Source organism: Hippopotamus amphibius, chromosome 14 (assembly GCF_030028045.1).
Source record: "Hippopotamus amphibius kiboko isolate mHipAmp2 chromosome 14, mHipAmp2.hap2, whole genome shotgun sequence".
NCBI lineage: Eukaryota > Metazoa > Chordata > Mammalia > Artiodactyla > Hippopotamidae > Hippopotamus > Hippopotamus amphibius.
In genome coordinates, this window is record NC_080199.1 from 27,312,083 (window position 1) to 27,888,798 (window position 576,716).

General features: G+C 34.5%; 1 protein-coding gene and 1 pseudogene across 1 annotated transcript; one reads left to right on the top strand and one right to left on the bottom strand.

The window, feature by feature from the left end:
- The first annotated feature begins 203,791 nt into the window (after window positions 1-203,791).
- LOC130835786 (nuclear receptor coactivator 4-like) lies at window positions 203,792-205,868 on the top strand. Its single transcript, XM_057707637.1, is given in 1 exon segment — window positions 203,792-205,868. A coding segment is annotated over 1 exon segment (1,875 nt). The 5' UTR covers window positions 203,792-203,809; the 3' UTR covers window positions 205,685-205,868.
- Window positions 205,869-430,898: 225,030 nt separating this feature from the next.
- Window positions 430,899-432,272, bottom strand: LOC130835870 (protein enabled homolog; annotated as a pseudogene).
- Window positions 432,273-576,716: the final 144,444 nt, after the last annotated feature.

Here is a 576,716-nt window from a genome sequence, read left to right on the forward strand (position 1 = left end):
ATGTAATCTTCCAGTATCATGTTCTCTTCAAGGTTTCTAGGAGAACTCATGGGAACCACTGGAAATGCCTACTATCTTCTATGAGATGCAGTGGTTCATGTTTTTCATCTTCTAAACACATATGCATACAAAAATACCATTTATACATGTATATATATATTTATATATACATTTCATATACACATGCACTTATGCGCATGCACACACACACACACACACACACACACACACACACACATACCGTTAAGATTTTTTTATAGAGAGACACCATGTTGTCAGCAAAATCAGAAAAGCAAACATTACCTACTGCATTTAAGACATATTTTACTATAATATATTTAACTTCTCTATCACCCAAACTATTTGTTTATAATGGAAGAAGGTACTTCATAGCTGATTTTGGAGACTCATTTAAGATAAAATTTCTGAATGTACTTTATTAATGCATTTTTACTCTTTTGAATTCACTATTAATGACTTAGAGTAGATAGTTAAGGATAAATAAAATTAAGAATGTATATACCTGTTGGAAGCTTACATGATTATGGGTACATCTATGCTGGAATATCCATACTAAGTAAATCCAGGGATTATCTAAAGAATATATGCTGGTACTACAGGATACCACCTCTCTTTGATCCAAAATGTTGATTTTCATTTTTGTGGAAAAATCTTCAAAGACAACTGAAAATTTTACCAGCTCAATCAAAAACATTTTAAAGTCCACTGGAAGTGGTAGTTACAAATACATACTTGACATGTGTCACAGACTGAGTAAAACAAATTATATACATTAAAGAACATCTTTTTTTGTGTGTGCAGTCAAGTTCTAAGTCAGGACATCAGATAATTACGTATAAGTAATAATGTCTTTGTGTATGTCCTAAGAATGTGTTATATTGGAGACCAAATATCAGCAGTCTATTTGAGCCACTCTCTGCTTACAACTGCTTGAAAAACCCTGAGCCAAAACCATCTTGCCAAGTCCTTCCCCAAATCCTGACAAAGAAAAGTCCACGAGAGGAAAAGAAATCACTATGGTTGTTTTAAGCCACTACAATTTGGAGTTATTTGTTATACACGGTAGATAACTAGACTGAATTAGATCTAACCTCAGTGTGGTAAATGCCACTTCCACACTGGAAGAATCACCCCACCCTCTTATTGGTACTTATGCTTTTTGAGTAAAATACATGGTTGAATGTAAAATTATTTGAAAGTAATCTCTCTCTCCCCCCTACCCCCACACACATTCTTCCTCTCTCCTCCTCTCTCTCAGCCCAGAATGCATAATTGAATTCATGTTAATACATAGGGGCATATAATGTCCCCTCCTTCGTATCCCTCTTAGTCCTAATTAAAACATGAGTTAGTTAGATATTAGATATCAATCATATTAGTTACATTTAAACATTGGTAATTCAGGCTTGGAAATGTTTAGTAATTTATAGAAAGGAAGAAAGGAAGAAAGAAAGAGAAAGAAAGAAAGAAAGAAAGAAAGAAAGAAAGAAAGAAAGAAAGAAAGAAAGAAAGAAAGGGAAAGAAAGAAAGGAAGGAAGGAGGGAGGAAGAAGAAAAGAAAACAATACCTCATGTGTTATAGAGATGGGAATCAAATTCATGGATCTCTGACTCAAAATACTGTCAATGTTTTTAGTCAAGTTACTAGGGTTTCTATGCTTACTAGTAATTCATTTTTTTTTTTGCCATGTCTACTTATGCTCTCATTTAATTAGTAATTTTCTTAATTGAGTCACTTTTAGAAATTTAGTTTATTCTAAAGCACATCAATGTATTACAAATTTGATATATTTGCAATAAATATTATCAGAAAGTAATTACTAACTTATGCTTCCAAATGTGACCAACTAATTAGTACCAGAATGGCTTTCCTGCTGTGAACTATAAAATTTGACAAATATATGAAGCAACTGTTTTTATGCACTACACAGCAAACAATGCAAGAAAATAATCCTTGAAAAAGGGAAATTCATGAGGTACCCCCACCATTTCCCAGGCTTCTGTCTGAGTGAAGTCACCTTTCCACCACACAGGTAGAGGTAGAGTCAACACAGAACATGTAGCTCTCAGTTCTGAAGGCTCTCAGTTCTGAGCCCTGCTTTCTCAGGGCTGAGAAAGCAGGTTTCAAAGTTCATTGCTACCTTAGCTGGATTGGTGGGTGACAGACAATTCTAGTGGAGGTTCATTGTGATTCCTCAGATGAAGCCTAAGTTGCACATGCATAAGACAAGAGTCTGTGAGACGCAGCAGTTTCTAATTGCAACATGGCTGAGACCTGAATGGAGATTGGTAATCAGGGCTAGGGATTCAGGGTGTTGGAATTCTAGGACAGTCAGAGGAGAGAGACCTCAATGATCTCTTTAGTCATTCATTTGAGAAATGAGATAGGCTGTAACTTAAGAGTTAGTAACACAACTTAAATGGAGAAACGTGTCCTAGAACTAAGGCCAAAAATCAAATTTATCATTCCTCAAAAAGATCTTCATATAAATAAATGAAACATGTATGAATGCTCAAGAAGAACTGTGAGTTATTTATTTGACTATTAGAACAAAATTCACCACCTCTGAAGTGAAAACAACACAGTTCAGACTCCCTACAGTCCTACAATGTATCATCTATCATGTTTGGCACACAATTAAGAATTGTTAGGCATGGAATTTGTGGACTGTTTAAAAGTTACAAAAGAATCAAGGATTATACAAATTTTGGAATTTATACAAAAGGACAAAATTGAAAATAAATTAGCAATCAATATCAATAAACCTTGAAAATCACAAATTATTTAAATTAAGCAATACTCTACTCAATAACCATTGATCAAAGTAGAAATCACAAAGGATTTTGCTTGTGATTACAATGAAAACAAAACATATCAAAATTCAAGAGTTGCAGCTAAACAGTTCTTAGACAAAATTGCATAGTGGTGAATCATTGTTGAAAATAAAGAAGATGAAGAAGAAAAAGAAGGCAAAGCGGAAAGAGAAGGAAGAGTAGAAAGAGGAGTGAGAATAAGAAAGGAAAGAAGAAGGGGGAAGAAGAAGGGGAAGAAGAGGAAGAAGGGGAAGAAGAGGAAGAAGAGGAAGAAGAAGAAGGAGAAAAGAAGGACAAGAGGAGGAAGTAAAAATTAATGACTTTATTTCACCAAAAAAACTAAAAAGAGGAGACAAAATTATACCTAAAGCAGATAGAATGAAAGAAATTATAAAAATAGGAGCACACACACAAATAGAAAACCAACACTTAATAGAGAAGATCAAAATATAAAATAAATTGAGTTAAATTTACTTTAAAATAATTAAGCAAAAATACAGGAAATGTAATTTACCAATATCAGGAATAAAGGAGACAATTCATTTTATAGATATTAAGGATATAACAACGTGTTTGGTAAATTAAATGAAATATACAAGTTTCTTGAAAAAATAACTATGCTAATACAAGAAGAAATAGAAAAAGAGGTATGCATCATTACATATTACATACTTCAAATTTTAAGTGAATAGAAAGCCATTTCCAGAAAGTAAAACTTTGAGTCCATATGGTTTCACTGATGGTGAGTAATATCACAAATTTAAGAAAGCAATTATATAAATCACAATATGATTATATGACTGCATTTTTTTTTCAGTTAGTGTGGTGAATTACATTGTTGTTGTTACTGTATTAATTTTAAAACAACATTGCATTTCTGAGATTAACCCCAAGTGATTTTGAATCTGTTGACCTAAAACAAATAGACTGCCAGATATTTCTTCAGCAAAGAGAAGTTTATTTGGGATCAGCAGAGAATTGCAATGGGGTCTGCAATCATGGCCAGCCACATGCAAGTCCCAGCCTGGCAAGAGAAGGAAAGTGCTTTTATTGAGGGGAAAAGGACATTGGGAGGGCTATAGTAGACACAGATTTCAGGGCTTTTTATTGACTGAGACCTTGCCACAAAAAAAGAGGAGTCTTTCTTCTTCCTGTCGGACTATCTTCACAGGGCAGGAGAGCTCCCCCTTCTGATCTCTCTACTCCATTTAACTGAGTACTGATTTATTTAATCAGTTCATTAATTTTTTATGATGTATTATCCTTCTTTATTAACCACTGGATTCAATTTTCTAATATTCTGTTAAGTATTTCTGCATGTATGTTTTTCAGATATATTGGTCTGTCATTTCTTTCTTATAAGCTCTTTATCATTTTATTAATAGAGTTGAGAGTAGCCTGATCCAAAGGCCAGCTATAAAGTAGCTGCTCCCTTTATAAACAAGTAGTTTGAATGATGTAGAAGTTCAATACAGTAAGGTAAAAATCTGTCTTAAATGAAGTAAATAGTGTTTGGATTCGTGGTTTTGCTAAAAATACATGGTGTTTCTTTATAATATAGTTTCAATGGAGTGTGTGTGTATATATCTGTCTGTGTGTCTGGGTTTGTGTGTGTTAAGTTTCCAAGAGAACATTGGTGTCATTCTTTTCTAGTAATATAATAATATTGTGGAGGTAAATTAAATTGCAGATTTGTTAATTTGTCTAGTTCTCATGTTGGTTGTGTAACTGACATTAGTGACAACTATAAAATATAGGTTGAAAATAGCCAGCTTTTCTAAACAAAGATGGACTGGAGTCTCAGACACATTTACAGTCACTTATTTGATACCCATATTAAGCTTATTCAAAGTAAAATTTTAAATTGAAATAACATTTAACATTGAAGAGAAGGTCATTCCTGTATATTGCAGCCTAGCAATGACTATCATGTTTTCCATGCTGGATGCATTTTTATTAATTTATTTCTGAAAATGACTGCTATAAAAATCATACAATTATCTATCAGATTTAATAGATGGAGATTATTTCCAATTCCCATATCTGTCCTCTTTCTGTGGTAGCAAATATTTTTTTAAAACTTTAAGTGAAGTATTATGTGAATGTAATTTTACAGTTTAAAATATACAATTCCATTCTTCACAGTTGATGCTAGTCACTGAAGCAAAATCATAACAATCCATAGCAATTGCTAAAATCAAAGGCAATGATAGATATATATCATCTTAAATATTTCAAATACACATTTTACTATGTATAGATCTGAAATGAACAAGTATTGAGTGAAAATTTCATTTGTTTTATGAGTAAGAAAGTTTTTAAACAATGAGTTTTCTTGGGATGTGATGGAAATGTAGTAGCTAAAAGTTCTTTAAATATAGGGTCTTTATTTAATTCTGATAATTGATTAGCTATCAGATTTATTTCTATGCGGTAGTCTTGTAGAGTGGCATATGAATGAACAACATACATATAAACATACACACACATATATACCCACACATGTCCTACCTATCTTTATGGATATACATATAAATTGTATATATACACATATATACTCAGAGATACATGTATGCATATATATATAGTATACATATGTATCTATATATACATATATACGTATGCCACTGCATTTCTAACACAACCTAAGGCTTGCTGAGTTTTGTTTTATACATAGATAGACACAGATAGGCAGATACAAAAATATAGATATATGGGTTTATTTATATGTATATATTTCCTAGCTCATCTACTAAGCTGTGCTTAGAAGCAGTGAAACTGCAGTAGCGAGACTCACAACTAACACCCATATCTTGGTTTCTAAATACCATTTTCCAATGAAAAGAACCAGAGATCTTTGAATAGTTGGTTGATTCCAGCACTAGAGGAAGCAAAGAAAGGACAATCTGAATAACGAAAGAATAACACAGTCTGAGGTTGTGACCCAATGAAACAAATATTCATGAGTCCATGCTTATATAAAAAAATAACAGAATAAATAAATAAGGATAAGAGACAACTCTTCTTATAGAAAGATTTCAATTTGTAGAATGAATGAGGGAAATAGAAAGTTACTGTTTGAAATGCCACATCAGAAATAATTGCTTTTGGCAAAATCCAGTCTACAAAATAACTGACCAATACTTTCCAAATATGGCAATGGTATGAAAAATAAACAAGCAAACAATACACTGAGGAACTGTCACAGATTGGAGGAGACTAAGGAAATATGACAACTCAATGGGGAATCTGGGTGAAGGTTTTATCGAACTCTCTAGCATTTTTGCAATATGCTTTTATATTAATTATCTCAAAATAAGAAATGAAATGAGAATAAATATAAGAATTGCATGCTAATAGTCTTTAAACAACTTCAATGTTTTAGTTTTTAAATAAGCATAGTAAGTCCCCTACATATGAACGAGTTCCATTCCAAGAGGGTGTTCTTAAGTCCAACAAAGTTAGTCTAGGTACCCAACTAACAGAATTGGCTACACAGCACTGTACTGTAATAGGTTTACAATATTTTTCACACAAGTAATGCATAAAAAACAAATACAAAAAAATAAAGAAAACATTTTAAATCTTACAGTACAGTACCATGAAAAGTAGAGTAGCACAGCACAACAGCTGGCATACAGAGGCACATTTCATCTTTGAAAGTTCACAACTTGAAGGTTCTTATGTAGGGGACTTACTATATTTTTAAAAGTCATTTTCAGTAATAAAAAGGAGAGGAAAAGATTGTAATAGTTAATTTTTATTTTTGATAATCAATAAAACAACAATTTCTCAATATTATGCTAGAGAAGACAAATTATTCTTTAATCAGAAGAAATCGTTTACCTAAACAGTCACATCATTTTTAAAGAAATTAATGCCCTTTAGTAGCTACTTTTTGTCTGCTCCCCTTATCATATACTTTTCTATAATGTACTGTGCACCTTGGTTATAGGAATGGGCATGTGGCCAAGGCAGAATCAAAATAGCTGCCATCTTCCTAGCAATAACTGGACCAAAAAGAATCTTTTAGTGAAATAATTGGATCTCTTTCCTCTTGTTTCCTCTCAATTTGGGGGCTCAAAGGATGTGAATCCAAATGACCTTGCAGAGCTGGTGAGTTTCCTGGCATGAGTATTTGTATTGTGAGGCAAACAGAAACAGAGACTGCAACCCAGAATGCAAATTAATACTAGATACCAGCATAACCTCTACTCCCTACTCTTTTTTGGAGAGTGGATGGGGTGAAGAGGGTGCCTGGTATTATAAACCTATTATAATTCCTCCTTTTTCCTTCTTTCTTTTTAAGCTAGTTACTCTAATATTGAGTAAAATTTCTGTCCTTTGCTGCTTTGTCCTAATATCATGCCTATATATTAAGTTCAATTTAGCACAATAAAAAACTTGCTTATAACAATCCCAATTTTTGTCTGCTTTCCCAGAATAATAGTGTCCTTTTCACTTTCAAAAATACCCTAGCTGGATGGACAAATTAAACAATGATGACTTTCATAGACTATATAAAATATGAAATTATCTAGAATTTTAGAATCTTAAAATGGCAAGGGCATTTATAAAAGTTATCACAGAACATATTTTGAAACTTGTGATTCTGGTGCTGCATCAAGCTTTGGATAGTGATGGCATTCCAGATACCTAAAGTTGTTCCAAGTCACTATACCATATTAACTTTTCCAGATCATTTTGGATATGCCAAGTTGTTATGTTCTAATTTCTAAATATACAGGAGGAAGCCATATTTCTTAGCTATGATATGGTTTCCAATAACCTATGACTAGCCAGATTTTCAGGCTGTGATGCCATTTCCAAACACTTTTAGGCATGCCAAAATTTTATACTCTGATTTAATTCCCAAATAGTTAAGAAGATGCCAGATTGTTGGACTCTGAAGTCATTGTTTGAACAGTTCATTTCTTGGGAGAGAAAAATCTCACATGAACAGACTACTTTAAAGTTTATAGTCTTATATAATTTATACATTTGTCTTTTTTTCCCCTAAGGCACTCTTTATTATGTATCTGTGTTTACAATTATACAGACAACCTTTTTACCAATTCTAAAGTTAACAGGTTTAGTAATATGAAGGCATATTTGCCTGTGTTAACTATTAAGAAAAATGTAAATTCCCAAATTCTAAAATTCATCTATCATTTTCTTACCTCCTGCCAAATTAGCTCAATCTTCTGACTTTTATCAAATCCCCAGTTCAAAATATTACCTGCTACTCATCCCTCTACTTCTGCTACATTCAATTTTGGAAACCTAGATTATTCTGTCCTATTAACCACAGAGACTATGCCTGGGTTATGTCCTCACTATGATTGTTATAGAACAGATTTCCATCTATTCTGTAGTCCTTCACAATAGACTCTCAAAAACATATGATTATAGGTTGGTCCATCTAGAAAATCTGTGATTATAACCATTTTAACAGACAGCTTCTCCTTTCATATGGAATTCCTTGGAACCAAATTGGATTGTTTGCTGATAAAGAATAATGATGATGATGAAATTTGTTAACATTGAGTGCCTATTTCATGCTTTACTTACAATAGTATTATTTCCATGTATTAATCAGAAATATAAAAACTATTATAACCTTATTATAAAGAACTATCAAAAATAAATATCAAATTTTTCAATAATCCATTAAAACCATTAACATAAATATAAATAATATAGTTTTTATAACTGCTCTCTCCCTTTCTTAAGGAGTATTTGTTTCCTAGAGCTGTTTTAGGTTCACATCAACACTGAGTAGAAGGTTCAGAGGTTTCCTACATGCCCCATGTCCCCACACGTGCATAACCTCCTCCATATCAGCATCCCCTACTGAACTGGTGTATTTGTTGTAACTGGTGAACCTACACTGACACATGATTGTCACTCAAAGTACATAGTTTACTTTAAGGTTGACTTTTGGTGTTGAACATTCTATGGGTTTGGACAAATGTACAATGACTGGTTTCAACCACTATAGTATCACACAGAGTACTTTCACTGCCCTAAAAATGCTCTGTGCTCCACCTCTTCATCCCTGCCTCCCTCCTAACCCCTGGCAACCACTGATCTTTTTAACTTCCTCCATAGTTTTACCCTTTCCAGAATGTCATATAATTGGAACCATACGGTATGTAGCCTTTTCAGACTGGCCTTTCACTTAATATACGCATTTAAGTTTCCTCCATGTCTTTTCATGGCTTAATAGCTCATTTCTATATGATACAGAATTCCTTAATCATAACCATTAGGGGCAAACAAGAAAAAAATTACCAACTGTAAAAAATCCTGAGGAATAAAGTAAGAAATATTAAGATCATACAAGATGATATTTTGGTGTGTTTCTTCAATAAGTTCCCACTAATTTACCTTGATTTTCTCTTTCAGTATATCAATTCCTATTTTATCACTGTCAATGCTCCCTTCTGACATCTTTTGATTTGCCTTGTGTTCTATTTGTTACCCCTTGAGCAGAACATTTAGTTCAATAATACTGCTACTTTGTTGAACTGAATTTTTTTACATAAATTTATTTTATTTATTTATTTATTTTTGGCTGTCTTGGGTCTTCATTGCTGCTCACAGGCTTTTTCTAGATTTGGCGAGTGGAGGATACTCTTCATTGCAGTACATAGGCTTCTCATTGTGGTGGTTTCTCTTGTTGTGAAGCATGGGCTCTAGGTGCATGCGCTTCAGTAGTTGTGGCTCGTGGGCTCTAGAGTGCAGGCTCAGTAATTGTGGCTCATGGGCTTAGTTGCTCCGGCAGCATGTGGGATCTTCCTGGACCAGTGATTAAACCCGTGTCCCCTGCATTGGCAGGTAGATTCTTAACCACTGCATCACCAGGGAAGTCACTACTATGTTGAATTTTATGCTAAAGCATCAGTTACTACAAATTATTTTTTTTAATTATCACTTTAGCCAAAAATTTTTAAATGTGAAAATTATTTTTCTTTTCTATTAAATAAGATGTAACTGCACTTTGGAATTCCAATGTAATGCAATAATTATAATGGTGATTATGTTAAACTAATTATCTTAAAATTAACTTTCAACTGATTGGGCTTCTGTGTTGATTAAATATATATTTATTTACAGTGTTTATATTTTCTTTAAATGCATTAAAATAAATCAGTTTGTTACTTCTTAAACTATTTCAACAAATCTCTGTTGCTATATTTTCTATTAACATTTAATTGAAACATAATACCTGTAACTAACTTTATATATTTGGCCTCTAATATCTTTAAGTATTTGAACAATGATCTCCTTGTTCTTTCCTTGTACATCTTGGGGGACTTTCTTGACACTCTTCCACAAAGTATTTATTTTTATAATTTTTATTATATCAAACTACCCCAGTGAAATGTTAGCCTCTTTATCAACCTCCCTTGTCTTGCTCACATTTTATCTAAGCTTGTTTTAGACTATTCCCTTGTCAACTGGATCTGCTACTTTATCAACTGATATTTGGTTTTTCAGTTCTTTTTTTTTTCAATTATGCCAAGTCCAAAATAGATCCTATTCTAAAAATCCTTTTAAATGTTTGCCCCTAGTTCTGATTATAAACATTTTTCAAATAAAAGTCCCAATTTCACCACAAGTTTAATGTTTTTCTCATATTGAAATGTGTTTTCAAAGTTCCATATTAAAAAAAAAATTGTTCTCACCATTTAAAAAGAAGAAATCTTCTTAGGCCATGGTGGCCTTCCCTATTTGTAGACCCTTTATCAAAATTTATTGCTGACCACTGGTAAGGGTAAATGTGTTACAATTTTCATCATCAATCATTTAGAGAGCAATTATAGATGAAGGTAGGTAATATTGAACAGAAATAATTCTTTAATATTTTTTTCTTATGGTGATGTTCAGGTGCTATATAGGCTTTCTTTCCCCTATCTAGTTTACATTTGAATCTGGTTTCTGTTAAATGTACATGCTGTGACTGTAAGCTGCTGTCAGCTCCATCAGGGAGCACTGCACTATACTCTCGTTCTTTATCTTTGGGCTCTGTTTCCTAAATGAATAAGTCACAGGCTCACTGTCTCTGCTTTTAATGCTACTAACCTGTGGCATGTAATAAGTAGATAAGTGGTCTGACCCACAAAAGCCTCATCATTGGGTGTTGACTTCATTACTTGGCCTTCCCAACATGACTTAGTTATTAGACTTCTTAACCATCCAAAGTGATCTCCTCTTAATCTATAGCAATACTCCTTTTTTTTTTTCCCCATAAGTGAAGCTTAAGTCCATTTTCTGAGCCTGCCTTCAATTTGGTTTAATCCAATCTACATCTTTAACATTACCCTTGAAGTTTCTGGCCTCTGGATTATTCTCTTCTTTAGTGTATATTCCTGTAATTTTCCCCCTTATATTATATTGGATATTTCAGTGTTTAAGATATATCATGGCTTTTAACTTCTTTATTATCTTCATGCCTTTTGAGAGATTGTCAACATTTCATTTTCAGAGAGTACACTCCCTTTACTCCCTACTGAGCATTAAAACCATCCTATCCCTTTACTATAGCCAAAGGGACTTGGTGGACATCTGACTTAATAGGAGACAATTAGATTATTTCTTCTTAACATTTGAAAAATTGGTTTTAGATACTTCAAATAGTTTGCTGAGGGCACTACATTTTTAAGGTGATATAAATTTGGTGGATGAGGGCTGTGTTCAAATAAATCAAGCTTGGCCTGTGAGCCCAGAGAATCAATGCACCTTGAATCAGCACAGGGGTAAAAGAAGGAAGCTGGAACTGAAAAAGGAGCAGCAATAAGAAGGCTTGATTTTGAACTTTCTATTTCCTGTTTACAGTCCTGGGGGGCAGTAGGGTAGGGGGCACTGATATTTCTTCCTGCCATTGCAGTCTGTGAGGTAATCTTTATTCTTAGACTATGTGGATTTTGCAGATAAACTTAACTAATCCTTGTTAAAAATAAGTAAGAACAACCTGAATTAGAGGATTTAGACAACTGTTCAGAAATAATTAGGTAAAGTAAGTATATTATGGAGTGTCTAATTTGCACTAGAAGTAATATCAATGGAAATAGAAGAAATGAGAAGATATTAGAATATGTTTCAGAAGAAAGCTCAGCTATTTCTGATGGGTTAATTTTGGGAGTTGAGCACACAAAAGGAATTAAGTAGTTTTACTAGTTTTTAGCTCAAGAAACTGAGTGGTTGATGGTGCCATTTACAGCAATATATTAGATGAGAAAAAAACAGATTGTGGTGATGAATGAAAATTTGTTTAATGTATTTAGTTTTACATGCTTGGTAGATCTCCAATATCTCAGGCAGAAAGACTGGCATATGTACAAGTCCTGAAAGGTTAGTACTAGGAATAATAATGTGGGAGAAATAGGAATGGATATTTTAGAGAAAGTACACATGGAACAGAGAAGCAGAAACCTACAATTGAGCCATGTATTAGGGCAATGATGGATATTGACACAGTGTGGTCATTTAGATAAGAGAAAAAGAATTCAGAAAACTGAGGTGTCATCATATCCAAACCACTAAAGCATTTTAAGAAAGAAATCATGGCTCCCTGTGACAAATTCCTAAGATAAAAACACCTAAAAGATGAGGACAGAGAAGTGATTTATTTGGCAACAGGAAGATCGTTAGTGACCTCCATCTTGGCATGTAAGTGGAAATGATAGGATTATATTCCAGATGTGGATGAGTTATAAAGACAATTTTTGCTTTGAAGGAAATCAGACAAATGGCTAGATAACTGGATAAGATGAACCATTGAAGGCTCTTCTAACTTGAATGCTAGGCAATGTCCACTGGTTGATGGTAATGATCGATAGGGAGAGAAAAATTCTATCTGATGATGCCGGGGAAATGGATAACTACATAAGCAAGGTCCATGACAAAGAGGAGAATTTGATATTCAGAGCAGGAGAAATACTAAGTTCATTATAATAGAGAAACATAGAGAATACGAGGACAGACAGACATAGGTTGATAGATGATTGATGACAACCAAATATTTTCAATAATAGGTAATTAGGGGAAAGATCAAAATCCAAACTTCCTGAGTCCAAAACCCATTTGTTTTACTAACTTATTTCATTCAATCATTCAACTAGTTTTTATTAAGCATCTACTAATTGGTGATCACAGCTCTAGCTGCTGAGGAAATAGTTGAACAGGACAGAGAAAGCTTCAGCCTGCACGTAATATATATTATATTATCATGAAATGATGAGTTATGGCAAGAAATAGCAACGGACATGTTGTTATCGATGCAGTAACAGAAAAAGCTAAGGCCTCATATCTGAGGCAAGACTTGAATAAAGTGAGGGAGCCAACCATTAGATTATCTGGAAGAAAAGCATTCTTGGCAGAAGAAACAATAAATAAAATGGCCTTGACGTGACAAAATGCTGTTCTTGAGAAACAGCAACCAAATGTTTAATAATAATAATAAAAAGATTGGCATTATAATATTGAGGGCTGTGGTAAAGATTAAATTCCATAACATATGCAAAGCCCTTCACAAACATCCAAGACATAGTAAACATAAGTAAACATAAGTACTATAATCATTATTTTATGGACTCATACAGATGTTCTACTATGATGAAACAACTACAGCCTATGTCATAGGATGTGGGTTTTCTTTATTTCATGAATATTTAGAGTCTTTTTGCAAGAAGGTTGTTGTTACTCAAAATACTCTCCTGACATCTGCTTTTGGAATTTCATTCAAAGTCAGTTTATGGGGACTTCCCTGGTGGCACTGTGGTTAAGAATCCGCCTGCCAATGGTTAAATCCCTGGTCCAGGAAGATCCCACATGCCGCGGAGCAACTAAGCCAGTGCACCACAACTACTGAGCCTGTGCTAGGAGCCCACATGCCACAATTACTGAAGCTGGCATGCCTAGAGCTCATGCTCCCCAACAAGAGAAGCCACCCATCTCAATGAGAAGCCCTCGCACCTCAATGAAGAGTAGCCCCCACTCGCCACAACTAGAGAAAAGCCCAAGCACAGCAACGAAGACCCAACATAGCCAAAAAATAGATAAACCTTTTTAAAAAATACAAAAAAAAGTTAGTTTATGAAGTACAAATGTGTATATGCAATACAATCTTTCCTCTGTATTTAAGATTCTCCTGAAGAATATTTTATTTATCTTCCTTGCTCAAATGAGAAACCCCATTATCTTTTCTTCTGTCCTTCAAGCATACTTCCATTTTAGAATGTATTACATTTCTATATTTATTTTTCCATAAGTCTGGGAGGATTTTTGTGGCATTTATTCCTTCAACAAATAGCTACTGAGCATCTAATACATGCTAAGCATTGTTCTAGGTGGAGGGGATAGTAATGAATAGGGCAGAAAAATTCCCTGATCTTATTAGTTCTTATTCTAGTTTGCAAGGTGATTCATAAGTACTAAAGAAACTGATTAAAATGATCAGATAGTGATATGTTCTACTTCTAATAGCAGCAAACCCATAGAGTGTTTACGCTGTGCAAATATTGTTCTGTTTGTCAAAAATATGAACTAATATAATTTCCATGGAGGGAATAAAACAGAATAATGTGGTAAACAATGATACAGATGGACTCAAAGATATGGAGCAACATTACCTACTCACACTTGAACTGTTAGCAAAAGATCATGCTTAGTCATATGGAAGCATTAAATGAAATTTGGAGAAGGAGAGGAGGAAAGGAGAAAGGGAAGACAGAATGATGAGAAGGAGGAAGAAAGAGTGGAGAGGAAGGAAACAGATGATGGACATGATGTTAAAGACATTTACATATCCTGCATTGTAATTACAGGGAGGACTAAGAAACCTCTATTGATCATGTGTTGTGGGAGAAGAGTGGTTAGCTGGTCTTAAGACAGAGTAGCCAGAGATTTATAAAATTATTTTCCTTTTATTTCCCAGGAGATTCTTATTATCAATTGCAGATCCATGTAAGTCTGTTTGAAGGCCAATAATGCTTATTTAAAATGTCTTCTAGAACATTATTTGGGAACAGTTGTATTTAGCTATAAGTGTCCAGTTCCACCCTATTTGAAATATTGCAGATTAAAGCTATCAGACCTTAAGAATTAAGAAACAACCCAAGAAGAGTGCAAACTAATAATATTCCCTCAAAATTCCTCCCTGTTTGTACGTGGGTAATTTGATGGCTATTCTCAGGGAAGAATTGATAGGAGCTCAGTCTTTGGTTTATGAAGTCATTTTAAAAGTTTCTTTCTCTGAAACATTTGGACTCAATGTTTGAATTCAATAGCTTGTGGGTGTAATATTTGCTGAAATAAAATCTCTAGATTCTGCCAGCTATATACTATGTGTCTTCTTTTAAGTTTGTCTGGGATTTCAAAGTATAATAACTTCAAGGGAATGGCTCAGGTTAAACAACAAATCCCCCAACAGTTTTAGATCCTCCAAATTCAGTAGGACATTAAGCATTTTCAAGAGTCCCTTGTCATCTTTTCCTTTTCACAAAGTATATTTCAAACTTTCATCACTCTCATCTAGTTTAATGTTTCTCAGAAGACCCAACCTCCCATTTCACACGGATAATAGAATTCATCAGGCAGGATCTATTTGAACTTACTGTTTCCTTCTACTGTCAATCGTCACACAAAAAAAAGCACCCTGCATTTTTCTTCCAGTTACTATTTCTCCAACTCTGTCTTGCTCAATACCTGTGTGCTGAGGGAGCTGCATCTCTATTTGCCAGCTGTAACAAGTTATCTAGTCCTGTAACCAACTACCCCAAAATTTAAGGCTTAAAACAACAACCATTTGTCTCACTCATGATTTTGCAGGTCAGCAATTTGGGCTGGTCTCAGATGAGCAGTTGGTCACATCCATGGCCCATCACTCATACATCTGCTGTCAGCTAGAGAATGGTAGCTGGGGCTGGCTGGTTTATGATGCCTTTTCTTGAGGCTAGGATAGATGAGGTCTCTCTCATGTTTGCTCTCCAGCTGGCTTGTCTGTACTTGTTCACACGGCATCAGTGTTCTACAAATAGCCAGACAGCAAGCTTAATGCACTAACAATTGTCAAGTCTGCTTTTGCCACATGTTTGCTACTGTCACTTAGACCAAAGCAAGTTGTAAAGCTACCTATAATCAAGGGGAAAGAAAGATGCCATCTATTAATAGGAGAAGTTACAAAGTCACATTTCCTTTCAAGGTTATAGAAATAAGGAAAAGAAAATGTCTTAATAATTTATCACAATACCTCACAAGTTTTGGGGGCAAGTTAAGACACAGCTAGATAACCAGACACACACAGTACAGGAAATTCATTCACTCATAAAGGTGGGTCTTGACTATACCTTTAATTTGTTTAGTTTCAAAACATAGGGTATAGATTCTTTATACTGGAGATTTATAATAGAATTCATCATTGGATTACTTAGTTACTCTTTGAGAATTAAAAATTGTCTTAACTCTCCTTGGCTCCTAGTAGAGTGTTATACACAATGTAGATACTAAAGATATAATCTTTACTTTGAATATTTACTTTTTATTGAGCAGTAAATATAGTCTTGCTCTTCTGTAGTTTTGTCATATTAAATAGTATTTTCAGCTTAATCTTTTTCCCTGCTTACATATCTCTCTCTGTGAAATCTTTTATCATTTCTAAAATAAAGCTTCTTTCTCATAGGACAAGGAGTATAGTGGGAAGACTATGGGTTTAAGGATTTCATAAGCACTAATTGGATGTGACTTTGGGAAATTATTTGCTTTCTTAAGGCTTATTTTTTCCATGCATTAAGTAGGATAACCATACTGGCACTTCACAATTGCTCTGAAGATTAGAGGAATTTGGAGAATATTAATCTTAGGAACATAGAATGGTGACTCTGGAAGGTAATGAACAACTTGTATTAGGAAGCCACAATATAAATGTCATTGTTCTTGCTGGAACATTAACTTACTTGAAGGTTTAGGTCTTAAATAATTGAAATGGTATTTTAAATTGTATATAAATATATGATTATGTATAATATAGAACTGTCATCGATTTTTCATATTAAGTATTTTGCTAATGTTGTGGTCACTTGGGGCTAACTTCCTTAGCACATCTGGGGGTATTCTATCTCTTCTTCCAAAAAATGTTTTATTCTAGAAAAAATGAAATGCAGTGATATAAGCATATAGCAGTGTCTGGCACAAAATAAAATCTACATTAGGAATGTTATGATTACTTTCCACCACTGAGATGGCTTAAAATAATGGTTCAGAGGGTCTGACCAAAGTTCTTTCAAAGAGTATACTGCCACACTATTTACAACAGCCAGGACATGGAAGCAACCTAAATGTCCATCAACAGAAGAATGGATAAAGAAGGTGTGGTACGTGTACACAATGGAATATTACTCAGCCATAAAAAGGAACAAAATTGGGCCATTTGTAGAGACATGGATGGACCTAGAGTCTGTCATACAGATTGAAGTAAGTCAGAATCAGGAAAACAAATATCGTATGTTAACACATATATGTGGAATCTAGAAAAATGGTATAGATGGTCTTATTTGCAAAGCAGAAATAGAGATACAGATGTAGAGAACATATGTATGGATACCAAGGGGAAAGGATGGGGGGTGGGATGATCTGGGAGATTGGGATTGACATATATACACTATTGATACTCTGTATAAAATAGATAACTAATAAGAACCTACTGTATAGCACAGTGAACTCTACTCAATGCTCTGTGGTGACCTAAATGGGAAGGAAATCCCAAAAAAAAGAGGGGATATAGGTATACATACAGCTGGTTCACTTTGCTGTACAGTAGAAACTAACACAACACTGTAAAGCAACTATACTCCAATAAAAAGTAATAATTTAAAAAAAACACACAAACAGTATACTGCCAGAAATCTTTCACCCATCTGAAACATTCAGTCCCTTAATTCCAAAGATACTATATTTCCAAAAATATATGTTTGAAGTGTTATAAGAGGTTGGGGAGTCTAGTTCCAGAAAGTAAAAACATTTAAATTTCTTTATTTTGGTTACTACAAAACTAGATATTCTTTTCTTTACAACAGCACACTTGGAACAGTTAAATTTTTCAGGTTTCCAGTAGTGTGTCAGCTTCACTAAGAGTTCCAGCTATTCTTTCCATATTTCTCCCAGGAAAAAGAAAATAAACCATATACACAGCTTTCTAAAGATATTCCCCTTCGTCTTGGAACCCCTGAGCATCAGGGAAGGCGAAGATCTCTAAATTTCTATACTGAGTCACATGGTCTGATGATTCGGAATATCTGGTTCTGAAAGACATTGGGTTGGTTGTTAAAAATGCAAATTTTTACTGCTTTCACCCCCTCTGGCGGAGACCTAATCTGTATGAGTTAGACTTTGAATCTGTATATTCAACACATTTCTTAGAGACTCTTTTGGCCATGAAATTTGGATGTTCAGTTTTATATAGATGGACTATCTAACCTTACACTGTATGTGGGTCATGGCTGGCCTAGAGGTGCTTTGCTCCCAGTCAGGTTTTCTGCCCACAAAAAGCATTGCCCATTGCTCATGACCCACCCTGTTCATGTCATCCCATTCTTTCCTATCCTGACTCTATTCATCCTACTTGCAAAGTCTGTGAAGACACAAGGTAGGATGACTGGTAAAAGAGCAGGTACCATGGTACTAACGTTCACAACATTTTACCTGGGGGGCCATTTCCCATGAGAGAGGGAGAACATAGGTGTATCACAGAGTGATACTACCTTGAATACTTCTCTCCATGTCTTCAGCTCTTTCCACCTGGTCTACTGAAGCACAGGCATTTCTGCCAGGAACAACTGATACTAGGGCCTCATTGGTAGATAGCTCAGAATAAGCATTAGTCATGTGATACCATGAAATATTAAATTTCGCATAGGAAATATGCTTTGGGGGTGTTAACACACAATGTGAGAGTTTGTGATTGCATAAAATTTGAAGATATTAAAATCAATATTATTCCTAAAGTAGGAAAAATCATTTAAATTTCAAGTTCTTACATATGCCACCTTGCATTTGTGGGAAGCCCTGAAAAAAACCACACAGTGTAAGCAAAAAGTGCCAAATCAATGTATAGCATACATTACAATCAGGCATCAAGATGCTCCTGATAGTTTCTTTTTAAAAATAGAATTAATGTGTCATCAATATGACTTTGCAAATATACTCACAGAAATTATGGTTGTTCTTTGCTTTTTTAAGATTTAAGGTAATGAAGAAAATGAATTTATTAAAGTCAGCATCTAAGGTTACCTCATTTTCAACCCAGGTCTATGTAGTTTTAGTGACAACAATTTATTTAGTATTAGTACTCCCTAGGAAAATCGGTTTGAAAGAACCAAGATAGAAAAAAACCCCAAAGCATTATCTTTACAGAGAACTACTTTATACTTATTATACTTGTCTCAAGGTTAATTCTTGTAAAATGTATTTTTAGTAGTCCTCTATAATTTTGTCCTTTTATTTCCATGATCTGCATTAGCACATAACAGCTTTGGCATCATATTATTATTTGATGAAAAGGTAATAATCAAGGCAAAAGTATAACATGTTCCTGTTCTTCCTCCTCTGATTTTAAAAGTATAGAGAAAGGCAGGGAAAAAAATCCTCTTAAACTATTTTGAAGCATCATTCTTACATAATCCATAGCATAAAATTCTAACAAAAGAGTTACCTTTTAAAATAACATAGCCCCATAGTAAATGTGTGGCTCTCCCAGTTAAGTTTGCATTTTCACAAAATACCATTGCTCTTTCCTAATTATTAGACTTTTTGTTTAGTATATTTTAGAGTATGACTCTTTAAACATCTAATACATGAACGAGTACATTATTAAATGTAGCAGCAAGCATCATATACCAAGCATTGTATTTTATTCAGCTCAAAGAAGGTAAAATTAAGAGAAGTAATGATATTAATTTCAAATATGTGATGGACAGAAATGCTTTGTTAAAAAGCTTCAATTACAAACCCCAGAATATGTATCTAAAATAATGGACCATTGTTGGGGGAAATAAATACTTGTAGCAAAAATGGGACTCTTTGATGTAAACTTTATTTTTGTGGTTGAAAATGCATCATTTCTGAAAGCAGCAAAATAGATTCGCATATGTCTTCTTCAGGCATCTGAACCAAATTTTATAGAGGCCAAGGGAATTTCTGGTGTTCCTTTATACATCCCTTTATATGTGAGCACTGTTGTGGGCAGAATCCAAAGATGCTCCCCAAGATTCCCCTGATGTACATGCACTTTGTGATCCCCTCCCTTTGACTATAAATGGGACTCAACAGATTGGGTGCCTGCTCCCTTAATAAAATTATGTTATATGATCAAAGTGATGAGAGAGTCACATTAATGAGAGTATTATATTATACAGGACTTCATCTCGGCAAGCAGGAGAAAGGCTCTCTTGTTGGTCTTGAAGAAGCAAACTGCTATGTTGTGGAAAGGGCCAAATCAATGACAGAGAAGGGCTAGTGGTCTCTACTAGCTGAGAACAGCTCCCAGCCAACACTCAACAAGAAAACAGGGGCCTTAACCCTACAACAAGGAATTGAAATCTCCCAACAAGTAAGCTGGCTAGAGGACTCTGAGCCTCAGATGAGACTGCAGCCCTAGGTGGTATGGACCCTGACTGCACCTGACTCCCTGAGAACCCATGCAGTATGCACCCAGAGATGACCTAAGGATACTGTGAGATAAGAAATTTATTATACTTTTTAAGATGCTAAATGTGTGATGAATTGTCATGTGACAAAACAAAAACAAACACATTTCCTTTCACACATCCAATGGAAATAAAGTGCATACAACATAGTATTACCACAACATCGATATCTATTTCCTTAACAAAGTGTTGAGACTTGTATTTTCATTTGAATTCATTTTCATAACATTTTCATTCATTTTACTGTATTAAACTTCTCATGTATTCAGTCTTTTATTCAAAAATAATTACTGAACATCTGCATTGTATTTAGAATTTGGGACAAATCTTCATAAAGGATGATTTATATTACACATTCCCCTGCATTCAAAAAGCTTGCACTGCAACTAAGCAGACACTCAGCAAAGTAACCTGGGCTTAAAGACAAATTTCAAAAAATGTTGACATTAACAATGAAAAAAATTGCATTTATGGATATTTACTAATATTGGCAAATATTAAACAGAACTATTTCTACTGCATCATAATTTGTTTCTCCTTTGAAGTTGTTTTCTAGCTACAAGTTGTAGGTGGCCTTCACATATGCCTCTCAAACTTTAAAGCACATAAGAATCACCTGGGGATCTTGTTAAACTGTGGGTTCTGCTTCAGTAGGTCAGGTATGGGCCCAGGATTCTATGTTTCTAACAAGCTTCTAGGTGATACTGATGCCACTGGTCTGAAGATCACATTCTAAGTGGCAAGGGTGTACATAAGCTCTGCAGGTTTCTGCTAAGATCAAGGAAGGCACCTTGTTATAACTTACAGTGAGTACACTTTGATGTGGCCTTAAATCAGTGGCCCCATCTTCACAAAAAGTCTAGAGCCAAATAAATCTTTTCTTCTAGAGTAAATGTATGTAGCTACAGATGAAGTTTTGAGTTGTTCATTTGTTTTATTGTCCTTCCTTAAATTAGATTAAGCAATTCTATACATTTTCACTATGAGATATTGAGCATTTATAGAGACCACCATGTTCTTGGGTAGGAAACAAAATATTATCAAGCTGTTTGTGTATTTTTATTTTTATATACTTAATGCATCTCCAATCAAAATTAAAATTGACATCATTTTTGAATCTTAGTGTGTTTTGAAAATATTCAGAAGAAATGACAGGCAAGGGTAACACATCCTCAAAAAAAAGGAAGAAAATTAGATATGGACCTATGGACCTTAGTCAGGACCTTTGGACCTGACTAAGAATTGAGAACTTTAATAAATTTTTTTATTTTCTCTGTTGATACATCTGCCTTTAATAAAACATAATAAAGTTTAAAGCTTCTAGTAATATAGTATGACAAGTAATGTAGATTTCCTTTATTAGTTAGCACCATTCATCACTAAATAACAGGTAGATTAAATAACTAAATGCAATAAAATCATACCAAAAACTAAAATAAAATTTGGGAGTATATATACTTGATTTTAGAATTAAGAAGAATGTTTTAAATATAAAAGAAACAAAAGAAATTTCAAAAACAAGTAAAATAATTTTGGAATCTTTTTTTAGAAATTTTATTACTAATATATAGAAATACAACTGATTTTTATATATTTATCTTGTATTCTATGAACTTGTTAAACTCATTAGATTAGTTTTGGTACATTTTTAATAGGTTACTTACAAGATCATGTGACAGGGAACAAATGCACATACACACAAATTTAATTCTTTCTTTCCTATCTGGCTGGGCTTTATTTTTGCTTTTATTTCTCTGATAACACTGGTGAGAACTTCAAGGATGATGCTGAATAGAAATGGTGACAACCAACAGGCTTGCCTTCCTTCTAATCTTTCAGCATTAAGATTGCCAGTATCTCTAAATTTTTGTAAATACCCTTTATTTCACTGAGGAGGTTACCTTTTATTTTTAGTTTGCTCAGTATTTTTATCATGAATTTACGCCTACTTAAAACCTTTTTATGTATCTAGTGTGATGATCAGGTGTTTTTTGTCCTTTATTTTATTAATATAGTAATTGAAAAAAATGGCATTAGACAAAAACTAGATCTAGAATGGAATGATTGCCACTAAAAATGATAACAAGTGGGTAAATATAATTATATCTCCTTTTAGCCATCTATTAAAATCTTTGTCTACCAAACATTTAAAACAATAATATACATATAGTTATATATTTTGTGTTATGGTGTCAATATGCAGTCAACTAAGTATGATAACCTAAAGAATAAAAGAAAGAGTTGTGTATATGACAATATACAATATGGCTATTTTATGCAAGAGATGTTATACTGTCAATTGTAGGTAGATTGTGATAATTAATGATGGATATGTAATGCCTAGATCAGTCACTAAAATATAAAAAAGGCAAAACTACAATACAAGAAAGTAAATAAAATGAAATTCTAAAATAAGCACTAAAACAAATAAGTATTGGTGAGGTTGTGGAGAAAAGGGAACCCTGGTGCACTATTGGTAGGATTGTAATTTGGTGCAGCCACTATGGAAAACACTGGGGAGTTTCCTCAAAAAACTAAAAATAGAATGGCCATTTGATTCATAAATTTCATTGCTGACTATTATACCCAAAGAAAACAAAACACTAATTTGAAAAGATATATGCACACAATGTTCATTGCAGCATTATTTACAACAGTCAAGATACAGAAGCAACCCAAGTGTCCAGCAACAATGAATGGAGAGAGAAGATGTGATAAACATATACAATGGAATATTACTCAGCCATTAAAATGATGAAATGTTGCCATTTATAAAAACATGGATGTATCTAGAAGATATTATGCTAAGTGAAATAAGTCAAAGATAATATCTATGATCTCAATTATATAGGGAAAAGCAAAAAAAAAATAAAATAAAATGAAAACAGACTCATAGATGCAGAGAACAAATGGGTGGCTGCCAGAGGGGTGGGTAGTGTGAGGGGGTGAGGCAAAATAAGTGAAGCAGATTGAGATACAAATCTCCAGTTATAAAAAAAAACTAGCCACAGGGTTGTAATATACAGCATAAAGAATATGTTCAATAATATTATAATAATTTGTATGGAGACACATGGCTACTAGACTTATCCTGATGACCATTCCACAATGTATGCAAATGTCAAATCACTATGCAGAACATCTGAAACTAACATAATATTGTACGTTAACTATATTTCAATAAAAATTTTTTAAATAAATAAAATCCTTGAGTCAAGCATAATGAGTCAGGAGAAGAAAAATAAAGTAACAAAAATTGGAGGGGACAAGAACATAACAAAAGAGCAAGATTGTAGACTTGAACAGTACCATGTCAATAGTTTCCTCACATAAAAATAGACTGTACTAAACCTTCCCAAAAAAGACAGAAGATTATATACAAAGCTATGTGTTATTTACAAGACACACTTTATTTATAAAGTAACAAACAGATTAAAAGTAGATGAATGGAAATAGCTATACCAAGGAAACACGATGCATAAAACAGCAGATAGGACAATATTATTGGCCAATATAGATTCTAAGACAAGTAGCATTACCAGAAATAAAAAGGAATATTATATAATGATAAGAAAATCAACTCATAAAGAAGAGATATCTTAAGTGGTGATGTACCTAATAACAGAGCTTCAACATAAATGGACAAACAGAAAAACAAAAAATAAATATATTGTATTATCTATTAAATTATTTTAATCCTCATATCTTTATCTCTTTATCTACCTAAAAATTGAATTCCTAATGAAAAACATTCTCACAAAGAGTACTCCAGATCATGATGGAGTCACTGGTAAATTTCATCAAATATTTAAAGACCATCTAGAGAAGGAGGGAATTTTTAACGACTCATTTTCAGAGGCCAGTATTACTTGAAATCAGACAGAGGCAATACAAATATGTATTTCTATTTACTTATCTATCTATCAGTTAATCAATCAGTGTCTATCCTGTGAACATAGATGCAAACAAACATCCAAATCACAAAATATTAGATGATCTAATCCAGTAACATATAAAAAGACTAGTACATCTCAAAGATTATTTCAGGAGTGCAAAGTTGTTTTAATATTTGAGTGTCATTCAATTTTCTAGATTAAAAGAATAAACATAAAATTCATGTGATTATCTCAATAGTTGTAGAAAAGAATCTGACTTCCTAAAAATGACCCAATTGAACACACATTAAGGCAAAAAATGTTGGCAGATATTTTACCATCAATTAGCAATTTTTGTTCAATGAAGAATACCAAAAGCAAAGAAAAGAGACATTGATAACTTTTCAATTCCTAAAACAGACCAGAGATTACTACCTGGAATAAACAATGAATTCCTAACAATCAACAGGACAAGAATAAAAAATCAAGTGGAAGATGAGCAGAGGCACACATAAACAATTTCCTGAAGCAGAATAAAGACATTCTCAAAGTCACTGGTAAGCTGAAATTCACATAACAAGTAAAATATATTTACATACTTAAAAATGGCATAAAAAAAAAGGTGAACTCCCAAGGGTTGGTGAATGTATGGTGATCTAAAAAGTCTCATGTACTTCTGATGGAAGTGTAACCAGGTGAGCATTTACAGGAAACATTTTGGGGAGTACTCAGTAAAACTCTGTATATGCCCCATGATCTAGCCACCCTGCTCCTGGCATTGGGGCATATTATTTTAGAAATTCTTATGTATAATCATAAAAGAAGTGCATGAAGATAGTTGTCAGAGACATTTAATTTTTTACTTACTTATGATTTACTTTATTTATTTATGATTGATTGATTGTTATCATGGATTTTAACAAAACTAAGATGGCAACCAAGGAAGGAATTGATATGTAAAATATAGTAGATGCAAACTTTGGAGTAATTGTTACATACTTAGAAGCAATGAAAAATTATTTATGGTAATATTGATAGTACTTAAAGGTACTGTGTTGGATGTAGAGAACAAACATATAGATACCAAGTGGGGAAAGTGGGGGGGGGGATGAATTGGGATATTGGGATTGCCATATATACATTACTAATAAGAAAAAAAATATCAAACTGTACACTTTAAATATATGCAGTTTTGTATGTCAATTGTATTTCAATAAAAGTTTTTTAAAAAATAAAAAAGTACTGTGTTGAATTAAAAAAAAATGCTATGGGACTTACCTGGTGGCACAGTAGTTAAGAATCTGCCTGTCAATGCAGGGGACATGGGTCCAAGCCCTGGTCTGGGAAGATCCCACATGCTGTGGAGCCACTAAGCCCATGGGCCACAACTAGTGAGCCTGTGCTCTACAGCCTGTGAGCCACAACTACTGAGCCCATGTGTCACAACTACTGAAGCCCGTGCTCCTAGAGCCCGTGCTCCGCAACAAGAGAAGCCACTGCAATGAGACGCCTGCACACTGCAAAGATGAGCCCCTGCTTGCTGCAATTAGAGAAAGCCTGAGAGCAGCAATGAAGGCCCAACGCAGTCAAGAAATAAGTAATACATAAATTTTTTAAAAAGTGCTACACAAGGTTGCATGGGACATATACACAAAACAACATCCCAAGAAATACAAGATGATATGCACATTTAAGGATTTACGTTGAACAGGCTGGTATAGAGGTTGGAAAGGGGATAGGAGTAGGAATGGGGATCAGGGTAAAGGGCAATAAAAACAAAACAAACATGACACAAAGCCAGAAAGGAGCCTTGGGTGATCAGAATAACTCTGTTAGGAACTGACTGGTTGACAGAACTATGCCCCAGATTTGCTTGATAATAAAATGTCTAAGCTTACATTTCTAAGCACATGTAAACTGCAGCATATTGGAATAAACTGAAATCAAACCCCTTCTCCATGGAATCCCCACATCTCCATGGAAATAGCTTCAATATTTCATGTGACCTGTGACACATGACAGTCTGACATAAAAACTGAATTAGAGAGCCAGTGACAAATTCTGTATGCAATTTAAGTACTTATAAAATTAAGTCCTAAATATAAGTAATAAATGATCTATAATTATCTATAATAAAGTATTTCATCTATAATAATGTGTTTCTATTATAGACAAAAATAAATATAGGTAGTTATGTTTAATATTTTCTTTCTAATTATCCTGAAAGATTGTCTAGTATATTCCCTGGATGTACTGGCTCCCTTTTTGAATACTCTCACTAATGGATGCTTATGAAATGGCAGAATAAAAAAGTTGAGTCCTACAGTGATTAAAAATTGTTTTATATTTTTACAGAGGTAATTGACAGGACACACTTTTTTTTCTTATCAAGAGCCAGATTGTGTCTAATGTTTACAGAAAGAAAGAAAGAAATTTAAAAACTATATATGTGATTTTTAAATGATTTTCTATTCACCATTTGTTAGATTAAATATATATATATATATGGATATGCATATGAATAGGTAGGTAGATAAAAAGATAAAGTATTTTCAATGAAGAGCAACAGAAAGAACATAAAGATTGGGAAAACTTGAGTGTATGTCTAAGTTCTCCAAATTGCTAGCTTGTGACATTTTCCATATTGATGAATTGCAGTTTTGTCACGAATAAATTCAATCATGAATAATAATGATGCCATCTCTCTCCCTCTGGTAAATAGTGGGAGAGAACAGAATTCTGTGGCCATTATTTGAGCAGCTGGATTCAGACATGTGTGAGGCAAAGATGATTCCATGAACTTTTCAACTTTAAGAGGTAATAAAATTCTTTCCCTCTTCAATCATTTGGTTGTGATTTAAAACTGAGATTCAAGAGTAGAACATAAGACTCAAAAGTATAAGCAACAAATAAAAATAATTTCACAAAATTTACTTAGAAGGTAAATTCATTGAACTCTTGATCTACTTTCCACATGATGATTTCCTAATTTTTTTTATTGGCCACGCTGTGTGGTGGGCCTGTGGGATCTTAGTTTCCAACCAGGGATCAAACCCATGGCCCCAGGGCTTCCTAGGTGGTGCAGTGGTTAAGAATCCACCTGCCAATGCAGCGGACACGAGTTTGAGCTCTGCTCCAGGAAGATCCCACATGCCGTGGAGCAACTAAGCCTGTGCGCCACAACTATTGAGCCTGTGCTTTAGAGCCCATGGGCCACAACTATTGAACCCATGTGCCGCAACTACTGAAGCCCACGTGCCTAGAGCCCATGCTCCACAACAAAGAGTAGCCCTGGCTCAATGCAAGTAAAGAAAGCCCACGGGCAGCAACAAAGACCCAACACAGCCAATAAATAAATAAACATAAAAAAAAAAACACACACAAAAAAACCCCATGGCCCCTGCAGTGGAAGTGTGGAGTCTCAACCACTGGACTGCTAGGGAAGTCCCATGATTTCCTTATATTTAGAAAAAAGTTTTACTCCTCTACTCACTTCTAAGCGATGGAAGAAAAAACAACATTCATCAAGAGACAAATGTCGTTTGAGATACAAAATTGTTGGTAATTTACAAAGGTAAATATTTGTCCTTTATTAATTCCAGCTATTTACACAGAAATAATAAAGCTGCCATCAGAAAGGCAGCAGGGGTTGCATATGCCTTTAATGGGCTATAGCTCACAAAGATGCACACATAATCAGATTCACTTTCTCAAGGTAACTGTCTGTTGAAAACACTGAATCTCTCATACTGCAAATTGGAAATTGCTTCTTTCTCTCTCCTCTCCTCCTTTCTCTCTCTCATTCTCTCTTTGCTATTGCTTTCAGATGAATTCCCTCAGATGTTCTTTTTTACAAAATTGGAAAACATTTCAGGAGTGACCTACATTTTTTACATTATCAGATATTTAAATTTCTAGACTAATTAAAACTTCATGTTCAAACATAGCCTAAAATTTCTTCCTCAGCCCCAGCTCAGGATGAATCACAGCCTAATAGCCTGGGCACCTATGAAAGGGGATAATGTCTTTTTTGTTACTTAATTTCCACTCACTTGTCATCTTTGTTTTTGGCTTCCCAGGATCCACAAGGTTGATGATGGTAAATAGACAGAATGAGAGAAAAGAGTGCAAAGGTCTCTTCACTTGATGCTCCTTTGGCTGCTGAGTAACCTTTGCCATTTCTAGCCTCCACATGCCTGTTCTTTCATGGGTTGCGTTTCTAGTTTTCTTTCTCCGTCCCACTCAAGCTTTCTTCATAGCATAATTCCTAATGAGTGCGGGCAATTCCAAGCTGAATTATTATGACAACTGCTTTGCTTCTTCCCCTGATGGTATATTACCAGTCATTTTCTGCTCCAGGTCTCTTGGTGAAGTTCTTTGAAAACAGTGCATTCTCAGATACCCTCCACAACGGGGCAATATAATTCCTGCCCTGCATACAGAGAAATCCTCTTTGAAACTGCTCTTTGCTCTCTTCCAGACATGTCACTGCCAGCTGTTCCAGCCTGCCTAGAACTTTTGTGCCTCTCTAAGTGAAAAGGAGAGTCTCTTCTCTGCCCCCCCCAAACTGTAGGAGGACACAGGGCATGCTTCTTTATAATGTTCTTGTGCTCCATACATACCAGGGTACAAAGGGGGCCTTTGAGTGTTTGCATCTGGGCAGTATGATGCAAATCTACATTCTGGCAACAATCCTCTGTCTTTATAAATGGGCTTGCTTGCGCCTTCTTCATTTGATTATGGGGGAATGGGGATGCATCACCTCCACCACAAAAAGGGACAAAGACATGCTTCTGAACTCTTACGAATTATCATCAAAGAATATCTTTGATTAATGTCTAGCTTTTTCTCATATCGTCTAGACAGAAAGATGGAATTGCCATTTGTATCAATTAGAAATATATTTTTCTATAAGAAATCAAATTCCTGACCAACTGTGACTTTACAGGTAGGTATTTATTTTCTCATCTTGCAGGAAGTCTGAGAAGTATAGAAAAGGTCCTAGTGAGCGCTCTATAAAACTTCCAAAGGGCTTTAGTTACTGTTGAGCCAAAATACCCCATTCAACAATGGTAAAATGTCATGGCCTGGAGTCTTGCAAAGAAACTATTTTCCAAGTTATTTTGTTCAGTAGATGTTTGTTTGAGGAATATAAGAAAGATCATATAATGAGATAATCTATGGAAAAATCTAGGTATATTAGAGAAATTTATGCATGTGATTTTATTACAATATGAATGTGTAAAAATATACTGTAAAAAATTAAAATATATGAAAATTTTAAAAAATTATCATATATACCTTTGATTCATTTCCTTTTTTCCCTTAACTGTGAAAAGTGATAAAAGAAATTGCTCCATGTCACAAAAACTGAAAAATAGGACACCTTTTCAAAGAGAGGGAAAAAAAATTAAATGTCAGAGGATATCAAGTTGATCATCAGTGCAACTGGACTGTTTCTTATATCTGGGTCACATTTCAGTTCATGTAGTTAGTTAATAGATACATTCCTGGGTTTCCATATGTACATATGTTTTTAAATATAAAGCTGCATCACTATATGGCATCCATAACACTTCCCTATGAAATCTGCAATGTTTTTGCCAGGGGCAAAATATACGGTAACATGTTATAATAAAAAGCGGTATGTCTCTCTAAATATGTGCATTTGCATTGTATTATCAGTTTTAAAATAGATGCATGTAAGACAGATATGCATCATGACTGGATATAAGCTTCCACACCAGTAAATTAAAAAGTAAATGAATTTTATTAGAAAAAAAATATGGAAAGTATATAAACCTTAGGCTACTTTATATTTTAAATGATCGTTTTGCTTGAATTATTACTACTGCCTTTCCTAAAGTTTCCTTAGTTACTGAGCAAAATGTTTCAAAATTCAATTTATGATCCCCTTTATTAAAAATACCATACACAGGGAATAAAAAGTGCAGTGCAGAGTGAAATTCTAATAGACATCTGTGACAGAGCTTGGCACTCAGGGTGTTTATTGGGAGGACCTGTTTGATCAGCAGCATGGAAGCAAACAGAAAGAAGTTGAGGCAGGCAGAGGCATTGTACCTGCTGAGAGGTAATGCAGGTACAATAACAGCCTCTTCTAACCCAACAGGGAAACTCTGGAACCAGAATGGCCTCTCAGATTTGTCCTGTGTTGGGCCAACATATCCCGGGCTTTTTACTAGCAAACAAGAAAAGGCATGTTCTTAGGCAAAGTACACTGCAAGTGAGGCCAGTCGTGGAATGGCCAAGAGAGAAAGGCTCTCTGCTGACAGAATTCCCAGCAATTATGCCAAAAAAACCTTTCTTTGAAGGAGCAATTGAGTAGTGCATCTCAGTCCAACTAATAAATGTTATTTAAGTTGGGAAGCACATCCTTTCCTCCTGCTTCCCACAGTTTTCTTTGTTTTTTTCTTTTTTTTTATACTTAAGTTTGTTTAGTAAAGGGATTAAGCTGCAGGGCTCAGTTAGGGGAAACCAACAAAAAATACTGAAACACTTTGGCAACATCAATAGTTGGAAGACTTACTAAGGGACTCGGTGACTGGATCAGAAGAGGGCACGTGGTCTTGGGTGAAGGGACTCGGTGACTGGATCAGAAGAGGGCACGTGGTCTTGGGTGAAGAACACGAGTGCTCCCTCATAGCAGCTTGTCAGGGAGGGAACTGCGGGAGGAGATACACTGACCTCTCTTTGCTCCAGCCCTGATCTTCCAGAGCATCCAACTGACTAAACCCAACAAAGACCAGGAGGACAAGGGAGCCCACTGATATTGTCTTAAAATCAGCCTCCTGAAGCTCAGAGCTGCATGGCAAATAGTGGAGCATGAACCTGGAGAGGCAGATGGAGAATATTCAATGCACATCTCTCATGTGAAATCCAAGATTTCTAATCTGTATAACAATAGTCTCTGTCCATAACAAGCTTGGGACATTGAATAATAGACTAGATAGTCAATAAATACATGGTTAATTAATCTTTAATCACTGACTAGAAAGCATTTCTTTTTTCTCCTTTTTTTTTTTTTCTGGACATTTTATGGAATTTGGTGACCTTGACCCATTTCCTCAAATATCCTAAGACTGTTCATAGCACTACAGGAAAAATTCCTTTTTAAAGGCCCTTCTGGCACAGCAGAAAAAACCTGCTTTTGAATATCCCTGTATTGTTCAACCCCATCCACCTGTTTGTCAATTCAATACCAGTTTTTCCTTCAAAATGAAGAATATAAAAGTGGAGGATTTCTCAGACCTGTGGAAGAACAACTCTCTTAAGTAATCAAAGAAAATTGGAAAAGCATAAATAATGCAATGATACCAAACTTGTTCACATGAAAGTCAAACTAAAATTAAAGGGAAAATTACAGACTGCATTAACGTTGATGGTGGATTCAAAACCAAATAATTATTTTAAATATATAAGACAACCCCCGGGATGTAACAGATGATTAATCCCTTACTACTATTACTTTTGGTTACCAATTTCTTGACCACGTCCTATGTGCCACATCTTGTGCTAAAATTTAGTTTAGTCCTCAGAACTATGTTTTACTCAAAATACCCTTATGTCCCTTCTAGCAGGGAGGAAACTGAAGCATTGAAAGTTTAAGTAAATTGCTGATATTCTTATATTTACATAGTGTTGGGATTTAAAACCAGGTCTTCCTGAACAAATACAATTCACATTATGTAAATAAGATACAATAGATATAGACAGTTAACCAATAAGTGGAAACAAAGAAACATGTTCCTTCTCACTGATTGCTGCAGAAACTCAAAATCCATCACTATCTGAGTGCATTATACACCTCTTAAATTGCCAACACTTTCGTTTTTAAAAGAACTCCCATTGCAGGTTAGTGGCATTGAAAAGTATAATCACATAATTTGTGCTATAACACTTCCAGAAGACAGGTCAGCAGAATACACAGAAACTTTGTGCATATCATTGCTTTTGTGACCAGTTGTCTGGTATATCTGGCTGAGGAAATAAAGGGGCAAGAGAGAAACTCATATTGTCTGAGTAATTCTCTTGACCAGCTTTATTTTAGTGCATGTACTGAGATTTCTTAATGTGCTAGAATTTACTGAATTATCCTGTAGTTTTAAGCGATTAATTTTAAATTTTATTTCTTAATATTTAACTCAGGGTAAATGATTTACTAATCTCACTAGTTAAAACAGGAAAAAAATATATCTTTTAATTCTTTGAGTCCTGGGCCTTCAAAAACAAAGCTGCACCACCAAGGGAGAGAACATGGAAAGCACATATCTAACTGCCCACTGGAAGGGCCTAAGGTATTTCTGAAGATTATGAGCAGTATGGACTTTGCCAACTGCTGTCTTTCCTGTGAAAAATATTGCTTGAATTTCTCTTGAACCTTTTCTCTGAATTTGATAATCTGATCATAATGTCTAATCCATATACCAGGTATAGGTTTCTTTACAAAATATTTCTGAGAGGAATTAATTTTTTTCATATATGACTCTTGGCAGGCTTGAATATACATTACTAGCCACATTCTTCCATTCTACTTTCATTATGAGATCTCTATGGTCTTGAAGAGGATGAAAAAACAAGCATGACATCTGCCTTCGTAAAGCTTGCACTTTAACCACAGAGATAGTTATTAATCAAGTCACACAAATAAAAGTAAAATATTAACTGCAACTACAATAACGGCTGTAAAGGTGGAATGCTATGAGATCATATAATAATGGGAATTAATTAACCTAATCAATGAGGTCATCGAAGCCTCTTTTTTACTGGTGACTTGGTTGAAATAATTGTTTATTCTCTAAATCAAGTTTAACTCTGCTCCAATCATATGGTCAGTTGGTGTGAATTTCAGTTTGTTAGGGCTGAGAACTCTGGCTCCTTGGATTTACCTTCAGCTAATGGGAACCCCAGATCCATTCCTTTATGGGTTTCTGCTACTTTTTAGACACACTTACTGGGATACAGGCAAGGATTTACACTTCTAGTCATAGTCTAAGTCCTGTATCCTCTGTCTTGATCAAAATGTCCCTGTCTTGAGGGAAGCTGCTATAAAATCTCATGATTCTTTAGTTTTCAAGACTTAGAGCCTCTATCTTATGAAAAAATGTATTATTTTCCCTTTAAATGTTTAGGTTTTATTCAACAAAACCACTTAATTATTTACTATGCATAAACCACTCTTTTCCTTTGGGATGGAGGCAGCAGTTGATTGAGAGACTAAAACAAATTTCACTTCTAATTTCCTTAGCACTTTCCTTCAATTTACTTGAAGTAGTGAGAATAAAACATACATGGATATTTCAATGAATTGTTTTGCCACAAGTTCATCAACATTAATTCTAAAAATATATCTCAGTACCTATAATATGTTAAAAACTACTGAGAAACCTTGGCTACAACAAAGAATGAAGCAGAAGGATCTCTGTCCTCTTAGAGCTTACATTTCAGTGAGAAAGATAACTTTACCCCTTTAGAAGCTGACCAAAAGCAGAAACAACTTCCTCACATTGTTTTTCAGGAATAATAAGTAGCATAATGGCTAAATACTTTTCAAGGACATCTTGTAAAAGCCAATGACTTGCCTGCAACAGAATTAGAACTTGGCTTTTGTTTATTAAGTTATTCAGAATTTATTTGACTTCTAATTGACTTTCCCCTTTGTTAGTCTTCCTTATGTTATCAAAACTATTAATTGCTTGCTCTTCTGTTTAGTTGTGTCCAAATTGCTCTCTCTTTTAAATGTTTGGCTTTGCTTTTTAATTGGTTTCTTGATTCTCATCAGCTTTCAGAAGGGTTGGTTTTAGTTACATTTATGTTCTCAGAGGAATAGAGGAAGCTTGCTATAAAAACACTTTTGAATTCCATTTTTCAAATTTAAATTATTTCTGCTCTAGTTTAAACTTTAATTTGCTTTCTCCTTCACACGTCTTTGTTTTCATATTCATTAAAATTTCTTCTTCAATTTTCTTCTCTACTTTTTGCTGTTATTGATAAATTCTACTATTCACCACTTTCCCTAGAAAGATGCAAATTAATGAAAATCTTCCCATTCATTACCTATACCATCTTTGTCCATATGTAAACAAAACAATCAATCCCTTGAAAAATGTAGTCAAAGAAGATGTGGCAAAGGTCAGTCAGGTGGTCTAAATTCTATTTGGATGGGCTTGGAATAATAAGTAATCAATTTGACTTTTTTGTTGAAACAGAACTTTGGTTTGAATTGACTGAATGTACCATAGAACTAATGATGTAGGAAGCTACCTGTAAGAAACTGGTGAATCCATTCAAATCAAGCACCAATATAAGTAAAGGTAACACTTATGGTAAATTAGTAAACATTTTTGTGTATTAAGATCAGATGCAGATGTAGGCAATGGACTTGAGGACACGGGGTGAGGGGCAAAGGGGAAGCTGGGATGAAGTTAGAGAGTAGCACTGACATATATACACTACCAAATGTAAAATAGATAGCTAGTGGGAAACTGCTGCATAACACAGGGAGATCACCTCAATGATGGGTGATGACTTAGAAGGGTGGGATAGGGAGGGTGGGAAGGAGTCGTGGGAGGGAGGGGATATGGGGATATATGTATAAATACAGCTGATTCACATTGTTGTACAGCAAAAACTGGCACAACAGTGTAAAGCAATTATATTTCAATAAAGAGCTTAAGAAAAATGATCAGTACTTTTTAAGAGACAAATTTTTTTTCTGTATTTCCATCATGATAACATTTATTTTATTGACTTATAATAGCTTATTTGGTTTTCTGTATCTCCTATTAGTCATGAGCTCTATAAAGACAGAGACCATATTTTATTTTTTTTTCCTTTTTAGCCCCAATATATTGCATTTTACCTGGTACATTGCAGGCTTTCATTAAACTTTGATGACTGAGGGGCTGGGGATAGTGATAGCCATATCTTCACTGGATATAAGCAAAAAAAAGTGTAATTTTAAGGGGAATTGTAGGAAAATGATAATAAAGCTGATTTACAGCAATTATATCAAAGAGATAAATCAAAGTCTCTTCATAGAATATCACTTGGGGTGGTTGCTGGGTTATACAAGTTTTACAAGGTAGAAGTATTGACAGCCTCCACTAATTCTCTACCTAAGTGTGGGAAACCTGTCACTGGTGATGCTTCCATCCTGGAGAATAGAGTTAGGGGATGCCCTCCATAGGAATCTGCATTTCCCTTGCAAACATCTGAGAGAGAAAACTCTCTCAAAGGCAGGAGAATATAGGAATAACAATAAATCACTTGCTATAAAAAGCACTATTAAAAAAACATTTGGTATAATTTAAAATGTATGTAAATTGGCATGTTATGAGCTGGAGAAAGCAAAATCCATACTATAGAAAGACACAGAAGGACACACTGGTATTTATTTTAGAAACAGGTTTTCACAATTCTAAAGAGGCTGTCTTACCACAATTGAACACCTCAGGTGCCAAGGTGTGGCTTTATAGTTTGTTCTTGCCTTCACCTGGAGAGGTATGAACTGCAGGAGAGGAGAAAGATATGTCCTAAACACTATTTGAATAACAAAATGAATATAGATAGAAAGCGCTTCCTTTCTAATCCCAACATGAAGAATTCACAATGGCTTTGTGCCTTGCTTTTGTTACAGAAACATCTATTCCAGTAGTATCAATTTCAAGAACTCTAAGCCAGAATACTGTTCTTGTTCTGCCAGTGGAAGGAGAGACTCACAAAAAGTAATAGGAATCAAATGGCCTGCTTCTGTGAATCTGATCGTGCTTCAGGCAAGATAACAGAGAGAATGCTGACGTGTGTGATGAAAGTCCGGTGAACAAAAGCTCTCAAGAGTGTGATTTATGGAAGCTGAGACTGTTATGGTGCCTGTCCTCATTCAGTCACACAACTGAGATCGGAAGGGCTTGTTTTTTCTTAAAGTTTTTGGAGAGAAAAAAAAAGTTTCAGAAATCAAATATAAAGGTGTCAACTATTCAACTGTTCAAGTTTCTTCGGTTGAGAGATGAACAGGGACTTCATACAACATATTCAGAATCACACTAAATGTGAAAGGATATACATTTTCTTGTGGCTCAGCTACTTTTTCACTCAATTCTTTAAGTAGGCAGCCAGCCTGCAGGAAGGAAGGAATCCTGCTTTATCTTCTTCCATGTAGTAAGGACTATTTGCCCTAATAGGCCCAGGCTTGCGATGGTTCAGTTGCGCCTGTGGTGGGGGTGAAAAGGTGGGGAATGGTGGAAGGGAGGAGGTAAACTTGTATAATTCTTAGTATGCTGATAGAAAGCCCATGGTTGCCACATTCTCAAATCATATCCTACTGATATGTGTTTTTTGTGCTTTCTTTTCTGCTTAAGGACTCTGGAGGAGAGCTATTCACAAGTTCTCTAAAGCCCTAATAATGAGGACAAGGAAAATGTGATGTTCAGCACGTCATATTAACTTGTCGTTGTTCTCAAACTTCTTGACACAATGCAGGGTACCAAATGACTACGGTAACACTTACACCTATGTCTCTAACACAGCAGCAATTATGGGCATCAGAGACACAAGTTCGAAGGTTCAGACAAAAGATGAAATGTGATCATTAATAATGATTTGAGAAGGACAGTAAAGCATCAGAGAAGCACAGTCATTCTAAAGACAATAAAGTCATACTTCTATTCATGAAGTGATAGTAAATATATTTTATGTTATGACTTTTACCATCATCAAGACAGTTATAACTATCAAAGACCAAAAATACAATTCTGCTTTAAAATATTAGGAAAAAAACAGTGTAAGAGTGAATTTAGACACATATAACACCAAAGTACTTGTTACTATATTTATTATGCTTTATAACATATAAACACAGACTGTGTTGTTGGCAAAAAGAGATTAATAAACCTCTTTGCATCGATGTGTCACACCTTGCATTTCCCTTGACAGTTAATGTCAAGTTGCAAATGAACTTCTTTTAAAACAACTTTGCCTCCTTATATAACAAAATAACTTTAAAAATGTTTATATTGTATCTATTATGAAAACAACAATATATATTAATGGTAAACAATTAAGAGTATATAGAAAAATAACAGGCATGAACATATGTATTTTATATGATATACAATATTATCTTCTATTTGGCATAAAGTTAGCTGTGATGTATTCAAAAAATTGCTATTAATTTATATCAGTCTTACATTATCTCACTTTTTACAATTTAAACTTTTCTTGAGTTCCATTTTTTTTTCTAACAGAAATGGGAAAAAGATTTTCCTAATTAATGGACTCTTCTGTAAAAAACTGATGTAATCTCGATATGTTCTTAACTATGAAAGTTTATTTAGCATTTCCCCTTTGACCTCCTTCCCCAGCATACTAAGCAAGGCATCGTCAGAAGCATAGTTTCCTGTGGTGCATTTTGTGCACTGACGTTGACCCAGGAGATTGTATTTCTGACCTCCTCATTCTAAGTCTTCTCTCCACATCTAGAGGATACATTTTCTCAATGTAAACAGATTTAAGATGAAAATAGTCAACATTAGCCCATGTTATGAAGTCCAGATCCATCGGCTTTCATATTTATACAAAAATATTTTGAGAACTCTGCAACACTCAACTAACAAAAAGAGTAATCATAATATCCATGATCCCAGAGCACTAACATAACTATCAGAAAACCTATATTTCAACAAGATTCCTTGTCTTCATTTTGTCATCTGTAAAATGAGAGGTTATAGATCTGTCTTTCTTCTTGCCTCTCTCTCATTCCCTCTGTCTCCCTGCAGTCGACATCTTTAGAGAACATCCTCCTCAAATTAACAGGTGAGCATGTCCAAAGAGGATTCCATAAACTCACTCCAGACTCTTTTGCTGCTAGGAAAAGGCATATGTCTCACAGGCTCTGTCAAGTACACACATGCATAAAAGACGTCAGTGTAAAAAGAAAAATGTGGAGACAAACCTAATACAATTGAGAAACTCACTTTGTAGTGACATATTTGGGGTGATCAACTCATATTTATATATTTACTACTAGTCTTATCATATTTCCCAAACACCCAAACTTTGGTAGCTTCTGGGAGACAACCGGAAGGGCTTGGAGTAAATTATCTGCATGAATAAAAAGTCTATAGTGACACTTTTTTCAATAGCCAAAATATGCAGATTTGGAAAGGAAGGCACAGAGGTATAAAATGTACCTCTCTCCATTACAACCTCTGATCCATTCATAGAATTTTTCTTCTTTATTGAAGCAATATGGGCTCTACTCTCTGTAGAGTGTTTAAATTCAAAGAAGTAATGATTACCCCAGGGTTCATTCAACTAGATTATGGAAATGCAACTTAGCTAATTCAGAAATTCAGACTTCTCATATCATTGGATAAATAGGCAAATATAGATAGGCAGGTAGGTAGGTAGGTAGGTAGGTAGGTAGGTAGGTAGATAGATAGATGTATGTATATACACATACACAGTCATCCCTTGGTATCTGCTGGGGACTGGTTTCAGGACTCACCACGGATACCAAAACCTGAGGATGCTCACGTCCCATAGCCCTTCGTATCCATAGTTCCATATTCAAATTTTCAACCAACCACAGATCATGTCATGCTGTAGTATATATACATATTGAAAAATATCTCTGTATAAGTGGACCATGCAATTCAAACCAACAATTCCCAACACTGTTGGGAAGGGGAAAATTAAAATCACCTGAGACATATTAACAGGAGAAAATCAAATTTAATTTTGTATTTATGGAAACCCCATATTCAAGAGAGGTTCAGAGACCAAAAGGTAAAATGAGGTGTATATGCCATCCTGGGGTTAGGGGCCTGGGGATTCCAAGGACAGGAGGGTCATTCACAGGACGATAAGAAGATAGTTAAATGTTTGTTCTGCCATATGGATGGGGCTACTTAGATACAATTTATCTCTGGTAATAATTCTTTTTACTGGAAAAACATCCTCAGTTAAAATTTTCCTAGGTAATTAAGGGAAGGGCAACAATTCCTCTTGAATCTCCATTGCCTTTAGCTTGACATAATCCAAATGCCAAAGTGGCACATCTTGCGGAGGCCTGCTCTGAACCTTTTCTCTGTCTCTCTGTCTCTGTCTCTTTGTCTCTCTTCCTCTCTCTCTCTCTCAATCTCTAGATATAGATATATTCAAAATACATATAGAAAACCATAACAACTTCTTAGAAGTAGGGCTACTAAAGACTCATGTTCCAAAAGAATGAATAACAGATGACACTATCAGCTATAGAACACTATACTAAACACTAAAATATAATGTTTGAAGGGGAAAAAAATGAAGCAAAGAGCATATAATGGAGAAAGAATGCCTATAATTGTTGCTGAAATAAGGACTATATATCTAGCCATATTTCTTTGTTTCTTTGTTAAACATTATAACTCATTTATTTAGGAGTTTTCCCATTTCCCTTCTTTATTACATAGGTCTGCTGGTGATTAGTAATTTAAGAGTTTTATCCATACATTAGAGACCTAATAAGCAGTATGTAGACACGACAGAACAAGAGGTGTGTGGAGACTTTGAAATGTTATCTCTATAGATGGAGTAAGCATGTATATTTTTTTAGCTTCTTATACCACTACTTTTTTTTTAATGAACTTGATTGTCTAGCATGGTTTAGGTTTACAGAAAACCTGAAAGCACAGAGTTCCCATATACCCTGTACGATTTTTCATCATTACTAGCATCTTACACTAGTATGTTACAGTTGTTACCATTAATAACAGTAATATTAACTAAAATCCATATGCTATTCAGATTTCCTTGGTTTTTACACAATGTTCCTTTTCTGTTCCATGAGCCTACTTGGGACACTACTTTGGATTTAGTCACTGACTTATACTCTAGGTGGTCCAGAGTTTAGTCCTAGCTTGTAGCATGCCTGTGTGTGTGGCTGTGTGTTAAGCTACTTACTCTTTCTAAGGATCTCTACTGGTCATCCTAGTAAAGCACTCATAGCTTTATACTGGGAGAGTAACATTACCTCCATCCCAGAGCTCAGCTGGACAGCCAACTTTATCTGAGCAAAACATAAACAAAAACCTAGCCTGGCAATTTTAGAAGTAGCCTGGAACATCTCCAGAGAAGCAAGCATTTTCTGAACAGAGGACAGCTGCATTACTTCGCAGAAACATATTGTTGCTAGTTGAAATTTAAGTAGAATTACAGTTATTCCTTCAAGAATTAGAGTTTTGAACACCTCATGCCTGCGGTATATAATATTTGGTATCTCTTGAACTGTTAATAGCTATCACTTACATGAATGTGATTGATTATATACTTCTGTTATAATTTTCTTTATGTAAGCTTTATAAAAGAATTTATTACTCTATAGTGGAGAATAAATGGTCATTATTTTAAATATTGTCTTGTCTTGACCTCATCTATGTTGCACTTGACATCATATTTTTAATAAATAACCATTTTATGACATTTTGGTTATATTCTTTACAGTATCATTTTAAAAAACCTTTCTTAGTAGGAAAAATAAAGACTATGAAGATATCTAATTTGGTAGGTGTATTATGTGGAAAATGGACTATATTTGTTGACAAAGTTTGAGAAAATTAAAAGGAAGTCCAAAAAGCTTAAAAAGAAGTTTAGGTCTTCAGACACACAGATTTTATTTATCAAATCAGAAACAAAATTGTGCTACATCTACCATGTAAATTTTAAGTATATGTAACTATTATATGTATTACAGGGTTTCTATATAAAAATACGTCCTAAATTCTAAGTAAGCATGTTTATTCCTGATATCAGCATGAAGGGACTCAGTACTCATGCTACAGCCATGTAAAACATCACATATATATACAAACAGTGCAAACTTATTCAGCAACTTCCATTTTTATATCTTATATTGTCAGATTAGAATGGGTCTATGCATACAATATCTTGAGATATTGGGACAGGGTCTCCAGAATAGAGTCTTCCTCTATGTAAATGTGTTTCTTATACCTAGTATTCTTATACCTAGGGCTTTTTTATTACTCAATTTAATGACAGTTATTAAAATATTTTGTATTTTAGATGAACTCATATTATGTATGGAATATGACTTTTAAAAATGTCTGTATATAACCAAAGCTTTTAAAATTTGTTAAATAAATTATTAAATGATTAAATAAAACATATTTTTAAAAATTATTTCACCTACTCTTGTTTGAAATGTGTCTAATTAACCAATGCTCATTTTTATATCTGAAGTTCCCCATCAAGAATTTTGCCAGAAAAAAAAAATGTGTAAAAGGAGTCTTAACATAAGGTCAGCAGCATTTTTCAATAATCACAGAATCAGTTTCTTTTTAAAAATGAAGTAGAAACTTTTTGATTTTCATGCAAAAATCAACCATGTTAAGTACAGGGATGCTGATATTTCACTATTCTTCATTCAATTTAGTAGTGTTTGATATTAGAGACCTCTGGGAATCTGTTTGTCTTTCATTGGAAGTTCACTGGTTGTGTCACAGACATAGAGCAGATCATCGTTGTTTATGCCTGTGCCCATGACGCTGACACAGGAACTTAACTAAGGGTTCAGTGCCAGCTTTTTTACCAGTCAGCTTGCTAAGCTATATGTCTGAATTGCACTGCTTGGATAGTTCTGAATGTTCAAGCTGTAAACCCTTAAGGCATGGACTATATCCATGGGAAACTACATGATGCAGTGTGCTTTACAGGCACATAGTATTAGAATGCCCAAAATGGTTTCTGCACTTGACATACAAAGAAACAAATATATGTCAATGCATTTTGTCTATTCATCTTTTGGGCCCTCTTTTTTTCCTTTATCTTCTCTTAGAGAAAAGCTATTTAAATTCATATTTCATTGTCTGATATAAATTCTGATCAGATAGCACGGAAATTTGTTATAAGTTAAACACAAATTACGATTTAATTTTAGGTTGCCTGAGAATATATTATTGTGCCCCCCCCAAAACATACAGAAGAACAAAACGTGATAAGTAATTACTCACTAATTAAATATTTTATCTTATCACACTATATGTGAGTCCAGAGTTCCTAGGAGATAAACAATTGTGATACATTTCCAAGTCTAGAAAATATGACAAAAGGACTTTACGTGCAAATAGAGGGAAATATAGTTCAGCCTTAATTCTGTATGTGCTGTCAAGGGTATTAAGTTTTAGAATAGATTTGCAGTGAGTTCATTGCAAAAGGAAATGAAGGTATGTATTTATTAGCTTCTTGAGAATGACCTTTAAAAGTACTATTACATAACTTACTGTTATGTTTTTTAATGAACTGAACTCCCAGGGTATAAATGGAGAAGGATAGGAGGATTTCATTATTCACAAGAGAGAAAGAAACCTAAAAGCCCACTCACCATTGTCTTGGTTGTTTCATTTCACCTATGTGTTTCCGTGGTCCTTTCCCTCATTGAAGCTGTCCCCACGTTACCAATAAGGTGCAACGCTAAGGCTACCACAGGCAGAGGTTTACTTTTTCCTCTGAGCTTTTTTCTTTCAGTTATGATTTTTCCATTACTTTTTAGATAGTTTAGCATAAGGTAATGCCTATCTTTCACTGTCCATGTTCTGGATGGTTAGGTGAATGTGAGAGTAAAGTGATGCAAGAGAGTATCTAACCTCCTCTCTAAATCATCACATTTTCAATTCTCAATGAGTATTTTGAAATTTCTGGGATTCTAAAAAAAAAAACTAAATTAATAGGCAGTACTAAATACTAAGTTTTAGCAACTTGATGATATCTATCCCCTTTAATAGCTTTGCATAATGATTTTTATGAAAAAAAAATCTGTTCTCTTCAATCTATTGTCTCAGGGCATGAGAAAAACAATTCTAAGAAGTGTCTTCAAGAATTGACCATATGTGTGACACATAATTCATCACCTGTAACAATGTTGGTCTATCTAATACAACACCGGTCATTGTAAGACAACTAAGCATGAAAGCAGATAGCCCTAGAATCTAGCCTGTATTCCTTACGAACCCAACTCATGTGCCAACATTAGCTGACCAGGTTTTGTAAATGCACTCAGGAAAATGAATGGATGGAGTGAATTATGATCTTTACGTCATCTTTACTTAGAATAGAAATCCCAATTTACCCAGATATTTATTTTCTCTCCTTGAAAGAATACAATTGTGTCTCATCTATGGTTCTATGTTCTTATCAAATCATAAACATCATTCAATATAATATCTCCTTTATATGCCTTATACATTTCTAGTGATATTTGAAGAACAATAAACTGTTTAAAAATTAAATGTATGACATTGATACTATGGTTTAAAATTTATTTTCAGAAACAAGAAGGGGTAATTATATTAACTTGTTCTAATCTTTTCAGAAAATCTCAGAATTTCATTTTGATTGTACTTCATGAAGCCCATAGTATTTACATTAATGTGGACTGATATTTTATTCTATGTAGCTAGATAGTTACTCTGTATTTTTGGCCATGCACACTAAACTTCTTCAAATCCAGATCTGGTTCTCTCTCCCCTCCTGCCTTAGTATTGGGAATGATTTCTGAGCCTACTGCCTCAATATCCAACCCAGCACACTCTGTCATTTCAGAGCCAGAGACTGTGCCAGCTAAGCCTCAATCACTGAATTTAACTAGCTGTTAGGATAAAATTGAGAAAGACTTTTTAAAAAATCAGATTGAGTCAAAACATGCATAACAGATGCCATTAAAATATTTGAAATTAGTAAGATATTTTGCATTCTCTTTTTCCATTCCAATTCTACTACCCTTGGCATTGTATAGGTATCACCTTACCTCATGGCAAAAAATACAAGGTACCTCTTATTTTGTGGACATTTCAATTTAACTATGGCCTTTATTTTTATAAAATGACATTTTTCTTTACTTGAGAAATATATTAGCATATATAAACACTATAATCAGAAAACTAACCATGTGTTTGAAGACTTACAGCATTCATAAAAATGAGCTATGAACCAGCTTATAAAACAAAATTAACTATATGCTTAAAGTAATATAATACTAATGAAGAAAAATTTTAAGGGATATATATTATAAGGATGATCATGTTTTTATGGAGTCAAACAGACAATCATTCCAAAACTGCCATAAAATTTATGGATGGGAGAGATGAGTAATTGCTTCATCACTGGCAAGTTTCAAATTGATTTAATGATTGGGATACAAAATAAGGAATGAGAGCTGGAATTCAGGAGGTATCTGATTTAGATCTAAATATAAGAGTCAAACATTTTAGAAGTTAGAGAAAATTGGAGCAATGAAAATACTGGACCAGACATTCTCATTACCAAATTCAAATGAAATTTATATGTTGCCTTTGGGCAGTTCAATTTACTTTGCTTGAAATTTCTGAGTTTTACAAAATATATCAGATTCTGTTGTATTTATACAATATCTGTACCTTTCTTCTTCGTGCATTTAAGAAACCACAATTATGTTTGGTATAATATTTTCAATAAAGGTGAGCCCCTCCCTTAAATCCCTTTTATCTTTGTTGAAGTTCATTTTCTAAATTAAGTGAAGAGTGTTTACTTCCTTATCCTTTGCCAATGACTGCTTTAAAGATGGACACATATCCCAATTCTAGATTATGAAGAAGACATTTTATTTGAAGAATATTGCACCAAAAAAAGAGATATGTAATAAATCCTACTCTTTCTTGCTGCCTTGAATTAAGTGTTGCTGTGATTCTTGATGCTGTGACCTCTTTTGCCTATAAAGCAAAAAGAGGCAAAGAGCCAATAGGCAACAATAGAAGAGCAGGATGGAAATAAACAATACAGATCTTTGATGTTTCTTTCAGTAACTTCATCTACCCTGGAATTGCGTACTATTTAAGTGAAATGATTACATAACTTTAGTGCTTAAGCCATTTTAATTCAAGTGATTTTTGCTACCTGCAAGAATCCTAATCAACACAAACATTTAAATTTGCCTCAAAAAAAGAGACTAAATAGGAACTATTATTAGGGCTATAAAAATATAACAGAAAAAATTTTGCTGTAATATATTATGTAGATAAGATACATATATATCATATAGGAAGAAAAAAACTGAGTTCAGAATAGTTTTATTCGTGGAGACACAAGAATGATAATTTTTTTTAAGTTTTAAAAGAAGAATAGGAAGATCAAGCAATCATTTCTAATATATATTTCATTATATATTTTAGTGTTGAATAGAAATTTTATTCATAAAATTTAAATGTAGATTTCATTCAATTAGTCTTTTTTCATTTTTTAAATTTTTCTTCTCACTAATTCTTTTTCCAAATTACAAATAGAATTCTAATTCATGAAGTTAAAAACATTTCCACATTATAACACTAATTTTGACTGTGTAACCTCAAAAATACAAATGTAAGACAGTAACCGATTCAAGAATTAACTAAATGCTTTTTTAAAAATTGAGATATAATTGATATATAACATTATATTAGTTTCAGGTGTATTGATTTCAACAGCATAAACTGATACGTATATAAATTTCAAAAAGATCACCACAATATTTCCAGTTAATATCCATCATCACACATAGTTACAAATTTTTCCTTGTGATAAGAATTTCTAAGATCTACTCTCTTAGCAATCTGTAAATATACAATGCAGTATTATTGTTTTCTTATTATCTGCCTGCCTCCAAGGCAACGTAAGTTCTAAAAGGGCAGGCATTTGCCAGTCACCTGCCTTTCCTCCAGTTTCTAGAACAATGCCTGGTACATAGTAGCTGAAGACTACCTGTTGAACGAATAAACACATCTGACCCTTTCATAATTATAGTATATTAATTATATTATATACCTTTTTATGTACAGAGTTCTAATTTGACAGATAATACTAAAATATATTTGCATTGTATAATATGTAATATAATAATCTTGTCAAAACATTTCTAAGAAGTAAATCAACATGAAGCTTTCAATTTGATGTCTATATTACCTTTCATGAGGCTTAGTGTTTACATGATGTTTTAAAGTACAGCTAGGGAGTGGCAAAATATATTTAAAAATGTGTTGAAAGGGAAAAACCTACAACCAAGAATACTCTATCCAGCAAGGCTCAGATTCAGATTTGATGGAAAAATAAAAAGTTTTACAAACAAGCAAAAGCTCAGAGAATTCAGCACTACCAAACCAGCATTACAACAAATCCTAAAGGAACATCTATAGGTGGAAAAGAACAGGCCAAAACTAGAATCAAGAAAATTATGAATGGGAAAGCTCACTGGTAAAGGCAAATATAAAGTAAAGGTAGGAAATAATCCACACACAAAAATAATATCAAAACCAGCAATCATGAGAAGAGAAGAGTACAAATGCAGGATATTGGAAATGCATTTGAAGTTAAGAGATCAGCAACTTAAAACAATATTGTACATATACAGACTGCTATATCAAAATCTCATGGTAACCACAAACCAAAAATCTTCAGTGGATACACACAACGAACAGAAAAAGCAATCCAAACACATTACTAAAGATAGAAATCAAATCACAAGAGAACAGAACAAAAGAGGAAGGGAAGAAAAAAGACCTACTAAAACAAATCCAAAACAATTAATAAAATGGCAATAAGAACATGTATATCAATAATTACCTTAAATGTAAATGGATTAAATGCTCCAACCAAAAGTCACAGACAGGCTGAATGGAAACAAAAACAAGACCCATATATATGCCTGTCTATAAAAGACACACTTCAGACCCACATACACACTGAAAGTGAGGGGATGGAGAAAGGTATTCCATGCAAATGGAAATCAAAAGAAAGCTGGAATAGCAATACTCATATTAGACAAAATAGACTTTAAAATAAAGATTGTTATAAGCGACAAAGAAGGACACTACATAATGATCAAGGGATCAATCCAAGAAGAAGATATAACAATTATAAATATATATGTATCCAACATAGGAGCAGCTCAATATATAAGGCAAATGCTAACAACCACAAAAGGAGAAATCAACAGTAACACAATAATAGTGGGGGACTTTAACAACCCACTTTCATCAATGGACAGATCATCCAGACAGAAGATCAATAAGGAAACACAGGCTTTAAATTACTCTTTCAAAATAAATACTACATCTGAGAGATAGGAGTAATCTATGAATTCAACATATGCTGTGATTCTGAAAGCTATATGATTACAATTTGGTTCTGGTATTCAGTGAGCTCTGTCTCAAAACTTAGGTGATTCTTTTGAAGCTTCCATAAAAGCTATCTGGTTCTTTATTATGTGAGCTGAGAATGTAAAGTTATAATCTTGGATTTTCTTTACATAAGCTCTTTGGTGCATTCACAATCAGATTTCACCACACAGATCTTAAAGTTATCATTACAAACATAATGGTCATGTATAACAGCCTCCAGCCACCCAATGTACTTGCTTCAGTAATCATACTTCACAGTCAATAACACATATTAATTTAATAAATTTTATTATCAGGGCAATCCACTAATATACCAGTTTTCATTGTCAAGGAACTCATTACTACCTTCAAGATAAAACATAACCAAACAATCCCATAATTACATGAAGCAGAATACACTTTCTTCTCAAGCACACATGGAACATTCTCCATGATAGATCACATCTTGGGCCACAAAGCAAGCCTTGGTAAATTTTAAGTAATAGAAATCATATCAAAGATCTTTTTCAACCGCAACATTATGAGATTAGAAATCAATAACAGGAAAAAAACAACCTGTACGAAACACAAACACATGGAGGCTAAACAATATGCTACTAAACAACCAATTGATCACTGAAGAAATCAAAGAGGAAATCAAGAAATAGCTAGAGGGCTTCCTAGGTGGTACAGTGGTTGAGAATCCGTCTGCCAATGCAGGGGACACGGGTTCGATCCCTGCTCCAGGAAGATCCCACATGCCATGGAGCAACTAGGCCCTAGGCCCATGAGCCACAACCTTTGAGCATGCACTTTGGAGCCTGTGAGCCACAACTATTGAGCCCATGTACTGCAACTGCTGAAGCCCACATGCCTGGAGCCTGTGCTCTGCAACAAGAGAAGCCACAGCAAAGAAGAGCCCGCACACCACAACAAAGTGGAGCCCCCACTCACCGCAACTAAAAAGAAAGCCCACGCACAGAAAAAAGATCCAACACAGCCAATAAAATAAATAAATAAATAAATAAATTTATTAAAAAAAGAAAGAAAGAAATACCTGGCGACAAATGACAATGAAAGCACAATGGTCCAAGACCTATGGGACACACCAAAATCAATTTTAAGAGGGACACCAATAGCAATAATCTTACTTTAGGAAACAAGAAAAATCTCAAATAAACAACCTACCCTTATACCTAAAGCAACTAGAGAATGAGGAACAAACAAAATCCAAAGTTAGTAGAAAAAAGAAATCATAAAGCTCAGAGAAGAAATAAGTGAAATAGAGACAAAGAAAACATAGCAGAGATCAATGAAACTAAAAGCTGGTTCTTTGAGAAGATAACAAAATAGATAAACCTTTAGCCAGAGTAATCAAGAAAGAAAGGGAAAACTCAATAAAATTTGAAATGAAAAAGGTGAAGTTACAATGGCCACCACAGAAATACAAAGGATCATAAGAGACTACTACAAAAAACTATATGCCAATAAAATGGACAACCTAAAAGAAATGGACAAATTCTTGGAAAGATACAATCTCCCAAGACTGACTTGGAAGAAATAGAATATATGAACAGACCAATCACAAGTACTGAAACTGAAACAGTGATTTAAAAACTTCCAAAAACCAAAAGTCCAGGAACAGATGGCTTCACGGGTGAATTCTATCAAACATTCAGAGAAGAGCTAACACCTATCTTTCTGAAACTCTTCCAAAAAATTGCAGAGGGAGAAACACTCCCAAACTCACTCTGTGGGGCCATGATCACCCTGGTAACAAAACCAGACAAAGACACCACACACACACACACACACAAAATACAGGCCAATATCACAGATGAACATAGATGCAAAAATACTCAACAAAATACTAGCAAATTGAATCCAACAGTACATTAAAAGGATTATATACCATGATCAAGTGGGGTTTATCCCAGGGATGCAAGGATTCTTCAACATCTGCAAATAAATCAGTGTGAATCACCACATTAACAAATTGAAGAATAAAAAACAGTATGATCATCTCAGTAGATGCAGAAAAAGCGTTTGCCAAAATTCAACACCCATTTATGATAAAAACTCTCCAGAAGGAATAGAGAGAACTTACCTCAACATAATAAAGGTCATATATGACAAACCCACAGCTAACATCATTCTCAATGGTGAAAAGCTGAAAGCATTCCCTCTAAGATCAGGAAGAAGGCAAGGATGTCCATTGTCACCACTTTCATTCAACACAGTTTTGGAAGTCATAGCCATGGCAAGCAGAGTAAAAAAAGAAATAAAATGAATCCAAATTGGAAAAGAATAAAAACTGCCACTGTTTGCAGATGACATGATACTATACATAGAAAACCCTAAAGGTGGTACCAGAAAACTACTAGAGCTTATCAATGATTTTGGTGAAGTTGCAGAATACAAAACTAATTCACAGAAATCTCTTGAATTCCTATACACTAGCAACAAAAGACCAGAAAGAGAAATTAAGGAAACAGTCTTGTTTACGCTAGCATCAAACAGAATAAACCTAGGAATAAACCTACCTAAGGAGACAAAAGACCTGTACTCTGAAAACTTTAAGATGCTGATAAAAGAAATTGAAGATGACACAAACAAATGGAAAGATATACCATGTTCTTGGACTGCAAGAATCAATGTTGTCAAAATGACTATACTACCCAAGGCAATCTACAGATTCAATGCAATCCCTATCAAATTACCAATGGCACTTTTCACAAAATTAGAACAACAAATTTTATGATTCGTATGTAAACACAAAAGACCCTGAATAGCCAAAGGAATCCTGAGAAAGAAAAACAGAGCTGAAGGAATCAGAATCCCTGACTTCAGACTATACTACAAATCTATAGTAATCAAAATAGTATGGTACTGGCACAAAAACCAAAATTTAGATTTAGGGAATAGGATAGAAAACCCAGAAAAAAAACCGATGCACCTATGTTCAATTAATCTACAACAAAGGAGGCAAGACTATAGAATGGAGAAAAGACAGTCTCTTCAATAAATGGTGCTGGGAAAACTGGACAGCTACATATAAAAGAATGAAATTAGAACACTCCCTAACACCATACACAAAAATAAACTCAAAATGGATCAAAGACATAAATGTAAGGCTGGATACTATATAACTCTTAGAGGAAAACATAGGCAGAACACTCTCTGACATAAATTGCGGCAAGATCTTTTTTTGATCCACCTCCTAGAGTAATGAAAATGAAAACAAAAATAAACAAATGGGACCTAATGAAACTTAAAAGCTTCTGCATAGCAAAACAAACCATAAACAAAACAAAAAGACATCCCAAGAATGGAATAAAATATATGCAAATGAAGTGACTGACAAGGGATTACTCTCCAGAATACAAAAGCAGCTCATGCAGCTCTATGTCAAAAAACAAACAACTGAATCAAAATACGGGCGGAAGATCTAAATAGACATTTTTTCAAAGAAGACATATAGATGGCCAAAAAACACATGAAAAGATGCTCAACATCACTAGGAAATGCAAATAAAAACTATGAGGTATCACCTCATGCCAGCCAGAATGGCCATCATCAAAAAGTCTACAAACAATAAATGCTGGAGATGGTGGGGAGAAAAGGGAACCCTCCTATACTGTTGGTGGAAATGTAAATTGGTACCACCATTATGGAGAATAGTATGGAGGTTCCTTAAAAAACTAAAAATAGAACTACCATATGACCCAGCAATCCCACTACTGGGCATATGTCCAGAGAAAACAATAATTTGAAAAGATACATGAACCTCAATGTTTATTGCAGCACTATTTACAATAGCCAAGAAATGGAAGCAACCTAAATGTCCATTGAATGAGGAATGGATAAAGAAAATGGGGTGTATATATATACCATGGAATATTACTCAGCCATGAAAAAGAATGAAACAATGCCATTTGCAGCAACATGGATGCAACTAGAGATTATCATACTAAGTGAAGTAAATTAGAGAAAGACAAATATCATATGATATCACTCATATGCAGAATCTAATTTTTACAGAAATGATACAAATGAACTTATTTGCAAAACAAAAACAGACTTACAGTTATCAAAAACAAACATGGTTAACAAAGGGGTAATGTGGGGTAGGGAGATAAATCAGGATAAATCAGGATGAACATACACACACTACTATATATAAGATAGATAACCAACAAAGATCGACTGTATAGCACAGGGAACACTTCTCAATATTCTGTGATAATCTACATGAGAAAAGAATCTAAAAAAGAATGAATACATGTACATGTACAACTGAATCACTTAGCTGTACACGTGAAACTGACACAACATTGTAAACCAACTATACTCCAATAAAATCAAAATAAATAGATAGATAGATAAATAAATAAACAAAGTACTCCCAGGAGGTAGTGTCGTGAAAAACAATATAAACATATCCTTTCTAAAAGTGTAAATCCTATGTTGCTTCTTCCTCTCAAAAGCAAGCAAACTGAAACAGGAACAATTACTTTACAATTTTCTAACAATGATTTTTGTTTTGATTTGTGCATTAAGATTGGAATCAGTACTATTTCATATGAAAGCATTTAGTTATTTGTACTTATTCAGTTCATTAAATACATCTTCCCAAGTTCAAAAATAATGGGGCTTGTATTTGTGTACTTTGTGACTGTGAAAAGATACCTTAAAGGGAAAATGAGAAATTGAACTTTAATTTTATATTTCAATGATCATACTTGAGTGGAAACTTTCATGATAAAGTTTTGTAAAACTTTATCATGATTATTATTATCATCATTTATGATTTCCAGCATAAAAATAGGAAAAGGAAAAGTGGGTTACTTGTATTCAAGGCAAGCTCTTTTTGTCTGTGTTTTTGTTAAAAATAAAATGTTAAACCGAGATAACCATCAAAATCATATTTCTAGAAGATTATGAATCTTAAGTGCATTATGTTTCATTTCTTAAAAGCAAATGGATTTTGAAATGTCTCAGTGCTAACACATCAGTTTTGTGAACGTTTCTTTGAGCAACAGCCTGCTTACCTATAAAACGTGGTTGGTAGAATATCAATTTTATTGGGTCTATATATCACTTAAGCTGAGGGCTGAAAGATGAAAAGAAGTGTCCAAATGAAATGTAAGGGAAACAATAAAGAGGCAGACATATTTTTGTTAAAGAATATAGCCAATAGGAAAACATAGAGGTAGAAAGAGAAATGACATATTTGGAAAACAAAATGATCAGTGCATCAAAAATATACAGTAGTTTCCTTATTTGTGGTTCCATGTTCCAAGGTATCTGTTACCCTTGGTCACCTTTGGCTCCCAAAAAATATTTAATGGAAAATTCATAAGTTTTTAATTGCATACCCTTCACAGTAGTTTGATGTAATCTCCTGCTGTCTTGCTTTGTCCCACCCTGGACTGTGAATCATGCCTTTGTCCAGCAGATCCCACCCACTGGTCACTTAGTAGCTGACTTAGTTTTCAGGTCAACTGTCAGGATGTTGCAGTGCTTATGTTCAAGTAACCCTTATTTTACTTAATAATGTCCCCAAAGCACAAGAATTGTGAAGCTGGTCATTCAGAAAGCCCAAAGAGAAGCTATAAAGTGTTTCCTTTAAGTGAAAAGGTAAAAATTTCCTACTTAGTAAGGACAGAAAAACATACACTGGAGTTGCTAAGACCTATGATAAGAACAAATCTTCTATTCCTGAAATTGTGAAAAGGAAAAAAGAAAATTGTGCTAGTTTTGCTGTTATACCTCAAACTGCAAATGTTTTAGCCACAGAGCATGATAAGTGCTTAGTTAAGATGGAAAAGGCATTATAGGCACACCTTGGAGATGTTGCGGGTTTGATTCCAGACCACCACAATGAAGTATCACAATAAAGCAAGTCATATGAATTTTTTGGTTTCCCAGCGCACAAAAAAGTTGTGTTTACACTATGCTGTAGTCTACTGTGTGCAATAGCATTGTCTAAAACAATGTGCAAGTTTAATTAAAAACTTTTTTTTTGCTAAAAATGCCAACCATTATCTGAGCCGTGAGCAAGTCATAGTAGTAACATCAAAGATTACTGATCACAGATCACCATAACAAATAATACTGAAAAAGTTTGTACTATTGCAAAAATTACAGTCACATGAAGTGAACAAAAGCTGCTGGAAAAATGGCACCAGCAGAATTGCTCAATAGGGTTGTAGGGTTGCCACAAACTCTGTTCATAAAAAAAAACAAACAATATCTGTGAAGCACAATAAAGTGAAGCACACTAAAACAAGGTGTGCCTATAAATTTGTACAATAAGATATTTTGAGAGAACATTCACGTAACTGTTATTATAGTATATCGTTATAAGTTTTACTTTATTATTACTGTTGTCAATCTCTTACTGTGCCTAGTTTATAAATTAAACTTAATCATAGGTATGCATGTATAAGGAAAAAACATAGTACATATAGGGTTCAGTATTATCTGTTGTTTCAGGCCTTCACTAGGTCTTGGGACATATCCTCTGGGGAAAAGGGGAGACTACTATAAAGGATGGTGTTTAGAAAAGCGAATAGAAAGATTAGCAGAAACCAGTTTATGAAGCAGCTTGACTTTCATGGTAATAAGTTTTGACTTACTACAGATTGAGAGAAAAAGCCAAAGTCTTCATTTTCCTTTTAAAAGAAAGAGCTATTTCCACAAGCACCCTTTTCAAAATTTCAAATAATTTTATGTAGTCTAGTCTAGAAAATACTAACCTAAGCTGAAGAAAAGAGTTGGATTACAACTGAGATGTTTAGAGAGCAATTTTAGTCAGCAGGGAAGATCAACCCTGGATTCACTAACAACAAAATATATACATACATACATACATACATATAGGGAAATGTAAGAGTAGATATGAAGACATTGCAAAGAAAGCTTTGCTTGAGAGCCTATAAATATGAATACTGAGTAGGAAAAAGTGAGCTAAGGCATTCTTACACCCAAATGCTATGCTTTTAATTTGCCTTCATAAGGTTAAGACTGAGAGTTAGGTGTACAAAATAACCACATCTTAACATTGGATTATTCTCCTATACAACTGAAAACTCACAACTTATATATTTAATAATATAACCCCAACTTTTCATATATATGTAAAAATTATATTTGTTTTATGTTAATATAAAAAGTGAGTTTTACATTAATACCCTGGCACAACATTTTGAGTTATATGCTACTGTCTTGATTTTTTAATTTTAAAGGGGACTAAGTTGAGGACATATCCCTATAAGGGATATTATTGACTTAAAAATGGTTTTCCATGCAAAAATGGTTAGTTCATCTCATGATTCAATCATGAGTCATTCTTAATGAGCAAAATCACTTTCCTTTGGTATCCAGCAGAATCACAATATATGTGCTTCCCTTTTCAGCAAACAGAAAATTAAAGAGATATGTAACCATGGGTCATGATTTAATTAAATTAATAATTTTCCCACTTAATCAAGGGCAATCAGTGAAACTAGAATTTTTCCTTACTGAAAACATGTAGCAGTGAAAAATAAAATTATTTCTGGTATGGTTGGGTGCCACCATCTTGATTTATACTAGAGTATCAGCAGTTTTACATGCCATTGAAACATCATATAAAGTGTCAAAAATAACAATAATAATGCTGTCATATTATTTTGATATTAGTTTTGATCTCACATATCTCCTAAAAGGATTTCAGAGACAATCACTGTAAAATATATCTTCAAAATTCACCTTAGGCAACTGAGTGTCTATTAAGGTTGAAAATTCATTTTTATTCATTTTCACAGTTTCCCTTGTTTTTTGCTGAAAAGAAACATCAAATTCTTATAGGTCTGTTAGCCAAAACTTTTTGCCAAGTACCTTAAACATTTTATTTCCTCTTTCAAATTTGGGGAGTTTCCTGGGCAGCTGCTCTAAAGTCTGAGACATCTTGAGGGACAATGGCGCCTCTTCCCCCGAAGTTGGCATCCTGAGAAAACTTGTTCAGATAACACATTGGTGTCAAGCGTGCCTTCTTTTACTCTTCTTGCTCTTCTATTTTGGTTTTATTTTTTCTCTACTAGAAAATCAGTTCAGAATCACTAAATGGTGGTGGTATATTCCACATTGCAGAAGGATTTTCATGAGACTGAAGTATGCATATTTCCTGGCACAAAAAGCAACCTGCATATTTAGATTTCAAGAACCATTCCAGACAGAGATATTAATGTGATCTATTTGTGACATGGGGACAAAAGTAGAAAGCATTTTAAGCCATTTATTACTACAGTAACCTGTAGTTGGCTGCAGTGGGGTTAAGCAACATGGGAAAACAGAAAGCAAGAAGAATCCTCAAATAATCCTCATATTAGATGGTGTAGTACTTGATATTTGTATTTTTTTCTTTTTTCCCCAGAAGTTACACATTTTATTTCTCACTTCTTTGAAAAAGTTAGACTAGGAAAAATAATAAGAGATAGAGCTGCATATTCTTTTCATTTCTCTGTTTACATGGTGGAACTTCTAACTCTAGATTATTCTCCTTCCACAGTATTGCTGATATTGTTTCTTGTCGGCAGGGTGGGAGTAGGTGTATGCGTGTGTTGCGGGGGGGTGCAGTTGTCATTAATTTAGTGACTTTTCTAAACTGTTTTTTCAAGGATGATATTCCTTGTCTCTATGGTCACTGAAGTCTCAGTTCCATTATCTCTGTGGCTAGCCAGTGACTTGACAGATTTCCTTGAACATTTGAATCCAGTAAGGATAGAAAGGAAACATATGTGTTCTGTCTCTTTAAGTGTTCTCCACAGATGCACCGTAGGAAGTCACTTCAAACCCAGGAGGCAAAAACAACTAAGGCCATCCCCTGTACTGATCCTTTCAGTGAACCAACAGGCAGGTCAAAATACACCACCCCACCACCCCTAATCTTTGGAGGATAAGGTTCTTACTGACTAACTCACACCAGTAAGCCACACCAGGAACTCAGCCCACCATTCCCACAGTTGCCTGTCATAGGGCTAGAAAAATGGAGATGGTAGTTCCTATGCAAATGCCAAAATCCACCAAAATTTACCACTTTTTTTCTTCAAGTACTCCTTGTAATGCTGTAAGTATAATTGAAATTATACTTCAGAGTTCTGTAATATTTGATTCTCATGGTTCTTGACAGCTCATGGTTTTTTCATTGCTGGAAGTGACTCCTGGAACTTTCTGCTCTGATATCTGCCATGAGGGCACTCTCATAATGCAATATCTATTTTATTGACATGCCTAACCTCTTTTACTGGTAAACTTTAATTTCCCTTATTAATTTTCTCTATAGGTAAGTCAACAAATATTTAGTTCTTATTCATGGTATTTAATTCTATTATGTTACTAATTATATTTAAAATTTTCACTGCTGAAAAAATATTCATAGTTTTATTCTCATCTTTCACTTCTTAATCATATTTTTATTTTTCTAAATTCTACATTTTTTTCCAGCTTTATTGAGATATAATTGACATATAACATCATGTAACTTTAAGGTGTAAAATGTAATGATTTGATACATTTAATATTGCAAAATTATTACCAAAATAGGGTTAGTTAACACTTACATCCCTTCACATAATTACAATTTTTCTGTGTGGTGAAACATTTAAACACTAAAACATTTAAAAGTTAAAAGGGAATCCTCTTGAACGGTTGGTGGGAATATAAATTGATACAGCCACTATGGAGAACAGTATGAAGGTTCCTTGAAAAACTAAAAACAGAGTTACCATATGACCCAGCAATCCCACTCCTGGGCATATACCCAGAGAATACCATAATTCAAAAAGACACATGCACCCCAATGTTCATTGCAGCACTATTTACAATAGCCAGGACATGGAAAAAACCTAAATGTCCATCAACAGATGAATGGATAAAGAAGATGTGGTACATATATACAATGGAATATTACTCAGCTGTAAAAAGGAATAAAACTGGGACATTTGTAGAGACATGGATGGACCTAGAGACTTTCATACAGAGTGAGGTGAGTCAGAAAAAGAAAAACAAATATTGTATATTACCACATATATGCGGAATATAGAAAGATGGTACAAATCAACTGGTTTGCAAGGCAGAAATAGAGACACAGACATAGAGAACAAACATATTGACACCAAGTAGGGAAAGTGGGTTGGGGGTGGGGGAGAACAGGGGTTGGGGTGGGGGGAATGGGAGATTGGGATTGCCATATATACATTACTAATTAGAAAAAAATATATCAAATTGTACACTTCAAATATATGCAGTTTATTGTATGTCAATTATATCTCAATAAAAGTTCTTAAAATAAATAAATAAATAAGTAAATAAATTAGTAAAACCTGCTCTCAGTAACTCTCAAGTATATGATCTAGTACTGTTAACCATAGTTACTATGCTGTATTTTAGGTCCCCAGAACTTACTCATCTTGTAACTGGAAACTTGTACCCTTTGACCAACATCTCCCCATTTCCCAAATTCCCACGTCTGGAAGCCACCATTATACTCTCTGTTCCTATGTGTTCAGCTTTTTGAGATTCCACATATAAGTGATCTAATACAGTAATTGTCTTTCTCTGTCTGATTTTACTTAGCATAATGCTCACAAGATCTATTCATATTGTTGCAAGCAGTAAGACATCCTTCTTTCTCATACCGAGTAATACCCTGTTGTTAAACATCACACCTCTTTTTTATGCATTCATTCCTCAAAGAACAGTTAGGTTGTATCCATATCTTGGCTATTATAAGTAATGCTGCAATGAACATGAGTGTAGATATCTCTTCATGATCTTGATTTCATTTCCTTTGGATATATAACCAGAAGTGGGGTTGATTTCATTGAATTGTCTTTCTGTATTTTCTTGTACTTCAATGAGTTTCCTTAAAACAGTAATTTTGAATTATTTATTGAATAAATTGCAGCTCCATGTCTTTGAGGTAGGTTAATGGAAAATTATTGTAATCTTTTGCTGGTGTCATGTTTGCTCATGTTCTTGAAGTTTTGGGTTTCTGTCTTTGCATATGAAGTAGCAGCCACCTCCTCCAGACTCCACTGTCTGACTTTAGGAGAGAAATGCCTTCCAATTGTCTGCTAAGGAGACAGACAGTGCTTTCTCAGATCTTTTATAGATAGGCCTGCTCCACACTTCTGCTTTTGCTTGTGTCAGAGTTCTTACAAATATATGTCTTCTCATCATCCTACAATTCACCAGTGTGGGTGCTGACAGCCTCCCTTTTGCTTTCCCAAGGGTAGTGAGAAATGTTCAAGTTTGTGGTCTCTCTCTGGTCTACAGATCAGGCTGGCTTTCTGCACATGCTCACTAGCCACCTGCCAAGTCTTACTCTCAGTACCATTGCGAGTGCACACAGGGAGCTGGCCATGGGGTGTGAGAGAGTGTGCCTGAGGCACAGAGTGCTGGCGGTACCCATGGGCAGTTCAGGATCCACAGGTGAGGTATCCCAGAAGCTCACGTGTATGCCTCCTGATAGAGTCCCTGATGCAGTTACATAGGAGCCATGCGCCTTTGACACCTTCCTTTGCAAGCCCAGGCCACTGCTCTCCCTGCTATTTACTGCCGCATAAATCATGCACTCATGAATCAGAACTCTGGATGGGGCAAAAGAAAAATGGATGCCTTTGGTAGTGTCCTGCCTTGCTAGGGAAGTTGGTCGCTCACTCACATAATCTCACTTTCCTCCATAGAAAAAGTACAAGGCCAAAAAGAGCTCTTTATGTTCTGAGCTGTGTTGCTTTGGGGATTACAGGACATAAGTTAAGCTGTTTTTCTCACCCTTTCCAATGAGTCTAATCTCAGTTATTTTGCTCCAAATTTGTGCTGGAACTTGTCCGCTGGACTCCTGGACTGTCACAAAGGCTCTCTTATCCTTGGATGATTGTATACATCTACAATCCAGAGGCTCCTGGTAGCCAAGAGGGGCTAGAACCAGTTCATGGATCACTTCAGAGTCCAAAGCCAGGACTGAGGTCTGTGTACCCATTATCTGATGCATTGGGGGGCAAAACACCTCCAGGGTCCCTTGGCATATGATGCTGGATCCACACACTCCCTCGAACACACTTTTGACTGTGGATAGATGTTAATTGTTGTGATATGGGCAAGGGATGTTTTATTCACCCATCTTGCTGATATCACTGTCTAATTTTATTTTTCCATGACAGTTTTTCATCCAGTTTTATTATTCATAAGAAAAAAAAACTAAGCAAAATTCTGTATCTTAATTCTCAGAAAATTTAAAATCAAATAGTTACCTATTTGTACTAATTATACTCTTTGACTGCATTCCCAATTGTTCTGTCCTTGAGAAACTTGCAAGCTGTTGTAAGAACTAATGAATTGGTAATTTAAAGGAATAATTTAAAATTTAAAAAGTTTAGTACTAATTATAAGTTTGTACCTGTATGAAATAAAGTAAATTCATGGAAAAAGAATCAGACAAAACAACTTCATTTATATGGATTTTCCCCAAAAATACATAATTAAGAAAAATAAACTTTATCTCTTGTAATTGCCTTTAAGAAAAAGTTATAATCCACTGAAGTGTTGAATCACACAAAGTGATAAATTATCACTTTTGTCACAAAAGCTGGAATTAGATGATAAACGACCACATAGCAAAGTTGAACAGTTAAGTGCATAAAGGAGAAAGGTTGCAAAAATCAATTGCGTTATAGATTGCAGTCATCAGTTATATACTCCTTCCCTAAACTATTTTAAATTTAGTAGCACATTCATTGCAAATTGCATCAGATTTGACCTTGCTTTTGAAGTAGACAGCATTACCACTTGAATTTCTAGTGGAAAAAGAAATTTAAAAGAATAAAAATGTTCCCTTTATGGGAGTTCTTTAGCTCTCTAGAAACATGTTCCTATAGTTTTAAAAGCAAATGTGTTAATACTTTTTTCCTTTCTATTAGTTTTATTTTCTAAACAGTTTTATTCCCTATTTGTCAACATCAATAAAATATAAATTTTGATGTCATTTTGTAAACATAAACAATTATTAATTTTGCAATGATTTCTGTCTGGTAATCCATGTAAAACAGACCTGTGTAAAACAATCTGGTAGAGAGCCTTAGGTTTTAGCTATGGGTCTTTGCAAGCAGTTCATTCAACATACATAAACTAAGATATATTTCAAGTTAGTTAGTAAAATGATAACAAAACAGTATAATCTGCCCTGATTTCAACCTCAAATACAAAAGAGAAGCATAGACGTCAATGCTTGTAAGCCAAGTAGTACACATGCTACACATCCTATATTTTTTCCACTATATTCTTAAAAGTAGCCTGGCACGTCCAAGTAGAGATGTTGAGAACATTAAAATATAATAGGGACTTCAAGAGTTTCTACTTCTAATAGACTGAAGAATTAGACTTAACGTAAAAGTCATACCCACTTTGTTAATGAAATAAACTTGCCATACAGTCATAATGTATTTTGTGGTTTAATACCACAGTTCTCTGAAAGCATTTGAGTAAATCAAAAGAACTGTGTTCTTGGTTTAGAAAAGCCATGAACAGCTATTCTCCCTAGACCAGGGAATTGAAATGTAGCAACTGTTTATATTAGAGGAAAAACTGCTACCATTAATTAATGGATAACAATAAATTTAGGAAAAAAATGTAGATATTACCTGCAGCATAATTATTCAACTTCATATCTTCAAAGGCCTTAGGTAATTTCAAAATTGTATTGGGAATGAAATATAATTATTGATAAAATGAGATACACTACTTATTTATAGCACTATAGTCTGTATCTAAAAACATGAAGAAAGGAAAACATTGTGGAATAAATCCAAGATTAAGACAATAAATTATTTTAAAGGTAATGACATTTGAATATTGAAAATTATTGACTCACTTGTGTTCCCACTATCTAGATTAATTGTATTCACACAAAATAAAATGAATGGCAATCTAAAATTAAAGGTTAATTTGTGTTCAACTTATAACAAATTTCCGTGCTATCTGATCAGAATTTATATCAGACAATGAAATATGAATTTAAATAGCTTTTCTCTAAGAGAAGATAAAGGAAAAAAAGAGGGCCCAAAAGATGAATAGACAAAATGCATTGACATATATTTGTTTCTTTGTATGTCAAGTGCAGAAACCATTTTGGGCATTCTAATACTACGTGCCTGTAAAGCACACTGCATCATGTAGTTTCCCATGGATATAGTCCATGCCTTAAGGGTTTACAGCTTGAACATTCAGAACTATCCAAGCAGTGCAATTCAGACATACAGCTTAGCAAGCTGACTGGTAAAAAAGTTGGCACTGAACCCTTAGTTAAGTTCCTGTGTCAGTGTCATGGGCACAGGCATAAACAACGATGATCTGCTCTGTCTGTGACACAACCAGTGAACTTCCAATGAAAGACAAACAGATTCCCAGAGGTCTCTAATATCAAACACTACTAAATTGAATGAAGAATAGTGAAATATCAGCATCCCTGTACTTAACATGGTTGATTTTTGCATGAAAATCAAAGAGTTTCTACTTCATTTTTAAAAAGAAACTGATTCTGTGATTATTGAAAAATGCTGCTGACCTTATGTTAAGACTCCTTTTACACATTTTTTTTTTCTGGCAAAATTCTTGGCGGGGAACTTCAGATATAAAAATGAGCATTGGTTAATTAGACACATTTCAAACAAGAGTAGATGAAATAATTTTTAAAAATATGTTTTATTTAATCATTTAATAATTTATTTAACAAATTTTAAAAGCTTTGGTTATATACAGACATTTTTAAAAGTCATATTCCATACATAATATGAGTTCATCTAAAATACAAAATATTTTAATAACTGTCATTAAATTGAGTAATAAAAAAGCCCTAGGTATAAGAATACTAGGTATAAGAAACACATTTACATAGAGGAAGACTCTATTCTGGAGACCCTGTCCCAATATCTCAAGATATTGTATGCATAGACCCATTCTAATCTGACAATATAAGATATAAAAATGGAAGTTGCTGAATAAGTTTGCACTGTTTGTATATATATGTGATGTTTTACATGGCTGTAGCATGAGTACTGAGTCCCTTCATGCTGATATCAGGAATAAACATGCTTACTTAGAATTTAGGACGTATTTTTATATAGAAACCCTGTAATACATATAATAGTTACATATACTTAAAATTTACATGGTAGATGTAGCACAATTTTGTTTCTGATTTGATAAATAAAATCTGTGTGTCTGAAGACCTAAACTTCTTTTTAAGCTTTTTGGACTTCCTTTTAATTTTCTCAAACTTTGTCAACAAATATAGTCCATTTTCCACATAATACACCTACCAAATTAGATATCTTCATAGTCTTTATTTTTCCTACTAAGAAAGGTTTTTTAAAATGATACTGTAAAGAATATAACCAGAGTGTCATAAAATGGTTATTTATTAAAAATATGATGTCAAGTGCAACATAGATGAGGTCAAGACAAGACAATATTTAAAATAATGACCATTTATTCTCCACTATAGAGTAATAAATTCTTTTATAAAGCTTACATAAAGAAAATTATAACAGAAGTATATAATCAATCACATTCATGTAAGTGATAGCTATTAACAGTTCAAGAGATACCAAATATTATATACCGCAGGCATGAGGTGTTCAAAACTCTAATTCTTGAAGGAATAACTGTAATTCTACTTAAATTTCAACTAGCAACAATATGTTTCTGCGAAGTAATGCAGCTGTCCTCTGTTCAGAAAATGCTTGCTTCTCTGGAGATGTTCCAGGCTACTTCTAAAATTGCCAGGCTAGGTTTTTGTTTATGTTTTGCTCAGATAAAGTTGGCTGTCCAGCTGAGCTCTGGGATGGAGGTAATGTTACTCTCCCAGTATAAAGCTATGAGTGCTTTACTAGGATGACCAGTAGAGATCCTTAGAAAGAGTAAGTAGCTTAACACACAGCCACACACACAGGCATGCTACAAGCTAGGACTAAACTCTGGACCACCTAGAGTATAAGTCAGTGACTAAATCCAAAGTAGTGTCCCAAGTAGGCTCATGGAACAGAAAAGGAACATTGTGTAAAAACCAAGGAAATCTGAATAGCATATGGATTTTAGTTAATATTACTGTTATTAATGGTAACAACTGTAACATACTAGTGTAAGATGCTAGTAATGATGAAAAATCGTACAGGGTATATGGGAACTCTGTGCTTTCAGGTTTTCTGTAAACCTAAACCATGCTAGACAATCAAGTTCATTAAAAAAAAAGTAGTGGTATAAGAAGCTAAAAAAATATACATGCTTACTCCATCTATAGAGATAACATTTCAAAGTCTCCACACACCTCTTGTTCTGTCGTGTCTACATACTGCTTATTAGGTCTCTAATGTATGGATAAAACTCTTAAATTACTAATCACCAGCAGACCTATGTAATAAAGAAGGGAAATGGGAAAACTCCTAAATAAATGAGTTATAATGTTTAACAAAGAAACAAAGAAATATGGTTAGATATATAGTCCTTATTTCAGCAACAATTATAGGCATTCTTTCTCCATTATATGCTCTTTGCTTCATTTTTTTCCCCTTCAAACATTATATTTTAGTATTTAGTATAGTGTTCTATAGCTGATAGTGTCATCTGTTATTCATTCTTTTGGAACATGAGCCTTTAGTAGCCCTACTTCTAAGAAGTTGTTATGGTTTCATGTATTTTGAATATATCTATATCTAGAGATTGAGAGAGAGAGAGAGGAAGAGAGACAAAGAGACAGAGACAGAGACACAGAGAAAAGGTTCAGAGCAGGCCTCCGCAGGATGTGCCACTTTGGCATTTGGATTATGTCAAGCTAAAGGCAATGGAGATTCAAGAGGAATTGTTGCCCTTCCCTTAATTACCCAGGAAAATTTTAACTGAGGATGTTTTTCCAGTAAAAAGAATTATTACCAGAGATAAATTGTATCTAAGTGGCCCCATCCATATGGCAGAACAAACATTTAACTATCTTCTTATCGTCCTGTGAATGACCCTCCTGTCCTTGGAATCCCCAGGCCCCTAACCCCAGGATGGCATATACACCTCATTTTACCTTTTGGTCTCTGAACCTCTCTTGAATGTGGGGTTTCCATAAATACAAAATTAAATTTGATTTTCTCCTGTTAATATGTCTCAGGTGATTTTAATTTTCCCCTTCCCAACAGTGTTGGGAATTGTTGGTTTGAATTGCATGGTCCACTTATACAGAGATATTTTTCAATATGTATATATACTACAGCATGACATGATCTGTGGTTGGTTGAAAATTTGAATATGGAACTATGGATACGAAGGGCTATGGGACTTGAGCATCCTCAGGTTTTGGTATCCGTGGTGAGTCCTGAAACCAGTCCCCAGCAGATACCAAGGGATGACTGTGTATGTGTATATACATACATCTATCTATCTACCTACCTACCTACCTACCTACCTGCCTATCTATATTTGCCTATTTATCCAATGATATGAGAAGTCTGAATTTCTGAATTAGCTAAGTTGCATTTCCATAATCTAGTTGAATGAACCCTGGGGTAATCATTACTTCTTTGAATTTAAACACTCTACAGAGAGTAGAGCCCATATTGCTTCAATAAAGAAGAAAAATTCTATGAATGGATCAGAGGTTGTAATGGAGAGAGGTACATTTTATACCTCTGTGCCTTCCTTTCCAAATCTGCATATTTTGGCTATTGAAAAAAGTGTCACTATAGACTTTTTATTCATGCAGATAATTTACTCCAAGCCCTTCCGGTTGTCTCCCAGAAGCTACCAAAGTTTGGGTGTTTGGGAAATATGATAAGACTAGTAGTAAATATATAAATATGAGTTGATCACCCCAAATATGTCACTACAAAGTGAGTTTCTCAATTGTATTAGGTTTGTCTCCACATTTTTCTTTTTACACTGACGTCTTTTATGCATGTGTGTACTGACAGAGCCTGTGAGACATATGCCTTTTCCTAGCAGCAAAAGAGTCTGGAGTGAGTTTATGGAATCCTCTTTGGACATGCTCACCTGTTAATTTGAGGAGGATGTTCTCTAAAGATGTCGACTGCAGGGAGACAGAGGGAATGAGAGAGAGGCAAGAAGAAAGACAGATCTATAACCTCTCATTTTACAGATGACAAAATGAAGACAAGGAATCTTGTTGAAATATAGGTTTTCTGATAGTTATGTTAGTGCTCTGGGATCATGGATATTATGATTACTCTTTTTGTTAGTTGAGTGTTGCAGAGTTCTCAAAATATTTTTGTATAAATATGAAAGCCGATGGATCTGGACTTCATAACATGGGCTAATGTTGACTATTTTCATCTTAAATCTGTTTACATTGAGAAAATGTATCCTCTAGATGTGGAGAGAAGACTTAGAATGAGGAGGTCAGAAATACAATCTCCTGGGTCAACGTCAGTGCACAAAATGCACCACAGGAAACTATGCTTCTGACGATGCCTTGCTTAGTATGCTGGGGAAGGAGGTCAAAGGGGAAATGCTAAATATACTTTCATAGTTAAGAACATATCGAGATTACATCAGTTTTTTACAGAAGAGTCCATTAATTAGGAAAATCTTTTTCCCATTTCTGTTAGAAAAAAAAATGGAACTCAAGAAAAGTTTAAATTGTAAAAAGTGAGATAATGTAAGACTGATATAAATTAATAGCAATTTTTTGAATACATCACAGCTAACTTTATGCCAAATAGAAGATAATATTGTATATCATATAAAATACATATGTTCATGCCTGTTATTTTTCTATATATTATTAACTGTTTACCATTAATATATATTGTTGTTTTCATAATAGATACAATATAAACATTTTTAAAGTTATTTTGTTGTATAAGGAGGCAAAGTTGTTTTAAAAGAAGTTCATTTGCAACTTGACATTAACTGTCAAGGGAAATGCAAGGTGTGACACATCGATGCAAAGAGGTTTATTAATCTCTTTTTGCCAACAACACAGTCTGTGTTTATATGTTATAAAGCATAATAAATATAGTAACAAGTACTTTGGTGTTATATGTGTCTAAATTCACTCTTACACTGTTTTTTTCCTAATATTTTAAAGCAGAATTGTATTTTTGGTCTTTGATAGTTATAACTGTCTTGATGATGGTAAAAGTCATAACATAAAATATATTTACTATCACTTCATGAATAGAAGTATGACTTTATTGTCTTTAGAATGACTGTGCTTCTCTGATGCTTTACTGTCCTTCTCAAATCATTATTAATGATCACATTTCATCTTTTGTCTGAACCTTCGAACTTGTGTCTCTGATGCCCATAATTGCTGCTGTGTTAGAGACATAGGTGTAAGTGTTACCGTAGTCATTTGGTACCCTGCATTGTGTCAAGAAGTTTGAGAACAACGACAAGTTAATATGACGTGCTGAACATCACATTTTCCTTGTCCTCATTATTAGGGCTTTAGAGAACTTGTGAATAGCTCTCCTCCAGAGTCCTTAAGCAGAAAAGAAAGCACAAAAAACACATATCAGTAGGATATGATTTGAGAATGTGGCAACCATGGGCTTTCTATCAGCATACTAAGAATTATACAAGTTTACCTCCTCCCTTCCACCATTCCCCACCTTTTCACCCCCACCACAGGCGCAACTGAACCATCGCAAGCCTGGGCCTATTAGGGCAAATAGTCCTTACTACATGGAAGAAGATAAAGCAGGATTCCTTCCTTCCTGCAGGCTGGCTGCCTACTTAAAGAATTGAGTGAAAAAGTAGCTGAGCCACAAGAAAATGTATATCCTTTCACATTTAGTGTGATTCTGAATATGTTGTATGAAGTCTGAATATACTGCCAGGATAAATAAAAGTATATGACAAAGCACGCATTTTTACTCAAATGTTTTATATGTAATAGTCAAAAATGGGAACACCACAAATATACATCACTTTTGAAATATGAATATTGTATATCCTTACAGTGGAACACTATTCAGAAGAAAAAAAAAAAGGAATGAACAAATGACACAACATAGGTGAATCTGTTTAGGTGAGTGACGGAAGCCAGCCCTCTTGCCCCCAAATCATACATACTATATCAATCAATTTACATAAAATTAGAAAATATGAGCTACCTACAGTAACAGAAAACAGATTAGGGGACAGAAAGGGGGCAAAGAGAGGTGGCAGGATGGAAATATAAAAGAACAAAAGGAAACTTTAGGGTTGACTGTGGTGATGTTTTCATAGATGGATACATAGGCCAGATCCTGTCAAATTGTATACTGTCAACATGTGCAGTTTACTGAATATCAATTATACCTCAATAAACCTGTTAAAATTTTCAAAACAAGTTACATAACTGTGAATGGAGGTGACCTAACAGCTTATATTCCTCCATCAAAGTATCCAACCCACTATCAATTAAAGATATCCACACACTTCTATAAAGATCTGTTTCTAATATAATGACAATGTTGTATGATAAAATGAGTTAAACTTTTGGAATAAAAAGACACAAATTATAGTTCTATGTTTAGTGGGTGATCTTGAGTCACTAACCTTCATGGTTCTCACATTCCCTTCCTAAAACTGGAGAGTAGAGCTACTTAGTGTTTTTATGTACTTTAACACTGTAAATATAAAGACGTCTTCCATGTTCTGGTGTGAATTTTAGCATTTACTACTACAGCCTAAAACTTTTCATTTTCAGTGTCTCTCTACATACAATCCAGATCATTTTAAAATGATAATTAGTCTACGGAAGCACATAGCTAGGAAACTCAAGTACATGAGTTCATATACTATAATTATATGCATAGTCACATGTATATATAATATATAATACAATTTTATATAATATAAATGATACACATTGAATATTATACTTACCCTATCATTTTCTTTAACCGCAACTAATGATATCATACACAAATGATTTTTAATTATCATGAAAATGCTTAAAAATAGCAATCATTTATTTACTTTTCAATTTATTTTGTGCTTTTTCTTTAGCTACATTCTTGGCAGCTGTGCATAGAATATTAGCCAGGTAGTTAAATTCTGGGCATAGAACAAAATCAGGTTGTTTCCTCAATTACTCCACTTCACAAGAGAAAAAGAGACAAACTAAAGCACTGACAACTTTTGTTTTCAAAGGACAATTGAGAGTACTTGAAAGTTAATTTCGTCAGAACCATTTTTTTTTAATTCAAATTGGCGCTGTGTTATGAAAGAGGATTTTATCACTTGAGTTTTATAGGTATGTGGCCAAAGTTTTGTCCGTTTGTTCATCTAACTATTAGTACTGTATCAAATCCAAATAACATGACAATAACATCAGTTTCAGGCAGTTCTCAGAAATAGATATTTCATACTAGTATAATACAAACCCTCTTAGTTGTTATTTAGAAAGAAAAATAACCAAGAAAGATAAACCTTTGCCATAGGTTACCTATAAAGGTTACAGTACTTAAAATTATATCCCCTTAATATGTATTTTAAACTCAATTTTCTAATGTGTCACATTACAGACTTGAAAGATTGTAGAAATCTCTGGTTTGAATGTGAAATGTTATAGTCAAATGTAGAATGAACTTAATTTACGCTGAGAAATATGCTTCTCTACATAATTAAATTTACCTATTTGATCCTGTTTGTTACACTCATTTTCTTACTTTGACATTTTGACCTAAGGTAGTAAAGTGGACAGATACTAGAAATAGAACATACATACAGTATACTCTTATTTTGGGGGAAAATATAGCTAAATCAAGTGAGAGATCTTTAAAAGAAAAAAAACTATTTTTATTCCAAGAACAAGTACAACTTATATGCCTAAATTATGGTTTAATTTATAATTTAATAAAAATATAGATTAGACATTTTTTTTAAATCATCAAAGAGTTCAAACTTCCTAGACTTCCTGTAGTTTTTACACCAATTCTCCAACATACATGGTCATTTTCTGTTATAAAGTTATAACAGAAATCCTTCCACTTAAACTTAAAAATCCTTCCACTCTAAGTTCATCCTTGAATCTCTAAGCAAGCCGATTTGGAAAAAGAAAAGGAGAAATAAAATTTCACAACCCAGCCTTGCCAAAGTTAGTCAAAATAATTAGGTAAACCTTGAATATTTATGATTTTCCACCTATATAAATTATATTTAATATTATGCCATAAGTTAGAAATCCAATTTATATTCAATTTATTATAATATATGCTTATATATTTATAAAAATATGTTTTTACCCCAATCACATACATTTATTTTTGATTTTAACGTGTATATGAAAAACCAAACTACCGAGAGATAGCATCAAAATGGCAGAGTAGGAGGACTTGCGCTCACTCCCTTTTGCAAGAGCACTGAAATTACAACTAACTGCTGAACAATCATTGACAGAAAGACACTGGAACTCACCAAAAAAGACACCCCACATCCAGCGACAAAGGAGAAGCTGCAATAAGATGGTAGGAGGGGTGCAATCATGTTAAAATCAAATTCCACAAATGCTGGGTGGGTGACTCACAAACTGGAGAACAGTTATAGTGCAGAAGTCCACCCACTAAAGTGAGGGTTCTGAGCCGCATGTCAGGCTTCCCAACCTGGGACTCCAGCAACGGGAGGAGGAATCCCCAGAGAATCAGACTTTGAAAGCCAGTGGGATTTGATTGCAGGACATCCACAGGAATGGGGGAAATAGAGACTCCACTCTTGGAGGGCACGCAAAATAGTGTATTCACCAGGACCCAGGGGGAAGGAGCACTGACCCCATAGGAGACTGAACCAGACCTACCTGCTGGTGTTGGGGGGTTGCCTGCAGAGGTGGGGGACAGCTGTGGCTCCCTGAGGAGACAGAGGCAATTGCAGCAGAGATTCTGGGAAGTTCTGGGTTCAGGCCAAATGACCAACAGGGTTGGAACACAGCCCCACCCATTGGCAGACAAGCAGAGTAAAGTTTTACTGAGCTCTGCCCACCAAATCGGATTGAAGTCTTACTGAGCTCCTCCCACCCAGCCCTATCCACCATCAGTCCCTCCCATCAGGAAGCACCCATGAGCCTCCTAGATAGCTTCCCCCACAAGAGGGTACACAGCAGTATCAAGCAGTATCAGCAGTATTTCGGATTATGGAACTGAAAACCACAGCCACAGAAAGACAGAGAAAATGAAAAAGCACAGGACTTTGTATCAGATGAAGGGACAGGATAAAACCCCAGAAAAACAACTAAATGAAGAAGAGATAGGCACCCTTCCAGAAAAAGAATTCAGAATAATGATAGTGAAGATGATCCAGGACTTTGAGAAAAGACTGGATGCAAAGATCGAAAAATTTACCAAAGACCTAGAAGAATTAAAGAGCAAACAAACAGAGATATGCAACACAATAACGGAAATGAACAATACACTAGAAGGAACCAACAGCAGATTAACTGAGGCAGAAGAGTGAATAAGTGACCTGGAAGACAGAATAGTGATAATCACGTATGTGGAGAAGAATAAGGAAAAAAGAATGAAAAGAACTGAAGACAGCCTAAGAGACCTCTGGGACAACATTAAACGCACCAACATTTGCACTATAGGGGTCCCAGAAGGAGAAGAGAGAGTAAGGACCCAAGAAAATATTGGAAGAGATTATAGTTGAAACTTCCCTAACATGGGAAAGGAAATAGCTACCCAAGTCCAGGAAGCACAGAGAGTCCCAGGCAGGATAAACCCAAGGAGAAACACACCAAGACATATAACAGTCAAACTGACAAAAATTAAAGACAGAGAAAAGTTATTAAAAGCAACAAGAGGAAAACAACAAATAACATACAAGGGAACTCCCATAAGGTTAACAGCTGATTTCTCAGCAGAAACTCTGCAAGCCAGAAGGGAGTGGCATGATATATTTAATGTGATGAAAGGGAAGAAACTACAACCAAGATTACTCTACTCAGCAAGGATCTCATGCAGATTCAACAGAGAAATCAAAAGCTTTACAGACAAGCAACAGCTAAGACAATTCAGCACCACCAAACCAGCCCTACAACAAATGCTAAAGGAACTTCTCTAAGCAGGAAACATAAGGGAAGAAAAGGACCTAAAGAACAAAAACAAAACAATTAAGAAAATGGTAATAGGAACATACATATCAATAACTACCTTGAATGTAAATGGACTAAATGCACCAGCCAAAAGACACAGACTGACTGAATGGATACAAAAACAAGACCCACATGTATGCTGTCTGCAAGAGACCCACTTCAGACCTAGGGACACATAGAGACTGAAAGTGAGGGGATGGAAAAAGATACTCCATGCAAATGGAAATCAAAAGAAAGCTGGAGTAGCAATACTCATATCAGATAAAATGGACTTTATAATAACAAATGTTACAAGAGACAAGAAAGGACACTACATAAAGATTGAGGGATCAATCCAAGAAGAGGAGATAACAATTGTAAATATAAATATATATGCACCCAATATAAGAGCACCTCAATACATAAGGCAAATGCTAACTATGAAAGAGGAAATCGACAGTAACACAATAATAGTGGGGGACTTGAATACCCCATTTACACCAAAATGTGGCCAAAAAATAAAAATAAGAAAATAATAAGTAAACCAGTTGTTAATTAAAAAAAATTCTTTTTCTAATACAGATCTAATACAGATCATCCACACAGAAAATTAACAAGGAAACACAAGATTTAAATGACACAATAAATCAGCTGGATTTAATAGGTATCTATAGGACATTACATCCAAAGACAGCAGATTATACATACTTCTCAAGTGCACATGGAACATTCTCCAGGATAGATGACATTTTGGGTCATAAATGAAGCCTTTGTAAATTCAGGAAAATTGAAATTGTATCAAGTATCTTTTCTGACCACAATGTTATGAGACTACAAATCAATTACTGGCAAAAAACTGCAAAATACACAAACACATAGAGGCTAAACAATACACTACTAAATAACCAAGAGATCACTGAATAAATAAAAGAGGAAATCAAAAATTACCTAGAAACAAATGACAATGAAAACACAATGATCCAAAACCTATGGGATGCAGCAAAGGCAGTTCTAAGAGGGAATTTTATAGCAATACAATCCTATCTCCAGAAACAAGAAAAATCCCAAATAAACAATCTAACCTTACACCTAAAGAAACTAGAGAAAGAAGAGCAAACAATACCCAAAGTTAGCAGACAAACTGGGACATCTGTAGATACATAGATGGACCTAGAGACTATCATACAGAGTGAAATGAGTCAGAAAGAGAAAAACAAATATTGTATATTAACACATGTATGTGGACTATAGAAAAATGGTACAAATCAACTGGTTTGCAAGGCAGAAATAGAGACACAGACGTAGAGAACAAACATATGGACACCAAGTGGGAAAAGCAGGGAGGGTTGGGGGGGAATGAATTGTGAGATTGGGATACCAAATCGTACACTCTAAATATATGCTGTTTTTTGTCTGTTAACTGTATCTCAATAAAAGTTCTTTAAAAAAAAGCAAAAACCAAACTACCATCTTTTATTAGTTTTATTCCATACAACTTTTAAATGATAGTTTTAAGTAAAGCCATGTGTAGAGATAAAATTCTTTCTGTCACTATAGTCTCTAATGCTAAAGTGTTCTATATTCTTATGCATGAAAAATATCTTCTTTTGAAAAAAAAATTATCACCAAAATTTCAGATGATTTGTTTTTCATTTCTGTGAATATTATCCAACAATTTTCTAGGACTTCCCTGGCAGTCCAGCGGTTAAGAATCCACACTTCCACTGCAAGGGATGTGAGTTCAGTCCTTGGTTGGGGAACTACAATGCCACATGCCGCAAAATGTGGCCAAAAAATAAAAATAAGAAAATAAAAAGTAAACCAGTTGTTAATTAAAAAAAATTCTTTTTCTAATACATAATCAAAATTTTTTACAGCAGACATATCCTAATTGCTATTGAACTCTCATCTGCACATAGTACTGGGGTCCCCAATCCCTGGGCTGCAGACCAGTATCTGGCCACCGCCTGTTAGCATCCAGGCCTCACAGCAGAAGGTGAGTGGCAGGCAAGCGAGCCAGTGAAGCTTCATCTGCTGCTCCCCATCGCTTGCATTACCACCTGAACACCCCCACCCCTACAACCCCCAGCCATGGAAAAACTGTCTTCAATGAAACCGGTCCCTGGTGCCAAAAAGGTTGGGGACCACTGACACAGTGCCCTCAAGTAGTGAACTGCAAGCAATTCTTGGCCAAACTATAGTCACAGTCATAATTAAGGCTCAGTTCATAAATGCTCACCTCTCAAGAGCCTTCCCTTAAGGCCATCTCAGCAAAAATTCAACTAAACCTTCCCCCCAGCACTACATAAATTTGAACTCACACCTATTCAATCACAACCTGAAACTCTTGAATGCATTCTTTTGACCATATCTTATTCCCTCTGCAGTGTGATCATCTGTTTGTATGTGAAACTGTTTATGATACACGTTTCCCCACAGCTTCACCCAGTGCTTATTGCAAGATTGGTGCTCAATCAATATTAGATGAATTAACACTAGCAAGCAGTATCTAATGACTCAAATAATTAAAATTTACAATTTTCTGAAGGATTACAATAAGAAATCCAAAGCATTTCCATAAGCTTGAAAACAATAAATTAAAAGTTTGTGAAACTAAAGTGATACTTGCCAAATATAATGTTTCAAATAGCTGATTATAGTGGCTAGTAAGCAAAATTTCCCTAATTAACTCCATTTCACATGTCCATATTTAAGTACGTAATTCACAATGAGTAACTTGCTTTTTATACCTTTCTTTTATAAAGCTTCTAGGTATTATTTCTTGTGCCATGAATGTTTATCCTTTCTTTGATGGCCGGTTACATAAGATTAGGGTTTGTATTTCTCACAAAGCAACTGTTACATAAGTGTTGACCTGCTAGACAGTTGCACATTGGACAAGGTCAGGCATGAAAAAATTATGTCAAAGTGCAATAAATGTATAGATCCAAAAATGTGAACTAACAGTCCATATAATTCAAGACAAAAAAGATCATGTTTCTGTACTTGTTTGATTATAGAGCCTAAAAAATACACAGGAGAAAAAAGTGATATTATCTTACTTTGTAAAATAAAATTTAATTTCCAGTTTTCTTTTCTGTTTTGAAAACACTTGGATTGTCTCTAAACTTAGCATGCATTAATTTCTTCAAAAATGTTTGATTGTGTAGTATATGCCAGGCCCTCTGATGACTTCAAGTTAAATATGAGGAGACATAAACTTTACCCTTCAGAAATTCAGCTGTGCAGTGACTTGGAAGTTTAAAATCACCTGCCATATTGATGTGCTTATTGAATTTCACAAGTTCTGCAATGAATTATATAACAAAAAAAGCTTCACAGAGTTTTACAGAATCTTATAACTTCAAAATATTTGGGATGGAAATAATGTGCAAATTATTTTCCCACTTCTGCTTCATAGCTCTACAGAATTCTGGCTTTAACGATCATTTCTCATTTTGAAATCTGTACTCCATTCTAATATATATCACCAACTTTATATCATATTAAAATTTGATTTGCTAGTATTTAGCTCTTATCATGAAAGTGCCACCTATATAAATATCAGCATTTAAAAATATGAAAAAGCAGAACATTAATCTGAACAGTCTTCTCTGTAGTACTCCATTTCATAGCATTTTTGATTAAAAATAGGAAAATAAAGCTATATATCAACCACATGACAATAGGATTTTCAGCTGAGGCGCAGCCTGGTTTTTACAATTTTGAATTTTAAATTATTTGGAAGCTGTTATTAGTTTTATTGCTTTGTAGACTCATTCTAGTTCAAAGTTATAATTTATTATTTTACAATAAATTTCATATGATTCTTATGCAAAATTTAGACCTAAAGTGTCATGGAGAAATCGTAAAAAATATTTTCATTTGTGCCTTTGGGTAACACTGCTGTTACCCAAACACTGCTATGTGTGTCCAAGATTAACAGTAATTCAAAAGAGCTCACATCCTGGTTGTCCTCCTCCAATTCACAAGTACAAACAACTCAAAGAGATTACAGAGCCTACAGGTAAGTTTTTAAAAATCCCAGAAAAATAAGTAAACAATATGATTTGCTTATACATACAAAATTTCTGTCAAATATATGATATGGTTGCTCTAGTATTAGAATTTTAGTAGCATAGTTATCTGTTTTCTTTGAACACAGTATACTTTTACCTTTACCATTAGAAGTTGAGTAAGAGTGCAGGTATTGTATAAAAGGCAGGGAGAGAGCACTGGGTGCTTTCAGAAGTCATGGCCAAGTCCAAAAGATCAGAGAAATGTTATCTCCACTGTTTTTCAAAAGGAAAACAGTTTGAATCTATAAATTGCAAAGTTAAAAAGAAAAAAAGAAAGAAAAAAAACCTGTGTACCTCATTAACACCAATGAACATCACTGCATGACTATAACTCATTAATATTTGTTGCTAGGACCTTGAGCCATCATGAGAAAGCATATCATATTTAATTTATTCTACTGAGGAAGGGGAAACTGTCTCTAATTTCAAAAAGATGACGCTAAAATATTTTACTTGGTATTTTTCAAACTTTAGGCACATCAAAGAGAAAAATCAGTCATCTATAAAAATCACTTTTTCAGAACATTTAATTTTGTCACAATCTCAGGGATGTAGCATATTTAATTCTTTCATCTGACACAGAAAATACATCTCATGGTTGCAGTGAGAGACAACCACTCTCTACATGTTTCTTGGATTGCATGCGTGGTTAAGTTTTAAGATCTACACTAAACAGTTAATACACCCATATAAACAACTTACTGCAGTTTTTAGTGGCAGTGGTAATGACAGTGGCTGAGGACTCTGCATAATGTTCAAAATATGAATCTGTGTCTTCCTCCTGGGCACTATCTATCACAAGGAGCAGAAATGTACTCCTTACTGTGGCCACTGAATAGAAATAATGTTCTTCATTACCCATCCACATTCTTATGTACTAATAAATTTAAATGATAGCAAGCACCCACATATTTGTGTGAGTTCTCTTAATGAATGCATATGTATTCAATATGTTGCTCATTTACCATTATTTGCAATTTTTTCACAATTCAATCCCAATATTTAACATACATTCAATGGCATGGTTCAATGCTTATACATTTTGTATCCTTTATAAATTGCTTAAATTTTGTGGTTGTACCACATTCTAATTCTCAAGATATATTTTTGTACACATTTTTTTAACAATTTAATTTTATATAATTTTTGCTGCATATTGAGTGCATTTGTAATTATCATAGTTTACCACCCATTGAACACATATTCTTCACCATGGATTTTTATTCATTTTTGGTAATTCAAAAATAATGTACAAAAGACAGTAAGATTAATAGTTATGAAGTTTAAGTAAAAATATGAACCAGAAACATAGATCTGGGAGTGCCTTCAATATATACGAATATATGACAATGCAGAGTGGAGTGTGCAGAAAGAAGAAAACCTAGAACAGAACAACACAATGTTTGCGAGTTAACATAAAATGAAATTATGCACACTGAATCAGCAGATTTCCAGTTAAGCATATAAGGCACATGGAAGTCACCATTGTGTCCTAACTACTGTCGGCAGAAAATGTCCCTGCCATATCTATAAACAAAGGATGTTGTGGCCATCAAGCCTCTGGCCACTGCAGCTGTCCCCCAGCTGTACACCCTGAGAGGATTAGGATAAAGAAAAACAGGATACTGGCCCTAGATAGTTTAACATGCATATCAATGGAATGATTTCAATGAGCCCAGACTCTTGCATCTTCCCACACATAGAAAAGCGCTAAATTCATTAACCTGAGATATCTTGTTTTCTTTAATTAACAGTAATCTTTTGATGTTCCGACTTGGTTTTTTATCGCAAAACTCCTATACATCCTGGCTCCTCCCTTAACCTCTTTGGAGCAGTCTCTCAGAGCTATCTGAGGGGCTGTCTTCTGGGCTTAAGTCTTCAGGTTTGTTCGCCGGGTAAAACATAATTCTTAACTTTTCGGTTGTGCATTTGTTTTCAATCGACACTAAGTAAAAAGCTGAACAGACTGAAAAACTAACACTCCTTTTTGGACTTGTAAGAGAGGGGGAGAACACGGGGCAAACTGTGCCCCCGAGGACTGGAAAGCAGAGGAGTGAATACAGGGAGTCAGATCTTACCTGAGCAGAGACTCAGAAGCAGAAACCACTGTGGAAACCAGCACAGGGAGAAAAACTGGAACTGTAATTGACAAATTGTTGGAGGCTCAGTGAGGATGACATAAAGAGTTAAAAACTCCAGGGGGACCCAATCAAAGAGGAGCCCCCACAATAGTGTGAGATTTATTTACCTTCAGGAGCTCGGCCAGATTCTCCTAGTAAACACTGGAGAAAAATTTTGTGCTTCCTGCTGGCAGAGGGGAAAAGGAACCATCTTGAAATACACCAGAACACTCTTTTCTTCTTAACACGGCCTGCCCTCAGGGGAAACTTGTTAACCAGAATCTAAACTGCTGGGGTATTATCAGAGCCTAACTGCCCTGGGGGAAGGGAAATACACAACTCCTGCCTGCTCTTGCCTTCCTTGTGAGAGAAAAACAAACAAACAAACAAACAAACAAATCCAATTCCAGCCCATTGTAGCCTTCCTGTCACACCAAAGGGGGAAAGAAAAACTGAGAAACTTGTGAAGCTTACTAAAAGACTGAGACTTAATCAGGGCACTATGAAACTTCCCTTTGCCCCATACCTCACCACCACATTACTAAAGACCTATTTACAGAAGCTTCTTTTACCTAGTACCTCACATCCAGCTTTCAGGAAAACATTACAAGGCATACCACAAGACAAAAAACACAATTTGAAATGACAGAGTAAGCATCAGAGCCAGACACAGCAGGGATGTTGGAATTATCAAACTGGGAGTTTAAAACAACTATGATTAACATGCTAAAAGCTCTAATGGAAAAGTAGACAGCATTCAAGAGCAGGTGGACAATGTAAGCAGAAAGATGAAAATACAAAGAAAAAAACTAAAAGGAAATGCTAGAGATAAAAAAAAAAAATTCTTCAGAAATGAAGAATGTCACTGATGCACTTACTAGTAGGCTGGACACAGCTAATGAAAGAGTCTGAGAGGATATATCAACAGAATCCTTGAAAACTGAAAACAAGGAGAATCAAGACAAAATAAAGCAAAGCAGAATACTCAAGGACTGTGGGACAACTACAAAAGGTGTAACATACATGTAATGGCAAAGATAATTGGCAGAAAAGAGCCATGACTAAGAGTAAGACCAGAAGAATATTGCTATGAGATCAAAAAAAAAAAAAAAGAAGACATTAAGAAGTACATAAGCAAGATTGCTAGTAGCAACAAGAGGTCAAACAGAATAAGCCTGAAAGATGTGTATTAGGGAAAATGATGAGAACATGTCAATGTCCTGAAGATGTTTGGTTTGTAGGAGCAGTTAGCAAAAAGGTCAGATTACAGTGGGTTGAAGACTGGTTGGAATACAGGAAGTAGTGGCATTACAGGTAGACTTCTACATTATCCAGGATACCATTGATTTTCCCTGAGCACTTTTTCCAGCTGAAAGGATTTACTTCATACTATCAAAATGTATTCAGGGGGTTTAAAATCAGTGCAAGGGCAAAGCTCGTTTATTCTTACTACTGAGGCAAATATTTAATTACCTTTTTTCATTTCATACATTTTTTTAAACTTTATAGTTTGTACATGAATTTGCAAAACCACCAATACCTAAAAATTTCTGGATCCTATTATTACTCTTTATTCCTGCTTGAAAATCAGCCAATTTATTTTCTTAGATCATGTCTTATTTGAATTATCTTAATGCAGCTTCCGGAAACTACCATATGATATCACTTTTCTCCTTTAGGAGTTCTTTAGGTGCATGATCTGCATTCTGAGTTATCTCAGCAGTTTTAACAATGTTGCAATACTGCCTCTCATGGATCACCATGAATCCATCCTCCAAAAACAATTTGCTTGAAGCATGCATGCTGTATTTAACCCAATGCCATACCTTTCTTCATGTTTTGTTAGGACACCATCCTATTCCCAGGAATACATTTCTGTACCAAGTCAGGTGTATTAGATTCTTCTGGAGTGACAAACAGACCCAAATATTTCAGAGACTTTTAAAAAATGTCTATTTCATATTCATGCTAATAATGACTTTGTTATTGTCAGAGGTATGACTAAAGGAGAAAAGAAGAGATCAGAGAGAGCTGGAATGGAATGAGATGTGAAAGAAATCTTACTGTTATGAGAAATCTTTATCTGGCTATTTTTATCTAAGATGAGAATTTTGTTTGTTTAAGATGGGAGATACGTGAATGTGTTTAAATGCTGATAAGAAGGAAATTGGTAACATAAGAAGAAAGTATTAATGGAAACATATCAAGAAGAATTTGAGAAGGGTGAAGTCCATCAAGTCTAATAGAACAAACTCTTCAATTGTAGGTCAAGAAGCAAAAGAAGACACATGCTGATACACAAAGTTTGTAAAATTTTTGGAAAAAAAGAAAAGAGGAAATTGTATCAGATAGTTTTTGTTTTTTTTTTTTTCCTATGACTTATAAGCAAGATAATCTCCTTACAATGAAGAAAAGGAATAGTCTTTGGATGAGACTTTTAAGGACAGAAAAATCTGAAATTATAGGATGGATGAAAATAACTAGGCTAACAAAAGGAGGCTGGCTGATAACTTTAAGAACTCTGTAATTAGAAACTGTAAAGTAATGGGGAAAAGATAATTAATTTTGTGATTGATTTCCTTCTGCATCTCTAAGGAACTAGGCTGAGACTCAAAATACTGGAGAAACTATACACACACACACACATACACATACAACAAAATGTGTGATGTTATAGGCCATGGAGTATAGTCATGAAAAGCAAAAGAAAATAAAACCATGACATTAGACAATGTATTAATAGAAATTAATTGAGTGATGTTAAAATAAGGGATATTCCAAGATGTAACATCGAGAATGACAGGTTTACCAAATATGCTGGAAGGATGCGTGATGAAAGTCACAGAATCAAGTATTTGAATTTTTGTTTAATCATATATTTGAATTTATGATTTCTAAGTTGGGGCTTGATTAAAAGAAAGCATTCCATTTTTTTTGCTAATTTAAACTCCAATAGCTGCAAAATATAGGCTCTCACTATGTTGGGAAAGAGTAATTAAAACCATGTAATCAATAAGCAGAACCTCAACAGCATAGTTGTAAACTAACAACCCAACGCCTTCCTTTCTTATTCTTCTATGATGTGTATTGTATTCTCTGTTAAAGCAACCTGGGTAGACTTTACTATTAAATACTATTTAATAGATGCAGAATGTTTTTTCTTACTAAATAAAATTTACATACTACACTAAATTTTCTTGACTAGTTAATAAATGAAGTTTAATTCTTCTTACATGCACTACACACATGAAATAAATGTTTAAAAATACATTTTAAGTGAAAATAAAATTATCTTTCTTTGGTGGTATTTTCTTTTGAAGGCAAATATAGGCATTTAATATTTTCCCCAAAACTCTGATGCTGAGTTAGTGACTCAGAAAATGTATTGGTTTTATCTTGGCAATACAGATAATTTTCACCTAGAATATTTTAATGCAGAAAATGCGCTGTAATATTAATACTGAAAAACACACATGCTTGGAAGAAGTAGCTGAGATATTTATACCCATGGATTTGAGGGTCAAGAAGTAACAGCCAGTGAAATGGCCCTAATGTGGGAATGCACCTTGCATACTTAAGGAACAGAGGAGAATCCAGTGTGTGACTAGATTTGAGTAAATAAGAGAGAGAATGGTAGATGGGGAGGTCAGATGGTGTATCCTACCATTTAAGGACACATATTCGCTTTTCTGTTTACTACTTCTACTAACATTCTAATGGCTATAACTCATTTACATACTCACAGACACTTGCAAAAGAGGCCAAAAATAGGCTATTGTACTCTTTATCTGAATGGCCATTTACCAAGATAAAATGCTTTCACTATGGACCTATGGAATATCAGAGATCAAAGAGAGTTTCTATCACACTGTATGTTTTAATATGGGTTGTTTGTGTGAGAGAGAGAGTGAGAGAGAGAGACTGATTTTATACTTTTAAGAGTTGAACTGCTTACTATTGTTGACGTAACAGAGGTGGGGGATAATTGCAAACTAATCTCTCAATATGTCTGTAGGATTCACTATTTCTGTGATCTTATAGATGCAAATACCACAATAAGACAACTAACTTATATTATATAAAACTTTGATGTGAAATTAAACTACAACTTTTGAAAATCATTTTGGACTATTATATCTGTCACAAAAATCATGTTAGAAAATTATATCTGACACAAAATGAGTCAATTATATACAAGTAGCTGTATATCCATTTGCACTTTAAAAGCAATAATCAGTTTCTTTTATTTACTATTTACTTTTCATGAGTCAGGTGTTGCTTCATTATGAGGAATTGAATGTGGCTTGTGTTTTAGGAAAAGTTCAATGGGACGAACTAAAATGACTCATCAAAAATATGTAATAAAATCTCCAAATGCAGATTATGTTATGTATAAAATTAACTGCCAAAAAAAAGAGTGAAAAGCAACAGATGGCCAACAAAAAAAAGATGGAATTTAAACAGGCAGGTCTGATATTGACTAAGTGGAGAATTTTAATCTAAACTTGCATATAAGATGCACAAATAATGGCTGACAAATAGAAGATTTTCTAAAGTTTGTGAGGTATATAAAGAAAACTTTTTTATATGCTCCCCCCCCCCCAAAAAAAAGAAATGATGACTAATTATAATGTTGCACATGTAAAAATCAGGCTGAGATCATGTCTTAAAATTTAAGAACTTATAAATGAGAAGATTTGGGAAAAAAAAAAGCAAAGACTATAAGTCAGATGTTGCATCTGTAGTTGATTTTTCAACTTAACATAAATCCCCAACAAGTTTGAGCACAGGACAATGAAACTGTCTCATTAGACAAAACCCAGGTGATATATATGTTGTCTCATTAGACAAAACCCAGGTGATAAAAATAACTATATTTTAAAATTCTGAGGTGATAATAATAGGACGAAGGTGTATTAATTACTTACTGCTGCATAAAAACCACCCCCGAAACTTGTGGCTCTAAAAAGAAGCATTTATTATTTCTAATAAGCTTAGAAGTCCAATAAGTTCAGCTGACAGTTATAGTATTCTTCGGGAATCAGCTGTGCTCACCCAAGCATTAGGGTTAAAAATAGTACAGGCTGGCTGATCTACAATGGTATTATCCTTGTGTGGAAGTTGACTGGCTATTGGTCGGCTGGTCTTGTTCTCCTGGCATGGTGTATGTCCTAGAGAACAGTATACAATGCAAGGTCTTTAAGGCCTAGACTTATAAGACTCATTGATACTCTACCACCTCTGACTTATATTTGTCAAAGCAACCATAAGGCCAGCCTAGATTCATTTCCAGTGGGAAATAGATACCACTTCACAGAACTATAAAGTCACATTGCATGGAGCATGGGATATATGTAGGGGGACAATTTCAGAAACCAATTCATCATGTTCTGCCCCATGGCCCCCCAAATTCATGCCTCTCATGCATTCAAATTATGGTCAGTTTACCTAAAGAGGCTCTGAAGACATATGCAATCATGGCATCAGGTTCAAAATCCAGAATCTTATAATCTACATCATTACAGATGTAATTGCTCAGATGCTTCATTTCTTGACCTGAGATGTTTACAAAAACAATTGATCTGTCACCTAACATACCCAAGATACAATGATGAGAGACAAGATAACCACAGTAGATACATATAGGAAGCCCATGAAATTATTAAATGAGTTTTATTGGTGAAGAGCCCAAGCCTTCAGTGGGGCTAAAAGGCATGGGAAATTATTCAGACTGTAAAAAGGTCTCATGGTTCCTAAATTTCCACGAATAGAAATCAGCCTGAGAAAGCTATTTATCTTTTTGTGTAGGCAATTTTTTCAAAAATAACCAATGAGGGCAATGAACAAAAAATTTCCCAGAGGATCTGCTAACAATACTAAATTGACATTCATTCTTCTCTCAGATATGCTTTTATTCAAAACTTGAAATGATGGAACTATAGATGAAAATCATCACTGTGCTCCTAAGTAAATGATGCTCCAGATATCCCAGGACAGTGTCAAAATGTCTGTCAAAATAGAGTCATTCATCTCAAGGCCGTAACATTTTGTCTAACCCATCTGGTCAGGGAATGTAAAGCCATTTTTTAACAATGTTGAACTCACATAAATTTTATATGCCAATGTTAAGGTGACTATTAAATATTTTTATACATAATCCAAAAACAGGCCACTCTGGTTACAGATCTCTGTAGACATTAAATTTCTATTTATTTTAATACTAAATACTCAATCACTTAGCCTTGGTACCCAAGAATTAGAGAATTATAGACAAGGAAGAGGTTATCTAAAGATTATTTTGGGGAAAAAAGAAAAAGGAATATCCCAGATGGAGAAATCAAAAGTCCTTAAATCCATGGAATGGGGAGACACACCCAGTAAGCAAAAACTAGGTCTATTCACATAACACTTCTTATCCATGGGATAGATTAACCTGGCAATATATGCCCGAATGTAGTTCAGAATTCCTACAGATCCACAGTGACTGCATTGTGCCTCTTAATCTCCCCTATTATAAAGGAATATTTATGGCTGATTGTAGTTAATTCCTTTTGATAAAAGCCAAACTCACAAAGAGCAAGGCTAAGAACTGTTGAGAGTTCCCAATCTCCCAAACTGGATTAAATCTCTGAAACACAGTGATTACAGTGTAGCTAGAATTATCTGAAATGCTGAGGTATAAAAGGTGTAAAGATTCATACGTACAATTTTCTAATTTGAGAAATGACTTTTTTTCAGAATAACTCACTGAAAAGCTAGAGAAACTAAAAAGTAAAACATAAAATAAATAAAATACAGTAAATATAAGTTTCTAGAAAATACTGGAGACAAAAGAACTTGTGTGGCAAGGAGCTAGAAAAGAGAAAATTCAAAGATGTGGGCCTTTAATTTTGTACTGCTCTTACCTCAAGGTATTTGCAAACTGGAAAGTGGTAGCTGAGAAACTAAAAAGCAGAGATTTTCATAAGTTCTTGCGGCCAAGGAGAAAACCTTCACTTCAGTGGATACCAAAAAAAGAGAGTGCAGGGAAAGCATCCTGGGTTTTGCAGCTGGGACAGTTAGGAATAAGGGTGAAATGAAATTTTAACAGCTAGCCCAAAGCCTAAAACCTAGATTAATCATTTCTATCCTGATTGGTTGAAGGTGTTCTGCCCCTCCTTAGTTGTTTAGCAGAGGCAAAATAAATTCTCCCAGGATGTAGAAAATAGTATTCTATGCCTCAAATGTTTATATATAATTATGCATATGTCTGGTGTTGAATCAGGGAAAAAACAAAAACCAAAAACAAACAAAAAAAGGTAAATGTACAAGAATTGATTAAAAACAGAGAGTAAGGAATAGAAAGAGACACAAAATATTCAGATATTTTGATGCAGATATTAGGGTTATTGAACAAGGCCTTTTGATTAACTGTATTTAATATGCCCAACAAATTAAATTACAATGTAGAGAACTGTAAAAGGGAACTGATAACTATGAGATAATAGAGTAGAATTTATGGTAGTGAAAAAAATTAGAAATCCAATTGGTGGGACTATTAATCAATTAGAAAGCCACCTTCACCATTGAATAAAGGGTGCTGAAGGACAGGTGACAAAGGAAACAAGATATGACGGGTGACCTATGAAAAAATGAAGACATTCTGCACAGCTTACACTCCACTGTAAGGAGAAATATGGTTACAGTGGAAAATATACTGCATCATCCTTCGGTTAAAGTAGAATGCTACAAACTTGTCAACAAGATAGAGATGATGCTTGCTACCACATCATCAAATAATTACATTCCAATACTATTTTGTTCATCCTTAATTTGACAAACTTTTAGTCTATTTGTAAACTCATATGGTAAGGATCTAGGATTAACATTAACAAAGCAAGAGTGAAGTGCACAGACTTCAAGACATAAGCTTGGAGACTTAGGTATGTTTTACTTTGAATTTGGCAATGCAACAATTAAAATGATCTGAAAATATACTTGTGAAATTCTAAATCACAAATGTATGCTCTGTAATCCCATTTACAACTTAAAATATTGACAAGCCACATATTTTTAAACTATACATAAATATTAGAAAATGTTTTAGAGAGGGGATACAATCATTCTACTCTATATTAACTAGGGATTAATAATAAATGTATTAAATACACAACTGATATCAACCCATCTCAGTGAATGATTTATTAATATTCTCATTAGAATGGAAAATTAAACATGGTGAAGGTAGCACACAACAATTCATTTGGAAAGAAGACTGAATAAATCAATATTGATAGAACAGAGGGATCAGAAAGATGACTGTTTAGAGATATGCCTAAAAAGGACAGAGAAAGCTGTTTACAAGGAGTCTAGTATGTTAGGCTAAAGAGTAATTGTGTTTGTATGTTAGGCTAAAGAGTAATTGTGTTTGACTAATTCCTATGTATCCTATTTCAATTTAAATGTTACTATTTTCAGTAAATGAAATTGATTACACCTAGTCCTCAGATATGACTTCTAAAACTTGGATTTTCTAACAGCTATTTCAAAATTAAGGTAATTCAAGATTTCCTTTGATTTTTTTTTTTTCACATCACCCACCTTATTTCTCATGCTTCAAACTTGTAAGCCATTATTTTTGTATCCTCCCTGTTTATTCCCATGTTTCATGCTAATAACTTAAAGTCATGGCTATCACCTTCATTTATTCTCTAGAGTCTACATATCCCACATCCAGTCTATCTGTCCTCTACTATCTGAAATATACCCACTCTCCATTTCTATTTTTCTGTCCCAAACTCAAATCCAATCCATGATTTCTCACATGTATTATCCTAATACACTCCCATCTTCTCTCCCTGCATTTGCTATCAACCTGTCTGCACACCCAGTGTGATCTATTTTAAGTACATATCCGAATGTGTTACTCCCATGATGACACCCTTCAGTGAATTTCCCTGGCACTTAAAGTTCTTATCATGGCCTAAAATACTATTTATCATCAGGCTCCTGATGATGTCTCCAATCTTACTTCTTATGTCAAATATACATTTTCTTGAATTTGTTTTCCATCTATCCCTATGATCCAGATCAACTCACATGACATCCCGCTCATCAGACAATTTAGACTTTAGGTTAACAATCCAGTCGATACTTTTATATAATTTTTTCCCATATTTCCATCAATCTTCTCTCTCCCTCTCTGTCTCTGTCTGTCTTTGTTTCTGTCTCTGTCTCCCTCTCTATATATTCTATCATATATATGTATGTGCATAATATGTACATATTCTCTCACATGTATCACATTGTATGTGAAATATGTGTTGATTATACTCATCCTTCTTTTTTCATGAATTATGTCAGGCACTTATTAAGCCCTTCAGGCCTATAAATGGGTGTCCTATTTTGATTCTTGGAAAATTACATTTTAAAAATATTTAATGGTTTCTAGAGAATAAAAATAGTCAATCTATAAAGAAACAAGAATAAGGGTACCAGATATTTTCCCAACAACACTGGATTGCAGAAAATACCAGGGATTATGAGGAAATATTAATTTAAAAACTTACTGTATTATTTTAATCAAATTTAATAGCAGGACATATTACCAATTGAAATTGAAAGTACTATAAAATATACTTACAGACATGCAAAGAATCTGATATTCCTCTTTATTCACTTTCTTTTAAACTTTATTAAGAGACAGAATAAAAATAAAAATCATTCAAAAAGTCATGGTAAACTCCTTCTACTGATAAAAGACATCCCAAGACAATTAACTAGATAGTCTAATAAAAAAATTATAGGTTGACAGTTTTTCAGGAGACATAGGAACACATCCATTCAAATGTCACATAAAGTCACTGGAGCTCACAAAAATTTAATTCTTGAATATGAATGGATTAGTGTCCTGCATGGAATTGTTAAGAACTGCATAAGTCCCAGAAGACACTCTTTTCTGCAACATGTTGATAAATACATAAGTGAAGGGATCACTCACATCTTGGATAAGTTCTGTGGTTTTCTCCATTGTAAGCCAGATATGACTATAGGGGATATTGCCACTGAAGTGGGCTCTCTGATTTTAGTGGGGATTATGCGTTCCTGAGAGATTAAATGCCAATATTAACTGCCAGGGACACTGTGGGCACATGAGCAATAAAGGTAACAGGAATGTACCCATCTCAGAATGCCTTGTCCAGCGTATATCTTATATAATAGCAAATTGATTAAAGTGTCCAAAGCAGATGGACATATTACTAGAGAATTACTTGATAGGTATAATGGAAAAGTCCTATGTCTATTAGCCAGAAACTTGACAATATTTGCCATAAGGAAGGGTCATCAACTCTAGTCCAGTTTTTGGACCTACCTAAGGCAATTCACTACTCTAGAACAACTTGATTTTTATTTAAGTAGCACCCATGATGGACTATGCAAATTGGGCAAGTGACAATTATTAATCATTTTTACTAATATTTGAGTCTTCTCGGGGACTTCCCTGGTTGCACAGCGGTTAACAATCCCCCTGCCAATGCATAGGACATGGGTTTGATCCCTGCTCTGGGAAGATCCCACATGCCATGGAGCAACTAAACCTGTGCACCACAACTATTGAGCCCGAGTGCCACAACTACTGAAGCCCATGCACCTAGAGCCCGTGCTCCACAACAAGAGAAGCCACCACAATGATAAGCCCGTGCACCACAACGAACAGTAGCCCCCACTTGCTGCAACTAGGGAAAGGCTGTGTGCAGCAACGAAGACCCCAAAGCAAAGTCTTCTCCATAGAGATCTCCTGCCATTTCCTACAGTGACACTGTAGCACTATCAGCAGGTCCCCCTCCCCATAGAAGACTTTTTTCAACAACCCCTTGGGCATCTTTGCAGCAGGTTCTAAGGTACAATCCTTCATGCCACATGGATGGTTTATATTACTGTATGGTTCCTGTCTACTAATTGGACCCAGAGTGGTACAATTGACTCATTTTATTTTCCATACTGCAAACACTTTTGAAATGAAGAGCTTACTGACGAATAAACAATATAGCAACATAGCAGGTACATGGTATATGCAGATATCTAGGTATACCAAGCTGTCTTAGTTTCACATAGTACTGAATCTCTTGTACATTCACACTGGTTGATGGAGACTACTGGAGACACAAGTTAAGTACACACATAGATGAATCTTAAAATAATACCTTTGTCAACATTGATTATGTGAGAGACTGGGATGCCACAATATGAGGAATATTGGAGTGGGTAATAAAATTATTTAGAACTTACAGAAATCAATAATTTTATTATCTGGGTTTATTTTTTCCATATGTATGCTGTCCCTGGACATGTGGGCAAGTGTACGTCTCTTTTTATTTACACAATCATGATTATTTCTTTTCCTATGTAACCAAACAAAGAATAAAAGGGAACTTCTTCAGCCTAATAAAGGACATCTATGAAAAACCCCCAGTGAGATGACCAATGATGAAAGACTGAAGCACTAAAAAAAGAAAGAAAGAGAGAGAGAGACAGAGAGAAAGACAGAAGGACAGAAAGACAGACAGAGACAGACAGAGACTCATAGAGGACAAATTGGTAATCGCCAGAGGCAGCTTGGGGAAGGGGTGAGGGAATTGAGAAATGGGTGAAAGTAGCAAAGGTACAAACTTCCAGTTATGAGATTAATAAATCCTGGGAATATAATGTACAGTATGGTAATTATAGTTAATAATACTGTATTGCATATATGGAAGTTGCTAAGAGAGTAAATCTTAAACGTTATCATAACAAAGAAATGTCACTAGATGTGGTGATGGATGTTAACTAAACTTGTGATAATCGTTTCACAATCTATCACATATATCAAATCATATACTGTACATCTGAAATCAGTGTAATATTATATATGTCAATTATATATCAATAAAAATACAACTTAAAAAATAACTACCAATAAAAAATAGCTAAAATTGTGTCTCCCTGAAATAGATACAGATGATTTTTCCTGGAACTACATAAACTTGAGCCTAATTAACTGGAAAGAGCATTAGGAGACTGACAGACACCTAATACGTGCTCAATAAAATTCAGCTTATTGAATGAATTTTCTCTGCAATTATGACTTAAAGTACATTTCAAGGTAGTATGCTAACTTTTGCAAGTATAAGTATGAAAACAAGTTAGATATCAATGCTACTATACCTGTATTTGTTGAAATAGTAAAAGGAGTTAACTGTGAAACAATGTTTTAGGTGGGAACAGAAAAGTTTCTGAAAAGTTTTGTGAGGGAATAAGAAAACTGCCATGTAAAGTTATATCAAATACTAGAAGGTAGGAACAAAATTTTGAAAGAAACTTCTGTGGAGATGCATGAAACCAAGGAGCAACATAAAATATATACTTTAGGTTAGGGCAACTTTGTTTTAAATTTTGGAGACGAATAGTTGAAAATACTAAAAATTTAGAATAGTTCTATTTACTTTTTAAAGCCAGCTGCAGGCTAGCATCAGTAATCCTCTTACCCATGCTGACTTCAGAGTGATAATATTCTTGCAATACTAATCATCTGATGACTTTTCCTTCTTTCTTCATCCCAGCTCATTCACAAATTTCACATTTCACAGTCTATGAAATTAAAAACAACAACAAAAAGAAGAAGAATGAGAGTTTTTCCCTAAGATAAGAAACAAGACAAGGATGTCCACTCTTACTACTTCTAGTCAACATTATACTGGAGGTGCCAGCCAAGGCAATTAGGTAAGAAATAGGAATAAATGGCATTAAGACTGAAAAGGAAGAACAAAGATATCTTTATTTAAAATTGACATAATTCTGTATATCAAAAATCCTAAAAAATCAAAACACATATACATACACTAGTATAGCCGATACATGAGTACTGAAGTTTAGAAGACAGAAGGTCAATACACAAAAATGAATTGTAAAACTATATACTAGCAATGAATAATCTGAGAATAAAATTAAGAAAGCAATTCCATTTACAAGAGCATAACAATGAATAAAATACTTGGCAATAAATTTGGCAATATAATTGCAAGTTATGTACACTGAAAATTAAAAAAAAATCATTGAAAAAAATTTTTAAAAATTTACGTAAATAGGATGACTTCCATGTTCATGGAATGGAGATTTAACAACGATAAGATGGCATTACTTTGCAAATTAACCTACAGGTTCAAAGCAATCTTTACAAAAATTCCAACTGCCTTCTTAGCAGAAGTTGATATTTATCTTAAAAGTCATATGAAAATGCAAGAGACTCCAGAATAGCCAAAACAATCTTGAAAAATAACAATAAGTTATAGGACTCACACTTTTTAATTTCAAAACTTACTACAAAGCTAAATAATCAAGACAGTAGGGTACTGTCATAAGGAAAGACCCAACAATGAATTGATCGGAATTGAGAGTGAGAATAAACTGTAATATCTGTGGTCAACTGATGTTTTATAAGCGCTCGAAGAGAATTCAATGAGATAAGAATAGCCTTTGTAACAAATGGTACTGAAATTATTGGATATCTACATGCAAAAGAATGAAGTTGCATACCTCAAATCATGCACAAAATTTAACTCAAAACTGACCAAAGGCCTAAATGTAAAAGTAAACTCTACATATCTTAGAAGTAAACGTAGGTAAAGTCTTTGTGAGCTTGGATTTGGCAATGATTTCAAAAGGACAAGTAAAAAATGAAAAAATAAATTGAACTTCAAAATTACAATTACTTGTGCTTCAAAGGATGCTTTCAAGAAAATAAAGACAACCCACAGAATGAGAACAAATACTTGCAAATTATATATCTAAAAGATGAAATCCACATAAACAATACAAAAAAAACACTGAATAAAAACACAAATAACCCAATATAAAATTGGGAGAGGGGTTGAATAAATGTTGCTCCAGAGATGATGTGCAAATGGCCACTAAACACAGAAAAGAGGCCCAGTATCACTGGTCATTAGGTAAATGCAAATCAAACCCACAATGAGAACACCTCAAGTGTCCATCAACAGATCAATGTATAAAAAGAAATTGGTATATACATATAATAGATTATTTTTCAGCTAAAAAAGAAAGTTCTGATACATGCTAAAACATAGATGAGTCTTGCAAACATTATACTTAGTAAAATAACTCAGACACATAAGGACAAATAAAGTATGATTTTACTTATATGAAACATCTAGAAGACAGGCAAATTCATAGAAACAGGGAGAAGAGGAAAATTGAGAATTATAGCTTAAATGGTACTGAGGTCCTTCTTTCAGTGATGAAAAAATTTTGGAAATAGATAATGGTGATGGTGGCACAACATTGTGACTGTAAATAAAAGCACTGAATTATACACTTACACAATTGTAAACGTGGTTAAAATGGATAAATATATGCATACATGTAAAACACACACACAAACAAAAAAATGAGATATCACTTCATGTTCACTAGCACAGTTATAATCCTATTATCAGAAAATAACAAATGTGGCAATAATGTGGAGCAATTAGAACCCTCATATATTGCTGATGAGAATTTACAAAGAAGCAGCCACTTTCAAAAACTAGCAGTTCCTCAAAAAGTTAAACAAATTCATCATATAACCCAGTAATATCACTACAAGTTTTGCACCTAAGAGAACTGAAAATATATGACTGCACTAAAATTTCTATAAGAATGTTCATAATATTATTCATTATAGCAAAAAAGTTAAAACAATCTAAAGTTCTATCTATTGATAACTGGATAAGCAAAATGCAGTATATCCATACAAAGGAACATTATTCTGTCATAAAAAGAAGTAATGAAAAATTCTATAACATAGATTAACCTTAAAAGTTTTATATTAAGTGTAAGCAGCCAGAAACAAACAACCACATATTGTATGACCCTTTTGTATGAAATATACAAAATAGGCAAAATTACAGAGACAGGAAGTAGTTTGGGAGATGCCGGGGTCAGGGAAAGGGTGAATTGGGTAACTGTTAATGAGTAGAGTCTCTTTTCAGGGTGATGAAATATTTTGGAATTAGCAGTGATGGTTGCACAACTTTGAAAATCTGAAAAAAATACAACTAAATGTACATTTTCAAAGAAAAAATTTTATACAGTATGACACATCACAATTCTAAATTATTTCAGAAGTAATTAAGAGGAAATAAATGCTGGGTGGGTGACTCACAAGCTGGAGAACAGCTGTAGTGCATAAGTCTACCCACTAAAGTGAGGGTTCTAAGCCCCACATCAGGCTTCCTAACGGGGGTACAGTAACAGGAGGAGGAATCCCCAGAGAATCAGACTTTGAAAGCCAGTGGGATTTGATTGCAGGACATCCACAGGACTTGAGGAAACAGAGACTCTACTCTTGGAGGGCACACAAAAAAGTGTGCTCACCAGGACCCAGGGGGAAGGAGCAGTGACCCCATAGGAGACTGAACCAGATCTACCTGCTGGTGTTGGAGGGTTGCCTGCAGGGGTAGGGGGCAGCTGTGCCTCACTAAGGGGACAGGGACACTGGTGGCAGGGGTTCTGGGAAGTATTCATTGGTGTGAGCCCCCTCAGAGTCCACCATTAGCCCCATCAAAGAGCCTGTAAGCTCCAGGGCTGGGTAGCCTCAGGCCAAACAACAAACAAGGTGGGAACACAGTCCCACCCATTGCAGACAAGCAGATTAAAGTTTCACTGAGCTCCGCCCACCCAGCCCAACCCACCATCAGTCCCTCCCATCAGGAATCACCCATGAGTCTCCTAGATAGCCTCCTCCACAGGAGGGCAGAGAGCAGTATCGAGCAGTATCAGCAGTATTTCATCTTGTGGAACTGAAAACCACAGCCACAGAGAGATAGAGAAAATGAAAAGACAAAAGACTTTCTACCAGATGAAGGGACAATATAAAACCCCAGAAAAACAACTAAATGAAGAGGAGATAGGCACCCTTCCAGAAAAAGAATTCAGAATAATGATGGCGAAGATGATGCAGGACTTTGAAAAAAGTCTGGATGCAAAGATTGAAAAGTTTACGAAAGACCGAGAAGAATTAAAGAACAAACAAACAGAGATATGCAACACAATAACTGAAATGAACAATACACTAGAAGGAACCAACAGCAGATTAACTGAGGCAGAAGGGCAAATAAGTGACCTGGATGACAGAATGGTGAAAATCACTGATGCGGAGAAGAATAAGGAAAAAACAATGAAAAGAACTGAAGACAGCCTAAGATACCTCTGGGACAATGTTAAATGCACTAACATTTGCATTATAGGGGTCCCAGAAGAAGAAGAGAGAGAGAAAGGACCTGAGAAAATACTGGAAGAGATTATAGTTGAAAACTTCCCTATCATGGGAAAGGAAATAGCTACCCAAGCCCAGGAAGCACAGAGAGTCCCAGGCAGGATAAACCCAAGGAGAAACAAGCCAAGACATATAGTAGTCAAAATGACAAAATTTAAAGACAGAGAAAAGTTATTAAAAGCAACAAGGGGGGAGGAGAAAAGATGGCGGCGAAGTAGAGAGACGTGGAGTGCATCCCTCTCCACAGATGCATTGGGAATGCACGGAAGGACTCAGTAATTCCCACAGAGAACCAGCTGAACACCAGCAGATGGCCTCGGACACCAGAAAGGGCTGCAGGGAGCCCGACAGAGCCGGTAGGGAGGCATCTACAAGGGCTCAAAGAGGGTGAAGCGGCGGAGCTGTGGCAGATGGGAGGGATTGAGAAACATACGGAGGGTCCGCAGCGAAGCTCAGCGTTCCTGGACCGAGACATCAATCTGCGGCTGAACGGAGGGTCCAGGAGCGGGAGCGTGGGAACCAGAGAGCTGGTTCAGGGTGAGAAACATTGTTGCTGGTAGGGTGACGGACCGAGAGGACAGGAGGGAGGAGGTCCGCGGAGAGGAGTACCCATCCCTGAGAGCTGCCCGGCCATGATGGCGGCTGGAGGCTGCAGGCTCACCGGCGGGGGGGGAGGAGCCATGCGCATAGCCTCTCTCTCTCTTTTGGTGCCTCTGCAACAGGCAGTGGAAAGAAGCCCTGTGGGCCACCTAAGGCGCTCAGGGATAACAAGCACCCTCAGGCACTCGGGCGGGGCTAGATTAAAACCCCTTGCAATGCCAGCAGCAGGGAGGCTGCCGAGAGAAAAAAAAAAAAAAAAACAACAGCATCAAAAAGAAAAAAACCCCGAGAGAGGCCCAACTCTAAGACTTTCTGTTTACGCCTGAGCCACCAGCGCCCTCTGCAACAGGCACCTCCAAGCCTGACTGAATCAACAGTGCGCCACTGCTCACTCACTCCCAGGAGAAGGAGCCACTATTGTACCCTCTCCCTCCCCACACACCAACACTTACAGACGAACAATAAAGGAACCTCTGCTGGTCACAGAATAACGCAAAAAACCCAAGGCAAGGAGAAGGACACTTACAGCTGAGACGCTAAGGAAACAGAAATAGTAGTATCAATACCTATTGAACTGGCCCATTCTGGGATCAGTTCTGGATTTTTTTTTTTTTCTTTCTTTCTCTCTCTCTCTCTCTTTTTTTTTTTTTTTTTTGATTTATTAAATACGATCTTAGCCCCAAGGGATCCACAAGTTTTATAACATAATTTTTTAATGATATTTTTTATTCTTTTTTTTTTTTTTTTCCCTTTTTATATACTTCTATATCTAGCTAAGGTTTTGGTAGTACGGACAAAATATCTCTCATACTTTCCTTTCATCTCTATCTTTTATACATTTCTATTCCTTTCTTTTTATTTCCATATTTCCAACCATATTACGCTCTTCTGTTCCCCTTTCTTCCAGCCTTTTTAAGTTTACTTTATCTTAACATACTTATAAGCAACACTATCGGTCTGCTCAGACTCCTTGCTTTATTCTCCAGATGACGCACTGCCTTGGTATTTAATATTAGGCTTTTGTCTTTATCTTGGTTCTTAGTACAGTTGTCTAATTACATTCTGAGAATCTCCATTCTCTCTGGTGGTACTCCAGCTCATTTCTATATTTGATCCTAGCTTACAAAATCTCCCTGGATTGATGTTTGTATTTGTATGGTGTTATTTGTTGTTTGTTGGCTTTTGCTTTTGTCTCTGATTAGCTCTGTTTCAGTTGTCAATTTCTGCTGGGTTTCTCTTTGAATATCTGATAGCACCCTGGGGTTCTGTCAGGTCTTTCTAGAGCCTTATGTCCTAATGGATTCAGTAACTGTGTGTCTTACACATGTATGTGTTTCCTAGACTTAATATTCGTTTCATCCAATACTTGGACATTAGTCTGAGGCTTGGACAGTCTTCTATAAACACCTCTATCGCCAGGAAAAGCACCCCCAAAACTTTGGACAACCATGAGGAAACAAAGAAACACCATGCAGGCAAAGGAGCAGGAAAAAAACCCACAAGACCAAATAAATGAGGAGGAAATAGGAAAAAGGCCTGAAAAAGAACTCAGAGTAATGATAGTAAAAATGATACAAAATCTCGATAACAAAATAGAGAAAGTACAAGAAACAGTTCAAAAGAACTCAGAAAAACAAACAGCAATGGATAACAAAATAACTGAAATTAAAAATACTCTAGATGCTATAACCAGCAGAATGACTGAGGCAGAAGAACGAATAAGTGAGTTGGAAGATAGAATGGGAGAAATAAATGCCACAGAGCAGGAAAAAGAAAAAAGAATAAAAAGATTAGAAGACACTCACAGAGACCTCAGTGATAACATTAAGCGTACCAACATTCGAATTATAGGCATCCCAGAAGAAGAAGAAAACAAGAAAGGGTCTGAGAAAATATTTGAAGAGATTCTAGTGGAAAACTTCCCCAACATGGGAAAGGAAATAATTCACCAAGTCCAAGAAGCACAGAGAGTCCCATACAGAATAAACCCAAGGAGAAATACACTAAGGCACATATTAATCAAACTAACAACAATTAAACACAAAGCAAAAATATTAAAAGCAGCAAGAGAAAAGCAACAAACAACATATAAGGGAAAACCCTTCAGGATAACAGCTGACCTTCCTACAGAAACTCTGCAGGCCAGAAGGGAATGGCAGGATATACTGAAAGTCCTGAAAGAGAGAAACCTACAGCCAAGAATACTCTACCCAGCAAGAATCTCATTCAGATTTGAGGGAGAAATCAAAAGCTTTACACACAAGCAAAAGTTTAGAGAATTCTGCACCACTAAACCAGCCTTACAACAAGTGCTAAAGGAACTTCTCTAAGTAGGAAACACAAGAGAAGGAAAACACCTACAAATACAAACCCAAAACAATTCAGAAAATGGTAATTGGAACACACATGTCAATAATCACCTTAAATGTAAATGGATTAAATGCTCCAACCAAAAGACACAGACTGGCTGAATGGATACAAAAATAAGACCCTTCTATATGCTGCCTACAAGAAACCCACTTCAGACCAAGGGATACATATAGACTGAAAGGAAAGGGATGGAAAAAGATATTCCATGCAAATGGAAGTCAAAAGAAAGCTGGAGTAGCAATACTCATATCAGACAAATTAGACTTGAAAGTAAAGACTATTACAAGAGACAAGGAAGGACACTACATAATGATCAAGGGATCCATTCAAGAAGAACATATCACAATGGTAAATATCTATGCCCCCAACATAGGAGCACCTCAATACATAAGGCAAATGCTAACAGCCATAAAAGGGGACATCGACAGTAACACAATAATAGTGGGAGACTTGAACACCCCACTTACATCAATGGACAGATCATCCAAACAGAAAATCAATAAAGACACACAAGCTTTAAATGACACATTAGACCTTCTCGACTTCATTGATATTTATAGGACTTTCCATCCAAAAACGACAGACTACACTTTCTTCTCAAGTGCACACGGAACATTTTCCAGGATAGATCACATCTTGGGTCACAAATCAAACCTCAGCAAATTCAAGAAAATTGAAATCATATCAAGCATCTTCTCAGACCACAACACCATGAGACTAGATATCAATTACAGGAAAAAAACTGCAAAAAATACAAACACATGGAGGCTAAACAATTCACTCTTAAACAAACAAGGAATCACTAAAGAAATCAAAGAGGAAATCAAAAAATATCTAGAAACAAATGACAATGAAAACACAACAACCCAAAACCTATGGGATGCAGCAAAAGCAGTTCTAAGGGGGAAGTTTATAGCAATACAGTCCTACCTGAAGAAACAAGAAAATGATCAAATAAACAACCTAACCTTACACCTCAAACAACTAGAGAAAGAAGAACAAAGAAACCCCAAAGTGAGCAGAAGGAAAGAAATCATAAAGATCAGAGCAGAAATAAATGAAAAAGAAAGGAAAGAAACCATAAGAAAAATAAATAAAACTAAAAGCTGGTTCTTTGAGAAGATTAACAAAATTGATAAACCATTAGCCAGACTCATCAAGAAAAAAAGGGAGAAGATGCAAATCAACAGAATTAGAAATGAAAAAGGAGAAGTCACAACGGACACCTCAGAAATACAAAACATCATGAGAGACTACTACAAGCAACTATATGCCAATCAATTGGAAAACCTGGAAGAAATGGATACATTCTTAGAAAAATACCGTCTTCCAAGACTGAACCAGGAAGAAATAGAAACCATGAACAGACCAATCACAAGTACGGAAATTGAGGCAGTGATTAAAAATCTCCCAACACACAAAAGCCCAGGACCAGATGGGTTCACGGGCAAATTCTATCAAACATTTCGAGAAGAGCTAACACCTATCCTTCTCAAACTCTTCCTAAATATTGCAGAAGGCGGAGCACTCCCAAACTCATTCTACGAGGCCACCATCACCCTGATACCAAATCCAGGCAAAGATGTCACAAAAAAAGAAAATTACAGACCAATATCACTGATGAATATAGATGCAAAAATCCTCAACAAAATACTAGCTAACAGACTCCAACAGCACATTAAAAAAATCATACACCATGATCAAGTGGGGTTTATCCCTGGGATGCAAGGATTCTTCAATATACGCAAATCAATCAACGTGATACATCATATCAACAACTTGAACGATAAAAATTATATGATCATTTCAATAGATGCAGAAAAAGCTTTTGACAAAGTTCAACATCCATTTATGATAAAAGCTCTCCAAAAATGGGCATAGAAGGAAATTACCTCATCATAATCAAAGCCATATATGAAAAACCAAAAGCCAACATCGTTCTCAATGGGGAAAAACTGGAAGAATTCCCTCTAAGAACAGGAACAAGACAAGGGTGTCCACTCTCACCACTATTATTCAACATAGTTTTGGAAGTTTTAGCCACAGCAATCAGAGAAGAAAAAGAAATAAAAGGAATCCAAATTGGAAAAGGAGAAGTAAAATTGTCACTCTTTGCAGGTGACATGATATTATATATAGAAGACCCTAAAGACTGTACCAGAAAACTGCTAGCACTCATTGATGAGTTTAGTCAAGTAGCAGAATACAAAATTAATGCAGAGAAATCTCTTGCATTCCTATACACTAACAACGGAAGAGCAGAAAGAGAAATGAAGGAAACTCTCCCATTCACCATGGCAACAAAAAGAATAAAATACCTAGGAATAAACCTGCCTAAGGAGGCAAAAGATCCGTATGCAGAAAACTTTAAGACATTGATGAAAGAAATCAAAGACGACACAAACAGATGGAGGGACATACCATGTTCCTGGATTGGAAGAATCAACATCGTGAAAATGACTGTACTACCCAAAGCAATTTACAGATTCAATGCAATCCCCATCAAATTACCAATGGCATTTTTCACAGAACTAGAGCAAGAAATCTTATGATTTGTATGGAAACGCAAAAGACCCCGAATAGCCAAAGCAATCTTGAGAAGGAAAAATGGACTTGGTGGAATCAGGCTTCCTGACTTCAAACTATACTACAAGGCCATAGTGATCAAGACAGTATGGTACTGGCACAAAAATAGAAAGGATGATCAATGGAATAGAATAGAGAACTCAGAAGTAAGCCCAAACACATATGGGCACCTTATCTTTGACAAAGGAGGCACGAGTATACAATGGAAAAAAGACAGCCTCTTCAATAAGTGGTGCTGGGAAAATTGGACAGCAACATGTAAAAGAATGAAATTAGAACACTTCCTAACACCATACACAAAAATAAACTCCAAATGGATTAAAGACCTACATGTAAGGCCAGACACTATAAAACTCCTAGAGGAAAACATAGGCAGAACACTCTATAATATCCATCAAAGCAAGATCCTTTTTGACCCACCTCCTAGAATCATGGAAATAAAATCAAGAATAAACAAATGGGACCTCATGAAACTTAAAAGCTTTTGCACAGCAAAAGAAACCATAAACAAGACTCAAAGGCAACCCTCAGAATGGGAAAAAATAGTTGCCTATGAAACAACGGACAAAGGATTAACCTCCAAAATATACAAGCAGCTCATGAAGCTTAATACCAAAAAAGCAAATAACCCAATCCACAAATGGGCAGAAGACCTAAATAGACATTTCTCCAAAGAAGACATACAGATGGCCAACAAACACATGAAAAGATGCTCAACATCACTCATCATCAGAGAAATGCAAGTCAAAGCCACAATGAGGTATCACCTCACACCAATCAGAATGGCCATCATCACAAAGTCTGGAAACAACAAATGTTGGAGAGGGTGTGGAGAAAAGGGAACTCTCCTGCACTGTTGGTGGGACTGTAAATTGGTACAGCCACTATGGAAAACAATTTGGAGGTTCCTTAAAAAACTACAAATAGAACTACCATATGATCCAGTAATCCCACTGCTGGGCATATACCCAAAGAAAACCATAATCCAAGAAGAAACATGTACCATCATGTTTATTGCAGCACTATTTACAACAGCCAGGACATGGAAGCAACCTAAATGCCCATCAACAAATGAATGGATACAGAAGATGTGGCATATATATACAATGGAATATTACTCAGCTATAAAAAGGGATGAGATGGAGCTATATGTAATGAGGTGGATAGAACTACAATCTGTCATACAGAGTGAAGTAAGTCAGAAAGAGAAGGACAAATATTGTATGCTAACTCACATATACGGAATCTAAAAATGGTACTGATGAACTCAGTGAGAAGAATAAGGATGCAGATACAGAGAATGGACTGGAGAACTTGAGGTATGGGAGGGGGTGGGGGGTGAAGGGGAAACTGAGACGAAGCGAGAGAGTAGCACAGACATATATATACTACCAACTGTAAAATAGTCAGTGGGAAGTTGTTTTATAACAAAGGGAGTCCAACTCGAGGATGGAAGATGCCTTAGAGGACTGGGGCAGGGAGGGTGGGGGGGACTCGAGGGGGGGAGTCAAGGAAGGGAGGGAATACGGGGATATGTGTATAAAAACAGATGATTGAACCTGGTGTACCCCCAAAAAAATAAAAAAATTTAAAAATAAATTAAAATAAAATAAAATATTTCATGGAAAAAAAAAAAAAGCAACAAGTGGAAAACAACAAATAACATACAAGGGAACTCCCATAAGGGTAACAGCTGATTTCTCAGCAGAAACTCTGCAAGCCAAAAGGGAGTGGCATGATATATTTCAAGTGGTGAAAGGGAAGAAACTACAACCAAGAATATTCTACCCAGCAAGGATCTCATGCAAATTTGATGGAAAATCAAAAGCTTTACAGACAAGCAACAGCTAAGAGAATTCAGCACCACCAAACCACCCCTACAACAAATGCTAAAGGAACTTCTCTAAGTGGGAAACATAAGAGAAGAAAAGGATCTACAAAACAAAAACAAAACAATTAAGAAAATGGTAATAGGAACATACATATCAAAAATTACTTGAATGTAAATGGACTAAATGCCCCAAACAAAACACACAGACTGGCTGAATGGATATAAAAGCAAGACCCAGATATATGCTGTCTGCAAGAGACCCACTTCAGACCTAGGGACACATACAAATGGAGAGTGAGGGGATGGAAAAATGATATTCCATGCAAATGGAAATCAAAAAAAGCTGGAGTAGCAAAACTCATATCAGATAAAATGGACTTTAAAATAACAAATGTTGCGAGAGACAAGAAAGGACACTACATAAAGATCGAGGGATCAATCCAAGAAGAAGAGATAACAATTATAAATATATATGCACCCAATATAGGAGCAACTCTATACAGAAGGCAAATGCTAACAACTATGAAAGAGGAAATTAATAGTAACACAATAATAGTGGGGGACTTTAACACCCCACTGACACCAATGGACAGATTATCCACACAGAAAATTAACAAGGAAACACAAGCTTTAAATGACACAATAAATCAGCTGGATTTAATAGGTATCTATAGGACATTAAATCCAAAACCAGCAGATTACACATTCCTCTTAAGTGCACATGGAACATTCTCCAGGATTGATCACATTTTGGGTCACAAATCAAGCCTTGGTAAATTTAAGAAAATTGAAATCATATGAAGCATCTTTTCCAACCACAATGCTATGAGATTAGAAATCAATTACAGGAAAAAAACTGCAAAAAACACAAGCACATGGAGGCTAAACAATGTGCTACTAAATAACCAACAGATCACTGAAGAACTCAAAGTGGAAATCAAAAAATACTTAGAGACAAATGACAATGAAAACACAATAATCCAAAACCTATGGGATGCAGCAAAGGCAGTTCTAAGAGGGAAGTTTATAGCAATACAGTCCTACCTCAGGAAACAAGAATAATCCCAAATAAACACTCTAAATTTACACCTAAAGAAACTAGAGAAAGAAGAGCAGATAAAACCCAAAGTTAGTAGATGCAGAGAAATAAAGATCAGAGCAGAAATAAATGAAATAGAAACAAAGAAAACAATAGCAAAAATCAATAAAACTAAAACCTGATTCTTTGAGAAGATAAGTAAAATTGATAAACCTCTAGCAAGACTCATCAAGAAAAAGAGGGAGAGGACTCAAATCAATAAAATTAGAAAGGAAACAGGAAAAGTTACAACAGACACTGCAGAAAGAAAAAGCACAATAAGGGACTACTACAAGCAAGTCTATGCCAATAAAATGGACAACCTGGATGAAATGGACAGATTCTTAGAAAAGTATAACCTTCCAAGACTGAATCAGGAAGAAATAGAAAATATGAACAGACCAATCACAAGTAATCAAATTGAAACTGTGATTAAAAATCTCCCAACAAACAAAAGTCCAGGACCAGATGGATTCACAGGTGAATTTTATCAAACATTTCGAGAAGAGCTAACATCCATCCTTCTCAAACTCTTCCAAAACATTGCAGAGGAAGGAACACTCCCAAACTCATTTTCTGAGGCCACCATCACCCTGACACCAAAACCAGACAAAGGTACAACAAAAAAAGAAAATTACAGACCAATATTACTGATGAATTTAGATGCAAAAGTCCTCAACAAAATATTAGCCACTAGAATCCAACAACACTTTAAAAGGATCATACACCATGATCAAGTGGGGTTTATCCCTGGGATGCAAGGATTCTTCAATATATGCAAATCAATCAATGTGATACACCGTATTAACAAATTGAAGGATAAAAACCACACGATCATCTCAATAGATGCAGAAAAAGCTTTTAACAAAATTCAACACCCATTTATGATAAAAGCTCTCCTGAAGGTGGGCATAGAGTGAAGCTACCTCAACATAATACAGGCCATATATGACAAACCCACAGCAAACATCATTCTCAATGGTGAAAAGCTGCAAGCATTCCCTCTAAGATGGGGAACAAGACAAGGATGTCCACTCTCGCCACTACTATTCAACATAGTTTTGGAAGTCCTTGCCACAGCAATCGGAGAAGAAAAAGAAATAAAAGGAATCAAAATTGGAAAAGAAGTAAAACTGTCACTGTTCACAGATGACATGATATTATACATAGAAAATCCTATGTACAAATCAACTGGTTTGCAAGGCAGAAATAGAGACACAGACGTAGAGAACAAACATATGGACACCAAGTGGTGAAAGCGGGGAGGTTTGGGGGGGAATGAATTGGGAGACTGGGATAGCAAATTGTACAGTCTAAATATATGCAGTTTATTGTATGTTAACTGTATCTCAATAAAAGTTCTTAAAAAAATAAAAATAAAAAAATAAAAAGGAACCAAAATGCAAAAAAAAAAAAAAAAAAGTAATTAAGGGGAAAGAAAATTTAAATATACATAGTCTTCTAAGCTGTATTTTTAAATTCACTTTTTCTTATGAGTATATTTTAGGTACATCTTCCTCTGTTTTCCAGGTAAAGAACAAATAATTTCTTTGTCCAAGCTTACACAGCTAGAAAATGTTAAAGCCAGATTTTTCATCCATGAGTGTAATCTCTAAATCACATGAGTATGAGAAAACATCTTTTCTCTGTCAGCTTGTCACTTATGCATGTCAATAAATCTACCTGGGTCTGGCTCTTTATTAACAAAATACTTCTTAGACTACCTTTCTCAAATTACTGTATGCCTCCTTTTCAGCATCATTCATATTTAACATGCTCCAGGAGACCACCTTCAAATTTTAAAGAAATAAATTATTTTTCTTACTGTAAACTCAATATATTTCCTATTTGAAAATTAATCATGAATATTTTAACAATCATCATATAATAATATTTTTATATACTGGTAATACTGTAAAATTTATGGTCTATGTCATTCTTTTTATATTACTTTGAACTTTCAACACGTATGCTTGATAGCAAATATAACACTCTATTAAATAAGCTCTTATAAAAAAGACTTTTAACATAGGTTTTGCCATGGGAATGGGTGGTACTGAAAGTTTATTTTACTTCCTTTGTGACATTTAGTTGAAAAATAGCTGCTATTTCACAGAAATAGCTGTGATATGAAAGTCTTTTTCCTCTGAACCAGGTTTGATTCCACTTCATACACACACACACACACACACACACACACACACAGACACACACACACACACAAACACATATATATATAGCTTGTAAGACATTAGTATAGAGTTCAAAGTTATAGTTACATTAGAATTTTAAGTGAACATTGTAGGGATTTAAATGTTGCTATAAGAGCAGATGCATCATGCCCCCTGAATCACTATCTACCTGAACTCATTGTATTTGCCAAACTCATTGTACAATTTGGCATATTTTATCCTTATAACAATGGAAATCCTCTATAGAACTCAAAATCTTTCACTAATATTCATGCTTTCAGCACTTGACCCATGGTTTGATAGTCAATCAAAAATTACTAGCATTAATTTATGGTTGAGCAATGTATAAACAGTACTATTCCTCTCTCCGTGATGACTATTTCAAATTGAAAGAGGAAATTTCAAAATATTTTCCATATGTGTCATGAAAATGATGAGCAGAAAAGCATTTTCTTTTTGTTTTAACTGCTTTTGAGAAAGGAAAATAATATATATACACAAAGCCTTGTCATTTTTGAAGTTATTTAGTCAACTTGAAATCTACATTTTATGAATTTTCAGAGACTATGTGACATACTGTCAAACAGAATATTTATTCTTTACCTAAATTCTATAGTAAAAATAGCATATTACTCAGTAAAATAATGTAACAAAGTATAATTTTTCTCATGGAATTTTCCAAGTCTGTTTTAATAATAGTTTAAAATGTAATCTAAGAATCTTAAAGTTTGTATTTAGTGAGACAAAGCAATATAAAATAAATTATTTTATAGGTTCTCAAAATTCTTTTAACAGAAGTATAATCCTTTTCTTCATTGGCCCATATCCTCAATGGTTACCAAGAAGATGCAAAATTTAAATGCATTGTTTGTTATGTTTTAGTTTTCATTACACAAAAACAAAAATAGGACTAACACCTATCAATATTGCTTTACAGTTAGCTGTTGCTTTAGTATTCTTTTTCCTAAAAATAATGAGCATAGTGTTGACCTTTTCTCCCTTTTTCATCTCTCAAGTGAATTTCTCTACACATCATCTCATGTAACCTTAGGATATTAATCTATCTCCATGTAGAGATGACAGTGTCCTACCAGATAACAAAAGATTCTCAAACCAAGGGTTAAAGAAACCATCAGATCGTGACAAAGCTTAAGAATTCTTGGCCAATTCCAGGAATAAGGCTTCATAGCAGTAATCACCATTGGGATTTTCAATGGACATTCTTTTTCCATAAATAGATAATATTTCTTTTAAATAACAGAATGCTTAAAAATATGTATAAATCATTTTTCAAAATGTAAGCAAAGGACTCATACACTGAAAACTTTAAGACATTGATGAAATAAATTGAAAAAAACACACAAAAATGAAAATATATTCATGCTTATGGATTAGAAGAATTATTGTTTTCCATACTACCCAAAATAATCTACAGATTCAATGTAATTCCTATCAGAATTTCAGTGGCATTTTTCACAGAAATAAAACAAACAATTCTAAAATTTGTATGGATACACAAAAGGACCATATAGCCAAAGCAGTGCTGAGAATGAAAAACAAAGCTGCAGGTATCACACTTCCTGACTTCAAACTATATTTATATTTCAAAGCTATAGTAATCACAACAGTATGGTATGGATATAAAAACAGACATATAGATCAATGGAACAGAAGAGAAACTCCAGAAATAAACACACACGAATATGGTCAATTAGTTTACAATAGAGGAGCCAAGAATATATATTGGGGAAAGGGAAGTCTCTTCTACAAGTGGTGTTGGGAAAACTGGACAGAGAAAACATGAAAATGGACCACTATCATATACCATACACAAAAACTAACTCAAAATGGATTAGACACCAGAACATGAGACCTGAAACCATAAAAGTCCTAGAAGAAAACAGGCAGTAAGCTCCTTGACTTCAGTCTTGGTGATGATGTTTTGGATTTGACACCAAAAGCAAAGGCAACAAAAGTAGAAATAAACAAGTGGGAATACATCAAACTAAAAAGTCTCTGCACAGCAACAGAAACCAACAACATGAAAAAGCCTATGAAATAGGAGAATATATTTGCAAATCATGTATCCAATAAGGTATTAATATTCAAAATATATAAAGAACACAACTAAATGGCAAAAAACACAAACAATCCAATTAAAAAATGGGCAGAGGATCTAAGTAGACATTTTTCCAAAGAAGATATACAGATGGCCAACAGGTACATGAAAACATGCTCAACATCACTAACAATAGGGAAATGCAAATCAAAACCATAATGTTATGAACTCACACCTGTTAGAATGGCTATTATCAATAAGTGAAGAAATAACAAGTGTTGGCAAAGATGAGATAAGGAAACCCTTGTTCACTGTTGATGGGAATGTTAATTGGAGCAGCCATTACACAAAACAGTATGAAGGTTCCTCAAAAAATTAAAAATAGAATTACCATATGATCCCACAATTCTATTACATCTGGCTATTAATCTGAAGGAAACAAAATCACTAACTCAAAAAGATATTTGCACTCTCATGTTCATTGTAGCATTATTTACAATAGTCAAGACATGGCAGCAACCCAAGTGTTCACTGATGGACAAATGGACAAAGAAAACGTGTTGTATAAATACACAATGAAATATTGTTGTCATGAAAAAAAAAGAAATCTTGCCATGTGTGACAACTTGGATGAATCTTGAGGGCATTAAGCTAAGTGAAATGTCAGTCAGATAAAACAAATATCACATGATCCCAATTATATTTGAAATATAAAAGCAACAAATAAATAAACAAATTCACTGACACAAAGAACAGACTGCTGGTTACCACAGGCTTGGAGTGGCAGTGGGCAAAGGGGCTGAAGGTGATCAAAAGTTACAAAATTTCAGTTACAAAATAAATAAGTCATAGGGATGTAATGTACAGCATAGTGACTGTAGTTAATAGTACTGTATTATATAATTAAAAGTTACTAAGAGAGTAGATCTTAAAACTTCTTATCACAAGAAAAAAAATTTGTAACTACATATGGTGATGGATATTAACTAGGCTTATTTTGGTGATCATTTTGCAATATATACAAATATTGAGTCACTATATTGTACATCTGAAACCAATATAATGTTGCATGTCAACCATATCTCAGTAAAAAAATTTTAAGTAAATGTTAATAGATTTGAATATGTCAAAGTTTAAACTTTATTAGACAGAGTATACAATAAATAAAGAAAAAATAACATGCATGAAAATTATTCACAACACGGATTAGCCCTCAGGATATTAAAAAAGAAAAAGTAATCTAATTGCCCATGTCAAAAGGTAACAGTGGCTTAGCCTGTGATGCTTGCATTGAAGATAGAGTGATCAAATTTGGGATATACCTTCTTTATCTTTCAACTCTTCAGTTTATGTTGTTTTTGCCATATCTCATGAAAAATGAGGATACTCTAGATAGCAACACCACAGGTGGGACTAATCATGGCTTTTGTCAATCAGAAATACACTAATAAACACATTCTTTTTGGTCTATGTTCAAACCAGAGGATGTTATATACCTTTACACAAATTCAAGAGAAAACTCCCCTTCATGACTCTGCTATAGCATTCCAAGAGCAATAAAGTTTCTTTCAGGAAAGGGACACCTCAGGAAATAGCTCTGAAATTTTTATCATATTTACCAGTTGAGAAAGTATATCACGTGCATCTTATTTATATCAACCGATGCTGTAATACAGGCTACATATTATTATCATCACACTACTACTAGGGAAAGTGACAGCAAGACATTATTTATAGGTCATTTAACTTCTTAGCATAACTCTAAGTAATATTGAGGATTACGTTTTTTTTTAAAAATGGTCCTTATCTTCTAGGGAGATCACTGCTAATACCATCAATAGCAGTTTAAATGCATTTCAGGGGTATTGAATAACTCAGAAAGGCTTCTTAGATAATCAGTTAAATAATAAATTGATCTAGGCCAAGGTTAGAAAGATGGAAATTGAGAAACAAGAAGGGTTTCCAGCAAGAGTAATAACTCAAGCAAAAGTCCTGAGGTGTGAGATTGTAGTGTATATCCTATGAATGGAGAAATCAGTATAATGATCAAAAAAAAGTGATAGAGCTGAAGATGCTTAATTGTAAATAATATGCTGAAAGTCTTTCTTCAAATGTCTGGAGTATAATTGGAAGTTTTTGAACAGCAGCTTACCAAGGTCAGATTTATAATTTAGTAAGATCATTATGGTAAATAAGGTGTAAATTTGATTGGAATAACAAAAAGCTAGATATTAGAAAAGAAATAGGAGATTTATAATAATTCAGGCAAAACATGAGAACCTAAAGACAGACATTGGCACTGGGGACTTGAAGGTGATAAATGATGCTAAAAGGAATTACAGAGTCAGAAAGATAGGATTTCCTGAATGACTGGCAAGAGAGGATAAAAGGAAGGGCATTGTGATTACAGTGGGATTGAGGGAAAAAAGTAGAAGAGGAAGTCAAATATGCAATTGGTGGGGAAAGGATTTTAGGAGATTATGAGGATTTTAGGTTGTATTTGTGTTAAACAAAAGGCCATGGAGGTCCTGATTACAAAAGAAACACAATTTGCATTATGAGTAAAGTCATTTTGGCTGGCCTATGTTTACACTGAAAGATAACAGTAAAAGCAGAGAGATATAGGAGGTATTGTGGTAATTCAGGTGAGAGACAATAGTGGCTAAGATCAGGGGGGTTGCAGTATAGAGGATAAAAAGTGGTTGGAGTCAAGATACTGTTTAAATGTAGAGGCAGTCTTTCATGAAGGATTTGACATAAAGAGGAGAATTAAAGATTACTCCAAAGGTCTTCATCTGAACAACTTGAGAGAGAGAATTACCCACAATGTACTGCAATGGGAAAATCTGATAGTGGAACAAAGCATTACAGTTTGAGGCATGTCAGATTTAAAACGCTTATTAGATAGTCAAGTGGAGATCTCCCGTAGGCAATTACATATAGAAGTATAAAGTAAATAGAACATTTTTTGATTGAAATATAAATAGGCATTATCGACAATTTTAAAATTATGAGATGGGGGAATTCTCTGGCGGTCAAGGCTCCAGAGCTTCCACTGCAGGGGCATGGGATCAATCCCTCATCAGGGACCTAAGATCCCACAAGCTGTGTGGTGCAGCCAAATAAGTAAATAAATAAATAAAATTATGAGATGCAATGAGATCAAGACAGTCAAAATACATGGAAAGGAGAACCATGGACAGAAATTTGGGACAGAGTGGACAAAACATCCAAAGAGATTAAAAGGGAGCAGCTAATGAGGCAGAAGGAAAACTAAGAAAGTACAGTATCTTGGAAGTCAAGTAAATGAAGTAGGTTAGAGGGAGAAGAGAGGTGAACTGTCAAGTGAGATGAGAAGTAATCGCTGATCACTGAAGTTAGCAACAGAGAAGTCATTGCTGACCTTGATGAGAGAGCAAAGTGGCTTGATAGTTAGGGAGAAAGGTACCTGATAGAGTTTGGTGTAACAGGAAACTGGAAAGCAGCTGGGAGAATTAAAAAAAAAAAAAAAAAAAAAAAAAAAACTATTTAAGGAGTTTTGCAGTAAAGAGTAGCAAAGAACTGGAATATTGTTTGTTGGGTTACTTGGCATCCAGAAAAGTTTTTGTTTGTTTTCCAGTTGTTTGTTCTCCCCTCTAAAGAAGGAGAGGCTTTACAAAATCACTGATAGGACTTTGTAAGCAAGGATTAGAGAAAGTCTCCATTAGCTTCAACAAATCTAAAAGTACAAGAATTGCATGAATCAGAGGACACTTCTGTTAATGATTTGATCTGTGTGAAGCACTAAGGTGCCTGATGGACAGGAGGACCCCCACACAAAGTTGCTAGCAAAACCTAGCTTTAGCCTTCTACCTCAAAGCCACTGCTGCCTCCACTGTCTCAGGAGCAACAATGGTTTTCTGTTCAATTCCCTCTTCCAAATCATGTAAGTAGCCTTTGTTATCAGATTCTAAACAGAAATTCTACCTGAAAAGATTCCAGGAAATGTACATTCAAGACTTACAAACTTTATGATGTAAGAGAGACTATCTAAAGAAGAAAATAGTATAGTCACTGATTCCTTTGAATATTAACCCACATAGGGGCAATAACAGAAATGCCAACACTTCTTGTGCTAAGTAAAAATTTGCGTTTTTAGAAATTTGCATTTTTAGATAAAATTTGCAATTTTATTATACAGATGAGAAAAATCCCAACCTTTACTACATGGGAAAGTAGCAAAGTAAGTAAAGGTTCAACTAAGAAAAAAATTCGAACTATTAGAAAAGTAAAATATGGTATGATTTTTTTCATTATTACAATCTTATTTCAGCTTAGGTTCTTAAATCTACCTTGAAGTCTGAATTGACTATTGTGATGTCTTAGACTGTGGAACCCTTAGTGATATCCATTTCTTAATTCTAGGATTATGTTCTTCTAAAATTTAACAGATAATATTTCAATTTAACATATTACATAATTTTTATTTTGGTCAAGTTGTTTGCTTTGTCAGGAAAGATATAAATGTGACCACAGAAAAATTACAAATGTAGGCTTTTAGGCATATAATGAAAATGTATTTCTGTTTAGATATAAGCACAATATGTGTCATTTTCCAAGCAAATATCTGAATATAGGTAGAGTATAAAATATTTTTTATTAGAGATATAAGGTATATTATTTCTTATTGTTCCTCATGTTTTTTTCCCATGTGTCTTTTCCTACTCTCTTTCTTCATTTTTTTTTACAGAGTTTGACCATTTTCATTCTCTCCATATTTATTCTTCTCTTTCTTCTCATGTCATATTTATATTACACAGTCTAACTACATTATAGTTTTTATTTCAAATATTTTTTAGAAAAGCTGACTCTTCTATTTTATTCCTCATGATGTTACATGGTTAAAAGCAGAGGTTTATATTAAACAAAAACAGTATTTGCTAGCTGACAATTTTTCTAAGTTCCTTGTATTACCTGGTAGTGGTTAATTAAATTAATTTGTATTAGACTTATGTAATTCAAGATTATATACTGCAGAGTAATATATGATCCAGAGTAATTATTGAAATAAAAGAAAATATAGAACCAAAATTAATTGAGGGAGATGGAATACAAATAATTCACAATATTTAGTTGCTCTATCATCTTGAAGAAATTATAAGTACGTAAATAAGTAAATAAAGAAATACTGAAGAAATTATCACCAGCATACCTGTACTACAAATACATTCTAAAGTAAATTTTTGAGGCTGAAGTGAAATCACATCGGGTCACAACTTGGATGTATAGGAACAAATGAAGAACAAAGGCTGTTGTGTACATGTAGATAAATATAAAGGGCTACATATAATTTTCTTTTATTAATTTCTATTTTAAAATTTAGGCCTATGGGTTTACAATTATGGAAAAAATAATGTATATGCTAAGCAGCACTTCAGAGAGGTAAAAGGAAATACATGATTGTGAATTTTCCATATATTACTAATATAATTTAATATTAATTCTAAGTAAGTTGTAAGTTAACAATGAATTATTTTAATCTCCAGAGAAACTACTAAAAGACATTATAAAGAGACATAGATAGAAATCTAATAAATAAATTAAAATTGAATATTAACAATACTTGTTATCATACATTCATACATGTAGGCAGTAAAAGAGAAATCAAGAAACCAAAAGCAGATGGGGACCAAAAAAAAAAAAAAAAAACCCCAAGACAGCAGACCCTAAAACAACCATACCAATAAATACTTTATTTACATGGATTAATCTCCCTAATAAAAAGGCAGAAATTGTTAGACTGCCTAAGAAAAGACTCAACTTTACGCTGCCTACAAGAAATGAACTTAAAATATATTGACACAAACAGATAAAAATAATAAGTTGTAAAAGGTATATCATGCCTGGGAAACATAAGCGTGAAAGTTTGGCTGTAATGCTAAAGGACCAAAACACAAAACAAACTAAAACAAACATTTAATGCAAATATGGCACTCACTGATGATAAATGATTAACATATTAGGAAGTTATAATAATTATAAATGTACTTGTGTTTAATATCAGAGATTTAAAATATATTGGGTGAATACTGATGCTGCAAATAGAGATACAGAAAAGTCTAAATCATAGTCAGTGACATTAACTTCTCCCTCTTAGTAACTGATACAGCAACGAGACAGTTTCAGTGTGGACACAGAAAATCTAAACGATACTATCAATCACCTTACCTAATTGACATTTATGGAACACCAAACCCCCAAACCGCAGACTTTCCACATTTATATTGTTTTCAAGCACACATGGCACAAGCACTAGGACAGAATCTATGCCAGTCATGAAAGAAGTCTCAGTATATTAAAGAATATACTGCCGGAAAGAGCTCCAATCATAAAAAAAAATTTAGACATCAACAAAACAAAACATTTAGAGAAAGACCTGCATTCTGATTTCTAAAAAAATTGTGTCAAAGAAAAATATCAAAAATAGTTTGAACAATGATAATAAAAACAATGCATATCAAATTACTAAGGGTTACAAAATCAGTGCTTAGATGAAATTTCAGTGTTCACATTAGATATTCATATTCTTTTAAACTTAAAGAAAAGTTTAAAAATCATTGATCTATTTCCCCAGAACATGAAGCTAGAAAGAACATGAGAAGTAAATCAATCAGAGTAGACAGTAGAAATAAGAAAATAAAATGTAGACACTAGTCAAATAAGACAAATCTGCTGCTTGGAAAGGTAGGGAGAAGGATAATTTTTTTCAAAAAAAGCCAGAGAAAATAAGCATTAAAAACATCGAGAATGAAAGATGAGATCCAACTGCACTTTTGATAAGAAATGGATAATAAGATTGAAGACAGAACAAAATAAAAGCCTCCATTTGCAATAACTTTAAAAAGAAGTTCAGAATAAATTTAATGAAAAATGTGCAGAACCAGAATGCTAAAATCTACAAAACACTGCCAAGGAAATTTAAAGAAGATCTCTAATAAATGGAGGAATACAGGTTGAAGGATTTACATTACCTAATTTTAATACTTACTATAAAGCAATGTTAAATAAGAGTATTGACAAAAGAGTAGACATTAAAATCAATAGAACACAGTAATAGAACACATTAAGTAGACTGTTGGTTTGAAGTCTGGGAAGCTTCCCAGGTGAAATATGAAACTGATCCCTGTATTGGGGACAGGGAGAAAACAAAGAGGCAGGCTACTCCAGATTGGTAGGTGACAGTTTTAATAAGCAAGGGAACTTACATACAAGGTTTGTCTTGGGAGGCCAGAAAATGAGTCAATCTCTCCACCAGCCTCCCAGAATAGTAATAGTTTACACAGGGGCCTTAATTGGGTTCAGTCACATATACCAACCAGATAGTCTCAACAAACCACTACTCTCCCAAGGCTGCTTCCTTGAAAACAGCTTCCACTGTGGGAACAGTGGGCAGAAGGTGCATTCCAAGGACAGGGTAGAGGTTGACGTGCTTCTAATTGCCCAGGTCTAGCTTCTGGGTCAACTGTTGGTCACATTCTCTCCATGACCTTCCCTAACATTGACCCAAACTTAAATGGCCAATTGGTTTTAATAACAACTGCCAAGATTAACCAATGGAGAAAAATAATACGCTTTTCAGTAAATGATGCTGGAACAACTGAATATTCATATATACTTTTCTACTTCATATAATACACAGCAATGAACTCAAAATGGAACAGAAATGAAACAGCTGAAACCACAAAACTTCTACAAGAAAAGAAACAAAAAACTTTTGGGCATTTAGTGAGGCTACACTTTCTGAAATACACATACACATACAAAAATTAACTGTATAGAATAATTAAAAATAAAAAATTTTGCAAAAATGCAGTTTTGAAATATGCAGTTAAAAAAACAAAAAGGCAATCCCAAGACAGTAAGAAAATATTTGCAAATTGTATATATAACTATAGAATATATTTTTAAAATACTGTGATATTTCAATAATAACACAATTTTTAATCCAATAAAAATTAGTAACAACTTCAAACAGACATTTCACAAAAGAAGTTATAGAAATAGCCACTGAGTACATGGAAAGATGAGCAAGATGACTCTTCATCAGGAAACTGCAAATGAAAACAACAGAGATACAATTATACAGATATTAGCATGTTAAAATTTGATAACAGAGACTAATAATATCAAATGTTTGTGACAATGTGGAGGAATTTCAATTTTCATGGTGGAAGTAGGTGGAAATGCTATATGGTCTATCTTTGACACTTTGAAAAACAGTTTTAATGTTTATTACAATAACAAATATTACACAAACATATAATAAACATGTTTGCCATATAATCAGAAATCTACAAATAGGGACTTCCCTGGTGGCACAGTGGTTAAGAATACACCTGCCAATGCAGGGGACATGGGTTCAAGCCCTGGTCCGGGAAGATCCCACATACCACGGAGCAACTAAGCCCGTGGGCCACAACTACTGAACCTGCATGCCACAACTATTGAAGCCTGCATGCCTAGAGCCCATGCTCCACAAGAAGAGAAGCCACCACAATATGAAGCCCACACACTGCAACGAAGAGTAGCCCCCAATCGCCGCAACTAGAGAAAGCCCATGTGCAGCAATGAACACCCAACACAGCCAGTAAATAAATAAATAAATACAAAAAAAAGAAATCTACACATAGATATTTTCCCTAAAGAAATGAAAACATGTTTATACACATACATGCAAATTTCCATACCAGTAATAGTCATAATAGTGAAAATCAGAAATATCATAAATCTCCATCAATTTATAAGTGAATGAAAATGTCCATATCATGGAATAATATTTAGCAATGAAAGAATCCAATGCCTATCAACATAATATCAATAATTCTCAAAAACCATAAGTTAGGGGAAGTAATCATACCCCAAATACTATATTCTATATGATTCCATTTTTACAAATTTCCAGAAAAGGCAAACTTTTAGTTAAAGAAAATTTAAATGGTGTCCTGGAGCCAGGGTCAGGGAGGAGTACTGAACATAAATTTCATATAAATTGAATATAAATTTTTGGAGATGTTTGGAATGTCCTATGCCTTGATTATGGGGTATTCACTGTATAAAATTCCAAAACTCATTGAACTGTACACTTAAAGGGGTGAATAAGTTGCACATAAAGCTGGTGTAATGGATTGGAAAATGAACAAATATTATGAACCACCTTGTGGTAACTAATTTGAAAATTTAAATGAAATAGAGAAATTCCTTATGAGAAATACATTATAACTTACACAAAATAAATAGCAACTTGGATTTGAATTATATTTTAAAGACATTGAATTTGTAATTAAAACTTTCCTGTAATGGAGATTCCAACTACAGATAGCTTCAATGATAAATTCTATGTATACATACATTACATATGTTTTTTATCCAGTCATTCCATCTCTTGGCTATGGTGAATAATGCTGCAATAAACACATGGGGCAATTATTTCTTCAAGATCCTATTTTCAATTCTTTCAGTTGTATAACCAGAAGTAGACTTGCTGGATCATATAGTAATTCTATTTTTAATTTTTAAAGGAATCTTAATATTGTTTTCCACAGCAGCTTCACCATTTTACATTTTCACCAACAGTGCACAAAGGTCCAATTTATCTATATCTTTGCCAACACTTATTTTCTGTTTTCATTTCTTTTATTACAGTGGTCATCCTAATGGTTATGAGGTGATATCATGCTGTAGTTTTGCCACATTTGCATTTCTGCAATGATTAGTAATGTTGGACATATTTTCAGATGAATCTTGGCTATCTGTATATCTTCTCTGAAGAAATGTTGATTTTGTCCTTTGCCCATTTTTAAATTAGGTTATTTGTGTCTTGATTTTTGAGTTGTAAAAGTTTCATATGTATAAGCATATGAAAAGATGCTCCACATCACGTCATCAGGGAAATGCAAATCTGGAACACTGACAACAACAAATGCTGGTGAGGATGTGAAGCAACTAGAACTCTCATTTATTGCTAGTGGGGATGTAAAATAGTACAGACACCTTGGAAAACAACTCATCAGTTACTTACAAAACAAATATACTCTTACCATAGATCCAGCAAGCTTGCTCCTTATTATTTAACCAAAGGAACTGAAAAATTACGTACATACAAAATCCTTCACATGGTTGCTTACAGCAGCTTTATTCATAATGGTCAAAACTTGGAGACAACCAAGATGGGCTTTAGTAGGTGAATGAGTAAATAAACTATGGTATATCCATACAATGGAATAGGATTCAGTTCACAAAGAAATGAACTATCATGCTTTGAAAAGACCATGAGGAGCCTTAACTGCATACTACTAAGTACAAGAAGCCCATCTGAAAAGGCTGTGTACTATACAATTCCAACTATATAACATTCTGGAAAAGGCAAAAGTATGGAGAAAATACAAAGATCAGCGGGTGCTGGGTAGGGGCAGAGCAAAGATGAATAGATGAAGCACAGAGGATTTGGAGGGCAGTGAAACTACTGTGTATGATACTATAATGATGAATAATGTCATTATACATTTGTCTAAATCCATAGACTATACAACACCAAAAGTGAGCCCTAATGTAAACTATGAACTTGGGGTATTACAATATATTAATGTAGGGTCATCAGTTTAAAAAATGTACCACTTTTGTGGGTGGTGTTAATAATGGATTATACATGAGTGGGGGCAGGTTATGGGCAATGTTAGTACCCTCTTCTTAATTTTTCTGTGAACTTAAAACTGTTTTTAAAAAAGTCCTTTAAAAAAAGCAAGGAAAAACAACAAAAAACAAAAACATAAGCAAAAACAAAAGACACTTTATACAGAGAAGAAATAATAGGTGAAAATAAATATTGCAGAAAGGAATGATAGGCAGATATAAACCCTGGAAAGCTGGTGCTGCTTATAACAATACAAGACAAAATAGACTTTTGCTCAGGAACAGTTATTAGTGATAAAGGGAAAATTCAATAATAAAAGGTAACTCTACCAGGAAGATATAGCAATTCTAGATAGGTGCACACAAAATAGTAGATTCACAAAATATATAAAGCAAAAATTGAAAGATATAAAAGGAGAAATAAACATCTATAATCAGATTTAAAAACTGAATAAGAATACAGAAGATTTGAACAATACAATTAGAAAACTTAATCTAAATGATATGTATAAAAGCACACAAAATAAATATTTACCACAGTCAAGCATAAACTGGAGCAAAATCAAGTCAAAACAACTTCACAAGTTTGAAATCATACAGTTTTCTTTTCCCCGAGTGAGGTTAAACTATAAAGAGATAAGAAAAAAGTTACTGGATATTCCACTATGTTTTGTCTTTTTTTTTTTTTAATTTTATTTATTTATTTATTATTTTTTTGGGGGTACACCAAGTTCAATCGTCTGTTTTTATATACATATCCCCGTATTCCCTGCCTTCCTTGACTCCCCCCCCCTCGAGTCCCCCCCACCCTCCCAGCCCCAGTCCTCTAAGGCATCTTCCATCCTCGAGTTGGACTCCCTTTGTTATACAACAACTTCCCACTGGCTATCTATTTTACAGTTGGTAGTATATATATGTCTGTGCTACTCTCTCGCTTCGTCTCAGCTTCCCCTTCACCCCCCTCCCCCTCCCAAACCTCAAGTTCTCCAGTCCATTCTCTGTATCTGCATCCTTGTTCTTGTCACTGAGTTCATCAGTACCATTTTTAGATTCCGTATATGTGAGTTAGCATACAATATTTGTCTTTCTCTTTCTGACTTACATCATTCTGTATGACAGACTCTAGGTCTATCCACCTCATTACATATAACTCCATCTCATCCCTTTGTATAGCTGAGTAATATTCCATTGTATATATATGCCACATCTTCTGTATCCATTCATCTGTTGATGGGCATTTAGGTTGCTTCCATGTCCTGGCTATTGTAAATAGTGCTGCAATAAACATGATGGTACATGTTTCTTCTTGGATTATGGTTTTCTTTGGGTATATGCCCAGCAGTGGGATTACTGGATCATATGGTAGTTCTATTTGTAGTTTTTTAAGGAACCTCCAAATTGTTTTCCATAGTGGCTGTACCAACTTACAGTCCCACCAACAGTGCAGGAGAGTTCCCTTTTCTCCACACCCTCTCCAACATTTGTTGTTTCCAGACTTTGTGATGATGGCCATTCTGATTGGTGTGAGGTGATACCTCATTGTGGCTTTGACTTGCATTTCTCTGATGATGAGTGATGTTGAGCATCTTTTCATGTGTTTGTTGGCCATCTGTATGTCTTCTTTGGAGAAATGTCTATTTAGGTCTTCTGCCCATTTGTGGATTGGGTTATTTGCTTTTTTTGGTATTAAGCTTCATGAGCTGCTTGTATATTTTGGAGGTTAATCCTTTGTCCGTTGTTTCATAGGCAAGTATTTTTTCCCATTCTGAGGGTTGCCTTCTAGTCTTGTTTATGGTTTCTTTCGCTGTGCAAAAGCTTTTAAGTTTCATGAGGTCCCATTTGTTTATTCTTGATTTTATTTCCATGATTCTAGGAGGTGGGTCAAAAAGGATGTTGCTTTGATGGATGTCATAGGGTGTTCTGCCTATGTTTTCCTCTAGGAGTTTTATAGTGTCTGGCCTTACATGTAGGTCTTTAATCCATTTGGAGTTTATTTTTGTGTATGGTGTTAGGAAGTGTTCGAATTTCATTCTTTTACATGTAGCTGTTCAATTTTCCCAGTACCACTTATTGAAGAGGCTGTCTTTTTTCCATTGTATATTCATGCCTCCTTTGTCAAAGATAAGCTGCCCATATGTGTTTGGACTTACTTCTGAGTTCTCTATTCTATTCCATTGATCGTCCTTTCTATTTTTGTGCCAGTACCATACTGTCTTGATCACTATGGCCTTGTAGTATAGTTTGAAGTCAGGAAGCCTGATTCCACCAACTCCATTTTTCCTTCTCAAGATTGCTTTGGCTATTCGGGGTCTTTGCGTTTCCATACAAATCATAAGATTTCTTGTTCTAGTTCTGTGAAAAATGCCATTCGTAATTTGATCGGGATTGCACTGAATCTGTAAATTGCTTTGGGTAGTACAGTCATTTTCACTATGTTGATTCTTCCAATCCAGGAACATGGTATGTCCCTCCATCTGTTTGTGTCATCTTTGATTTCTTTCATCAATGTCTTAAAGTTTTCTGTATATGGATCTTTTGCCTCCTTAGGCAGGTTTATTCCTAGTTATTTTATTCTTTTTGTTGCAATGGTGAATGGGAGAGTTTCCTTCATTTCTCTTTCTGCTCTTCCATTGTTAGTGTATAGGAATGCAAGAGATTTCTGTGCATTAATTTTGTATCCTGCTACTTTACTAAACTCATCAATTAGTGCTAGCAGTTTTCTGGTACAGTCTTTAGGGTTTTCTATATATAATATCATGTCATCTGCAAAGAGTGACAATTTTACTATTTCTTTTCCAATTTGGATTCCTTTTATTTCTTTTTCTTCTCTGATTGCTGTGGCTAAAACTTCCAAAACTATGTTGAATAATAGTGGTGAGAGTGGACACCCTTGTCTTGTTCCTGTTCTTAGAGGGAATTCTTTCAGTTTTTCCCCATTAAGAACGATGTTGGCTTTTGGTTTTTCATATATGGCTTGTATTATGTTGAGGTAATTCCCTTCTATGCCCATTTTCTGGAGAGCTTTTATCATAAATGGATGTTGAACTTCGTCAAAAGCTTTTTCTGCATCTATTGAGATGATCATATGGTTTTTATCCTTCAATTTGTTGATATGATGTATCACATTGATTGATTTGCGTATATTGAAGAATCCTTGCATCCCAGGGATAAACCCCACTTGATCATGGTGGATGATTTTTTTAATTTGCTGTTGCAGTCTGTTAGCTAGTATTTTGTTGAGGATTTTTGCATTTATATTCATCAGTGATATTGGTCTGTAGTTTTCTTTTTTTGTGACATCTTTGTCTAGTTTTGTTATCAGGGTCAAGGTAGCCTCATAGAATGAATTTGGGAGTGTTCCGCCTTCTGCAATATCTTGGAAGAGTTTGAGAAGGATAGGTGTTAGCTCTTCTCGAAATGTTTGATAGAATTCGCCCATGAACCCATCTGGCCCTGGGCTTTTGTTTGTTGGGAGATTTTTAATCACTGCCTCAATTTCCATACTTGTGATTGGTCTGTTCATGGTTTCTATTTCTTCCTGGTTCAGTCTTGGAAGATTGTATTTTTCTAAGAATGTATCCATTTCTTCCAGGTTATCCAATTGATTGGCATATAGTCGCTTGTAGTAGTCTGCCATGATCTTTTGTATTTCTGAGGTGTCCGTTGTGACTTCTCCTTTTTCATTTCTAATTCTGTTGATTTGCATCTTCTCCCTTTTTTTCTTGATGAGTCTGGCTAATGGTTTATCAATTTTGTTAATCTTCTCAAAGAACCAGCTTTTAGTTTTATTTATTTTTGCTATGGTTTCTTTCCTTTCTTTTTCATTTATTTCTGCTCTGATCTTTATGATTTCTTTCCTTCTGCTCACTTTGGGGTTTCTTTGTTCTTCTTCTTCTCATTGTTTGAGGTGTAAGGTTAGGTTGTTTATTCGATAATTTTCTTCTTTCTTAAGGTAGGACTGTATTGCTATAAACTTCCCTCTTAGAACTGCTTTTGCTGTGTCCCATAGGTTTTGGGTTGTTGTGTTTTCATTGTCGTTTGTTTCTAGATATTTTTTGATTTCCTCTTTGATTTCTGTAGTGATTCCTTGGTTGTTTAAGAGTGAATTGTTTAGCCTCCATGTGTTTGTATTTTTTGCAGTTTTTTTCCTGTAACTAATATCTAGTCTCATGGCATTGTGGTCTGAGAAGATGCTTGATATGATTTCAGTTTTCTTGAATTTACCAAGGTTTGATTTGTGACCCAAGGTGTGATCTATCCTGGAAAATGTTCCATGTGCACTTGAGAAGAAAGTGTAGTCTGTCGTTTTTGGATGGAAAGTCCTATAAATATCAATTAAGTCGAGATGGTCTAATGTGTCATTTAAAGCTTGTGTGTCCTTATTTATTTTCTGTTTGCATGATCTGTCCATTGATGTAAGTGGGGTGTTCAAGTCTCCCACTACTATTGTGTTACTGTCGATGTCCCTGTTTATGGCTGTTAGCATTTGCCTTATGTATTGAGGTGCTCCTATGTTGGGGGCATAGATATTTACCATTGTGATATGTTCTTCTTGAATGGATCCCTTGATCATTATGTAGTGTCCTTCCTTGTCTCTTGTAATAGTCTTTACTTTCAATTCTAATTTGTCTGATATGAGTATTGCTACTCCAGCTTTCTTTTGACTTCCATTTGCATGGAATACCTTTTTCCATCCCTTTCCTTTCAGTCTATATGTATCCCTTGGTCTGAAGTGAGTTTCTTGTAGGCAGCATATAGAAGGGTCTTATTTTTGTATCCATTCAGCCAGTCTGTGTCTTTTGGTTGGAGCATTTAATGCATTTCCATTTAAGGTGATGATTGACATGTGTGTTCCAATTACCATTTTCTGAATTGTTTTGGGTTTGTATTTGTGGGTGTTTTCCTTTTCTTGTGTTTCCTACTCAGAGAAGTTCCTTTAGCACTTGTTGTAAGGCTGGTTTGGTGGTGCTGAATTCTCTTAACTTTTGCTTGTCTGCAAAGCTTTTGATTTCTCCATCAAATCTGAATGAGATTCTTGCTGGGTAGAGTATTCTTGGCTGTAGGTTTCTCTCTTTCAGGACTTTCAGTATATCCTGCCATTCCCTTCTGGCCTGCAGAGTTTCTGTAGGAAGGTCAGCTGTTATCCTGAAGGGTTTTCCCTTATATGTTGTTTGTTGCTTTTCTCTTGCTGCTTTTAATATTTTTTCTTTGTGTTTAATTGTCGTTAGTTTGATTAATATGTGTCTTGGTGTATTTCTCCTTGGGTTTATTCTGTATGGGACTCTCTGTGCTTCTTGGACTTGGTGAATTATTTCCTTTCCCATGTTGGAGAAGTTTTCCACTATAACCTCTTCAAATATTTTCTCAGACCCTTTCTTGTTTTCTTCTTCTGGGATGCCTATAATTCAAATGTTGTTATGTTTAATGTTATCACTGAGGTCTCTGAGAGTGTCTTCTATTCTTTTTTCTTTTTCCTGCTCTGTGGCATTTATTTCCCCCATTCTATCTTCCAACTCACTTATCATTCTTCTGCCTCAGTCATTCTGCTGGTTATAGCATCTAGAGTATTTTTAATTTCAGTTATTTTGTTATCCATTGCTGTTTGTTTTTCTGAGTTCTTGTGAACTGTTTCTTGTACTTTATTTTGTTATCGAGATTTTGTATCATTTTTAGTATCATTACTCTGAATTCTTTTTCAGGCATTTTTCCTATTTCCTCCTCATTTATTTGGTCTTTTTTTTCCTGCTCCTTTGCCTGCATGATGTTTCTTTGTTTCCTCATGGTTGTCCAGACTTTTGGGGCTGCTTTTCCTGGCGATAGAGGTGTTTATAGAAGACAGTCCAAGCCTCAGACTAATGTCCAAAGCCTTGGAGGCTGGAGACCGAGGGCAGGAGCCAGCACTGTCAGCTTCTGGTGAGAGCTCTCCTTCTGACTTGCAGGTGGCCTCCTTCTCACTGTCTCCAAAGTCTCAACGCTGGCACATACTGACGCTGAGATTCAAGCACAAGCCGACTGGCAGCTGCTGCTCTTCCCCTTAGCTGGTGTGTTCAACTTAATAAACTAGAGGCTGAGGACAGTGGGCTTCATGGGGTAGATGTCCGATTGATCTGTCAAACTGAGACACCCACGTAGAGCTTCCTGGATTGCTCTTAAGTCCATGGACAGAGAGCCATACTTGCTGAGTGTAGTTTTCAATTCTGCATTTTCCAAACTGCTTGAAAGTTCCTGCAGCTGAATTCTTGGCGGGAAGAGACTGCAACTGATGGGTTGAGTGGGCAAAGGGCCCGGTGAGCCAAGGGGCTGCTCTCCACAGGCAGGAAGTAAAAAGCACAGGCTTTCAAGCCACACTGTCTACATCCCACTAAGAAACTTCACCTTTCTGTGCCTCTTGTTTTTGCATCAATTCCGAGGCGAGGCGTTGCTCTCAGCCGGCTCGGGACCCCAGGGCCCGGTCCACGTGCCCCGTGTCGGCCGGGTGTGCGGACTCCAGGGCGGTGGCGCACGGGGACTTGGAGGGAAAGGCACCTGGCATGGCACGTGCTGTCCCTAAGAAGTTGACGGCGCAAGGCACGTGCAGTTCCTGGCCCGCAGTGGCACGAGGGGCCCAAGGGCAGCGGCGCACTCGGACCTCCCAGAAAAAGCACAGGACCGGGCGCATGGAGCGTGCGGCCCGGGGCAGCGGAGTGTGGGGACTTTATGTGGCACGTTGGAGCCGTGGGCGTGTGGCGCCAGGGGTCCGGGACCGGCGGGGCACTTGAACCGCCAGGGGAACTCCACTATGTTTTAAAAATAATTAAAAGATTTCTAAATAAGCCATGGTTCTAGTCTCATGAAAATGAAAATTTAATAACCATTTAAAATCTATTAAAATAAAATTATGACATTTAATCTTGAAATGCAGCTAAATTGATGCTTACCATTAAATTTATAGCATTAAATACATATAATAAAAATAAGAGTTTAAAATATTCTGTGTCCATTTTAAGAAGTTATCAAAAAAATTAAATTAAACCCAAATATATGACACAGAAGGAAGTGACACAATAAATCTAGGAAGATAAACTAATGAAGTAGAAAACATATGTTTTAAAGAGGATTAGCAAAGGCAAATATTGTTTTTTGAAAAGGTTTGTAAAAGTGATAAATTATTGTAAATACTGATTAAGAGAGAAGGGACAATTAACTAATGCCAGAAATAAATAAAAAGGACAGCACTAAAGATTGTATACGCATTAACAGTAAATTAAAAGGTATTATGAAGAAAATTATGTCAATTTATTTTAAAATTTAGATGAAATGTACAAATTATTTGTAAAAAGACTAAACCAAGACTATTGCAATGTGAATGAAAATATTAATAATCTCAAATCTATTGAGGCAATTGGAATGTTCAGTTATAATTAATGCAAAAAGGGATACAGATGTCCTCTCTAGTGAATCCATTGCAACATTTAAAATTAAAAAAAAAAATCTTCAATTTAATGCAAATCACTCTAGAGAGTTAAAAATGTAGGACAACTTCCCACACTCTAATACAACAGAACAGAACTACCTTGAAACAAAGACCTGAAAAAACCGTGTGTGTGTGTGTGTGTGTGTATAATACAAACACGGCATTTAATTTTTTTTTGGTAGTACAAATTTCTTTCTGCTTTCCAGGTTAACTACCTGGCTTTTTGTACTGAACTATATTATTAGAGAGAATTACTCTATACCGAGAACATAATATATTCACTGGGGCTCCTCCAGAATTAAATATGAAATGTCAGCCTACATTATCAAAAGTTTGGCTGGTCCTTGTCATCTTAGCATACAGTATCCTTTTTTGTGATAGGCTAGATTAGCCAGTAGATTCGAGAATGAAAGCATCCCAACCCTTGCTTAATCTGGGAAGTGTTAATCAACTAGAGTTTATTTCTCTTAAATTTTCTTCTGTCTGCTGTTCTTCACTAGTTTTAAAAGAAAGTATGATTTTTAAAATTAATCCAATGATTTCTTATTATAATAGAAGGAATAATAAAAATATTTTACATCCTTCCACATGCTAATCAAAGATGACCTTCTCAAATCCTTTTTCTACATTCTGAATTAATTATTAAGGGAGGAATACTAGCAAGGGATCAAAAGAAAACTTAGCACGTGTTGAATTGAATTTCTCCCACCAACATATTGACATGATAGGACTACAATAAATTATATGTTTTAGTGAATTTACAATTTGGGAAGAATACATAAATAATATCTAAAAATATTTCTTGCTTTGTAACAAATGAGAAATAACATGAAAAAGCTGTAATTTTAAGTTTTTGTTTTATTTGTTTTCCCTATAGCTTGTTTGAAAGTGACAGTGATGTTAAAAAAAAAAAAAAAGTCCCTTCAGAACTACCTGAGCAATTATTTCCTCAACTATGCTTGCAATAGAATCCATGGATTTCCTTAAAAAAAAAAAAGAAAAGAAAAGAAAAAGGAGCAAGTAACAACTATGGAAACTATGGAAAATAACATTTTTTTTTTTTGGTTCAAAACAGTGCTCTATTAGCGTGCATAGCTCAGTCATAAGATGCTTTGCGATTATAAATAGCAGAGAGAGAAGCTTTAAAATGTGAACAATACTCTGTCCTTGGCCCAAGGGAATCTCCTCCCCATAAAGTGAAAATGGGATGTGGGAATTGGGTTTTGTTGCCAGAATTTCAGGCACTCTCGGAGGAGTCTCTTCTTTAGGAGCAATACAATTAATTTTTACCTGCAGAGAGAGGCCTTTCACCTTCTGCAGCAGGACATCTAAATTCTCACCCCTATTCTTCCCAGTATAAAATGCGTAAAGCTGGTCCATCTACTTAATCATGTGTCCCGGTTGCCCTAAACCATAAAAATGCAAGGGGACACTTGTCTTGCTAGACTCACAAGCTGTTTCAAGGAGAAAAGAAGCATATTTGATTTAATAGAGGCATTTAAATACTTAAAAATACTAGACATTAGTGATGAATTTAAGTGTTACAGATGTTTTTTATCACTCCCTATTTCATATTTTCCCTTCAAATGTTTATCAGATGAATTATAAGGGCCTGCAGGCATGACCTCTAACAAAGCTGAGAGACATCCAAAAGCAACAAGGGAAATCATTCCACTTGTAGAAAATCCTCTGGGAGAAGACATAGTTGTGTACTTTGTTCTGAAGTCATCATTCTACCATGTCCTTCCAAATTTAAATATCAGTAATTGTATCCCAATTACATCAGAGCAGGGAATCTGCTCTCATCATAAGGAAACTATATTTTTTATATTTCTTTAATTTTGTATCAATATGAAATGATGGGTGTTCATTAAACCTATTGTGGTCATTATTTCATGACATATGTAAGTCAAATTATAATATTGTACACCTTAACAACATACAGTGTTGTGTGTTAATGATATCTCAATACAACTGGGGAGAAAGAACAGAGAATCTTTCAACTTATTATTTAAGGCCATTAAAAAGGGAATCCCTGTCTTACTTTTCACATTTTCTCCTAATACAAAGCACTATAATATGGCCATATTATTAAAACTGGAACCGACAGTTCTTATTTCACCTGAAAGACATGTCTTCCCATGTTCTAAATCTGTACTTCCTCTGGGAAGTTTCCATTAACTACCTCATCCGATTTCATTTTAGATTTCTGTCCTAAACTTTTATGGTACTTAATCAAGTCTCTTCTGTTTTCTTGTTTTGTTATTTAAATGCCTTTGTATACACATATAAAACACACACAATGCTTTAGTGAATCTATAGTAAAGAAGCAGGGGTTATTTTTATTCCAATAATAAATGCTTTCTAAAACTATCAAGCTGCTATTGTGTACCAAAATTTTGGATGCATTTTAAAATCTTACATCTCAGGATTATAGGTAATTGCATTTCATTCTTTGACTAAGGAAGTCGAAACTTGGAAAGCTGATGTGCCTTGCAAATTTGCAAAGATATTTAAATGTCAGGACCAGGATTCCAGATAGATGCAAGTAATTCCAAAACACATTTCTTTTAAACTTCATTGTTGCCTGGCCCATTTTATTTCTCAGCTTAATTTTTTGTCATCAATGCCTTCAATGTCTTCTGCACAATTTTGCTGCTTGGTAGGCTATACATAGTAGGTACTTATAATGGAATCTCAATAAATACTTGCAGAGTAATGACTGTTTACATATTGGCTTTTCCCAAGGATCCTGGAGGCAATTGAAAAGAAACCCAACTAATATCCAAACTGCAGATTATCAGGTATAAAGTATATGTGGACACTTACACTACCCTTTTCCTATGATGAGCTCAAGTAGGAAGAACTCCTAAATCTGGGAGTAAACACTATTGAAAACAACTGAACAGACTTGTCTATGTACAGAACATATTTTAGAGATAATCCCTGACTGATTTGGTACCATCTGATTTCAAGTGTTTGACTAGTACTAGACAAAATTTAGGATTACAGGAAAATGCACATCCATCGATACTTTCCGGCAGGCTTCCCTGCATGAGATGAGTTGGATGATTAAAACCATATTTCCACTAACAAAACAGATGGGATTTATAGCTAATGGAAAATGTTGAGATATGCCAAAAAGAGAAGGCCAATAGGCTATATTCAAGTACATCCAGAGTATGGCATTACCATGGTAAATTTACAAATTCCACATGCACAGAGATTTTTGTGCTTTTCTCATGAACCTATTCCATGCTCCTTAAACACCTGAAATAACTGCATTACTGAATTTACTGGATTCAGAATTAACCACTGAAAGCAGTTCTATTTCTGAGAGAAAAAAATATCACTTTAAGTTCAATTTTATTTGGTTTTAAAAAACAAAAATTAGAAAGTGACACAGGGTCCAGAAAACACATCTGCAGATACAGTGAATTCTCTCCCTCTAGATAGCCCTACATGGGATCCCAATTTTTTTGTAAAGGTGACTGTATGTGTGGTAATCAGAACCTTGAGCAGAGGTTATATCAATTAATTATTTAATGGTTTTGAGCCAAAATGGCATAATGTGCTCAATTCCACAAAACACATGGACTAAACTGTTAAATGAAATACTAAACATCCATCAACTACAGTGTTCTTTCTCTTTGGGCAGCAGTTTGAAGTATATTCCCTTTCATGATTCTGTTCTTGTATAAATTCATATCAGACTAACACACTTTTCTAATTGAGTCAGTGTTTTTTTAGAAATGCTAATAAATTTTGTCAGCTCAAGCCTTGCATAGTGGTAAAATGTATTTAATTTAATTTGTTAAGTAGTTAAATCTTTATTCATTATTTAATACAACCCCCTTATTTTTTCTAGTATACAAACTATTATTATGAATATTATTTTATTTTGCAAATAATAGAACTGAAAAGAATGAAAAACTTCAAAAAATGCAGTGATGACATGTCAGAAATTAATCAATAAGTAGTTATTAAATGCATGGAGTACATATTCAAATTTAAGAGAAATGGACAAAATTAACATTAAAATATGTTTATGCTAATTATTATGACAAAATAAAACTCAAAGAAAATAAGTTTTAAAGTAGAGAGTATTTAATTTTTTTAATGGAATACAATACAATATTACTAAGCTTCACTATAATGGGAAAGAATCCTACAATCACAGTAGCTTGAAATGAGTATTTAATTATCACATGCACAATATGTAGCTGTGGGTTGGCTGCAGCTTTGCTCCAGACAGTTCCTGAACTTCAGGCTAAGATTGTTTCAGTCTGCAACTCTGCTCCATTTTGGGTATGACTGACATGTCTCTTTATTTCAAAACAGAGGAAAAAGAACAGTACATGGATATTCTTTAGGAAAGTAGAAGAGTAAGAGCTGATATAAACATATAATATCTACAGTTTTGGTGTAGCCATTGCCTAACTATGTTTGCTCACACTGGCCAAAATTAGTCATATGGTCAGTGTAAAATCTTTGGTATAGGGAATTACACTACCTCCAGAAGGCATTGCAAGTCGCCTCCCTCAGAAGGGGTGTGTCCCCTCAGGTCTCATACAGGAAAGACAGTATGAATCACTAATAATTATCTACCACAGATAAATTATGATACATACATTAAAGCATTTTAAACTGAAAACATAGCAAGTGACTGAATGTATATCCATGACAAGATTTATGGAGGTTTATTGATAATGTGTATCTTTGTTAGTGGTTTTCTGTTATTGTTCCCAGTTTTGTATAAACAGAAGTTGTATGCAGTTATTTTGGATAAAATGCTTAGAAGAAAATTTTGCTGTATTTATAGCTAATATTTTGTTAAAAACCAGGTATTTCTCTTTTTTTATGTCAGTAGAAAGGCAGTTACCTAGGAATGAAAAATGTAAAGTTGAGTGAGACATCTTCCACTCACTGGGAGGAGTGATGAAAGGTCCTGACTTCTCTTTATCGTTCTGTTAAAATGTGAAAACTCACAGTGTCCTCAATGCTATGTTGTATAATTCTTAAATTATGTGAATATTATTAACTTATGGATACATCTCTGTACTGAAATACAAAAGCAACCTCCAAAAACCACTTATAAAATCAGTCTCTGCTTTAACATCTATTTCAGCTCAGGGAAGTTTAAAATATCAGTGCCTAATTACAATCACAAATAGATATACATGTAAAGAAAAGAAACAAAATTGGATGCTTAGATAGAAAGTTTTCTCTTTCATTCATAAATAATCATCATGGAGGTCACGGCTCTTTTTCCTGCCCCCCCAAGTTTATCTTTGTGAATCTCACTTCTTAGACCAAAAAAATCACTCTATTTTGTGAACATACTATGATTTAACCCAACAGACCTCCGTTGATGGAAATTTGAATTCTTTCACATTCATTGCTCTTATGGCTAGGTCTGGTGGTAAATTTGCAAGATGCTGATAAGTGTCCCTCCACTATGTATTCTGCATCTTTATTAGCAGTGAATTAAAGAAATTATTGCCTCAAGCCCCTCTTCAGGATATGCTGTTATGTGTCTAGATTTTTATAAATATAATAAGTAAAAAATAGTGTTCCAATTTTTTTTCATTTTCTGATTAGCAGCCAGTTTGAGCATCTTTTCATATGGTTAAGACTCACTTCCAGGTCTTTTTCTCTTACTTAAGTTTTTATGTACATCTTTAGATTCTTTTTACAGGGTGATTGGACTTCTTTCTAATCCACTGTTTAGAAGCACTGTATGTATCAATATCTTTCATAAGATATGATTTTGGACATCCTTTGTTATAGAATTTGAATCTGTGTTGGACCTGAGAGGTAGACTGCAGGACTGAAAGTTGGTTTAGTCTTTTCATGTAGATTCAGTTCTGAACTTACCTAACAACATTTTACCTCTGGGACTGTGAGAAATGATTAACTGTATCTTGTTGGTGCCTTTGTCATCATGGGCCTCCTCCAAGCCCATGGTGAATTTCTAGATTTTCCAGCTTCCCCCTTTCCTGTTAGCAATTCTCAGGTCACACTCCATCTTCGACCTCCTCCCCAGACCACCACTCAGGCCTGAGTCACTCTTCCCACTCTGAGGATGGCAGCAGTAGCTCTGAAGTACACAGCCTTTCCCTTTCTCCATACAACTGCAGGAAGGGCCATTCTCTCACATTGCCACACTCTTCATTGCATTTTGCTTTTGCTTAGGCTATTTCTGCAGATGTTTTTGCTTAATCTGTTCTTTTATGGCTTCTGAATTGAAAGTTACATCTGGAAAGGCCTTGCTACTCCGAGATTATAAAGGTGTCCACCCATTTTTTCTAATATATAGAGAATAGAATTTTGACATAAAATTTTTGATCCAGTTATAGTTTGTATCAATGTATTTTTGATGTACTTTTTTCTTCATTTATGATATAGTTAAGTCTTTTTCTTTGATGTGTTTCTCAGGTTTTGACAGCTCTAATTTCAGTCTAATCTTTTAAGCCATCTCTTCTCTGTGTTCTTGTATTTCTGTATTTTTGTTCTTATCTTTTCTTTAAAACAGCCAATACTTTATCAAATTTATTTTTAGTTCACGTTGGAGTATTAGATTACAATTTTTATCAAATATGTGACATAATAGTTATGATTTTCATCTGTTTTCTTACTGCATTGTTGTTTAGAAATGGAATTTTTTTGTTGTTCTTTTTGTTGTTGTTGTTGTTGTTAGTCACTGCAGCCAATGAATTTGCAGTCAATGAATTTTCATGAACTATTATTGGTAGATTCCTAGGCAGCAGCCATAGGATTGATCTGGAGTGGCTTTCTAAGCTTTCTTAGTTAATGATTTCCCTTCTGCTTCTGCAAAGAGCTTAAAAATATAGCACGTTTGGCTCTCAAAGGTCTACTAAAAGAAATCTTGCACTAATAGTTCTGGTTTTCCTACATCTCACAGTCTTTCCCTTGTAATATATGCCTTCATTTATAGAAGTTATAGAATTTGAAATTCTTCAAATCTGCTATCTCTGGGAAATAACCCTCACCCCAATTTCTGAATCTTCTCTCTTTGCTTTCCTAGAAATTCTGCCCTATCCAATATTTATTCTAATTCCAATGGCTATCTTCTGGTGGGTTCCTTTCTTTCTGAAAGTCAAAGCAGTAAAATCTTGCAATCATATGCCCTGATAATGCAAATTTTACTATAATATGATGGGAGATTAGCTCCTGCTCTCTATGCATACTTATTCTAAATTGGATGTAATTAACATTCTATATCCTCTTAGGTGAGAGGGAAGATAGAATGGTGGACAGACTGAGAATCCATAGGGCAATGGTAGTCATTCCCATCTCAAGGTGGGATGTGGAGGGTGTGAAGCCATAATCCAGTATTCCCTTTCCTTAGTTTTTCTCCATTTTGAATATACAGAATAGGTATCAATTAACTGGAAATATTCCTGGAATAATAAATATTCTGAAATCTTTTCCATTGATATTTAAACAAAGGTAGAGAATTGCCATCACGTGACTCAAAAACCAACTGCACCAGGTTGGATTTGAAATGCATGGCCCAGACACTGGAAAGCTCAGCTACTGTGTAGTCTCAACTCAATTATCTCATTAATCTCACAGTAATGGAATCCAACATTGTATGCGATTTAATATTTTGCATCCCACTAGGTTGGGTATTCATGTATCTCCAGTGATTTCTGGGCTTACAATATCTAGCCCTCTTGTATAGATTCCTGTTCACTTCATGGCACATTTCCATGTATGTACCTCAAGGTTTGTTGAAGACCTCTGCTTTGGGCAACATCTGAACACATTTGTTGCTTATAGATTGTTTTTTCTGATCCTAGTTTTCTTGAAAATGTAGGTTGTGAATTTGTTGTTACTGCAGTTATTGGTCTCCTTAACTCTCTATATGAATACCTGCATGTACCCACTAGAACTGGAATTCTGCTCAGGGATGTGGAAAGATATTTTTAGATCCCTGAATATAATTTCTTGTCTCTGAAATTAGGAAGCTCAAGCTTCATAAAATACAATTTAAGATTCACTAGTAGACTCTCATAAGATTCAATCGTAGAAGCAATTTCACCTAAATAATTCTTATTCATTTTACATTCTTCCTTTCTAGAGAATAGTCATTTTTAATCTATTTCTCCAAAGTTCACCATCAGAATAGATATTAAAAATTATATATATCCTTGTTTCAAGAAAGCACATTCAAAGAAACTATATATCACCTTTGACCTTGTGAATAACAAAGCTGAACACATATAAGCCACTTAACTCAAAATATTCAATGTCGTTTCATTTACACTCTCTAAAGAAACTTGTGAGGGTATCTAATATAGATATGTGAAATTTGACAATGTTCACAAATAATAGTATTTAGTCTTTGAAGAAAAATGTAATTATTTTATAAAGTGTTACATCGATCCTAAGCACTTTTTCAATGATGAATATGCTTGGATTGAAGAATAAAACAAGATCTAATATTTTTTGTTCCGCTTTGACTCATGCTTGTTTCTACTCAAATTAAACCTAATTTTAGTTGTCAGGATCCTAGCTGTTAATGTCTCATCTACTGTGACCACTTCCATCATAATATGCAGAGGTCATTTGTATGATATTTGACTCTATTGATTTTAAAGTTATAAAACTCAACACCACATGGACTCTTTACAGTTCATGATAAAAATGGAATTTGTGACTCCTGATGTGTGGCAGAGGGCAGTTAAAAAAAAAGAAAAAAGAAGAAATGTGCCTTTCTCGGAAATAAATTTTGATAGGGAAATAGCATTTTGAATACATACTGGTAGGAAGAGAAGAAAGAGACTGATTAAGACTAAAAAGTAACAAAGTGAAAGTGAAGTAAAATTGAAAAGTAAAAGGGATTATAAAGTTAATACTGGTATAAAAAATTATCACCAGTAAGGGAAGAATGTGTCATTGACAACTTCAAAGGAAACTGGGGGGAAAATCACATGAATTACAAATTTGCATAGTGGTCATATGTCATGTCTTCTGGCCACCCAGCATCTTTTGCACATCCTTCATGTGCTTGAGAATTTTCTTCTCTTATGATTTCTGGATACCCAAGATAGAAACCAGAAAACATACCTGCCCAGTGTGACTGTCTTTTTGTTGTGTCAGCTTGGGAAGGCTATAGTCCCCAGTTGTCTAAACACTAGTCTAGGTGTCTCTGAGAAGATACTTTGTAGATGTCATTAAATTCCATAATCAGTTGACTTTAAGTAAGGGAGATTATCCTAGATAATCTGTGTGGCCTGATTCCATCAGCTGTAAGGTCTAAAAGTATATCTGAGGCTTACCTGAAGAAGTCCTGCCTGCAGACAGCAGCTTCAGCCTGTGCTCTGGAGTCTAAGCCTGGCCCTCCTGCTTACCTGTTCTTCAGATTTTGAACTTGCCTAGCCAGCCACACTAATCTGGTAAACCGATTCCTTGCAATATGTCTCTCTTTTTACTTAAGTCTTAGGGTGCTTAGTGATAAAGCAATACTGGCCCCAATTAGTGGGAGTTTTGTCCTAAGCTTCCTCATAGATTGAATATCTTAGGGCACCCAGATACAATAAAAATTGAAGATTATTCTCTTAGCAAGCACTCTGGATCTGGAAATGTATCACAGAGTACAGCTGTAAAAAAGAAAGATACTGGGCTATCCAGTAAAAACAAAATTAAGTAAAAAAATGCATCCAACTTAGGATAATGGCTCACCTACTACTACTTTTGAAAAGTCAGAAATAATTATCTTCCACACAAACAGAACTCAAGATGAAGATAAATTCATTTAATAAGGAGTTTCACAGAAGCCGAGGGTTCCTGAGAGTTGGTTTCTAAAGGTATATGGCTTTGGGTTTCTAGATCTGCCCATTTTGGTGTTATAAATCCAAGTCAGTTAGTATTTTGGGGGGCTCTTGTGTACAGTTATTTAATCTAATTTTGGTCAAATAAACCTTTGAGAATGTAGAATCATTCCCCTGATAAACACAAATTGCTACAGTGAGTTTACAAATTCCCTGCTTCTTTTGGAAAATGTTTCCTACCTGTCAATTGTACATAGAGAAACTTGAGTAATTCTAGGAGTTAGGGTCCAAGTAACTCATGGTTTTCAGGAATTTTAAAATTCAGAAGACTTTGAATTGTATGGTTTACTACCAACTTATACTTCACTGCATATATCAATATTAACGACTGTCTTATAAATGAAGTTTTTCTTGTTTCAGTAAGTGTTTTCTGTTCTTTTCCCAAGGAAGCTGAGAATCCAAATCCTAATATAGAAGTAGAGAGTTATCCAATCCTTGTACAACTGATTTATATAACCTACCACAACACATATTTGTTTATTCAATTTATAAATTATTGGTGTTAATAAATAATACATATTTATTTATTAATTTTTCCAGCTTTACTGAAATATAATTGACATATTGTATAAGTCTGACATGCAACCTGTTGATTTGATATACTTATATAATGCAAAAATTATTAACACCATTACCTTCATAAGGTCACATGATTAGCATGTCTTTTTTTTTTTTTAATAAGAACATTTAAGATCTACGCTCTTAGGCACTTTCAAGTATATAATATAGTATTATTAAGTATAATCACCATGCTGTACATTAGATTCCCCAGAACTTATTCATCTTATAACTGGAAGTTTGTATTATTTGGCTAATATCTTCCCATCTTCCCCACTCTCCAATCCCATATAACCACCATTCCTAGTCTCTGCTTCAATGAGCCTGGTTTTGTTAGATTCCATGTATTACTGATATCATACAGTATTTGTCATCATCTATCCTTTGGACTTATTTCACTTAGCATAATGCCGTCAAGTTCCATCCATGTTATCACAAATAGCAGAATGTTTTTCTTTCTCATGACCAAATAATATTCACAAATACATGTAACATCCTCTTTATTCATCCATTGATGGACCCTTAGGCTGTTTCCATATCTTGACTCTTGAAAATAACGCTGTGAAGAACATGAGGGTGAACATATCTCTTCAAAACTTTTTCATTTTCTTTGGATATATATCCATAAGTGAGATAGCTGGATAATATGGTAATTCTATTTTTTTTTTTTTTTTAGTTTTGGGGGAAACTTCATACTGTTTTCCATTGTGGCGATACCAATTAACATTCTCACTGACAGTATAAGGGTTCTCTTTTCTTCACCTCCCCAGCAACACTTTTTATCTCTTGTCTTTTCGATGATAACTATTCTCACAGGTGTGCAGTCTTTTCTCACTGTAGTTTTGATTTGCATTTCCCTAATGATTGGTGATGTTGAGCCCTTTTCATGTGCCTGTTAGCCATCTGTATGTCTTTGTAAAAAAGTCTACTCAGATCTTTTGTCTATGTTTTATTCACATTGGTGTTGTTGTTGTTGATTTATATGAGTTCTCTATATATTCTGGATATTAACTCTTTATCATATATACAATTTGCAAATATTTTCTCCCATTTGGTAAGTTGCATTTTCATTTTGTTGCTGGTTTCCTTTGCATTGCAGAAGTTTTTTAGTTTGATGTAGTCTCATTTATTTTTGCTTTTGTTGATTTTGCTTTTGGTTTCAAGTACAAAAACTTATTGCCAAGACCAATATCAAGAAGTTTATGTTTAAACCCCCTAGTTTTCTTGCAGGAGTTTTATGGTTTTAGGTCTTATATTCAAGTCATTGATCCATTTTGAATTGATTTTTCTGTATGGTGTAAGACAGGAGTTCAGTTTCATTCTTTTATGTGTGGCTATCCAATTTCCACCAAAAAATATTTACTGAAGAAACTGTAATTTATCCACTTCATATCCTTGGTGCCTTTGTTGAAAATTAATTGACCATATATGCGTCAGTTTATTTCTGGATTCTCTGTCCTGTTCCATTGATCTATGCATCTGTTTTATGCCAATACATACTGCTTTGTTTACTATAGTTTGTAATACTCTTTGAAATCAAGAAATGTGTTGTCTCCAGCTTTGTACTTTCTCAAGACTATATTGGCTATTCAGGATCTTTTACAGTTCCACACAAATTTTAGGATTCTTTTTCCTATTTCTGTGAAAAATGCCATTGAACTTTTTATAGGGATTGCATTGTATCTGTACATTGCTTTGGGTAGTATGGACATTTTAACAATATTAATTCTTTCAATCCATGAGCACAGAATATCTTTTCATGTGTTTGTATTTTCTTCAATTTCTTTCATCAAAATCTTGTAGTTTTCAGTGCATAGATTGTTCATCTCCTTGGTTAAATATATTCCTAAGTATGTTATTAGTTTTATTGCCATTGTAAATAGGGTTGTTTTTAATTTCTTTCTGATTGTTCATTGTTAATGCATAGAAATGCAACTGACTTTTGCATATTGATTTTGTACCTTGAAACTTTACTGAATTCATGTATTAGTTCTAACATTTTTTTTTGATGGATTTATTAGGGTTTTCTATAGATAATACCATTTCATTTGCAAATAGAGGTGATTTTACTTCTTCCCTACTGATTTGTGAGTTTTTGTCTTCTTTTTTTTTTTCCCCTAATTTCTCTGGCTTGCACTTTCAGTACTATATTGAATAAAAGTGGTAAGAGTGGGAACACTTGTCTTCTTCCTGATCTTAGAGGAAAAGCTTTAATTTTTTTACAACTGAGTATGATGCTAGGGATGGGCATAAATGGCCTTTATTATGTTGAAGTTACTTCTCTCCATAACCAGTTTGAGAGTTTTTATAATGAAACAACGTTGAATTTAGTCAAATGCTTTTTCTGTATGTATAAAGATGATTAAAAGCTGGAAGAATTTTGAAGAGCATAATACAAAAAGCCTTGATTATCTTTAAGAGACTGTTAGCAGAAATATCAATTTTAATGATTCTGCTAGTGAGTACTCTGAGGAAGTTAGAAGCATGGTAAAGGTAATCTAAATCACCTTGCCAAACATCCAAGTAACTGGGAACCGATTTTTGACAGAAATTTGGAGGTTAAAGGTGTTATTATTGATAGAAGGAAATGAGGAACATGCTATTGGAAACTGAAGGAAAAGGGATCCTTGTGATATGGGAGAAGAAAGCTTAGCAGGATTGTGTCTTTAATTTTGAGTAAAGCAGAACTTGTAAGTCTTGAAATTGCATATTTAGTTGAGGAAATTCCCAAACAATGTGTTGAGGATACGAGTTTGGTTCTTTTCACTTTTACAATAAAATTTGAGATAGATGAATATATTAAAGGACAAATTTTTCAACACAGTGGAACTAGGACTGTGATTTAGAAATTCTCAGCCTATCCTGATAATAAAAAATGCTAAATTAAGAGACTTGCTTTCAGAAAGAGGAAAAAAAATGAGTGTGTGGCTGAATCTTTGCAAAGATTAAGTATGTGACTCATAGAGCTCATCAGTCATCACAGCAGAATCAAAATTAGAGGTGGAATTATCTAGGGATGATCTCTGGAGGAGCCTCCCAACAAATAACATACATGCATTTATGCATACATGCACACATACATGCACACATACATTCAAAGCTTTATGTAACAAATGAAACACAACCTACTGGAGAGACACAAAAGTCCTTGAGAATATTGTACCAGCAGAAGCACTGTCAGATTGCATTAAAGGAAACTAAAAGAAGACACAATAAAAGAAGGCTGTTGGACCATGGCCCTCAAATTCTGCATGTAAGAAGATCTGAATTAAACTACTCAGCTGCAAGCCCATGCTAGCATTTATCAAAAAGGAAGAATGATTCAGAGAATAGAGCTAAGAAACAAAGAAGATTATTTCCAGGCCTTGAAAGCAAATAAAATTTGCCCAACTGGATTTTGAAATTGGTCTGGACTGGTGATTCCATTTGCCTTTCATTTTCTCCCATTTTGAACAGGAACGTCTATAACTGTTATCCTATGCCTATCCCACCATGTCATTTTGTTACCAGGTAATATTTCTTGTGTCTCACAGGTAAACAGATGGAAAGAAATTGTCTTCACCATGGTTTATACCCAGAGCCTCATCTATCCCCAATTAAGATGATGTAGGAGATGAGATTTAAACTGATGACATTTTGAATGTTGAGTCAATGTTGTAATGAGTTAAGACTTTAGGGGACCTTGGGATGAGATGACTGTATTTATCATGTGGGAAGGACATGAATCTTTGGTAGCCAAAGGTGGACTATGGAAAGCAGGATAACAACTTCCCAAAGACTTTCAAATCCTAATTCCCAGAACCTGTGAATATTCTAGATTACATGACAAAAAGTAATCGAGGTTGCAGATGGAATTCAAGTTGCTAATCACCTGACCCCAAAACAGAGATATTAGTCAGAATTATAATATATAGTATAATCAGAAGGGTCTTTTGAAGTGGAAGAGGGATTGGAAAGAGGACAAGAAAGATGGAAGTATAAGGGGAGGACTCAGGCCCAACCTGCTGGTTTTGAAGATGGAGGAAGAGGACCAAAAATCAAGAAATTAGGGTGGTCTCTGGAAGCCAGAAAAGGCAAGAAAATGCATTCTCCCTTAAAGCACACAAAAGGAATGGAGCTTTACAAACACCTTGATTTTAGCCAAGTATGACTCATTTTGGATGTCTTTATCTACAGAACTATAATTTAATAAATTTGTGTTATTTTAAGCCATTAAGTTTGTGATTTTTTTTAATAGCAGCCATAGGAAATTAGTACACACAGCCTGATCTTGCAGTTGGGAGTCAGGTACATGATGTAGTTTCCAGCATGTAGACTAGCTTCCTCAATACTTTAATTTGAAGGTAAGGAGGATGAACAGGTGGGTAGTACTCAGAATTCATTTTCTGTTGTGGTTAGAAGAGGAGGCTTTGCGCTACAGAAACAGAAGTCGGGAAGGCCATGGTGCTGAGTCCAACCCCAGTATTATAAGGCATAGTGTCTGTACCCAATTGTGGGTCACCATGATCTTCATGAAACAGTCTTCTGGTGAAGTTTGGGCTTTGATTCTGGCTATGGAGTCTCTAGAGCCCCAAAGACTAACTTTCTATCTCCCCTAGAGATTTCCTGACTTAATATCTTTCAAAAATCATTTTTTTGAACTAGCTAGTGTGCTTTTTTTTCCCAATTAAGATTTCTGACATACACAATTTATCAACGTAGAAGCCTCACTGAATTTTTGAGAAAGAAACCATATTTTAGAACTATTGTGAAAATAAATGCAAAAGAATTGGAGAAACAGGGTAGAGATCACTTTGTTTAATAATCTGTGCCCTTCTGTTATTAACTCCTGAGACAAGGAGGGTGCCAAATCAGTGTTGCAGTGAATGAACTAGGACCTTTATTTTCTCTCTGGGCAAATGAAATGCTAATTAGCTTGGTGTTTTAAATTCAAGCAGCTTATTCTTTCATTTACATGTGGGAATTCAGGCAAGTATAGTCGCATGGAGGGAAATTCTTTATAGTTTATAAAAGAGGAAACATACTAATGTTTCCTTTTATAGAGGTAGACAATGGAAATCTTTCTGCCTACAAAACTATTTTTCCCATAAATTTATTCACTTATTAATTCCTTTGTTTTATTTTATTTTTTGGTTTCATGTGCAGTTTATTTATTTGTATATTTTCCTCTTGGAATTCCTTTATTTTTGCAACTGATATTTATTGGAAATCTACCATTTGCTTGATTATGATGGTATAGCCACGAGAAACACATGGTCTCTGCTTTCCAAGAAGTCTACATTTAGAGAAAAAGGCAGGTATAATGAAAAAAGAATGGAATAAATGATACTATAAATCATAGAACAAAGTATGGTTACACCTGCCTCAGAGATAAGAAAAGTCTTTTAAGCAAAGATGATATTAGGTATTAACCTTACTTAGTAGAGAAGACAAGAGGAGGAAATCAGAACAGGGTACATTCCTAATGGAGAAACTGGCACGTGTAAAGCCAAAAACATAATAGTGAGGTATAATATATTCATGAATGATGAGCAGGCCAAAATGGATGAAGTGAGGGTTATGCATCTATGTATTTGTATGTGAGTATGTGTACGTGTGTGTGTGTGTGTGTGTGTATTGGGCATTGAGTTTATGGGAAGCAATTTAATAGGTCTGTTAGAATAAAATTGTGAAAGAACTCACATCTCATGCAATGGCATTTAGATTTGAAAACATTTAATCATATGAGCAAAAGACCAGAATTGTGTCTGCCGGCAATGTGCAGAATACACGGAAGTAGAGACAGAAGGAAGGCAGTGTAAATAACTAGATAACAATACATTAGCTCTAGTTAGAAACAATGTTACTAAAACTAGATAGTGACATGTAAAGAAAAGATTAAATTTATAGTACTTGAACAATAAACTGGAGAAAGGTGGTGGCAGAACAAGTTGTGGTGATGTCTTGACAGAAGATAGTACATTTAACTGGTAGAACTCCATGTGATATTTTCATTGACATCTAAATAAAATAACTCAATTCTCCCACCCTATTTGTGTTCAGTAAGTCTAATACTCTTTTGAAAAATTCTGAGCATTCTAATTGTTTTCATGTATTGCATGTCAGTTTTTACCTCTCCTGTGGATATGAACACTGGGTTTCCCTTTAGTCACCATTGGCCACATGGCTACCATCTCTGTATGCTCATTCAGCTCTCTTTGTTCTGTCTCACCAAAATTTGGACTCATTGTGCCTTTTACTATTATTTATCAAGTTAAACCAAAAAAGACACTAATCTGAGGTTTCTAACAAACAACTAAAAATATTTATATTTCATAATCATATATTATTTAGAACATCCTCAGTGCTCCCCCAAACCATCAGCCATATGTAGTTACAGTAAATCTGCCATTAAGAACATTTCCTACTAAAAACCATATTCCATTTCCCATTTTTAATCTTCCCCATCCCAGGCCTTCCAAACTATATCCTTGTGTATTTTCAGGGAAATAAAATATTTCTCTAAGATTAAATCCTCTCAGAGATGCATTTTCTAAAATTGAAGCAGACATTATAAAAGATAGCCTTTTACATCACAGTCTGAAATATTTGCATTTCATCAAATCCAGACTACCACAAGGCAACGATATTGAGATGTAACTTGACTTCCATATATGAGAAAGGAAGAGCTTTCACTGGACTTAATACTTAGAAGAAAGAAAGGGTAGGACAAAGGTGAATTACTAATTCCATGTTTGAAGACAGTGAATATGTTTTGGAATGTTTTGAAACAGATATTTTGTTTTTCTTGATAAGTATTCAGAATTCAGAGACACTGGAATCTGCTTTATACACTCTTCCTAATAAGTAGAGAAGGGAAAAAGGGAATAATAAGTAGGTAAATAATGGAGATGCTAAGTTTCATTCCTTGTCTGTTTCATTCCTTGAGATAACCAACTGGTTAAAAATACAAATGAAGAGATTAATAACGGGACGATATATACACAAAATTAGACGCTGTGGAATCAAATTCATCAAGTCAAAGACAAATATAGTGTGGAATCAAAAAACAGATGAGCTATGAAATAAGTAAATAAAAAAAGATTAAATAATAAAAATGAATTACATAGGATGGAGAGTTCAAGTTGGCAGAGTAGGAGGACGTTTGATCACTCCCTCTTGCAAGAGTACCGGAATTGCAACTAACCGCTGAACAGTCGTCAACAGAAAGACACTGGAACTCACCAGAAAAGACACTCCACATCCAAGGACAAAGGAGAGGCCGCAATGAGATGGTAGGAGGGGCACAATCGCGTTAAAATCAAATCTCATAAATGCTGGGTGGGTGACTCACAAACTGGAGAACAGTTATGCCACAGAAGTTGACCCACTAAAGTGAGGGTTCTGAGTCCCACATCAGGCTTCCCAACCTGGGAGTCTGCCAACAGGCAGAGGAATCCCCAGAGAATCAGACTTTGAAAGCCAGGGGGATTTGATTGCGGGACCTCCACAGGAAAGGGGGAAACAGACACTCCACTCTTGGAGGGCACACAAAAAATAGTGTGTTCACCAGGACCTATGGGGAAGGAGCAGTGACCCCATAGGAGACTGAACCAGACCTACCTGCTGGTGTTGGAGGGTTGCCTGCAGAGTTGGGGGGCAGTTGTGGCTCACCACGGGGACAGGGACAATGGCGGCAGGGGTTCTGTGAAGTGTTCATGGCCATGAGCCCTGCCACAGTCCGCCATTAGCCCTACCAAAGAGCCTGTAAGCTCCAGTGCTGGGTAGCCTCAGGCCAAACAACAAACAAGGTTGGAACACAGCCCCACCCATTGGCAGACAAGCAGATTAAAGTTTTACTGAGCTCTGCCCACCAAATTCACTTAAAGTTTTACTGAGCTTTGCCCACCCAACCCTACCCACCATCAGCCTCTCCCATCAGGAAGCACCCATGAGCCTCCTAGATAGCCTCCTCCACAAGAGGGCGAACAACAGTATCAAGCAGTATCAGCAGTATTTCATTCTGTGGAACTGAAAACCACAGCCACAGAAAGATAGAGAAAATGAAAAGGCACAGGACTTTGTACCAGATGAAGGGACAGGATAAAACCCCAGAAAAACAACTAAATGAAGAGGAGATAAACAACCTTCCAGAAAAAGAATTCAGAATAATGATGGTGAAGATGATCCAGGACTTTGAAAAAAGACTGGACACGAAGACTGAAAAGTTGCAAGAAGAGTTTTCCAAAGACCTAGAAGAATTAAAGAGCAAACAAACAGCGATATGCAACACAATAACTGAAATGAAAAATACACTAGAAGAAACCAATAGCATATTAACTGAGGGGGAAAAGTGACCTGGAAGACAGAATGGTGAAATTCACTGATGCAGAAAAGAATAAAGAAAAAAGAATGAAAAGAACTGAAGACAGACTAAGAGACTTCTGCGACAATGTTAAACACACCAACATTCACATTATAGGGGTCCCAGAAGGAGAAGAGAGAGAGAAAGGACCTGAGAAAGTATTGGGAGAGATTATAGTTGAAAACTTCCCTAATATGGGAAAGGAAATAGCCACCCAAGTCCAGGAAGCACAGAGTCCCAGGCAGGATAAACTCAAGGAGAAACAAGCCAAGACAAGTAGTAGCCAAACTGACCAAAATTAAAGACAGAGAAAAGTTATTAAAAGCAACAAGGGAAAAATGACAACATACAAGGGAACTCCCATAAGGTTAACAGCTGATTTCTCAGCAGAAATCCTGCAAGCCAGAAGGGAATGTTACGATATATTTAAAGTCATGAAAGGGAAGAAGCTACGACTAAGAATACTCTACCCAGCAAGGATCTCATGCAGATTTGATGGAGAAATCAAAAGCTTTACAGACAAGCAACAGCTAAGAGAATTCAGCACCACCAAACCACCCCTACAACAAATGCTAAAGGAACTTCTCTAGGTGGGAAACATAAGAGAAAAAAGAACCTACAAAACAAAAACAAAACAATTAAGAAAATGGTAATAGGAACATACATATCGATAATTACCTTGAATGTAAATGGACTAAATGCACCGACCAAAAGACACAGACTGGATGAATGGTTACAAAAACAAGACCCATATATATGCTGTCTACAAGAGACCCACTTCAGACCTAGAGACACATACAGAAGAAAGTGAAGGGATGGAAAAAGATATTCCATGCAAATGGAAATCAAAAAAAGCTGGAGTAGCAAAACTCATATCAGATAAAATAGACTTTAAAATAAAAAATGTTACAAGAGACAAGAAAAGACACTACATAAAGATCAAGGGATCAATCCAAAAAGAAGAGATAACAATTATAAATATATATGCACCCAATATAGGAGCACCTCAATACATAAGGCAAATGCTAACAACTATGAAAAAGAAAATCAAAACTAACACAATAATAGTGGGGGACTTTAACACCCCACTGACACCAATGGACAGATCATCCACACAGAAAATTAACAAGGAAACACAAGCTTTAAATGACAGAATAAACCAGATTGATTTAATAGATATCTATAGGACATTAAATCCAAAACCAGCAGATTACACATTCTTCTCAAGTGCACATGGGACATTCTCCAGGATAGATCACATTTTGGGTTACAAATCAAGCCTTGGTAAATTCAAGAAAATTGAAATCATATGAAGCATCTTTTCCAACCACAATGCTATGAGATTAGAAATCAATTACAGGAAAAAAAACTGCAAAAAACACAGGCACATGGAGGCTAAACAATGTGCTACTAAATAACCAAGAGATCACTGAAGAAATCAAGGTGGAAATCAAAAAATATCTAGAGACAAATGACAATGAAAACACTATGACCCAAAACCTATGGGATGCGGCAAAGGCAGTTCTAAGAGGGAAGTTTATAGCAATACATCCTACCTCAAGAAACAAGAAAAATCCCAAATAAACACTCTAACTTTACACCTAAAGAAACTAGAGAAAGAAGAGCAGATAAAACCCAAAGTTAGTAAGCAGAGAGAAATCATAAAGATCAGAGCAAAAATAAATGAAATAGAAACAAAGAAAACAATAGCAAAAACTAATAAAACTAAAAGCTGGTTCTTTAAGAAGATAAGTAAAATTGATAAACCTCTAGCAAGACTCATCAAGAAAAAGAAGAGGACTGAAATCAATAAAATTAGAAATGAAATCATAGGAGAAGTTACAGTGGACACTGCAGAAATAAAAGGCACCATAAGAGACTACTACAAGCCAGTATATGCCAATAAAATGGACAACCTGGATGAAATGGACAGATTCTTAGAAAGGTATAAGCTTCCAAGACTGAATCAGGAAGAAATAGAAAATATGAACAGACCAATCACAAGTAATCAAATTGAAACTGTGATTAAAACTCTCCCAACAAACAAAAGTCCAGGGCCAGATGGATTCACAGGTGAATTTTATCAAACATTTAGAGAAGAGCTAACACTCATCCTTCTCAAACTCTTTCAAAAAATTTCAGAGGAAGGAATACTCCCAAACTCATTTTCTGAGGCCATCATCACCCTGATACCAAAACCAGACAAAGATACTACAAAAAAAGAAAATTAAAGACCAATATCACTCATGAATTTAGATGTAAAAATGCTCAACAAAATACTAGCCAACAGAATCCAACAATACATTAAAAGGATCATACACCATGAGCAAGTAGGGTTTTTCCCTGGAATGCAAGGATTCTTCAATATATGCAAATCAATCAGTTATACACCATATTAACAAATTGAAGGATAAAAACCACTTGATCATCTCAATAGATGCAGAAAAAGCTTTTGACAAAATTCAACACCCATTTATGATAAAAACTCTCCAGAAGGTGGGGACAGAGGGAACCTACCTCAACATAATACAGGCCATATATGACAAACCCACAGCAAACATCATTCTCAATGGTGAAAAACTGCAAGCATTCCCTCTAAGATGGGGAACAAGACAAGGATGTCCACTCTCGCCACTACTATTCAACATAGTTTTGGAAGTGCTTGCCACAGCAATCAGAGAAGTAAAAGAAGTAAAAGGAATCCAAATTGGAAAAGAAGAAGTAAAACTGTCACTGTTCACAGAAGACATGATACCATACATAGAAAATCCTAAAGATGCCACCAGAAAACTACTTGAGCTAATCAATGAATTTGGTAAAGTTGCAGGATACAAAATTAACACACAGAAATCTCTTACATTTCTATACACCAACAATGAAAGATCAGAAAGAGAAATTAAGGAAACAATCCTATTCACCACTGCCACAGAAAGATAAAAAATACCTAGGAATAAACCTAACCAAGGAGGTAAAAGACCTGTACTCAGAAAACTATAAGACACTAATGAAAGAAATCAAAGACGACACAAACAGATGGAGAGATATACCATGTTCTTGGATTGGAAGAAGCAACATTGTGAAAATGACTATACTACCCAAAGCAATTTACAGATTCAATGCAATTCCTATCAAATTACCAATGGCATTTTTCACAGAACTAGAACAAGAAATTTTATGATTTGTATGGAAATGGAGAAGACCCTGAATAGCAAAGCAATCTTGAGAAGAAAAGATGGAGTTGGTAGAATCAGGCTTCCTGACTTCAAACTATACTACAGGGCTATAGTGATCAGGACAGTATGGTACTGGCACAAAAACAGAAATATAGAGCAATGGAACAGGATAGAAAGCCCAGAGTTAAACTATGGTCAACTAATCTATGACAAAGGAGGCAAGGATGTACAATGGAGAAAAGACAGTCTCTTCAATAAGTGGTGCTGGGAAAACTGGACAGCTACATGTAAAAGAATACAATTAGAACACTTTCTAATACTATACACAAAAATAAACTCAAAATGGCTTAAAGACCTAAATGTACGGCCAGACACTATAAAACTCCTAGAGGAAAACATAGGAAGAACACTCTTCGACGTAAATAACAGCAAGATCATTTTTGATCCACCCCCTAGAGTAATGGAAATAAAAACAAAAATAAATAAGTGGGACCTATTGGAACTTCAAAGCTTCTTCACAGCAAAGGAATTGATGAGCAAGATGAAAAGAAAACCCTCAGAATGAGAGAAAATATTTGCAAATGAATCAACAGACAAAGGATTAATCTCCAAAATATATAAACAGTTCATCCAGCTCAACATCAAAAAAACAACCAAATCAAAAAATGGGCAGAAAACCTAAATATGTATTTCTTCAGAGAAGACATACAGATGGCCAAGAGGCACATGAAAAGCTGCTCAACATCACTAATGATTAGAGAAATGCAAATCAAAATGACAATGAGGTATCACCTCATACCAATTAGAATGGGCATCATCAGAAAATCTACAAACAATAAATGCTGAATAGGGCGTGGATAAAAGGCAACGCTCTTGTGCTGTTGGTGGGAATGTAAATTGATACAGCCAATAAGGAGAACACTATGGAGGTTCCTTACAAAGCTAAAAATAGAGTTACCATGTGACCCAGCAAATCCACTACTGGGCATATACCCAGAGAACACCATAATTCCAAAAGACACATGCACTCCATGTTTATTGCTGCACTATTTACAATAGCCAGTACATGAAATCAACCTAAAGGTCCATCAACAGATGAATGGATAAAGAAGATGTGGTACATATATACAATGGAATATTACTCAGCTGTAAAAAGGAATAAAACTGGGACATTTGTAGAGACATGGACGGACCTAGAGACTGTCATACAGAGTGAAGTGAGTCAGAAAGAGAAAAATAAATATTGTATATTAACACATATATGTGGACTGTAGAAAAATGGTACAAATCAACCAGTTTGGAAGGCAGAAATAGAGACACAGATGTAGAGAGCAAACATGGACACCAATTGGGGAAAGCAGGGAGGGTTGGGGGGGAATGAATTGTGAGATATAGATTACCATACATGCATTACTAATAAAAAAATACCAAATTGTACACTCTGAATATATGCAGTTTATTGTCTGTTTAAAAAAAATGAATTGCATAATGTAGAGTAAAATTTGAGTAAAAAATTGAGGCTATGTCATCTACTTAATGGGTTTTGCCCACATTCATAAGCCTTAAGCAAAGTTCTACAAATTGTATCTGTACATTAAGGTAAACACTTTAGGAGGAATTCTCTATGATGAGAGATTCTTTATACTTAGCTCTTACACTAATTGCAGAGAATTCTCGGCCTTACTGTATGCAACTAACTCTTCAAAGTTTTGAGTTGAAATGCAGGCATGTTATTAGTTACAGATCACAATTTTTCAAAAATTTTCTAACATATTGCTGCTTAGATTTATACACATTTGATGTTTCCTCTTTTCATAGTAAATTTAATATATTACTATTCCATTAGAAACAATTGGATTATTTCTGTAGTTGAACTGAGGTGCTTTGCTTTACTGTAATATTAGCAAGGCTAAACCCAAATTTTACATTTTACAAATAATTTTTACAAGTGATCAATATTTGGGAATTAGTCTCTATTAATATGCTTTCTTCATTGTGCACAAATAAATGACATTTTGCCTCTCCTTATTTAGTACTTTTAAATTTCCATAGATTTTATAGTTTAATTAACATTTGCTTGTATTTACAAAAACTACCATAGCAGTGGTTGGAAAACTGAGTTATAGAAAACCTTTTATATTTTATATTATTTTTTTAAAATATTGAGTGTGAGGCTGACTTTAACTTGGTTGTGGGTTCAGAATAATGAGTCAAATAGAGAAAGATCTAATAGATATGAAAAAAATTTTTCAGGAAGGAGGGAAGTAGATGAACAAAAGAGGTCAACAATTGGAAAGTATTGTTTACTTTGTAATTAAATATATAAGGAATGGGTAAATGGGCTTATCTAAGAATACACCAGTTCATCATTCATCTTCTGATTTTACACAGTTGGAGGAAAAATAAAATATCAAAATGAAATGTTCCATGTTTTAGTCTTATTACTTCCTAGGGAATGAGGAATGACCATCTCTTCATTTTCCCCCAATTATGAATATTTGTTGTGATTAATACCTTAAAGATTTCTTCTCTCTTTATTTAATAAAACTAATAAATTGGTACTTTACTTAGCTCCTAGTACTGGGAAAATGTAAGTTACATTTTTATGAAAATCCAGTGCCTTTTCAGTTGATATCTTTTGCAAATTTAAGGCAGTATGAAAGGCCCATCAGCTATAGAAAACATCATTGTAATTGGAGTTTTTGACAGCCTCATAACTGCATTTCTATAAGTGCTTAAATGCATCTTGGTTTGAAAATGAAAGCCACATATCATAAAATGAGAAATTATCAATGATACATGACCCTTTCCATGAGTGAAAATCAGATGCATCAATGAATTTTTATCACAGAAGAAAGTGTTACCTTTTCTTGAGGGTCTCTTTTCTTAAGCAGTCTGAACTTTGCTACCAGTAAAATCTCCAAAAGCTGATCATGTGAAAAAACATTTGAGAGCTATTTAGCAAATCAATGTAAAAGCCCAAAATCATTAATGCAGCATTTAAGACATCAATTTATTTTTCAGAATTTTTCATGGCTTCACTACCAGAAAAATTCTATGTTCAAGAATAACCCATACACTCTTTTCTCATGTGACAATCCTATGTAGACTCCCTTTCTTACACCTTTATTGCTGTATTTGCCTAATATAAAAAGGCTATTTCATACTTAAATACAATTTTTATCGAGTCCTAATTTTCAAAAATAAATCAAAACCTTTTATGTTCTTAGAGGATTTTTAATAATAAATTATATTCTGCTTTTATTTTATAGTTTAAAAATCTTCATATAGTCCTTATTGCTCAAGTGTTCTACTTCTGTTTTTCTACCACACAAGAGAATATATCATGATATTGCATAATTGACATTTAACAAATATTTGTTGAATTTATTTTAAAAGAGGAGTTCATAAATATAGAGTTGCCATGTGATCCAACAATCCCACTCCTGGGCATATATCTGGACAAAACTATAATTCAAAAAGATACATGCACCCCTATATTCATAGCAGCACTATTTACAATAGCCAAGACATGGAAGCAACTTAAATGCCTGTCAACAGATGAATGGATAGAGAAGATGTGGTGAAGATGTATGTGTATGTAATAATGGAATATTAGCCATAAAAAAAGAATGAAATAATGCCATTTGCAGCTACATGAATAGATCTAGAGGTTATCATACTAAGTGAAGTAAGTAAGAAAGAGAAAGAGAAATATCATATGATATGACTTATAAGTGGAATCTAAAATATGACAGAAATGCACTTATCTATGAAACGGAATCAGAGTTACAGACATAGAGAATACACTTGTTGCCAACTGGGAGGGGAGGCGGGGGCAGGTTGAATTGGGAGTTTGGGACTAGAAGATGCAAACTATTATATATAAGATGCATAAACAACAAGGTCCTATTGTTTAGCACAGAGAACTATATTCAATATCCTATAATAAAACATAATTGAAAAGAATATGAAAAAGAACATATATGTATAATTGAATCACTTTGCTATATACAACAGAAACAAACACATTTTAAATCAACTATACTTTGATTAACACATAAATAAAATAAAAATAAAAAAGGATTTCATTTGGAAGAGTAAAGGAAAATATCACAACTATACATTAAGTTAGTTATGAAATATTATACATATCTACTGGTATATAACATAATTTATAATACAAATATGTACAATCATATTTATAATCACTCATAGGTATCATTTTATTTTTACTGCAAGGATATATAGCAAATAGTTTAATGGCCTAAATCAGTAAGTAAATAAGTAAATAAAAAGAAAAAATAAATCATTCCTTGCACATATTTTTGCTGAATCTATGGCCGGGGCTGTATTTAAATATCTCCATAAGAATGGATTAAAACATAAAGTCAGAATTATACACAGATCTTTGTTCAAGCCACCTCTGAGCAATTGAACACTATAACTTACATTAAATTTATCTCACCTTATGATCAATTTTATGAAATCAAATTTGAAGACAGTTTAAATTTTACTTTTCTTAGACTCCATATTCATATTAGTAATGAGGTAAAGTCTTGAGCTACCTATAGATAGAATGTTAAGAAATGTAATGAGGACCATTAGGCATTACAGTGTTTAATATTTACGTCATTGATGAACTGCCTTAAGCACATAAAATCAGGTTGCCTTACGGCATTCTCGTATTTATTTGAGCCCAGTGTCTACCTTGACATGTTGTCACTATTTTGAGGCTGATAGCTGTGGCTACAGTTGTGAAAATATTTTATCACTGGCTGTTTTTATTGTGTATTTGTGTGTGAATGTATATGTGTGCGTGTGTATACATATGTGAGTTGTCTATGTTTTATGCAAAATCCTGTCTCATGAGATGATTATTGCTTGTTTTCTTTATATGAACTTCAGGCTTATTCAACAAATGCCTTCACAGAATTTGTATATGTAGTCTAGGATGCCCCTTTCTTAGGCAAAACACACACATTACTAGCTTTATTGGTTCATGGAATCAATGTGTTTTAAAGAGCACATTATCAATGATATGTAATCAACATGAGTATAAAGAATGCAACCAAAATGTTTATAATAGCTTATCTGAGAAGTTATAATGGCCAGAGAAGATAACCTAAGCACTATATTAATGAAAAGGATGTAACCTGTTATTTTTTAAGTTAACCAAATTCACACACCGTCTAGTTTATATATATATTACATTCCTTGTGTTTAAAAACAATCAGGTAATTTGTATACAACAGCAGCAGCGTTGATTGTAATCTTCCAAATTTCAAAAAATAAAAAAGAATAAGAAATCACTAGCAGAAATGTTATTAAAAATTAGTATTGCTATCATGATCCTATGAACTTATCCAGAGTAATTTTTTAATAGCTAGATCCTTAGAGCATCTAAATGGAAATAGAAGACATCATTTTGACATGGGGGATTTTTTGTCAGAAATAAGTTGCTGACAGAAGATTTCCTCCCTAGACAGCTTTAAGAATAAGGCAGGCATTTATCTGAGAGGATTTCATTTTCCCAAGGCAAACAGGCAGGAATCAGATGATTTTTTAATACCCCTTTCAGGACTTTATTTTCTCTTTTGTAAGAAAAGACAGAGTTTGATAGGAGAGAGAAAAACTGAAAGATACCTTTGAACCACACCCTTAGAGGCACACGGAAAAGTTTAAATAGCTAGAAACTGGATCTATAAGGCCCCATAAAAGTAAAAATTCCACATATATATAAGTTTTAAAGTCACATTCCTTTATGTCAACTTTGTCAACATATTCAAATTAAGATGTTTTGAAAGTAATTTAGCATATAACTAGTAAACTTACAAAACTGCTCCCTTCCTTCCTTCCTTCCTTCCTTCCTTCCTTTCTTTCTTTTCTTTCCTTCTTTCTTTTAATCCTTCTAAGTGGTGGAAACTACACAGGGTATCTTTCAGTGGAGAGATTTTATTTTGAGGCCATGTAAGCTATGGGGAAATTACCCAAGGATCGAGTAGAGAAAACCATCAATATTTTGGTGGCAAATGGCATATACAGAAGAAGGAATGAATATGACAAAAAAAATTGATTAACTAAGTAAGAGGATTAGAAATTCAAGATGATGAATCAAAACATATTCAAAGTCTTTATAACTGAAGAGTTGAGAGATTAAGACTCACTGGAAAGAAATTAAATTTGGAAAAGTATAACTGGTCCTTCGTATTTGCAGATGTAGCCCTTTTATATAATGGACTTGAGCATCCACAAATTTTGGTCCATGGAGGTCCTGGAGCCAATCTCCTGAGGATACTGAGGAGTGACTGTAATTTATTACTACTTATAGCAAAATGATGCAGAGTAAGTATATAATGTATAGAATCTCTAATACATATATGAATGCATATAGCCCTCTCAATATAGGTAAATATGCAAATATTTACATAGTTTTTGATTACCAATAAATTAGGCCATATTTTGTTTTCTTTTTTCTAAACTTGTTCTATTTAAAAATAACAAAAATCAATGGTAAAATAAAAGTCAAATATAAAGGTTCAATTAGATAATTGAGATACTAGTCTGTTGAAATATTAGAAAGTAATCATTAGAGGAACTAAAACAAAAAAACACCTCAGTTATTTTCCTGTCTCTCTAAGTGGAGTGTAACCTAGTTTTGACTAGAGACATCTTTGATGGCATTACATGCTTTACAAGGGCAGCATTATTAAGAATTTAATTTAAATTGGGAATAAATTCACAGAACTGTTAGGAAAATATAATTATATCTAAACATCTACAGATAAGTTTATGAATGATATTTGTCTCAGAATCCATGTACTATTATAAAGGAATAGTTTTCATTTTATCATTCAAACAATGAGCAAAGATTTCAGTAACATTACCAAATCCATAATTGGTATGCAGGAAAAGGTATGCAGAGGACATTTGCTACAAGGTCAGTTGAGTCAAACAGAAGCATATTATGGAAAAGTTAAATGTATTAAAGGATTGACATGTCTTAGTAATGAGGAATGATTTCATTAATCTCTCCATTACAGTAAGCACACAGTTCAATCACAAATTCTACATGAGTTGTTTTGGGATTTTGTAGAAAATGTGATCTTTTTTCTCCCCCACATTTTATTTATGCCTTTAATTTTCAAAGTCATCTGGGAGGAAAAACAAAAAAGAATAATAGTGTTCTACTCATTAGTTAATAGGAAAATGGTTAATGAAAGATTATTCCTATCTCTGTTGGACTCAAGATATCATAGTTGTAGGATATAAATTCCACCACTATTTAAATATAAGGCAAAAGCCTGCTGCATTGAAGTCTCTATAGGAAGGTATGCAATTAGTAGAGGCCCACTGACTAATTCAGTGTTCCATGATAAAGATGTTCTAATCAAGGGCAAACACAATTTTCAGTTATTAACATGTGGGATATAGCTATGGGAAAAAGGCTTTCTGTAGTTACAAGTTAACAGTTACTTGGCCAGGTATTCAGACAAATAGAGGAAAAATTTGGGTTGGGGATATTCAGTCCAACAAATATAAACACATAATTTAATCATCACATTGACATATCCTTGATGATGAGAACCTGGGGATAGAAGGGATAGACTCTATAGGTTTAAGTGAAACAAATGCTCATGGCATAAAGTATGAGCTGGAGTGTGTCATTAACTTGAATTCAGCCTATCTAATAACACAGAATAACTTCAAAATAATCATTGTTATTCACTGGGACTCCATTTCTATGATAACGTAATTACAAGTTCAAATAACATTTTAAATATGCATAGTACCAAATCATTTCCTTATTTTGAAATCCCTTCCTACATATTTACAAATAATTTTAATGGTCTTTTTTTAATCAAAACTCATATTTGGTAGATCTAGCTGGCTACTTTGGTCATCTCTTCACTATTATATTTGACAATATTAAGGATACTATAAAGAATAAAATTTTCTTACTGTTGTGCTACAGCGACTCCATAAAGTAACCACAACAAAAAATTCAATTTTCCCTTTTCCTCTTCCTTCTCCTTCAATGAACCCAGTGTTCTGAACAAATTTACTTCCGAAGTTCACTACCATGTTCTTCCTTTTCTGCCTCACTCAACTTTGCTTAATTTGTTTTTTTATAATTATATGCTTATTTGCCACATTTCCATATAGTCTTAAATTCTGTAGTTTTCAAAAGCATGCTCATATGCCACCCTCGCTGACCTTTAATTTTTCCTGGTGAGTATATTTTCTCCTTCTCTAAGATACGTAGGAAAGGAAAGGTCAACGGGACAATAAGGATGCCATTAGTTCAGCCCAACTTGTTTAATGACAAGAAGCCTCAAAAGATAGCATTTAATTCATTGAATTCACCAAAGTCTAAGATTTGACCTCACAGGTTCAGAAACACAATCTTGCAGTATCTCAGAGTTAATTAGATTCAAACACATCATCTCATAGTAACAAAGCCCCCAAAAAATGGATATAAAAATCAGTGTTAATTTAATTTACTGTGTACAATACAATTGTAAAGTGGACTGAATACTTGTGTGGATTTGTGCATACTCTCTCCCTGCAGGCCATGGCAAGTGAAGACAAATGATCTGAAGGATGCCTAATCAGCATGTAAATAAAGTAAAATAAGCTGTATTATTTGAATAATCCAGTAGTAGCAGTTTCTTAAAAAGCTGCCACATTTCTTATAACAAAAGAAACGTGTCAGGTGGACTGAATACACAACAGCCTCTGTTTGAATTGGCCTGTTCCTGTTCCTCTCTGTGGCTTTCCTTCTTTGTTTTCCTGAATTACAATATCCCTTTATAATGAATGTATTATTTCATTAGAAGGTTTAAAACAGTTTTCTTCAACCTTCCTCTACAAATCATATGCATTAGAATAACCTGAGTAGATCTCTGAGCTCTTCCCCAAACTTGCTCAATCAGAATCATTGATTGTGGGGCTTGGAAATTGCTGTTGAATCTGATGACCCAAAATATTCACATTCTTACTAAAGACTAGAAAACATAAGGCTTACAAAATTACTTCTTGGATTTGTACATTTTTATGACATATATCTTATATCCCCCCAAATCATAAGCTCCATGTACATAGGAAATGCTGTCTTATGTCCTTTCATTTCTAATCACCAAAAAAGGATATTGTATTTATGATTTGTTTATTAAGTGTCTGCTGACCTGAAATAAATTGAAGCTTTAATTTACTGAGTGCTAATTGTAAACGATTTCCAAAAATTTCCAAATTGCCTTTACTTGTATCTAAATATGCATCAGAAGAAATTAAGTTAATTTTAATTTAAACCAACCTAAGAAATGAATCATAAAACAAAACAAAAATCAACCCCACTATAGTAATAAAAATTCAGAAAAATATCCCATCTTCTTCAAGTAAATCATTATTTCTTGGAGCATATTTTCTAGTAGTTTCCTGAGTAACAGCCAGGAGAAATCAATTTTTAAAACTTTGCACATCTGAAAATAACTTTATCCTGATATTTGATCATTTGACTGTCTAGAATTCAAAGATGGAAATGATTTTTTCTCAGATTTTGAAGTTATTGATCTATGGTCTTCTAAACTCCAGTATTGTTGTTTAAGAGTCCAGTGCCATTTGAGTAATGATGGATATCAACTTTTTCTGCTGGAAAATTTAAGGATATCTATTTTGACTCTGTTGTTCTAAAATGCTCTGATATTATACCTTTCTGCAAATGCATTTTTTCTCTTCATTCCATTGTACTTGTCATTCAATAAGAGAGACATCCTTTCTAGGAAATTATCTTGTCCTGCTACTTTGATAATTTTGTTGCCTCTGTTTCCCATGTTATCTCTTCTTGATACCTTATTATTTGGCTATTATATATTCTGCAGTAAAGTCTTGGTTATTCATATCTTTTCCTGTTATTGGCCCATTATCTCTATCTTTGCTTGACAATTTCTGAAAGCTCTTTTATATTCTCTGGTTGATACTATCTGTAACATTTTCTTCTTATTTTATTGATAGAAAGTGATCTGTGACTGACTGCATTAATTATACTTCATAGGAAATTTTCTTTTGCTTTCAGTGATTGTCTCTATTTCCAGTTTGTTCCTTTAAAAATGTTTTTGTTTTTGGCTTTCATATTGAGTGCTTTTCCTAATATCTGGTCAACTTTGGCTCTTGGTTTATATTCATTCATGAGGAAAAAAAGCTTTAAGTATGTGGATCTGTCAACATATGGATTTTGCTATGGTTTCATCTGGGAGCAACTCCTTTTTTCCACCAGAATAATCCCCCTGAAGAAAAGTCATAGGCCCAACATTTTATGAATCATTGTCCAGGAGAAATAAAGACCTCTATGATTGTTTAATGTCACTCATGATTTCAACCTCAGGGAATTTAACTTACCATATGACTAAACCAAGAATTTTAAGCAGGAAAGAAGGTGAGATGAAAGGAGAGTGGCTTTTAGTTGGCAACACATTCCTCTACCAGACCTAGAATGTTTAATCCTGCATTTCTCCTTTAGTGAAAAAAATATTGTTTTTACCAAGTCCAATTCAAAATTAATATTTTATCACTGGGTGTCCAATGTATTCTTGTATGTATGTATGTATGTATGTATGTATGTCTTCACTGGGTCTTCGTTGCTGCGCACGGACTTTCTCTAGTTGCAGACAGCAGGACTACTCTTCCTTGCTGTGTGTGGGTTTCTCATTGCAGTGGCTTCTCTTTGTTGCAGAGCATGGGCTCTAGGCATGAGGGCTTCAGTAGTTGTGGCTCACTGGCTTAGTTGCTCCATGGCATGTGGAATCTTCCTGGACCAGGGGTCGAACCTGTGCCCCCTGCATTGGCAGGTGGATTCCTAACCACTGTGCCACCAGGGAAGTCCCCAGTGTATTCTTAAATGATAAACCACCTTAAGTAAAATAAGCCTACCATTTTCTCTTTATATAGTCTTTAAATTCCTAATGTTTTCTAAGATAGGCATGTGTCACATTACATTATATCATCACTATTGTTCCTTTAGTCATTGTGTGTTTCTCTCACTAGATTCAAGATCCAGAGGGAAAGAGACTTGGTTAAATTCTGTTACTGGTATACACACAACTCCCAAAGTAAAGCTTACACAGAGATGAATATTTAGTAAAAATCTATTGAGTTCTTTCAATGGGAAATTATGTGATATATCATGAGATGGAAAAAAGAAAGCTGCAAAACCAGAAGTTAAGTCATCATTAGCTACGTGAGCCATGCAATCTGGCCATCAGGGTTACTATTCCTCTAGGATAGGCATGTACTTTCTAGTTCCCTACAGTTCCCAAATATTCCCATTGCCTTGGAACTGACCTTTTTACACATTTTCAATAAATGACAGACCCTAGGACTTTGTAGCTTTTGATTATTTTCCTCACAGGTATACATATATGGTACAGTTTTTGCCTCTGGGTGATGGCCATAAATAAGAGGCAGGTATATTTACATTTCAACTATCCCAATTTGCATTTATTATTTGAACTATTTAACTATGAGTATGCATCACTTTAAAGTAAATAACCATAAAATAAATAAAAATGTTCTGCGTCATTCTTTTTCTCCTCATGTTTACCTTGGTTTCCTTAAAGAAATTATTCATGGAGGCTTAAGTATGTCTATATAATACATGTTAGAAAAAGATGTGATTATCTAATACACTCCAGTGAAAGATTATAATATAAACTACATATACAAAATAAATCAGAATTTTTTAGATATTTTAGCCTATTTGAAAGAAGATTGGCATTTCTTAATATGGAAAATAGCCAATTCAAAGTCTAATATTTAGTATTTTGCTGGAATTTTATAAAATAAAAATTTGTAATACTCAGAGCTTACATATAACAGATTGAGATTGCTGATTGATATGTGTAGATACAGATTATTGGGTTTGACTATTTTTTTCTAACAGCTATTTTCTATTTAACAAGCTTTTCTATAAACCATATTTTTTATGTTTTTCCCCAAAGTTTTGTATGATTCTGGATATAACCGTACAATGAGATGGGAAATGCCTTTTTGGTTTATTGTATTTAGGCAATACCACATCATCTGAATAATACAGTAACAAAATTATTTGCTTTAACAATGAAAATAAACCTTTGGCTGCAATTATCTTAAAAGCTAGAGCTGATTCCTTCTAAACAATAACCAAAAGTCTTAAACAAATACTTCCTTAGCATACAATTATACAATTAAATATTGTATTAAAGAATATGTAAATCTGTCCAATAGTGAATTCAAAGGTCACCACTGAAACTACTGGCAGTGGCTTAATGGAGAAATAAATTAAATATTTTGGCATTATCTATAATAATGCCACGTGAAGCTCTGAATTTCTGAAGAGAGATACATTAAGGACTTGATTATCTTTTAATTGTAATCGTACGCTTTTAACTTTTAATAATGGAATCTCCTTAAATGCAGCATTCACACATACCCTTCTTTAGGATGATGTTAAAGTTTCTTTTGCCCGTCACTTAATATAACTTGGATAATGCTTTGTGAAAAGGGTTAATCTAATTTTAATTAAATTTATTTAATTAGGCTTAAACCTGTTTTAATAATTGAATATCTAATGGAAGTCAGAGCTGCAGAGAACCAAATCATTTTTGCAACATGTAGTTCTTAATTGGAAATGATATAATGTTCATGAAATGAATTGTGGTTCTAGAGATGACACCAAATGTTGCATGAAACACTTTTATTAGATCAGATTTCAAAGGTACTTTTTATTTCTAAAGATCAAACGATTCCTGAAAAAAATAATTGCCATTATTGGGATATATTTTAATTATTAAAATTTTTGTTTTAGAAAGAAGCAAAGGGAGACAGATGAGGAGAAAGCCAAATAACTTGAACTGTTTGACAACAGATATGTGGTATCAGCATAATGCATATAATTCGATACATGTAGTTGAGATATGTTATTGAGATTTTTTAAAATCAAAACTTGTTTTAATATTTTAATAAGGGTAATGACTGCCAATTCAGATCAGCTTTTCAACAAAAACCTTTGAGTTCAGTTTCTAGATGTATGTATATATCCAACCATCCTAAAACCAAAATTGACTTGATTCATCATGTTTTTTCTATATGATAAAGCGAAACAACTGATATCTTGCTGGCTAGAAAATTATCATAGTGTAGTGGTTCTTGAAATCACAATAGATCTATTACAGTTGGTCTTCAGTGAGGTCTACTAATAAGAATTTAAGAACTATCTGGTTACTTTGATACAAGTGTTCAGTACACAAAATTTTGAGAACGTTTTAAAAAATAAAGGGAATTTTGAGTTTCTTGATATACCCTTATTTAACAGATTGGATACATTTTTAATAATGCAATTAACCATCCTCCCCTGAGAACAAACAAACATTCACAAAGTGCCTCTTGGCTTAAAAACAAAAATCTATCATGATAATTCACCTGATCATCTGATCAATAAAGAATTTATAGTAAAACAAGTTCATTGTATATTTTAGAGTTATTTTTGTAGAATATAGATTCTGCTGTTCTGAAATATATATAAACTGCATAGTCTGAATATTCTATATGAATTTAAATATGCTACATGAATATATTTTAAACACGGACTATTTTTGTGGTTTTAATGCAATTATTATTTTTATCTTTCTAATACTGATACTAATTGGCCATTTTTAAAGGAAAATATCAAACATTCAAAGAAATATTGGTTGTCAACATTTGTCAAATAATTCAATTTGTGTTTTAAGAAAATTAATTTAGCCTACATCAAGGAAAAATTGATAAATACTGTTTGATCTCTATTAGTGATTGGCAAAATATTGAAATTGAGTTGGATATTTAAAATTAATAATACGTGTTTATCTGAATAGAATAGAAACATATAAAATAACCTGTAATGCATTTGGGAAAGGCTGATTGCTTTTAAATAATTATTTTTGTTTAATATGAAGACAATACTATTTCAAAACTTACTTTTTCTACTCATGAATAATATACAATACTTTAATAATGTTGCTGGGTCTTTACAGTGCATATTCATGTACAGTGCACATTTATTACAGTGCATATCTATTCTAAGTTTGGAATTTATAAAGAAGACTGCATGCTTGAAGTGGGACATATTTCTGAGAAGCATATTACCACTTTAATGCCAATGATCATTTTAAAACATCAAGAGTTAGAGTGCTTAATTGAATTTTTTTAGCTTCATGAGACTTTATTCATTATTGAATGTAATCTTCTTAATTTATGCATTAAAAGGACATTCTGAGAGGTTAATGAAAAAAAGAACTAGGTCATCAAGATTGAGGATAAAACTCAAGTACTGGAATCTCAGGCCACTGCACTTTTCTTACACACTGCTTTTTTTTTTAAAGAGATGTGTCAATAATTAAAACTTAGGAACTGATATAGAAGCCAAAATACTATGCTTTAAATGATCTATTCAAGTTAAAAGTTGTGTGAAAAAACTAACTTTCATTGATAAATACATTAGAACTTCACTGTAGTATAATTTGGAGTTAAAGAAATTATTCTAAGTATACTTTAAAGGGTCCCTTTATTGATCCACTAATTTTTTAGTGTGTTAAAATTTGTTTTTACCACATAATGAACAAATGCTTACTAAAGATACTGAAGGCTATTTTTTGCTTTTGTTTTTAACCATGCAGTCTGAAAAATAAATGAGAAAATGAAACTGTGCTTTCCAGACCAACAGGACTTCCAATCTATGTTTAAGGTGTTCTGAGCAGCACTGTAAATATCCTCACATCAGAGAATAAACTAGCAAGCTCCAAAAAATGCAAGATAAAAAGATATCAAATTTTTTGAGATATATTTTTAAAATCTTAATAACAAAAATATGCAGTACCACCAAGTAAGGAAAATCATCAAAACAATAAAATGATAATTTTAACACAAATTTTACAAAATATACAATATTCACTTAATCCTTAATTTAATGTGCATTTGCAAGAAGACCATGTGCAATAAATAAAGACTGGATATGTAGATGAATGAGTTAAATGGCCAACTCCCAGCCTGCAAAGTGCCTATGAATAAAAAGGGGATGCAATTTTATTTGGATAATGCATAACGTATGATACCCTATAAAATAACATATGGATATAAATCAACCTATTATCTGCATTTAAATATTTAACGTAAGCCAAAGCTCATATATATGAAATAACTTCACGACAGTCACTCTTCCAATAAATTACAGAGTCATAAATAGAAATACATTTGGATACCAAATGACTGCTAAGGTATCATTAGAAAATAATGTTAATAATATTCCATTGTCTGTTCATGAAACTCAATATGCTTTTACAATCATTACCTTTTTTAACAACAGTTTCCCCTCAATCACATGGATGAAGTAAATCAGACAAAACCAAGATTTTGACTTGCATTTAAGTGCTCTATTTATTATGTGATTCAGGTTATACCAATGATTTTCAAATCTGATTGATCATATGCATAAATAGAAGTTAATTTGTTATAAAAAAAGTATTCACAACATTCTACTTTAAATAATATATTATTATTAGAAGAATAATAATGCTATGCTAATATTCTTGGAATTCTGTGTTCAGGTTTATAACATCACGTGGAAAAGCTATCATTAAGGAATACACTAGAATAAATTTAATCAAATCAAACATATATACATTTAACCACTTCTAACAATATTTAATTCTTTTAAATATAATCTCTGCTGCTTCCAGAAAGGAATACTGTATATATTAAAGTAAGTATTACATGTCCTTGAATTTGTCTAAATATAGAACTTTACTAAAGAAAATTACAAAATATATGTACTTTGTCATTATACAGGTTAATCATTACAAATTAGGTCAGAATATAAACATTTTACTCTTTTCATAATCTCTAATGACTGAAATATGAAATATGTAGGAAAGAAAATATATTACATTAATAATTCAGATTAAAAACTTTTCACAAATTTTTCATTGTGACCCTTTCTGGATATTAAAAATATTTTATTTTTCATGTTGTGATACAACCTTTTTCCTCATATACAATATTCCAGTTCAGATAGACCTGGATGAAAAAGTAGGTGGATGCGCCAATCTGGCACAAAAATGGTAGCTAGTCAATCATTCAACCATCTGGGCCCAATACAATCCTGACTGAGTTTCTGCACCTTGAACCAAAGGGGACCAGCTCATAGATTATAATTAACAGTGGGAAGAGAAGCTCGTGTTCCCACATTGCTCCCTATTCTGGGCTATTGGCCATCAACCTAAAGCATCGACCTCATCTTCAGCTTATTCTAAATTCAGAAATTCCAGCTTTTTACAGATATTAATGTAGTTTAGTTTAATAAAATTAAGTCTCTGTGGTTTTCATTGTATTGTTCGACTACAACCTCTAACTTGGTGGTACCTGTTATTATTTTCTTTTAAGAGAGACGTCCACAGATTTTGGCAGCCACCAGCAAACGCTTAATACAGTAAAGATATTCTGGAGATGTAGCTTCATACATTCCAGAACAGGTATTGGCTGGAAAGCAATCAGGTCCATCCCTGCCATCTGTGCATCTTACAATCCTATGGATTTATTCCTCGATTTTCTTTTTTTCAGCATGTGGTTTGTCCAACTTTTATATTGATGAGGATATTTACTGACACTTCCTCATACAAATCTGCTTATATTTATTTTGCATTTAGCTTATTTGGAAAGAAAAATAATTCATTAAAAAATTTAAGAATATATATGTTCACATATATACATATATTCCATTGATCCTAACAAAGTGGAAGTTGAGATATTCTCACGGAACATAGAAACTATTTTCTATATGCAAATGTGTTTTTTAAATTGTGAATTTCATGTTGTTTTTGAACATGAGAGCTACATAACCTACTGATATTTGAGTTTAAATGATCTAATGGTGCCTAAATATGAGGAAAAAAGAGAAATTACTGATTTCTACAGAATTAATCACCTTTTTACATTTACTGTGTTTAAGAAATATCATGGTAATAATGAAATTAATAACGAGCCCTTTACTTTGCATTTCCATTTCAGATCCAATAATTGTCAGAGCTCAATATTCATAAAATTCAATATTTTTGAAGGTCATAGAAAGTTATACCTAAATAAAAATACATTTTATTTAAATTATGAGAACACAGATATTGGAGACAGTCTGCCTGGGCTTCATCTCATGTCGGCAATTTACTAGGTCTGTGACTTGGCCAAGTCTCATCTCTGTGCCTAGACTTCCTTATTTATAAAAATGGAAATTGTAATAAAACATACCCAAGCACTTGTTATAAGAATTAAAGTAATGATATAAAAAGCCATCAAAGTAAGGTGTTTATTAGTACACAGCCAGTAAACAAATGTTAGTCATTGTCGCTCATAAATCTCCACAGGGAAATGCGGCCATGGTGTTGGAATGTCAGAGAGTAGCATAAGACTAATGACATATGTAAAATTAAACATTCCCCAAAGGAGTAATGATGGGTGTGACGGTGAAAGAGAGAAGAAGAGCTCAACCAGGTTGTAAAGTTACTTCTCAGAGATGCTGCAGGGCATGGTTTTATCTCAAAAATAGGGTAACATCAGTTTGCCTGTAAAATTTCTGCTGACCCAACATGTTATAAAACAAAAGACCATGTAACTTGCTTCTTGTAGACCTATTTTTAACCAACTGCCTTTTTTTTCTTTGCCTTGGAGTATTGTCACAGACAGAACTACTTCAGTGCTTTGATCTATGAAGATCAAATATATATTTGATTCAATCACATTTCTAGATATTTAGGTTCTTTCTTTGATCAATTTTTAAATATTATAGCATGACAATAATAATTATAATGACTATCATGTTGAGAAATAAATGCTAATATCTTACTTTGCATTCAAATAACTAGATATTTCCTTACTGGTACTTATAACATTTAGTAGCTTTGTAGATTTTTATTGTTTCTTTTAATATTTGCTGAAGTCAAAGCTCTTTTGACATTTACTGAATGTGCAATTTTCCTGATTTACATTTACCATGTAAAATAAAGCTTAAATTATCATTTTCATGTGGATATTCAACCTACACTATTATCCACTTTTATTTGAGACAGCACTCTGGTTGTTTCTGGGTTATATCTCTCCAATGACTGCAGGGAAATGAACTTGAAGTTGTGCCAGTATCTTACTGGTATAATTTTAAAAGGCAACACATTTGAGTAATAGGCACATGGCCATGAAACTAAACCTAATTAAAGCCTTGTCAGATACAACAAGTCCTGGTTTGATCTATAAAGTCAGATAATACCAGATTTGCAAACCTGTACAACGTTAGGCAGGTGTTAAATCCTGACTTAATATTGACCCAGATTGAGAAAGCAGTTTTTCATTGTCTCTAAGTGCTTATTTATTTTTTAATTATGTGAAAATGTCTATGTAATTTAGAAAATATGTTTTTCTATTATATAGTTTTAAAAAATGAAGATGGTTATTCTTCATAACTGTTTTATACATTGAAGCTAGAAATTAGGGATATAGTTATAGATATTTTACCTATAACTAAAGGGGAAGTGAAAAAATAAAGACATATACTTTCATAGGGGAAGATGGCCAGGCCTGTTTTATTTCCTAAATTTAAAGGTATAAAAATCTCTATATATTTTCTTTGTGAACTTCTTAGGAAAATGTAAACATAAAAATTTATTTGAATAGTTACTTCAAAACTAACATAACTGATTGATCTTTAGCTTTTAAACATTTAAACTGCTTCACGTTATACATATTAGTTACTCTGACTGCCAGATTCCTGGAAGAAAGTAAAACATGGCTTAAAAATGCTTTCAATTTTAAGAGACAAACTATGTCACTTTTTCTAGCATTTTAAGACGTATTTTTACTTGTCAACTTAAGAATCATGAGTAAAAATTATTCCCATTTCTTAAATGCTATATTGTCATACAGTGATAACTTCCATAGCATATATGTAACTTTTCCTAGTCATCTTAATTCATTATTACTAATATGATTCTTTCAGAAAGATGAGAAATAAGCAATATAAATTCATTTCTTCTACTCTAAACAGACATTCATTTTTTTAGTCTTCTAAAAAATAGGTTTAAGATATATTTTTGTGCAACTGACTAGTCAAATATCAAATTCATATTTAAGATTCATTATGAGAAAAGAAATTCTGTCTTTCTGACAAAAACAGCATATAATTTTTAAGAAAGCAAATTTTAATTTTAATTATTTTTGAAATGAAGTATGTTTTTATGACTATTGGTTCAATAGTGTACTTTTCTAATTTTTTGCCATAATTTTTGCCTGCTTTTTCCATATGGGTCATAATGTTTCTTTTATTATTTTTTGTAATATGGGATTTTTGTTTTGCCAAGTTTACATTTTTACCCTTTACCCCTTTTTTTCCTGTGCTATTTAGATGTATTTTCTCAATTTAAAAATAACTAACATTTTAACTAATTTCCCTATTGAGCTTATGTATTTGTGTGTTTCTACATTAAACAATATAATCTAAGTTTCTGTTTTAAAGTTTAGTGTATTATATGTGATTATTTTCAAAGTTTTTAGCCCTTTTTAGTATTATTTGTTAATTCATGGATATATTTCTTGTTAATAAACTTTACTTTTCTAATAACAATTTATCAACCTTCAATGAAGTATAATTTACCTATAAAACTGCATCCATTTGAGTGTAAAATTCAATGCATTTTGTGAAATGTATATACCCTTGAATCCATCAGCATATTCAATGCACAGAACATTTCTATCACACTAAAAAATGTCTTTTAACCCCAGGTACAGATTCTTTAATGTCTACTTCTTTGTATCAGAATAATGTTTTTGAGGACATTCCATGTTTTTCTTTTTTTTTTTTTTTTTACCACTATCAGTGGTTTATTTTTTATTTATTTATTTTTTAATTGTGAGTAGTATCCCAATGTATAGATATACAAAATTCTGTTTAACCATTCACCTACTGACATTTCCAGTTTTAACTACTGTGAACAAAGCTACTCTGAATGTTATTTTAAATCTCATTGTGTAAACATGTTTTAATTTCTCTTGGGTCAATACCTGAGTGAATTAGCCAGATCTTATAACAGAAGTGGACTGTTTAAGACACTGTCAAATTGTTAACATAAATTACTTTGACTTGTTACATTATTACCATCAGTTTATGAAAGTTACATTTCTCTATCCTTTCTCAAACCTTTGGTATTACTAGTGATTTTATGTAGTCATTTAACATGAAGATAGTGGTATGTCTAATGCTCTAGAATACATAGTCATGTTCTGGTAGGCCATTTTATTCATTTTTGGTGAAGTACCTAGTCAAGCTTTTAGCCAATTTTTAATCAGGCATTTTTTCTTTTTATTATTATTGATTTGAAAGAGTTTTTATTCACTCTGGATATGTCTTGAAACAGACATATATTGCAAATGTTTCTCCCTTTCTTTTCATTGCCTTTGCAAATTCAAATAACAAATACGTAAAAGTTGTGAGTCACTTTAGAACCAGGCAGTGAGGGTAAAGCATAAATTGCCTTAAACACTGCTAGTTAAAATCTAGACTTTGAAGACACTGCCAGTGAGAGCTGAAAAGGAATCTTACTGAAAAATGAAGGAAGAGGTTGTTTTATGGAGTGTCAGAGAGTTTAGCAATACTATTGCTTTTGATAACATGGAAAGAAATGTATGTGCTTAATGAACTGATTTCCCTACCTAAGGAGAATTCTAAGTTAAGTGTTGAAGGTGTCATTTGATTTCTTCTTGTTGCTTACAGTAAAATGTGGCAGGAGACAGATAAATTGAGGAAAAGACTTTAAAAAGAGAACTTGAACTTTGTGGGTTTGAAATTTTTCAGCTTTTCCAATAGGCAAAAGATGCTAATGTTAATAAATTGTTTCTGAGTAAAGTTCAAATTCAGGGCACTCTCAGGAGAAAGAGGTTTAAATATAAGCCAAGAGTGTTTCCATACAATTTTTGTTCATTTCTCAGAAACATCAAAGATTTTACTTCTGTGTAACATTCAGTTACGAAAAGAGGTATTTAAAAAGATTAAGGGTGTGCCACAAAGGCCCTCTTAATCAAATAATATGCCTCTAATATGCTTAATGGTCTGTCCTTCAGCCATCTCAGGAACAGCCCAAGGTAGAGGAGGGCCTGTCTCAAAGATATTTGTGGGTATGTTTCTTGCCTTTTATGAAGTCAACTTCAATGAGATTCACAGGTGGAGTATAAAGGTTTTGAAAGACTTGTATCAGTAAATAGATTGAATACTTAGAGAGAAAGTGATAGAGGCCGCACAAAATTTACAAAAGCCATTGAGTTCTGGAATTTACTGCTAGAAAGAAGCCTGAGAAAATTACGTAGCTTCAAGCAGGTATTATCTTTCATAACAAAGGAAGGATTATTCCAAAGGCAGAAGAGCCCATAACGTAGAGTACAGGACCATGGAGAATCACAGGCATACCTCGTTTTATCAAGCTTCCCTTTATTGCACTTTGCTGATACTGTGTTCTTTTACAAATTGAAGGTTTGTGGCAACCCTGCATCCAGCAAGTCTATTGGCACCATTTTCCCAACAACATTTGCTCACTTCATGTCTCTATGTCATGTTTTGGTAATTCTCACAATATTTCAAACTTTTTCATTATTTTTATTATTGTTACGGTGATCTGTGATCCGTGATCTTTAATGTTACTACCACGACTCACTGAGGTTCAGATGATGGTTAGCATTTTTTAGTAATTCTTTCAAGTATATATTGTTTTTTTTAGACATAACACTACTGCATACTTAATGGACTACAGTATAGTGTAAACATAGCTTTTATATGACTGGGAAACCAAATAATTCATGTGGCTCTCTTATTGGGATATTCAATTTATTCTGATGGTCTGGAACCAAACCCGCAAAATCTCTGAGGTGTGCTTGTACTGGGTTTAAGTTAAATTTTTGGGTAAATCTGGCAAGAATTAACATCTAAACAATATTTCAGTTGTTCACTATAGAAACTTTAATACTTCTTAAAAAATATTTTATAAATTTTCAATGTAGAAGTCTTAGCTATTTGTGTTACAATTATTTTTTAAATTTTTTATACTATTGCAAAAGCAAATATTTTATTTATACTTTTAAGTTGTCTACTGCTAATGTATAAAAATTGATTTCTATACATTAACCTTGTTCGAGGCAGGAGATAGACAGGCTCTGGGCTAGTTTACATTTCCTAAGGAAGGAGGCAAGTGGGCTCTAGACTAGATATTTACAATCAGCCTCCTGTTTTCACTTCAAGATGGAAATACCAACAGGAACAGGTTAACTAGCTTGACTTTGTCTCCTGTGTACACTTTAAGATAACAGTTATGGCAGGGACAGAGAAGGGCTAAACCCTGTTTGAGTAAAAGAACAAGAGGTCACATATTTCCCATCCTTGTGGCAAGGGAGACACTGCACATCCACAGACAGGCTCCTTGGGGGTCAAAAAGGAGGGGCACCACCCCAGAACAGGTGATGCCAAGGCCCACCCATAGGCCTCTGGGCTGGAATCCACCTTGGAAAAAAATTGCGCACACATGTTGGGGGGGGGTCCTATGGCACGTCAGATGTGGAAAAAGAAACCAGATAATTGGCCAAAGGTAAACAAAGACCTGGAAGAACTGCCCTATATAAATGATTTAACTGCCTTTTTACTGTATTCCTCCTCATTAAAGGGGACCCCCACATCCTTTCTCTAAAGGTATGTATTTCTGCCTTACTTTTGTCTTAAATAAACAGTTTCTCTGTGTGCTCTCCCACTTGTGCTGTGTCTACTGTGCTAATAATAAACTTTGTACCTGTTTTTACAGTTTTTGCCTCCTTGAGAAATGCATTTTTCAATGGGGGCGAGAGCGAGGGGAACATTATTTCTAGTCTCTAGCCCCTGGTGGACTAGCCGCTAGGATTCCTGGTTTTCATCCTGGCTACCCAGGTCCGATTCCTGGGTAGAGAATTAAGATCTTGCTTTAAGTCACTGCTCACTTCTGTCTCTTGGAGATCACTTTAATCTTACTAAATTTATTTCCCAGTTTTGGTCTTATTTAGTAGATTCCTTGGGATTCTCTACACAAAGAATTATGTTATCAACAAAGAAATACAGTTTTATATTTCTCTGGGTTCAATTGTTCCAGCTAGGGCTTATCAATACTGATGATGTTTCAAATACTAACTTTTGTAAGTTTATATTTTTCTCTTATCTATTTTTTAAACTTATTTTTACTATAGCTTTGTTTTCTACAATCTAATTTTCCCTGTATTTATTATTTCCTTTCTTCTATTTATTTTGTAGTTCATTTGCTCTCCTTTTTCTGGTTTATAAAGTCATTGATTTATATAATTTTAGAATTTGTTTTTAATTCTACATTGACTTTTTTTGCTAGATTGAATTATATTAGTTTTTAGTGGTTGCTTTAGGGATTAGAATATGCATCCTTACAGATTCTCAGTCTTATAGTAAATGTAACCATCATACTGTAGTAATTTAGTAATATAACCATATAAAATATAGGTATGTTTTACCATATTATGTTTCCAACTGAACACTGGAACTCTCTTTTGTTTTTTTAAATTTTTCTTTATTTTTTAGTTCAGATGCTATTTATAGATATATTTTTATGTTCTCTGATGATGTCTATTTTTATCTCCAAGAAAATTCATTTCAGATACCACTGCTTTAATTCAAACATTTCCATTTTTGTTGATTTTATAGTTTGCTTCTCTGCTGAGAATTGTATATTTTCATTCATTATCAGAGTAATATCCTTTAACTAAATAAGCATTTCTATAGTAGCTGTTTTAATATCCTTTTGTGAAATTTTTAACATTTGGGTTATTTCATCTTTATGTTCTGCTGCTTGTTATTTCCCCTGAAAATGAGTCACTTTTCCCAGGTCTTTGTATCTTGTAATTTTATATTTTATCCTGTATGTTGTGTACATAATGAAATGGAGTCTCTGAATTCTCTTACTTCCCTCCAATGAGTGGTGTTAGCAGTTGGTACACATTTAGCAGTCAGTATATCCAGATATAGCCAAGAACAAATGTGTCTCTCTGGCAGAGGACAGAATCTCAGATACCAGTTCAGTTCTTTTTATTTTCCTCTCTCTCTCTCCTGAGCTATGATGTTTGTACCCTACCGCACACATACATTGTTCAGACCTCAGCTAACAACTTGGAGAGTTTATAAATAGTACCAAGGCTCTCCTTCTTGTGTATTCTTCCTTCTGGGATACCCCCCTCATTACCCAGGAACTGCTGCCACCCCAGGCTCTGTCAGTCTCAGGCCAGAAACAGAGAACAATTCCTACTGATGTTTTGATCACACCATCCTTTCTGTGCCACAGCTTCAATTTATGTCAATGTTTCAAACACAGGAAACTTATTCCATGTTTGTCTATTCTTTCAAATTTTGGCTTCCCTTCAAAATCTTTGCTCACTTCCTGAGCTTTCAGGTAGTTAGATAACTACTTTAGTATTTGGTTAAGAGTTTATAGTTGTTATATGTGGAAAGGACTATCTTCTGGAAAATGGTCCTACTCAACTCTAAGCAAAAATTTTAACTGATTTTTAAAATTTACTGTTTCTCTTTCTTAATGAAAATATCCTATACATATTAACTTTCAAGATATCTTCTTCTTCCATCTACTCACCTATTTTTTTTTTCTTTCAGCTACACAGCATGAGGGATCTTAGTTTCCTGACCAGGGATTGAACCCATGACCCTTGCAGTGGAAACACAGAGTCTTCCACTGGACTGCCAGAGAAGTCTATTCACCTATTAATATTTTTATAAATATAACACATTTTTAATTACAAAAAACACAAGATTAATTTGATATCTAGTAAGACAAGTTTCTTTTTATCCCCCTTCTCATTAGCTGTTTTGAGAAATACTTTATTTGCCTTTCCAAATAATCATTTTGACTACTTCTCAGGAACAGATCCCTGAGCAATAGACATGGATGTATACCATTTATATGTCTCTCTCTATATAGGTACATATACATATCTCTCTCAAGGTCAGGCATACATCACAGGAGTACAAAAATTGCACAAACTTGTGTGAATCAAATTAAAAGCACTGGTTCATATGCTCTTGGAATGTGGATTTGATAGCTGAAGTTTAGCAGCCTGATTAGACTGTGAGGAATCCATGAGGAGGAAAGCTGTGACATAAGATGATGGAGGAGAATAATAGACAGATCCTAGATCTATAATCATCATGGAGCTGACAAGTCAACTTTAGAATGAATATTTTACTGTTCAAAAATATAGAGAGGAATAAGTTTCTGTTTTTACCTAAGTATTTTTTGTTATATGTATATCAACCAAATTTTGACAAAGTATACTAAAAATATTGTGATTTTTATATATTCTTCTCAGATATTTATTAGAAATGGAATATTACTCAGCCATAAAAAGGAATGAAATTAAGTTATCTGTAGTGAGGTGGATGGACCTAGAGTCTGTCATATAGAGCAAAGTAAGGCAGAAAGAGAAAAACAAATACCATATGCTAACTCATATATATGGAATCTAAAAACATGGTACTGATGAACCCAGTGACAGGGCAAGGATAAAGATGCAGATGTAGAGAGCGGACCTGAGGACACAGGGGGTGGCAAAGGGGAAGCTGGGATGAAGTCAGAGAGTAGCATTAACATATATACACTACCAAATGTAAAATAGATAGCTAGTGGGAAGCCGCTGCATAACACAGAGAGATCAACTCAACGATGGGTGATGACTTAGAGGGTTGGGACAGGGAGGGTGGGAGGGAATCATGGGAGGGAGGGCATATGGGGATATATGTATAAATACAGCTGATTCATTTTGTTGTACAGCAAAAACTGGCACAACAGTGTAAAGCAATTATATTCCAATAAAAAGATTTAAAAAAAAGAAATATGCCCAAGAAAAAATGAACCATACGGTTTTTTGTAAAAATACTAAGGCAATGATTTTATAGAAATGAATTCATTTACAATATTCATAGTAACTCTATATGAGTCTCCACTTACTTTAACTTTCATGTTTTGAGGAATGCCTTATTTTTCTCATATTTATATAGTATATTTCTTGTGACATTTATTCCTATGAGTGCTATATTTGTCATAGGTTATTGGGGGTGGGGTGGGTATTTTCTTCCTGTGGCATTTAAAGTGAATACAATCTTACTCATATTATTCCCATCAAACAAACTCTTTGGTTAATATCCTTCCAATCCTCTTTAAAGCTTTCTGACCTAAATGTGCATGCGTCCTATTTATTTTTTGGCAGATATCTACCATACCTGTACCTGTGCACAGGAGAAAAAAAAAAAATCATACTTAAACCTTCCCCTTTTGAAGCAGACCAGTGGGTGTTTCTCACTGTAAATTCTTTGTGGAGTAGAGTAAAAAAAAAAAAAATCAAAGTTATTGCATACTAATTTTCTTTATGTATGTCCCCCACAAAACTGTGAAGCTTTTAAAATATGAATCACGTATAATTCCCTTTTGTGTTCATGTCACCTAATATATTCCTATGTAATTAGCCCATCTCATATTCACACCACACACTCTTATTCATGTGTGGACATCTATCTTTCAGAAACAGAAAAAATTTAATTAGGAGCATATTGATCATAGTTCCCTTATTTAGAGAATTCAAGTCATTTTTATTTTCATGTGGTTTGTAGTCCCTTTTGAGTTTTCTCACATTATTTAAGAAAGGTTTATTCCCCTACCCTCATGGTCACTGTTGCTTTAACACTGATATGTGAATAGTGAGAAAATATAGCAAAAATCATTATAGAGTTAGCTATGGATAAAATTCCATGCTCCTCATTTGGTTTAGCTATGTTACAGTGGTAATGTCCAAATTTTACAAAAGGCATTGAGATCTTGTGCGATTTAAACTTTTGTCTCCCCAAATCATTTGATAAGCCTTTCATATTTTCAGTCCTGGAATTAAAATTGTACCAGTTTCTCTTCTAATCAGGGAATCGCTGACCTACTAAGTCAAATGGCATTTGTGAACATGTCATGATGTGCACACCAGAAAGGAAAAGCCAGACCAACACATTTCACCAAAATAAAGAATAAATTTACACTGTATAAAATTAGGAAACTTCATAGTGTGGGAGAGAAAAACACAATATAAATGCTAAGATTTTTCTATGAAGCAGAAATAATACAGTCAATAATTGAGCAGATTACAAAGGTTGTTACACATTTGGCAATAGAGAGAATGGGGAAAATATATGAAAGACATGTTGAAGAAATAAAATAATTGTACAACTCTTGTGCTCAATGGTATTATGAGAAAAAATGTTCAGCTAATCAAGACAATGTTAGAGTTTAAAATGCATGGTGCATATAAAACAAATCTCCTTATCTCATAGAGCAATCCTTGATTTAAACTTTCGCTTAAATTAGTATACTTATTTGGCATCTATATGTCTTATAGGATTGTATACAATGTTTATATTTTATATTTTTATAAGAACTATAAACATGAGGATGTTACAACAACATAAGTTTTGTATTAACTTATGCAACAATATCATTTAAAAAAATGTATCAACAATGGGGAGATCAACAAAGTTTTTCTTTAAAAGGTGTATGGTTAATAAGAAATGGAAATGACTCCATAGAAACTGTCATCAACACATAAAACTGAGGCCTAAAATTAGGCCAGCAAAATAAATATGCAGTAATCAATAGTTATGACTTCAAATTTAAGAGTAAGCAAATTTAAAATAGTGTTTTTGAAAAAAAAAAGTTTACGTTTATTTTAATATTTTATCTTCAGGTGAAATATGTATATATACCATAATCTACATATATTTATAACAACAAATTTCAAAACATCTCTCATGATAATATTTACTGTGTCTAAAGAGGGGCTAATTTTATCCATGTGTATAGCCAAAGTTTTTAATCTCATTATGCCTTAATCTTAAAATAATGGGGTATATACAATTTTTTTACACATTAGACTACTGCAATGACTCCAAAATGTTAAGAAAAAATTAAAGAAGATGTAAGAAAGAAAACAGATTTGGGATCATTATTTATGATTTTCAATTCTGGCTGATGCACTTTCTTTAAAATGAATGGGTTTCTGTTATTATTAGAGTTGACCTCAAAAAAATATTTAATCACAGGCTGTGTCCAATGTATTCCTGAATAACTGGCCAGATGAAGGACGTGAAAGATTTTACAAGGTTTTCATATTAAACTTTATAGCAGAGGAAACATTTTCATTAATGCATCTGTATGCACTCTTGACACCTGAAAACATCCCAAGATGAGACTTCAAATACTGGTTGAAATTTGCACACTGCTATAAGTAGTGTAATATAATGCCTAAAGGACAGGCCCATTAGCTGATGAAATAGGTCAAGCCATTATTCATGTTTACTTAAATATGAGTCGTTCAAGAAAAAAATATTCCAATAATTTTGTTCTAGATAAAGGTGAAGTAATATGTCCCCAAATTATTTTATCTGATTAATTGCATTTTTAAGGTTTTCTGTGGAAAATAAACTGACTTTTGTAGGTCCTTATTCTTATAAAAATAAAATTAAAATAATTTAAATTATTGCAAAAATATAGACAGAAAATCATAAAAAGTTGTCACTGATTATTAGGAAAATTCAAATTTATCCCTCTTTTAGTGATTTTACAAGATCCTTTTGTAAAAATAACAAAAGTATATACTTACTGTGCTTAATTTTATCACAATATCGCAGCTAAAAATACTTAAAACTGTTTTTATTATATCTTTTGCATGTGATTTTGTATAAAGAGAATATTCAGTGCTAAAAAAATGGCTTTTAGCTGATTTTTATTCTTCAAACTAGCTCAGAAACGTGTCATTTTAAGAATGAAATAAAATAAAAAATGAGAGTGGGCATAGATTCTAAAATTGAAGGCAATGATACAACATTTTCATATGGTCAGCTTTGATTTCAATGCCAGTTCTGGGTCAGAGAACCAGTTGAAAAACTATGAGAGAAATGAATTCTCAAAGATGGGTTGAAAAAGTATGGGAGAAATGAATCCTCAGCTTGATTGAAATTATCAAGAATACCAAGTATACATTTATAGTTGGAGTCATTTTTATAAGACCATGACATAAAACTGAACATTTTTGCTACAAAGACAAAGATATTTGTCATAGTTGTCTCATAAAAATATACTCCTCACTTTTCTCTTTTTACTCATTCATTTGTTCACTATTCAGATGCCATTGTTTAATGTCTACTCTGTTTTTGAAAGCACCAAATATCCATTATGTTAATTCAAGTCACAGTACTTTTGTTACATGATTCTACAAACACAGTACATCTTTCTCTACATTTCTAAGAGCTGTTTGTTTTGCTAGTGACCTATTTTAGGCAATGCATTAAAAGATGCTAATGAAAGACATGTGACCCACTGGGAACCTAGTGGGACCTTGTGAAACCCTCAGAAATCTGACTCAAGAAATCACTGCTTAAAGACTTAGATAGACATTTCTCCAAAGAAGACATACAGATGGCCAAGAGGCACATGAAAAGATGCTCAACATCACCAATTATTAGAGAAATTCAAATCAAAACTATAATGAGGTATCACCTCACACCGGTCAGAATGGCCATCATCAAAAAACCTATAAACAACAAATGCTGAAGAGGGCATGGAGAAAAGGGAACTCTCTTGCACTGTTGGTAGGAATGAAAATTGATATAGCCACTATGGAGAACAGTATGGAGCTTCCTTAAAAAACTAAAAATAGAATTACCATGTGACCCAGCAATCCCACTACTGGGCATATACCCTGAGAAAACCATAATTCAGAAAAACACATAAACCCCAATGTTCACTGCAGCACTATTTAAAGTAGCCAGGTCATGGAAGCAACCTAAATGTCTATCAACAGATGAAAGGATTAAGAAGATGCAATACATATATACAATGGAACATTACTCAGCCATAAAAAGGAATGAAATTGGGTCATTTGTAGACGTGGATGGACCTAGAGACTGTCATACAGAGTGAAGTAATCTGAAATAGAAAAACAAATATCACACATTAACACATATATGTGGACTCTAGAAAAATGGTACAGACGAACTTGTTTGCAAGGCAGAAATAGAGACACAGATGTAGAGAACAAATGTATGGACACCAAGGGGGGTAAAAAGAGGTGGGATGAATTGGGAGATTGGGATTTATACACTGATATATATAAAATAGATAACTAATGAGAACCTGCTGTATATAGTACAGGGAACTCTACTCAGTGCTCTGTGGTGACCTAAATGGGAAGAAAATCCAAATAAGAGGGGATATATGTATACATATAGCTGATTCACTTTGTTGTACAGCAGAAAGTAACACAACATTGTAAAGCAACTATACCCCAATTAAGAAAAAAAAAAGAAATCACTGCTTAGATTTTCTATTTTGATAGATATGTCTACATCAAATTGTAACATGGATAGAAATAGCATAGTTACATTTGTCATGTGCAATTACTTTATTTATTTAAGCCTTTCCAGTTAAGAATTACAAAATAAGAATTACAAAAACTTCTCCAAAATATAAATTTAAAGATTCCAATTTTTCAGATTTAAAAAAAACCTTATTTTGCTATTAATGATTCAAATTATAGCTGGGGCATGGAAATTTGAATTATCTGTGACACATTTTTGGAATTAAAAATGTATATATAACCCCTTGAATCTAAAATGAGAACTGGATTTTTCCATGAGTGCCATTCTTGATAATTCTTGAAATCAGTTGGAATTTCTCAACAATGTGGCCCCACTTCTAGAGTTGTATTTACGTGAAGGTTTCAGAGACAAAATTGTATGATGAGCATTGTCTTTACTTTGTTCAGAGTGCTTTGGCTGAGGAATGTAGGACAGCCGTTTTACTCTCATCATGTTGTAAGAGAATTGCAGAAGGATCTGCCCTCGAATGTGAATTTATAGGAATGTTCTCTCAAAAATCTTTCACGACCCTGATTCAAATAAGCCAGCAAACACAGTCAATGGATGACTTTCCTTGGAAGAATCAAGTTCTACGCTGGTTTGAGTGTACAAATCAACTCTGACAGTACTGCAGTATTATGTTTCTGAACACTTTCAAGTTCTTATTGCAGTGATGTCAAGGAAAATTGCTCAGATGTTTTATTATTTTCATAAAGTAGCTTGACGATAAAACTTTTTTTTTTTAGACTTATATGCCAGGGGAAATTCCACTGGTAATATTTAACCCCAATGTATGATTAATTATCAAGATCGACCTTTTCTTAAAAATTTTTAATTAGTAGATAACAGTTGCCCACTAACCTTGATCTCCACAGCTTTTCTCTGTGTTTTTGGAGTTCTGCCTAGAGTACTAAACCCAGGAAAACTGGCTCTGTGTCTTGAATGTTGGTCACACAGAGCTGTGCAATCATCCCAAGAAGATTTGCTATCTCACTAGTATTACAGTGAGTTAAAAAGGATATACTGACGTCACTCAACAGCTTCTTCTCTATGGTATACCTTGGTTTTCAAAAAATAAATAAAAAGTAACAAAAACAGATAACAAAAATGCTTTTAAATCATGATTTATTGTCATCTATAAAATACAAAGGACAAAGCATCTATACATCTTCTATATCTAAAATTCCTGTGCACTTTTTGATAATTTTTGATATAAATGTTGAAAAAGTCTATATATTTGGTGTTTTCATTTTCTATATGGAATTGGTATCAGAGCAAACAGAATTCTCTTAAACACAGAACATTTTGCAAATACATATTGTTTGCCTTGCCATCCACAAACAGGAGTTTTAAACTGATGCACAATATTACAGATGAGTTTAGACTTTGTGATATCTCATAGGATTATAATTTCCATGATGCAACATACATACGTTTACATATATGAAAAGAGGCAGAAATAAGAAACAATGAGCATCATCTTTTAAAATATCTAATATTTTTAAGTGTTATTGATCCATTGCTATTTTATTTTTCTTTTGAGAAGTTAATTAGTAAATTTATTTATTTATTTATTCATTTATTTATTGGCTGTGTTGGGTCTTCACTGCTGCACGTGGGCTTTCTCTAGTCACGGCGAGTGGGGGCTACTCTTTGTTGTGGTGCACGGGCTCCTCATTGCCATGGCTTCTCTTGTTGTGGAGCATGGGCTCTAGGCATGTGGGCTTCAGTAGTTGTGGCACATGGGCTCAATAGCTGTGGCTCATGGGCTCTAACACGCAGGCTCAATAGTTGTGGCACATAGGCTTAGTTGCTCTGTGGTATGTGGGATCCTCCTGGAGCAGGGATCGAACCCGTGTCCCCTGCATTGGCAGGTGGATTCTTAACCATTGAGCCACCTAGGAAGCCCTGCTATTTTATTTTTAAAGCATATTATTTTATACAACTCTCTTCATGAAAGAAGACTTTTTCTCCTCATGATCATTGAGACTTTTCAAAAATAAATCAAACTTATACTTTTAATTACCCACATGCACTGCATATTATTTTAGTGAGGTTTAATGCAGCTGACCTCTGAAGTGAAAAAGAAATTTGCTTTAATAAGAAATAGTACAACCAGATGACACACACACAAGAATACCCCCCTTAGCTGATTTAAAATTTGAGGTGCTTGTTTCAGAATTGAGGAATGAATCTTTTTATATGAGATCTAGTTGGGTAATATTGATCTATTTGATTCTTGCTATTTGTGTTGGGGGAGTGAAACTATTGGCCAATTGAATATTACTTTTATGATTAACATGGAAAGACACATTGCTCAGTGAATGATTAAATATGTAAGAAAAACATGGGATGCAAGTAGCAGCAAATTTAACTAACATTTTATCCAAAAGGTTTTACTTTTGTCAAATGGCAAGAACTCAGTAGTACACAATTGCTAGCACCATTCTAGAAGGTCAGGCAGGTTAGGACTCCAGGGACTATGACTCTGTGGGTCTCGTGGCTTTTCCCTTATGGTCACAAAAGGGTTGTATGGCTGTAGCCTCTTTAAGTATTATGTATTTACTTCACATTTAACACAGAAAGAGGGGTCTCAGCAAGACTGGGAGTACTCTGTGTGACATTCTGTACTCTTTTTGAGAAGTAAAGGATTTCTCAAGAGCTCCTAATAGAAATCTGCTTTATATTTTACTGGCAAAACTGGCATCTCTATAGCAAGGTCTGATCTTTCTGAGACCAATGGAGCTCTTCAGAATACCTCACGAACATCTCAGCCCTAATAGCATAAAAAAAACAGAACAATCACTCTGGGGTCGGACCTAAAGAGTGACCCTCTCTGTTCTACTGTGTGAGTGAGTGTGTGTGTGTATGTACATTTATTAATCATTTTAGGAATTTTGAAGTTTTATTAGATTAATGAGTTAATTCTCTTAATTTAGATTTTTAATGCATAACATTACAACATCTACTCTTTTCTTCTTGACTTCATAGGCTATAAATTCTACCCAGTGAGATAAAAAGAGTAGAAATCCAGGGAAATGGCAAGAATGTGTTAAATTTTAGGAATGGAGTGACAACACAGATAAAGGTGGATTATAGGAGCAATAACTTATTTTCAGTCCATGGTACAGTAGAATCTACTCATATTTTCCTAGATGGTCACATTAGGGAATCACCTATCATTCATTATTGTTGTTCCTTTGAAAGAACCTTTGTTACCATCAAATTTTTTTAATCCATGATCAATTGATTTTACAGGAAAATTTTGTTTATAAAATGCCATTTAATACTTTATGCTGCTGCAATCTGAATAGAGGCAACTCTAATAAAGAATTCATATTTTCACACAGGAAGAAGAAAATGAAAATAAAATGAACTCTGTAAAATAGATTTTCGTGTTGCCTTCTCCCATCTAATTCTATAAACTTACATGAAGCCAACAATTATTAGATGCTGCACAGATGGATGCTTTAAAGATTCCTTTAATTACAAAAATATAATTTCCCAAATGATATTTTTTCCTAATTACCTAACAATAATTTCAGGTCTGTGAAGGAGGAAAAGGAGTGTTCTAAAGAGATGGAATGCTGTATCTATAAAATGTTTTCTCTTAAAGTCAAATACAAATATGAAATGCGAATACAAATACTACTTAGATCACACTGGTGAACTGGATTTATTGATTTCTTTAATGCTGATCCTTTTTATACATGCAATATAATACCTACATTTTACTTTTAGTGTGATAATTAAGACATGAGGTAAGCACTTAGCACATGGTAATTGCTAAGATATGTCTGTTTCCTTTACCATAATTTTGCAGTCCTTCAGATAAAATGGATTTATTTGACAAAAACTTTCTAGAAGTGAAGGGGTATCACTGCTAACTATGCCCTTTGTTCAGATTACTTTCCTTTTTAGAGTTCCATCCTTGACATTCATCTTTTTCAGTGCTATGTATTTTATGAGGCAAAATCTTTTCCCTGAATCTAGGTATCCATTTCTATACAAGTGAATTGAGATAGATGATTTGGAAAGCTACAAGAATATGAACATTGTATTTCAATAATATGGAGTTTGAAGAGATCCTAGCCCTCTCTTTCCTATGAGATATTTTTTTTTTAAATCTGTACTTATTATCTTGCATACAAACAAGTGTTTCCTAGAGCAAATATCAGAGTTTTTGTTACTTAGGGTTCCTTTTTTACCCTAGTTATTCTCCCCATCTGAGGTGACACAATGACACCAGATGTCATTCTATATGTACTGGTGTCTATAATACAGAAAAGGATATTATGCATGCATTGTCCCCTCCCTCTTGAGAAAGGGAGAGAAACCTAATCTCCTTAATGTTAACACATTCTTTTGGGGTAGAAAACAGAAGAACCCTGGGTTCTTATTCACTGATATATAAATAAATACCTCCATGGGGAGACTTTACTGCCCAGGGTTTTATCTCCTTTAAAATATAAACATATAGCTGCTTCCTAAGGTGATGTAAAACTCTCCTGAGGTGTCTTAAAAGCTAATTATCTGGTAACATATTAGACTTGTCCTTTGACTAAGCCACACCTTGTCTCAGAAAGCTTTGGCCTTGCAGAAATATAAAATTATTTTCTCTATACCCCTAAACTCTACTCTTTCCAAACTGGAGCCAGTTTGTCACTCTTATGCGAAGTGTGTCTATTCAAGAAAAGGCACTGACACACTAATGAGAGAGCAAACATGGAACTTACAAAGTTTGAAAACCCAATTAGACAAAAGAGGTAACAAGTAGTTGACTCAAGACCACTTACTACAGGTATGAAATTTGAATCAATGAGGAAATAGAAAATAAGGAATTACTACCACATGAGTAGTAAAATGAAAAAAAAAAATTGTGAGGAAAAAGGAAACCTAAAACTAACAATTTACACTTAAGATTTTAAGGAACAAAAGAAGAAAGCCATAGCTTTTGGCAAAGTTTGCATGGGATTTGTCATTAATACAGGAGAAACAGCCAAAGAATTTTTTTTGAAGTGAGGAGTGGAAGAAGTTATAAGGAAGTAAACGTCAATAGCTTAAAATATTATAGCAAATTCAGTTCAAGGCAGTTCTTTGAGATCTTTAGCAGAGAAATTGTTTTGGGTTCTGGGACAGATAGAATATTGGTATGATTCAAGGAGTGAATGTTGCACTGAAGAGGAGACATAGCAAGTACAGAACATTTAGGAGAATGCCTCTGAAGGAAAATTAAAAGACATCTTTGTAGCTAAAGGATGATATGGTGTGTGTCTGTGTGTGTGTAAAGGGAATGGATTTTTGTTTGTTTGTTTAAGAATGGACGGAGCCTAAATTCATTTATAAGCAGGGGGAGGGGAAATATCTAATAATTATGCTAATTTTTATAAAAGCAGGTTAGTATGAAACTTGAGAACAATCTCTACATATATTCCTAAAGTAAGTAAAAATATGGGCAACCTTTTATTTTATAGTTTAGGGAAAATTAAAGAATTTTATGCCCCGTAATACATCTTCAGCCTTGAAGTGCACGAGGTGATGCTAATCTAACACTTGATGAATTCAATAATGGATATATTTCTTGGGGTATTGAGAAACTGAATAGAAGCAGTATCTTACTGCCTCTGTAATTCTGACAAATTTACCAATGTGTTTATCTCTTGGATGCAGGTTGCTGTTGATTTTTTGCTTTGTTGAGGTGGTGAACCACCTTAGTGAGCACTTAAACATTAATACCATATGGTTTCATAATGTTGACAAGAACAACTGCTTCACTATTGTAATCCCTGTACATCTAAGGAATCATAATATTATATAAAGCCAATGAATTAGGCTTTTTGTATTGATTGACTGTTTAGAGTGCTACATTTAAAAGAAAATAGCTTCACTGGTTCACAAACAACAACCAACAAAATATAATATTGTGTTATGATAGTTGCTTCATGCTGGTTACTCAGTAGGAACTTTTAAAGAATTGTACTCTGAGGAACCATAAGTAAGATTTCTCTTTTTATTTTAATTTTATGGAGAAGCAGTATGATGTTAAAATGAAGTAAATTTTTATTTCTTGTACAACATATTCTGTAAATATCAGAGAATTCATTTACTTTTATTCATGAAACTTTATTCAATGCTTAATCCAATCTTAATTAGCATAATCATTCCTAACTTAATATGTAGAATCCTTTTTAAACAATATCTACCATTATGATTCTAACACTATCTTATGTCAGTATGTGACATAACTTTAAGAAAATGAAGTCAATAACAAAGTTTGGGGAAAATAAGAAAGCAAAAATAAAACAGGATACTTTATATAAAATTTAAGCAAGAAGGCATATAACAATGCATAAAAATTTGATATATATGTATCTGATTAATTATATTCTATCAAAGACAGAATAAAATGCATTATATTGTAGAGAAGTACATTGCACATATAAAGGTAAGTGCCGTTATATCTTAAATTTCAAAAGTAACTTAATCAAACTAGAAAAACATATAAAGATAAGCAAATTATTTTAATGGTAATGAATTCTGGAGCCATTTAATTATAGAAGTTGCTTAGTAAGTACAGTCCCAGAGAATGATGTGGAATGCAGTTAGATGTTGGCACAAATTTTGCCACAGAGAAATACGAGTCCACCACCAAATGTAAACATTTTAGAAATTCCTAAGTTTAAGGAAAAAGAACTTTTTGTGTAAACAATTATATTATGAAATGGAGAACCAGAGTGACTCTTTACACAGTGAAAACTTGCCAGGATACCAGATTCCCAAACAGATGTAACTGCACATGCTTACTATCAATGTTTTCAGCCTGTCCTGAAAAAGCATCTCTTCTCCTTTAGGGATAGAGGAGAAAAACTTAAGCCATTCCTTTCCTACACACTCTATTTTGTAATTTTTTTCTCTTCTGTTCCATGAGCTCTTAGCACTCCTCTTCATGTTCATATTAGAATTTAATCATATATGATTATTTAGGAACTGTTCTCAGAGTTGTATGTGTTTATTTCTTATGTATTCTAATTTCTCAGGGAAATGGTCATACTTGTATCACTCACTTTAGAAAATACAGTAATGTATACCCATGAGTTTTCTATACAAAAACATATCTCATTTTTGTGTTCAAAGAATATATTCTTAGGCCCAAATAGAGAAGAGCCTTAAGTATAAATCATTTCATTGGGCTTCCTGTTCTGTGAATAAAGCCTTTTAGGGAAAAAAATTTATCAAGGTATGTCTACATTCATGCAAACACTTTATTTTACTTTTGTCTTACTCATTTTGTTTATTTTTTAAAATAGAAGATATGGTGGCTATTAAAATAGTGTGAAAATTTTACAAAAGCCCTGCAATTAAAGCATTATGATTTAAATGAAAATCAAAGCCCAGGAAATTATTTGATTTTGTGTTATTTCATAACATCTTATGTGGGAATGGAAGCATGAAAAGAACAGCTGTTTGGCCCCAGAATTTCTAGAAGAAAAGTTTATGTTCATGGTAGATTAATAGAGGTTAAGTATAATAGAATATGGTAGACAGATGTGGGATTTTTCTTCTCTGCAAGATGCATTATGTTTCAAAATACTTTGTAAGACAACTGTCTGGAGAAACAAAGATGGAACAGATATCAGCAAGTCTAAAACCTAACAAATTAAAATTTTAGTTTTAGAGGGACCAGAAGAGAGAATGAGACTGAAAACACCAGGGCAATATAAAATGGCTGGTGGTAACAAAGTGAAATAAAAACAGAATATAAGTCACATTCATTTTGTGATTCTATTTTTAATGCATCACTAGCCGGCATCTTTATATTGTAATACTAAATACAGAAGTAAAATTGACTAACTTTTTGAATACTTTTATTTATTATGATTCACTAGGCAAAAAGATAATTACATTACATACACTTGTGATATTTTTTGCTACCATTTTGGAGTAATTATTATAAGTGATAATGTATCTGAAACTTTTAGGCTATATTAGTAATATTCTGCATTGACTTTAACTTTTCTTATTATCTAATGATTAGATTTTCAATGTGAGAAATCAGTGCAGGCAACAAGTCCTATGTTTGTATTAGCACACAGAATCTAAGGCATTTTACTTTATGTGTCCTAGAGAAAAATATAGGGATGCTTTAGAGATAGTACCATTATTAGTAAGAATTGTTAACAATGTTGTAATATAGGCAATATTTGAAAGGATTTTCAGACTATAACAAACAGCTACAAGTATATCTTAAAATATATATGTATATTCAGCCATAAAAAAAGAACAAAATAATGCCATGTGCCGTCACATGGATGGACCTAGAGATTGTCATACTGAGTGAAGTAAGTCAGACAAAGACAAATATCATATGATATCATTTAAATGTGGAATATAAGGAAATAGTACAAATGAACCTATTTACAAAACAGAAGTTGAGTCATAGATGTAGAAAACAAACTTGTGGTTACCAGGAGGGAAAGGGGGAGAGGGATAGATTGGGATATTGAGATTGACAAATACACACAACTATATATAGAATAGATAAATAATAACCTACTGAATAGCACAGGGAACTCTAGTCAATACTCTGTAATGACCTATACAGGAATAGAATTAAAAAAGAGTGGATATATGTATATGTATAACCAATTCATTTACTGTACAGCAGAAACTAACACAACATTGTAAATCAACTATACTCCATTAAAAATTAATTTAAAATAAGATATGTATAATGAGACACTCTCTAAATTCTCCTCTTTGCTTTCTTACAATATGATTATAGAAGGAAGGAAAAATACACAGCTATTTAAGCTCCAACACCCATCTGCCACACATACACACACACACACACACAAACATATCTATGTGCATGTACACATGTAGACACACACACACTAGTAAGTATGAAAGTGAGTGAAACTCATTTACCATGATGCTCCACATCAAATGAAAGATTTTTCAGCTCCATATGAGAATAAAATATAAGTGGAACTCCCTATAGGCTTTATTAGCTGAATTCATGTCTGGATTTACTCTTTTGCTGATGTCTCTCTCTATGGAGCTGCTTAGATGGGGTGTTTCATTTACATAATCAAAGATTCCTACGACTCAGTTCTACACTCAGAACAGCTCTGTGAGAATGTGCTAGGAGTGCAGAGCATATGAACAAAGAAGTAAATAACAGAAAAAAAACAAGTTTAAACTCTGCCTTTAACACTGGTTGGAAAGAACACACCACCACCACATAACCACCGCCACCACCACACACACACACACACACACACACACACACACACACACACACACACACTCTCACTCACGCAGCACTCTTTCCCTTTCATGCCATGAGCAGATTTTGCTGTGACTTCCTAGGTAGCAGGTTTGACTTAATGGTCCTGAAGTCATTGGTTTCATACCCTGGCCCCACAATCTGCTCACTGTGTGATCGGAAAGAATTTATTTAAACTCTTGAACACGATACATCTATCATTTGACCCCCAAAGAAATTTAGGTTTGGTATTCCTACCTGTCTCTATCTTACATTTGGGAAAATTAAATTTCAAATTAGTAATACAAACTGACCATGGCCCCACATCAAACAAGTGACACATCTAGCGGTGAGGCTTCCTTTATCCATATTCCTTAGTTCATTTAACACCAACCCTAAGTTTTTTTATAAAATCAATTTTGTAATAACATTTTTTCCACATACAGTGAAGGAAGGCTTAGAGCTTTGCAAAGCTTCATTACATTCTCAGTGTGAGAAAATATTGATAAATCATGATCAATAATATTTAACAACTCTGTAGCCTACATTCTGTTTATTAGCTTACAGAGGCAAGTGTCTGCTTACGACAGCAGTGCCTCTGTATGAAAACCTGCCGTCTTTTGCTAATAATGATCCTGTGCCTGAATATGTCCTTATATTAGGTTAAGTAAGATTAAGGAAAGAACCAAATAACTTCTCTCTCCTCTTTCCTCTCTTCACAGACAGAACCACGTTCGACATGACTCCCTGACCTGTATGGAATGTAAGAACAGGAAAAAAAAAAAAAGGAAAAACCCAGAATGGCTGAGAGAGGAGTTAAGTGGAACCAACAACCAGATGCTGAGCTCTGTCCGTTCTGCCAGCTGTGAGCAGCAACATCATCAGGCCCAGTTGGGCCACTTGGCTGGTAGAGACCTACCTTGGTATAGAAAGTACAATGGAATAATATAAACTTTGGTTTTGCATTTATTGAAAAATTAGTGAACATTACAATATTACAGAAGATATATTCGATTTGGTTAGTGTTTTCATATGAAGGCTCTGAACAAGAGGACCATTAGCCTTCAGAATTTTACTTTTCTAGCATGAAAAGACACTTGCACAGAAAGAGCTTGTGTCATGTTGTTGATTTTGTGCCACAGAATCTGAGATTGATCTCCGCACACTCTGCCTTTATCTTTACCAGCGGCAACGTTCTTTGAAAACCCCAGAATGTGTCCATTCTACTGTGAGTCCTAAGCTTTATTCTATTAACCTTTAATGAAATCAATGAATCATAAACTTCTAAAATTATTGTCACAAAGAAACCACTGTGTAACTAAGGCTATTATAGATCCATGCATTATTCTTGTTGGCACAAAAAGTTGTAATTTTGTTTTTGTATATCTCTAACATCTAAATATTTAATAGATGCACAGCAGGATAGTTTATCTTTAAGCCATCTGGGTCTCAAATGTGACCCAAAATATATTTTTTTCATAAGGCTCTTTCACATTTTCAAAATAATTTTCTAATAATGCATTTTTGTCAAGACATACTCTGAAAAAGTTGATGTTTGAGTAAATCTTACTTATAAAACAACCAGAGCAAAAATTAATCCACCCTTGATATTAAAAATAGATCATTAAATGTAAGTCTAAACATACTATTAGATAAAAACTTGAGAAAATACACCAATAATAGAGTTCCTCCATTTATCTTGTGGAGAATTACTTAATATGGAGATTAATTTACATGGTCTTTCTGCTGGGCTTGTCTTGATAGGACCTTTCTTAAGATTAAACCCTAATATTTCAGTTTTAATACTTTTTAGGTGTGGTTTCTTCACCTATACATAAGGGTAATCATACCACTTTTCTTGATGGGGGAGGTTTCTACAGGTTGAATAAAATATTATATGAGAAACTAAAATGCACTGAAAGCATATTAAGTGTATAATTTAGTCTAGTGTCATTTCCATCCTTACATTTGTTTGAACATTTAGAATGAGACAAATTACTCAGTGATCAAATTTCTTCCTTTCCATTTCTCTAACACTTATAACATCCAACAAACTAATCTAGTATTCATTTTCTCCTTAGTTTATGACGTTTGTGGAGTGACATTAGCTAAGTGAGTAGTATAAATTTTAAGATCTAAGTAGTCTTCATTTTTTGAAAAGTTTACTCTCAGCTTGTGTGACAGGTATTGTAATTAGAGAAAGAAATAATTTCTCATTTCAGATGGTTTATATGCATGCAGTAGTCAAATTATGAATACCTAACCTTAAAATTTTATCTTACCAATGAATTTGGGGATTTACTTCTGACAACCGCCATGGGTGGTTAACTTTAATTATAACAACTGTAGCTAAACAGAGGGTGGGAAGAAACTAGGACACTTGTCACTAGAGTTGCAATAGGGTTTTTAGTTCAACTTGCAAAGAATAACCCCATTACAGTATATTCAGACCTCCACACAAGATTTACTTTTTTTTCTAATTTATCATCAATGTATCAGTCAGAGTTCAGTCAGGGAAGCTGAGTCAATATATGTGATAAAGGAATTATTATAGAAATTAAACCCTGCATAACGATGGGAGAAGCTGTGGGAATAAAGCTCCACTAGGGAATTTGGACCTGAAGTTTTCCTAAAGCATTAGAATAGAGGAGCAGAGTCAGTCCAAGCCTGCAGGAGAATCTGAGAAACCAAGCACATTAAATGTTAACATTTTACCTGGCCCTTTCTCTTGTTTTATTTTGTTTTCTTTTTTTTTTTTCTATGTTAAGATAGATGTTTATTTTCACATAAAGTTATAATATTTTTTAAGGTTTTTTTTTTAATTATATTTTTTATTTTGTTTTCTAATATCACCTCCTCAGGCAAGTGTTTCTTGATAATACTATATAACATCAATGCCTTCACAGCCAACACCTTTTATCACATTCAGCTGAATTTTTAATTAAAGGCACTATATGCATCTAAAATTATACTACATATATAAATATATGGTGTTATTAAACTCCACACTAATTAAGCTCTTTATAGGAGAGGATTACTTACATTTATTACTCTGCTGCATATCTGATGCCTAGAACTGTACCTGTAACTATTAGCACACAATCATTGAATATTAAGTGAATAAACAAATAAATAAATATATATATGTGTGTATATATATATATATATGTGTGTGTGTATGTATATATACATATATAAATATATACATATATATATATATATATATATATATATATATATCCCCAGGAACTCAGATTCCAAGCTTGTACATATACATTTTTTGTAATAAAATCAAGCTCGTAAATTACATCTGGTTTTCAAGGAAACTGAAGGACAGGTCTTTTCCAATAATATTCTTTTTTCTTTAATTTTAGTAACTATATTTCAGAGTTCTGGCAATATGAAAAACTAGTTATACTGAAAAAATTCTACATATTAAAAAAAAAACAACCCCAACTTAATAGGTTAATAGAATATCTTTAAAAACTTGATATCTATGTATGGCTTAGACCACAACAAAGGAAGGGAAAACCTTTCATTTCAAAGTGAAGAGGTGGCTGAAAACCAGAGTGTCAGACTTGGGCTGAAACTGGAATTTATCAAATGAGGTAACCTGGAGGACTGATCTGTATTACCTTTTCAGGAACAGGGAAAAGGTTTTGGTTTTATGAAAGCTTGGGAGATGGAGCTTAGAAAGCCACAGAAAAAATGAGATATCTGAAGTACTATGCTTTATATGAGAGAATGAATAGTAAAAAACTTCTCACTGGACAAAAGTCATTTTTAAACATCTTTATGAAGGTAAAATTGACCTAAAATAAACTGTACCTATTTTATTGTATAAAAATTATAGCATAATAAACCTGACATAAAAACAGCAAGTAAAAATGTACTTCCTTATCACTAAAACCAAGAATTTGTCTCTGTTACTTGTAATTAGCAAGTTTTAAGCCATGCATCAATCTACAACATCCTGCACTCTGACATTGCCTCCTCTTGCCAATGATATCTCTGATTAATAGGTTATTAATGAAAAAAAAATTCTGTAGAAAAAAATGATGACAAATTTAAGCCATTTTGTTCTAAAGTGAAAATATTAAACTTATACTTATCAATTAGAAAAGGAACAATTTTTAAAATACACACAGAGCACATGCAATATTTACCTTATATTGAGTCATAAAAGTGCTTCAAATTATTTACAAAAACGTATCATACAGACAACATTATCTAACCATAATTCAATTAAGTTCAAAGTCAATAACAAATTATAAAGAGATAACATTTAACATGTTTAAAAAGGCATTTTTGTGCTATTCTAGGAACTTAACCATGACTGAAATATCATTTATGTGGAAAATTAAATTATAGTTTTTAAAGCAAAAGTAAAAGAATAAAACTTTCATATACTTAAAGGAAATAGTTATGAAAATATTTTAAAGTAAGAAAACCTCAAGTTTACTCACAGTTTTTATTCAAAGAATGTTTGATACAATGATAAATTCTGGTGTTAGAGCAACACAAAAATATTGCATTACTTAATGGAGGAGCACTTCTTCACCATCCCATCCTGTGTATTTTTATATTCTAGATACAGACTAAGTTCTAAATAAAACTTGGTCATTTACTCTTCAATTCAAGAAAACTATTGAATTCTCCCTCTGTAATAAACATTATGCCATACACTGATGAACTAAGATGAAAGAAAGCTATGCCTTTCAAGAAATATACTGCCTTACTGCAGCATGGGCAATTAGAATAATAATGTACCACTACTATTACTACTACTACTATTAATGTAATACAGTAAATTTTAGTAGCAACTATGATGGGTGAAAAACCACAATGCTGTGGTATTACATAGAATGGGTACCAAATAAGTATGTTGTATAATAAAGTGTTTATGTTAGCAACATTTAAATGAATATTGGTAGGAAATAGAGCATAAGTAATAACTTACACATTTAAAATATGTTCTCAATATGATCTCTGTCTCTTTCTCTTTCTGTCTCTCTCTTTTTCCTACAGATAACTTACTAAGCAGGAAGAGGAAACCAAAGCCCTAGTTCAGAGATTTTGTTGTTCCTTCTCTCTCCAGTTTTTAAAAATTTTTTTTCTCACCATGATTCCTCTTAAAGTTCCCTTGTAGGGTATGTAGACATCTATTCTACCCAAAACATAATGACATGATTACATTTCACTTCTATAAGCCAGACTGGTGAATACAGGTTAAATGAATGAGGCTTTCAGTTTTTGTTTTGTTTTGCTTTTATTTCTGAGGGTGAAGTGACTATGGGCATCAGGGTAGCTGCTTCTGATGCATTGGACCTATTGGTGAAAGCTTTCACCAGTGTAATATTGTTAACTGTCTCATAGCACATTTCAGATAACTTTTTAAAATTTACCTCTCTAAAAATTTTTTAACACAAATATTTTTAGGTCAGAGAGAGTGATGGACATCACTCCTTTAATTATAGATAGCATCATTTCCTAGACCCAAGAAATGACTTGGATATTAAAAGCATCTTCAGTACAAAGTTCAACATTTCTGCCTGCTCCTTCCTGTACATTTTTAAAGCGATTTCTAGGTTCCAGGAATAAAATTAAAATATGTCAAGACAACAAAATACTGACAAGGAACCTGAAATAAACTTCAGGTTACTTCCTGAGCTAATACTTGTAAAACTAAGTCATACCTATATTATAAAAATATGTTTTATATATGTTTTTGCTTTTAATTATATTTGCTACTTGAAATATAAGCTGTACAACCAAACACTAACATGAATATTTGTGATCACATTTTGCTTTAACACTGTCAGTAAAGATAAATAATTTTAACTTTATCTGTGTCTTGAAAGCTGAAAAGAATACTTCATAAAGAACATTAGCAGAATCTTGTTGCAAAGGTAACATAAATAACAAGAGAAATTCAGCCTAGCCCAGTTTTAATTTTAAGTAACTACTCAATAAACACATTGTACAACTGAAATGTTTCTGTACACTCTTGTTAAAAGGGCACACGATTAAGTATGGACCTCTGAAAGAACCCAACTCTTCATTTAGTTTCATTAGCAACTTCTTCCCAACTCCATTACATTAGTTCATAATTATGGTTATAGTTTTACTGCCTAAATTCACCATTTTATCATAGAATGACAAGGATTTAGAGATGCAGTGTTGTGATACCGGCAGGGAAGAAAATAAAGCATAATGATCTGCATCACATAAGAGACTTATGCTTCTGAATGTATACTTATCTAAGAAAGATAAGTACAAAATACATGTGGTTGGAGGCATTGGGGAATATATAGATTGAGAAACTGGAGAATCAGGTAGAGATTGGCCAGTGAAAGGCAGACCAGAATACTCATGAGATAATATAGGGTAAAAATATGGACCGTGAACAGGCCAAGGCAGCATGGACTTCATGACCTAATGTTCTAGACAGAAATATGGTGCATAGAAGTGAAATGTCCATTGTTTGCCTCTTTTATGTGCAACCATTTCTGCATTGAGAATGTTTTCAGAAAAGAGTGGCTAGGAAACCTATAAGAAAATGTAATGCAATTTTTCAAAGTCTTACATTGCTGGAGATAAAGAATTAGAACACAGGAACCCCTAAAAAGGAAAGGCAGTGGTAAATACAATAAATTGTCCATCGTGGCTCTTAGAAGATTACTTGGCATCAGTAGAGGCCAATAAGAAAAATATCGGTCTTAAAAAAATTGAAACACACTGAGGGTTCAATCTTTGATTGAATTGAGAATATCTAAGTACAATTATATATGCTTGTTTGAGCATAAGGTTAGTTTTACCTCAGGGGAGATATCATTTAGAGCTCCTACAGTTTCTCATGGGAAATATCTTGTATTCCATGAAAAATTTCTAGGGATCAGTGTCTACCAATCAGGCAATGTATCCAGAGTCACATAAGACCCAGATCTAGATTATCCATTTATGGACTTGAAAATAGTTATGACAAACATTTTAAAGGAAATAGAAGAAAATTTCACCAGAGATCAGGGAGTTATCAGTAAAAAATAAAAAGGAAAATCCTATAAATCCTAGAAATTAAAAATAATATAATTGAAATAAATTAACAAAATATTTTACAGAACTGAAAAGATTATTAGTTGATAAAAATACATCAGTATACTAAAGCAAAAAGGAAAAAAAAGAAAGAAAAAGACCTTAAAAACACAAAACGTGGAGCAGAACTCTAATATCTGTTAACTGGAGTCCCAGAAGAGGAGATAAAGAGAATGGGACAGAAAGTATTTGAAGAAATAGCTGAAGATTTTTCAAAACTGATGAACTATCAAGTCAGAGATACAAAAAAGCACCCACCACAAGTAAGAGAAATACAAAGAATATCTCACTTAGACACTGCTGTATAACTACTGAAATCCAAAACCAAGATAAAATGCTGAAAGGAACTAGGTAAAAAGATTTATTACCTACAGAGAAGTAATAATAAGACTGACATCTAACTCTTCAACAGTAATCATGGAATCGAAATGCATAACATTATTAAAGTGATTAACATTATTAAAGTGATTAAAACATGTAACTGTCCACCTAGAATACTACACACATTGAATATACTGAAAATTAACTAAATGCAAGAAGAATTAAGAGCGACAAAAGGGTAATTATACAGACATTAAAAAAGACTGTAAGATTATATTATGAGCTACTTTATATCAATTATATTTGAAAATCTAAAATACGTGAGAAAATACTAGTAAAACGTAATTTAACAAAAATGTCACAAAAGAAATAGAAATTTGATTAGAGAGAGAATTTAAATATGTAATTTTTTTCCTGAAATTTAATTTTCACCCTCTGGCACACAACTGCTTTATTAATATATGTAGAACAGTATCTCCTTTCTGCTTACCAGATCCAATCAGGTTAATATCGTAAGTGTAACAACACACTAGGGTGGTATTCTGTGGAAGGAAAGGTGTTCAAGATATTTGTGGACTAGGTTATAACCTAGAACTGGAGAACTGATAAATTACTAAGGTAGGAGAGTAAAGGTAAAATGCCGGCCTTGCCAGCTGAAAGCAAACTGCTTCTGGTGATCTTTTTAAAAAGGTATAGAAAAAAAATATTCCCCAGATAAATAACCAAGGGTCATGAGATACATTTGATTTGCTCCAGCAAAGAAACATAACTCGAACAGCAACTTCGATTAGAGTCACCACCTGATCAAGTTTACAATAGTCCACTGTTTTTCTCTTAGATTCAGCTCAGGTCCTGAGGCCCAATTATTCCACTATGAGAGAGACCTAAATCAAAACTATATTGATTATCTGATTTCCGTTAGGTCCTATTCTGACCTGTGGACCCGTAACCATTTGGATCTCCAGAAATTAGTGTTAGTTCAGAGTCTGTGTCCAGAAATCCTCAAAAGGTGATTATTTTCCCTCCTGCAACGTACCAGGTGTCACCTTAGAAAATGGCTGCAAGTACATTTTTGAAATCCTGGGAGGAAAACAATATAAATTGTTGGCATATAAAAAGGTTCTTTTCTCAAGGGGACATATTTTCCCATTCAATAATGAGGCTCTGGATCTGTGAACTGACACAAGTCTGGAAATTGAGGACTCACTTTTGATGATTCAAGGGAGACTCCTTTTCAGTAGAACTAGAGATTTTCTCCTTATACAGATTAATTGACTTCAATAGATTATTGCTATTTCAGTTCTTGAGACTATGATCAACTAGCCAACACAAAACATCTCTGTAAGTCATAAGATGTTTTTTCTACTCTTTTGAATGAGTTATGCGTTACAGTAACCATGCCCACCTTAACTTTGAAGATTAAGTGACAACAATTGGACCCTTTAACCTAGCGATCCTATTATCCCAATAAATAATAATAATTATGGATAGTAATAGCTATTTACTAAAATATTAATGTCAGATTAAAGTTATCAGTGGCAGGTCACAATTCCTTTCTCTTTTTTACACCAAAAGTCAGAATTTGCCTACAACAGAGAATACAGAAGTAATATCACCTGCTGAATATTTAAGCAAAGGTTCATCAGTCTGCATCAGCCTGGAAAAGTCTGATATGTCTTAGTGAAGAACATGATTTGGGAATCTTTTGAGAAGCAAGCCTGGTTTAATGTTTTACTTCAAATGAGACGAGTAGAGCAAGCATGCTACTCTGCTGACTTCTAGTGATCCTGGGTGTTTTGATTTTAATAAGATAAACATGTTTATTTCCCACTGTAACAATAACATTTTGTATTATATTTTGGTATTTTTTTCTGACCTTTATTGAAGTATAATTGCTTTACACTCTTGTGCCAGTTTCCACTGTACAACAAAGTGAATCAGCTGTATTTATACATATATGCCCATATCCCCTCCCGCTTGAGCCTGCCTCACACCCTCCATATCCCACCCGTCTAGGTCATCACTAATCATTGAATTGATCTCCCTGTGTTATGCAGTAGCTTCTCACTAGCTATCTGTTTCACATTTGGTAGTGTATATATGTCAATGCTACTCTCTCACTTCATGCCAGCTTCCCCTTCCCCCACCTTCCCACCTCCCCCCTACCCGTATCCTCAATCCTGTTCTCTACATCTGCATCTTCATTCTTGCCCTACCACTGGGTTCATCAGTGTATGGTATTGTTTTAACAGGAACTGATCTTATATGTTACACTGCATACATACATACTTAAAACAATTCAGATGCATACAGTTCACAGGAAATGACCACCCTGACTGCAGTTTAGGCACATATGTGTACATACCCTTATATAGTTAAATTACAGAGGCAGAGAAATGTTAACAATCACAACTTTAATGAAACACATGGGAATGTTTTCCTTAGAGTCAAATTTTCTCCCAAAGGTGGCTTCCTGCCAACTCTTTTTTATGGTTCAAATTTTGTCAGCATTTTATTAAATGAACATTTTTATTAAAATGAGTTATATAAATAAATGCAGCTTTTAAGACTTAATAAAGTTGTCATTCAAATTTAAAATACTTTTTTCCGGAATTGCGTAACAATATTAAACCACGTATATTCATACTATAAGTACATCAAGTTTTTAAATTTACACACGAAATATATGACACATATTAGATACAAGTTATTATTGAGAATATTTTCCTTGAAAACATTTTAATAACTTTTACCATAGTTATTCACAACTTCAAAATAGTCAGAAAACTTAAATTATATGAGCAAAACATTCTGATGACAATAAAACCTTAATGAATCCATGTGCGTAGTTCATATATTCACAAAACTAAATAGTACATGGCTTTCACTCCCTTCAAATATGTTTAATGTAACTGAAACATAAGCCCCATATAAACCATAGTTTTTAATTCTACCCCATCCTATATTTAAAAAAAGAAATATGTATATTATTTAATATATCTCATATATTTTCATATTATATATAATAAATATGTTATAAATTATATATATAAAAGAATATATATCTTATATTAAAGAAAGAATGAGAGCTAGAGAGAGAGAAGGGAAGTAAAAGAAAGAAAGGAAGGAAGAAAGAGGAAGAAAAGAAGGAAGGAAAAAAGGAAGAAAGAAAGGAATAAAAAGGAAGAAATAGAAAGGAAGGAATGAGGAAAGAAATTATAAGTGTTTACTTTTACAGTACAGAACTTAAGTTCCGACCACATTGGCTCTGTTTTCTCAGATTTTATCTAAAACTTTCGAGTTATAGGGGTATGCACAATTTCCTTTCTAGTAAATCAAATTAAAAAGAAAAATCCCTATACAGATTTAAATTAAATTAAAATTGAAATGCAAAACCAAATATAAATTCTAAAATAAAGCACTCTGAAATCATTTAAGGAAAAATGATTTGTTTTTCCTCACTCAATGACAATATATTTTAATGTATTCAACAATGAAGTGAATAGATAACCATGAATCTTCATGCTTAACCATAAACTTGCTTCCTAGTGAAATAAAATATATGCCAACCTCAGCTATGACACAAAACCAAGCAATCTGTATATTTTGAATTGTTAAAAAACAAACCCAAAACCCAAAAAATTCTAGACCTTTCTCTCTCTCTCACACACACACATTTATCTGCAGTTTATATAACTATACATAAGTGGTAAATCACCTCTAGATCTTCCTAATCCACGATTGTAAAATGAGTTCTGTTACTGTTATTTTGGTGAAATTCTCATACATTACACAATAATTATATATGATCAAATATACAATTTTAATTATACAGGACTTCAAAACATTTCTTCTATTCATTATCAAAGGTGGGTATGGCTTTTTCAAAAGAATAAGAGATTAGAAACTAGTGAACACAAGATAATGGGCTACTTCTCAGTTTGTCAGTTGTATTGTCCTTAAGCCATTTTGGGGAGTTCCCTGGTGGTCCAGTGGTTAGGACTCAGCGCTTTCACTGCCCAAGCCCCGGGTTCCATCCCTGGTAAGGAAGCTAAGATACACCAAGCCACACAGCACGGCCAAAAAAAAAAAAAAAAGAGTCATTTTGCCCTCTTGAACTTTAATTTTCTCAATTAAAAATAAGAATCATAATTTTTTTAACGCCTACTGCAAAGGGTTTCTGTGAAATTTAATTACTAATTCTCAAGATCCTAAGCCGATTTCCTGGCCTATATAACACTATGTTAGCAACTGGAAAACTTTCAGCTATTGCTCTGAGAACATCTTCCTCTTTAAGAACATCTTCCACTGAGAATATCACCCTCCTCTGACTACTCACAATTGTCTATCTTAACGCTCTGTTTTGTCATGAAACCTTCTCTGGTTACTGGAAATTGTGTTAATTTTTGTTTTGCTTTGTTTTTCCCTACCACCTACTTGGAAAATGCATTTGGCATTTGATTGCATTTTCCTCAATACAATGATAAGTGCACATTTTTTTTTTACCTTGTAATAGAATTTGGACTATATCCTATACTCATTGTGCACTCTTTGCGGCACCCAGGGCACGCTAGACATTCACTAACAATAAACGCAGGCAACATTAACATAAATAGTAAACTTCCAATAGTAGATATTTTACACAATATAAATTCTGACACTAATTTACACTGAAAGTTATTCCATGTACTTTGTACTGATTAAGTTATTCTGTGTACTAACATACTAACAATGTTATGCCATGAATATTTTTTCTAAAGCCTGTGTGGGGACAATTCTCTAAGAGTCTCTTGCATTTTTGCATGTCTTGTGAGCAGAGTCACTGAATACCTTTTCCTGCACTATTTTTCCAATGATATTTGTATAATAAAGCCTTTGAAGATGAAAATAGGGTATCTCTCTGGAGAGGCATGCTTGGTGCTGACTATGTGAAAAAAAAATTCAGGTTTTCTAAGCTTAGGTTTCCCCTCGCACAACCCTTTACATGCACTGTTGTCATCCAGTTCGGTTCACATCACCCCATGCTAGAGAAATAAACTGTCCTTCGTTTCTATCCTAAAAGTCTCTTGTGTTCTGCCAGCATCCACAAAATTGTGACAGACTACTTCCTTATTTCAGAAGTGGGGTGAAATATCTCAACTTTCACAGTCCTTGATAAAGTCTACATTTAATAAGCCACTTTTCAATAAGGACAAACATAAAGTCAGAGAAGTTTAAAATGGGATTAAACTTCTAGAGATCAGTTTTCCAATTCTCTCACAACCTAAGTGAAAAACTTGAATTATGGAAATAAACTGGCTTTCTCAAATGTGTTGTGTGTTAATGGGAGGGCAGGGACTAAATTCGAGGTTTCATAATTCCTATCAATGATAATACCCCCCAAATTGCAGAATATCTAATACACATTTGAGCTTGATTAATGTAACTCTAATGTGTAGCTTGTTTCTATCCACCTTTTCAGAATGAGTTTATGAAACCTGTATGAACTTCTACTAAATTGATGCTGTGCAACAAACACTCTTTAGTGCTTTAAAACAATCTTTTGTTTTGTTTTGTTTTGCTTAAGATTTATGAGTATAGTGGAACAGCTGTGGCTTTGCTGGGTTTTCCTGAGCTTGGGCCTGGTTGGGTTGGCTCAGCCTCATGAGGTTCAATGTGGTTCCACTGTACTGGGTTTGACCTTAATTTGCTTACTCAGTTTAGCCTTTATGTAGCTTCTCATTTTCATTTCATAGTCCAGACTAAAAGGGATTCTACCACGTGGGACATGCTGTTATAAAAAGGGCTGAAAAAGAATGCCTAAGACAAGCTATGAAATGCACTCATAGCTTCTGTTTGAAAATGGCAAAGGTCATATCTTCTCAAATCCCACTGTTCAACACAGTTCACACAGCCAAGATGAAAGTTCAGAAGCCTACAATGAAATGGGAATGCATAGAAAGGGTGGGAAGGAAATAAATAACTGAAATAATAAGAAAAAACACCATATACACACCAAAGATTTCAACTACAATTTTACAATGCTTACCTCCAAATATATTCATATATACACACACACACATATGGATTTATATGTATATTTGTATATCTATGTATATTTGTATATACGTGCATATATATATACACAAAACTTGGATTTCTCTCTCTTTCTCTTTCTGTGTATGTGTTTCAGCCTATTCATATCTGCTAATCACTGTTGTCATCTATACACAATTGGATTCATGTTTTTCTTCACAAGGGTTCCATTTTCTCCTAAATTTTCCATTCTGTGTCCTAAGCCTAAAACTCAGGAAATGATTCTATAATTCTCTGAACCTCATCCCTAAAAGCAACCTTTGCCAAGTGCTTTTAATCTCCAGTTTATTGAGGCATTACAGAAAAATACATCCTTTTTAGATGCAAATTTAGATGCTCTTCAGCCATCTAGAGCACTGGGTAGTCTAAAAGCATTGGAAGTTCATTTGACTGAGTTGCAAGCACGTGTCTCGCATGTTTCTGCACGCCTTGTGAGTAGGAGCAAGAAATTTCTTTGTTCCACACTATTTTTACAAAGATAGTTATATAACAAACAGTGTTGGATAGAGATAGTGTCTCACTCTGGACTGCAGCTGGTTTGTATGTTGTCTCGTATAATAAAGATAACTACCCTCTGGGCAAAGGTTAGACTGATTAACCACTTATTACAAAAGAGTCATTTTCCCAAAGCACATGATTCCTCTCCTTTAATTTAACCCACTGAATGTGAAGGCATCAGGTGGTCCTCTTTGCATCACCCCGTGGAACTGGGGCATGTGAGGACAGGCACAAATACTGATATCCTGTCTACTACATTCTGTGATTAATAAACTGTTGTCTCTGACCCAAGTTTCTCAGGTTTTTTACTATCATCTATGAATATGTGGCAGGCTAACTTGTCATTGAGAAAGTAGAGTAAAATCTCATATACTTCACTGGTCTTGACAGCTGTAAGTGCCTCTATAAATTCAAGGTTGTTCTTTTCAACTAGACACTTAAAATGCCCGTGTAATGCTAGTCCTGTTAGTTAGTAGTTCTGAGATCCAGTACTTTCCACAAAGTCATGAATTCTTTGTTTTAACTCATGTTCCTTTTCATGAGATAAGCTCACCATCTATTTTTAGAAATCATAAACCACTGAAAGATTCGTTTTGCTTCCCACCACTAAATCTGAAAGCCAATCTTTTCCCCTTTCCTTATGCTTTTATTTTCCCTCATATTCAAATAAAAGAGACATTCCATTTTCTGTGTCTTTCAGTTCCTCTCCCTGATCATTCTCAAAAGCATTTTCCCTTTTTTTAGGAACTCACTAGCCATTTTAAACAATATAACAAACCCTAAAAATGATTAATCAAAATTAGCAACCAAAAAAATTTCTTTATTGCATTTTCCATTCTAGCCACAATTCTTACCTATAGAAATTACCTTCACACATGTATTTATTTAAAAGGGCGGGTTCAATCCCACTATTGGGCATATACCCAGAGAAAACCATAATTCAAAAAGATACATGTACCACAATGTTAATTGCAGCATTATTTACAATAGCCAGGACATGGAAGCAACCTAAATGTCCATTGACAGATGAATGGATAAAGAAGATGTGGCACACAGATACAATGGAATATAACTCAGCCATAAAAAGGAATGGAATTGAGCTATCTGTAGTGAGGTGGATGGACCCAGAGTGTGTCATGCAGAGGGAAGTAAATCAGAAAGAGAAAAACAAATACCATATGCTAATGCATATATATGGAATCTAGAAAAATGGTACTGATGAACCTAGTGACAGGGCAGGAATAGAGATGCAGACATGGAGAACGGAACTGAGGTGAGGACATGGGGGCGGGGGGAGGGGGAGGGGAAAGGGAAGCTGGGACGCAGTGCAGAGACTAGCATTGACATATACACACTACCAAATGTCAAACAGATAGCCAGAGGGAAGCTGCTGCAGAGCACAGGGAGATCAGCTCTATGCTTTGTGAAGACCTAAGGGTGGAGGGAGCCTTAAGAGGGAGGGGATATGGGGATATATTATACATATAGCTGATGCACTTTGTGGTACAGCAGAAAGTAACACAATACTGTAAAACAATTATACTCCAATAAAGAAAAAAAATGAAAAAAAAAAGGCTGGTTAATTTGCTTTCCAAATTTTATCATCTTTCAATGTTTCTTCAATTCACCTTCATGATTTGAACAAAATCCTCCTTGTTAACATTAATTATAGGATGGTATAACCAATTCATATCACATAGGTAAAAATTTTATTTGTTGTAAACACTGAGCATTTAAAAATCGATTGCTCCTTCTTGAGACGCTTTCTATTTTTGTCCTTTTGACAGTATACCATCCTGGCATTTCTGCTACCTGACTGACTGCTCTGTTTCATTCAATTTGGTTATCTTTACATCTTCACCTATTCAAACATTTAACATGAAGATCTTTAAAGCATAATCATATGAACCCTTTCCTCTTTTCTCTTACTTGGTACAATCATCCACTATCATGCCTTCATATTACATTCTCACAAGCAATGTAGGAGAGATCCAGTTCCTCTACATCCTCACCAGCATTTTGTGCTATTTCTGTTTCTTCATTTATCCATTCTGATATGTGTGTAATGAAATCCCATTGTGGTTTTAATTTTCATTTCCATAACAGCTAATGATATTGAAACGCCTTTTCACAGGCTCATTTACCTTTTTGGTAAAATGCTATAAATGCCTTTGCCTATTTTCTAATCTGATTTTTTTTTTTTTTTTTTACTGCTGAGTTTTGAGACACTTTTGTATATTTTGATAAAAATCCTTTTCTGGATATTTAGATTGTAAGTGTTTTCCCCAGTCTGTAATGGTCTTTTTTACTCTTTTCACAGGGTCCCCTATAGGTAAAATGTTTTAAATTTTGATGAAATACAATTTGTCAATTTTCTTTTTGTCTACCATTCTTTTGGTGTCAAGTCCAAGAACTGTTAGCCTGGCTATAGGTCCTAAAGACTCTCTCTTAGTTTTTCTTTCTAAAATTTTACTGTTTCATATTTTATATCAATAGGACTGAACAGGCAGAGTAAGCTGAGGCTAGACAACATCTCACTTCCCCCCACCATTTCTCTAGTGACCAGCTGGAAGCTGAGCCTGCCTGCCCACACTACAGCAACATGGCAGTATAAGTTCTCCCCTCCTTCACCCTTCTACTGGTGTCAGTGAGATCCAATGGCAAGCTGATCTTACACCCATTTGGAGGCAATGAGTTGGTGCATGTTGGTGCCTCACTTTTGGGGGGAAAGTGTCAGTAGAACCAAAGAACTTCCAATCTAACCACCTGCAACCAGGCAGTAAGAGTCAGTGCCAGGAACAGCAGGAAACTGAAACAAGGAGTACGCTGAGGCTAGACAACATCTCAAAACCCTAACCCTAACCCTAACTTCAGCCTAAGTCGTAAAGTGTTGATATCAGTAGACTGCGGAATGGAGCCACTAAGAAAACCGTATAAAACAACACACTCAAAAAACACTATAGTTTTTCGGCCCTGGGCTTGTGTTGGGCTGTGTCTCCGTCCTAGAAGGTCTCCTCCAATCGGATCGCCCCGAGCGGCGCTCGGAGGTGGAACAGGGAGCAGAATGAGTACCTCACGGGACCAGAGTGGCTGCTCCAGTAACAGAGAACCCCTTTTGAGGTGTTGTGATGCACGGAGGGACTTGGAGCTTGCTATTGGTGGAGTTCTCCGGGCTGAACAGTAAATTAAAGATAACTTGCGAGAGGTCAAAGCCCAGATTCACAGTTGCATAAGTCGTCACCTGGAATGCCTTCGAAGCCATGAGGTGTGGCTGTATGAACAGGTAGATCTCATCTATCAGCTTAAAGACGAGACACTTCAGCACCAGGCCCAACAGCTCTACTGGTAACTGGGCAAGTTCAATTGTTTTATCCATCAACTGGAGTGCACCCAAAACAAAGATCTAGCCAATCAAGTTTCCGTGTGCCTGGAGAGAATGGGCAGTTTGACCCTCAAACCTGAAGATTCGACTGTCCTACTCTTTGAAGCTGACGTAACTGCCCTGCGCCAGGCAATCACCACGTTTGGGTGTCTCAAGACCATTCAAATTCCTGAGCACCTGATGGCTCATGCCAGTTCATCAAATATTGGGCCCTTCCTGGAGAAGAGAGGCTATATCCCGTTGCCAGAGCAGAAGTCAGCATCCAGCACCACAGCTGTCCCTCTCAGCGAATGGCTTCTTGGAAGCAAACCTGCCAACAGCCACCCGGCTCCTTACATACCCAGTACCAACCTCCAGGACTGGCTCACCCAAAAGCAGACCTTGGAGAATAGTCAGACTTCTGCCAGAGCCTGCAGTTTCTTCAGTAATGTCTGGGGCAACCTAAAGGGCTTGGAAAACTGGCTCCACAAGAGTCAGCAACAAGAAGTTTCTGAAAAACCAAGTTACCAGAAGTGTAACAGCTCTTCTACTGCCAGTTCTTATGCCATTGAAATGGAAAAGACTGGAGATCTAGAGCTTCTTGATCAAGATGAGATGGACCTTTCTGATTGGCTGGTGACTCCCCAGGAATCCCATAAGCCTGAGAAGCCTGGGAATGGCAGCTGTGAAACCAGTGAAAAGTTTAAGCTCTTGTTCCAAGTGTTCCAGGAGTCCTATAGTGTGAGTGATTGGCTTGTCAAGCCTGATTCCTGTACCAGTTGTCAGGGTAACCAGCCCAAAGGTGTGGAGATTGAGAACCTGGGCAGTCTGAAGTGCCTGAATGACCACTTGGAGGCCAAGAAACCCTTGTCCACTCCCAGTGTGATTACTGAGGATTGGCTTGTCCAGAACCATCAAGACCCGTATAAAGAAGAGGAGGTCCGCAAAGCCAATGAGCCCTGCACAAGCTTTGCAGAATGCGTGTGTGATGAAAATTGTAAGAAGGAAGCTCTGTGTAAATGGCTTCTGAAGAAAGAAGGAGAGGATAAAAATGGTATGCCTGTGGAACCAAAACCTGAACCTGAGAAACACAGAGATTCCCTGAATATGTGGCTGTGTCCATCCAGAAAAGAGGCAACAGAACAAGCTAAGGCATCAAAGGCAATGGCTTCTAGAATTGCTGATTCCTTCCAAATGATAAGGAACAGTCCTTTGTCAGAGTGGCTCATTACCCCTTCATGCAAAGAAGGATGTCCCAAGGAAGTGCCTCTTACAGAGGACAGCGCTAGCAAACAAAAGCTTACAAGTCCCTTGGCCACTTCCTGGTGTCCCTTTAACACAGCTGACTGGGTCTCACCAGGAAAGAAGACAGGAAATCTTAGCCAGTTATCCTCAGGAGAAGACAAGTGGCTACTTCAAAAGAAGGCCAAGGAAGTATTACTTAATTCGCCCCTACAGGAGGAGCACAGCTTTCCCCCAGACTGTTATGGCCTCCCAGCAGTGTGTGATCTCTTTGCTTGTATGCAGCTTAAAGTTGATAAAGAAAAATGGTTGTATCGAACTCCTCTACAGATGTGAAGGAATGGAGTACTAGAGTCAAGCAAATTTTCTGCAGATTATCACAAATCCATAAGCTGAGTGACTGCGGCTTGCCAAATCATTGTTTCTGGGTCTGATGTAGTTCCTTTCTTGCCTAATTTTGAATTAGTAAAGAGAAATAAGTGGTAAAATTATGAGTTACTATGTAAAAGAAAAAGGCTGTTTGTTGATGCTGAGGCAATTCAGTTCCTTCTTACAGAAGTATTAATTCACCACACTAGAAACACAGTGTCTTAGTGGGTAGGTCTTTTTCATAAGCCTCCATGGCTCCTTAGACTGGGTTGTTATTAAAAGTACATTAAAGCACTGTAGTTTTAAAAATGAAATAGTTCTATAATCAAGGTGTGTTGATGTATTCTAAAGCTAGTAAACTTACCTAACTTTTTGAATGCCCTTCTCCGGGTGCTTCCCTTGTTGTGGGTTTTCTTCCATTTATGGTGAATTCTTCTGTTTAATTAATATACAATATATTTCACACAAATAATTAACTTTGCCAATATAGTGGGTTTTTTCCTTACCAAAACATGTATTAACAATCTTGGCAATTTTTGACATTAATTACAAAACATTTTAGCTTACATGCCAGATTCCATATTATTTTTCTTCTTTTGAAAGAAACTGAGCTATTGCAAGTTTTGTCTTTTTTCCCTTCTCTAAACGTTATTATTAAAATATCTAGACAGCTCTTTCAGAAGGGCTCCATGTTGTTTAAAGACTATATTCAGGGTAATCCTAGCCTCTTTCAGGATATTCTGAAGAACTATAGGCAGAAGAGCCCCAGTGCTAATTAATCAAAAAGCAAAAGGCAAGACATGTTGGAAATGTAGTACTTGAACTATTCACTATCCTGTTATTGGTGCATCCTGTGTAAATGGAAGCTGAATCTGACACCTGGTGCTTTTGACTAGGATTAAATTAAATGGCCTTTCACTGCAAGCATAGCATACCTATTCCTCTAAAAGTATAATGCAGTGACATTTTAGTGAATAGGCTGTTTTGAACACTTGTGCCTTGGGGTGTTTATTGAAGCTTTATGAAAACTATTGATGTTTCCTTAGTGTCCTTAAAGTTATACCCATGCTTTAAAAAGTTACTCTGCAGGAGAGAGATGGTGTTTATACCATGTTTTAAGATTCTCTAAGATGAGACATCTTAGCTGCTTTCCAGGCTTTTAAACTATTAAGCCACTCAACTTGCCTGTGTTATTGGAAATACTTTTAAAGTTTGTGACGTGGTCATCTAGAGAGCCCTTTTGGGGAAACGTCACAGTCCCAGTGTCATTGCCATACAGCTTCATTAGAATTCTTGAACCATAGCTGAAACGAGCCTATTATTTTTTTAGTTCGCCCAGGTGCCATTCAGAACTTTAAAACTAAAGGTGGTGGGTAAAAACTTAAGGAGCCTTTCCATTATCTTAGGTTGCAGGAAACTTTGTAGTTTTTGAGGTTTAACACAGTGTGTGTCCCTAAATTAACATTAATCTCTATGCTAATGAGTATGTAAAACATTCTTTTGCATTGATGCATTTTGTACCTCTCTCCATTAAAAGCATAACAGCTAAAAAAAAAAAAAAAAAACACTATAAATAAATCAAGACAGTATTCTACAAGAAAAACTAAAAGGGAAATAATGAGAGTCACTATAAAATGGTAAAGGCTACAATTGCTCAGTATAGATATTCATATATATGGATGTCTGTATCATATTTATGTGTGTGAATACATATGAAAAGATAAATTATGGTAAGGATAGATATAACTTTTCTTAGAAACTAGAAATTCTCATCATAATGAGAGCTTTAAATATGCCTTTCTCAGGGCTTCCCTGGTGGCACAGTGGTTAAGAATCCTCCTGCCAATGCAGCAGACACGGGTTCGACCCATGGTCCAGGAAGATCCCACATGCCTTGGAGCAACTAAGCCCATGTGCCACAACTACAGAGCCTGCACTCTAGAGCCTGTGAGCCACAGCTACTGAGCCTACGTGCTGCAACTACTGAAGCCCACATGCCTAGAGCCCATGCTCCGCAACAAGAGAAGCCACCACAATAAGAAGCCCACGCACTGCAATGAAGAGTAGCCCCCGCTCGTGGCAACTACAGAAAGCCCACGCGCAGCAGCCAAGACCCAACACAGACAATCAATAAAAATAAAATAAATAAATCAAATTTAAAAAATAAATCAATGAAAATAAACATAAATATGCCTTTCTCAATTTTTGATAGATCAAGCAGATAAAAATGTAATAATATAGAAGATTTTAACATCATAATAAATAATCTTCATTAACCTTATATGGAACTCAAAGTAATAATTAGAGAGAAGCCTTTTATTTTATATTTCATTTTCTCCTGAATACAATGTTTATAAAAAATTGACAGTGTTGTAGGCTACACAGCACATTACAAAGAATCTCAAAGACTTGGTATCATGCAGATATTTTTAAAGCATTGTAATTAAGTTAGAATTCATTTTCAGGACAGTAAAAATAATGGCCATATATTAAGAGTTGAGTCATATCCTCCCAAAAGACATGTTGAAGTCCTATTACCAGGTACCTCTGAAAGCAACCTTATTTGCAAATAGGATCTTTGCTGATATAATCAAGTTAAAACAAGGTTGTGCTGGATTACAGTAAATCGTAATCCAATGATTAGTGTTCTTAGAAGAGGAGAGGAATTTGGACACAAATATGCACAAAAGTAAGATAGTGTGAAAACACAGACACACAGGAGAGAACACCATATGAAGAGAGAGGCAGAGGTTAGAGTAATGCACCTATAAGCCAAGGAATTCCAAAGACTTCCAGCAACCACCAGAAGTGAGGAGAGAGGCATGGAACAGATTCTCCCTCAGAACCTCCAGAGTGAATCCTGCTGATACCTGGATTTTGGATTTCTGCTTTCCAGAACTGTAAAAGAATTTTTTCTGTTGTTTTAAACCACCTAGTTTGTGGTAATTTATTATGGAAGCTCTAGAAAAGTAATACACTATACTTTTGTATATTAAAACAAAATCCAGGTAAAGAAGTGATGGATTAAAGAAGAAACTGTAAAAAAAATTTAAAAACAGTTATTACCGGGACTTGCCTGGTGGCTCGTGGTTAGGAATCTGCCTACCAATGCAGGTGACACTGGTTTGATTCCTAGTCCAGGAAGATCCCACATACCATGGAGCAACTAAACCCGTGCACCACAACTTCTGAGCCTGTGCTGTAGAGCCGGCGAGCCACAACTACTGAGCGCATGGGCTTTAGGGTCTGCACTTCGCAACAAGAGAAGCCACTGTAATGAGAAGCTCACACACTGAAATGAGAGCTGCCTCCGCTCGCCACAACTAGAGAAAGCCCGGTCGCAGCAACAAATACCCAATGCAGCCAAAATAAATAAATAAATAAAATATAAAAAAAAAACAAAAAACACAAACAGTATTACCAACAACTGCTTAACATAATTCAATTGAACATGGAAAATTCACCAAGGAAAACAGTATACTAGATCATAAACAGATTTTCAGTGAATTTCAAAGGATTATAAATAAACACATATATGCTTTAACTGCAACTACATTAAATTTAAAATCTAAAATAATAAGATAACCAGAAAAAACAAAATATTTGGAAATTAGGTAAACCTTTTTTAAAGAATTAATGAGTGAAAGAGTAAATCATATAAACTATTTCTTATTGAATCATAATGAAAAGATAGCATTTCAGAATTTATGCTGCTTCCAAAGCATTCCAATTAGGGAGGTGTTTGAAGAAGCTTATATAACATAGAGAAAACAGTTTAAAATCAGTTATCTAAACTTCATCTTTAAAAAGTATAGTAAGAAAAGTAAATAAGAGTAAAACTAAGCAATAGAAAGGAAACAATACAATAAGGGCAGAAAACTGACAAACATCAGGGAATGTCAAATAAGCAAAAAGTTGTTTATTTAAAAAAAGAAAAAAGAAAACCATAAATTAACATATCAGAAACAAAAGGATCATTACTATCTATATTTCAGGAATTAGAAGGTCACTAAATGAAACATAAATATGTTTATGATAATTAATTTGAAATGGTTAAATTTCTGGAAAATTATAATTTAGCAAAGTTAATAATAATAAGGTGAAAAGATGCTCAACATCACTCATCATCAGAGAAATGCAAGTCAAAGCCACAACGAGGTATCACCTCACACCAGTCAGAATGGCCATCATCACAAAATCTGGAAACAACAAATGTTGGAGAGGGTGTGGAGAAAAGGGAACTCTCCTGCACTGTTGGTGGGAATGTAAGTTGGTACAGCCACTATGGAAAACAATTTGGAGGTTCCTTCAAAAACTACAAATAGAACTACCATATGATCCAGTCATCCCACTCCTGGGCATATACCCAAAGAAAACCATAATCCCAAAAGAAACTTGTACCATAATGCTTGTTGCAGCACTATTTACAATAGCCAGGACATGGAAGCAACCTAAATGCCCATCAACAAATGAATGGATACAGAAGATGTGGCATATATATACAATGGAATATTACTCAGCTATAAAAAGGGATGAGATGGAGCTATATGTAATGAGGTGGATAGAACTACAATCTGTCATACAGAGTGAAGTAAGTCAGAAAGAGAAGGACAAATATTGTATGCTAACACACATATATGGAATCTAAAAATGGTACTGATGAACTCAGTGACAAGAACAAGGACGCAGATGCAGAGAATGGACTGGAGAACTCGAGGTATGGGAGGGGGCGGGGGGTGAAGGGGAAACTGAGACGAAGCGAGAGAGTAGCACAGACATATATATACTACCAACTGTAAAATAGTCAGTGGGTAGTTGTTGTATAACAAAGGGAGTCCAACTCGAGGATGGAAGATGCCTTAGAGGACTGGGGCTGGGAGGGTGGGGGGGACTCGAGGGTGGGGGAGTCAAGGAAGGGAGGGAATACGGGGATATGTGTATAAAAACAGATGATTGAACCTGGTGTACCCCCCAAAAAAAATAAATAAATAAAAAATAATAATAAGAAATACAAAATCTAAATAGTCCTCATCTATTCAATAAACTGAATTCTTATTTATAAATTTTACCACAAACTAAACTATAGTCTTAGTTTCTCCTTAATTAGTGAACTCAGTCAAATATTTAATGAAGAAGATTAAATTAAATTAGATTCTGATATTTTCAAAAGTTGATTACCAAGGAACAAAATGATTAAGAAAATAAAATTAAATTGCTAATACTTTTAAGAGAACAATAGGCAAAAATAAAGACAAATGTACCTTTTCCCCCCAGAAAAATCTGAGTAGGCAACAGAAACCATTACTGCTTCAATTCAACCACAATGTTGAGAATATACATCAAACCCATTTATTTAAGAATAAAGATAAACCAAAGGATTAAGGAAAAAATAAGACATTTATAGAACATGATACTGAAGAATAAATAACTTGAATGGCTACATTACAACCAAGCCTAATTTCAAAAATAACTTTTACTTTGTATTCTCATGCCAAAAAGTTTTGTGTTCCTTTCGTTTTTAAAATACAATTTAGCCTTAATCTGTGAAGCATGGTAATCAGGTATAAGAGAAAATGTTTGGCCAATCATATGTTCTATTCCATGACAAAAGTTAGTTCAGTCTTATAGATTTTGCTCTTTATTGCATAGAAAAGAGTTACTTAACATATTTACACTTTGATTTTGTCATTCATTTACTTTTCTGAGTATTTGGTGCTTAAATTTAAATAAGATAATAAATGTAAATCACTTAATATATGTAGTAGCTTATTGAAATGTATTCCTTAAGCAGCTACATTTAAGTTTTTTAAAATGAAAATATTTAATCTATACAAATTCTACATCAGATTCCAATGATATTTGGTTTTCCAATTTAATTTTCCTACTTGTATTATATTTTTACATCAATAATATTATTTTATTGTTCTTTTAAATCTCATTCTATTAAAGCATTTTCTATATTATGTTTACTAGCCATCAGTATTTTTCTGACTCAGACAAATATCATTTTCTCTCCAGGTATCTGTTAACAGCATAATCTCACCCACAACTTTTCCCTTATTATATTACACATAATATTATCTCAAATTAGTATATTTTAATTACACTTGCAAAAAACAAGAGGTTTCTCACAGATTCACATCCATGAAATAAATGTTTTACATTTTGTATTTCTGAAGGATTTCTGTGATCTTAAGCATTTTGTTTCCTCAAATGTTTCTCCAAGTCTTTTAACATGCTAATGTAAATTGTGACTTACCAAGAAAAGGGATGTAGAATTCAGTATTTCCAAAAATCCTTTAAGCTTTAAACATATTCTAGTGGAACTCTCATTACCATATGATGGAACATTAGCATTCTTTATACTGGAAATAGGAATTGCAATTGTTCAGCTTTGTGTTCATGGTACCATGCTGGTTTTAATATTTACATGTTAATATTTTTGGCATAAAACCATTTCTGTTTCATTAGTAGTTCTTCAATATACTTTTGCTTCCCCTTACCAAATTTCTGATATTCTTATTGTTTACAGCAAGCCCTCCAGATTCTCTTCATTACTTGCATTCTGAAAACGCATCCACTAATGCATTTATACATTTATTGCCCATCACCCCTTCTTCTGAATGCTGACTATGAGCCTCTTGGGAGGAGCCCTTTGAGGTCTGTGTAAAGCTCTCTTTTTTTGTAGAGATGGAGTTAGTCTGGGAGAACTACATCTCTTCTGGCTCAACATGAAGAGAAATTAAAATTGATGCAACCGAGAGCTCATGACCAATGCTGAGAGAGATGGTGGCCCTTTACATACCTCCCAAAGAATACAAAGCCAGAAGGAAGGAAGTTAATAAAATTATACCAATCTCTCTGTATTTAAAAACAAATCTGCACAGCTTACCACTGAAGTATAAGGAATAGCAGACATGGCAAGAGACGTGGTCAGAGTGACATTCTGTATATTATTTTTTCCTACCTCAAATCTCAAATATTTAATTTTGTTGATGTAAAAATATATATTCTAAGAGTTTTTAAATGAAATATCCATAATAATAAAGGTATTTTGGTATTATCCCAAAACACATATTGCAAAACATCACTATTTTTTTTATCTTATATGAAGTCTGTAAGTTGTTCGTGGGTGAATATATAGTCTCTAGTTTGGCTGTTTATTTAAAGCCAACAGAGCTTGTACATCCTGCACAGTACTGAATAGTGGTGGATACTTAATGACCGCATGACCCTGGAAGAAGAGATCTGTATGGCACAGTGCCTTAAGAAAAATGAATTCACTCTCCTTCATCCTCTGATCTACTGCCAGGGCTCCTGTGGCTAAAAGAAATGAGAAACCAGAAAGCATTGAATACCTATTAACTTAGTCCTTCTTAGAACCCTCAGACAGAAAGCAATGTGGAATAGGTGCAGAATGGATCTAATGGGACAACAGGAACCTATTCAGGAAGGTACAGTTTACCATGCAAATTTCCAGGATTCACTCTTGGATTTTATTTATTTCTTATATTAAAAGATTTTATCTCTAACTCAGGGGAGGCACCAAGTTCCAATCACTGCCCTATTAACAGCCAAGACACCTACCTGAAATTTAAATATTAGCTGCACACAATGGTTTCTCTATAAGACCATGGAATAAAAGAGGGATGAAAGCAATAGGTGAGTAACATATAATATAGTCTTCACATTGTGCCTCTCCTTGATGCTGGCCTAATTTCTAATAATTTCTGCTGTTTCTACTACACGTTCAAAAATTTTTCCCCTTAATTTCTAACGCTTTGCCTGTAACATTTTACCTGATCATGTGATCCACAGCCTTATACAAACAGCATCAAAATCCTGTGGGTTTCTCTTTATTGGATTTCTGAAGTTTTCCTTTGATAAATATTGTTGAATAGGAGAGTAATAAGAGGCACCCCAGTTAATTTCCTTTGGTTACAAACATTGTGCTCCATGTTAAAGTGTAAAGAAGTTCACAATCCTTCACTTTTCCCCATAATGCACTTTGCATTGCATTGTGATATTGCAGCTCCTTCCATCAAGAACATTAATCATTTTCTTTATCCCTTGAATATGGGCTAGAGTTTGGAATTGTTTTGGCAATAAATACAACAGAATTAATATTGTGTGAGGTTTGAGTCCAGGCCTCAAAATATCTTGCATGTCTCCTTGCTCTTCCTAGGAATTTCGTTGAGTTGTCATTTGAACAAGCCTTCATTAACCTGCTGGAGGATGAGAGACTATGCAGAGAAATAAGATATCCCAGCTAAAAGCCAGTCAACCTTATAGAAGCAAAGCTTACTTGCTGAGAAGTCAACATCAAAGCCGATTTCTAAAGATGCATGAGTGAGTCCAGCTGAGACCAGAAGAACTGTCCAACTGAGATCAAATTGCTGATCATCTGAACCATAAGTTTAAAAATTGGTTTTTTTAAGCTTTAAATCTCTATATTAATATCTTTAGATTATTATACATAAATATTTATAATTAATATATTAATATAATTAATATGGGTAATATCTCTATATTATCTCATTTTCTCTTTTATTAGCATTGACCCAAATTTTCTCAGGTAGGAAAAATCTGTCACATTAGTGAAAAGGGTGACCTTAATCTCTGTCTACTGGCCCACTGTTATAAGAAGCCCCAAGTGGTGACAACCATTACTGAATCCCCTTGCAGGAGCATTTCAAACTTGGGTACTATACCATTTGGGTACTATATTATTTCAGACTAGGGTACTATAATCTTCAAACACCAAAGGTCACAGCAGTAGAAAGCACGGTTTCTTCCTTGAGTTACTTGGTTTAATAATTGACTGATTCCCAATCCATGCACCTTTTCTATGGGGCAAACAGCACAGTATACTGACCACCGATTTAAGGCATTTGCTCCATAATGTATCACACTCCATTTTTTTCCGCCACATCTCAAGATTGCACCATAACTAGTTATTCAGTGTACCAGTCAATCCTTCTGTTAAGTGAGCTCTTTATGGGTAAGGGAGCACTAAGTGAACCCCATGCTCTTTATGGGTAAGGAAGCACTAAGTAAGACAAGTGAACCGCATGCCATGAACCCACTGCCGTGCTTCTCTGGTCTGACATGACGTGTGGGAATTACTATACTGATGGATAAAAAATAGTAAAGTTTCATGTGATTTGGGTCTAAGAAGAGCCTCTGGGGGCAGTCAAGGCAGAGCCATGAATACACTTCAATACTTGTGAGAACAGAGGCCTTCCTTTTGTACGGAGTCCAATGTAATTGATTTGCAACCACACTGAGATGGTGCTAAATGAAGAAAAATCATCGCTAATGTAGGTTGGGCAACAAGGAGGTTTTTTAGCCAGATAAGCTCTGGGAAGGGAAACCCATATTTTGAATCATGCATAGCCTTAGGAGTGGTTTGATGGAAAAGCAATGAAGTAGTAGCAGCAGATACCATGGAATTCTGGTCAGCGAGGTCATTGCTAATGTAGTTCAAATGTGCTTTCCGAAACCGCACAGGCCTAGTCTTCTGCACATCACTTCTATTTTAAACTAGGATGCTGACACACCCATCAAATTGTGCATTTTATCAGATGGGATACTGTTATGGTCCTCATAGATTATGCTGGTTTCATATTCACTTGGTATACATGATAATCTGGTTTGTAGCCTCTACCAGAGTCAAATAGCAAGTAACAGAAGCTCTTGGTAAAGAAGAATGTGACCTTACTCCAAAACTCTAGGTGTCTATGTTGTATTTCACCTATAGGTTTACTAGAGGTTCTATACAACATTTTTTTCTTTTCCCAACACTTACAGTAATTATCTGGGTCTATAAATTACAGGAAACTTTGCAGGTAACTGCTGAAGAGGTATTAACTGATCCATGATCAATTCCATCTGATATTATTCAGTAAATGTGTAAGTGAAGCATCCAAAGCGTGGCATATGCTCCTTACCAAATCCAAAAGTATTCCCCTTTCTCCTTGATAGATGACACAAAGAGCAACCAGAATTTTAGAATGGATGCCACACACCACTAGAACCCTCAAACCCTCCATTTCACAGGTCCTTGAACTCTCACAGGTAGTTTTCTGAGACAGTGATATACTGCAGCTATGAATGTTATTACTGCATGTTATTACTGATAATCTACTAACATTTACCTTAACCAATGGACTTTGAATTAGCCAAATGGGTAAACTAAAAGAAAATGTGGTAGGAATCAGCACCCATGCGTCTCTAAAGACTTCAGCTGGCATGTTGACCTCTACAATTCCCCCACAAATGTGGCATTGTTTTTGGTTAACTATCTTGGCTGAAGGAAAGAGAAGTCCAAATACAGTGGCTTTCATGTGGGCATTTTAACCATAATGTCTCTCACTCCACAGTTTAGGAAACCAAAAGGCAAATTCTGTCATGTAGCTAATATATAAGTTTGAACTACTCATTTCAGAATTGAGGAAATAATTCTGGGAATAAGCCATAGTCCCACTGAAATAATTTGGACTCAGACCAAGAATCCATTTATCAGATGATTGCCACAAATCTTTACATTGAGTGAAAAACTATAGCAGCTCTTGGGTGACCAAGGTCAGCTCACATTCAGCGCCTATATCTAACAATTCCTAAAAGATTATTAGTATAACCATTCCTGTGGACAAGTCAGTTTTCTGCTCAACAGACCTCAGCAGATGTCAAGCAGTAGTTTGTGGAGCTGAACTTCTATTTAATTTCCAGAAACTCTGAGATTATTTAGGGTTCCTAGAAATTAAATAGAAATCCTTGAGCTTAAAATACCTAATTAACTTTATGCCAATGTAGTTTAGTTGCGGTAATTGCACTCATGCTGTCCCTGATAGATAACTATTGCCAACTGGTCTCTACATTGCTATATCCTATTATTCTCATGACATCAGGATGCCAGAGTCTAGTGTATTATCACACTCAGTCAACTCTGGTATATAAAGAGGTTTTCAAGGATTAGGGAGCCACCCCTCAAAAATGTTGGTCTTCATGTTTGGTAATGGAAGGCCCTGCTGGGAGGTACCTTTAGGGGCAGCTGAGCCATGTGCAATTCCGCATTCCCTTGTTCCCATATTCCTAACTCTTCAGACTCTATTCACTTCAATATCACAAGGAAATTTCAGCATTTTCATATTATTAATTAATGTCATCACTGAGTCTGCCCTTGAATAGCCCATCTAGTAGACTACTATTACTTCCTGTTAATCTAATCAATACTTTAGAACTAAAATGCTGAGTTCCCACCTTTTCAATGTATTTGACTAAATCAAGTTCTTATATCTGCCTTGGTCTACCACACTAGAATCACTTCCACAAATGCTCCCAATCAGTCTTATGCCAATACAAATTGTAAAATTCTCATACATCTTTCAATGTCAAGGCAATTTTCTCCTGGATCAGAGCTTACCTTCCTTATCAGGGCTTTATGAGGTTTGACTCTCATTAGAGACTTGAAGACAATGAAAGATAGTGTAAGTGCATCTAAGGATAACTGGCCTCAGTTTGTTAGGATAATGCCCTACATGTAGCCATTAAAATGTTTGATGCAGAGATCAGATTCCTGGGTAGAGGGGCAAAGAGAAATTCAGAAAAATCTGTGGCTTCAAGGTTTTCAAACTCATTCACATCTTCCCCAAATCCCAATCCATTTTCTTGTGTCTTACTTCTTCCTCACCCGTGTAAAGTAGGGACTCTGGCATGAATTGCTTAAAGGAATAGTATACTTAATCGGTGCTGCAATCCTCAAGGTTTACAGAGTTGTTTCTCAGCTTCAGGCTCTTGCTCTATTATTACAGGAGCTGAGAGACCCCTTCAGATCTTTTGGAAATATCTCTGGTTTCTATGCATATTCTTAATTGTATATTGATAACTCTTAAATTTTCTTTCTCTGTGTTTGTGCTCTAGAAATGTGTAAAGAAGTGATTCTTTATAATCATTCTAGTTGCTATAGTAACTAAATATCACAATAACTTGTTCTCTAAATATTATGCCTTCTACCTATAATTCACCCCAAGTTACCACTGGTGATAATTTGAGTAATTTTGAGACCTCTTATAGTATGGATTAATCCTGTTTGCTCCAGTAATGTGGCCTGAATATGTGTTTGACTTCAATATATGAGTAAACCAACATGAGCTCATGATTCCTGTGTTATTTCTAATATGAATTATTATATCAATCACAATCACAACTAGGTAAATACAGTACAATCAAATAAGGATCATTACAAAGGATTAATTTACAAAGATGCAGGTGGGATGAAGTTAATTATGAGGATCAATGCACTAACCCAAAGCTAGCAGCAGTGGAGTTATTACTGCCTGCAAGTCTGAAGGAACAAGGTGAAGGTGAGGTTACTAGAATTCAGAACAAGACAGTGAAATGGAACAAGCTACTTTGAGATGAGCAGTGACCTCTGCCCAAGGGACACAACAAATTCAAGTCAAACTCACAAGGGGAATTAGGGAAATAAATACTTGGACTTAACTGGAAGACAGAGGGCACAGGAGCCCACTGATATAACTAATCATGGAGATCACCTTCTGAGGCAGAGAACAAGAATAAAGGTGGATAATGAATTGAGAAGGGCAAATGGAAGGCATTCTGCATGCCTTTATAATACTTGTACTCAAAATAAATATAGCCAGACCTGTCCACAAAATGACTGAGATCACAGGAAAGATTTTGGAAGGCTAGAGTTAATGGTACTTGAAATAAGAATGCATGATCAGTATTTTTCACAGGCCCTATAGGGATATCAATACAAACACACACATATATCACACACACACACACACACACACAGCTATAAAAGAGATTTTTTCAGCACTCCTTGACTAGGATCAGTACCCAAAGTTGCAACATTATTTGTTGGATCCAAGAGGCAGACCTTATTTCAACATTAAAGATATGATCACATTGTTTCTCTAAACCTATTTCCACTGATCATTAATTGGTATCCATGGTCAATCTTTTTCAGAGGCAGAAGATTAAGCAAAGATATGTTTTCCTTGAGAGTAATGACAGAAATTTAGGGAATGTGGGAAATGCTTAAGTCACATACCTTCCATTTCTAGAGTTTCTACATCATCTTCCTATAAAGTATGATTCTCCTCTTACCCACACTCAAGACTCAACTCTTTTAGGCCATATCTTCCACTGTTTTTTTGGGACCAGCAACCACTTAAAATGCTGGCAATCATTTAAACCCTTAGACTTAGTCAACTTTAGGCTTAGTATTCTATGTCTTGAATCACAACTCTATAAACAGATGGAACTTCATCCACTCAAAATATTTAATGGATAGCCATGAGTTATTCATTTTTAACTCTTGATTAAGTTAAAAAATAATAGGTTCTGCTCTCAAGGCAGGAACAAATCATGTATTTGTCAATTCTGGTAATTGCTTATTAATTAACTTGAAATATTTGCTGAATGTGGACATGGTGTCAGGCACTGTTCTTGTTGGTAATAATGTAATAGTGACTAAATCAAAATCCCTGCCCTCATGGAGTGTCCATTTTCATGAGTATCTGTATTCTGTTGAAATGAAGGAAAATCTGGTATCAAAAGAAGTCCACATACTTTGTCTGCTGTGATACCTCACATGATTAAAGTATATAAACAAATAAGTGGGCAGGGGCATTGTGAGTAATGAAGAAGAGGTGTCAATGGATAATTGAGCTTCTATGCAAAGAGTACAGAACAATTATAGAAATGGTATAAAACAATGGTAAACAATTTGAAAATTACAGTACAATATTTTAAAAATACCCTATGTGTCCATACTCAGAAAGAAGTTAACATTTTGGTATATTCATTTATTTTCTTTAATATCTAGATACATATCTATATATCTACATATACATATATAAGTAGATAGATATAAGTGGACAGACAATGATAAAGAGAGAGATAGACAGGTATTCAAACATCTCTAAGTGTAATACAAACAGATACATTGTTTTTTCCAAAGTTTTTATTTATTATAAACTGTTCCGATTGACTTACTTTTATATACACATTTACTTCCAGACTCAAGTAACTCCTTAGACTAAATTCCTAAAATTGAAAATACATTGTCAATGTTACACATTGTAAAATTGCCTACCATAGGCAGATTCTGAGTCACTTATTAATTTATTTAGAAGGAACTGGCACCTTTATACTTTGGGGATATTTTTGCAATCAAGACAAGTTTATATTTCAATTTGCTGACTTCTTTTTGTATGTCTCATAGGCTACATTTGTGATTTTTTTTATATGTAATTTCTTATAATGCCCTGCTAAGATTTTTTAATAAATACTTAAATGATTATACTACTATTCTGAATACTTATTTTAACAAAATTATATTAAACAGCCTAGGAAGATGATTGCCTCATTGCGTATGATGTATCTATCCACTTATCAATTAATGTTGTGGATTTATTGATTTATTTGACCTTAATCATTCATCAAGGGAGAGATGTATGTTAATACACATAAAAATTTTACCAGCCACTCAAGTATACAAATTTATTTCAAAAGAAAATAGATGTCAGGATATGAATAAAGAATACAGAAACTACAATACCAAAACTTCCTTCTCTGACCTTTACTTTCAAAATCAAACAGGAAGAACTAACTTTTATTGTTCAAAAGTGGATATTTTTCACAGAACCTTGAACATTACTTCGTACACAATACTGACCAACTTGAAACAGAGCTAGCTATATATCGAAAATTACTCTCCAATACACATTGCAGGATTTTATAAATATAAATAATACGGAGCTGTATTCAGAAGATGTGAGTTTAATGCATGTATGTGTGTGTACATGTGTGTGCATATATAAATGATATGCAAGTACATAGAAGTCCTCAGTTGAAGCTACAGCCCTCATCATCTTCTAATGTATGACCTTGGATCAATGATAATGCTTCTCAACCTTAACAATAAAATAATAGCAATAAAGTATTCCAGACTGTGGTGAGAATAACAAAAGGGGATAATGGAAAAGAAAGTGGTTTATAAAATGCAAATTAATCTACAATTACTTGCTATAATTATTACGATATCTCTGTTGTTTTAAATACCTTAAAAACTGCAGCCAGGGAATCATCCCAAAGGTGGCAAGAGATACATTTTTTAGGAACAAAGGACCTTTGAAAAGGTAATGAGATAAGACTCTTCTGCAGGAAGTTTCCAGCAGTGCTAGAAGATAACATCTGTCTGATATTCAGAAGAGTCATACATCCTGGCAGAGAACAGCAAAATGAATGAGTTTGCTAATGAGCACTAATTAACCTGTTTGGGTGGAAAATTTGGTTTAATTCGGCGGATCTACCACATGCCGACAGACTGAATTTTAACATTAAATGACTTTTTCTAATTTAACTAATTAAAGTTTGAATCTCTAAGTATTTATTTGGTCATATGTATACAGATTCAATAACTATCTACAACCCTAAAATTTTTCAGGGGAAACATGTTTTATTGTTGTTTTAGTTACTGTTAATACACATTATCACAGCACTGTTTATTTTTTCAACTTACAGGAAATACTAAAAAATTGAATTCAAATAATTCCTGGAGAATGACAGTTGCCTGTAATTCCATCCTTACAAAGATTAATTGTATTAGTGATTTAATACATGTTTCAGATGTTTTATACAGAAGACAAACACCTTTGATACAAAATGGATCATTCACTCAGCTTTGTGAGTTTTCTTTAAGTATGGAAAAATACACTTAATGAATTTGGTCCATCTGAAGTGTAGTATTCCTCACACTGATTTTGCTGATTGCATACATGAGGCAATTCAACATGCTTCTTTTCCTCTGTATTTTCTGCAAATTGGCACCTGCATCCAGACACTAGATTGGTCTCAGGTTTTATTTCCTTGGCAAGACAAACTTTGAACATAGGTGGCATATAGTAGGACTACAAGAGGCAAATAATATCTGATCTTGTTCAATCTGTGATGTTAAGAGCCATTGATATTTAATATCTATATTGATATATTCATTTATATCTGCTTAATCTACCTACTTTGGTGGTGATCTAATTCTGTAATTGCTTTTTTGTTTATTAGTTGTTATGCTACTATAAAGAGACTTCCTTTCATTTGCTATCTCATTACTGAATCCATTGCAACTATTGTCATAATTAAAGCTCAAAATGTCACCTCCAATGTGACTGAAGAGACTAACAGAAGCCTCTTATTGTTGGCTCCTGTGTCCTTTTAATATGTCCCTAGATGTCTGTGAAATCTAAGAAGTTGTTCCAGCATCATCTTGTACATCTCCTTCCCTATACCTGGAACCAACTATTTTTTTTAAGACTTCTGATATCGTACAGTGAAAACTGTCATTTCAAGACTATAATCTGGGTGTTTAGATGCTCACTGCCACTGGATGGGTAACTGTTCCTGGCCTTTTCCAGACAACTCTTATGACTTCATATTACTATTGCCAATTCAAAGTATAGACAACAGGACTTTCACTGAAACTTGCTTTCACTGAAAGTTTTTACTCTTTTACCTGAAAGCCAGTTTTGCTGAATATCTAATCTTTATTCCTTTGTACCAACATAAAAAAAAACGCTATGGGTAGATTTGATGATAATCTAATTTCTTTATTTTATAAGTGATGTGCTCTTTCTTTTTCTAGATGCCCAAAGGGTTTTTCTTAAACTACTGAAATATTAGCTTTTATGAACCAATATTCTCAAGCATGTGGTATGCTATTTCAATAGTATTTTCAAACATTTCAGTGAGTATCCTTGATTTATAATTTTTAGCATCTCTTTCCTTTTCCTTAGTTTTCTTCTTCAGGAAATCCTATCATCTGTATGCTACTTATTAACTAGAAGGTTGTTGTTTACTATCTTTAATATTTGCTGCTTTATCTCAAATTATTTTTAGACCAGTAATTTATCTTTCTTTTAAAGGAAATACCTGTTTTACCTTTCAAATTAAGGACCTATTACCAATTTAGAAATATTTTGTGTACATTTTCTGTGTAATGTGATGTACAGATCAGAGATATTTTTTCTAGGTCAAACAGAATACTACACAGCAATGAGGAGGAATGACATACAACGTGGATAAATTTCAATGTGAAACTGAGTAAAAAAAACCCAGAGACAAAATACATACTATATAACTGTACTCACATAAAGTATAAAAACAAGCAAAACAAATTCATGCTGTTTAAAGCTGGGATAATGGCTATCCTTGACAGTTTGTTACTGAAGGTACATAAGGGGGCCCTTTGGATGCTTTCAGAGTCATTTCTGATCTGAGTGCTGCTTATATGGGTCTGCTAAATTTTGAAAATGGATGAAATTTCAATGTATAATTTTTACACTTCAATGCATAAATATCACACCATGGTTATTTCAGTTTAACACAATAACATTGCCTAATGTGGAATATCCCACTTTAATAACTTTTGTGCTAAATGCCTCATGCTAGTATATGTACAATAGCTTTCTTTTGATTAGCATTAGTTAATTGTGTGTGTGTGTGTGTGTGTGTGTGTGTGTTTTAACCTTCATCTTTTTTTTTCCAGGTTGGCCAAAAGCACTCAGTTCAACAACTTTCATTGTTTCAATAAATATATAGAGAATACCGTCTGGGTACTGTCGTTTACTCATTTTTATTTTTTATAGTATACACTTGTTGCTAATTTATTTTACACAGAGTAGTTTTTGTCTCAATCCCCATCCTCCTATCTAACCTCTCACCCCTTCCCTCTCCCCACTGGTAACCTCTAATTTTGTCTCTATATTTGTGAGTCTGTTTGTTTTGTCATATATGCTCATTTGTTTTATTTTTTAGATTCCACATATAAATGATAACACAGAATATTTGTTTTTTTCTACTAAGCATAATACTCTCATTATATATATCTATATCTATATCTATATCTATATATATCTCACATCTTTATCCATTCATCTGTTAATGAGTACTTGGGTTGCTTCCATGTCTTAGCTATTGTAAATGGTGTTGCTATGAACATTGGGGTGCATGTTAACTTTCCAAATTAATATTTTCATTTACCATAGGCCCCTTGCAATCACTCACTGTTAGAGATGGTAAAAACACTCCCTGTTTCAGCTGCTCTTGTCAGGTCAATCTAAGATATGTTTCTCATAAAAGGTCTGTTTTTTATCTTGAGTTCTTTTCTCAGATCTGTGTGGTACTGTTTTCACCTGCACAGATGTTGAAGCCAGGACCTACTACCTAATTTGTGGGACCTAGTGCAAAAAATAAAAATGTGGTGCTCCTATTAAAAAATAATTAAGAATTTGAAGATAGAAGAGGGCATTAAACCAATTCTAGGGCCTCTCCAAGCAACAGGTAACATACATGAAGCAACATGGTGGACACCATTGTAGGTCTTCTGGCTATTTGTCGTTTTTCCTCACTCACTGGTATTTTGTAATGATTACGTTTCTGCCAGTATTGCCGTCTTCTAAACACTATTTAAAAAAATTAAAAGTTAAAAATTATATTGGCAAGATTTATTAAGTATTAAAGTCCTATTTAAAAAATAAAATTGTTTATGTGATTAAAATAATCATATTTGAGGGACTTCCCTGGTGGTCCAGTGGTTAAGATTTTGCCTTCCATTGCAGGGGGTGTGGGTTCAATCCCTGGTCAGCGAGCTAAGATCCCACACACCTCACGGCCAAAACACCAAAACATAAAACCGAAGCAATACTGTAATGAATTCAATAAAGATTTTAAAAAATGGTCCACATCAAAATAAAATAATCATATTTGAATCTTGTTCTTTTTATATGATGAAGTTTGATACTTTATTTTGTGGAAAAAAGGTTTTTCTACCATTTAAGCATTATTGTGGTATCTAATAGCAGAAATATTTTAGGGTAATATACTCCATATCTGCGTAACCACACTTTAACCATTCAAATCCCTAATGGATTATTTAGCATAAAAACACCAAAGTTTCAGTAGCATAACAAAACAGAATGTTATTTCTTGCTAAGATGGCAGTTGCTAAGTTGAATGTAGTTGGTTTTCTCAACAGGTTAAGAGACTATAGTCAATGGAAACTCTGAGGGATCTAAGCTGACAGAGAAACTTTCATCTCCAGTAAGTGTCCTACAAGATTTTCCTGGAAGTCTATCAAGCAAAAACAGTAAAGAACATGGAAAACTGACTATAAAAACATTTGTTTGATTAGCTTGTGATATTTATTATTCCTGTTATATTCTATTGGTTATAATTTAGCCATGTGGCAACCAAGACAGTCTGAGAAATTTAATCCAACTGTATGCCCAAGAATAAAAGGATGCAGATTTAACGAACAGTCAATCTATAATTTTCTAGAGCTGCCAGAACAAATTACCACAAACTGGATGACTTACAAAACAGATAATTATTCTCTCACAGTCTGGAAGCTAGAAGTCTAAAATGAAGGTATTGGTGGGACTATGCTCATTCCAAAGGCTCTAGAGAAAATCCTTTCTTGCCTCTTCCAGTTTCCAGTGGGTGCTGGTAATTCTTGGCATTCCTTGGTTTGTGGAAGCATAAATACAATCTCCGCTTCTGTTTTCACATGGGCTTCTTGTCTGTGGGTCTCTGTTTCCCTATGTCTTCAAATTTCTCTTCCTTATAAGGAAACTAGTTATCGGAAATAGGGCCCACTCGAATCCAGTATGGTATCATCTTAAATTTATTCAATATACAAAGTCCCTATTTCCAAATAAGGTCACTTTCATAGGTACCAGAGTTTAGGAATTCAATATATCTTTTGGGGGGACACAATTCAACCCACAAGAGTCAAATAATCTCAACTGTGACTTTAACCTTGAGATCCTTTCTCATGAATAATCATAAAGTCTCTTCTTTTCAAAAAAGATACTGATTATCTGAATAATAGTATAAAATGTTCTTAGTTACGAATTTCTCTTCAACATACTGGAATTCCAACTTTATCTTTTTATAAAGACCATTTGTCACATTTCACAATCTAATGATTGCTAGAGAGAATGTTATACATTCTTTTCCTTGCCCATTAATGTCCTGCCAAGAGAATATGAATATTTTCAAAAGTTTAAAATTAAAATAGAAATCAAAAAAGCAGTATATTTTTTCACTAATATAATGATATTGCCAAATTACATTCTGAAGTCTGGCACCACACTTCTGAGTTGAATATTTAGAGTATGAGAAAGGAAATCAGTATTAAAATTTCTTTATAGCAACCAAGAGTTAGGCTGAATAGTTGAGGGATTGCGTTGCTGAAAATAATTTCCCTCGGCAGCTGCTCACCAGGTAATGATTTTTCCTAGTCTGGGAATGAAACCTGAATACTATGACACCTAGTGCGTAGCTTTTATTTACTCTTTAGGTTAACAGGGTTATCCTTTTGCCATTACTTCCAAACAAAATGTATCCAAGTCTTTTTCTTGCTAGTCATAGCGCAATTAGCCAGCAACGAACAGAGCAGCAGTCATTCATGTCGGTGTATAGGAAGACTTCCCAAGTGACCCACAGACTCAATAAGATTTAAATAAATCAATTTCTAAATTCTTAAGGCCAGGTGCCTGCCCAGGATTGTGTGCATGCTCAAGACATACCTGATGAATCCCTAAACTTTCACCTCTGGCTGACCTTGAGACTATGTGAAAGTAGGCATTGAAGGACAAGGCAGAGCTATAAACTCTGCCCAACACACACACAGAGCTCCTCTGCAGAGGCCTGGTATACTTTTTGTTCCAAGCATCTAAGGAAATTTCTCTCTAATCTTTAAATGGTCACTAGACAAACGGAAGTAAGGTTTCTCCAGCCACATGTGACAATACAAATTTCAACAAAATTAGTTCAGAAAAATCATTAAACAAACAATAACCACAACAGGGAGAGGGAGAATTTGATTTTGAAATTTACCCCATTTTAACATTCAAGACGATCAGTTTTCAAGGAAAAAAAAAAGAAAACGACATGAAAAAAATAAAGTATGGCTCAGCACAAGGAAAAAAAAATCAAAAGAAACCAACTGTCCCCTGAGGAAACACAGATGTTGGACTTACTTTGCAAAAACTTTAAATCAGCTATTTTAAATATGTTCAAAGAGATGACGGAATCCATGTCTGAAGAAGTAATAGTGATTGTCTCACCAAATGAATTATGAATTATGAGTAATAAATTTTGTCTCACCAAATAGAAAATATCAATACAGAAATAGAAATTATGAAAAGGAACAAAATAGAAATTCTGGAGTTGAAAAATACAAGAACTAAGATTTGAGGGAAAAAATATAAGTAAAGGAACTCAATTGCAGATTTGAGGGCAGAAGAATCAGTGAACTTGAATAGGTCAATAGGGATTATTCAGCCTGAGGAAAATAAAAATAAAAATAATTGAGAAAAATGAAAAAAACCTAAGAGACTTAGGGAATACCATCAAGGATACCACCATATGAAGAAAGAATATTTGAAGTGATAATAGCTGAAAACTCCCCAAGTTTGATGAAAAACATTAATATACATCCAAGAAGCTCAAAGAACTCTAAGTAGGAGAGCCACACAGAGACATATGATAGTCACATTATAGAAAGACAGAGAGGGAATCTGGAAAGCAGCAAGAGATAAGTGACTCATCATATACAAGGGCCCCACAACAAGATTAAGGTAAGTAAGTCACAGGAATGTACTACACAGCAGCGGTCCCCAACCTTTGTGGCACCAGGGACTGGTTTTGTGGAAGACGATTTTTCCACAGATGGGGGGAAGGGGAATGCTTTCGGGATGATTCAAGCACATTATATTTTTTGTGCACTTTATTTCTATTATTATTACATTGTAATATATAATGAAATAATTATACAACTCACCATAATGCTGACAGAAGGTGGAGCTGAGGCGGTAACGCGAGTGATGGGAAGTGGCTGTAAATACAGATGAAGCTTCGCTCACCTGCCTGCTTCTCACCTTCTGCTGTGCGGCCTGATTCCTAACAGGCCACAGATCGGTACCAGCCCATGGCCGGGGAGTTGCGGACTCCTGCTATACAGCATAACGAATATCACCAAAAATACTGTAATAACTTTATATGGGGACAGATGGTTACAAGACTTATCCTGGTAATTATTTCATAATATATTTAAATGTTGAATGACTATATTGCATACCTAAAACTAATATAACATTGTACATTATACACACACACACACATATATATACACATATACATACATATATAAACGATTAACAACTAATTTCTCATCAGAAGCCATGCAGGCCAGTAGGTAGTAAAGTGGAGTAACATATTTAATATGCAGGGAAAAAAATCTGCCAACCATTAACCATTTATCTGGCAAATTATTTTTCAAAAATGGAGATACTCTCCTCCTTTGAATGTGACTACAATTTGCAAATATAAGATATTACTCCTTTGATCAGGTTACTGTATTGTGCAGTTGATTTTAATAAAGCAAGATGATCAGAGTGCACCTATCCTAACCATATGAACTCTTTAAAAGCTCAGACTCTGTTCCAGGTAGCTGCAGAAGGGACATCAGAGAGATTCAAAGTATGAGTGATATTTGATACAAATCAAAATGTATAACAAGATATACAGTGAAAACTTTTCAGCCATGGTTACCCTCAACTGCACTGTTTTAACTTATTTCTCTTCAGCGATAACCACTGCCATTAATTTCTTGATATTCTTCTAGAGTTATTTAAAAATGCACATCTGTGCAAAAGACTGTTTATTACTACCAATATTCATTCTCCCCTTCTTCTTAGAATTTTTAGTTGGACACATGACTGCAAGGACAAAGACTGTACTCCCCAGGCCCCCTTACAGCTAGGTATGGCTAAGTGGGATATAAAGAGAAGCACTGTTTGGGGGCTTTCAGGAACATTCTTTGATATATGCCTTTGGCTTCTTCTGCTTCTCCATCCTGCTGCATGCAAAGTGGCAGGTAGCTTGGACTGAGGTCAAGGCCTTGAACTAAGGATCCTGGCTGGTGATCTAGAAGTAAACTCCTGAGCACGTCATAGAGCAGAGCCTTCACCCCAGTCCTCATCTGCCTGCTCCTGGGCATTAACAGAGAGAGATAAACCTCTCTCGTTTTTTTTTTTTTTTTTAATGAAGGAGAAATCAAGATCTCCTCAGATAAACAAAATTGAAATAGTTTATCACTAGAAAACCATAACAGGAAAACCTTGTTTTATTGTGCTTCAAAAATGTATTTTTTACAAATTAAAGGTTTGTGGTAACCTCGCAACCAGAAAGTCTATCAGTGCCTGTTTTCCAACAGCATTTGCTCACTTCTTGTCTCTGTGTCACATTTTGGTAATTCTTGCAATATTTCAAACTTTTTCATTATTATTATATTTGTTATATTGATTTGTGATGCTGTTACTATCTATATATCAACAACTGTGCCCATATAAAACAGCAAATTTAATCAATAAATGTGTGTGTTCTGACTGTTTCACAAGCTGATCCCTTGTTTCTACCATTTTCTGTGGGCCTCTCTATTCCTGAGACACAACAATATTGAAATTAGGCCAATTTGTAATCTTACAATGGCCTCTAAGTGTTCAAGTAAAAGAAGAGTCACATGTATCACTTTAAATCAATAGCTAGAACTGATTCAGCTTAGTGAGGAAGACATGCCAAAAGCCAAGACAGGCTGAAAACTAGGCCTCTTGTCTCAAACAGTTAAGCCAAGTTGGAAATGCAAAGGAAAGTTATTAAAGTAAATTCTAAGAAGAAGGGGAGAATGAATATTGGTGGTAATAAACAGTTCCCTACTCCAGGGAACACCTGAATGATAAAAAAACAAAACAACCTTATTGCCAAGATGGAGAAAGTTTTAGTGGTCTGGATAGAAGATCAAACCAGCTGTGACATTCCCTTAAGTAAAAGCTAATCCAGAGCAAGGGCCTCACTCTCCTCAATTCTATGAAGGCTGATAGAGGTAAGGAAGCTGCGGGAGAAGAGTGTGAAGCTAACAGAGGTTGGTTCATGAAGTTTAAGGGAAAAAGCCATCTTTATAATATAAAAATGCAAGGTGAAGCAACAAGTACTGACATAGAAGCTACACCAAATTATCCAGAAGATCTAGCCAAGACAATTAATGAAGGTGGCTACACTAAACAACAGATATTCAATGAAGACAAAACAGCTTTACACTGGAAGAAGCAGCCATGTAAGACTTTCATAGCTAGAGAGTAGAAGTCAATGCCTGACCTCAAAACTTCAAAGAACAGGTTGACTCTCTTGTTAGGGCTTAATGCACCTGGTGACTTTAAGCTGAAGTCAATGCTCATTTACCATTATAAAAATTCTAGGACCCTTAAGATTTATGCTAAACTTCCTCTGGCTGTGTTCTGTAAATGGAACAGCAAAGCCTGGATGACAGCACATCAGTTTACAACATAGATTGCTAAATATTTTAAGCCCACCGTTGAGATCTACAGCTCAGAAGATTCCTTTCAAAATAATACTGTTCATTGACAATGCACCTGGCCACGCAAGAGTTCTGATGGAAGTGTACAATGAGATTAATATTGTTTCCATACCTGCTAACACAACATCCATTCTGTAGTCCAGAGATCAACAAGTAATTTTGACCCAAGTCTCATGATTTAAGAAATACATTTAGTAAGGCTGTAGCTGCCACAGATAGTGATTTCTCTGATGGATCTGGGCAAAGTAAATTGAAAACCTTATGTTTCCTTCCCTGTGTCCCTGCACATGGGCACTGACACCAGTACCTAGTAAACCAGCTAAACCAAGTTGGAAATCTTGATGCCAGCATAGATTCTTCACTCTCCTTGTGCACTCAAGTATTCACTACTGCCTTTAGATTATGTGGGTAAATACATCTTCCCTCATTGGCATTACTACTTTTGTCAGGTACTGAAGTTTTGCAAAATCATCCTATTATGTCTTCCTACCTCAGGTCTCACTACTTTTGTTTTTCAGACTATCCTGTAGTCAAAGTGAATAAAAACAAAAATTGGAGGTGAATGTCTCTCTCCCTCTAGTTTAAAGGCATCCAGTGGCTCTAAATCACTCAGATCAAGTTTTAAATCAAACTCCCAGGTCAAGATATAAAACATAGCTAGTATCCCAGTAGTTTTTAGCATTTGGTTCCCTTAACACAAACTTTCAACTCTCTCCCACAGGTTAAAAATTATCTTGATGCTTTAAATAATTTTAACTCATCTGTGAATATATCCCTAAACAATACAGCTGATTGTTGCTTACTGAATATTATATAAATAAAATCACAATGTATGCATCACTTTGCAAAACACCTTTCTTACCCAATTACGTTTGTAAGATTCACGTTGTTTCATGTAGTTATTGTTTATTTTGTTATATAGTATTTATCATTATAAATATGTCCCAATTTGTCCATCTATTCTAGTCTTGCTAAATATATAGGATATTTCTCCTTTTTGGATATTATGAACATGTTGGTATCAATTTCTTGGCTGAATGTATTCTAAATTCTTAGAGATATGTGCATATGGGTCTCTAGGTTATATACGTAGGAACAGAATTGCTGGGTTATAAAATATGCATATATTCAAAGATTTTCAAAGTGTATGAAGAGGTCTATACTGCATACCAGGATGAATGAAAGATCTTATTGTTTTTTGCATTTTTATGACAGTTTTTGTTAACAGTCATTATAATTTTTCAGTCGTGGATTTTTAATAGTAATGTATTGTGGTTTTTAATGTTATTTGAGCTATAATTCACATACTATACAATAACCCATTTAAAATATACAATTTAATAGTCTTCAGTATTTCAACAGATTTGTATAACTACCACCACAATTTTAGAACATTTTCATCACCTCAAAAAGAAACTTAAGTACCCTTTAGTGATCACAACCCTAATCCCCACACACCTCACAACTCAGCCCCAAGCAGGCATCAATGTACTTTCTGTCTCTATAGATGTCCTCATTCTGGGCATTTATTTGAATGTAATTATATAATATATAATATGTGAACTTCTGTGACTGACTTCTTAAACTTAGCATATTTTCAAAGTTGATTCACATTGGAGCATGACTCAGATTTAATTCCTTTACATGGTCAAATAATATTCCATTGATGGATATGACACCTTTTGTTTATACATTCATCCACTGCCGGGACCAGCCGGCAAAGTCGATCAGGTCCGGCGATGAGTTCGACGCGGCTAAGAAAATTAAAGAGACAGACACAGAATGGGGTCGAGAGGATCAGAAGGCAACTGATGCTGAACTTTATTTAGTACAAGCTTATATATGATTTTTTGTTAAGGAGGAGAAAGAACAAAAGGATTCTTGCAAGACATATGTCTGTCACTCTTTAAGATAAAGCTCAACTCAACAATCTAAAACATCCTGTCATCTTGTGTTTGCTTTGGGACAATTGTAAATCTTTATGATTGCATGCATCGCTAACTATATGCTTAAACAGTACATTCCTAAGGAACAAACATCAAGGAGACTGTGTACACAGCACGTTTCACAGAAGCAGATGCATTCTTTAAGGCACGTAGCCAGTAGGTCAGGGGTGGCGGGACAGAGAGCTATGCTTGCCCAGGCAAGCCTAGGCAAGCCCTTAAAGTAAGGCAGCTCCCAGGGCTATGTCCTGGAGACCAAGGCCCCTTGTTGGGGGCAACTATGGAAACCAGGACCCCTGTTCAGGGCAGCTCCCCGCAATCCACTGATGGACATTTGGGTTGTTTCCACCTTTCAACTATTATGAATAATGTTGCTACAAACATTCATGTATAAGTTTTTGCATGAACATGTTTTTATTTTTCTTGGGTGTATATCTAAAAGTGAAATTGCTGAATCATCAATCTGTGTTTAATAATTTGAGGAACTGCCAGAGTTTTTCCCAATGCTGAACTTTTCATTATTACCAGCAGTACATGAAGGTTTCAATTTCTCCCCATCCTCACAAACATTATCTTACTTTTGATTCTAGCCATCCTAGTGTATGTGGGATGATATCTCATGCAGATTTCAATTTTCATTTTCCTGAATGACTAATGCTGTTGAACATTTTTTCATGTGCTTATTAACCATTTGTTTATATTTTGGGGAGAAATATTTACTCATATCTTTGACCTTTCTTAAACTGAGTTATTTTTCTTTTCATTATTGAGTTGAAAGTGTTCTTTACATATTTTAGATTCAAGTCCTTCATCAGATACATGATTTGCAAACATTTTCTCCCATTCTTATGTTGTCTTTTACCTGTCTTGATGGTATTCTTTGAAGCATGCAAATATTTAATCTGCATGAAGTTCTATTCATCTATTTTTTATTTTGTTGCTCATGCTGTTGATGTCATATTTAACAAGCTGTTTTTTTTAGACAAATGTGAAAACAGTAAATTAAGTTGATCTGTAAGATGGTTAATGATCAAGGACATGTTTTTGATCATATTTTAGATTTTATTATTGCTTAAACCATGAAACACATTTTAATGATGTTATAAAACCATATCTCCTTTATCTTTTTGTACTCTGTTGCTGTATAATGCCCATGAGGCTATAATAACCCTGAGGGTCACACCATCAGGCAGGCAGGATGGTGCAGTGATGGAAACATATGGTCAGAGTTCTGGGTTGAAGTTTCACATGCTGCTTCTGCCTCTTGTGAGATCTTGGAAAAGCTACTTAACTACTACTCATACTACCCACATATGAAATGGAGATAAGAATATTAAGTTGCATAATAAAGTCAAGAGAGGCCTTGACATACAGTACCAACTGAATAAATCATCATCATCCCCATCATCATCACCATCATCTATGTCTTTAGGACTTAATAAAACATCAAGCTATAACACAAATGACATTCCATTTAGTCATTAAAAATGCATATTCCAAATAAATAGAGTCAACTTTTGTAGTAAAATCTTAATGTTGGCTTTCCCTCAAAAGACATCATTATACTAAATAGCCCAAATACATGCAGTCATAGCTGATTTCTTTTGTACTCTTCTTTAAATAAATAAACACACAAACACAGAAATGATATGAAAAGTCTGAGTGCTATTTGATTCCAATTATACACAATTCTGGAAAAGGCAAAACTATGAGCATAGTAAACTGATTGGTGGCACCCAATGTGACAATGTGTTGGGGGGTAGGATTGACTAGGTAAAAAACAGTGGATTTTTAAGGTGGCTAAACTATTCCATATGATACTGCAGTGGCAGACATGCTACACTATGCATTTGTCAAAACCCACTGGACTTTATAGCACAAAAGTGAAGCTAAATGCATGCAAATTTTAAAAATCATTCAGGGGACTTCCCTGGTGGTGCAGTGGTTAAGAATTACAATAGCCAGGACGTGGAAGCAACCTAAATGCCCATCAACAAATGAATGGATAAAGAAGATGTCGCATACATATACAATGGAATCTTACTCAGCTATAAAAAGGGATGAGATGGAGCTATATGTAATGAGGTGGATAGACCTAGAGTCTGTCATACAGAGTGAAGTAAGTCAGAAAGAGAAAGACAAATATTGTATGCTAACTCACACATACGGAATCTAAAAATGGTACTGATGAACTCAGTGACAAGAACAAGGACGCAGGTGCAGAGAATGGACTGGAGAACTAGAGGTTTGGGAGGGGGCGGGGGGTGAAGGGGAAGCTGAGACGAAGCAAGAGAGTAGCACAGACGTATATATATACTACCAACTGTAAAATAGATAGCCAGTGGGAAGTTGTTGTATAACACAGGGTGTTCAACTCAAGGATGGAAGATGCCTTAGAGGACTGGGAGGGGGAGGATGGGGGGGACTCGAGGGAGGGTGGGGGGGGAGTCGAGGGAGGGAGGGAATACGGGGATATGTGTATAAAAACAGATGATTGAACTTGGTGTACCCCCCAAAAAAATAATAAATAAATTAAAAAAAAAAAAAAAAGAATCTGCCTGCTAATGCAGGGGACACAGGTTCGATCCCTGGCCTGGGAAGATCCTACATGCCGTGGAGCAACTAAGCCCGTGTGCCACAACTACTAAGCCCGTGCACCTAGAGCGCATGCTCTGTAACAAGAGAAGCCACCACACTGAGAAGCTGCACACCACAACCAAGAGTAGCCCCTGCTTGCTGCAACTAGAGAAAGCCCATATGCAGCAACAAGACCCAATGCAGCCAATAAATAAATAAATAAATAAATAAAAATTTTAAAGAATCATTCAGGAGAACAGGGCATCCTGGTATGGAATACAGACTGTAACAAAAGAATCTAAGTGTTTTGTAAATGAAAGAAATAACCTCACTGATGGGGGGGTGGGGGGGTGGAGGGTGGAGATGCTGACTCAAGCACTTTAGAAATGAGTGGTATATATAAGACTAAAGACAAAAACGTTACAAATTACTGTACCTTAATTGTTACTGTTTTCCACAGGGTTATGGTTAACAATTATGATACAGTTCTACAAGTATAAAATTAACTAAGTGGATTATGGATGATGAAAGCCAATTTCTCACTTTTGGTGTAAGAGGTTACAGATCAGCAAATGGGGGGGGGGATAATTCACACTGCAATGGATTAGAGTTGGAGACATCAGTATAAATTCATGTTCAGATCAATGTAGATATAGATGATTACACAGGTTACACACACATATATTTATAAAGTATTTACACAGGTTAGTACATACACATATATTTCCTTTCTGTTAACTGAAAGAGCTAGAAAAAATGGCACCTCTTAGCAATGAGCACACCTAGCACCCAGATCTTGGATTTAAATACCATTCTCTTTGGAGAACTGGTTGAATCTAGGATAGAGGAATAGAATCTACAGGATGAGCTTGGAGCATCTTGTAGTAGTAGGAATTAATGAATTAATCAAAACACACACACTCACACACATAACATTGAGGCTATGTCAACAGGTAACAGGAATCAACTGAAAGAGTTGACTGTAGAATGCCCATACCTGGAACCATTTGATCAACAAAATAATTTAGCATTGGATTATAACCCAAAGTAAAAAATAAATGTCCATGAATCTATACAGATATAAAGAAATGACTGAATTTAAATAAATAACTGGAGGAAAATAAACACATCTCTTGTGCAAAAGAATTTCAAATAATTTATGTAGAGTCTCCTCCCTCAAAGAGATTGAACTTAATTCCCAGCTTCTTAAGTGTGGGCTAAAACCACAATGACTTACTTTCAAAGAGAACAGTATACAAAGGGAAATGAAAGAGCAGCTTTATAGTGGAGAATCCTGACAAACTCTAGCTCAACCAAGTAATCAAGTTTAATATGTACAGTTATGTCATGTTAATATTACATGATGATGTCATGTTGACATGTTGATATTATATGATGAGAATGACACTTCTCTGTAGTCTTCCTATCTTTCAAAAAGACAACCACAGCATAATCAGGAGAAAAACATCACTCAGATCACAATCAATTGACATTCACAGCATTCATCAGAACTGTCAAAATCACCAAAAGCAAGAAAGTCAAAGAAACTGTTACAGCCAAGAGGAGCCTAAGAAGATATTACAACTAAATGTATGTATTTATATGAGTACATTTGTGTATGTGTGCATGTGTGTGAATGTATACATGTATAATTATTGTTAATGGTGTTCCTACAGTAACCTTATCTTTCATTTGTAATTGGTGATTGTGTATACATGTGTACTTAGATAATATAACAGCATTACAGAAATTTTAAAGACTAAAGTAAATTCCTCACAATATATAAACCTTCTGATTTTATCGGAATTCACACATTGCGTCCATTTCTTTAGTTAGTAAGGAATTATCTGGCAATTTTAAACAACATCTTTGCCTTCATAGTGTGAAAGGCTGAATTATACATTTGCTTTCTATTTAAATTCTCCTTTCGAGAATGTTCAAAAGATGCTTGAAATATTCTATTTATGTGTATCACATCATTATTAAACAGAAAACAGAAAACTCAAAAACAGGTATAATAAAATTTGCCTGCCTCATTTTTTTTTTACTCTTTTCTTTTTTTTTTTTTAATCTATAGGAAAGGATAGAGATGGGATGGAAGGAGGAAATGGGGAGAGGAAGAAGGGAGGGAGGAAAACACATAATTCCCCTACTCAAGTCTTCTAAACACTGGCATTCCCTTTTTGTATCCTGTGTGATTATGAAAATATTTCAATGAATTATTTATGTTTATTATAAAGAAAATGAAATACTGTAATATAGGTGACATATACTAGTAGAATCATTTGACAGATGCTTTTTCCATAGAGAGTTAAACGGTGGAATCTTATGTATAATAGGTATAATATAGCTTACTTTCAAACATAACATTAAAATGTTAAACATTCAAACTAGACAAAGCAAATAAATCACAAACTCCTAATACCTCCATAGTGCAGTGTTTCCAAGATAATTTATAGAGAATTGAAGGTTATTTTCTCAATCTCTTGCTTTCTTCATGCCTGAGTTCTTCAAGTTTCTATCACTAATTTTAAGAGTTATAAAGCCTCTTGACTTTAAATGTACCTGAACACCCATGATCAGACAGAAGTAAAGAATTTTTTCCCTTGCTTGATCTATCAAAGACCAGTAATAACTGTCAAAAATAAATTCACATTATTCTAACTAATCTATGTATGATTAATTGCTTCTGTCATTGAATAATTTTATATTCCTTAGTCATCATTAAAATAGAAATTTTACAACAGACAAAACTGATCTTCCTTTTAAATCTTAATTAAAATTCCAGTATATTTTTAAAAAATTTATTGTATGCTATAGGTGGAAGAAGAGAGAGCTTGTATGGATCTCTAAAACAGAAATGATTAAGTCATTTTGTTCTATGGAAATATGTGCCCATGTCGCAAATATTCTGTTGCAAGGTCACATAGTTATTGTCCTTGTTCATGTCAGAGCATAAATTTCTGGACTGCCACTCTAATGTTCTATCCGCTAAACTAGACTGCCATTGTATTATTTGCATTAGTATACCTACATTAGGTTTTGTAGTATCATATCTTCTGATCATATATTTGTTGAGGAGGAAAAAAAAAACATGTGGGTGATGTATCTGCACAGCCAAATACCTAGTTAGTTATCTGTTTCTGCAGGAAATGACAAATTGAGGTTTAGGATTTGAATGGAGAATAAATATCTAACATTAAGTCTTATAACATATTACATTGCTTGCATTGTAACATAAGATATTGAAATATGAATTTATAATTGGCATATGTAAATTTCCATTATAATAAAATTATGAGATTATATGCATGCTTTTAAAAGGATATGTTTATAAATTTGTCATCCTGCGTGTGTTCAGAATTTAACTACCTCATATTGGTGTTCCCTTCCCCATCATTTTTCTGTGATCTATCTCATCAATCTCTCCTATTAGCATCTATGATCTCTCTCACACATGCTGCCTTTCTTATCTGCTGGTGCGCACCTTATTTTACCTGTCCACATGCACTAAAAGCCATTTTTTCTTTATATACATAAAAGATTAACCATTACATTATCTCTACCCAGAAAATTCATAAGCATATTTCCATATGTAGACACTATATCAGTTTCACAAAACAACATTTATTAAAAAAATGGCTTTTATTTCACCAAAGTGAGACTTCAGCTAGAATAAATACCTTAATAACTGTTTAATATTTTAAGAGAGAAACTGGATAAGATTTAAATGTCTGGGTAACATCAATAGATAAGAGTAAAATGAGCATTTTCAATGATTCTATCTATATATTTTAAGTGTATTGTAAACACAGAATCTTTATAAAGAAAGAATAGTTGCTCCAATTTTTTTTTCAGTCACAGAAAATGTGGTACTTCAATAGAAAATAAAAATGAAATTGATACTTCTTTCTTTTTCAGTCCTATGGTTATCTCTCTTCGATTTTCTTTATAAGAATATTACACAGAACTACTGAATTGGAAATATTGCTTGATTTAACCCTTGAGGAAAGAAAAAGAAGACACAAGTGCAAACAAAACTCAGTATATACTCAAAAGTAATTCTAAAATGATGCAGTTTTATATTAATTTTTTCAAATACTTTTTTACTACTGGGTAGTCAGATGTTTTCTAGATAAACAGGTAAAATTAAAGGCGTAGAGGCTCAAAAATATCCCAGTTCAAAAAAAATATGTAGAGGACTAAGACCTCATATTATGTCATATAACAATTTTCACGTTGCAATTGATATCATTTCATTCAAATAAATAATAGATATTCTATTATGATTATATTCTAATATTATATTCCTATCATTCAAATAATAATAGATATTGAGTTTCCTCACTGTGACTAGCACCATGAGAAGCTACAAATATGGCAGAACACAACTTCTAAATTTATATTCTGATAACATTTTATATCCTAGTATCTTACTATTAAATTAAATAGTATCTTACTATTAAATTCAATAAGGAACAATGGATATATGTAGTCTAATTAAAGATTATTAGTAAGATTCTTATTGGAATCTTTACATCTTTAATACTATGTAAGAAATAACATTTCTAAAAGCAAAGTTGTATTATCTAGCACAGTTGGAAATGTGACTTTTGTCAGTTGTGTGGTTCAAGGAATGGCGCTGATTTGTCACATAGAGATTTAGTGATTCAAGATCATACATACTTGATGGACATAAAGCCTACAGTCATGTCACTTGCATGTTGATTTCTTTGCCAGCAACTTAGCTTTGATTTAATCTATGAATTCATAAAGTCTGACCACAGTTGATGCAGCTTGGAGATTAGTAATTAAAGCCTGAATAAGACTGTGGTTAAAAATAAATTACAACAGAAAAATATTCCATTCTTTTTCACAGGCTGATATGTTACAGATAAAAATCCATTTTATTACATAGTAACAGTTTAAAATATTATTTTAATAATGAAATAAATACTTGTCTTTTTTGTAATTGAATATTCATGATGTTTTGTACTCTTATCATTTTATGAAATGAGAAAATCCATCCTAAGTTCAAGTAAAATGATGTATTTTCTGTAACATATATAGCATCTATTTAGGTTTATCTTTCGCCAAAAGATGTTTATAGTTATGTTTCTATTCACAATAAAAATAAAGGCCTCACATATAAAGTATAAGTATTATGTATTTTAGAATATATTCATACAAGGAACTAGGAGGATTATAAGTTTGTAATTATTGTAATACTTATTAAGTATCAAATAAATAAGTGGAGGTCAAAATTATTACTTCCAGAGACTTCCCTGGTGGTCCAGTGGTTAAGACTTTGCCTTCCAGTACAGGGGGTTTGGGTTCGATCCCTGGTCAGGGAGCTAAGATCCCACATGCCTTGTGGCCAAAAAATCAAAACATAAAACAGAAGCAATATTGTAACAAATTCAATAAAAGACTTTAAAAACAGTCCATATCAAAAAACAAATCTTAAAATAACAAAACTATTTCTTCCATTACATAGCTAAGAGACATAAATGTGATCAATTATTTGGGAATGTGTAATCATAAGAAGATTAATATGTAATATTATCCATCAATTTGCAAAATCAATGCTTGTTTTTAATACATCCTATGTTGAAATAGTTTTAACACTATATACCAGATGCAGGAAATCCCACTCTGTCTACACATTTCATTTTAGCTTTGGTGCCATTTAATACTATCTTCTTCCCCTTACTACTTTCAGTCTAAACCAGTTATATTATTTCCCTCGATTTAACATGTATTGACCAGCTGCCAAAATCAATTAACAAGTCAGCTTAATAAGATCAAAATCTAACAATTAGCGACTATTTTCTGACTGGTCACTTAAAAATAATATAAATAGTTTTTGTGTTGACATAGTATTTTTCTGAAGACTAAGAATACATAAATGATCTAATCTGAAATACTTAAATGTGTAGTCTGAAAATCTAAATAAGGAGTTTCAAGGTTAATTTCATTTCTCATTACATAAATATTATGATTTAAGTAGGCTTTGTGACCACAATAGTTTCCTCTATTAGCCACTCCAGAACTATACTAAGGGTCAAGTTTTTCAAAAGAGCCAATGTTATTTCTGAAAACTAGTAATACCTTACAGAAGAATGTATGGTATAAATTTTTTTTTTTTTATGGGAGAGTACACAACATAGACTAGAATAGATCCAAACCAACTTTCTCTTTCTTTCTCTATCTTTCATATCATCCAGAATGGAAGAATACTGCAAGCTTAGCTGTGTTCTCAATACCATTCATGGTGTGTTCATACACCAAGTGTTGTTATGTTCAAAGGTAAAAATACAGGCTCACATCTTAGACATTCCCTTAAGTTTTCCAAAACTAGGATGTAGACACACTTTTCTAGACTGCTTTTCTCATCCAGAAATATTCAATACATTATAAAAATACACCTAAGGGTCCTATTAATAATAATGACTAGTAATAAACCAGTCTGCTTAATGAGTACATAATAGTCCTCAGAAAATAACTGATACTTTATCACAGCTTTTCCCATATTGATGACATTTTTTGTCTTTATGAAAAAAATGTTCCAATAAATTCTCCAATGTATGTATTTTGGTAAAAACATTTGTTATATTACATTCTCCAGAATGAGATTGATGAGTTGTCGTATTTTTAATTTTAATATATTTTCCACATTGCTTTTTAAAACAGCTACTAACGCTTCACACTTCACCCAGCAACGTATAAGAACACTTCCCCCTCACTCCTGCCGAAAGATAGATATTACATAGAGGTATATTATGATATGTTAGTTTTGTTAATATTAAGCAATAGGTCATGGTTGCTCTAATTTGTATCCCTATTATCAGTAAGTTTGACTATGGTTCCAAGTTTGTGTTGACTATTTGGTTTTCACAGTAAAAGTTCTGTTAATATATCCTGTCCAATTATTAGATTTAATTCTTTCCTTCTTGTCACTATTTAAGTGTTCTTTATATAGTATAAATGCTAAAACTGTGTTATCTCTATTGCAACAGTTTTAACATTTATCTCTTGAATTCTTATGTACACACTGAATTTTAAATTACACATATTATTTATAGTTAATATCCTAATTAACCAATATAATGACTCACGCTTTCTCCCACTCTTTTTACATATTTTGAAAATAATAGAGAACACATCTTCTTTTCCAAGGTCATTTCACACCAACGTATAAAACTTGCCACATATCCTGCAAGGTTGACTATTTGTTCACTCTAGGAATATAATCTTAAGGTCAAACAGATGTTGACTCTAATTGAACTTGTCATTAGATAGATTAGGCCATTTTCTGCATCAGAGATAAGAAAAATAAGTTTTTAAATGTGCCTTTGATTACTATTCTTTCCATCAATCACAAAATTGTCTTATCCATCTGATATCACTCTATCCTCAATCTAGGAAATGGCTCTAAGTGTCTCATATTAGCCCATGAAATTCTGGTCTCCTTAATCAACCTGCTTCTTCATTTTCAAAAGGTCAGTTGAATGATCTCAAAGATGATACAAATGTATTTAAAGAATATCAATTAACATAAAATTTTTGAAAGTATGTTTAAATTACTTTTTCTCAGTCTCCGTAAACATAAATTTGCTAAAACATACATAATTATCATTTCTCACAGAAAGGACCATGTTAATAGCATTTAGCTATTTTTTTCTATATTTGCATAACAAAATTCAGTTTTTCGCAGCTGGTTTCAATAATTGTTGCAGTTATTATTTAGCTAAATATACCTAAAAGTACAGAGCTGTGTTTCAATAAAGAAACACATGTACAGTGTAAAAAGTATATAATCTATTAACACAATCCACCAAGAGTGTAATGCCATATTTAAGATAGAATTGTGTATGAAAAATTAATCTTGTCATACAGTGCCCCAATATAAATGAGGTATTATAAAATGTTAATTACATTAAATTTGGAAATATTAAAATCCAGGAAAGTGATAAATATAGGCATTAAGCTATAAAGAAAATATGTTTAAATATAATATGATATTTGCCATATTCAAGATAAAAGTAATATTGTGGGTAGGAAGTAATAATAGCTGAATTCCTTAATGTATATGCACAAAATACATACAAATATTTTATATGTACCCATCTAATATATATATATGTAATATATATAAGATATACATACTACAGCTTATATATATCAGATAAATATAATTATATATGCTACATATTTGTACACATCTTATATATATTATGTATATTAGTTATTATATATGTGTTATTTATATATATTGCTTAAATGTAATACTTTAAGAGATAAAGAAAAATTAAATATAAATCATAGTGTTTTTAAGATTTAAACTAATCATTCATTGAGTGTTGTTAATGTGCTAATATTAATAAAACACCAAAAGTCATCCAAGAATTACTTTCAGGCATAAGCATATATGGCATTTTTCTAATAAAGTAACAGGATTTTATTTTTAATCTAACAGATCAGTCATGAACCTTAATTCATATGGATAAATGGAAATTACTGAATTATTTAATGGCTTCTCATTTAAAAATAATTCTTATCAAAAATCTAAAATAACTGCAATATATTCAGATACATCAACATCTAAAATTTAAAGTAAGTCCTTATTTGAGGAAATTTGAAATAATGACTGATAATTGTCTTATAAAGCTTCAGGGCATATTAATTTTCAAAGAGAATGTACAATGCAAATATTGTGTCCAGTACTCTTCAAATTATTTAATAGCTATGAAAACAGAAATTTAACCTGCTTCTTAATTAGCTATTTTATCAGGAAGTTGTTATATCAAGAATAGGTATAATTTAAAATTTCATCCTATATTTTCACAAAAGCAGAGCCTTCTGTTTTAAAAATACAAAATATAATATTTGCAAACCAGTAGAATATTTCTCTCAGATCTCCGGATCAGAAACAAAGTAGATGACATCAGTGTCACTTTGGGAACAGCTCTGTCAAAAGGACAGTGAAAAGAAATGTGAAAACAGCTAATGCCAGTTCCAGTCAAGTTTAATCTTATGCAAGCAGAATTTAATCAGATGAACACATTGTGTTTCAAATGTTATCACTCAGGTTAATTCTCTAATTTAAAATTGAATAGAGATACTCAAACAGACTCCTGGTAATGACAATTAAAAATTTATACTCATGTTTGACTTTTAATACACAGATCTATTTTTCCATTAAATATAAATGGTTTTACAGATCATGTATATTGAAACCATTTTTTTAATGTCTATAAGCATTTGAGAATCAAAGTTGATAAATACACACATAATAGTATCAGGCTTACAGATTATACATCCTTAAATTGAATGAGTATCTCTGTGTATGTGTGTGTGCGTATGTCCATTTACCATGGTCAACCCATGTTAATATATTCTATTTCTCATTATTTGAGCAGATGAGGAGCCCATGGCTCCAAGAAAGTTGAAGTAACTTTCCCAAAGTCACACAGCTTATAAGAGCCAGGATGAGAATTTAAATCCTCTGTCCACCTGCAACATTCTAGCTTTTTTTCTTTTCTGAAAAACGCCTAAAAGATAAATGGAAAAGAGAATATAAGAAAGGTCACTAAAAAGGAAAGAAAACTAATTCTCATTGGTGATACTATGTCTATGACAAGATAATTCACTATTTAAATGAAAGCTTCCATTTATTTATTTCTCAACTCTAATCTAAAATACATTATTAAACCTTCATATGTTTCCAATCTAATCTCTCTCTCTCAGACATATAAGGGATAAAATCTTTGCTACTATAGCACATTAACTCATGTACATTTTTCACATGTTGAATCATATATCACTTTTCCCATTCTAGAAGTCTCCTTCATGTGAAATAATTTGTTTTAAAAACCCACTATACAGTATACGTACTTAAATATGTAAATGATTAATTCATTTGTTACCAAGCAAAACAAAACAATGGCATTATACTATTATAGGGTTTATTACATACATTAGCGTTCTATGATACTATTCCTTCTCTGATATCTCTCCAGAAAATTCACACACACACACACATATATATGTGGGTGTATATATATATATATATATATATATATATATCTTAAAATCTCTTAGCTGGAAACCATAGGTAAGGTATCCAAACAATAAATCCTTTTGCGCACACACCAATTATAAGTTCTATCAGCAGAAAATATATTTCATTTATGAAACTCTTTGCATTCTCTTATACACATATCTTGAAATGACTGGAGGAGAAAAACCAGAAGACTTAAATACAGAGCACCAGAAATTTGTGTAAGGGGCAAAACCAGGTATTTATACAGCATTAGGATGATGTTGGGCATGAAAATACAAAGTGACTTTTTGGAGAAGCTGATAAATCTGTTCTGATCTCCCATCACATCTTATCTGGAAGAGTACAGAATAACTAGGTCATTTCTGCCGTCCTCCTAGGAACACCCTTCATGGATATTTTTTTCATATGCTATGACACAATTTACTCCAATCCCCACTTACATTCCTCAATTTCCAAACTATTTCTAAAAAGTTATGATTACTAGTAAATAAAACTGAGAAATGAAATTCCTATCACTTGTTAGCACTATGTTTTTGTTTTCTTACACCATTAACTTATGACAACTGATTATGAATTGTTCCATTTTATAAACATCTTTCATTGTCATAATTGTTATAATTTTAGTAATACTTACAAGCTGGTAAAAAAAATTCTGAAATGTAAAACTGAAAGAAATCTTGGCAACATCTTTTCTACCACTCACATTAAAAATAAAGACATCAAGATGCTGGACCCCCTTAGAGTCTCAAGACCAGATTGCAGACTTTGGTATACTATTGTGCATATTATTTACTTTTACACAGCCTAAATTCTAAAATGTAAATTTTATATTACAAATTGCAAATTTTATATTAAAAATGATGAAGATTTTTACTATGACTTTATTTGGGGAAAACTATTTTAACTGAAATACTAATATCATCATTTAACAAAGCCACTGCTTTAAATTTTTTGTCAGGAAAGTAGGTATGACTTTTTTCACAATTTCTTATGATAAAATAATATAGTTCTTCAAAAGGGTAAATTTACAAAGAATACTAACAATATTTATGAATGATGTATCAATTTAAGTAAATTAAAAAGTTTTGTGATTATAAAACATTATCTGAAATAAATTATAATAGTCAAAAGTAGTCCATAGTTGTATCAATTCTTTCTATTACATCTGTAGACTCTCTGAAGATCAGTGTCTCCAAAAGTTGTATAAGAATTACATTAGATGATACGGGCCTAATGTGGTAGACATTAGCTGCCTTTTGTGCTCCTCTAGAGAAATTACTCAAAAGGCTGAAGAATCATAATGTAGAATATTTCATTTATACTTTTGAGGATTTATTCTCAGGCTTAGAATCATCTTGTATTTATCTAGTTTTTCACAATATGGGAAGAAGACATCAAGAATGACATTTTATGGTACTGTTCACATATATTACCAAGTAAAACTCAGAGAATGTCATTCAAAATAAATATAAGCAGACAATGTATTTGCAGAATTATAAACTGAATACAAATTACTGATATTTTTGAGAAAATTGAATTGGATCAATAATAAAATTTTTCCCATGGTTCCATGGACTTATTTTGAGTAAGTAAAATCATTGACAGTTGACATAGCTGTAATGATGCTATCAACACAAAGTGAGAAATACAGGAGGCATTTACTAAAGGACAATTAGTATTTGTTCTATTGATTCAGGCCATTAATAATCAATGTCCATTTCTACCCTGTGAGTATTCTGGACTTAATTTATAAAACCCTCAAATACATCAATACAATATTTTACCATCAGTGCTATAAGAAAAATCAACATTTTAAGACTGAAGTCACTCATGGGTTTATTTTTAAGGTAGTATGGCTTTTTCTGAGAAACAGGATTTAATAACTTTCTATGAAAGCAGGGTTTCCCAATTCAGGTTTAAATTCAAATTTAATGGACATTAATTGCATACTTTGAGATTAAATGCAATTGTCATACATAAACCTGAACCTGACAATTTTGAGAATATACAAAGCATCATTATAGTCTCCTGGGTAAAATCTCTGAAAAGTAGAACTGAAATGGAATAGCAACTTAGTTAACTGAACCTAATTATTGTGTCGTTGCTTCTCTAAAGAAAGACTATGAAGTAAATGAGGTGGTGGTGAGTGAAACACAGCTAAATGAAGCCATAAAGCCCCAAGTTACCACTAGGTCTCCAGCACCATTAAGGGAAGGAATTTCCTGGCTCATGTATTCAATAACCATGGTCTCTGGAATGATAATATTCCTTTTGCAGAGAAGGAAATGTCAGGATACTATAACTTGATAGAAACAGTTTCCTGGCACTTACTATGGATGAGGAACTTGTCTAAGCAGTTTTAACCTCTGTAACAGCTCTGAAGGTAGGTACTATTATAATCAACATTGTGCGGGTGAATAAAATGAATCACTGAGCAGTTAAGTGATCTGCCCAAGGTGACACAGGTGTCAAAGCCACATTTGAATTCACTGTGACTAGCTCCAAGTCCAACATCTTAAAACATGATGAGTACTATCTCTATTTAGATATAATAATGCCACCATTTATTTACTGCAACAGTAAAGTGGAGATCTCAAATTTTCTGGCTATCTCAAAGATAAACAAACCAAGGATTCTTTGCATGGATTAAACACAAAAAGAATAGCAAATAAGAATACTGCAATTGGCCACACCTAACCTTAACCCTAACCCTAAGCCTCCTAGTTGAATTCAATCCTAACTAAATAGAAACTTTTCACTCCTTCAATAAAGGACTCATGCATTTTAACCTTTAAATCTGCTTATTTTATGAAGCAATTGTTACCTAGTAGGTACAAAGAATACATTTAATTTTGTTTCAAAAAAATGAAAAAAAATCTGCTTGAGTCAGCTAGTCACCTAGAAAGATCTGATATTTTCTTGGTGCTGAGTCACATTTCTATATTTACTCTGGTAGTGTGTTTCCATCAATATTTAAATAGCACTGCTCTATGGAAACACTTTTTTTGCCACTTCCCCACGGTGGACAATTGCTTTATGGTAATTTTGATATTCACACTTCCATCCCAGTAGTTTCATCACAAAGAATATGGCTGTACAGATTCTTGCACAAGTATGGTGGTTTTCTCATTCTTCTATACTTCCTGAGGTCTAATATACCAAAACCAGGATACAGAAAAGGGACATTTCATAACCTGAGCAAAGATGGTGACAATCTTTGAGGCTTCCTTAGCCTGGGAACTAGGAAAAAATTAAGGAGTTCAATCATGGCACCTTAAAACTACAATAAAATTAAAGACTTGATGATTGAATCAAATGAATAAAAAATCATATTTGATGATTTAGAAGAGATACACTCAATGGAGAGGAAAAACAAAGTATTAAAACAGGACTGGAAAGGTCCAAAAAAGGGAAATTTGCTTTTCTGAAGAACCCTTGGGAAAGAAGCACCCATGCTAATGGCATCCCACTGAAGGTTAAAGATTTCATGGCTTTTGAGGAACTGGGTGATGCACTGAACAGGATAAACAGGGTGACATAACTACTTTCTTAAACCTCATTCTTTTGTGGAACCTGCAAGCTTCATTAAAATCCTATATTAAAGTCTTGAATTCAGACATTGCACATTTCTCTGAACGTTTGTGTGTTTGCACATCTTACAGTAAGATCATTTTTGATCAGTGGTGCCACTCTCCCATTCCACTTGGCATTAGGTTACATTACTTTGTAGTAGAAAGAAGCTGGGATGTTTGCCAATGGAGTATTAATGGCACAAATAATCAGCTAATTCTTGGTGGCTGGATATAGTTCCAATAATGACTTATGATCATTCAAGATAAAAGAAAATTAGTAATGTAATATGAATATTCTGTTCTAAAAATCAGTAGCTTTTATGAAGAAAAGCCTGAAACATATTATAGAGTTTAGGAGTGGGTTGCCAGTTAAGGGTAGTGAGAATTGTTTTGAGGGTATTGATACGTCTTTAAAGAAAACTGTGAAATTTTCTCTCACCTAACCTCCACCACAATCTCAAACAGAGACATGGACTTGATTTTTCCCCATAATTAGCATAATCTAGTAATGCTATAGGTGGTCATATATCTCACAGCATGGACACTATAGTGTGCAGGACATGGCCCAGACTTTCTCATGTATTTTTCTATTCTTACTATTGCCTAGGTTGTCTTTTCCAAATACTCAAGTCTTTGTATTGTTGGGAGCTTTTATTTCCACTATGAACTAATTTTGTATCTCTGTGATTTTGCAAAAAAAAAAGGGGGGGGTGGACTTGTTTAAAAATATGGATTGGCAATTATTTTCAAGCCAATATATTTTGAAAAAAAAGGGAGAAAGTAGTAAGCTTGGAAAAGGCATAATGTTCTTTTATTACTTCTCTTTCCTTCCATCAATATCACCTGCCTTTTATAATTTATAAACATATAAGGAAATCAGGTAATTAACTAAGCTTGGCTCCATATTTAGTGATATATTTGAGAGAGAAAGAATACATCCAAATTAATTGTAATAAGCAGACCATTAAAAAATCTGATTCTTTAGAATAGCTTATGTATCCCCTCCATTTTCTTTTTCTATCCATGCTGCTGGAAAGTGAAAAGAGGGTTTAAAAAAAATTCTTTTGATTTTATTTGGAAGACAGGTCAGCCATCAGTTCTGTACTCTGTCTTTTTCTATATAATGGTATGATCCTTGTTACAGCCATGGATGAAGGCTACACAGCTACAGCTAACTAGAAGATAAGGAGCAGGGACACATATGCTTATTCTTGGTAATTGATTAGTTCCTTTTCCCCTGACACTGGTGAGTTTGTCTTTGACATTGATTTTCAATGCAGTGATAAGCTCTGAAAATTCTTGTTTTTAGAGAGGAATAATTAAGGGCCTGCAAGAAATTTCTACTGTATTGGAATTTGTTTCAAGAGCATGTGACTAAGTAAACAAGAACTGCTTTTGGGGACAAAAGAACTACAAAACTTTCGCACAGACAGTGGTGGCTATTTTAGCTTCACTGAAACAAAACCATTTATAATAAGAAAAGGATCACATTTCAGTGTTACAATATGTTTCACAGAGAACACAAAATGAGAATAAACAGGAATTCCCTCCCTTCAGTTAGGAGGTCCTTATGGACTAAAGAAAGTAAAGACAGGTCTCCTTCTTTGAACTCTGAAAGGGAAATAGATTTCCTTTGCGGCAATAGAAGGCTCAGCTCAAAACAGGGTTCTTCTGAAATGTACCTATGAGTCAGGAAGATTTAATGGCAATAGTTAATACTAAACAATATTTAACAAAATCTCCTTTCTTTGTTCTTTTCTTCTCCCTGAGTGTAGCAGAAAATTAAATAAGCTGTTGAATACAAAGTCATGTGCTACCACCTGAATGGTGTAGTAACAATCAGAGTAAAGTAAATTCAAACCTAAAAAAATATATTTTCTTTGTAAAAATTTTGAGGACGTAGGTCATTGCTTTTCATACATTGCAGAAGGCACAGTCTTGGGAAAAGTCAATAGCTTCACCTTGAGTTTTTCCAGAGTATATAAAAAAGCTGATAACAGCACAATTAACTTCAGAGAAGATTAATTTCAATTGAGTTTAATGTGTAAGTTATTGAATGCATTCACCTGATATGGGCTAGTAGTTATACACTAATACTAAACATTTGAGAAATATTTGCCATAAAATATTTTGGAATTGATTAATTAATCCTCCAAAGTAGGTAAATTTATGTACCACAGACAATAATAAAATAGGGTTTTTCATTATAATTCCTAGAGCAACTAGCTTTGGAATAATTTAAAAAAATGATATCAATAAAAGAGATGTAGCTAAGAAGCCAAAAGCAGACATAGAAGGAAATACTAAAATTATTCAGTTAATCCAAGAGAAGATAAGAAAGAAGAAACAAAAGAGATGAGCCATACAAATGTAAACAGGAAGATACCCTAAAATCCAGCCATATCCAAAATCACATGAAATGTAACCGAGGTGAACTAATAAAGACTGATATTATATTGATTAGATATTTTTAATAAGACAAAGTCCTAAATATATGTTTCCAACAGATGAGATGCATACATAAAAGCAAAGATTACTTAAAAGTGAAATGATGAGAAAAGATGTACCATGCAAATGGTATCATAAGAAAGCTAGGTAGTTATATTAATAGAAAAGCATAATTAAAGGTAAGGTAAATTGAGATTAAAGTGGAATGTTCCATCATGACAAAAAGTTTAACTCATCAAAAAGACAAAACAATCCTTAGAATGTATGTATCTAATAACAGAGCTTCAAAATACTTAAAGCTAATTTTGAGACTTAAAAGTATAAAAATATAAATCTAGAATTATAGTTGGTAATTTTAACATCCTCAGTAACTGACAGAGCACAAAAATTCACACACATACACAAATGTGCGAGCATATGTGTATGTGGAGATATATATATATGATAGATACATATGTATACATATACAATTAAGAATATAAAAGATTTGAATATCCTTAAATAATGTGACCTAATTGACACTATAATACTACTCCCACCAACTAGAATATACACAATTTTTTTCAAGTGTACTTTGAACATAAACAAAATAATACCACTCGCTGCACCATAAAACAAGTATCAATACATTCTCAAGTATTGAAATCAGTCATAGTCTGTTCTCTGGACAGAACTGAATTAGAAAACTGTAGCAAGAAGACATCTAAAAATAGGTAGGTTTGAAGGTGTCTTGAATCCAATATTTTCACCCTCATTCTTCCTGTTTATATGCCTATAATCAGGCGAGCGACAGATAGGCTCATTCTTGATGTCTGGTCTAAAACACATGTTCAAAGGAAATTACCAATGTATCTGCTGTCAAATGGGACACAGTTGCTTTCCTAAGTGCAAATAAGTTTCATTTTTTAATTTAGTGATTAACCTTTATGTACATATCGTCTCAGATAGAAAACTTGGAATTGTGGCATGAGGTAGAGTAGGATTCAAGTATGAAAATCATTCAGAATTAACTGTAAGATCTTACTACCAAATCAAGAAAATTAAAAACATTTTAAAAATAATCCTAAATTGTGTTGGTTATAGAAAAGAAAGTTAAAAGGTGATGTTGTTAATTCTTGTAATATAAATATCATCCCTGCAATTTATTTTTCTTCTCTAGGTCCTTAACCACATAACTAAATAGTTCTGCAGCAATTTTAGAAATTATATAACTGGATAATTATAATTTCTTCATCTGGCTATGATTTCATTATTTAATACTCCTTAAGTGTTATGATAATGAAAATCTCTAAATACTTCTAAATTTAAAGAAAATATTTTGCTATGAATATCAGAGAAAAATGTCCATTGGATTTTTAGTTTTGACTAGCAGAAAAAATATACCATATTATATTAGAAATAAATAAAATTTCTGAACATACTACTTTAGTTGTTAATAGATTTCAAAACAGATTACATTTTAAGGAATATAAAGAGAACATTAAGGATTTAAGGAACATTAAAAATTGAATAAGAAAAAAACCTGTCAATTGACAGCTTCTATTACTCTATTTTGATTCTGTTGTTCTCTATTTTGTGTTAGCATTTAATCTGAAAGTCATCCTAAGTTTACCCTAAGATAAAAATATTTAAAACTTTAAAAATGTAATATATTTACTTTCACTATCATTATATGGACTGTTATACACTGGTGTGTGTCTTGCAGCTACCTTATAAGCCAAATAAAGATACATGATGTGATAATAAGATGTAGTAATTGAAATCTTTTTACGAAATCATTACTTTTTCAAAGATTTAATAATAATATTCTTATGAAATCCATAAGCAGAGGAGAAAAACTGTGGATTGTTCATACATTTTTGAATCTTCTTTCATGTGTTGAAATTAGCTATTGGTCATACTTGCTTGGTTATGGTGAAACAGTCCCATCAGTACATTTAGCTGTAGGGTTTTCTAGAAAACACATTCACCATTTCACTATTATAGTTAGGAAAGCCCCAGTTAATTCTGCAATTTCTATAACGGTAGTCTCCAACTCAATCTTAGCTTGAATTAAATGAACATTTCCTCTAAATTCACATGGAATGTTGTGCTTAATTAAACTAGAGATATGGAAAACTACTTTCATGGAAAATAATAGCAGTGCCCGAGAATGCCAGTACAGTTGGGCATCCCCTACTGGATAACATTAAATTGCAGGCAATGAGTCACAATTAGAGATAGACATAAACCCAAAGCTAATGTGAGCCAGAACTCTGTAACTAGTTTGACTCAATTTTTTTTCCCAACTTTAAATTTGTTTTAATCAATTTGAATATGTTCTCTCAAACCACTCAATGACTAAACATAGTTGCTCATTTAAAAAACATATTTGCATTGTAAAGTCTTTATCACCAAAATAAGTTATCCGTTCTTGCCATAAACCTTTTTAAAAATAACATAGAGGTAGAGAGAAAAGATGGCGGCGAAGTAGAGAGACGTGGAGTGCATCCCTCTCCACAGACGCATTGGGAATGCACAGAAGGACGCAGTCATTCCCACAGAGAACCAGCTGAACACCAGCAGACGGCCTCGGACACCAGAAAGTACCATGGGGAGCCCGACATAGCCGGTAGGGAGGCATCTACAACGGCTCAAAGAGGGTGAAGCGGCGGAGCTGTGGCAGACGGGAGGGAGTGAGAAACATACGGAGGGTCCGCAGCGCAGCTCAGCGTTCCTGGACCGAGACATCGATCCGCGGCTGAACGGAGGGTCCAGGAGCGGGAGCGTGGGAACCGGAGAGCTGGTTCAGGGTGAGAAACATTGTTGCCGGTAGGGTGACGGACCAAGAGCACAGGAGGGAGGAGGTCTGCAGAGAGGAGCGCCCGTCCCTGAGAGCTGCCCAGCCATGATGGTGGCTGGAGGCTGCAGGCTCACGGGTGGGGGGGAGGAGCCAAGCGCTTAGCCTCTCCCTCTCTTTAGGCGCCTCTGCAACAGGCAGTGCAGAGATGCCCTGCGGGCCACCTAAGGCGCTCAGGGATAACAAGCACCCTCAGGCGCTCGGGCGGGGCTAGATTAAAACCCCTTGCAACGCCAGCAGCAGGGAGGCTGCCAAGAGAAAAAAAAAAACAAAAAACAACAGCATCAAAAAGAAAAAAACCCCGAGAGAGGCCCAACTCTAAGACTTTCTGTTTATGCCTGAGCCACCAGCGCCCTCTGCAACAGGTACCTCCAAGCCTGACTGAAACAACAGTGCGCCACTGCTCACTCACTCCTAGGAGAAGGAGCCACTGTCGTACCCTCTCCCTCCCCACACACCTATGCTTACAGACGAACAATAAAGGAACCTCTGCTGGTCAAAGAATAACGCAAAAAAAACCCAAGGCAAGGAGAAGGACACTTATAGCTGAGACGCTAAGGAAACAGAAATAGTAGTATCAATACCTATTGAACTGGTCCATTCTGGGATCAGTTCTGGATTTTTTTTTTTTTCTCTTTTCCCTCTCTCTTTTTTTTTTTTTTTTGATTTATTAAATACGATCATAGCCTTAAGGGATCTACAAGTTTTATAACATAATTTTTTAATGATATATATATATATTTTTTTGCCTTTTTATATACTTCTATATCTAGCTAAGTTTTTGATAGTATGGACAAAATATCTCTCATACTTTCCTTTCATCCCTATCTTTTATACATTTCTATTCCTTTCTTTTTATTTGCATATTTCCAACCACATTACGCTCTTCTGTTCCCCTTTCTTCCAGCCATTTTAAGTTTATTTTATCTTAACATACTTATAAGCAACACTATCGGTCTGCTCAGACTCCTTGCTCTATTCTCCAGATGACGCACTGCCATGGTATTTAATATTAGGCTTTTGTCTTTATCTTAGTTCTTAGTACAGTTGTCTAAGTACATTCTGAGAATCTCCATTCTCTCTGGTGGTACTCCAGCTCTTTTCTATATTTGATCCTAGCTTACAAAATCTCCCTGGATTGATGTTTGTATGTGTAGGGTGTTATTTGTTGTTTGTTTCCTTTTGCTTTTGTCTCTGATTTGTTCTGTTTCAGTTGTCAATTTCTGCTGGGTTTCTCTTTGAATATCTGATAGCACACTGGGGTTCTGTCAGGTCTTTCTAGAGCCTTATGTCCTAACGGATTCAGTAATTGTGTGTCTTATACATGTATGTGTTTCCTAGACTTAATATTCATTTAATTCAATACTTGGACATTAGTCTGAGGCTTGGACAGTCTTCTATAAACACCTCTATCGCCAGCACAAGCAACCCCAAAAGTTTGGACAACCATGAGGAAACAAAGAAACACCATGCAGGCAAAGGAGCAGGAAAAAAACCCACAAGACCAAATAAATGAGGAGGAAATAGGAAAAATGCCTGAAAAAGAATTCAGAGTAATGATAGTAAAAATGATACAAAATCTCAATAACAAAATAGAGAAAGTACAAGAAACAGTTCACAAGAACTCAGAAAAACAAACAGCAATGGATAACAAAATAACTGAAATTAAAAATACTCTAGATGCTATAACCAGCAGAATGACTGAGGCAGAAGAACGAATAAGTGAGTTGGAAGATAGAATGGGGGAAATAACTGCCACAGAGCAGGAAAAAGAAAAAAGAATAAAAAGATTAGAAGAAAGTCTCAGAGACTTCAATGATAACCTTAAACGTACCAACATTCGAATTATAGGCATCCCAGAAGAAGAAGAAAACAAGAAAGGGTCTGAGAAAATATTTGAAGAGGTTATAGTGGAAAATTTCCCCAACATGGGAAAGGAAAAAATTTACCAAGTCCAAGAAGCACAGAGAGTCCCATACAGAATAAACCCAAGGAGAAATACACCAAGGCACATATTAATCAAACTAATGACAATTAAACACAAAGCAAAAATATTAAAAGCAGCAAGAGAAAAGCAACAAACAACATATAAGGGAAAACCCATAAGGATAACAGCTGACCTTTCTACAGAAACTCTGCAGGCCAGAAGGGAATGGCAGGCTATACTGAAAGTCCTGAAAGAGAGAAACCTACAGCCAAGAATCCTCTACCCAGCAAGAATCTCATTCAGATTCGAGGGAGAAATGAAAAGCTTTTCAGACAAGCAAAAGTTAAGAGAATTCAGCACCACCAAACCAGCCTTACAACAAGTGCTAAAGGAACTTCTCTAAGTAGGAAACACAAGAAAAGGAAAACACCTACAAATACAAACCCAAAACAATTCAGAAAATGGTCATTGGAACACACATGTCAATAATCACCTTAAATGTAAATGGATTAAATGCTCCAACCAAAAGACCCAGGCTGGCTGAATGGATACAAAAACAAGACCCTTCTATATGCTGCCTACAAGAAACCCACTTCAGACCAAGGGATACATATAGACTGAAAGGAAAGGGATGGAAAAAGATACTCCATGCAAATGGAAGTCAAAAGAAAGCTGGAGTAGCAATACTCATATCAGACAAATTAGACTTGAAAGTAAAGACTATTACAAGAGACAAGGAAGGACACTACATAATGATCAAGGGATCCATTCAAGAAGAACATATCACAATGGGAAATATCTATGCCCCCAATATAGGAGCACCTCAATACATAAGGCAAATGCTAATAGCTATAAAAGGGGACAGCGACAGTAACACAGTAATAGTGGGAGACTTGAACAACCCACTTACATCAATGGACAGATCATCCAAACAGAAAATAAATAAAGACACACAAGCTTTAAATGACACATTAGACCATCTCGACTTCATTGATATTTATAGGACATTCCATCCAAAAACGACAGACTACACTTTCTTCTCAAGTGCACACGGAACATTTTCCAGGATATATCACATCTTGGGTCACAAATCAAACCTCAGCAAATTCAAGAAAATTGAAATCATATCAAGCATCGTCTCAGACCACAACGCCATGAGACTAGATATCAATTACAGGAAAAAAACTGCAAAAAATACAAACACATGGAGGCTAAAGAATTCACTCTTAAACAACCAAGGAATCACTAAAGAAATCAAAGAGGAAATCAAAAAATATCTAGAAACAAAAGACAACGAAAACACAACAACCCAAAACCTATGGGATACAGCAAAAGCAGTTCTAAGAGGGAAGTTTATAGCAATACAATCCTACCTTAAGAAACAAGAAAATGATCGAATAAACAACCTAAACTTACACCTAAAACAACTAGAGAAAGAAGAACAAAGAAACCCCAAAGTGAGCAGAAGGAAAGAAATCATAAAGATCAGAGCAGAAATAAATGAAAAAGAAAGGAAAGAAACCATAGCAAAAATAAATAAATCTAAAAGCTGGTTCTTTGAGAAGATTAACAAAATTGATAAACCATTAGCCAGACTCATCAAGAAAAAAGGGAGAAGATGCAAATCAACAGAATTAGAAATGAAAAAGGAGAAGTCACAACGGACACCTCAGAAATACAAAACATCATGAGAGACTACTACAAGCAACTATATGCCAATCAATTGGATAACCTGGAAGAAATGGATACATTCTTAGAAAAATACAATCTTCCAAGACTGAACCAGGAAGAAATAGAAACCATGAACAGACCAATCACAAGTACGGAAATTGAGGCAGTGATTAAAAATCTCCCAACACACAAAAGCCCAGGACCAGATGGGTTCACGGGCGAATTCTATCAAACATTTCGAGAGGAGTTAACACCTATCCTTCTCAAACTCTTCCAAAATATTGCAGAAGGCGGAGCACTTCCAAACTCATTCTATGAGGCTACCATCACCCTGATCCCAAAACCAGGCAAAGATGTCACAAAAAAAGAAAACTACAGACCAATATCACTGATGAATATAGATGCAAAAATCCTCAACAAAATACTAGCTAACAGACTGCAACAGCACATTAAAAAAATCATACACCATGATCAAGTGGGGTTTATCCCTGGGATGCAAGGATTCTTCAATATATGCAAATCAATCAGTGTGATACATCATATCAACAAATTGAAGGATAAAAACCATATGATCATCTCAATAGATGCAGAAAAAGCTTTTGACAAAGTTCAACATCCATTTATGATAAAAGCTCTCCAGAAAATGGGCATAGAAGGAAATTACCTCAATATAATCAAAGCCATATATGAGAAACCAAAAGCCAAATTCTTCTAAATGGGGAAAAACTGAAAGAATTCCCTCTAAGAACAGGAACAAGACAAAGGTGTCCACTCTCACCATTATTATTCAACATAGTTTTGGAAGTGTTAGCCACAGCAATCAGAGAAGAAAAGGAAATCAAAGGAATCCAAACTGGACAAAAAGAAGTAAAATTGTCACTCTTTGCAGATGACATGATATTATATATAGAAAACCCTAAAGACTCTACCAGAAAACTGCTAGCACTAATCGATGGGTTTAGTAAAGTAGCAGGATCCAAAATTAATGCACAGAAATCTCTTGCATTCCTATACACTAACAACGGAAGAGCAGAAAGAGAAATTAAGGAAACTCTCCCATTCACCATTGCAACCAAAAGAATAAAATACCTAGGAATAAACCTGCCTAAGGAGGCAAAAGATCTGTATGCAGAAAACTTTAAGACATTGATTAAAGAAATCAAAGACGACACAAACAGATGGAGGGAATACAATGTTCCTGGATTGGAAGAATCAACATAGTGAAAATGATTGTACTACCCAAAGCAATTTACAGATTCAATGCAATCCCGATCAAATTACCAATGGCATTCTTCACAGAACTAGAGCAAGAAATCTTACGATTTGTATGGAAACGCAAAAGACCCCGAATAGCCAAAGCAATCTTGAGAAGGAAAAATGGAGTTGGTGGAATCAGGCTTCCTGACTTCAAACTATACTACAAGGCCATAGTGATCAAGACAGTATGGTACTGGCACAAAAATAGAAAGGACGATCAATGGAATAGAATAGAGAACTCAGAAGTAAGCCCAAACACACATGGGCACCTTATCTTTGACAAAGGAGGCACGAGTATACAATGGAAAAAAGACAGCCTCTTCGATAAGTGGTGCTGGGAAAATTGGACAGCAACATGTAAAAGAATGAAATTAGAACACTTCCTAACACCATACACAAAAATAAACTCCAAATGGATGAAAGACCTACATGTAAGGCCAGACAGTATAAAACTCCTGGAGGAAAACATAGGCAGAACACTCTATGACATCCATCAAAGCAACATCCTTTTTGACCCACCTCCTAGAATCATGGAAATAAAATCAAGAATAAACGAATGGGACATCATGAAACTTAAAAGCTTTTGCACAGCAAAAGAAACCATAAACAAGACTAAAAGGCAACCCTCATAATGGGAAAAAATAATTGCCTATGAAAGAACGGACAAAGGATTAACCTCCAAAATATACAAGCAGCTCATGAAGCTTAATACCAAAAAAGCAAATAACCCAATCTACAAATGGGCAGAAGACCTAAATAGACATTTCTCCAAAGAAGACATACAGATGGCCAACAAATACATGAAAAGATGCTCAACATCACTAATCATCAGAGAAATGCAAGTCAAAGCCACAATGAGGTATCACCTCACACAAGTCAGAATGGCCATCATCACAAAGTCTGGAAACCACAAATGTTGGAGAGGGTGTGGAGAAAAGGGAACTCTCCTGCACTGTTGGTGGGAATGTAAGTTGGTACAGCCACTATGGAAAACAATTTGGAGGTTCCTTCAAAAACTACAAATAGAACTACCATATGATCCAGTAATCCCACTCCTGGGCATATACCCAAAGAAAACCATAATCCCAAAAGAAACATGTACCATCATGTTTATTGCAGCACTCTTTACAATAGCCAGGACATGGAAGCAACCGAAATGCCCATCAACAAATGAATGGATACAGAAGATGTGGCATATATATACAATGGAATATTACTCAGCTATAAAAAGGGATGAGATGGAGCTATATGTCATGAGGTGGATAGAACTACAATCTGTCATACAGAGTGAAGTAAGTCAGAAAGAGAAGGGCAAATATTGTATGCTAACTCACATATACGGAATCTAAAAATGGTACTGATGAACTCAGTGACAAGAACAAGGATGCAGATACAGAGAATGGACTGGAGAACTCGAGGTATGGGAGGGGGCGGGGGGTGAAGGGGAAACTGAGAAGAAGCGAGAGAGTAGCACAGACATATATATACTACCAACTGTAAAATAGTCAGTGGGAAGTTGTTGTATAACAAAGGGAGGCCAACTCGAGGATGGAAGATGCCTTAGAGGACTGGGGCGGGGAGGGTAGGGGGGACTCGAGGGGGGGGAGTCATGGAAGGGAGGGAATACGGGGATATGTGTATAAAAACAGATGATTGAACCTGGTTTACCCCCCAAAAAATTAAAAAAAATAAATAAAAATAAAAAAATAAAAAACATATTTGGTTACCAAAAGGGAGACGAAGAACGATTGGCAAATTAAGGATATGGGATTACAAGCAACAAGGATACATTATACATCACAGAGAATTATAGCCATTAGTTTATAATAACTTTTAATGGAGTATAATCTGTAAAACTACTGAATTACTACACCTGAAACTGTACACCTAAAACTAATATAATGTTTTAAATCAACCATACTTCAATAGACATATTTAATTTTAAAGCACAAATTTGCTTTTTACATGTTCTGTTTCAAGATACAAATTTCATATATAAAATTAAATATAATTTAGGAATAAAATATGATATAAAATTCCTATTGCTAAAATTGAACTATTTGTAAGAGAAGAATACAAGCAGTAGGAAGATAGAAAGGCATAATGTTAACCTAGTAGAAACAAAGATTTAAAAGAATATTTTTTGGAAAATCTGTTGCAGACCAATAAGACAGAAAGAGGGCAGAGGGAAGGGTGGAGAGCTGAGAGAGACAGAGAGAGAGAATATGAGACAATGAATGAGACTGAAAGGAAAAAACAGGCAGAGGTGTGGAGTACTTTGAATTATTTTAACTACACAAGTGTGGGTTGTCAAGATCCTAGTTTATTTGACAGAATTAAACTACCTGATAAAATTAGAGACTGGACTAAGTCGCCTATATTCCACTACTCATTGTCTTGGTAATAAACCCCACTTGGTGATAATGAAAGTATAATGAGAAAAACTTCATGAAAATAAAAGTGAACAATGGCTTTGAATGACCTAGTTAGTTTCACCTTCGGAGAAGGAATGAAGAAAAGTTGCGTGGTATTTTCACATAAAAAGATGCTATCCTATAGAGGAGGAATATGACCTATGTGTTAACCTGTAAGCCGAGGGAGATCTTCCAAGTCTTGTTCTCTCACTTCTCCTTCATTGGAAGGCTTTAGTCAGTGTATTGTTTACTAATCCTTCATGTATTTGTGAGACCAGATTTTCTCACTTAGGCTTTTTATGTATTACTTTTCATAATTGAAAGCTCAGGTTATTAAAAATGCGAAGTTGGGAAAACATGAATGCTCCCTCTCCCAATACTCCAAATGGGGTTCAAGGTAATCTAGGTAGACTTTAACTCAGAAAGTCCTCCATGCTCTTTACTTTAAAGGATGGGGCCCCCGCATAGAGGAGGATTAGATAGGAGTTAACAGCTTGGGACAGTGTACACACAGCAATGATCCAGGGTCTATGGACTTAGAAAACCATCCTATGCTGATGGGGAAATATAGAGGGTCTCTATCAGAGTCCAGCAGGCTTACTTGGGTGTGTTTTCATTACATATTCTAGATTTTTTTTCCTCAAGGAAATACAGAGAAGTGGTAGTCAGTTAGTGGAGGAGGAAAGATTTTCATCACTGAAGAAAAACAAGTCTTAAAAGGATGGGTATTATAAAAAAAAATGTTTCCTTATCCAAAATACAACCATCATGAAGTCCAGAAAGATAAAAACCGGACATAGATGACATCTGTAGGATATGACTACGTCATACCCAGGGATTGAAAGATAAGATAAAGGCACTTCTTAAAACTGTCATATCTCTAGAATCTAGAATAGGTGCAAAAAAAAATAGGAGATGACCCAGAGCTTCCCCGAAGCTACCCAGGGTTAGGTTATCAAGTTCTGAAGGTGTTTCGGGCCCAGGAGCAAAAGAGCCAGGCAAGGTCAAATGGAAACCTTTCCTGAAACCCTATTCTGCTGCAGAAGCTGAGCAAAGAATAGTGTGGGTTGTTTTTGGTTTCCCTGGTCCCTGCCACCTCCTCTTAAATGCTTGCAAACATGAATCTAAAGAGTTCTAATAAAGAATCAAATCTCAAAAAAACCCACCAAGTACTTGTATTTGAAATGGTGGGGAAAAAACCTGAAAAGCTTATATTCCTGCCTATTCTTCCATAAATGTGCAGTTTACTAAATTATGTATGAAATCTCTTTATGGGCTATGTGTTTAATTTGCATAATCTTCCTCATTGTAACACGATTACAGTAAGTCAACTGAACTGACCACTTTCTGCTGATTTTCTTTTCTTTTTTTAAGCTCTTTATTTGGATATAATTGCTTCACACTCTTGTACCAGCTTTTGAGGTACATCAAGTGAATCTGCTGTATTTATACATATATCCCCATATCTCCTACCTCCCACGACTCCCTCCCACCCTCCCTGTCCTGGCCATCTAAGGCATCACCCATCACCGAGTTAATCTCCTTTTGTTATACAGCAACTTCCAAATAGCTTTTTTACACTTGGTACTGTATATATGTCTATGCTACTCTCTCACTTCGTCTCAGCTTCCCCTTCGCCGCCCACCTGCCCAACCCCAAGTCATCCAGTTCATTCTCTGCATCTGCATCCTTATTCTTGCCCTGTCACTGGGTTCATCATAACCATTTTTTTTTTTTTAGATTTTGTATATATGAGTTAGCATACAGTATTTGTTTTTCTCTTTCTGGCTTACTTCACTCTGTATGACAGACTCTAGGTCTATCCACCTCATTACTTATAGCTCAATTTTATTCCTTTTTATGACTGAGTAATATTCCATTGTATATATGTGCCACATCTTCTGTATCCATTCATCAGTTGATGGGCATTTAGGCTGCTTCCATGTCCTGGCTATTGTAAATAGTGCTGCAATAAACATTATGGTACATATTTCTTTTGGGATTATGGTTTTCTCTGGGTGTATGCCCAGTAGTGCGATTACTGGGTCATATGGTAGTTCTATTTTGAGTTTTTTAAGGAACCTCCAAACTGTTTTCCATAGTGGCTGTACCAACTTACATTCCCACCAACAGTGCAGGAGAGTTCCCTTTTCTCCATACCCTCTCCAACATGTGTTGCTTCCAGATTTTGTGATGATGGCCATTCTGAGTGGTGTGAGGTGATACCTCATTGTGGCTTTGACTTGCATTTCTCTGATGATTAGTGATGTTGAGCATCTTTTCATGTGTTTGTTGGCCATCTGTATGTCTTCTTTGGAGAAATGTCTATTTAGGTCTTCTGCTCATTTGTAGATTGGGTTATTTACTTTTTTGGTATTAAGCTGCATGAGCTGCTTGTATATTTTGGAGATTAATACTTTGTCCGTTGCTTCATTGGCAAAGATTTTCTTCCATTCTGAGATTTGCCTTCTTGTCTTGTTTATGGTTTCTTTTGCTGTGCAAAAGCTTTTAAGCTTCATGAGGTCCCATTTGTTTATTCTGGATTTTATTTCCCTGATTCTAGGAGGTGGGTCAAAAAGGATCTTGCTTTGAAGTATGTAATATTGTGTTCTGCCTATGTTTTCCTCGAGGAGTTTTATACTGTCTGGCCTTAGATGTAGGTCTTTAACCCATTTTGAGTTTATTTTTGGGTATGGTGTTAGGAAGTGTTCTAATTTCATTCTTTTACATGTTGCTGTCCAATTTTCCCAGCACCACTTATCAAAGAGGCTGTCTTTTTTCCATTGTATATTCTTGCCTCCTTTGTCAAAGATAAAGTGCCCATATATGCTTGGACTTACCTCTGGGTTCTCTATTCTGTTCCATTGATCTTCCTATCTATTTCTGTGCCAGTACCATACTGTCTTCATCACTGTAGCCTTGTAGTATAGTTTGAAGTCAGGAAGCCTGATTCCACCAACTCCATCTTTCCATCCCAAGATTGCTTTTGCTGTTCGAGGTCTTTCCTGTTTCCATACAAATCATAAAATTTCTTGTTCTAGTTCTGTGAAAAATGCCATTGGTAATTGAATTGCATTGAATCTGTAAATTGCTTTGGATAGTATAGTCATTTTCACAATGTTGATTCTTCCTGTCCAAGAAGATGGTATGTCCCTCCATCTGTTTGTATCGTCTTTGATTTCTTTCATCAGTGCCTTATAGTTTTCTGCATACAGGTCTTTTGCCTCCTTAGACAGGTTTATTCCAAGGTATTTTATTCTTTTTGCTGCAATGGTGAATGGGAGAGTTTCCTTAATTTCTCTTTCTGCTCTTTCCTTGTTAGTGTATAGGAATGCAAGAGATTTCTGTGCATTAATTTTGGATCCTGCTACTTTACTAAACTCATCGATTAGTGCTAGCAGATTTCTAGTAGAGTCTTTAGGGTTTTCTATGTATAATATCATGTCATCTGCAAAGAGTGACAATTTTACTTCTTCTTTTCCAATTTCAATTCCTTTTATTTCTTTTTCTTCTCTGATTGCTGTGGCTAACACTTCCAAAACTATGTTGAATAATAATGGTGAGAGTGGACATCCTTGTCTTGTTCCTGTTCTTAGAGAGAATGCTTTCAGTTTTTCCCCATTTAGAACGATGTTGGCTTCTGGTTTCTCATATATGGCTTTTATTATGTTGAGGTAATTTCCTTCTATGCCCATTTTCTGGAGAGATTTTATCATAAATCGAAGTTGAATTTTGTCAAAAGCTTTCTCTGCATCTATTGAGATGATCATATGGTTTTTATCCTTCAATTTGTTGGTATGATGTATCACGTTGATTGATTTGCATATATTGAAGAATCCTTGCATCCCAGGGATAAACCCCACTTGATCATGGTGTATGATCCTTTTAATGTGTTGTTGGATTCTGTTAGCTAGTATTTTGTTGAAGATTTTTTAATCTATAGCCATCAGTGACATTGGTCTGTAATTTTCTTTTTCTGTGATATCTTTTTATGGTTTTGGTATCAGGGTGATGGTGGCCCGGCAGCATGAGTTTGGGAGTGTTCCTCCTTCTGCGATATTTTGGAAGAGTTTTAGAAGGATAGGTCTTAGCTCTTCTCAAAATGTTTGATAGAATTCACCTGTGAACCCATCTGGTCCTGGGCTTTTGTTTGTTGGGAGATTTTTCATCACAGTCTCAGTTTCCGTACTTGCGATTGGTCTGTTCATAATTTCTATTTCTTCCTGGTTCAGTCTGGGAAGACGGTATTTTTCTAAGAATTTATTTCTTCCAGGTTATCCAATTGATTGGCATATAGTTGCTTGTAGTAGTCTCTCATGTCCTTTTGTATTTCTCTGGTGTCTGTTGTTTCTTCTTTTTCATTTCTAATTCTGTTCACTTGCGTCTTCTCCCTTTTTTTCTTGATGAGTCTGGCTAATGGTTTATCAATTTTGTTAATCTTCTCAAAGAACCAGCTTTTAATTTCATTGATCTTTGCAATTATTTCCTTCATTTCTTTTTCATTTATTTCTGACCTGATCTTTATGATTTCTTTCCTTCTGCTCACTTTGGGGTTTCTTTGCTCTTCTTTCTCTAATTGTTTTAGGTGTAAGTTTAGGTTGTTCATTTGATATTTTTCTTGTTTCTTAAGGTAGGACTGTATTGCAATAAACTTCCCTCTTAGAACCACTTTTGCTCTGTCCCATAGGTTTTTGGTTGTTGTATTTTCATTGTCATTTGTTTCTAGATATTTTTTGATTTCCTCTTTAATTTCTTTACTGATTTCTTGGATGTTTAATAGCGTACTGTTTAGCCCCCATGTGTTTATATTTTTTACAGTTTTTTTCCTGTAATTCATATCTAGTCTCATGGCATTGTGATCAGAGAAGGTGCTTGATATGATTTCAATTTTCTTGAATTTGCTGAGGTTTGATTTGTGACCCAAGATGTGATCTATCCTGGAAAATGCTCCGTGTGCACTTGAGAAGATAGTGTATTCTGTCATTTTTGGATGGAATGTCTTATAAATATCAATCAAGTGCAGATGGACTAATGTGTCGTTTAAAGCTTGTGTGTCATTTATTTTGTTTGGATGATCTGTCCATTGATGTAAGTGTGGTGTTAAAATCTCCTACTATTATTGTGTTACTGTCAATTTCCCTTTTTATGGTTGTTAGCATTTGCCTTATGTATTGAGGTGCTCCTATGTTGGGGGCATAGATATTTACAATTTTTATTTGCCTTCTTGGAGTGATCCCTTGATCATTATGTAGTGCTGTTCCTTGTCTCTTGTAATAGTCTGTACTTTAAAGTCTATTTGTCTGATATGAGTATTGCTACTCCAGCTTTCTTTTCACTTCCATTTGCATGGAATATCTTTTTCCATCCCTTTATTTTCAGTCTATATGTATCCCTTGGTCTGAAGTGGGTTTCTTGTAGACAACATATAGAAGGGTCTTGTTTTTGTGTCCATTCACCCAGCCTGTGTCTTTTGGTTGGAGCATTTAATTCATTTACATTTAAGGTGATTATTGACATGTGTGTTCCTAGTACCATTTCATTAATTATTTTGGGTTTGTTTTGTAGGTCTTTTCCTTCTCTTGTGTTTCCTACTCAGAGAAGTTCCTTTAGCAATTGTTGTAAGGCTGGTTTGGTGGTGCTGAATTCTCTTAACTTTGGCTTGTCTGGAAAGCTTTTGATTTCACCATCAAATCTGAATGAGATTCCTGCTGGGTACAGTATTCTTGGCTGTAGGTTTTTCTCTTTCAGGACTTTCAGTATAGCCTGCCATTCCCTTCTGGCCTGCAGAGCTTCTGCAGAAAGGTCAGCTGTTATCCTTATGGGTTTTCCCTTATATGTTATTTGTTGCTTTTCTCTTGCTGCTTTTAATATTTTTTTCTTTGTGTTTAATTGTCATTAGTTTGATTAATATGTGCCTTGGTGTATTTCTCCTTGGGTGTATTCAGTATGAGACTCTCTGTGCTTCTTGAACTTGATTATTTCCTTTCCCATGTTGGGGAAGTTTTCCACTATAACCTCTTCAAATATTTTCTCAGACCCTTTCTTTCTTTCTTCTTCTTCTTGGATGCCAATGATTCGAATGTTGGTGCGCTTAATGTTGTCACCAGGGTCTCTGAGACTGTCTTCCATTCTTTTTATTCTTTTTTCTCTTTCCTGCTCTGTGGCAGTTATTTCCCCCATTCTATCTTTCAACTCACTTATTTGTTCTTCTTCCTCAGTTATTCTGCTGTTTATACCATCTAGAGTATTTTTAATCTCAGCTATTTTGTTGTCCATTACTGTTTATTTGCTCTTTACTTCTTCTGAGTCCTTATTAACTGTTTCTTGTATTTTCTCTATTTTGTTGTCGAGATTTTGGATCATCTTTACTCTCATTAGTCTGAATTCTTTTACTGGCAAATTGCCTATTTCCTCTTCATTTATTTGGTCTTGTGGGGTTTTTTCCTGCTCCTTTGCCTGCATGGTGTTTCTTTGTTCTCTCATTTTGTCTAATTTATAGGATTTGCTGTGTCCTTTCCCTATGCTGCCTGGTAGTAATTCCTCTTGTTTCTGCCCTCTACCCCCTGTCATGGGGTCTGTCCAGTGTCTTGAGTAGGATTCCTGGTGGGGCAGTCTGGTGTTTGCTTTCCGATGTGTGGCTCTGTTTCTTTTCTCTCTGATGAGCAGGGCCATGTCAGGAGGTGTGTTTGAGGGTATCTGTGAGGTTAATATGGCTTTAGGTAGTCTGTATGCTGATGGGAGGTTTTGTGTTCCTGTCCTGTTTGCAGTTTGGTGTGATGTGTCCAGCACTGGCAGTTGCAGACAGTCGGATGAAGCCTAGACTTAGATTCTGATATGAAGCTCTGTGAGAGTTCTCTGCAGCTAATCTTCCCTGTGTCTGAGGACTCCCTAGAAGTCTAGCATCCTGGATTCAGTGCTGCCTCCAAAGAGCCTCCTACTTGACTTCTGATGGAGTACTCCAGACTTCAGAGGTTGCTTGTCCAAGCAATAAAGGGGTTTAAAGGAGACTGCCCAAGCCCCAGACTAATGGCAGAGTGTTGAGTCAAACAAATACTAAGTCAAGGAAACACATACATGTATAAGACGCACAAATACTGAATCCAATAGAACATAAGGCACTGGAAAGACCTGACAGAAGAACCCCAGTATGCCATCAGACAATCAAAGAGAAAACCAAGAGAAATTCAAAACCAACAACAACAACAACAACAACAAAAAAAAAAACACCACACACACACAAACACAAATCCAAGGAGATTTTGAAAGCTAGGATCAAATATAATAAAGAGCAAGAGTAGCACCAGACTGAAGATTCTCAGAATGAAATCAGACAATTATACTTAGAACCAAGATAAAGATGAAACCTAATAATAAAAACCAAAGCAGTAAGTTATCTGGAGAATAAAGCAAGGAAACAGAGCATACCGATAATATTGCCTATAAGTATATTAAGATAACCTAAAAAAGGATAGAAGACAGGGCAACAGAAGAGCTTAGTGTGACTGGAAATATGAAAAGAAAAAGAAATAGAAATGTGCGAAAGAGATATGTAAAGAAGGTAGGAGAGATACAGTCAGCACCAAAAAAAAAAAACTTAGCTAGAAATAGAAATATATAAAAAGGCTAAAAATAAAAATAGAATAAAAAATAGCATAAAAAATGTTATAAAACTTGTAGATCCCTTAGGACTAAGATTGTAATTAATAAAAAAAAAAAAAAACTAGAACTGACCCAGAATGGACCAGATCAATAGAATTAATACTAATATTTCTGTTTCCTTGGGGTCTCAGCTGTAAGTGTCCTTCTACCCGCCTTGGGCTTTTTGTATTTCTCTGAGACCAACAGAGTTTCCTTTATTGTTCATCTGTAAGCACTGTTTTGTGGGGAGAGAGAGGGTACAATTGTGGCTCCTTCCCCTGGGAATGAGTGAGCAGTGGCACCCTCCCTGGGTCACAGCAGTTTGGGTGGCTCAGGCCGAGAGCGCGACTCCAACTGTGGCTCCTTCCCCCTGCTACGACTCCACCAGGGCGTCCTGCCTGGGTTATGGGGGCTCAGTAGGCCTTGGCAGTGCCTGTTGCAAAGGGACACCAGCAGTTCAGGTGTAAACAGAATGTCTCCAGAGCTGGGCCACTCTGTGGATTTTTGGCTCTCAGCTGCAGGCACTCTAGGCCAGCCCCACCTGGGGGCATCTGTTATCCCTGAGTGCATTAGCCAGGCCCAGAGGGGTCCTTCCTTTTTCCGTCACAGGCATGGAGAGGCTACACCTGTAGCTCCTCCCCCCTGCTTGTGAGTAGCAGTATCGAGCTTCCACCATGGCCACCCAGCTTTCCATGGTAGGCATTCTCCACTGTGAATTTCTTCCCTCCTGTCCTCTCAGTCTGTCTCTCCACTGCCAACAATGTTTCTCACCCTGAACCAGTTCTCTGGGTCCCAAGTTCCAGCTTCCAGACCCCCTGTTCAGCTGTGAATCGACATCTCAGTCCAGACACGCTGAGCCATGGTGCGGACCGTCCATGTGTTTCTCACTCTTTCCCGTCTGCCACAGCTCAGTCACTTTACCCTCTTTGAACAGTCCCAAATGCCTTCCTTCTGAGCCAGGAAAATTCCTCATTGGAGAAGGGGTTTCCCTGTCAGATAAGGGATGTTTCCCCAAATCTGGCAAACTCCCTTCTGTTTCAGATCCCCCTGCCCTTGGGTGTGGGACCCATCCCTTTCCTTTCTTCTCCTCCTTTTTCTCGTTTTCTTTTTTTTTTCCCTCTGTCCTACCCAGTTATGTCAGGATCTTTGCAGTCCTTTCTGTTGTCCGAGGTCTTCTACTGGTGTTCAGCTGGCTCTCTGTGGGAATTATTGCATCTTTTGATGTATTCCTGATGCATCTGTGGAGAGGGATGGTTCCCGCCATCTTTCTTCTCTCTCATTTTATTCTTTAACAATTTTTTTTTCTCTTAACTAAACTTTGTGCCTTTTTCCTCCTTCTAAACAATAGATTGTCTCACTGACAAGCACTTTCCTGTTAATATTTGGCTCACAGTTATGTTAATAATACAAAACTATAATACAAGAGACTTTTCATCTAGTAGAGATTACATCATATTTTTAAAAGCTATTTTTATTTAGGTATGACATCAAGATTGTAAAGTACACATATGGAAATGTATACAGTTTAAATGATTGTTACAAAATTAAAATACCTGTGTACCTATTTCTACTTAACTTTTATGTGTTAACCTGTCCATTTTCTGTCTCCCCCCAGTTACTACTATCTTATTTTGAACATTTTATAAATGAAGTAATCTCAATATATTATCTTTTGTGTCTGACTTTATTCAGGCAAACTTTTGGAAGATTCACCTATGATATTCTTTTATATTTCAGAATTATGCTTAATTGTAGGAATAAACCTTGGTTATTGCTTTAACCCATTCAACTCCTGACAGTGATAAAATTAAATACAAAATGGAGGTTGGATCTGAGAATTCCCTGACCAAACCATTTCAGCCACATAAGCAAAACTAAATCTAGGTTATTTCTTAAACATAAGCAAAACTTAACTTAGGTTACTTAGTGTAAATGCCTCTGATAATTATGAAAGAAACCTGTTTTATTTTCCTAAAAGTGGTATAAGATAGTTACTTTTAACCAATCCCCTGTTGTCTGGAAACCTCCATTGTCATAACCAATCACTGTAAAGATTAAACAACTTTCTCATTTTAATTTTATAAGCCATCCTATAATGTCAGGCCTCTGAGCTTCATATCAGATTTGTGTGTGAAAGCTCCCAGGCCACAAACTGTTCCTAAATGCTTAATAAACTCCTACTAAATACTATTTTATTGACCTAGTGGTTTTAATTTTGCTATTTCTGGATTTATGACAGTAGAGATTTGAATGTTTTCACTTTGAAGCTTTATAAATATCACTTTGAACATTCTTGTACATGTCTTTTGGTGCACATATTTAGGTATTTCTCTTACATATATGTCTGGGCGTGAATTTTTTTGAGCAAAAGGTTATACAAATGTTCGTTTTTAATAGTTACTGCCAAATGGGTTTCCAAAGTGCTCATAAAATTTATACTCCTAGTACCATTACACTACTAATCTATCTGGTTAACATTTTTCAAAATATATTACTAAGAGTTTTGTTTAAATTTTAGCCATACTGGTGTTTTTTTGTTTTTTTGTTTTTTTATATAATAAATTTTGAAGCTTGGGGGGAAAAAGATATCTGAGGAACAAAAGGAGTCCTTGCATTCTGGAATGGAAATTGTGATTTGTTTTCAAGGCAGATTTTTGTTGTTGTTGGGGGTATTCCATTTGCAGGGCCATTAATCATCAAAAGCAGTTCTTATAGAAGTTCTAAATATGGATAAATTAGAAAATTTCAGTACTTCAGAATGAGCTGTTTGATAAATGCTCCATTCTGAAATGTACTTTCAGAAACAAAATAGCAGTAATGTACTCTGTAAAATAGAACCCATTCACTTTCAAAAAATCTGTGTTTACGAGGGATACTTTTACTTATTTCCTTAGTAGTTGCTCTAGGACTTACATGTATTTATTAACTTATCAAATTCTACTTCAGGTTTATATTGACTTAATTCCACTGAGATATAAAAACACTACTCCTTCCTGGCTATATTTCTGGCAGTCCTGTGCTTTATGAGATAGGCCTCAATGAAGGGTTGGGGAGGTAACTTCTCAATTTGCCTCTCTTGGCATGGAATCTCCACTTATGAATGGGCTAGTGTTACTGGGATGAAAGCCCTAGCCTTACTGTGTGTGTGCCATGCCTGAGGCTGAGCCTCCATCCCATAAATGGGGGCAAGGAAAAAGAAAGGATGCACTCACTGAGAACTTAGCCCCTGCTACAGATAGTTCATGGGCAAGATGAAAAAGGTGGATACACTGCCTCTCCTAGAAAACTACTGTATCCCTCAACTGGGATATGGTGGGGAGACAAAGCCCTGTTTTCTTAGCTGCACCTGTCTGGAATAGACTTTTCCATCATATAGTGCTGACGGGGGGAGGTAGGAAGTGGATTATGGTTCAAATGCTACTGATTCTCACTGTTATTACCATGTTTTAGTAGGTTCTCTTGAATAAATGTTTCTAAATTTGCTGTAAGCCCTTAGTACCATTTCCAGAGGCCTCAAAAAATTTTGTTTTGCTTTTTCATGGTGTAAGTTATATACAAAAATGAATTTGGACATATGCATACATCCTGTGATCCCATCACCACAATCAAAGTACTGAACATATCTGTCATCTCCAAAAATTTCTTTGTGTTTCTGTGTGTGTGTGTGTGTGTGTGTGTCTGTGTGTGTGTGTATGTATGTATGTATGTATGTGTTTGTGGTAAGAACAGTTAACATGAGATCTATCTTCTTAACATATTTTAAAGTACATAATACCATATTGTTAACTATAGGGACTATACTGTACAGTAGATCTCTAGAACTTAGTCATCTTGCATAACTGAAAATTTATTCCTATTGAGCAACAGATCCCCATTTCCCTCTTCCTTCAGCCCTGACCACTACTATTCTATTCTCAGCTTCTATGGATTTGACGATTTTAGATTCCTCATATAAGTGGTATCATGCATCAAAAAGAATAAAATGTTTAGGAATAAATTTAATCGAGGAGATGAAAGACTTGCACACTGAAGACTATAAAATACCAATGAAAGAAAAGAAAACAAATACAAATAAATGAAAAGCCATTCACAAATTGTTTTTTAAAAATAACTTGACCTGTTTTGCTGGGAATTAGATCCATGGAGCTCCTCACACATTGCCATTATATTAAAACATATAAGCAAACACTCAAAACACTGTATTTTAGTTTTTACTATGCCTGAAAGTTTTTATATTATCAAAGATATAACTATTCCTGTCCAAGAATTTCTCTTTTAATCTGTTACTGGCAGGGGTAACACAACGGCAAGTAAGGACTGATGATTTTTTTCACCTTTCACCAAAGAAAAATGTCAAAAATGTAGGCCAGTCTTTGTTTATCAAAAGTGTTTTGCATGAGTGAGTTATACATAGTATGTTGTTCAAGAGTATATTGGCTAGACCTTGAGGAAACCAACATGAACTCTTTTGACATTTGTATATGCTATTGAGCCGGCAGGTACCTTTTGGTTCTATTGAAGGATTTTGTTGAGGAGAAAGTTAGGTCTTACTCTCAAACATCCTAAAAAGTGTACAATTTTAAATAACACAAACTATGGACTATAAGAAGAAATGAAGTCCATCATTCTCAAGGGGTTGGATGTGAACAGAGTCTTGTAGGTATTTGAGAAACAGGGAAGAAATTGTATTTGGCACTAAGGAATGGATAGACTTGGAAATTCTTATTTGAAAAGTTTAGCTGAACGAAACCACATGAAGCTTGTCAAAAATTATATGAAGTCCAGTTTGTATTCACTGTCTCAATGTATAATCTTTTCTAATAAATGATTTGTTGTTATTATACCTAAGTGTCAGTGATACTCTGTTAATTCTGTTTAAAAGTGTGCGGGGTGTCAGGGTGAAGTACAATCTGTCTGCTGACTTTTGTATAAGGATTAGAAGAAATAGGCCTAGGAACTGAGGTCATCCTTGAAAGAATCTTGGGGAACATTGGAACCCATTAGTGGTGAGAGACAACATCATGATGTTAAGATGAGAAGGCTATCAGCAGAAGAATCTAAAACTTGCTCTGGAGTACAACCAGCAGATTGATCATAAGCTCTCATTTCTGACACTATCAGAATTAAAGTAACTATTTCCTTTCCTAATAAAGAATTTGATAATTGATGCTCCTACTCTATTCAACATAAAAACAACAGCAACATAAATGAAAGCAGTCACAATTATGGTTTATTGGTTTTATTTTTTAAAAACATAAGGGATCTCCATAATCACCTTCGCACTTAACATCTTCCATGTCATTAACATGGCCCTTTGTATGGCTCTACTCACAATAAAGTATAGAAAGTCCTACTTTCTGGTAAGTAGGAAGATGAGAAGACCTGAAAACACAATCTGTGTTCCTATACATTATGCTAAGGTGAGTTTACCCTCTTTATAGGTTTGTTTGGGTAATGATTGAGGCGATACCTGTAACTTTAGCATACAAAGTAAAATCTCAACAATCATTTTCCTCCACTTTTTTTTTTGCATTTTTTAGTTCAAGAAGGTAACACTAAAAAATTCAAACTAAAACAGTTCTTTTTATTTACACTTACATTTCACACCATAAAGGATCTCTAAAAGCATCAAACAGATAAATCTAAAAGACCATGTATTTTACCTACAGATGATAATTCCTCATTCGAAATTTGAATCAGAATTCTAGGGGCTGGCTAGTTTATTTCTAACAATGATGATGTTGACTAAGCAGTCAGAGAGAGAAAGAGTATATTATAGGAAAACCAGAGCAAATTAAGTGTTTGCACTGCAATATGGAAGACAATACTGCTATATAAAAAGAACAAAAATTGAGAAGATATTCAAGTACAAGATTTTCTTCAAATTAAAGGAATGCATGGGGTTGCACTATGTCTGGCAATAGGCTTATCTTTACACTATTTCATGATAACTATATGAAAGTTTCAGATTCCTATGATTCTATTCAAAACTCTTTTTACCACCCAGATAGTATTTTCTTAAAGAACATATTTATTTAGTATATTTTGGCAAAAAAAATATAAATCACCCCAGTTGTTTGCATAACTGCTGAGCTCCCAGCAATTGACTTTGAATTTGGGGAAAAATATGTTGCCTGTTTCACACAAATGTTGATTAGTTTTAAAGGAGATTTTTGTCTGTTTGTTTGCCTTAGTGCCACTCACATAAATCTCTATAAACACTTTTTGTTTAGGAAATAAAACAGCAAAAGTAAATTACTTATGGTATTAATTTTTTTCATTCTTATGACTAAAATAAAGATTTTCATTACAAATATTGTAATTTATTGAAGGCAGGAGAAATAATAGAAAAAAAAAAAGGAAAAAAAAAAGTCCATTGAGGCTAATTGACTATAGTGATTCCTAACTGGATTACATATAGTCCCTTAACATTTAGTTCAATTATTGATATGGGCCTATCTGTGTATCATTTGTTTTCTGTTTACCCACTTTAATTTTTACTTTTCTTTCTCTTTACCTATCTTTAAAATAATTATTTCAATGTCTCAAAATTTAATTTTAATATATCTATTGTGTTTAGCTATATATCCTTACATATTTCTGTGGTGTTCTAGGCATCATGATATGCATCTCTAAAATTTCACTGTATACTGAGAGGTAATATTGTAGCACTTCACATAAAATATAGCAAAATTTCAATCATACAGATCTTTTTCCATCCTCCATGTTCCTTTTATGTTATAGTTATAATAGTTATTAAATCTACAAATGTTATAAACCCACAAGATAATGTTATAATTTTAGCTTTTAATGGCTATATAGAGTTTAATAAAAATAAGAGAAAACCTTCTCATTCATGTGTACCTGGCTGTTTACGTTTGCAATAAGGTAAATACCTTTGCTATTTACTCTCTTATTGATTTCAAAAAAAATCCATGTTTACCCCTGGTGTCCTTTTTTTTAAAATTGAAGGATAGTTCATATACATTATTATATAAGTTACAAGTGTACATAATATAGTGATTCACAATTTTCAAATATTATATTCTATTTATAGTTGTTATAAAATATTTCTGATAGTCCCTGTGTACACTATACTTTGTAGTTTATTTTACACCTAATAGTCTTTATCTCTTTTTTTTGTAGAGAATCATTTATTTAATTATTCTTTTAAAATATTTTTTATTAATTTTTATTTGCATATAGTTGCTTTACATTGTTGTGTTAGTTTCTGCTGTTCAGCAAAGTGAATCAGCTATACATATGCATATATCCCCTCTTTTTTGGATGTCCTTCTCATTTAGGTCACCAGAGAGCACTGAGTAGAGTTCCCTGTGTTATACAGTAAGTTCTCATTAGCTATCAATTTTATACACAATAGTGTATATATGTCAATCCCAGTCTCCCAATTCATCCTACTCCCCCTTCCCCCCTTGGTATCCATATATTTGTTGCCTATATCTGTGTCTCTATTTCTGCTTTCCAAATAAGTTCATCTGTATCATTTTTCTAGATTCCACATATAAGCAATGTTATACGATATTTGTTTTCCCTCTTTCTGATTTACTCCACTATGTATGACAGTCTCTAGCTCCATCCACGTCTCTGCAAACTTTTTGTCACTATACCTGAAACCAAGATCAACTTCTATCTCCTTTTTAATCCTGGATCCCACGTTATTCCATGTTGGAATTTTTATATTGTTTGCTCTACCCCACCTCTCTCTATCTCATTCTATTTCTAACTTTCTCTGCTATCTTTAGATGTTAGAAAACTGCCCAGAGGCACTGGAGGCACCATATATTCATCGAATAGTTTAATCTCTTTTACTCCCTTAGTTTTCATCCTTAAAATTAGTATTTTAACCTGATCAAGTTTTGTGTCCAATATTTTGTTGTTAAAAATAACTTCAGCGAGCACCTGATCTCTTTTTAAACTATTTAAACTGAAAATACAGCATATACAAGTATACATATGCAATACATATTTTAAGTCTATAGCTTAGTGATTTATTGCAAACTGAACAAACAGCATATGTAATTGTTACTTTAATGAAGAAACAAAATATTAATTTTATCCTAGAAACATCTTTTATGACACTTCACAATTGCTGCTACTTGTGGTAGATTAAAGAGAAATACAATCATTTTCTTCTTCCATTAAATGTCTCCTTTCTTTTCATTTAGGAGATATCTATCATTATCTTGACCAAATATAATACAGCAGAAATAAAACTGGTGTCAGCTTTCAGGCTCAGGACTTATTTTTGCAAGCCAGCTACCATGTCAAAAGTTTGAATATCCTGAGACAAGCACACTATGAGAAATGAAAGCCATGTAAAAAGCCCCTGGAGAATGAGACATAATGGGAGCAAGGATGGGTCAAAGAAAACTGAGTGATGGAATCATATGGAAAGTAGCTCTTCCAACTATAGCCAATCCTGCTAAGATCAGAGTTGAATAACCTAGTCAAGTTGCTCCTGAACTCCTGACCCAAAAAGTCATGAGAAAAATAAGAAGCCTCTTAGAGACACCATATTTACTATGTAGTAACAGATAACTAGAATAGATAACAGCTGGAATACTATTGATCCTTATTTCTCACTATCCTGAATTCTAACATCATAGCTTAATCTGTTCTGTTTTTGACCTTTATGTAACTGAACTATAAAAATATGTTTGTGGGTATGGTTTATTTTGCTCAGTTAAGCTATGATATGTACATACGTGTGTGTGGGGGGGTTCTTCTTTTTCATTGTATACAATGAAATATATGAATACATATACACATTGTATGAATATAAAAAACGTAGTGTCAATTTTCCTATCACGAACATTTCAGTTATACCACATTTTGGATTATTATGAATAACACTTCTATAAAAGAGGCTGGAGTAGGACCCTTTAAAAGAACTCAGAGATAGGGGACACAGAAAGGCTTTTGTGCCCAGGAACCTCATTGAGTCCAGCTTAGTTCCATAAATATCTTTACAAATGTCCTTTATTACAACTTATATGGATTTCTGTTGGTTATAAATGAGTTAAATTGCTAGGTCATAGATATTTACATTTTCAATTCCAGTAAGCAGCAATAAACATTTCTATAGACATTGTAGCAATGTATACTCCCACCAGCAGTGTTTAGGAATGCCAGTTACTCCAAATCTTTGCCAAAATTGAAGATTGTTAACTTTTTGAAATTGTATCTATTCCAGTGGGTATCACACTGTAACCAAATTGTTTTTCATTGACAACAAAAGAGAATGTTTACCTTTTTATATTTTCATTGGCCACTCAGATATTATCCTTTTCAGAGTGATTGCTACAGCCTCTTGTCCTTTTTCTATTTGTTCTCTACCTTTTATGTAGGAATTCTTTTATAAAGGAATTATTTTAAAAAATGTATTAGACATAAGCATGGTGTTGGTAATATGTGTTTCAAATATCTTCTCATTCTATAACTTATCCTTTCACTCTGTTAATGATAATTTTTGACTTTATTTTCTTTATTTAAATATTGTTAACAAGCAGGACTCTCTGGGGCCCTCCTAGGCACAAAAGCCTTTCTGTGAGCCCCATTTCTTATTTTCAGGATAAAGGCTTCAGCCTCTTAGGTCTTCCTGAATACCGAAGAGCAGATTCAAACAGTTGCTAGTCAAGGAAGTAAGGGAGTGCAGGAAGAAAGGGGGAACAATCAAGAAACTAAAGCGATTAAAGCAGGATGCTGGTTCCTCCTCAAGGGATATACATGAAAATATCTTCGTGTTACTCTGCAAGAACTAAGGCCCCCCTTCCAGGTAGAGGATGGTAACTTCAGGCCGAGCACAAGATTCCTGGAACACTGCCCTATTACCTCACCACCAACCAATCAGAAGACAGTCACACACCCTTCAGCCCTCACCCCAAATTCTGTCTATAAAACTTCTCCCTGAAAATCATGGGGGAGTTTGGCTTTTTTGAGCACAAGTCACTCATTCTCTTTACTTGGCCTTGCAATAAAACTTTCTCTGTTACAAACTCCTACATTGTAGTTTGATCTCACTGTGAGTCCAGCACAAGAACTTTTGTTACCAATTTGCCAAACATTTTCAATCATCTCATATTTAGTATTTTTTCATCCTATTTAAGTATCTTTCTTAACATGAATATAATTACTACAACTCATATTATTGTCCACACATTCCATTTCTTTTTTGTTTCACATATAAATCTAAAGACCAGCTTAGTGGTTTTATGTGGAGAAGCAAAAGGTCCATTTGTTCATGCTTTTCATATGGATATCCAACCCTTTATTGAACTTTTATTGAACCAGAACTCTTTATTGAAAATAATGACTCTAATTCTTTTCTGCAAGGCTAGATTGTTTTAAATAATGTAGCTGTATGTACTTGGTTCTGCTTCAGGACTCTATTCTGTTTCATTGACCTATTTGTTTATCCTTGTGTCAATACCAATTCTCTGAACTACTTTAATATATATCTTAAAATCCAGCAGAGTACATTCAACAACTATGTACTAAGATTACCTTGATTATATTTGTCTCTGCATTTCCATATTCTTTTCAGAACCAACTTGTATGTTTTCAAAAAACACCTGCTGGGATTTTGATTGGGGTTGCATCATGTTTATATATAAATATGGGGGGAAATAGCAACTTTTTAATATTCATGCTAAAAATCAACAAATAGGGTGTATGTCCACATTTAGTTAGGTATTCCCTATTTACTCTCAAAAAGCTTTATATCTTCGTGTGGAGAAACATCACCCAGCTTTTATTTGATTTGCTTTTAATCATGTGGTCATTCTGATGTTACTCTAAATGCTGTATTTTTAAACTTCACTTTTGAATTGTTTATAGTTGCTTTATACGAATAAAAATTGAATTTGCACAGTGACCTTGCATCCGGTAGACTTACCAAGTTCCCTTAATTTCTAAAAGTTTAATTGTAATCTTACTAAATTTAGTCTTTTTAATTAACAAGTAACAATCACCAATCACTATTGCTTCTACTGCCCCAGTGGTCTAATGTATTTGTTTTTATCTTTGTGTCATCATTCCAGTTAAAACCACCTACATCTCACCTCATCTGCTGCAACAGCCTCCTCATACATACCCTACATTCTCTCCTATTTCCTCTAGTTTTTCTGCAATGTTGTAACTAGGCTTATTCTTTCCAATTTCAAATCTGAATATCTCATTCTCATTTAAACATTTTAGTGGCATCTATTACTTTTTTTTCAGCTTAGCATATTTTCTTTTGGATTTTTCTCCACGTAACCTCTCAGCCTATTACATGGATTATGATGTCTTTGCTTTCATGTCATGTGGGTAAGGTTGCCATAATATGTATAAGATGCCCAGTTACATCTGAATTTGAATTAAACACAAAATATTTTTCATATATTATTTTCATGGGCCATGCTTGTATTTTTTTAAGAAAGTATTTGATGTTTACCTAAAATTCAAATGAAACTAGGCATCTTTTTCCCACTAAATATGGCAATTCTACATACAAGTACTGAAATCTTATGAACCCCAATAAAAATCACCCACTTTAGAAAGAATAATTAGTTCAGGAACGTACCTGTGTCCTAAGATAGGACTCTTTGATCACCTTGGAGATTTTCCTATCTCTGTCTATGTAGAAGCATTTAGTTTTTAATCTGTGATTTCTATCTGGTGGATGATAGTAGCTTTCACTTACTCACGGATATCTTTGTCTTGTGAAAGAAAATAAAATAGAAAAAAGTTGACCAGAAAGATGGAAATAGGGAGAGAACAAGAAAAAGAGAGAGACATTACTGTGATTTCTCTCAGTCCCTGAATCCAGTTGTGGAAAAAGAGACCAACCAAATGAGAACAAGCAAAGGCTATTTTTCAGATTGGGGAGAGTAAGGAAGTCAGCCACCATCATCCGCATTTTGTCAGACACTCAAAGGCAGGCAGTGGAATGGGAAAAATTTTAGGAGAAAAAGGGGAAGCTTTGGATTTGCCTTGATTGGAGGATGTTGGAAAGCAGAAGCTGGCACTGAGCTAACTAGAAGTGATGTATCCTCTGTGATAGGTTAGAGGTGCACATTTGGCTTTCACTGATTGTTCCTAAAGGAAGCAGGGACAAAAAATAGGGAAGCTGCCAGTTACTCAACAAGTCCTGGGTGTTTGGGGCTGATTTTTATAGGAGTTCTGTTTTGCTTCCTGGACTGTGGGTAGAGACTGCAATCTGGCTTCCTCCAAAGTCAGATTTATAGCAGCTGGCTTCCTGGGTGGGTTACTGTAGATAATGGGTTGGTTTCCTGGGCAGGTTGCTGCAGGTTATGGTCAGAGTTTTATTTTTATATATGCCTATGGTCCATCTGTACATTCAGTCTTTCACAGTCACGTATGAAGCATAGATTTTTGGCAATGTGAATCAATAAATTCCCCTTTATGCCTAATCTAGTTTGAGGTATGGATAAGTCAGTTGCCTCAAGAAAAATTCTGACGGACATGAAAACTTTAGATGTTTTCTGCCCATTTTTCTTAAAATAAAAAGACAAATTATTAACCTAGCTTACAATACCCTAAATAATTGGCTTCTGTCTCCCTAGTCTACTGCAGCAACAATCTATCAGTAATTTACAGGCATTAAACCACCATATTGGTTTTCTTTCAATTCCTGTAGTGAAAGGAGCATTTTCCTTCCTCAGGGATTTTGTCCTCATATTTCTTCTTCCTGGGTTGTTTTACATGCACAGTCATTCCTGCCCCAATTCACCACTATTATTTTAAAGTTAATACTTATGCATTCTTGAGCTCTCTAAACAACTCTTCTTTAGGAAAGAGTTTTTTTTTTTTACTAACATTCAGATCCCTATTATGCACTGTTTTATAAACCTAAACTTGTTTCTTAAATACCACACCACAGTTGTAATCAATATATAAACTATTAAACATATCGTTAAATATATATCCATCCTGTTAAGGGTAAGGGGCCTCAACTTTTGGTTAACTGCTCACCCTTCCAGAAAATGTCCCCAATGATAGTGATCAATATATGTTTACTGAATGAATGTTTTCCTTACATTTTTTGAAGTAAATGGATTAAAATTATGTCACAAAATGTTTATTTATTGGACCACAGGAGGTATAATTATAATCAAATATAAATTAAATCAGACTAATAGTCCAAAACCATGTTTTTCTAACATAATAACTTATTAAAATTACAATATGAAAGGTTTTATTAGAAATATGAAAGAATATTTAACATAGAATTGAAGCATATTCTGACTTTGATACCTCTGTGATGAATATACAGCATTGCTCTATAACACTATATAGATTATCCATAGCTATGCCTATTTGTATACCAGTATAACAAAGCTACATATTCTGTTTTTCATATGTATATATTCAATTTTAAATTGAAACATCTCTTCAGATTATTGACTATGTTGAAACAACTTTCTAAGACCAAGATGGAGCTGATGCTGCCCCGGGTGCCACATTTTAGCAAACCGAAAATGACATGATTTCCATGTCCCTGTAAATGCTGCACTTGTCCAGAAACACAGCATATCCAGTCAGCCAATCCCCAAACATCAAGCCAACTCTGGGCCTTCTCACCCCAAACAATGTCGATTATGTGGCCCCAGCCAATCAGATATTTCTATTTTTTTCTTCCTTGTTCTTTATTCTTTACCCTACAAAAGGGTCCTGCTCTCTGCCCATTTTGAAGTTCTCTGAAAGGAAACTGTCCACTTCATAGTGTTAAATAAACCTTGTTTGTATCACCTGAACTGTTTTCGCTCATCATTTTTTAAGTTGTTGGTGACGAGGTGAGGAATAGGATCTAAAGCTGTTGCTAACAGTCTGTGAGACAAGGAGACAAGAAATTCACCGTTGAGATCATCAAAATCAAAATCTAAGTAGGCACAAGTCTCCCTATTTAAAGCCATTAGAGCACATGTTACTATAAAGAAATCATTTTATGAAAGGAATAATAGATCTATTGCTAATGGGAATCTTGGAAGGCAAAGCCGAAATACTGATGGTTATACAAAAGCAGCTATTAGAGCACTTGCCACCTAAGTCTAAGACTCCCGCACAATGAGGTACACTGTAGAACACCACAAAAGCCCCTATCCAGCAGCACATTGATCTTTGGTAATAATGTGGCTCCAACAGACCCAAGCTTTAGCTAAAAAAACTGGATATTCAAGTTCCAAAGAATTGAGCACACCACCTTCCAGCACACCTGATTATTTTATGTTCAAGAACTGTGGTCCCAGAAGCTGAAGTATGTACAAAAATGGCAAATCATAGTGAGACAACCTAGAATTACAATAGCTATTATGGAGAACAGGCCAATTAGACACAATCATTCATTTAAAAAGTGCACTTGAAAGCAAGTGTTCCCAAATCAAATAGAATAAAATATCTTTTAACTGGCACACAGAAGCTCCCCAAAGACTTCAAGATTCCAAAATAGATTAAGAGATTCATTACAAAAGGCTAATAAAAAATTAAAGACACAAGAGGTACCTAAACAAAACACTGTAACACTGATGTGACCCCTACTATTCTCCTCTCCTTTATCTGAATACTCAGTCACTAATCCTCCATAAGAATTGCCTTTCCACTCAGAAGAGACAATAAACCATAAGCAAAAGTCCACCAAGTTAATGGTTTTAAAACTGCGAAAGCTCCAAAGCCAGTAACCTAAAGCATTACCTTGGGCTTCCCCCACTGCAGGCTCCTAGGGGATCCATCATCAAAACACTGGCCCAGAAATTCATGTCTCATTTGCAATCAACCAGAACATTGAAAAAAATATTGTCCTAGGAAGTTTTCTCAAATCCTTCCACACCAATTTCACCACCCGGTATTTACACTCAAAGAATGATCCCTATTTGGGCCTGTCCCAGGGTTAACAGACTCAAAGAGGTTCTCCAATAAACTGTTTCCAGTTGTTCTCTTAAACAGCCAAGGGGAAACTAAAAATTAACAGAAAATCTTGCCAAATTCTTGTTGGTACTGGAACTACATGCTTTACTTTAAACCCACTTGCTCAGGAGCCTGCAGGTTGGATCCCGGGGAAAACAAGCAGAAGCCAGCAAAGATTGAGAACGCTTACCAGGGTCAGCTCTCCTAGATCTCTGTATTGCCCGGTTGAGAAAGGAAGGTAAAATTTTCCATTTTCCTTTTCTTTCCAAATCCAGATTCTTGTGAATTCGGTTTTGAGGTGTCCATCGGTTGTCGACCCTCCTTCTCCCAGGGAGAGCTGTTTCCTTCTTGTTTGTATCATTTCATGCCTTAAAACTGGCCTTGACTTTCCGCCTCCCTGAGCACACAGCTGCTTGATTCCTGCATGTATACGCAGGCAGCTCCACCATCAGGTTGGAGACCCGAAAACATAGCCGAACAGAAATGTAGGTTGCATTTTATTTTGAGTTAGGATTCTCCTGACTTTGCCAGCTCTCAGGGGAATTCTCTGTGTGTCTTTCTTTTGTATATTTTCGGAAATGACTCTGGAACTTGAGAAGGTAGTGTCTTTTGCACCCTCTCTGGAGATGCTGCTTGAGTCCAAGAGGTTGTTCAATATATCCAGGAATATCTATTGTTTGTCCTGGATGAAACTTGACAAGACATTTGAAAGGATTTCTTTCTTTTTTTTTAAAGTAACTCCATGGTCAGAAGTTGGCCATATTGAAAGCTGATACTTAGAGCCTAAAAAGAACAGTTTTTAGGCTTTCTCCCCTAAGCTAAAATGAAACTATGCATCTAGAGGGGAAGAAAAACATTCCAAAGACAAACAGCTCTAAATCTAAAACATGCGAGTTGTTTGATTTCTTAGTTGAAGATCTTCTCCCTGATATAAAGAAGCAAAGTAAAGATAATGAAACTGAGGGTAGTCATCAGTTAGCCATTAGTAAATAGACTGTAATATGCCTTCACAGATCAAGCTCTCTTTGTTTTTACAACTTACATGTCCTCCCAGCATCACGTAACCTCAAAATAAGATGTGTGGCTGAGTGATTTTTTTCAGGAACTTGGAGTCAGCTGTGTCCAGTTCCAGCTCAAGCTGATTAAGTCTGCTTGGGACCAACCATCCTCCAACTGGGCATGTGCGAGTGTCCGATCCACGACCTTTTGAGGTCAGAGGGCCAAAAACTCCACCCTCAGAGCATCGTAACTCATTATTTCTGAAGAAGCATGCACATTAGTGCATCATTACCTGGGTGTAATGATGATTACCTCACCTTTTTCTCATCTCCAATCACCTTTCTCCATGATGCCCACACCTCAGCTTTATCTTATAAATACCCCTCACCCCTCACCTTCGGGGAGATTTGCTCTCCACCGTTTCTTTTGGCTGCCTTGTGAATATAACTTTTCTCTGCTGCAAACCTAGGTGTCTCAGTGTTTGACTTGCTGCACATTGTTAGGCAATGAACCTGATTCTGTAATAATAGTGTAGTTGGATGTTTGGTCACCCCTTGATATCATTCAGGTTGCAACCCAATTTTCTGAGGAATGAACACTTTCCTACAAACTGAGGACAGCCTGTACTACTGCCAACTAAAAATTGGCACTTGCCATCTGCCTCTTCAAGGATTAAATCACAAGCTGATGTGACCTTGGACCTTCAACACACCCTGAAGGGAGTTCAGAATAGGGATCAGGAATTCAGCACTCTGTACTCTGAGAAAAACTGGCAGAACAGGCCTTCAGATAGATATTTTCAGGAGATTTTATGAGCTCAATTCATGCATCTCCTCATATCTAGAAGAGCACTACCATCATAAATGGTGAGCTTACCTGGTGGCACAGTGGTTAAGAATCTGCCTGCTAATGCAGGGGACATGGGTTCATGCCCTGCTCCAGGAAGACCCCACATGCAGCAGAGCAACTAAGTCTGTGCGCCACAACTACTGAGCCTGTGCTGTGGAGACTGCAAACAACAACTACCGAGCCCACATGCCGCAGCTACTGAAGCCTGCGTGCCTAGAGCCTGTGCTCCGCAACAAGGGAAGCAACCACAATGAGATGCCCGAGCACCACAATGAAGAGTAGCAATCCCACCTGAGACATGTGGACTGGTGTCCCTTCTCTTCTTTTGACCTTTCCCTTATTCTTCCAGTTGGTGGTGGCTTGTTAGTTCTGTGTTCCCTACCAGGATCTTCTGTCCTAAAATAACTCATGCAAATTTGTTACTGTCTTTGCCTGGCAAGAGTAGGCAGTTTCAGTCAGTGGTTCCCCTAACACAACCTTCTGGAAAAATGTGTGCTTGATTGCAAAATCACCAAAATCACATATATACTGACCTTTGTTGCGATACAAATAGAAGTGACAGTTCTTTTTTCTCCACTGATATGGAGAGAATGAACTAGTAGTGGGGGAAATTGTTGCAATGCAAATAAGAGTTCTTTTTTCTCTTCAGAGCAAAGAAAACAAAGAAAATAGCGAACAGGCTAGAGGAGAAACATAACCTTGCCTGAAGGAGTTAATCACTCCTTGTTTTACTTTAACTGTAACTGATCTGTAGTATCTAGACTTGTACTTCACAAAGCTAACCTCACTCCCTGATACTATGGCACCTATCATCCTTAACCCATGGGCAAGTTACATCCTGCCTCTCACTCCCTAACCTGCATTCCCTACAACACTTGTAACAAATCACCCCTTTATAGTTTTTGCATGTCAGGAAGGTCTCCAGCTGATAAACCAGAGGCAAACAGACGGGATTAACAGGCCAGATCCCAATTACCCAGCAGCCTGATGCCAGCTGTGACTGTTTTGAAATAATACGAAGGAAAAAGAATGCAAGATCTTTACCATTTGTATCCTTATCATTTACCCCAGACTGCGAGCCCAACATATAAAATTTTCCCCAAGTCCCAAGGAAGGGGGGCACAGTTCTTGAGGCGGTAGCCTGCTGTGTCTTCCCTTCTGCCTAGCAGAAAAATAAAGCCATCTCTCTCTTCTTCCAAAATCTCTGTCTCCATATTTCTATGTAGCCTCGGTGCACAGAGTAGCTGTTATTATGGCAACACCTTTCCCTTTACCTCTTTGGAGCAGTTTCTCAGAGCTATCTGAAATGCTGCCTCCTGGGCTATAGTCTTCATTTTATCCCAAATAAAATTTAACTCACAACTCTAACATTGTGCATTTCTTTTCAGTTGACACAACTTATTTTACAGAATTTTTACAAGAACAGAAAAAGCCCAGCTATCCTTTTCCCAATCCCCAAACCTCGCCTATCATATCAAAAGGCTTGTAGGTATTGTAAAAATTCTGGTCCCTGAAAACAAAAGCACTTAATGGCAGAAGTTGCATTCTTCTTCTGTGCCTTTGAGATGTAAATGTTCTACCTGCTCTTCTCTAGAAACCTGGTAATTCTTACCAAAAGAAAAAAAAGGGGAGATGGTGGAGGGGAAGGCCATCTGGAAATGTGGTAAACAGAACAAAATCTTAAAAGTCTTTTCTGCAGACATTAGTAAAATGTTTAAGACATCTGAATAGTTAACCTTAACTTATTGTCTGCCAGAAGCACAATCTGGATCCAACTATTCTTTCATGTACTAATGAAAAATAAAAGCAAAAGATCTCTGTATCTGTCTGTATGTTTATGTATGTTTATGTATATATGCATTGACGTATAACACTCTTCTGCCAACAGGTAGTATGGCTAAAATTAATTTATAAAAATATATATTTAATTGGCCTAAAGAAAATTAAGTGTTTATATAAATTAAGTATATTCTCAGAAATACAGAGACTAACCCACATATTTTTCAAGTTCATGTGGTCTAGGATAATATTCAGTAATCAAATCTTACTTAAGTATGTTGGTTTATTTAAAACAGGGATGTCTTTAGAGTTATTGGCACTAAAAATAATGCAGACATACAACTTTAATTCTGTTAGGGGAAACACTAACTGAAACAGCCTGCCCTGGCCAGGCAAAGACAGTAACAATTTGCATGAGTTATTTTAGATCAGAAGATCCTGGTAGGGAACACAGAACTAACAAGCCACCACCAACTGGAAGAATAAGGGAAAGGTCAAAAGGAGAGAAGGGACCCCAGTCCACATGTTCTACCAACCTCCCAGAATCCTCCTTGCTGGAATTCATCTTGTCTGAACAGTTGTGTGCACCACCAGAAAGGACCCTGAGTCAGAATGACTGGCCAGACACAATAGGAAATTAATCCCGTCACCATAAAACCCGAGACTGCGAGCCATATGGCAGAGTAGTCCTCCTGGGACTCCCTTACCCCCCTGCTCTCCACCCGGGCCCCCCTTCCCAATAAAGTCTCTTGCTTTGTCAGCATATGTGTCTCCTCGGACAGTTCATTTCCGAGTGTTAGCCAAGAGCCCACTCTCAGGCCCTAGAGGGGGTTCCCCTTCCTGCAACAATTCTACCTAGATTTACTAAAAGTCAAATAAGCTCAAATTATCTGTTACGGAATCTGTTAGCAAGAAAAATAAATTAATATGATGGCTAGCTATTTAATATGCCATGAAATTATCATGAATAATCTAAACAAAATTGTTAACAAGTAAATTAAATACATATAAGTAAGACAAAAGTTTATAAATGAATTTTTAACAGTAATTATGCTTTCTGTTATGTCTACTTAGAAATAGTTTCCAAAATCATTTTGGTAACTTAAAATCTTAAAGTTAAACTTAGATAAATTAAATTGAGGTAGGAGACAGATGGGCCCCCAGGGCAAACAGTCGGAGCTCATTTCCTGTGAACTGATACTCTGAGACAGGAATAACAGGACATTGAGAGAGGAGGCTGGGCCCTGCCCAGACAGAAGATAAGAGACCACATATTCCTCATTTTCCAAGTCAGGAGGCCTCCCCTGACTTCATATGCACAGAAAGGCTCCTTGGAGGTCAAAAGGGAAGTGATGCCAAGTGGCCAAACCTACGCATAGGCCTCTTCAGTGGAATCCATCTTGGCTAAGAGATGCGCGTGCACACATGGGAAAATCCTGAGAAACACCAAGTACGGACTCTGAACCAGGCAAATCAAAATGGTTGGTCAAAGGAAACACAGAAGAAATGCCCCATAAAAGTGATTCAAACTGCCACGAGGGCGCGACTCTCTCTCTGCTTCTACCCGTGTGTCTATCCATACGTACTCTTTTTTTCCTAATAAATACTTTACTTGTTTCACCACTTTCTTTGAGGGAATTCTTTTCTGCAAAGCCATTGGGTCAGGGCCTTGTCACTGACCACTGGTCTAGTGGCTAGGACTCAGTGCTCTCACTGCCGTGACCTGACCTCAATCACTGGCTGGGAACTGAAATCTTGCTTCAAGGGGTGTGGGCCGAGGCCACCCAAGATCAAAATCATGGATAGTCATTGAATATCTAATCAATTCCAAAAGATGAAATACTAGAACGTTAATTATTGAATATAGGTTTTGTCCACTTTTGGCTTCTTTTTAAAGAGATACTAAATGTATTTGGGTTTATTAGTAAACATGTTTTGTTCCACATTTCTCCAATTTGTCACAAAAATTCAATAATTCAAAAGTTTTTCCTTTTTTTTTACATTGTGAAAGGAAACTAGACAAAGAAAGAAAGGAAGAAAAAGAAAGAGAGAAGGAAAGAGGGAAAGAGAGGAAGAAAAAGAGATCTACAGTTTAAAGAAATAACTTTTAAGTATAATTCACATGGCGCTAGAAAATATATTCAATTATGCATGTCGAGGAAGATAGTATGGATTGTGTTTATGCAATTTCTTGTCTGTTGTTTAGTTCTTTGGTATTAGACTTGTGCTATTTTATGAAATAATTTATAAACATAATAGTTTTCATTAATATAAAATTGGGGAAACTGGTGCTAAAGTGAGAAAGATATTTAGTATTTAATATCTTTTCTGTTTTTATACAACAGGGAAAATCTATTTATTTGAATTGGAGCTTGCACTGACCTTGACTATTTTTTTTTAATCTCTTTATTGGAATATATTTGCTTTACACTGTTGTGCCAGTTTTTGCTATACAACAAAGAGAATCAGCTGTATTTATACATGTATCCCTATATCCCCTCCCTCCCGAGAATCCCTCCCAACCTCCCTATCCCAGCCAAGTCATCACCCATCATCAAGTTGATCTCCCTGTGTTATGCAGCAGCATCCCACTAGCTGTCTATTTTACATTTGGTAGCGTATATATGTTAATGCTATTCTCTCACTTCATCCCAGCTTCCCCTTCATCCCCCCACCCCCTTCAGTGTCCTCAAGTCCGTTCCCTACATCTGCATCTTTATTCTTGCCCTGTCACTGGGTTCATCAGTACCATTCTTTTAGATTCCATATATATGAGTTAGCATACAGTATTTGTTTTTCTCTTTCTGGCTTATTTCATTCTGTATGACAGACTTTAGGTCCAATCATCTCATTCCATTAACTCAATTTCATTCCTTTTTGTGGCTGAGTAATATTCCATTGTATATATGTGCTATATCTTCTTTATCCATTCATCTGTTGATGGATATTTAGGTTGCTTCCATGTCTGGCTACAAAGGATTAATCTCCAAAATATACAAGCAGCTCATGCAGCTGAATACCAAAAAAGCAAACAACACACCCCACAAATGGGTGGAAGACCTAAATAGACATTTCTCCAAAGAAGACATACAGATGGCCAACAAACACCTGAAAAGATTCTCAACATCACTAATCATTAGAGAAATGCAAATCAAAGCCACAATGAGGCATCACCTCACACAGGTCAAAATGGCCATCATCAAAAAATCTAGAAACAATAAATGCTGGATACGGTATGGAGAAAAGGGAACCCTCCTGCGCTGTTGGTGGGAATGTAAATTGGTACAGCCACTATGGAAAACAGTATGGAGGTTCCTTAAAAAACTAAACATAGAACTACCATATGACCCAACAATCCCACTACTGAGCATATGCCCTGAGAAAACCAAATCCAAAAAGACACATGTACCACAATGTTCATGGACCTTGACTCTTAAGAAATGATGTCTTGTCAAGAGACAAAGTTGTTGCTTCTTGAATTTCCTAGTTATCCTTCCCATAGTTAAAGTAGTTTATGACCTAATTGAAACAGAGACCAAATTAATAGCAACAGTTTTAATTTATGTGAAGCTATAGACTTCTCTTGACAAATTCCTTTTGATGAGTAAAAAAAAAAAAAGTACTTGACATTTTGCCACACAGAAGTTAATTGCTCTCCAGTTCCAATTAGAATGACACATAATTTGAATTGAGTTGCTTAATGTGTTGTTCTAAAGAAGGAAAAGAAAAAAGACATATAACCTGAGGTGACCATGATTTAGTAGTTCATTGCCACAATTCATACAGAGAGCAATAAAACTAGAAATTTCCTGCCCAGTGATGACTAGAGATGTCATTCAGGGTAAATTATTAATTTCTTTTGATGCCAAAGTTCAAGACGCACCATGTGTTCTAATGTTGACTATTAGCTTTGGGGGAAATTTCCTAATTAAAGGCTCATGACAGTGAGCCTCAACATTTAACAATAATAACAGTGAAAACTCTGACAGAGAAGAGGAAAAACCATACAAAGTAAAAGAAAATGTAAAATAAAATTTCATTATATTTCACACTGACCTTTTTTTAATGATTTTTAGCTTAGCTAATTACAACATATACTGAAAGACAGTAATACAAAATTAATGAGCAAGGGCTATATGAGACTATAAAAGGGGGATCAACAGAGGCTGAAACAAGCAGCATAGAAACAGTAGGGTTCAAACTAGACATTAAAGACTTTTAAAAAGGTAAAAATACATAAAGACTTTGAATGAAAATGGTAAATGGAAGAAAGTCATAGCAGATGACTTTCAACAATTATAAAATTGAGCAACAATTACAAAAATTAATTACATAAAGAAAACTTCATAATTTTATAACTGAGCTTTTATCTTCACAAAATAAGAAAATAACATTTTATTAGTTTTATCTATTAAAATATATTTATAGATTTATTTTTACTTCCTCTCCTCACATAAGTAGTCCAGAAGCAATATTAAATAAGACATCTGGTAGACTAAAAGAATGAAAAAGATTCAGGGAAAAGGGACCACAGACAGAGCTCCTAGAGTTTGACAGGTGCAAAAAGATCAGGCAGTCCTAGGAACCTACCAGGATACAGGCCCAGCTGCCTGTGGGGCAGAGGGTGACACTGGGAGAAAAGAAGCCCCCATCTCCCTAGCTTGCTCCTTGAAGGGCAGTGGCAAGACTCCTTCCATCTAACCCTAGGTAAAAAGTATTGACCTTTGATCAGCAAAGAAGCTAGACAGAGTGCCCCAAAGAGCTTCTTCTGGGAATGACACAGTCACCTTTCTATCTGAGAGCATGTGTGTGAAAGGCTGGGACAAGTCCCATTGAGTAAAGCTACTACTCAGGACAAGCATAGAGCCAAGCTGGGTAGGTTGAGATGAGGGCAACCCCACTGTCAACAGAAACTGGAGGTAGAACTGGAAAATGGGCAGAGTAAGCGAGAAGCAGAGTGGTCAGCAAGCGGGCACATTTCTTTAGTGAGAAGATTCAGGCTACTGGCTGCTCAATTTTTCTCATGGCCTCCCTCCTGAAGTCCATCAACATGTGTGTAATGAAAACCAAAAGGTCAACCCTAAAAAAGAAGTGGCACCAACCTTAGCTCTACTAGCCCAGGGCAATGGGGCAGATCCGTCACTGCTATCTGTGCTGTGCAACTGTTTGTAAAAGTAAAATTTAATTCTATTGTTAATTAGTTCAATTTGTTTTTTAAAATATTTTTCAATTAATTTTATCTGATATGTAACATAATTAATCAGAATACAATGATCTATCCAATATAGAGAGCAAGAATAATTTCTGTTTCAGGGAAAGTAGAATATTATGTTTGAAAAAAAATGCATTTAAATGTTAAAAGATCATATGCTTAGCAGTTAAAAGTTCAAATTATTTCATGTTCTTTTTAGAGAAATTGCCCATGAAAAAATGATTATTAAGTTAATCACCTTAATAGGAAAATTCAAATTTAATTTTTTAAAGTAATAAGTGAATTTTTATTTTGCGAGAATTTGGAAATATTTTTGTTTGTACATTTGCATTATTTTAGGAAATGAACTTTACAAAAGAAGCTGAACACTCTCAAAGACAGTTTTAATGAATTTATAAGTTAAATAACTTCTGAGAAATGGCATAAATAGTCTATCTTCTAAATCATTGCTGGTAATTTTTGCTTAGATTGAATAAATTGCACTATGGACCTACAGAGAACAGGTCCATAGTGCAATTTATCAGAGAACACGGCACAGAAACAACCATACTCAAACTTTTTTCTTTCACATATTTTTCCTTTTGTAAGCTTTTGTTTAAAGGGAAAATGTGGGCTGCAGGTAAATTTAATCATATTTAAGTAAATTCAAATGCATTATATTCTTCTAATAAGGTTGTCATTCTTCTAGGAAATATAGGATGGGAATTTCTAATCAGTTAATTTACTCTCTACTCTCAAAAATAAGGTAATATTGTAACACTGGAAAAAATACAAATCATTCTTAAATATTGAACATAAGGCAAGGAGAAGAATGACAAATATGAAGAAGACAAATGATGTATAAATATTCTTCAAGTGCTTGAATCATTATTCCACTATGGTACCGTTTCCAAAAGAACATAACACTTTTAAGGACATAATTTATTTTAATTGTGTGCTATCAAATGCCAAATGTTCAATCAAAACATCCTATGTTTTTCTTGTTTATATCTCTTTTAACTGGCAATTCTAACAAAATTTGTAAGTTAAAGCAAATATGCACAGATGAACCACTTAAAATATGTCAGCCTTTAATTATTTTCTTGATCTTAAAGTAATAGTCAAATTCTGAATTAGCCAAGAGTGATGACAAAGATTTATTAAAAGAGAAAACAACATACCAATATACTGTATATGTATTTTGAGGTTAAAGATACACCCATCATTGACCTTGTTCAGTGTTACTCTTCAAAGCCAAACTGAAACAAACACCAAGTACTAACATGTACAGAAGGAAAATATAAAAAAGAAGTCCTTTTTGTTTTTTGATGTCTGGCAACTTATGCATGAGCATTTTGCTTTAAACATAATAGAAACAGGAGGGAAGGGGGCAGGGCACGACCTTTAAAAAGTGACACAGTCATAGAATATGACAAAAACTGGTAGAACCAGCTAGATCCAAGATGGTGGAAGATTCAACTTCTAGTGGACGTACAGCCTAATTATATGCTTATTGTAATACGTTAGCACATGCTAAATGACACACACGCACATCAGCAGCATGACAGTTCTGAGGCCAACCATAAAAGGCTAAAAAGTGGGCAATGGCCCAATTCCTGGAAATCTCTGCCCCTTCCCTAAAATAGTTGGAAGTCCCACTCATTAGCCTATGCAATTACCCACCCCTATGAAAACTAACCACCATCATATTTCAGGGCCTCTTCCCTTCTGAGATGGCCCACACTGTGCCTGTGGGGTGTATTTTTCCCATGACCTCTCATCTCCTGAGAGGTAATTTTCAAACTGTACTGTTATATGTAGTTAATGAGAGAAAAGAAAGGAAAGTGCAAGAGAAAGAAAAGAAAGGGGGAATATCAGAATACATCTTAGAAAGAGGTTAGCTTGTGATTGAGTGTGTGTGTGTGAAAAAGAGAGAGAGAAAATGAAACTGGTTTTTTTGTTTCTTTTGTTTTTGTTTCTGCTTTTTGTTTTGCTTTGTTTTCTAATGTTGGGAGTCCTGGTAAAAACATTTTGAAATTTTAAAGTGGCTTAAAAAGAGTAATTACAGAAATTTCTCAGGGATTGTTCTTAATAGTCTCCTCTTGAGATGTCTTACTTAAAAGAATGTAGATAAATATATGCCCAGATTAGTGAAGCGGCCAAATTTTTGGAAACAGGCAGATAAATTTGGTGACCTCTTAAAGGTCTTTCACCATTTTTGTTTCTGTGATTCTAATTCTATCTTTACATTAGAAGAGTAACATTCAGAGAATTAAATACTTAAAATTAAGTCCACCTGGCAGAGAAATCAAGAAAATATTGCTTTTTATTTTCAGTGTGAGATTATAAGAAAGGGCTGGAAAACATGTTAACATTAAAAGCAAAAATTTTACTCACACTTGAGAGAGTGTTTAGATCCCAATGGTCCCATTTCAGCCAAATGTCACCACAGTAAAATTACCCTGGAAAGACATTTGCAGTGAAGAGCAAAGAGCTTTGCTAGTTGAAATGATTTAACTCTTCCACAAGCACTTAGATTTGGGTTTTGTCTTTCCTTTAGAACATGTAATAATTTGGTGAAAATTTTTCAATCACCTGAACTGTAGGCTTTGACAGTGGGGGATATATGACTGTAATGTGCCTTCTTCCACCCAAGAAAATGTATAAATATATTCTTCTATTGTCTAGTTCAGAATGATCTATATTTTGAGAATCCTTATCAATATTTTAGCCCACCTCCTGGGAAACCAATAATGTTTTACAGCCCTTAAATGTTATGTTTTATAATTTAAAATATTTTGTGATTTAAAAAAACAAAATAATCCTGCATAAATGTGCTCAAATAGGTAAACAGATTTGGAGTGATGCAAATTCTTATGAGCAATTAAGTAATTAAACACTAAAAAAATGAGACAGATACAAATGAAAGTAGAATATAAAAAATACACAAAGCTAAAAAAAATTTGCTAAAAATCAAATCCTAGTTAGACTGGTATAGTTGAATCAATAGCAGCCATAAAAACAATCCGATATCTTCCAAACCAATCAAATAATGCTTAATATATTTAGAAGAAGCCAAGAAGAAAGATTGTTCTACTGAATCATGTTTTTTGAGAGTGCTTTCTCCACTAAGGGCTAGCTCTAAATATTAGAGTAGTAACATTTTTAAGAACACTGCTTCACAGTCTGGCAAATTGTTCAAATTCTGGCCTATATAAAATGAAGGTGTAAACATATTAATTGTTTCTTACATGAGAGTTAAGTGATATGCCTTAAAATGTCCATAGCAAAGTTACTGACATAAAATAACAACTTTTCTGAGGCTCACATATACTCCTGAAATTATTTCTATTGTTGATATTCCTATTTCTTGCCATGTAATCCCTCATGGATTCAGGACATTGCATAATATTCCATGGGTTATTAGTGGTACTCCCTTTCTTTGATAAAACACTCCTAAGACATGATATTACTAGAATGAACTAGATACAAGAAAATTGTCCATTTCCTGTTTACTGCCATGTGTCACATAAATTAAAAATATTTAGGAATTTCTACGTGACAATTGAATTAAAAGCATTCATCAAAGAAACTGAAGAGTGAAATTTGTTTTCATAAGTCTTATCCCAAGATTACAATTTTTGATAAAAGTTACCACTGTAGATGCAATTCTGGGAGTTTAGAAATATATGATTGATCTTTATGTGCAATATGGGAAATATAAAAAAAAATGACTGGAAACCTAGAGAGATAAATGAAAAGATTTTTTCCTTGAAAGTTACAGAAAGTTTCTCTTTTCTAGTCTGTGAAGATATTTAAACTCTATTTTCTTTATTTTTTCAATTTTTTTGCCTCCCAGCATGTGGCTTCACAGTATGCTTATTAAAATAGAAAGATGTATTTGATGAACATTTTTAGGGGTGGGAGAGGAGAGTCTTTAATTAAGAACCAAATACAAACAGCCTGCCTGTCAATATCTGAGGTGCACCACGCAGAAGAGCTCATAATTAGGTCCCTAGAGAACAGGAAGCATTATGCCATTCTTTTCCAGGAACTTTAGACTCATTTTTTTCTGTCCACTTTCAATATTTTTATTACTTTTCACTGTAAAGCACTGAACTTTTAACATTTTCACATCTGTTTAAACCTTCACATTTTGCCCTTTCCTTCTTCAAGTGTCCCTCTGTGAACAAATTTATAATCCTCTCCAATTAGTAAATTAACAACTCTTATCTAGTTTTCTGGATTAAAGAGAAAGCTAATGAGCCTCAGCATAAAATACTCATACATTTTCCTTACAATTCTTGGTCACATTTAAAATGGTTTAAAAATACAAATCGTTGTTAAAGAAAGGTGAACATATGTCCCAAAGGAAGCAATTCTCTTTTAAAGCAGTTAATATTAGGATTCAAAAAGTTGAGGTGTACAGGATAAAATTATCAGTTAATTGCTGTATTTTGAATCCAGTGAGGTTTTTAAAATTGTAAGGGTGTCCCTGCCAATATAATGCTTGAAAATATTATTGCTTCAGGGAGCAACGCTATTAATGCTGAAGACCAGGCCTGCAACTCCTTGAACCATTACTCTAAGACAGCTGTTGCTAGCTGAAAGCATTCAAAGGATGTTTCTATTAGACCAGTACCTCATTTGTTTACATCATATGCTTGTGGATATTGGCTGGGATAACTCTTCTGTGATTAACACATTTCTGTGCCAAGAATATAAAATCAAAAGCCATCAAGGGTCTGTCCGATAAATACATGAAGAATAAGCCACTTATTTTGTGCTCATCTCCCACATTCACATTACTTTTCATTATCCCCCAAATGTCTAGTATATTTACTATGACAACCATTTTTGTGAGATGGAAAATAAAATTTACCCAGAAAACTTCTACTTAAATACATGGTATAAATTTGCTTCCCATTTTTTAGTTAAGAAATCCAATGAGCTTTCCTCTGTTCTAACTTTTTTGAACTCTGTATAGTATTCCTTCCAGAAATAATTCTACTTTCAGCTAATAATTTCTTCTTTCCTTTTCTCTCTTTTTCCCTTTCCGTATCTCTCTGTTATTTGGCTAATGAACCTCTTAGACCCTGCCTGCCTGTTTTCTTCTTCCAAACTAATTATTTGAGTTCTGTTTATGGTTAGGTCTCATGGCCATTTTATTACTATATCTTATGTCAACATCTCACTTTCCCACGTGGTTGACTTTCACTTCAGTGCACCTTACTTCCTAACTTTCATCATCATCCTTAGGGTATCTCTTAAAGTTTGCCTCCCTTAGGAAGATTTACCTTTTATTGTTTGAGACCACTGACTGGAAGAGATGCAGTTGATAAGATGTGAATAACCCATTCTTCCACTATTTTCCCCATACACATATGCTACTTGATGCAAGTTCAAGTTTTCCTCACTTAGCTCTTTCTAAAGGAATTGCTCACTACTGTGATCCTGATTAATTCTGGTTATTGCTTGTCATTTACAGATTTAAGAATGGGATTTACAAAGAGTACTACATTGCAGCCAAGCATTCTTAGTTGTCATGAAATTAAGTAATTGTTTTGAAACAGGAGGGAAGGAGGCAGGGCACAGGCTTTAAGAGAATGACATAGCCAGAGGACACGACATAAATGGTGAGAACCAACTGTTCCAAGATGGCGGATGAGATTTCCACTAGACACGGAGCCTCAGTATACGCTCATTGTAACACATCAGCAAGCTAGATGACACACGCACAGGTCATAACAGCCATGACAGTTCCAAGGCTAACCATAAAAGGTCAACAAGTGGGCAGTGGCCCAATTCTTTGAAATCCCTACCCCTTCCCTAAAATAGCTGGAATATTCCTCCTACTCTTTAGCCTACGAAATTACCCACCCCTTTAAAAACTGACAACCCCGTACCCTGGTGCCTCTCTTGCCTTCTGAGTGGGGAGTGTGTTTCTCCCAAGGTCCCTTACCTTCTGAGATGGCCCACACTCTGTCTGTGGAGCGTGTTTCTCACTAAATATATCTACTTCTTACCTATCACTTTGTCTCTCACTGAATTCATTTTGCCACGAGACATCAAGCACCTGAGCTTCATTAAGACCTGAGACCAGGTGTGTGATCTCAGTTAAAAGAATATGGGTTCAAGTTCCAATGTTTTGGCTGGGCTCAAGTCCCAGAACGTGGATTCAAGTCCCAATCTGAGTTGCACGGTTTCAGCTTAACATAGGCAGTGTTGATGAAATATGTCAGTACCTTCTTTCCTTGATAGTTTTCCTCCTATTTCTTCCACAGCCATAGCATTACTTGGTCACCAACAGCAACTTTTTTTTCTATACTACCCTGCAATAAGTAGTGTTTTCAACAAATTGAGCATTTACTGCTATTTGCCAACTGGTAATTTGTTTGCTTCCTCATATTGTGGCTACTGGAACTTTTAGTAGGACTTACTCCCATATTACAGCCCATTTGTGAAAGTTGATGGCTTTTAACTACTTTTTTTCCCCCTTGGATTTCCTTCTGTAATGAGTTAAAATGTTCAGCCTAGACTCCAATAAAATGAGACCACGTTTTAGTCTTGGGATGTTTAGTGGATATCCATTTCTTTCATTTATTTTTGTATGTATTTAGTGAGAGAAAACCAAGTATAAAGGCTTGGTCTAATTACTCTGTCTCTTGCCAATAATCTCAATGAGAGTCTAAATCATGTTGAGGTCTACCTGTTGCACAGAGTTGAACCTAAAAATAGACCTATAATTAATGAGATTATAGTCTAGTGGAAAAGACATATTAATCAAAGACAAATGTAATAAACAAGTTCTATCTCAGAGAAGCTCATAAAGCAATGAAACCTATTTTAGGAGAAACTGACCCAGGAAAGATTTCCAGATAGTGTGGGTGTGTGTTCTAATCTAGATGAAGAGAAAGATAACCCTTCTGGCAATCTAGAGACTAGGTTGGAGATGGGAAGACTAATGGTGAAGGTAGATAATACAGGGCATTATTTGAGATGTCTAAATGAGAACTGACAGGAGCTTGGAACTGGGGGAGGGTGGTTTTGGTGATGTCTAGGAATGGTTGAGTTACAAAGGTCATCTCGGAGCTCAGGTGACAAGGATTGTGTGGGTGGCAAGGATATTGGCGATCTTCACTTCTCACAATCCTAACTCAATTCTTTAGGAGCTAATATATCACTGTCTTTTCTAAGTATTCTCCCTTACTCATCTCTGTATCAATCAGCTAATTAAAAGATTTGTGTTCTACTGTGACATATTCACTTCTTCATCTTTTAATTTCTCTTTAAGCCTAGTGTGTCTTACTCTTGGTAATTACTCAGTGTTCAATGAAGTGAATTTAATGTTACTTTAGTTTTCATCAAAAAGCTATTAAACATTACCATTGGCTAAAAGGAAACAGTTGGAAAGAATAATGAAAATAATCATCGTTGTACCTAGAATTCTATGTGTTGTCACACAAATATAGCTGAGGGGGATCTCAAGACTGATATTTTGATGAAAAAGGGTTTGACAACTCTAAACTTTGTTCAACATCTGATACTGATGCAGAACCCTGTGGAGCTCCACAACACAAAAGCCTTTCTGTGTCCCCCACTCCTTGATTACAGGAAATAGGCTTCATTCAGCCTCCATAACCCTCCCTGAGTTCCAAGGGGCAGGTTCAAACGGATGTGAATTAGGAAAGGGAGGGGAATGTGGAGATAAATGAGGAATGGTCAAAAGAAATAATAGTGCAGCCTTGGGGCAGGGTCCTGGTTTCACCTCAAGGGATATACATAACAATATCTTTGAGCTGTTATGTAGATACTAATACCCCCACCAGGTGGGAGAATTTAATGGTATGCTGCCTACAAGCACTAGACCCCAGACCAGTTGGAACCAGAAGGTTGATACTGACTCCCACTTACTTCACCACCAACCATCAGAAGAATGTTCAGGAGGTGATCCTCTTTGAACCATTACTATAAAACTCACTGCCCCTCCAGGTCATGACACACAGTTTTGAGGGCATTAGCCCGCTGTGCCTCCTTTGCCTGACAATTCAATTCTTTTCTACTTCAGCCAAAACTCTGTCTCTGAGATTTAATTTGGTATCAGAGTATAGAGGCTGGATTTGACTTCAGTACTATTATTTTCCATGGATATACAGGAAGTCATTAAAATCTAGGAAAAAAATTATTATTCTCCATGTTGTACGATGCCAAAAGAAATGATAAATTCAACATTTATATAAATAAATTATATGATACATATATAAATGAAAATTTATATAAATAAAACATAAATTTGGCCCTTACATTTGAATAGTCTTCTTCAAATCTCACATTTTAATGACAGTTTAAATGTAATGCTGATTGAATCTGAAAGAGCAAATGATATAAAAAATGGTACATCCTACTCCAGGACAGTAATGTGGGATCATGATATTCTAAGAATTTCCATAATTCACATAGAAAACCCATACTTTTCTCTGCTGAGTTCGAGAATAGGACAAATGATATTAGTACAATGACCATTAACATAATGAAATGACTCTGAATTTGTAATTGAATGTATTTGAATTTGTAATAGCCACATTTGTATCACAATTTAAGCCTTATAAAGTGTTCAGAAGTCAACACTAGGAATGCTTTTTAGTTATTTCTAAAACAGTTTTAAAACATATTTTATTTTACTGATAGAACTATGGACTATTTCCCAAATATCTGTCAACTGTATTAAGTAGCTAACAAGTGATGGACATAGCAGCCAAACTAAGTTTTCAAGCTGTATCACAAGTCTGATCTCCAAAGTAAACTAATATTAAATCCAATATCTAATTTTGGTATTAATCTCCATATTTGAAATTCTATTTTCTCATAATCCAATTCTTAATAATTTAAACATAAATAATTTTGCTACTATTTTCTACTTCTATCATATAATTTTAACATGAAGTGCACTATTTTATTCTGCAAGGCTATTTGCTTACACCACCATTTATTATCTAGTTTTCTCTTCCAATGTGTCACTTTTAATTTCCTCGGTCATGTTTGTTGTCTTCACTGTTCAGTTTATTATACTCTTCTAATCCTGACTTCTTAGACACTTGACAAAAAAGATTAATTTTCTCTTCACTTACCCAGTAGACACATTAATTTCTTACTTATCAACACAACTTAATATTTTAAATCTTTTTTTTTCTTTTCTTAAGAGAATGTAGAAGTCATTTTTAACACTTTAGCATTCTCCTCTCTAAAATGCAGAAAATAATGACTTCAAGTATTGTTATGAGGATTAGAGGTAATTTATAATAATATACTTAGCAAAATGCCTCGCTAAGAGAAACTGCTCAGTAAAGGCTTGTTTTTTTGTATTTCTTTGTTTTCTTAAGAAGCTCTTTTACTTTGGAAATCACTCACAGTTTTATTGCCATTTTGAAGCAAATTTAATAATATATGTATACGATAAAAGATTCCACTTTAACAGCTGTCTTCATTCTAAGCATAACTAATTGCAAAAGATCATGAATAATATTGCTAGTCAGAAAGCAGTATATGTTAATGCTGTTGTATGCATGCTATAGTGTCAGAATGATATTTATGCATTCAGGCCTGGGAAGACAGCTGTGAACACTGCTGAAAAAACCCTCTTGAAGTTAGTGTTTCCTTTTAAGGTAAGTTAATTTTGCCCAAGGCCTAAGTATCTTTAAAATATACTTTTTAAAGAAAGCATTTGTTATTTTGAATGCAAGAGCCAATGTACCTTATGTTTTTTTACTTTTTTGTTTGTTTTTAAAGAAATCATTATATATTTTATCATATCTTTAAAAATAAAATTGGGACATTTGGTTGGATAAACTACCAGAAGCTTTAAAATAATGAGTTTCAAAAATAGAAAGAACACTGTTATTATAAACAATAGTAATTGTGATTCAATTTCAAAATTCATCTCACTTGATTGGGATAATGCTTTTTCTTTCTTAGTACCTTTAGTGCAAAATAACTTTTCATTTTTAAAACAGTTAATTTGATATTCAAGATAGAGTGACAAACTCCTCCTTTGGTCTTCAAATTCTAGGAATCATCCAAACTACAAAAAAAAAAAAAAAACTGCATTCTTAGAACTTACAAATGAAATTACAATATTGTTTGAAATATAAACTAATTATTTTGATTTACCTTTCAGAAGATGGATATGTTTCATCATGATAGTCTGAAATACCTTGACATATATTGAAATAATGATTTAAGTCAGTTTGCTTACTAGAATTAACATATATTTTAAGGTTTTGAATTATATAAAAATGGGAATAACTTTATCTCTTGAAAGTGGTCTAGGTTGACTTTTTATTTGTTTTTAGCATTTTTAAAGACATTGAAATTACAGTGTTTATTGTAATTACCCTTTTTAAGGTTTTTTATATTTGAAGAAAGGGGGAAAAGAAATCTAATTAAAGAGTCTAACACATCAATGACATGATTCTTTACTCAATATAAGTTTAGTATTGTTTTTTAGTGTGTTTGTAAGTGTTCTTAAACATTTCTGTTTCTATGTGCATATCCAATCCCTGAAACTGAATTATATGATCTTTTACTTTTACCTCTCTCACTATGATTTCTAGTCAGTGATCAGATGTTGACTTGGTTAGTTATTCAAGGACTGCTGTTTTCTCACTGACTGATTCTATAAGCAACATTTTTTATTTTCATTTTTTTGTTTATTTTACTTTGTAAATCATCATCATTGAGATATAATTTACATAACATAAAATGCACTCATTTTAACTGTAGAGTTCCATGTGTTTTGACAAATGCATTTGATAAACGCAATTTAACCATCAGAACAATGAAGATACAAAATATTTTCATCACTACAAAAAGTTATTTTTGCAATTTCTCATATCCTCAGCCCCAGGCAAGCATGGATCTATTCTCTGTCACTGTTGAATAATTTTGACTATTCTAATACTTCATATAAATGAAATTAAAGCAGTAGGTGGCAGAGTGGTTAAGAATCTGCCTGCCAATTCACGGGACACGGGTTCAATCCCTGCTCCAGGATCCCACATGCCGCAGAGCAACTAAGCCCGTGTGCCACACCTATTGAGGCTGCACTTTAGAGCCCATTAGCCACAACTATTGAGCCCATGTGTTGCAACTACTGAAGTCCATGTGCCTAGAGCCCGTGCTCCGCAACAAGAGAAGCCACGGCAATGAGGAGCCTGTGCACCACAACGAAGGGTACCCCTGCTTGCTGCAACTAGAGAAAGCCAGTGTGCAGCAGCAAAGACCCAACACAGCCAATAAATAAATAAATAAATAAATAAATAATAAATACATTTAAAATAAACAAATAAATAAAGCAGCATGTGCTACTTTATATCAGGATTCTTTTATTCAGCATAATGTTGGGATTCATCCATATTATTGAATGTATCTACAGTGTTGGGTTTCTTTGTTTTTGTTTTTTGCTTAGTACTACATATTACAAATATATGAAAATGTGTCTTCATTAATTGATGGACATTTGATTTTACTTTTCCCAGTTTGGGGTTATTACTAACTATAAACATCTAATTCAAGATGTAGAGTGCCTATTTTGGTATTTTCTTTTGTTCTGAGTTTAAGGATTCTTAATATATTCTGGATACAAGTATTTTTAAGAGCACTTTTTGAAGAACAGATTTTTAATTTTGAGAAAGTACATGTAATATTTTGAATAATTTACCACACAGAGTGTGAGAAAATATTTATAATACATATATCTGAAAAAAATGCTTGGTTTCAGAGTATATAAAGACTCCTTACAACTCAGTTATAAGGCACCAATAAACCAAATACCGAATGCATGTTTATATTATCTTGCGTGTGTGTGTGTGTGTGTGAGACCTGTCATGGATGTTTATCTATACCAAGGTACCTAAAATTTTCTCCAATGTAGTATTCTAGAAGGTATAGAATTTTAGCCTTTACATTTAGAGCTATGAAAAAATTTTAATTAATTTTTGTATATTATATGATATAACTGACATTACTTTTTTCCATATGGATATTAATCTGATTTAGTGATTTTGTTGAAAACACTTACATTGTCATGTCTATGAACTATCAATTGACCATATATTGTGGGTCTATTTCTAGATCCTTTATTCACTCCCATTGATTTCTATCTATGCTTATGCCAAAAACACACTGTCTTAAGTAATGGAACTTCATTGCAAGCCTTTAAATTCAGTAATGTAATTATTCCTTTTTTTCCTAAATTTTTGTTTAATACTCTAGTTGTTTCTATTAAGATTTTACATATAAATTTTAGAATCAGTTTGTCCATCTCCACAAAAAAATTTCTGCTTTGGGGTGGACAGTATTGACATCTTAAAAATATTTTATCTTGGAGAATGGTAACATGAGAAACTGCAATGGAATCTCTCCCCAGAGAAAAAAAAGCATAACAACATGTGAATATAATAAAAATAAATTAAAGTTTCTGAAAATCGTCCTATGGTCATACAGCAAATGAAGAAATACTTATTTAGGAATGTCCACTAAATCCAGATGAGCTCAGCCAGTGTCTATATTCTTTGAGCCAAGATCTGCTCCTTTTCTCCACAGCTCAGCATGACAAACCTCTGCTCTGGATTAATGCAGGTAAGAACAAAGGCTTCACTCTCTCATTCTAAGGCTATATTATCTCCCTGAGAGAGATAGGCACTAACATTTCTCATCTCCCTCTAGCTTTAAATTTCAGAATCTCTATTCCAGGCAACAGTAGCCAAGAGTTCTATGGCTCACTTCCTCCATCCAGCCCCCACATTTCAAGTGGAAGCTCTACCCCAGACATTGTGACCAATAATAAAGGAGTGACAATTTCCCTATCACCATCTCTGTCTCATGCCAGTATGGAAAAATCAAGAAGATCAGAGGCTACTGTTACCATCTAGCCCTCTTCCTATAAAGCAGGAGCATTAATCTAAGGAAGCGAGCCATCTATTCTCATTCTCCACTTGGAATGAGAAGTTCTGCCCAGGGAGAGACACATGTACAAGAACCATGAGCTCCTAAGTTCTAAGAGAATTGAATTGATTATTGAGAAATTCAAACAGTTGAAAACAATGGAGATTTTGTTGCTAGGCAATTAAAGGGAGGCTTATAGCTACATGACGGCAACAAGCTAAATCACAGACCTTCTAGAAGCTTAACAGAAACAAGCATAGAAGAAGACATCTAAGAAGAGCCCTCCTGGGGTCAGAAAAAGAACAGACCTAAAGTTTACCCCTGCAAAGAGGCCTGAATTTTTTTTAAGGACTTTTTTGAGATATAATTGACATACAATAAACTGCGTATATTTAAAGTGTACAGTTTGATTTTTTTTCTTATTAGTAATGTATATATGGCAGTCCCAATCTCCCAATTCATCCCATCCCAACTCCTCCCCACTATGCCCCCTTGGTGTCCATATGGTTGTTCTCTACATCTGTGTCTCTATTTGCAAACTGGTTCATCTGTAGCATTTTTCTAGATTCTGCATATATGCATGAATATACGTTATTTGTTTTTCTCTTTCTGACTTACTTCACTGTGTATGACAGTCTCTAGGTCCATCCATGTCACTACAAATATCCCAATTTCCGTTCCTTTTTATGGCTAAGTAATATTCCATTGTATATATGTACCACTTCTTCTTTATCCATTCATCTGTTGACGGACATTTAGGTTGCTTCCATGACCTGGCTATTGTAAATAGTGCTGCAATGAACATTGGCATGCATGCGTCTATGCCCAGTAGTTGGATTGCTGGGTCATATGGTAATTCCATTTTTAGTTTTTTAAGGAACCTCCATAGTGTTCTCCATAGTGGCTGTATCAATTTACATTTCCACCAACAGTGCAAGAGGGTTCCCTTTTCTCCACACCCCCTCCAGCATTTATTGCTTGTAGATTTTCTGATGATGCCCATTCTAACGGGTGTGAGGTGATACCTCATTGCAGTTCTGATTTGCATTTAAGATGCCTGAATTTAATTGGACCAGTGTGTGGAGATATTTACAACCCTCGGCATTGTTGAAAATGATACAGCAATCAGCTAGAAATTAGTTAAGGCTAGGAGTAATAGCAAGAGAGCAGACATCCTAACAGAGTGGTAAGAGTGACAGTCAAAAAGAATTGTGCTAAAACTGTCATCCCAGGATAATCTGTGCATGCCCAAGGCTGTACCCTCTAAGGAAGGACATCAAGGCTGGATATGCTGGAGGATTCACTGGAGTAGTCCGGACAAGAAAGTGAAAAATCAAAAAAAAACAAAAGCAAAACAAAAAACACCACACACACATATAAATAATCAGCAACAACAATAATAGTCTAGGGTTGTTACAAAATAGTATCTTGAAAGGCTAACTGTCAACAAAATCTTATAACAAATAAAGCAAAAGTGGAAAGTGTGAGCCATACACAAGAAAAAAAACAGGCAAAGGTAACTGCCATTGAGAGTGCTTACGCGTTAAACTTAGCAGATGAATAAATACCTCAAATATATAATTAAGTTTAAAAAACTAAAATTATCCATATTTAAAGAAGTAAAGAGAGGTAAAATGACACTATAATTGAATGAAGCATGTTAATAAAGACACAAATTATAAAACAAAATCATACTGAACCTCTGGAATGGAAAAATTAAAAAAATTAAAAAAAAAATTAAAGATGCCAAACAGTAGAATTGAGCTAGCAGAAGAACCAGAAAACTTGAAAACAGATCAGTAGAAATTACGAACCCAAGGACAAAGAGAAAATAAAAATTGAGAAAAATGAACAGAGCCTCACAGAAATGTGAGACTTCATTAAAACACTAACATAAGTGTAATTACAATTCCAGGAGGAAACAAGAAACTGAAAGGAACTAAAAAAATATTCAATGACATAATGGCTGAAAACTTTGTAAATCTGATGAAACACATTAATTTAACACCCAAGTCAATGATCCGCAAGGAAGACACAGAGATCCATATCCAGATGTACCACAGGGGGTAGAAAAAGTTGAAAGAGAAAAGTAAAGAGAAAATCTTAAAAACATCAAGTAAAAATATAACTGATCACATACAAAGGAACCCAATAAAATTAACAACTGACTTTTCATTGGAAAGAACGGAGGTTAGAAGTTTTTAACCTGGTATATGCAAAGTGTCAAAAACAGTCAACCAAAAATCTTATACCCAGAGAACTTACATTTCAAAAATGAAGACAAAATGAAGATATCATCAGAATTTGTTACCAGCTGATCTGACTTAGTTAAAAAATACTAAATATAAATAATCAAAGATTTTAAATCAATTCCATATGAAAGAAAAAGTGCTGGTAAAGGCAAGTTCATAATTATAAGACAGTATAAATGTGTATTTCTTTCTTTCCTTAAGGATTTAAAAAGCAATTGTAGGGAGGAGAAAAAGATGGCAGCAAAGTAGAGGGATGTGGAATGCATCCCTCTCCACAGATGCATTGGGAATGCACTGAAGGACGCAATAATTCCCACAGAGAAACAGCTGAACACCAGCAGATGACCTCGGACACCAGAAAGGACCGCAAGGATCCTGACATAACTGGTAGGGAGGCATCTATGATGGCTCAAAGAGGGTGAAGCGGCAGAGCTGTGGCAGATGGGAGGGAGTAAGAAACACACGGAGGGTCCGCACCACAGCTCAGCGTTCCCGGACCCAGACGTCGATTCACAGCTGAACAGAGGGTCCGGGAGCAGGAGCGTGGGAACCGGAGAGCTGGTTAAGGGTGAGAAACATTGTTGCCAGTAAGGTGACGGACCAAGAGTTTAGGAGGGAAGAGGTCCCTGGCAAGGAGTGCCCGCCCCTGAGAGATGCCCGGCAATGACGGCGGCTGGATGCTGAAGGCTCACGGGAGGGGGGAAAGAGCCGCGGGTATAGCCTCTCTCTCTCTCTTTCTTTCTTTTTTTTGGGGGGGTTTTTAAACATTTAGTATTAGGTCATCTTCATTCAAAGAATCAAAACAGAAAGTTTACCCATCAGAAAATGATGATTTCTTAAAATAGTGGATTTTTAAAAAATAACACAGAACTTAATTAAGGCGGTTGGACAATGATAGATGCGTAGCAATGATGACAAATATTGATGACCAGGAAAGACAGATTATGTTGTGAGGCTTATGTATATCTCCGTCAGAGAAGTAAAATATGTGAATAGTCTGAGATCACCTTGCTTTATGAAGCCTAAGCTAAATGGAGAATCCTTCACTATGTATGACAGATTGTAGTTCTATCCACCTCATGACATATAGCTCCATCTCATCCCTTTTTATAGCTGAGTAATATTCCATTGTATATATATGCCACATCCTCTGTATCCATTCATTTGTTGATGGGCATTTAGGTTGCTTCCATGTCCTGGCTATTGTAAATAGTGCTGCAATAAACATTATGGTACAAGTTTCTTTTCGGATTATGGTTTTCTTTGGGTATATGCCCAGTAGTGGGATTACTGGATCATATGGTAGTTCTATTTATAGTTTTTTAAGGAACCTCCAAATTGAAAGAAGAACAAAGAAACCCCAAAGTGAGCAGAAGGAAAGAAATCATAAAGATCAGAGCAGAAATAAATGATAAAGAAAGGAAAGAAACCATAGCAAAAATAAATAAAACTAAAAGCTGGTTCTTTGAGAAGATTAACAAAATTGATAAACCATTAGCCAGACTCATCAAGAAAAAAAGGGAGAAGATGCAAATCAACAGAATTAGAAATGAAAAAGGAGAAGTCACAACGGACACCTCAGAAATACAAAAGATCATGAGAGACTACTACAAGCGACTATATGCCAATCAATTGGATAACCTGGAAGAAATGGATACATTCTTAGAAAAATACAATCTTCCAAGACTGAACCAGGAAGAAATACAAACCATGAACAGACCAATCACAAGTACGGAAATTGAGGCAGTGATTAAAAATCTCCCAACACACAAAAGCCCAGGAACAGATGGGTTCATGGGCGAATTCTCTCAAACATTTCGAGAAGAGTTAACACCTATCCTTCTCAAACTCTTCCAAAATATTGCAGAAGGCGGAGCACTCCCAAACTCATTCTACGAGGTTACCATCACCCTGATACCAAAACCAGGCAAAGATGTCACAAAAAAAGAAAACTACAGACCAATATCACTGATGAATATAGATGCAAAAATCCTCAACAAAATACTAGCTAACAGACTCCAACAGCACATTAAAAAAATCATACACCACGATCAAGAGGGGTTTATCCCTGGGATGCAAGGATTCTTCAATATACGCAAATCAATCAACGTGATACATCATATCAACAAATTGAAGGATAAAAACCATATGATCATCTCAATAGATGCAGAAAAAGCTTTTGACAAAGTTCAACATCCATTTATGATAAAAGCTCTCCAGAAAATGGGCATAGAAGGAAATTACCTCAACATAATACAAGCCATATATGAAAAACCAAAAGCCAACATCTCTCTCTCTCTTTCTGAGCCTCTGCAACAGGCAGTGGAGAGACGCCCTGTGGGCCACCTAAGGCGCTCAGGGATAACAAGCACCCTCAGGCACTCGGGCGGGGCTAGATTAAAACCCCTTGCAACCCAGCAGCAGGGAGGATGCAGAGAAAAAAGAAAAAAAAACCCAAGAGAAGCCCAACTCTGAGACTTTCTGTTTACACCTGAGCCACAAGTGTCCGTCTGCAACAGGCACCTCCAAGCCCAACTGAAACAACAGTGCGCCACTGCTCACTCACTCCCAGGGAAAGGAGCCACTATTGTACCCTCTCCCTCCCCACACACCTATGCTTACAGATGAACAATAAAGGAAGCTCTGCTGGCCACAGAATAATGCAAAAAAGCCCAAGACGAGTAGAAGGACACTTACAGCTGAGACTCTAAGGAAACAGAAATATTAGTATCAATCCTATTGAACTGGTCCATTCTTGGAAGAGTTCTGGATTTTTCTTTTTTTCCTTTATTAATTATGATCTTAGTCCTAAGGGATGTACAAGTTTTATAACCTAATTTTTTATTTCTATTTTTTATTCTATTTTTATTTTCCTGCCTTTTTATATACTTCTATTTCTAGCTAACTTTTTGGTACTACGGACAGTATATCTCTCATACTTTCCTTTCATCCCTATCTTGTATACATTTCTATTCCTTTCTTTTTATTTCCATATTTCCAATCACACTACACTCTTCTGTTCCCCTTTCCTCCAGCCATTTTTAGTTTATTTTATCTTAACATACTTATAAGCAACACTATCGATCTGCTCAGACTCCTTGCTCTATTCTCCAGATGATGCACTGCCATGTATTTAATATAAGGTTTTTGTCTTTATCTTAGTTCTTACTACAATTGTCTAATTTCATTCTGAGAATCTCCATTCTATCTGGTGGTACTCTAGCTCTTTTCTATATTTGATCCTAGCTTACAAAATCTCCCTGGATTACTGTTTGCATGTGTAAGGTGTTATTTGTTTGTTAGTTTGCTTTTGCTTTTGTCTCTGATTTGTTCTGTTTCAGTTGTCAATTTCTGTTGGGTTTCTCTTTGAATATCTGATAGCACACTGGGGTTCTGTCAGGTCTTTCGAGAGCCTCATGTCCTAATGGATTCAGTAATTGTGTGTCTTATACGTGTATGTGTTTCCTAGACTTAGTATTTGTTTAACCCAACACTTGGACATTAGTCTGTGGCTTGGACAGTCCTCTATACACACCTCTATCTCCAGGACAAGCAACTCAAAAAGTCTGCACAACCATGAGAAAACAAAGAAACACCATGCAGGCAAAGGAGCAGGAAAAAAACCCACAAGACCAAATAAATGAGGAGGAAATAGGAAAAATGCCTGAAAAAGAACTCAGAGTAATGATAGTAAAAATGATACAAAATCTCGATAACAAAATAAAGTACAAGAAACAGTTCATAAGAACTCAGAAAAAGAAACAGCAATGGATAACAAAATAACTGAAATTAAAAATACTCTAGATGCTATAACCAGCAGAATGACTGAGGCAGAAGAATGAATAAGTGAGTTGGAAGATAGAATGGAGGAAATAACTGCCATAGAGCAGGAAAAAGAAAAAAGAATCAAAAGAATAAAAGACAGTCTCAGAGACCTCAGTGATAACATTAAGCATACCAACATTTGAATTATAGGCATCCCAGAAGAAGAAGAAAACCAGAAAGGGTCTTAGAAAATATTTGAAGAGGTTCTAGTGGAAAACTTCCCCAACATGGGAAAGGAAATAATTAACCAAGTCCAAGAAGCACAGAGAGTCCCATACAGAATAAACCCAAGGAGAAATACACCAAGGCACATATTAATCAAACTAATGACAATTAAACACAAAGAAAAAATATTAAAAGCAGCAAGAGAAAAGCAACAAACAACATATAAGGGAAAACCCATAAGGATAACAGCTGACCTTTCTGCAGAAACTCTGCAGGCCAGAAGGGAATGGCAGGATATACTGAAAGTCCTGAAAGAGAGAAACCTACAGCCAAGAATACTCTACCCAGCAAGAATCTCATTCAGATTTGAGGGAGAAATCAAAAGCTTTCCAGACAAGCAAAAGTTAAGAGAATTCAGCACCACCAGACCAGCCTTACAACAAGTGCTAAAGGAACTTCTCTAAGTAGGAAATACAAGAGAAGGAAAACACCTACAAAAACAAACCCAAAACAATTAAGAAAATGGTAATTGAAACACACATGTCAATAATCACCTTAAATGGAAATGGATTAAATGCTCCAACCAAAAGACACAGGCTGGCTGAATGGATACAAAAATAAGACCCTTCTATATGCTGCCTACAAGAAACCCACTTCAGACCAAGGGATACATATAGCCTGAAAGTAAAGGGATGGAAAAAGATACTCCATGCAAATGGAAGTCAAAAGAAAGCTGGAGTAGCAATACTCATATCAGACAAATTAGACTTGAAAGTAAAGACTATTAAAAGAGACAAGGAAGGACACTACATAAGGATCAAGGGATCCATTCAAGAAGAACATATCACAATGGTAAATATCTATGCCCCCAACATAGGAGCACCTCAATACATAAGGCAAATGCTAACAGCTATAAAAGGGGACATCGACAGTAACACAATAATAGTGGGAGACTTGAACACCCCACTTATATCAATGGACAGATCATCCAAACAGAAAATCAACAAAGACACACAAGCATTAAATGACACATTAGACCATCACGACTTAATGGATATTTATAGGACATTCCATCCAAAAATGACAGAATACACCTTCTTCTCAAATGAACATGGAACATTTTCCAGGATAGATCACATCTTGGGTCAGAAATGAAACCTCGGGAAATTCAAGAAAATTGAAATCATATCAAGCATCTTCTCAGACCACAACGCCATGAGACTAGATATCAATTACAGGAAAAAAAACTGCAAAAAATACAAACACATGGAGGCTAAAGAATTCACTCTTAAACAACCAAGAAATCACTAAAGAAATCAAAGAGGAAATCAAAAAATATCTAGAAACAAACAACAATGAAAACACAACAACCCAAAACCTATGGGATGCAGCAAAAGCAGTTCTAAGAGGGAAGTTTATAGCAATACAGTCCTACCTTAAGAAAGAAGAAAATTATCGAATAAACAACCTAACCTTACACCTCAAATAATGAGAAGAAGAAGAACAAAGAAACCCCAAAGTGAGCAGAAGGAAAGAAATCATAAAGATCACAGCAGAAATAAATGAAAAAGAAAGGAGGGAAGCAATAGCAAAAATAAATAAAACTAAAAGCTGGTTCTTTGAGAAGATAAACAAAATTGATAAACCATTAGCCAGACTCGTGAAGAAAAAAAGGGAGAAGATGCAAATCAACAGAATTAGAAGTGAAAAAGGAGAAGTAACAACAGACACCACAGAAATATAAAAGATCACGAGAGACTACTACAAGCAACTATATGCCAATCAATTGGATAACCTGGAAGAAATGGATACATTCTTAGAAAAATACAATCCTTCAAAATTGAACCACAAGAAATAGAAATTATGAACAGATGAATCACAAGTATGGAAATTGAGGCAGTGATTAATAATCTCCCAACACACAAAAGCCCAGGACCAGATGGATTCATGGGCAAATTCTATCAAACATTTCGAGAAGAGCTAACACCTGTCCTTCTCAAACTCTTCCAAAATATTGCAGAAGGTGGAACACTCCCAAACTCATTCTACAAGGCCACCATCACCATGATACCAAAACCAGGCAAAGATGTCACAAAAAAAGAAAATTACAGGCCAATATCACTGATGAATATAAATGCAAAAATCCTCAACAAAATACTAGCTAACAGAATCCAACAGCACATTAAAACAATCATACACCATGATCAAGTGGGGTTTATCCCTGGGATGCAAGGATTCTTCAATATACGCAAATCAATCAACGTGATACATCATATCAACAAATTGAGGATAAAAACCATATGATCATCTCAATAGATGTAGAGAAAGCTTTTGACAAAGTTCAACATCCATTTATGATCAAAGCTCTTCAGAAAATGGGTATAGAAGGAAATTACCTCAACATAATAAAAGCCATATATGAGAAACCAAAAGCCAAATTGTTCTAAATGGGGAAAAACTGAAAGAATTCCCTCTAAGAACAGGAACAAGACAAAGGTGTCCACTCTCACCATTATTATTCAACATAGTTTTGGAAGTTTTAGCCACAGCAATCAGAGAAGAAAAAGAAATAAAAGATTCCAAATTGGAAAAGAAGAAGTAAAATTATCACTCTTTGCAGATGACATGATATTAAATACAGAAAACCCTAAAGACTCTACCAGAAAACTGCTAGCACTAATCGATGAGTTTAGTAAAGTAGCAGGATACAAAATGAATGCACAGAAATCTCTTGCATTCCTATACACTAACAATGGAAGAGCAGAAAGAGAAATGAAGGAAACTCTCCCATTCACCAAGGCAACAAAAAGAATAAAATACCTAGGAATAAACCTGCCTAAGGAGGCAAAAGATGTGTATGCAGAAAAGTTTAAGATATTGCTGAAAGAAATCAAAGATGACACAAACAGATGGAGGGACATACCATGTTCCTGGATTGGAAGAATCAGCATCGTGAAAATGACTGTACTACGCAAAAGAATTTACAGATTCAATGCAATCCCGATCAAATTACCAATGGCATTCTTCACAGAACTAGAGCAAGAAATCTTATGATTTGTATGGAAACGCAAAAGTCCCCGAATAGCCAAAGCAATCTTGAGAAGGAAAAATGGAGTTGGCGGAATCAGGCTTCCTGACTTCAAACTATACTACAAGGCCATAGAGATCAAGACAGGATGGTATTGGCACAAAATTAGAAAGGAAGATCAATGGAACAGAATAGAGAACCAGCAGTAAGCCCAAACACATATGGGCACCTTATCTTTGACAAAGGAGGTACGAATATACAATGGAAAAAAAGACAGCCTCTTCAATAAGTGGTGCTGGGACAATTGGACAGCTACATGTAAAAGAATGAAATTAGAACACTTCCTAACACCATACACAAAAATAAACTCCAAATGGATTAAAGACCTACATGGAAGGCCAGACACGATAAAACTCCTAGAGGAAAACACAGGCAGAACACTCTATGACATCCATCAAAGCAAGATCCTTTTGGACCCACCTCCTAGAATCATGGAAATAAAATCAAGAATAAACAAATGGGACCTCATGAAACTTAAAAGGTTTTGCACAGAGAAAGAAACCATAAACAAGACTAGAAGGCAACTCTCAGAATGGGAAAAAATAGTTGCCTATGAAACGGACAAAGGATTAACCTCCAAAATATGCAATCAGCTCATGCAGCTTAATACCAAAAAAGCAAATAACCCAATCCACAAATGGGCAGAAGACCTAAATAGATATTTCTCCAAAGAAGACCTACAGATGGCTAGCAAACACATGAAAAGATGCTCTACATCACTGATCATCAGAGAAATGCAAGTCAAAGCCACAATGAGGTATCACCTCACACCAATCAGAATGGGCATCATCACAAAATCTGGAAACAACAAACGTTGGAGAGGGTATGGAGAAAACGGAACTCTCCTGAGCTGTTGGTGGGACTGTAAGTTGGTACAGCCACTATGGAAAACAATTTGGAGGTTCCTTAAAAAACTACAAATAGGACTACCATATGATTCAGTAATTCCACTCCTAGGCATATACCCAAAGAAAACCAGAATCCCAAAAGAAACATGTACCATAATGTTTATTGAAGCACTATTTACAATAGCCAGGACATGGAAGCAACCTAAATGTCCATCAACAAATGAATGGATAAAGAAGATGTGGCATATATATACAATGGAATATTACTCAGCTATAAAAAGGGATGAGATGGAGCTATATGTAATGAGGTGGATAGACCTAGAGTCTGTCATACAGAGTGAAGTAAGTCAGAAAGAGAAAGACAAATATTGTATGCTAACTCACATATACGGAATCTAAAAATGGTACTGATGAACTCAGTGATAAGAACAAGGACGCAGATGCAGTGAATGGACTGGAGAACTCGAGGTTTGGGGGGGACGGGGTGTGAAGGGGAACCTGAGATGAAGTGAGAGAGTAGCAAAGACATATATATACTACCAACTGTAAAACAGATAGCCAGTGGGATGTTGTTGTGTAACAAAGGGAGTTTAACTCGAGGATGAAAGATGCCTTAGAGAACTGGGAAGGGGAGGGTGGGGGGGATTTGAGGGAGTGTGGGGGTGGATTCGAGGGAGGGAGGGAATACAGGGATATGTGTATAAAAACAGATGATTGAACTTGGTGTACCCCCCAAAAATAATAAATAAATAGATAAAATTTAAAAAAAGCAATTGTATAAAACCAATGTAAATAATTATATTGTTGGGCCTCAAACATATACACTCTGTCTACTGTTGTTGTGAATTACTGTCACACAATAACAAAGCACAAAGAAGGTGGATATGAACAAAGCTGTTGGAGTAAGGGAATAACAACAGATGGTGACTCAATCATACAGTAAGCAAAACTAAGAAAACAGGGAGAGTAAATAAGAAAGTCAATGTGACAAATTTTCTTTTCTAATTTGAGCAGCTTTACTGGCATAAAGTTATATAAAGTAATAATTACAACAATATGGTTTGGTGCTTGCAACAAATTTAGAAGTAATATTCATAATAAAATTAGTATAATAAAAGGGAAAGAAGGGATAGAGCTATATGGGAATAATAATATTTCTACATTTTACTGGATATATGTAGGTATAAATGTAAATGTATGCATATATGTCTGCAATAAATTTGAAATAGAATCTGATAAATTAGGAAGTATATTTTAAGCCAAAGATCAACCACCAACAAAAAGATTCAAACAAATACAGTAAAAATATAATTCATGGAATTAAAATGTTACAGTAGTAATTATTCTCTTAAGGAAAAAATAAAGAAGTAAAGGAAGAAAAGAGGAACAAAAAGACATGACATATATAAAAACCAAAAATTAAAATGGCAGAAGCAAATCCATTGCAATCAATAATATTAATAGTGAATCATAACATTTTGTATTCCTACCAATAGAATATAAGGGTTCCAATTTCTCCACATCCTTGCCAACACTTAATAATAATAATAGCGATTCTAACAGATGTAAGATGATATCTCATTGTTTTTGATTAGCATTTCCCTAATAATTAGTGATGTTGAACACCTTCTCACATACCTTTGGGTCATTTGTATGTCTTCTTGGGTCAAATGTCTATTCAGATCCTTTGCCTATTTTTAATTGGGTCTTTTGTCATTATTATTGAGTTTTGGGAGTTCCTTACATACATTGGATACTCACCACCTATCAGACACACAGTTTCCCCCATTTTGTCGGATGCCTTTTCACTCTGAGGATTGTTTCCTTTACCGTGCACAATCATTTTTTTTTTTTTTAAACATAGTCCCACTTTTCTAATTTGTTGTAGGTGCCTGTGTTTTTGGTGTCATATACAAAAATCATTGCTATGATCAATGTCAGGAAGTTTCACCCTATGTCTTCTTCTAGGGTATGTAGTTTCAACTCTTATGTTTAAGTCTGTAATGAATTTTGAGTTGATTTTTGTGTATGATGCAAGATAAGAACCTAGTTTCATTCTTTTGTATGTGGATGTCCAGTTCTCCTGACACCATTTGTTGAAGAGACTATCCTTTCCTCATTGTGTATTCTTAGAACCCTTGTTGAAGATCAGTTAAGTGTATATGTGTGCATTTATTTCTGGACTATTATGTTTTATTGGTCTATGTCTTTCTTTATGACAGTACTATACTGTTTCAATTACTGTAGTTTTGTAATAGGTTTTGAAATCAGGGCGTGTGATGCCTCCAGCTTGTTCTTTTTTCTTTAGATTGTTTCAGCTACATAGGGTCCTTTGTGGTCCCATATGAATTTTAGGATTATTTTTCTCTATTTCAGTAAAAAATGTCATTGTGATTTTGACAGGAATGGCACTGAACTTGTAGATAGCTTTGCATAGTATGGACATTTTAGCAATACTAAGTCTTTCAATACATGATCATGAGATAGCTTTTCATGTATTTGTGTTTTCTTTCACCAATGTTTTGCAGTTTTCCTCATACAAGACTTTCACCTCCTTGGGTAAATTTATTTTTAAATATTTTATTCTTCTTGGTTCTATTGTTAATCACATTGTCTCAATTTCCAGTGAGTATATATAAACACAATTGATTTTTGTATGTTGACTTTGTATTCTTCAATTTTATTGAATCTGTTTATTATTTCTAATAATGAAATAAAAGTTATCCAAAAAAGAAAGGAAGAGAAACTACTTCTGTTTGTAGATGACATGATTTTATATGTAAAAAACTCTACAGATGCTATAGAATAGCCTTAATATTAAGGCTACTTAATATCACTGTTTAAATGTGAGCTTTCTCAGGTCTTTACTGAAATTTTCAGCTATCAACACAATATCTCCATTCTGACTGATCAGAACTTGGTCCTGCCCTACGTGGCATGTGGGAATTGATTCTTCAGTTTACAACTCCTTGGCAGTGGTTTTTCTATTGTTGATTTTTTTAATGCCTTTCAAAAATCTCACCTCACATGTATGCAGTTTAATATTCAGCCAAAGACTCAAGTGGTCCTCTATGAAGATCTTTCAACATCTTTCTCTAAGTAGCTCTCTCCTGTCCAGTACTCTGCCTGCATATTCCAGCCACCTTAGCTTCTTTGAATTCTAACTCTGTATCTACTGAGCAAAATTTCTCAGTTCTGCTCAGTTCTCCATCTGTGTGCTGCAATTTGGAGAGGTCTTCCAGTAAGAAAGAGGATGACTGTAAAAAATATCTTGTTTGATTACTCCCCTCATTGACCTCAGTACATAAATGGCCTTTTACCAATGTGTGAAAAGTTATTTTGTCTATTTTGTCCAGTTTTTGCTACTGTATTTTCGTATATGATAAGACACTGTAGTCTTGAATACTCTGTGATGGCTAGAAGCAAAAGAATTTCTCATACCCAAGTTTTGTTGCCCAAGGGTGTTTTTATATCTTTGCCCAAACATAAACTCTCATCATGTTTATATAGAAAAGGGACTCACCCTCTATGTTTATTTCCAAATATCCTTCACTCAAAAGAGTAACAAATATGTAAAATATTAGAGGAACAACTGATGCCACAATTGATCCTTGAAGTTACAGTATGTGTGGAGCTTGCATAATTCCTGACATATAGCTATCACACAACATTTAATACTCAATACACGAAGAGTTATTCTTATATTTTGAATGTTTTAAATTGACATATATGGGATAACAAAACTTTTTTTACAATTAGGGAAAATGCCCATGGGCAAAAGCAAGAAGTTAAAGCATTCATAATTAGATGAAGAGTCATAAATGTTTCTTCTTTCAACTGTGGTGAAATAAACATTCTTTACTGGTACACATGCACATTCATACACACACAATACTCTCACTCATTGATACCCTATGCGAAAAAAAAAAAGTTAATACATAGTGAAAGTTCTTCTCAATCCTCGGCATAACTATGATCATTTTCCTGTTTGCTCAGTGAAGTTAGTCGACTCTGGTTATGACTCTATCAACACATTTTATTGTCAATCTGTAACATTTCTTTAATGACAGAGATTTTTCAAACAAAGCCATCTGCATTTCTTTCTACCAGGCTGCATATTTTACAAGAATTATTTTGTTACTGAATTTAAATAACAGCAGGGCTTAGCATGAGAAATTTATGAAATTTAAACTAATTTTAAAAATTTAACACATAGATTGTAATATATTGATTAATAAACAATCAGTTCCAAAATAGTTCTGTCTAAAATAATTACACTTTAAAAATTGAGACTAAAACATAATTTAACTGTAATATATAATCCAAATCTTATTTTGCGTACCTATATGTATAAACAGTGAAATAGAATTTTAGTTATATTTGCAAGGCAAGTATGACTATCTTCAGTTTATCATCTCTCTGTTATAGTTATTCAAACACTAATGTTTCTGAAAGAAATTTTTATTTAAAGTAAAAATAATAACATACATATGAGATATATATATATATATATATATATATATATATATGTATATCAAGCGTTAGAACATAATCACTAGCAGGGGTATGTGTTTCCCATTCCCCATTACATCTTAAGGAGTGCATAGAAATCTAGCAGAAGTAGCTATCAAATTCCTGGAGAGGTACTCTGACTTATAGACTTAGTGACTCTTAAGATGTATGACTAGGGGACCACCAGAGCCTCCTCTAGCTTCATCAAAGGCTAGATTCTAAAAGCAGCCAGAAGATCAGTAGATGGTGATTGGTTCCATCACTTTCTTCAAGGATAGGTAGAACTAGCTCTTCTCATGACATATTTGGATGGCAGTGGTCTAAATCTTGTCATTGCTGCTGTGATGTGTCATGTCAGTGGCAAGAACTGAGGATCAGCAATCATGGCTGGGGAAGGCCCGGCCTCTCCTGTAACATAATCCCAGAAAAGAAGTCTAAATTTGTGATTATATCTTCTATGATATCGTGGGTGGGTGAGCTGATCCTCTACTTTAAACCTCTACCAGGTTTCATTACTTTAAGTAGTCAGCTCTACTTGGTTCCCATGGAGCTTTGCCAAAGGCCAACTTCCAGACTGTCAGTCTTGAAAAATAAATCCCTTCCCTCAGAATACTGGTTTAAAATTTTCTATAGTACCAACTATTTGTTGCTTTTCACATTTGTAAATTTGTTTAACTATTTTATGCTTTGTACAGTCTGTAGAATAAAGCTGATAGTATTTTCACCTGTACTTTTACTATAGCATAAACAGTTTTAATATTTCTATATTGTGTACAGGATATAATTTTAACTATAATTTTAATATTTAAAATGCATCATCATTTGCATAATATGAGATGTTTAGCTTTTCCGATTTTTCATATTATAGAAAACTATGATAAAATATACCATTTGATTTATTGAATCAATCCTTTAAATAAAACATATTATAGTCATAAAGGAATGAAAAAAATAAGCAATGAAATTAGACAAATCTAAGCTTCAGTTCTGGCTCAGTTCTTAACTACCTGCATGATCTTAGGAGATTTTCCCTACATGAAAAATCACACAAATTCAAACCTTGAAGAACTCTCCTAGAGGTAGGTAGTACATGTAAAATATCTAATCACATTTTATGCCTAATGGAAGGTATAAGTCTTGCGCATTATAATATCATAGAGTAAATTCCAAGTGGAAGAAATTGTATTCAGATATGAAAAAAGTATTTACATTTCTTTGAGTATATTTATAAATTGCTTTACAAAGAAGTAATAAAATTTTCAGTGGTATTTATTATGATGGTTGTTCAAATTCTTTTCTTCCTTTGTTTGCATTTGATGCAAACAGAAAAGAGAGTTCTAAGGTAAAGGAGGCAGCAAGCAGAGATATGCAGAATCTTTGGAGGGGAAGTTGGACAAGCATGGGGAAATGATCAGTGGCATCTGACAGAAAAAGGGGCTCACTGTGGTCAGATGGATCTTTGGAGAACCTGATTAAGGGACCACATTCCACTTTTTTGGTGTTTGCTCAGACCTGGAGACAAGAATTCAGAAACCTATAGGATAGGGAGTAACCTAATATTTGGTCAAGACAAAGCAGTGGGTAGGAAATGGGCAACTGTAAATGCTTGGTCGGTATCTTGATTGAAAAAGTTGATGTAGCAGGACACACACGGAACATTGTTGAAGTGATTCTTTAAAAAGATAAGAGAGGATGAGATCTAGCTTGTAAGAGGTGGGGCTGGTGTTTACTAAAAGCAAGATCAATTTGTCTACTGTAACAGGAAAGAAAGAAGACTTTTTGATTTTCCCCATTAAATTTAGTAGTGGCTATCTTTATTTCTAGTTTCTATTTTGTTTTATAATCTATATATTTTTCCATGAGAGTTAGTACTAAGAATGTCCTTGGTAGAAGTAATTTTTTTCACCCTTATTTCTCAAAATAATTTCTAATATTCTTCTCTACAATATTTCTGATGTATTATTTAGCCATTATCTTAGTTTCAAAAAATACTTCTTTGAGTATTTTATTCTTGATGAAGAAATGACATATTTATAATATTTGATCTCTTTATACATTTAAGAAAGGAAAATGATGATTTAAACTTCCAGCTCATTTACATATTCAAATCTTCTTTTAAATCTCCTAATGAGGTATTGCATTGATAGTTTACTCTTGCTATTGCTATAGCTGTCATGTTTTTCAGTTTTATTATTTGTTGTTTAATATTACTAATAAATCACATATATCAACATCACAGAATAAGTAAAAATTCTGTTATATAGCTCTAGTATTATTATGTCAAAAAAAGAGGTCTTATTATCTCATCAGTTTAGACTGAAACAGAAGTATGAATGGATAAAGAATAGCACCTTTCTCTCTAAGTGCTGTTCCAACTTTATTAGAATCTATAAAATGGTATTTGCCTCTCTAGCATTCTTTAAGTGTAGTAGAAAGTGATAGAAAGTAGTGAATCTCCTCTTGTGATACTTATCTCACTTAGTAATTGGTTGTTTTCTTTTTCCATCACATCTCCAGTTATGCTATTTTGGGGTGGGTGTGACAATGATAATATCCCTCCCTATTCTTTGATGCATATTCACTTATAAAATTAACATACAACTGAACATACTAAACCAAAATCGTGGTCAGAGTAATTGATCCAAGTGTTTGCCTCTCCCTTGATTACTGTATTTGTTGCTAGTGGAGGTTTCTTATCCCTGGAGTAACAAAGTTGTGCATAAGGGAATCAGTCCAAGAGCATCTAAATTACCATGTGGAGAAAATGGGTTTGCAATAAGGCAAAATACAGAGAAGACAAAACAAATCTTAGAGGGAAGATATGAAAACTGGTTTTACTTATGGTTTTCTTACTTATGTTAGCCAATTTAAAATTTGCTTGATTTATTTTGAATTTTTGAATTTTGATATTTTACTATTTTCATTTGAAAGTGTAATTAATATTAACCAACATTTTGTAACACATTTTTTAACACATTTGTTTTTTCAGTTCATGGAACTCTACTTGAACTACGATCAAAGTCTTGGTATGCTCACTGACCTTGCTTTAACTATGACCTTAAGGTCCACGTTATAGTTAAAGTCCATAGGAGTTTCTATACTTCAAGAGATTACTTAAAGTTTCCAGATCAGCAAAGTTACTGAATAATCCTTTGGGCAGTTTGAAAATGTAATCATATATGCAGACTAAGTATTTAATTGAATTTCTTTTATTACTCAGGTATTTCTACTTGAAACCTCTGTTTTATCTTTCCTTTATTAGGAGAAAAAAATACTAATTTGAAAATGCTAATCAGGCCTCAGCCACAGCCCTTTTGGAACTTATATGCACATATAAAAAGTATAGCAATTAAAAACCCTAGTGCAGAAGAAGAAAGATGGTGGCGAAGTAGAAGGACATGCAGTGCATCCTCTCCACAGATGCATTAGGAATACACCAAAAGATGCAATAATTCCCACAGAGAACCAGCTAAACACCAACAAATGACCTCGGACACCAGAAAGGACTGCAAAGATCCCAACATAACTGGGTAGGACAGAGGGGGAAAAAAAAAAAAGGAGAAAGAGGAGGAGAAGAAAGGAAAGGGATGGGTCCCACACCACAGGATGAGGGGATCTGAAACAGAGGGGAGATTGCCAAATTCAGGGAAATGTCCCTTATCTGATGGAGAAACCCCTTCTCCAACGGGGAACTTCCTTGGGTCAGCAGGAAGGCATTTACAACTGTTCAAAGAGGGTGAAGCAGCTGAGCTGTGGCAAATGGGAAAGAGTGAGAAACACACAGAGGGTCTGTACCATGGCTCAGCGTGCTTGGACTGAGACATCGATTCACAGCTGAATAGGGGGTCTGGGAGCAGGAGCATGGGAACCGGAGAACTGGTTCAGGGTGAGAAACATTGTCGGCAGGGGGGAGGTGGACCAAGAGGACAGGAGGGAAGAAAACTGCAGCAGAGAGAGCCTACCACAGAAAGCTGTGTGGCCGCAGTGGCGGCTGGAAACTGCTGACTCACAAGCGGGGGGAGGAGCCGTGGGTGTAGCCTCTCTCTTGGTGCCTGCGACAGACAGCGGAAGGACCCCTGTGGACCTAGCTAATGCACTCAGGGATAACAAAAGCCCCCAGGTGGGCCTGCCTTACAGTGCCTGCAGTCAAGAGTGGCCCAACTCAGAGACATTCTGTTTACACCTGAGCTGCCGGCGCCCCTCTGCAACAGGCACCACCATGGCCGATTCAACTGCCGTGACCCAGGCACTGTGCCCAGCAGAGTAGTAACAGGGGCAGGAGCTGCGGTTGGAGTTGCGCTCTTGGCCCAAGACACGCAAACCGCTGAGACCCAGGCACTGCACTGGTGGAGTAATAGCAGGGGGCAGGAGCCTTGGTTGGAGTCGTGTTCTCAGCCCAAGCCACCCAAGCCGCTGTGACCCAGGAACTGAACCTGGCAGAGTAGTAGCAGGGGCAGGAGCCATGGTTGAAGTCGCTCTCTCAGGCCGAGCCGCCCAAGGCACCGTGTCCCCAGCAGGGCACCACTGCTCACTCACTCTCAGGGGAAGGAGCCACCGTTTCACCTTCTCTCTCCCCACACACCAGCACTTACAGACAAACAGTAAAGGAAGCTCTGCTGGTCACAGAATAATACAAAAAGCCCAAGGTGGGCAGAAGGACACTTACAGCTGAGACCCCAAGGAAACAGAAAGATTAGTATTAATTCCATTGAACTGGCCCATTCTGGGGTCAGTTCCAGTTGTTGTTGTTGTTTTTAATTAATTACGATCTTAGTCCTAAGAGATCTACACGTTTTATAACATATTTTTTATTCTATTATTTATTCTATTTTTATTTTTAGCCTTTTTATAAATTTCTATTTCTAGCTAAGTTCTGTGTAGTGCTGACTGTATCTCTCCTACCTTCTTTTCATCTCTATCTTCTATACATTTCTCTTTCTTTCTTTTTATTTTCATATTTCCAGTCAAACTATGCTCTTCTGTTGCCATGTCCTCTATCCTTTTTTAGTTTGTTTTATCTTAATATACTTATAAGCAATATTATCAGTCTGCTCTGTCTCCTTGCATTATTCTCCAGATGACACACTGCTTAGGTATTTAATATTAGGTTTTTGTCTTTACCTTAGATGTTAGTATAACTGTCTGATTTCATTCTGAGAATTTTCAGTCTGTCTGGTGGTACTCTAGTTCTTTACTGTATTTGGTCCTAGCTTTCAATATCTCCCTGGATTTGTGTGTGTGTGTGTGTGTGTGTGGTGTTTTTGTTTGTTTGTTTGTTTTTGCTTTTGTTTCTGTTTTGTTCTGTTTTGGTTGTCAATTTCTGGTGGGTTTCTCTTTGAAAGTCTGATAGCATACTGGGGTTCTTCTGTCAGGTCTTTCTAGTGCCTTATGTTCTATTGGATTCAGTATCTGTCTGTCTTATACATGCATGTGTTTCCTTGACTTAGTATTTGCTTGCCTAAACAATCTGCCATTACTCTGGGGCTTGGACAGTCTTCTTTAGACCCATTTATTGCTTGGACAAGCAACCTCTGAAGTTTGGACTACCATGAGAAAACAAAGAAACACCATGCAGGCAAAGGAACAGGAAAAAAAACCCACAAGACCATATAAATGAAGAGAAAATAGGAGAAATGAATGAAAAAGAATTCAGAGTAATGAGAGTAAACATGATACAAAATCTTGATAACAAAACACAGAAAATACAAGAAACAGTTAATAAGGACTCAGAAGAACTAAAAAACAAACAAACAGCAATGGACAACAAAATAACTGAAATTAAAAATACTCTAGATGGTATAAACAGCAGAATAACAGAGGCAGAAGAACGAATAGGTGAGTTGGAAGATAGAATGGGGGAAATAACTGCCACAGAGCAGGAAAAAGAAAAAAGAATCAAAAGAATAGAAAGTATTAGAGACCTTGGTGATACCATTAAGCACACCAACATTTGAATCATCGACATCTCAGAAGAAGAAGAAAAAAAGAAAGGGTCTGAGAAAATATTTGAAGAGGTTATAGTGGAAAACTTCCCCAACATGGGAAAGGAAATAACTAACCAAGTCCAAGAAGGACAGAGAGTCCCATACAGAATAAACCCAAGGAGAAATAAACCAAGACACATATTAATCAAACTAATGACAATTAAACACAAAGAAAAAATGTTAAAAGCAGCAAGAGAAAAGCAACAAATAACATATAAGGGAAAACCCATCAGGATAACAGCTGACCTTTCTACAGAAACTCTGCAGGCCAGAAGGGAATGGCAGGATATACTGAAAGTCCTGAAAGAGAGAAACCTACAGCCAAGAATACTCTACCCATCAGGAATCTCATTCAGATTTGAGGGAGAAATCAAAAGCTTTACACACAAGCAAAAGTTAAGAGAATTCAGCACCACCAGACCAGCCTTACAACAAGTGCTAAAGGAACTTCTCTAAGTAGGAAACACAAGAAAAGGAAAACACCTACAAATACAAACCCAAAACAAATAAGAAAATGGTAATTGAAACACACATGTCAATAATCACCTTAAATGGAAATGGATTAAATGCTCCAACCAAAAGACACAGGCTGGCTGAATGGATACAAAAACAAGACCCTTCTATGTGCTGCCTACAAGAAACACACTTCGGACCAAGGGACACATATAGACTGAAAGTAAAGGGATGGAAAAAGATATTCCATGCAAATGGAAGTGAAAAGAAAGTTGGAGTAGCAATACTTATATCAGACAAATTAGACTTAAAAGTAAAGATTATTACAAGAGACAAGGAAGGACACTACATAATGATCAAGGGATCCATTCAAAGCACATATCACAATTGTAAATATCTATGCACCCAACATAGGAGCACCTCAATACATAAGGCAAATGCTAACAGCCATAAAAGGAGAAATTGATAGTAACACAATAATATTGGGAGACTTGAACACCCCACTTACATCAATGGACAGATCATCCAAACAGAAAATAAATAAGGAAATACAAGCTTTAAATGACACTTCAGACCATCTCAACTTGATGGATATTTATAGGACATTCCATCCAAAAATGACAGAATACACTTTCTTTTCAAGTGCACATGGAACATTTTCCAGGATGGATCACACCTTGGGTCACAAATCAAACCTGGGCAAATTCAAGAAAATTGAAATCATATCAAGCACCTTCTCTGACCACAACACCATGAGACTAGATATCAATTACAGGAAAAAAACTATTAAAAAAAAAAAAAAACACATGGAGGCTGAACAATATGCTGTTAAACAGCCATGAAATCACTAAAGAAATCAAAAAGGAAATGAGAAAATATCTAGAAACAAATGACAATGAAAACACAACAACCCAAAACCTATGGGATGCAGCAAACGCAGTTCTAAGAGAGAAGTTTATTGCAATACAGTTCTACATTAAGAAACAAGAAAAATATCGAATAAATAACCTAACCTTACACGTAAAACAATCAGAGAAAGAAGAACAAAGAAACCCCAAAGTGAGCAGAAGGAAAGAGAGCATAAAGATCAGATCAAAAATAAATGAAAAAGAAAGGAAGAAACAATATCAAGGATCAATGAAACTAAAAGCTGGTTCTTTGAGAAGATAAACAAAATTGATAAATCATTAGCCAGACATCAGGAAAAAAAGGGAGAAGACGCAAATCAACAGAATTAGAAATGAAAAAGGAGAAGTAACAACAGACACCACAGAAATACAAAAGATCCTGAGAGACTACTACAAGCAACTATATGCCAATCAATTGGATAACCTGGAAGAAATGGATACATTCTTAGAAAATACCATCTTCCACGACTGTATCAGGAAGAAATAGAAATTTTGAACAGACCAATCACAAGTACGGAAATTGAGACTGTGATTAAAAATCTCCCAACACACAAAAGCCCAGGGCCAGGTGGATTCACGGGTGAATTCTATCAAACATTTCGAGAAGAGTTAACACCTATCCTTCTCAAACTCTTCCAAAATATTGCGGAAGGCGGAACACTCCCAAACCCATTCTATGAGGCCACCATCACCATGATACCAAAACCAGAAAAAGATGTCACAAAAAAAGAAAATTACAGGCCAATATCACTGATGAATATAGATGAAAAATTCTCAACAAAATACTAGCTAACAGAATCCAACAGCACATTAAAACAATCATACACCATGATCAAGTGGGGTTTATCCCTGGCATGCAAGGATTCTTCAATATATGCAAATCAATCAGTGTGATGCATCATATCAACAAATTGAAGGATAAAAACCATATGACAATCTCAATAGATGCAGAAAAAGCTTTTGACAAAATTCAACATCATTTATGATAAAAACTCTCCAGAAAATGGGCATAGAAGGAAATTACCTCAACATAATAAAAGCAATATACGAGAAACCAAAAGCCAACATCGTTCTAAATGGGGAAAAAGTGAAAGAATTCCCTCTAAGAACAGGAACAAGACAAGGGTGTCCACTCTCACCATTATTATTCAACATAGTTTTGGAAGTTTTAGCCACAGCAATCAGAGAAGAAAAAGAAATGAAAGGAATCCAAATTGGAAAAGAAGTAAAATTGTCACTCTTTGTAGATGACATGATATTATATATAAAAAACCCTAAAGACTCTACCAGAAAACTGCTAGCACTAATCGATGAGTTTAGTAAAGTAGCAGGATCCAAAATGAATGCACAGAAATCTCTTGCATTCCTATACACTAACAAGGAAAGAGCAGAAAGAGAAATTAAGGAAACTCCTCCATTTACCACTGCAGCAAAAAGAATAAAATACCTTGGAATAAACCTGCCTAAGGAGGCAAAAGACCTGCATGCAGAAAATATGACACTGATAAAAGAAATCAAAGATGATACAAACAGATGGAGGGACATACCGTGTTCTTGGATTGGAAGAATCAACATAGTGAAAATGACTGTATTACCCAAAACAATTTACCGATTCAACGCAATTCCTCTTAAAATAACAATGGCATTTTTCACAGAACTATAACAAGAAATCTTACGATTTATATGGAAATGCAAAAGACCCTGAATAGCCAAAGCAATCTTGAGAAGGAAAAATGGAGTTGGCGGAATTTGGCTTCCTGACTTCAAATTATACTACAAGGCCACAGTGATCAAGACAGTATGGTACTGGCACAAAAACAGAAAGGAAGATCAATAGAATAGAATAGAGAACTCAGAAGTAAGCCCAAACACATATGGGCACCTTATCTTTGACAAAGGAGGCACGAATATACAATGGAAAAAAGACAGCCTCTTCAAGAAGTGGTGCTGGGAAAGTTGGACAGCAACGTGTAAAAGAATGAAATTAGAACACTTCCTAACACCATACACAAAAATCAACTCCAAATGGATTAAAGACCTACATGGAAGGCCAGACACTATAAAACTCGAGGAAAACATCGGCAGAACACTCTATGACATCCATCAAAGCAAGATCCTTTTGGACCCACCTCCTAGAATCATGGACATAAAATCAAGAATAAACAAATGGGATCTCATGAAACTTAAAAGCTTTTGCACAGTGAAAGCAATCATAAACAAGACAAGAAGGCAGCCCTCAGAATGGGAGAAAATACTTGCCAGCGAAGCAATGGACAAAGGATTAATCTCCAAAATATACAAGCAGCTCATGCAGCTTAATACCATAAATGTAAATAACCCAATCCACAAATGGGCAGAAGACCGAAATAGACATTTCTCCAAAGAAGACCTACAGATGGCCAGCAAACACATGAAAAGATGCTCAACATCACTAATCATTAGAGAAATGCAAGTCAAAGCCACAATGAGGGATCACCTCACACCAGTCAGAATGGCCATCATCAAAACATCTAGAAACAACAAATGTTGTAGAGGGTGTGGAGAAAAGGGAACTCTCCTGCATTGTTGCTGGCAATGTAAGTTGGTACAGTCACTATGGAAAACAGTTTGGAGGTTCCTTAAAAAGCTAAAAATAGAACTACATACGATCCAGTAATCCCACTACAGGGCATATACCCTGAGAAAACCATAATCCAAAAAGGAACATGTACCGTAACGTTTATTGCAGCACTATTTACAATAGCCAGGACATGGAAGCAACCTAAATGCCCATCAACAGATGAATGAATAAAGAATATGTGGCACATATATACAATGGAATATTACTCAGCTATAAAAATGAAATGGAGCTATATGTAATGAGGTGGATATACCTAGAGTCTGTCATACAGAGTGAAGTAAGCCAGAAAGAGAAAAACAAATACTGTAAGCTAACTCATACATACGGAATCCAAAAAAATAAAAAATAATAAATAGTACTGATAAACCCAAAGACAGGACAAGATTAAGGATGCAGCTGCAGAGAATGGACTGGAGGACACAAGGTTGGGGGGGCGGGGGGTGAAGGGGAAGCTGGGAAGAAGTGAGAGAGTAGCATAGACATACTTACACTATCAAATGTAAAATAGATAGCTAGTTGGAAGTTGCTGTACAACAAAGGGAGATCAACTCAATGATGGGGGATGCCTTAGAGGGCTGGGACAGGGAGGGTGGGGGGGAGTCGCAGGAGGGAGGGAATATGGGGATATGTGTATAAATACAGCTGATTCACTTTGGTGTACCTCAAAAACTGGTACAAGAGTGTAAAGCAATTATATTCCAATAAAGAACTAAAAACAAACAAGCAAACATATAAACAAACAAAAACCCTAGTGCAACCAGTGTGAATGTGCATCATCAAAAAATCTACAAACAATAAATGCTGGTGGGGTGTGGAGTAAATGGAACCCTCTTGCACTGTTGGTGGGACTATAACTTGGTGTAGCCACTATGGAAAACAGTATGGAGTTTCCTTAAAAAACTAAAAATAGAACTATCATATGACCCAGCAATCCCACTACTGGGCATATACCCTGTGAAAACCATAATCCAAAAAGAAACATGTACCACAATGTTCACTGCGGCACTATTTACAATAGCAAGGACATGGAAGCAAGCTAAATATCCATGAACAGATGAATGGATAAAGAAGATGTGGCATATATATACAATGGAATATTACTCAGCCATAAAAAAAGGAATGAAATGGAGCTATATATAATGAGGTGGATGGACCCAGAGTCTGTCATACAGAGCGAAGTAAGCCAGAGAGAGAAAAACAAATATCGTATACTAACTCATATATATGGAATCTAAAAAAATGGTACTGATGAACCCAGTGACAGGGCAAGAATAAAGATGCAGTTGTAGAGAACGGACTTGAGGACATGGTGGGGGTGGGTGGGATGAAGGGGAAGCTGAGACGAAGTGAGAGAGTAGCACTGACCTATATACACTACCAAATGTAAAATAGATAGCTAGTGGGAAGCTGCTGCATAACACAGGGAGATCAACTTGTTGATGGTGATGACAGAGGGCTGGGATAGGGAGGTTGGGAGGGATTAGCAGGAGGTAGGGGATATGGGCATATATGTATAAATCAACAATGCTAATTCACATTGTTGTATAGCAAAAATCAGCACAACAGTGTAAAGCAAATATATTCTAATAAAGAGATTAAATAAATAAATACCCTAGTCTAGGTCATTTCAATTTTCATAGTAGTAACACACTATCAATGATCAGATCTTTTTTTTTCACTGTTGTTAGATCTTTGGAAAATACAGCCTGTTAAATACTTTACAATTGTGTCACATTCATGTATTCTAATACACTTATCATATTCCAAAAAATAAGGAAGTTAGCTTTATTCTAGATGGCCTTAACTCATTTTCAGAATCATGTACTCATTATTCCTAGGATTCTTCTCTTCTAGGAAGCTTTAGTAAGACATTGTCACACTAAATCCACGTAGACTTTTAAAGTGGAATTTAACCTCAAGATTGAGTTTTTTCTTCAGAGAAAAATATACTTATTATACACATCTATATGTATCTATATGTATACCTATGTCTTTTCATACATGATCTAATTTAATGTTTAAGTATTCAGAGTTAATATAAAAAGTGATAGAATCTGAACTTTTACATACAGAATTCAATAGCTAACTACATATGTATTTATTTTTTAAGTACTAAACATGGAGAAACTTTCCTAAGCAATGCCTGGAAGATAAAGATTGTAAGAATGAAACACTTCACATTTTCAGTTTTTGAAGGAACAAAGATAGATGAATTGAAGATCCTGATAATAGAGCTCATGTCCTCTTTTTCCTAGAGGTCTCTAAAATGACATTTCTTTTTATATAATTATTTAATTATTACCACTACAATAGCTCTTCTGGTCTCTGAACAATATTCAATAAATTGTAATTACATTCTTTTTCAAATCTGCTGATAAAAAGACTTAATCCCATTTTCCACAAATATTTTATTGAAGGCTAGTCTGTCTACATATGAACATGAAAGTTTTAGACATTTCTGTTTATCTTTTGGTATATATTGGAAGAGTTCAGTCTCCTTAAGTTATACAGTATTTCTAAGCTTATCCATTTCTTTTATTTTTTTTAAGGTTATCCATTTCTAACTACATAAGTCAAATTTTTAATCAGATTAGAGTTACAATTTTCCTATTTTTACAAAAAAAGTAAGCTTTCATTCATCACATATGATATAGTTCTGACTTTTTGTAGATTGTTCTGGAAGTGAATTATGATTTAATTAGTTTGGCCCATTTACACCACAGGAAATAACAACAATAAAGCATTTATAAATAAAACATTATTAGAAATTAGAGCTGTATCATGGTAATTCTTAATCTTACTACAAATATGTAGTACAGAAAACCTAGATATAGAGAAATACTGAAATCTAAAATAATAGACCTTATTACTTTACTAACTTCATTGAGAAAAAAAAAGGTTGACTAAAACAGGAATTTTCTCATAAAACAGCTTCAACTGAGCTTAAAGCAATGTTAATTTTATGCCCCCTAACATGCAAAATTAGACAATATGCTGTTATTTCTAAGAGAATAATTGTAATATATATTAACACTTTATTCTACTTTTGCTATGCTAATTATTTCATGGCACATAATTAGCTTTTTGGCACGATAGTGATTAAGGTGAAACTTCTCTTCTACAGTCATACCCTATCGCTTACTTTTAGCTCACTTTAATACTGCAGCCTTTAGTTAAAATTTCCTTTCCATGTAAAGAAGATTTTTATTGCTTTTGAAGACTGCAAAAACCAAATATGACTAATCAAATAATGAGTGCAGTTTTTTGTGATGAGTATGACTTCAATTCTGATTACTACATAACCTCAACGTTTATAGCACAGCAGCTTAATTAGCTCTATATTAATTTAATTTGGAATTTTTACAAATACAGTACTGATTTAGCTCTCTTTACATTACCTTTACAGAAGTGATGTATCAATTTTCAAGGAGCATAGGGGTAGTACTAAAGCAACTCTAACTCAATTTAACACGCTTTTTGAAAATATGAAAATATGTCCATTTTATTTCATGATTTTTCATTCTATCTTCTAAAAATATATTGTCAAACTTTACATTGTGTAGTTTGTTGGACCAAAACAATAAGTAAAATAAAAGTATTTCTTTTGAAACTGCACATTTTCACCTCACTCTTGATTATTCCTACTCCAGGAACAAGACTTGATGATTCTTCAATTTCCTCTTATTACATATCTCTTAACAATAGTAGTCTAATTGTGCCTATTGTTATACAGATATACATGAACTGTCTTTAGAAATATCACTTTTATATGAAGATCAGGGAGGTTCCTTTAGAAGGCTGTGGCATTTGAATGTGGTCTTCAAAGTGTTTTTTTTTTTTTCCTTAGAAACTATAAGAGGAATACATTAAGATATAACCATCACAATTAATATATACCATGAACAATTACATTTTTAACAATTATTGAGAACTTAGTTGCATGCAGAGCAAAGCCTAAATCATTTACATATATTAACTCAAGTATGAGGTCCTTTGAGGTAGGCACTGTTATTATTGTGATTGTATAATTAAGATAACTGAGCCACAGAGACAATAAATTATGTGCTTATGTTTACATAACTAAGAGGTGAGAAGCCGGAATGCTAATTCAAGTATGAGTCAGAGACTGAACTATTAAGAGTAAAATATTTTAAACTTTTGTTTCTATTAAAGGCTAGTTTTAATTTTTATCATTGTACATATTGGTACATATCCCTTAGTTCTAAAAGACTCATGAGAGAAAACAGCACCTCTCAGCTCTAGCTTTCCTGATCTGCTCTCCCTTCCCAGAGACAAGAACTTTCAATTCCTTATGGTAATTTCTCTGAAACCTGTGGATATCTGTCTTTGGAACTTAATAGTGTGAAAGCAATCAAGCTGTTGGCAGCATTGAATCTATTTTACTGTCTAGATTTCTTAGTAATGTAGTATTAAAGCATTATTTCAATCTTTGCATATGACAACAGAATACTGAATATATTAATTTTTAGACTTGGAAATCCTGCTCTCACTGTATGCTTCAGTCACTGATCAAGTAAAAAGCTTTTACATTTTGGATATAAAAACATTTTATCCTGTCTTCAAGAAATTAAAATGCCTGTTTTGTGACTTTACACTTGTGAAAGGTCTATGCACTTATATCTGTCTACTGAAGCAGCTGAAATATATTTCCTGGACCTCTAAATAAACTATTTTCAGGAAGCTACGTTAGATGATACTGTATTTTTTATTTTGGACACCAAATACAGTTTCCATGATGTAGTAAATAGAGCTATTCACAAATAGGAATAATTGGACAATTTTCATGACTGTTTCAGCACCATTTCTAAAGAGGATATATTATATATATTCATTTATTGTCTGAAGAATATGGCTTCTGCGGTTATTCTGTGAGGTGTCCGCCATACCTGTGAGGTCTATAGGAAAGGTAAAATTGTTTGGAGAAGAGCTAGCTGACTCTACTATGTGATTTAAACTGCTTTTTCTTTCAGATGAGATTAACTCATTTTTATTTATTAATATCACATATATGACTGCACTGGGGTGTATTATATCACAGATGATCACTGACAATGATGGTTTGACTTAAAATTGTCTGACTTTATGATACTGTAAAAGCAATACACATTCAGTAGAAACTGTGCTTCAAATTTTGAATTTGATCTTTTTCCAGGTTAGTGATATGCAGTACAATTCTTTTGTGATGCTGGGCAGCTGCAGCCAACAGTTCCCAGTCAGCCTTGCAATCATGAGGGTAAACAAATGATACACTTACAACCATTCTGTACCCATTTTGTTTTTCACTTTCAGTACAATATACAATAAATTACATAAGATATGCAACACTTTATTATAAAATAGTATTTCTGTTAGATTATTTTGCCCAACTGTAGGCTAATGTAAGTGTTCTGATCTTCTTTAGGGTAAGGTAGCCTAAGTGAAGATGCTCGATGCTTGGTGGTTAGGTGTATTAAATGCATTTTCCATTTATGATGTTGTCAACTTTTGATGAGTTCATCCAGATGAAACCCCATCATAAGGCAAGGAAAATCTGCATATTATGCTATTTTTTCTCCTTTATTATTTTTTCTTTAAATCTTTCTCTCTGTGAATTTTTCTTTTTCTTTTGTTTTGCAGAACAGTTTTTATTTTCTCTGCTACTTGGTAATGCTTGGTTCTTGAGGTTATTTTTATATTATAAAGATGTATGGTACTTTCAGCATTATGTTTATTTAGGCAAAATTTATAATCATCACTGAGCATTCTTACATTTTCCTCCATCACCTGTTTTGTTAATACTATTTTTCCTTTCTTTTGTTTTCAACTGTTCTATATGGTATATGCTGCTGCTTTGTCATCTTTAAATAATATTTTTGACATGCAGTTATTACAAAGTGGACAACTACAAAATTTACAGTTTCTGCATTATTTCCTCTTTCTTCACCCAATTTTTTTTTCATTTTTAGGGTTTAAATATTCACATCTGCTCAGTCACTTTAATTCCCACATTATGCCCTACCTAAATATATTCAGCTAGATATATATATTATTCAAAATCAGTATTTTGGGGAGGGAGTATGGTATCCTAGTTATTACTTAGTTGCCTGATCTATGTCTGGAGTAATTTCTTCAAGAAAAGTCCACAGCACAATACTCTTAAAGGTTTTAAAGACATACAAATATAAACTGGAAGTATGTTCTTTTAGTATATTTAGGATGTAATTTCATTCTTTAATAGTTTCCATTATGAAGTAGCTTGGAAAATTATTCTCTATACATTATTTGCTCCATGCAGAGAATTATACTTCCATGACCTTTGGCATGTGACTTTATAATTCTTCCCAACTAGGCAGAATATACTTTCCCATCTACTTAATTCTGGGTGTGTTTTGGCCAATCAAGTGTTAGTTTATAAGACTAAAAATAAGCCTTTAAATGTGCTTGTATGATTTGGGTTGGCCTCCTGTGCTCCTATGACCTACCATGAGACGAGCATGCTCGAGGTAGCTGCTGCTGTTTCTGACAGTGATCTAGAATGAAGACATGGAGTCAATCTCACCTGACTGGAAGTCAGACTTGCCCAGCTGGTAAGCTCTGTCAAGATCAGCTAAACCATAGCTGACCTACAAAGTCCATGAAATAGAAAAACACAGAATGGTTGCAGTAAGCCATGGAAATTTTGAAATGTGTACTACCAGAATTGCAGGAAAGACTGACTAACACACATTGTTTCTGTTTAATTGTGAACTATCTTTTTAATCTTCCTTTATTTGAACTTTTCTCTTTTTATATTTTCTGACACCTATAAGACTTCTTCATTACCTTTGTATGGTACCCACTTCCTGTCATGTGTCTAGGAATTATTTTCTTTATATTTATCCTTACTAGAGGCAGAGGAATTCACAGACTCTCTTGAGTCTTCAGATAGATGGTTTTTACCAGTATTGGAAAGTTTTAAAAATAATTTTATTTATTTATTTATTTATTTATTTATTTATTTATTATTTATGGCTGTGTTTGGTCTTTGCTGCTGTGTGCGGGCTTCTCATTGCGGTGGCTTCTCTTCTTGAGGAGCATCAGGCTCTAGGTGTGTGGGCTTCAGTAGTTGTTGCACGAGGGCTTCAGTAGTTGTGGCTCGCAGGCTCTAGAGCACAGGCTCAGTAGTTGTGGCACATTGGCTTAGTTGATCCATGGCATGTGGGATCTTCCTGGACCAGGTCTCGAACTTGTGCCCCCTGCACTGGTAGGCAGATTCTTAACCACTGCGCCACCAGGGAAGTGTAGTATTGGAAATTTTCACTCATGAAATGTTTAGCTATTTGTTTCTCCCCTAATTTCTTCCATCTGTTCTCCCTATTTCTTCCCTATACTATTTTTCACTATGTTTCATAAATTTTTAATACTCTTTCTTTATTTTTATTTTAATGCCACCCTGTGCTTGTCTGGATTTTTTTTTTCTAATCTACATTCCACATCATGAATTTCCTTATAATATTTTCTAACTTTTGTTAATCCATTCATATAATTGTAAATTTCTTTTTGAAAAGATCCATTTTACTCTTTAAATAATCTCCTGTTCTTTGTTTGTATTCTCTTTTTTTTTTTTTTTTTTTTTAAACCTTTGAACCACAGTTCTTTAATGTTCATGTCTGGTCACCCACCTTCTGTGCTTTTTAGTTTTATGCTAGTTTATAGTTTTGTTTTGTTTTGTTTTTTGGGGTCAAGTATTTCTTTTTCATATTTACCTGTTTTTCTCTGAGTGCCAGGCATTTGGTATAAAAATCTGTAGAGATAATTTTAATGCTTTGCTAGTGCCCCCCTCTATTGTTGTTGCTGTTGTTGTTGCCTGCCTCCTTCTTTTGGTTTTTCTTCTGGTTCTTGTGGTTCTTCTGCTTCTGCTTCTCCTGCTATTCCTCTACCTCCTCTTCCTTCTTGTCCTTATTTTCCTTCTATTGTTTCTTCAGCTTCCTCTTCATCTGTGTTTTCTGCTACTTCCTGTCTGGTTCCCCCCCACCCCCTTTTTCTTTTTTACAACTAAAAGGTTACTCCTTAACAAACTAGTTCCCTGATCATTGAAATGAAAGTTCTCTCTAATTATATTTAACAATCTCATTTTCTTCACTTAGTTTTGATTGCTCTTCTCTTCTACATCTTCATGTCTCTCAAAGTCTTCCCATAGTTGTATCCATCCTTGCCCTTCTTGAGATGGTCTTGGAGCATTTTTTTTTTCCTCCAACTTCCACTTAAGTCAGTTTTTTCACTTGAATTCCCCTTTTGTCTCACTGATTCTTCTCTGTATCCATGTAGTTCCACTTTGTGATCTTCCTTCATAGAGAAAATTACATCATTAACTTTTGTGAATAAATAGTAATCTATTTCAACAAAATTCAAATACTTTGTGGCAATATTTCAACAATTTTCTTCTGTATTTTTCTGCTCTCTTGGTTTGATTCTTTTCTATATTTCCTTATAGTACTATTGTATCTATATGTCCTGATTTGTTTTATTTATTTGTTATTAATTAGTGAATAAAATAGATTCTTCCAGAGCATCTATTTGAAGGCAGTTTGGGACAATTATAAGGAGAAAAAGCCAGAGCAGCCATTCAGTGTCAATAACTGAAAGGTGTATTTTTTTCCAAATTACAGACTTAACCAGATCGGTTTCTCTGAGTGCCTTGTCTGGGTCATTCTTGTATAAACTTGTACCCTCTGTTCTGACCAATGTAGGTCCAAGGGAAGTTCTGACAGACTTCAAGCTCATGTCATTTTTTAACTTATTTCAAAAACAGAGAGTTTTTCTTTAATCATTTCATGACAAGCTTTTACCATCATAAAGTGTATTTTGCTAGTTCTTTACAAAATTCCTTACCTTTGGACTCTTTTGACACTCCATCACATTTTCTCTACTGCTTCCTCCTTAGATTCTACCTGATCTTAGCTCTTTCCAGTAACCTGTACTCAAAACTGGAGTGTTTGATTCTGTCTTCTAGTTCTATTGCAAATGAAATCTGAACTTTTTCTTCTCTTTTGTCATTCCTCTTGCTGCTTTTGTGAAGGTAAAAGATGGTGACTGAAAGGTCATATTCAAATCAGAAATTCTGTTAATAATCATTTTATAGTTTTAAGTATTCATTTTTAAAGTTAAATCAATAATTCAAAGTGTAGAACAAAACTTCTTAATTTAAAACTAGGTTTTGAATCACAGGCAATGTAACTTGACAAATTGTTTATAATTTCTGTATTTTGTGCCCTGAGGATACCAAATTTTTGTAATTTACTTCTTTCAGATTGTGTGTAAGAGACACACTTAGGCTCTGTTACTTGAGTGATATTTATTTTGAGGCTTTTCAGGGGGATAATGAGATAAGGAAAACTGTCTCTCCAGTGCAAACTTTTTTTTTAGAATAAGAATTAATTCATTTATTTATTAATTAGTTTATTATTTTTTTTATTTTTAAATTAAAAAATTTATTGGCTGTGTTGGGTCTTTATTGCTGCATGGGCTTTCTCTAGTTGTGGCGAGCGGGGACTACTCTTCCTTGTGGTGTGCAGGCTTATCAGTGCAGTGGTTTCTCTTATTGCAGATCATGGGCTCTAGGCATGCACACTTCAGTAGTTGTAGCACGTGGGCTCAGTAGTTGTAGTATGTGGGCTGTAGGGTGCACAGGCTTCAGTAGTTGTGACTTGCGGGCTCTAGAGTGTAGGCTCAGTAGTTATGGTGAATGGGCTTAGTTGCTCTGCAGCATGTGGAATCTTCCCAGACCAGGGATCGAACCTGTGTCCTCTGAATTGGCAGGTGGATTCTTAACCACTCTGCCACAAGGGAAGTCCTCCAGTGCAAACTTAAGGTATCCTGGATAACTAGACTTCTCTTTACAATATCTCATCAATAATCTGCCATAATTAGGAATTTGTTTACTCATGGTTCTGCTTGTCTATTCCGTAATTCAATTATGAATACCTTCTTTAATCTCCATTTTACCTTGCAACATCTGATTACTAAGGATTTTCTCTACAGTCTCTCACTATCATCCATCCCTGTTCATTTCTCCCAGCTTCATCAACATTCAGATGCCTGGATCTCTTGCTCCGTACCTTCACTAAAATTCTCCCAAAGCTGGTTTCATCAGTTATTTCATTCAAATGCCATCATTACTCATTGAGAGACAATGTAGGCATTTTTTACCTCAATTTATGTAAAAAAAAAACCCATAATCACAACTCTAGAATGTAGTAGACTGAAATTGAACTCTAGCATTGTGAACTTTGCTTTGTGATCTTTAAACTTGTATGCTTTATACTCTTGTAACATCTATGTTATAATGTAAATATCATGCAGTTTTCAAAACGTGAGCGTTTTGTAAAAATGTGTGTTATTTTCATGCTTATACTTATAAGGATTTAAGATCACATAGAACAAGTCAGATGTGCAAAATATGTAGCATTCTTCATTTTCTTTAATTTTTAAGCGTTCCCAATTCATTCAGCTATAAGGAGTATTTAATCCTGACACATAAAAGTAAAGTTCAGCCAAAACTTAAAAACATTATCTGCCTTCAAAGATTAGAGAAAATGATGATTCATACTTGGATTAAGTTGGTTTTGCTCTGACATTACAAATTGGGTGACAAGCAGTTCAAAGATGTATGAAAAAAACTATATAAACTATGGAATGCACAAAGTTTGCGGTTGTCTTCCTATGTGTTTTTTTTTATTTTAATCATCAGTGCAGTTCATCGGGAGTGAACAAACCCAAAATGAGAAAGGATGATACTAGAAGCTCTCTGCCTTTTCTGACATTAAGCTTGGGTAGGGGCATATAAGCCCTCAAAGATCTACCTGTGGCTATGCAAATCCAATATTGTGGGACAACCATATTTTTCTGTGCTCAATTTCTTATGCATTATCAAATATTCAGCAGGTGCAGACAAGACTCATCATAAGGCATCCCTATCTCTGTCAAATTAATAGGATCTTTTTATGGTAATTTCAGTCTAACAGAGAATCTAATGAAGAATTTTTAAGAGAATTTTCCCCTTGATATAGTCTGTGTATAAAGGATATTTATATACCTTCATAATTACAATTTTGAAAGGAAGGAATATTCCTATTCACATCTTTTTCTCCAGGGCCCTTCTGATCATGACATACCTTGTCACCCTTGCTTCTATGAACTTCATGCTACATCTTAATTGAATCTGCTGGTGATAATTACAGGTTCCATCCAACTTTGGGATACACACTCATATCTGCTGTTCTTTCAGCCAGAGTTCTTGATAACGAGGTTCCATTTTCTGTGGCTTCCATTATGATTTCAGGCTTGTTTATCACCCCTCTTAGCTTCTCTGATACCCCTTGGGGTCATGCAGAAACATGCTGCTCTCTTACGCAACAGCATAGTTCTGTAGAAATCGCTCTCCTTTAGTGCCATACTGTTTCCCTTACGTAGGATGTTAGGGAAAAAGGTGCATTAGCTGCTAAACTTATTAGGGTGTTTCAAAAAGTGCTCTTTTCCTTGCCTCTCCCTAACTTCATGTTTCCTTTGCTCTCATCTCACCAGAAGGGGTGGTATGTTGACTTTTTATGAGGGGATACATTGCTTATTTGATATTCTAGATTTTTCCTACCTTTTTCCTACTATGAAATTACATGATCCAAGTTGATCAAGTGTGTCTCTAATTATGCAAAAGGAGCTATTGGAATTTAGAAAATCTATTTTCTCCTGTTTCAATTATCTGAGTTATCTGTTAAGTTGCTGCATAAAATTCCACCCCAAAATTTAGAGGACTAAAACAAGGATTATTATTTATGAATAATTTTGTAGGTTAATTGGGCCCAGTTGGGCAATTCTTCTGCTACATGTAATGTCTAATGAGGCTGCAGGCATCCGAAGGCTCAGCTGTGCTGGAATGTTCAAGATGACTTCTGCACACAGCTGGCACGTGATGCTAGCCACTGGCTTGGAAATGAGCTAGGGTGGTTGACCAGAGATGCTTGTTCTCCCTGTGGTCTCCCAATGTAGTCTGAGCTTCTCTTAGCTTAGAAGTGGGGCAAGCTTTCAAAAGTGGAAGCTGATGATTTCTTAAGGCCTAGCCTTACAGCATTAGCAGTATCTCTTTTGCCAAATTCTGTTAGTCAAAGCAAATCACAGGTCCAGCCCAGATTCAAGGGGAGTGAAAATATACTCTACCTCTTGATGGGAGAAATGGCAAAATATTTGTTTCTATCTTTAACTCTCAAATCCCTCTGAATAAAACCTAATTCCAAAGACTACTGTATCACTCTGGGATATCCCTAAATCTAATCTAATAGTCAACATTGAGCAATACACTTTTTGTTCTAATATTTTTTTGAGATGTTCTTTTTCATTCAGTGTGTTTGTATCGATGTAGGAGTAATAAAATATGTCTATTTAATCTTTAAACATATTATCCAATCAGAAATAATTTAATTAAAATTAGGATTACACTTTTGAGACCAGAAAGCTGACACTGTTAAAATTAAATTAGAAGAGATATAGTTACTCCAGGACTCTCTAAAACTAGTAATTTCCTATCAGCATTAAAGGTTGTTTGTGATGAAGTTCCACTAATAATCAGGCATAATAGTTTAGGATGTTCCTACTAATTTCACACTCAATAGGAAACTGTATAAGCAAGAAGAGCCAACATGTTCCCCATCTGTCCTTTGGAAATATTCAGGGAAGGTCTCTTCTATAAAATCCTCATCATCAGAAGGACAGAAGTGGAAAAGGAATGTAATTATTGTATTTAAAATCATAATGGAGAATATTTGCTGATACTAATATTGAATTGATAAACATTTACATTTATTTTAATAAATGAAATTTAGGAAATATGGGAGATTATTAATATAGGTATAATAAGACACAAATCTCTTGAATATAGGTGTGATTATCATGTTTGTGTTATTAATATGGAGGCCTTTTTTGCTGCAACTACTCTCAGAACTATTTACTATATCACTGTTATACCTATACTACTTCAGATTTACATGAGCATTAACAGCTTTGGAAAATTATTAAAAAAATTTTTAGCCTTCTCTAAAATTCTCAAATTAATTTCCTAGGACCCTATTTATTCTATAATTTCAAATATTTTATCAGAATGAAGTTATACTGTGTGTAACCTTTTAAAATGGACATTTTTCATTTAGCATAATTCTCTGTAGAGTCATCCATGTTGGTGCAAGTATCAATAATGAGTTACCTCTTCATTGCTGAGTAGTATTCCATGATGTAGATGTACCACACTTTGTTTAGCCACTTACTTGTTGAAAGACAGCAGGGCAGATTCTAGTTTTTGGCTTTAATGAATAAGACTGCTCTGAATATTTATGTACAGGTATTTGTGTGAACTTATTTTCTGGGACAAACACCCAAGAATGAAATGGCCATGTCACGTAGTAGTTGCATGTTCATCTTTTTAAGAAACTGTTAAGCTGTTTTCTGCAACAGGGTTTAAATTAAATTATTTTTGAAAAATTGGACATGGCAGCTGATTTTTTTATATGACAATAATTGTCTTTGTGGATAAATGTAATGAGAATTCTTAAAGATCTCTGAACTTACTAAATAGTTTTGTCATTACATCATTTTATTGTATAACATATTTTGCTAAGATATCTTAAATAACTATGCTATATAATACAGTTTTAGTACACTAAGCAAAATGGTTTTCTGAAGCTCAATAACCTTTATCATTATTTTCCTTATTTTTAATGACTTCAATTAAAAGGAAATCAAAAAAGGTCTCTGCAATAATCAGGTTGACCTTGAGAAGTGGATAGAGGAAATGTAATTGAGAAAGATGCAAAAAGTAATTGTGTGTCAAATAATATATTAAAGCCTTACTTATAATTAGGATTGGTTCAAGAAAATAACTAATGGTGCACACGACTTTTATAGGAATTTTAGAGGTTCTGTACAGCTAATGGCACATCAAGAAGAATCTAAAAGTACAAGTTTTAAGTATGAAAATATTATAGTTATTAAATAAAATTTAATCAAACAATTAGGCTTAGTCTGAAATAATTATCAATTTGTGTTTTTTTTGGTAGATTCTTAATACTATTTCCAACTTTTACTGTATATTTTTCCAGTCTATAATAATCAATGTAGCCAAATTTCAAATGGGGAATAATGACTAAACGAATATTAGATAAATGTTACAGTGATATCATTCTTGTGAAAAGTTTTAAAAAACTATTTGAAAGGAGTATAAACTTATTTATGTGGGCATGCTTTAATGCTTAGTTTTAGAATATAATTTCAAGAAACCCAAATATAATGGACCTATTAATATTTACCTTGAGATTGGCCTGAATTCTATTAACATTCGTAATTACATGTATACAAACACATGCACACACATATAGCTACTTTTTGGCTATGAGAAATAATGGTCTCTTCTTTCATAAAGAGGTCTTATGTTCCTGCCAAAAAAAGCAGACGTATTCTTTAAAGCAAAAACAGCAGACAGCACAGAATTATGCATTATTTCCCCACACTCCAATTTCCCACAGAGTAACACAGTGAGGACCAGAGGTTTACCTGCACATGCAGTGGGTTTGTGTACAGAATAGAGACAGCCAAATTAAGAGATTCAGAGCTCACATAGGGTCTGCTGGCTTATCTGTCCCTCTCCCTTCTGGAAATATATATAGAGAAAAACTTTATCTTTACTTCTACAATATGAACAAGTTCTCTGTGGGGAGGGTTAGGAGAAATTTTGAATTTTTTACAGCTCTGAAGGGCAAGTAAATAGTTCTGGGGTGAGTGGAGAGATGCCCTCTATCTTTATTATAGTTTGTCAACTTCCTTTGCCCAGAATGTGTGGAACATCCAGGAACAGAGAGAAACCCAAGTGTGGGAAAACATTCAGAAGTCTTTCTGAAGCCTTGAAAATGTTACAGAAAATACGGCTAAAAGTAATTAAAGTGTGTGGGCTGAGCAACTGGGTGCAGGATGTCCTGCTTGAGCAGCCGAGGAGCTAAAGGTGTGGACTTAGGAAAACTGGGTCAGCGCGAGTCAGAAAACTGCATACGCATGTGAGACACAGCCGTCAGAGTCAGGTGCTGAGCGTGGAGGCCATGGGGGCATAGGCTACTGAGGAGACAGAGAACTGACCTTCTCTGGGGGCGTTTCCCCTCCCTCACTTGTACACCTCACATCATCCTGCTTGGCCCTGGAGGATGGCTGGTTAGCCAGAGACAGGTAAGATTCCTCAGCGAAGGAACAACCTAAGACAGGCACAGTCACAGAGGGGCCTACAGAGGTGGGGCACAGACCCTCACCCTTTCTGAGGGAGGTCTCCTGCCCCCATGGCTGCTTTGCTTCCCGCACCCAGCTCAGATCCGGACCCAGGAGGCAAACAGAGACCTGGCCAATAGCAGCTGCCCTCTCACCACAGCAAGGATCTGTGCAAGTGCACGCACTGAATGTCCTTCTGCTGCTCTTGCAAAAGACCACTGTCCCCAATCATGTGAGGCCCTTTGTGCATAAAGATATACAAAAAGAAATTTGGTTACTTCAAAGAAAACCCTGATTGTGGGACGGAACTGGGAGTGTGAGAACCTTCCGCTATCTTGCTTCTGGAAAGCTGAGAGCTCAACAAAAGCAAAGCGGGATGAATCAGTGGGGCTCTTGATCCTAGAGGTCTTGAGTCCCCAGGTCCCATCTTTCTCTTAAATCTGTGTCTGTGTTTCTTTAAGCTTGCGGCACCCGTCATCTGCCCCAAGTTGCCGAGCTGGTCTCGGCACCCAAGGAGAATTTTCTTCCCAAATATTCACTTCTTGGTCTTATATGGACTACCCCCTGGCAACTCATCCCAAGTATATGCCATTCTGTTTACTACTCTGATTAACATAATGCACATTGTCTGGCACCACATCTGTTCAGCTTGTCTTATGCAACACTTATTTAACGACTCATGTGGCCCTCGATTTTCTTTTTAAACACGTCTCTAACAGTATCCCATCTTTCTTGCTTTAAATTTTGTGTGAAACTGTGAAGAGTCTGAAATTTGACCCTATCTACAAGCTAACAAATTAGCCTGCCAGTTTTATAACATACACTGAGAGAACCATCTCACCTCTGGATCAGAGGACAAACCATTTATTACTCACAGGAAAACAACAAACAAACAAACAAACAAAAACAAGAACAAAACCAGCCAGAGTAGTATCTTGCATTGGTTCACCACACCCTGGTTTCCCACAGGGCATCTGAGGGCCAGAACTTCATGTACATGTGCACTCAGTTTGGACCACAGAAGAGGAAATTTTAAATTGTGAGACAAGTATTATGTTGGTTGCTAACACATCTGCCCATCCTATTCTCTAGAGAAGAACACACAAAGATTTTACCTTTCTTTCTAAAATGTAAACAAATCTTCTAAGTGTTTACAATCCTGAAGATGTAAAGATAGAGATGTTCTCTCTTTTCATAACTTATAAGTTTCCTTTATTCAGAATATACGAACCACACAGGGAACAATGAAGAATCTAGGGAAAAGTTTCTCTCAATACAAATGATCTCCATGGATAATGAAACTGCACTGCAGAAAATCAGAGGGCTATACATCTATTACAAAATTCCATTTCTAATTATATGAGGTCTATAAAGAGCACTTACAGTATAGAAAAGTTAACATTTTAGATAAAATACTTTAAACTACCGATAAAGCAATTTTAGAAGATATATCAAATAAGAAAAGCAAACAAAAATATGTTAACATTACTAGTCATCAAAATAATGCAAATAAAACCAAACTGAGTTACCACAAGACACTAAACTGGCAAAGTTTTAAAAGACTGAGGTAATAAGTGTTGATGAAACTGTGAAGAAAACTTTATACATTTCAAGTGGGAGTGTAAAATGGTGCAATCACTATGGAAAACATTTTGGGAGTTTCCTATAAAGTTAAAGATAGTTTACCCACATATATAAATATAAAAACACATACATGTAAAAACTGGTGTATTCATAGCAGCTTTACTCATAATAGACAACACTGGGAAACAATTAAAATACCCACTAGTGAAGAAAATAAATTTTGGTATGCCTATACAGTGAAATACTACTCAGATAAGCCCAGATAGGCTGGCATGTCAGATTGAAGATCCTTAAGTAAAAATACCTTGAAAGAATGAATTGAAAAACAAATCTATACCCATGGAACATTTATCATGATAGAGCATATCATCAGTCATAAAATAAACCTCAACACATTTAATACAATAGAAATCATTCATAATGTGTTATTTGTTTACATCTGAGACTTTCAGCTCTGGCAAGCTACTCTGGAAGAGGTCACCAAATGTAAACTTCTTAATATGATATTTAATGAGGTGAAATAGAAACAAACCTTCTAAGTAGAAAGAGCAGAGGAAAATAAATGAAAACAGTTCCATTTTTTTTGTATTTGTGGGTGGTTTTTTTTTTTTTTGGTTTTTGTTTTGTTTTGGACCATAACTTTATGAGGGATGGTATGGTTACAGGAGAGCCTGGAAATACAGGCAGGCCATGCTCTTTCCTCGAAGATGTGGGAGAATATGTCTGAAACTTCAATATTCTCTATGAAACTGAAGCTACCTCTAAAACAGGATAGATCACAGTAGGCAGTAGGATGAGTTTCTTGGGTAATCTGGATAAAGCAGTCACTAGAGAGAGTCAAAAGGAAAAGTAATGAGAGATACATAAAAATATAATGGGCTTTGGTGATGGATCAAAAGAAGTAAGAGAACACTCGATTTTCTTGTTATGAAAAATTTTAAATATATAGAAAGTTTGAAAGAGTCCTAATAGGAACACCAACACACCCACAACATAAATTCACTTGCTGATGTACTGCCATATTTGCTTAATGTATTTACATATTTATGCATACATACACATATTTCCATGTATGCATATATATGTAAATATATACACGTATATGGGAGTATACATATATTCCTGAACTGTTTAAAAATATCAAACATCAACACTAAGCATATCAACATGCCACAGCTAAAATATAAAAACATCCTTGACAGAACTCACTATAATCATCACACATAAGAAAATGACTTTATTAGTTACCTTTCATTAGGTATAGTTTAAGTATTAATAAAGTCATTTCCAAATGAATTTTCTAGAACTTTTTAAAAAGTATCATGACACAATGAATATGAAAATAAAAGAGAAAAAAAAGTAGGATTTCCTAAAGATATCAGTAGATTGGTTGGCTAACAGCTAACCACCAGTGCAGAGGTAACATATTTGTGCTCTAGCAAAAATACAAATTGAACATATTTTAAGATTTGTTCCCAAATGCTGAGAATCATGAATGTTAAATTTGGGATTTTCAAGGTATGTGTTATAAACAAATTTATAAAAAGATCTTAACATTCATTCATTCATTTAATTACAGATCATTTAGTCCTACTATGTGCCTGGCTCTGAGAGCAAAACAGACATTTACAAGATTTACTTAATTACCAAAGCATTTATCTGGAGTAAGAAATTAAAACTTTCATGTGATTTGTAGGATATTTCAAACACAATAAGAGAAAAGAGAAAGAGGTGGATATTTAAAAAAATCTTTTTGGCCATTTTTAGTATGTAAACAGTAACTGATTTATCAAAAAGCAATAATTAGTTGCACAGTAAAATGCATGACTATTACACATAGGACAGTCACCATTTACAATATGGTGATAGGATAAAAAATATTCAACAAATACATTCTACTTAGAGAAGGCCAAACTGCGTTGATTACATGCTGAGTGCAGCACAGAGAACCCACCTGCATTGAGACGGATAAATGAAACAGAAAAAGAGGCGAGGAGTCTGCCAACATCAATCTCAATCCCTGAAAAATTTAAGTATTCTGAAAGCGTGAGCTGCTCAAATTATAAACCAAACAAAATATAGCACCCCAGACTCATTTTATGTAAGTAAGTTAAATCTACAATTCAGAAAAAGAAGCAAATATGGTTGTTGCTTTAGTAGAATTGATTTTTTCCTTATTGCTCTGGAGAATCAATTGGATAATATATACAATAATAGATAAAACTTAAAAACAGAGCATACAAAAGTGAAAAAGCTGTAGTATGTTAGGAAATAATGGGACCGGCATGCTGAATCAACTGGAACAAACAATAAAGACACTCTATCTCTTAATTATAATAATAAATTTAAGGAAAAGCTTCTTGCAAACTCAGTAAGTTATTTTTTTCAAGTACACTTGAATGAGTAGACTGTAAGTAAAAGAGGAAGGAGAGTAACTTAGAGGTGTTTACTCCATGACAAAATGGATCTATAAACATGACCAAAAACATTTTTCTTCTTCCACAAAATTGAAAGTTGTTTTTCTTTATTTAAACCATATAAAATCATTTAAAAGAAAAATGTGTTATTGAATGATTAAGTATTGGTTTTAAATAATAAAGTAGATTAAAATTATTTCCATTATGGAGAGTATCGAAAGATACATTACTAATACTAAGCTATTTTTAATTCAGAATATACAGCTTTTTCTTCTAAGTTTAAAAACGTCACCCAATTTTTCAATAATATTTAGTTGATGCTGAATCCACACAAAATATGTAGAAAATATTCTCTACTATTTCTAATAATTGGTCTTGGAATATTTTTGTCCAAATGAATCAACAGGACAGCTAAGAAGCATTTCTATAACTTGTTCTTTTTTCAATAGTTACCTCCATACCTAGCTAATGAGTATGGATTACAGTGTCCTCATCTTTATCATTGGCTTTCATTTTATTTTATATATATATATTTTAACATGAGATTCTCTTAGTTTTCATTATGCATGATTCTCTATTCTGTAATATATGTAAAATAATAGAACCCTGGAGTGTTATTCTGTTGACATCTAGATTACTCCTGCAAGTAAGGCCAGCCCACACATGTTTAAATACAACCTCCTTTAATGTCATGTATCCAACAGCCTAGATGTGCTTTATTTTGTTATCATTATAGGAAGCCACCAGTCCACCTTGTAGCAATAAAATGCATGTATTATTTTGAACGATTACCATTAAAAAATTCTTTCTTTTTGAGATGGATTAAACTTAATTAAATATTTAAAAGATAGAGTAGTGTTAGTATTACCTCAGTGTAGACAGATGTGAGTAATAGCTTTGCTAACAGGGTATGTCTGTGCCCCAGAGCATCATAAGGTATTGAATAAAAAGTTTTGTCAAAACATTGTCATAAATAAGAAAAATGGGATTATGGTGAAAACATAATTTTTCATATTTTCGTACAGCTTTACTTTCCTGGAACACTCTCTCCACATTTGTCATCTGAAAAATTTTTGCTAATCTTTAAGACTCAACTCAAACATTACTAACGTTGTAAAACTTTTCCTGATTATACCAAGTAGCTCTTTCCATTCTTCCTTTGTTATCCAACTCAAGACCTGTCCCATTCACCTTTGTATCTCAAGGTAAACATTTACTGAATGAAAACAATCATACGTTAATGAAAGAGGTGATGAAATCACATTTGTTTTGTTTTAAAATATTTTATCATATATGGAATCTTTAATAAAGAATAAAATTTACAAAGCAATTTTGTTAACATGAGCAGGTAAAATTAACGAATATGAGAAAAACACAAACACAATAAAAACATGACATACATATATAATAATGAAACTGAATGATGTGTACTGCAAAAATCCCAAGTTAAACACATAGAACACAGTACTATATTGATCACTCTGTCCAACAGCTTTCCCTCATTCCTAGATTGAGTACCTAGTCTCAGGCTCTATAACAATCTTTTCATAATTTCATACTAATACATACGACAAAATATTGTAATTTTTTTCTAGTAGATGTCTGCATTCAAAAGGTCATCTTTAAAAATGGCACATTTCTAAGTTATGGTTATATATATTTTTATTTGCAGCATAAATCTCTACATATTTCATACCCATGATTAATGCTGAATGAATGAAAGAATAAATTAATGCATGGTTATGCATTATTGCTAAGTAATAATGTTCTTGTAGAACCATTTTGCTGTAAGGTTTTTTATGAGCCTTCCCATTTTGAAAAGATGAGAACCTAATAAATTGACCTTTTAAACCCACTTCTACAAACTTGGTGTTTTAAATCAATTTTAAACACTATGTCAAAATTGCCTGGATTGTATAATTTTCATTTTATTTAATAGACTACATGAATTTTGTGCCTAGTACAGAATCATTTGTTACACAGTACAATTTTTTTTTTTTGGGGGGAGGGAGAGAATAAAAATAGCAATTTTTGCCTACTGAGAAATTTGATTCTTTATAGAACTTTTTAATGTTAGTTTTAATATGAATATTACAAATTTATCACTTGATCATATTTCCTTCTTTGCTTAAGCAACCTGGTAGTTAATATAAAAACAATGTCTCAACTGTAAACATCATAAATGAATGTAAGCTGTATATTCTCTGATATCTTTTTTCCTTGACGATATAGTCTTCGAACCCACAATATGCTTCTCTTTTTTATTTTATTTTTTATATTTTATTTATGTGTTTTTCTATGCCACTTTAGATCACCTTATGTGATGGTGGGAGTGGGCGTGATCTAGCTTGCCCTGATAATCTATCCAAAGCTGACATCTGCCAAGATGTACAGTGAAGTATATTCTTTTGTGTGGCTACCCTCTATATTGTCATAAATGGAAAAACTTCCTGTTTGGTTCTTCTTCTATTTTTATGATCAAATTTTCTTCTTTTATCACAAATGTGAAGCATCTCTAGGGTCACAGTCCAGTGTTTAAGTCAGGAAACCATTTGCCTTGCCAGTTCATTGCTTAGCTGCGTAGGAGAACCCTGGATGAGTTTGGCAATGGTAAATCTGCTTAGTCATCCAATACAGACCTCTGTATTCTGGTACCTGAATAAAGACTTATTTTTGGCTGTTTTGAAAGTTTTGCCAAAATGATGAATGACTAGTTGTATCATCCTTCTGTGATTATTTTCCCTGGCAAAGGCAGCTTTATATCCCTATAACATTGGAAGAGTGGTTAGAAAAGTGTCTCAAAGTACAAGTGAAGAAATTAAATGAATGATGGTGCCATGGGGCTTATCTGTTGATGCTTCATGGATCCCCTTTATCGCAAATACTCTTCATTATTCATTTTCCCTCTCACACAACAACTTGGTTAAAACAACTTATAGTTTTAATCATTGAATAACAACCAGGACACATTTTCTGCCCTAGTAGGAGAGCTTGTTAGCAGGGCAAAAAGGCCTTGGGCCAGACACATCAGACATGGTTGAGTAATTTTCTTAAGCAAAAAAAAAAAAAAAAAAAAAGAGTGAATAGTTTTCACTGAAACTTTCTGTGGTTTGGGTAACGAACTGTGTTCCTTAGATTAGATGTGAATCTTGAATGAATTCAGATAGTAGTATTTGAATCTGGTCATTAGGTGCAGCCTGTGTGTTACTTGTGTTAATTTCCTCAAATGTGTAGCTGCCAAGACTTTCCTAGCACAAATTCCAGACTCTATATCATTGTTAAGGCCTAACATCTATACAGTAGATGGCATCTCCATCTCTTTCCCACTTGTTAGCGACCAAGGTATAGCTTCAAGACCTGGTTTCTACCTAATGAAGGAGGAGCTTACAGTCATCTTGAGAAGTAGTGACAACTTCCTTGAGAAGTACAACTTGAGATGCAGAAAGCTTTACTGGGTTCACCTGATTAGGAGGCTGAGGTGAGTGAATTCCTTAATAAGAGAGTTTTAACTTCTGAAACTTCATCTATAATATTAGGAAGATAGAAATATCTGGGCTAAGAGAAATGGCATACCTCCTAAAATATGAATATTAGGAAGAAGTTAGTATTATTACAGATAGTCAGAGAGCTGGAGTATTTTGACAACTTAAGACATAGTGTTTCTTGTTTAATTATATCTCATTCTGCTAAATTCCTATATGTTGCAGATGGTTGGAATTGTTATTGATACTTCTTTTTACCCAAATCCACAATGTCTAAGATAGAGCAATAACTATGCTTAAATGGAGAGCAGTACAGCAGGGAAGTTCAGTGAGACAGTCACACAGTTCACAAATACGAGGAACAGGATTTAAATTTGGGCCTCTGACTCTAAATCTCATGCCCTTTCTGTGAAGCCCCATTGCCTCATTGTCCTGAAATGTCATCCTAATGTATTTGCCTGCCTGAAACCTAGAATTTCAACAAATATAAAGTAGCAGATATTATTACATATATACTATTAAAGACTATAAGGCAAACTTGAGGCAAAGGATGGATTCTGAAATGTTTGCTCTTTGAATAAGATATTGTTGCCTCCTTTTTGCGGAAAACAAAAGTGCAAGTACTATACAAAGGGAAAGACCAAAAAGTGACTGTCATAAGAATAAATATAAAATATTTAGAGAATAAAATGTAAGTTATTCCTATTTCTAGATATGATGCAAACAGGAATCTTAAAATCAAAAATTTGTCTCTGACACCATCTATGACATCCAAAGCAACAAACTGAAAACTTGAGCTGATGGGATGGCAAGAGATGGCAAGAAATACAATGGAGTCTATTAATGTAAGATTCTGTTTAAAAACCTTTCCTAAAATAAGCCACTGAATATTACTTAGCATAGCTAGATCATGAAGTGATGCAACTACATCCTCATCTTCTTATCACCACCGTATCCATATATACAGCAAGAAAAATTTCACAATAAGCATTTGAAACTAAATAATGAGACAAAGAGAGCAGCAAGTAGTCCTTAATTCCATGATTCCTGTTTGATGTACTCTTTCTCCTAATATATGGTTAGTTTGTTCTTTAATTTTATACGCTACATATTAAGAGGAGATGCATCTGCATCTACCCACGAAGATCCTAGACTTGGCACCCATGCTGAACTTTGATGGAACTTTTGTGTTGTGCCTCTTAAGAAGAAAGTGCATGTATTTTGCATGTAGATGTGAGAGAAGTTGCTTATTGTATAATTGTGAAAATTTTTATTGCCCCACCCTCTGTATAGGCGTCTATATATGCCTCACTGAAATTAGATACATTGTGTGAATTTTGGTGACACTTGAGAAGTGTACATTCCTTTCCTATTGAACAGAGAAATGACCATGTAAACTAAATGTGTCAATTTGTGGTATTGTTAAGTTATTTTCTCTGTCACAAGATCAGTTTAGACCAAATTGAGACTGATCTGTTTAATTCTCAGAGTGAACATACACGGAACAGAGTCAGTCTGTACCCACAATGAACATGAAAACTGAGTAAGAAATAAACCATTGTTTCACAAGAGACTACTAATATTGTAGGGCCATTTACTGCAACATAATTTAAGCTGAATGAAACAGGGATGTAAAATGAGTATTAAGATGTACCAGATATATGAAAACAGTATAAAAACTGGTAAGTGATTTTTAAAACAAGGCCACAGAGGAAAAGTACAATAAAGAATATAATTAGTAAATTACAAATAATTTAATTTGGGGTTTGTACATTGCTTTTAGAAAAAATTGAGTTCAAATTATTAGAAAGAAAGTATGATTTTGAAGCTAAAATCAGTAGCATTGACTAAATGTATAACTAAATATATGATTGTCAGCAATTACGATTCATGTAGTTTAATAAACCCACAGATACTATGAAGCAGTTTTAAAAGTATATTATGTGATTTCAAGTAGGTTAACATGTATATGAATATATTTAGCTCATGATTAATTTAGTATAATAAAGTGCATATTACCAAGATATCACTACTTTTGAAAAGTGTTCTAAAAATAACCTCATCAGTTTTATTGCTATTTCGGAAGACTGTGTAGAATATGATCCCTTCGTAATAATAATGATATAATAACAGTAAAAAAGTAATACAAAAATTGCTAAGATCTTATTATATTGCAGTCAGTTTTCTATGTGTCTCAAATGGATTTTCTCACCTAAAGATACTTTAAGGTAGATGATCAAAAATTGAAATTATCATTTCATAAAAGAAAAATTGGGTCAGGAGGTCACACAGATTCTAAAAGACAATGTAGCAATTTGGACCAAAGTAGTTTGATTTCAGGTCAATATTTCCTGATTTAACTACCACTTCATATATGTATGTTTAGACACACAAACACACACAAACATACACACATGCACACACTCAATTCAATCTTAGGCTTTTAAAGATAAAAATATTCCCTTAGCCTAGATGCCTTGGGAAATAGATCCTGAACCCAAATTTTATATGATAACAATTTCCTGGGGTGTTGCAAACACAGAAAATAAGAGTGAGAGACAGGTAAGTAAAGCAAGAAAAAAGGTAGAACAAACGAAAATAAGTAATGTTACTGAAGTGGACATAGCTTTGCAAGAACTCAAAGCTCTGATTCCAATCATTGAGATGTCGCCAGAGAAACAAAAAAATGAGAACATTTTTTTGCTGAAATAATCCATCATGAGAGAAGGGGATATCAAATAATCTGCCAGCCCTTTCTAGCCTCCCACTTGATCAAAGTTCACTACTTGGGCTTCCACGTGGTCTTACCTCGACCGTTCAGACAGACCCTGGAGAAGCCAGAGGCTCCATGAGTTCAGTTTGGTGAATGTGAGCAGAGTAGTCTCTCTTGGCTATGGAAAAAGAACCAGTGACAGCTGGCACTTTACACCCAAGAAAATAGTGTGTACTCTTGTTGGGACCCTCTGGGTTCATAATCAGGGGAAGTGGTGGAGGCCTGTATCATCTGTATGACTTTGCCTAGAAAATCACATAACATTACTTCCACCACATTCTATTCATTAAAAAGTTACAAAGGCTCAAGCAAACTCCAAAGCAGAAGACATAGATTCCACGTTTTCACAGGAAAGTGTCAGGGTCTAGAAGACCATATGCAATTGGAAACACTCTTGCATTCACTTTTAAAAACTGAATTTGCCATAGCTCCCTTTCTGGTCACAAGTTCGCATTCTGTCTACATGCAAAATACAATCTCCCCAAACATATCCTGTGACATTATAAGGCTTAGCTCAGAGCTTTAAGGACATTGTTATTTAAGTCAGATTCAGGTGTGAATACTTTCTCAGCACAGTACTGTGGTTTTCAGCACAGCTCCTTGACTACCATCCTTCTCTCTCAGAGCTGTGATTTAAAGACTCTTGTATTTTCACATGCGCACACACACACACACACAACCATACAGTGATGGAATAGATAAAAGATAGTTGCTCTAGATATTCCCAAACAAAAGGTTAGAACACAACAATCAGTGACCTATATCAAGTCTGAAATGCAGTCAGACACATTTTGCCCTTTATTTATTAATAATTATATCACAGCCTCACTGGGAATATACTGGGGAAAGATTTTCCATAGTTTTTGGCTCAATCCTCTGAGCTTTTCATTCATCCTCTAAAAATCCCTTTCCTTTAATAAAGCATATCCCTTGTTTATAGTTGGGTAAGCTTCTTCACTCTTCTCTGGTCCACAGAAGTATGAGGGTTCAAAAAGCCTCTCTTCATTTTGTGCTGTCCCTGCTCCTTTAAATTCAAGATGAGCCAATTCCTTTGAAAGCTATTTGGGTTGCTTGTGAATTAAGGAATAATCTATACTATGGGTTAGCAAACTTTTTTTCTGTCAAGGGCCAAAAAATAAATACTTTACTTTTTGCAGTCACACAGTTCTGTCACAACTATTCAACTCTGTGGTTGCAGCACAAAAACAGCCATAGACAGAAAGTATGTAAATGAATGACTGTGGTAATGTGTTTACAAACCTTTACCCACAAAAATATTCACTGGCCTTGATGTGATCTTCAACATACAGTTTTCTGACTGAGTTCCCTACCCCCACCTTAATTCTATAAAATTAGACAAAAAAACACTTCCACCAGTTTCTTTGAAATAAGCCACTGCTTGCTTAAGTCTCTGTAAAGCTGCTGTAGGACAATGTCCTTACAACTCAAATGAGTTCTATTATTTTACTGAGAGGATCTGCAATGCACAGTTTTAAGATTCTTAAGGGGCCTTTCATCTACTTCAGACAGTCTGTGAAGCACTGCCTTAAAGCTTTTGAGTTCTTGGCTAAAGGTTTTAGAGTGATAACCTAGTCTTCATATTCATACTATCCAAATCAAGGGGAGGGGACAATATCTGGACTAAGTTTTGTCTAGAAGTCAGTCAATTTTAGTATCATTTGCCTTTTAGAGAGGCTGGAAATGAGTAAGAGTTTACTTTTCTATCCTAGCAATTTCTGGGTCCTTTGTATTTACTTATCTTTATTTATTGGGATGGCTGTCCTTGAAACCTGGTCAACATATTGTGAGGAAGTCCAGGATACATTTAATGAGCCATCCTGCAGAGTTTTTCCCGATTTGCATGTTCATGGATAAAACAAATGTCAGTCCTTTAAGCCATTAAATTTGGGGGTGTTTGTTTATGAACAATAAGAGGATAATTTCTAACTTAAGATATCTTTTAAGATCCCTTCAGTTCCCCTAAATAAATTAATATTGATAAAATTATAAGGTAAATTTTAAATTTCATTATATATAAATTCTTCAGGCAATTAATCACAGCAGCATAAAAAAACCACATCTTCTACCAAATGTTTCCCTGTGTGGAAACTGGAATAATCTTTTATTAGTTTGCAGGGAATTATTCATGATTCATTTACTCAGCAGTGTGGTATCAACTGATGAGGAGATTTTAATAGTTTCTTGATTGTAACTCGTTGAACACAATGGTGGGACTTCAGTATTTTAAAGGTAACATTGTGCTTTATAGATGATATGTTTCTAAATTTTGAACAAGTTTTCTCAAATGGGTAATTTAGCTAGCTTATTATTTTTTTACTGTTTAAACCTGTAAATCTGTACATTGTGGCTTTGTAGAGTAGTTATTTCTTAAGTTGAAATAACCGTTTGTACTTCTCAGGGAAAATCAGTTCCTCAAGAAAGAGTATATTAAAATAAAATAATCCCCTAACCATTACTAAATAACATTAAAAATCAAATTTTTAGCACATTGTATTAATTATGATTGAGTTAAATAACACTTCATTTTACTTATAAAATATTATACAAAATAAACTTTTATTTCTAATACTCAATTTGATCCAGAAATAAAAAAAAAGAACAGGATCATGATCACAAATAATGATTTTTAAAGATAGTTTAAAAGCTCTTAGTATTTGCTAGGCATTGTTGTAAGTGCTTTACATCTGTTTAAAATATTTAATCTTTACAGTTGCCTTTGAGATAGAGTCACTCATGACCTCATTTAATAGATGAGACAGAGGCGTAGATGTATCAAGCAACACGCACAGGTTCATATGGCTAGGAAGAGGCAGAGCCAAATTTCAGACCCAGTTAGCATGATTAGGGGTCCATGATCTTAACCACATTATTTTGCTTGAACAGTAATCCTGGTACCTATACTTTAAAAGTTCCTCATTATTCATTTTAATTGATGTTACAAGATAATCCTTTGAGATAGTTATAGAAGGTATGAAAATCCCAATATCTTACAGACATGGAAATTTAGACTTAAAATTTTCCCAATCTATAATGACTGATCTTGCCTTTCAACTATTTCCTTGCTTAGACATTGCTTTCCTTTTCTTTTTTTAAATGTTTGAGGCATGTATTCACTTTTTAAAAAATTAATTTACTTAATGGCTGTGTTGGGTCTTTGTTGCTGCGTGCGGGCTTTCTGTAGTTGTGGTGAGGGGGACTACTCTTTGTTGTGGTGCATGGGCTCCTCATTGCCATGGCTTCCCTTGTTGCAGAGCACCGGCTCTAGGCACGTGGGCTTCAGTAGTTGCGGCACACGGGCTCAATAGTTGTGGCTCACGGGCTCTAAAGCACAGGCTCAACAGTTGTGATGCAGGGGCTTAGTTGCTCCGCAGCATGTGGGATCTTGCTGGAGCAGGGATTGAACCCGTGTCCCCTGGATTGGCAGGCGGATTCTTAACCACTGCGCCACCTGGGAAGCCCAGACATTGCTTTTCTTTTAACATATTCTCAGATCTGAGATCATCCTCATCCTTTTTCTTTTTTAATCCAGATTGTTCTTTAGGATTGCTTTTCTTCATCCTACAAATTAAACTTAAGAAAACTCAAGCATGTACTTCTTTGAGGAAGAAGTTTTGGTTCTTCAAATCTCATGCTTGATAAGTCAAAAAATGTCACTGGCATTATATTATCAGGTATGAAACCTTAATTTGTTACCAAAACTCATCTTTATGACTTTGTCTTTTATTATGTAACTCTAACCAATAGAGGCAGCACATTTGCTGCTTAATTAGTTCTAAATAATGTGATAAAATATCTCTTGGTACTTGTCTGAATACTTCATTAATGAGGTGGTCATTTATTGATCAATACATTTTGCCATGCTAATATTTCATTCAATGTTGGTTAAATTTGAGAATATTAAGGAGAATATGTAGATGATACCATAAAACTTTGTTTTTGGCAGTAAAACAAGCCAATGTTATCTTTTATTTTTTCATATAACCATACATAAGAATTATTTTATAGAATCTTTGGTGGATGCGAATTCCCTGGCAGTCCAGTGGTTAGAACCCTGGACTTTCACTGCCCAGGGCCCAGATTCAATCCCTGGTCACGGAACTAAGACCTCACAAGGCGTGTGGTATGGCAAAAAAAAAAAAAAAAAAAAAAAAAGGAAAGGAAGAAAAAGAAAAAAAGGAAGAATATTTGGTGGATATATAAATGGTTAGCCCTGACACTCTGCAATGATATCTTCATCTTTGTTGCATATTCTGATTTGCAATGTTAGATTCTTCAGTTTACTGTATGCATTTAAAGGTTTTTATTTTAACACTTTTTTTAATCATCCAGTTTGACTTTGTTAATATCTTTTGCAGATTTGACTCATGGATTTGAAAGTGGTCAAAGATAAAGCATATTCATGTGAGTCATGTGACTTTATTACTTTTCTATTTTCAAATGTGATATAGGCTTTCAGTGATGAATTTTGGTGTCAGAAATATATGGATTAACACATTGCTTTGTTACCTACCTTCTCCGTGAATATGGGGAAATTATTTAATCTTTCTAAGTCTCAATATCTAAAGTTACCAAAAATAGAGGTAATAATACATGACTCACAGAATCAAATGGGATAATTTAAGTGAACCTCAAATAAGGACTGTCACAAATGAGACAATTTGTGAGGACCAACTGAAATAAAGTTCTTAGCACATAATCCAGAACAGATACAAGGTTAATTATGTAGATAATTACATAGATAAATATGATATGACAGACCTATACTTTGCTATGGAGAAAACTGTGTCCCCCTGAACCTCAAATGTGGTTGTACTTGAGGATAGGTCTTTTAGGAGGTGTTTTGCAAATAATATGACCAATAAGGAGTTAATATCCAACATATATAAACAGCTCATACCACTCAACATCAAAAACAAATAAACAGCCCAATTAAAAAATGTGCAGAAGAACTGAATAGACTTTTTTCCAGAGAGGAAATGCAGATGGCCAACAGAAACATAAAAAGATCCTCAACATGACTAATCATCAGGGAAATGCAAATCAAAACCACAATGAGATCTTACCTCACACCGGTTAGAATGGCTATCATCAAAAAGAACACAAATAACAAATGCTGGGTAGGATGCTAAGAAAAGGGAATCCTCTTACACGGTTGACGGGAATGTAAACTGGTTCAGTCACTGTGGAAACCAGTATGGAGGTTTCTCAAAAAACTAAAAATGGAATTACCATATGACTCAACAATTCTACTCCTGGTTATATACTGGAAAAAAACCAAAAACCACAAACCACTAATTTGAAAAGATATGTGCACTCCCAATGTTCATAGCAGCATTATTTACAATTGCCAAGGTATGAAAGCAACCTAAGTGTCCATCAACAGATGAATGGATAAAGAAGATGTAGTAAATATACACAATGGAATACTACTCAGTCATAAAAAAGAATGAAATTTTGCCATCTGTAGCAACATGGATGGACTTCGAGGGTGTTATGCTAAGTGAAATAAGTCTTATAGAGAAAGAGAAATACTGTATGATATCACATATATATATGGAATCTAAAAAATACAACAAACTGCTAAATAAAACAAACAAAAAAAGCAGACTCACAGATATAGAGAACAAGTTAACGGTTATCAGTGGAGAGAGGAAAGGGGGGAGAAACAATATAGGGGTAGGGGTAAAAAAAGTTATTATGGGATTATATGAAATCATGTGTGTGAAACTTTTGAAAAATTTTAAGCACTACAGAATTTAAAGAATCTTTCATTCAATTAAAAGTTGAGGTAACAAGTGAAGTAACAAAAAAAAAGTGAGGTAAAAAGGGTGGGGTCTTAATCCAAGAGGATTGGTGTCCTTATAACAAGAAGAGGAGATACTCCTCCCTTTCTCTCTCTCTCTCTCTCCTTCTGTCCCTCCACACAATTGGAGGAAAGGCCATGTGAGAACACAGCAAGAAGTTGGCTGTCTGCAAGCCAGGAAGGGAATCCTCACTAAACACTGACAGTGTTAGTACCCTAATCTTGGATGTTCAGTCTCCAGAAGTGTAAGAAAAAAAAATTTGATGGCTTAATCCAGTCTCTATTTTTGTCTATATTTTTATGGCAGTCCTAGATGACTAATACAGGTATGCATAAACATATGTAATGTATTTATTTTTCAGTAATACATATACAAATATCTATTCTTTTTCAAATTATTTTCCCATTTAGGTTATTACAGAATATTGAGCAGTGTTCCCTGTGCTATACAGTAGGTCCTTATTGGTTATCTATTTTAAATACAGCAGTGTGTACATATCAGTCCCAAACTCCTAATCTATCCCTCCCCCTCCCCATAACCATAAATTTCTTTTCTAAGTCTGTGAGTTTGTCTCTGTTTTGTAAATAAGTTCATTTGTATCTTTTTTTTAAAGATTCTGTATGTGTGTATACACATATATATTTATCTATTTATCTATCTATCTATTTATTTATTTATTTATTTTAGGTTCTGCTGTAACAAATGCCTAAAAATGTGGAAGTGGTTTTAGGATAGGGTACAGGCTGGAGGAGTTTTGAGTGGCATGCTAGAAATATGGATACTAAGGGGAGTTCTGGTAAGGGCTCACAAAAAAACGAGAAGGCCTGGAGAGAAACCAATCTTCTAAGATAACACATTAATAACCATGAATAGAATATTGTAGAAATATGGACATTAAAGATCATTCTGGTGAGACCTCAGGTGGAAATGAGAAACATCGGAAACTGAAGAAAAGGTGATCCTTGTTACAAAGTGGCAGAGAACATGGCTGAATTGAATTCACATTCTATTGTATTGTGGAATGTAGAACTTGTAAGCAGTGCAATTGTATATTTAGATGAAGAGATTTACTCCTTTCTTCCATATTTTTCCCTTTTGAAATGGGAATGTCGGTCTCAATATTGTATTTTGGAAGGAGATAACCTGTCTCGTTTCACACATATCTGGAGAGGAATTCTGCCTCAGGTTTTTCTATCCCACAGGGCTCCAGTGGGAATTAAATGGTCAAAGATAAACAAAGGGCATTTCACAGAATCCAGAATACAACAATCCTTTAATTGCCACTAGTAATTTTTTTTGCTACTACCTCTCAAGTACCAACTTATGAGAGTCATCTTTGCAATCTTTTGTTCCAATCCCTATGAGATACTTGCATTTCCCCACTAAGAGCCATAGTTTGCTTCATCTGATATTCTTTGTAATAGGAATTATCTCTTTTTGAATAATTCCTCTCTTAAACCTTTGTAGGGAGTTGGATTTTAAGTTCCTAATTCTTTTTCACGCAAGACTTTAATAACATTCTTGCCTGTACCATTTAATAATATATTAAATTTACTACATTAAAATATATATATGCTGTATGCCTCTTCCACCATACTAAAAATCTGAAAGACAGGGCCTCTATCCCTTTATTCAACATATATACAGTATATTGTCCATGCCTGGTACATAGTAGGTACTCAGTAAGGATTTGTTGAATAAATGAATAAATTGAACTTGCACTTTGCTTAATTTTGTCACACATGTCTTATTTATTGATACAACAAATATTTCTTAATTGTTAACTCTGGAAAGATAATTACAGATAATAGAGACAAAAATGAAGAAAGTATGGTTTTTGTTCTTAAAGATCAATGGTCTTCAAGCTATGTATACAGTGTGTAAAATGACTAGGAGTGCTTCTGGTATACCTTGTCTGTGGGTCAGGGATGCTAGAAAATATTTTAGACAATTAAAAGTTTTCCACGTTAAAATACCAATTAGAAGCCCTGAGAAGAATCACTGTTGTAATACCAAAGGCAAAGTATAGAGGGATACAAGAGGTGTCAAATGATTTTTTTCTTGAGGGTTTGGGAGATACTTTCAGAAGCAAAGTTGCACTGAAATGGACATTGAGACTTGAACAGAAATTTTCACTGAAAGAACAACACTCTAGCAAGAGCACAGGAATAGATATAAGAAAGTGAATGGTATTTTTGGAGAATGGCAAGACATCCAAAATGGATTAAATATGGGTTGAATAAGAGGGAAGAAAGTAAATTATGGTAGAAAGTTTAGTTTGAAGATAAATTATGTGCTGTCTTTTATTAGTTTGGGTCTTTTTTTAAAAACTTAGCTCAACAAGATATCCAGATGCCAGAAATGCATTAAAATAAATTGAAATTGATTGTGGGAATGCCATCAGGAGTCATCTTCTTCTTTTCCTTCCTTCTTTTCCATGTTCCAAGTTTTCATCATTGTTTTCAAATATTTCCGGTAAAATATTTAAGAGTCATAGGAGAGTTAATGTGTAGACTTGGAGTTTCAAATTCAGAAAGTCTAAAGTTTGAAATCCTCTGGATCATTTTGGTAGAGAGAGTGGAATTACTGATCAAATGCTAACTGTATTTTAAATTTTTTTGAGGGAGCTCCATACTATTTTCCATAATGACCGTACCAATTTATATTCCCATCAACAGTGCACAAGGGTTCCCCTTTCTCCACATTCTCGCCACCAATACTTGCTTTCTTTTTCTTGATAATAGCCATTCTAATAGGTGTGAAGTAATATCTCACTGTGGTTTTGATTTGCATTTCCCTGATGACTAGTGATGTTAGCACCTTTTAATACACCACTGGCAATTTCTATGTCTTCTTCTGTGAAAATTCTGTTCAGGTACTCTGGCCATTTTTTAGTTATATCATTTATTTATTCATTTATTGCTACTGACTTGTGTGAGTTCCCCATCAGATACTTGGTTTGCAAATATTTTCTTCTATTCTGTAGGTCGTTTTTAAAGTTTTTTTTTTCTTTTTTTTTATATTGTTTCCTTTTTTGTGCAGAAGGTTTTGTTTGACATAGTCTCAGTTGTTTATTTTTGCTTCTCTTGTCTGCAGTTTGGTATCATATCCAAGAAATCACTGTCAAGTCCAGCATCTAGAATCTACTTCCCTACATTTTCTTCTAAGCATTTTATTGTTTTCAGGCTTTATTTTTACATCTTTTATCCTTTTTGAGTTGATTTTTGTGAATGCTGTATGATAAGTGTCCAATTTCATTCTTTTGCATACAGATACCCAGTTTCCTCAACACCATTTATTGAAGAGGGTGCCTTTTTGAAGAGGGTGCCTTATTGAAAAGGTACCCTCGTCAAAGATCAGTTGACTGCATATTTGTAAGTTTATTTCTGTGATCTCTATTCTGTTCCATTGGTCCATATGTCTGTTTCTATGCCAGCATCACACTGATTTGATTACTCGGGTTTTGTAATATATTTTTAAGTCAGAACAATGGCTGCCCAAAGATGCCTTTATGCTAATGTCCGCAATCAGTGAATGTGTTACCTTACATGTCAAAAGTACTTTGTAGATGTGACTGAAGAATCTTAAGGTGGGAAGATTGTTTTAGATAATCTGGATGGACTGAATGTAATCACAAGGGTCCTTATAAAAGATGAGCAGGATGAACAGAGTTAGAAAAAAGTGACTTGATGATGAAAGGAGAACAAGACAGAGACAGAGAGGTGAGTGGAGGGGAAGACTTGGGATTTTTACACTACTGGCTTTGAAAATGGAAAAAGAGGAGACAAAGAATGCAGATGGCCTCTAGAAGATGAAAAAGGCAAGGGCACAAATTCTCTAGAACTTCCAGAAGGAATGCAGCCCTGCCAACACCTGATTTTAGGAATCTTACTTCCAGAATTGTAAGATAATAGATTTGTGCTGTTTTAAGCCACTAAGTTTACGTAATTTATCAGAGTGACAACGAGAAACTAATGCAGTCATTATTTTTTAACAAACCAACCCCCAAGTGATTCTGATGTATATGGTCCACAAGCCATACTAAAAATCACCAGAAGAAAAAAAAAGTCTCACAGGAAAGAAAATCAATTCTCAGAAACTGGTCTTACTAGAAGCAATAGTGAGCATGTAAAACACTTGGTTTCCAATGTAACACAAACCCATGTAGAAAAATTTGGACTTAATATTTGAAGTAATTTTTGACTCAACTATTTACAAGCAAAATTTAGTATTATTAAATCAAAAATTAGGTCTTTAGTAAGATCGGTCTAATAATCAATAGATGAGACCGGAAGCTGAAAAAGACATACATTAACTTAATCTTTATTAGCATGGCACATACAGACATTGAGGATTACCAGGATCCAAGAAGGGGTGAGGCTTGCAGAAAAGGGCATTTGAATGAACATTTTGAAATTTTATTCAATCTCCTTGACAACTGATTGGTTGAATGAGATGTAATAAAGGAAATATAAAAATAACTTTTAAATTTGTGTCTGCATTTGTTGTTTAACTAAGGAGAGCTTTGACTGAGACAGGATAAACAGAAGTGAAATCAGGATTTTTAAATATATTTTGTATTTTGGGGGAAAGGTATAATTTAATCAGACTTTGTGAATGACAAATTTGAATTGCCTCCTGAGAGCAACATCTCAGTGTCCAATTGAAAATTGAACCTATTGAATCAGAGAAGAAAATTCTAATGTTGAAGATTTTGGACTTTGGCAAAAGATTGATTGCTTTGTTGTGAGTTTAATATGTGTTTTTATTTCTTATAACTTTACAGTTTTGGATAAACAGATGGTGAGCAGCAGTCTGGCAACAGGAAAAATAATGTTGGGAAAAGATTATTTGGGGCATAATTAGTTGGAAATGTATATACTGTGTAGGCCCATTTCCAAGATTTTTAACTATTTAAATAATTTGATAAAACACATAGTGGAAGCCAAAACTGTAATGATGGATTGAAATAGAAATATCACTACCTTTATTGCACACTAATTAATTCAACAATTTAATTAGGATGCTTTAGAAAGCGTTGGCCAACAATTTATTATTGACCCAGCAAACAGGACAAACAGTAATATATCTTTGCCCAAAGCATTTGACAAATTTATTATCACTTTACCTTAGCTGACAAAGAGTTCTGCTGAATTTTTAAGACTTTCAGAATCAATCCTGTACATCTATCCATACATACATTAACTTAATCTTTATTAGCATGGCACATACAGACATTGAGGATTAAAGAAAACACCATGTTTCTACATATTTTAATAAGTCTGAGTGAAGGAACTGAATACTAATTATTGTGGATAACAGCAAGCAGCTGCATTAATTCAAGATCATGTTTATGATTTGCTCTACATTATCAGTTTCTATGCCTGTCAACAGAGCAAATTACAGGCCTGAGGCCAATTCATGGTTATGCATTACTCTCCAAACTGTTATTAATGCAAAATTCCAGAGTGCACACACTAAAGATTTTGTTATTAATGGAAAAGAATAAAATAATGATATTTATTGTTGTTTATGTGATTATGATTTATTAGATAAATTTATAAATTTATGTTGATGGGATCTACTAGAAACTCATTAGTCCTGGTTGCACTCTTATCCAAGCATGAACTACCTGTGGCAGGGGTCACATTATTTTACTCTTCATGTTCCTAGTGCCTTGTTCTCTTCTCGTAGGTATAAGTGCTTAATAAAAGCATATTTAATGTCTGAATTACTCCTAATTAGTGACTGGAAAATATACAACTTTTTATTTCCTAGCGCATTTTCTGAAAAACTGATCCAAATCTGCTTTACTCTCCCTTTCTCCATAACTGATCTCTTCATTTCCCTCTTCCTCAGAAGACTGCTTCCTATATTACCGGGAATAAGAGCTTACTACACCAAGTACTGAACTTTAAATCCCTGATCTCTACCTCAGAAACACTCCTGCATCAGATAATTAAGTGTCCCTTCTATATTTTAGGTAATAGGTTAGTCTGATCCAATCTCCACTTGACTTTCCCAGCATTTTTCTCATAAATTATTTCCACCTTTGCAGACAACTCCTATCTTTCCTCTTTAATAGTTCTATGAGAGCTACACCAATCTCCTACCAAATTCACTTCTATTTATGGCGATCCAGAGCACTGGCTTTCATTCTATTTCTCAAAAACCAAGCTCAGGGTCATTGCATGTGCAGATTTTCCCCCTACACTTCAACACAGCTAGTTCCTTTCCCAGCTTAAGTCTCCAGGAAGTGTCACCATTCCAGAGAAATACTTTTTAAACACCTATGTCTTACAATTTCAAAGGTTTCCAAGTAACGATGATTATTTTCTGTTAAGATTTCTGTTCTCCTGGTTCACTTTCTCAATTTTCTAAAATTCAGTACCTGTGTGGGTTATAAAGTGACTTCCCCATTTTCATTTGTAATGTAGATTTCAAAATTCTTTAATGTTCTCTACTTTCATGTAACCATACTGTTTTATGAATATTTTAGTAAGCATAGTCTCATTCACCCCTTTCCTTTTTGTCCTTATTTCCATTTAGATGAACAGAAAGCAACTATAGAAGATAGTCTAACTGGATCACTCCTTAAATTACTCATAAAATATCAAATATTGGTTAATGAGAACAGTGTACATGTCAGAGCAGAGCTGAAAGTCATGGAGGGTTGACCAGGATGGAAAACACAGACCAAGGGAATACTTATATCAAAGTCAGGTTAAAAAGCTCATGGTGATTTTTCCATAGAGAAACTTACATTCTTGGTTAGTCAGTGTATGAACTCTGAAAAATGTGGCTTGATTCATAATTGCCAAAAATAAAAACAACAAATATACTGCAACTGATAAATGGATAAACAAATTGTGGCACCTTCATACAATGAAATACTACTCAGCAATAGAAATCAACAAACTGACACGTGCATCTAAATGGGAATACAGCACTCCTCATGTAACCCACTTCATTGTTCTGTCCCTGCCAAAATATGGAATGATACCTCCTGGTGAATAATAATAAAAATAATAATGAAAAAGGAAAAAAAAAAACACCTATATGAAAGTAGGATTCCATTCATCCAAGTCTTTTTTTGTCATACTGTTCTTTCATATGCTTCATATTACACATTAATATCCAAACTATGTTTGTAATTCGTAATTTTATTACTTTATTTTCTGGCACTCCCTCTTAACTATGATGTAAATTCCATTAAGTCACGTGTATCCCTCATATTGTTTGCCACTTTTTCCACAGTTCCTTGAACAGGGTCTGACTCAAAGTAGTTCTATAGTAAGTATATCTGGAATGAACACATCTCAGGATAATGTCACCGTCTTTGAACTTGCTTCATACTCACACACTTCTACCTTATTTCCTTATTGCACAGAATTTTACAGTATTAAGGTCAAAATGTCTTGAAGGCCATGTAATTTAAAAGCCCACCTATGTTTGGATCAGTCCCCTCTATTACTTCCTCATGAGTGGTCATGAGTCCCCTCTATTACCTCCTTATGAGGTTAAATCATGTGACTTGAAATTCACACCTCTGTGAAACTGTTCCCTTTATCTCTGGTTCCAAACTTCTTTAAATAATAGTGACAATCTACGGTTCACTTCTTAATTATCTTAACTTACAGGAATCTAGTTTCACACCTCCCCATAACAGTGGAAAAAAATTCAGTGAAATTTCCCTCAATATATCCATTTTCACAAGCATTCTTTATGGCATATGTCATAATAACCACCTTTTTTTTACTCCAGGTCCCTCAATCATCATGCTTTCCTGTCTTTCCTTTGATCTTAATACTCCTCATTTGCTTCATTTTTTTAAACTCAAAACTAGATATTTTCAGGACTTTCCTGGTGGGTCAGTGGTTAAGAGTCTGCCTGCCAAAGCAGGGGACACGAGTTCGAGCCCTGGTCTGGGAAGATCCCACATGCCGTGGAGCAACTAAGCCCGTATGCCACAACTACTACCCGCGAGCCACAACAACTGATCCCACGTGCTCCTATTACTGAAACCTGCACGCCTAGAGCCCATGCTCTGCAGCAAGAGAAGCCACTGAAATGAGAAGCCTGCACCACAGCGAAGAGTAGCCCCTGCTCGCTGCAACTAGAGAAAGACTGTGTGCAGCAATGAAGACCCAATGCAGCCAATAAATAAATAAATAAACAAACAAAAACTAGATATTTTCAAAGATTCCCTTTTCACTTCTCATTCTTCATTCTCTCTCTCTCCTTTGCAAGCGTGCCTCTGTGTGTGTGTGTGTGTATGCATGTGTGCCTGTGTATACCTGTAATTCCCCTAGCAATCTCATTTACTTCTGCCACTGTCTGTGAAAATGCTTTCATAGCCAATATCTCTTTTGAGTTTTCATAATGCAACTCTCCTGAGCTTTCTCTTATATAACTGATCTATGGACATTCCAATGTGAATATTTTACTAATACTATTTGAAATTCTTAGGGAAATATCCAGGATTATTAGACCAAATAAATTGAAGGGGGGAGAGCATAGAGATAACTACTTTCATATCTGGAAAAACCTAGTTAAGAGGACTGACTCTAACAATAGCAGATGGAATTCAAACAGTTATAATGGCCAATAATTATTAAGTACTTATTATGTGCTCTGAGCTCTGTTAGTAACTTTATATGAGTCACAAAGTATAACTCATTAGAAATTCTGGCATCAAAATTAATAATCTTGGTAGCTCATACATCAGATATTGAAGTGGAGTAATACAGACAATCAAATGATTATACCTGTCACAGATTTTCTTTTATATATCCATCAATTTTCAGTTGCCCGTATGTATTTTTAATATAGAAATTAATTCACAAAAATTCCAGGGTTATGGATTTGAGGCGGAAGTTTCTTTTCATCAGACGAAAAGGTGAGAATTATAAAAGCACTATACTTTCCAAAAGATACATAGCTTTAAAAGATTTTTTGTTTTGCTTTTTGTTTGTTTTTGGAAAAAAGTGGTCTGACACCAGTGAAGAAAGAAGGAAGAGCAATCACAGAAATAGGTGCTACAAAACGTAGGAGAGAAGATAAGATGCTTAAAGAGGATTTTAAAATATTTTCTTTTTTAATTTTGATTTCTTCTCTTTTGTTAACGTAAAAATTATTCAAGATTTTTGGTGTTGTATGAATGCTTAGAGATGCTGGTAGACAAAGACACACCTCAGGGGGCCCCAGTATTATTCCAGTTACAAGACTGAACTTCTCTACCCTGCCTCTTGTTCCCAGAGACTCCACCTTAGTTCAAACCCTCAATATCGTCTTACTCTCTTGCAATGAGGCTCCCTGCATCTAGTACCTTCCTTCCCCTAATTTATCTTACACATACATACACACAAAATGTTCTTGAAGTGCTACTAATATATTTTATTTCCTTGTTTAAATTATTGACTCATTACCTCCCATTTTTTCTTATCTGCTCTGATTACAGACGATTGCTAAGCCAGATGCTAAGGACAATGCATAATATGACCTCAGATTCTTTGTATATTTTTTCCCACTATTCCCTTAACTATATGCAACGCAGCAGCTAGGTTTCTAATTTCTTCAGCATACAAGAGATTCCCAGTATTTTCTATTTTATTTTTCTTATGCATTCTTTAATTCTATCGAAAACACTACTTCCTGATTACCTCAGGTATATATGATTTTATATCTTTTGAAAATGTAATAGAAAGCTTTTTCTGATTTTGATAATAGCTTTCAAAAGGCACTTGTATGAAGTTTATTTATATATGTATTTCCTTGAATCAGTTGTAAGCTACTTGAGGGCAGTTATTAACTGATGTACATTCATTCAAAATATTTACCCAGAATTCAGTGGGTGCAAGAAACTGTAAGTCATGTTTCAGAATAATAATTTTACACAAAAAGCTCCTCCCATCACAGAGTGTATGGACTGGTTCAAGGGTATACAATAAGTGTCTGAATCAGTTGTAACATGAGACATGTCATGAGCACAGTATGTCACATATATATGTGAATATTTTTGGTTTGAATATATATATCCTAACTAAAAAAAGATTTGGATTGCAAATCTTTTCATGTATATACTTCATATTCTTCCTTACCTCAGTGTTTATCTGGCTTTTTCCATATACAATATCAATGTTATAGAACAATAGGAAATTATCCAATAAAGCAAAACTGTATAATAAAATCAGCCCCTCCCATTCACTACTCATATTTATTAAAATTGTTGAATTCAGAATATTTGAAATTTATTTTTTCTGACAGGCTTTAAACCTATTCCTTCTGATGCATACATTTTATTCATGCAATTTAGAAGGGAACATTTTTATCAAACCATAGTATAGGATTTAGGTAAATGTATAAAGTTTAGCAAATGGATTATACCTAGAAGTATCCAGATAGCAAATACTTCCTCTAAAATGGAGCTTTACTGATCTTTGTACAATCCTCATATTTTTAATTGGCCCACTACTCTCCTGCCAAGTCATCTGTAATGTAACCTCACAGAGAGTTAAAAGGTAGGAAAAATGGCACTGAGGTGCATGCTAAAAGAAGCTGTTTCTCCTTTGGCAGTCACTCTATAACATGCATGCCAAGCACAGATGGTAAAGATGTTCCTGGCTTCTACCACTATCTTGACAGTCCAAATGCAGTCAGAGATCACTGGAAAAGGGTAAATGCCACACGTCCCAGCTGAGGCAGCAAAATCTCTAGTCTATTTTTAAATGCTTTCTTCAGAACATCAGGTTCTTGTCCATTTGATTTCTGTTAACTTGCTGACAGAATAAATTGAAAAAAACTATACGAGTAGGATGAAAAGAAGGTGGAAGAATCATCTCAACACCCTTAGCAGCAATTATGTTACAAAAATCACCATGGTAATCTTGGCACATTTATATAGCTGACGGAATTATTTATTTTGAATGTACATTTTATTCATTTCTCTGTCCAGTCTTTTAGCAAGACAGATTGAAAAATAAGCTTCATAAATTAAAGTGCTTTCATCATAGTAAGGAAGCTTAGCTCCTTATAATGATGAATTATATCCAAATGAAAGGATCCTTAATTGAAGTACCTATGCCACACTAAAAAGGAAACAAAAAATGTAACCTCTAATTTACTAATTGCGGGAATTTGTAAGAAAAATATAATTGGTTATTTTTCCTTAGTTTTCAAAATAATAGACCAAAATTTAATCTAACGTGATTAAAAGGGAACAGACTTCTTGCATACCAAGAAGGTCTGGAGAAGCAGGATTAAATTAATTATAGCTGCTAAACCATAATTATTTTTGATCAGATAAGACAAAATATAGCAATAGGATGAATAATCTCAACACATTATATCATATTTATCTGTTGGAAAAAAATGTTTCCTCAAAATCTATACTTGTGTCTCAATGAAACTTTATTGAATTGGTTCTTGACATACAAGTCTTAATGCCCCATAGTATTTTATTCAGGTAAAACTTTTTCACCTGAATAGGCAACAATATACTTTCTCTGATGTTTCAAATGAGGAAATTTGAAGTAATTTTTGACCCAGTGTTTTTTGTTATTTTATGTATTCAAGTTGAGTGGTTAATACTTTTTAATCTACTGTCTCTTCACCACTCTGTACATACTTATAGTTTTTCTTGTATAAATACACATCTTATTTATATATTAAAATCCTTTCTGCAAAAATCTCTGTATATAAGCTGGTGAACAAATTCTGAACATACATAATTATCTTCAGAAACTATTAATTTCATAGGTCAGTGACACCACCATTGAATATATGAGTCTAAAAAGTTTCTTTCATGGTACAGAGTTTGTGGAGACAATGCATTTATTTGTCCTATTCTGATTTGAGAGTCCAAACTATCTTTAATAGGGACATTCTGGAATATATCATCTTTAGATTAATTAACATTTGGATTTTTACTTTATGGACCAAGTTCAATATTCCTTTTCATAAATCACATTAGAAATAAGATCTGAAATGCAGCACTCTCTGTGTTCTCAACCCTGCACCACAGATCTTTTTCTTCAATAACTCACACGAACCCAAGAATTATCTCAAATTAATAGTATGAGTGATGTTTATGACAATTACATAGGGGTAACTATTGAACCAATAAATCAATTACAACAACGTAACTCATGGAATTAATCATAAGTTCTCTCGAACGAGTTATTAAAGGTCACATTGCTAATACATGAACAACAAAATCCATTGCTGCTGGAATTTCTAACATGTCTTTGTCCCTGAGGGGGGACAAATTCAGATTTATGGAGTGGAGGGAAAAATTAATTCCTGAAGGATTTAGACTATGGAAATGTGGAGTTTGGGTAAATAAATGATTGAAGAGGGGGGAAAGACCTTGGTAATATCAATTTCCTTCTACACATGTTTTCTTGTAGCATTGAGAAAGAGTGATTACTGAAGAACACAATCTAAGGATCTAAATTCTTTGAGGTATTGCTCTTATAGATTCTTCTCACATGAAGAGGGAGACTCCTGATAATTTTTTCAACCTGTATCACTCTAGTCTCTGGTTAATATTTGGCACAAAGAATGAACAATAATAAACTGTTTTGGGGAAAATAGATTATACCTAAATAGTGCTGAATAAAAGGCAGAAGATAATATCAACAATATTTTCTTTACACTTCATTTTTCTCCATATTTATCACTGACATGGCCAATAACATCTAAGATCATATTAGAGTTAAAAGATAGATATTAAACTTTGAGATAAATCTTTATAATGTATAACACTGTAATATATTTACAATATAAAATATTAGATATCCTTTTAAATAATTGATGGGAAATATATGCAGTCATATATAATTAGGCATATTTTGAAAATAAATCAATTTGTCAAATTATGATATCACTCTGTAAAATATTTCCTTATCTTTTGGAAGATTCAATAAAGACAGGCAAACATATAGACACATACATATATATATACACATATATATAAGTATGGGTAAAAATACATACAGAGAGAGGAGAGAAGTACACACACAAACGCACCCCTTGATTTTATACACACAAAAGAGATAAAGACTAGTAGCTAAAAGGAGATTAAAATCTTAATTGTAATGGTTTGATATTCTAAAAAGAAAAAAATGTATTTGCTAATTATTAATGTATGGATGTAACAACTAAATTATTAATTAAAATTATATATAGAATGAAAACAACCAATGGTTAAGGATTTATAAAATTATACAGAGAATGAAAATAATCGATGGTACCAACTTGGGAGGCATATTTGAGAGAAGGGTATGATATAGTCCTTAAGAACATTAAAACTATCTTAAATTTTGTTCCACATATTTTTCCTTCTACATACTAAAAATAATAGTTCCACTATATTGTGCATCAGTGGAGTTACATTAGAGTAGTATTTTTAATGGAGGTTTCTGTAATTTTAAAAGGCCAATAATACAATAAAGTACACCCAGATATAAATGGTACTGAAAACACATCATGGAATAATCTGATGAATATTAATATTCAAAACTAAACTGGAATGTACTAGAAAGAGAGATGAATATAACTGAAGAGAAATATGAAAGAGAAATAAGAGGTAGTCAGTATATTTACAAAATAGTACTTAAGAACAAGTGGATGTTCCTGAGGTGAAAGAAAGAAAGAAAGAAAGGAAGGAAGGAAGGAAGGAAGGAAGGAAGGAAGGAAGGAAGGAAGGAAGGAAGGAAGGAAGAAAGAAAAAGAAAGAAAGAAAGAAAGAAAACCTTGAGTGTTTTCCATGATTCTGAGATCCTGTCTCCCTCCCATCCAAATACTCAGGTCCTTGGGGCACTCTCCTAAACATTTCTCAAGAAACTGTACGATTACTTATTCTTGCTTCCAATACACTCATTCCAGACACTACAGTCTCCCTTCTAACCATTTTACTGATTCCAATCTTTCCTCTTTCTTGTTGATTTTCCACATTGCAGTTAAAGTGATGTCCCAAACAGTAATTTTCATTATGTCATTGTGTTGCTCAGGATCCATTAAAGGTTTAATAGTTCACTTAGAACAAAAGCCAAATTCTTTAACACTGCCCACAAGACCACTCTGAAACACAAACGTTTAATGGTGATCTCTATATAGTTGAAAAAGATTAACACTCTGGCCTTTCTGAATATCTTTTACTTCTCATTTAGTTTCATGAATTGTGTGACCTCTGGCCCTTTGTGGATGTTGTTCCTTTGCACAACTCTCGCCTGGATAACCCATATTCATCTTTCGCAAATCTGCTTCTCTGAAGACCACTTTGAAGATTTCTTGCTGAGTTTATGTAACTAAGTGTCCCCACGTCACCATATATTTCTCTTATCATGTATATTAAATTGATATATATTCTTTATACCCTATTAGGCAAAATTTGTACCTATCATGCTCACCATTAAATTTCAGACATAATCTAGCTACAGCATGGTGCAAAATAAGGACTCAGTAATATAGCCTAGTAAAGTAAGAACTCAAAAAATAATTAACCAATCAATCAAATTAGAGTAATAAAGAGGCAGAGTTTATGAGGAAAATCTTTCCAGCAATTATAGATGCAAAATTATTGTCTGTGAAGTAGTAAGTTTTGTGTTATAGTATTCTACTAGAGGGTAGCTTCTGGACAGTAGTTTGGGTTAAAAGATCACATAAAGTTTCCAGTTCTAACTATAATATTCTGTTATTATAATTTTATATATTGCAAAGGGCTCCTGGACCCAATTCCAACACGGGTATGGAGGCTTCCCCGCACAAACAAGCAATTCTCAGATGCTAGACTAGCTATAAATCAGAGATTTCCATAACCCCCCTTCAGGTTTCGATTAATTTGCTAGAACTGCTCACAGAACTCAGGAAAACTCATTTACTCACTAGATTGCTGATTTATTATAAAAGGGTATTGAAGGATATGAACCAACAGCAGGGTGAAGAGATTCATAGGGCAAGGTCCTGAACAAAGGGGTTTCTGTCCTCTTTAAGCATGGGGTCAAGTAAAGTGGTATGAGAAAGTCTGCTGTTTGCACAACATGGAAAATCTTCGAAAAAGGAACCAAAAAACTTTCTTCTCTTTTTGGGAAATCAGGGCGTGGGACCGAAAGTTCCAATGCTCTAATCACAAGGTTGGTTCCCCTGGCAACCAGCCCCCACCCTATGGTGGGATCAAAAAGGCAACTTTATTAACATCTTATGCATCAGAAAATTCAAAGGGTTTTGGGAACTGTGAGTCAAGAACAGTGGATGAAGACCAAATATATCTGAGAAAAATACTTCAGTCACCTGAATGGCCACATGCATATAACAACAAATTACTCTTGATCAACATCTTATATTTTGGGTATTAATGCCAACAGTTTTCAAATAACATGATCTTTCTTGCCTACATCAGTTTACTTAGTGTTATACATCACTTATTATCAAACAAATTGATTGATTCTTTTTAAATGTCAGTGCCAACTAGTTTCAAAACTGTTACATACTTAGTTGAGTATGATTATTTTCTTTTTAAACCTATAACTCCATTTCATTTGAATATTTTTGCTTTATAGTTGTGTCTAGTCATTTGGGAATTGGAATGAACCCTACATTCTAATATTTTAATCAAAAATACTTGTTCAAAATTAGTTATTGTTTGGATAAAGAAGGAAGAAGATGCAACAAACAAAAACAGAAGTAGTTGTACAGATAATACACAAATGAGGAAAAGTTTTTGTTACAAGGTGAAAATAGAGAATTAAAAGTAGTATTTGTTATTTTAATGAGTATTAATAAATATATTCCATGCGCATTTCACCACAGCCCAGGCAAAGTAGTATGGCTTTACAAAACTTTATTTTTAGATGGAGGATATCTATTTGACAAGATTATTTCAAGAGAAATAAATGAATTAGAAGTAACATTCTCCTAATAATCTTTCAGTAATTTTTAACAATTATAATTTAAAACATGGTGCAAATGATATAGAAAGTGACAGCATGCTGGGGGTTGCAGCTCATTTTACTGTGCATTGCCCCTACAATTTTGGTTTTTAGTCTAGCGCTGTTAACATTCAAGGAATATAATTGGAAGTGGAAATGGGATTTGAGTGAATGGTATAATTCTTTTCATTTTTTTTCTTTTCCTTTGGATGAATTTTCAACCACCCTGCCATCACCTTCATATACCCAAGTCCAACTTTTTCCACCTCACAGTCCTTTATATGTCCCTAAGAACTTCTTCTATTCCCTACATTGGCCTTATTGCTTAGAAAATTATATTGCCCAAGGTATTTGTTTCCTACTGCTGCAATAACAAATTGCCCCAAACATGGCACCAAAAGTAATACAAATTTATTATATTTATAGTGCTGGAGTTCAGAAGTCTCACACAGATCCAATAGGCTAAAATCAAGGGATCAGCAGTTCTGTGTTATTTTCTGGAGGCTCTAGAAGCAAGACAAATTCCAGGCTCATTTATGTGTTGGCAGAACTCAGTTATATGTGGTGTAGGACTGAGGTCTCTGTTTCCTAGCTGGCTGTCAGTTGGGACCACCCTTTTCCCCTATAGACCTCTCTGCATTCCTTTAACAAAGCACCTGTATTTCAGAATCAACAGGTATCAATTTCTCTTCATACTTCCACATCTCTGACCCCTTTCCCATCATTATACCTCTCTGGACAAGAACTAGGAAAAGATTCTCTACTTTTAAGTACTCATGAGATTATACTGGACCCTCCCCCCAGACAATCCATGATAATCTCCTCATCTCAAAGTCCATAAACTTGATTACACCTAGAGTCCTTTGGTCATGTAATGTAACATATTCACTGGTTCCAGATATTAGGACATGGACATCTTTTGGTGGCTATGAGGTTGAGAGGAGAGTGCATTGTGCCAACCATACCCTCTTAGGAATCAACTAACGATTTTGCCATGTTCCTTTTTATTACTCTATAAAAAAAATAATGGAAAATGCTTACCCCTTATAGGTATCTAACTTTCCAAATGAATCCTTAAACACTTCCAATCCCCTTTACCTCACTAATGCAGGCAGAAGCAACTAGAGGGCTTGCAATTTGGTTTAAAATTTGGATTTACATAAGCCATTCAAAGAAATTAGGCTGTCTTCATATTGCCATGTGTATGACTGATTTTACATATACTACTTTTTGTCTTGCATTAGTTACTACTTTTAATAAAATATTTAAGAACAGAAAATATTATTTGAACACTATTATTTTAAGAATATCTTGTGTATTTCAGAATCTCCCACATATTTAGAAAAACAGGTGTGAAGAATATATAATCAGTAATGTTTACCAGCTAAGGAAGTTGTTGAATGATTAAGATCACTGGTGTAGCATCAGAGAGTCTGAGTTCAAAGTACAGTTCTATTGCCAAATTGTGTACCTTGGGGCAAGTTATTTAATGCCTCTCAGCCTTAGTTTCTACATCTAATGTGGATAATAGTAATATCTAATTCATAGTGTTGACATGAGGATTAATTGTCAGTGTATATAAAATACATGGTAAAAAATTCAATGTGTTAGTTTTGAAACTAAATGGCAAAATACATTAATCAAGTTTTCCATTTGTCTTTCTGAATTTATGAACAATTTTATAAATTCATATACAGCTTAAAGCTCTGACATTAAAAGTAATGCATTTTATTAGTACCTCTTTGCAGTTGGGGCTCTAGTTACAAAAAGATTTTAAATTCCCACTGAAAATTTTCTGTTAGAATCCCATGGGCAAAAACTTTAAAAATACTGCAATTGTCAACTTTATGGCTATTAATTTTTAAAATAACTATTCAGTTCAATTTCAGAAGCAAATTAAATTACACATAATTATTTATTTTATATCAGTTGCAGGACTTTTCATGTCTTTCTAACACTCTTTTGCTACAAAAATTATTTTAATTGTACTTTTGTCATCAGGTACCTCCTTTAAGTATAATTTATTTACCTAAAATGGCATGTCTAAGGTAACAGCATTTGCTTCCTAGAAAATAAATGGATATGGATAGCTTTTACATAGTAATATAGTTAAAATTGCTTTTGAAAAGACACCAACTTGTAAATTAACTCTGGGCCTATTTATCCAAATTACTCTTGAAGTATATTTGACTATGTAGTTTCCACTCATGTGGGACCATAATATGACTAATGCATATCTACATACGACTTTTAGTATACGTATATACAAATTACTGTTGGGTATATACTTATCAGTGGAGGCTCTTGTGATCAGCTATATAGATTAAAAGTAATTACTTTTAGTTATACATGGGACTTCCCTTGTGGCGCAGTGGTTAAGACTGCATGCTCCCAATGCAGGGGGCCTGGGTTCAATCCCAGGTCAGGGAACGAGATCCCACATGCATGCCACAACTAAGAGTTTGCATGCCACAACTAAAGAGCCTACATGCTGCAACTAAGCAGCTGGAGAACCGCAACTAAGGAGCCCACCTGCAGCAACTAAGACTCAAATAAATAAATAAAATAAACATATTTAAAAAAGTAGTTATACAAACTTTTATTCCCATCATCAGTTTGTGCATTCTAATTATTTCATACCCTTGTAATTATATTTTTAGCCATTCTAGGTTTTATATAGTGAATTTTTAATGTGATTTTATTTTCACTTCCTTAGTGATATGTTGGGCACTTTTCATATATTTATATTTCATTTTCCCTTTTGTGATGCCTCTGTTCTGTGTCTCTTGGTATTCTTTATATATTTTAGATATAAAGTCCCTGTCAATGATAATAAATGCAAGTTTCACTTATTCTTTAGAGTTTGCACTTTCATTTCCTAAGCTTTGCAATGGACTGATTCTAACGTGGCTCCCAATAATTATGCCACTTCCTGGTGTCCATGGTTTTGTATGACCCTGCTCATTTGTATATGGGGGCTGTAACTTGCTCTTCACCAAGAAATACAGCAAGCAGAAGGGATATTACTCCTGTGATTAGTTTGTACTGCATGGAAATGGAGTTGAGATGTTACTCCCATGATTATGTTACATTACATAAGACACTATCTTAGCAGTGTGGATAAGTCATTCTCACTGGCTTAACAAAGTGAGTAGGCATACTGAAGAAGCCAATGTTGCAAGAAAATGCAGAAATCCTTTAGGACTAGAGGAAAGCCTTTAGGAAACAGCCAGCAAAGAGTCAGAACCTCAGTCATGCAGCTGCAAAGAAAAGGATTTTTGACAACAATCAGAATGAGCTTGGGCGCAAATTCTTCAAACTGTTGTAGCCCAACTGTAATCAGTGTGTGTGTGTGTGTACACACACGTATATATAGTTATATGTATATGAGTATGGAAAGTGACAAAATGATACTAAAATTTATATTAGGCATGAAAAGCAAAGAAATAACCAAAACAATTTTAGAGAACAGAGTTCACTGTACATTAATTTATAATTAATATAAAGCTACTGCAATTATTCAGGGTGTTACAGGCACAAGGATAAATAACTAAACCCATGGAATAGATTCAGGATGCTAAAGAGACCCAGATATAAATGTATCTTCATGCATTGGAAAGGTGGCCCTGCAGAGCTGTGCAAAACGTATAGACTTTTAAATCATGGCATTGAATCAATTAAATAGTTACATGAAAAACAGTAAACCATGAATAATACCATCTCCCATATACCAAGCCCACTCTAAATAGATTGCAGAAGGTAAAAGAACATCTTTTAGAAAAGAGCATACGAAAAAATCTCTAGGATCTTGGAACATCAAGTAATTTCTTAAATAGGACATAGAACATGAATGATAAAAAATACATAGACACATTGACTTAAATTAAAAATAAGAGCTACTGTTTACTGAAATATATCATTATATTAGTTTCCCTTATTTATGTAACAAATTACCACGGATGTAGTAGCTTAAAACAATGCACATTTATTATTTCTATGGGTCAGAAGTCCAGGCATGGTTTCGCTAAGCGCTCTTGCTCAGGGCTTGGGTCAAAAGTCTGGTTCATTCTCAGAATTCTGTTGCTAACATTCTAGGTAATAAAAGGAAAGAAAGATATTTCTTCTCTAATATCCAGGTTTTCTTCATAGGCATTGATTTTTCTCTCATGTCTCATGTCTTGATCTCCTTGCTTTATCCTAAAAGTGCTCTAAGGCTCACCAAAGGGGAAAAAAGGAAAAGTTTTATCAAGGGCACTGCCAGCAATAGATGTCAATGAGCCAATTTAAAGAGTAGAGTGTTGCAAGATGGACATGTTCAACATTTTTTCTGTGGATCATTCTAATATTCTTATACCTGGCAGCACAGCTTTTTGGTTTGAAGTCAGACTGATGCGACAATTAATTTGGTTCTCATGCATGTACAATCTGTATGACGATGGGCAGATTATTAACATTCTTTCCATTCATTGTAGGGTCTGTGTACCTCCTCCTTTGAATCTGAGTGGGTTCTAAGACTACTCTGACCAATAAAACATGAAAAAAGTTATCTTATTGCCCATTTTCAGGCCCAGGACTTAAGAGAATAACTTATACTTCCTATGTGTTGAAAACTAGCCTCTATTCTCTGAGAAAGTTCAGGCATTTCAGTAACGAGGTCCTTGGATTTCTCAGCTGAGCTCTGAGCTGACAGCCAATTCAAATTTGCTAACCATGTGAGTGAGCCATCTCCAAAGTCAATCCTCCAGCCTTAGTCAAGCTCCCTAGCTGATGCCACATAGAAAAGAAATACAGTGTCAAATGAAGTCCTTCTTAAGTTTCTGTATCATAAAGTGATAAGCAAAATAAAACTGTTACTTTAAGCCACAGAGTTTTGATGTAGTTTCCAATGCAGCAATAAATAACCAAAGCAATCAATGATCTAGAATTTTCTAAATTAGGTAGTGAACATTTATTCTTGCAAAAGAAGGGACTGTTGAAAAAACAAAAAAATTAAGCTAGAAAACTATATTCTGGGCTGAAGACCATTTGCTACTCTCAAGAATGCCTGAAAATATTTTCTAGTACATGCTATAAATTATTGATGATATGTATTAATAATTGATACAAGTAAGCAATAGTGATTATAAATATATAATATAATGTAACCTTTATAATAGTGGAAGTAATAATTTTAGAATATTTAAGCCTAGATTATAAGAAAATACAAATAATTTGTCTCATTCCTATAAATCCATTAAAAATAAAGAAAAATGAATAAATAATAAATGAAAGCAATAAACCACTACTTTTGCATTCCAAGGTGATTTCTAATAGAATGGAAGAAGAATAAGCATTATCTTTGGGGAAATGTGGGAGGTTAATTCCAGCAAATTCTCCTACTTTCCTCCAGGAAAACCTTTTAGAAAAGTCTTTTGTTACCAAAAAGAAATGTACTACTTGCATGGGAGATACATGTAAGGTCAGTTATTACTTAGTTACATTGATCCTTTAATTTTGAGAATAATAACAAGTATTAGGAGAAGCCCATCCTTTCCTTTGTTCTGAAGAGCATATTTAATTACTTAGATCTCTCTCTCCTTAACGGCATTTTCCTCTCTCTGCCTCTGGAGGAGTGGCACTCCGGTTCTTCCATTTTTTCTCAAATATGCTTTTTCTAGCAAATCCATGCTTTGAAAGTATTTTTATTCTTCCATGGTTGCATTTACACTGTCATATATTTATACATCTTCTCATTGTATGTCTTACAAGACCAGGTTCAATGAATATAGAAATTCCTATTAATGCTTAGTGTATCCCTTGCCCCACCCCCAAGTTGTGTCTCTAATAAAACCCAATGTTAATTTGTATACAGTTTCTGCTTTGGTTACTCATTTGGGTTTCCTGATATACAGATTATTTTTGCTTTGGAAGTTGGTATCTTTGTCAAACCTACAAAGTATAAAGCACAAACAACAAATTTTACAAAACAACCTCCATTTTGAAATTTCCTTGAATCACTTTGAAGACAGTACCTATTTCTTGCAATGATAATAGCATTGGTCCAAATATTTTAGAACTGTCATTTTAGAACATGTTTATTGCATAAAACAAAGAATTTTAAAATATGTTTGCAGTGTACAGGCCAAACTGGATATTAAAATAGTGGCCAAACATGCAGAGTGGTTTATACAGCAACAAGTGGGTTTTATTGGTGATTCTGAACACAATTTCAAAGGATGGACTTCATTTATAATCTCTAGAGAAAAAAAAAATGTTTACTTCATATTGAATATAAGTTACTATGAAGAAAAAAGATAAATTAATGGATATATAAAGGAGAATGATACAAGATGATCATTTTACGTGTATGCAATAATAGCAAAATTATTTATGCTCAAACTGATGCTTGCTAAAATTAACTAGAATAGAATAAATACTTATACTCTCCAAGAGAATCAAAGTGCATTACTGTCATTTTTCTCACCAGATATTTTCTATTAAAATTTGTATTTTTTTCAACCGAATTCAGACGAACACAAAGCACACAGAAACCTGATGTTCTTGAGTATTATATCAAACCCCAAATGTGATCGAAAACGGCATTTTGAATAGCAGCTTTAAGTGTCAGACTCAGATCTGTGATTTGGAAATCCCTTTGGCTCAACCTGAAGGTAGTTGCTGTCATAAGAAACGAGATATTTGAAAAGTGCATTACAATTCTGCTGGCCTGTATTCTCTTTAAAAACTCCTATATTCATAAATTCACAAGAAATGTCCCATTGCCTCGTGAATATTTTAGAAATGAGTAATATTTTTTGCTTAACTCTCTGTGTATTTTGGAATATAGGGCATGCAATTTCTAAAAATCAAATCTGACAGTATTTGAATGTAATTAAACTTGTTTCTGGTCAAGCTTCAGGTAAAAATAAAAATGATAGTTAAGGAGATGATCTAAAAATATTTTTAGACATATACATCCCATACTTGATGTGAAAGTTTTAGATACTATAAAATTCAACAGAGTATTTATAACTTTCATATCATTTGCAATATTAAATCAGAGATATAATCCAATGAACAAAATACTCCATAATTTCAACATTCAAGAATCAAATTTATTATCACACTAATGAGAAAGGTATGTGAGATGCTGTGACCAAAACTAAGTAATATGCCTTTTGTGCTTGATACTACACTGAGTAAATGAATGCTCAATAAATTCTTGTCCCATGAATCAATCCACCAAATTAAATTAACTTTTAACCATGATTCAAGTATTTAAGAATGGAGTTGTTATTCTAACTGAGCATATAACCAATAAAAATTATTATGGGTTTAAGAAGAAAGCATTAGGTTCTAGAGGTAAATGATAACATTCTAACATCAAATATGATGATATAGCACATTTTTCAAATCATTATTTCTAAATTCTCAATTAATAAAAAATTCCATGAGCCACCCATTTATTTTTTCATTAGATCAGTCAATCAGTGAAATGTCATGAATCATTAGTTAAATAATACACTAAACACATATGACAACTGATATATTGGTAGGCATTTTTGAATGAATTAATAAGTTTGTGTAATTATTTACTTTGTGTTTTACTTTGGTTATATTTTTGAACCAGAAGCTGTTAGTTATGTAGAACATGGGATATGAGCAATGGCTATAAAGAAAATAATCACAAAAGAAATGACATTGAACCATTCTTTAATCAAACAGTATGAATTTGCCAGCCCCTACATACCCCCCAAATTAAGAAGTATTTATAGGAAAAATTGGATAACACAAGAAATGACACAGAGAAATTAAAAACAATATCTACTCAGTGTTCTGAATGTATCCTGATATGACAAGAAATAAGAACATGCTTGAAAAAATGTCAGAAGCTAACTGCATATTTTAAGAGCCTATTATGAATTTGACTATAGAGGTCTTTCACATGATAAATCAATTTAATCCTTATAAAACTTTATTCTGAGATAGGTAGACATAAAAATCTTACACAAAGTAGAACAAACAAAATCACAGACATTGATGACCTGATAATTTCTCAAACATTATGTATGTGTGAAAAGAACACTTGTTATTTCTACAAGGACAACACTATGATAGTGCTATGAACAAACTGCATTTTAAAAGAGAAGTCTAGAAGACAAGTTGGGAGTTGAATTGAAAGTGCAAAAACAGACATGTATTGAAAATGAGAGGCAATAAACCTTGAATAATAGTAAAGGCAGTAATGTTGGCAAGAAAGCTGTAGTTTTAGATAATTAAGAGAGAAAAAACTTTTCTACTTGTGTTTTGAAGATGTAAAAGAATATAACTAAAGATAAAAATCAGATGTTTAGATTATTTAACAAATAATATAAGAAAAACAAAGGAAAACCTAGAGATGATTTCTTAAAATTTTGAGAAATTTTACAAAAGTTGAATGATTCAGGAGACATCTGAATATCAATCCTGAGTTTTTAAGTGGTTTAGGTCAGAAATATATATTCATGCCTTAGAACTTACAGTTGAATCTGTATTAGTTCAAACACATGTAGAAAGAGAAGGAAAATAAACCAAAGAGGAAAGGGTTGGGAAAACCATTTAAGGGTCATAAAAGGAAGCTAGAAATGAAAAGGTCAAGTTTTTGCCAGTAATGTGGACCTATATGAATTCTCATATACTGCTAGTGGCTATGTAAAATTGGTCTCATCACCTTGGGAAATGGTTTAGGAGTAGATACTAACACTGAATATATGCATTCTCTGTAACCCAATAATGCCAGTCCTTATCAGACAACCTAGAGAAGAGCATTTAAATATTTAACAAAAAGTGTGTACAAGAATGTTCATAGCAATTCTAATAAAATAATCAAAGACTGGAAAATATCCAAAACCTATCATTAAAATGGATAAATAAACTGTGATATATTCACACAAAATAGTATATAGCAGTGAAAAAGAATGGCGTAATCTACATACAACAATATGGATAAATCTCCCAAACATAATGTTGAGTGAAAGAAGTCAGGCATAAATGATTAATAATATGATTTTCTTTATACGAAATATAATAGCAGGTAGGACTATGCTGTGATGTTACAAGTTAGTAACGATACTCGAGCGAATGTTCGGTGGCTGAGATGGAGCAGGAGGAGTACAATGTGTTGCTAGTAGAGATCTGTTTATTGATCTGGGTGCTGGTTACACTCAGTTTGTGTAAATTTAGTGAACTGAACACTGATTACATATGTAATTTACTGTATGCTTGTTAGATATCAGTACAACGGTTTAAAATGATGAGTCACACATAAAGCTTTGAGTCCAGTTATCTTTCCTCAATTCTGTGATTAATAATCACAAAACTATGAAGCCTATCTAAAGAAAGGAACAAAGAAGAAGAAAAAAAAAAGACTGTACACTGAAGTAGAAGATGGCATCTATTACCTTTAGATAAATTCACATCTGTATTTTGGATGTTAACATTTGACAGAATCTTGTTTAAATAAGAAGAGTTGTCACATACTCTATGGTGCTATGTATCTAAGATATGTACTAAATGTAAACTTGAATTAGATATCAGTCAAAGAAGTTTGTCATAACATATACTTCTTTACAAGACTAGAAGTATATAAAAAGGAAAATTTATAACACTTTCTTGAAGATGATACATAACAAAAAATACTTTTTACTTTACTCAGTCTATTAAAAAAGCTACTTCACAGTGTCAAAAAATTACTTTTAGTATACAATGTTAGTAAGATAATACCTTAGGTCCCTGTTATATTTACTTATCTAAGACTGCATATTATCAGATAATAAAAAGCTGATATTGTCATCTATACAATTGATAATAACTCTGCTACTGAATTGATTATGTAGATACTTAAAATAGAAAATGACAGCAAGGAAAAGCATTTTGTTATACACAAGGATGCTGCAGAAGCTAGATACAGTATGCAATTTTGGTGTACTCTTCTGAAAACCCGTTTTTGTTTCTTTTTTTTAAATTGGGGTATAGTTGTTTTACAATGTTGTGTTAGTTTCTACTGTACAGTGCAGTGGAGTTCTTTGTGCTATACAGCAGGTTCTTATTAGTTATCTATTTTATACATACTAGTGTATACATGTCAATCCCAATCTCCCAATTCATTCCACCCCCTGGCCTGCTTTGCCCCCTTGGGGTCCATACATTTGTTCTCTGCATCTGTCTATTTCTGTCTTGCAAACCGGTTCATCTTTACCATCTTTCTAGATTCCACATATATGCGTTAGTATATGATATTTGTTTTTCTCTTTCTGACTTATTTCACTCTGTATGACAGTCTCTAAGTCTATCCATGTCTCTACAAATGACCCAATTTTTTATGGATGAGTAATAGTCCGTTGTATATATGCACCACATCTTCTTTATCCATTTTTCTGTCGATGGACATTCAGGTTGCTTCCATGACCTAGCTATTGTAAATAGTGCTGCAATGAACATTGGGGTGCATGTCTCCTTTTTAAATTACATGAAAACCCCTACTCTTGACTTGCTCAACAAATCATCAGAAAGTTTCTTCCAGATATGTGCTGCTCTAAACCATCTGAAGAAATTAGTTTACAGATCAAATGGAATAAATATAGAAACAGGCAGGAATAATTTGTAAACATGAGCCCTTTCCTCTACCTCATCCTTTCTCTAAACGTTGCCAAGAGACAAAAGATAACATGGCTGACAATTTTAATGAACCATAAAAATTATCAATGATGCGTCCAGCTCTCCCCCACCCAAATACCCAAAACCAAGATGCGTCCTCCACTTAACTCTTGCTAGAATTGTAAATAAGATCTCTCGTTTTCTTTATTAAAAATTTCTTTCTTGTTAAACTGGCTTGTCTCTCTCTTACTGATATCCTGATTTCTGCTAGCCTATCTTAAAACATTGTATCTACTTCCATTTTTTGCTATTATTATTTTTCAAATCTACATCAAATGGGGAAAAAATAAGGAAAATTCAAGTAACTTTATATAATTCAATACTGTGTGCCTTCAAGCCAGTATCTGCACCTCCTATATTTTCAAATTAAATTTCACATAGAATTGTCCAATGATTTACTATTTTAAAATTAAAAAAAAATATTGACATACAGCTGATTTACAATGTTGTGTTAGTTTCGGGTGTACAGCAAAGTGATTCAGTTATATATATACATGTATCCATTCTTTATCAAATTCTTTTAATTCCTAGAATTAGGATAACTGAATATATATGTGTGTATTTTCTTTTTCAGATTGTTTTCCCAGATAGGTTATTACAAAATATTGAATATAGTTCTCTGTGTTATACAGTAGGTCATTGTTGGTTATGTATTTTATATATTCTGTTTTGTATATAAGTTCACTTGTATAATTTTTTTGGATTCCATATGTAAGTGATATTATATGACATTTATCTTTCTCTAGTTGGCTTATTTCACTTAGTATGATAATCTCTAGGTCCCTCCATGTTGCTGCAAATGGCGTTATTTGATTCTTATGCAAAACCAGATACAATGATTTACATTTAATAAGAAAACTATATTCTGAAACTATTGATTGTGAATGATCTAAGAAAGAATTATAAATCCTCAGCCTATTGTGTTTTAGATGATGTTAATCTTGAAAAACTAGGTAAAAGAGGGGGGGTAATAAAGTGGTCTGCATCTATTTTTTAAAAATTGTTAATTTTGAAACAGCCCCACTCTACTAACATGGGATTGCCACACCATATATTTATAACATAATGATGAGCACTCTTTCAAATATAAATCTATGGAAGTCAAGGAACAACTCTACGAGAAATGTCTTTGTACTTGTATATTAGTTTCTATGTATGCAACTAAAATAAAAGATGTTTCCTTAATTTGGACTTATGTCTTTAACCTGAATTTGGTATTGGCAACTATTAGAGAATCAGCCTTCAACCTGAAGTGGCCTATATAGGATTTGTGAAGATAGCCTGCTATAGATGTCCAACAATCTCCAGAGTTACAAAAACAAAAACAAAAAACTAAAAAAATAATCAAAGGTTTGAAATTTATGTAACTGATGTGATTCAATAGTTTCAAAAGAAATTATATGCATATATATTTTTTCTATCCCTATACTAGAATATCATACTCATATAGCTTTACAGCTTTACAATGTATCTGGATATTTCAAAAGATAATTCAATCTCAAATTATTGGTCATCACTATATATGGGCTTTATATATCAAGATATATGTTGGAGGATGTTTCTCGATTTCCACAAAAATTCTTATATCTTGGCTTAGATTCAATAACTATTAAATAATTAATAGCAATTGATATTTTTATAATATTTAGTGTTAAAACCATGAATATGCTATAACAAACACATTAATTATATCTTCCTTGATACATCTAAAGAATTTTATATTTTCCATAGAACTGCTATATGTTGTTTAAATTTGTATATAGATATTTCATATTTTATGTTGTAAATTGAATCAACCTAAAATTTGTTTAAATCTATTTCTGGAATATCAAAATAAAACTAAATTTTGTATAGTAATTTCATATGAATGTTGTACTTTTATTAATTTTAATCATTTATATGTTGATATTTATGAATTTTCTAGGTAACAATCACATCTTCTGAAGATAAAGTTTAAAAATATATACATTGAGAGAAAAAGATGGCAGTGAAGTAGAGGGACATGGAATGCATCACTCTCCACAGATGCACTGGGAATACACTGAAGGACACAATAATTCCCACAGAGAACCAACTGAACACCAGCAGACAGTCTCGGACAACAGAAAAGGACCTCAAGGATCCCGACATAACCGGTAGGGAGGCATCTACGACAGCTCAAAGAGGGTGAAGCGGCGGAGCTGTGGCAGACGGGAGGGAGTGAGAAACATACGGAGGGTCTGCACCGCAGCTCAGCGTTCCCGGACCGAGATGTTGATTCACAGCTGAACACAGGGTCCGGGAGTGGGAGCGTGGGAACCGGAAAGCCAGTTCAGGGTGAGGAAAATTGTTGCCAGTAAGGTGACAGACCGAGAGGACAGGAGGGAAGAGGTCCACGGCGAGGAGTGCACACCCCTGAGAGCTGCCCGGCCATGATGGTGGCTGGATGCTGCCGGCTCACGGGCCAGGGGGAGGAGCCGTGGGCATAGCCTCTCTCTCTTTTGGTGCCTCTGCAACAGGCAGTGGAGAGATGCCCTGTGGGCCACCTAAGGTGATCAGGGATAACAAGTACCCTCAGGCACTCAGGCGGGGTTAGATTAAAACCCCTTGGAACTGCAGCAGCAGGGAGGCTGCCAAGAAAGAAAAAAAAAAAAAACTCAAGAGAGGCCCAACTCTGAGACTTTCTGTTTACACCTGAGCCCCTGGAGTCGCTCTGCAACAGGTACCTCCAAGCCCGACTGAAACAACAGTGCGCCTCTGCTCACTCACTCCCAGGGGAAGGAGCCACTATTGCACCCTCTCCCTCCCCACACACCGACGCTTACAGACGAACAATAAAGGAAGCTCTGCTGGTCACAAAATAATGCAAAAAACCCAAGGCGAGTAGAAGGACACTTACACCTGAGACTCTAAGGAAACAGAAATATTAGTATCAATCCTATTGAACTGGTCCATTCTGGGATTAGTTCTGGATTTTTCTTTTTTTCCTTTACTAATTATGATCTTAGTCCTAAGGGATCTACAAGTTTTATAACCTAATTTTTTAATGCTATTTTTTATTCTATTTTTATTTTTTTGTCTTTTTATATACTTCTATTTCTAGCTAACTTTTTGGTACTACAGACAATATATCACTCATATTTTCCTTTCATCCCTATCTTTTAAACATTTCTATTCCTTTCTTTTTATTTGCATATTTCCAACCACACTACGCTCTTCTGTTCCCCTTTCTTCCATTCATTTTTAGTTTATTTTATCTTAACATACTTATAAGCAACACTATCAATCTGCTCAGACTCTTTGCTCTATTCTCCAGATGACGCACCGCCTTGGTATTTAATATTAGGTTGTTGTCTTTATCTTAGTTCTTACTACAATTGTCTAATTTCATTCTGAGAATCTCCATTCTGTCAATCTCCATTCTGTCTGGTGGTACTCTAGCTCTTTTTTACATTTGATTCTAGCTTACAAAATTTTCCTGGATTAGTGTTTGCATGTGTAAGGTGTTATTTGTTTGTTTCTTTGTTTTTGCTTTTCTTTCTGTTTTGTTCTGTTTTGGTTGTCAATTTCTGTTGGGTTTCTCTTTGAATAACTGATAGCATACTGGGGTTCTTCTGTCAGGTCTTTCCAGAGCCTTATGTCTTAATGGAGTCAGTAATTGTGTGTCCTATACATGTATGTGTTTCCTAGACTTAGTATTTGTTTAACCCAACACTTGGACATTAGTCTGAGGCTTGGACAGTCTTCTATAAACACCTCTATCACCGGGACAAGCAATCCCAAAAGTTTGGACTACCATGAGGAAACAAAGAAACACCATGCAGGCAAAGGAGCAGGAAAAAAACCCACAAGACCAAATAAATGAAGAGGAAATAGGAAAAATGCCTGAAAAAGAATTCAGAGTAATGATAGTAAAAATGATACAAAATCTCGATAACAAAATAAAGTACAAGAAACAGTTCATAAGAACTCAGAAAAACAAACAGACATGGATAACAAAATAACTGAAATTAAAAATACTCTAGATGCTATAACCAGCAGAATGACTGAGGCAGAAGAACAAATAAGTGAGTTGGAAGATAGAATGGAGGAAATAACTGCCACAGAGCAGGAAAAAGAAAAAAGAATCAAAAGAATAGAAGGCAGTCTCAGAGAACTCAGTGATAACATTAAGTGCACCAACATTTGAATTATAGGCATCCCAGAAGAAGAAGAAAACAAGAAAGGGTCTGAGAAAATATTTGAAGAGGTTATAGTGGAAAACTTCCCCAACACGGGAAAGGAAATAACTAACCAAGTCCAAGAAGCACAGAGAGTCCCATACAGAATAAACCCAAGGAGAAATACACCAAGACACATATTAATCAAACTAATGACAATTAAACACAAAGAAAAAATATTAAAAGCAGCAAGAGAAAAGCAACAAACAACATATAAGGGAAAACCCATCAGGATAACAGCTGACCTTTCTACAGAAACTCTGCAGGCCAGAAGGGAATGGCAGGATATACTGAAAGTCTTGAAAGAGAGAAACCTACAGCCAAGAATACTCTACCCAGCAAGAATCTCATTCAGATTTGAGGGAGAAATCAAAAGCTTTACACACAAGCAAAAGTTTATAGAATTCAGCACCACCAGACCAGCCTTACAACAAGTGCTAAAGGAACTTCTCTAAGTAGGAAACACAAGAAAAGGAAAACACCTACAAAAACAAACCCAAAACAATTCAGAAAATGGTCATTGAAACACCTATGTCAATAATCACCTTAAATGGAAATGGATTAAATGCTCCAACCAAAAGACACAGGCTGGCTGAATGGATCCAAAAACAAGACCCTTCTATATGCTGCCTACAAGAAACCCACTTCAGACCAAGGGATACATATAGACTGAAAGGAAAGGGATGGAAAAAGATATTCCATGCAAATGGAAGTCAAAAGAAAGCTGGAGTAGCAATACTCATATCAGACAAATTAGACTTTAAAGTCTATTACAAGAGACAAAGAAGGACACTACATAAGGATCAAGGGATCCATCCAAGAAGAACATATCACAATGGTAAATATCTATGCCCCCAACATAGGAGCACCTCAATACATAAGGCAAATGCTAACAGCCATAAAAGGGGACATCAGCAGTAACACAATAATATTGGGAGACTTGAACACCCCACTTACATCAATGGACAGATCATCCAAACAGAAAATAAATAAAGACACACAAGCTTTAAATTACACTTCAGACCATCTCAACTTGATGGATATTTATAGGACATTCCATCCAAAAATGACAGAATACACTTTCTTCTCAAGTGCACATGGAACATTTTCCAGGATAGATCACACCTTGGGTCACACATCGAACCTTGGTAAATTCAAGAAAACTGAAATCATATCAAGCATCTTCTCAGACCACAATGCCATGAGACTAGATATCAGTTGCAGGAAAAAAACTGCAAAAGATACAAACACATGGAGGCTAAAGAATTCACTCTTAAACAACCAAGAAATCATTAAAGAAATCAAAGAGGAAATCAAAAAATATCTAGAAACAAACGACAATGAAAACACAACAACCCAAAACCTATGGGACGCAGCAAAAGCAGTTCTAAGAGGGAAGTTTATAACAATACAGTCCTACCTTAAGAAAGAAGAAAATTATCGAATAAACAACCTCACCTTACACCTCAAACAATTAGAAGAGGAAGAACAAAGAAACCTCAAAGTGAGTAGAAGGAAAGAAATCATAAAGGTCAGAGCATAAATAAATGAAAAAGAAAGGAGGGAAGCAATAGCAAAAATTAATGAAAGTAAAAGCTGGTTCTTTGAGAAGATTAACAAAATTGATAAACCATTAGCCAGACGCCTCAGGAAAAAAGGGAGAAGCAGCAAATCAACAGAATTAGAAATGGAAAAGGAGAAGTAACAACAGACACCACAGAAATACAAAAAATCATGAGAGACTACTAGAAGCAACTATATGCCAAGAAATTGGATAACCTGGAAGAAATGGGTAAATTCTTATAAAAACACAATCTTCCAAGACTGAACCAGGAAGAAGTAGAAACTATGAACAGACCAATCACAAGTACAGAAATTGAGGCAGTGATTAAAAATCTCCCAACACACAAAAGCCCAGGGCCAGATGGATTCATGGGCGAATTCTATCAAACATTTAGAGAAGAGCTAACACCTATGCTTCCCAAATATTGCAGAAGGAGGAACACTCCCAAACTGATTCTACGAGGCCACCATCACCCTGATACCAAAACCAGGCAAAGATGTCACAAAAAAAGAATGTTACAGGTCAATATCACTGATGAATATAGATGCAAAAATCCTCAACAAAATACTAGCTAACAGACTCCAACAGCACATTAAAACAATCATACACCATGATCAAGTGGGGTTTATCCCTGGGATGCAAGGATTCTTCAATATATGCAAATCAATCAATGTGATACATCATATCAACAAATTGAAGGATAAAAATCATGATAATTTTAATAGATGCAGAAAAAGCTTTTGACAAAATTCAACACTGATTTATGATGAAAGCTCTCCAGAAAACGGGCATAGAAGGAAATTACCTCAACATAATCAAAGCCATATATGAGAAACCAATAGCCAACATTGTTCTAAATGGGGAAAAAGTGAAAGAATTCCCTCTAAGAACAGGAACAAGACAAGGGTGTACACTCTCACCATTATTATTCAACATAGTTTTGGAAGTTTTAGCCACAGCAATCAGAGAAGAAAAAGAAATAAAAGATTCCAAATTGGAAAAGAAGAAGTAAAATTGTCACTCTTTGCAGATGACAAGATATTATATATAGAAAACCCTAAAGACTCTACCAGAAAACTGCTAGCACTCATTGATGAGTTTAGTAAAGTAGCAGGATACAAAATGAATGTGCAGAAATCTCTTGCATTCCTATACACTAACAACGGAAGAGCAGAAAGAGAAATTAAGGAAACTCTCCCATTCACCATGGCAACAAAAAGAATAAAATACCTAGGAATAAACCTGCCTAAGGAGGCAAAAGATCTGTATGTAGAAAACTTTAAGACACTGATGAAAGAAATCAAAGATGACACAAACAGATGGAGGGACATACCACGTTCTTGGATTGGAGGAATCAACATAGTGAAAATGACTGTACTACTCAAAGCAATTTACAAATTCAATGCAATCCCGATCAAATTACCAATGGCATTTTTCACAGAACTAGAGCAAGAAATCTTATGATTTGTATGGAAATGCAAAAGACCCCAAATAGCCAAAGGAATCTTGAGAAGGAAAGATGGAGTTGGTGGAATTAGGCTTCCTGACTTCAAACTATACTACAAGGCCACAGTGATCAAGACAGTATGGTACTGGCACAAAAACAGAAAGGAAGATCAATGGAATAGAATAGAGAACTCAGGGTAAGCCCATACACATATGGGCACCTTATCTTTGACAAAGGAGGCACGAATATACAATGGGAAAAAGACAGCCTCTTCAATAAGTGCTGCTGGGACAATTGGACAGCTACATGTAAAAGAATGAAATTAGAACACTTCCTAACACCATACACAAAAAGAAACTCCAAATGGATTAAAGACCTACATGCAAGGCCAGACACTATAAAACTCCTAGAGGAAAACATAGGCAGAACACTCTATGACATCCATCAAAGCAAGATCCTTTTGGACCCACCTCCTAGAATCATGGAAATAAAATCAAGAATAAACAAATGGGACCTCATGAAGCTTAAAAGCTTTTGCACAGCGAAAGAAACCATAAGACAAGAAGGCAACCCTCAGAATGGGAAAAAATAGTTGCCAACGAAACAATGGACAAATGATTAACCTCCAAAATATACAAGCAGCTCATGAAGCTTAATACCAAAAAAGCAAATAACCCAATCCACAAATGGGCAGAAGACCTAAATAGACATTTCTCCAAAGAAGACATACAGATGGCCAACAAACACAGGAAAAGATGCTCAACATCACTCATCATCAGAGAATTGCAAGCCAAAGCCACAATGAGGTATCACCTCACAGAAGTCAGAATGGCCATCATCACAAAATCTGCAAACAACAAATGTTGCAGAAGGTGTGGAGAAAAGGGAGCTCTCCTGCACTGTTGGTGGGATTGTAAGTTGGTACAGCCACTATGGAAAACAATTTGGAGGTTCCTTCAAAAACTAAAAATAGAACTACCATATGATCCAGTAATCCCACTACTGGGCATATACCCAAAGAAAACCATAATCCGAGAAGAAACACGTACCATAATGTTTATTGCAGCACTATTTACAATAGCCAGGACATGGAAGCAACCTAAATGTCCATCAACAAATGAATGGATACAGAAGATGTGGCATATATATACAATGGAATATTACTCAGCCATTAAAAGGGATGAGATGGAGCTATATGTCATGAGGTGGATAGACCTAGAGTCTGTCATACAGAGTGAAGTAAGTCAGAAAGAGAAAGACAAATATTATATGCTAACTCACATATACGGAATCTAAAAATGGTACTGACGAACTCAGTGACAAGAACAAGGACGCAGATGCAGAGAATGGACTGGAGAACTCAAGGTTTGGCGGGGGCGGGGGGTGAAGGGGAAGCTGAGACGAAGCGAGAGAGTAGCACAGACATATATATACTACCAAATGTAAAATAGATAGTCTGTGGGATGTTGTTGTATAACAAAAGGAGTTCAACTCGAGGATGCAAGATGCCTTAGTGGACTGGGAGGGGGAGGATGGGGGGGACTCGAGGGAGGGTGGAGGGGAGTCAAGGGAAGGAGGGAATACGGGGATATGTGTATAAAAACAGATGACTGAACTTGGTGCACCCCCAAAAAAAATTAATAAATAAATAAGTAAAATTTAAATATATATATATACATTAAAACATATTTAATTATTTAATTCAATAACATGAATTGCTTACAACTTAAAAATGACTATAATTTATAAATTCAAATATTTACATTATATTCTTAAAATAAAATCATAAAATAGTTATAATAAAATTATATGTTATACATAAATATAAAATGATTTATAAGATTATTTTTTAAAAGAAACATATTTCAGATTTTTTATTTCTTCTTGATGTAGTTTGGTGAATTTTATTTTTCTAGAAATTTTTCTAGCTCATGAAAACTTCCAAGTTTATCAGATGTACTATTTATCATAATATAATATTATTTGTTGCCTGAAGCATCTATTATCCTGTCCCATTTTTGTTCATCATGTTATGTGTTTCTTTTCTATATTTTTTAAATCTTGCCATATAATTGCCTGTTACTATACCTCAAGTTCACTGATACTTTCTTACATTATTCAAATTTCTCATATGTCTATCCACTGAATTTTTCATTTCAGAGAGTCTATTGTTCAGATTCCCCTCATTATAATCTTGTTTTTTCTTATAGGGTTGATCTTATTTACCATGGCTGTTTTACAGCAATTGTCTGCTAATCTAACATGTTTTTCATTTTGGACCTGAATTTCTTTCTTTTTTTTCCTATTATTTTATGTTTCTTTGAATGTCTAGTGTTTTTTAAATTGGAAATTCAACTGCTTGTAGTTTAAAGGGTTAAATACCTATATTTAGTTTTCTTCATTCCAAAATTATTATTATTGTTTGGGAAAGTTAAGTTGTTCCCAAGTAAATCTTGAACCTTTTGAAGTTTTTTTTTTTTAAGTTTGGTTTGATATATATACAGTAGCCTTTTCTCAAGGGTACTTTAAGATCTACTATATATCCTGATCCTTTAGATGGCTCTACTGAATACACAGTATGTTGAACTATATCTCTATTATATTTGGGGGGTGGGAAGTCATATATCTCTCTGCCCTGTGTAATCTCTGAAATTTGTTCATCAACTTTTTGTGTTCTCATCATATGTTTGTGAAATATTGGTTTCCAGCAAGAGGCTAAAGGGTAGGTTATGAACATATTTGCAATTTTTTTCTTGGCATCCCTCCCCCTTTTGCAGTATTTTCCCCTACAAATCACAGTTGCCTCAGCTGTCAAGAATTCTGATTTCTTGATCCTCAACTTACCACAGTGAGTTGTGTTTTGCTTGGGTTACTCATGCTTATACCATGCCTGGAAAACTTCTTCATGGACACACCTGAGGTTGCATTAGGGCTCACCTTGTTTGTTTCCTTCACTCAGGAATTATAATCTCATACTGCCTGTTTCCCAGTACCTAAAGCATTTTTTCCTTGTATATTTTGTTTCCTTTCTACTTAAATGTGAAATAAGAAGTCTGGTACCAGTTACTCCAGCAAGGCTAGAAGTGAAGGTTTACACTTGCCTGTTCGGTTGTTTTTCAAAATCTGCTATAGCACTTTTAACAGTTTCCAATATTTAATTTTTTTTTCTTTAAACAGATTGAGCATAGATTATTATAAACACCATGTCATATAAATCTATTGTGTGTAGACCATGCATTTCTGGTAAATGCATTTTCTGTTGATTTTCACCCAGGTTCAGCACTTCCTAATCCTTTGTATGCTTTGTAAAATTTAACAGCTTATTGGCCATTGTCCTTGAACAATAATTACAGTGTTCTCTGAAGTCAAGGGAAGTTGTGCCTTCCCTGAAGATATCTTTTCCTTCCTTTCTGCTATCATAGGTTTGAGAATGTCCCAAACCAAATTTAACATATAAATTCCCCTGACTCACCCAGGCTAAGCATACTCATTATGAATATACAATAGAAGGTTAAGTCTATGACCATAAACTCTTCAATTTATTTTTTTAAATTTATTTTTCTCTTCTTTTCCACTTTGTGCTAAGGTAGCCCTTCCTGCATTTCTCAGAACTTACTTGCTTTTACTTTGAAGATTAGTTCTTTAGCTCAAGAAAGGGGAAACTGGCAAGAATCTGGGAACCATTAGAGCTGACTGGAGTATGGGTAAACGCCATGATGGCAAAAGTATCATTAATAAGTATTTTTCCCCTTCCTTCTTTTATTATATGTTTTATGTAAAAATCGACTTGGGAGTTTCCCACTATCTTTTTCAGATTATTAATGATTTCAAGTGTCTGCTTTGCCAACACAGATGTCTACTTCTATAGAATAAAATGTAGATTAGGGAATAATCACACAATCCATATTCCATTAGAAAATGTTCCTATTAGAAATATTTATTTTGAGCCTAAGGTGCTTTTTCTTGTACCTTCTAATTCCTCTATAAGTCAAATCTTTATAATTATTTCTAAATACAGTAATATTGAGTTTAATTCACTATCAACATGAACTGAACAAATGTTATGTTTGATATCACATGAGGCATTGCTTTTGGTGAAAGATTCCATAGACAAAAGGAACTGGAAAGACAACTTACTTGAGTTCTTTTAGAAGAAAAGGGTTTCACTGGATTTTTAAGTCTGTCACCATTCAAATGAATTGAACCATTAAAAACACACTCACGAATGCTGGAGAAGTTACAGAAAAGAAGATACTCACAATATACTTATGCCAGAAAGTTAGCATTTCCCTAGTAGCAAATTTTTGTCACGCTCCATTACTTACTATATTGTTAGGAATGTTAAAAGGATTTGTCATGATAAATCCACATGGTTAGAATTATGGGATGTGGAAATAGCATATCCTAGAAACTATGTTAGAAAAACAAACCCTTTTTAGATTTACAATGCCATATTAACAGGACATAAAACAAGGAGACAAGTCACACTAAAATTTAAGTTGCCTAAATATCCAACTCTAGATATCGAAGGAAGGTTAATTTATTAATTTCTATCATAAAATTAATAGGGAAATGTAAATGTGCTCTGATAAAATACTAAATTTTCTTTTCCAAAAACAAAAAGCCAATACAAATGATAAATGCATTTAATTTAATAAATGTATTATAAAACTATTTCCTATGTAGCAATATTTAGATCAATTATTTTGTACATAGGTGTAGTGCTAGAAAATAATTTAAATTAATGTTTGGCTGTCATAAAATATGACTGGTTTATTAAATCTAAAACTTATTTCAATTTATTTCAGTGGGCCACCTTAAATATTATTCAATCATGGGAGTTTCAATCCCTGCCTAATTGTATCTTGAAAAGTATCTCAAAATCCAATAAAATTCAGTTTCTTTATTCAGATAATCTGACAACATATTTATCTGGTGAATTATTTAAACCAAATTCTAACCAAGACTCTAGTCAGAACTTTGTAAAAAATTTTATTTATTCTACCAGTGGGATATGTTTGTCATTTGTAGAGGGGATTAGTTAGAATACTAACACTTATTTCATAGCCAAAAAACTACTGAAGTGAATTTTTTGAGAATATAGGGCTTACTCAAATCAAGTTCAGATTACAGCGGTGAGGAATTGTAATAAATTCCACATGTTCTTCACTCATCATCCTGAAGGTTACTAGACAACTTAAATTATAAGCAAAACCCAGTTTGTGAAGACACAATACAGATAAAAAGACAAACAGGAACATTTTATATATGAATGGGAAATTGATGCTTAAATATTAATATAAAAATACATGCTTTTTATTAGCTTGTGAATTATTTATTCCCCCTATTCAAATACACATCATCCTGAGAGTGAAGATTTGAAGAGAACTTCTTAGCTGCTCTTTCCATCCCACTGAGGAAAATGTCTTCATTAATAAGAGACACAACATAAACTATGACTATTGCGATGGAGATTTGAATAAACAAGTAAGGCATTTAATAATCCATCTAAGGTCTATAGTGTATTTCCAAGAAAGTCATGGACTTGCAATGGGAACTACAGAAGACCAATAAGTGGATTAACCAAGTGTGGAAAAACTGCAATGGAAACGCTGCCCAATGTTTACAGAAGCTTTTAATGGTTTAAATGATCTCCAGGGACACTGGAAATCAGATAAGGGAGTAAGAATTCTTTCAGCACCACTAATAAAAGTGTTCTTCATATAGGCAGATTTTGTTTTCATAGGGAGACAGGAGAGCATGATTTCCAGCCCCTGAAAATCTATAGTTAGATGAAACAGTCAGACATGTCCTAAAATATTGACAAATACTAGCCTATGTACATGTGACTATCACAGAATTTCACATAGAATATAGATATCATATTATAACATACGTAGTTATTTTCTAGTTAGGAATGTTAAAAATACCACATCCCATAAAATGTACAGATACTTATTTGGTATTTAGCAGTGGATTCTGTACAAAAGTGTGTGCTCACATCTTCTATATGTATACAGCTTTAACTGTTTATCTTCAGGGTTTACTACTTTCCTGATGTCCATAATTACATCTATATTTATATATCTGCATCTATATATAAATTTATCTTAGAAGTCTACTCAAAACCATCTACTGATGGACTAAAAAAATTTCAATCTTCATGTCAATAAATATTTGTTGATTACTTCCCGCCAACTCTCATCCAAATGGTACCCTCTCCTCAGTAAATATCACTTAAATCCACATCATGCCAATAAAATTTTGCTCTGATTTTTGACCTTGATCTTCATCCTTATTTACACACATCTGGTACATAAACAAATCTGGGATATGTCTTCTCAATGTATCCAAAATGATCTCAGTTGGACTATGATAATAGTATCCAAAATGGTTGTCACCATTCTCTATTACCATTTGTTTTCCACATATTATTGGTGTATTAGTCATACTTTTATGACCATAAACCAAAACACAACATTACCATGCAAATCACATTTTTGTGATTTTGATCACATCAAAACAAAATCCAAATTCTTGCTCTCATTTAAAAAGACAAGACAAAAAAAAAAAAAAAACTATAAATCTATATATATTAACTTGCCCAAGGCTCTTCCGCTAAGCATTTCCAATCATGTTTTTCACTCTTCGCTCACCACACTTTAGGAAGACTTACATCTTTGCTCTTCATTATTAATAACAAATTAATTACCATAGTAGTAAATTTGTTTTGGCTGTTCTCTATGCCAGAAATAAGCTGCTCCCTAACTTACTTCCCACTGTGTCTGCTCAAATGCCACTGCCTCCCTAGATTACTCTTATAAAAATAGCCACATCATCTGTCATTCTTATCTTCTTATCCTGTCATATTACTCTTTGAAATTATATTATTTTTTTGTTGTTGTTGTTAGTTTATTGACTATCTCTGCCAACTAGAACGTTAGCTCCACTTCAGCAAAGATTTTATCAACATTCCTATCTTCTATAGTCCCAAAAAACTGTGCTTGGGACCTAGAAGGTTTTTTTTTCTTAATTTTGTTAAATGAATGAATGAGTGAATGCAGAGTTGAGGGTATTTTTTCTCTGGAGGGTATATGCCCAGTTTTATTCAAAAGCTTACAGCTAGCTATTTAGGGAACTAGGAGATATTGGCATACTGATAACTGAAAAGAAAGCCTGAGATGAAATAAATGATAATTGTAACAATTAAAATTTGGAAAGAATTAAGTTCACTTTTAATTGTGTTACTATCTTCATATTTTTCTCTCAGTAGGCAATTTTAGGACACTCATAGTGCTCAATATTTATAATTAGGTTCTTGTTGTTTTACAAAGAGATGTTTTAATGTAATCTAAAAGGGTGGAGTGAACCGGAACTTACCCATCCCATCAGTTTACCAAAACTATTTTTCTGGTACTAGCAAATTCTGATCTGCTGTTGATCCTGTATATAGACAGAAAGAAAAAAAAAATTGAACTGTTTGCCTTGCAATAGGATGATGCATAATACTTTGTGCTTTGTAAAACTGGAATATATGGTAAAAGGAAGTTTTATTAAAAGTATTATGAAATATATAGGCCAGGAGTTTAGAATTCCAGAAAGCTGATAAAATAGGAAATACATATAATTAGAAATATCCAGCGAATAAAGATATATTACAGGGAACTTAACGATGGAAACTGTATATTTCCTGTAATTAAGGCAATTTTCTCATAATTTCATTCATAGTAAGCCATTTTGAATGATGCTTATGATGCACTGTTTGTTGAAAGAAGCAGGCAACAGAACGGCATGTATAGTTTGATTTTAACCTTGTTACATTAAACATGGCACACTGTCCTTGTCAACCTTATCAATTACTCTATTTAAATTGATTTATTACATTAGTTTGCAACTGTGACTTAGAAACATGTGCTGACAACTTTTCATTCAATTCAACAGTTCCTTCTTCCAAAAGATCAATTACCTTATTATATTTTCTAGACCATTACCTGGGATTGAAGTAGTCTCACAAAATAATTACTTAGGTTGTCCTTCTAGTACTTTAAAGTCAGAGTTTATTAACCTTTCTTAAGCCAAGAGAGAATTTACAAGGTATCGAGAGATTTATTGACAGGTATTAGTCTAAATGTTTTTAGTAAGCCTTTTATATCTCCTCAACTATCTCATTATACATATTTTTTAGTATGCCGTACTATTTTATCTGAAACACAGCAAATTAAATACATTTTAAGATACCTAATCTACAAATACAAAAGTTTTGTTAAAGAAAGATGGAATAGCTCTATAAGTATAGTCTGGAAGCAAAGTACAAATAAGTCCATCATGCGCAACATGCTCTAATAATAGTAAATGTGATGAGAAGTTATTCTGATGACAAGGATGTTCTCTTCCTTCTTTCTTTGCAAGATTCCTGTTTATACTATTTGCAGTACACCAATCTGATGTCATCTTAAAATGCTAGCCTGTTGACCATACTATATTCTAGTATCCAATTTTTCTTTAATGACTTCTGACTAAAGAGTTCTTAAACTCAGATGAGAATCTGATTGCCTTGGGGCCAAAAACATGAATAATTTATGCCCTAACATATAAGAAAAGAAACAAATGCAAAAAGTATGCCTTTTCTTATAAGATTAATTGAAGTGTTGAAGTTTATTTTGTAAGAACTATAAAGATAATAAATACATCTGGTATCTTAACATTATTCTCAAACATCTAGGCAGTGCAAATAAACTGAATCAAATACACATACACACTGAAAAAGAAGGAAGAAAAGACAAAATTATGATTGCCTGCAAATAAGATTTTGTAGTTGAAGGCCCTGGTCAAAAATTAAAATAGCTTTTAAATTATGGAAATGCCATACAAAGGCAAATGACATAATTAATACAAAACAGGTTTTCTACAAAAATAACAAGCAGAAATTACATTTTAAAAACTGACAACAAAAATACAAATTATATTAGAGTAAATAAAACAAGAGATTCAGAATCTATGACAGAATAAAAACCGTACAAAAGGACAAAATTAAAGCTTCATGTAAAATGAGATGTTTTGCTTTGGAAAGGAAATCCATAGCCAGTAGAATCTCATTACTGTTGTTAGAGAATAGTTTTATCCAATATTTTGGATGCTAGCTTTAATTATTATCAAGTATAAAATATTTCTTATCTTTGATCAAGCAATTCTACTTCTAAGTATCTGCTGTACACATACAGCTGCAATGTAAAAAGGAATATTTATGTGTAAATAATTTCTCCAAATCTTTTATTGTAACAGTAAATATCTAAAGACATCTTAAATAGCCAAAAAGATAGGACTAGTTACATAACTATATAGAAATCATTACTTCGGTTAATAAATAACATGATTAGAAAATCTTTAAAATGATTATTTATGCATATATAAATACAAATATACACATATATAGAGAAAACATTCATCTTATCTCAGTTATGAAAATATATGTAAAAGTGTATTATGTAAATATACGCATTTAGCGATATCTGGAATAAAGTTCATCAAAATGCCAAACATGATAATTTCTGAAGGTTGAATTTCATACAATAATTATATTTTTCCATGTCTTTTACTGTATGATTTAAATAGTGGATACTATGCAGCTATCATTCTAAAAATTATCATTTATTAATTAAAAAGTGAAAATTAAAGTAGAACTTAAAAAGTATTTTTGTTTATATATTATTTTTCAGTACAGAAATAATTAGCAGAACAATGCAGTGTCATATGGTTTTAACACGAATATTTAAAGTTATTATTAACTTTAAACGTTTCTCTTCTGAAATTACATTGCATTAGAAGCTACTTAGTGATTTATTACTATTTTATAGAATGCATACTTCTTTAAAAGATACACATAAATCACACAGCTGTATGGGGAACTGTCTCCAAATATATGGAAAAAACAACACTACTGTGAAAATGCCTGAAAGCGTTGGATGTTAAAGTTGTTTTTTTAAATTATAGTTGATTTATGATACTGTATTAAATATTGTACACCAGTTTCTGGTGCACAGCAAAGTGATTCAGTTATATATGTGTGCGTGTGAGAATATACATATATACACACATGTGTATGTGTATGTGTATATATATATATATATATATATATGCATATATACATTCTTTTTCATATTCTTCTCCATTATGGTTTATTACAAAATATTGAATATAGTTCCCTGTGCTATACAGTAGAACCTTGTTGTTTTATCTATTTTATATGTAGTTTGTATCTGCTGATCCAAACCCCTAATTTGTCCCTCCTCCACCCCTTTCCCTTTTGGTAACCATAGTTTGTTTTCTAAGTCTGTGACCCTATTTCTGTTTTATAAGTAAGTTCATTTGTATCATATTTTAGATTCCAATATAAGTGATATCATATAGTATTTGTCAAAAACTCTATTTTCTTTATCTTTAACAAAAAGTCTTGATTTGGAAGTGTGCGTTATTAGACATGTTTAATTTTTAAAAAAACAAATACCTGCTTAATATGAAACTGTAATAAGATGATATAAAATATTTTTCTATTATTTCTGTTCTTTCCTGTAATTATAAACTGTTTGTAGTTTTTATTTTAATGAGGGACTAATCACATTGATAACAGAAACAGAAGACTTCGATTACTCCTTTGGTTTCTGTTTGTTTGTTTTAGTTAAATCTGTACCCTATAAAAACAATTTTCTCCTCTTTAACATATGATAATTTTAGTCCCTTAATTGACCAAATATTCATTCATTCAAACATTCAGTGGACATGTATTCTGTGCCATCCATATGCCCAACACTAAACTAGGCACAGTGGCCTATTAAAAAATAACAAACATAAATGAACTGACAATTCTTGACTCTGAGACAAAACCATAATCCAATAACTATAATAAAATCGGATATATTAATACCATGAGTACAAAGTATTATAGTGCAAAGCTCATGATAGGGATTAAAAAAAATATTTTGCCATGGTAGGAAATATAAACCTTCCTACAGAAAATATCTAAATATTGGTGCTACGATGTAAAGATCCAATATTTTCCCCAAATCACAGAAAGTATAAGGTGCAACTATTATACTAATTCAGGTGGAATTAGTGATTAAATATTTTGTGATTTAAGTGTTTTGGAAGATAACTTATTTTGAGTTACAAACATAAGCTTAGTGAAAAAGTTTTGTTTCTTTAAAGTTGTAGCTCTTTAAACCTGTGACAAAGATTTGAAAACCGCCCTCTGGTGACGTCTGAGGACTTCCTCTGCACCATCTGTGCTTTTGAAATGTCAGCACTATAAGTATCTGATACTGAGAACAAGCTGCAAGGAACTCACAGAAATAGGACTACTAACTTTTATCAGATTCAGCCCACTACTTGCCATAGATGGCAACAGAAACAATCTGATGTCCTTTACTTGATGAAAATGGTCTTCAGCAGAAACTGTTAAAAATGTAGGGATTCCTAAGAATTTGCTGACACAATATTACAAATTTGGATAAATAATAAATTTTAAGATTTTATTATTACATTTTTTGGCTAGACACTATAAGGAACTTGATAAATCTGGATATATTTAATGCCTATTAACCTTTGAAATGTTTGTTTTTGACCAAAGAAAAGATGGTAATTTGACTGAATTTGAATCAAACAATATTTACAAATGGTTTAATCAAGAAAATGACATAATGATGTTCTGTATATTACTTAATAGCTAGTTGATAAAAAAGAAAATTCAAAAAATATGCAATCATCTCATTTTAACATTAATTTTACCTGCAATAGAAATATGAAAAAAAATACAATTGTGTCTACCACCTTGTGGGATTTTAAAAAATGATATTTATTCATATAAATATCTATAAATGAGTTTTAAAATCTATCTTACAAGTATCTTGAATTAAATTAATATAAGCTAAAGTATGAAGATCTGTGTTGTGGTATTTTATAATGTACCATGTAGAAGCAATTCAACTGTTAATTTAAAATGTTATGGACTTTTAAAAACATACTTTTTTTCAGAGTGAAAAACTTTTTATATAATATGGACAATGTTTTTCATTAGATATATTACTATATCAAAAAGGAGAAGCTGCATTTCTGTTTTTGTGTAGTATTAGCACGATTTATAACATAACAATGGGTACATAATCAAACCATGAGTTACAAACACAGTTACAGTAGAAAGAACAGCAGTGATTTCTGAAAAAAATAAGTTTAAGTATTCTTTTTCCCTTTTAAAATTGTCAACCATGACTAATATGCCTTTTTTGGTACATCACCCAATTTAAGAGTTTGTTGGTATATTTTCTTTTTAATTGGAGTGTATTTGCTTTACAATGTGGTGTTAGTTTCTGCTATACAATAAAGTGAATCAGCTATATGTATATATTTATATACATATATATATATATATCCCCTTCCTCGTGGGCCTCCCTCCCCCGCCATCCCACCCATCTAGGTCAACACAGAGCACCAAGCTGAGCTCCCTCTGCTATACAGCAGGTTCCCACTAGCTATCTATTTTACACATGGTAGTGTATTTATGTCAAACCTAATCTCCCAATTCATCCCACCCTTCCTTTCCCCACCTGTGTCCATTCTCTATGTCTGAGTCTCCATTCCTGCCCTGCAAATAGGTTCATCTGTAACATTTTTCTAGATTCCACATGTGTTATTTGTAGAGATGTGGATGGACCTAGAGTCTGTCATTCAGAGTGAAATAAGTCACAGAGAGAAAAAAAAATATTGTATATTAACGCATATTTGTTGGTATATTCTTGAACAGTTTTTGCTATTTGCATAGCCTTGCGATACGAATTAAAGTCATAGAGTGCATGTGAATTCTCAACTAATGAGAATACTCTTTACTTGTTTCTACTCTTGAGGACAATAATTATTTATTTTAAAATCAGGAAAATAAAATGTATAAATATAAATCTTTGCACTGTAAAAATGAATATAAAGCAAAGAAGAAGGGAAAACCAATACTGATCATACACAAATGTAATATATTTATATTAATAAAATTTAATTAAGTTAAATGATAATTTTTTGATGTAGCCAACAATTTACTTCTCTAATTATATGGAAATAAAATTTCAACAAGTATTATTTCCTGGAGTACATGACACTGATTCATTGCATGTAACTGCTGTACAAGGCAGTTATGAAATATTCAGTAATTGTGACTTTAATTTATATTGTTTACTAGCCAAAGCATGAATAGTTTTATATTTCTGATATTTTGGTGCAAAGAAGAGTTGACCCCAGTGAATTGTTAGATTTAAGCATAAAATCACATAAAATTAGGTACAGAATTACTTAATGAGCTCAGAATGATCATAATTCAAAATTTGAAAGAAATTTAATTTTATATTGACTATCTTCTAACTCTGTTTTATTTTTATTGCAGGGAGAGATATTTCTTATAATACCTTCAAGAATGGTGTCGATGCTTCTTTGCTCAAAAGTAGGCTATAAATATAGATTTCCTATAGTTCTTACTGAAGTAATTTAAGTCACCACTTTTCAGAAACAGAATTATATCTTCCTTCTCTTCATTAGGCTGACACCAAGCTAATTAACTCTTTTGTATTATAATCACTTTGCTGGCTTTTTTTTTTTTGCATACTATTTGTCACACAACAATGCAAAAAGAAATACATCAATTTTTACCACTGTACAACAGTACCTCAATGAAAAAGAAGTATATAGTAGGACAATGATGACAACAGTGTACAAATGTAACCCACAATGATTAATAAATATGTAAAGACAATGCATTTTAATTATAAAACTATTTCCAAGTTGGTATGGAAAATTTTTTTGTAAATACCAGATTTTCAGTAAAAGGGGTTTCACTTCTTTCAGCTGAGGTGCTAAGACAAGGTATCTATCAGATAATTCAGGGCAAAAACACAATAACAATTCATTAAGAAAATCAAGTAATAAATTTTGCACTGTCAATGATTAGCATATTCAATATGATGGTGTATCATATTCAATATGATAGACAAACCTTTTTTAGAACAATTATATACTCTTGACCAAATATTTAACACAAAATAAAATAAAAAACAAACTGCACAAAGGCAAGGCCACCTTAAACAGGAGTTGAAACTTGGAAGAGGCAAAGATGAATTTCTGAATTTGGGGGCTTTGGCCTGAGGGAGTGATGTAAGGCAGAGAGGTGCTTGGAAGCTGAAGATCCAGTAAAGACCCTGCCATCATTCTGGCTTGAGAAATCAGATGATAGAACAAGAGAAACCCCTGCAGCAGAAATCTGAGAAAGGAATCCCAAAAAGAGAGAGTTCTAATTTTTCTGTTTAAATTTTGCAAATTCACTGGCTGAACCCTGAACCTCATATTTATAGCACTCATGCTGGCAAACTAAAGATCTGAACTGCCATCCCCACAAATGAGCAAGAGTTTGCAATTTTTACCTTACCAGTTTAATTTCCTACACAACAAAATTATTACCACTCTCTGGGAGAATACAACAAAATCCACAGTCTATAATACCTAACGTCACCAAGTCAAGGACAGAACAACAAAACGTCTGACCCATGCAGAACCTGGGGAAACACAACAGAGATAAGCCAGGTGCTAGCAATATTAGGCAAGGACTTGAAAGCAGCTATTGTATCTATGCAAAATGAAGTAAAGAAAAACACCCTTAGAATGAATGAAAAGAAATATTAGCAGAGAAAAAGAAATTATTTTTAAAAAGAGGTAAATATAGAATTCATAATTGTAAAATATAATGTCTATAATAAAACCTTCACTGGTTTCAGCTATGACACCTAAGGGGCTTGGAAGTCATCACTCCTGTCCTCACAAGAAGAAGTTGGACAAATTAACAATCAACAATCTTTCTTGGACCCATTAGAGAAATGAAGTCACAGGACAAATTGCCATGATGAAATCTGAAGAGAAAGGAGCACCCAGAGCATTAAAGCAGGCAAAATCTGCTTACCTGGGCTGGAAGCCCACGGTGCCATAAACTAGCATGAACACTGAAATGTTTGATAAATTTCTGATACTGATAAATTTCTGGAGACTGAGTATCAACTGGTATGAAGGTGAAAAACTCCTGAGGGCTGCTTCCGTTGGGGGTCCCATTCTTTCATGGGCCTTCTTTCTAAGAATTCTACCACATTCTTATTATGAGAATCTGTGAAACATTTCCTCATGAATCTGGCAGAGGAAGGGGAGAAGTAACCATTGAGGAACATACCCAGATCTGTCTCCATAACTAAGACCTACTTTCTCTGCAAGAATGGAATTCTGGAACAATGTATTGGGTGTGCATTAGTCAGCGTTCTCAGGAGAAACAAACTTATAGGAGAAGAATACATCTTATCTTCAATACCCCAAAAGTCCAAAACACTGTTAGTTATAATTTTGATTTTATGAGGCTGAAAACAGTTTTCCTATGCATGCCAGTGGGACTGAATCTTGTGAACAGGCTTAAGAAACTGTATTTCATAAATACAACCCTGAATTTTGTTAGAATTTATCATCCACCCTCCTGGAAGAAATGTGATAAAATCTTAGTTAGGGACTTTGAAACTGAGGATTTTGTTTTGAAACAAAACAACCACCAAAGCTTTGAACATAAAAGTGTAAAACACTTGTTTTAAATCCTGCCCACCTCCTAGTGATAAAAAGCAGAGGAGTTTAGGAGTTAAGATACTGCTATGGAAGATTTTCCTTAGCACTTTTCTACATGGGACTTTGCCTGACAGAATTACATCTGACGCTTACAGCATGTGGAAGTACAATTATTTAATAAATCAATTACTAATATACATTTAAACATGGAAGCCACAAAAAAGTACACTGATTTCCCCAAAGGACTCCAAACATAAGGTCACTTTAACTTATTTCCTCTTTGTGAACTTCACCCAAATTTCTTCAGTAGACTTTGGGGGTACCCTTCTTCCATGGGTCTGTGTAGATTGGTAACTTGGGTTCCTGTATCAACAGAGTAATAATAATTTGGATTTCTCACATCCCTGAAGTTTCCCAGGTTACTGGAATAGATGCATATGACTTTTAATCTCCCCTGGGGATAGGAAGAGTTTAACTCTACCCCTAAGAAAGCAGCAGGTATGAGAAGAGAGGGAAGATTTGGGTGGGTAGAAGGAGAGGGTGCCTCCATGCCTATAAACAATACTTTGCATTCAATTTAAGCTTTGAGCGGCTCTTATAAATCAACAAACACACTTCTAGTATTTTAACCAAACCAAACTCTGTATCATTGCTGACACCATTCATCTCAACTTTGTGGATTCTTTAGTTCAGCAGCCACAGCCACATCACCTTGTGGGATGGGGAAATGCACTGAATGTAATAGCAGAGCTTGTTGCCCTGTTGTCATGATAACATCTCTTGCTCGGCTATAAAAAAACTGAGGTGCCCTTGGAAAGGCTCAATTCAATTCTACCTCTCAAAGTTCAGTCTTATATACACTAGTTCAACTCCAGTTCATTAACCCATGGGACTGTAGGAGACACTCTGCCCAATCACCCAATACCTGGATGAGAGCATTTGTTACTTGACTCTAGGAAGTCTTCTCATTTCTCTAAACCTGGAATGTACAGCCTTTGTCCTTTCTCTTTCAGAAGACAGTATATCTCTGATCAGCTCCTCCTTGTTGATAAAACTGTCAAGAACTGTTAAGGATCAGAGACTTACTCCACTTTTAAGGTAACAAATTACTCTGCCAAAGTTTAGTGGAGGCTGGTAGAAGACATGGGTTCTCTTAGGTCAGAGATAAAATACTTTATTACTCACAGCATGTCAAGCACCTTAGCTTCAGCACATTTAAATCAGTTTTCCTCCCCCTTAAATACCAGTGGCACTATCCAGTTATTCCTGATGGATGTTTCCATATGCAGCAAATTGAGGTCAAGGAGAGGAATTCTGAGTTAAGAAATTCAAATCTTTTATAATAAGCAGTAAGCATGATTCAACTCTGTTCTGGAGCCAGACCCAAGATATCTCTATCTTCCAAGCCTTTTCTCTATGCAATCAACATTGAAAGGATAGTCCTGCAAGAAAGTGCAGTCAATTGCACTGCTCACAAGTCATATAGAAATTGGGGAATTTTTTTCCTGATGATAAATATCTGGGCAAATATAAAAATTGCTTTCTCTCCTAATTTCTTTAAAATATGTGTTCAAGCAAACATTATAGTATTATCTTGTATTTGCAACATGCATATGACTACCTTAGCAGAGAAGAGCTTGGAGCGTTATTAAACAGACCTATGTGATTACAAGCTGTCTACATTTAAATGAATTCTTAGTAGGCATAAAACTTAATTGAGCATATCGTAATACCTGGAGCAAATATTAAAACAACAATACAAATACGTATAGCAAAAAATCCAACGGGTAAATAAAACAGATGCCTAAAAAATATTTAAATAACATAAAAGAAGCTAGGAAAAGAACAAGAGTAGAACACACAACAGATGGGAAAAAAACAGAAAACAGATTACATACTGGTAGACACAAATCTATGCAAATTAAACTATATCAATTTTAACAGAATCAATATTGTAATTAATCCAGAGAAAATAGAATCAAAGAGTGGAAGGGTGGTTGCTAGTAGTTGGAGAAAGGGAGAAATGGGGGGTTGAGCTAATCAATGAGCATAAAATTTCAGTCAAGCAAGATGAATCAGCTCACAGGGAAGGTGGGAGAGAACATTTTAAGTTTCCTATTCACTTTCTCATAGCCAACCTAGCATATGGGGGAGGCAGGGCAAGATAATAGTTCCCTTCTCTGATCGCTGCTACCCCTTGCCCTCCATCTTTGTGAAAATCAGTTCTCATGTCTTCCTTACTAGACTGTGAGCAGGCTCCTCAAGGGTGCGGACTGCACCCCCGCCCCTTTTTTTAAGACTACAAAGCAAGACTTTCTTGTGTTATTTAGAGTCTGGACTTAAGAAACAGATGGAAAATAATCTTAAAAGTGTACAGTGTATGTGTCTATTACATTGTACACAGCACAATAAACTGAAAAAACATAGATAGGACATATTCTTCTAGTATTGAAAATAATTATCCCCTAAAGCAAAATCACTTAATGTATTCAAGAATGGAAAACAGCCCAAGTTCATAAAAGAATAGGCAAAAGATATGAGCAGACATTTTACCAAGAATACAGAGAGAGCAAACACACATCTGAAAAAAGCTCATCATGAATCCTTAGGGAAATCCAATTAGAACAACAGAGAGAGCACTACAAACTTACTAAAAGGGCTAAATTAAAAAACAATTAACCAAACCAAGTATTTGCTAGGAGGTGTAAGAAATGGAACTCTCAATACTGCTGGTAAGAACAAGATCTGCTGCACAATATTGTACTTATTAGTCAACAATAATGTACTGTACACTTAAATATTTGTTGAAGGATTGATCTCATGTTAAGTGTTCTTATCCCAATTAAATAAATTTAAAAAAATTGATACAAAAGCCAGGTCCAATTTAATGCTATTTTAAAGAGATACACTTTTAATACAAAGACACAGATGGTTTAAAAAGAAATGAATGGAAAAAAGATATCCACGCACACAATAAATTTTTTTTCTTTAAGCACTTTTATTGAGATACAATTGACATACAATAATCTGCATACATTTAAAGTGTACAATTTGATATTGTTTTTCTTATTAGTAATGTATATATGGCAATCTAAATCTCCCAATTCACCCCACCCCACCCCAATCCCCCACCCCACTTTCCCCACTTGGTGTCCATATGTTTGTTCTCTACATCTGTGTCTCTATTTCTGCCTTCCAAACCGGTTGATTTGTACCATTTTTCTATATTCCACATATATGTGTTAATATATGATATGTTCTTTTCTCTTTCTGACTCACTTCACTCTGTATGACAGTCTCTAGGTCCATCTATGTTTCTACAAATGTCCCAATTTCATTCCTTTTTACAGCTGAGTAATATTCCACTGTATATATGTACCACACCTTCTTTATCCATTCATCCGTTGATGGACATTTAGGTCATGCATACGATAAACTAAAGAAAGCTGGAGTGCTTATAGTAATATGGGATAAAATAGACTTCAAGAAAGAATGCCACAGGAAATCAAGGGGACTGGCCTTTCATAATGATAAATGGATCATCTCGTTAATGAAAATTTAAAACTATAGGTACGTATTTACACAGTAACAAAAATCAAACTACATAAACCAAAAATTGACATAATTAAAAAATACAATTTTAAAAAGCTTTCCAATCATATTAACAGAATTTTAGATCTCTATCCTAGTAATTGATAGCAACACTAGACTTAAAATCAGTAAATGCACACATTATCTGTTGTCAACTGCCTTGACCTCATTTATATTTAGAGGACACTATTCTAAACACCAGCTGAATATGTTTCTATTCAAGCAAACATGGTATGTTCATCAAGATGGACTATATGTAGGCTATAAAATAAATCTTAATAATTTTAAAAGAAATGGAATTATGCAGAGTATGTTTAGCAGCAGCAGAATTAAATATGTATGAAACCATTAAAAATTCTACAGGAAAACCTTAAACATGTGAAGTTGAAGAATGTATTTCAAAATGAATTCGTACATTAAAGAAGACATCACAAAAAAATTAGAAAAATATTCAAATGAATGATTAAAAAAACACAACATATCATAGCTTGTGAGATGTAACTAACAATGCTTACTGGGAAATAAGTATTTATATAAGAAAAGACAAGAATAATAACACCAAAGACCTAAATTCTGTATGCTTGAAAATGTTAGAAAATATCTAATAAAGTAAAAACAAAGTAAGCAGAAGAAAGGAAATAAGAAAGACAAGAAAATAGATAAAATAAAATGGAAAAAATACAAACAATAGATGAATGTAACAAAACTAAAATCTGGTTCTTTAAATAGTTCAACAAAATGTATGAACCTCTAGTTAGATCAAGACCCAAAAGCCAAGATAACACAAGTCAATACCAACATCAAGTATGAAAAATTATTATCATTACAGACCCACAACCATTAAAAGTGTAATAAGAAACAAAAAAACCCTTTGCCAATAAACTTGAAAATGCACATGAGACAAAATGCTTCAAAGATACTGCATATCAAAATTAAAAAGGGAGCAGAAAACTTGCAGAGTCCTATATCTATTTTTTAAATTGCTTTTGTTATTAGAAACATTCCCAGAAAGAAAATACCAGTCTCAGAAGACTTCACATGGCTACTGTCAAAAATTCAAGAAATAATGTCAATATTATACAAAATCTTTCAGAAAATTAAAGAAAAGGGAACATTTCCCAAATCATGTTATGAGATTAAACAAACCAACCAAAAAAACTCACAAGGATATTACAAAAGAATTTAAAAAACAATTTATATCCTCGAGAATAAGACACAATTTCGTAAAAATATTTTAACAGATTTCATCCAAAAATGCATACAAGGAATAGTACATCATTATGAAGTAGAGTTTATCTTAGAAATGTAAGTTTTTCTCTTAAACATTCAAATATCACTCAATGTAATTAATCACAGTAATGGAATAAAGGATAAATGTCACATGATCACTTAAGTACACACAGATAATACATGGAAAAACTAACATACATTCATTATAAAAATGATCAGCAAATTAGGAATAGAAAGAAAATTATTTTTTATTACATAGCAAGTATGAAAACTCTGTTGCTAGCATTTTACTTAATACTGAAATGCTGAATGCTTTCCTCTGGACATGAGAAACAGACCAATGATTCTTACTCTCACCAATTCTAGTTAATGCTTTTCTAGAAGTTCTAGCCATTGTATTACGGTAAAATCAGAAATAAAGAACAAATATCAGAAAGAAGTGCACTGGGACTTCTCTGCTGGTGCAGTGGTTAAGAATTCACCTGCCAATGCAGGGGACGTGGGTTTTGAGCCCAGGTCTGGTAAGATCCCACATGTCGCAGAGCAACTAAGCCTGAGCGCCACAACCACCGAAGCCCATGCACCTAGAGCCAGTGCTCTGCAGTAAGAGAGGCCATCACGATGAAGTGTACGGCAATGAATAGTAGCCCCTGCTCACTGCAACTGAGAAAGCCTGTGTGCAGCAATGAAGACCCAACACAGCCAATAAATAAATAAATTTATATGAAAAAAGAAATAAGTGCATTGTATCCAGTTAAAGTTTACATGATTATAATCAGAAAATCATAAGAAAGCTACAATATAAGTACTAGAACTCATAAAAATTTTAGCAAGATCTTAGAATACAAAGTAAATATACAAAATCAATAGATGTTTCATAAAGCAACAAAAATTGGAAAATAAAATTGAAAAATCAATTTACAATAGCATCAAAAACATCACACACATATGAAATAAATTAAAAGTAGACTGAAAACCTGTACAATGAAAATCATAGTACATCACTGAGATAAAAATCATTTAAACAGAGAAATAGATCATATTCTTGAGTTGGAAGACTCAAAACTGTGAAGACACCAACTCTCCCCAAACTGATCTATAGATTAAGTACAATTCAAAAAAAGAATACCATTTTGGAGAAATTCCCAAGACACAGATAATATTTAAATGAAAACATAAATGAGGTTGAGCAGCTGAAGCATTTTTAAAAGAACTAAGAAGACACATTATTTCATTCTACAATCAGTGTAATTATTTTAATACACACAATGTGATATTGGCATAATTATAGATATGATTGATCAATAGAACTGAACAGGTATTCCAGAACTAGGACCAGAATGTATAGTCAAATGATTTTTCACAAATGTTCTAAGGCAATTCATCGATGAAAGGAAACTTTTTTCAATAACCAGTACTGGAAACAAAGCTAGATATGTATAGGGCAAAACTTCACCCATTTTTCTCATACATATACACAAAATTAACTCAAAAAGGAACTTTCTACCATCAGTTAAGTCATCCTCATTGTGAAAAGAAGAAACTAGAGAGGCAGAAAATGATAGGAACTTTCTTCAGGGTGCTTCTGGAAGGAGAAGGTGTGGTATTTAAAGAAAATTCACATTGGGTGTTTTCAGGTAAGAACAGCAAGAGGAAGGGGATGGTAGCTCCTAGCACAAGGCCGCACCATACTAAACAGTCCCTGTTCAACAACTATTATTACTGTTATGGTTTAGTCAGAATAGAAGATGCTACGCTGTGCAATAAATAAAACATTGTATTTTCAGTGATTTAACAAAATAAATGTATTTTCTCACCCATATAAGGTTGGCTGTCCTCCTTTTTTGAGCTACCAGCTGTTGGGAACTTGTGGATTTCAAAGCCACTGTGTCTGGGAAGGGTAGACATGAGGTGACTGAAGGAAAGGGAAGGGAAGTTGCTTACATATTTCTACCCACCTGGCATTGGTAGAGACCCAGTCACATGGCAAACCTGATTTAAAGGGAGGCTGGAAAATAAAGATGAGCACAGGACTTTTGTTAATATTGGGTTGGCCAAAAAGTTTGTTCGTGTTTTTCCATAAGATGTTACAGAAAAACTCGAATGAACTTTTTGGCCAACTCAATAACTTTTGGGTGCTCCTTCATTTTCATTATCACATTTATGAATAACCCTGTAAATTTAGTGAATCTTTCTAGGTGTCTAAGTGTCTACTCCCTTTTCTAAATATTTATCAAGTACAGTGATAGGGAAAATAATATTTGCCTTATGAACTTGTTTTCAAGACATAGTGTATTATAAAGAAAATAACATACTTTTATGCAAAGTAGCTACATGGTAGCATTATTACTGTTGTTACTTAAAAGAGTAATTTAAAGATATGCACAGCTACTGTGTTAATATAAATATTGCACCTGTCAAAGTATTGCAAAACTTCAGTGACTGTCATGAGTATAACAGATAACAGGTATATCTTTATTCTTTTGTTTAGAATGTGTCAATACTGTCAACTACTGCAAATATCTGGATTTCACACTACAAGATTATGACAGTTTTACCATATAATGGTTCACTTTTAGCATTATTATACAATTATATTTTATATATTAACAAACACAACCACGTGGTATGTACAATTAAATTATAATCTCTGTAATACAGATATGTATTTCAGTAAATCACATTTATGTATTTTTTATATGTTATTAAGTTTCACAAGTATCATTAAGGAGAAAATCAAAGTTTTCATGTTTAAAATAAAAAGATTTTCTTGTGGGGGTAATTTAACTTTTAAAAAATCCCTAAATTTAGACATATAAAGACATGAAGATATATTTATGATATGGGATTTTCTAAAGATGTACCCAGTAAGGTAAAGCAGCCTAAAGTTATTAATTTTTTAATAGGATTGGTTTATAAAAGTATTTTATAATATTTAGAGATTCTTTTGATGGTGGGAGATCAGACTATTACATGCACATAGATGAAAGCGTTCTCTTTGTTATTACAGCTCTGAAGAAGTGAAGGCTGCCAGGGCTTGCACCCAGGGGAAAGGGTAATAGCAAGCTGAACCTGTACAGAGCAGCTTATGTATATTAGTGGGTGGGGTTAACTAGGTTTTGTGGGTCTCCTGTGGATTGGCTAGTTCGAATAATTTTATGGGCTCCAGGACATAAGGCTTATCCCTAGTTCTGGCCCAGAGGGAACAGAACTGGTGCATAGTGGCCTAATGTATGGGAACCCAATATGTGGATAGGTTGGGTTAATCAGCTAGCTACTCAAGATGCTGAGTAGCCTCTAGGCAGGGCCTCAAAACTTGAGTTAAGACAGCATTACAAAAACAAAAAAACAACAAAACAAGACAAAACAAACAAAACAAAAGTGTCACACAGAGTGAATATCAGGTTTACATAATACATGAGGAAGTTCAGTTTTGACTTCACTGTTCTTGGTGAAGTGTCACCATGATCACTCTAGTAGGATTTGGCAATTCTACTGCTCCTATTTTTTTCATGAAAAAGGTCACCAAATTTTAGTCATACATTCTTCACTAAACTCTTGCTGGTCATTCACATATCTGTGTTCCAGAGAAGAAATGATAGAATTCATTTCAGGGGTATTTTCATGAATTGCTGTCATAGTCCATCACTTCCCGTGTACACCATCTATTCCCTCTCCACTCCCAAATTTAATCTCTTCCTGTCCCTTGTTTTAGCATCTACTTTGTTATATATTTTCTAATTAATTGGCTGAAAAATATCATGAAAAATATATTAACTCTTTCCACTTCAACTTTTTGATAATTCTTTTAATTAAAATATTTTTCTCAGGATTATAAATCTTTCCTTGAATATATTTTCCCTAACTTGACAAATTCAATTGTTTTTTAATGATTATCCTTATACAGTCCACCCTAAAGTTCAATTTCCATCTTCATGTGAGGCTCATATCCTTCTTTTGTTCCTTTGTGAAGGCTTGGCCTGAGATCTTGAATGTTGGAGTTGGGAACCACAGTGCTATTGTTTGGTTCCAAGTTACCTCCTTCTTACTCCTTCTCTAAAACTTAAATGTCTGAATGTAAAGCACAAAATAACATGCAGGTCTTCGCTAATAGGCCATTTAACAGTGTTCTTTCTTTTTGTGTGATGTTGATTCTGTTGACTGATCATCAAGGCACTTGGTGTGGTTGATGCTCAAATACTGACCTTTCATGGAGAAACCATGTGTATTCTAGACAGCTCATTGAAGTTACTGTCTCTAGTTTCCTGAACCTTCTGCTTGTCCTCTTACCCCCTTACTCATCTCCTTCATCTGAGGCTCTGATCCAAACACACTTGTTCTTTTGATCCAGGAAGTTCTTTAAAGTCATCTGGGTAGGGTAACTCAAGTCCAGAAAATACGGATGGCATCTTGTTAGACATAACAAAACATGGGGACGTGCACTGATTATTTTTGACTCTTGTCTCAGTCCCGCCATTTCTCCCTTTATTTTTGTAGGTGATGGTGGTGGTTGTTTATGATGTTAATGCAGGCACAGACAAATCATTGCCTAAGAAGATGTCCAACTGGGGAATGAGAGTGTATTGCTCCTGTCCTCCTCCTTGTCCCTTCCTTTCTCCTGCTGCTCATCCTCCTTGTTCTCTTTCTGATGTTACACTTTCATACCCACACACACACAAAACAACAGCCCTGGGATAAATGTTAGGCTTTTCTCAGTTATAAACAAAGACACCACGAGCATGGAACAAACGGTGTCTATCAAAGATGCGAATCTGGCACATATTCATATCTGACCTTCTAGTCCATATTTAACAATATGCTAAATACAGCTAGGGGAAACCTATGATACTTGGTGAGATAACCCATAGTCAATCTAGAATGCACTCAGAATTTACATAGTACAACATAGTAAAACAAAATCATAGAGATCAGAATCAGAAAAACTATGTTCTGTTCTAAACATTATGAATAATTAGCTGTTTCTGCTTAAGCCTACTTAAATTTGTCTTCTTCAATTTTCTTACCTGCTTGTTCACTGGAAGAGCATTAAATTCCATTGCTTATCTGAAACTGCAATGAAGTAACAGTAACGGTAACAATCACTGACATCAATATCCCTTACTGAACACTTAAATTTGAGGAAGCTCCCATTAAAACAAGTAAATACTATGTGTAAATAAGTAACATGCATATGTAGTGTGTATATATGTATACATTATGAATAGTCATATATTCACTTGTTTTCTAATAAAATAATAGCCTTCCCTTTATTTTCCTACTTGCTATAATATTTTGAAAAACATTGGTTTCTTTTGGATATTGGTATTGTAGGAAATTTAAATTATATTGGCATTACTACAATTCGCATAGTAAGATAAGCACTTTAGACCTTTAGGCAGGAAGAAAAAAAACAGGCATAATGGTCCTTGAGGCAGGCTCTAGATATTTATTACTGCTCCCTTCCAAAATCACAGTGCAAAATGACAAATAGGCCCCATGCAAAGAAAACATATTTAAAATAAACTTTTTAATTGAACTAGTTCATAGTTCCAAATAAACCATTTCATTTGAAATATGATCACAATTACCCTAGCACTCAGTTTCTAATATATCAGCCAAGAGTCAAGTGAGAGAGTAAGTAGCATGACACTGAAAGTATTTAATTATTTTCATTTAATGATACTTCTATAATGGGACTCTGTGGAATCTATCTCTGTTATCTCTGCCAATTTTTATATTGGTTAGAAATGAATACACCGAGAGTGAGAGTATTTAATTTAATTTAATTTACCAGAGGTAGTAGTGAGCCCAACAGCTAAAATTATGGAGATACTCTTTGACATATGTGATCTGAAGACAAGTTGGCTGTGACATCTACTACACAGCTTCAAATGATCTGGCTGGCTGACTGCGTCTTCTGCAGTCATCACTCTATTTGCTTCCTTTATAAAATGAAGTATTTAATTTGACATGATCACTTAAGCTAAAAGAGGACCTATTTCCTCAATTAGAATCTCCAAACGAAAGTATCCTTTCTCACTTCAGAAAATCTTTACTATGACTTTTAGGACATTCTTCAAGTCAAATTTGAAATGGAATTATCAGAGACAACCATTTAATAATACATCATTGGATCTCATTTCATTTTACTCTTCTTTGTGTAGTCAGGTGCCAAAGAAGCCAATATATTTCAAGCATAATGATGATAATAACATTATTATTGTTATTTTAAAATGCCTCCATTAGTATTTCTGTCCTCAAATTACTATTTTTGTTATTCCACTTTAGCATAATTACAGATATATCAATTAGCCTTCAAAGCAAATGTAAGCAAATGTATCTCTGGATTGAATGTTAAGTTTGGCAAACTTATTGCTGCCATCAAAGTGACAGAATTAAGCTGCATGTGATTCAAAGGGCACTGCCTGCGTACCTAGAGTTCCCTACTTATGCTAATCCCTTCTCACTCAAGACAACTTTAACCTTAGTGTTTCTGATGCTATTAACAGAATCATATGAGCAGGAATTTTCTTCAAAGCTTTTCAGTACAAACTCTGACACAAGGCAGAAACAATTAGACTCTCAGGAATAATGGGCATAAGGTCTCTGCCTACTTCTAATTATTGGAAATTCCTCATCACTTGCAAGAAAAGTATCTCTCTTTTTATCTCCACATACTAGTTTATTTCCTCCTTTTATACTGTATGTGAACAAGCAGACTCAACATTCATTTTCTCACAAAATTCCTCAAATATTTGAGTGCAGCCAAACTGTCAATATGGTCTTTAAAAAGTTTTTTTGTCTACAAAATCACAGAAGCATTTATCTCTCATAGTTCCTCCTCTGCGGTTTCAAAATAGCATAGTGGAGGCAACTTACAATTAGACTTTCAAATACAGGAGCTTATTTATCCAGAGATATGGAAATATTTCCTCACTTCAAAGCAAATAAAGCCTAATTTTTAAGAAATTCAATGAGATAACCTCAAGATCTGAATTTACAGGACCTTTTATTTATGGGTTTCACAGGTTACTGTAAAAGCACAAACAGAAAAATATTTTTTCTTGCTTAATTACAATGTATTTAGTTTAAAAAATATGAAATATTTGTATTCCAGATAGTTCTATTTGTATCAATTACCTCTCAAGAGAAATCACATTTGGGTAATTATTCATACATAAAATGTTACTTTGTCTTTAATTTGATGAAGTGACTGAAGTAAATAGGTCATACATATTTTAAAAGATATTGTCACTGATCACAAGTGATGACTGAGTTTTAGTAAGTACAGACTATTTTATCACCAATGCAACTTTGCATAAGAAATTTATTAAACAAGATAAAATATAGAATTAATTGTTCCACATCATATATAGTTAGATAAAAATAATTAGTAATCACTATGAAGATCTTCTAGAAGAAAGATGTAATAAAGGATAATATCTTTATTATATTGATAGGAAATTATAAAGTGATTTTACTCTTCAATTTCAAATGTGAATATTCTGAAATGTTACTGAAAAATGTAATTCTTTGTGGTTAAGAAGTTACTGGCACTTCTACTACTACTACCAGAAAGAAAAATTAAGAAAACAATCCCAGTTGCAATCACAATCAAAAACAATAAAATACCTAGGAATAAACCTAAGAAGGTAAAAGACCTGTACTCAGAAAACTATAAGACACTGATAAAAGAAACTGAAAACCACACAAACAGATGGAAATATATACCATGCTTATGGACTGAAAGAATTACTATTGTTAAAATATCCATACTACCCAGGATGATGTACAGATTCAATGTAATCCCTATCAAAATACCAATGGTATTTTTCACAGAACTAAAACAAATAATTCTAAATTTTATATGAAAACACAGAAGACATTGAATAAGTAAAACAATACTGAGGAAGAAAAACAAAGCTGAATGCATCACATTCCCTGATTTCAAACTATACTACAAAGCTACGGTAATCAACAAACACAGTATGATACTGGCACAAAAACAAATATATCAATGTAACAGAATAGGGAGTCCAAAAATGAATCCACACTTACATGGGCAATCAATGATAAAAGATGCAAGAATATAAAATGGGGAAAAGACAGCCTCTTAAATAAGTGGTTTTGGGAAAACTGGACAGCTACTTGCAAAGAATAAAACTGAACTACTTTCTCACACCACACATATCAATAAATGCAAAATGAATTAAGAACTTAAATGTAAGACCTGAAATCATACAACTTCTAGAAGAAAACACAGGAGTATTTTTTTTTGGATATGTTGCCTCATACAAGGGAAAGAAAATGAGACTACATCAAACTAAAAAGCTTTTACACAGTGAAGAAAACCAGTAACAAAACTAGAAGGCCATCTACTAAATGGGGGAAGATATTTGCAGTTGATTTATAAGATAAGGGGTTAAAATCCAAAATACACAAAGAACTCATACAGCTGAACATAAAAAAATAAAATAAAAACTTGGCAGAGGACCTGAATAAGACATTTTTCCAAAGAAGACATAGAGATTGCCAACAGGCATGTGAAAATATGCTCAACATCACTAATCGTCAGGGAAAAGCACACCTGTCAGAATGGCTATTATCATAAAGACAACAAATAACAAGTGCTGGCAATGATGTGGAAAAAAGAAACCCTTGTGCACTGTTGGTGGGAATATAAGTTGTTGCAGTCATTATAGAAAACAGTATGGAGAGTCCTCAAAAAATTAAAATAGTACTACCATATGATCCAACAATTCTGCTTCTGGGTATTTTTCCAAAGAAAACAAAAATACTAACTTGAAAAGATACATGCACCCCTATCTTCACTGCAGCATTGTTCACAATAGCAAATGTATGGAAGCAACTGGATAAGAAAGATGTGAGATTTTATATATATATATTATATATAGATAGATAGATAGATATAGATACATATATACAGATATATAGATATATGGATATAGATATATAGATATATATAGATATATAGATATAGTGGAATATTACTCAGCCATAAAAAAGAATGAAATATTTTCAGTTGCAACAACATGGATGGACCGACAGGGTATTATGCTAAGTGAAATAAATCAAAGACAAATAATGTATGATTTAACTTATATGTGGAATCTAAAAACCAAAACAAATGGACAAACATAACAAAACAGAAACAGAGTCATATATACAGAGAAGAAACAGGTGGTTGCCAGAGGGGAGGGGGTAGAGGATGGAGAGAAATAAATGAGGGAAATTAAGAGGTACAAATTTCTATTTGCAAAATAAATGAGTCAGGGATGGACACTATGGGGAATATAGTCAATAATTATGTAATATGTTTGTATGTGACAGATCAGTTATACTTCAAAAACAAACAAACAATCAAACTCACAGAAAAAGAAATCAGATTTGTGGTTGCCAGAAGTAGGAAGTGGGGGGAGGGGGAATTCAATGAATGCAGTCAAAAAGTACACACTCCCAGTTTTAAGATAAATAAGTACTAGTAATGTAATGTACAACATAATAAATGTAATTAACATTGCTGAATGCAATACATGAAAGTTAAGAGAGTATATCCTAGAAGTTCTCATCAGAAGGAAAAATTTTTTTCTATTTCTTTAATTTTGTATCTATATGAGATGACAGATATTCATTAAACTGTGTTAATCATTTCATGATATATGTAAGTAAAAATACTATGTTGTACACCTTAAACTTATAAAGTGATGTGTGCCAATTACATCTCAATAAAACTAGAAGAAAAAAAGTTACTAGTAGACAATAACACAAAAATATTCTCTTTACTTAGGTTGTATTGATAAGAGAAGGTAAATGACTGAACTCAAAAGAAGAGACTGTCTCCCTCTGAGTATGGAGGTTCCTTAAAAAACTAAAAATAGAGCTACCATATGATCCAGCAATCCCACTCCTGAGCATATACTCAGAAAAGATGAAAACTTAAAGATACATGCACCCCAATGTTCATAGCAGCACTATTTGTTTATTTTTAATTTATTTTATTCAGGTATAGTTGATTTATAATGTTGTATTAAGTACTGCTGTACAGCAAAGTGACTCAGTTATACACATATATACATTCTTTTTCATATTCTTTTCCATTATGGTTTATTCAGAATACTTAACAACAAACTTTGTTGTTTACCCATTCTATATATAACAGTTTGCATCTGCAAATCTCAAACTCCCAATCCATCTCTCCTCCACCCTCTCCCCACTTGGCAACCATAAGTCTGTTCTCTATGTCACAGAAGCGCTATTTATAACAGCCAAGAGATGGAAACAATCCAACTGCCCATCAATAGACAATTGGTCTAAGAAGATGTAGTATATATATGCAATGAAATTATACTCAGCCATAAAAAAGAATGAAATATTGCCATTTGCAGCAACATGGATGGACCTAGAGAATATCATGCCAAGTGAAATAAGTCAGACAGAGAAAGACAAATACTATGTAATATCTCTATATGTAGAATCTAAAAAAAAAAATACAAATGAATCTATATACAAAACAGAAAGAGATTCACAGATATAGAAAACAAACATGGTTACCAAAGAGGGAAGGGAGGGGGGAGGGACAAAACAGGAGTATGGGATTAACAGAGATAAAGTATTATTATGCATAAAATAGATAAGCATCGAGGATTTACTATATAACAAAGGGGACTATACTCAATATCTTGTAATAACCTATAACACAATAATCTGAAAAAATACATATATAACTGAAATACTTTGTTGTACACCTGAAACTAACATGATACTGTAAATCAACTATATTCAAATTAAAAAAGGCAGAGACTGTAATTTTATCAACTAGTTAAACCTGTGAAAATGTACAGACTAGTTTCTGGATAATCAAATTTCTTGTGTTTTCAGTAATATGTGTCAAATTGGAAAGTAGGCTGTGTTGTCTTAACTTTTTGATTCAGTCAATTTAAAAGAAAGGCAATTGCAACAGCAAGATGTGTGTGTGTGTGTGTGTGTGCATACAGACAGAAAAATATGTATATATGTGTATGTTTACGTGTGTATGTGTTTGGAGTGTGTCAATATAGGCACAGAGATATAGAAGCCTAGTTGACCTCTGAATAACTCCACAGTTAGGGGTGCTGACCCTCCCAGCAGTCAAAAATGTTGGCATAACTTTAAGTTGGCCCTCCATATCTGTGGTTCAGCATCTGCAAATTCAACTAACTGTGGATCATGTAGTACTGTAGCAGGCAGTGAAAAAAATCCACCTATAAGTGGACCCATGCAGGTCAAACCTGTGTTGTCCAAGGGCCAACTGTAAATATAGATAAAAGCGTGCTCACCGAAGTATCCTAAACATTAGCATAATCCTAGTCTAAATACTAAATAACTAAATGAATAACGCTCATCATATGAAATATAACAATTTCTTTCATGACAGCTTTACACTTCCTTGGTAGAATAATCACACGTGGATATTTCATTTGCATAATAAAATTTGCATACCTACCTTTGCAGACAATTTTCTAACGTGTAACATTACACTTGTAATTATTCTCTAATGTAAATGAATACTAATTAATCAAATACATTAAAATGTATCTGAAGACATAATATGCTTCTCCAGAGTGTAATTATTGAATTGGTGGTCTTCAAATATTGGTTGTATCTTAATTTCTGTACTATATTTGGAGAAAATAAATTAAAAGTATCTATAACCTTCATTTTGTTGGGTGACTTTAGTTATATTTTACCCCTTAAAGTATTTTTCAAGGTATATGGCTTTATCCTTATTTTTTCATTTTATGGATATCAAGAGAACAGTTATTTTTGCTAACATAATGAGAATATAACTTTTTCCCAAATTTGACCACACACTTGGCATATAAAAAGAAGATAAGCCTTAGTGAAAATATACTATAATAATACATATAAATACAGAAAAAATAATATGCCAACTATATCCATATACAAAAATAATATGTACAATGATACAAATATCAATCTAGGTTGTTGAATATGAGGAAAATATTCCTGATATGAAACCTGAAAGTCACCGAGTTACACATTAAAATAAATGTGACTAATAGGCTACATAATACTTTCTGTTGCAAGCCAGGTTATAAGTGCTAATTTTTGAAATTTCACAATATGAAAAAGAGTATTTGATCTGTTTTGAGAACAGAAAACTGAGGCTCAGAGATGTTATTTACCTTGTCCAATAACTCACAATTAGCAAACGATGGAGTCATGATTTGCACCTGGGTTCTTAAGTGCACACAAAGCATTTCCCAAGATGAAGAGTGTTGTGAAGGTCTTTTGAGAAGCCAACAATTTTTCAAGGTACTACTGAGACTCTGCAAGCCTATCAAAGAATATAAACAAGAATCAGGGTATGGTGTGAAAGGACTACTATTTTTATTTTTGAATTTTTTTATAATTCACATTTTTTATATACTGCAATGTTATTTCAATTGTACAAATGAAGTTAATGTGCAGGAAATTTATATGAAACAGTATTGTAAAAATAGCAGAGAACCAAAAAATCTAAAAAGGAAGTACACCTAAAGCATTAAAAATTCAACATTCATTAGTGTTTCATTTTCAGTTTTTTTCAGATTGACGCCTAATGCTTGCAAATTCTGAAACAAACTTTGAGATCATGATGGCTATTCTGAAGAGATTCCAGCACCAGCACTAAGATTGGTACATTCAGCAGTTTTGCAATTGACTTGTTAGGCATTTACATAGTGTATAGCACAGATTTGTCACAGGTCAGATCACAGTGTTAAAGGAAAGAAGTACCTTCCTGTAATTAGAAAGGATCCCCTAAACTGTACTCAGCTCAAGACACCCAATGTACAAGAGCATGAAAACCATCACAATACTTTGGCTCCAAGGAATATAGTTTTGAGAAGGAAAAAACCCTAAACTTCTGTTTCCTATTTTAATTACTGAAATCTCTAACAATGACAAAACTGTTACATAGAACAGTAAATGTACATAGTAATTCAATCAAATTTTTTAAAAGAACACATTTAGCAATCTGGGATAATGCAGAATGACAGGAAACAAAACATGATTCAACACTGGTTCTTTTTGTCATTTTACACAGAAATTATGTTAATATCAGACCAAGTCACAAAATGTTTAGTGCATTAACCACTTACTTTTCTAAGATCTAGCATTTTTATCAGTCTTTTGTCTTACTTTGGACCACTTGTACCCAGTACTCTACCCTACTATAGACTGTTTAACTTAATCAACAAAATCAAAAGTGATTTCTGACCAGATTTATGGGGGACATAAACATTTATATTATCAAAATGTTTGCATAACTAAAAGTACAATAATAAAGATGAAAATGCCTCCTATGTCTTTTAGAAAATAGTACTTCATAAGCTTGCTGCTTTTTTCTTGTCTTTACTTTTGGATGACAATGAATAGTTGATAGAAAAAAAGAAATGTATTCTTGAATTATGACAGCTCACCCATCACAGATTAATCAAAAAATGAAGTTTCTACACAAACAGAAACTATTTTAACAAGGACAAAAATTTCCTTCATTCAAATCTCTTTGAAGTGGTAATGGCTGCAAACCTGCAGCATTTAGAAAACTATGCTATCAACAAGCTCTGTATTATAAACTTAGATTAAGAAATCTAGAAAGCAGATGAAAGTGGGTTATTTCTCCAAAATTTTAGTAAAACTACTGATAATCAAAGATTTCAAAGCAAATATGGCACATAACAACTCAAGCATAAATCGAGATGGAGAGCCTGGAGAATTTTTGATTTCCTAGATTTTCAAAAAATTCTATCATTGCAACATACAGGATCTTCCCCTATTTTAATCTTAGAAGTTTCAAAGAAAAGGGAGTGGATTACATACACACACGTTAGTGCCCACAGAAACATGCACACATGAACACGCACACACGGTGCTGAGTATCTCGTTCCTTCTTTCCACCACCTAAGTCTCACTTTATTTATTAAAATAAAATTATGCAGGACCCCTCATTCTTTTCCCTTTTTTTAATGATTTCTGTGACCTTAATTGTTGCCATCACTGTTACTTTTCTTGTACTTCAATATAACAATGCAAAAGCATCTTTGTAGTCAGGAACGTGTACCCGAACACTTGTATAACTGCAGGGCACCTAGGTAATAATGACTGCCAAATTCAGGGATGGAACTTTTTAGTTCCACAGTAAGATATAACTCATGTGAAGCTCAGAATCATGTTTCAGACCACTGAATTTACTGAAGTTAAAACAGATATAGCTGAAGACATGACGTAAAAGATTAAGTACTTGGTTCTGTTAACATATTTACCAAAGTCACTAAATATTCCTTATTATTATTGATGTGGATAATTGAGAAAAAAGATAGTGGAGACATTAACTTCATATACAAATTATTCCTTCCCTTCCTCCCACTCCCCTATACTCTACAAAATGTTATCCTTGGGACTAGACCTTGAAAAGGCTACTATGTATTAGTTTGACATGCATTACTGTTTGTAATTTAAAAAAGCTAATTCTGTGGTGTTTGAAATCACATTATAAAAATGTCCACATGCATAAATCTAAAAAAGGTTGAAAACCTACAGTAAATCTACAATATATTGTTTTACATTTGACTACTGGTTTATGTAGGAGTCATAGATTTGGTAAAGCACTGTAACAATTTAGGAAGGCATCAAAATCTTTAAATTCTGGATGAATTTTATGTTTGAATCTACAAAATTGCATGTAGGCTAAACTCAAGAGACTTTCTATCATTCCAAAATTCCTCACTCAGGACAAATGAGTGTCCTCATTTTTAGGAAACTTTCTTAAAAATATCACCCTTTGAAAGCACATACAATTCCATTTGTTCCACATTTTATGATCTTAACTTACATAGGGCTGATCTCAATTATTCATGGAATATCAAATATGATAGGAAGACAAATCTAAGAGAAACATTTACTATACAATAGCTTACTTGCTAAATACTTCATCAGCATTCTCTGAAAAAAAACTTTCAAGCCTTTCTCCTCTTTGTTTTAGCAATGGATTGTGGAAAATGTGTAATTTTCTCTTGATGTGAAAATATTTCAGCACACAGTGATGTTGCCTGACAGGTTTAGTATTTTCTGCATAACTTGATACAGGAACTCCTACAGGACTCTCTTCCATCCTGTTGTTAAGGTCAGAAAAAAAGCAGCAAACTGAGAAGGAAATAGCTTATCACCAGAGTAGTAATGTCTGAAGGCTTTCAAAGCATGTTGGTTTCTCCCTCCTTTCAACCATTTGTCTCTACTTTCTTCTTACAGCTCACAAAATGTAGGGGTTTTGTTATTATTAACAGTTGTTTTTTGTAGGTTTTTGTTTTTCTTTATCCAGATTAAAGTCCTATCTCTTCTTAGGTTGTTTCTCTATGCCGTATTTGACTTGCTCAGTTCCTGCCTGACTGCATCAATGAGCTCTTCTTTTAGCTTAGTTCATTGTTTTCTCATTTCATCTAAAATGTTCTGCTTCAGCCTGTCATAGTCCAGTCCTCCCATCTGGACTCCACTGGCACTAGGCTGTGACATGCGTGCAGATTTTGGTCTGGAAATAACAGGTGATTTGCTGCCCTTCATTGTAATTGTTCTTTCCCAAAGTTTTCCTGTCAATTCAGGTGTACTTGTTGAAGAGGCCTTAGAAGTTACAGGCTCTGAATCTTCATTTTTGTCCTGTTTTTGTTCCGTTTCTATTGTTGATCTCTTTTCAGCAATTCTTCTCCTCCTGACCAGCAGGGTACTCATTTCTTCCATTAAAACACTACCCCTAAAAGGAAGGGGTCCATTTCCACAACCTGTATCTGTTTTAGATGAGACCAAATTCACACCAATGGTATTCCCTTTGCTTGGGAAAGAGGCATTCTTCATCTGTGACACTTTCCTAAGTTTTGCTCTAGCAATTGCAGTTGCAAGTCCCGTTAAAGGGTGAAAAAAATCCAAATGCAGGGAGGGGAGAGGCAGGAGGTGGTGGAGGAGGAGGGGGTACTTGATTAGGAAGAAGTGGTGGAGGAGGCAGAGGCCCTGGGGAGGAGGGAGTGCAGATGATGCCTGGACAGCACCTGGTGGGAGTGGAGGAGGGGGTGGAGGTGCAGGTGGTCCCAAGACAATGACCTGTTGGACTGGAGTCTTGGCCGGCTGAGAGAGTACCTGCAAGCCTGCTCAGAAGCAGAGTCGTCTCCCAGCACAGAGTTTAGAGGACTCTCCACAGAGGCAGGAGCAGTAGCATTTGATATTCTTCGCTCTCACTCCCATTCCAGCTGCTCCCTTTCTAGCTGTTCTTGCCACTCTCTTTCTTGCCTTTCTGGGTCCAGTCTCTCCAGTCTCTCCCACTCTTGTCTCTTAGCTCCAAGCAATCCTGATGATCCTGATGTTCCCTTTCTTGTCTCTCTCTCTCCAGCTGCTCCTGCTCCTATCGTTCCCTCTCCAGCCTTTCCCTTTCTAACCTCTCCCTCTCCATTCTTTCTCTCTCAAGTCTTTCCTGCTCCAGCTCCTTTTGTTGTTGTTTTTGTAGTTGCCTTATTTGGATTTCCAGTTCTTCTTGTGATGGGCCATTCTGAACTTGCGCAGGTAGTTGTGATTTTTGTCTAGGCATGTTGGCCCTGTTTCCCATGAATTCAACAGTTCTAAGGCATGCATCATGGCACTTGCAAAGACACTGGCATCTTCTTTGCTGCCAAAGTTGAGACCATACACCTGTCTAGCATCCCACCATTGGTGGAAGGTCTGTGTAGCTCGATTGTACTTCAACCCTTTATTTATTTATTTTTTTAAAATTTATTTATTTATTCAACCCTTTATTTTTTAATGAAGTATGATTGACATACAATGTCACACAAGTTTCAGGCGAGTAACATAGTGATCTGACTTTTATATACATTACATGCATTATAAGATGATCACCACGATAAATCTACCTACCATCTGTCATGGTTTAATATTATTACAATATTATTGACTATATTCCCTATTTTATATATTACAGCACCATGAATTATTTATTTTATATTTGTAAATTTGTGCTCTTTAATCCCCTTCACTGATAAAGTACATCCCTTCACCCTCCCACCTCCTCTCTGACAATCATTACTTTGTTCTAGGTATCTATAAATCAGCTTATTGCTGGTTTCCTTCACTGGGCAAAAGCATTTTAGTTTGATGTTGTTCCATTTGTTTATTTTTGCTTTTGTTTCCTTTGCATAAGGTGACATATCCAAAAAAAGAAAAATTACTAAGACTAAAATCCAAGAGCTGAATGCCTGTTTTCTCCTAGGAGTTTTATAGTTTATAGTCTTACATTCAAGCCTTTAAATCATTTTGAGCTTACTTTTTGTATACAGTTTAAGATAGTGGTCCAGATTCATTATTTTGCATGTAGCTAGTTTTCCCAGAACCATTTATTTAAGAGACTGGATTTTACCAATTGTATATTCTCACCTGTACTGTTACAGAATAATTGATCATATGTGTGTGGGTTTATTTCTGGGCTATCTATTCTGTTCCATTGATCTATGTATCTGTTTTTGTTCCAGTACCACGCTCTTTTAATTACTATAGTTTTTGTTCTTTCTCAAGAATGTTTTGGCTATTTGGGGTCTTTTGTGGTGCCATACAAATTTTCAGATTATTTCTTCCAGTTCTGTGGAAAATGTCATGCATATTTTGATAAGGATGACATTGAATCTGTAGATTCTGGGGAGTAGTATAGACATTTTCGTAACATTAATTCTTCCAATCCATGAACCTGGGATATCTTTCCATTTATTTGTGTCATCTTTAATTTCTTTCATTAAATATTTTATAGTTTTCAGAGTACAGGTCTTTCACCTCCTTGGTTATATTATTCCTAGGCATTTCATTCTTTATGATGCAACTGTAAATGACATTGTTTTCTTAATTTCTCTTTCTGATCGTTCATTAATGTATAAAAATACAACAGATTTCTGTATATTACTTTTGTATCCTGCAACTTTACTGAATTTATTTATTAGTTCTAATATTTTTTGGTAGAGTACTTAGAATTTCCTATATACACTATCATGTAATCTGCAAATAGTGACCATTTTATTTCTTCCCTTCCAATCTGGATTACTTTTGTTTCCTTTTCTTGTCTAGCTGCTGTAGTTAGAACTTCCAAATATGATGTTAAGTAAGAGTGGCAGGAGTGCACATTCTTATCTTTTTCCTATCCTAAGATCAGGAGAAAAGTTTTTAGCTTTACATCATTGAGTATAATGTACGCTACTGGTTTGTCATATGTATTGTTTACTATTTTGAGGTACATTAATCACCTCTATACCCACTTTGTTGAGAGTTTTTTATCATGTATGGGTGTTGAATTTTGTCAAACGCTTTTTTCTGCATGTACTGAGATGATCATATGATGCTTACCCTTTGTTTTGTTAATGTGATCTGTCATGTTAATTGATGTGCAGATATGTTGAGTCATTCTTGCAGCCCTGGAATAAACCCCACTCGATCACGACGTATGACCTTTAAATGCACTGTTGAATTTTGTTTGCTAATATTCTGTTGAGGATTTTTGCATCTATGTTCATCAAAGATGTTGGCTTATAATTTTCTTTTTCCACAGAGTCTTTGGCTGCATTTGGTAACAGGGTAATGCTGACCTTGTAGAATGATTTTGGAAGCTTTTCTTCCTCTTGTATTTTTTTTTTTTGAAATAGTCTGAGAAAGATAGGTATAACCCTTCTTTCAATGTTTGATAAAATTCAGCTATGAAGCTGTCCGGTCCTAGGCTTTTGTTTGTTGGGAGTTCTGTGATTATTGATTCAAGTTCATTACTATTATTTGGGCTAATTAGATTTTCTATTTCTTCCTCACACAGTCTTGGAAGACATGTTTTTAGGAATTTATCCATTTCTTCTATGTTTTCCAATTTGTTGGCATATAATTGTTCATAGTAGTCTCATGAATCTTTTTATTTCTATGGTATCAATTGTAAATTCTCCTCTTTTAATTCTAATTTTATTTGAGATCTTTATATTTTTTTCTTGATGAATCTGCCTAAATGTTTATCAATTTTGTTTATCTTTTCAAAGAACCAGCTCTTAAGTTTCATTGATCTTTTCTATTGTTTTTTCATTGTTTTACTCTTGCTGCCTATAAGATTCTCTCTTTATAGTTAACTTTTAACATTTTTATAATAATCTGTCTTGGTGTAAGTCTCTTTGGGTTTATCTTGTTTAGGATTCTCTGTGCTTACTGGACTTGGATGTCTGTTTCCTTCACCAGGTTAGGGAATGTTTCAGCCATTTTTCACATAAGCTTTCTGTTCCTTGCTCTCTTCTGCTTCTGGGACCCCTATAACGTGAATGTTAGTACACTTAATGTTGTCCTAGAGATTTGACTATCTTCATTTTCTTTTTCTTCTGTTCCAATTGGATTATTTCCAATACCTTGTCTTCTAGATCACCAATCCTGTCTTGTGTCTCATCTAATTTGTTTCTGATTCCATATAGTGTATTTTTAATTTCAGTTACTGTATTCTTTAGCTCTGATTTTTTAAAAATATATTCTCTTTTATCAAGTTCTCAGTGAGTTCATCAATTCTTCTGAGCTTGGTAAGCAACTTAATTTTTTTAAATTAATTAATTGTTAATTTATTTATTTATCTTTGGCTGCCCTGGGTCTTCATTGCTGCATGCAGGCTTTCTCTAGTTGAGGAGAGTGGGGGCTACTCCTCGTTGCAGTGCGCTTGCTTCTCATTGTGGTGGCTTCTCTTTTTGCAGAGCATGGGCTCTAGATGAGCAGGCTTCAGTAGCTGTGGCTCGTGGGCTCTAGAGCGAAGGCTTAGTAGTTGCGGCGCATGGGCTTAGTTGCTCTGTGGCATGTGGGATCTTCCTGGACCAGGGCTCGAACCTGTGTTCCCTGCATTGGCAGGTGGATTTGTAACCATTGCGCCACCAGCGAAGTTCCGCAATTTTATTATTATTACTTGAACTTTTTACCAGGTTACTGGATTACTTACCTTAATTTAGTTTAGTTCCTTTTCTGAGGTTTTGTCTTTTTCTTTCTTTTGGAATGTATTCTTTTGTCTCCTCATTTTGTTAATTCTGGTCTAATGTTGAAGGTTTCCCGTGAGGCCCAGAAGAACAATCCCCTCTGGTAATAAGAGCCAGGCACTTCATGAATATCCCCTCTGTGGGCTGTTTGAGTCCACCTGTTGTAGTGGGGCCATGTTTGCTACAGGTGTGCTGAGAGGTGGGGCTTTTTTCTGGCACAGCTGTTTGCAAGGCCTGGTCATAACTGCTGGATTCATGATTGCTGCCCCAGTGCAGCTGGATTCAGGGCCCAAATGCAACAGTTGTGGGTATGATGGTTTTATGGGGTTGGTCCCCTGATGCAGGAGCCATTTTGTGGGGCAGGCATGCCAGATCCACCTGAGGCTGCCTGCCAGGTGTGGTGTGGTGGGGCCTGCTTTGGAGAGGCACTGGCCAGGGTGGTTTGGTCAGATAGGGTGGGTCCTCAGGGGAATTCTGGAGCAGGACAGGCAGTACTAGCAGGGTAGTTAGCAAATATCAGAAATAAGGTCCACCAGTGCCTGGCTAGTTAGGTAAAAAGAGACTTAGAAAAATGCCACTCACCACTGCTTTGGTACCTTGAAAAGGTTCCAACAGATCCCTGCTCCTTTGGAACACACCCTAAAGTCTGCCACTGAATCCCCTTCACACATGGCCCAGGCAGTTTTCAAACATAGGCCTCTTTTCTAGAAATCAGTGTGAATGAGTTTGTGCACAACCCACTTAAGAGCAGAGTCTGTTTGCTATAGCCCTCCAGCTCTTCTGGCCATAAACCTCACTGGTTTTCAAAGCCAGACATTATATGGGATCATTTCCAGGTGCAGGTCTCCAGGGCTAGGCTGCCTGATGTAGAGCTCAAGCCCCTTGTTTCTTAGGGAGGACCTCTGTGTTTGTGATATCCTCTCCTGCTGTGAGTCACTGTGCCAGGGATGTGGGTCCTGACTAGACTGCATCTCTGCCCCTCACAGCCATCTCAATTTGGATTTTTCTTCATATCCTTAGTTGTAGAAGAGGTATTCTGCTAGTATTGAAGGCTGCTAGTCTTGTTCTCAGAAAATATGTAGCATAGTTTTCGTGTGTCTATGGAAGGAGGTGAGTTGAGGATATTCCTACTCCACCATCTTGATTCTCTCCTCCTGAAAGGACTATTCTTGATGAAGATATACAATGAATTAAAGGCAAGTATTTTGTTTGTGACGGTGTAGGAGCATCCGTGGCATATATTAAAAGTTTAACAGCATTTACATTTTTGCAAACATGGTTTTATGATATTTTCCCCATTAATCACATGGCAAGGTATATTGTACATCGGAGTAGTAATGTAGAGAGTTGGCAACTATCATATTGCAAAAAAAAACACACAAATTATTTTCCAAAAACTTATTCTGAAAATTAAATGCCACATTAAACAAAATAAATGTCCAGAATATAATTTAAAATTTGGCTTTTTTATCAACAAAGATTATGCAATTCTGTTTGATACTTAATCACTTTTGTGCTATCTTTATATGAACACTTTTTTTTTTAACAGACAATAAACTGCATATATTTAAAGTGTACAATTTGGCATCCCAATCTCCCAATTCATTTCCCCCCCAACCCTCCCCGCTTTCCCCACTTGGTGTCCATATGTTTATTCTCTACATCTGCATCTCCATGTCTGCCTTGCAAACCAGTTGATTTGTACCATTTTTCTATAGACAACATATATGTGTTAATATACGATATTTGTTTTTCTCTTTCTGACTCACTACACTCTGTATGACAGTCTCTAGGTCCATCCATGTCTCTACAAATGTCCCAGTTGAACACTACTTTTTAAGCTGAAAATTTTCAGCACTATCAACATTAATATTTATTGTGTACTTAATCAAAAGAACTTAATATATTCAGGAAGAATTAAAACTTTGAAAATACATAAATATTTTAAATATTTTGATCTACTACTGATGATAATTGTTACTGCTACTAATATTGACTATTCATTTATTTCTGTGGAAAATAGATCCACCAGAACATAATTTTCAGAACATAAATTCCAAGAAAGATTAACTTGGAAAGCAGTAGATTTAAAAGTTCATTCAATATCATTTTTAAGCTTCTCATTGTCACCAATGGCAAAATTTCTTGGCAAGAGTGAAAACTAGAGTTGCTAGGATGGTACTAACTGTTGTATTTTAAAAAATAGATTCAACTGGAATGTGGATTTCTTCTTAAAATAATGCAATGGAGAATAAAATTCTGGAAATTATATTCCTTTAATACATTATAAAATGTCAGGAAATATTTTGTATATTAGGAAATTACATTCATTTTACATTTTAGGAAAATACTCATAAATTATGTAAATGATTTTGTAAAATTATTGTGGAAAATATGGGATTATTATAGAAAAATATGGAAATTATATTCTTTTCTTTAAACATGTAGTATATGACAAATATAGCACTTTCTGTGCAGGTTAAATTAGTTTTCTTGTTTACTCTCTGCAAAAGTTAAAAAGCTATGTACCTTATTAATACAAAACTATTTATTAAAAATTTGCTTTTCTCTTTTGCCTACTTTACCTAAAATTTTCATCTCATTAGAGAAGAGTAAGATAAATTATAAAAGGAATATGGAGACTGAGATGTATTATCAAGGGATGTACATTGAATAGAGAGATAATATTCATATTCTAATAAAAAATACATTGTGGGGAGGATAACTGTATTAATCAGGATGTTATTATGAGAGAGGATTTTCTAATTATCTACCACCATTCCCATTAGAATGTCAATAATAAACCTAAAGGAACCACATAAAAATATTGTCCTGTGGGGTGAAGGGTGGGCATTGTCTACATGTTGCTTCATGTCTGATTAGGGTAGAATGCGACTGAGTCCTTTTCTGACCTGGTGATATTTGAGGGATGAGAAGGAAAAAAGTGAAGAGAGAGAAAGAGAGAGAGAAAAACAGATTTGAATGAATCCCATTTTCCACCTACACAGTCTTTAGCATAAAGAGGAGGATTTATGTTATATCAGGCAAGATGTTACAAGGGCAGAGATAGAAGGGATAGTGACTCATCCAGCTCTCTAAGCTAGAACAAGGGAAGTGGAATTTAGAAGGCTTCCATATGATAATCTGGTACACAGATATCACCACAGAACCTTGGCAGTGTGCTTAGGTATGAGGAGTCATGAGCCTTTCAGAACCTGTCAGTTTAGAATTAAGAACTAATTCACTCAATGGAATATTACTTAGCTATAAAAAGGGATGAGATGGAGCTATATGCAATGAGGTGGATAGACTTAGAGTCTGTCATACAGAGTGAAGTAAGTCAGAAAGAGAAAGACAAATATTGTATGCTAACTCACATATACTGAATCTAAAAATGGTACTGATAAACTCAGTGACAAGACAAGAACAAGGATGCAGATGCAGAGAATGGACTAGAGAACTTGAGGTTTGGCGGGGGCAGGGGGTAAAGGGGAAGCTGAGACGAAGTGAGAGAGTAGCACAGACATATATATATACTACCAACTGTAAAACAGATAGTCAGTGGGAAGTTGTTGTATAACAAAGGGAGTCCAACTCGAGGATGGAAGATGCCTTAGAGGACTGAGACGGGGAGGGTGGGGGGGACTCGAGGGGGGGAGTCAAGGAAGGGAGGGAATACGGGGATATGTGTATAAAAACAGATGATTGAACTTGATGTACCCCCCAAAAAATAAAAATAAAAAACAAAACAAAACAAACAAAAAAACAGATGATTGAACTTGGTGTACCCCCCAAAAAATAATAAATTAAAAAAAAAAAAAAGAACTAATGCACTAGCAACATGCTCCACATTGACACAGCTGTGACAAAAACGCTGAGCAAAAAAACTAGTGGGTTTACTGTAGTGAGTCAGGTGGAAAATTTTGTGGGATTTAAGCATTTGTTTTCACCAAGAGTAGGAGAAGCTAAGCTATGATGTCAAAGAGTGTCCCAGGCCATGCCTATTGTCTGAATGTGATTATTATTAACAACAACTCTTTACTGTCAAAGTATTCCATTCTGAACAATAACTCAGATGGTCACTACAGGTAGTATATATTCTCCTAGGGCTTTGCCATTGAAATTACAGAAGTAGAAAGAGGAAAGGGATGCTGACTAACTAGACAATTATATCTAATAGACATCAAACATAATTTAAAAGTACTATAAAAATAATATATCACATAATTTTAGAACTTTATACAACAGAGTTACTTTTCTCCCCCATCCATTCATACATGCTCTTGAGTCAGACCAGATTAATTATAGATTAACTCTTATGCTTTCTAGGTACATCAGTGTTGTACCATGAAATAAATTTTGCAGTTCCACAGCACTGCACTATTTATAAGATTTAAAGATAATGGAATAAAATTTATTTTTAGAGATTCTGAAGTACGTATAGGGTACTGAAAAGCATTACTCACAAGATAGTTTCAAAGATATCTGCCCTCCCATTATGAAAAATGGTGTAAACATTAGTTCCATTTATGTTTATTTTCTCACTCGTGTCCCTCATACTGGATTTATGGTTTCTAAAGCTAATATGCATTTTGTTTTTTGCTATTAGTATGAAGAAGTAATATTGCTAAATATAGCTATTTACAAATAAAGCTCACATTCCAACCCAACTAAAGATGGGGAAATTACTTTTTGTACATGTTATATTTTTACATATATTCTTATTTAAATCTGAAGAAAAACTTACACAAATTACAGAGGAAAACTAAAATACATTAAAAATATTCCACAATTACTTTAAATAAAAAAGTTTTGGACTTCCTAGGTGGCGCAGTGGTTAAGAATCCACCTGCCAGTGCAGGGGGCATGGGTTCAAGCCCTGCTCTGGGAAGGTTCCACAGGCCATGGGGCTTAGGGAAAAAAAAAAAAAAAATATTCAAATACAGAAGATAACAAACTTACGTAAATGTGTGATAACGTGAAATATTGTGCAAAGTTGTGTTAAAATTATACTTTTGGAATTATTAAATATATATTAATGCCTCAGATATAATATTATTTCAATGTCATTTTACTAGACAAAATATGAGAAGACAGGAAAGTCCTTTCACTTTTTCATGTTTAATTTTAACATTTTTATAAGCAAAGAGTCACAGAAGTAATTTTTTAGCTTAAGATAAATGTTACAGAGACCTTGAGAAAATGTCAATGTTAGCAGAAGAAAGTCAGCATATGATACAGGTAAAGTGCATGTATGTAGGTGTGAGTGTGTATATATGTATATATTCTCCTAATCAGAAAAATGTTCCATTTATAATTTTAATCCAACATACTAATAAGGCAGGAAAAATTATAAAATATTTTAAAAACAAGTTTACATTTGACAAGTATCATTTATATTATTTTAAAATTCTATCAAACCTGGATTGTGTTTTGAAATTATTATAAGTGAATAATTTCTTCCCAACTATAATATGGTTATCAATTTATTATAGTCCAAAGGCAATGGATTTGGGGTGATATTATACGGGGAGCTCATTTTAAAACTTAACATCGGACTTCCTAGGTGGTGCAGTGATTAAGAATCCGCCTGATAATGCAGGAGACACGGGTTTGATCCCTGCTCTAGGAAGATTCCACATGCCGTGGAGCAACTAAGCCCGTGCGCCAGAACTATTGAGCCTGCACTCTAGAGCCTGTGAGCCACAAATACTGAGCCTGTGTTCCGCAACTACTGAAGCCCGCGTGCCTAGAGCCCATGCTCCACAACAAGAGAAGCCACCACAATGAGAAGCCCACGCATCACAATGAAGAGTAGCCCCGCTCTCCTCAACTAGAGAAAGCCTATGAACAGCAACTAAGACCCAAGGCAGCCAATAAATAAACTAATTAATTTAAAAAAAACCTTAATATCAAATATCATATCTTTATACACCACAATACACCTGCAGAACATTTGTTTTATTAACACACCCACCCACCCCCACACACACACTAAGTGATTTCTTTATAAAGTATGTAGTTGTTGAACTCTACATAGACTCTGTTATGTAGAAGGAGATTAAACAGATGTGTTATATTTAAACTACAGATTGAATCAGATTGCATACTTTGAAAAGATTATCTTCAAAAATTCTAAATGGAATAGTACTATCTGAGTTAACAAAAGGACAAAGAGGATTTTTAGGGCTGTGAAAATACTCTGTATGATACTGTAATGATGGATACATGGCCATTGTACATCTTTCCAAACTCATAAAATGTACAACACTAATAATGAACCCTATATAAACCATGAACTTTGTGTGATTCTAATGTGGCAATATAGGTTCTTCAGTTGTAACAAATGCACCACTCTGGGAAGGCGGGGGGGGGGGGGGGGTGGTTCATAATGGGGGAGGCTGTGCATGTGTCTGGGCAGGGAGATTATGGGGAATCACTCTACTTTCCTCTCTTTTTCTGCAAATCAAAGGCTGTTCTAGAAAACAGTCTTAAAAAAACTAAAATAAATTAAAATGATGATTAAGTTACACCTGATTTAAATCCAATACTTACTTACTTATATTTTTTCAAAATTCAAAGTAAATGTTGCAAGCAACAGTAAGTTGCAAATTGAATTTTTTTAAAAAAAAATCAACTGCAATTTATTTTATTTTCAATAATGGTGGGATATTGTGTAAATCATCAATAGACCCATTGCATCTCAGACAACCAGAGTGTCTTGGTAATAATCAATATATGGCTTTCTTTTTAGTTATTATCATACTTTCAATCCAAACTCCATTCTAAAAAGGATAAATTCCACTCAGTATTTTGCAGTACATTTTTTCAAACATAAAACATATTTCTGCAATATGGCATTGCTAAAAAATTCCACAGATATTTTCAATTTTGTCATAATTAAATGTTTTGCAGATTAATTATTAATATGAGATGTTTTAAAACCCATTATTAAAAGCAGAAAACCAATAGAAAATTGGAGCACATGAACAAACACTTCACAAAAGTAATATCTAAATAGGCAATAAACACTGAGATGTTGGGTAATCCTATTAGCCACTAACAATATGCAAATTAAAACAAATATTCATCACATATCAAATAATGGATTAAAATATCAGAGACATCAAATTCTGGTTAGTGTTGCACAATCATAATAAAATCACAGTAAAACAAAAAAAATGAATTCTGAAAAAAAGGCATCTTAAATTCAAATTTTTACAAGTGATTCAATTCAATATCTGAAGTTATTTACCTGGAAGATATTTAAACAGCCTTCATTTATAGACAGAATTATAGTTACATTATACTGGAAGAATAAATTTTTCAAGCTAACACATAAGGGCTTTAAAAACTGTTTTATTTGTATATAGTGTTTTGGCTCTTCCTCCTTATATCCATAACTCTTATTTCTTTGCGGTATTCAGGACTATTTTATCCCTTAATAAAACATGTTGAAGGAGTTTCTGAAAGCCATTTCAGTAAAGTAGTTCCATCATCTCTATTGTCTGTTGGTAAATTCCATTATTTTACTTTTAAGGTTAACACCTGAAATACACAAATTACTATCAGAGATAATCTGAAGGAGCAAGCAGTATGGATTTCACCTGTATAAAATGTTAAGGAAAGATCTGAAACAATATTTCACTACAGTTAAGAACATCTCAACAGATGGAAAAGCTAGTTTTGCATTTGTGATTAATATCAGAAATCCCTTTCAGAAATATTATTAGCAAAATTTAGCTCACCGGATAGCTGGTAAAAGTCATACTTTGCTAAAAGCCCTGCAATTAAGGAATTATTTGACTTTGGTTCAACATTCTAAAATTGTAAATAAATTAACAAACGAAACTGCAAAACTCTTTCCAGGCAGTAGGAATTCAGGTAAAGGTGGTAATATCTTTTGGACAAATATATCTAATTGATTAGAACACAGAGGTAGGGAAAGAATAGATGTCCAAAATTATGTGATGTTCTCCTAACTTAGCCCTGGATTTTCTTCAAAGGACAAATGCAGTGAGGTTCTGACTTTAATGTCCAAATCCTTATTTCTAACTTAAAAAAAACCGGTGTTGCATAGAGACCAATTTATGTTTTGTTTTATTCTAAATTTCTCTTTTTTTTAAATACATTGTTATATGGAAATATTGAGATTTTTAATGCTATATTTAACTGTTATTTCCTTATATCTGAGGTTAAATTTATGTTATTTCTTTTTACATTATTTCTCAATGTCTTCCTTATGCACTTTCTTTTCCACTGGTATTTTGGGAGAACTGTCTAACCAAATGCTATTTTTAGGATACATCAGATAAGTTTCTGGGTACTATAGGGTTTAAGGACATGGGCCTGAAACTAGACTCTGGGGTTGTCTTTCTTGGTCCTTACTAAATGAGTTACCTTGGGTAAAGCATTGAACTTCTCTGCTTAAAGATTCCATCTGTAAATGTGGCTATAGGGTAATGATTAAAATAAACTGACCCATGAAAATACTTAAGAGCAGTGGAGAGCATGTATCAATAAATTATCAGTAAATGATAGGTATTATCATTTTTATATTTGTATATTATTTTGTCTGTCTTTGAGTACTGTTGGTTGCCTATACCAACAGTATGTCACTGTACCAGGCCTCCTGTTTATTTCTCATAAAATGAGAATAATCTTCAAAAAATTTTCCTGGATTACTGCAGTAATCTCCTAAATATTTTCCCAGTGTCTGATCAATCAGTTGTCCAGTGATGTCAGATTACTGTGTAAAAGAATATTTTCCAAAATGTATTCCATTAAGTCTTGGTCTTTTTTGGTGTATTGTGGGAGAAAAATAATATGTAGTTTATGTTCAGAGAGCCCATTATTTTACATGGTCTTTCTGGAGATCCATATGAATTTTAGCAAAATACAGCCCCTGGAGAGTACTGCAGTTAAATTTTGTTTAAATCATAATTTGACAAGTTTATTTTAGCAGAAATATCTTTGTTTCAACTAAGAAATAGTATTACTATTATTAACTACTGTTCTGAGGAGCATGTTATAAAAATACTGAAGTTGCTCTATCTTGAATTCATAATTTTTTCTCACAGTGAAGGCAAGAGATTCTAAGACAGTCATGGGATTTGGGGGAAATGGAGTTACTGCAAGTATCCACAAATACAGATGAGCATTAAATATTGTCTGTGTGATGGAATAATGGATAATAGCTGGAATATATGAACTAATTTTCAAATATATATACCTGCTTTTATTACTAGTAATATACTCATCATAACATGCTATTTAATATATAGTAATTATATATTACATAAATGTTAAAATACAATTAAAATCCTGTAAGACTACCTTATATACTTCATTATTATAAACAAAAAGGGTAAGAACTACATGAGGTGAAAAGACCTAGTTTTAGAAATCAGCTAAACATGGACTGAACAACAGAATTCTGTTCCACAGCAGAATCCACTATTTATATGAAACCTCACTTATAATGCTGTTATGAGCATAAAGTTTGTCAACATTGGTGAAGATTCCTACAGAGTCCATAGCATCAAGTACATAATAAAATGTTACTTCTTTCACTCTTTCCTTTTGCTTCCCAAGTGAAATTTTATCAGGGTATAGACTTGTCTTTTGCATGTCTACATTCATAGCATATATAGTTCACTATATACTTTATAATATATAGTAGCTCTCCAAACAACATTTGCTGAAGTGATTGACTGTAAAATTGGGATGACAGAGCATTAAAAAAGTTATTAATATACAAATAAAATATGTGGCCAATAATCACGTTACTAAAATGCATGTTTATGGAATCTTAATTTTTGTTCATTAAATAAAGATGAATATTTGTTCTATTTGCTTTATGCCAGTATAACTGTTTTTCTACTTCATTTGCATAAGCGCTTATAAATCTACAGCTGCTTATGGTGTCCCAGCTGGCAAGAAATGCAATTTTCCACGGCATTTGTAATAGATATTGGGAACAGATGCCAACCTCACCTGAGCACTCACACTATTTAAAACTCCAGGTTGACTCAGAACATTAACATTATTTCTTCACATTCTTAGCAGGAATCTATGTTTAGCCTAAGTCTAAGACAAATAAATTTATCTATCTGAGAAAGTCAACTACATGTAGTCAACCCTCTTTGCCTGAGCTGCTAGCAATTTGTTTAATGTAAGTTATGTACCCAAAGCAAATCTATGAGTCATGAGAGAACCATACAGTAAACACCCCAAAAGAGCAAATCATCCCTAGTAAACTCATTTTGCTATTGCAGCATATGAGCTAAAAATTGAAGATTTTTTTTAATCTTGTAGTTTATGATCATTGCCATCAAAAAAACTAAGAACAAACATACTGTAACATTAGAATGGTTATTGTTCAGGATTCCTGGCTGCAAACAATGCAATCCTCACTCAGTCACTTAAGAAGAAACAATTAATTAATGAATATTTGCCAGCTTACAGAATCTCCGCTAAGGCCAACAAGCAAGAAAAAGGCAGCAACGATGCTCCACAAACTGCAGTGATTTCTCTACCTAAACATGACTGCCATTATCAGTGGCTCTGAAGGCATTCAAGAATTGGTATCAGAAACTCTACTACTGCCACCCTGGAGGAGCAGGACACCCTGTCTCATAGGTTGCCAAAAGACTGACGTCCTTTCAGGTGCTGACCACTTCTATATCTAAACCTTGCTTGGTTGCATTCATTAGAGTAACTTGGATTAAATAACTGTTCTCTACTTAAAAGGGATCCTGTGGATGCTTTCTAATTCTGTTTGATAAGGTAGGAGTCATAGTTTGGAAAATCATCAGGATACAGAGAAAGAGTGGAAAACATATTGGGTAGCTATAGGTAACAGATGGTCTCAGAGTAAAAAACAATATTGTATAAGGATGGATATGATTTCTAGGAATATGTGCTCTTTTACCAAAACAATACATGTTATTTAGAACACTGAAAGACTCGCTTTAATCTTATATGTAGCTGTTAAGTGATCAATTATTTATCAACTGTGACACTATAATGAGTGTTGATGGCACACAGCTATACAGATACCATTCTGAACTGTTGTCAATATAACAGAGAGAGTAGATATGTGGCTGTAAGTTCACAGAAACAAGACAAGTCTGTAATGACAGTATACAGATGGGAAATCAGAGGGAACATTTTGTTTATCTTCATAGGAATGTCAGAATTATCTTCAAAAATGAAACTTTGGGGACAGAAGATCTTGTGACAATGAAAAAGTAAACATTCTAAAGGTGGACAAAGGGACAAAAAGTATGTTTTTCTGAGGAGAAATATGCAATTGAAGTTAGAAAGTATCTCATTGTATTGAGAATTTTCTTTGCTTTAAAGTAATTTTATTAGATATTAATACAGCCATTCTTGCTTTCTTATTTTTTATTAATGTTTGCATGGTATATCTGTTTCCATTATTTTATTTCAACCTACCTATGCTATTGAATTTGAATAGAAATTTCTGTAAGAAACATATAGTTGAGTCATGATTTTTTGTTCCATTTTGACAATTTCTATTTTTAGATTGGCTCCAAACAACAAATGCAAATATTTACAGAATCATGATAGAAACAGACACTGGCATGCTTTAGTCTCAAAATTCCAGTTTCTAAAACCATAACACAGTATTTCTAATTTTACTTCATGGCTTGAGAATGGCAGGAAATGACAGAATTATTCATCCATCAAATCACTGTCAAGTGCCTACCATGGGCCAGATTGTGACATCTGTTGGAGGTATAGTGATAAATAACCAAAACCTGTAGTTGTTGTCAGAAGGCTTACAATCTAATGGACTACAGTCCCAGACCAAGTTCTGTAGTGTGACTCTTTAAACTGTTTTAAATATACATGTCTGTTGTCAAGACCAGTCCTAATGATGAAGATGGAATTGGGATGGGGTTATCAATGGTTTCAACTGAAGAAAGAAGAGGAGTTCAGAAGTTAGAAACCAGGAAGATAAAATATAAACTATTCCAGGATATATTCTCTTTTTCTCTCATCTTCTGGTTGTCAAATAGTCAAGAGTCAAGATATTTTTCTACTTCTTAAATTGATAAAATTCTAGTTGAAAACATTCCCAATTTAAGCCATATGAGGTTTTACATTAAATGACTTAAAAATTTCAAAATTAAATTCTAATTAAAACATCAAATTTTTGGCTTTATGTTTAAGTCAACCTACTTATAAAAAGGTGTGTCCATTTTTAATGTTTGTATGAGTCCATATTATTAATATCCTGAAAATATCATAGGATTAATGCTGATGATATTTACAACAATTAAAAATATAATTTAAATGTTTTTCCCTAGTATTTTACTCCTTAGGAAGGGTTGAATATTTGTTTAAAGAATTAATTGCAGTAAAGCACAGGAAATATAATTTTATGATTTCAATCTTCTGCTTCATTGATTGGTAAGAAGCTCAAGGTCTTTGCTAACACTTTACTCTGACTGCCCTTCACCTAACTGGCTCTGTTTTAATTCCTTGTCCTTGGGGCTAGGCGAATAAGTCAAAAGTTTGTGCTGAAGATGGAATATATTTTTATTCATTTAGAGTAAAAAAAAAATCTCCCTAAAGTCAGGACCTTTGTTCTGTTTCTGCATATATCCTCAGCACTGGAAGATTGCCTTGCACAGAGTAGGCAACTGATTAATATTCTTTGAATTAAATATTTAAGAATTCCAGACCTGAACCTCATGCTACAAGAACAGTTATCAGAAAAGTCTTATATTAGTAGTCATAGGATATTTTAGCATGGGTAACTAAACTATAGGTTAATTTCCAAAAGAAAAAAAACTTACTTTCTTTGCATTTATAGCAAATGGAAGTGATATGATTTAGATAACAAAGCCTACCTAATCTCTAACACTGAGAATTAGTTTTGGTCCACCTATTGAAGACACCACAGGGATAACCAATATCCAACTGAGATCCATTAAGGCATTTTGTATTTTGCTGATCACCCCAAAATATGTTTATTTTTGTAGAACAATCTTTGGAAAATATTGCAGCTAGTCATCCTTATCCATCAACTTCTGAGTATTTATATATAACACACTTTATCTGAAAAAATCATTGCCATTTATATGTTCTTTTTTATCCTGAGGCATACTCTATAATCTTGGGAAATGTTAAAGATCAACATAATAAAGAACTGTAGTATAAACCAGCTATTCTTATAATGGTACTTATTTCTCTAATAGACTTCCTATTTATTTATTTGTTATAGTTTAGCTTTGAATAACATGTAAATTTTGGTAAAAATTTTTAAAGCAAAATTTATATGGAAGCTATTTTTTGTTAAAACATACTTTGACTATATTAAAGATAAAGCCACTTTCAGAATAAACAACTCAAGTACTAAAGAAGGAGAATATGTTCCCCAGCTGAGCTAACAGCAATGAAGAATATTTTTTGGATTTAGTCATGGCACTGGGAGGTTTAATGACAGTTTGCTGGCCCTGGGGACCAGCAGCCTTGACAGAGCCTCTGAGATCTGTCAATCAGGGATGAGTGGACAGTGTTGAGATCTAAGGGCCATGAGAATAAAGGTAACAAAGTACAGAGAGCCTTGTCTCAGGAGAAGGACAAAGGTTTCTGAAACACACACAACCCTAAAAAAAGCTGCAACAGATGAGTACAGCAACTTCCTCATAATGATGGCAAGAATAATCAACTAGGTTATTAAATGTTCCCAATTTGTAGAAAGTCCATTCACCTCCACAAGAAAAAGTGTTTAAAATTCAGCAGAATGAATTCCTAGGGAGGGATATGTTTTTATCCCTATATTTAAAAGTTTTGGGTCTTTTGCATCCACTTTCAAAACAATTGTTATTTTCCATTTTGCCACTTTACATCACTGAAAATAGGGACTTCAAATGTAATTAAATTACAATAGAAAAAAAAAAAATCTCCTCAGCCGAAAGTTAAAAGAGTTAAACTTTGAAACATTGTCAGTGTTGAAATGAATATTTCCCAAATGCTCCATTGCAGCTAAATACTTGAATTCATCCTTCATCTGAAACAAATGCTTTCTGTTTACATTTTTATTAAAACTTCTAGATACATTAGAAATTTAATTTGAGTGCTTATCAAATTATATCAAGTAAAATTGGCTACAGATATAATAGAGTTTAAAACTTTACTCAAGCTGGATGCACTGCCTCTAGATAAAATTCTTCCATGGAAAAATGTCACAAAAATGTGTCCTTAGAAAAATAAAATGAATGGAGAAAAAAATTAATTTGTTTTATTTATCATACTTACAGGCTCTGAATACAGGTGGAGAACTCAAGTTTTTTTTAATTAAACCAATTACGTTTGGATTTATCACTAATTGTTTTAAAAATTTAAAATTAAATATATATTTGAAATATTCTAAACATAAAGAATCTTTGAAATAAATTTGAAATATCAATATTAATACAAGCTCATAAAACTTTAATAAGATTGGCGACTCAGAAAGTAATGAACATATTAGTATTTTAGCAACTTTAGCTATTTAAAAAATTAATCCACTCACATATAAAAAGAGTAAAAATAGTACTGAAATGTCATTTTTTCTATTAATCATTTACATTAATCTAACTATTTGTCTTAGAATTAACAGACTATTTTTAGCCTTGCTCCCTAATTCTTGGAAGTCCTATGATGACTGATTTTGTAATGAATACAAAAAATACATGATGCAGGCACTTTATGTCTTCCAAACAAACAATCCAACCCTCGTACTTAAAATTAAACAGCAATTACAACAAAATCTATCCAAAGTTTACCAGCTGAAATTACTTTAAAAATTTAAGTTTTTTCCAGTTACCAGAGATTTCTTGCTATTCTTGAGCATGTACTACCCTTATTCACTGTACTGACTGCTTATTTCTCAGTCTCTTACTTCTGCTCTTTTAATCTTGGTACCCCATCACTATGGATGATTTCAGGTATCTGTTTTCTATCTTTTCTTCATTTTTTTCTCATTATGTTCCCAGTGGCATCATCAAACATCACCTTAACCAACTACACCTTAACCAACTATATGCATACAAGTGCAGTGTTTTAATCCAATTTTGACCCTACCTACACCCAGGCTGATCAACAAGGCTGGGAAAAAACACAGAATTATTTAAACTGTTCTCACTTTAATGATCACAAGCTTCAAATGGATTCTTCATGGAATGGAGTAATCATGAAACCCCTCCCCAGTCCATCTACTTGTGCTGTCCTAAAATATCCTATACTTTCTCCCCAAACCTCACTCCTACCTTACAATATAGATCTCTGCCTTACTGAGAAAAATCAATCAAAAGAGAACTTTCAAAATCTCAAACTACCACCCATGTCTCCCAAGGTCACCAATAATCAGTTTTATTAAATTGCAACATCCTCATTTATGGTACCTTTCATAGCCTTACTCTGCCTTTTTTTTTTTTTTCCACAGCATTTTCATCACTTTCTATCATAATGAATACTTTACTTATTTGTGTTGTTTATAGTTTGTCCCCATCTGCTCTATCTCCCAGTGCCTAGAATAATGCCTAGCTCATAGTGACCCTCAGTAAATATTTTTTTGTTAAAGTACTCATCCATATAAATAACTTCTATATCTGCACTTTAAGATCTCACTTATGTTCTAATTCTGAAGCCCTGTTATTAATCATCCACCTGTTGGAAATACTCATAAATTTGTGTTATTATTTATATATTATTCATTAAAAGTATTAATTATTTACAATTGTCAATAGCCAGTTATAACAAGTAATTACTGGTTAATAATTAATTGGTATTGATGGTCTTCATTCATCATTTATTTAAATTATTCATAAATCATTTGATGTAGAGCCAAGACTATTTTTAGTATGATTTCATTAACTGAAGTCCTATATGAACTTTCTAAATGTCCAAGATGTGTTATCTATGAGTCTCTTTTTCAGGTTCCTTAAAGAGTTAGAACTATTTCAGTTGCATTATTTTGCAGTGTTTTCTGCCACCTATGAAATCATGGTTTTGCAACATTTTCTGAGCCACCTTCTCCACTTGCCTATTCCATTCTTTTAGTTACACAATTTTTTTCAACAGTTTCTAACTAAGGTATTTTTAAAACATCTGAAACCAGGACTCTTCTAGGATATTATGTTTTGCCTTGTTTTACACTTGTCCTGCCAATTCCTAGTACGATAGATTTTCCTTCCCTTACACTTATCAAGGCCATCAAAAGCATTTAAAATGCAACTCTCTTTGCATACATATTTTATTGGTTTATGCAGTGCTTAATGAAGTAACATAATTAAAGCTATAAAATATACTGACATTAAAATGTTTAAAAACCAAAAAAACCTGACATTTTCCTACTGCTACTGTTCCAAATTACAACAAATTTAGTGGATTAACTAACAGAAATTAATTATCTTACAGTTCTAGATGTCAGAAGTCCAAAATAGGTCTTACTAGGCTGAACTTGAGGTGTCAGCAGAGTTGCATTCTTTTTTGGATGCTCTAAGGGAGAATATTTCCTTGTACTTTCTGGATTCTAAAAGTCACTTGTAATCCTTTCTGGTGACTTCTTCCTTGGCCAAAGCCAGCAGGGCAGCATCTTCTCTCATCTCTGACCCTTTATTCTTATCCTTTATTTCTCTCTCTCACTTGGGCCCTTTGAATTCCATTTTTAAAGGTCTCTGTGATTAGACTGCACCCATCTGGATAACCCAGGATAAATCCTCTTACCTCAAAATCCTTAACATATCTGTGAAGTCCTATTACCATGTAATATATTCAAAAGTTCTGGAGATAAGAATATGGACACCTTTGGAGGCATTATTCTGTCTACCATACTGACCATACATTACATCTCTTAGGAAAAAAAGTACGCCCAGGTATTGCTCAGTACAGGGTGACCTGCAACTGTACAGTGGTAACCGTAATTTGAGCATCAGTAGAAAAGTTTCAAAGAGGGAAAGGAGAGTGTTACTGAGCTGCAAAATCTTATCATTTGGTCCAAATATTTCGCCCAAATGATTGTGGCAATATACATTTCCACCTCTACCTTAACATGCCTTTTCTACACACACTTAATAAAACTGAATGATACTAAATTTTATTTTTTTCTCAATTTAATTACTAAAAAGTATTTTATTGTTTTAATTAACTTTACTACCTAGTGAGGAAGTGAAATTTACATATTTAAATGCATTTAAATAAGAATTTCTAAGACTTTGAATTTAAAGTCTCAAAATAGCAGTTTACAGCATTGTTGTAGTGCTGCCAAAATCTGTTCTGTAGCACCAGCATCTGATGTTTACCAGTAGTAGTGGCCAAGGATAAAAAGTGGATTTCAGTCCAGTAACCGTGACAGGGCAATGCCATGAGCAGTGATCAAGGTAGCAGGGATGGCAGGAGAAGAATGCGTTCAACAGACTCTGTGGCATCATTTTGGCACAGTTTCCCACAATTTGAACTCCTGTGATTCCTTACCATTTTCTAAGATTCTCCATCTAACTTTACAACTAATTCCAAATAATTCAAATGATTCTATGAGACATTCAATATATAAACATACATATACACACACACATACATATTTAGGGGCATACACACACACATACACACATATTTGGGGGCAATTTTCTATTAAAGTAACCTACAGTCAGTTTCAGTTGCTTAGAGGTAAGAAACCTATGTAAATTATTTATTTTCCTCACCTGTAATACAGGGTTCATATACCACTAACCTTAAGCACTGTAGTGAGGATTAAAAGCAAATATATGTCAGTGAGAATTATTAGTATATTTTAATATCATTTTCATTGTTGTAATTACAACTCAGTTTATACAGGTCATGAGAGGAATAACGTATCTAGCGATGTAGCATAGGACCTCATATCCATTAAGTTTTTATTTAACAGAAGGCTCTTTACTGTTTCATTCCTTCAACACGTATTTACTGAGGGCTTACTAAGTGCCATAGTCTTTGAGGTGCATGGGAAACATTAGGGTGCATGTGAGATAAGAGTTCCTGCAGGAGACATATAGTTAACAATAACAGAAATAAGTCAATCACACAGTATTGTAAAAGGTTAACGTGCGATTCTAATAGGTTAATGTGTATAGCTTAGCGCAGGTTAAGGAAGACATGGAGTGTTAGGAGGGAAAAAGAGGCTGGTGGCATTTCCAATTTTAAATAGTCTAGTTAGGGCAGGCTTCAAAGGCAGATGATATTTGAGATTACAGGAAAAAAGTGAGGTATTTTGCCATGGGGATGTCAGAGAGAAAAAAATATTCTAAAAAGTAAGAAAATTAATGCCAAATTGCTAAAATTTGCCTGGTATGCTATGGAATTATTTGCAGACTTTTTCAAGCGCAGTTCAATTTGCGGAAAAAATATTTTTATGGCAGCTCAGGTATGACAACTACATTTAATTTATTTTGTATTAAATATAATCAAAATGGTTTTCCTGAAGAACAGCCATTAATCATTTAATTTAGATCAATAAATAAAATTGCTTTCAAGTGAGTTTTATTTATTTACTTAATGCTAGCATGCAAGTCTTACAGATACTAGATACCTTTTGAGACATAAATCAGGATATATTGTCTGAAAGCGTTCTGTTTTGTTTTGTTTTGTTTTTTGCTTATTAGGTAATTTGGAACCTATTAACATCTAAAATCCCCAAAAATATATAATTAAAAGATTAGTTTAGGCTGATTTTACTCCTTTCTCTCATTTCCTTTCTTTTTTTCCTTTCTATTGCTAATATTTCTTGGAATCCTGATTAAATGATGTATCAAATTAGTCTGTCTTAATACTGAAATAGTACAGTGTTTTTAATTCAGAGAGATGTAAATTAATTACTTTATTGACAATAATCATAATAATTGGGAATCAATACCACTTCATATATTATTACATATAGTAATTTTATATTACATAGAATACGTTGATTCTTCTACTTATAATAGCCAAAACCACTGCTTCTCATACTTTAATGTACCCAAAAACTAATAAAAAGATATTATTAAAAAAAAGAGATTCTGATTCAGTAGTTCTGAGATATGACTTGAGATTCTGAATTTTTAGCTCATTCATGATGCCAGTGGTCCATAGATCATACCATGAGTAGCAATGGCTTCTCCAATGCATTAAGAGATATTTTGATATATTAGAAATCTATGAATAATTTAGTATGCGTGTTATATATATTTTTTTGCTTTTCCTTTTTCATTTTATTTATTTATTATTTTTGGGGGGATACACCAAGTTCAATCATCTGTTTTTATACACATATCCCCGTATTCCCTCCCTCCCTTGACTCCCCCCCACCCTCCCCATCCCAGTCCTCTAAGGCATCATCCATCCTCGAGTTGAACTCCCTTTGTTATACAACAACTTCCCACTGGCTATCTATTTTAAAGTTGGTGGTATATATATATGTCCATGCTACTCTCTCACTTCGTCTCAGCTTCCCCTTCACCCCCAGTGCCCCCAAATCTCGAGTTCTCCAGTCCATTCTCTGCATCTGCATCCTTGTTTTTGTCTTGGCACTGAGTTCATCAGTTCCATTTTTAGATTCAGTATATGTGAGTTAGCATACAATATTTGTCTTTCTCTTTCTGACTTACTTCACTCTGTATGACAGACTCTAGGTCTATCCACCTCATTACATATAGCTCCATCTCATCCCTTTTTATAGCTGAGTAATATTCCATTGTATATATATGCCACATCTTCTTTATCCATTCATTTGTTGATGGACATTTAGGTTGCTTCCATGTCCTGGCTATTGTAAACAGTGCGACAATAAACATGATGGTACATGTTTCTTCTCGGATTATGGTTTTCTTTGGGTATATGCCCAGGAGTGGGATTACTGGATCATATGGTAGTTCTATTTGTAGTTTTTGAAGGAACCTCCAAACTGTTTTCCATAGTGGCTGTACCAACTTACAGTCCCACCAACAGAGCAGGAGAGTTCCCCTTTCTCCACACCCTCTCCAACATTTGTTGTTTCCAGATTTTGTAATGATGGCCATTCTGACTTGTGTGAGGTGATACCTCATTGTGGCTTTGACTTGCAATTCTCTGATGATTAGTGATATTGAGCATCTTTTCTTTTTTTATTTTTATTTTTATTTTTTATTTTTTTTGGGGGGGTACACCAAGTTCAATCATCTGTTTTTTTTGTTTGTTTGTTTTTCAGGATCACTACATTTATTTATTCTTATTTCTTTCACATACATTTATTAAATGCCTACCGTGTGCCAGGCCCTTTCTAGATGTTGGTGAACTGAGCAATGAATTCTTGCCTTCGCGGGGCTTACTTCCTAGTGGAGAATGACAGAAAGTAAACCATCAACTTCAAAAAGAATGAAAATATATACTATTGTATATCAGATGGGGATTATACTTAAGGGGAAAATAAAGCAAAAAAAGGAGATAGTGTGTGTATGTCAGGGACTGGGGGCTGCAATTTCAGTTAGGGCTGCCAGGGAAAGATGTACTAAGAAGGGACATTTGAGTGAAGACCCGAAGGAGTGAGGGAGCAAGCCATGTAAATATCTGTGAGATGCACGTTCCACGTAGGGGGCTGCAACAGTAAGTGCAGGAGCCGTTGAGGCAGGGGCCTAGCTGGTGTGTTGCAGTGCCAGCAAGGCGGCCGGCACGGCTGGAATGAGTGAGAGAGGACGGGAATGTAATAAGGCAAAAATTCCAAGAAGTAAGCATGGAGGGCAGGGGACCTTCTAGACAAATATGAGGACTTTAGTTTTAACTCTACTGAGATGGAAAAGTATCAGAGAATTTTAAGCTGAGGAGTGACCTGATCTGACCCACATTTTAACAGGATCATTTCAGCTCTAAGTTGAAAACAGATTGGAGGGGAGGCAAGGGCAAAAGCAGAGAGAGCAATTAGGGAGTTTTCTCTGGAAAAGTTAAAACAGCTTTTCAGCAGATCCAGGACACCCAGCAATGAGGGTGAGGTGAGAAGCTGGAAAGAGGAAGGAGGAGTACAGAAAATTCTTCACACTGAACACCTGGGATTCAGCCTTTCCCTTCACCAATGCCTTCTTTGTCTGCCTTGCTTTCAGAAGGCTGACAGCCATGAAGAAGCCTGGGGTGTTCTTCGAGAAACTGAATAGCCCCAGAGACAGGAATTCTAGATGCTGACAGCTGGCCCCTCCCTCACCATTCAAAGAAGCCTAGTAGGTAAACAAGCCCTGCACATACACAGGAGCTTCCCATCAGCCTTTGGATGCCTCATGCTTCCCTGTGAATAGAAATCTGAGAATCTCCAGACAAGTGAGGCAATTCTCCAACACAGGAAACCACACCTGTATGAGAAAATCTCAGCAATCTCCAGCATAGTTCTGCTTATATCTAGTTAGTCAGAAGTGTGTCACATGCCCACCCCCAATGCCAAGGAGAACTGGAAAAAATAATTTTTTTTTTCACCTGCGCACATTGTTGCCCTCAGGTAAACTACCAGTCTTAAAAATTAGTCACTCCCCAGATATCTTCAGACAGCTTCAGCTCTATTTGGAAATACAGCAAGAAATCTAGTATTACCGAGGAGAAGGTGGTGGTCAGGACATGGTCCCCGGTCCTAAGGCGCTTATATTTGGGAAAGACGAGGCAAGCGAATATATCAAGACAACTTATGAGAGCGGTAAAGGTCATGAAGGCATAAGCCAGGACATGTGTTTGCTACGCAGTGGAAACCTCCACCGTGCAGGGTCGGACCCTGACCAAGTCCCCCGGGCTGACCAAGTCCCCCGGGCTGGCCAAGTGCGAGGGCGCGGGGCCGCGGGGACCCAATCATCTGTTTTTATATACATATCCCCGTATTCCCTCCCTTCCTTGACTCCCCCGGCCCTCGAGTCCCCCTCACCCTACCCGCCCCAGTCCTCTAAGTGAGCATCTTTTCATGTGTTTGTTGGCCATCTGTATGTCTTCTTTGGAGAAATGTCTATTTAGGTCTTCTGCCCATTTGTGGATTGGGTTATTTGCTTTTTTGGTATTAAGCTGCATGAGCTGCTTGTATATTTTGGAGGTTATTCTTTGTCCGTTGTTTCGTTGGCAACTATTTTTTCCCATTCTGAGGGTTGCCTTCTTGTCTTATGGTTTCTTTCACTGTGCAAAAGTTTTTAAGTTTCATGAGATGCCACTTGTTTATTCTTGATTTTATTTCCATGATTCTAGGAGGTGGGTCCAAAAGGATCTTGCTTTGATGGATATTATAGAGTGTTCTGCCTATGTTTTCCTCTAGGAGTTTTATAGTGTCTGGCCTTACATGTAGGTCTTTAATCCATTTGGAGTTTCTTTTTGTGTATGGTGTTAGGAAGTGTTCTAATTTCATTCTTTTACATGTTGCTGTCCAATTTTCCCAGCACCACTTACTGAAGAGGCTGTCTTTTTCCACTGTATATTTGTGCCTCCTTTGTCAAAGATAAGGTGCCCATATGTGTATGGGCTTACCTCTGAGTTCTCTATTCTATTCCATTGATCTTCCTTTCTATTTTTGTGCCAGTACCATACTGTCTTGATCACTGTGGCCTTGTAGTATAGTTTGAAGTCAGGAAGCCTGATTCCACCAACTCCATTTTTCCTTCTCAAGATTCCTTTGGCTATTCGGGGTCTTTTGCATTTCCATACAAATCGTAAGATTTCTTGCTCTAGTTCTGTGAAAAATGCCATTGGTAATTTGATTGGGATTGCACTGAATCTGTAAATTGCTTTGGGTAGTACAGTCATTTTCACTATGTTGATTCTTCCAATCCAAGAACGTGGTATGTCCCTCCATCTGTTTGTGTCGTCTTTGATTTCTTTCATCAGTGTCTTAAAGTTTTCTGCATACAGATCTTTTGCCTCCTTAGGCGGGTTTATTCCTAGCTATTTTATTCTGTTTGTTGCCATGGTGAATGGGAGAGTTTCCTTAATTTCTCTTTCTGCTCTTCCATTGTTAGTGTATAGGAATGCAAGAGATTTCTGTGCATTCATTTTGTATCCTGCTACTTGACTAAACTCATCAATGAGTGCTAGCAGTTTTCTGGTAGAGTCTTTAGGGTTTTCTATATATAATATCATGTCATCTGCAAAGAGTGACAATTTTACTTCTTCTTCTCCAATTTGGAATTCTTTTATTTCTTTTTCTTCTTTGATTGCTGTGGCTAACACTTCCAAAACTATGTTGAATAATAATGGTGAGAGTGGACACCCTTGTCATGTTCCTGTTCTTAGAGGGAATGCTTTCAGTTTTTTCCCATTGAGAACGATGCTGGCTTTTGGTTTCTCATACATGGCTTTTATTATGTTGAGGTAATTTTCTTCTATGCCCATTTTCTGGAGAGCTTTTATCATGAATCGATGTTGAATTTTGTCAAAAGCTTTTTCTGCATCTATTGAGATGATCATATGGTTTTTATCCTTCAATTTGTTGATATGATGTATCGCATTGATTGATTTGCATATATTGAAGAATCCTTGCATCCCAGGGATAAACCTCACTTGATCATAGTGTATGATTTTTTTAATGTGCTGTTGCAGTCTGTTAGCTAGTATTATGTTGAGGATTTTTGCATTTATATTCATCAGTGATATTGGTCTGTAATTTTTTTTGTGACATCTTTGCCTGGTTTTGGTATCAGGGTGATGGTGGCCTCGTAGAATGAGTTTGGGAGTGTTTCTCCTTCTGCAATATTTTAGAAGCGTTTGAGAAGGATAAGTGTTAGCTCTTCTCGAAATGTTTGATAGAATTCACACATGAATCCATCTGGCCCTGGGCTTTTGTGTGTTGGGAGATTTTTAATCACTGCCTCAATTTCCGTACTTGTGATTGGTCTGTTCATAGTTTCTACTTCTTCCTGGTTCAGTTTTGGAAGATTGTATTTTTCTAAGAATGTATCCATTTCTTCCAGGTTATCCAATTGATTGGCATATAGTTGCTTGTAGTAGTCTCTCATGATGTTTTGTATTTCTGTGGTGTCCATTGTTACTTCTCCTTTTTCATTTCTAATTCTGTTGATTTGCGTCTTCTCCCTTTTTTCCTGAGGCGTCTGGCTAATGGTTTATCAATTTTGTTAATCTTCTCAAAGAACCAGCTTTTAGTTTTATTTATTTTTGCTATGGTTTCCTTCCTTTTTCATTTATTTCTGCTCTGATCTTTACGATTTCTTTCCTTCTGCTCACTTTGGGGTTTCTTTGTTCTTCTTCTTCTCATTGTCTGAGGTGTAAGGTTAGGTTGTTTATTCGGTAATTTTCTTGTTTCTTAAGGTAGGACCGTATTGCTATAAACTTCCCTCTTAGAACTGCTTTTGCTGCGTCCCATAGGTTTTGGGTTGTTGTGTTTTCATTGTTGTTTGTTTCTAGATATTTTTTGATTTCCTCTTTGATTTCTTTAATGATTCCTTGGTTGTTTAAGAGTGAATTCTTTAGCCTCCATGTGTTTGTATTTTTTGCAGTTTTTTTCCTGCAACTGATATCTAGTCTCATGGCATTGTGGTCTGAGAAGATGCTTGATATGATTTCAATTTTCTTGAATTTGCCGAGGTTTGATGTGTGACCCAAGGTGTGATCTATCCTGGAAAGTGTTCCGTGTGCACTTGAGAAGAAAGTGTATTCTGTCATTTTTGGATGGAATGTCCTACAAATATCAATTAAGACGAGATGGTCTAATGTGTAATTTAAAGCTTGTGTGTCTTTATTTATTTTCTGTTTGGATGATCTGTCCATTGATGTAAATGGGGTGTTCAAGTCTCCAAATATTATTGTGTTACTGCTGATGTCCCCTTTTATGGCTGTTAGCATTTGCCTTATGTACTGAGGTGCTCCTATGTTGGGGGCATAGATATTTACAATTGTGATATGTTCTTCTTGGATGGATCCCTTGATCCTTATGTAGTGTCCTTCCTTGTCTCTTTTAATAGTCTTTACTTTCAAGTCTAATTTGTCTGATATGAGTATTGCTACTCCAGCTTTCTTTTGACTTCCATTTGCATGGAATATCTTTTTCCATCCCTTTTCTTTCAGGCTATATGTATCCCTTGGTCTGAAGTGGGTTTCTTGTAGGCAGCATATAGAAGGGTCTTATTTTTGTATCCATTCAGCCAGCCTGTGTCTTTTGGTTGGAGCATTTAATCCATTTCCATTTAAGGTGATTATTGACATGTGTGTTTCAATTACCATTTTCTTAATTGTTTTGGGTTTGTCTTTGTAGGTGTTTTCCTTCTCTTGTGTTTCCTACTTAGAATAGTTCCTTTAGCACTTGTTGTAAGGCTGGTCTGGTGGTGCTGAAGTCTCTTAACTTTTGCTTGTCTAGAAAGCTTTTGATTTCTCCATCAAATCTCAATGAGATTCTTGCTGGGTAGAGTATTCTTTGCTGTAGGTTTCTCTCTTTCAGAACTTTAATATATCCTGCCATTCCCTTCTGGCCTGCAGAGTTTCTTCAGAAAGGTCAGCTGTTATCCTTATGGGTTTTCCTTTATATCTTATTTGTTGTTTTTCTCTTGCTGCTTTTAATATTTTTTCTTTGTGTTTAATTGTTGTTAGTTTGATTAATATGTGTCTTGGTTTATTTCTCCTTGGGTTTATTCTGTATGGGACTCTCGGTGCTTCCTGGACTTGGTTAGTTATTTCCTTTCCCATGTTGGGAAGTTTTCCACTATAACCTCTTCAAATATTTTCTCAGACCCTTTCTTGTTTTCTTCTTCTTCTGGGATGCCTATAATTCAAATGTTGGTACGCTTAATGTTATCACTGAGGTCTCTGAGACTGCCTTCTATTCTTTTGATTCTTTTTTCTTTTTCCTGCTCTGTGGCAGTTATTTCCTCCATTCTATCTTCCAACTCACTTATTCATTCTTCTGCCTCAGTCATTCTGCTGGTTATAGCATCTAGAGTATTTTAATTTCAGTTATTTTGTTATCCATGTCTGTTTCTTTTTCTGAGTTCTTATGAACTGTTTCTTGTACTTTATTTTGTTATCGAGATTTTGTATCATTTTTACTATCATTACTCTGAATTCTTTTTCAGGCATTTTTCCTATTTCCTCTTCATTTATTTGGTCTTGTGGGTTTTTTTCCTGCTCCTTTGCCTGCATGGTGTTTCTTTGTTTCCTCATGGTAGTCCAAACTTTTGGGGTTGCTTGTCCCAGTGATAGAGGTGCTTATAGAAGACTGTCCAAGCCTCAGACTAATATCTGAGTGTTGGGTTAAACAAATGCTAAGTCTAGGAAACACATACATGTATAGGACACACAATTACTGACTCCATTAGCACATAAGGCTCTGGAAAGACCTGACAGAAGAACCCCAGTATGCTATCAGTTATTCAAAGAGAAACCCAACAGAAACTGACAAGCAAAATAGAACAAAACAGAAACAAAAGCAAAAACAAACAAACAAACAAACAAATAACACCTTACACATGCAAACACTAATCCAGGGAGATTTTGTAAGCCAGGATCAAATATAAAAAAGAGCTAGAGTACCACCAGACAGAATGGAGATTCTCAGAATAAAATCAGACAATTGTAGTAAGAACTAAGATAAAGACAACAACCTAATATTAAATACCAAGGCGGCGCGTCATCTGGAGAATAGAGCAAGGAGTCTGAGCAGATCGATAGTGTTGCTTATAAATATGTTAAGATAAAATAAACTAAAAATGGATGGAAGATGGGAACAGAAGAGTGTAGTGTGATTGGAAATATGCAAATAAAAAGAAAGGGTTAGAAATGTATAAAAGATAGGGATGAAAGGAAAATATGAGATATATATTGTCCATACTGCCAAAAACTTAGCTAGAAATAGAAGTATATAAAATGGCAAAAAATAAAAACAGAATAAAAAATAGAATAAAAAATATGCTATCAAACTTGTAGATCCCTTAGGACTAAGATCATAATTAATAAAGGAAAAAAATAATCTAGAACTGATCCCAGAATGGACCAGTTCAATAGAATTGATACTAATATTTCTGTTTCCTTAGAGTCTCAGCTGTAAGTGTCCTACTCCCCTTGGGTTTTTTTGTATCATTCTGTGACCAGCAGAGCTTCCTTTATTGTTCATCTGTAAGCGTCGGTGTGTGGGGAAGGAGAGGGTACAATAGTGGCTCCTTTCCCTGGGAGGGATTGAGCAGTGGCGCACTGTTGTTTCAGTCGGGCTTGGAGGTGCCTGTTGCAGAGGGACTCCGGTGGCTCAGGTGTAAACAGAAAGTCTCAGAGTTGGGCCTCTCTCGGGGTTTTCTTTTTTCTTTTTTTCTCAGCAGCCTCCCTGCTGCCAGAGTTCCAAGGGATTTTAATCTAGCCCTGTCCGAGGGCCTGATGGTCCCTATTATCCCTGAGCGACTTAGGTGGCTCCAGTGCCTGCTGCAGGCACCGAAAGAGAGAGAGAGGCTATGCCCGCGACTCCTCCCCACCCCCGCCTATGAGCCTGCAGCATCCAGCTGCTATCATGGCCAGGCAGCTCTCAGGGGCTGGCACTCCTCGCCACAGACCTCTTCCCTACTAAACTCTCGGTCCGTTACCTTTCTGGCAATAATTTTTCTCACCCTGAACCAGCTGTTCAGTTTCCACGCTCCTGCTCCCGGACCCACTGTTTAGCTGTGAATCGATGTCTCAGTCCGGGAACACTGAGCTGCGGTGTGGATCCTCCGTGTGTTTTTCACTGCCTCCCGTCCGCCATAGCTCCGCAGCTTCACCCTCTTTGAGCCGTCGTAGATGCCTCCCTACCAGTTATGTCGGGATCCTTGAGGTCCTCTCTGGTGTCCGAGGCCGTCTGCTGGTGTTCAATTGGTTCTGTGCGGGAATTATTGAGTTTTTTCGTGCGTTCCCAATGCATCTGTGGAGAGGGATGCATTCCACATCTGTACTTCGCCGCCATCTTTTTCCAAGCCATGTTATATGTTAATAGAGTATATAATGTTCCATGACAGTTCACACTGAATAAAAAGCAATTATTTTCAATATATAAAAAGATTTTCCAATAGACATCATTTAGCTTCACTGATGAGACAGTGATTTTAAAAAGATGTCTGGGCCTTCCCTGGTGATGCAGTGGTTAAGAATCCACCTTCCAATGCAGGGGACACGGGTTTGATCAGTGGGCTGGGAAGATCCCATATGTCACACAGCAACTAAGCCTGTGCACCACAACTACTGAGCCTGCGCTCTACAGCCTGCGAGCCACAACTACTGAGCCCAGGCACCGCAGCTACTGAAGCCCATGTGCCTAGAGCCTGTGCTCTGCAACAAGAGAAGCCACCACACTGAGAAACCCACACACTGCAATGAAGAGTAGCCCTTGCTTGCCACAACTAGAGAAAGCCTGTGTGTAGCAACGAAGACCCGATGCAGCCAAAAATAAAATAAATAAATAAATAATAAAATAAATCTTAAAAAAAATAGATGTCTGGAATAAACACAGTAATTGCTGTAAAAATTTAGCAGCACAGTATAGTAGAATATATGTAATTTTTATTCTTATTGATAATCAATTAATAGAAAAATTGTTAATCTAGTATTAATATTGCTTTCTCTAAAGTATGTAAGAAACATGGAAAGGTAATGTCAACAGTGTATATCTTTGCATCTTAGAAATTCCTGTTTTAAACATCTAATTAGTCAATTAATTAATTGATTAATGCAATATACAAAATAATTTCTGATCTCATTGAGGTTTTAAACTAGGCCAAGAAATGATTTTCAGAAGGGAAAAAAATTACAAATCATCTATGTAAATACACATACACGGTATTCAGTCAAGATAAGGAAAATAAGACAACAATATAATGTATCTTTATTCTGTTTAAAACTGAGCTATAAATGTCCATTTTATATCAAATAGTAGCATCTTATATTAGCATTTACATTAAAAAGATGTAATAATACAATCAATTGTTAATTATTTTGGCTGCGTTTTCCATTCATGGCTTGATATATTACTTGGTAAATTTTTTATCAGCATATGTCTGGTTTTAACTATATTTAACTTATGGGAATGAATTTTCTTTTGAAACGCATAAGATCTAGTTCACAGAGTAGTTCATTAGCCCATAAATAACCACAGTTATTCTATTTTGCCTCAGCTTTACAATATGACTTTTTATTTCTCTGTTTTTATTTCTTTAATTCTATGACACTAGACTATAAATTACCTAGTAGATTATGAACTTCTTTGCATGGGCTTCCCACATGTTTTTTAATATTACCAGGAAAAGTATAATTCTAGAAAACTGAAGTACCTCAATAAATAATCTTCAACTGAATACATCAAATGATGTTAATTTTCACCTTTTTCTCTTTTATTATTCAGTGTTCAATGTCTGTATCTGTCTCTTTCTGGAGAACACTCTATTTTTCCAAGCCATTTCCCAAGTTGCTAAATATCTTAATTTTTCAGTCACCATGGCATCCCAGACAGTGCGCTATGCAAACTTTCCTTCAGTGCAATGCCATTTCTTCAGCAGAATAAAATGTGTTGTATATCTATCCTTCAAAATATAAAGCCTACAAAAAGTAAATTTTCTTATGAAAAATAATTAATAAAACTATGCTAACGATGAATCCTTGGAACCTCTGGTATAATGTAAGGAATCATTATCTATCTTATTTTTGTCCCCTAGTCCCTGCTTACTCAATCAAAAAAAAATGCAAGACAATAGAGTGAATTCCTTTATATTGTGATACTGAGAAGGGAGGGATAAAATGCATTATAATAGATTTCTTTCTAAGTTCACAAGAAATCCTGACTCTATTCTATGTCAAGATAAGCATTCAGGCACTTATTACATTAAAATTATAATATGTATTGCTAAGACTGTAATAATCACCTAATTTTCACCTATATTTTACGAATACACTAAGACTGTGGAAGTGATTTAGTGAATAGCACATTAGTTGTTCTAAAAATGAAGCTAAAATTATTTTAAATTTTCTTGACCTCTATTTATGTACTTTTCCCATTACACTTTAGGAGATGGAAATGCAAAATTAAAGGAACATAGATTTTTTTTATCCTAGATTATTAGCTATTTGTGCATTTGATTTAATGGTTTTTCAAACTGTGTCATTTGAAAAAAAACCCAAAAACATAGCAGGCCTCTTGTCTAAAACTTTGGGAATACATTCTGATATAATTCTTGATAAGTGAAGAGCACATTTTAGATACTTTGACCATAATGGTTTGACAGTAAATGCTTTTTTTCTTTCAATAAAAACATGTCATTGTCCAAAAACTGTAGAATATTAACAAATTTGAAAGAAAATATGTTGTGTTTGTCCTCTACTGTCATGATACACTATTCTTACTTAATCACCACTATAAAATAGATTGAGGTTTAAAGTCAGAAAATGAGTTAATTTTATGGTTTAGCTCAACCATGAGAATAGTCATTCTTTGCCTTGTATTAATATTAGATATAATGTATCAATACAAACATTTATCAAAACCTTGAAATAATTATCCAATACCATCCTAACTCATTTCAACATAAAAAAAAATTAAAGACTGTGTTTGAAAACTCTTATAAACCATAAAAAGGTTTAACCTTTATGAGAGAGAAGGTGGGCATTCTCTTACATGTAATGTTCCAAAAATTCATTTTAGAAAAACAAAATGATTTATTTGCCCTTGACTGAACCTAAATTTTAATTATGGAATATATATATATGTATATATATACACATATATACATATATATATGTATGTATGTATAAAAGGGAAAATACTGCTTTAACAGAAGTCATGTTTATGCACATAAAAATAAAACAGTATACAATAAGTGTTATTTTCAGCCCTTAGAGAAAATGAACAGAAAATCAAATCACAAATGTAGGTGAAAGATAAAATTTATGGATAAAAAGAATTCTCAAAGAATTTAAGAGCATACAGTATTCCAACTTGTGGTGTATTTTAAGTTTTTTCTTAGTCATATTTCTTTGTAGTCCATATCCTGCAATTTTCTTTTATTTTAAAGAAATTGCCTAATGAACTGTTTTACCATTTCCTTCCTTTCTGCCTCTTTCTTTCTTTCTTATCCTTTGAACACTGTTATTCATTTTAGTTTTTTTTGTTGTGATTTTTGTTTTTGTTTTTCTAAAACAGAAAACATCTACTTTTGAGTTTAGATCATAAGTAATATATCAGTACCTAAAATAGCTAAAAACATTTGATTGGGACATATTTTACATGCAAATTTGGAATAAACACTTCTGAAAAAGCTGATGAAAGAGAAGTTGAGGCTGCTTCGAGTAATCCAGTATTTGAAACTGGGCCATCATTCTATATCAGCCATAGGTCAAAATTATCCTTGTTATTGGTTTCAGTAACAGTGAAGAAAAAAAAGCAACTGATTCATCAATATAAACAGGCACAATAACATTTTATACTTGCTTTTTTTCTGTATCCTTTACAATATTTACTATTATATCTTAAGAACAAAATAAGTTGCCGTATTTTACATTTCCTGTTTGGCAGTGGGTAACCTCTGGTTAATTTTTTAATAAAGATTTCATTTCTTTAGAGAAGTTTTAAGTTCATAACAAAGCTGAATTGAGGGTACAGAAACTTTCATATACCCCTTGCCCCCACACATCCATAACCCCTCACCATTATCAATAGGCCCCATTAGAGTGATACATTTGTTACAACCACACTGTAATTTACATTGACACATCACCATCACCCAAAGTTCATAATTTATATTATGGTTCACTCTTGGTGTTGTACATTTTATGGGTTTGGTCAAATGTATAATGACAGGTATCCACAATTATAGTATCTTAAAGTATTTTCACTACTCTAAAAATCCTGTGTGCTCCATTTGTCCATTCTTTCCTCCTGCCAAATTCATGGCAGTCACTCATTTTTTTTTTTTTTTTTTTGCTTCTCCATAGTTTTGCCTATTTTGGAATGTCAGATAGATAGCTAGAATCATACAGTATATAGCCTTTTTCAGATTGGTGTCTTTCACTTAATACGCATTTAAGTTTTCTCCATGTCTTTTCATGGCTCGATAGCACATTTTTGCAAAAGACATATCTGATAAAGGACTGTTACCCAAGATATAAAAGAACATTTAAAACTTAATAATAAGAAAACAAACACCCCAACTTAAAAATGGGCCAAAGACCTTAGACATCTCACTGAAGAAGATACACAGAGGGCAAACAAACATACGAAAAGATGCTCACTATATGTGCCACCAGGGAAATGGAAATTAAAACAACAATGAGATATCACTACACATCTATTAGAATGGCCAAAATCCAGAACACTGACCACACCAAATGTTGATGAAGATATTGAGCAACAGGAAATTTCATTCCTTGTTAGTGGGAATGCAAAACGCTACAAACATTCTGGAAGACATTTTGGCAGTTTCTCACAAAACACAACATACTGTAAGATACAATTATGCTCCCTGGTATTTACCCAAATGAGCTGAAATCTTATGTCCACACAAAAACCTGCACACAAATGTTTTTGGCAGCTTTATCCATAATTGCCAAAATGTGTAGGTAATAATCAAGATTTCTTTAAGAAGGTGAATGGGTAAACTGTGGTACACCAGACAACAGAATATTATTCAGCACTAAAAAGAAATGTGCTATTATGCTTGCTTTTTATTTTAGTAAATTCGTTTAAACACTTGAAAACAAAGGAGCAGAAAATTTATTTTCAAAGTTAAATCCACATAAATACTGGAGCATATATATCCATTAGTAAATTTAATCTTAAGGTGTAGAAAAATTGATTCCTTACTTTTTTAACATTATTTAGCAAAAAATCATTTCTTTCACAAAAACTTTTTCAAATATTTTTGTTAAAGTTTGACACAGAAAAAAATGTGACTATAAAGCACAATCTTAGATACTACTGTATTTTTCCCTGTGAAGTAAGTTATTTTTTAAACTGAATTTTGTATACATTGAATAAAACATTTTCCATGTAATTCAAGTTACTTGCCTTTTGAAGCAGGTTAAAAATGTGAAGATATCAAATCATCAAATGGGGCTCATTTTGTTTGTGAAAATATCAGGAAGATGTGAGTTACCATGTTACATTTGGGAAAATATTTACATATTGGGGCTTTTATAAAGATCTGAAAAATAAAAGAAATTATGACTCCTTGACATACCTGGAATATTTTTCTGGACTCAGACTACTTGTGTCAACATGAGTCAAGTAGTCCTGTTCTTCGCTCAGGAAGATAAAACAGTAAGTCTATAGTGAACTTTATTTTTTGCTTCAGGAATCTCTTGCAGAGAAATTTACCTGAAACGGCTCAGCTGGACGAAGCACTCACTTATCACGCAATATTCAGACCTGCTTCAAGACCATCACCACATGTCATAACTATGGCTAATTCCAAATTGGGAGATCTAAATTGAATTATTTAAACCTAGATCACAAAATCCTATAAAAGCCTCTTCTGAATTCCCCTTTTAGCAACTCTGCTAATTCTGTCAAGGTAATGTTCTCCCTCATTCCCTCACTGCAATGAGTTCTAGAGAAAGCAATCTCCATGCTGGTAAATGTTTCTATCACATGTTTTTTCTATGCCAAGGCTGAAGAGGACTGTCCCAGGTTAGTAAAATTCAAAGCACTATAGCACTTGAGATTGAAGATTTAGCCAAGTGGCATAAATGTACCTGGCTCTGAGCAGTGTGACTTTTTGAACACTGGAACTCATATAACTTGCTCATAAAACTGAATGAGCAACTCTCTTGCACTGTTGGTGGGAATGTAAACTGATACAGCCACTATGGAGAACACCATGGAGGTTCCTTGAAAAACTAAAAATAGAGTTACCACATGATCCAGCAATCCCACTTCTGGGTATATACCCAGAGCACACCATAATGCAAAAAGACACACGCACTCTAATGTTCATCGCAGCACTATTTACAATAGCCAGGACATGGAAGCAACCTAAATGTCCATCAACAGATGAATGGATAAAGAAGATGTGGTACAATGGAATATTACTCAGCTGTAAAAAGGAACAAAATTGGGACATTTGTAGAGACATGGATGGACTTAGAGACTGTCATACAGAGTGCAGTGAGGCAGAAAAACAAATATCGTATATTAACACATATACGCAGAATATAGAAAAATGGTACAAATCAACTGGTTTGCAAGGCAAAAATAGAAACAGAGATGTAGAGAACAAACATATGGACACCAAGTGGGGAAACGGGGGGGGGGGGGTTGGAGGGGAAATGAATTGGGAGATTGTGATTGCCATATATACATTACTAATAAGAAAAAAAATATCAAATTGTACATTTTAAATATACGTAGAGTATTGCATGTCAATTGTATCTCAATTAAAGTTCTTAAAGAAAAAAAAACTGAATGAGCAAATCCTTGCAAAACTGCCTTGCTAGAGAGAAGGTGTGGCCATGCCTTCCTCTCTTTGGTTCATTTGTCTCTTACACCATCTCATCCATGTGGAGTCTGAAACTGCTTTCTTTTAAGAAATGGTCCTAGACTTGCTGTTTTCTGATTGGGTCAAGTTCTCTGTTACTAGATGATGTGCTACTTTGCTAGTTTCTCACTAGTCTTTCCATATCAATTGAAGGGCAAGATGGAAGTTTTGAAAAGAATGTAGGAGAGAACAATATGCACGTTTTGCCAGATGTAAAACGCTACCTACATTTAAGCCTGGGTCAAGGCTAGACTTTGTCTTTGAGCAAATTATAGAAAGGTGCTAGGTCCAGGATGGTAAATTAGAAATCGCCCCTCTGCTGAGTGTTATGGTCCACCTGGAACAAAATATTAAATACAAGGCATTTTTGTTGTAGAAAAATGGTCCCTTGTCCTTGCAGAGGAGGACACATGACTTGATGAATGGAACCCTGGCTGCATTTTAGCTCACTCCTCAGCAGGGCATCTATGTGCACTGTACAAACTCATCAACCATATAAGAAAACCTTGAATCCAGTTTGTAATATTTAAACAAAACCACAGTTATAGATACATAACCCCACACTGACATTTATCCAAAGTTGGAGTTGGCATTCCCTATTGGACACATTTAAGGTACAAGTTCAACTGTAGTCTATACATTTTAACAGGGTCAAAAATAACTTTGAACTTTGTTTCACAGAGAACTTGGAACCCAGACTGCATTTTATTTTCTCATTAAGTATATTGCTAATTAGTCTCAAAGTCTATAGCATTTTTTCTCTCTTATCAGTTCAGAATTACTCCTTTCAGAATGTGGTAAAAGACTGCTGTAAATTTAGGGTTATGATCTAATTTTTCTTATAAGAAATCAATACTAAAATTTGTATGTGAGTCTTGTTTTTGGTAGTTTCCTTTTGTTTTTTGTTTTTTTTAATTGAGGATGTGAGGAGGATTAAAGGTACATCTAAAAGAACTCTGTTGCAATTGAGAAAAAAAATCAGCTATGTCCCTTATAGTTTACCATATGAATTAGGCTCCACAATTAGTCCTTGGAGGAGAGTATTTATGTCATATCCTCAGCCTGCAGTGACTCTTAAGCCCCACAACTCAACTCTAGTCTGCATGCCTTAGGTTCTCCCCAAAGTATTCTAGCTCATTCTCTTTTCGTACTTTACTGCCTTTGCTCTTTCATTTTCCAAAAGGAAACTCCTCAAGGGTAATGAGTAAAACACATGAATCTTAAGTTCTGCAGAGTCAAATGATCACTATCACTTTTTCGATAATTCTAGGAAGGATATATAATGTGTGATAAATATAAACTGAGAGAAGAAGAATTTACACCATTCACTTTTATCACTAACAAACCAGAACAGATTAAGACTGCATCACCTCTAAACGGCTAATTGTTTTGTAGGGAATATTTTTTGGTTCTGTCATGGAATAGGAACAGCAATGCAGTGTGGCTAATTCTGTTTGGGGGAAGTCATTTAAACATATGATAATAATTTACCCTATCTTAAAATAGTTTATTTTCTTCTTGTCATTGTCCTTCCTCTTCTATATAAAATTCAACCTATTTTAGTATGTATGTAAATCAATAAGGAAATATTAAAAATAATTACTTCACGTTAATTTCACTTACTAAATATCTGCCACATTTTGAGCACTATGTGAATCATGTTTCTCCTATGTGGCACTTCTGAAAGAGGCAAAATTATCCACCACCTGTAGAAAAACCAGAGAGTGTATTTTGAGTGTTAAGTTCTATGCTAGTTTAGTTAATTTTACACCTTTATTTTCCTTTTACCCTCATTTACTGACCTAAGAAATTTCTTTTTATTTTTGCCATAACATGTATTTATGTAAGTCACTTTAAATCCAGTTAAAATATTATCATGTAAAAATAATTAATACTATGATTTCCCTTTATTTCCTGCAACACATTAGTTCAGAAACTACTAAATCACAGAACCTTGAAATGAACTGAGGCAACAACAACATTTGCAGCAGAAAAATAACTACTACCATAAAACCTTAATTAGCTAGAACCTATAATTAACTAGCATTCATTAAAGATTATTTGAATTCACACAAACAATGTATACATAAGTAGTCACGTGCATTTAGTTTAGGACAATGTCTCTGGAAGACTTTACTATAAAAAGAAAAATGCACATGAATATAAGCAATTGTATTGGTATTTTTGTATAACTGAGCACACGGTAAATGTACACAAAGAGCCCAAGTAGTTAAATCATTTTGTTATAATGGAATGACATCTATGTCATGTAAAACAGCATATTCACTGTCTGCCAAAATATTTTTTGTTTGTTCTTTTTACAGTTTTCCTGTTTGTTATTCTGTGACAAAATTATAGGACAGCTATAATGGCATGGCAACCAAAAGCCTAAAGGCTTTCTCAGGAAAAGAAGAGATACTATTTTGTGACAACAAATGCTTACTGTATTTGTGATTTATCAAGTAAAATGGATGTGAAATTTTTTTCTCAAAGTGACAAATATCTCTAAATTCTCTAAAACTATTCAAAATATGTCAAATACTTATTAAATATTTAGTAACATGTTAAGCAAATTCTGACAATTTTTTCAACAGAAATTTAATGATAGTTTACTCAACACGTCTAGAAACACTGACTTTAATTGGAATGGAAACAATTGCAGAGTCCATTAATTTCATAACTGAGTGTTATTTGTATGGATTTTGGAGTCATATAAACTTAAGCAAATTATCCTTTGACTCTGTTGCTTTATCTATCATCTAATGATATGAGGGTGAGTCAAAAATTATCTGCTCTCCAGTTATATTAAAACTTCTGTTTGCCACACTGTCTTATCAGTGCCTTCTGTTCAAGGCTACTGTCCCCCCAGTCACTGCTGTGCATGTGTGAACATGTTACATCAGTTCATGTGTAACTGCAGTGCGAGCAAAAATGGATGCCCCACTTGTGATTTGCATGAAAGAAGAGCAGAGCGCAGTGATTTGTTTTTTGTGGTCTGAGGGTGCACCTGATGCCGTTCTTTATTGAAGACTTTGCGTGCAGTATAGAGAAAGTGTTTTGTCACGAAGAAGTGTGTATGAATCGATAGAGAAGTTCAAGGAAAGTTGCACAAGTGTTAGCCATCAAGAAGGCGCCTGTCCACGTCCATGGCTGATGACAAGATTGAGTGTACATGTGAAATGATTCTGTTGAATAGACCAGTGACAATGGATTATGTGGCAAATCATTTGCAAATCAGCCATGGCTCTGCCTATGAAATAATCCACGACAGACGCAGGTTTTGAAAAGTTTGTGCTGAAGTCTAAACTTCAGATTAAATGCAGAGGACTGCTACCCAAGGGCATTGCAGGATAATGCACGTCTGCACACTTCTGCCCACACTGTCAACAGTGCAAAAACTTCATTTTGAGCTGTTAAAGCAACCTCCCTATAGTCCCAATCTCGCTCCATCAGACTTTCACCTGTTTGGTCCCCTGAAAGCAGCTCTACGAGGACGAAGATTCACTTCTGATGAAGTGAAGACAGTGGTGCATTCGTGGCTCACAGCTCAGCCTAAAATATTTTATAATGAGGGAAAATGAAAGCGTGTTGACGGATGGACAAAGTGTATTGAAAAGCAAGGAGATTATGTTGAAAAGTGATGTATTTGTCTTTTCTAAAGTTAATTACAATAAATTCTATAGCCAGAGGGTAGATACTTTTTGACTCACCCTAGTATTTAATCTGTTCTTATGTTTTCACAAATACTGGTACCTTGTGTTTTTTAATGACACTATCTATAACAAATGCTTGAGACATTATAAGAGGCTATATAACAACTTGCTGTTTTTATATCTAGGTAACTTGCAAATTCATCCTGAGTGAACTGAACAGATTTCTTTGTAATTCCCTAGTGGTAGCGTATCTGCTCCAAATTACTTATAGGCCCCAGAGTCATCTATTCACTGGTTTGAATTACATGCCCTTGCCTCTTTGGGTTGTGGTATGGAGTTACCCTGTGGAAGCAGAATAAAGAATTTGCCTGTGATATGTCTGACCTGGTCCATACTTTCTGTTTTTTATTGTACTTTGTGCTAAAAACTGAGATGATTAATTTTATGTCAACTTAGCTAGGCCACAGTACAGATATTTAGTCAAAAATGTCTGGATGTTGCTGTGAAGGTATTTATTTAGATGAAACTAACACCTGAATCAGCAGACTTGGAGTAAAACAGATTCTCCTTCATAATGTGGGTGGGCCTCATCCAAACAGTTGAGAGCATTAAGAAAAAGACTAACTTTCTCCAAGGAGGAAGGAAGTCGGCCAGAAGTCGCCATTTAGACTTAAACTGCAAGATCAACTTGTCCTTGGGTCTCTAGCTTGGCAACCTACCTTGCAGATTTAGGACTTGTCAGCTTCCATAATCACAGAAGCCAGTTTCTTAAAATAATCTGCACCTCCCCCCAGCCCTACTGGTTCTGTTTCTCTGGGAAATCCTGACTAAAACACCAACTAAGCTATGTGCATTTATTTAGAAAATATTTTAGGGGTGAAACATTTGTCATTCTAGTCAACTTCATCCATGTACTACATGCCAGGTACTGTGTTAAGTGTGGACTAAAAAAAAAAAAAAAAATATATATATATATATATATATATATATATATAAAAGACATGAGTTATAATTTGAGATGGCTTGAAAATTTTGTGATGAGAAATATTTATAAAAATATCATTGAAATAAACAGTAGTATATTTAAATACAGAGATAACAGGATCCAAAAAGTTTTTAAGCTTAGGAATCAAATGTAAAGATTCAGATTTTTGTTTTGATCACTACGATGATATTGTAGGTGATGCATTTGTACAAGGTGGGAACAGAAGAGGAAACAATTGAGAGGTTTATTGTATTAAGTCAGGAAAGAATGATAAAGACATGATCTACAGATGGAGTTAAGGGGACATATTTACAAATATGAATGAGACTGATTTGGATAGTTTCATTAATGGGGTAATGGTGACCATTAAAATGACTTCCATTGAGATTTCTAGGTTGGATCATTGGGTGATAAGGCTACCTAAATAAGATATACCAGACAACAGGAACAGATTCAAAAAGCAATATAATGAACTACATGTCGGAAGTGTTGCATTTGAGACACTAGTTAAGTAACTATATGCTGTAAGGTTGTTTACTTTCTCCAATGTAGTCTGATTAGATTTACAATTAGCTGCCACTAAGTAGATGTGTGGTTTTTGAAGTTCAATCAGTGAGTCAGAGATCTTTTCTAGCCACAGACAAATGAGACAATTTCCACTTTATTCCCTGGATAAGGAATGACATCCATGTTAGTTTCTTCCTAGTGGTGTTAGAATTAAAATCATTTTAACCGAAAGAAGAACAACAAAATCCTAGGAAAGAAGTGAAGGAAGAAGTTTCCTAACCTTGCAATATAATTTCCCAAATAATCATATGCACAAGAAAGGAGAAGGTTATAGAGAAAAATATCTGTAAGTTTATCGATATATCCTTGGCTTTCTTGGATACCGGGATATTTCCAAGCTATTCCTCTTAAAACAAATTAACTTCCTGATTCATTTATTTCCTAATACTGAATAAGTAATTTCTGCATATGGTTATTTTGTAAATTATATTACAAAGTTAGGAAGCTTCTTCCTTCACTTCTTTCCAAGGATTTTGTTGTTCTAATTTTGCTTTTACTTTTTGATGAAAAAATATGTATAACATTTTTAAAATATAAGATCATTGAACTAGACATTAACAGATTATGTTCAAATTCTGGCTCTATATAGCTCTAAAGTATATGATATCAGACAGATTAAAGTGAGGGACAGTTAAATATATTATTTATAGCCTATTTCACACAATTGTAGGAATACAGTTTGATATATATAAACACTTCTAGAAGATGAACTTGCACAATGTAAATGTTCATTAAAGTTCAGTGATTAAATATCTTTTGTTGCAAACCATTTTAAAGCTATTACTCCAAATTTCTGATTATAGAATTCTTGTCTGCATTCTGTGACTTTAAATTTTTAAGTTTTCATTATGTAAGTAAATTCAAATCCTTATGTTTGTAAGAAGAAACATACACAGGTTACCATAGGTTGGGAGGGGGGTTATTTTAAGACACTAAAGGCAAGTTGTTACAGTAGCATATTGGTTTAGCTTTATCCCATAGATGCCACTCCCCTTCTGATAGAGGTTTTCTCTGTCATCACTTCTTGTTTATTCCACCTCTTTTATCAACCTGTCCCTATCCTTGTTTCTCAATTACAAAACACCCCAAGAAGCAGGATTTTTCTCGCTGGATAATCACTACCAAGTATAGGCAAATTCTTCAAGTTATGTATTTTTTCTAAGTGACACTAAACAGGCTAAAGATGGATGACACTGGAAGAATTCCATCTCTAATTCAACACTGGAAGGGTACCATTACTGATTTAATCAGTTTGGACCAAACTGGCAGACTTGTGTAATGAAGCTAGAGATCTAAGCAGGACCACCTTTGACTGCCTGCTGAGAAGACACCTTTGCATACTGAGGACTGCCATACCCCTAGTACAAAAGTAGTTCAGACAATACATATTTTACAATTTTATGAACTAGTAAAATTGCATTGGAACTTTTTATGGATTAATGATGATATAGATCTACTTAAATATTTCTATGGAAATAATTTGACAAGAACAAGAAGTGGTGTCTGAGGGAATAAAAGCAGGGATAATATACACAAACTCACAGTAAAGGTAAAAAAGATATTTTGTAAAAATTATTATAGGCATTTAAATTTTATCTAAATAGTATTACCATGATGCATAAGCATATTTGCTAAATGTTTCTCTCAGGATAACCATATGTCAAGAATACTGCAGAAAGATCCACGTGTCAGGAAGAAAATTATACAGAAAAAGTTAAAAGATCATTTTTTTCCTTAACATTCAGAAAACTACTGTGCTTTACAGCTACTTGTAGGTTTCATGTTTTGATAACAACAATGTGGTATGCAGAATAATGCCCCCCCATAAAATAAAAAGTTAAGTCTTATTCCTCAGTTGAATATGTTGGGTAAATTGACAAAGAAGAATTACAGTTCCAGATGGAGTTAACATTGCTAATCAGCTGGCCTTAAAATAGAGAAATTAGCTTCAGTATTTCAGGTGGGCCCTATACAATCACAAATGTCCTTAAAAATACAAGAGGGAGGCAAAGGAGAATCAGAGAAAGAGATGTAAAGATGAAAGGAATCTGAGTAAGAGTGAAGGGGTATGAGAAGAACTTGACCAACCATTTCTGGCTCTGAATATAGAGGAAAGAGGCCCCAAACCAAAGAATGCAGGCAGCCTCTAGATGCTGAAGAAGGCAAGAAAAGAGATTCCAGCTAGAGGAGATTAAGGTTACAGATGGAATTAATGTTGCAAATAAACTGACCTTAAAATAGGGCGAGTAGTCTAGATTATCCAAGTGGGCCCAATCTAATCACAAGGAACCTTCTAAAACTGTTCAGAAGGTTGAAGTGAGAGAGATGAAAAAGAAAGCAAAGGTCAGAAAGGAGAGAAGATGTTTCGTTGATGACTTTGACTACGGAGGAGGGAACCAATAACAAGGATTACGGGTGACCTCTGGAAACCAGAAAGTGCGAGGAAATGGATTGTCTCCTAGAGCAGCCAGGTGGTGTGCAGCATGGCCAACACCTTGATTTTAGCCCAGTTAAACCTGTATTGAACTTTTCAAAGCCTAAATGGTAATAAAATAAATGTGTATGGTTTGATGCCACTAAATTTACACTATTTTGTTCTAGCCAGCACACACAGAAAAAACTAATAAAACAATTCTAACAGTTTTTTTTCTAACAATTCTTAAACTAAGCAAGTCTACAATTAGAACGAGACACAGTACTTGCCCTGAAACTTTTAATCAAGTAAGATCAAGTTGTAATGATGAATATTAGGATATGTGGATTATAATTAGAAACAAAAATCATTTTCGCAAATCATCTTCAATTTATGCTATTTATTTAAGCATTGATATCAGTACAGATAGTAGTTTTATTGTAGCATTCAGGGCAAAGAACCTGGTGTATTGACCTTGATGGAAAGCTTGTCTAAAAAACAAAAATAAACAAACTAAAAAAAACCAAACAACTACAAAATCACTGTCCAGGAAAAAAAGTAGCATGCAAACACAATCTGAGGGAATTCTCAAACGACAAAAGCCCTACGTCCCATGCTAACAAAACAAAAACATAACAAAACACTGTGAATACTAGGTGGAATAAAAAAAGTGAATGTGGTATTTAAGACATTAAAGTAGTTAACAGTATGATGCTGTATCTGTACCCATTTCTCTTTCTATGAAAATAAGCATGTCATTTTGAAATGATGAATAAAAAGAAATAACATGGAATTAAAATATAAGAATGTTTTGTTGCCTGCACATCAGAATAATACACACCATAGGAATAAATGGGTAATTGGAAATTTACAAATATATCCTTTGGAAAATTATGTAATTTATAAACACAATTGTTTACTGAGCATAGTGAAAAGAACAATATGCTAAAGAACTTGAACATCACACTATTTCATATCCAGTTAAGCAAGAAGCCAATACTTCGTAAGGTAAACTGAGGAAAATGAAGCACTCTGAAGCAATTAATGTTACGTATAACTTACTTCCGACACTATTCAAGCAAGTCAAATACCTCTGCAGAGCTGCAGAAACTGGGCCAACCCCGTACACGCTGGTTATAAACAAAAGCCCTGAGACTCCCTATTGATCCTCCACTTTTTTTTTTTCCCACACAGCACTTATCTCCATTATTTACTTACATAAAGTTTATTATTTACTCAACATAAAGTTGTCTCTTCCCACTAGAACATAAGATCCAAAAGTTAGGGACTTTTGTCTATTCTGTTAACTAATGGATCATAAAATTCTTGCAAAAGATTTTGATAAACTGCAACTGCTAAATAAATACTTTCTATGGAATGAATGAGCACAACATAGGAAAGGGACATTTAAAATTGACTATTGATAAGTCAATACAAAAATGTGGGTGATGTAATTCTGAACCAAACTTTTTTCATTTTTCATAGACTTCTCAATTAAAAAAAAATTACAAAATACCAAGACATAATTGAGTAGATTAGACACTATCTGAGTATTAAAATCAAGATTCTAGTGCTTAGAAAGCTCAAAGCCAGATAAGTATAAATGTATAAGTTAATATTTAAAATTTATGTATGTATTTGTATAGAATAACTCAGATTTATGATATATGTAAGTCTGAACAAAAACTTATAAACCTTATTTTAAAAGGTTAAAAACTGTTTGTAAATGCTATTCTCACCTTCAAAGTCAAATTAGGGGGTTACTTTCTTTTTAATTGTCTTATGAAATTGCTGTATATTTCATTTCAGCCTTAAAACATGTCAGTCTCACTAACTGAAACATATTTCTCCTTCAATGTGATTAATTAGATCCCTCCTTTCTTTAATATGCACTGGAAATTTATGTCATAAAGGAGTCACCAGTAGTTTATTCCTCGGATTACCTTAAGGTCCACTCAGCAGTACTTTAGCACTCAATTTAAACATACATGAAAAATGTTTTCTTTATAATTTAATTGGAAGGAATTTTAGCTCAGTTAATGAACTAAAACTCCTTCATGGCACAGACATAATTGTTCTGCTTCCCTTTACTTCGTAGACTTTATTGCACATACCACCTGCTTAATGCTCACTTTAAGATGTCTAGGAGTCTGGAGTGTCAACTGGATTTCAGAAATTAATAATGGTTGACTCATATTTTTTCAACTTTATTAAGGTATAAGTGACAAAATTTTAAGGTATTTAATATGTCCTGGAATTCTGCTTGCTGGGAGCTTATTGATTACTGATTTAATCTTCTTACTAGTAATCAGTTTGTTCAAATTTCTCCTTCTTTATGATTCAGTGTTGGTAGGTTGTACGTTTCTAGCTATTTATCTACTTCTTCTAGGTTGTCCAGTTTGTTGGTATATAGTTGTTCATTCTCATATCTTACGTTCCTTTGTATTTTTATGTGTGGTAGCCATTGCAATGTCTTTTTTCATTTATAAATTTGAGTCTTTTCTCTTTTCTCAATGAATCTAGCTAAAAGCTTGTCTATTTTGTTCATTTTTTTTCAAACTGTGATATTATTAACATATATTTAGGATTTCTGAAATAAAGCCTATAAATTATTACCATTTAGAATGAGCTGAAATAAAGGTTTTATGTCTCATCTTTTAAATCTTGTCTCAGATCAAGCTCTTCCAAGGGTTAATGGACACACAGGAACAATCAAGATTAATACAAACATTCTGATCTCACAAATAAACACAGATGAAGGTCCCACGAGTCAGTCCATAAGTAAGAATTCATAGCAAAAATGATGAAACATTCTGTGCTTTGTTTCTGGTTGTTTTTCAAGTGAACTTTATGATTTTGTCTCTGCAATTCAGTTTACATTTGTGTGTGATAGGAGAATTGAATATTATGGCAAATGATTATTCTACCTCCAAAAGTTCTTATACCAACAGCAATAATAGACATCATCCATGCCATTTAATACTGAGATTAATTTCATGTAATTTCATGTAATTGATTCTTGGTACATGTCAATCAACTTGCCTTTTATAATCTTGTTGAGGCTGTCTCATTTACAGCACAGGAATTTTTATATTATTCACTTTGGTTTACCAGAAACTGTCTTTCTGTCTGTCATCTAGCTAACTAGCTAAAACCAGCAAACTTCTTGTTTACTACTGGAAATTTCTAGATTTATGCATATCTATCATTTTCCCTACAATATCTTAATAAACTCTTCATAGGGACTCTTCAGTGCCACACATTCCTGAAGTTTATGCTAACTTCCTTCCACCCCTGGGATTCACCATTCCACACAACACAACACAACACCTGACTCATTGGTACAGTGGCTCAACATACTTAAAACCCTCATATTATTTGCTCAGGCTGAAGAAAACAACATTATTTTTGATGGAGAGTACCATCACTCTGTGTAAATCTTTTTTTAATTGTCATTTTGCCAGAGAGTCATTTGGGGGCCAATATTCATCTCTTTCCACTTGTCTCTGAGTAGATATCTTGCCGACTCTTTGCCTTGAGTTTAACAACTCTTGCTTCTTTCTGTATCAGACTATGTTCCTTCTACTTATTGAATATATTACAAAGAAAAGTATACAGCAACATACAGCTGACCCTTGAGCAACATGGGAGTTAGGGGCGCAAACCCTCCATGTAACAGAAAATTCATGTATAACTTCATAGTTGGCCCTCCGTATAAATGGTTCCGCATCCACAGATTCAACCAACTGGGGTACCACAGTATGTATTTAGTGAAAAAAATCCACATATACGTGGACCCATGTAGTTCAAACTGATGCTGTTCAAGGGTCCACTGTATTTTATAAGCATGTTTGTATATTTTGTGAAAAATAACAAACAAGTTAACAGTGGTAAGGCCAGATTCCTCTTACCAAAATATCCCTTTCTAATGATATTCATTTTATTATGTTAATAAAGCTCATTTTTTAATCTCCCAGTCAGAAATACAATCCAGGCTATGAGCAAAAACACAAAATTGGTGGAATATTATCTAATCTGACAAGAGGAAATCAGAATGAACTGAAGGTTCTTAAAAGCATAGCAGCATTTATTCCTTAGGATGGGAAGGAAGTGATTATCTTCTTACTGGGGGCTGAAATCCATAAACAGCAAGGCCACTCTATCATTCTGATTAACTTTTAGTTAATCTTTCACCCAGACATAATTCCTGATCCTAGTTACCAAATAACCAGAAGCTAAGTGACATATTCCCTGAAACTTTAAAAATTGTTTCTGCATTAGAATTTATATTATACTAATATACTATTATCTTTAATTTTTAAACTTTTTTTTATTGAATGGAAGATTCTTTAAATTTTATACTACTTTAAAATTTTTAAAAGTTTCACACACATGACTTCATATAATTCCATAATAACCCCCTTTTTTTTAATCCCCATATTGTCCCTCTTCTTTTTCCTCTCCCCACTGGTAATCACTAGTCTGTTCTCTTTATCTGTTATCTGCTTCTTTTTTGTCTTATTGACTAGTTTGTTGTATTTTTATAGATCCCATATGTAGTGATATCAGATAGTATGTGTCTTTCTCTTCTTGACTTACTTCATTTAGTATAATGCCCTCCATTTCCATCCATATTGCTGAAAATGGCAAAATTTCATTCTTTTTAATGGCTGAGTAGTAGTCCATTGTATATATGTACCATGTCCTCTTTTTTTTATAAATTTATTTATTATTTATTTATTTAATTGGCTGTGCTGGGTCTTTTTTGCTGTGCACGGGCTTTCTTTTTAGTTGTGGTGAGTGGGGGCTACCCTTCGTTGTGGTGCATGGGCTCCTCATTGCTGTTGGCTTCTCTTGTTGTGGAGCACGGGCTCTAGGCACATGGGCTTCAGTAGTTGCAGCACATGGGCTCAACAGTTGTGGCTCATGGGCTCTAAAGCGCAGGCTCAACAGATGTGGTGCACGAGCTTAGTTGCTCCGTGGCATGTGGGATCTTCTTGGAGCAGGGATCGAACCCATGTCCCCTGCATTGGCAGGCGGATGCTCAACCACTGCACCACCTAGAAAGCCCCTACCATGTCCTCTTTATCCATTCACTTATTGATGGACAATTAGTTTCTTTCCAAATCTTGGCAATTATAAATAATACTGTTATGAACACTGGGGTGCATGTATCTTTTCAAATTAGTGGTTTTGGGTTTTCTGGATGTATACCCAGGAGTGGAATTTCTGGGTCATATGGTAGTTCTATTTTTAGTTTCTTGAGAAATCTCCATACTGTTTTTCACAGTGTCTGTACCAATTTACATTCCCACCAACAGTGTAGGAGGGTTCCCCTTTCTCCACATCCTCACCAACATTTGTTATTTGTGTTCTTTTTGATGACAGACATTCTGACAGGTGTTAGGTGGTATCTCATTGTGGTTTTGATTTACCTTTCCCTCATAATTAGTGTTGTTGAGCATCTTTTCATGTGTCTGTTGGCCACCTGCATTTCCTCTTTAGAAAAATGTCTATTCAGTTCTGCCCTTTTTAAATTGGGCTGTTTGTTTTATTGATGGTGAGCTGTATGAGCTGTTTATATATGTTGGATACTGACCCCTTATTAGCCGTGTCATTTGCAAATACCTTCTCCCACTCCATAGGTTGTCTTTCTGTTTTCTTGGTGGTTTCCTTTGCTGTTGAACAGTTTTTAAGTTTAATTAGGTCACATTTGCTTATTTTTGCTTTTGTTTCCTTTGTTAAAAAAGATGGATCCAAAAAAATATATATATTGCTGCAATTTATGTCAGAGAGTGTTCTGTCTATGCTTTCCTCTAGGAATTTTATAGTATCTGGCCTTACATTTAGGTCTTTACTCCATTCCAAGTTTATTTTTGTATATGGTGTTAGAGAATGTTCTAATTTCATTCTTTTAAATGCAGCTGTTCAGTTTTCCCAGTACAATTTATTGAAGAGACTGTCTTCTCTCCATTGTATGTTCTTGCCTCATTTATCACAGATTAACTGACCATATGTGTGTGAGTTTATTTCTGGGCTTTCCGTCCTATTCCATTGATCTATATTTCTGTTCTTCTGCTGGTATCATACCATCTTGATGACTATAGCTTTGTGGTATAGTCTGAACTCAGGGAGCCTGATTCCTCCAGCTCTGTTCCTCTTTCTCAAGATTGCTTTGGCTATTTGGGGTCTTTTGTGTTTCCATACAAATTTTAAAATCTTTTGTTCTAGTTCTGTGAAAAATATCATTGGTAATTTGATAGGGATTGCATTGAATCTATAGATTGCCTTGGGTAGTATAGTCATTTTAACAATATTGATTCTTCGAATCCAAGAACATGGTATATCTTTCCATCTGTTTTTGTCATCTTTTGGTACTATTTTTCAATATATACATTTTCTACTCTCAAATAAAATTTAAACCATGGATTAGTCTCAATGTCTACTTTAAAGTAAATATAACAAGTCTTTGAAAATGTGAAGCAAATTATTGTTAGAAAATAATTTTATTTTATATTTTTGGAAAACAACAATAAGTAAAACAACTACGAAGATACAATGGCCCCCATCACAATGAAACACAGTGAAATCTCAGTTATAGATAATGCTATCCATTTATTAATATCTCCTCTCTTTTGTGTGGGTTTGTCTGTATATAAAGTAAAATTCAAATATGTAAATAAATAACCATATATATTTGAGATACATTCATATGAATCTAAGTACATACACATATATAAAGAGGAAGAATAACTGTATCATCCACTGTGTCAGATGTTGTAAGCTATTATATGATGTAGTCATTTACTTACCCATCTTTTCATCACACTTCATATTTTCAGAACTTTTTATAGTGTTATTCACCTAAGAGACGAATGCATGTTTGTGAATGAATGAATGGTTATTAAGATTGGTGAAGTTAAGCCACTCTCTTTTCAAGAATTTTGTAGACTACGTTTTCTGAAAATCTCTCTCAAAAAAATAGAGTGTAATGCTAAATAAATATATTCTTCAATAAATAGCTAAAATCAGAAGAATTTTAGAAAAATACCCACGATTCAATATTGAAAAGATAACTCAAAAACCAGAAATGCACACATTTGCCTTATATTTGCCAATATTTGTAAACCAAAAACCTGTTACTTAACAAGAATATGTAGAAAGATGCAAAATTAGATCATCCATGGAAGTGAGAATTACAAAAATGCACTTACTTTCAATCACAGAAATAAGAAAGCTTATGTTGGTTTAGACACACAGACACACAAACACAGAATTTTACATGAGAATTAATACGCCCTGTTCTGACTTTAGGTGGTATTGAAGTTTGACTTTTAAAAGATATAAGATTCAAGTAACCACAAGCAACAAAATACACATTAATGTCAATCCTTGTTGATAACACTAGATAGTGCCAACCAGATCTGAGAGGAAAGTATCTTTGAAGGAACACACCCTCATCTCAGGCAACAATAATGTCCATAGGTAAAATTCCACCAAATATGAACTGCTAATTCTAAATTATAATGCATAAAAGGAAATAATTTATCATGTGAATAAGCAGAAACAGTAAGTGGCAAGGGTAGATTTACAGGAAACAATTATGAATAATACAGTATAAAATAACATAAGCATGCTTACTATGATTAAATGAACAATATACTTGCAAAGTAGTCTAGACATATCTGACAAGGATCTAATTAGAAATTCTAGCAATTAGAAGAATATCAATACAACTAAAATATAAGTTCAGTCATGGGTATAAAACAAGTTAGCACAGCCACTTAGAGAATTTGCGTACCTGAGTATATATTTTAAATTACATGCATGTGCATATATATTTGTTTGTATGGACTAATAGATATAGATTAGATAAGAGAATAGGTCAGAGAAAGAAAAACAGAAAATATGAAGGACAGTAAGAGATATGGGGAATACATTAAAACAACTGAGCGTGAGTTATGGAAGATGCAAATATAGAAAAGAATGAGGAAAATAATGAAGTAATGATGACCAAGATTTTTTCAGAACTGATTAAAAACATGAATTCAGATCTAGGAATTTCAACAAAACCCAAGAGAAGTATGGAAACATAACCCTAATGACAAACAGAGTACCTTAAAAGAAGCTGGAAAGAAAAGTAATAATTAATAGACTGAAAGATGACATTTCAACTATAACAATAAATGCAGAGTAAAAGCTTCAAAATGCTGGGAGAAAAATTTGCTACAGAAACTGTTTTATTCACCTAATCTATGACTCCACACTGAAAAAAAATACATTTTTAAGTATAAATAGATAAGTTAAAAAAAACATGTCCTTAATATGAGAATTTAAGGTCTGTACTCTCAGAAGACTTTGAACCTAGAAGACTGAGCTGCAAATAGGAATATTTAAAAAAGATAATGGCAATTATGTAAAAAATCTGGATGCTTAAAACAATGAAAGTAGCAATAATGAAACTGTAAATAAATGTAGAACTGAAATATTGGGTAACAGTAATGGCAAGGCGCAAAGATGTGATCAGAATTGAGGCTTTCTCAGAATCTCGGCATACTTGGAAGGAGGAAAAGAGACAATGATAACTATGCATGCTAAATGGTATGTAATATAATGACAGAAACAGAATGTTTAATTTCCAAACTTTCTACATTATAAGAGGTTAAATTAAAATATTTTAATATAGTTATACCATTTTGATGAACACTTAGTGAAGCATTTATAATGCTAAGATGTACCATATGTAGTATCTAAGAAACTAGAAAGCACTCTTAGGTGTTCAGTGTTAGGGAAAATAAGTGCTGAATCTTCTAATGTATGAAAATCGTACCATAATTATAGATGAAATAAATCCCCTGAATCTATGCTAATTATTCTCATATAAGTTAAATGTAGAAACTGAATGTTTTACTTGCTATTTAGAAGCTATGAAATGCATTTCTGACCACTAGAATATGTTCTATTTCCCCACTTGGTAAGAAATATGATTTGCTTTTCATTTGATTAATCTAATGACTTCTCCATAATTTTTTTTTACAAAATATGAAGATTATGCAATCTTACAGAGTTTGCTTAACAAAGATAAAAGGAGCTCTTTTAAGTGTCAGAAAACTGCAAAGTCTCAACAGTTTTCAAAGTACTAAATTGCTATTTAATGAGGTTTTCTCCTGCATGTACAACAATATCACTTTTAACAAAAGACCTAGGTAAAAAATACTGCCTGTAATAGCAAAGTTCCAGAAGTTTGCTGTCAAATAGACCTAGGTTTTCCAGTCCCTCCAAATGTTTAGATTATAAACTAGTGTGATTAGATCTGATACTTGACTTCCTCAAAAGTTATAAAACATGTACAATCTCATTTTGGAGAAATATATAAAAATTGTATGTTAAGTCTATAGCACTGTATCCGACACAAAGTAAGTCCCCATTAAATGATGGTTACTAGAATAATAATCGCTGAACATAATTACATGTTTATGTTATAATTTAGAAAATATTTAAATATTTTTGAAGCAAAATGTTTAGGAATGTGACCATAAGTAACATAACAGTATTATGGAATTTATAGCTTGTAATCTCATGTTCATTAGTCAGTATAATACCCATGACACACACGGGAAAATGAAGTTTACCATATAAAAGTTAAGAATAAACTCAGTGATCAAGAGCAAAAACTCTTGATGATATACAATTCAAGGTTTAAAGCCAGTAGAGCCACAACTGTACTGTGAATCACACTGTTTGTACAGTAACTACAGTATTGCTAAAGGTACAGAGATTAGATAGTACATTTCACATTTTGGAAAAAATGGAGAATACTGAGAATTTGGCCCTAATCCAATCTCTTTCTTCTGTTCCAGAGATAGGTCATTCCTGGGATTAGTGTTGGACTTGGATACAAATGAGGGCTCCTATTTTCCCAGGCCACAAATGCACTAAGGATTCATTAAAAAACAAACAAACAAAAAACTGCAACACCAGATCAAGCTTCAAAGCTTGCAAGAACACCAAGACGGTCCACTGACAATGTTATGCTTGATCTTCTGGCTTCAAGACTCCTGCCAACAGTTGGACAATACAATCTACCTCATGTTTGACAGCCTGCCATGACTTAGGCCAGGAATCAAACTTTCTGTAAAAAGCCAGATAGTAAATATTTTAGGCTTTATGGGCCATATGATCTCTTTCATAACATCTCAAACCTACAGTTGTAGCATAAAGGAAGGCAAAAAATATATATAGGTGAATGTGACTGAGTTCCAATAAAATTATATCGATGGGCATTAAATATTTAATTTTTTATGTTTTATCCCATTGATTAAGAAAGGTTTAGAAATATCAACGCTATTGTTTTGTGAACAAAAATATAAGAGGCAGGCTAGATTTGGACTACTGGCAATAGTTTGCCAATCCCTGATTTAGGCCACCCTGACAAAAATAAGTAACAATGCATCTAAGCTGTTCTATACGCTCAGAAGCGGGTTATCAGAAGCAAAAGGTCCAACATGATTTATCACCTACAGAAAAAAGATTATTAAAATTCTAAAAAAAATAACGATTATTTTTACATGATTAACACAAGTATATTCAATGAAAAATCAAAAAAGTATCTAGAAGCAAAATGTACTTTTTTTCAAATGAAATGATTCAGTGGAATGCCAATGTTTCTTGAACTGAAAGTTTTGCTTTATAGTTAAAAAGTCAATAAGTTAATTAGAGGAAAGTACAGCTGCCCTTGAGTCCTAAATTATGGACAAAATAAAGGAAGTATCCTAAAACAAAAACATAAAAAAGGAAAGAGATTAAAAATACAAAAATTAAGAGGAAAAAGATAAAAAAAACCTGGAGTTCAGATCTTGGCAATTAATCACTAAATATTAAAAATCCAGGTAAAAAGAAATTGATAGTAAAAATAAAAAAAATAATGAAAAAAATAATGACAACAAATAATAGACACTCATTCCTGGGCCAAAGAGAAACCCAAGTCTATTTTCTCCAATGCATGATTTCTGGCAGACTAACCATGAAAGAAATGCACATAGACATTTCTTGGCAAAAGCCATACATTCCCACCCATTTTTAGGAACTAGAAAAGTAATTAAAAATAAAAATATGAAAAATAATGAAGTAAAACATACATTTAAAAATATAAAATTAACACAAAAAAAGCAACTTCTCCAAAAATAATTGTCTGTAGAAAATGATGCCATCCACTGAGACTGATATTTTGAGAAGGTACAGGTTTAAAGAAAGATTGATCATTTTAAAAATGTTCAGTTTGATATACAGAGAAACAGAAAAAAATATCATGGAATTAGTGATCAAGAAATTATGGGGTATGAGACTTCCTCGGTGGCATGGTGGTTAAGAATCCGCCTGCTAATGCAGGGGACATGGGTTTGATCCCTGCTCCAGAAAGATCCCGCATGCCACAGAGCAACTAAGCCTGTGGGACACAACTACTGAGCCTGCACTCTAGAGCCTGTGAGCCACAACTATTGAGCCCATGTGCTGCAACTACTGAAGCTCACACACCTAGAGCCCGCGCTCCACAACAAAAGAAGCCACTGCAGTGAGGAATCCTGCACCACAATGAAGAGTAGCCCCGCTCGCCACAACTAGAGAAAGCCCGTGTGCAGCAACGAAGACCCAATGCAGCCAATAAATAAATAAATAAATTTACTTTAAAAAAAAAAGAAACCATGGGGTATAAAAAAAAATTGGAATTCAACACTACATAATTCTTAGATAAAACTCTGGGAGCCACCAAAATGGCCCTAAAAAATATAGTGTGGTAAAAGAAGAGACAATATATAAAGTTTTGGTAACATCATCATTCATGAGTAAGTAAAAGAAACCAGAAATGAAATTCAAGAACAGGTAACACAACACACTAGAGTAGAAATACAGAGATACCACCAAAACATAGAATGATTTGCCTATGTTCTCTTCTAGGAGTTTTATGGTTGTCATGTCTTATATTTATGTCTTTAAACCACTTTGATTTTATGTTTGTATATGCTGTGAGGGGATATTATAATTTAGCTGTTCTACAGGTAGCTATTCAGCTTTCCCAACACCACTTGCTGAAGAGACTTGTCTTTTCTCCATTGTTATTTTCTTGCTCCTCTGTCACAGATTAACTGATTGTAAGTGTGTTGGTTTCGTTTTGATTAAAACCAAAAATACATAAACTTCATGAATGCACCAATACATAATTCTGAGAAAACAGTTTGGGGACAATAATGGTAAATGTTGCCAAAAAGTTCAATCAAGAGAAGTTCTGGGAAAAAATAACAGCTTTCAAAATGTGGAGGATTTCAATGTATTTAACAAAAGTAATTTCAATGCAGTGCTTTAACAGAAGCTATGTCACTGTCATTTGGAATGAATAGGTGAAAAGAAAGTAGAAAATGTGTAGTGTGTATATTTAAATATTGTGTACTTTAAGATATTAATATTCTTCGTTTTATGAATAAAGAAACAGCATCAGAAATATTAAGCAACTTTTCACCCATGGCTAAATAATAGATAGGATTCCTGTATTCTGGAATGATTCCATATATTTTAATCTTCAATTTATTTATTTATATTTATATTTAGTATATTTATTTTAACCCTATGTCTAACCTTGCATTGTGTGTGTGTGGGTGCATACATATGTGTGTATATACACATACACATCATATACATATACAAAGTCCTCTAATCCTAGAAAGGTGCTCCATTATTAAAATATTAGAAAGTCAATTCAGAAAAATCACTGACAAAAATTCATATTTCTATACTCAAATAACTTCAGTGTGTATATCATATAAAGGTATAAATATTATCTTACCTTTCTACTTGTTGGGATTGAATATTTTTATTACTTATTCGCCAGTACATTTTAGTTCCTTTTCTCTTCACTCAAAATGGCAGAAATTATATCAATATTATTTATTCATTTTTTAAGCATAAGTATTTGGAGAACATACAAATATGTTAAGATCACTTTAAGGGCATTCCTTCATTAGCAAGTGTTTGGAAAGTCAAACAACATGCTTAGTAAAATTATGAAAACTTATTGTTGTTTTTTCTCATATAACATTCCATACTTTTAAAATACAATGCCTTAAAAAGGAGGCAACAATATACAATGGAGAAAAGACAGTCTCTTCAACAAGTCGTGCTGGGAAAACTGGACAGCTACATGTAAAAGAATGAAATTAGAACACACCCTAACACCATACACAAAAATAAACTCAAAATGGATGAAACACCTAAAAGTAAGGACAGACACTATAAAACTCTTAGAAGAAAACATAGGCAGAACACTCCCTGACATAAATTGCAGCAAGATCTTTTTTGATCCACCTCCTAGAGTAATGAAAATAAAAACAAAAATTAACAAATGGGACCTAATTAAACTTAAGAGCTTTTGCACAGCAAAAGAAACCACAAACAAAACAAAAAGACGACCCTCAGAATGGGAGAAAATATTTGCAATCTAAGCAATCAACAAGGGATTAATCTCCAAAATACACAAACATTTCTTGCTGCTCAATATAAAAAAAGAAAAATCAAAAAATGGGTGGAAGATCTAAATAGACATTGCTCCAAAGAAGACATACAGATGGTTTAAAAGCATATGAAAAGATACTCAACATCCCTAATTTTTAGAGAAATGTAAATCAAAACTACAATGAGGTATCATCTCATACCAGTCAGAATGGCAATCATCAAAAAATCTACAAAAAATATGCTGGAGAGGGTGAGGAGAAAAGGAAACACTCCTACACTGTTGATGGGAATGTAAACTGGTACAGCCAGTTTAAAAAGCTTAAAATAGAACTACCAGATGATCTAGCAATACCACTCCTGAGCATATATCTGGAGAAAACCATAATTCCAAAAGATACGTGCACTCCAATGTTAATTGAAGGACTATCGATAATAGCCAGGGCATGGAAGCAACCTAAATGTCCATCAGCAGAGGAATGGATAAAGATGATGTGGTACATATACACAATGGAATATTACTCAGCCATAAAAAAGATGAAATAATGCCATTTGCAGCAATATGGATGGACCTAGAGATTGTCATGCTGAATGAAGTAAGTCAGACAGAGAAAGACAAATATTATATGATATCATTTATATGTGGAATCTAAAAAAAGGCTACAAATGAACTTATCCACAAAACTGAAACAGAGTTACAGATGTAGAAAATAAACTTTTGGTTACTGGGGTGTAAGTGGGGGAGGGATAAATTAGAAGATTGGGTATATGCTTAAGGAAACAAACCCAAAATTCCTAGAACAAATACCCAAAAGCCACTTGTACTTCAACAGTGATCTTTACCTTCAACTATTTCCCTCTCATTATGGAATATTAAACTATAGCACACTTAATATTGAAAAAAAATTTGTTAAAAAACACAAATAGAAAAGGTGATTTCAAAATTAGACACTGTAACAAAATGAACTTATCTCATGAACATTATCATCTTAGGAAAAAATATTCAAAAGCTGTACACAGTGTTATAAACTGTACCATCCAAAATGAAGGCAAGTAAGTTTTTCCCTGAAGACTGAAGGACAAGAAGCACCTAGTTATTACTTACTGATTTTTTTCATCAAGGAAGGGTAGAAGTAATGTACAATAAAATGCCTTATGATGAACACGAGAAGTTGTAAGGGCCAAATGGAAGGAAATCTCACAAACAGGATTTTCTGACATGTATTTGGTATTATCACTATTATTAAAGATTTTTCAAAAAGAAACAGAAATATTTTTAAAGAAAAGAACATATACCATTATTGGTGCACTCATGAGGTTTATATAATTTTGGTCTTAATAAAAATAAAACCAACACAATCAATTAATCTATGACAAAGGAGCAGGAAAATACAATAGAGAAGACACTCTCTTCAGCAAGTGGTGTTGGGAAAGCTGGATAGCTACGTTGAAAACAACTAAATTATAATATTCCCTCACACCATATACAAACATAAAATCAAAGTCATTTAAAGACATAAATATGACATGACACCATAAAACTCCTAGAAGAGAACACAGGCAAAACATTCTCTGACATAAATCATGGCAATATTTTCTCAGATCAGTCTCCCAAGGTAAATATATAAAAAAGCAAAAATAAACAAATGAGACCTAGTCAAACTTAAAAGCTCTTGCACAGCAAAGGAAACCATCAACAAAGTGATAAGACAACCTAAGGAATGAGAGAAAATACTTGCAAACAATGAGACGGGCAAGAGATTAATAGCAAAATACAGAAACAACTCACATAATTCAACATCAAAAAGTAAAAAAGAAAAAAAACAAAAACAAAAACAAATCACAACTCAATCAAAAAATGGGCAGAAGACATAAACAGACATTTTTTCCAGAGAAGACATACAGATGGTTAACAGGGACATGAAAAGATACTTAACATCGCTAATCTTTAAAGAAATACAAATCAAAACCACAATGAGGTATATCACCTCACACCAATCAGAATGGCCATCATCAAAAAGAAAACAAATAATAAACTCTAGAGAGCATGTGGAGAAAAAGGAACCACTGTACACTGTTGATGGGAATGTACACTGGTGCTGCCACTAGGGAAAACAGTATGGAGGTTCCTTAAAAAAGCTAAAAATAGTGACTTCCCTGGTGGTGGAGTGGTTAAGAATCTGCCTGCCAATGCAGGGGATATGGGTTTGAGCCCTGGTCTCGGAAGATCCCATATGACGCGGAGCAACAAAGCCCGTGTGCCCCAACTACTGAGCCTGCCCTCTAGAGCCCACTGAGCCACAACTATTGAGCCCTCGAGCCACAACTACTGAAGCCTGCATACCTAGAGCCTGTGCTCCGCAACAAGAGAAGCCATCACAATGAGGAGCCCATGCCCCACAAGAAGAGTAGCCCCTGCTTGCCGCAACCAGAGAAAGCCCACATGCAGCAACAAAGACCCAATAAATAAATTAATGTAAAAAAAAGCTAAAAATAGAATTACCATATGACCAGCAATTCCACCCCTGGGTATATTCCTGGAAAAAACAAAAACTTTAATTCAAAAAGATATATGCACTCCAATGATCACAGCAGCAGTAGTTATAATAGCCAAGACATGGAAGCAACCCAACAGCCCATGAACAGATGATTGGATGAAGAAGGTATGTTGTGTGTATAAAGATACAGACACACAATGGAATACTACTCACCCGTAAATTCGCAGCAACATGGATGCACCTAGAGAATATCATACCAAGTGAAGTCAGTAAGAGAAAGACAAATACTATATGATATCACTTCATTATACAAATGAATCTACATACAAAACAGAAACAGACTCACAGACATAGAAATCAAACTTATGGTTACCAAAGGGGAGAGGGAAGAGGGGAAGGGACGAATTCGGAGTATGGGATTAACAGATACAAACTACTATCTACAGGATAGAAAAGCAACAAGGATTAGTTATTTTACAGCACAGGGAATTAACACCCAATATCTTGTAATAACCTATAATGGAATATAATTTGCAAAACATCCCTCAAATCACTATGCTGTGCATACCTGAAACTAACAAAATACTGTATATTAACTGTACTTCAATAAAAAAATAAACAAAATTTATAAAAAAAAACAAGCAAACAAAAAGAAAAACAAAAAGCTAATCAGAGTATGTACCCTTTGTTTTCCTAACTTTTAACTGTACCTACACTTTATTGTTCAAATAAAAAAATCACACACAAATATGAAACTTTACCTGGTCTTCCTCATCTTCTTCACCCTAGTAGAAATAATACCTCTTTCTTTTGAATTCCTGTAGCATTTTATTTAAGTATGTCTCATAACAGTTACTACTCAATATTGTATTCTGTAGTCATTAATTTTATCAACTCAAAGATCATAAAACACAATATCTGTTTTAGATTCAAATGTTATCTGTCTCAGAGATTTGAATAATATGAAAAAACACAATAAATATTTATGGCATTAAAGAGCTAATGAATGAATAAACACTATCCATGTTATTTTCCCCCCTTTGTTACCTGATTTTCAACAGAGAATTTAGTACTCAATGTTAATCTCTTTATCCAATTTGACATTATTGTTCACAGCTGTTTGTTGCTATTTAAAAGTTGGCTATTATTAATACTTTAACCATATATTCTAAGTTTAAAAGGATACTGCCATACTGATTAACTGTAACCAAAGATTTGAGGATTGCTACACTGTAAAAAGGATTTTAAGCCCTAAACAATAATGAACATACATAGTACATTCACTAAGGTAATAAGACATGAGTAGTTATTTTAGTTGTTTAGAACTTTAAGAAATGCTTAAGGAGTCCTCAAGCAAAGAGACTGGTGTATATCTTTGAGCAGCTGTATAAGTAAAACAAGAATAGTAGAGAGGGAAAGTCTTTCTTTTATATTTTGAAAGAAAAGTAAGTTATCCTGGCAACAAAATAGAAAATTAGATTTAATTTGATTTATATATCTATGGCACTTTTCAAAACAATATGAGAATAATGCGGAAATGTCAAAGTGAGCCATTCAGTTCAGCTTTTGGGTTTATCTCTGATGGCAACTCCATAGGTTATAATAGGAAACACAATGTTTTTTCTTTCCTGAATTAACTTTTGTTTTACTGAAATATAGTTGATGTACAATGTCATGTTAGTCTCAGGTGTACAGCAGAGTGATTCTGTCATACGTATATCTGCATCATTTGAAAATATTTTCTCCCATTCTATACACTGTCTAATTGCTTTGTTTATGGTTTCCTTTGCTGTAGAAAAACTTTTAAGTTTATTTAGGCCCCATTTATTTATTTTCATTTTTATTTCCATTACTCTAGGAGATGGATCCAAAATGAATTTGGTAAAGATACAAGATACAAAATTAATACACAAGAATCTGTTGCATTTCTATACACTAACAATGAAAGATAAAAAAGAGAAGTTAAGGAAACAATCCATTATTGTATCAAAAAGAATAAAACACCTAGAAGTAAACATACCTAACGAAGCAAAAGACCTGTACTCTGAAAACTATAAGACACTGATTAATGAAATGAAGATGACACAAACAGATGGAAAGATATACTGCGTTCTTGGATTGGAAGAATCAACACTGTTAAAATGACTATACTACCCAAGGCAATCTATAGATTCAATGCAATCCCTATCAAATTACCAATGATATTTTTCACAGAACTGGAACAAAAAATTTTTAAATTTGTATGGAAATACAAAGACCCCAAATAGCCAAAGAAATCTTGAGAAAGAAGAATGTAGCTGGAAGAATCAGGCTTCCTGACTTCAGACTATACTACAAAGCTACAGTCACCAAGACAGTATGATACTGGCACAAAAACAGATATATAGATCAATGGAACAGGACAGTAAGCCCAGAAATAAACCCACACACTTGTGGTCAATTAGTGTATGACAAAGGACATGAGAATGCACAATAGAGAAAAGATAGTATCATCAATAAGTGGTGATGAAAAAACTGGACAGCTACATGTAAAAGAATAAAATTAGAACATTCTCTAACACCATATACAAAAAGAAACTCAAAATGGATTAAAGACCTAAATGTAATAAGACCAGATACTATAAAACTCCTAGAGGAAAACACAGACATAACACTCTTTGACATAAACCACAGCTATATCTTTTTGGATCCTGAATTAATTTTAACAGCTAGTTATATCTTGGGGACTTCCAGAACCATAATGGCTATGCCATAGGTTGGTTATCATTCTCATTCACATTTTAAATTTATTCACATTTTCTATCTGAAACAACTCTGAAGTTAAAAATCCATATCAGTTTACTACCCATTATGTACATTTCATTTCAATTTGTCTTAAATACACTCTATTTGTCTCAAATGTATCTCCTCTCCCAAAACCAAATGGGACTAAGCAAATACACCCCTCATTTGTACCATTCACGAGAGTCTTCATTTGCATTAAGACCTTTCATTGTATCTCTTTCCTGAGCATGAAGTACTGAAGTTTGTAATCATCCCTCTTAAGGCAATCCATTCCTACCAACTACCAATTAGTGTATAGTTACAGCTGCATAATAACACTGATGAGGGGATGATAATAGTGATTCTTAGCATATTCCTTGCCTTTTGGGCAAAGGCAGAAAGATTGTTGTCCAAACATTCCCTGTCCTTATTCCCTTTCTTGATTTGTCATACAATAGTCACACTTCTGCATTTTATACTTAAAAGTTAGGTATCTAGCTCAATGTTATTATTTAGCTTGTCAAAGTGAACCCTCCTTCAACAATCTTTCTGGATATTCATACAATCCCAAATTATATGACAAGGCAGAAATTATTAATCCAGATAGGCAAAAAAAGGCAGTCATTTGCTTATTATCCTATATTTTTTTAATAAATTTTATTTATTTATTTTTTGGCTGTGTTGGTCTTCGTTGCCGTGCATGGGCTTTCTCTAGTTGTGAGGAGCGGGGGCTACTCTTCTTTGCGATGTGAGGGCTTCTCATTACTGTGGCTGCTCTTGTTGCACAGCACGGGCTCTAGAGAAGCGGGCTTCAGTAGTGGTGGTACATGGGCTCAATAGTTCTGGCTCGTGGGCTCTAGAGTGCAGGTTCAGTAGTTGTGGCACACGGGCTTAGTTGCTCTGAGGCATATGGGATCTTCCCAGACCAGGGCTCGAACCCATGTCCCCTGCATTGGCAGGTGGATTCTCAACCACTGCAACGCCTGGGAAGCCCCCCTATATTTTATTAATGAGACACCACATGCAAGTTCCAGTTCTGTAATCCATTTCATCTCTTTCTTCAAGTACATTTATGGAATAAGTCATCGGGGGTGTTCAGATTGGGAACAATTTAACCCCTTTTCAAGGGGAGAAAGAGAGGGAAAAAAAAAAGCCTGAGGTACAATCTGAGAGTTCAGAGAGGTGTTTAATGAAATGCGTTTTGCAATAAGATATGTTCCTTAAATGTCTCTCTTCTCTTCTCCTTAATCCCCTTGACGAAACAGAGTGGTCCTGATTTCACATGTTGTCTACGTTGCGCTTAACTGGAAAGAATTAAACTGACAAAAATAAAGCGTTCTCATATTTTAATCATGTTTGAATACCACTGTCTATGCAAATAGCAGAATATTTGCTATAAGATAATTTAGCAGTCAGATAAGCCAGGTTTTTGCTTATATACTGTGGATTGAAAGTAATAAGCTCTTTAGTTGCTGTATATGACTAATTGTATACTTGGTATCAAATTACATACAAAAGAGAAGCAATAATATTTAGTCTCTTTACAAAGAATCCAAAGAATCAATTTATTGCAGTCTGTGTATATTTTCTCTTCATCTATGATTTTCCCATTTAATTACGTGTTAAGCAAAAGATGTGTACCAAGAAAAATGCTATTTTCATACGTTTTATCATTGCCCAAATATAACAGCTTTTCAGATATCTGATAAATATAGTCCATTTTGATTCTTGATATAAATATTTTAGACACTGTTATCCAAAAATAACCAAACATTATTAATTATTGACAGATTATCAATTACTTCAGCTTCTCTTCTGCCTAGTAAAGTACTTACAGCATGAAAATAATTATATTTTTACATACGTGCTTTCCAATTTTCCACTTTGTTTTAATTATTCCTATGAAGATAAAAGCTTTCACAGGGTGCTTGACTTAAAGTAAAGCAGCTCAAGGGGAAATGGAACCCCTTAGAAAAATGGAAAAGGCAGCTGAGGTTAAGCCATAGAAACTACAGGTTTAATTACATAGATAGTTTGAAGGTATAATGCAATTGAGATTACTACACAAAGAAACTGAGTTGAAGACCAGTAACCAAAAACCTGAATTTTAGCATTATGCTAAATGTTGTTCTTTCATTTTGCCTCCCTCTAAGACATACTCCATATCTCCATATCCCCTTTCATTCACCATCTTAAAATCTAGCATTACTATATGCCTACCATATTTCCCCACCATAAAGACAATTTTTTTATAATTTCCATTTTATTACTTCTTTACACATAATGTCCACTCAGTTTTCTCACTGTAGTTTCCTCCACTACATGAGTATATCAACCTATCTATATTCATATGTGTTTATATGTTTAGCATTTAGACATTATGCAATATTATATATGAAAAAATAATAGTTTTAAATCCCTTGCTGATACTCATAATGAAAACTAAAATACCAAGAAAATAACCTGTACTTCTGAGAGCAAGAATACATTGAACAGAGGAAAAATTATGCTCAGAGCCTTTTGGGCTTTAGAAATAGAATTAAAACATGTATAATTTCCAAGGAACCCTGCAGAAGTGTGAAAGAAATAATTGAGGTCTATTAAGTCAGTAGGACTAAGTCCCATGTGGACACGTGCTTAAGAGTTATAGAGAGGAAAAAAAAATCTGAATACACAACTTTGTGTTTGTGTTTGTGTGTAATAATGGAATTAGAGTTTAGTGTCAGAGTATATAATTATAATTGTGAAGAATGGATCAGAAATTCCAGCATTAATCCAATCCTTCATAAAATATTTTATTAATGTATACATCTAATTAATCTATATTAATTGGAGCTAAATGCGAAACTCTTTAGATTACCATAAATTTTTATATGTTTTGAAAACTCTAATTCAATATATAACTGATTACATTACCATAAGCCCTTTACATGCTAAATTTATATGGCAATTTTTATAAAATCCAGTACATTTCATTTTTTTCTTTAGGTTCTATACTGAGGTGCTGTAATCTACTAAAATATAGTATATGGAAATACCCCCCTGCAAAGCGTTTCCTTTATATGGCTTGCAAATATTTTATCAACAAATGTTGCACTGGGTTTTAGCCTTTAGGAACATTAAATATTTGGGTCTAGGCAAATTATATGAATAAAAACAAAGCATACAATAATAATTAGAGAAAAGAGAAGAAACTGAGAGAAAAAAAGGAAGGAGGAAGAAAATATTATGGTCCTGGAATCAAAACAAAACTGAGGAAAATTTGAGGGAAATTTAAGACAGAGTAGGAAAAAGAATTGGAATGGACAGTTGGAAGGGTACCAAGATAAAAGCAAAGACTAGGCATAGAAAGGGAGTGAGGTTGGAATGAGAAGGTGGTTTTGATGCCAGAAGGAGAGCAGATATTGGGTGCTGAGCCAGATCGGGCTGTGAGGGTGTTGGTGTCCCTTACAGGACTGAGTTATGGCTGGAAGGGAGAACAGGATGTGCCTGGCTAAGAGCAGAGATATTGGAACAAAACTGCAGCATATGAAGTGAGAGGAATATGTTCAGAGCTGTTGGAGGTTGTGGTTATTTAATCATAACTTTGTTCCTTCTGGTGCCAGAAGTCTGATGGAACTCCCTCCCACAGAGGTCAAACAAATGATTTTCTCAACTCACTTAGTCAATTACCCACCCTGTGAATAGAAGGTCAGGATGCTGACTAACCACAATTTAAGACAAATGAGATGCATTAAATGTGCACTTGCTCCCAAGGTTCCTATGACCTAACCATTTTAGGGATTTAGATACTGCTTTGCTAAGATCAGACTAACTGAATGATCAGTATGCTAAAATACTTGTTTTGATATTCTTATAATATATCCTTGTTAAGGATATTACATAAACTATTAAGAATTACATAAAGTAGTAAATGACAACACTTCAAGGAGATAGTTCATTATTAACATACCTTAACAGAAATAGTTAACAGCTTTTGACTCAGAAAAATGTGAAATTGAATCCCAAATCTGTTAACTATTTGAATTGATAATTTAATGTCTTAGACCCTCAGTGTTCTACCATTATTATTTAAATAGTAATATGAATCCCATGTGGTTTGTGTAATGATAAATTGGGACTAAATATGGTTTGGCACAATACCTGGTACACATAATAAATGTTACTTATGAAGATATCTGATAAGATCTCCCTATATGAACTCTTCTCAAACTTTCCCACTTTTACCAAACACATTTCCTTAAGCCACTCCTAGAATTATTATACTGTTTGTCTTAAAAACAATCCCCTTTTCCTGAATATAGGATCTTTTATTCTGCTATTCAATCAGTCAAATGCTGCTGTTTATGGGTGAGTAAAAAATGGTTTCCTTCAAAAGAGTTTTCAACTTACATTTATGACATTTTCTTACACTGTTCCCCTCTTCTGAACTCATTTGTTCCTATATTCTTTAATTTTCTATTTTGATAGAGCTTTCAAGTGTAAAAACAAATCATTCTTTCTTACCATAATTGACATGTCTTATTATGTTTAATAGCTCTTTATATTTAGTAATACACTGATATGAATTATACACTGTTTCATATCTCATTTTGCCTTGTCGTCCCAAAATATCATATAAAAATCTTAATGAAATGTGCCAAGCCTTATACCTCTTTTAATTCTCCATTGGGAAGAAGAGTGCCTTATCAGTGCACAGGAGGCAAACTTTCATGTCTATACTCTTAGGGTTTTCCTCTGGGCCTGAGAATTAAACTGACATAAGACAGATTAACAAGAGAAAAGCATACAGATATGTAAGTTTTATGTGACATGGAAACTTTCATAAGGAATGAACACCCAAATAAGTGATGAAGTCTATTAGGTTGAACAGAGAGAAGCAATAGTGGAAAAGTTATTGAATTATGTGGTAAAGCTAAAAGAAAATAAGAATTATTTTAACAAGATTGGTACAGAATTTTTTTGATCTCAGCGTCTTTTCCTTGATGATAAGAATATTACTTTTCTTCTGGTACAGGTGTTACCAGACCAAGCTTAGATCTGCTCACCTGTGCACAGTAAAGCCAATCTAATGACACCAGGTTGTGGTGAAAGAAAGTGTAGCCTTTACTACAGGGCACCAAGCAAGGAGTCCAGGCAGCTAGTGCTCAAAAGACCCAAACTCCCCAATGGCTTTCAGGAAAGGTTTTTCAACACAGGGTGAAGGAGAAGGGTTGTGGGCTAAATGATCAGTTCATGGACATTCTTCTGACTGGTTGGTGGTGAGGTAATCGGGAGTCAACATCATTAACTTTCTGGTTCCAACAGGTCTGGGGTCTACATGCTCATGGGCTGTGCACAGCTAACTTCCTCCACCTGGCAGAGCTTTTAGTATCTGAAAAACAGCTCAAAGGACATGGCCCAGGATATTATCTGTAACCCTTGAGAAGGAACTAAAGGAAATAAAGGTCCTTGACTTTTTTTTAATGGCTAAACTATTATTATTTTGTCTTGCTTGACTGTTTTCCTTTCTTTCGTCATTTTCTCACTTTTCTGATTAAATTCATTCTTTGGAACTCAGGGAAGGTCTAGGAGGCTAAAGGTTTTTTACAGACAAGAAGCATGTGGAGAACATGGTTGGGGTGGGGGGGGGAGTGTCTGTCCCCAGAAGGCCCCATAGGGTCCTGCCCAAATACATAGGGAAGACATCTTTTGCATGGAAAATTCACATGGGCTCTTAAGAAAAAGAAGGAAGGTCGCAGTGTTTTTCTTGCATTTTCTGTTTTTCAAGTGCCTTTAACTCAAAATAATCAACTTGCCAGAGTAGCATATTTGGAGCATAGTCTGCCAGCCTTTACTAATAAAATAAGTCCAATAAAAATTGAATGGTCATTTAATTTGAGAAGTATATACGAGAGGATTGCAATACGAAAAATTCTTTTTACATTTTGGAGTTGTCTGCTGAGTGAAGAAAACACAAAATTAATATCAGTCATATTTATTACCTGAAGTTTTATCTGTGATATCAGTGCAAGGTTCCTTGCCCAAAGCTAGATTTTAGCAACTCTGTATCCTGAATCTAAATACTGTCAAAAATATATCTACAGAGATTGACAGGAAGGAAAAAATTCTATGAAAACATATCAAATCTACTTACACACTGACAAATGTCTCAGGCCAGGAAACCCAGATCTTTTTGTTTCTTATCTCCTTTTCCATGAATCTCACAGAATATTTACATAAATTATTGTAAGAACAAGTAACCGGAATAAGGAGAAAATGGCAGATAAATAGAAAGATGAACAGCAAGAAGCAGCATGATAGCTTCCAGGTTTACCACTGAGGTGGACAAGGCTATGTAACCTCTATGTGTCCCAGGCCTCTCACTAGACAGCGAGCGATTTGCACAAGAGAGAGATGGTGGTGGTGTGGGGGAGATGGCTGACTATAATGTAAATATCTACCAGAAACTGGAAAAGGAAATAACAAGGTATGTCAACTTGATTTTTAAGATAGTGTAAAAAAGTAATAAACAGAAACCTCAATCAAGTAAGATCTGGGATACCAGAACGGGGAGCTCTCACACCCTGCAAAGATAGCAGAGCCCGACAGGCAGAAGAGATTCCTCTCAAGGTCTCAGCCAATGAAAAGCCATGGACTCTTTGTTTCCGATTCCCTCCAACTTCCTTTTCCCTTCTATAAAAGTGTTCTTTTCCCCTTGCCATGTGGTGGCTTGCACATGGCTTGCCATGGCTGCAGACCTCAAACTGCAATTCTCTGCTGATCCTGAATAAACCCATTTTGCTGGAGAAATAGCTGTCAGTCTCACTGTTCCAGACCAATATTTTGGTGGTCCATATGGGGACCAAAGAAGACTCCCCATAGCTCCAGGGTTGGTAAGAAAACAGGTGAGCTACCCATAATTGAGCCCATTGTGCTCACTGCTTATCTCACAAAACCCTGGAGTTTGAAGGTATTTCTTTTTCTTGGATCAGAGCTTACATGTTCTTTGTGTTTGAAGCTCTCCAGGCTTTACTCAGTATCTTTTTAAAGGTTTCATCTGGGTAAGGCTTTGCTTTGTATATGAATACTCCTTTGGCACTTTGGTCTGATTGGAGATGAGATTGTTTCAGTGAAGCTGGCTACTCTTCAACCCATTCCTTCTGGAATTATTTCAGCCTTTGGCCAATTCCTTTGGAAGGGCTGTTTTCTAGAGACTGTCTTAAAAAAAAAAAGCATTTGGCCTGGCTCCTCTGGGACCAAGCTGTCTTCTTAAGACTGGCTAGGATGGCTTGTAAGCTGTTCAAATTAAGCCATTTGTGCTGTGAACTATTTAAGCTATTTGAAAATTGTTCTTTACTCTAGAGGAAAAACCTTTAGGAAATAGCATCCCAGTATCTAACTGTCTTGAGGGAGCCTCACTCCCTCCCCCTATCCCCCCAGGGAATGTGGCCAATTTTATGTTTAAAAACATGGTCCTTCTTCAGGTGCATTTCTAACTGAACAGACCAATCTGACCAAAGGCAATTTAGAATATAAATGGCCATTATGGGGAACTTCTGAAATACCCAAACTTAATTTACTTAAAACTGTACTGGACTACAATAGTTCAAAAGTTTCCAGAACTGAGTGGAATGCTTATTTCGATTAATATTTTGAAGCTTCCCAGCATTATCAGTGATAAAAAATTGCCTCTGCAAAATACTGTTTTAAAGATTAACTGAGGCAAACAAATGATTAAAGAAAGATAAAATGGCTCCCCAAGCCTCAGGCTCTTCTTCCTTGGCTTCTTTGTCTCAGGCTCTGTCACTGGCACTATCTTGTCTCTCTCAGCACCTCCTGGCCAGACTCGGCCTCCAGAGCCACCTTCCTCCTTTCCATCTATACCGCCTACACCTCTACCATATCCCCAAATTTCCCATACAAATTCTCTTGGCAAACTTCCCCTTTCTGTGAAACTCTCCCCATTCCCTTTTCCTCTGACTTGTCAGAACCTGTCCCTTTAAAATCAAGCCTTCTGAGAATCCAGAGGCTAAATTTTTAATATTTTATACTTTCTGGACTAAAGCTGAACTGTGAGCCATAGTCAAAGATTTTCCTCAAGTAACCAAAGATCCTCAGAGATTTGCTGAGGAGTTTAATACAGTCATCCAAACTTATCAACCTGGTTTCTCTGACTTATATCAGCTAGTTCATATGCTTGTTGGGGAAGGCCAGGGCCAGCACTGCATGAAAACTGCTAATTGGGAAAGTCCTAGAATTACAACTGGGAGACCAGCCTAACTTATAGGATCACATTCAGGCAATTACTAGGAAATTTCACTGAGCAATTCTTAGGGATTTTCCAAAGCCTGTTGATTAGAACAAAACTCAAGTGTGCACACAAAACTCTGATGAACCTATTCATAATTTTAACAGTCAACTTCAGAATGTTTTAAAAGAAAATTCTAGTCTTCCTTCAGATGTTGATTCCACCTGAGTAGCTTTTAAACTTTATGCTTATTAATGGGGCTGAACTGGAACCTTTCCCTTCTAGTAAAAAGGCCCAGGATGGAATGGGAAACTATGACTACTCCACATTTAGTTAATCTGGCAAACCAGCTCTCTTGCACTCTAGATGAGTCACCTCTAAGGAAGACCACCAAACTTCTTAATCTTAAACTCCAGCAAATGAAGGCTCCTAAACAAAACCAAATGCCACCTAGTTTCTGTTACTATTGCAAACAGCCAAAACACTGGAAAGGAGATCTTTACAGATTTAAGCGCTTTGGGTACCTTCAGCTCTCTAGCCAGCCTTTCCAAAGTCCTCCCTAATGATGGAGCTACAGGAGTTCCTCCCAATCCTCCCTCTTGATCAGCTTGGAGGAACTTTTCTCCATATTGGGGATGAATCTCTTCCAGTCCTAATTAACACTGGAGCCACATTCTTAGTGCTCAACCTTGCTACCATGAAACAGTTTCTGCTTTGGAGTACTAAAACAGCTCAAATAGTAGGGATTTCTAATGAACATCAAGAGACTCCTGTCCCCGAACCTACTCCCTTTTGTTTAGGCCCTTTGAGAGATACCTACCTTTTTCTCCTTAGTTCCTTCACCCCTATACATTTATTAGTTTAAGACTTCTTAAAGAAGTCTTATTAGTTTAAGACTTCTTAAAGAAATTCCAGCATGAGTACCATGCTGGAATTTCTTTCTCCCCAAAGAAGGAACTAATTCTGGAAATTGACAGTAGTCATCAAAGTAACCAACCAAGTGAATTAAATGACCCTTGGACATTTTTCATTTGTTCCATTTCTGATAGTAGTAGAACGGATTCTGGCAACACTGATCATTTGTCCATTTTGAATCAGCTACCACTTTCCTATGGGCAAAATCTCCAACTAATGTTGGCAAAATTTACAGCCACCTCCCAGCAAAATTTAAATAGATCGCTCAAAATCTCTTCCTCAAATTAATCAATATCCTGTAAGTCACGAAGCCCTGCAAGGAATAAAGCTCATAACAGAAGCCGCAAGATCTCATAATCCTCTGTACTAGCCATGTAACACCACCACTAAACCAGTGAGAAAACCTAAGGGCCAAGGGTGGAGGTTTGTCCAGTACCTCAGAACAATAAACAACATTGTTATCCCTTGGTACCCTGTTGTTCCTAACCCTCATAGGTTACTAACATCCATTTCTGCTGAAAGCAAATTCTCTACTATAACTAATTTATGCAGTATATCCTTTAGTATTCCAGTTGAAGAAGATAGCCAATACCTTTTCGGCCTTCACTTGGGAAGAAAAACAATTCGCCTGAACAGTAATTCCTCAGTGTTATACTGTGAGTACTTATTTCTTGAAAATCCTGAAGGCTGATCTGGATGACATAAAGTTCCCTAGAGATTCTACTTTGTTGCAACATGTGGATGATTTGCTTCTTTGCTCTCCTTCTCAAGCCTCCTTATAGGAAGACAGCATCCAGTTGTTAAAGGCTTTTATCCTTAAAGGAACATAAGGACACCAAGAAAATTGCAGTTTGCCCAAACTCAGATTCAATATTTAGGGCACTGGATATCAGAACAAACGCTACACTGACATCCAGACAGATTTCATGGTGTCCTAAAACCCCAAACTAAGTGTCAACTTTAAGGTTTTCTCAGGTCAGTTGGTTATTTCTGAAACTGGATTCCAAATTCTCTCTTCTGGGCAAACTTCTATATGCTTTACTCAACAATAACAATCCCAACCCAATATTATGGGAAGAACCAGATGACAAAGCCTTCAAGGCCTTAAAGGAGAGTGATGAGCTCATCTGCCCTTTGGCATCCCGATGCTCAGATTCCCTTTTTCCTTTTTGTATATGAAAAGGAAGGGAATGCCCCTGGGGTACTCACCCAAAACCACAGGGACCACTATCAACCCACAGGGTATTATAGGCAGCAACTGAACCCTGTGGCACAGGGATATATCCCTTGCCTTAGAGCCATTACAGCCACTGCCGTTTTGGTTAAAGCCACAGAGAAAATCGTGGGCTCCCCTTTAACCATTCCGTACCTCATGCAGTAGAAGCTCTCCTGACTTCTCATCACACTCAACATTTCTCAGCCAGCTGTCTCATCTCTTACGAAGTTCTTTTATTAACTATTCCTCATATAACTCTTTCACTTTGTAATAACCTTAACCTGGTTACTTTTCTCTCCTCGCCCCCTCCCCCCAAAATTGATGACGTCTATTACGACTATTTAACGTTAATGAACTATCTCTTGACTCCTTGTGATGATCTACAGGAAATTTCACTGGGTATTTCTGACTTCTCATTGTTCACTGATGGTTCTTATTTAAAAACAACGATGGTAAATATTGTCCTGGAGATGCTACAACTCCTTGTGATGTTGTTGAGGAAGCATCTCTAACATATTGCTATTTCAGCACAACAGGCTGAATTACACACTCTTACATGAGCTTATATTCTGGCCAAGAACAAAACTGCCAATATTTATACTGATAGTAGATACACTTTTGGAGTAGCTCATGATTTTGGAATGTTGTGGAAGCAATGGGTCTTCCTTATTTCCAGCAGAAATACAATTAAAAATTTCCCCTGTGTTCAGGAATTATTGGATGCAATACTTTTAACCACTACTTTAGCTATCATTAAGATTCCAGGACATTCTAAACTTGATTCCATGGAAGCTAAGGGTAATTACCCTTGCTGATATTTCTGCAAGGAATGCTACCCTTAAAGGGATCAACAGCACCCAAACCTCTGTCATGGTCCAAAGGGCTATTTCCTCACATAATAATTTAGAAAAACTGGCTAAAGAAGCCCAACAATTGGCCTCAGAAAAGGAAAGACAAGATTGGGAATTCAATAATTGTTGGTCTGATAGAAAGAGAAAGCTCTAGTTTGGACCGAATAACAACAAGTCTTACCAGAGACTCTAAAATTCCCACTCTTCACCACTAGACATGCACTGAGCAATTAGTCTACCAACAAAATGGTAGCCTTCATGAATCAGTATTGGTGGGGAAACATTAACAAGGCTGCAAAAAGTGTCTATATCTCTCACTTGTCCCACTTGGCCGAAGTATAGCCTTGGGAAAACTGCTTCTGTTATGTAGTCAGATACTAGCAGCAAGGAGGCGACAGAGGCAAAAAGGAAGGAGTTATCAAGGACCATCCCCAACTATTTGGGGACCCTCCCCTGACCCCAGCCAGAACAGGCAGAACTATGGTCCTGTGGTAGACAAACTTATCCTGATAAAGAGAGGGCACAGTAATGCAAGGGAACTTCCCTGGGCTGCGCATGCCCAGACCAGACAGGTATGACCTACAGTAAACCCAAACTCATTATACCATCATTTTAATAAAATCTACATGTGGTTTTGCCCCCCCACCCCCACCCAGAGTGGGCGTTTCTTAGTGAATCAAGGGTGAGAGCATGAAAAATAGTGAATTTGTTACATAGCTCAGGCTGTCAATCAAATAATGACCCACCCCCACCCCCACCCCCATCACTCACCCCACCTCCCCACAAAATGCTACTTAAAAATGCCCTTAAGCCTGCACAGGAATGCTGGTTTCACTTCACAGAAAGATCCTCCTCTCCCTCTCTGAGAGTGTACCTATGCTTAAATAAACTTTGCTTTGCACTTACACCTGAAGTGGTAGTGTGCCAATCTTTGCTTGCAATTGTGAGGACCAAGATTGCTGGTCCAGGTGTTCCACTGACCTCCTTGGTTGAAGATATTTTGTTACAATGCATGCCACCTGGTGACACTTTCAGTCATTTTAATCTGCCTAATAGACTACTGAAGGTCTGACAAATGTATTTACACAACTTCCTCTGTCTAATGGATATAAATATGTTTTAGTTATGGTCTGTATGCTTTCACACTGGACTGAAGCCTTCCCTTGCAGACAGCCTACTGCCTCTTCTGTGCTTCAGGTCCTATTTGTAAAGATTATTCCTACCTGGGGAACTCCTCTCAAACTCCATAGTGATCAAGGAATCCATTTTACTGGCCAGGTGCTTCGACAAGTCTGCACTGTTTGGCCAGTTCTACAACATTTTCACTGTGCCAACCATTCTCAATTCTCTGCTTTAGCCTAATGCAATAACGGTATTATTAAGACTCATTTGGCATACTTTGTAGAGGCCCTCTAAATACCTTGGCCAAAATCATTGCTGTTGCTCCTTCTAAATCTCAGATCTACCCTTTTGGAACTCATAAACTCTCACCCTTTGAGATAGAGGACACCCAATGCACTTGGCACCTACCTCCTTTGACCCACACTAATAAAAGGAGAGAGACTCCAAAACCACAAAGACCTAATTGCTTCTATTAAAAATAACTATGTTTTTGTAGAGCAATCTATTCACAGTGTTCTCTCAGGAGAAGAAGGCCTTAAGCTTCATACCTTGCAACTTTCATATGACACACCTAAAGAAAGCACCTAGACCTGCACATCATCTGGTAACCTAAAAGTAAAGATTTCCTGAATTCAAACAAATGACATCTGATGACACAGCTTTCCCAAGACTAGCTGGATGTTTGTCACCAAATCTTTGATGACAACATAACAATTCAGATGATGTCCAAAGTCTATGATCTTGAAAACATATGAACTTCATATAAAAAGTGCCTGAGCGTTCTCTCTCCTGCCCCTCCTTGTTACCTGAATGTGACCAGTTTCCAATCTGTGTTCCTTCCCTTTTGAGGGACAGAAAGCAGCTGAAACTAGAAAATCTGACACCTAATCAGCAAGGTTTCCAAGAAAGAACTTGATCAAAAGAAGGAAATGCAAAAAATTAATAAACAAAAATTAGAGTTGGGAGACCACAAGGGGAAGCTCTCATGCCCTAAAATGATAGCAGAGCCCAACAGGGAAAAGAAAGACTTCTCTTCCCTGGGAGAGACTCAGCCAATGAAAAGCCATGGACTCTTTGTTTACTAGAGCTCTCCTAACTTCCTCTTCCTCCCAATAAAAGTGTTCTCTTTTTGTTGTCTTCTGGGGCCTTGCACATGGCTCACCATGGTTGTTGGCCCCGAACTGCCATTCTCTGCTGATCCTGAATAAACACATCTTTGCTGGAAAAAGATCTGGCAGTCTATTTGTTTCAGGTCAAAAATAGTTACCTGTGAAATAACAGACTGTTCAGTGCCCAATTAGATTGGAAACTTCTATTCCAAGACCAAAATCAGATATGAAAATAGAATCTGGGATGAAAATACTCTGCTTCATAGAAGAAGGCCAAAGTATTGATAGCGCTGCTTAAAAATTCTGTAAATGCTCAGATAATTTCTCTTGGCTGTTTGCAATTAACCTTCACAGTCTTACAGAGGTTTCCCAACCTGAACTCATTATCTACAATGCTCTGAAATGCACATTCAGAACACCTAGTTTCATGGTTAGTAGTTTTTATTTTCTTCCTTCCACAAGAACATATTTTCTAAAATTTTCTGCAACAAAAATGTGTACTACTGTCTTTTGAAAATAGATTTATCAGTAATTTAAACTGACTCTAGTCCTAAATATAACACATCAAACAAACACATTTGTTTCCTCATGAAGGCCCACACAGCAAGGTTAGAAAATACCATGTCTCTCCTGGGAGCATTCCAGCGGCTACATGGTGATAACTGACACAGAACACTTTTGAACACAAGTGCTGAACACATGTAGAAAATGCATTTCAGGCAACAGTAAATAAAGAACAAATCACAGACTCTGGTGATCTCCGTATCTTTCATCATTTTATATTCCTAAACCTTATTTCATTTTATATTCCTAATTCCATGCTCCCTTTTAAACTATAAGTTAATAGATCCTCAAAACAGTTGGTCTGATCATAATATAAAAGTTATTTAGGTAAATTTTCCTTAGCTATTCGTTTTTAAATATAATTTTAGCCACTCAAAGGAAATTTGTCAGATATAAATGCAGATTATGTTCATATGATATAATCAAATGTAAATGTATTTATTGGTTATAACTTGTTATTTAGGTCATTCTAGATAGATAGGTAGAAAGATAGGGCCCCTGGCTCAAGGTACTTAGCACTGTAAGCAGATCCCACAAAATACTGAGCAAATCAGGAGGAAAGAGTGAGTAATCAGGTCTGGAAGAGAGCAAGATAAGAACAAGTGCATACTCTGCTCTTGTTACTCTCTAGTTACCATTTCATAAAAAAACACTCAAATGGTGATCTATTTATGTTTAATATCAAATAGCATCTAGAACACAGTCACTGGTTCAGCTTCTACCTGCCTGCCAGTAAAACATCTGTGATGATAAGCATGCATTTGAATCACGAGGGAAGGGGGTAGGGCACAACCTTTAAAAGAATGATACAGCCATAGGACATGACATTGGTTAGAACTAACTAGATCCAAGGTGGTGGAAGATTTGACTTCCAGTGGACCTTGAGCCTCATTATATGCTCATTGTAATACATTAGCATAAGCTAAGTGACACACCCACTGGCACCATGCCAATTCTAAGGCCGACCATCAAAAATCAAAAAGCGGGCGGTGGCCCAATTTCTGGAAATCCCTACCCCTCCCTCCAAATAGCTGGAATAGTCCTCCCACTCATTAGCCTATGAAATTACCCACCCCTATAAAAACTGAAACCCCATACCCTAGGCCCTCTCTCACCTTCTGAGATGGCCTGCATTCTGTCTGTAGAGTGTGTTCCTCTCTAAATAAATCCACTTCTAACCAATCACTTTGTGTCTCACTGAATTCTTTGATGAGACATCAAGAACCTGAGCTTCATTAAGTCCTGAGACCAGGTGAGTAATCTCAGTTAAAAGACCTTGGGGATTCAAGTCTCAATCTGGGTTTTGGCTGGGTTCAAGTCCCGGAGTGTAGGTTCAAGCCCAAGTTTGGGTTCTGACTGGGTTTGAGTCCCAGCCCATGGGTTCAAGTTCAAATCTGAGATACATGGTTTCACATTCATTTACCATAATAATTATTAAATAATTCCCTGTTATGCTCCAAACATCGTTGTAAATTTTGTGATTCAGCAGTAAGCAATGCAGAGTATAACACATTAAACCAGTAAACATATCATACATAATATTTCATATACTGCTGTGCTATGAAGAAAATAATCAGGGTCAAGAAAATAGGAGTAAATAGAATCGGATGGGATTGTTTTGGAAGGGGATTTAGAGAAACTTCTCAAGAAAGAGACCCTTGAACAGAGACCAGCTGCATGAGGAGTGACCCCTATGAAGACACAGGGAGAGAATTCCACGAAGAAAATCAGCAAGCTTAGAGATACTGAGGTAGGAAGGGTTCTGAATAGTTGGGGGAAAAAGAGGAGAATGTGGCTGAACTGTAGTTAACAAGGAGCAGAATGGTACCGAATGATATTGTACAGGTAGATAGCAGGTAGACTGCCAAAAATAAATAAGTTGATAAATAAATAACAAATAAACATATGGCAGGACTTTGGCTTTTACTGTACATGTGATTTAAAGCTATTGAGGAATTTTTTAAATGGAAGATACATGGTTTTGTCATGGGGGAAGGGTATGGAACAAACTGATTGACTGGCAATAGTGTTTGCAGGCTGACCAGTTAGGATGTTACATTAATAACACAGATGAAGGATTATGATTCCTTGAAATCAGTGTTTCTTGTGGAGATAAGAAGAAGTGTCTGGCTTCTGGATATGCTGTGATCATAGGTAACTGGCATACAGATGTGAGATATAATGAGGAGAAGAGAACCTTGAATTACTCTGAAATTGTGTCCTTAGCTAGTAGCTAACTGGTGATTGTACGGGTAGTAACTCACGTGGGTGCCAAATAGATATTTGGACAAGTCTATTTGCTTTTGCCCTTGGTCACAAGCCATTCTCAACGCTTCTTTTCTCTGCCCTGAGCCAAGGGGTGCTGACCCAGGAGGGAAGCTGACATTTGAGGAGAGCCTCTTTTGGGCTCACTTGCCAGTGGAATTCTTATTGGGTTCAGTCAATTGGAGGAGGATTTAAATCATCACCTAAATGCTACTTATTCATAAATGTATTTTTCTGGGGAAAAATAGTTATTCTCCTTTTCATGTCTATATATGCAACTTGCCTGTCCAATAAATACCTAAACTCAAAATGTTCCAAACTGAACATTCTCTGGGAATATGTTTGCCTTCCTGTTTCTCTCTTGAATCACACTACAATTCTGCAGATTCCTGAATCTGAAACCTATGAATGCATATGGTTTTCTAACTAGCAGCATACACAGGTTATTAATATCATATTAATAAAATCCAAAAATATTTTTACTAAAATTTTCTGGTTTTTTGCATTTACTGTCTTTCATAGACACATGTCATCTCTTTCTTTGGACTGTTCTTCTAGTCTTCTGTGCCTAAATTTGTTCTCCAACTTAACTAACTGAATAGCCCAACTAAAATCCAACTATTTTGATGTGTGTCATCTATAAAATCTTCAACAGCTTCTCAATAGTCTGGGATAAAGCCTAACTGTCTTCTACCTGCACATAAAACTTATTTTTTGGTTATGTTAATACTTCATGCACAACCATCATCATATACACATCCCCAAGCTTAGTGTACACACGCACACACACTCCACATTGGAATCCAGTGGAGATAGTTATACTCAATTTTAGGTATACACAGCATAGTTTGCATCTAATCGTTGCTTTGATCATCCTCTCTCCCTTGCATAGAATACCCTTTGAACTCACTTCTTCTAAACAACTATAAATGCAGTCAGCTCCAGACTTGCTTCATATGAAACATTCTTTGTCCCAGTTAGAATTATCTCGCTTACTCCTGATGCCTCAAAAGAATCCACACTTCTATATTTATACCTCTAGCACTTTCTTACAAATATTAGTTTTATTTCTATCTCTTCCAATTAAGCAGAAAATAACAGTATCTTTCCCAATACTCTGGTTGTTAAATCTTAGGCTCATAACCTCAGCCAATCAGATGTTCCATTCTGAAACTGTGAAATTTGATGGAGTAAAAAATGGATAGTTAAAATAAATTATTCAGGGGTTTTGTTGTCACAAGTCCCCCGGAGAGGGTAGTACTGACACTGCTGCAGCACTGGTTTATAGAGCACCAGCCTCAGCAACTGGTCATAGTGATACCCTCAGGTGCAATGCATTTTATCCACACTCCCCAAACCTAAACAGTTTTTTCGGTTACCTCCAAGAATATCTGCTATCTCATGCACCTTCAAATGCTTACATCTACCTTATATACATTCATGTATATTTCTAGTTAATTTAGCTAAATTTTACTAGGAAAAAAAAAACCTTGACTGAACTGCCCTTTATACTCTCAATACCAAATAATGTGCTTACATCAATGAAGCTTAATTTATATTTGCAGACTGTATAAATGAATGAATGTTTCCTCCTTAAAGATGAACGATGTAATAAATGTTAATATTCATCAAGTGCTTATTTTGGATGTAGCTCTTTGCAACATGCTTTGCAGAAATGAACTTCTTTACTCCTAACCTCATCCCTGTGAGGTAGATGTTATTATCTCTGCTTTACTGAGTAGGATATTGAGGCATTAAAATTAATTACATGGCTCAAAGTCATACTTACTAAATAGTGAAGCTGGGATTTGTACTTGAACATCTGTCTCTGGAACACACACCCATTCCACTGTCCTTTCTTGCCTCTTAAAGCAGGATAGGAAGTATGTTTTCTTTTTTGTTTGTATCTGTTTGTCTATTGAGATCATTATTAGTTTAAGCAAAAAGAAATGAGTACTCTTTGAATTTTTTAACATTAGATTACATTTTTCCTACTGTCTTTTGCCCAAAAGAAATGTGAAAAATAATACAGGTTTACCCAAATTCAGCAGAGAAATGAAAATGATTTTAATGATCATCTCAACTGTTTGGTCTGCTTATTAATCAGCATTGTCCATATGAATCAGCTGATACTAATAAGAACATATAAGAGAAGAACATATGCCTTCAATTTAAAAGTCAGAATCTATCAATCCCAGTTAAATGAGCATCATGTTTTATAAATTTGAATGTTATACTAGAAATGTATAAATATTTAAACATATCTTAATTATATATAAATATACACATATGATATATATGTGCGTGTGTGTATATATATACACACATTGTAAATGGATATATGTTTTACTTTCACATAAATTAGGTTTTTTAGATTCTGCGTCTTTATATAGGCAAAGTCTAAGCCAAAATAAGAATTAGCTTGGCTAAGTAGATGCAGAATACTGATGAAGAACTATCTGTTGAATTTATTCCTAAATGTTCTTATATTAAACCTTAGAACTTCAGGAACAGAGAATTCCACAGCCTTGGAACAATGAGAAAGCCATCTTCCCCTGAATTTTACCTCATTTATTTCAGTTAACTACAAAATGTCAGAAATGAAAAGGATACTACTAGAATTTTTCTCAGATCTTAACTTTGCAGCCCAATTATGGCCTTAAGAATATAGCACAAAAAAAAATTCAAACAGCACAAAACTATAAGGAAAAAAGAAGCTGGCCAATTTCCAACAGACTTGCTTTCAATTGTACCTATTAGAGAAAGCACTATCTTCCAAAAATCAATATTCTACACTCATAACTTTTTTCTTGACCTGTCAAAAAGTTGAGGCTACAGTTTGTAATTCTGAGAAATAAAGCCCCAATACTTATCCTAGATATTGTTGAGTAAGCCCCAAGTATAAGCATGCAATGTTTATTCACATATTCAATCCATTACTTCATTACAAAAATATTTTTGAGGCAATATTGTATCTTAAAGTCTGTGCCCTGCAAAAACTTCAATAATTATGCATATGAATACGTACATATATTACATAAAATATACATAGTACATATTACACAGTACCGAGTGTCAATGATCTCCATTGAAGTTACTGGCGATCACAGACATAAATCATTTCCTGAATGAATCATTAAAATATTTATTAATTCATGTGTATTAGATGCTAATAATTTTGAAATAATTTTTATTCACATGTGAAACAGAAGGAATTTTGTCAGCTCAAAGGGAGAGGGCAGGACTCAACTTGGTAGGTTTCATGTTGGTTTTCTTTTCTAAACCCACTGGGAGGAACTGAAAGCTGAGAAGGGAAGTGTTACTGTGTGGGCAAAAATGTAGAATGAGAACACTAATAAAATTAATGTCTGAAATAATCTAACCTAAATTCTTTATCATACTACTAGTTATACAGACTGCAGTTTTTGTTTGTTTGTTTGTTTTAACACATTAGTCTCCTAATTCTCTGGATTCCTGTTCTGATTTGTTCTTTTGCTTTCCAAGTCTGCTCTTAAGCTTTTACTCCCAGATTTCATTACCTTGTTCTTCTGGATTTGGCATCTGTTTCCTGGAAGTCATACGTTCCACTACTTTGATTAAAAAAAAAATCCTGAAGCCTTAAATAATTCTTCAAGAGGCATCAGAGTAACATACTCATGTAAATCTCTTCAAATCCATATATATTTATGTCATCTTCATAGTTGATAAATATTCTGGCAGAAATATTTGAAGAAATGAAAACTTAGATTCCCCCATATTTAATTTTAAAGATACATAAGACATCATCTTGAAAGGGCACCTATAGTTTGAAATAGAATAAAGAAGAAAAAAGTCCTAATAGAGACTTGGTAGAGTCAGTTTCGAAAGCATTAAGAGACAATTCTGAAGACTAATAGAAATGAAAAGCAATTATTAAAAATTAAGAAATGTCCTTCTTCAGAGTAACACTGGATACATGAAATCAATGGATTAATATTTATCATGTTTTGAAGGTAAAAGACATTGTTTTTGATATGGAATAGTCACAATAAAATGAACACAACCTGGGCTACAAAAATCCTCAAATTATTAAACAATGAATATCACTTATCTATATTACCTATCTAGAATAAATTGTAAGTCACAATTAAGTAGAGATATTAAAAATATCTTATTTCTAAATACAGTTACTAATATTCCACAGACAAAAAACAAAAAGCTTAGAAGAGAGTATGGATAACTGAGAACTAAATTAGTGTAATAAAACATATAGGAAAGAGCTAGGGAAAAATTTTTAACTTGAGTCTTTTTTTCAGATATAAGTAAGTTTGAAAACTATGATCCTAGTCTCTAACTCCAAAATATAAACTCCCAAAAGATTTAATTCCAAGATATTAATAGAATTCACCCTTCAAAATATGAAATAATAATGAAAAAGACATATCAATGAAAGAAATTAAAAAATGGGGGTAAATAATAAAATTTTATATGGTTCATCAAACATATATATATGTTACTTTCAAAATAGATTTTTATTGTTTAATCAAAATTATCATATTGTTTCATCAAATAATTTATTTTGGAAAAATTCCTGAACAAAATAAAATTTCTCATATACCATGACTGAATACCCTGTAAATTTTATTCAGTTGCAAAATATTTTAGAATTTGTTTAGCTAACAAAATTAATAGTAATCTGAAAAAGTGTGACCCTTGTCTTATTTCAATAATTTAACTATTACAATAAAATCCTCTCTCTCTCTTCTTTTTCTACCCAGTTAAGAAAACTCTATTAAATCCTTAAAATGCAAACATAAAGCAAAAACCAGACAGATGAGACTTGGTAAGGACTCTACTTGAAACTACAAAGCTACAATAATCAAGACAGTATGGCACTGGCACAAAAACAGAAATATAGATCAATGGAAGAGGATAGAAAGCCCAGAGATAAACCCATGCACCTATGGTCAACTAATCTATGACAAGAGGGCAAAAACATACAATGGAGAAAAGAAAGCCTCTTCAATAAGTGGTGCTGGGAAAACTGGACAGCTACATGTAAAAAATGAAATTAAAACACTCCCTAACACCACACACAAAAATAAACTCAAAATGGATTAAAGACCTAAATGTAAGGCCAGACACTATAATGATCTTAGAAGAAAACACAGGCAGAACACTCTATTACATAAATGACAGCAAGGTCCTTTTTGACCCACTTGCTAGAGTAATAGAAATAAAAACAAAAATAAACAAATGGGACCTAATGAAACGTAAAAGTTTTTGCACAGCAAAGGGAACCATAAACAAGATGAAAAAACAACCTTCAGAATGGGAGAAAATATTTGCAAATGAAGCAATCAATAAAGGATAAATCTCCAAAATATACTAGCAGCTCATGCAGCTCAATATCAAAAAGACAAACAACCCAATCAAAAAATGGGTGGAAGACCTAAATAGGCATTTCTCCAAAGAAGACATACAGATGGCCAACAAACACAAGAAAAGATACTCAACATCACTAATCATTAAAGAAATGCAAATCAAAACCTCAAAGAGGTATCACCACACACTGGTCAGAATGATCATCATCAAAAAATCTACAAATAATAAATGTTGGAGAGGGTGTGCAGAAAAGGAAAACCTCCTGCACTCTTGGTAGGAATGTAAATTGATATAGCCACTATGGAAAACAGTATGGAGATTGCTTAAAAAACTAAAAATAGAACTACCATATGACCCAACAATCCCACTACTGGGCATATACACTGAGAAAACCATAATTCAAAAAAATAAATGTACCACAATGTTCACTGCAGCACTATTTACAACAGCCAGGACATGGAAACAACCTAAACGTCCATTGATGCATGAATGGATAAAGAAGAAGTGGTACATATATACAATGGAATATTACTCAGGTATACAAAGAAATGAAACTGAGTTATTTGTAGTGAGGTGGATGGACCTAGAGACTGTCATACAGAGTGAGGTAAGTCAGAAAGAAAAAAAGAAATACCGTATGCTAATGCATATATATGGAATATAGAAAAATGGTACTGAAGAACATAGTGGCAGAGCAGGAATAAAGACGCAGATGTAGAGAACAGACTAGAGAACACAGGGGGGATGGAGAGGCTGGAACATAGTGAAAAGAGTAGCACTGACATATATACACTACCAAATGTAAAATAGATAGCTAGTGGGAAGCTGCTCAAGACATAGGGAAATAAGCTCGGTCCTTAGTGATGACCTAGAGGGATGGGATAGGGAGGACGGGAGGGAGGCTCAAGAGGGAGGGGATGTGGGGATATATGTATACATATAGCTGATTCACTTTGTTGTATAGCAGAAACTAACATAACACTGTAAAGCAATTATACGCCAATAAAGATATATTTTAAAAAATCCTTAAAAAGCAAACATAAAGCAAAAACCAGACAAATGAATCTTCATAAGCATTCTACTTGAAACTAGGTTCTCCACTAGGTTCAAACCTAAATAATAGTTTTCCTTGCTATTTTTCCATTTTATAAATCAAATACTTCAGTGTCAAATTTACTGTGTAGACTTTTTTAATACCTCAAATCATTTTGTATGGATATTCTCCTCACTAATTTCCCCTCTTAAGAGAAACAAACATTGCTATGTTAGTAGAATCTTCACAACATAAATTAGTTAATACTAGAACAATTTTTTATTTCAAACTATTTCATCCACTAATCAGAATGTTGTCCATATTATTATGTTCTAAAATCCAGGATAAGCTATTTGCTATGTTGCTGAGGAATAATAAAGAGGAGAAAATTCAACTTAACTTGAAAATAAATTTCCAGAAGAATAAGAGAAAACAAATATTAATTTAAATAAGTAATCATATGTGAGAAATGAATTTGTTATACTGTAATATGAGCATGTTTAGACATTTTTATGATTTCCATATTGCTTTTATTTTCATATAGAAATTTTAGCCATTAATTTTCATATCTGACTGTAAGATTTCTAGGAAAATTATACTTATGTTTGAATATACATTATATATAGAATATAAAAATATATATAGATTCAAACATATTTATTCAATTGCAGATATATATTATATATGCAAGATACATGTGAGATACATGTGCTTCCAGGATGAATCCAACAAAAATTAAAATATGGACTAAAGATATTGTATTAGTATTTATTATTTACTGCATCATTAGCACTTCATCAATTTTTGAGAAAAATTTGAGTCATCTGTCATTCTTATTGGCAACCAAAAATCTATCTCAGAAACTATGTTTACCCATCACAGCCCCATTTCCACGAACCTTAAGATATATATATTTTTCCAATACAGTCACAAAAAAGTCCCCAAGCATTGACATATAATAAAAATAAGGTTTCTGAGTTTAAGGATGACTTTGTCTTAGATTAATTTAACCAATTTTGTAAAAATAACCAGCCAACTAATGATTTTGAAATTCTTCATTTGCTTTAACTTGGTGTCAAGCCTCAGTTATTCAGGTCTCATCATGGCTCACATGGGATCAAATGACTCATACGGGGGTAGTGCAAGGTCACTCAAAATTTGGTAGATTGGAACCACTTCTCACTGTCTACCTCAAATATGTTTCTATGGTATATTTTCTTTTTGAGGCCTCTAGTTGGCCTAGGGAACTAAATTCTATTTCTCTTTTTTTTTTTTTTTTTGATAGACATTATTTTCAAGTTTTCCATCAAGAAATGATCCACATTTAAAATCTACATTTCAGTTTACTGAGCCTATGCTTTCCATCCTCCACTAGTTGAGAATAATCTTAACTCCAGCAAGAAGGCTTTAGGATGTCAGTTTTTTTTCCTTTTGATCTATAATCTTCCAAAATGGCAATACTGATAGTTATCTGTCATCAGTTATCACATGATGTCACAAGTCATTACAATCTAGCGATCAGTACAGAATTCAGATAAAAATCTCAGTCTTAAACTTCGTTACACAACAAGGCAGACAAGTTGTGAAATGTCTATGTCTCATTTTCTTCCACTTGTTAAAACTAATAAAATCCTATTAGAGATTGTTTTGAGCATTATGTAGTACATAATACTAAAATAGTGTTTATTAAATTATTTATATAAGTTCACTCATTGATATTAGTATTTCAAAGGTCTATTCTACCTACAAAAGTTTAACACCAAGTCAATGGTGTATTGTGACTCTAAAATGTTCATAACAAAGCCAATAAAACACAATTTTTATATTCATCCCTATTAGAATATTAAATTTGATAGGCATTGGGAATATTCTGCTACAGAAAGATCAATTTAGTTACAAAAAAAGGAGAAAAATATTTTATTTGTTTAGCACAGTATAATTTTTAAAAAAATCACCACAACTTTTAAAAAGATAATAAAGCTATTTTTAAAAAGCATACTATTACTGAAACTATTTGAGAGAAGACTGAGAAAAACAAACTTCAAAAATCACCAAGTTTCATAGAAAGAATTAATATGTACTTTCTCATTCCACTCAAAACAGCTATGACATTAAATTTTCAAAGTTTTGGATATAAGGCACTGTCTACTAACATTCACCTGGAATTCTTTTATTGGTTTTCTATGTTTGTTTTTGTTTATGTTTTTGTTTTTTGCTATGGCATGGTACCCGGTGTCTGCTGGTGCGAATGTTTATCTAAGATCAGCATTTTTTCAATACGATTATGCTGTTTATTTATTTGTTTTTTATTTCCTTACTGCTATAACACAATTGTCTGTAACTTAATTTATTGATATTGTCTTCTTTCAACTACTGTAGATTTAACTCTTCATTGTGCAAATAATATCATAGGGTTCTTTTATAAGTTTTTAGATTTTGTTTATTATGTTTAATAGAAAATCATGCATGTTATTAATTATGAAAGAGGAAATCGACAGTAACACAATCATAGTGGGGGACTTTAACACCCCACTTACACCAATGGACAGATCATCCAAACAGAAAATTAATAAGGAAACACAACTTTAAATGACACAATAAACCAGCTTGATTTAATAGATATCTGTAGGACATTACATCCAAAAACAGCAGATTACACACTCTTCTCAAGTGCACATGGAACATTCTCCAGGAAAGATCACATTTTGGGTCACAAATCAAGCCTTCATAAATTTAAGAAAATTGAAATTGTATCAAGCATCTTTTCCAACCGCAACGCTATGAGATTAGAAATCAATTACAGGGAAAAAACTGTAAAAAACACAAACACATGGAGGCTAAACAATACGCTACTAAATAACCAAGAGATCACTGAAGAAATCAAAGAGGAAATCAAAAAATACCTAGAGACAAATGACAATGAAAACACAATGATCCAAAATCTATGGGATGCAGCAAAAGCAGTTCTAAGAGAGAAGTTTATAACAATACAATCCTACCTCAAGAAACAAGAAAAATCCCAAATAAACAATCTAACCTTACATCTAAAGAAGCTAGAGAAAGAAGAGCAAACAAAACCCAAAGTTAGTAAACAGAGAGAAATCATAAAGATCAGAGCAGAAATAAATGAAATAGAAACAAAGAAAACAATAGCAAAAATCAATAAAACTAAAGCTGGGTCTTTGAGAAGATAAATAAAATCAATAAACCTCAAGCAAGACTCATCAAGAAAAAGAGGGAGAGGACTCAAAGCAATAAAATTAGAAATGAAACAGAAGTTACAACGGACACCACAGAAATAAAAAGCACCATAAGAGATGACTACAAACAACTATATGCCAATAAAGTGGACAACCTGGATGAAATGGACAGATTCTTAGAAAGGTATAACCTTCCAAGACTGAATCAGGAAGAAACAGAAAATATGAACAGACCAATCACAAGTAATGAAATTGAGACTGTGATTAAAAATCTTCCAACAAACAAAAGTCCAGGACCAGATGGATTCACAGGTGAATTTTATCAAACATTTAGAAAAGAGTTAACAACCAACCTTCTCAAGCTCTTCCAAAAAATTTCGGAGGAAGGAACACTCCCAAGTTCATTCCATGAGGCCACCATCACCCTGATACCACAACCAGACAAAGATACTACAAAAAAAGAAAATTAAAGACCAATATCACTCATGAATTTAGATGTAAAAATCCCCAACAAAATACTAGCCAACAGAATCCAACAACACATTCAAAGGATCATACACCATGATCAAGTGGGATTTATCCCTGGAATGCAAGGATTCTTCAACATATACAAAGCAATCAATGTGATACACCATATTAATAAATTGAAGGATAAAAACCACATGATCATTTCAATAGATGCAGAAAAAGCTTTTGACAAAATTCAACACCCATTTATGATTAAAAACTCTCCTGAAGGTGGGCACAGAGGGAACCTAGCTCAACATAATAAGGCCATATACAAACCCACAGCAAACACCATTCTCAATGGTGAAAAACTGGAAGCATTCCCTCTAAGATCAGGAACAAGACAAAGATGTCCACTCTCTCCAGTACTATTCAACATAGTTTTGGAAGTCCTTGCCACAGAAATCAGAGAAGCAAAAGAAATAATAGGAATCCAAATTGGAAAAGAAGAAGTAAAACTGTCACTGTTTGCAGATGACATGATACTATACATAGAAAATCCTAAAGATGCCATCAGAAAACTACTTGAGCTAATCAATGAATTTGGTAAAGTTGCAGGATACAAAATTAACACACAGAAATCTCTTGCATTTCTATACACTAACAATGAAAGATCAGAAAGAGAAATTAAGGAAACAATCCCAATCACCACTGCAGCAAAAAGAATAAAATACCTAGGAACAAATCTAAACAAGGAGGTAAAAGACCTGTACTCAGAAAACTATGAGACACTAATGAAAGAAATCAAAGACGATACAAACAGATGGAGGGACATACCATGTTCTTGGATTGGAAGAATCAACACTGTGGAAATGACTATACTACCCAAAGCAATTTACAGATTCAATGCAATCCCTATCAAATTACCAATGGCATTTTTCACAGAACTGGAACAAGAAATTTTATGATTTGTATGGAAACGCAAAAGACCCCGAATAGCCAAAGCAATCTTGAGAAGGAAAGATGGAGTTAGTGGAATCAGGCTTCCTGACTTCAAACTATACAAGGCTACAGTGATCAAGACAGTATGGTACTGGCACAAAAACAGAAATATAGATCAATGGAACAGGACAGAAAGCTCAGAGATAAACTATGGTCAACTAATCTATGACAAAGGAGTCAAGGATATACAATGGAGAAAAGGCAGCCTCTTCAATAAATGGTGCTGGGAAAACTGGACAGCTACATGTAAAAGAGCGAAATTAGAACACTCCCTAACACCATACACAAAAATAAACTCAAAATGGGTTAAAGACCTAAATGTAAGGCCAGACACTATAAAACTCTTAGAGGAAAACTTAGGAAGAACACTCTTTGACATAAATCACAGTGAGATCTTTTTTGATCCACCCCCTTGAGTAATGGAAATAAAAACAAAAATTAGTGGGACCTAATGAAACTTCAAAGCTTCTGCACAGCAAAGGAAACTATAAGCAAGACAAAAAGACAACCCTCAGAATGAGAGAAAAATATTTGCAAAAGAATCAACAAAGGATTAATCTCCAAAATACATACACAGTTCATGCAGCTCAATATCAAAAAAACAAACAACCCAATCAAAAAATGGGCAGAAGACCTAAACAGGCACTTCTCCAAAGAAGACATATGGATGGCCAAGAGGCACATGAAAAGCTGCTCAACATCACTAATTATTAGAGAAATGCAAATCAAAATGACAATGAGGTATCACCTCACACCGGTCAGAATGGGCATCATCAGAAAATCTACAAACAGTAAATGCTGGAGAGGATGTGGAGAAAAGGGAATGCTCTTGAACTGTTGGTGGGAATGTAAATTGATACAGCCACTATGGAGAACAGTATGGAGGTTCCTTGCAAAACTGAAAACAGAGTTATCACATGATCCAGCAATCCCAGTGCTGGGCATATACCCAGAGAACACCATAATGCAAAAAGACACATGCACTCCAATGTTCATTGCAGCGCTATTTACAATAGCCAGGATATGGAAGCAACCTAACTGTCCATCAACAGATGAATGGATAAAAAAAATGTGGTACATATATACAATGGAATATTACTCAGCTGTAAAATAGCAATGAAACTGGGACATTTGTAGAGACATGGATGGACCTAGAGACTGTCATACAGAGTGAAGTGAGTCAGAAAGAGAGAAACAAATATCGTATATTAACACATATATGTGGAATATAGAAAAATGGTACAAATCAACCAGTTTGCAAGGCAGATATAGAGACTCAGATGTAGAGAACAAACATACGGACTCCAAGTGGGGAAAGCAGGGAGAATTGGGGGGAATGAATTGGGAGACTGGGATTGCCATATACACATTACTAGTAAGAAAAACAATACCAAATTGTACACTCTAAATATATGCAGTTTATTCTCTGCTAACTGTATCTCAATAACAGTTCTTAAAAAAAAAAAGAAAATCATGCATGTTATCATCAGCTTATTTGAAGACACATGCAATTGAAGAATCCTGGACCTTGTTTTTCTACACAGTTTACTTTTTACTGGATTTTTATGATGCACTTTTGCATATATCTGTAATAATAGTCACATAAAAATCACAAAAATGTAATTTATTAAACCATTTAAATACTATAAAATAAATTATGGATAATAATCAGCTCTTCTGATATATTTAGTAAAATATCTTTTTTACAGCATAATAATACCATCATAATATTTAATACTTAAATATTAATATTTGAAATGACATATAGTATGTCTATAAATGCTAAAAAAACAGTTGGCTACTTCTGTTTTTGCAATCTCTTTTTGCACCTTCCACTGCCACATATAAATATTTTTAAAATACAGAAAGAGGTCTAATAAAGGTTCCAGAAGAATTGTCACAAGATTAAGGTTAATCATTAGAAACACTCATAGCATATGTGATGGAACTATGCTCACATACAGTATTTCAAAGATTAAAAGTGCCTTTCAGTTTTTATACTGCCTCTCCCCAAACACAGCCCTCAACAGAAATGTAAACCCATGGTGGGCGGGGGGAGGGGAATTCTTTGTTATGAAAGGAAACAGATATTAAAATTTCATTGTCAGTACATGCATTTTATAAGTAATTCTAGGTCTATTTTGTAATAGTTTATAACTCATCTTTCTCTAGATTAAATAATATAGTTGTGAAATCTATTTTTCATATGATACTCTGCCAAGACTGACAAAAACCTGACAAATTCATTAGCTAAATACTACCTATTTTTATTTTAAAAGTTATTATTGAATTAATACTGTGATAAACAAGTGTTTTAAAAGTGCCTTTAAGAATCTGTACTGATAAAAGCGAATTCACTGTGATTACTGACAAAATATGTTGAATTAATCTCAATTTCTCTTTGCATGCATCATTTACGCGGCAGATATTTATTATAAACACTTAAGTGCACAGTAATACTACAGGTACTGTACAATTATTTGCTTATATGCAAATATTTTAAGAATAACATCCTGATTATTCTTTAAGGATGCATCTACTTTTTCAATATTCTGAAAGAAGAAAGATCAGTTTAATTTAAAATTTTTATCTTAAGTATCTATATACCTACCAGCAATGCAGATCTCACCTGCATATGAAAATAATCTATTACAATTGTAAGATGAAATTTCCTTACAAGGTTTTGAATATAGGAATTTAAATCTCTTGGAGTAATACTGAAAGTATAGTAAAGACTTGGTAAAAGAAAAAAAAATATTCAATCACATATGTCTACAGAAGATGGTATTCTATTCCTGTCTTCTCTCCTACAAATTTCAATTTTCATTTCAGCCAATCCCAAAGCTTTTATCAAGAATTAGTATAGAAACCTCCACCTTAGTTTTTCTTTCCAGGATGGCGAGACTTAAATTTGAACCTCAATGCATTTCAAATAATTAAATATATGTAATTCAACCTCCCCTAATCTTTTGCTTCTTAGTAATTTTCCCAAAACTGAAATCTACAGTTCTTCAGTAAGATAAAAACCATATATTCTTACATGAGTTTTCTAGCAGCATTAGACAGTAGAAAGTGAAAAGCCTCACTTTTATCATCAGATTCCAGGCTTCATAAAGCCAGATGTTTGTTAGATTTCAAATATAGGATAATGATCATATCTGCCATGATTTATTTTTCAGAATGGCCCTTGACTCTGTTCATCTTCATCTTCTCTGGATTTTATAGATAGTAAAACAATATCAATTTTCTACACATCATATTTTGCCTGAAATAACTGTTACAAACTTGTGTAGTTTCTGTCATCATTTAGGAATTTTTTCCAATGGATTTGATCTATGATTTATATCATCATAATAATTAATAACATTGAATTAGGCACCAAATGCATGCTTAATAAATGGCTGAATAATTTTTTTTAAAGTAAATTAACTGATTTGACAAAGGACACCTTTTAAGAATCATGTTGGGATTATAATAAAAATAAAATAAACTATTAACTTGAGTATATCACAGTCTAAAGTGAAGACAGTAAATATAAAGTTTACTGTTATGGACTGAACTGTGCCCCCCTCAAATTCATATGTTGAAGTCCTAATGCCTAGTACCTCAAATTTGAATGTACCTGGAGACCAGGCCTTTAAAGAGGCAATTAGGCTAAACTAAGTATTAAGGATGAGTGCTAAACAATAGGACTGGTGTTCCTTTAAGTGGAAGAGACAACAGGGACACATATGCACAGAGAAAAGGCTATGTACAAACACAGCAAGAAAACTGTCATCTGCAAGCCAAGAAAAGAGGCCTCAGGAGAAACCAAACCTGCCAACACTTTAATCTAGACTTTCAGATACCAGAACTGTGTGAAAATAAATTTATGTTGTTTAAATCATCCAGTCTGTGGTATTTTATTATGGGAACGCTAGCAAACAAATACAACTGTCAAAATACAATATCTTCTATGCAATTTGGCTTCTGTTAACATGAAATTATTATTTCTTTAATGAAAAAAGAAATTCTGTGTTATCTAATTACTATCACTTCATGTCATTTTAAAATGACATGACAAACACTTTCTAATTTCCTATTAGAACTGCTACAGTGTTTTCCTAATTAATGCAAAATCTCATTACTCAATATTATGTTGTGTTATGGAAAAATTAAATTAACATTTCTTTTATGAAATTGCTAAATGAAGAAATAAAATCTCATTTGAATTTAGGTTTTAAGAAATTACAAAATAAAAGAACTTTTAAATAAAAACTGAAGCATGTGCCACTTTAAATTTGAAAGGATCATATCTCAAAATATTAGCAAGAAAAAAATACATTAGCAATGGTAGCTACAATTTTTAAACTCAAATCTCAAAGGGCTTTCACAGTTCTAATGTATATCTTAATAAAATTCATATCCCCTTAAGTGATCAAATACCATTTTTCTTCCTTACTAAATAGTTAAATTGCCAATTACTTGCAGGCCATATAATGTCCATTAAAATTTCATATCGTAAGTTTTAGCTCTATTTTCTGAGTATCTGAAAATTTTGATGGCCTCTTCTCTTAAAATATGTATTTGTTATTTGTAAGATTTTTTATTTTAAATTTTCATGTTTAAAGAAACTGTGCTAATAAAACATTGTCATCTGCAATCTTGTGAAGAGGATATTGGACTAAGAGTCATTAGAGTTGATATCTAGACCCATCACTTACACTTACTAGCTTTGCAGCTTGGGACAAGTCATTTAATATTTCTGAGGTCATTTACTCATCTGTAAATTACCATTATTCATCTGTAAACTATCCCCCAAAGGACACTTGATGGCATTAAATATACTAGACAGGGGTTGGTAAACTCTATTATTTAAACAGAAGTCATTTTAGAGTGATTAAAATATTCTGAATTATTTAAAATAAAAGTAGCTACAATAAATATATTATGATTCTATTGATGTGATACTGACTTTTGCATCACTTTTATTATATTGCTGTTACATGTTCCAGAAGAAGAAATTCTTTCTTTGCCTAATACACCCTAAATTAAAACAGTTCAGTTGTACAGAACAGTCACCCATTTAAAAATGATAACAGCAGGTCATCAGGTGCATCTACAGCTAGTCATATAGCAGTAGCTCCTTTATTCAGGATAACTTGAGTGGTGGTAGCACAAACTCTTCATGAGGCTCTTTCTCCAAAAAGTTAGCCTCTTATTCTATCTCATGTGAGATATTAAAAGTTGAAAAGGAAAAAAGAAACACACTTAGTTCCAAACTGAGCTGCTAGATGACAAACTGACTGACTTAAAAAGACAAATGTGGAAAACCAGTTCCGTGACCCTTATTGAAGTGTGAAAACAGAGTAAACTGAACAAGACCTTTTTTTGTATAGCATGTTTTTTTAAATCCTGTGAGGCTCCATCCACTCCACCCCATCCCCCACTCCCCCAGTTTTACTGAGATATAATAGACTTCTTAGTTTAAGGTGTACAACACAATGATTTGATACATGTATATATTGTGAAATGATCACCACAATGTCTAGTTAACACATCACATTTTTTTTTAGATTCCACATACAAATGAGATCATACAGTACTTGTCTTTCTCTGTCTGATTTCACTGAGGATAATGCCCTCAATGTCCATTCATGTTGTCACAAATGGTAGGATTTCCTTCTTTTTTATAGCTGAATAACATTCCAAAATGTGTGTGTGTGCGCATGCACACGTGTGTGTGTGTGTGTGTGTGTATCTGCCCCATATTCTTTATTTATTCATCTACTGATGGATATTTAGGTTGTTTTCATGTCTTTTATTGTAAATAACACTGCAATGAATGTGGAAGTGCTGAAATCTCTTTGATACAGTGATTCCATTTCCTTTGGATATTTACCCTGAAGTGGAACTGCTGGATCATATGGAAGTTCTATGTTTAACTTTTTCAGGAACTTCCAAACTGTTTTCCATTGTGGCTGCACCAATTTACATTCCCACCAACAGTGCACAAGGCTTCACTTTTCTCCACATCTTTACCAACACTTACTGTCTCGTCTTTTTAAAAGCAGTCATTCTAACAGGTGTGAGATACCTCATTGTGGTCTTAATTTGCATATTCTTTATGATTAGTAATGTGGATCACCTTTTCATGTACCTGTTGGCAATTTGTATGTACTCTTTGTAAAAATTTCTACTCACTTCCTCTGCCAATTTTTTAATCAGATATTTTGTTGTTACTGAATTGTATGAGCTTTTTATACATTTTTGGATATTAACATCTTAGATATATGAATTGTAAATATGTTCTCCCATTCCATAGGTTCCCTTTTCATTTTGTTTATAGTTTTCTTTCTTGTGCAGAAACATTTTAGTTTGATGTAGTCCCACTTGTTTATTTTTGCTTTTGTTGCCTTTACTTTTGGTTTCAAATACAAGAAAAAAAAATTGCCAAGACCAATGTCAAGGAGCGTACCCACTATGTTTTCTTCTAGGGGTTTTATGTTTTCAAATCTTACTTTCAAGTCTTTAATCCATTTTGATTGTTGTGTATGGTGCAAGAAAGAGGTGCACTTTCATTCTTTTGCATGTGGTTGTCCAGTTTTACCAGCATCATTTATTGAAGAGATTACCCTTTCTCCACTATATTTTTAGCTCCTCTGCTGTATCAATTGGCCATATATGTGTGAATTTACTTTGGGTTCTTTCTTTTTAAGTAACACTGTCACTGTCCTCTACATCTCTTCTTACCCCACTTAGATGGGGAAGGTGTAGGGATGCTCTGATTGTTAATTTTATGTGTCAACTTGACTGGAGTAAGGGATACTCAGATAGCAGATTAAAAAATTATTTCTGCAGTGTCTGTGAGGGTGTTTCTGGAAGGGGTCAGCATTTGGACAGATAGAATGAAGATGACTGCCCTCACCAGTGCAGATGGCCATCAGCCAATTCTCTGAAGGCCTTAACAGAACCAAAAGGCAGAGGAAGGGCAAATTTGCTCTCTGCTTGATCTGGGACATTCATCTGCTGCTGCCCTCAGAATTCAGTGTTCCTGGTTCTCCAGCCTTTGAGATTTGACTGGATTTATACTACCAGTTTTCATGGCCATCCAGCTTCCATATAGCATATCATGGTATTTCTCAGCCTCCGTAATTGTGAGACTTCATATTAAATCTTTCTTCTACAGATCCATGTTTATTTTATTGGTTCTGTTTCTCTGGAAAACCCTAATACAGATGTTTTCTTTTTACTGTCAACAAAATGAGAGGACTTTCAGGGGATCATTGGAGAACTTATGTGAGCCCTGCAGTTTTAGTGGGTATTGCCTAGAAATTCTACAGGCAAGAGGCTGACTTAAGTGACCCAAGAAAGCTTAGCAGGTAAGACTGGAACTGTACCTTCATCTCTGGCTGGGCAAAATGAGGACTCCATAAAAGAAAACAACTGAAGTTTCCTTAGATCTTATTAAAACATCAGAAAAGAGGGTTTGTAACCCCAGCAGAAGGTGGATCACTGGAAGTCCAGAGTCGAATGGGGAATCATTAGCTCTGAGTTGGATGAGAGGCATTGCCCCTATCATATTGGAGTTGGAAGATCTTAATGAGAAACATTTGAGAAAACCACACAAGTGTTCTAAGGGATTAAGAATAATTGAAATGCAATTCAGAAGGAATCATCACATATGTCCTTAAACAAAGACATTTTCTATACTTACATCTCTGTTCTCCCCCCCCCACCCCCTCATATCTGTAGAGAACAGGAGTAGCCTCATGAAGAGAGGGGAGATATACATAAAGTTAGAGAAAAGAGAGTGAAAATCTGTATCCAAGCCCAGTTTCTTTTCTCCTACCTCACTCTCTGGTGCAGACTTTGCAGTTTGAGCCTCAAGGAGAAAAGCTTTTGATTGGTTATGATTATGACAGTGGAGCGGTTATTGTAATTGCTTAAATGAGCATGTGATTGGAGCTCAAATGCCTGGAAGTCATTCTATTTCTTAAGAAAGAAGTGGAAAAGATTATGGAACACCATCTAGTGGCAAGAAAAAACTGGCTGTGAGTAAATTAAGAGCAAAATTATATTCTTATGTATCAATTTGAGAGTCCCTTTAACAAATGTGTTATACTAGGCTATGGTGTTGTGAATCTTCTTTTTCTCTTACATATTTTTATTTTGCTTTATTTGCTTTTTTAGTTTGTCTTCTGGCTCTTGCAGAGAATAAGGAAGCTGAACTAAAGAGAGGTAAGGATATCACTTATATGTGGAACCTAAAAAAAAAAAAAATGATACAAATGAACTTACAAAACAGAAACAGACTCACACACAGACTTCAAAAATGAATTTATGGCTACTAAAGGGGAAAGGTGGGCAAACGGATAAATTAGGAGTTTAGATTAACATATACACACTACGTACATAAAACATAATCAACAAGGATCTACTATACAGCACAGGGAACTCTACTCAATATTCTGTAATAACCTATATGGGAAAAGAATCTGAAAAAGAATGGCTATATGTATATGTATAACTGAATCACTTTGCTGTTTGCCTGAAACTAACACAATGTTGTAAATCAACTATACTCCAAAATAAAATAAAAATTAAATTAAAAAGAGAGACAAGGAAGAAAAGTCAGTCAGCATGCTGTGCATTTTGCCTCTCTGGCTGAAACCTTGAAATGGAAACTTTCAAATCTGGCAAAGTCTATCCTTTACATAATTTAAAAAGACCCTAGTGAATATCTGGAGAAACCACTGCTGGTGGAGCTCAGAAAAAAAGCAAATAATTCTTGAATTTTTCTTCTCATTTTTATAACTGCCTTTTATTTAAATAAATAGTACTATAAATTGCAACACAATTAAATGTATCCATTTTAAGAATACACAACAATGAATTTTAACATGTGTATATATACAACCAAGTAATCATCACCACAGTCAAGATACAGAATATAGCCATCTATTACTTTTGGTGGTTCTTTCTCCATCCATGGCAAAATGACCTTTGTGTTCCTATAAATGAGATTTGCTTCTTTAAGTGTTCCATATAAATGGAAAGATACAGTAAATACCTTTTGTATTTGGCTTTTGTCAGAACAATGATTCTGAGGATCATTCTTGTTATTTCATGCATCAATAGATCATTCTTTGTATTGGTATAATAATACCAATATGGATAGATCAAAAGTTGATCATTCACCTGTTGATAGACAATCAGCTATTATGAGAAAAACGGCAATGAAATGTACAGGTGTTTGTAAGAATATATACTTTCATTTATCTTAGGTAAATATTCAAGACTCCAATTATTAGGCTTATGGTAAGTATATGTTTAATTGTAATGGGTGGGCCAAAAAGTGCCCTTCATTATTTAAGTAAAAATAAATGACACATTTTTCATTTTTACCAAGAACTTTATTGAACAACGTATTCACCCTTTTGTTCCACGATCTGCCATTTTTCAGGCAACTTCCTAATTTCATCTTCCCAAAACTTTTTTATCTTTTTGAGCAAAGAACTGTTCCAGGTGCCTTTACAGTCTTCCAGGGAATTGAAATTTTTTCCATTAAGAGGATTTTGTAAAGACTGAAATAAATGGAATTCCGAAGGTGCAATGTCTGGTGAATACAGCGGATGAATAAGAACTTCCCAGCCAAGCTGTAACAGTTTTTGTCTCGCAAAGAAACATGCGGTCTTGTATTATCCTAATGGAAGATTGTGCATTTTCTGTTGACTAATTCTGGACACTTTTCATTGAGTGCTGCTTTCAGTTGGTCTAATTGGGAGCAGTACTATTGGAATTAATTGTTGAGTTTTTTGGGAGGAGCTCATAACATCCCCTCTTCAGATGAAGACTGGCCTTTGGTGTGATGAAGACCAGCCTTTGGTGTGAGTTGGTGGTGGTTCATTTTGCTTGCCCCATGATCTCTTGCATTCCACACTGTTGTACGGTATCCACTTTTCATCAGATGTCACAATTTCTTTTAAAAACGGAACCTTTCATTACGTTTCAGTAGAGAATCGCATGTGGAAATATGGTCAAGAAGGTTTTTTTCACTTAACTTATGTGGAAACCAAACATTAAAGCGATTAACATAACCAAGCTGGTGCAAATGATTTTCAGCACTTGATTTGGATATTTTGAGTAGGTCGGTTATCTCCCGCGTGGTGTAACGTTGATTGTTCTCAATTATTTTTTCGATTTGATCACTATCAACTTCAACTGGTCTACCCAACTGTGGAGCATTGTCCAGCAAGAAATCTCCAGCACAAAACTTCACAAACCCCTTTTGACACGTTCGATCACTAACAGCACTTTCTCCATACACTGTACAAATCTTTCTGTGCGTTTCAGCTGCATTTTTACCTTTCTTGAAATAATAAAGCATAATACGCCGAAAATGTTTTTTCTTTCATCTTCAATATTAAAATGACTACACAAAAATTCACCAATTTTGATACATCTTTTCTTAAGTGCATGCTGATATGACAGCTGTCACATATAATCTAACAAAATTGTTTTGAACGAAGTTAAAGACAACTAAGAGCCATCTTATGGGAAAAAACGAACTAACTTTTTTGCCCACTCAATATAAGGGACTGCCAAAATATTTTTCAAAGCAGTCATACTGTTTTACATTTCCATCAGCAGTGTATGAGTTTGAGTTAATTTATATGCTTACCAACAGCTGGTTTTTCTGCCTTTTTAAATTTTAGCTACTAGAGCAGTGTGTAGTGGTATCTATCAATAATTGTGGTCTTAATTTGCATTTCCCTAATGACTAATTATGGTAGGCAGCATTCCAGTGCTTACTTGCCACTAGCACATGTTCTTTGGTGTATAAATTCTTTGCCCATTTTTAATTGGGTAGTTTGTTTTCTTATTATAGAGTTATAAGAGTTATATATTTCAGATCCAAGTCATTTGTCAGATATCAGTATTGCAAATACTCTCTTCCAGTTTGTGCTTTCCCTTTCCTTTTCAATGGCATTTATGAAAAACAAAATTTTTTAGTTTATTTGAAGCCAAATTTATCATTTTTTTCTAATTGGCCATGTGTTTTGTTTATCTCGGGATCACAAAGATTTTCTTTCAATCTAGAAATATCATAGATTTAGCTTTCAATTTTCAGGTTCTATAAGTCATTTCAATTTAATTTTCATTCATATTGTGAGGTAGCAAGTTTTTTTTTTCTTCTTCTCCATATGGATATTAAGTTGCTTCATCAGCATGACTGAAAAAATAAGCCATTCCTTCCACTGAATTACCATGGCAAAAGGATTGAATATCACTGATAACATGATGAGTCCATCTGTGGACTCTAAGTTATCCTATTGATCTTCATGTATATCCTCAAACCACATCACAGCGTTTTAACTACTGTAGTTTTATTATAAGTTTTAATCACATAGTGTACATCCTCCAACTGTATTCTTTTTCCAAATCATTTAGCTATTCCAAGTCCTTTGCAACTGCATATTTATTTTAGAATCAGCATGTATATTTCTACAAAATAAAAGTCTGATGGGGTTTTAACTAGAGTTATGTTGAATTCATTCAGCAATTTAGTGTGAATTAACATCTTAACAGTATCAAGTTGACCATCCCATGAATAACTCATATCTTTTCAAATATTAATTTAGGACTCTTATATGTGTCAAAGCCATGTTTTGCAGTTACCAGTGCAGGTGTCATGCATGCATTTTGTTACAACATATCCCTAAGTATTTCATATTTTGGGGTAATAATTTGAATGGTATTTTTTAATTTGATTCCATTTCCTAATTGTTTCCAACTGTTATTTTTGAGTATATAAAAATATAAATAATTTATAAATGACTTTTCTAATCTCAGTTATTATTTTTATTATTATTTGTATATTACTCAGGATTTTCTTCATAGAAAACAATGCCATATGCAAATAAAGAGATGTTTACTTCTTACTTTTTTGTGCAGTGTAAGTTTTACATCTTTGATTGCCTTGTTGCTCTAGGGAGAATTTCTAATACCATGTTAAAAAAAAAGATGGTGAGAGTGCATCCTTGCCTTGTTCACAGTTTTTTCCATTTACCCTCTTTCCCTCCTCCCTTCCTTTCTCCCTACCTCCTTTTCTTTTTACTTTTATCTTCCCTTATTTATTCCTTCCTCCCTTCTTTTCTCTCTCTAACCTCCTCCCCCTTTCTCTCTTTCTCTTCCTTTCTCTCTTTTTAGTGATACTCATTGTTGGACTGAGAAAGCTTCCTTCGTTGTTCATTGTGTGAGTGTTTTTATCACGAATAAGATAAATTTATTTAAATGCTTCTCTGGTAATCTATTAGTGAATTATATTGATAGAGTTTTGAATGCTAAAACAGTGATCCATTATTGGAAAAAATCCCACATGATCATGATGTTGTAAAATATGCTTTAATATGTTTCACTCAAATTATCTTTTAAATATGCATATGTATTTGCATTCTCTTTGCTAATGTGTGTGTGGTATGTGGTTTTGTTTTTTCCACAATGCTCTTATCTGGTTTTGTTATGAGGATAATGCTGACCTTCCATCTTTTCTTTCTAAAGAAGGTAATGCCTTCTTCCATCTTTTCCTTCTAAAAGAGTTTGTGTAGGATTGATATTACTTTTCCCTAAATTTCTGAAAGGGCTTACTAGAGAAGGCATTTGAGTCAGGAGTTTTCTTGTTGGGAAGGGTTTAAAAACATATATAACTTTATTTTCTTTAGTACATATAGTCTACTGAGATATCTTATTTCTTTTTAAGTCAGATTTAGTATCTTTCAAAGAAATTATATTTCATCTCTAAGTTGAATGTACAGCATGAAATTGTTCATATTTTCTCTTCTCCTAAAATGTCTGTTGGATCTGTAATAATGTACCAATCTTTATTCATGCTATTGGACATTTGCATATTCACTCTTTTACTGCATAATCAATCTAGATAGATAGATTATGTTCATCAATTTTATAGAATTTTTCATAAAACCAGATTTTTTTATTGATTGCTTTCATCTTTTGCTTATTTTTTATTTTATTGCTTGCTATTTTTATCTTATTATACCCTTCTCCTACATGTTTTGGATTTAATTTGTACTTCTTTACTAGCATCTTTTGGTAGAAACTTAGATTATACATTTTAGACCTTACTATTTTCCAAAATAACCCTTTGAAAGTTTAGAAAGCTTTGTTAGAAACTGGTAAATGCAGCTACTCAAAAATTAATTCACATCAACTAAAAAAGAAGTCAAAGCATCAAGTAAAAGTCATTAAAGTCAAATATATAAATGCATATATATATGTATATATACACACCTATTTGTCTTTTTCACTTCTCCTGATTTTTGGACCTTATATAATATTACTTGTCCCTTAAATTTTTACAAGGTAATGAACACGTACAGTATAACAGAAGCATATTTAAGTTCTCTTCTCCAAGTCCTTACCTTTAATACTAAATGGTAAATTAATAAATAAATTTGAATAATGTCAACAAGTAGTCATGACCTATTTTTAAAATCTACTCATTAACTTATTTCATTAGTCACACCTAGATAAAAATAATTTTCTCACCCTCAAGACTTTTGACTCACTCTGCTTGTGGACATTGGTTTGTTCAACATTCCAATACGCTTTAAATTTTCATATAATATGTATCTCTGAGGACACAAATTTATTTTAGATGTATTTACTGTATTGTAGAAGAAAATTTTTTCTAAGATATTTTTATGAGATCGTGCTAAATTACTAAACATTTAAACAAAAACAGTAAAATATCATAACAGACGTGATATGCCAGTGTTGATACTGATTTGAAACAAAAAGTAAAATTACTTATGAAATACAAAATATATAATTTTTCCAATAACACAAACGAAAGGTTCATTACAAAACATATTATATATCAATTAAGATTGTAAAAATCTTGGTCATTTAGTATACTTATAGAGTGATTATGTTAATGTTATAATAAACTGAACAAACATAAATTAGATAAATGAGTAGCTGATATTGTGAGAATTCTAAATTATAGACCTATATGAAAAACAAATAGTGTAAAATGGTATAATTAACTTTTTGAATCCCTGACAATCTATACTTAGAAAATTCTAATTAGGAAAGAAAATTAACCAGGCAATGTTTTGGTGAAATTGGGTCCCTGGTAAAGTAAAATTTATATTGTATAACACTTGAACTGTGTAATCAAAAATTTAAAACATTACCTTTAAAATAAGTCCTCTGATGAATTAGTCAAACACATAGTCTTAGAAAATTTCATTTACATTTCAAATATGAAGTTGGCAAATTTACAGATTGTTACTTTTTACTAATCTGAAATTCAACACCTTATTTTATATACTTTATAATATTCCTTATATGTATATAATTATAAGAGAAGAACATAAAGAAGCGATTAGATTCTGTAAAATCATTAAGTTGATTTTATTTAATTCTACCTCACCCTCTACATATAGTTTTCTTGTAACTTGATTTTGGCATTCATCAAAATAAGTTATTTAATGCTAGAATAAGAAGTAACAATTTTATTTTATGTGCTTTTGTGTAACAGTCAATGTATACCTCCATGCTATCCAAAAATGACAATGCATTTTTTTTCTTACTAGTCTTTGCTTTTTTTGGCGCATGGATCATTGATTTTATGGAATTGGGTATTTATTTCTATGTAGTGAAAAGAAGTGACAAATTATTTCTTTGATAACTAATTTCAAAATAATCACCTTGATACAGACATGCAATACTCCCCAAATTTTATCTTTCTAAATGAACACTTGGCTTTATTGCAATGAAATGGTTTAAATTTCATGGTAAAATTTGGTGTCTTTTGGTTCAAAACTATATTGGTGCCTTGCGGATAGTAGGTATTCAACACACATTTACTACCGTTAATTATTTAATCCTCTGTGACAGTATGTCAGGTCAAAGTGAAAATAATATTCCAGAATTAAATGAAAAGATGCAGTCGATGTTTGTAAATGATAAACCACTTAGATTGATTATAGCTTCACATGGTGAAAAAAGAAGCCATCTGGATTAAAAACTATTTAGACCATATAACACAACCTTTTCATCTGAGAGGTCAAAAAGATTACATTTCTAGAGCAATGTAATCACAACTTAAAATAATGTAAATGCTTACTGAGAAAATAAGGACTTTTAAATTAGATCTCAGATTTGAAGCCAGGCCTTCTAAATTCAGATTCTAGTTCTACCAGTTGCTAATTTTGTGATCATGGGGGTGTAATTTAACTTCACTATACTACAGCCTCCTCATGTGTAAAATAAAAGTAAACATACAAGATTGCCATAAAGATTAAATGCATTAATGTTAAACCACTGTGACAATGCTTGAAACATATCAAGTGCTAACTTGCTTTTAATTTTTTTTCAAATTAACACATATGCATAAAGTATTTTCAAATGATATATTGAACAAAATAACCATTTTTATTGATTAACCACTGTTCTATTCATATGTAAACAATACAAGATTAGACTTCTATATGAAAAGTGTTTAAATATTTGACATTCAAATTGATAAAATTCATGAAGATGTGACAAATAATGTATTAAGTCTTTATATAAAATGATAAAACATTTGTATATTTTCAAAACTGAGATTCAGAAATTTAAATTTTAGATATATAGGTTTAAGTATGAAAATTTAAGGCAGAAGAAAAAGAAAAGAAAGAAAGAAAGGGAAAGAAAGAAGGAAGGGAGGGAGTGAAGGAGGAATGGAGGAAGGAAGGAAGGGGAATTTAAAAAAGTAAAGGAAAGAAGAAAGAAGAAAAAGTAAAGAAAGGAAAGGAAGAAAAGAAAACTAAATAATGACTTACAGTAAACCAGAAAATAAAAACTCCATGTATCTAATGTCTGGAGTTTAAACTATTCCTAAAAGGAGACTTTTGCTACAGTATTCTTTCTGATATAATATACTCTCTAAAACATAATTTTTAAAAGTAAAAGCTTTGCACAGAGATGAAATATTTATTTTAAAGTCTATATTATTTGATATTAGTATAACCAATCCAGCTTTCTTATGGTTTCTTCTTGCAATGGTATCTTTTTATATCCTTTTATTTTCAATTGTATATTTGGATTTAAAGTGTGTCTCCTATAGAGAGCCTATATACGGATCTTGCTTGTTTTCAATTCAGCCTGAAAATCTGCCTTTAAATAGACTGTTTAATCCATTCAACAGTATTAACTCATACTTTTGGATTTGTCTGCAATACATTATGGCAGTTATTATTTTATATAATTGTGTATCATTTACAAAAGTTCATATAGAAAATTGAAAGTAAGTACATATTTATAGAGGTTGTTACATTAACCTTCTCATATATCATTTTTGGTTCTTTTCATCTGTATCTATGGATTTGACTTACCATATGGTATTAGTTCCTTACTCCAATACAGCTTTGCTTCTACCTACCTCCTTTATGTTCTTACTGTAAAATATACTACATTTCTATGTATTATAGATCCATATAATTATATACAAATTGTTGCATACAAATCTTTTTAAAAATCAGCTAAGAGAGGAAATGAGATATACTATACATTTATTTGTATTTTGTATTACATAATTACCTTTACTGGTGTTCACTGTTTGCTGTAGATTTGAATTTCCCTCTTTGAGTTTACTGCTTTCAGCCTGAAAAGTTTCCTTTAATAGTTCTTTTAAGGTGCATCTGGGACTTGCTAATTTTGCTATTGTTTATGTGTTAATTTGTTCAGTGGACTGGCTGATCTCTTTTTATGGCATCTGTTTCCTCTGCCTTGTAAAGCCTCTGATGTTGCTCCTCAGTGGACACAGCCTTGAACATACAAAGGGTCCCCTGTATGGATAATGGTTTTAGATAAGCTCTGTTTAACAGTCTCATTCTCTGATCTCTGTTAAGCTGTCTGCCTGTGTTGGCATCACACTCAGCTGTTAGGCTCCACTATTTAAGAGCTGAATGTTATATTGTTTTTATCAATGACCTGGAGCATAAATTAATACACAGCGATGCAACTTTATTTGGGTTCCTTTGCAGAGGTAGTTTTTGAGGCTATCTTGAAAAACACTTTTTTTCCTCCCCCTGATTCCAGGAGGGATCTTCTTAGCTGTCTTTTTACCTTGTTGTCTCTGGTAAACTAGCTGATCTAAAGCTTAGCTCATTCTCATGAAGATATTAACCTTTCCTTGGTTGCTTACCATTAAATGCTCTCTTGTTTTTGAAAGGGCCCTAGGCTAAATCTTCCCTATATGCTCTTCAAGATAAAGCCACTTCCGTTTGGGAGAACTCTCAACGTCTCTGTTTTTCTGGCCTAAATCTTTCACTAGGAAAAAATTCTGAGCCACTGCTCTGGAGATGGGGCTGCGGACACTTGCTTGCTTCTCTTATAATGACATACCTAGGATATAAATGGGATACTAGAAAGTGGCTATAGCCTCTGGTCTTCTCAGCTTCACTCCCCTGATGTGGTACCTCCAACCTGTGAGTGACCCGAGTGAGGGCAGTTGAAGAAGTACCTTGAGTCTTTCTCACCTGAATGAGGTGCAGTGGCAGGTTTTTGCACTAGGGTAAGGTTTTGTCTGAGGTTTGGTTAAGCAACAAGAAGCTAGATAGTAAGAAATGCTCATAATACCATACTTCTGGAAAGATTCTACAGCCCTTAACTAGGATCTGGGTAGAAAGAGAGACCTCCCATTTTGGCCACAGCTGCCCAGAGTGGAAAAGTGGTTCATCATGGAGGCAGAGAACAGACTATGGCTCGAGTCATACAGTCTCTCTTTTTTTCCTCCTGATATTTAGTAGATTTTCTTTTTTTTTAAATCAGATTTGTTTGTTTGTTTATTGCAATGCCTAGCAGCTTGTGGGAATCTTAGTTCCCTGACGAGGGACTGAACCTGGGCCCATGTCAGTGAAAGCGCTGAGGCCTAACCACTGGACCACCAGGGAATTCCCTAGTAGATTTTCTTAAATAAATGTTTATTCATTTGTTTAGGGTAATTTACAGTGATTTAAATTTTTTTAATATAACTTTTCTCAATTATATTTATTCTACTGGGAAGTGGTTTCACAGACTTCCTCCTATAACTATTCAGGAAATGGAATCTGTTTGTGTATATATTTAATACCAGTCATCACACAAAAATGTAACATAAAACATAAAGCACAGCAAAGAAGTACAGATAAGTATAAACAAATGGGGTGATTGGGAGTGGGCAAAATAGGTAAAAGGGATCAACTGTATGGTAATGGATGGAAACTAGATTGGTGGTGGTGATTTGTTGAATTATAACACTGTACACTGAAAACTCACATAGTAAAAAATAAAAACTAAAGCTAAAACTAAAATTTCTCTGTGACGTACAAGATACACTGCCTGCATAAGTAACAGCATAACTCTGAAAATTATTTTTGTGACTCACAATGGCAGTAAAAGGACTTATATGTTCTTTTAAGGTTTTATGATCTCCATTTTCCCTTTACTTATACTAGATGCAGCATTTAAAATCTTGTTGCCATAGTTACTGATATTAAAGCACACACATACAAGAGAAACAAACCTGAAACTCTAAGGAAATATACTTGAAATAAAAGAAGAATCACTACAGTGAAAAATACTTATACATAATAATTTTCCCCCTGACATTGTATTATTTTTCTTCCCTTAGAAGATATAATGATTGAACTATATAGTGCCCCCAAAAGCTTGCAGGATTTAAAGACCTTTAAAATGTTTTTTTAAAAGAGTCATTTTTTAGAAACCAAAGCTAGCATGATATTTACAAATACGTTGCATATAAGTAAGTGATGAGGACACGAGAAATACACTGCATGGTAATGAAAAATTTATTTATCCCAGACACAAATTACAACATATCCTTTTCTCATTAACATATTAATTTCTCATTAATATGAATTTTGTTAGCAATCATTTTTTCAACTCAATGACATACAATTGACATTTAATCAAAGGCAAATGAAATACAATATATAAACAGCATTTTAAAAGCTAGATTACTGTATGTTACTCTGCACAGTATGGTAGCCCACTCCATAAGGTCATTTTGAACTGAATGAAAAGGTAATAGCTGACCCAATATGGGATTTGATGCTACTCTTAACAGTATGATGCCTTCTATTATACTGCAATAGATGCATCATTTAAAAGGTTTTAAATTGCTTTCTTTCCCTTTTTTTGTCAAAAGAGCATACAGGGTAAAAATGGCTTTTTAAAAACAGCTTGAGCACTTTATATATATATAAAACCAATACCACAGCTATAAACCATATCGCAGAAAACATTAAGGCTTTGCAGTTGAAATCCGCCCACTCAATTTCCTTCATTTGAATTCTACACATTAATTGTGAAAAGCTTGAATTTATCATATTTTCTATATACTGGGTTTCATCAATATCTTTACAGATAGAAACACATAGATTAGATACCTAGATATACAGTTATAGATACACAGGTATAGATATCACATACTAACGTGCACACACACACACGTGCACACACAGACACATACACATACATAATATAAATTTAGGAGACCAGAGAGAATGACTTCTTTATCTTTGAATCTTACTCCTCTCTTGTTCCTGTTATACATATTTATTAGGTAGCTTAAATAAGTATTAACTGGTTGGTTTGTCAAAGGAATTTTGGAAATTTGAGCAATTTAACATACTTAAAATTAGGACCAAAATTAATAATTGAAGAAGAAAGAAAAGTGCTTTAAATTTTCAGATTATCCAGAACATTCACTGATTTATTTTTTTGACAAAGCTCAATTTTAAATCTCCTATCCTGACTGCTCTTCTAACTTCCTCTCTCATATATGCGATTATTCACTTACTATGAGCTTCCTTGTTCTCAACAGAAATACAAAGGCAGAATGCTTAAATCAATTCATGGGACATCCCTGATTTTCTCCTGCCCATTCCCTGCCCTGCCACACACATACCTGAAAAACTATTCAAATCTCAGCCAAGAGTACTTTCCACTCAAGTATTTGTACCTACAATCTGAGAGTGGCTTTCTCTCTGTGTGTGTCTGTCTCTCTCTCCTCAATATCAATCACCAATTGTTTGATTCTACTCCTAAAATACTGATCAAATCTCTCTGTTATTCATCTACAGCATCATACACTAGTGAGAGTCACCATTCTCTTCAACTTAAACCTAGGCCACTAAGGAAAACAATATGAAGATCCCTCAAAAAATTAAAAATAGAGATACCGTATCATCCAGCAATTTTACTTCTTGGTATATATCCAAAGGAAATAAAAACAGGGTATTGAAGATATCTATGCATCCCATGTTTACTGAAGTATTATTATTATTCACAATATGGGAACAATCTAAGTGTCCATCTATGGATAAATGGATAAAGAAGATGCTGTATACATACATACAAGGACATATTATTCATCCATTAGAAAAAAGGACATTGTGCCATTTGTGACAACATGGATGGAACTTGAGGACAGACACTATGCTAAGTGAGATAAGCCAGAGAGAGAGAGACAAATACTGTATGATATGACTTATATGTGAATTTAAAAACAAAAAAAGCTTAACTCCTAAAAACAGAATAAAATGGTGGTTACCAGGTGGGGAAAATAAGAGAGATGCTGTTTAAGTGTATAAACCTGCAACTAGTAGATATACAAGTCTTGGTGATCTAATACACAGTATAGTGATTATAGATAACAATAACATATTATAAAAATTAAACTTGATAAAAACTAGGTCTTAATTACTCCCACCACAAAAAAGAAATGATAATTATGTGACCTGATAAGGTGCTATTTAACACATTACAATGGAAATCATACTGCAATATATAAAATTATCAAATCAACATGTACATCTTATATTCACACACTGTTATGTATCAAATATATTTCAATAAAAGGCAACAAAAAAATCCCTGCAGTACCCTGTTAACTCATCTGCTCTGTCCTCTCTTGCAGTCTTTCATTTGATTCATCCCTAAATATCAGAGAAATATTTTAAAATATGATTTGGATAGGGCACTTTCCTGCTTAAAACTTTACAATGCCTTCTCCTTTAGACTACAAAACCTTACATCAGCTAGCTAAAGACTTCATCTCCAAACTTACTTCACTCTTTTCACAGTCAGCTACTATCTTTCCCTAACAAATACTACATAGGCTTCTTCACATTCTTAGGATTTCAAGTCCTCCTCCGTCAGGCATGCTTTCTCTTCTTCTTTTCGTGGGTTAATTCCTCCTCCTCTTAACTCCTTAAATTTGCTTTCCTATGGAGTCTTCCATAACCCTCACACTAAGTAAGTCTCCTTGTTATAGCTATAACTTGATGGCACAAATTTTAATATAAATCCTCACCTCCAAATTTTAAAGTATATTTCTTTTATGAGACCCCAAGCTTCTTGAAGCCAAAGACTGTTAATCACTTAATTCCCAGCAACCAAGTTGACTACCTAGTATGAGTAAATATTCAATAGTGTTTGTGCAATAAATGAGTCAATCAACCAGTCAACAGTAGATCAATAGGGAGCACAAGTGAGATTATAAATGAAATAAAAATTTTACAAAATAGGAACGTATACAGTTTCCTCAGCAACTCCCGTTATAATTACCATTATTTAAAAGCTGTATCTTCACTCAGTACTATTTTTCTGAGAGCACTAATGTTGAATACTAGTAACAGGAAATACAAAGCTCTTTTGTTTGATTTCGTGAGACACAGATGAACGGATATTAGAACAAACAACTTAAAGCAAGGCAAATAACCTCCTGTCCCACCAGTATCAGGTTCACTGTTATCTGATTCTGAGGAACCTCTGGAGGTTCTGGGATAAAGTGGTGTTGACAACTTAATTGGAATTTCAAACAGAGCAAGTCAATTCAGTGAGCATTTTATTGAACACCTAGATAGGCAAAGCCCTGTGACAGTATACGTGCGGAGGCACGAAGGTGAATAAAGCTCACATACTGCTGATTGTCTAGGTGGCTACAGTGGGGTGCTCTGAGTTCATCAACACTTCCCATTATGGCTCTTTTTGGCTATATATTGATTCTCTCAGAACTTCCTCCATCACTGGTATACTTGACCATGTCATTTTAAGTATTCTGATGAGGGGTGATTACGGAGTAATGGAAGGACTGCAGCATGGAAGCAGAGTCCTTTCAGATCTAGGGTTCACACATGCAATGTTTGTGATTTCTGAATTGAATTTTCTCAATGTGTAAAGTGAAAAATTAACATTGTTTATCTTCAAGATCACACAGCAACATAATCCAAAGTTTTTCTGATGTTAATAATACATATCAAACCACATAAGTTCTCTAACTATTTAATCCTTTAGCAATATTGTTTCTAAAACTGTGCCTAAAATTTAGACAGCTGAGGGAAGGAAAGTAGAGTATTTTGCAGTGGCCTCTTCTAATCCAAATCCTATGGATTTGCATCAAACTTGCAATGGCATGGACACTGGAACTGTATGAAAATCAGATACGACTTCATACATAACAGTAAAGGAGAATATATTTTTATTTTGGGAGACATAACCTTCATCTTCTTACTTTTTATATTTCATTTCTTTAGGATCCTAAGCCAGACATGTTTCAAAAACTCAGTCATCCTGAATAACATATTTCCAGTTCCCTGTAACACTCTTGTGGATGCCTTTTGACACAATTGATTTCAATTAGTTAACTGAAACAAGAATTATCTTTTTTATTCTCAGAAATTTTACTATCCTTACCTCCAAATTTATAGAATTATCTATACAGTATATGTTTCATCCTTACAAGTTTCTCTCTAGCTTCTATAAGTATTATTTTTACTTTATAATATTTATTTGTTCTCTTTTTCTCAGAGGTAGTTAACCCAGGGTTACTCCTCTGCTCTTTAAAATAATAATAATGCTAATTATGGTAGTACAACTTATTTATTAAGAGAATAGAATCATAGACTTATTCTAGTATAACACTATGTTATTTGCATGCATAAATTTGTTAAATACTCATAACAAATTTTTGTATTAAGTACAAGTTCCTGTTTTTACAAAGGAACAAAATGAGACTCAGAAAAATTAGGCTACTTGTCTAAGTTCATAGAGCTAGTAAGTGGTAATAGGTTAAAGCCAAGAATATCTAATTCCAGGGACTTGAGGTCTGAATTATTAGTCCATAAATATATTACCACTGTTGCTCAGAGAAATTGTTCTTTTGATTTTTAGCGAGAATAGTCTTCTTAGATGACACACTCAATTACATACATGAAGTTACAGTAATGCAATTTCAACCTAAATGCAATTGAAGTGATTTATTAGCCTATGAAATGGTTTTCTTAAGAAAGCAACCAACCAGCTTGAGTGATGAGGGCAAACCATAGGACAATTCAAATTAAAAGAGGCTTGATTGGAACACTTTCCTACCTTCATTCCAGTGCTCTTCTGAGTTCATACAACACATTCTCTCAGGTGTAATATTTGTTTTTAGACTGCTCACCACTCTGTGTACACACGTGGACTCTCTGAGAAATCACCTCTGTTAGACTCTCTCCTTTCATTATCCCCATTTTTAAAACTTGTTCTCAGCTTAGAATCACATTAGAAGATAAAATGATGACTAAACCATGTAAGTGTGTTAACAGCAGGCACCAGTCTGCTGAATTTTGTTAATGTTTAAAAATGGTACTGACGAACCTAGTGGCAGGGTAGGAATGAAGATGCAGACGTAGAGAACAGACTTGAGGACACCAGGGGAAGGGGAAGCTGGGCCACAGTGAGAGAGTAGCATCGACATATGCACACTGCGAAGTGTAAAACAGATGGCCAGTGGGAGGCTAATAGAGAGCACAGGGAGCCCTGCTTGATGCTTTGTGAAAACTTGGAGGGGTGGGATGGGGAGTTTGGGATGAGGGATCAGGAGGGAGGGGATATGGGGATATATGTATACATGTGGCTCTTTCACTTTGTTGTATGGCGGAGACTGACACAATAGTGTAAAGCAATTATACTCCAATAAAAATTAAAAAAAAAAAAAACGCTGACTTACACAGTAAAAAAAAAAATAAAGAGATATAATTTAAGGCAATTGTACACTGTGTGGTTAGTAAATGTTTAATAATTAATTACTTTCTGAGATAAATTCAAAGATTGGCAGTTTGAAAATACAGATAAATTTTTGGCCAAGCCCTACCTCTATCCCCATCTCTCACCATTCATGCATACAATACAGTCAATTGCCCTTTCCGCTGCTCCTGTTCATGGTGTCTCTCATATTTTATCAAAACCTGCAAGTAAAGACACTGAAAAGTAGAAACACTGACAGCCTTTTAATTTTGTCCCTGGATTACTTTTAAGGGTGTTGCATAGTGAACAGCTTCAGAAGATAGAGATAATGAGGGCAGAATTGTTTACTGTTCAGTTTAATAAAGATAAGCTCTCCCTCTTGGTAACAGATTGGGTAGATTTGCTTGCAGTTCATTATAAAAGACTGAGGTTTTATAATCTGCAGCACAAGCCCACTGCAGCACCCAGCTCTACTCACAAAGAGCTGGGGACATGGACTGGGGATGGGGAGAGGAACTGATGTAATTATTAAGTTTATGCTTCTTGCTGTACCTGAGTAACAAAGCCCTTTTTCTCTGTTATGAGTGTCTCATGTTTTCTGTCAGCAAACATAAACTATGGCAGGCTTATTTGCCAGTCTGCAAATTGGGTAAATCTCAGGCCCTTTAGCACTCTTGTAACCATCCAGTTTCAAAATCAATCCCATGATTATCACAAAATAAGTCTAGGAAGAGAGCTACACCTGCAGCTTCCATCTGTGTGTTTCCTCTACTTTGGCTTTCTGAATATGTAAAACTCCAACCAGCATGAAAAGTTGGCTATTTTTTTCCTGATTGTTACCTTTTAAAAGGAATTTAAAAAATAAAAAATAAAAAAAGTAAAAGGAATTTAATTAGCAATGGTGGAAAATTAATGGGAGGGGAAAATTCATACATTTAAAGACAACATTGCCAAATTTAAATTTAGAAATTGATATTGTACAATTTGTGTATTTATTTTCATATTTGAATGCAAATATTTTTTCATATAAATTAGTATAACCTATATTAATGATTTTAAAATGATCATCTATATTTGTCAGGGTAGGTACCTTGGTGATATGTAAAAGTACAGTAGACAAAATGTAAATCTAAGCAGAGTAGAGGTGACAAACTAATCTCCACCTATATATCATTCACTTCATTTCCATTAAAATAGAAGATAATTTGGTGGTAAAAATATTTTGCTCTTATTTACATTCCAAAAGCCCTCAAAATTTCTCGTAGTTGGATTTATACAGGAAGATACTGAAAGGAAGCATAAAGATCTATCTCTATGGCTCTTTTTTCACTGTGCAATGTATCATTAAGGTAGATGGAGAATGGGGCAAAACCTCATTCCACTCCTGAATTTAGCATAATGGTGCAGGAAAAATAATCTAGTGAGTGAATTATTGATTTTTACCCCTCTGCCAAGCAATAGCATTTGCAAACATTAGTCAAGTATTGAGATCTCAGGATTTTCTCTTAGCAGTAGTAGCCACCTTATGTTCAGCTCATTCAGTAAGCTGATACACAGTTACCTGGAGAGACTGCCACATATTAGAATACATAGTTTAACCTGTGGCCAGCTGCCTGAAACATGTGGTCAGATATTGACTCAGCCTCAATGTTAACATATGTTAGACTTTCTTACTATGTACTCTTTTGTTTAAAACCCCCTGCTTGTTGTTTTTTCATTTATGTGTCTCTCCACCCTCTTGCAATCATGTGTCTTACCAATGCATCTGGAATGCTTATTTTTCTAGCTCACCCTGTTCAATTATAGTGAAATATCAATGTAGTGAACCAGTGTAATTATCTATAGAATATTTTTCTGAATGTCAAAGATGAGAAATTGATAGCAAAGTTGAGACTAAAATTCACACATTTCAGTCTTTTCAAGTCAATGTTTAATAAAGTGTTTCTTAACATAATCCAAATATTAAGAAGGCTATAATGTGCAATAGTATGTTTAATCATTCATTTGTTCATTCTTTCACAAATTTATTGAAAAGAAATAGAACAATACCAGAGGATAAAGAAATAAATAATAGATATACACACAGCCACAGCCTTCCCTGCGCATTTGGCGTCACCCCCAGGGCTCCCGCGATCCAAGCAGGGTGCTACTGCTGAGGTACACGCAGGGAGAGGAGCCACTATCAAAGCCTCTCTCTCCCCACACACTGCCGTCTGCAGATAAACAATTAAGGAAATCTTCACTGAGGCAGACCCAAGAGCTCCAAGGTAGCCTTAGGACCAGACTCCAGTGGCTGGACCATACGCAGAAGCGGGGACCAAGCCAAAGGTAAACGCCAGGGACAGGAGGACTAAAGAAGAGGTTCTAAAATCTTTCCATCAGATATACAAGGTAAAAACTAAAACCCCGTGATCAGCTAGGTAGACCCTATGTCTTTGGAATATCTGAGTAGACAATGAATGTTCCCACAAAAGAAAAAGGTCTAGCTGTGGCAACTCTGGACTTTGAGAGCAAGCACACACAGGAATTGGGCCAGATCAGAGCCTAAATGGACTCCACAGGACCCACAGAAGGTCCAAAGTCCAACCCAGAGGCAGAGGAGGGCCTTTTGGGGACACAAAGGTGGCCCGAGACTCAAGGCGTGTCCAAGGACACTTACAGGTGAGATTCCAAGGAAAAAGAATTATTATTATTAATTCTATAGATTTGATCCATTCTGTTGTCAGTTCTGGCTTGCTTGCTTTTTTTTTTTTTTAATTATGATGTTAGTCCTAAGGGATCTTCACGTTTTATAATATAGTTTTTTAATTCTATTTTTTACTTTTACTTTTATTTTTATTCTCTCTCTATATTTCTGTTTCTAGCTGGCTTTTCTGTAGAGCTGAGTTCATCTCCCGTATCTTCTTTTCTTCTTTACCTTTAATACCTTTCTATTTTATTTTTTCTTTTTCTTTTTATATTTTTAGTTATACCAAGCTCTTCTGCTACTCTGTGTTTTATCCCTTTTTATTTTACTTTATTTTTTCTTATTATACTTTTAATCAACATTATTGGTCTGTGCTGTTTCCTTGCTTTATTCTTCAGACGACACACTGCACTGGTTTTTGTTTTAAAGTTTTGTGTTTATCCTGGTTCTAATTATAATTGTTTGATTTCATTTTGGGGATCTTCAGTCTATCTGGTTGTTCTCTTGCCCTTTGTCATATTTGGTCCTTGTTTCTATCTGGTCCCTGTTTCTATCTGGTCCCTGTTATATTTGGTCCTCATTTTCACAATTCCTCTGGGTGTTTTGTTTGTTTGCTTGTTTTCTACCATGCTTGTTGGTTTCTTTTGTTTATTTGCATCAGTCTTTAGTTGGCACTCTGCTTAGGTTATGGTTTTTTTGTTTTTGGTTTTGAATTTTTGTTGGTTTTCTCTTTGATTGCATTCTGGGGTTCTTCCTTCTGGTTGTTCTAATGCTTTATGTTTTATTGGGTTCTGTTTTTGTCTTTCTTATGCGTGCACTTGTTTCCTTGATTTACTATTTGTTTGTTTGACTTAACCTTTTACCATTAGCCTGGGGCTTGGATAGTCTTTTTTAATCCCCTTTATTGCCAGGACAGGTGACCTCTGGAGTCTGGATTCCTCAACCAGAAGTCGAGTCTGAGGCTCTGGTGAGGGAGCACCAAGTCCAGGACACTAGACTATTATATAGAGTCCTCAGCCACAGGGAATATTAATCGCAGAGAACTCTTACAGAAGCCTCTATCAGAGTCTAAGATCTGGATTCACCCCCACTGCCTGCAACTGCCAGTGCTGGATACCTCACACCAAACTACAAACAAGACAGAAACACAAACCCAACCATCAGCACACAGTCTACCTAAAGCCATACTAAGCTCACAGATACCCTAAAACACACCACCTGACACAGCCCTGCTCATCAGAGAGAAAAGACCCAGATTCACACACCAGAAGGCAGGCATCAGACCCTCCTATCAGGAAGCCTACTCAAGACACTGGACCAACCCCGCTAAAAGGGACAGAGAACAGAAATAAGAGGAATTACCACTAGGCAGCATAGGGAAAGGAGACAGCAAATACCATAAATTAGACAAAATGAGAAAACAAAGAAACCCCTTGCAGGCAAAATAGCAAGATAAAAATCCACAAGACCAAATAAATGAAGAAGAAATAGGCAAACTGCCTGAAAACAAATTCAGAGTAATGACAGTAAAGATGATCCAAAATCTTAAAAACAGAATAGAGAAAATACAAGAAACATTTAACAAGGACCCAGAAGAACGAAAGAGTAAATGAACAGTAATGAACAACACAATAACTGAAATGAAAAATACTCTAGATGGAATCAACAGCAGAATAACTGAGACAGAAGAACAAGTAAGTGACCTGGAAGATAGAATGGTGGAACTAACTGCTATAGAGCAAGAAAAAGAAAAAAGAATAAAAAGAATGGAAGACAGTCTCAGAGATCTCAGGGACAACATTAAGCACACCAGCATTTGAATCATAGGTGTCCCAGAAAAAGAAGAAAAAAAGAAAGGGTCTGAGAAAGTATTTCAAGAGGTTATAGTCGAAAACGTCACCAATATGGGAAAGGACATAGTTAATCAAGTCCGAGAAGCGCAGAGAGTCCCATACAGAATAAACAGAATAAACTGTTTCTCCTGATCTTTCTGGAGAAACTCTGCAGGTCAGATGGGAGTGGCAGGATATACCTAAAGTCTTGAAAGAGAAAAAGCTACAGCCAAGAGTACTCTACCCAGCAAGAATCTCATTCAGATTCAACAGAGAAATCAAAAGCTTTACACACAAGCAAAAGTGAAGAGAATTCAGCACCACCAAACCAGCCTTACAACAAGTGCTAAAGGAACTACTCTAGGCAGGAAACATAAGACAAGGAAGAGACCTACAAAAACAAACCCAAAACAATTAAGAAAATGGTAATAGGAACATGCATGTCAATAATTACCTTAAATGTAAATGGATTAAATGCTCCAACCAAAAGACACAGACTGGCTGAATGGATACAAAAACAAGACCCTTCTATATGCTGTCTACAAGAAACCCACTTCAGACCTAAGGACACACACAGACTGAAAGTAAGGGGATGGAAAAAGTAATTCCATGCAAATGGAAATTAAAAGAAAGCTGGAGCAACAATACTCCTATCAGACAAATTAGACTTTAAAGTAAAGACTATTACAAGTGACAAAGAAGGACACTACATAATGATCAAGGGATCAATCGAAGAAGAAGACATAACAATTGTAAATATCTATGCATCCAACATAGGAGCACCTCAACACATAAGTGAAATGCTAACAGTCATAAAAGGGGACATCAGCAGTAACACAATAATAGTAGGAGACTTGAACACCCCACTTACACCAATGGACAGACTATCCAAACAGAAAATAAATAAGGACACACAAGCTTTAAATGACACATTAGACCATCTCGACTTAATTGATATTTATGGGACATTCCATTCCAAAACTACAGAATACACTTTCTTCTCAAGTGCACAGAGAACATTCTCCAGGATAGATCACATCTTGGGTCACAAATCAAGCCTTGGTAAATTCAATAAAACTGAAATCTTCTCAAGCATCTTCTCTGATCACAACACTATGAGACTAGATATCAATTACAGGGAAAAAACATAAAAAATACAAACACATAGAAGCTAAATAATATGCTACTAAAAAACCAGGAAATCACTGAAAAAATAAGAGAGGGAATCAAAAAATACTTAGAAACAAATGACAATGAGAACATGACCCAAAACCTACGGGTGCAGCAAAAGCAGTTCTAAAAGAGAAGTTTACAGCAATACAATCCTACCTCAAGAAACAAGAAAAATTTCAAACAAACCTAACCTTGTACCTAAAACAATTAGGGAAAGAAGAACAAAAAAACCCCAAAATGAGTAGAAGGAAAGAAATCAGAATGATCAGATCAGAAATAAACAAAAAAACAAACGGAGGAAACAATAGCAAAGATCAATAAAACTAAAAGCTAGTTTTTTGAGAAGATGAACAAAATTGATAAACCATTAACTACAGTCGTCAGGAAAAAAAGAGAGAAGATGCAAATCAACAGAATTAGAAATGAAAAAGGAGAAGTAACAATGGACACCTCAGAAATACAAAAGATCATGAGAGACTGCTACAAGCAACTATATGCCAATAAACTGGATAACCTGGAAGAAATGGATAAATTCTTAGAAAAGTACCATCTTCCACAACTTAACCAAGAAGCAATAGAAAATATGAACAGACAAATCACAAGCATGGAAACTGAGACTGTGATTAAAAATCTCCCAATAAACAAATGTCCAGGGCCAGATGGCTTCACAGGCGAATTCTATCAACATTTTGAGAAGAGCTAACACCTATCCTCTCAAACTCTTCCAAAATATAGCAGAAGGAGGAAGACTCCCAAACTCATTCTACAAGGCCACCATCACCCTGATACCAAAACCAGAAAAAGATGTCACAGAGTAAGAAAATTACAGGCCAATATCACTGATGAATACAGATTCAAAAATCCTCAACAAAATACTAGCTAACAGAATCCAACAGCACATTAAAAAAATCATACACCATGATCAAGTGGGGTTTATCCCTGGAATGCAAGGACTCTTCCCTATACGTATATCAATCAATGTGATACACCATATTAACAAACTGAGGGATAAATACCACATGATCATCTCAAAAGATGCAGAAAAAGCTTCTGACAAAGTTCAACATCCATTTATGGCAAAAACTCTCCAGAAAATGGGCATAGAAGGAAAATACCTCACCATAATAAAAGTCATGTATGAAAAACCAACACCAACATCATTCTAAATGGGGAAAAACTGAAAGAATTCCCTCTAAGAACAGGAACAAGACAAGGGTGCCCACTCTCACCATTATTATTCAACATAGTTTTGGAAGTTTTAGCCACAGCACTCAGAGAAGGAAAGGAAATAAAAGGAATCCAAATTGGAAAAGAAGAAGTAAAATTGTCACTCTTTGCAGATGACATGATATTATACATAGAAAACTCTAAAGATGCTATCAGAAAACTGCTAGCACTAATTGATGAATTTAGTAAAGTAGCAGGATACAAAATCAATGCGCAGAAATCTCTTGCATTCCTATACACTGACAATGAAAGATCAGAAAGAGAAACTAAGGAAACACTCCCATTTACCACTGCAACAAAAAGAATAAAATACCTAGGAATAAACCTGCCTAAGGAGACAAAAGACCTGTATGTAAAAAACTATAAGACACTAATGAAAGAAATCAAAGACGATACAAACAGATGGAGGGACATACCATCTTCTTGGACAGGAAGAATCAACATTGTGAAAATGACTATACTATCCAAAGCAATTTACAGATGCAATGCAATTCCTATCAAATTACCAATGGCATTTTTCACAGAACTAGAACAAAAAATTTTATGATTTGTATGGAAACACAAAAGACCCCAAATAGCCAAAGCAATCTTGAGAAGGAAAGACAGAGTTGGTGGAATTAGGCTTCCTGACTTCAAACTATACTACAAGGCCACAGTGATCAAGGCAGTATGGTACTGGCACAAAAACAGAAATATAGATCAATGGAACAGAACAGAGGGCCAAGAGATAAACCCATGCACGTATAGGAACATTATCTTTGACAAAGAAGGCAAGAACATAGAATGGAGAAAAGTCTTTTCAACAAGTGGTGCTTAGAAAATTGAATGCTACATGTAAAAGAATGAAATCAGAACTAACATCAAACACAAAAATAAACTCAAAATGGATTAAAAAGCTAAATACAAGGCCAGCCACTATAAAACTCCAAGAGAAAAACACAGCCAGAACACTCTATGATATAAATCAAAGCAAGATTTTTTGTGACCCACCTCCTAGAATAATGGAAATAAAAACAAAAATAAACAAATGGGACCTAATGAAACTTAAAAGCTTTTGCAGAGCCAAAAAAAACCATAAACAAGACAAAAAAACAACCCTTGGAATGTGAGAAAATATTTGCCAACGAAGCAATGGACGAAGGATTATTCTCCAAAATATATAAATAGCTCATGCAGCACACTATCAAAAATGGAAATAACCCAATCCAAAAATGGGCAGTAGACCTAAATAGACGTTTCTCCAAAGACATGCAGATGGCTAACAAACACATGAAAATATGTTCAACATCACTAATCATTAGAGAAATGCAAGTCAAAGCCACAATGAGGTATCACCTCACACAGGTCACAATGGCCATCATCAAAAATCTAGAAACAATAAATGCTGGAGAGGGTGTGGAGAAAAGGGAACTCTCCTGCACTATTGGTCGGAATGTAAGTTGATACAGCCACTATAGGAAACTGTATGGAGGTTCCTTAAAAAACTAAAAATAGAACTACCATATGACCCAACAATCCCACTACTGGGCATATACCCAAAGAAAACCACAATCCCAAAAGAAACATGTACCATAATGTTTATTGCCGCACTATTTACAATAGCCAGGACATGGAAGCAACCTAAATGCCCATCAACAAATGAATGGATACAGAAGATGTGGCATATATATATACAATGGAATATTACTCAGCCATAAAAAGGAATGAAATTGAACTATATGTAATGAGGTGGATAGACCTAGAGTCTGTCATACAGAGTGAAGTAAGTCAGAAAGAGAAAGACAAATATTGTATGCTAACTCACATATACGGAATCTAAAAATGATACTGATGAACTCAGTGACAAGAACAAGGACGCAGATGCAGAGAATGGACTGGAGAACTCGAGGTTTGGGAGGGGGTGGGGGATGAAGGGGAAGCTGAGATGAAGTGAGAGAGTAGCACAGGCATATATATACTACCAACTGTAAAATAGACAGCCAGTGGAAAGTTGTTGTATTACAAAGGGAGTTCAACTGGAGGACAGAAGATGCCTTAGAGGACTGGGACGGGGAGGGTGGGGGGGAGTCAAGGGAGGGTGGGGGGGGGGGAGTCGAGGGAGGGAGGGAATACGGGGATATGTGTATAAAAACAGATGATTGAACTTGGTGTACCCCCCAAAAAATAATAAATAAATAAAATTAAAAAAAAGAAAAACTAAAAATAGAACTACCATATGACCCAACAATCCCACTACTGGGCATATACCCAGAGAAAACCATAATCCAAAAGGAAACATGCACCACAGTGTTCACTGCAACACTATTTACAACAGCCAAGACATGGAAGCAACCTAAATGCCCATCAACAGATGACTGGATAAAGAAGATGCGGCACAAGTATACAGTGGAATATTACTCAGCCATAAAAAGGAATGAAACTGAGTTATTTGTACTGAGGTGGATGGACTTAAAGTCTGTCATACAGAGTGAAGTAAGATAGAAAGAGAAAAACAAATACTGTATGATAACTCATATATATGGAATCTAAAAAAATGGTACTGATGAACCAAGTGACAGGGCAAGAATAAAGGTGCAGATGTAGAGACTTGAGGACACGGGGTGGGGGGCCAAAGGGGAAAGTGGGACTAAATGAGAGAATCACACTGACATATATACACTACCAAATGTAAAATGGATAGCTGATGGGAAGCTGCTGCATAGCACAGGGAGTACAACTCAATGACTGGTAATGACTTAGAGGGGTGATAGGGAGGGTGGGATGGAGGGAGCTGTATAAATACAGCTGATACACTTTGTTGTACAGCAGAACTGGCACAACAGTGTAAAGCAATTACACTCCAATAAAGACCTTGAATTTAAATAAATAAATAAATAATAAAGAAAATTTTGACTGCTTCAATGAGCTTATGTCTAAAACAAGCAAAAAGTTGACACATAAGAGTTAAAAAGGATATTTTTATCAGATCGTTTAAATCCAAATTAAAGGTCTGACTTTTACCTGAAAGAAATAAGGTTTTTTAAGTGTTAAGAAAAAATTGTGAGATGTTTATTTTTAAAATACAATTTTCACTGCCATACCAAAATTGGATACTCCTCATGCAGCTGTTATAGCAATTCATTTGAAAATTGACAGCATTTTAAACTCACGTATAAACAGGAGTTATGAAAAGGATTCCAGAAGCATTTAGAAGTAGAATAAAATAAACTTAATATATTCTTTTTTAAAATCACATAGTAGATTCATGAAAGGGTGGAAGCGGTCTAAGAATGAATTCTAAATCTGAAACAGTAAAATGGGAAACTGGTTTGACTGAAGTATCATTTCATGAACTAAGGTTTAAGAGAGAAACTAAATTTTGTGAAAAAAAGATGAGTTCCATTTTGTTTAGATTGGTAGTGTGGCTTCTAAGAGGCAAATGTAAACATAAAATGAGAATTTTGAAATATGGGTGTAAATTTCAATAGGCATGAGATTCATGTAATTTGAATTTTAGTTTATCACTAAAGTGATGAGAGATTAATCTACGGGAATAAATAAATTAGCCCATGCCCATATATTAGTTGTTGACTGCCACAATAACAAATTATCCCAAAGTTAGTGGCTTACGACATTTATTATTTGACAATGTTTGTAAATTAGGGATCTGAAGTGGTATAATTGATACATTTGGCTCTAGGTCTCTCACAGATGTACATTCACTTCAAGTCTCCACTGGGAAGGATTCACTTCGTAACTCACTCAAGTGGTTGTTGGCAGCCTTCATTTACTCACAGGTTGTTAAACTGAGACCTCAGTTCTTCATGAGATGTTGGCTATAACTATCTCTTAGTTTCTTGACTCATTTCCATCTACATACAGTATCTTACAACATGGCTTGCTTCATCAGAGTGATCAAACAAGAGAACAAGTGAGAATACCAGCAAGAGAAAAAGAATAAGTGCAAGCAAGATGAAAGCCGCAGTTAAGCTCATACCAGAAACAATAGCCCATTAATTTCCATACTCTATTCATTAGAACCAAATCACTAGGCCCAGCTCACACATAATGGACTAAGCTTATACAAGAACATAAGAGGTGGGGTTATTGGAAGTGATGTCAAAAGCTACTTGCCACAGTCCCAAGGAGTGAGAAGTGGTAAAAGGAGGAAATTCACGGGAAATTTGAGAAACATCTTTAATGTTATAATTTTAAAATTAGCTGCTACGGAGCTAAAAGAAATATTTGAGGGACATACTCAGGCATTTAACTTCATAGTCTATTTAAACTATCCAGATATGTGCAAATTGTTAACATTTCTAACTATAACCTAAATTGAAGATTCCATGTCTTCTATTCACACCTTATTTAAGTGTTCAGCAGAGGTCACTGTTATTAATCTATTATGAACAATGCTACAATTTGCATCCATTCAATTGATGTCTAAGATGTGAAATACCACTCTACAATTAATAACAAAAATATATCACATTCTGATTGTTACTATAAATACACTCCTTTCTTATGTCTTCTCTATCTCAATTGTTTGAATATAATTTGATATTTTAATTATATTTGATATTTTAATTATTAATATATAGATTTGTAATTGCTATTTTATGAAAATTCTCTATATTTCATTGTTTCATTTCCAACCTGAACATCTACAGCTAATACTCATGAATCAAATCCAATGAAATATAAATCACAAGGAATTTCCAAACAATCAGAACCATGTTTAAGAAATCTACAATGGAACCACAGACAAAGAACAGACTGAGCTGAAAAACTGACACTTAACCACAGGAAGCATATCTAATTATATAAGATTATTTGTGTGATTCACTCAGTTGTGTGCTTTGTTCCTTGATTATGACTTTCTGAAGGCAATAGCATTTTGCTATAATATAATCATGGCAAAAATTGTCCAGCATAACATTAATGAATATATTCTTAAGTATATTTTTAAAAATTCAGTTTACAGTTTATTAGCTTACTGATTTCTCAGTATTAGTGTGACCACATGTTGAAATGATCTGTTAAATTTCTTTACAGATGGTTCATTGTTACAGTATTAGAAACACAAAGAATCTTTCTGTTGATTTTTTTTCCTGTAACTTTACTGAATTCATTTGTTAGTTCTAGCAGTTTGTGTGTGTGTGTGTGTGCGCGCGCGTGTGCGTGTGTGTGTGTGTGTAGTCTTCAGGGTTTTCTATATATAATATCATGTTATATGCAAAACAAAATTCTACTTCTTCCTTTCCAATCTGCATGCCTTTTTTTTCTTACTCTACCTAAGAGATCCAGTACTATGTTAATTAGAAGCTACAGAGCATGCATCCATGAGTTGCTCCAGATTTTAGAGGAAAAGATTTCAAATTTTCAAAGATATTTCATGGTGGAATACTGTTAGGTGTGGTCCTGTAACATATGACTCTTTATTATGTTGAGGTAAATTCCTTCTATACCTAATTTATTGACAATTTTTAATCATGAATTGATACTGAATTTTGTCAAATGCTCTTTCTGCATCTATTGAGATGATCGTGTAATTTTTATCCTTCAGTCTGTTAATGTGGTTATCATATTGAATCTATAGGTTCCATGCTATATCAAAATCCCAACGACATTGTTACAGAAATAGAAAAATGATTCTAAAATTCATACAGAACCACAAAAGACTTCAAAGAGCCAAAGAAATCTTGAGAAATAAGAACAATCTGGAGGCATCACTGATTTCAAAATATATTACAATGCTACAGTAATTTAAAAAGTACAGTACTGGCATAAAGACAGGCATAGAGGCCAATGGAATAGAATAGAGATACCAGAAATAAAACCATATATATAGTCAACTGATCTTCAACAATGGTGCCAGGAATACACAACAGGAAAAGGACAGTTTCTTCAACAAGTGGTGTTGGGAAAACTGGGTATCCACATACAAAAAAATAAATAAAATTGGAACCTTATTTTACACCCTACACAAAAATCAGTTCAATTTGCATTAAAGACTTGCGTGTCAGACCTAAAACTGTAAAACTCCTAGAAGGAAACACAGGGGAAAAGCTTTTTGACACTGGTCTTGGCAATGATTTCTTGGATATGACACCAACAGCGTAGGCAACAAAAGTAAAAATTAGTAAGTGGGACTGCATCAACTAAAAACCTTCTGCAGCATAAAGGAAAGAAACAGAATGATAAAGCAACCTATGTAATGGAAGACAGTATTTGCCAAGCATATTATCTGATAAGGGATTTATATCAAAAAACAGAACTTAGACAACTCAATAGCAAACAGACAAATAACTTGACTGAAAAATGGGCAAAGGGCCTGAACAAATATTTCACCAAAGAAGACATAAAAATGGCCAACATGTATATGAAAAGGTATCCAACATGTATATGAAAGGTATCCAACATCAGTAATTATCAGGCAAATGCAAATTAAAACCACAATGAGCTATCACCTCACACCTCTCTGAAGAGTATTATCAAAAAGACAAAAGATAAGAAGTATGGACAAGGATATGGAGAAACTGGAACTCTTTACACTGTTGGAGATAACGTAAATTGGTGCCCTTGCCATGGTATGCCACATAGAGTTCCCTCAAAAAAATTAATAAAAATGAATCACCATTCGATTCATAAATCACATTTCTGAGTACATATCCAAAATAACTGAAATTAGGATCCTGAAGAGACATCTGCACTCCATGTTCACTGGAGCATTATTCACAATAGCCAAATTCAGTAAACAACCTAAATATCCATTGATGGATGAACAGACAAAGTAAATGTGGCATACATGTACAATGGAGTATTATTCATCCTTAAAAGAGAAGCAAACCCTGCCATTTGAGACAACATGGATGAACTTAGAGGGCATTATGCTAGTGAAATAAGCCAGTAACAGAAGGAAGGACAAAGGGTGCATGATTCCATTTATATGAGGAATCTAAAGTAACCAAACTCATAGAAGGATAGTGCAGAATGCTGGTTGCCAGGGGCTGGGGTAGGGGGAAACAAGGAGTTGCTGTTAAATGGGTATAAAGTTTCAATTATGTAAATGAATGATTCTGGAGATCCGCTGTACAATGCAATGCCTGCAGGTAATGGTAACCTATTTTGGGCCTGAAAATAGGGTAGATCTCATAGTAAGTATTCTTAATATACACACACACACACACACACACACACACACACACACACACACACAGGGCAAGAGAAAACATTTGGAGGTGTTAGATATGCTTATTACCTTGACTGTAATGATGGTCTCAAGGGTGTATGCCTGTGTCCAAATTCATCAAATTGTATGCATTAAATATGTACAGTTTTTGATACACCAATTAGACCTCAATAAAAAAATTTTTTTTCTAAAGTAATGATCCCTTAGTAAAATTTTGGTGGTACACAGGAAAATTTATAAACCTAAAATAATACACTTTTTTTGTATAATATAGTTCTAAAGATTCCAAATACAAATAGTTTAAAGACAATCATCATTAACACTTGCTATCTAAATAAATATAAAATTTTTGATTGTCATCTTAATAAATGTTTTACAAAATCTATTGTATATTAAGTAAAATAATAAACATAAAAATTACTCCATATTTTAGGCAGTGGATCTTTTTCAAGGTTATGTTCAAATCCATACTTTTTAAACAGAAATATACCTTAAAGGGTATAAAATATTAAATGATTACTTCCATATTGATTGTAGATGAAAAACTGGTTTTTATGAAATTTCTGTTTAAAGATTTATTTCCATACTTTTCCAATAATTTTTCATGTATAAAATGAGGTTGATCAAATAAGATATAACAACACAAACAAAACAAATCATGTGGCAAGATGCTCTTAGGAAACTAAAAGTAATACATACAATAAAAATTTATGCTAAAAATAAAACTGATAAATGAACAGCATAAAGCAAATATAAAATACAGTCACTGTATGATATTCCTTTTATATAATTAATTGAAAATACATTCAATAACTATATTTGTGATTATTCAAATTTGTAGAACATTTGAGAAGGGCAGAACATTAGGCTAATGTGCCACTCAGAATAAAGCAACTATGGAAACAGCAAATTTATTTTAAATTTTAGAAATTTTAAAGTAGTCAAAACAATTCAAGTATGAGGGAATTTATATACTGGTTATTGCAGTAAAATGTGTTTCTTTAGAATAATTAACCTAAGATATGGTATTATTTAACTAATATTTAAACTAAATTTTAAAGGGTAATATGCATTCTGGAGAGTGTTTTGGCTTATACATAGTCACTCTTGCATGCTTGAAGACATAAGAAAAACATAATATTGGCTTTAATAATTACTGAATGTAAAATTAATTTTGAAAATGTTTAACCAATTATATACAAAATATTTGTGACAGGCTAGTAGAATGGTTTTTTTTATGAATTAAAAAACACTGAAAGAGTTAAACTATTCTGTAGCCCTTCAGTGCCCAGTCCAGACAGTTTAGGCCTTGTCACTTGCTTGTGTTGTGCCAACATCAGCATCTCTTTGCCTGGAGACATTCTTCACAGCCTTATGTCCTCTGCCCATGTGCACTGCATACTGGTGGTAGTTAAGAAATTAGCACCTCCAAGATCAACTCTGATGGGAGTTTTTATGCACATACAACGACTCTCTTAAGATGGTATAATTTTGAGGAATATGTTTTACACCATTTTCCATAATTTCCTCCTTGAAATTAAGTTTCAGGCAGGCATAAAAGTAACGGGATACATAGTGCACCCATTATTAACTGTAGCTCCACTCCTTACTAACTTCTCTACTCCCATACTGATGACACATGCACCCCCCCCCCAAATAAATTAAATTTCACACGTTTTCTTTTCTATGGATCTGGTTCTGGGAAAAGTCAAATCAAGACACAAACAATACAAGGATGCCTATCCTTAGTCACATAATTTTCAAAAATAAGAAGTCTACATTAAACATCTGGGTTTTTATGAATGTGCTTTACATGAATGTGTTATGACAAAAGGAAAAGTCTGGTAAGTTAGACTAGGGTATATCGATAGTGCCAATGTTTTAAAAAGTAGAAGCCATAAAATAAAAATGTCTTCCGTTCCCATGAATAATGAGACATTCCTCACTCTATGATAAGATCAATCTTCATTCATACTGTGGAGCCTTTTTTCCCTTCCCATCTCCACAGTCTCCAGATCCACTTTATTCCATTCATTCTCTCTGATGTATCTCATTCATTTCTATGGCCTCAATTATCACTTACAGGCTTTCAAACCTCTAACTCCAGATCCCAGGTCTCACCCAATCTTCAGTTTCATACAGCAAATTTCTTATTGGACAAGTCCAATTATATATTCCACAGGCACCTCAAACTCAAAATGCTGACTATTCCAATCATTACTCACAATCCACACCACTTGCCGTGTTTCTTCTACTCTTTATAACATCAGTTTGCAAACAAGAATTTTAAGTTTTATTCTTGATCTGGTTCTCTTCCTTACCTCCAAAACAAATTAACTTAAAAGTATGTAATTCTATTTCCTGAGCATTGTTATATGTGTAATCCACCTTACCATACCTCCTTGAGTATAAACTCCCATCATCTGTCATGCAGATTACGGCCACATCTCCCAACTGGCCTATCTGACTCAGTCTTTTCCCTTCCAATCCATTCTGCCCAAACTGATACCCAATGATTATTTCAGCCTCGCCTGTTGCCTGTTGCCTGTTGCCCCCATCCTTAGCTTGACATTCCGAACTCCAGTTACTCAATATTGTTCAGCTGCTTCAAAGTACATTTTCTAAAATGTCCGGCTATGGGCTCAAGTCTTTTGTCTGTCTGAAATTCACTCCCCCCTTTTCTCCACCTCAGGTTAATTTATAGCCATATTCCAAATTTTAAATTATACATATATCCATCCATCTGTTCAACAAACTTGTTCTGAGTGCCAACCCTCTGTGAAGATTTATTGTAGAGACTAAGAATAAAGACATCAGTAAATACAGATAGAGTTCATGCTCTATTATTAGATCTTACACAAAAGCAGGTAGAGGAGTAAGTAACATCATGTGTAATGAAGAAAAATAAATTAGGGTAAGGTGAGTAAAGCATCATGAAGAGAGAGAGTGGCTGGGAAAACCACACTGATGAGATGAATATCTCAGCAGAGACCTGCATGAACTAAGGGAACGAATTATACAATTATTTAGTGGAAACAGTTTCCAAGATGATAGAACAACCAGAGTAAGGATGCCCTCAGGTTGTAGGGATACAGGAAAAGCAGGTTGTAGGGATACAGGAAAAGCAGAGACCAACGTATTATTTCTCACTATCCTGACATCTTTGCTCTGTTTTATATGACTGTCCACTGAGCTTTGAGAGCATACTATTCCCCCAGCATACAAACTGATACACTTGATGTAATCACCTGCTTGCTGACTGTTTTTTCCTCTCAAGCAGGCATATAAAGGGCAGAGTTCTTGCCTAACTTTTCTTCTCGGTACGCGGTGCCCATGACAGAAAGGCTCAATATATGTTTTATCAAAAATGAAAGTATAAGCAGACATTCATAAACACACATACTTATGTACATGTACATACATATTTTTTTCTTCCCCCTCCCCTTTTTTGTTTATTCTTGCATTACATGTGTGTTCCCAATTATAAAGAAAAAAACTGTTCAGAAAGTTGTTACAAAATAGCGTGAGGTGGACACCAGAAGAGCGCGGCCCGCAGGCCCGTCACTTCCCCACTTCCCGGCGTCCCCTTCTCCCCGTTAGACGGCGCAGCTCTGGCGCCCCGTCAGGTCGGCCTACCTGCGCTCCGGGGGCCTTCGCACTCTCTGGATCTGGCAGGGCTCGGCCAAGGCTCTTGGCTCCTGCTTAGGGACTGACCGCGGCGGGCAGAGGGCTGGTCGTGGGGCCATACTCGACGTCCCCACTCGCGCCTGAGGCAGGTGCACTGCGCTCGCCTTTGGGGGCGGGGGCGGCGAGGTCAGGGCCGGACTGTATGACGTGACCCCACGTCACGCAGCGTCTGCGTCTCCTCCACTGGCGTTGCCAGGGCTTCCGCGTGCGCCTCGCGGTCTGCCAGCCTGTGCAAGTCGTGTGTAAGGAAAGGTGCGGTTCTTCATTGTTACATATATAACATGTAACATATATAACATATATAAAAATATATATATGTCATAACATTTAATATATTATGTGTAACACGTATATACTATTTTAATATGTATAATGTAAAACTTTAAAAATACATAATTGAATATATGAATATATATCAAACATATGCATAGACAGACACATACCCTTCTGTTTCTTCTCTGGAACCCTGAATGACACATGTTTTGATACTGGGAGTGGTTCTGGAGAACAGAATCTTGAGGATGAGTTTTCTAAATTGGTTCCAAGATTTCGGGAATTGGTTCTCTACTCTGATTAGATTTGAAGGCAGTTATGATTCTTTTTCCAGTGGTGAGGAAGGCACTGAAAGTCCGTACCGTGAAGCAGCAACAGAGGTAGGCAAAACATCATCACTGAATTATCTCTCTCTTTTTTTTTCTCGCACAAATGCAGTTTGAATGAGGTATTCTTCAAACTCTTCCTTTTTTTGTTTTGGATAAATACATGCAAATGTAATCTCGATAGTTTTCACTGGATTATCTTTTAAAGCCTTAGGGACCTATTTCTTTTACATAGTTAGTATGAGTATTTTCATTTAACTTTTTAAGTTGAAGTACAAGGCACCTCCAGAAAAAGATAAAAGGTACATATGTATATAACTCATAGAATTATAAAAAAGTGAGTACATTTATGTAAATATTAACTAGGCCAAGCTTATTACAGTATGTCAGACACCTCCTTTTGTACCCTTCCTGATCACTACTACCTCCCTCTTCCCCCAAGGTAATCACTGTCATGACTGCTAATGCCTGTTTTGAATTCTATACAAAAGGAATCATGCAACATGTACTTTTTACACCCGGCTCCTTGGGTTAAGATTATGCTTGTGAAAGGTATTCATGTTGTTATCTATAGGTATAATTGATTTATTTGCATTGCTTTACAACATTTCATTGTATAAACATATCCCAGTTTGTTTATCCATTCTATGAATGGACAAGAAAGATGTCTTTTGGGGTTATTCTGAATAATACTTCAAGAACATTCATGTGCATGTCTTTTGTAGAGAGTGACTGCTTTTCTGATGGAGACGTTCTCAGGGTAAATTTGCTGGCTCATAGAATAAATGTATGTTTATCTTTAGTAGATTTTTTGAAGGACTTTTTATGGAGATTGTACTAATTTACATTCTCAAGAGTAGTGTATGAAAATTCAGTTCTTTATAATACATTGTATTGTCAGTTTTCTTTTTTTTTAGCTTTGTACTTTCCTCAATTTTAGCCATTCTAGTTATGCAGAACTCTCTCACTGTGGTTTAATTTGCAATACCCCATGACTATTTTGGTTTGGCACCATTTCATAGATTTTGGTTTGGCACCATTTCATAGTCATTTAGGTATTTCTTGTTGTTCCTATTTTTCTTACTGCTTTGTAATTCTTTGTATATATTTGGGTACTAATGTACTGAAAAATAGATTCTTCCTACTGCTGTGGTTTCTGTTTCCACTATTTTAACAATGCCTTTAAATGAACAGTTCTTAAAATTAATATAGTCTGATTTATCAGTCTTTCCTCTTACGGGTAATTCCTTTTGTGTCATGTTTAAGAAGTCTGCACTCCTCAAAATCCTGAAAATACTTAGCTATGCTATCTTCTAATAGCTTTATTGTTTTGCTTTTCACATCTAGGTCTACTGTCTTACTAGAATTCATTCATCCATATGATTTAAGGCAGTGATCAACCTTTCGTCTCAAAATTTTTTCTCTTGTTTTTTTTGGTCTAGTGTGGATACTCTGTTGACTCAGTGCTATGTATTTAAAAGAGAGCTTTTGTGTGTGTGTGTGTTTTCTGTTTTGTGTTCTATCATTATTGAATACTCTTAATCAAATATCAATACTTATAAGAGTGAGGTCCTGATTGACCATACTTCTTATACCTTAGAACAGTTTTGTCAAACTAACTAGTATAATGAGATCGGATGATTGCTCATTACTGTACTGAGATAAGTTGGGAAAGAAAAAAATGAACTCAAGACTTTAAATTCCCACCCAGTTCAAGCTCAGCATATATGACCTGAAAGGTTTTATATCTGTCCCAAAAGAAACCTTTATCTCTGTAGCCACAGAGCTGAAGTTTCTCAACACCAAATCTAGAGTCTTATCATACAAGTGACTGAATTACAATCTAATTTGAATCTCCCAACCATACAGGGTATCTTCTGTTAAGTTGAGGGCATTGATTGGAAAGAAATGGGATCCTGGAAGTCCAAATAGAGACATGGGCAAATTCTGATGAAGCTGGGGTCATTGGATCCCTACATTCTGCTGAGTCTAATTGCTAGTAGAAACAGCTCTTTCAACCCTGTTTCTTAGCTCACTTTTGCCTGAATTATCTGCAGTGATCTCCCCTGAGGTAGCTGCCTAGCCAGACGCTGCAGATCTTCTTCAGGACCATCCCTCACCACCCTTCTTTGCTTCTACCCATAAGGAGACTCAAGTCCAAGCAGGTCTCAAAAAGCGAGTTACAAACATTGACTCTTGAAGAGGTGCACGTAATCCAAAACAGCTGTATGATTTTTCTAATCTATGCAGACATATAGCTGTGGACTATGTGTGAGAATGGATATTAAGAGAGAGATAATGGCAGAAGGACATAAAGTTTTATCAGGCTGAATTTATTCATATGGGCCACTAAATTGTCTTTTTATAATACAAATCAAATAATATCACCCCTTTCCTTAAGCCCTCAAGGGTTCCCATTGCAGTTAGAAGAATATTTGACTATTTTTACTTGCTTAAATGGCTTTGTTCAGCCTTGCTTTTTACTGCCACCTGATCTCTGTGTTCCTTGCTCATATGGTCCATGTTCAATTTCTTTAACATATCAAGTTTTCCCCTGGCTGAAGACTTTAAATTTGCATAATATCATAAGTTTCTCTGTAACTACTTTCTGTTGTCCATGTCTCAGCATCAAATTTAAAATAAATACACATTCCATCCACTCTTTATTACTTACTACTGATTTATTTTCTTTGAGATAGTTATGATTACCATAAATGGAAATGTAATCATTAATTCATTATCTGTATTTCTCCCACAAAACCCCAGTATCCAAATCTGATGTCCACAAGAGAAGTAAAATAATGCTTCACACAAGTACTTGATCAATAAATATATGTGTAAAGAATGAATATAAATTACACATGTGAGAATAACACTGATATACTCTACAAATATTTTATAATAGTTTCTAAAAATTCTATACACTTAAATGTTTTAACACTAGATATTTACAACATTCTAAACAAAATACTATGAACATATTCACATTCATAAATGACATATCTATGTTATGGAATCAATACATACAAATTCCTTGTGATGTAGAGGGTAATATATATTTGAATGGGATTAAAATTATTTCTTCAAGTCACAACATTGGTAACTGTTTCACAAACCCAATGTTGGCAACTGTAACACATACTGATATATACACAAAGTTGCAAAGCTCAGCTATTTAAAATTACTTTCCTTAGAAGAAAATATTGATTTTTCTATGTAAATAAGTGGATTTAATAGTCCCTTTCTTGATCTTCCATATAATTTTAACTACTGTATAGCATAGAATCAGATGTCTGTCTTCCCCAGGACACTGACAGCTCCTTGAAGCCTTGATAATTGCATATTTGAGAGAATAAAGTATAATATAAAAATTGGACTAAGAGAGTTTTAGAAATAATTATGTTTATTTTTAAAAGGGCCCCTGCTAAAAACAAACAAATAATTATGTTTATTTTTAAAAGAATAGAAGCAACAGAACCAACCAAAGGTTCATGGACAGTAAAACCAGAAAGTAATGCCAGAGAGCAACTTTCTTCACTAAGGTATAATAAAAAAAGGCCATGCAGTTCACCACATTTGAGTGGTCTGATGATGGCAAGACCCAAAAAGCACAGGGCTTGAGGGGTCACTGGGTACTAAGCTGGGTCGCGCCAAGGATGTGAACAAAGGAACGAAAATTTTATTTATATCCGTAGAAGTTTATTTCATAACGACATTATATGAAGCCTACATATTTGAGAGCTGTTGCTTCTCTTACTTCAATAGATTTATTTAACCAGTGGCTTATTAACATTAGGATTAAGTTAAAGAGTGTATCAACAAATATATGTGTGTATGTATGTAATATTTTATATACATATAAAACATAGATAATATGAAACTTTAAAAAAAATTAGTCCATCAGAGTAATACAGTAGTTCTAATATATCATGCATACTCTAATTGCAACAGTGTCAAATGCAGTGCAGACAAATGCTTTGTTGATAGATTGATTTGGATCAGTATTTTTTTGTTACAGAACATATTGATTTCATTATCAATTATCTTGTTTGTAGCAGTACCGTCTACTGAGATATTGACTCGGTAAGTCTGGTCATCTTTGTAGCCCTGTGCTCCTGATGCATATCAAATTTCAGTGCCACTCAATTATAGCATCATTAACCATAAATAGTTTATTTCAACCTTCAGTGAGATGCCAAATTTCGCCTCAATATTTTCTTCTGGCGTGAATAAGAAATTGAATAAAATGAATCACATACATAGACTTTTTTCTAATAATAAAAATACTTCCTCAGAAGTAAATTAGATTCTTTCATCAAAGCAGTGCATAGACACCTGTTACTAAACTAAATAATTTTTCTAATTTTCATTTTTAAAAATTAGCCTCATCTGGAGGAATCCATTGAAAGAGTCAATACATTTACATTGTATGAGTTTGTGTGCAAAAATACTTAAATCTAATAGGAATTACATGCTTACTAACTTAGTGCTGTAACATCTAAACTAAAATGTGGTGTCATGAGAAAAAAATTAAAAGCTGTTCTGACTACTGCTTTCAACAGCATGTACATAAAAAATAGTAGACCTTATTATTTTGAATGTGATATTTTCCTGTCATAGGAGATGTCAGTAGAATCATAACTAATAATTCAGACCTCTGGCAAGATCACACACCTTTAAAAATGGTCCTCAAATAGTAATGGGGAAAAAGAAATTTTTTTAATTGAAGTATAGTTGATTTACAATGTTGTGTTAGTTTCTGCTGTACAGCAAAGTGATTCAGTTATACAAATATACATTCTTTTTCATATCCTTTTCCATTATGGTTATTAAATGTAGTTCCCTGTGTTATACCGTAGAACCTTGTTGTTTATCCATCCTATATATAATAGTTTGCATCTGCTAACCCCAAACTCCCAATCCATCCTTCCCGCACCCCTCATTCCCTTAGGCAACCATAAGTCTGTTCTCTATGTCTGTGAGTCTGTTTCTGTTTTGTAGATAGGTTCATTTGTGTCATATTTTAGATTCCACTTGTGATACCATATTGTATTTGTCTTTCTCTTTCTGACTTACTTCACTTAGTATGATAATCTCTAGGTCCATCCATATTGCTGCAAATGGTATTATTTCATTCTTTCTTATGGCTGAATATGAGAATTGTTAAAGAGTATACACTTGAGCCTTCAGCTGAGTCCGGGTATACCAATTATTCCTCCTATATAAATAACCAGATAAATTGGATTCCTTTTGAAAACCAACCAGCAACAATGAAGATAAATATAATAACACCACACCCCTGATTAACCAAAAGAATTATTCCGAGGAGGAAAGAGACAGCAATTGCCTTCAAAAGAAAGGCACACAAAATTGCTTCTTAGAAAGTAAAATTCTTTTTTTTTAATATTTACTGTCTCTGAGTATAGATACCTCCTCTCCCAAAAGAGTCAGACTTAACAAGTAAAGAAAAAGAAAATTTCTAGTTTTTTTCTAAATTTATTTTATTGGGGTATAGTTGTTTTACAGTGTTGCGTTAGTTTCTGTTGCACAGCACAATGAATCAGCCATACGTATACATGTATCCCCTCCCTTTTGCATTTCCCTCCAGTTTAGGACACCAGAGTGCATTAAGTAGAGTTCCCTGTGCTATACAATATGTTCCCATGCGTTGTCTATTTTATACATAGTATCAGTAGCATATATGCATCAATCCCAATCTCCCAGTTCCTCCCACTCCACTCCTTTTCCCCTTGGTATCCATGCGTTTGTTCTCTATGTCTCTGTCTCTATTTCTGCTTGGCAAATAAGGTCATCTATACCATTTTTCTAGATTCCACATATATGTGTTAATATATGATATTTGTTTTTCTCGTTCTGACTTACTTCACTGTGTATGACACTCTCTAGGTCCATCCACGTCTCTACAAATGACCCGATTTTGTTCTTTTTTACGGCTGAGTAACGTTACATAGTATATATGTATCACATCTTCTTTATCCATTCCTCTGTTGATGGGCATTTAGGTTGCTTCCACGTGTTGGCTATTGTAAATAGTGCTGCTATGAACTTAGGGGTGCATGTATCTTTTTGAATTAGATTTTGTTCAGATATATCCCCAGGAGTGTGATTTCTCGGTGGTATTTCTATTTTTAGTTTTTTTTAAGGAAACTCCATACTGTTTTCCATAGTGGCTGTGTCAATTTACATTCACACCAACAGTGTAAGAGGGTTCCCTTTTCTCCACACCCTTTCCAGTATTTATTGTTTGTAGATATTTTTGATGGCCATTCTAACTAGTATGAGTTGATACCTCTTTTTAGTGTTGATTTGCATTTATCTAATAATTAGTGATGTTGAGCATCTTTTCATGTTTTTGTTGGCCATCTGTATGTCTTTTTTGGATAAATTTCTATTTAGGTCTTTACCATCGGCATTTTTCACAGAACTAGAACAAAAGAAATTTGCAATTTGTATGAAAACACGAAAGACCCCAAATAGCCAAAGCAATCTTGAGGGAAAAAAAAGAAGCTTCCCTGACTTCAGACTATATTACAAAGCTACAATAATGAAGACAGTATGGTGCTGGCACAAAAACAGAAATACAGATCAATGGAACAAGATAGAAAGCTCAGAGATAAACCCACACACTTATGGTCAGCTAATCTATGACAAAGGAGGCAAAAATATACAGTGGAGAGAAGACAGCCTCTTCAATAAGTGGCGCTGGGAAGATTGGACAACTACATGTAAAAGAATGAAATTAGAACACTCCCTAACACCATACACAAAACTAAACTCAAAGTGGATTAAAGACCTAAATGTAAGACCAGATGCTATAAAACCCTTAGAGAAAAACATAGGCAGAACACTCTTTGATGTAAATCACAGCAAGATCTTTTTTGACCCACCTCCTTGAATAATGAAAATAAAAACAAAAAGAAAATTTCTAGTTTTGAAGTGTTTTGGTTAACTATCAAAAGTAAACATGTGTCTTTTGATATTCCTCACTGCATTTATTTTGAGGGACTAAGAAAAAAGTTGAAGCAAGGGACATCTATTTTAAAACAAATATCATTTATTCAGTACTCAGTTGATAAAGAAAAAAAATTTGTTTCACCTTTCAGTGTTATTTAATTCAGCAAGGAATCATTGATTTTCTGTGCTGTACAAAGCTTGGTACTTGATGTTATGAGAGGTACAAAAATGAATAACCTGTAGTCCCTAGTTTCAGTGAACTCATAGTCTGTTGAATAAGAGATTCATAAACTGCTATTCAAAATATCAGGTAGTAATTTTATTAAAAGAGGAAAAAGGCTGTCAAACTTTAACAAGCATCAGAATTATCTGGTGGAACTGTTTAAGTTTAGATTCATTGGCGCCACCCTCAGAGTTCTCAATTTGAATTTCTAACATGGTTTTAGGTTATGCTTATGCTACTGATCTTGATATGATACTTTAAAGATTACTGCTTTAAAACTGTGACGGAGTTATTTATTTTTTTTTGGTCAACAAGGAAAGAATTCCCAAGACATGTGGACTTTGTATTTGATAATTCATTTGAATTTGACAGGAAGATGAGAAATTAGACAATTATATGGATAGAAAATAGATCAAAGGCATAAATAAAACCAAATATTGAAATCATGTATATAGTGTGTGGTTGGACCATGAATGAATGTATTTGGCTAGTAGAAAGGAGGCCTAGAAAGATATGCAGTGTAGATTTACTAAAAGTTTATATATGACTATCAAAATAAAATTTGTATGCATAAGACAGTGTACCCCACCAGGATGTTAAAATCAAATCCAATAACAGTATCAAGTTCTGACAATGACCAGTTTAATTGGAAATTTTATTCATTTCTGTTTGTTGTGTAAAATATTACACCATATTTGGAAATCGCTTGGTCAATTTTTTATAATGTTAAACATACACTTAGCATATGATTCATCGGTCTTGTTCCTAGATATGAGGCCAAGAGTAATGAAAACACAATTGTCAACAAAAAGACAAATGCATGAATGTTCAAAAAAACTTTATTAACCAAAATTGTAAGTAACCAAAAAATGTATCAATGAGTGACTGAGTTAAAGAAAAAAAAATGACCTGCAAATATAGGTAAATCTCAAAAGCATGCTGAGCAAAAGAAATCAAACACAAAAGAGTACATAACATAGAATTCCATTGTTTTGACGTTCTGGAAGCAAAGCTGATCTGTGGTGATTGAAATCACATTAGTGTTTTTCTAGAATAGAAATATTCATAAGGAAAATTTCTGGGTTCTGGAAATGTTGTATTACTTGATTGTATAGTCAAGGGAGTAATCTCACTGAGATGTAATAAATAGTGTCTATGGAATGACTAGGTATTGGTGGTAATGGTAGAAGAGAAAAAATTAGGGTAACATGTTTGAAGTCCACATAAATGAATTTATGATGATGTTAGTAAGTAAAATCAAAAAACAGCAGCAACAAAAAAGTACCATTTGTGGGTGTTTTCATTTTCTATCACTGTGTATAAATTATGGTAAATGTAGCTTCTTAAAACAATACACATTTATTATTTCACAGTTTCTGTAGTTTAGGAGTCCAGAAGAGACTTAACTGGGTTATCTTCTTGAGGACTCACAGGCTACAATCAAGGCATCAGCTGGTCTTCATTCTCATTTGGAGGCTTTAGTGGTGAAAAGTCCACTTCTGAGCTCTCTCACATTGTTGGCATAATTTATTGCCTTGTAGCTATAAAACACGTGGCAGCTTTCTACCTCAAAACCAGTAAGAGAAAGAGGGAGGAAGATGGAGATAGGAAGCAAGTGAAAGAGTGAAAGGGAGAGAAAGAGAGAGATGCTGTCCAGGTGGGTACCACAATCTTAGCAATCATCTGTAATCTTGTGAATATAATCATATGCATCTCATCATCTTTGCCATTGGTTAAAGCAAGTCATATGTCTTCCCACACTCAAGGGGAAGATTTATACAGTAGTTTGAAGACCAGGAGACAGGGATCATGTGGATCACCTTAAAGTTTGTCCTCTGTAATATAGAAAACAAAAGTTGTTCTGGATTTATGAATCTTCCTGTGCCTCTTTCAAGACTGCAGTAGAAAATGCAGCATAGTTTATGATTATTTAAGGCTACAAATATAAAATATTTAAACAGCATGCTAATATCTGTTCACACTTTGTATTAAATTTCTGGAATATGGAAGAAAACAGAACTTGATGTCAAGTTCTCTATTTTGGAATAAGTTGATTTTTTGGTATGATACAAGTAAGGAGAGAAATTTTCCCACTTAGATCAAGCAGGCTGTGGAGTTTTAAAAATACTTTTCAGGAAATACGACTAGAGACATTTTTAAACTGCAAAGATACGTACATTTTAAACTGCAAGGAAACAGATAGATGTCAGTCCTGAGCCAATGGATTCACTGAATGTGTGTTCTCTTCCTGAGTCCAGGGATAAGATAACCATTGTCACAATGCTCACAATCAGTTTTGTCAGTCAGTTCTCTAACAGTCTGTCTCAAACACTAGAAATGAATCTATGAATAAACAGGTGACCACTTGGCCGAAGATTAACTAGGTTGAAATATAATACTTAGGCAAGAACTTAGCAAACTCTCTGACAGATTTGATGATAAGAGAAAAGAAACTTTATCGGGCCATGCAATTTGTGGGAATCTGGTGAGGCTCCTTTGGTCATGTTGATAGTAATTTAGTAAGTGCGGAAAGTAAAGGCAAAATAGCAATTTTTTATGGAATAATAGTATTCTAGGGACTTTCCTGGTGGTCCAGTGGCTAAGACTCCACACTCCTAATGCAGGGGGCCCAGGTTCAATCCCTGGTCAGGGAACTGGATCCCTCATGCCACAACTAAAAGATCCCGCATGCCTCAACAAAGATCCCGCGTGCCACAACTAAAACCTGGCACAGCCAAAAAAATAAATAAATATTTTTAAAAGATAGTATTCTAGCTATGTGAATAAAGCAACTCTTGACAAATTCTTCAAGAGGTAGCGAGTATGAGCAAAAATGGTTCAATACAGAAGATAATCATATAAAAGATATTAGACCATTTAAGAATGAGCTCAGTTAAAGTAGAGTTAAAAACCTGGTGAAGATTTTTTAAAGCAACAGTTCTAGTAATTTCAAGCATAATTTAGTTCACTTTTGGTTGAAAATGTCATTGACTTGGAAATATAATATTATAGATAAACTATCTCTGAATTTATAGGAGAGGTTGTAAGTAGTAGGACAAGATTAGTATAAAAATAACATCTTCAGTTACATAAGTTGGGAAACACAAAGCAGTAAAAGCAGAGAGAACAGGAGCTAATGTTGAGGCAGAGAGCAGCTACACTATTCCGTTAATTCAGGATGGAGAGGAGCTGCTGTTGAAAGTGGATCGATCAATCATCTGAAATTTAAAAAGAATTTCAATTTTGTATGTATAGATGCATTTTTCAGAATAATTTTTAGAGCTTACATAAAATTCTCATCAGGATATATGACCCCAAATAAGTAAAAGATCTAAAACACTGTTGAAACTAAATTACACTTTTTAGAGACTCTTTCTCCCTTTAAGAGCAGAGA